The following is a 471997-nucleotide window of genomic DNA, read 5'->3' as shown; positions in this document are numbered from 1 at the left end:
GCATGGCAGCAGTGCTGCAGTAACACCACCAATCTATTTAAATACGTAAGCCAAATAAGCAAATGAATACGGACCTTAGACTGTGTTCAGGATAATGTTACCTAGTTTACCATAAATTGCTAGTTTTATAAAAGGGTAAATATGTTTTCCATATAACAATATGCAAAAATATATATTTAAATAACGATCTTTAAGGGAACATATGGTTTTCGGAAACTTTCATTTGGATGGTTACTCTACAGTAGGGGTTTTCAGAGCTGGGGACCCACCGTGGTTGCAGGTTTTTTTTCCAGCCATCGTCTGTTTTTAATTTGACTCCTGAGTTAGTTAAGTGAATTGTTATTTCTCAGATTCTTTGTTTTGGGAACAATATAGAAATTAGAAAACTAAGTTTGGTAAAAGAAAAAAATATTAAAATGTACTAAGCAATTATATGGGAATAATACATTTTTTTTCTTTTTAACAACATTTTCATATTGAATGTCTTTGTACATTTGCAGGTGTTCTGATTATTTAATTATTATTATTATTATTATTATTAATTAAAAATGCATTATTAAATAATCAGTGGGTCTGATTTTAATGTAGTTACAGCGTTTCCTGATTCAGTGTTGTTTGCCTGGGTGTCTGCTCTTTGTTTTTAATTGTCATTATTAAGACACAATGAAGAGAGCAAACTGCACAGAGAAAGGTAAAATTTTAATGAAATCAACAAAGAATAGTTAAGCATTTAAATCTATAGCAAAAACAAATATTTCTATATATCTTTATAAATGTAAAAACCATGCTGCTGTGCTTTTCTTAATGTAGAATAAGAGAAGAGAGAAAAAAACAGCTAATTAAATGAGATCAGTGTTATCAGTTGTTGTCATTGATTATGAATCTGGTTGGAACTAAAACCTGCAGCCACAGGGAACCAACAGGACCGACTTTGAGAACCCCTGCCCTACAGCATTCCTCTGAAGAACCACTTTGGTACTTGCAATTGGAGAATGTTTGGGGTCTATGATGGTACAGTATTTTAAAGCAATAAACAGTGTAGCTCAGGCTTGTGGATGTGGGTGTGTGCTACTAGAAAGCCATGCAGCCATGAGGTATTCAATGAAAAAGCTAGCTGATTGTAAACACTCAGGTGTGATCAGCTCAGCTGCTCCTTATTGACACTCCCGGGGTTGCATCTGTAAAGTGTAAAAGTCATGCACAGGACTGAGAGATGGAGTTCAGAAAGGAAGAAAGAAAAAAAGGAAGGGAAAGAAAAAGAAAGAAAGAATAGGAAGATCAAGTCAGTGTGGCGGAAGGAAGGTACAGTGTTTGGTGGCCCCGTGAAGGAATAAAAGGAATAATGCTCCAGGGGTGGATACACCTTGATAGGGAGTAGCAGGAGTGATTGAGTGAGTGCTCCATAGGTCCTGGGCAGGTGGCAGGATGATAGGGGTCCAGCTCCAAGTGTCCAAATGGTGATTGGCTGAGCTGGTTGGGGTGATAGCCAGAGAGGGTACTGGAGTTGCTGGTTTCTCAGCACTGCTGAGGAGATTTGAATGGTGAGCAGGGCAGATGGAAAGAAAGTCAAGCTGGGGTTGGAAAGAGAACCCGGTGTCTGACTGGTTTTATTCTTGGATTTTAAGTTATTTAAGGAACTATTTATTGATGGTTTTTATCATAATGGATGCACTGATTTTTATGGATTATTTATTGTTGAAGAATTGAGCTGCAGCTTATTTAGGCACAAATTTGTTTTAAATAAACACACAAAGCACTTTTGATGTACAGACCTGGCATCCTGGTCATTATTATCGATGCCTGGGTTCAAGCAGATGCCAAGGTCATGGGCAAGCTCGGCATTATAGAACCCTTATTTTTAAGAGTGTAAGGATGAGAAATAAACAAGGTCATGACATTATTATTTCTTATGTATAGAAAATATGTATACTTAGGCAAATTAAAACATCAGGAGATAATTAAACAACATGTGGATATTTGCTTGAAAAAAGTGTATCAAAACAAGCTAAAACTAACCCACAGGTTTTACTTTTTCAACAAGCATCTCACTTTCTATTCATTTTATGACTCCCTATTTTCTTTACACAAAGGGCAGAGGAAAGTAAAAACATCTATGTATAAAAACATCATGCAAGAAATGAAATGATGAATGAATGCATTTTTTATACTTGTTTTTTATTTGGGTGGCACGGTGGCGCAGTGGGTAGCACTGCTGCCTCACAGTTAGGAGACTCAGGTTCGCTTCCCGGGTCCTCCCTGCGTGGAGTTTGCATGTTCTCCTCGTGTCTGTGAGGGCTTCCTCTGGGTACTCTGGTCTCCTCCCACAGTCCAAAGACATGCAGGTTAGGTGAACTGGCAATTCTAAATTGTCCATGGTGTGCATGCCCTGCGGTGGGCTGCGCCCTACCTGGGGTTTGTTTCCTGCCTTGCGCCCTGTGTTGGCTGGTACTGGCTCCAGCAGACCCCCATGACCCTGTAGTTAGGATATAGTGGGTTGGATGATGGATGGTTTTTATTTTCTTTATAAAACAGATACCGTATGTCCCATGACATGTTTAGTATATTCTAAAGACAATGGACAGTAGATAAAACAAGAAACACCAAGACAAATGAAATGAGTTGTTATGGTTGAAAATATACCCAGGGTTGAATCCCCTGAAAAAGTTAGTGGGATGAATAAACTAATCAGAGGAAGGTATGCAAGCCTACCATAGATAAGCACCCATATTAAAATTTTCTTAGAACAAGGGACCTCAAGTCCAGCCCTGGAGGACCACAGGAGCTGTAGACTTGTGTTCCCACCACAAATTGCTTAATTAAAAGCCAATCTTTGTTAACAGACCTAATTTGATTTTATGGCTTGTTATTGCCTTCAGTCCTCCACATCTGGTCATTTATTACAGTTTTTGTCTTTTCCATATAATGTCTGATGGAGCAGATTAGTAATTCTCACTCTTATTTTTCTCTTATTTCTGCTTATTAAAACAGATGCTTCATGATGAACACACACAGGTGTAAATTGCACCAGGTTAGATGGTAACATTCTGCTTTGTTATTTGTGTCTTATTGTTAACTAGCTGAAATACCCAGCGTTGCCCGGGAGAAAGAGATTTTTTTTTTAATTCTTTGAGAAAAATATAATAAAAAAAATAAAAAAAACTTTAAAAATAATTTAACGAACAATGAAGACTCACTAACATGCTTGTCTTGCGATCTTGTATCTCTTTGCCAAAAATGTAAAAATTTGGCAAGGTATCTCTGGACAAGTGGAAGGTAGGAACGCTCCAATGTTAAACGTTGGCACTGTATCTGATCGTGTTAAGCTCTGATGGGAGAGCGTCCCCTGTGAGTGAGAAGAGTACATGGCCGTGGTATCTCTGCCAATGAGCACGTACCCTCTAAAACACGTCAAACATTACTCTTTAACAATCTCTAGATGATAATTTCTGCTGCACAAACAGGTATCGCTAGCTAAGTGGAGGCAGGTACGCTCCAACACGTGGTAAGAGTCAGAGCAACCCGAATGGAGGCTGGCACACAAGTGAGGATGGCCCCACCCAGCTCCCTACTCCTGAGGTCCCACCTCCCCTGTCTCTCTGATTCGCACAAATAAATCGCCACAACCAAAACTATGATATTTAGCGCGATGATAGAAGTCGCAAAGTCAACCAGAACTTCAAGCAAATTATAGAAAAAATATATATCAGTATCAGGGCTGGGCAAATTAATGCATTAACACCGACAATTTTATCGCTCATTAACACAGTTTTTGTTATTATTTTGAAAGCTTCAGTCTCACTAGCGATCAATAGAGATCAGTGAACTTGTTACACCACTTTTCAATATGCTTTAGCTAGAAGGAAAGTTAGTTTTGTTGATTTCACCTCGATTCCCTGCACGTGCATGAGTAGCGAAGAGGAGACAGCTTCTAAAATGGCAAGTGGAGAGATACCAAAGTGAATGCTCAAAGAAAAATAATCCATGGATGACTTTTTTCATATTATCATTGAATTGGACTCTGATTTATCGGACTCAGATTTTGATGCAATTGATCTGGAGACGTAGATCAAAAAAGAAAGTAAGGTACCGGCGTCAGCTGATTGTGGTGCTGAACACATTCATGTTGAACACATTCATGTAGCTGATGCACCTATGGCAACGTTCGCCTGGGAGGACAGACACGATGACAGGAGGTACAACCCATATTGCGTCTCACTGCAGCTGGCACTCCCGCACACCTGTGTCACAAAGACAGCCAGCCCACGAAGGTTTTTGGAAAAAATATTAGCACTCAAAGAGTTGCTACTGAACGTAATGTTTATGCTGCTCCCTGATAAAATGTTTCTGCTGGTATCCGTTCAGATAAAAAAGAAAACAGATTTAGAAATGTTAACTTGCTGTTGCTTGGAAGGTGCCCGTTATAATGTTATGAGCTTGGCTCTGGACTCGAAGGGTAGCTTGTTTTTCTACAGCAAACTAGATAAAACGTTAATGCCCTGGCAAATAGCTTTGGTTTTGTATTTGATTTGATTAAATTAATGTTTAAGTTGAGATTTACAAGAAATATTTTGATTGCTACTGTGTAAAGAGAATATTGCTGTTAAAAAGCACCTTATTTGTTTAAAGTGTTTGCAAACCAAAAACACGCAATACACGACTTTTGAGTTCATTATTTGATTGTTGCAATTGTCTGTGATATATATAGATACATACATACAAACTAGGAGGTTTCCCCTGTTGCTATGCACCATCCACTTCGCGTCTCTGCCGCTCGCGTTGTGAAGAGGGGGGGCTGAATGAACGCACCCCACGGAGACGTGGTTGCTCCTCTGAAACCCCCTTTTAAACGATAATACAATGGGAAACTTTTTTTTTTTTTCCACCATGCTTCTTTTAACTTCACCTGTTTGTTTTCTGGTACAAATCTTGTAATCGATATTTAACCCACTTCCTATTGTCCAAATGACTTGAAATTTAGCACACTTACTCACTTCTGATGACAATACGCAAATCAAATCAGTTTCACTAATTGATAAATCCATGTTAATTAAGAAATAAAATGTTCATATGAAGAATAAAGATTGCACCAATAGATGGCACGAGTAACGGATAGAAATATTAAAGGATGTGTAAAAATATTGATTACAAAATTACACTAAAACAAACCCAATATTAAAAAGTTAAAATATATATATATTTTTTTAAACTTTAAAAAAAAAAAATGTAGGCACGATACACATGCAGAGCAAGATACAGAGTATGAAAGTAGAAAAAAAAAAACGAGTGTCAAAACAAAGGAAACATAGCATTAGCGCAAAGAAAGAGAAATGATTACTTGGAAAAATAATGAAAAGGTGATTAGAGATCGAATATATTGACATAAGTGATATGTCAAACGTATGTGAATATTGTAAGGCTTTAAATAAATATTTTATATATATCACACACACACACACTTTAATGTTTATTTTAAAATTATACAATATAGAGGCGCCTTGTTTAGCCTGATGAATCCAGTATTTAAATCCCACAGCTGGCCACTGTTTGAATGCACTTTCAACATCTGTGTGGACATGTTTGTTAGCTTATCTGCCAATAGTAAACTGTCCCTGTGTCAGTAAAAAGTGTACGCATGGTGGTTCCTAGAATACCATCCAGGTTTGGTTCTGACCTTGTGAATCGGTTGTGCCAAGATAGGAGGAAACAGGGAGGGTGGAGTGTCTAATTCCGAATTGGATTAATCAATTTACATAAAAATAAAAAATTCACCTCACAAAACACTCATTTCAAAACACAAGATATTTTTATTAAGAAAAACATTGAGGCATTAAAATAAATTAAATACATCAGTATATACACTTAAGAGATAAAGCACACAATTTTAACAATTCTGTTCAAAATATGTCACTGCTCCCATAAGATATCATCCTTTTTGAGGCTTTGTTGCAGCTTTTGAACATTCTTTAATAATTTTAAACTCCCCTGGCTCTGGCAGAGTTTTACAGAACCTCCTCTTGATTTGGAACCTGCTGGTGAAGATTTCTCAGATTTTGGAGCTCTATCAGCTCGTCGTTTTGCACTTTGAGCTTTCAGCTTCAGTTTTTGAACCTTGCAAGACAAATTGAGAGATTGTTAGGCTGAATTAAAATCAAATGGTTAGTATCCACTAAAACAACAATAACATTTGACAAAGCTAAATAAACCGAGATTTCATAGGAAAAAAAAAAAAACAGTGTAACAAGATTCCTATGTTAAACTTAGAACAACCACAAAATATTACAAAATAACTTTTGATAAGGAAAAAATATATGTCTATATCTCTCGCTCTCTCACACACACACAGACAAACCACAGCATTTAGCTGTACAACTACAGACATATCAATGTGTGACAATCATTTACATAAACCCAAAAAACACTTTTACCTGGGTCTGTAAAATCATTTATGATGAACTAAACAAATCACTACAAGTCAAATACCTGTTAATAAATAAGTATTAAAGTTCCCCTAGGACTTAATATGATAAATAGTGCCAATATTGTTATATATACACATATTAAACGTTGAAGGGGGGGTAAAAATATAGCTGTCTCTGCTCATGCTCAACCACTACATGGCGGACGCACCTGTGTGAACCAATTGCCGCCATGCAACAATGACATTGTGCTAATGACACAGATGAAGAGACACAACATTGAAATGAAGCAAATGTGGCAGCACAACAACATGTAAGCGAAACACCTCAGTAATGGAAGGCAAGGCTTGAAGTTGTCACTAAAAATGATCTGTCTATCTGGAGGTGTTTTCTCTAGACAAAGATTAATAGGGCTCATATACCAGCAATATGGCTAAGATATAGTATCGCCAGGGTCTTCTTACAAAAGCCAGTGGGGCAGCAGGCACAGGTGGGTCCACATCCTCTTATCCTGGGTAATTAAGAGTTAGCAGTCATCTCTCCAAGTTCTTGAATATATAGTAAAACTACTATTGAGGTTTGGGTTGTTTTTTTTTTTTTTTCAAAGGGCCACATGCAGCTAGTATAAATAATTCCATGTACTGTACTGGTACCATCTTTTATTCTTCATGTATACGGTAATTGGATGATATAGTTTGACAATAAATTGTGGAGGAGTTTTAAATGTATCTTTATATATGATCCACTACCGTGGCTGTTCGTTTGTCCAGGATTTTAAATCACCTTTAGCCTGCAAACCGTTTGACTTATTGACCATATATTTGGTACACATATACTACATGATGTCTACTATCCACTTTTGGCGTGATGATTGACCTCCAAGTTTATTCCTCTTTTTATTTTATTTTTGAATCAACTCACAGCAGCGGCCAGCAGGGCACCATTCTCATCCCTACCACCTTCGTTGTCACTTCCCCTACCTCTTCATATCTTAAACCATTCTTGATGCAGATTGAAGACTTAAATGCCAGCTTAAGTGAAAAATTAAAGAAAACATACTAAGAAATTGCAACACAAAAACTGATTTGATCATTTTTAATGCGAAAAGGAGAGAAGAAGTAGGCTGTAGGGTGAAGAAAAGAAAAGCTGCTCAGGAAGCAGCAAGCGCATCAACCTCTGAGCAAACAAATACTAAATGTACAGAGAAAGAGGATGAAAACTATGAATGGTCAAGTCAAGTGTATTCACTGCACGTTGTTGTGCAGTGCGCCGTTACTGGTTTATCAATAAAACAGAATGCAGTTTCCCCAACTGTGTTTTGCTTCAGTTGAGATAAAACATTGGATAAGTAACACAAGATGAAGAAATTCTACTAGTGGTTCAAAATACTGCCCCCCCCAAAAAAAAAAAAACACTGAACCTTTTCCCCCTCAGTACAGGAATATTAATTTTACTGAATATGAACTCAGCGTGAAATGCACCTCATATTTAACACATATGTTACTTATACTACCAAGACCTGCTTTTGCAAGAGAACAAAATCGGGTCTCGTCTTACTCTTTGTTCTCCATTGTCCCCCAAAATACAAGGAGTCTTTTTTATTTGAGCTGACTGAATTATTAACCCACATAAGTTCCCTTTCACAGAGAGTAAATTCTTCTTGGCGATTTCAACATCAATATTTATATTAATACATGTAAACTGAGAAATTAATTCTCATCTTTACTGGACTGTTTTGATGTGGTACATCACTCTGGTGGTCATATACAGGGGGTGCAGAATTATTAGGCAAGTTGTATTTTTGAGGATTAATTTTAATATGGAACAAACACAGTGCTATCAGTCAATCCAAAATGTTAATAAACCTGAAACCTGAATGTTTCACAACGGAAATGTGAGTGTGAACATCATCAGGGGAATACATATGTGTGCACAATTATTAGGCAACTATTAGTGTGCAGATTTATTATGCAACTAAAGGAAAAATGAAAATTTTCCCATCTCACTTGTTTATTTTCATCTGTTATAGTGAGAATAATAAACAAACACCTCAAAATTTACAAATAAACATCTCTGACATTTCAAAAAAAATAAATCAATCAATCAATGACCAATATAGCCACCCTTCTTTCCAATAACAGTCATAAGCCTTTCCATTCATGGAGTCTGTCAGTTTCTTGATCTGTTGACGATCAGCTTTTTGTGGAGCAGTGACTACAGCCTCCCAGACACTCTTCAGAGAGGTGTATTGTTTTTCTCCCCCGTAAATCTAGCGTTTAAGAAGTGCCCACAAGTTCTCGATAGGGTTTAGGTCAGATTAGGAAGGGGGGCCATGTCATTATTCCTTCATCTTTAAGGCCTTTACTGGCTGGGCACGCAGTAGAGAACTTCGATGCAAGTGATGGAGCATTGGCCTGCATAAAAATCATGGTCTTCTTCCTGTATCACTGTTTGAAGAAAGTGTCTTGAAAAACTGGCAGTAGGTTTGGGAGTTGATTTTGAGTTCATCTTCAATGCAAAAGGTCCAACTAGCTCATCTTTAAAAATACCAGCTCATACCAGTACCCCACCTCCACGTTGGAGTGGAGCTCTGTGCCCATTACTGATCCACAGGTCCATCCATCTGGTCCATCAAGAGTCACTCTCATCTCATCGGTCCATAAAACCTTTGAAAAAAATCTGTCTTTAGATATTTCTTGGCCCAGTTTTGACGTTTCAACTTATGTTTCTTGTTCAGTGGTGGTTGGGTTTCAGCCCTCCTTACCTTGGCCATGTCTTTGAGCACTGAACACCTTGTACTTCTGGGCACTCCAGGTAGGTTGCAGCTCTGGAATATAAAAGTACTGGAGGATAATGGGTTCCTGGTAGCTTCACGTTTGATTCTTCTCAAATCTTTGGCAGCTAATTTGCGTCTTTTGTTCTCAACACGTTTCTTGCGACCCTGTTGACTATTTGCAACAAAATGTTTGATGGTTCTGTGATCACACACCAATATCTTAGCAATTCCAAAAGTGCTGCATCCCTCTGAAAGACTTTTTACAATTTTTGACTTTTCAGAGTCAGTTAAATCTCTTTTTTGGCCCATTTTGCCTGAGGAAAACTAGCTGCCTAATAATTCTGCACACCTTGATATAGGGTGTTGATCTCCTTAGGCCACACCCTCCCTCATTACACAAATACACATCACCTGACGTGCGTAAATTCAATAAGCATTCAAGTTAATACAGCTTGGAGTTGCATTAAAAATGATGATATGGTCAAAATACTCACTTGCCTAATAATTGTGCACACAGTGTATTGGACTTGATCTGTACATCTGGCTTATCTGTTGGCAACACAGCAGTGATTTGGGACTCTCTGACCATAAAGCAGAACCTTTCACTGTCTCGTTACTTCTCTCTCCTCTTACCTGTAAATATCAAATTTCTTTCAGAAACCTTAAAAATATATCTGTCCTTCTATCCTTGCTAGTTCTATTTCTGATCTTTTTCCGTCTTCATCTATCCAATCAACACTAAATAGTTTTGTTGTTCACTATAACTCAGCTCTTCTTTCAGGTAGATAGAACAGCTCCTATAAAGCATAAGGAGGCATCCTTTAAGCACTACGCTCCATGGTAAAATTCAGAGTTACAATCTATGAAAGCAGCTGGCTGACAATTTGAGAGAATGTCACGCGAGACTGGCCTCACCGTGCACATCCAGGCTTTCTCAAACCATTAAAGGGCTCACAAGGGATGCACTAACTGCAGCCAAGAACACACATTATGGCAGAATAATAGAAAGTGGCCATGATAACCCAAGGGTTTTGTTCTCTGTAGTTAATAAGTTACTTCAACCTACATCTGGCCCAATAACCTCCTCTACCGAAGTCTGTGAAACATTCCTCCATTTTTTCCCTCAATAAAATTTAAGATTTAAATAATTCAAACAAACATAAATCCATCATCTATTTATATCTTTTCCCATCCTCCCACTCCATCCAGTTTTTTGTCTAAATTTTCACCAGTCACAACTGCATTAGTTAACCACCTTATTTGTAAGATGAGGCAAACTATTTGTGGACTGGAACCATCGCCATTACACTTCTTAGATCCCACCTTCATGCCATTATCCTGACTGTTAGAACAATAAGAAACACGTCCCTTGACACTGGGTTTGTTCCAGCCACTTTTGAAATTGCTTCTGTAACCCTAATGTTAAAAAAGTCTTGTCTTGACAATCTTAATTTTCGGCCCACTTAACTTTTCTCTCAAAAGTACTTGAGCGATTTCTTAACTTTTCAGTCTGGTTTTAGACCTTTTCAGTCTGGTTTTAGGGCATAGCACAGCTGTGAAACTGCTCTGCTTTGGGTAACTAATGATTTGCTAATGGCAGCAGACTTCGGACAGACCTCAATGCCGCATTTGACACTGTCAGACATGACATTCTACTGTCCAGAATGGACAACATAACGGGCATCTCTGGCACTGACCTCCAGAGGTTTAAGTCTTATCTGACTGACAGGCAAGAGTTTGTTAGTCTTGGCAACAGCTGATCCAGCTCAGAGCCAGTCACACAAGGACTCTGTCTCTTGTCCTCTGCTCTTCTACATCTATATACTTGCCCTTGGCCATTTCATTCATAGCTATGGACTGGGTTATCATTTTTATGCAGATGGTGCTCAACTCTATTTCATTGTTAAAAGTGAAACTTCATCAGGGCTTTCTCAGCTCACAATATGCCTCAGTGAAATTAAAACATGGATGGAGCAGAACTCTTTAAAATTTAATTGCAACAAAAGTAAACTCCTACAAATTGGCACTAAAGCACAAAATAAGAAAATGAGCTCCTTCTCAGTCAACTCTTGATGGTGATCTCATCAGACCTTTTTCTGATGCAAGGAATCTCATTAAGAAACTTAAGAAACTTTCTTACTTTCACCTTCACAACATATCTCATGTTCGCTCACTCCATTCCTTTTCTAATGCGGAGAAACTTGTCCATGCATTTATCACATCCCACACTGATTATTGCAACTCCCTACTGGCAGGTTCCACTTCTAAATCCTATATCACAGTTCCAGTTGATCCAAAACTCTGCTGCAAGAGTCCATACACAGGTCAGCAACTAACAGCAAATAACGCCCATCCTGCTTCAACTCCACTGGCTCCCTGTGTCTTACAGGTCTGAATATAAATTTCTATTGCTAACCTACAAATCTTTAAATAGCCTTGCACCGGACTACATCAGTGACCTTCTCCATCTCTATGCTCCTGTTCACCCATTTAATGTCCTCTGATTCTGGCAATTTTTTTGTGCCCCACACTAACCGTCACTCTCTGGGTGACAGAGCCTTTAGCTGTATAGCGCCCAGACTATGGAATGACCTTCCAAATTTATTTAGATCAGCTGGCTCAATCGATTCTTTCAAAAAACAAGGTATTTAACTTAGCTTGACATTCAGATGTCTCTTTCAGTCCAGATGCCTAGTATAGGCTAGGCTTTTCTTTTAGTATTGAATTTAGGATTTTATTCTGGTTTGTCTTTTAATCTGTTTAATGCTTTGTGCATCCTGTATCTATCTGATTTAGTGTTCTGTTCAGGAAACATTTTTATCCAAGGTTACATATACCTGTCATGTCATTCTAAAACTGAAGCGCTTTGAGCATGGGAAAGGTGCTATATAAATAAAATTATCATAATAAGGAAATTTGGGAAAATGAAGATGTCACAATGCAGGGTGCAGAAAATGTATTCATTTTAGTAGTAATAGCACAGCTGTAGGAGTCAAGTACAGAGTACAGTGAAATTCTCACTTGCATGTCTAACCAACATGCAACATATCACCAACTCTTTGGTGCTATGATAAATAAGAATTCATTCAGGAAAGGTATTTCAAGAAACACTACTGGGGCTCCTTTATACCAACAGTAATATGCCTGCATAATGCTTCACTGCAACTGTGACAGCCAAGCCAGAAGCTTTCTTTTCAGTCATTCTGATGTGTGTCCAAACCATATTCATTTAAACAGCTTCTGTAAAAAAAAAGCCACATTTCATATGGGGACAAATAAAAATCTGCTGTTACGCTTTACTCAGAGGCTGTTTAAATGCTGGTAAGCCTCATGAACTGGGAATCCTTTATTCAGACCCTGTGCCCAGAGACTGTGTAAAATCCACAAACATTCTTGGAGATAAGGGAGAAAGAATCCTATTATGTTGTAGGTACATAAAAAATGTCTAATTTTAATAATGGATTATTCTAAAAGTAAAGATACTTAAAACATAATTAGAATAAGTTTTAGTGTATTTATAAAAAAAAATGTTTAACTTACAGCTGCTTGGTGCTTCTTTACACTGGAAATCTGATTGACCTTCACCTCCATCCGTTTCACCAGGCAATCCAGCTCCCTTTCAAAATCTTCACGGACTTCAGGTTTACTTGTTTCTTGTATTTGCTTAAGAAGCTCCTGATGTTCACTGAAAGACAACAGCAAATAGATTTGATGCTTTTTTTTTAAATAATTAAAGAAAGACTATCTGGCAAATATGGTACATTTATGAAAATGCATTTTTACATTCATGCTTTGAATATAACTGAAAATGATAGCTGTTTAATTATTAAACTGCAGCTCAGACAGCTTGTCAAAAGATTATACATTATCAAAATTATTTAGAGCAGTGATGATTAAAGTTTGATCAACCAATATATTACATTTAATAATTCAAAATAATAATAAACTGTACAACTGGCTACAAACTTGAAAACACTTTCTTTGAAAGTGATAATGAGATTCTTAAAGCATCTGGGAAAATGCTGACCCCAAAGGGTACATAAATTTAATTATAATTGTGGATTTTACCATCTTGAAAACATTGTTTTGCTGCTTTAGAAATGCAAGTAGACTAACAAGCTGGCTCCAATAAGATGTCCACAGGATACCAACCCATACACTGTGGTTTCCTGGCTCATTTCTGTCTCAGCCAATGTTTGGTGCGTTTTTTTAACGCTATGTTCGTACAATTGCACGTGTAGACCAGGGAAGCAATAAAGGTCAAGGAAAAAGATAAATTGCAGGTCCATAGGCTAATTTTATAGTACTTGAGTCACCTTACCCCGTTTCTGAAAAATACATGAAATGTCTCCCTGCAAGCTATAAGCTGCACAGCATTTTAAAATGGTGTATTAGAGCATGGAGCAAAAAGCACAAGAAACTGTGAATCCACACTGTTACCGCTTGCCGTCATTCTTTTGGCCAATTTCAGTTTGTTCTTTTTTTTTTTTTTTTCTCTCCACAAGGTTAATTCCAATACATTGTAATTTAAAGGCACTATATTGCGCCCGACCCGGCACAGACTGACCCAGAGGCACGTGTAAAAGCACAAAGACTTATTTTTCTTCACCTGTGGGGCACGTCTTCCCCATGAACCCCACAGGCCATACACAGTCCCACAAGCACTTAACTCCACAACTCAACTCAACTCAACTCAACTCAACTCAACTCAACAACTCCTCCCAGGCAACCTTGTCCTCTTCCTTCCAATTCTGGCCCTTGAGTAGTTTCTGCGGGCTGTTTTTGTAGCCCTCCCGGAAGTGCTCCAGGTGGTAATTGGCCTAGTTAGGCTGCACTTCTGGGTGTGGCTGTATTCCAGCCCACAGAGGCTCGTTAAGCCATGCAGCTCCTCCAGGTGGTGGTCACAGAGCCCAACAGGTCCGAGACCTGAAGTCCCACACCTGTGGCCCCGATATAACACAGGAGGGTTGCCACCACGCGTTCCGGAGGACGTAGAGTGCATCCCATGGCTTCTCCCCTGGATCCAGTGTTGAAGGGGTGCCCTGGCCGGGCATGGGACCTGGCCACCTGTCACAACACTTAGTAAGGACCTCTTATTTTTAGATAGCCATTTTGTCTTTTTTAGACAATACCTCCTATGTCGGATTACTTTCACTCTTAACAGAACTTCAATGTAAAGTATAGATATACTGACTGGTGAGAGCAGCTGAAAAATAAAACAATCCTTCATTTCATCTCTGTTTATAACAAGTTGCTCCATTTATCACATTAAATTAAGAGCAGAGTACCATCACAGTTGCAAGTATAAATAATTATAACTTTATTTAAATGCTACCTTTTCTCCTTAAATGGTTTGCAAATCACAACATTTAGGTGAAGTGCAAGTGTCACAGTATCATTTGTTAACAACTACCTCGATCACACATTACAATTACATGAAAAGACCTTCTCAAGGAACAGGCAGATGGAGTGTGGATAAGAAAAGACAACTTATTTAAAGAAAAGCATGAAGTACATAGAATAAAAATTTTAAATTACAAATTAACATATTAACCAAAATAACACATTTTTAATTTGAAGATAAACATTTAAAGAGTAAGTCAAACATTGCTTACAAACTCATTTGTCCCAGCTCATCTTGCAGGGCCACCAGCAGTTCAGACAGGCTTCCAGCTGAAGTAGTTGAACAAGACGACATAGGCAAATGGAAAGTTTTCTTCTCACTTGTAGTTTTTTCTGTCATTCTAACAGGAGGACCAGGACTCACATCACTCAGTTGTGGATGGCGGTACTTCATAAGGTGCAGTACATTTTGCACATTGGCACTTACAGAATGGCTGGGACTGGTAGACTAGGAACAAAAATCAAAAAGTCTAATTTCTGCTTAAGAATATTCCAAATTTGTGAAGAAAAAAAAAAATCAAACTCCTCAAATTAAATTTCCATTTCAGCATTGGGTCAAGAGTTGACAAAGGGTTAAAGACAATCAGATGTACTGTACACCTAGACAATGTATTCCTTTATACATTTAATATTCACCATGTATTGTTCATAATGCTACGGTACCCTCTAATGTTAGGAAAGCAGCCATAAAACAATGTTTAATGTTTTGCTGGACAGCTGCATTGTTTCTGGAGGAGGTTCAATTTACAGATATACAGAATACAAGACAAAGAATTTTAACCACCATAGAAAAATAATAAAACTTACAGTTCCTGCCACAAAAGGAAGATGCTTCAGTTTATTCTTAAAAGACGGAAGTATGGGATCCTTCTTCACATTAGTAGCTTTCTATATATATATAAAAAGAAATTGTGTGTATATATATATAAAAAGAAATTGTGTGTATATATATATATAATGGGGTGCAACGATACACAAAATTTACGGTTCGGTTCGGTACTTTGGTGTCACGGTTCGATAATTTTTCAATACAAAAAAATTCATGCCTTTTTTAATTTGTAATTTATTAAAATTATATATATTTCTTTTAACTCAAAAATACAGTTTTAAATTAAATGTTGCTGAAAAACAAAATAATAAAAATAAAAGAGTTTGGAAACGAGTTTATTACAGAGAAAGGTCCCTTTCCAAAATAAAAGCTATGCTATACCCTTCTTCTGGGGTATATTCTCAGGAGCATATTGAACATATGTCCCCATAAAATGAACCACTCTCTGATGGACCTCCCCTCACACTCATCTTCTGGAGTGCTAGCACTTAGCTGCATATACAACAAAAACAACTTAAATAAAAATATGTATTGCACAGAAATGCCTTCCTAAATATATTTTGAAACATTTGAAATGTTCTAAAATTAAGGTATCAACCACATACAGTTCTGCATTATTTGGGGATCCCTGACTGTATTTTCTATACTTAGTAGAATATAAAACAAACACACCCAATGCTACACGCTTCCTCAGTTTGTTTGCCCAGTTGATTTCATACAAGGGACGCTATTGGCGGATGGCTTAGAAGCTACCTAATCAGAGCACGTATTACATATTAACTAAAACTCCTCAATGCTATAAGATACGACTCCGGCGCGGTGCTCGATTGTTTGCTTGTCTCTGCCTCTATCTCACCCTCTCTGACATTCTCTGCGCCTGACGGAGAGGGTGTGTGCTGAGGTGTTGTTTGCACAGAAGCTTTTTGCCTAGTGGATACGGACGCTCCTCTAAGAAATGCCGCTTTATCGAGGTGCGTCCAAAAGCTCACTTATTGATTTTTTGATTGTTTACTTTAATCTCGCGCGCTCTCTCTCTCTCTCTCTCTGACGTTCTCTGCGCCTGACGGAGGAGATGTGAGCAGAGGGGCTTTTTGCACAGAGGCTGTTTGCTTAGAAGATAGGGACGCTCCTGTAAAAAAATGCTGAAAGGCTACCTTCGCATTGATCCATTCATTGCCGCTGCTTTATCGCGGTGCTTGCATACTTAAAAGCGCAACAGCCCTATTGATTTTTCATTGTTTACTTTACTCTCTCTCTGACATTCTCCGCTCCTTACGCGCACTTTGAAGAGGAAGATATGTTTGCATTCTTTTAATTGTGAGAAAGAACTGTCATCTCTGTCTTGTCATGGAGCACAGTTTAAACTTTTGACTAAAGGGTGTTATTTCATGTCTAGAGGGCTCTAATAATGTTAAAAAACGAATTTAGAAGGTCGTAAACAGGTTTTCTATGCTCTAACTGCGAAAATATTAGATTTATAAATAAAGAATCCTACTTCGTGGAAATTCATTTATCTGTCTGGAGCGGATTAACCGCGATAAACAAGGGTTTACTGTATAACTGTGCGGAGAATATTTATAAACAATGTGGGAGAGTTTCTAAGGGCTTAGAATATATAAAAATAATCATACAAACATATGGTTTCTACTTCGGATTTTCACCTATCGCGGGGGGTTCTGGAACGCAACCCCCGCGATCGAGGAGGGATTACTGTATATAATTTTGTATCGTTCAATACATATGCGTACCGAACCGAAAGCACTGTATCGAACGGTTCAATATCGATACATGTATTGTTGCACCCTTAATATATATATATATCTTTAAGTCCATAGAAAAGAAAGAAGTACTTTTAAGTATACAAGCTGAAAATGTAGATGTTACACACATTAGAAATATGTTTTTGCATATACTATCTATACTTTCATATTTCTGTAAAAATGATAAACGGAAACAATAAGTATTTTTTTTAAATAAACACAAATAACAGAAAGGTGCACATAAATGCTGTTCTTTCAATAGTTTAGACTTTGCAATTTCATCAAAAATAATTACTTTTACAGTTTATCAACACTTGATTTCAGCATCATTACTTTTTAACCCTATTGAGCACAAGGGGCTGCCACTGAGCCCCAAGCTCAGGCACAAATCTGACCAAACACTGTCTTGAAATTACTCGCACAGTACCTTCTCCAATATGCAAAGTCAAAATAATATAGTCAAAGATGATACACAGTCCTTCCCCTCTTCTTATGATCCTCCAGGCGAGCATTGTCCACTAACTCCCAACTCATCTTCCGAGTATTCACAGTGCCATGACATTGCCTGGCGGAAGTACTTCCAGGTCATGCAAAAGCTCTGCAAAGCAGGGAGAGCTTCTCCTGCTAGCATCCTCTAGCAACACTTAGGATACCCGACAGTGGTGCCCTTCCAAAGTACAGGACCCCTGTGACAGTCCAAACCAGAACCTTGCTAGAGGAACACTGCCTCTTCTTGTACTGGCGGAAAAAAAACTGTCCTTGATAGCTAGTCTCCCCCAAGTCATTCCATTATTGAATTGTCCTGATTGGGATAGGAAACGAGAGTCATTCTGGCCGGATTGTACTTCCACCTATGTGGTCTGTACATTATGGCCTCCCAGCCATATAAGGCATCACTCTCCATCCTAGCCAAGATACTAGTCCATCTGTTATCACATTTACTGTATTTCCTTTCAACTCTGAATCATTTTAGCCATTTTCTGCTGCTTTGATTTAACTAGCTATAAATTTTATCATCCTTCACTCAATATTCATGTTCTACCCCTCAAAATAAAGATCAGACATTTCCGTTTCATAATTTCTAGTGGAGAATTAATTATGCAGTACACATACAGCACAACAGAATAAGATGCAGACTTCAGTAGTATTTTTATCATAAAATGCACTTTGAATGCTGTCCTCATTAGGTGTTGGAGTAACTTCCAAACACTACATAAATGTTGGTGAAAGTATCATGAATAACCAAAAACTTGAAATATCGACAAATAACGTCTAGTTTTAATGTTTTGAAGAAGTAGGGAGGGGAAAAAATATTTTTTTCCCCCACTTACACATCCATTATTGAAGACTCACTGCCTATGTGTAATTTTGGAGAAAAGATCGTACTCTGTCAAATTATACAGTCAAGTATTTGGACAGTGACACAATTTTCAGAATTTTAGCTCTGTACACCACCACAATTGATTTGAAAAAAAAAAAAAAACAAATCGGGACTTTCAGCTTTAATTCAAAGGATTTCACAAAAACATTCCATTTTATGCCATGTATAAAATGTCCGTCTCTTCTAAACATCTGAATGTGCTAACTGTACAAATAAATACTTATGGACCTGACAGCACATAGTTGGTAAATAAATTATACTGTGTATCCAAATTACAAACAGCAATAGCTGTAAGATTCAAAAACATCTTTAAAAAAAAATTGAAATATAGAAAGTGGAATGTGGTATCATTTGAAAGTTGAAACACCCCTCTCATATATTAGGTAATAGTCTGTCTGTTAAATTGTATACAATTGAATCAGGACATTCAAGAAAGATATATGGGGTGGGGTCATGGGCAGGTGTTACTGTGATGAAGAAATTTAGCCATCCTTAAGGGAAGAAAGCAAAGCAGTACTTTAATGATTTCATGCAGTTTTTGCGCCTTATTCTTTGGTCCTACTAGTGGGTCCTTAACAATTTAAAGGGTAGTACTTCAAGTTTTGTGTCCATACCTCAGCCCTGTGACCCTGTATTGGTGTATGTGGTTCCTCACCTTAGCAGATGATTTCTTTTTCTTTTTCATTTTAGTGTCTGGAGGAAGTGAAGGCTGAAGTACCTTACTCATTTGAAGACTTGTTTGAATCTGTTACAATTTAAAAAAAAAAAAAAGAAGAAAAAGCTATAACAATATACAGACTCATTATATGAATTTTACACTCAAAATCTTGCATGCCATGTTATGGCTTCAAAATTGCCAAGAGGTTCTAGAAAGACTTTGGCCAGTTGGATTGATTAATGCACAGCATCTCATTAACACCATTTCAGGAATAACCATTAGAAGCAAAAACCCATAAAATATTCTTGTGATTCAGCTATGCAAAAATCACTGTATACTTAATAAAAAGAATGTGAGTAAATTAGAGATGATTCAGTTTTTGAGTGCTTTCTGATTTAATCTAATTACAAATATAACACTGGGAAACTGGGGTGTATACAGGTAGCCTTGGTAGTATCTTATAAAGGAGAGCTCTTGTCAAAAAGGCCAGAAGTTAGTCTGGTCATAAGAGTACTGTGGGACATGAGATTTTTTTTCCTGTCTTCCCTGGCCACCTGACCATAGAATTAGACTAAATTGTTAGATTCTTAAAAACAAACATATGTATAAGAACTTTACTTTTTTCATCACTTGTAGATCTGTGTTATGTAAGGACATTTTGATTTATTCTTATATACTATTTTTGGTATGTAATTTATTAATTCTTAACAATTTCTACTTTTTTTGCATATTCTTGCAACATTTTCATTGAGATCTTGTAAACACTTTAAACATTCTTTAGAAGAAAATGTACTACAGAAATATGTTGTTGTAGTAATGGACAAGGCAAAAAATAGAGATTTGATAGTCTTGGTGGATTGACACAATGCACTGTAATCAAAGAGCTACCCCAGACGACCAAAAAGGCTAAATAATGTAGTTCTGATTTTATCTTTTTCCATCATACCTTACAGGGTTGGTAAGCTTAAGCCATTCATTATATTTTACTTGGCCTTTTGCCAGGATCTTCATTTATTCCACCTCTTTTTCTGTTCTTTGAGATCTTTTCTTCCCACTTCATTTGAACACCTTTTTGGGAACATCTTTCATTCAGACAAATTACATGCATCACTGTAGAGATTTTTATGCGATTTTCACTTCTGGTTGTTTTTCCAGTTCTTCAAGGATTATTTTATTTCTTATTGTGTCTCTTGTTTTATCTACCACTTGCCTTAAATACTTAGTTTCAACGGCTATTATTTTAGATCTTTGGTTATCCAGAGAGGCGAGATTGCGTTGGCTTGGACATGTGCAGATGAGAGATGCTCTATATATTGGGAAAAGGATGTTATGGATAGAGCTGCCTGGCAAGAGGAAAAGAGGAAGGCCTAAGCCAAGGTTTATGGATGTGGTGAGAGAGGACATGCAGGAGATGGGTGTAACAGAACAACATGCAGAGGACAGAAAGATATGGAACAAGATGATCCGCTGTGGCGACCCCCAATGGGAACATCCGAATGAAGAAGTTTATCCAGTATTGCCAGGTTTCTGCAGTGTATGAGATTGTTGGTACATACATAGTTTTATATAGGTATATCTTCAATTTTTATGCTCCATTTTTTTCCCTATTAAATTAACACCACCCTAATATTATAATGGCTTTGCCTTGTTTATTTCCATCTATCTTTACACCTTCACTTACTTTTAACGCCAGGAATTTATATAGACAGGTTCTGTAGTTTTCACATCTATCTGTATCCACATTTGACAATTCTCTTCTCATGGTCCCCTTATTTTTTTGAGCGATTTACATCGCTTTTCCATTTCATCAGCTTACTTTGAAACTGTTGCTCACTTACTGCAATTAATGTTGTATTATCCACATATATTACTACACCCTGGGTCAATACTGGATTTAATTTAAAATATCCTACGACAGTCTAATTTCTTTCTTGCTCATGTTAATTATATAATCCATATATATCACAAATAGAGGATTAAGGCCTCTCTCTCTCTCTGTCCATTACCCCCTTTTCATAATTCATTGATCTGATCATTGTCCATTTAATCATACCATTCCTACACATTTTGGATTAATAATTTCAAATGATAATTTTTAACTTTTCTGGCATTGCCATTGCTTACAGTGCTATTTCATGTATATCTTCATACTAAATACTTTGTAAAATGCGGTTTTTAAATCAAGAAATGGCAAGTACACTTCTTTATTGTTATCCAATCTATTCTCAGTTATTGACCATAAGGTGAAAATGTGATCTTTTGTATTTCTTCCTGGTTCTTGTTCTTCTTGTAATTCTTTATTTCCATTCTCAATTTTATTTCCATTAACACCAAGTTTACTTTTAATACCACTAATGACAAACATATTCCTCTATACAGTCTGTTGCAGCTCGCTTTTTATATATTGGTACAATTATAGTTTTCCTTGTTTCTCTGGCGATTCCTTTATCCCATGCATGCCAAAAGATTTTCTTGAGCTTTTTAAATACTTTTGTTTAAGTATGGAGGAACATTTCAGCCGTTATGCTGTCTACCCCAGCTGCTTTGCCATTTTTTGTTACTTTCTTGTATACATAGTATAGAGGAAGTATAGGAATCATGAAAATATTCGACCTTGAGATTTTGATGAATCTTGATATTTTAGACCTTCCCGAGTCCAAAAAAAAAAAGTCAATGAGATTTTGTACACCTGCTTTACATCAAAAATAAGGAATTGTATCACCTTTTGGGCCACTTCCGATAAGTGCAAGTGGTAGTTTAACTGAATACTTTCATGAATTTAAGTAAGCTATGGTTACAATTACAGTTAGATCATTCAAATTTTGTATAGATATTTATAATGATAAAAAGCAAACAAATATGAAATTTGAGAAAAACTACTCAACCCAAAGTAGTACTTTATTTAAACAACCATCTGAATTTTTTGTATTATAGAAATATAAATGTGTACACGATATCAAACTGTATTCAATAACACATTATTTGAGTAACTATTATTTTAATTTACAGTATACATCAGTTTAACAATAACATGTAAACATTGAACGTGCCATGTAAATATAAAGATGTAATGGGAACAATAAGCTGCTGCGTCCCTGTTGTGTTCCTGGCAATACATTATGCGAATTTTTTTTTTTTTTTAATTTCCACCATCATTATCCTAATTAAATGTAGCTAAATGCAGTTTTACCTATAGCAATTTATTGCAACAAATCTATACTAATAGAAGGCAAAGCCCTCACTCACTCACTGACTGACTCACTGACTTATTACTAATTCTACAACTTCCCATTTATGTAGGTAGAAGGCTGAAATTTGGCAGGCTCATTACTTACAGCTTACTTACAAAAGTTAAGCAGGTTTCGTTTCGAAATTCTACGCATAGTGGTCATAACTGGAACCTACTTACGTACATATATACGGCCATAGCCTGCAGCTCGGTCGCCGTGAGAAGTGGAGTTGCGTCCCCCATCATCACGCCTCCCACGTAATTGAGTGCCTGTCCATATAAGGCCGTCCGTCAGCAGCAGTCCAATAGACACACTGCCGCTAAATATTCGCGGGTCAAGGGCTGTGCTTATGCAAATGAAGAGGAGATGGTCAGGGATAGAATAGTGTTTGACACAAACACAAGCCCTCACTGACTGACTAACTGATCACTAATTCTCCAATATATACGGCCATAGCCTGCAACTCGGTCACTTTGTGATACGGAGGTGCGTCCCTTATCGTCACGCCTCCCACGTAATTGAGTGTCTGCCCATATAAGGCTGGCCGTCAGCGGCAATCCAATAGAAACACTCTGCCACTAAATATTTGCGGGTGAAGGACTGTGCTTATGCAAACTAAGGTGATATGGTCAGGGAGGTGTTTGGCACAAATTCAGCGAAAGTGCGAGTGAAACTTTTAAGTGCCGGGTCTGAGCAAACATTAAATAAAGCCGTAGACATCGCAAGATCGTACGAGATAGCACAAGCACAGCTGAGAACCTTTGATGCATGTACTCCAAGCAGCTCACGTGAACTGACTTTGCAGGACTGGAAAAGGTAAACCCGTGCATGCAGTGTGTGATGTCTCAGATAAAGAGGAAGACAAGCTGCTTATTGATGCAGTAGGAAAGGAACAACCCTCTAACGCTAAACAAGTCTTTGTAGACATATCAATAGGAAAGCAAGGTGTAAAGCTCAAGTTTAAATTACGTTCATAGACACACTGCCGCTAAATATTCGCAGGCAAAGCCACAACTTAATACCGGGAATGCCCGTTAAACATCTTAGATTCACGAGTACCAATTTGGGTAGTGATCACTTCGATGAATTAAACCTGTTATCTTTACAACGGTTGACAACGAAGATGAGATGGCCAGGGATAGACTAGACAAACACAGAATGTAACTTGAACACAACACATCCTCCAAATATGAACCTGATTGAAAGAAATAATGATAATCAAATCCTTGATGACAGCAACACTCATAACAGTCACAAAACAATTACATTGACAATCATGTTACGTTATTTTTAAAATGCTTCCTTTTCTTTTTCATAACTTCTTTAACACACTACTTCTCCGCTGCGAAGTGTGGGTATTTTGCTAGTATTATATAATACTAACACGTTTTCTATGTTTTAGGTGACTATAACTTTATTTTGCACTTAATGTAGGTAATGCATATATAATCATGAAAAAAAATTCCACCACTGTTTGACCTCCCTAAGTGCAAAAATAATTTTAATATAAAGTTTGATTATAAATAGAGATACACAATTGTGTACTAATATTATCAGTTAGTTATGATGAGAAACAAAGATATGATATTTGAGAAATATTGTACAACTGGAAGTGGTTCTGATGACCTTTTCCTCTATCTTAGTATAAGAGAAAGTTAAGGGAGCACACTCCCAATTTTTTTTTTTTTTTATAAAATCAGATCTTCAGTTATTTTTTCTTCCATTATTTCTCCTTGCTTCTCCATTTCATCTTCACTCATCCCCTCCTACTCTAATAGATGTTCATATTGGTCTCCCCTCATCATTTTTTCTTTAAATTGTCATTGAATAGTGGGCTCTCAGTGCTTTAAGTATCCTTTTTACTTCTGACCGCAACACTCCTTTTGAGTTTTTGTTTTTTTTATTATATTTTAGATTTCCCTTTAACATTTTTGACTGCTTCGGGAATTTTCTGATCATTATTTTCCTCTGTTTTCTTCCCAGCACTATTTATTTGCCAATTTTACAATACATTCAGCATCTTCTTTTGCTTATATACTTCACAGTCTTCCTCAGTTTTTGTTTAAGCATTGTCTCCTTGCCTCTATTTTCTGTGCCACATTGCTCTTCACTCCCTCATTCCAATGTTTAATTCTTTTTTGCTCAGGGTCCTTCTTTCTATTTTACCTCTGCAGATGCCAATAGCAATTTGTAAAAATATTTCTTTAAATTTTGTCCATCCTTTAACGGTCCGATTTTCTTTTCAATTTTATTTTCTTCTGTTTCTTCTAATTTTCCTTTGAGTCCATTTATATGAACCTGTTTGCTGTCGATTTCTTCTAAAGATTCCTATTTAATTCTTGAATATTTTCTTAATCTTTAATTTCTTTCCAAATGTTCAAATCCATTATTAAAAATCTATGCTTGGTGCATAACTATACTCTGCCAATTGTTTTTACACCATACATGGTATGCCTCACGCTTCTTGTACAAGGATGTAGTACTTCCAGATTATTCACATTTAAACAGTGTATATAAGCAGGCCCGAGGATCTTGAGTACCCATACCTTTCACTATGACAACAGTTAATTATCTCATAACTGTATTTACATATAAACATTTTATTGTTCTTACCTTAGGAATACAAGAACTTAGTCAATATGCTGAGCCCAATATATTCTATTTAAGTAAATATTAGTGTTTAAGAAAGATAAAAAAATATTGGGAACAAAAAGCATTAGGGAGTGTGACAATTTCAGTTGTAGCTGTTCTTCTCAGCAAGACTACCTACCTGGGTAGTTCTTTCTTGTATAAGTTGACGCTGATTTTGTTCTTCCAACAGTTTTTTCTCCAGTTGAATAATCTTTTTCTAAAATAAAGATTTAAAAGAGATAAACGGAATAATAGTGATACCAAACTTCAAACATTAAAATTTACAGGTACAAGCTAATGAGAACTGTAAAGGTTACCATTGGAACAATAGATAAAAACCTTTTTCACTTTTTTTTATTTATTTATTTTCTTGACTGGTCATTGGATGAGATTTGTAAGACTTCAACCAAATTTGGGTTAAGATCTATCTGTAGGATTGCTTTTACCAGCTTCACAGCCAACGAAAGGGGACCCTTTAAAAAGGGGCAAACTTGCCAAAGTCGCAAAAGAATTCCAACTTTTTTTTGGGATAGTAAGTTACATAAAAGATCAATGTAAAGAGCAAGAAACTATAGGCACACAGAACCTGCAAGCACCATGGTACCATAAATATACCTGCACTCTTCCCTTTCAAACTCCCTCTTCCCAACCACTAGGCACTCCTGCTGCCTGATGAGATGTGTAGTCGCCTCATCTGTAATAGTTTATATTATATATTATTGTTATACATCATTCTTCCTGTCTCAGTGACATGAATTTAAGTGGTCACTTAATGGCATAGTTCTGTAATTTTTACAAAGGGAAACAAATCTTATTTCACTCAAATTCCAGGCTCATCACTAATATGTTAAAAATAGCCCAAGTGACATCCCTGTTGCCACAGTCTATGTTCTGGGCCCTATTACATACAGTTACAAACAAAATATAATGGCTAATCAAGAAAGAGAAAAGTCAGGTTGATGTCAACTTTAGTCTATGGGACAAACTAGCGATTTACAGTGACCTCTCAGACCAGGGGTCTTTAGGCACTTTCTTACAGCAGGATCTTTGTTTTCAGGAAGCAAGAAGGTCTTTTCGATGTAGGCCCTGGTCCACAGCACAATTAATTACCCAAGCCCCACCCAGAATAGTTCCTGGCTGAAAGAACACTACAAACCCTGGAGTAAGACCTTAAAAAAAAAAAAAAAAAAAAGAGTACCAGAACTACAAATGGCCCAAGGTCCAGCATTGTGAATGCTACAAAAGTTTCTCCATTTCGAAAAAGGCCATAGTTCCTGCGAAAGGTTTATCCGGTGAGAAAGCTACATTTGTAAAGGATAACTTGGCTAATTCACTGTTGTTGTATTTTTGTATTTACCTGCAGAGCCACAGCACCATACGTCACCACATGTCTAACCAGCTGTTTATAGACTAGCACTGTACATACTGTTCATCTAGAGCTAGAACACCCTGCTATTAGTGAGACCAGTTGCAATTTAAAGGGTTACTTTTAAACACTGCATCAAACGTGAGAATTCTAAAGCCCTTTAAAACCATCAATGCCAACAATCATTATGAGTTACAAAAGATTTTTTTTTCTAAGATTTAAAACCCTCGGGTCCTCCCTGCGTGGAGTTTGCACGTTCTCCCCGTGTCTGCGTGGGTTTCCTCTGGTTACTCCGGTTTCCTCCCACAGCCCAAAGACATGCAGGTTAGGTGCATTGGCGATTCTAAATTACCTCTAGTGTATGCGTGCCATGCAGTGGGTTGGCACCCTGCACCTTGTGTTGGCTGGGATTGGCTCCAGCAGACCCCCCGTGACCCTGTAGTTAGGGGGATATCATTCAACAATGTAAAATAAAATAAGCATGTCTATCAGAAATAAACTTTTCTTTCCTTTTCCCCGAATTGCAGTTAGTGATATGATGCACAATCCTTTTCATTTCCTTCTTTATGAAAAAAAAATAAAGTTTATTTAATATTTTTTGTGGTTGCTAAAATCAACAACTATTTGTGTCTGACCAGAAAGTCACCTGAACACAACAACATGGAATGTTGAGACATCTCTCTGAAACTTCCTATAGTACATGAACACACATATACACACACTCTTTATACCATATCGTACAATTTAGAGTATTTTTGGGACATGGAAAAAAAACTGAGTTCTTGGGGGAAGAAAAAAAATAAAACAGCACCACCACAAAAAAAATGCAAGGTTTGTTTAATCTTTATTCAGGCATTTACAGGGCCAGGAATCTGGAGATTTAAAGCAGTAGAACATTCAACAAATGCATCACTATAACATTAGTAGCATAGTAACATTTACGACTCAATAAATGGTTAAAATTCAGCAGGTTGGACAGTGGATGGATGGATGGATGGATAAATGGTTAAAAAAAACAATGTATATGAATGAATAGGTCTTTGCAAAAAATAAGGTAGCGTATGAATTAAGTAAAATCTTGCACATCTAAAACAAAATGCTTGACAAGAGCAACCTAAAGAAAGAAATAAATGCTGATGATATGAAGATTCCAGCACATACAATACCTATTAAAGGCCCACAAATGCTCTTTAAAATCCCCAGGAAGAAAACATTGTGAAGTCACCAGAACAGCGTGGTCATGGGGAACTGGCAGCATTCCAGCGGAATTCCTCGGAGCCAGAAGATTGCAACAGAAGTAACCGGCATGTACCACAAAGGACCCTTTTGTTTACTTTTAAATAGGGATGTCATGATACCAGAATGATTTTATTAAATATTAATACCTGTGGAATTTCTTGAGTTGATACCTATTCAACACCACAGCAAAACAAAAATATTCAAAACTATCAAATTATAATGCAAAACTTGAAGTTAATTGTTAGAAGACATAGGGATCCCTCTAGTGCAACCAAAAAAAAAAAATTAAGAAGCTGTTATAATCCTGAGGAAATTTTAGCATAGGATTTATAAAGAATATCAAAGTATCTTATTTATCTTACTATGTGTACAGTCTAAATTTTCTCTCCAAAACTGAAAAATACTACTTACAATAAATGAGGAAAAATAAAAAATGAATAATTCTAAATCTTTACAATAGCAATTTTTACACTATTAGCTGGTTTAAAAAAAACAAAATTTAAATGAAGGAGTTCATCTGATTCAAATTTGTCACAAACACCTGCAGCTTATAATTATCAAGATCTGTATTTTTTCATATCTGTCCTAACTTCAAGATTTTCTATATGAAATTAATGTAAAACTGACAAGTCTAATCCATTACATTAGCCTTTGTTATTGCTTAGGTTGTATACAAATCCAAAATTATAAATGAACCATGGCTTACATCACCTTAATTGTAATTAAGAGCATGCAGTAAATTCCCCAACATTCTATTCAACTATGTTCATCAGATTTTAGGTGTTATCTATACTAATAAAAGGCAAAGCCCTCACTGACTGACTGACTGACTAACTGATCACTAATTCTCCAATATATACGGCCATAGCCTGCAGCTCGGTCACTTTGTGATACGGAGGTGCGTCCCTTATCGTCACGCCTCCCACGTAATTGAGTGTCTGCCCATATAAGGCCGGCCGTCAGCGGCAATCCAATAGAAACACTCTGCCACTAAATATTTGCGGGTGAAGGACTGTGCTTATGCAAACTAAGGTGATATGGTCAGGAAGGTGTTTGGCACAAATTCAGCGAAAGTGCGAGTGAAACTTTTAAGTGCCGGGTCTTAGCTAACATTAAATAAAGCCGTGGACATCGCACGAGATAGCACAAGCACAGCTGAGAACCTTCGATGCATGTACTCCGAGCAGCTCACGTGAATTGACAGTGAACGCAGTACGCAGAGAACAAGCAAGAGCTCCAAAGAGCGCTGAACAAAAAAAGCTTTACACAATTGAGAAGGCAGCAAAAGAACATGAAACGAGTGACGAATACAAGCATATTCATAAGTGCAGCTACTGCGGAAACAAAGCACGGTGTAAACCATAACTTTAAATTAACTTTATAGACACGCTGCCGCTGGCGTTTGTCATGCCTACGACGAATACGATATTCGCGTGATAAAAGTTTAATGAGAAGACGCGGGGTCAGTCCACACTTTGAACCTGTCCCAGTCATTCAATGCATAAGACACAATGTCCCTCCAGATATCAAAAGTGAGCCTGATATGTCTGTGCAATATGTAACACAGAGAATGGAAAAGGCAGGCGCCATCTCTGGGCATGGAAATCACTTGGTAAGTGATAGTTCTTTGATTGATGGTGATCACCTCGAATAGACATGTTAATGGGGGTACGGTTGGAACAATGAAGGAAATGGGTACCTGAACAGTAAACATCCCAAAAAAAAAAAAAAAAGTCTAAAATATCTACACAATAACTATAACAATCGTAATAAATGAACAATAAAACAGCAGAGAACCTGTGGATTAAATAAAAACCCTGCTTCCTTGGTAAACCAAGGAAAGGAATGAAGACACCGCAGCGCCTTATACAGTATGGGCAGGCAGTCAGCCAAAGAAGGGAATCAAGAAATAACTATAATCGTAATAAACGAACAAAAAAAACAGCAGAGAAGCCACGGATTAAATAAAGGAAATGGGTACCTGAACAGAAAACTAAGTCTAAAATACCTACACAAAATTGCTGGTGAAGGACTGTGCTTATGCAAACGAATAGAAAGCAAATGTTACGTTATTTTCAAAATGTTTCCTTTTCTTTTTCATAACTTCTTTAACACACTTCTCCACTGCGAAGCGCGGGTATTTTGCTAGTATTCTATAAACAAGTGCACACAGTACAAGACTGGTAAGCATATTTTATCTAGCTGAGCTTCAAAACTGAAACAATTGTCTACAGGCATAGGTCTACATTTAAACAGATCATCAAAAAGTGTTGCTTGCCCACCACTCCGACCAGTGCTACGTGGTGGGCTAAGCAGGGATAGTCAAGAGGTGTGAGATTATGGAGAGATGCTGCGTCACCAGCACCAAGTCCCTGACATAAATAAATCAAAGTTATGAAATGTGTAATTAAAAAAAAAAAAAAGTAATTAAAACAAACGATTTATTGATCACATATCAAACATTCATTAATGCCATTTTCACGTAGCCTTTAGATGTTCTACCTTATTTCTTCTTATCCTTTCCTATTCTTTTGTAATTATATTTATTTATATTTTGACACTGCAGGGACAGCACCTAATTTCGCTGTATTTGTTACAATGACAAAGATATTCCGATTCTGATATTTACTAATCTGTGATGGTTGAAGCGGGATCATTAGAAGATACCTAGAGCAACACAGAAATTATATAATCCATCTCCCAGTTAAGACCTCAAGTTCAAAGTCAGTAGCTCAACATGAGAGTAAGGCCGGCGATTTAAACATTATGCAACACGTCCGCTGGAGGACGTTGCTGCTGTTCAAGCAGTGCACCGCCTATACTTGCGTATGTACAGTAGTTGAAGTAAATAATCTGGAGGATTACATTCTGATGCTGTTGCAAAAGTGGGAAAAAAAAAAAAAGATGGCAACAGTTACCCAGAAGATGTATTGCGTCAACACAATGCTTGTATTGCCTATGTGGAGCCCTGCACGGTTCAAGAAGGTCCAAAGCACAGAAAACGTTTCCACAAACAAAAATGAAAATAAAATAAAAGAATTTCCAAAGAGCAGCTGCAGACAAACATGCCAGCATTCACTCCACTGGAACATGAAAGTAGCATGGTTGCTTTTAAAATTAAATTCATAGAGGTGCCATCAGTTGGTTCAAATTGCAACAGATAAAAGTTCTAACCAGAATTAGAAAAACAGAGCATCTCTCATCTGTACTGGCCTCTCTCCACTGGCTACCAGTGATATTTCGGATTGATTTTAAAACTTTGTTTTTAAGGCCTTACCTGGTTTCTCTCCAAAATATATCTGTGATCTCCTTCATCCCCGTTTGGGAATGAAGTCTTTGAGGTCTTCTGCTCAACTACTCCTTGCAGTGCTAAGATCACAGTTGAAGTCTAGGGGTTACAGAGACTTTTCAGTTGTTGCTACTAGGCTTTGGAATGATCTGTTACTATACATCAAACCTTCTCCTTCTATTGAGGTTTTTAAGACTCTGTTAAAAGCCCACTTTTTCTCTTCCACTTTTCATTGTGGGTATAGTCATCGGGAGGGGGAGGATGGAAATGAAATAGTTGTTAAACTGTTTTATATAATTGCTTTCTTTACGGTAGTCTTGTATGCTCTTTTGTACAATTTCCGTTGTTTTTAAAATTTGATTTTATAAATAAAATTGACTTGATACTCATGAAAATTAACTTCCTTTCAAAAGCCAACCAACCAAATGACGGACATAAATTTAGTTTGTAGACTCGTATTCTGTTTTACACATATTTGCATCTCTATAGTGTGTTTTTTGTTAACACCAATTTGTTTTAAGACTTGCCTCAATTTGTACTTTCTACAAATGTTGTTAGCACTGGTGTGCAGTTTTCTCCCCCATCTCAGTCTTGTATGCATAATTGTGGATGTATGCAAGACTTCCCCTGCGGCCCTGAACTACATATGACCAATTGATGAATGCTGGGAAACATCTGTAGATGTTCAATCAAAGAATGAATGTATAGCCTCTGTTCCTTTAATCAGAGCTGTGTATGACATGTTACTAAAACCAATTCAATTTCACCATCTAGTTTCCAAGCTAACTGCTTAATAGGATAAAATTGGAAATACCTACATTAGCTTTTGTTATGTTTTGGCCACGATTCCAGTAATAGCGAACTCACAGTAAGCATTTCAAGACAGGACTTCCATTTTTTTCTTCTTGAGGGATGTTCCTGCAGTGCTGTAGCACTGTGAGACATTTTCATATATAGTCTATATTCATACTTTATCATGAATTATTGTGCAATCTGAAGTAATATGTCACTCAACAGTGTGTTACCAACTTTCATTCGGTGCTAGAAATACTGTACTAACTTTTTTTACAGTTACTTTTTCAGAATTTTGTTATCAACTTGGTACCAATGTACTGGTTCCTGTGAAATCCCTACTTTTAAATCTTATGCATCTCTTCAAATGTCTTAAATAGTATAAAAATACAAATGTAACCTTAAGCCATGGAAGGAAATAGTTTAAAAACCTCAATTACTTCTTCTAAATTGATTTTTCACAAAGCAAGTTTGCAAGCTTAGAAGTACAGAGTATGCACAATTCCTCACCAATACCTTTTGTAGGATATCTCTAAACAGAAAAAATGTGCTCATTGTGTTATGTAACAGCTGAAACAAAGCAACAGCAGTAATACCATAGAGCCACCCAGACATACTATATCTACATGCAAAATAAAATTGTTTTCAATAGCTCAACAGAATCTCATGATACAAATACATAATGTGTTCATACCTCAGCAAGAGCCTGAGTGCTTATAAGATTAAGGCACTCTTTTTCTAGGGCTTCAAGTTTTTCTAATTTAGACTGCATTTCAACTTGATCTCGACTCTTATCCTCCTGAAGCAAAGCCTAGAAATAAATGCACATTAACTTTGCATAAGTATAACAAATGATAAACAACAACTATTATTATTATTATTTTTATTATTATTATTAATAAATAATAATAATGTAGTGAAAAGTGCAAGAAGTTAAATGCAACTTTATTTATAACATATACTTAAAGATGCTACCTATCAGCAACCTTGCCAATGGTGTATGCTTGTACGTTAAACGGCATCAAAGGAAATGATTCAATACATGGAATGAGTACACCAAAACTAATATTAATATCACTGAATTTCACAAAAATAGAAAATATATATTGTGACCTGTAAGGGGGGGGTGTGGGGTATCTTAGACCCCTCCCAAGCACAACTGCACCAGATACAATTAGAGGATTATGGGGGGGGTTGTGGAAGAAAAAAAATAACACACTTATTAGGCAAACGACCTTTCCATTGAGCTCTTCAGGGAACTCTTCCCAGTCGAGCTTTGTCGAACCTCCACTCCTAACACTGACACTCTGAATGAGGCAGAGGGCCCCTATTTAATTCGGACCCAGGCTCATTTCCTACGAGTCAGTGGCGTAGCCAGCAAGCACTTCTCTGCCAGGTGGAGGTTTCACATTACCCAGAAGGCTCCTCCCAGCAGGGCTGCTTTCCAGAACTATAACTCACAAGCAGTCCAGCAGATGTCAAAAAAGGAACTATGCAAGAGGGAAACTGCCACCCAGTATACTAGGGGGAAACACATGACCCTTCGACAAAACCGGCCCGGTGAGAAAGGGAACAGTAGCCATTTCGGTCTGAATGTACATCCATTCATAGCCTTCACTCATAATGGGCTCCCAGCCAGGTAAGGGAGCACTCTCCATCAATCCCTGCCTTCCACTGCATTAGATTTATAAACCATCAAAACCATATTGGATACACAATAATTCTTTGCATTTATATAGCGTTTTTCTCACTACTCAAAGCGCTCAGCAATTGCAGGTTAAGGGCCTTGCTCAAGGGCCCAACATTGCAGAGTCTCTTTTGCCATTTATGGGATTCGAACCAGGAACCTTCCGATTGCCAGTGCAGATCCCTAGCCTCACATCCACCACTCCTCCACTATTTAATGCATGTAATTATAATGAATGACTTAATACACAGGAAAATTCTTCACTTTGAAGTGGAATTATTCCATACTTATAAGGTTTTTGTTTCACGTTTGGTCTACTGCCTTGTTGCTTGCAATTGTAAACCATTCTGAGAGATTTCATTCATTTTCAAAGTTTACACCCATTTAAGATGGGTAAACCAGATTTTCTAAATCCAAATCTAAAGTTTGTACTTACCATCTCATTGCTGAAAATATAGTAAACACAAAACTACAAGTGTATTTACATAATTTTGCACTCAATGCAGAACTTAAAAAAGTTATATAAAATGTTCTATATAGCCTACATTATGCATCTTCCGATCTTTAAAATGACAACTTCATAATAAAATTCTTTTCTATTTTGCTTATTGTAAACTTTGAGAAAACCTAAATCATTCTTATTAGACATTTAAGAAATATATGACAGCTACAGCCATTTATTATTACCCCTAAAGAACTGTCTAGAAGGTAAAAATAAATGAGCAAATAACACAGAATTTTAATTACAACAAAATTAATACTTCTGAAGCTCAGCTACAAAGTAACTGTATTTACATATTCAGAAAAACATTTCACATTGTAGGTTGTGGGCGTGGTCTCAAAATTGTCACAAAGGACAGAAGTAGTACTTAAGATTTAAAGCTATAGTACTGCAAAAAATAAATTTCATACCTGCTTTTCCATAATATCATTTTTGTCTCTTTCAGCTGTTTCAACCATCTTTCTCATGTAATCCAACTGTTTTTCAAGGAGTGAGCAACGCGCTTCAGCCCTGCATAGCTGAGATGTTAGCTCTGGAGGAATAGCACACCAAACTACATTTACCAATATATTCACAAGGACAACAAATCCATTTACAAAAACGAAGCTAAAAAACTGCTGAACTAATATCATATAACAATCAGTCATTATCCAACCCGCTATATCCTAACACAGGGTCACGGGGGTATTCTGGAGCCAATCACAGCCAACACAGGGCGCAAGGCAGGAACATACCCTGGGCGAGGTACCAGCCCACCACAGATATTGTATAACAGTTTTGACAAAATATTACATTCCCAATACAGAACATCACTTAACTAAATTGTTTAACATATGTAAGGATTTTGAAATGCAGTAACTTTTATAATTGGACACCAAATTTGTTTGCCTGTTTATAAGGTGAGCATAGCAATAATAGAAAGTGGTGTTATTTCGAAAAAGAAACTGTATCCATTCATCAATCCATCTGAAAAAGCTTATTTTATACAAGTCTTGAGAGTTTTCCTGCAATGGAAAAAAGCTGACAATAGGCCTAAACTGTTTATATGTCCATCACTGAAGCTCACAAACCCTGTGACAATTTGCAAACAATACAAAATATTTACATGAAAGTACCTTTATTCTGGTTTTCTTCACCTTCCATTGTTTCCATCGCTCTCTTTTCCGGTTCAAAACTCAGTGTTCGGCGCATAGCTTTTTCACTCAGATACTTAATGTTGTTTTCTGCTTGAATCCTCTCCAGTTCTAACCGACGAATCTTTTCCTGAAGTTTCCTTAAAGCTTTAATTACAGCTGTTTAATAGCATACATACAAATTAAAATGAAAGCTAATAAAGAATGAATTTATGTTTAGGCTGTTAACAAGAAAAAAACTACAGTTTTATCTCAAAGCTTTAGAGACTGGACTCCTAAAGCAACATGAACTATTTCAAGAAGCAAAGAAGGAGAAATATTCAATTCCTTTATAGCATTTGTACATGTATTACATCAGACAACATATTCTGAAATCCATTTAATCCTGACAGCAGCTAGAAATGAAACCATGGAACACCGTAGCACTTTAAAAGATTAACTGGAATTAACATCCCCCCTCTCAGGCACTTGGTATACCTAAACTAGATATGACAGCTGATATTTTAGATTCTTTCAAGTTAAAAGCACATCTTCATAAACAGTATAGGAAAAGTCTTAAAGGTGAAGTAAGTCATAAGCAAGAATTAGAAGGGTGAAAATTAAGAGGCTAATAAAGTCTAACATTTTATGTTACGAGGAGGATGGGAGCGTGCACTATTAAAAAAAAAAAACTTAAGGGCTTATATAAATGTTTGCAAAATAAGTATTATTCTATGCAGATCATATTTATGTAAACAATTAAAGTGTCAAATAAAAGAATGAACCTGGACATGTACATCATTTAAATTCTTCTTTGAAGAGTTTTAATGCACATTAATGTGAATTTCTGACATCGCAGTCAACAGAGACAGAACATTCAATTAAAAGTAAGCAGTTTGTTTCACACCAAGGAATGGCCTCAAGTTAACAAATTGACAAACAAAGACAGTACCCAAAGAATTCCTTAAAGAATGTTGTCTATGCTCAAGGTATAAACCTCTAATTTATGCAGTCTGTCTTATTAATCAACAAATTGTAAACAAAATCAGAGTCAAATATCCTTAGACTTTGTGAAGTAAAATTACTGGGTCAAGCATGTAAATATTTATAGCAGTTATATACAAAATGCTCAAATGTTGATGCAAATGAACCAAGATATATTTAAAAAAAACTAATGAAGTTGCCTTAAAATGTTTTTTTTTTTTTTTTAAAAAAATAAGGTTACCTATTTGACAGTGTCAGAATGTGGGTGAATTTCAAGGAAGCTGCTCAAGCCAAGAAAGAAATTGTTCAGCCCAGTTACATTGTCACCAGCCATATCCATGTGCTGCCCTCTGTCCAGTGTGCAGAGAAGCAGTAATAAAACTGCATTCATCTACTTAAAAACTAAGCAGTGTCATATTTTCAAGAAGAGAACAAATACAGTAGAAAAAACACCTTCCAGACTTTTCCCACATTGTATTTATGGCTTTGCCTACATCTTTGGACCTTATACAGATTGTTAAAAATAGATAGATTGCAGAATAGGACTAACCTGCACTGCTTACTAACCTATTTCTTTCTATTTGCCCCAAACCTTTTATTCAACCTATATCTAGAATGGGTCTTTATTGTGTGAATGAAAATGATCAGGCTAGCCTAATATTGATGAACATGAAAATCCCAGAAAATTCCTGAGATGATAAAATAATTTCTAGTTTCTTACATGTGTTAGGGCTATTGTCAACCTGCTTGCAAGCTGACGTTTTAAGACATAAGCAGCAAGATAAGGCAATCTTATTTTGTATTATAACAGACCATATATGCCCCAGAGGTTTACTTTCTCCAGGGATGCTGCTAGGGCTGGAGATTTTGTATTCCTCTCCTTCACCATCAACTAGCCGTAACCCAGCAAACATTTTATTAGACATATACAGTATATCAGACGTTACCTTCACTACCAGATTCCAAGTTTTTCTTGTCCTTTTCAAAACTTGCCACTCCAAGACGTTTGGTCTGTGATGCAGAATTATAAGGATATTTGCTTTCATAATAAGAAGGCGCTGAAAGTTTATCAGGTGGATTATAGTAACTTCCAAAGAAACTACATTTAGAAGGTGATTCTAAACACTGCAAAAGTAAAAGAAAAAAAAAGTTAGCCTATTTTATGAAAGGTAACATGAGGTAATATATCATGTACAAAAGAGTTGCTTTTAATCCTGCTTTCAGTTTAGTAAATGAAGTTGGCATGGTGTGTAACTTGGCCATGGTTTTATAAAGTGTTAGCAAATAAACTTGCCACACTGGAGTTTATAGTTCAGACACACTCACTAAACCCTGATTGCATGTACATGGCAATATTCCAAAATAAAAAATAAATTAAAAAAAAGGCCTGAGGGGTTCAAATTAAAATGATCACATTGGTCTAAATAGACAGTCCCCTTTGCTATTAAGAATTGGGTCCTAGGCCAAATAAAGCATAACCAAAGTTCTATACACCCTAGCACTGCAACCGCCGAGATATTCATTAACACTGTCTGGACAACTGTGGAATGCTGATCAACAAGTATGGAGTACTTTTTTTAATGCTAAGCTGCACAATATCAGTTTTAATTAAGAATCGATTAATTTCAATTAAATTCCTAATCAAAACAATGCATACAAGGCTGGAGGATCATCAGCCTAGGTAAAAAAAGTTAATCACAGTCTAGAACACTGCTATTGTGTGGACTGTACGAATTTTGAAAGCACAGGAGTACCATATACAACCCACAGATTTCTTTAATTTGTGAATCTGTAAGAGTCCCAAATACATCCAGACAACTTATGTATTGAACTCAAAACTGCTAAACGTGATCTTTTGCAGGAATTTTTATTTTGTTTGTTAAAAACTAAACAAAAGCAACTGACTAATAAAAACTAATTGCAAGCATTAGTTTATCATGCCTTTCCAACACCAAATGAATGGTGGTAATAGCAGAGGAGATGATCATCTATTTTAAGAAAAAAAAAAAGGAAATCACCCTGCTTATTTTTCAGTTGTGAAAGGATCAAGTTATATAAAAACAACATAATAAATAGCTTCTTTATGAGTGGTTAATTTATTCTCATTAGTGATTAATATAGTTGGTTATTTGCTTTCACATTCAGCCTATGTTTATATTCATATTTTGTTTTCATACTGCTCTGTTATGAAAACTGCACTTTTGGTTATTTTAATAACTATTCTCTAATATGCTTATATGAACAGGTTGTTCATAAGATTTGGAATGGTATGTTTTTTTTTAAATTAAATATTAAATTAAGAATCAAGTTTAAATTTCCGTGATGCTAATTTTTATACTTATGTTTGTCCAAGTCCATTATTTTGGACTATTTCTAACACTTTTCTCAGCAATGTCAAAGTATATACTATTACAGTATGCTAATATTTGTATGTCAATATGACATGTTTTTGTTATGCACATAAATTGTGGCCTTTCATTTGGCCCAAGAAGCCATAATGTTTGTCCAAATATAGGAAAATACTGGGTACTTTGTTGTTTGATTTTATACTGTAGCTTTTTTTTTGTACTGTAGAACACATTTTAATTTTGACACTTTAAAATCCGTGTGGTATACGCCTGAGGTCCTCATGGTGTCTGCCAGTGGTCACTTCACTGCATACGCTGTGATTTAGATTAGGAATACTTTATCCCAGAGGGAAATTTGTTTACATCAAAGATGTACAAAACATTGGACATTGTCACACCGATACAAGAAAATATGTTAACAGACCATATATGACAATTATTGTTATAATCAATACATATACTAACAAGGTGTCTACAAAAAATAATAATTGATTTTAACAGCATCCACTGACAACTCAGAATTCAACAGAATACCTCCAACTACTAGAGTTCAAAATGCTTAAAGCTCTGGGGCCAAAATAGCATTACGCAGCCAATGTTGTATGCCGATTAAAGCTGTTCTGCAGATTCCGTTTGCCTTCTATATCATCTTGCAAATGTTCGTTGTTACTGGTCCCTTTAAACATTACAGCGGACTAACGCAACAACTGTGCATTTACGCGAGCGGCACAGCATATGTTTATCTCCAAAATACTTAAGTGTATATATGGTAAAGATAGATCACTATACAATATGTAATCCACACAGACTCATAAAAGACATCCTAATCCACTCCACCCAGGTAACAAAGGTATCTCTGGGGATTACATTTCAGGCTTTTGACCTCCTCTTAATACATTCGATATGATTCAAAAACAGAAAAACAAGAATACTCGGGGCAAACAGCAGGCTCGAACAACACATTTATGTTTTTCACATTACTGCGATCTAAGTCATCTATATCAATCAATCTCAAGAAACCAGGTCTCCGACAATGACATTCGACTATGAAACGTTGATAAGATCCAGCCCTAAAGGACTGGCCTAAACCTAATACAGAAAAATACTGAAAATTGCACACGAACATTGTCGTCGTAAAGACATTGCTATCAATAAACTATCATTAAAAATCCTACCACGTTGTTGATTTTTTTATCACTGATTACCTGCAGCTCAGCACTCGCCATTAACCGCCTCTTATCACAACACACAGCTGTTTGCCTCGCCCTTTCTTTAGACTCTTACACCGTCTCCAAGGACTTGTTTTCAGAGTGGCAGTTTAAATTTCCCTCGCTGTGTCCCGCGCTTCCGGTGACTCCACCTTCTACGTCTGACGTTGATTTCATCACGTAATAACGCACACATGCACGCAGGAGCGGCTATGTTAGTGAACGCGCACGGGTTTACAGGCCACTGAGGGTATTTGTTGTCGACTAACTACTTCTCTTGCTTAAAAGCAATTTTGAAAATCTAAACGTAAGGTCGTAGTCAATGGATGGATGGATAATTAAGTAAAAGTATGCATACACTGGGGATCTTGAACTTCGGCTTACAATAAACGCAGACTTCATTCAACAACAACATTCGTATATATAGCTCAGAGGGTTTTGTTCCCTGTGGTTATTTAACTTCTTCAGTCTGTATCACACCCCCACCATACTGCCTTCATGTCATTAACCTGACTGTTAAAACAATAAATGCATCCCTTGACACTCTCTCTGTGCCAGTTACTTTGAAAATCACTACTATAGCTCCAACATTAAAAAGTATGGATTTGATGTTGACAATCAGAACAATTTTTGGCCTATCTCTCACAAAATCTGTCTTAAGGTTCTTGAGCATGTTGTGCCCTCCCAACTCACCAGTTACTTAACTTGTAATAAACTAATGAAACACTTTCAATCTGGTTTCAGAGCACAGCACACTGTGAACTTGCTTCGGCTAACTAATGATTTGCTTATGGCAGCAGACTCTGTGCAAATCACCCAAGTTAATTCTGGCTTAATGCAGCATTTGACTGACTACATCAACTTCTGTATGGACATTGTAGTTCCAGTGACAACCATACGCTGCTATGCTAACAACAAGCCATGGATTACAAGTGACATCAAGGGCCTTTTGAACCAGAAGAAAAGGGCTTTTAAAGGCGGTAATCAGGATGAGTTTAAGCGTGTGCAGAAGGAACTCCAAGTCCAGCTCAGGGCGGCGAAGGAGCAGTACCGGAGAAAGCTGGAGCAGAAGTTGCAGAATAACAGCATGAAGGAAGTGTGGGATGGGATGAAGATCATCACTGGCTGCAGCTCGAAGCAGGGTGCCACCATTGAGAGACGTGGAGAGAGCAAACCAGATAAACAACTTCTTCAACAGGTTTGACCACCCTTACCCACTCTCACCTTGGAGTACTGCACCCTTCACCCATTCTTCTGCTTATACCAGCATAGGAGAGAGTTTCTCCCAACCCACAATTACAGCAGCCCAGGTAAGCAGAGAGCTGAGGAGACTTTGTGCCAGTAAAGCAGCGGGTCCAGATGGAGTATTGCCACAACTGCTGAAGGCCTGTGCGTTGGAGCTGGGTGGTCCTCTACAGCGCATCTTTAACCTAAGCCTGGAACAGGGGAGAGTCCCGCGGCTTTGGAAAACATTTTGCATCACCCCAGTCCCAAAGGTATCATGTCCTAGTGAGCTGAACAACTTTCGGCCTGTCGCTCTGACGTCACATGTGATGAAGACCATGGAGAGGCTGCTGCTTCACCACCTGAGGCTACAGGTCTGCCACGCCCTCGACCCTCTGCAGTTCACATACCAGGAGAAGGTGGAAGCGGAGGATACCATCATCTATATGCTACACCAATCCCTCTCCCACTTGGACAGAGGCAGTGGTGCTGTAAGGATTATGTTTCTGGACTTCTCTAGCACCTTCAACACCATCCAACCTCTGCTCTCTAGGGACAAGCTGACAGGGATGGGAGTATATTCATACCTGGTAGCATGGATCATGGACTATCTTAAAGACAGACCTCAGTATGTGCATCTCGGGAACTGCAGGTCTGACATTGTGGTTAGCAACACAGGAGCGCCGCAGGGGACTGTACTTTCTCCGGTCCTGTTCAGCCTATATACATCAGACTTCCAATACAACTTGGAGTCCTGCCATGTGCAAAAGTTTGCAGACGACACTGCTATCGTGGGCTGAATCAGGAGTGGGCAGGAGGAGGAGTTTAGGAAACTAATCAAGGACTTTGTTAAACCACCTACAACTGAACACCAGCAAAACCATGGAGCTGGTGGTGGATTTTAGGAGGCCCAGGCCCCTCATGGACCCCACGATCATCAGAGGTGACTGTGTGCAGAGGGTGCAGACCTATAAATACCTGGGAGTGCAGCTGGATGATAAATTGGACTGGACTGCCAATACTGATGCTCTGTGTAAGAAAGGACAGAGCCGACTATACTTCCTTAGAAGGCTGGTGTATTTCAACATCTGCAATAAGATGCAGCAGATGTTTTATCAGACAGTTGTGGCAAGTACCCTCTTCTATGCGGTAGTGTGCTGGGGAGGCAGCATAAAGAAGACGGATGTCTCACGCCTGGACAAGCTGGTGAGGAAGGCAGGCTCTATTGTAGGCATGGAGCTGGACAGTTTGACATCCGTGGCAGAGCAACGGGCGCTGAGCAGGCTCCTGTCATTCATAGAGAATCCACTGCATCCACTGAACTGGATCATCTCCAGACAGAGGAGCAGCTTCAGCGACAGACTGCTGTCACTGTCCTCCACTGAAAGACTGAGGAGATCGTTCCTCCCCGACACTATGCGACTCTTCAGTTCCACCGAAGTTAATATTATACAAAATTATTGTCTGTCTGTTATACCTTCATTGTTATCATTCTTTAATTTAATATTGTTCTTTATCAGTATTCTGCTGCTGGAGTATGTGAATTTCCCCTTGGGAGTAATAAAGTATCTATCTATCTATCTATCTATCTATCTATCTATCTATCTATCTATCTATCTATCTATCTATCTATCTATCTATCTATCTATCTATCTATCTATCTACTGTCCAGAATGGAGAACATTCTGGGTATCTCTGGCACTGCCCTTCAATGGTTTTAGTCCTTTCTGACTAATAGGCAAGAGATTGTTAGTCTTGGCAACACCAAGTCCTGCTTAGCGCCCAGTTATACATGTGCTCTTCAAGGCCCTGTCTCCAGTCCTCTAATGCTCTGTATCTATATACTTTCCCTTGGCCATATTATCCATAGTTTTAGACTGGGCTATCACCTTTATGCAGATTATTATCAGGTCTATTTCAGTATTAAAAGTGAAACTTTATCAGAGTTTGCTCAGCTCACATAACTATTAAAATTAAACTGCAACAAAACTGAAGTCATGCTAATTGGCACTCAAGCTCAGCTCAAGGAGATTATCTCCTTTTCAGTTGCTCTTTGTAATTTTACAATCAGACTGTCTTCTACTGCAAGGAATCTTTGTGTCATTTCTGATTCACCCCTCTCTTATTATACTCACATAAACCACATTAAGAAACTTTCTTACTTACACCTTTGTAACATATCTCATGTTCACTAGGTTCTCTCCTTTTCTGATGCTGAAAAACATGTCCATTCATTTACTACATCCTGCATTGACTACTGTATATTTCTGCTGGCAGATGCTCTTTATAATATTTTATCACTGCTCCAGTTGGCTAAAAACTCTGCTGCATGAGTCCTTACACATAACAATGAACTCATCATATCCATCCTGCTCTGCCTTCACTGGCTCCATATGTCTCACATGATTTAATATAAACTTCTAACCTGTAAAGCTTTAAATGACCTTGCACCAAACTACATCAGTAACATCCTTCGTTACTATGCTCCTGTCCACCCACTAAAATCCAATGATTCTGGCAATCTTGTTGTGCCTAAAAATAATCTGTGCTCTATACTGCCCAGACTTTGAAATGACTTCTCTAAATTGACGAGATCATCTGACTCAGTTCAGTTTTTCAAAAAAGAACTAAAAACTCATTTCTTCAGAAAGGAATTTACTTTACCTTAACATTCTCACCATTCTTTCAGTTTATTCTCTCTGTCCAGGTGCTCAGGATGATTTGTGTTTGTACCACACATGATGTTATTTGTTCAGATTTTCTTGTAGTATTTTGTATATTTTATATATTTATTCAGGTTTATTGTCTTTTGTTCTAAATAAAACATTTGTATTTCTTGTATTTATCTTTAGTTTTTTATGTGGATTTTCTTTGTTTACAATGCTGTATATTATGGCACAAGAAATGTGCTATATACTGTATATATAAAATTTTATTATTATTTTCCTGCAAAAGTGTTTTACAATTAGCACTAGAAAGATTAAAGTTACAAAACAGATAGCAATTAAAAATCCCTAATACAGATTGAAATTGATAGTTTGTAAGCTTCTAAATTGAACATCCAATTTCATAACATACTGCATACTATGGTCAGATGGCCAGAGAGGAAAAGAAAACGATGTAAGGGTTAAAATTAATTTAAACCTTTACATTAGATGCACCATGAATAAATGCTAAAAATGGCAAATTTAAAAAGTGTATTTTTATCAGTCTTTTGAAATATTCAGATATACTTGCCTGATGTATCTCAGTCAGTACATTATTTCAGATTTTAGATTAGATTGTAAATTTTTGAAGAGTTGCATAGTGTGGGGGAGGAGCAATCTCCTCAGTCTGTCAGTGGAGCAGGACAGTAACAAAAGTCTGTCACTGAAGCTACTCCTCTGCCTGGAGATGGCACTGTTCAGTGGATGCAGTGAATTCTCCATGATTGACAGGAGTTTTCTTAGTGCCCGTCGCTCTGCTATAGATGTTAAACTGTCCAGCTTTATTCCTACAATACAGCCTGCCTTCCTAACAAGTTTGTCCAGGCGTGAGATGTCCTTCTTCTTTATGCTGCCTCCCCAGCACACCACTGCTTAGAAGAGAGCACTCGCCACAACTGTCTGGTAGAACGTCTGCAGCATCTTATTGCAGATGTTGAAGGACGCCAACCTTCTAAGGAAGTATAGTCGGCTCTGACCTTTCTTACACAGAGCATCAGTATTGGCAGAACAGTCCAATTTGTCATCCAGCTGCACTCCCAGATATTTATAGGTCTGTACCCTCTGCACACAGTCTCCTCTGATGATCACAGGGTCCATGAGGGGCCTGGGCCTCCTAAAATCCACCACCAGTTCCTTGGTCTTGCTGCTGTTCAGGTGTAAGTGGTTTGAGTCGCACCATTTAACAAAGTCTTTGATTAGCTTCCTAAACTCCTCCTCCTGCCCACTCCTGATGCAGCCCAGAATAGCAGTGTCGTCAGTGAACTTTTGCACGTGGCAAGACTCCGAGTTGTACTGGAAGTCTGATGTACTGTATATAGGCTGAACAGGACCGGAGAAAGTACAGTCCCCAGCGGCGCTCCTGTGTTGCTAACCACAAAGTCAGACCTGCAGTTCCCGAGACGCACATACTGAGGTCTGTCTATAAAATAGTCCACGATCCATGCTATCAGGTATGAATCTACTCCCATCTCTGTCAGCTTGTCCCTAAGGAGCAGAGGTTGGATGGTGTTGAAGGTGCTAGAGAAGTCCAAAAACATAATTTAGGTGTATAAAAACAAAGGGCCACCTTACATTTTCAAGGGACTAGTTAATTAGAACTGAATTCTTGTTTGTTGAACACTGATCAGTAAAATGACTGTTATCAGAACTTATTTTATCAAAATATACTTATCAATGCATATATTTGTTTTCTGAAATAATAACAGTTTTATGAATCATAGGTTTTGGTCTTAGCCCTCAGCTTTCATGCTTTCATTAAATCCTAAATGTGTTAGTACATCAGGTAGTGTTGCTCACTGGCACAGAGTTCTGGATTTCCATCTCAGAGTTTTGTGTGTAGATTTGGCACATTTTCTTTGTTTGCATGGGTTTTTCTTCAGGTACTCTGCTGATTCTAAATCTGCCTTTCAATGCCGTGGTGCAGTTAGTTCTTGCCTTTCACCAGAAGTTGCTCCATAAGACTATAGATTGAAATACGTGGGTTTGAAAACATCATGTTATTTCATCCTGTGTGTTTTAATTATTCCAGATACTGTTGTAGCCTCAACTTTTTAACAGATTAGGATTCAATCCAAGCCCAGTTTTTGCATGCAGATTGTACATTTTCCTTATGTCAGCATGGGGGTTTCTCCACATAGTTTGGATTATATTTGATGATCTAATGAATTGTACATTTGGTTACTTAGTATGGGCATGTTAAGTGTATGGTACAATAGACTGGCATCCTGTTAGGTTTGTTTCTGCCCTTTTCCCTGATGCTGCCAGGTAAGCCTCCAGTTTATGTTGAAATGTGTAGGTTATTTTTTGGATTTTTTTTATTTTATTATATTCACCCTGGCTGTTTAATAAAAAAGGCATTTAATAATTCTGACTCTCAATAAGCAACTAACTTAAATGAAAACAAATCTAACTTAGATTGTATCTCGACCCGTTAGTGCTAAATTCATGCAAAAGTAAAACATCCACCAGTGTATATTTCTGATATTGTGAAAAATAGCACAACAGGTAGCCTTAATTTATGGACCTGTTCCATTAACAGCAAGAATTAGCTTAAAATTAAAAAAATATTTAGGATGAAAACTTTTGGCCATAGCAGTCCTGCAGAAAATGAGTCTCAGGTCCATGGAAGATATAAAAGAGTTAATCACTTTAACTTTATCACTTGAGGTTAGTACACTGTTGCTTCTGATATCAGAAAACGGTAATGAGTTGGATTTCATTATGGCTACAATGGAAACTCTGTTTGAATCTTTAATGATAGTAAATCCAAGGTAGGATATGTGAGACATAAGAATATAAGATTTTCATATAAAATAAATGGCACTGAGAAAAATGCCATCTTTAATTGAAAACACATAAGAGTAAAGGTAGATTAGTTCATGTATGCTTCTAGACAACAGAAAACAGTCCTTTAAGACAACTACAGCAAAGGATTATAACTCCAATGTACATGAAAAAATAAACAGTAGATCAGAGAGAATGATGCAGAGATTCTACAATCGATATAAGACTGGACAGTGTGGAATTCTTGTTACCATTTAAACAGCAGGGATTTCAATGCAAGAAAAATACCAAAATACAGAAAACGAAGTTAGCTTATCTGTTGTATTCGTTTATGAGCACACAATAGTTTGTTTCTTAGCAAACTGGCAAGCTCATTAGTATAAATGAGAGTACAACTGTAGTACAAGATGGAACAAATACTCAGCATAGACAGACAGCAGTATTTTGGAGGTGAGTTTGCATTAATGAGAGAAAATGGTGTGCATTGGAAATTGAGAAATAATTTGTATAAAGATTCATCTGTAGTACAGTAAAGAGAGGCAGAGTCTATTCTGCCTTAAGCAGGACAAACAGAGAAGATGATGGTTTTCAGTCTAAAATTGATTGTTATAAGTGACATAACCATTACAAACAGAAATAGGCAAAAAGCTTCAGAGACCAGTAGGATGGTAGGTGGATGGATGCTTGCTCTACATATATTTATTAATTGGGTATTTGTGTACGGGAAGTTTAAAGTGTATTGTCAAAACCGATTAATTCATTATTTTCAGGGAGTGACCTGGTATTTTATTTTGTAGTGCAGAAAATCCTTTTATGTAAGTAAGAACCCATAAACAAAAAGAAAATAGATCCAGGTATGACTGAAGAAGAAGTCCAAGGAAGCAGCTGAAAGACACCTTTAAGGAGTTTTCTAGAAAAATCTAGATTAATATCACTGCCTGGGAAACACTAGTCAGTAAATATTCTGAATAGAACTGCATTATTCATTGTTAATTTTGAGACTAACTGGCTTTCTAATGAGGCTGACATAAATAATGACGAAAAGAGGGTGAGGAGAGAACAGATTGGCAGAAACTGTCCCAAAGAGAACCTTCTATCCCACTGTTCCAGAATCTCTGTTTAATGACTACAGCATAGAGCTATTAAAGGTCAGACAATAAACTTCATTATCATGCTAATATCAATAGGCTGCAAATGTTAAGAGAAAATATTGCTTTTTGGTTCCAAATAAGCAAAGTTTAATAAATCCTGCAAATATGTGCTTCTTATATGTTAATAAATATTACTTTGCTTGTTACTATATGGGAGATATATGGCAGTCCCAATGTTAGTCAGTCAGTCATTGTCCAACCTTCTATATCCTAACACAGGGTCACGGGGGTCTGCTGGAGCCAATCCCAGCCAGTACAGGGGGTGCAAGGCAGGAGCAAACTCCAGGCAGGGTGCCACTCTGCCACAGGGAACACAGAAACACACCCACACACGGGACAATTTTGGATCAACAATGCACCTATCCTGCATGTCTTTGGACTGTGGGCGTACCCGGAGGAAACCCATGCAGACACAGGGAGAATATGCAAACTCCACACAGAGAGGACCCAAGAAATTAACCCAGGTCTCCTTACTGCGAGGCAGCAGCACTGCCACTGTGCCACCGTTAGTAAAGTTAATCAAAGTTAATATTGTATGGAGTTTTTAACTGCTAGCAAAAAAACTCCCGCCTTTAAATTTAGTAAATGGCCAGGCCAGTTAAAATGTAAAACATTTTGAATGATTAACCTTTTTGTTTTTGTACAAATTTCAAGATCAAGGTCAAGGTCAGTGTCTTTTTTTATTGCCACATATACTATGTACAGTGAAATTCTTACTTACATAATGCTCCTTGCAGACACAATAATCAACATAAAACATCAGTAAGAGAAAAAGCTCAGACTCTAGCTCTAATATTAATAATAATCATAGTAAATAACATTAAGCATACCATTACATGCACAAGAATCACAGAAAATGTGGCACTTAATTTGCTCAGTTTATTAATGATAGTTTATCACATATGACACCTGAGCAGCCTTATTACCAGCAGGCAGAAACTATTCTTAAATCTCACAGTTCTGGTGTTAATAGTTTTATGGTGTCTGTCTGGTGGAGGAAGGGAGAAAAATGCTCATACAGAGTGACTAGGGTCCATAACAACATTGGAAAATTATGTACACTTAATTAAATCTGAGAACATATTTAGCACACATTTATGCATTTAAGTATAATATGTCATTGTCATTGTTTCCAAGTATAGCAGGCTGTAGAGATTTGTACTTCTCTTAGCAGGAAAATGTGGTTTTGGGCTTGTCTACCAATTTATTTAATTTGCACATGATTTTTCTTGTTAGCAATTAGTGGGCAAACCAATATTTAAAAAAACATGCATCACAGAGTCTAGTTGAACGTACGAGTACTAGGAAGCTGCAAACTGAATAGTGGTATTTAGAGTTACATATTCTGAAGCTGGTCTGTAATTTATATTTTAGAATCCCAAACAAAAATAAAATTAATGGTAAAGGGACAACTTTCATTGAAAATAACAGTCAGATTTACTGTACATTTACTACTATGACCTCTAAAACAATAATAATAATAATAATAAATCAAATTTGTGTGGTACTTCTATGATTAAAACTGCTATTAAACTTTTTATAAAGTGTTTAACAAGAATGTATGCATGCTGTCACAGCAGTTTGGAAGACTTAGACTAAGATGTCTAATAATGGCTTTATTCATGTTTTCTGCATCATTTGTTATGTTTGATTGTTTCAGAGAAGAAAACATAAAGATTTATATGAATACAAAGTGTAATTTTCTTATTCTAGTAAAAATCCGTCCTCGAGGCAAATTGTATTAGTGTTGTATCAAGTTATAAAATGTTTGCTTTGAATGAAAAGCAAAATGCAGATATTGTAGTTGGTATCAGTCACAAATCAGTCTTATTTTTACAAAAACCTAATTTCTGTGCTCACCAAAAGTAATAAACAATATTTTTAAAGTAATAAAATGTAATTAATGAAACAACAATTATATAATAAATCTTAAATGTTCTTCTTCAGATGTCATCCTTTGTTTAATACATTCACTGGCAAAATCTTAAGCTAGTTATTAAGTAATATATGAAAGAATAGAATTTAATATTTATTATTAAAGCAGTACATTGATTGATCTTATCTTCTGAATGGATTTTTTGAGAAGTACTTTGTAATTTATACTTTCAGAATCCTTGCTTGACTGTACCCACAAAATTATGATTGTAAGAGAGACTGATACACTTTATTGGGTACACACACTTATTAATACTCAATAGTACATTAATACTTCGTCCAACAGATATCTACAGTATGTGGCTGAAACTCAATATATAGTATGTAGGTGTGGTCAAAATGTTTTGTTGTTGCCTGACCAAACATTGCAACGGGCAAAACTTGTGATCTAAGTAACTTTGTCTGTAGTATGGCTATTGTCAGATGTGGTGGTTTCAGCATTTCAGAAACAAATACCACCCAGGGATTTTCATGTACTACAGTAAATAAGGCATTCAAAGATGAACAAACAAAAAAAAATCTGAAATAGGGTACAGGGTTTCATAGTACGCATTGTTAAGTCAACTCTGGGTGCCTCGACCATTGAATAATAAATCTGAACTGATTTAAGATTGAACTTATAACTCTGGAGTTGTATCACTGCAATTCTAACCACTGTGCCATGTTATATAGTTTATTAATAATTGATATTTTATGTTTAATTAATGGAATTCTTTTCTGTACATTTACCTTGCTGGAATAAATTAAGCACGATTTCAGTAAATCTGATATATCACACTTTTATTGTCTTCTTATAAGACCGTTCAGGGAAATGTAATATGCAGACTAAAAACTGAGTTCAAAGTGTTATAAAATGTAGTAATTAAGTGTAATAAGCACACAGCCTTAAACATTCACACACTGAGCTTATTATAGCCATAGGTTCAGACTGATATGGTCTAATATCTCTCTAATGGCCAGTATTTCAGAGAAACAAAACCTTTTGAAACTTACATAAATCCTAATATATGTGTAATTTGTACATATTTGATAGTAAGTAGAAAACAAATACAAAATATATATTTATTATATATTTTTTCCTGTCAAATTAAATAGTATTTATTAAAATAGTCATGAACTTACTTCTTTTATTACACATTTAAAAAATAGCTGCATTTGACAGGATATCCTTTAGGATGTTTTTATCTGGTATGCTTGCTTTCAGAGCCAGAAAAACTGGTGGAAACTAAGAACATTAAAACGTTGGAGGGTGCAACTGTCATTTTTAGTTATTGGAGGGGATCTGTCATTTTTAGTTATTGGATATTACCTTACACATAACACGATACTTCTAATTCTGTGTTTTATGTTATTTAAGGCCTCCCCTAAGCAGGCTCAGTTTTTAAACCTAGCGTTAAAAAACTCCAACTACCGAAATGCCTCCGGCAGACTCTGACTGAACGTCAAGCTCCGCCCTCTTCTAGCTACAATAGGTGAGCACAACTGAAAACCCGCCTACCGCCTGCTCCATGCTTTCAGATTGTACAAGGCAACTGTCAAGCAAAAAGACCCTTCGCATGGTGAGGTGACAGGCTTGTTTGGGGCTACTGGAAGAAGCTGTGTTGTTTGCGGCGAAAAAAGCGAACACATTTTTTGAAGAAAGGAAAAGTGTACGTTAAGTAACTGGTGTTATAGGGATGCATTTTTGTACACGCTGGAAAGTGTCCGGTATAAAAATGCAAACTTGCAAACAAAATGAGATTGGGGAGTAGCCATCGCTGCAGGCTCTTCGGTCCAAGTTGCAAACACACACTATTTGGGGTAATTTATGGAATAAAGGAAAGAATGGCGAGAACGCAAATCTAGTTTAAGGAACACCTTTTCGGTGACATAAAGTAATCGGTCTCTTAACCTTTGTCTCTTATAGGTGAAAGGGGGAGTTCAAAGAAGAGAAGACCGAGAAAAAAGAAAACACAGCTGGGGTGCACCCCGCCCTTACAAACACATTTGAAAAAAATGCACAAAAACATCTTGTAGGAGCAGAATGTGAATACGTTATGTACGAATTATTCCTCAGATCAGAAGGTACTTCAACTAAATCAAGCTAACTTGGACTGCCTGCGACGCCAGCAAAGAAGGAAAAAAATGTTACATTTTATGAAAAACGTGTATGCACTTTTCATATAAATCAGAATGCTGAAAGGGTGATTGCAACGCATTTGAAAAGTGGCTAAATTTTTGCGTTACGTGCTTTATTCTTAGTGGAGAAAAGTAAAAAAATGAGGCAAACTACATATTAACTTGTAAATGTAAAAAGGGCGGGGCGTATTTGACAAGTTGAAGTTCTGCGCTGGCAACGATCAAGAAAACTTGGCAATAGGTGAACAGTACACTTTCTGGCCAAAAGTGGATTGGAAACAAAGTCACAGCCCAGGAGCGTCGTTTGATTGAGCAGGACACTAAATTACGTCTATCCAAGAATTTAATGGATACGTTAACTGTTTATTAACTAGAATCTCATATGTGAACTACGAATCCAGGCATAAAGCAGAAAATTAAAACAATTTGAACTGTGATTGTTACTAAGGTAGCAAAAATCTTCAAAGTTCAGCAACATTTGTAACATTTGTTTTAGTGTTAATAGCCACACTTTAATAGAGCACGAAAGAGCCACCCAGTACAGCTGAAGTCCAGAAAATATGGATGTGAGAGACGGTGCAGGAAGATGGGTTGGAATTGGTAGCAGAGACGCCGGTACCAGAGAAGAAGCTATGGAAATTATTCGACAGGATGTCATGAGCAGAGCGGAGGGTATTGGCCCAATCAGAGAGACAATGGGACAATTTCCAGGAGGCGTCGATCTGAATGACACCTTGGCGCGGCTGCTGATGCTCTCCAAGAGGTGTCCTTTCCAGGATGTCAGGGAGAAATGCTTGCAGGTGCTTCAAGGTGTGCAGGTAGGCAATCTAACCTAAAGATAATTCTAAATTGGTAATGACAATGTTCAGAACGCAGGGCATTTTGCACTTGTAGACCGGATTGCTTTCAGTTTAAGCTCCTTTCTCTGACATGAAAGGGTCAGGGGCAGTCCCTGTGGACATTTGGTAAGCGCGCAGTTGGTAGCCAGGCGATTATGAAAATTCAAACGCAGTTATGTCTTCCGGCCGTGGACGTAGTTATAGAATTGCATTTAACTGTTACCTCTTGCTCACTCACCCCCGCCCCCCATAAACCTCTAGGATTCCGAAAAATCTATTTTTGGGATAATGTGTTTCGCAAAAAGAGAGCGATAAAGTTACATGGAGCAGTTCGTCTATGGTTGAGCTTTCACCTAAATGTCGTGCGCGGGCGCGTTCACGTGTGTGCTTTGAGCCAATACAGTTTATTCATTTTTACAGTTTCTGTCAAATATACGCTTCTACGTGGGCGGACACAACGAAGTTAACGAAATTCTTTTTTCATACGAACTAGTCGACGTTTAACGAAGATTGAGATTTTAGTTTGCATTACGGTACTTTTTTGGGGAGGTACAGTATTTTATACGGTGCATAGTGCTGGGATCGGCAACCAGCATCGGCGTTCTGAGACATGTACCCGATCCAATTAGACGAACACCGCATTGTAAGAAATTTGACCTGTTGCTGTCGGGAACGAGGGTGCGATAATTCCAAGTTGATGACTTGATGAACAGACACATTTGATGATATTTGGGCGTCCTTGGAATAGGCAAATTGCCTACAGGGGGCTATAAAGATGTATGTGCCGTAACCTGCATGATTAATCCTGGAGTCATTACAGTGAGGTGATATATACATTGTACAGTAGTAGTGTAAGCACACTAGTGTGAATCTGCGTAGTCACTAGCAATGGCATACTCCATTATCAGTCATGAGCGGAAAGTAATTGTTAGGATCGAGGAGTTACACCCAAACTGGAGCTCAAAATGCTTCTTCCTAACCCATCCACAGTATTCATGTCCAGTGTCAGGACTTGGGATGGAGGAAGAGATGTATTGGCAAGAAAGTACAAAGATCCAAACCTGACAATGAGAAACATTTGTGGGATAAGAAAGAGATCTAAACATCTTCGATAATCTTAATCATTTTAGTGTGAAAGTGTTGAAGCCAGCCCAGATGGTAAAACTGTCATAGACAGGCTCACTGGGCCACTAGTTCAATGTTGATTTTATGTCATTTTTATTTGAAAAATTGCCTTATTTTTGGTAATTGGAGCACTTTTTGATAATTTTATTGCAGTGTGGAAAATCCCCTAGTGACCACACCTTGTACTGCTTATATATATATATATATATATATATATATATATATATATATATATATATATATATATATACTCACCTAAAGGATTATTAGAAACACCTGTTCAATTTCTCATTAATGCAATTATCTAATCAACCAATCACATGGCAGTTGCTTCAATGCATTTAGGGTGTGGTCCTGGTCAAGACAATCTCCTGAACTCCAAACTGAATGTCAGAATGGGAAAGAAAGGTGATTTAAGCAATTTTGAGCGTGGCATGGTTGTTGGTGCCAACCGGGCCGGTCTGAGTATTTCACAATCTGCTCAGTTACTGGGATTTTCACGCACAACCATTTCTAGGGTTTACAAAGAATGGTGTGAAAAGGGAAAAACATCCAGTATGCGGCAGTCCTGTGGGCTTAAAATGCCTTGTTGATGCTAGAGGTCAGAGGAGAATGGGCTGACTGATTCAAGCTGATAGAAGAGCAACTTTGACTGAAATAACCACTCGTTACAACTGAGGTATGCAGCAAAGCATTTGTGAAGCCACAACACGCACAACCTTGAGGCGGATGGGCTACAACAGCAGAAGACCCCACCGGGTACCACTCATCTCCACTACAAATAGGAAAAAGAGGCTACAATTTGCATGAGCTCACCAAAATTGGACAGTTGAAGACTGGAAAAATGTTGCCTGGTCTGATGAGTCTCGATTTCTGTTGAGACATTCAAATGGTAGAGTCAGAATTTGGCGTTAACAGAATGAGAACATGGATCCCTCATGCCTTGTTACCACTGTGCAGGCTGGTGGTGGTGGTGTAATGGTGTGGGGGATGTTTTCTTGGCACACTTTAGGCCCCTTAGTGCCAATTGGGCATTGTTTAAATGCCACGGGCTACCTGAGCATTGTTTCTGACCATGTCCATCCCTTCATGACCACCATGTACCCATCCTCTGATGGCTACTTCCAGCAGGATAATGCACCATGTCACAAAGCTCGAATCATTTCAAATTGGTTTCTTGAACATGACAATGAGTTCACTGTACTAAAATGGCCCCCACAGTCACCAGATCTCAACCCAATAGAGCATCTTTGGGATGTGGTGGAACGGGAGCTTATTGCCCTGGATGTGCATCCCACAAATCTCCATCAACTGCAAGATGCTATCCTATCAATATGGGCCAACATTTCTAAAGAATGCTTTCAGCACCTTGTTGAATCAATGCCATGTAGAATTACGGCAGTTCTGAAGGCTAAAGGGGGTCAAACACCATATTAGTATGGTGTTCCTAATAATCCTTTAGGTGAGTGTATGGGTCTATCTATCTATCTATCTATCTATCTATCTATCTATCTATCTATCTATCTATCTATCTATCTATCTATCTATCTATCTAATCTTCATTTGGATCTTGATCTTTGTTTGTCCGCGAATGAATTAGAAGAAGAAGCACTAAATGGCAGTAGAGAGACAGCTAAAACATAGGCATTGCATTAAGAATCTCCTCCAGGCTTATACTACTGAAGACTGTAGTATGCCAGTCACACCTCAAAACACACATTCGAACTAAACAAATTGTTGTGCTTTAAATTAACTAAAGAGATCTTCATTTAGATCTTGATCTTTGTTTGTCTGCGAATTCCACGCATGCCTAGACCACCTTCCAGTTTAGTACGTTGTTGTTACTCACGGATGTCAACAATGTGCCAGAATAATGAAAGGGGTGGTGGACAGTGTTACGCTGGTTAGCTTCTGAGGCCTGGTTAGAGAATGAGATTGCCGAAGATAAAAGGCACGTGCCCACGTAACATATGAATGAAAGAAAGGCAGTTAATTAAATGAATGACAACGTAACAGCACGTTTCGGAAATTATTATTGTTACGTTGTAGCTGCCGAGTGCTGTGCGTCTCACAGTTGTACAGTGGCTTGCTCACATGTCAGTGAAGTGATCTCTATTTATGCTTTAAAGAGCCTGGATATCTTTGTTGTCCCCCTTTTAAAACCATTGCTCCGTGTATATTGCCTTACTCTTTGGATTGCCACAAAACAACCTGCGAGATTGGAGAAAGGTTGAGAAGACATCGTGAGAGGAAACGACAGCGTCGTGAAAACGAGACGGACTGTGAACGGACAGAACCAGAAATGCTCCTACACCGCCACATAATTACGATTCGGACAGTGATTCCGAGTAGGCTGTACCTATCGAATCAATGTCCAAGGGTTTTCTTTTGTAATTTTGTTTCCCTTATAAAAAATCATAATGCTGTGCGACGATGGGCCCAGTTCACGACTGGAAGCCGCGTTTAAACGGGGAGCTCTTCACAGACAACTTTAACACATGCAACGTAGTTGGGCACACATGGCTAGTATATATATAGTGCTACTGCAATGTTAGTAAACCACTGTTACATCTGTATATATATATATATAATCCGGCATCTTAAGAACTACTTAATGGATTTAAATTGTTTTTTTTTCTATAATTTACTTGAACATTCCGGTTGATTTTGCGACTTTTCCAATTGCGCTAAGTATCATAGTTCGGTTTGACACTGATTTATTCATGCGCATCTGAGAGACAGGCTGTGGGCCGAAGGGAGGGGAGGGGGAGGCGTTTACTCAGGAGTAGGGAGCCAGATGGGGCCATCCTCACTCACGCGCCAGCCTCCGTTCAAGTTGCTCTACCTTTCGCCACGTGCTGGAGCATACCTTTGCTCTAACGAGTAACGTTTGACATTTTTTTAGAGAGAGAGAGATCACAGCTACAGTATGTGTGTTTTACAGGGTAGCTGCTGATTGCCAGGTATCACGGCCATGTGCTTTTCTCACCGTCAGATACAGTGCCAAAGTTTGATGTTGGAGTGTACCTACCTTCTGCTTGGCCAGAATTGCATTTTTTTAAATTGATTTTTAAAATTTGTCCTGTTTCAGTACTACATGGCTGGAGCTGCCAGGGACAGCTAGTTTCTTTATAAATATTATTTTTAGCATGAATGTTTTGTTTTATTAGAGCTATCACTTAATTTTCTAAAAGTATTAATTTATTTACATATATATGTATATAGTGAACCCTATCTTGTAGTTTTAAAATATAAAATGTCATAAAACCATTGTTAATGAAAACTAGTTGTTACTTTTTAAAAGGAAAAGTTTATAAACTCAGATTCTATATGTTATTAAGGAGAATTAATGTACAGAATGGGAAAAAAGTAAATATATTAATAGGATAATTTGCAAAAGAAAATAATCACTAGTTTTAGTAGTTCAATCAGTGTATTATATATAAACACATGGTACAAAAGTTTTCCATAGAGCTAATTGCATCACTTAATTTCTTTGTGGCACTGCCAAAGTTGGAAATCAAGACAGATTAGTCTTTTCCTTACAAGGTTAGTGTAATATACCAAGATGTGATCTAAAGAAACCTCAGGCAACATCAGGAACAGATTGGAAAGTGCTCATTAGTCAAAGAGTGCTATAAAGTCTTAAAGTGCAGAATTCAAATAGTGTCGAAAAAAAATCTTACACCTTAATTTTGCTAATCATAGATCTGGAGAGTTTTCAAAATTATACCACAGAACAGTAAGAAACGTCAGATTGATGCTGTAAAAACTACAAGGTCCCATCCAAGGATATGTAGACTCTGTGTAGCAGCTAATGTCCACATTCATTTCAAAATACTAGAATGTAAGATGAACAGCAGTAGCAGTATTGGACTGTCAGCACATAGAGAACCTTTATTAACTAGAAAGAACATTGGCATTTTTATGGAGTCTATAAAAGAGATTCTGGATTATTCTTTACATATTTGCAAAAATATATCTGGGTGGATTTATCTAAAATGTATCTCACTGAGGAAAAACAAAGATGCTATGTTAAAGAAACCTAAAATTATCTACCATCAAAACAACAGTATCCCACTGTCTAGTTTTATGAGGGGAATGTTAAGGATGGTACTTTTCCACTGAAGGGTATGAACAATTCACTATCTTGAAGGGAGTCATACCAAAATACTGCAGAGTAGAACATTAGGTCCAATTTTCATCAGCTAAAGTTGAGCTAAAATCTGTCCCATTTATTCCACTAATTCTCCAAATGAACTGATTAAGAAAAAAAATGTGTTTTTGAAAGGCAGCTTTAAAGTGTTCATGTAAGACCCGTAAAATATTGTAATACCTGAAAATATATTTTCATGCACAACATCCAGCAAAAGGAGAAGATGAATGAATGTTAATTGACAAATTTTTGTATTGCTTTGTACAATGCAGACTCTATAATCTTGCCACAGCTGTCATATACACTGTGGTCTTATAAAAAAACTACTTGACTTTGAGATAGCAGTAACACTAAAATATTGTTTGGTAAACAGTTCTAGACCAGTTGTGCGCAATCTAATGGTAGAAATGAGGCACCGGTAGAAATTGGTCAACCTGTAGAAATATTTCTGCAAGATGCTTTCTTTACTTGTTACAAAAGTGGTGGGGAATGGGCATTCTGTCACCTTCACATACAATGGCACTTCTCACAGACACAACCACAACCCTCCTCCAACTCCAACCCGCCTAAGAAACTGTTTACGCTCTCCTCTATGATTTTTAGATTTAATCATATTTTTGGACTTTGTGAGGTGATTGCTGAAGAAGCCAACTTATGATTATTTGTTATACTTTGAATTTGTTGATTTTCGTAAAGCGTTTGACTCAGTTGAACGAGCTGCCCTGTGGGACATCCTGAGGGTTCGGGGGATCCCCTCGAGGTTGCTGGATATCATGGCTGTACACTGGTACTGTGAGTGCTGTGTAGAGTGGAGGCAGAACCTCTGCGTTTTTCCCAGTTGATTCTGGGGTTTGTCAGTGGTGTGTTCATGCTCCTACTCTGTTCAATGCTTGTATGGACTGGGTGTTGGGCAAGGCCGTGGGGTCCAGTGGCTGTAGGGCATCTGTTGGTGAAGAAAGATTCACGGATCTTGACTTTGCTGACGCAGCTTTGATCTTTGTGGAGTCGATGGAGGCTCTGATGGGGGCGCTCGTGGGACTGAGCGAGGAGTCTCAGTGTCTGGGCTTGTGAGCGTCATGGATAAAAACCAAGATCCAGGCCTTTAATGACCTCTTGGGCACAGCCATCAGCAGTGCGTCTGTTTGCGAAGAGAGTGTCGAACTTGTCGAGAGGTTTACTTACCTTGGCAGTGACATTCATGTCTCTGGTGACTCTTCCTATGAAGTTAGTAGAATGATTGGGAGAGCATGGGGGGTCATGAGGTCGCTGTAAAGGGGTGTGTGGTGCTCCCGTTATTTTTGCAACAGGACGAAGGCCCAAGTCTTTATAGAGTCCTGGTGCTTCCTGTCTTGCTATATGGTTGTGAGACATGGACTGTATTCAGTGACCTGAGACAAAGACTGGACTCCTTTGGTACTGTGTCTCTCCGGAAAATCCTTGGGTACTGTTGGTTTGACTTTGTGTCGAATGAGCGGTTGCTCATGGAGTCCCGAATGAGGCACATTACCTGCATTGTGAGGAAGCGTCAGTTACGGCACTACGGCCATGTGGTGCATTTCCCAGAGGGTTTTCCAGCTCGTAAGATTCTCATTGTTGAGGACCTGAGTGGCTGGACCAGGCCAAGGGGTTGCCCATGTAACACCTGGCTGCGGCAGATAGAGGATCATTTCCGGAGGGTGGGACTGGACTGTGTGTCTGCCTGGGTGGTTGCCAACTGGAATCCCGAGTTGTTTTGTTGTGGGTGCAGCAACGTACTGTACCAGTGTATGCTCCCCAACTTGACTTGACTTGACTTGACTTTGAACACTGATGGTAATGATAAAGATACCAAGGTAGTCTAGGCTCAATTATTGAACTTAAAAAGCACATGCTTTGAGCACTAAAGTGAATAGAGCAGCACGGGCAGTTTGATAAAAGTAGGAGAAAACTTTAAGTATATATTAAGTTACAAGTAGGGAACAATAAGCATTATTTTTACATATCTTGATCCATGTATGTTGAGAAAAGCCAAGCAAAATGACATCTTCTATTGGCTAACTAAAAAGATTACAATATGCAAGCTTTCGAGGCAACTCAGGCCCCTTTTTCAGGCAAGATGAAATACAGAAACTGGAGTACCCTATGTTTATATACAGTCCATACAAGCATATGAGAGAGAAGAACAATGTATGGTCAAGATCTTTGGATAACTGTCCAACAAAGTCCTTTGAAGTTTGTAATGAGTTTTTCAAAACAATATGGGTCTGTAGACAGGCCATCTGTGTCAGTCTGAGAGATGCAAGCAGTCCTCATACCTGGCCATAAAACTCTTGTCTCTATTCAAGCCATGTTGTAATGTATTAAATTTTAACATGAGTTTAATTTCCCATTCTTTTCTCTCTTGCTGTGTTTTGAAGTTGATCATAAGCACTATGACTTTAAAGTCCCTCTCACAGTGTTCATGGCTGTTGAAGTGGGCCGCTACAGGAACATCTGTGTTGCCATGTTTAATTTGGAACCTGTGTAAATTCATTCTCTGGTGGAGTGTTTGTCCAGTTTCTCCCACATAGAGTGCAGTGTCAGGACATTTCATGCAGAGAATTAGGTAGATCACATTAGATGATCTGCAGGAAAATGATCCCTTTATGTGATGTTCAAATCGGCATTGTGGTATAAGTATATGGTCTGTATTGTAAATGTGGGCACACGTTTTACATCTTTTCTGTAGGCAGGGAGATTTGCCATTTTCTGTCGGTTCATTTAGGGAGCTTCAGACAATTAGTTGCTGAAGGTTTGGTGGTTGTCTGTATGCCAGGAGGGGAGGTTCAGGAAATACATTTTTCAGTGTTTGGTCATTGTTTAGCATTGGCTGAAGTTCTTTTATAATTTTTCGAAGTGTTTCAAGATGTGGGTTGTAGGTGACAACAAGGGGGATGCGGTTCTTGTTGTCTTTGTTTTTATATTCCAGAAGGTTGTTTCTGGGTATGGCAGTAGCTCTTCTTATTTGAGTGTATGTATGTTGAAATGCTGCTTATATTCAAAGATAAAAAGCAATGAAGTGGGATACATTTTGTTTCCTACAAATGATGATGGTTCTTAATTAGAATATCTCTTTAAAAAAATTGTCAACCAACATTGATTTCTGTAGAAATAAATTATGAAAATCAGTTATGTGACAAATGTGAAAAGTTTCTTTAGTAAGCTGTACGTACTATATTGTAAGGTTTTGTTTGATATCATTTGCTGAGGCAGTATTCAGTCAATGGAGATATACTGTACTTTTTTTGGTTTGTTTTTATATAGTTTTTCTTAATGTTCATTGCTTGTTTTTGTTCAATGAGGAATCAAAGGAATTGGGTTGAATATCTGTGAATTTTTTTTGTCAGTTGTTTTTAATTTGTTTACTGTATAATCTGTGTATTACACATTTTCAGATACTCAGTGTCTTTTTATTGGTATGTACAGTATATTTTTATTTCTTGTTCAGCTATTCTTATTTTTTATTTTGCCCAATAAAGATATTTTGAATATAATTTAATTAGATCAGCTGACTCAATTCATTCTTTTGAAAAACAAACATAAAACTCATTATTTCATGAAAGCATTTAACTCACCCTACATTCTGACCCTTCCTTTCTATTTACTTTTTTATTCGGGTATTAATTATAATTATCATTTGTATCACAATTTGTTATTTGTTCTGGCTTTTCTTGTAGTATTTGTATTTTGTATTACATTGTTGTTTATTGTCTGATATTCAAATTCAAAGCTTTGTGCCCCATATAGTTATTTATTTAGTATTATTTTTATTATTCAGTATTATTTGTGTCCAATGTTAATTATTTGATCTTTTTCTGCTTCTCCCTGTTGTTCATTCTGAAGTTCTGTGAAGTGCTTTGAGCATGGCAAAGGTGCTATATAATGTATTATTATGATTACTTGTGTAAAATGGTCCTTATGAAAAGAAACCTTGCTGTAGATCTACCCACTGTTAATCTATAAAATTGGGTCAACAGAAGCACCCAAACTGGATTTAGTCTGAAAAGTATATGTCAGTCGGACATTTTCCAACCCGCTATATCCTAACACAGGGTCACGGGGGGTCTGCTGGAGCAAATCCCAGCCAGCACAGGGTGCAAGGCAGAAACAAATCCCGGGGAGGGTGCCAGCCCACCGCAGTGAAAAGTCTATGGAAAAATACAATACAATACAATTTTTGTATAGCCCAAAATTACACAAGAAGTGCCACAATGGGCTTTAACAGGCCCTGCCTCTTGACAGCCCCCCAGCCTTTAAGAAGACAAGGAAAAACTCCCACAAAAAACCCTTATAGGAAAAAATGGAAGAAACCTTGGGAAAGACCCCTTTCCAGGTAGGTTGGGTGTGCGGTGGGTGTCAAAAAGAAGGGGGTCAATACAATACAATACACAGATCAGAACAAATCCTCAATACAGTATAGAAATAAAAATTTTTACAAGTACGGAGCAGAATTTAACAGTAGATGATATCACATAATATGATTTGGATTTGTTTAGAGTTCTGGAGACCTCAGCCATCAAGCTGCCTCCCCATTTGGCCATTCCACAGTTGAAACATTGCTTGGCCAGCCAATCCGATGAAAGGACCCCTCTACCCTACAATTCTTGCGATCCTCCATTAGGGATGACTTTACCTTAGGCAAGCAAAACAACTTGGCAGGTGGGCTGTGGCACCGAATGCCAGATTTGAGTACCAAGAAGAGAAACAGAATAGGTGAGAGTTAATAACAAATTATAACTATCATGTTACTTATGTTTTAGTGCTAATGACTAACAACAGAGATGCAGTCTGTACAGTTAATCAGCAGCTCTAGTCAGGATATGCTGAATTGAAGTAGTGAGTTTTCAGCCGGGATTTAAAAGCTGAGACCGAAGGGGCATCTCTTATAGTAGCAGGCAGACCATTCCACAGTTTAGGGACCCTGTAACTAAAAGCTTGGCCTCCCAGTGTTATTTTATTAATCCTTGGAATCATAAGCAGACCAGCATCTTGAAATCTTAATGTGCGGTCTGGTTTGTAAGTCATGATAAATTCAGACAAGTAAGCTGGACTTTGGCCATTTAATGCTTTATATGTTAAAAGGAGGACTTTGAAATCTGCCCAAAACTTAACTGGGAGCCAGTATAAGGATTTAAGAACTGGAGTTATATGTTAATATTTTCTTGTTCTTGTAATAATTCTTGCAGAAGCATTTTAGATTAACTAGAGGCTGTATAAAGAACAGTTTGAACATCCAGTGAACACCACATTGCTTTAGTCAATCCTACTAGAAATAAATATATGAATTAATTTCTCAGAAATATAAAAATATTATACCATGATATATATCATAACAGTAACAATGTTTAATCATATCGTGATATAGTATTTTTGGCCAAATTGCCCACTCCCAGTCATCAGAATGTTTTGCCTATACCTTTTTATGACTCATGGTCATAACTCGTGGCCTTATTCTCTCCCGAGTTAGTGTCTCTCCTGTCCTGGTAACCCACTTGCAATATGAAGTGCTTGTATCGTCTGTGAAATCATTTTGGCCCTTGTGAAAACCACCATGAAAAGAACATTTGTTTTGATATGTTGCCTGCAGATGGCTGATTTCAGCTTTTGCCATACGGTATATTTGTGTCACACCTCACAGACTGCAACTGCACAGCTGTGATGTGTTGTATTGTACATTTATTTTCAGAGAGGGAGTGAATTACCCAGTTATGCTGCATAAAAATAAGTAGTCAATATTTCTTCTTTCTTTCTTTTTCTCAGTGATGTTTGCTGAGGAATACATTTCTTGTTATAAATATAAACTATATTTTAGATTATAATTGTATAATGAGAACATTTGACTTCATCTGACTTTTATACTGAAATTGTACAGTATGTGCTATTTATCTAGATACACAAAATCAGATTTAACACAGGTTTTTGTAAAACAGGTATTTCTGCAGTTTAGCACGTTTAGTAAAGGAAAATAAAAATGACCAATTAGTGGGAAGTACAATTACAGTGATACCTCTGGTCACAACCATAATTTGTTCCAAAACTCTGGATGCAATCCGAATGTAATTTCCCCATAAGATTGTATGTAAATACAATTAATCTGTTCCAGACTCTACAAACTGTATTTAAATATATATATATTTAGCACAAAAATAGTTAATTATACTATAGAATGCACAGTGTAATAGTAAACTAAATGTAAAAACATTGAATAACACTGAGAAAACCTTGAACAACAGAGAAAACTAACATTGTAAGAGTTTGCGCTAGACCCTTATGAACTGCTCGCTGTTTACACTTTTTTTCTTTTAAAGCACAGGGAAAAAAAAAATTAAATACCACTTCTCTTGCAAAACTTTTCAAACCATCCTCTGCTGGCTTTACATTCCTCACCTTCGCCACTTGAAGAAGGATTTTTTTTCAGCAAATCGCCATGAATCTCCCTGGCTTTCTCGCATATGATCGCCTCGCTTACACTATCCCCTGCAAGTTGCTTCTTGTTCAACCACTCTAACAACAGTTTTTCCACCTCTTCCAGCACTTTAGGCCTCTGCTTGGTTAACATTGTAACTCCTTTTGCAACATCAGCTGCTTTGTTAGGCCTTGTATACGCAAACAAAAGCAAATGGGAAACAGAGAATGGGAGATCATTGGCGCGTATGGAAGCTGACTGGCAGTGTTTTTGTTCACCACCAGAGCGTGTGGTCGTGAACAGATGGAAAATTTTGGCAAACTTTTTGATCGTAACCCGATTTGTACATGTTCGGTAACGATCGTGACCAGAGGTTCTACTGTGTGTGTGTGTATACATATATTATAGTGGAACCTCGGGTCACAACCATAATTCGTTCCAAAACTCTGGTAATTTCCCCCATAGGATTGTATGTAAATACAATTAATCCGTTCCAGACCGTACAAACTATATATAAATATATATTTTTTAAAAAATTTTAAGCACAAAAATAGTTAATTATACTATAGAATACACACTGTAATAGTAAATTAAATGTAAAAACATTGAATAACACTGAGAACACCTTGAACAGAGCAAACTAACATTGCAAGAGTTCACGCTATAGCCTTACGAACCGCTCGCTGTAAACATTTATTTTAATGAGTTTTAAGCATAGGGAAAAAAATGAACATTTGAAAAATCCTTAATTTATACAAAACTAACCATAAACAACCAAGAAAACTAACCTTGCATGAGTCGAGTTGTGGCATGAAGGAAGTGAGGAGGAACTGGGTGGAAAGGAGATTATAGTTTCGAGGTAGTCTGTGATGATGCGGGTTTGCTGCATGCTCCCAAATCGCTTCTGGGAGCCCTTATACCCGTTACCGTTGGTAATGTTACTGATGAGCACAACAGTGAGGCACTACAATGGAGCAAGGGGATGGTGCAAAAAGTGCCAAGTGCTTTTATTAAAATCAACAAAACAACAATCAAAAACAAAATCCAGATTAAATAAAGTGCAGTGCTTTCAGAATCCTTCAATAATAAATAATCCTATAAAAACAGAAGTGAACTGGAGGTTAAAATCCAATAGAAAAAAATCTTCTTTAAATACAATGAAGTTAAACCAATGCTGGAAGCAGTCTCTTTAAAAACAAGCCCAGTGCATTCTTTAACTGGTGACCCCTGCTGCCTTCTCAGCCTTATGCGGCCAACTGTCCTTTTTCTTGTCACTCCAGCTCCTTGATTGCGCAGCTGGAGCGACCGCTTCCTTCTGCCCCACCGAGTGTCGGCCAAACACCCCTTCTTGGGCTCACTGTCTAGCTGCCTGCCTATGAGCACGGGCTCGCTCACTCGCTCACACCGGTTCTTTCCACACTGCTTCCTGCTTACTTCCTCACTCCGCAACCTCCGTCTTTTTTTTCTTTTTCCTCCCTTTAGCCACCTTGCGCTTCTATTTATGAAGAGGACGTGGCAGCTGTAGCACAGTGATTATTTATTTAAAACTGGCCTCTTGACGTGAGCTGTGGATCCGCTATACCACAAAGTCCCTCTGCGTGATGCACGTCTGACCGAGAACAGTGTACTGCACAGGGAGAGACTGAACATGTGCATAAATCATTGGCATGTACGAACCGGAAGGGAAACTGGCTTGTTCGTCACCCAAGTGTGTGGTCATGAACAGATGCGAAAGTTTGGTGAACTATTTGGTCGTAACCTGATTTGTACGTGGTCTGAGATGTTCGTGACCTGAGGTTCCACTGTATACATATATATAATATTTATTAATGTCAGTGGGAAATTGTCTTTTTCCATGACTTTATTGTACAGCATCCCTGGAACAATTTTCAGGTTAAGGGCCTTGCTCATAATAGCGCAATTGTGTAGGTGTTTCACTTTTCAGGAATGGAATATGTGGTGGAATTTCAAAATGGGATTGTAACATTGTGGATAGTTGATAATAAATTATGATCTTCAGAACTGATTAAATAAGAGCTACAGTAATGATGTAGAAACACCGAAATTACTGTGTTGTTAATATGTTACTTGTTGTTTTGATGCTAAACCGATGATACATCTTAATTACTTTGAAGGTTATTATCATCATCAACATACTGAAAAACATACTTTTCAGTTATTGTTTAAAGAAAGAAAGAAAGAAAGAAAGTGCAGTTTCAGAACTTCCTTCATTTGATGTCAGCAACTATTTGTTGGAAGATTTTTCACCTTCACTTTTCATGTTGGTAGTTAGTGGTATTTCCTATAGGTAACATGAGTTAAAGTTGAGGTCAATAATGATAATTCCGTTTCTCCTAACAATGTCTTCTTAAAATCTGTAGTCCCAAAGGCTTTTCCATCAACTATTGAATAACTACTCATTTTTTGTGTAGCACAGAAGCATACTTCATAGGTAGTAATTTCTATTCAGAAAATTACAGGGAAAGCAAATACAGTATGTTGTTACTTTATGTGTGTTCTTTTAAAGCCTGCATTAGTATAAATACAAATTTAATACTGAGCCTTATTGTTATATTTTATAATGCTTTGTGGCAAGCGTATATAGCATAATTCATGCCTAAAAGATGCTATTGCAAGGTTAAAAAAAGCTCGGAATTATGGGAATATGTTTCCTGTTTATGATGCGTGCTGATTTTTCAGGAAGTGTCTATTTAACAATATTTTACAAAAAAAATACATATGTTTTACATATTGTCTTCTGGATTATATTTATAAATTTAAATAAATAAATTTATGGCATCTATTTATATATATATATTTTTTTTCCCATGGACTTTTTCACATTTCTGGAGTACCATACCGTTTTGCTGTAGTATAGCATTGGTAATCATTGGATTGTATTATATAATAAAACATTTTTTATCTTCATTCTCCATAAAGACATAACATTAAAACATTTTCATCAGTCGTCATAAGAAAATGCATAGGATAAGTAACATTAAAAAATCATTTTTGGGTTTAGTATTCCATTATTTTTAATGAAAAGAAACATCTTTCTTGGCAAACACAAATAAATTATTTAACATTTAAATCAATTCATGTCTCCATTATCTGGATTTGCCATGTCCGGTTCATGCCATGGGCACTAGTTCTGATAATGGCATCACTGAACACAATGCAAAAAACTGTATGATGCCAGTCGACACAGCACACTTACACTCATAGCCACACTCTTTCACCCTATGCCAATAATTTAAAGCTAACAATTATTCTAAGAAGATTGTCTTTGGAATTTAGGAGGAAAACTGGAGTATGCAAGCCACACAGACAGGAGAAGAATGTACATTGAATATTTGAGATCATATTACAGAAATTCAGGAGGCTTGCTGTTTGCTCAGATTTATAATAAAATCTATTCAGGGCTACAAAAACATTAAACTTCAAAGACCCGCATTTTGCAGGGTAGAACACAATGCAAACAGTGAAATTTGTGTGCTGGTAACCAGAAGCATACAGGGATTGCAAGAAACCATCCTTGATTAGGTTGCTTTTACTTGGTATTTGACAAGCGAGCTTATAAATGCTAATACCTTCTATTATCCCACTACAAATCAAAAGAAGTTAGTTTGTCCTCATAAATTGTCCTTAAATTTATCATCTCTTCATTTATTTATCGTAACACAAGTATTCTGATGTTAATTTTAAACTTACAAATATTAATTGGTACCACACCTATTGAAAATAAGTTTAAAAATCATGAAAATAAGATTGTTGCAAATGTTCAGCTCATGTTTTTAATGTGTTTTGTGTTAAAAAATATGAACAGTAATACTAGGTTTATTGAAGGTTTATCTATACTAATAAAAGGCAAAGCCCTCACTGACTCATCACTAATTCTCCAACTTCCCGTGTAGGTAGAAGGCTGAAATTTTGCAGCCTCATTCCTTACAGCTTACTTACAAAAGTTAGGCAGGTTTCATTTTGAAATTCTACGCGTAACGGTCATAACTGGAATCTACTTACGTACATATATACGGCCATAGTCTGTAGATGGGTCGCCGTGTGATGCGAAGTTGCGTCCCTCATTGTCATGCCTCCCACGTAATTGAGTGCCTGCCCATATAAGGCCATCCGTCAGCATTACACAACTGAGAAGGCAGCAAAAGAATATGAAGTGAGTGATGCATACAAGCATATTCATAAGTGCAGCTACTGCGGAAACAAAGCACGGTGTAAACTTTAAGTTTAAATTAAGTTCATAGACACGCTGCCGCTGGCATTTGTCATGCCTACGACAAATACGATATTCGCGAGATACAAGTTTAATGAGAAGACGCATGGTATAAACGAGACTTTTGATCACGGCTCACGCGAACTCACTGTGAACGCAGTACGCACACAAAAAGCAAGACCTCCAAAGAGCAAATAAAAAACGCATTACACAATTGAGAAGGCAGCAAAGGAATATGAAGCGTGTGACACATACAAGCATATTCATAAGTGCAGGTACTGCGGAAACAAAGCACATGGTGGAAAAAGTCAATGTCCAGCTTAAGGAAGACAGTGTAAAAAATGTGGTAAATTGAACCACTTTGCTAAAGTTTGCAGGACTGGGAAAGGTAAACCCGTGCATGCAATGTGTGATGTCTCAGATAAAGAGAAAGACGAGCTGTTTATTGATGCAGTAAGAAAGGAACAACCCTCTGAAGCTGAACAAGCCTTTGTAGACATATCAATAGGAAAGCAAGGTGTAAAGCTTAAGTATAAATTAAGTTCATAGACACGCTGCCACTAAATATTCACAGGCAAATCCACAACTTAATACCGGGAATGCCTGTTAAACATCTTAGATTCACGAGTACCGATTTGGGTAGTGAACACTTCGATGAATGTAAACTGTTATCTTTACAACGGTTGACAAACACGGAATATAACTTGAATACAACACATCCTCCAAATACGAACCTGATTGAAAGAAATAATGATAATAAAATCCTTGATGACAGCAACATTCATAACAGTCACAAAACAATTACATTGACAATCATGTTATGTTATGTTTAAAATGTTTCCTTTTCTTTTTCATAACTTCTTTAACACACTACTTCTCTGCTGCGAAGCGCGGATATTTTGCTAGTATATTTATATTACGTATTTATGATGTACACTGTATTTATTATACTGTATATATATATATATATTACTTATTATGTTGATATGTTTTCATTGTTCTGTATTCTACTTTGGTTTATGAATAATGTGAAAAAATTCACACGGATACTTTCCTTAGACATAAATCCAGTAGTCTGACTGATCAATAACTATTGCAGAATTTTTAAACTGTAAAACAAAAACAGTAGAAAACACTGTAAATGTCAAAAAATATTTGGAGAGCAATCTAAAAAGACTACACAAAATATTGCTTTGTCTGCTCTAAGAGATTATTTGAATTCCAAAGTGAAGTTGTTAGGTACACAGCTAATAAGATTAATATACTTTTGTACTTATTTTATGGATTTGAATGCCTGGCACATTACATTTTTGATTCCACAATTTTTCTTTCCTAAACTGTGAAATGATCAGACTCAACACACTTTAAAAGGTTTGGGGCAGCCACCCATATAATATCCATCCATCCATCCATTTTCTAACCCGCTGAATCCGAACACAGGGTCACGGGGGTCTGCTGGAGCCAATCCCAGCCAACACAGGGCACAAGGCAGGAACCAATCCTGGGCAGGGTGCCAACCCACCGCAGGACACACCAAGCACACACTAGGGCCAATTTAGAATCGCCAATCCACCTAACCTGCATGTCTTTTACTGTGGGAAGAAACCGGAACACCCGGAGGAAACCCACGCAGACACGGGGAGAACATGCAAACTCCACGCAGGGAGGACCCGGGAAACGAACCTGGGTCTCCTAATTGCGAGGCAGCAGCGCTACCACTGCACCACCATGCTGCCCCCATATAATATTCATGACTGCAATGGTTTTGAAAATAAACACTGATGTTCATTCGATGGCGTCCAAACAAGAACTGAATCACTGTTGTTAAGATGGAAGCTTTAAATGCCAAGACTGTAAGTGATGCAAGGAACCAGAAGTGATGTGCTTCTGGGCTCCAGAACCGGAAGTGACATGTTTCTGGGCACCAGAACTGGAAGTGCTTCTTAGTGCTGGAACCGGAAGTGATTTGTTTCTGGGCAGTGGAACCAGACGTGACATGCTTCTGGGCACCGGAACCGGAAAGCAACAAACTTCTGGGTTGCTGGAAACCGGAAGTGACATGCTTCTGGGTGCCGGAACTGTAAGTGAGATTTTCAAGGATGAATCAGACAAGTTTTCCCGTGTTTGGTCCGCACAGATAACAGAAGAAGGTTTAGCGCACCCTGGCACCCCCTAGCCTTTGTGTAGAATTACTCTCACTTCGTCCATACAGTTCCTCCTACTCGCACGTGTATGACATGGCCCCCTCCTCAGCCCAGACCCGTTGATGATAAATGACTGAAAACTTGTATTGCTGAAGGTCTAAAGACCACCTCGTGACATGCAGGTTCAAGTCCCTGTGTAAGGTCATCCACTGCAAAGGTGCATGGTCCGTCATTGGGGTGAACTCATGACCTCAGCTGAGTAATCGCCCATTTAATTGCTAATGCTTCCCACTCTACTGCCTCATACCTGGTTTCACAGTCCAACAGTTTCCGACTTAGGTACATAACAGGACGTTCTACTCCGTTGACACTTCGGCTCAGCACGGCTCCAAGACCTGTGTCCGAAGCGTCCATCTGGAGAATAAAAGGTAAAGAAAAGTCACATGATTTGGTTTCCCCTTCTTTCTAAGATTGGTTAAGGGCATAGCTGTCTCAGAAAAACTGGGTACAAACCAGTGATAGTAGCCTGCTAAGCCGAGAAAGGCCTGTACCTGCCTCTTAGTCATCGGTTGGGGCCAATTCAATATGGCATCTATTTTGGAGCACTGTGGTCTTACTATACCCTGGCCCACTAGGTATCCTAAATATTTAGCTTCGACCAATCCAAAATAACATTTCTTTGGATTAATATGAAGACCGGCTTACCCTAGTGACCGCAATACAGCTTGAACCTGCTGTAGGTGTTCCTTCCAGTTACCGGAATAGATGACAACATCATCCAAGTAGGCAGCACTGTACAAATACTGAGGACAGTGCACTTTGTCCACCAGATGTTGGAAGGTCACAGGTGCCATATGTAATCCGAATGGACATGATACTGCCAGTGTCCACTAGGGGTACTAAACGCTGTCTTTTCCTTTGCGGAGTCCATTAAGGGAGCCTGCCAATACCCTTTTGTAATATCAAGGGAAGTCAAAAATTTGGCTGTCGTAGCTACTCGAGGAGGTCGTCCACTCGTGGCATTGGATATGCATCAAATTGGGAGACTTGGTTAAGCCAACAGAAGTCATTGCAAAACCTCCAACTCCCGTCAGTGTGCCAGTAATTTGGAATGTGAGGTAGGAACTAAAACCATGACCCGATCCCCCGGGCGGAATTCCTGAAGAGACGTACCACGGTTATAGCAATGGACCAGGGCACCTTCTCCATGTGAGATTTTAGGATAGGTCAAATTTTTGTAAATCTATTGCATAACTGAGTGATATACTCAAGTATATTTATAGAGGGTCTCCTCCTCCCAACCCTCTTTTAAAATATCCAATATACCTCGCGGTTGTTGTCCATATATTAATTCAAAGAGTGAGAACCCCGTAGAAGCTTGTGGAACTTCCTGATATGCAAAAAGGACGAGGGGAAGGAGCTGATCCCAGTTCCTTCCATCCTCATTGACTACCTTTCACAGCATCTGTTTGAGAGTTTGATTAAACCTCTCAACTAGACCATTGGTTTGAGGATGATATACCAAGGTCTTTAAATGTTTTTTTTTCAGTAATTTGTCCATCTCCCTGAATGTCTCACTGGTAAAAGGCATCCCTTGATCCGTCAGGATTTCTTTAGGGATGTCATCTTGCACAAAGACCCCTACCATTTCCCGTGCGATAGCATTCGATGTCACTGAGTGCAAGGGAACAGCTTCAGGATATCGGGTAGCATGATCATTAAATATTTATGTCGCCTGGCCAAGGGTTCTAAGGGTCCCACCAGGTCGACCCTGATTCTCTTAAATGGGACGTCAATTAAGGGTAGGGGAACTAGAGGAGCACGGTCCCTTCTAGGAATCTGCCGCAATTGATATTCCGGACAGGATATGGAAAAGCGGCAGATCTCCCCATTAATCCTGAGCCAAAAAAATCGAAGCTTAATCTGCTCTAGTGTTTTCTCAGGGCCCAGATGGGTACCCAAGAGATGGGTATGAGCTAGTTGACAGGCTTGACGCCAGTAAGTCCGTGGTACTAACAACAGTGACCTTACCTCCCCCTCGTGTTCTGCTACCCGATACAAAAGGTCGTTATTTAATACAAAGTGGGGCCCCTGTGGCATGGGATGTAGTGTGCGTTGGCCATCTGTCAGATCTACTGCATTTTTTTCAAATTTAAGGGAGTCATCATTCCAGTGCTCCCTTTTAAATGAAGCCGGGGCCTGCCTAAATTGAAACTACAGACCGGTGAGAGGATCAGATTCAACCTCAATGGGCGTAGTTTCATCCTGAGCCAGAGCAACACTTGAAGATGGCATATTTTGCTGTGATGGCCCAGCCGTCTCGACATCATCATTAGAGGCAGAATTCTGTCTCTCTTATGGCTGTGAACATGGCGTGGAGGTAGATGAGGACAATGTTTCTGCATCCATGACAAGACCTAGTGCCCTGTTGGGATTAGCGAGTGTTATGCCATGGTTATTGTCTGACCAATCTCTACCCAGTATAATGGGGAATGGAGGATTTTTGAGTACTGCCACCGGCATTTTTCTCAAGATGCCATTGTGGCAGACGTCCCCATGAATACAGGTTAGAGTGGTCTTAACTAGATGGCGAGCAACAATGGAAATGTTATTGCCAGAATTAAACAAAGAAGCAACCTTGTGTCCATTGAGTAGCAGTACTCCCGAATGTGAAAAGGCCAGAGGATTAACCAAACCACACTGCCCTTCCCTCAGTATCACTCCGTAGGCTCCTTTTTCTATTTGCGGAGCTCTTCGCCGTGCATCAGGTTCAACCAGAGTGAGCTTCGGATCGTAGCAACAGGACTGAATGTTAGGGACACAAGTATGTCTGGGTTAACACGAGTTTCGTTCTGGATCTCCCAAGCAGGTTTCTGTTCTTAATTGATCTATTTTCTCAAATAGTGAGATCATATTGTTATGTCCCCGGGCCGGCTGGGTGATATTATTGGGCAGGGCACGGAGCAGTAAGGCACATGCTACCTGCTCCACTATCTGATAGGTATTATTCTCATGTGGCCTTAGTCACTTTACTGCCTTTGCCCATATAATTTACATGCCTGTCCATTCATCGCCCTAGTGGAGTTAAATGTCTAGGCCATTACGTTCCTTGCCTGCTAACCTGGGTCAGCCCCACCTTTTTCAAAAGATTTCTCTTTTGTGGGGTATATTGGAACAGTCCCCTTACTCAAGAGCCCATAGTAAGTCCCCGATGTGTTCCTATCCGAACCTGGCTGTAGCATTTGAAAGTTTGGTGGGTCGCAGCATACTCCAGCTTTCCCCGACACACACCGACTGACCCCCCGCTTGGCGACTCGGGAATGGTACTTACCTATCTGACCCTTCTTCGGTTGTATGTAGACTGGTGTAGTGTGTTGAATCTTTGTTTAGGTTCAATTTTGGGTCTAATAAGGAGGTCATCATGCCGACTATGCGACTGTGAAATGATCAGACTGAACATTGTCACACACGTGTGCATAGGAGGCAGCTGAAGGGCTTAGAGAGGACTGATTATACATCTGCCCGCGGTGGGAGCGGGGTACGCTGACGCTCTTTCTAAGTTCCCTACAGGTCTTTCCCGGGAAATCCCACCAGGAGCCACCACCTCGAATCGGGACACATCACTTCCGGCCCCGGCCCCGAGGACGACATCACTTCCGGTCCCGGCACAGAGGACGACGTCACTTAACCCAACGTCCTATAAAGCCTCCTGCCTTTTCTCTGAGAGGCAGTTCTGTTTTGGACTCTGACGTGTAAACTTGACTCTCATGAATCATTTGCTTTTGCAGCCAGGAAACCGCATTAAACAGGTGGCTGCCCCAAACCTTGCCATGCCTCGTGTCTCTTCTTGTTACAACATACTTAAAAAGGTTTGGGGCAGGTACCCGTATAATATGCCTGGCTGCAATGGGCTTGAAAATCAGCACTGATGTGCATCGATTGAGTCCAAACAAGAACTGAATCACTGTTGTAAAGATAGCGCCTTTAAATGCCAAGACCAGAAGTGATGTAAGGAACCGGAAATGACTTGCTTCTGGGTGCTGGAACCGGAAATGATGTGCTTCTGGGCGCTGAAACTGGAAGTGACATTTTCAGGGATGAATCAGACAGGTTTCCCATGTTTGGTCCGCAAAGATAACAGAAAAAGGTTTAACACACCCTGCCACCCCCTGGCCTGGCGTGGAATTACCCTCACTTGGTCCATACAGCTTCCTCCTGCTTGCACGTGTGACAACTTGAAAATTATAGTTATGTATGACTAACATTTTAAGTTGTCTGTGTATTTTTATAATATGACATAACTACCTGAATGCAAACTCTTAATATTAATTTCTGTGGATACATCTTGCGGTTTGAAAATGTTGTGTTAGTTCACCCCATTGTCAGTAGTATAAAGTGTTGTGCTTTTCTAATCAATGTTTCTCAAGATTGCAAGCCACCTTGAGCTATAAGATACCATACGGAATATGATAGGATAAAAAGATAATAGTTAATAAACTCTTTTAATCGTTGCCTAAAAAGGCTATGTGATGAATCTTTTCCCAAGGGCCCAAATGAATTCACATTTGAAATACTAGACTTCGATGTACTAATCAATGAAAAGTTGCCTTCCTGAAATGTTTAGCTTCAAGACCACATCTTGAAAATCTAATTTGGTGTGGTTTTACTCATTGACTACAGCCTCATCAATATAAAACTATAATTTTAAATGTCAATTAAAGTGTCTTAGCTTATCGCTTTTCCTAAGAAAAATAAGGATTTATTACAATGTGCATCATACAGACCAATCTCACTTCTGAAAAATGATGTTAAGATACTCTCCAAAGCCCTAGCTAGATGGATTGAGAAAGTGCTCCCTTCAGTAATATCAAAAGACCAAACCAGATTTTTTAAAGGTAGACATTTGGCTTTCAATCTTCAGCGCCTATTTAATGTACTACATTCACCCATAAAGTCTAATACTCAAGAGATCATATTATCTTTGGATGCAGAAAAAGCATTTGATATGGTTGAATGGAATTACCTTATCAACACATTGCATAAATTTGGGTCTGGTTCGAACATATGTGCATGGATCAAACTACTGTATACCAGTCCAGAAGCTTCAGTTTGTATTAACATTATCTCCGAATACTTCAAACTAGAATGCGGTACTAGACAAGGATACCTCCTCTCACCACTGCAATTTGCAATCGCCATTGAGCCTTTGGCTGTTTACTTTCAAAATGCATCAGAGATAAAGGGGATTTTCAGAGAAGGAATTGAACAGAAAATATCACTATATGTAGATGATATGGTACTGTATATATCAGACCCACAAAATTCTGTACCTAAAGCCCTAACAGCACTAGCAGAATTTCAAAAGATGTCTGGACTCAAAATTAATTTGATCAAAAGTGTGCTCTTTCCAGTGAATTCTCAATTTACAACGTATCATTGCAGATCAGTTTAAATATCTAGGGGTCCACATCGCAAGCTAATATAAAGCTATTTTTCAACAAAATTTTGCTGTTTGCATGGAAAAAAATTAAACAGGACGTGCATAGATGGTCTACCCTCCATTTTACTTTAACAGGGAGAATTAACATTGTTAAGATGAATATCCTCCCTAAGTATCTGTTGCTATATTCTGTTCCCCATATACATTAACAAATCTTTTTTTTTTTAAAAATTAGATTCAATCATAACGTCATTTATTTGGAATTCGAAAAATTCACGTGTTCAAAAGGCGACCATACAATGACCTAAATCAGAAGGTGGCATGGCTCTACCTAATGTTCAGTTTTATTACTGGGCAGCAAACATATAATCTGTAAAAACCTGGACATTGACAGAAATAGATGAACACACACTAGCTTGGTCTGCAATAGAAATGAAATCCTGCAGTACTTCTTTATATTCCTTGCTTTGTACACCAATAAATACAAGGTATTGTTAACATACTAACAACCCAATTGTCCTTCATTCACTCAGAATATGGAACCAATGTAGGAAACACTTCAAGTTAGAGAATATTAAATCTGTGGCACCTATACATGATAATCACATCTTTCTACCCTCTCGAACCTATACAGTTTTTAATGTTTGGAGAACGTATGGGATTAAATCATTTAGAGATTTGTATATAAATAATGTTATTGCATCCTATGAACAATTACATTCCAAATTTAATCTCCCATCAACACAATTTTCTACTCTCTCCAAATAAGGAGCTTTGCTAAACAAAATCTGCTTACCTATATCTATTCCAGAAAATATATCGATCAGTCTTGGTGACTCAGATTTCTATAATATATAAAACATTTTAAAGTCTCTTCCTTTTAAAGATCCCAGAGTACAGGGAAAAGGATCTCTTACCCAACATTTCAGAAACGAAGTGGAAGGTAGCCATGCACAGAATTCACTCTAGCTCCATATGTGCAAAACATTCAATTATTCAACTTAAAATCTTTTATCAAGCACATTTATCTGAAAATTCTCCAAAATGTTTCCAGGGCAAGACCCAACCTGCAATCATTGCAATCGAGCTCCAGCTTCAGTGGGCCACATGTTATGGGCGTGTACCAAATTAACATCATTCTGGACAAACATTTTTAAATGCCTATCAGACAGCCTTGGTGTCACAATCACTCCTAATTCATTAATAGCTCTGTTTGGTGTACTCCCAGATGGGCTTAAAGTTTAGAAGGACAAACAAACTGCAATTACCTTTACTTCACTATTAGCACGTAGACTTGTCTTACTCAACTGGAAGAATCCTAACCTACCTCTTTCAAGTCAGTGGGTAACCCATGTTATATACTATTTGAGATTGGAAAAAATCAAATTCTCACCTAGAGGATGTGTTGAAAACTTTTTTAAAACTTGGCAGGACCTAATCAATAACATTTTAGAATAAGCATTTATATTGGGTGAAAAGACTATTTTCTCTCTTTACTGCTTTCAACAGTTTTGCTCTGGGTGTTGGCCTTTCTCTCTTTTTCATGAGTGAGGGTGGATTTGAATTTAGTTTTGTTAAGAATGACTTGATTGTATGGAATGTTATATACTTTTAATAAAATCAATAAAAGATCCAAAAAAAAGTGTCTTAGCTTATCCATTCCCAAATCATTTCTCAAACCACCTCAGTATTTTTGGTTACCATCAAGTAGATCTTTTTTTTTTTGTTAAAGTTCACTACTAGCACAACTGGTACATTTTATCTCTACATTATTATTCTGAACCAGATGTACTGTTGTAGGATATAAGTGTTAATATAAAAAAAAAAAAATGCTTTAGGAATCTGCATTTCAAATCCTTTGCTGCTCAAATATGATGTTTAAATTTGGAGGATGGTATACTTATGACAGTTTTATGTAAGCATTCTGTTGTTATATTGGTGTTTTTAGTAAAATATACTGACTTTAAACTTCAGTAATAAATCTGTGTGTTATGTTTAACATTTTACATAAACATAATAAAATCTGCATAGGCATGTGTTTGAAGCAAACGGGGATAAAGTGACTTGTAATACAGTGATAGGATCTGCTTTACATTTGGAATGCATCATTATCAATACTAAAATATGCCTTCTGCCTAATGTCATAATATGAGTAAACCACAAAAAAAATCTGTACTTCCAAAAATTTTTTTTATGGCTGTACAATAAATTTCCCCATATGTATAATTAGGCTGGAGAAATTTACCATTGATTTGTTAACAGTAAAGTGTATCATATTTCCAGATTAAGTACAAACTTTACATAATATTTTTTAGGCATAACTAGGCAATAATGCAGTGTGAAGAGGGATACTTTTGGGCATTTTTGTAGTTTTTATGTGAAGAGGAAGACATGGTTCAGAGAGAAAGTTGTTAAAAAATGAATTTCAAAATTATTTTGTTCAGTTACTATTGCAATATGTAATTTCCAGAAAAATACTGGAAATATTACAGCATCATTGATTGATCAGTTTTATTTAATTTTCATTTAATTTTCTTCTTCAATTTGCATCTCTTGGTTTCTTAATTCCTACTGAAGGACTTACTGTTATAGAGTGTTGTATGTCCTTCTAAAAAGATTAGAAGGTATTTATAATATGTTTGACTATGCATAAAGTGACACTTTATCGTGTGATATTTTAATGGAACCATGGTTTTTATTTTGTGGTATTTATTATATTGGTCTGCTTAATAATAAAAGTAATTACATTTATATAGCATTTTTCTCAGTACTCAAAGCACTTTACATAGAAAGTGGGAAACCACTTCAACCACCAACAATCTACCTACATGATGCCACGGCAGCCATTTTTATACTAGTACACTCATCACACATTAGCTTTTAGGTGGTGATGTGGAAAGAGGTAGTTAGCCAGTAAAAGACAGGCAAGTTTATCCATGACATCAGGGAAAACCCTGCTCTTTTTGATAGATGCCCTGGGATCTTTTATGATCGCAGACAGTCAGGACCTTGGTTTTACCTCTCTTCTGAAAGACAATACCATTTTTCAGCGCTGTGTCTCTTTCACTGCACTGGGGCAATGGGTTCCACACACAGAGCACAGGATAAACACCCTTGCTGTCCTCACCAACACGTTTTCCAGCAGCAACTACCTAAATGGTCTCCCATCCAAGTACAGTACTGGTAGGGCACAAACGTATTTATCTTCAGGTAGATTACCTACACTATATTGCAGGTTGTATGGCTGCTGGCTAAGCAGATCAAATTATGTTTAAAGTTTTTGACATGTTATTCATTTTTCATAAGACCTATCCATGGCAATCACTATTTTTGCAAGGGCATACTATATGTTATTAATCTGAAATTTTATTGAAAAAATTATAACATCATAATGCTGTCTAGAGAGTTTACTAAAAGCTATCCGTTTTTATCTGGTTTGTTGTTTGAAGATAGAGTTAATAAAGAGCTTCAACACAGTAATACATTTTATAGTAGTTTTCCTGAGTGATTAAATTTTTTGTAGATTTTACATGGTATGCCGTGTCTTATTCCCAGTATCGAATGGTAGATGTGGTAGGTTTTGTTACAGTTATTAATGGCAAGAAAAGTGTAACAAAAATTGATACTCCATCTTCTATTAAACAGAAAAGGCCTGTTCCCTGTAGGATTGTTGACAGCCTGAGTTTAGAGAAATGTGCTTGATTTATAGTTATAAATTTAATGTGACAAAGATTAAGGAAAAATATATTCTGTCTAAGTGCATTTTGAGAATTGTTTAAAATATGCAAATACATTTTAAAATATGTAATATATTTTAATATATTTAGTCTGTGACAGGTTTAATGCTTTTTGGATGTTGTATGTTAAATATTTTATTGAGGAAGGAAATTGTTGATAATGGTGCATTTGATACTAACATTTCTGACTCAAAATATCATCTGTTTTGATAACACATTCTTAGTATGTTTTGAAGCACTTGATATTTCACAATTCACAGTTAAGCATATAAAGAAAAATGATTAGATGCTAGATTATTTACCTTTAAGTTTCAAAACAGACAAAAGCAATTCATAATCTATTATTAGTGGTGAGTTAAAGAAACATTATGCAAAATGTACATGGTAAATTTATATGTTAGATTCCCCAAAGTAACAAATAAAAATAAAGTATCTGCAATAAAGCTGAATTTATACAGTGTAAAAGAAATGGCATAAATTTATGAAGTTGAACAAGCATCCTTGGGAAGATAGCTGTCATATCAATTTCTAATTAAAGATTAACAAGAGTGTGAGTGCAGTGGTTTTGGGGCCTAGAGATTTTACTAATGAATGTGCAAGAGAAAGGAAAGTATATGTGTGATTTCCTGTGATGATTAATTTATCATCACAGCTCAGATATAAAATAGGTTTTCAACACTGAATGATAAACATTGATGACACTTATAGACTAGGCATTTTGCTTTCATTGAAGGCTGGTTATTTCAGATTATATGCAGTGCTTTTTACTTTGCTTATTTAGATATGTTTCTCCATTCTGTTCCCCCCCACTCCAAGTCCAAGAAAAAGTCCAGAAAACAAAATGTAGCAGTAGTACAGAATTATAGGTTTTAATTTAAGATTTGTCTGTTGTCATATTTCAACATTGTGTAAATTATATCTAGTAGAGAGAAGTTCATTTTGGGATCACATAGTCAATAATGTTTGTTATGCAAATTTAATTTAGATCTTTCTGTGTAGACTGCTGTGAAGGAATCAACTGTTTTAAATCAAACTGAGTAGTCTGGCTGATCTGTGTGTAAAATATGACAGTCTGAAAGTAAATATTCCGTTAATAAGTAGCTTGGAGGCAAATAGACGGAGGTGCTTTAGTTTTGAGTTCAACTTTGATTAACACTGGCTATTAGAATTTTGGAAGAAGTATCTCAACATGCATTTCCTCAGATATTTACATTATGAATTAATTCATTTATTCTTCCAACAACTCATCCAGTTTTTGTACATGCATACTCAATGGGAGACTGGTGCCTATCCTGGCAGCAGAGGACACAACCCTGGATGGGATGTCATTCCATCACAGGTCCCACTAACACACAAATCTACACTCACATTGCTTCTGCAAGGTTAGGTTCTGGTGGGTTAGGAGTATTTGATTATGAATGAATGGATTTACTCATCCATTACAGTCTACAACTTGAGGTAAATAACAGATAAAAAATATCAATTTTTGGTAGAGTATTCCTTTAAAATACATTTATCAACTTTCTGTTATGGGTCAGCATTCTTAAATTATGCTGAGAATCTGTTCAAACCACAATAAGTGGCGTTAATCTACAATCCAGTGGAATTGTGACCCCATTTTGTATGAAAAAGAAATTTCACAGGAGGCAACATTTGCCTTTGGAAAATAATTTGTGGTAATGAAACAGGAACTAGATATAGCCCAATTCCTGCTGCTTGTGGAAAAGTGGAATTAGTAATTAGCTAAAAAGTTCACATTTGTAAGGCAGTAGAGAAAGAAATTCCAGGTAGTGAAGAAGTGAGATTTATGTTTCAATATGTACCTCCTTTAATCACATCTTGATTTTAAAAGTATTTTAGTAAATTATGAATTACTGGCCATGCTACCTGTTGAAGATAGGTAATGGAATAATTTAAAATATGTGCTATCTCTTGCCCTATGTGTACTTCCAATGCCTTTATCTGTATTTATGTCTTTGAACCTCCTTTCATTGGCACTCCCTCTCTCGAGCGCATTCCTGTAAATCCTGCTTCTCAGACTCTGCCATTATTTTCAAGGTGGCTTTCTTGCATCCTGTCCACTTTTATACTTGTTGTCTTTGAAGGCAACTCTCCACATGCCTCTTATGCCATTTCTCCTTCTTGTGTGTATCACACTTGCATGTGTCACCAAAGACAAACTGACCAATCATATTTCTCAGAGGGGCTGGACACATAGACTTTAATGTTTTATTATGTACTAGATAGATTGTGTAGGTCAGGGATTTTCAAGTTCAGTCCTTGGGCTACTTCTGTGACTGATGGTTTTTCTCCTAGCCATTTCACAATGAGTCAACTTTTTACCTTTAATTGGTCTTATTGTTTAATTAGTTTACCTTTTTTCCTTCTCATATTTTGAATTCAGAAAAGTACAGCAGTGTGAGATTTATGTTTACATTGTATAAGAAATAAAGATTTCTTTGCCTCAGCTTTAAATCTTTAATTCAGTTTTTTTTAATTTACTTTCTTTAAATTTTATCTGAATTCTCACAATTAAATTAAGTGGACACAGGTGCAAATGACACTGGGGAAAAAAAGCGAAAAGAACAAAATTTTAAACAGAAAAATCAAGAGTTAATTAATCCTGTATAACACACATAAATTCTTGCCTCATACATTAATCATTTAGTCTGGAATTTCTGCATTGACACAAAATAACCCATAGAAACTGGAAAATACCAACCTGGTTAATTAATGGAAGAGTCTGATTAAAAGATTAAATAGGTTGGGATGAAAATCTGAAAACATTTGGTGGGGGAGCAGGAGTGAACATGAAAACTGTTGGTGTAGAGGAGACCTGCAAGAACATCTTTCTGCAGATGGTCTATCTGTACAGCGTTCTACAATTCAGTGCAATTTGCACAAAGAAATCTGTATGGCAGGGTGATGAGAAAGAAGCCTTTTCTGCACTCACGCCACAAACAGAATTGCTTGTTGTATGCAAATGCTCATTTAGCCAAATTTTTTTTGGAACAAAATGCTTTGGACTGATGAGTCAAAAATTGAGTTATTTGATCATAACAAAAAGTGCTTTGCATGGTGGAAGAAGAACACCGCATTCCAAGAAAATCACCTGCTACCTACTGTCAAATTTGGTGGAGGTTCCATCATACTGTGGGGCTGTGTGGCAAGTTAAAGTCAAGGGTCGGATGAATTCAACCAAATATCAACAAATTCTTCAGGATAATGTTCAAGCATCAGTCACAAAGTTGAAGTTACGCAGGGGTTGGATATTCCGACAAGACGATGACCCAAAACACAGTTCGAAATCTACAAAGGCATTCATGCAGGTGGAGAAGTACAATGTCCTGGAATGGCCATCACAGTCCCCTAACTTGAATATCATTGAAAATCTATGAGATGATTTGAAGCAGGCTGTCCGTGCTCAGCAGCCATCAAATTTAGATAGATAGATGGTATTAATAAAGAATCTATCTAAGGGGAAATTCACATACTCCAGCAGCAGCATACTGGTAAAGAACAATATTAAATTAAAGAGTGATAACAATGAAGGTATACCAGACAGACAATTTTGTTTAATATTAAAGTTTAAACCCCCCGGGTGGATTTGAAGAGTCGCATAGTGTGGAGGAGGAACGATCTCCTCAGTCAGTCAGTGGAGCAGGACAGTGACAGCAGTCTGTTGTTGAAGCTGCTCCTCTGTCTAGAGGTGATCCTGTTCAGTGGATTCAGTGTATTTTCCATTATTGTCAGGAGCCTGCTCAGTTCCCGTCAGATGTCAAACTGTCCAGCTCTGTGTCTACAATAGAGCCTGCCTTCCTCACCAGTTTGTCCAGGCGTGAGGCATCCCTCTTCTTAATGCTGTCTCCCCAGCACACCACCACATAGAAGAGGGCGCTCACCACAACCATCTGATAGAACATCTGCAGCATCTTATTGCAGATGTTGAAGGACGCCAGCCTTCTAAGGAAGTATAGTCGGCTCTGTCCTTTCTTACACAGCGCATCAGTATTTATTTAGTATTTATTTATCAGTACTGAACTGGAGAGATTTTGTATGGAACAATGGTCAAAAATACCTCCATCCAGAATCATCATCATCAAAGGCTATAGGAGGCGTCTAGAGGCTGTTATATTTGCTAAAGGAGGCTCAGCTAAGTATTGATGTAATATCTCTGTTAGGGTGCCCAAATTTATGCACCTTTCTAATTTTGTTATGATGCATATTGCATATTTTCTGTTAATCCAATAAACTAAATGTCATTGCTGAAATACTACTGTTTCCATAAGGCATGTCATATATTAAAAGGAAGTTGCTACTTTGAAAGATCAGCCAATGATAAACAAAAATCAGAAGAATTAAAAGGGTTCCCAAACTTTTTCATATGACTGTAATTAAAATGTCTGAGCTGTTTTGTAAGGCATCACTTTTTATTTTGCTACTGAAGATTTTACACATTTTGTTGAATTACATCTAATGCCAAAAATATGAAAATTTCTACAGTTGCTATTCCTGAATGTACTGCATAGTTGTATTTTTCCATTCTCAGAGTCTGAAATTAAGTTGCTCATAAATTAGACTCGCTGCTCAGCAATTAAGTGCAGAGTGTCCTAAAATTTTCCATGCCTTTCACAGGTGGTGATTTCAAGAGAAGGGTTGCTGGTGTCAAATATATCGCTGTACCTTTGGTATGCTGTGCCTTTTTTAGGAAACTGCATTTGTAGAATGAAATGGCTCTCATGTCAGGGGGCAAGTAAAACTAACAGAAAATGCCATCCTTCCCCTGTCTCTACTATACTTTTAGGTTGAAAATAAATAATAAAGACAAGTGGTATGTTTTCTGAATGACATTAAATTAAGATGTTAAATAAGAGAAAGATCTTGAGGGACAAAGATGAGCAAAATTAATCTTCATAATAATAATGTGTTAAAGTCATGAAGTGACAGCCTAATTTACTAATGACGTTATCTTCTAAGAATGGACAGCATGGTAGCAAGTGGTTATTTCTGCTGCTTCACAAATCTGTTGCTATGCCTGATTTTTGTTCTCTGTGTGGAGTTTACATGTTCCCCGTTGTCTGTATGGGTTTTTCTCTGGATAAATTAGTTTTCTTTTTCTCATCCCAAGATGTGTGCAAGTTAATTGGTGACTCTAGAGTGGTTCCACTATGAGTGTAAGGCCTTGTCCGTAACTTTTTCCTGTCTTGTAGTAGTTTTTTCTGGAAACGGTTCTGTCTTCCAAGAGCTCCAATTTGAATACATTATGTTATCCTCCTGGAATGTGCATGTACCCCTGCTAGTTTTCAAACTTGATTATTTCAGTTCAGCTTGACAAGGACTTAATCTGGCAACATTGAGTGCAGTGCAGGAATCAGCTCTGGTTAGGGTGGCGGTCTGTCCCAGACTATACTCACTGAAACTCTTAATTTAGAATTAGTGTTTATATGAGAATCTGTTTGTCTTTGGTAAAATGGAATAATATCAAAGTACTTGGGGGGCTGGGAAAATGGTAACAGACAGAGGGAGAATACCTTCACTCCACACAGTGACCAGTTTCCTGAAGCTGTGAGGTGGCAGCATTAAATATTTTGCGACTAGGAATATATACTTAATAAATTCAGTGCCTACATGTTATCTAGCTAGTATTTTTTAGATCTTTAAATTATGGATACAGTTTTGGTATCTAAGCAAAACAGCAAAGGTTCTGCTATGTTTGTCAAATAATGTGAATTTTTTACAAGTTAAATGTCATGTATTCAGTGCCAGCTGTCATGGAATATTATGAACCATTTTCAAATAAAACTTGGAATAATTATATTTAACATAACTACATTATCGACCCAAAATAAAATGATAAAATTGTTTTTTTATAATAATTTAATTGCATATTTATATTGTTGAACATTTTCATGTGATTATTTCATAATTGTATTTTATTTATTTCATTGTGATAACGGATTTTTCTATAAGCTCTGGCTTGTGCTTTGTTTTTGCTTGCTTTCTTTGACTGCAATACCTCAGTTATCCACTTGATGACACCAAAAATTCAGTTTTCCCCTTAAGTTGTGTTTTTTTCCCTTCTTTTTAACTGTTGTTAAATAACCAACTTAGTTTAAACACACATTTCTTAAACATTTTCCTCCATCCTCATTCAGACCCGTTCATTGATTAAGCTGGTCATTGGAATAGTACGTGGTTAAGTTTTATTTTAAAATGGTCCCCATAAGGATAAGATGAATAAACAGCAAGTAAAATAAAACACACACCTAACTGAACAATTGAAGGCTTAGCTGTATTGTTGAAGCTGCTAGTATGAAAAAGTATTTGGCCTATTCCTGATCTCTTCTATCATGTTTTCAGGTCTTCAACCAAAATCTAATATTTTGTAAAGGGCTATTAAGTGAACAGACATTACACATTATACAACAACAACTGGCACTTTCTGAAAAAGTAACTGTCCCCAGTTTAATTCTCCCTTTAACTGGGTTGATTCAGGTCAGCTGATTGAACACAGCCAGCATTGATTACAGCTAGCCGTGCTCAATATAATCCCCACTTACAGTATGTTGACTCATGCCATCAGAGTCAAGCTGCCAGTACAAAGATTCAACAATCACATGAATAAAGGAAATTTTTGAAGAGATCAGAAAGAGATTTAGGCTACAGAGTCATTTCTAGATAGATAGATAGATAGATAGATACTTTATTAATCCCAAGGGGAAATTCACATAATCCAACAGCAGTATACCTACAGTATACAAAAAAACAATATTAAATTAAAGAGTAATAAAAATGCATGTAAAAGCAGACAATAACTTTGAATAATGTTAGCATTTACTCCCCCGGGTGCAATTGAAGAGTCAAATAGTGTGGGGGAGGAACGATCTCCTTAGTCTGTCAGTGGAGCAAGACAGTGACAGCAGTCTGTTGCTGAAGCTGCTCCTCTGCCTGGAGATGACACTGTTTAGTGGATGCAGTGGATTCTTCATGATTGACAGGAGTTTGCTTAGTGTCTGTTGCTCTGCCACGGATGTTAAACTGTCCCAGCTTTATTCCTACAATAGAGCCTGCCTTCCTAACAAGTTTGTCCAGGCGTGAGACGTACTTCTCACGGGCACTCGCCACAACCGCCTGATAGAACATCTGCAGCATCTTACTGCAGATGTTGAAGGACGACAACCTTCTAAGGAAGTATAGTCGGCTCTGACCTTTCTTACACAGAGCATCAGTATTGGCAGACCAGTCCAATTTCTCATCCAGCTGCACTCCCAGGTATTTATAGGTCTTTACCCTCTGCACACAGTCTTCTCTGATGATCATGGGGTCCATGAGGGGCCTGGGCCTCCTAAAATCCACCACCAGTTCTTTGGTTTTGCTGGTGTTCAGGTGTAAGTGGTTTGAGTCGCACCATTTAACAAAGTCTTTGATTAGCTTCCTATACTCCTCCTCCTGCCCACTCCTGGTGCAGCTCACAATAGCAGTGTCGTCAGCGACCTTTTGCACGTGGCAGGACTCCGAATCGTATTGGAAGTCTGATGTATAAATGCTGAACAGGACCGGAGAAAGTACAGTCCCCTGCGGTGCTCCTGTGTTGCTGACCACAATTTCTAAGATCTGTGACTTGACTGAGCCGTAATACTCAAAATTTAAAACTCTTGGAACTGTGGTAAATCTTTCCAGAACTGGCTAGTCTGCCATAAATACTCTAAGGACACAGCATGAAATCATCCAGATAGTCACAAAGGATGTTATGAGTGCATCCAAAAAAAACTGCAGGCTTATTTTGCTTTAACAAATGTTCCTAACTTCTTAACCAGAAAGATTCTGGCAAAAATGGGCTTCATTGAGAGTAGCAAGGTGGAAAGCTGTGCTAACCAGAAGGCATTTCAGGAGGACATCCTATGGACAAAGAGGAACTTTTTGGTCAACATTGATCCTATGTGTCTAGTGCAAAACTTTCAGAGCGTTCCATGAATTCTGTTCTGTATTGGGAAATTCTTAAAGAGAGTATCTTGTTATCTGTCTAATGATGAAGCTGAAGCATAACTGGGTCATGTAGTGAGAAAATAATGGAAATCACAAAAAGAAGTCCACACGAGAGTTACTGAAAAGTACTGTTAAGTTCACTGAGAGACTGATATCTTGTATCCATTCCATCTGTAGGTCACATAATTAGAAAGTGGCAATATATTGTGCCAGGTGTGGCTACCATATATGTCTTTTCTTCACAAATTACTTCACAGAAGCCTAACATATTTTGTTGCTCTGTGAGGATATTTTCATAGTACTTTCTTGGTTTGAGTTTATTTGGTGATTCTAAAATAATCTAATGTCAATATAGTTCTTCTAAAAATTCAACTTGCTATGAACAAGGGTTCTCTGGTCAGATCTATGTTTTGTTGTAGAAGAAGGTGTCCCAGATGATTGATGGATTATTCTTTCATGAGAATAATTTATTTAGAAAACAAACTAATTGATGAATATAGAAAATTCTTTATGCAATAAACTCAAAATATGTTCTTTAAGTAATAAAAACCTTTAAGTAGATTTTCTCAGGAAAGCAAGCCAGTAGAAATGTGATTCTTTGCGCTTCTGTTGGTTCATTAATTCTGTCCCCTGACCAAATGCAGTCTTGCATCTGCCTTTTATTGTCTTCTGCTCTTAACAGAATACATTCTTCATTCTTAAATTGTATTATTTCAAACAAAGTTTTCAACATTAATGGAGTCTTAGCTATCATACTGTATAGTTTTTAAAGTAATGACAGTGTATAAGTGAGTGTTTGAATTAAATTTTGTGTTTAATTAGTCATTCTTCAGAGTTTCTGAATTATTCAAAGACAGGATTGACGAGGAGCCTGAGCATTTCTTGGCAGCACTTTGGGCAAAAGCAAGGAACAGTCTTAAAAGGGACAACACTACATTGTAGAACTCGTTGATTCAGAAACCCAGCCTCACTCATATCAATTCAGATTTGCTAATCAACTTACCTAGCATATGTTTGTGATGTAGGAGGGAACTGAAGTACCTAGAGAAGAATCCACTCAGACAGGGAAAATATAGACAGTGACAATCTTTTGCATATTTATTTCAATCACGTTGTGAATGGTATAATATTTTTAACGCCAGTGTCACATTATGCGACTAGTCATAGTATATGTCAGACTTGCCAACTGCCTTTTCTGATCTTTTATTTGAAAAGGTCTAAGTACCAGGAGCTTAGGAATATTGTGAAAAAGCTTTGTTTTAATGTTTTGAGAAATCTGCAAAACTCGGACAAGGAAGTGACTCCAGGGATCAAATTATATATTTTGTGTCCCAAGATGTTACCTTGTTTGTGACCTCCGACATTGCCGTTAGCAACCACTATACAAAAACAAAAAGGTGTTATGGGAGAACACAAAAGAAATAATAAACTCTTTAAAGCAATTGCAAAAAGAATAAAAAAAAACTTTATAGAGTTGATTAAGTAACCTTCAAAAACGTATAAGGAAATAAAAAAACATGGCAAACTCTCCATTAATCATGGCATAGAGAGGGGAGAAGTGAAAGGTTTATTCATATTCCTCATTTATTTTTGTAGTCCCTTGAATTATTAATTTTTTGATATTATAAATCCCTTTCTTTTCTTGTTATTGTTGGTCTCCTTTTTGTTCTTTGAATTTGGGGTTTGTGAAAGTCACCCTTCTGGCCACAATATATATAATATACCAAAAACATTCCAAAATGTTGGTGTCTCAGGTAGGAAAAGCCCTACTTTTGATCTTTTCCTATTGCACTATGCCTTTATTTCTATTTGGGTCATTACATAATTAAGCCAGTGATACTGGGTCCTTTTAATAGGTACACTGAGAGGCGGAGTCAGGTCAGGTTATAGTTCTTCTTCTGGGTCAGCAACCCAGAAACTGTAGGGGAAGCTGACAGCTTTGTCCTGAATCCTCCTGTTTTGGCAATAAGCCCTCTGTGCAATCCTCCTAAATCAGCCCCTGTAAACTCACCAGAATAATCACTCTTATATGTGGGGGTGTTTTTGTGTTATATACTTTATATCTCAGTACATGGTATCATGAACCAGAGTGCTTCTGAGCTTGGATGTCACTATAGTTGGTTCATCTTAATTTCCTGGTTAAATACAAGTTTATAAAAGTATGTAGAAAATCGTTGTTTTTTTGGATTGTGTTTCAAAAGTAAGTTTAATTTTTTATGTACATTTTATGTTTTTGAAACAAAAACATTATTAATAAAAATATGTTGACTTGCTGTTGTGTGAAAGTGAGGCTGGAGTAAATGCAGGGGCTCATGCCCTTCCACTGAGTTTTAAGAAGGCTGTCATTTTATCTTCTGCTAGATTGCCCCTCCCCCAGGCTATGCTTTTATGAAGTAAGTTGTGACGGGATGAAGGGATTTCTCCCTGATGAAAACAACACATGCCTAGCAGTAATAACAAAGGAAGCATTGTCTGTCTTTAGTTTTTGCCTGTATTCAGAACTATGCAAATACCAGATGCAAATTTCCTTTGCTTTGCACTCTAAAGTGGCAGCTATGATCAGGTGTTTTGGAGAGATCATATTTAGCAATTTGTTCCTCAAAGCTTTGACTGAAAGTAGTCCTAAATAAATTGTTAATGAATGGGCAAAGACAGACATATTTTATGGTGTTTCAATCTTTCTGTTTGATTTTTTATTTTAGGAAACTAGATGATGCTCAACATAAGAGTGCAACATGTAGTTTACTTTTTATCTATAATAGAGAGACTGTAAGAAGAGTTAATGTTTTCTCAGCTTTAGAAAGAAAGAAAGATAGATTGGGAAACCATGAATGTGGACATGAAGATACAGTAGATAGATAGATAGCTAGATTTGGGAACTAAGAATGTGGACACATTAGGTTCTTTTTAGGGAATGGCAGTACAGACACCAACTATAAAACTTGAATATGAGGACCTACTATAGAGATGGAGACATGCTTATAGGGATATCTGCGTGTTTTTATTTTCTGTTATATATATATATATTTTTTTTTTGTTCCTTATTTTGCCTTATACAATTTCTCATATTAGAATTTGTTAGTTTTCGCATACCCCTTGGGCTCAGAGTGCAGGGTCAGCCATTGTACAGCGCCTCTGGAGCAATTGAAGGTTAAGGGCCTTGCTCAAAGGCCCAGCAGAGTAGGATCTCTTTTTATCAGTGATGGGGATTTGAACCGGCAACCTTTGGGATAGAGTATAGACACTGCATCTAATTTTTATCTTTTGTTTTTGCTGCAGAGGCTAGGGTTTCATATTAGTTTCCACTTGTCCATAGTTTAACATTAAAGCAAATATATGAATGTGCACTGTATCTAGTTGTTTGGTTAGTTGTGTACTGCATGCTCTATTTGTATTTGTATTTATTCCACTTATCAAAGTTGGAGGTCATCTTTAATCTTGGCAGCACATTTTAGATCCCTTTCCTAAAATTCTCAAACTTTTCTCATTAGGGTTACAGGAATTTAAAAGATTTTAGTTTTAGGACTGCCTTCTTTGACTGATTTGTAGTTAAGGTCTTTGGCTTTGGTTAAATTCTGCTGATTTTTTTTCTGGTTTCTGACTTATTGCCTACTCCAATCAGTTTCCTGCTCTTTTTTGGCAATCTCCTTAACACAGAGTAAGCTAAAAGGCATGAACCAGAAGTCTGTACCTTTTAAGACTCCTTTAACTGTTTCTTTATCTACAGTACGTATTATTTTTGTATTTCTGATTTTCAGATTTGGTTTATTTGGTTCCATCTTTATCATGGTTTTTACTTGTTACCGAGTCCATGAGACTTCTTGTTAATTTTTATCTCCTGACTACCTTAACTTGCATGATCTTCCAGTTTTTCTAAAAAATTTTAAGTACAATGTCCATAAACATACAAGCACACATTATACACTGCTCAATAAATTAAGGGAACATTTAATCATCACAGTCTAACATTAGAAGGAATAAGCAATTGTGAATCAGCTTCCCCCTGCTTTGGTACAAATGAAAGTGACAACAGGTGAACTGAAGAGGCAGCAGTAATACAACCCCCAAAAAGGGAACGGTTTTACAGGTGGTGGCCACACACAATTGCTCTATCCTTATCCTTCCTGCCTGATTCTTCTCCAGTTTTGCATTTTACTAGTGTCCTCGTCACTACAGGTAGCATGAGGCGACAGCTACAGCCAGTTCAGGTTTCACATGTAGTCCAGCTCATCTAGGATGGAACATCATACATGCCTTCACAAGAAGGTCTCGAGAGCATGAAGGAGATACCAGGAGACGGGGTCATTATACAAGGAGAGCTGGGCCAGTCAATGGTCTATAAACCAAAACAATAGGTTTCTAATTAAGAAAACTGGTTCATAAAAAGTCACAGCAGCCATCTAGGATCAGAACTGCTCAGCTGTTGTCTACACCTAACAATAAAGTTCCATCAGCAAAACTGGATGAGAGCATTGTTTTAGTGGTTCAGCAAGATAATCAAATACTCTAAGCATGCTGAGCCAGGTTTCATTTTCTTTTCTTTACCTGATGATATGCATAATCTAAAGTGCAAATCAACTACTTATTACTATAATACAGGTCTTTATTTTCCTTAACCATAAAAATGTAAATCAGAAAAACATGTTTAATATAGAAAATCAAGTTAGTCTATTAAAAGTAATTTACTGTACTTTCACAGAGGTTTCTTGCTGTGGTATATACTGTATGTTATTTTCTACATGTTTCATAAATGAAGTAAGTATTGTTTTCTTAAAAAAAGACTTGCGGTTTTCAATGGAAAAACATGTTTTGATATTTGCAAAATATGTTTTGTGCATTTTTGGAAAGATGTGTGTCTTTGAGTTTTGTCGAAACTGTAACTTGAGAAAGAATAGAGCGATCCTCATAAAATTTTGTGAAAAATTTACACTTGGTAATCTTAAGAATAATTGGGTTTTGGGTCAGTTCCAACTATTTAGCTAAGAGCTTTTAAAATTCTGAGTTTTTAAAGCTGGTACTACCAAAAGCCATACCACTGCTCAGAAGTTCACAAAGTTTGGCATACACATTTATGCCTTTGAAAGAAACACTTTTGTGATTGCATCTTGTGTTTATTTTAGTAAATTCACACTGTAAACTGTGTTCATGTTATAATCCTGGAGAAAGTCATGTACTGGAAACTTCAGTTTTCTTAACCATTTGAAGTAACTAAGAAATATTGCAATCTCTACTTTAGTGCATAGGTTTGTGACAAACACAGCATGTTGTGAAAGCCACATCCATACCATTTTCCTATATTCTTGAGGTTATATTTCACTGAAGATTTTACACTTTCATTTTCATAGTTTGCTTACCATCTCCAAATCAACAGCTAATCAGTACAATTTTCAATAACATTGTGTGCAACATTATTTTCCATTCTATTTTCTTCAACTTTATAAGCACACATATGTGGCATGTTTGCTGCAGTTTTAAAAGCTTGATCCCTTTATTTATGGCTGTAGTACTATTTTTAAACAGTGCTGACAGGCGGTTTGTTTTGTTTTGGTCCTGCAAGAATGCAAAAACCAGGAAACCTCCATGTATTGAAGAAAACATGCACAGCTTTTATTTGAAGTTGTATACAAAAGAAAAACATGGCTAGCATTAATAACATGGCCTGAAATAATAATGTGCCAATTAAGTTCAAAGGGAACGGTTTAATAATCTGTAGTGAAGGAAATGGAGATGCTGAACAGGTTGGCATGTTACTTCATGCCTATGAAGATATCCTGTTAAAATAAATGCTGAAAAACCTGTATGACTCATGTTGTTAAATCTACTCATAAAAGCATAACAGCAGTAGTAAATCATAAAATGTCTATTATTTTTACTGTTTATTAAAGTTGAAACCAGTTCTTCAAATATAGGAAAAGCTTATTTATTATGCTTGTTTCAAGTTTAGGAATTCTTATTTGTGCACGGTCTCTCATTTAAACTCAGTTTCAATAAAAATGTTTAAGCAACAATACACTAAAAATGATAGCACTGAACATATTTTATGTTTGTACTAAGGTGCTAGCATTTAAAAGAAAGTAACAGGTTGTCACCCACCTCTGTTAAGTCAGTGGGTAACTGATGTTATATACTATTTGAAATTGGAAAAAAAAAACAAATTCTGTGTTAGGAGATCTGTTCAAAACTTTTTTAAAACCTGGCAGAATCTAATCAATAATATTTTATAATAAACATTTATATTGGGGAGACTTTCCCTCTATACTACTCACAAAAGTTTTATTCTGGCTGTTGGCCTTTCTCTCTTTCTCTTGGGTGGGGGTTGAATTGAATTTAATTTTGTTAAGTTTGAGTTGATTGTATGGAATGTTACATGCTTTATATAAATTCAATAAAAGTTAAAAAAAAGAAAGTAACAGGTTGTTAATATATCAATATCAGTTTATATAAAATTCACTATAATTTTTTCAGGTATATATCACTAGAAGTAGTGATGATATGATGATTAGACAAACACTTAAGGAACTACCTAGGGGAACATATACATGTACTTTATAAATATTGTGTATGTAACAGTGAGTACAGTTCTCTTTATTGTATTCTCCATCTTATCTTGTTAGCAATAGTGATTTTAACAATGAATTGCGAAATTTGAGAGTCGGGCATCAGTTATTTTCATTTAAGTTATTTGTTGAAATTTGAATAAACAAATCAGAACTTGTCCCTCCATCAATCCAATTCCTGGAGCAATCTATTTTACTACAGAGAAAGGGGAGTTTGAAGCACAATCTTGGCAAATAAAATTCAATGTAGTGGTTTTATGTATAGATGGGGTTTCAGTTCATTGAAGGCATGTTTAATATAGTAAGCCTATCATAAATAATTTGATTTGGTATGCTTGTACGGTCAAATCTGGGAGTCATCTGTATTTCTTATTTTTGATGGAAGGTCTCACTGTAGGAGGAAAAATGTGAAGATTTTATATAAATTATATAAAATAATGCCACAAAGTTGTCATATTGATGTCATCTGAATCAAAAGTTAATCGAACTGGGTGCAGACTATGGTCTTGGCCAATCTTCTTGAAAGTCAAGAGCTAGATAATGAAACCAATGTACCATCCTAGATGAACAATTGGAAAAACATTGTCCATCTGCAGGTTAAAATCATTAATTTATATAAATACTAGGGGGCTTCGCCCCCTGCTCGCTTCACTCGCCATCCTCTGGGCCTGCGCTACGTGCTAGCCTCTTTGCGATTCTGCCGCTCGCATATGGGGATGCGGATGTACAATTTAAACAGAGTTTTATTTTCATGGGAATTGTTACATATGCATCAATGCAATGTATAACTTCCCATGATTGAATTTCGTTTCTTTCTCTCTATTAAATTAAATGACTTTTTCAAATGTTTGGCTCAGAGATTTGTTAATTGTCTTTGCAAAAGCAATTCTAATGGGAAATTGTCAATGTTTTAATATGAATGGCATACCAAAATCTCCTTTGTTGTTTTATGTTATCTGTGGAAGATGTACTACATTATCTTTCTTGGATACATACTTTTTTCTACAGTAATTCGTGCATTGGAAGACTGGATGGGTTAACAGATATTCTTTGGAATATTGTAAGTTGTTTTCATCTTCCACATGCTCACACCAACTGTTTCAGCATAGTCTTATTGATATGCATTTAACCACTTTGCCGTGTAACTGATTAACATTTTTGGTATTAATTTGTTTGACTTCCTCATTTCTCTGTGCTAGGATTGCCCGAGTACTTATTTTTTCTGTTGATAACCCTTCGTGATGAAATTCTTCAATAAGATTTGGACATAATACGTCATCTTTAATTGGGAACTTAAAGTGAGGAAAGTGTTAAAATGTATAAGAGCTGAGAGTGCAGGAACTGTGTCTGACAAAAGCATTCACATGAATGAGAGGTGAGAGGATCATGGTCTTGTTTGAGAAGAGGGCGTAACTTGAAAAAATCTCAAGGCAAAAGTCTCGTCTCTCGGGACTTGGAAAAAAAAATCTCTCTTCCAAAAAGTCTTGTCTCCAAAAAGTCATGTCCTGTCGAAGGAGTTTTTTATATAGTAGAGAGAAATAAATAATCCAAACCAGGGTTAAAATCAAAAGGGTAAAATCAAGTTCTTCTTCACCTGAGCCACATTACCTCTCTTTTCTTCTCTTAGCCGTAGCTCACCCATCAGATCTTCTCAACTGGGAGCCGAAACTCTGGCTTGTGCGGTCAACCTTAAAACGGCTTGCTCCTCATCTGCCTTAGTTAGTCACTGCTAAGGGCTCCCAAGCCTGGCTCCATCATCCCACCACCATCCTTCAGCATCCATAGCTTGATTTCTGAAGCCATTTGACTGCCCCCACGTCCTAGACAATCAACAGGAGTAGGAGTATCTTGACCCATCCTCCTGCTCCCCACTAGGCCATTTCCCGACTGCCATGCTTCCTTTACACTGCATCTGCTCATACTGCTGATCTCTTTCTTTTGTCACACTCATCTATTCTTTGATTTTACTCCCTTCGTTTCCCTCCCTTTTTCTCACTTCTCACAAATCCCTTTTATCCCCAGTGAGTGGAGGTGTGCCAGTAGACCCTTAGAGCCCTGATGAGGGACAGCTTTGGTAACTAATTGTGAGCATGTTAAACATAATTAGCCAATTCCCTAATGAAGAATCTATGTGGCTACACAGCTTTTCTCTGAAGCAATTACTCTCACAGTCTCACTGTTTTTATTAAAGAAAAAAAACCAAAACAAAATAAAACCCGTGCACTGCCACAGACCCCTTACTCAACACTTGAAGGTACTTTGCCACACTGTGCCTTTAATGTAAAAATCTGTAGCATAACTAGCTGTTTTACATAAGTTGCGCATTTACAGTAGACATAAGTCATTGTGTCCATATCATCATAGATATTCAGGTTAAACACACAAATGTATTTTCTGTGTGTTTTGGCCCATCATTCCTTTATTTAATATATGTATTATATAATATTCTTGTCGCCCTAAACTGAATTAATTAGGTTTAGGAAAAGAAAGTGTGTTTTATATATAATATTTTAATGCATACAATATCTGTAGTATAGTGTATTTCAATTTATGTATGTGTTATAAGTCTGTAGTGGTGATGCCTCCCTTTCAGATATTCAAAATAACTTCTGTGCACAGTTTGGTGCACTGAATGACATACCTGTGAGGAAGTTTATCCCTCCTTAGATATAACAGGTACTGTGTTTGTCCACAGCTGACATTAGAAGAAATTTGTTGAATGTAAACCAATGCAAAGTTGTTGGACCAGACAACATTCCTGGCTGAGTGCTCAGGGAATGTGCAAAAACAACTAGCTGGTATCTTTGTGGACATCTTCAAGATTTCCCTGCTGCAGGCAGTGGTCTCCAAATACTTCAAAACCAGGAAGTCCATCGTCTCTTGCCTTGATGGCTTATCCCATAGCACTCACACGATTATCATGAAGTGCTTTAAGAGGCTAGTCGTAGGCCACCTGATAATTGGACTTCACATCACATGAATTTCTCCAGTTTGTCTGTTGCCCAAACCATTCCATTAATGATGCCAGATTAACTAGTCTTAATCCGTTCTTTTCCTATCTGGACAAAAGAGATAATGGTAGAAATGCTGTTTATAGAGTTCATTTCAGCATTGAGCGCCATCAACTGTCAGAGGATCATAGGGAAGTTGAGTCTGATAAGCAAAAACATCTACTATGCTACTATGTAACTGTATCCAGGACTCCTGGCCAGAGAACCCTAGAAAGTTTGTGCCTGAAACACCATCTCTAGCACCATCATGCTAAACACTGGCGTTCCTAAGGGCTGCATGCTCAGCCAAGTTATTTTTATTGTGCTGACTCACGACTGTTTAGCAGCAAACAGCTCTAACACCATCATTAAGGTTGCTGATGACACAATGCTGGGTCTTATCAGTAAGGGGGATCAGTCCACTTATAGAACCCTGGAGATGTGATTACTGGCTGAGTAGTGTAAACGTAATATTCTGTATCTGATCGTGATCATAATGAAAGAAATGATTGTTGACATGTGGCTTATTCTCTGCATGCCCCACTGCACATCAAGGTCTCTGTGGTGGAACTGTGAAGTGGACCAAATTCCTTGGTGTGCATTTGGCAGTTGACCTTAAAAAGAAGGCACAGTGGTGTCCCCACTTCCTTTGGCTGCTGAGGAAGGCAGCCCTACCTCCTCCCATTTTTACCACACTTTACAGAGGCATCATTGGCAATGTTCTAATGAGCTGCATCACCGTATGTTTTGGAAACTGTAGTTTTTTTTACTGCCTGGTCCTACTACAGTGCACACAGCAGGAGAGATCATTGGGACCTCACTGCCCTCTGTTAAAGACATGTTTATAAAGCATCCAATCAACAAATTCTATAGCATTGTGGCAGACCATTCTCACACTTCCAGTTTTCTCTTTGTTCTGCCTCCATCTTACAGAAGGTTCTGTAGCATTTGAACCAGTTATAACAGATTCCACAACAGTTTCTTTTGTACTCTTTGGCTGTCCAGGTTCTGTACTCTGTGCTGACCACCACCCTCAAATCTGCTCCTAGTAGTTTATTTATATGCAGTTCATTTCTTACTACTGCTGTTTTTCATTATTTATTTTTTGATTGATTGATTATGATCTATTTCATTTTATTACTATATATTAATTTATTATTTATGTATCTATTTATAATATAGTACAATAAATTATAGTTCTTTACTTCTTTTGTACTTGTCCTGTGCATATGTTGCAGCCTCTATGTTACAGTACTGCGTATGGATGGTATAGCAGTAAAACTACTTGATTATTCCAAATATACCAAACTGTACATACTACACAATAAATAAGACACCTGTGACAGTAGGAATGTATTTGTGATATTGGTGGATATTTCTTAAATTGTTTATGTAAATCCTCAAATAAGAGGAGTAACATTATTTAGAAAAATATTGTTCATTAACTAATGCAATACTGCTAAACATACTCAAGAAGAATTCATATTTTCCATTAATTTATTTTATAGCAAAACCACAGCTCACACACTTGCATTTGCAAAACACAGGCTTCAGTGAAAATTTGCACATATTCACTGCTGTTGACACATTATCTCCAAGATTTTATGACACATAGGAAGATGGACAAGCGTTTTACTTGTGCACATTGCATCCTGTCTGCACCCACTGCTCGTACTTTTCTAAATAATGGTGTGCATCTATTCATTTATTTAAAGCTCTTCTGTGGTAAACAGTTCTAGTCATATCTTCCAACATCCCCTATCCAGAAACACTGCCTCCAGGTTTTTGAACAGACTGATAAAATCCTTCTCTCTCTTGTAAAACAAAATAGTAAGGTAAGTTGTATCACTGGCTTTCCAGCATATACTGTAGATCCTCTTTTGAAATCAGTGCAAAATTGCCCTCTATGTGGATTTTGATATTTTGTCCCTGATTATTTAGATCCCTTCCATGTTCCAAAGCTAATTTTATTAGTCTGATTGACATCTCTAAATTATGATGGTGTTTTTTGTGAAAACTGGCATCTGTTTCAAAAAGTAAATACACCTCTTTTTCCTTGAAATAAAAAAGTCTGTGAATAGTGCTCATTTTCTAGAATATTATAGCTCTAAGACTTAGACAGTGTAAGTGATGGGGGAAAAGAATCTGATGTAAGTTGCTCTCACAAATGCATTTGAGCCACCATAAGTATCATACATGCGCGCACACACCCACCCACATACATGCATTTTCTCCATTTTAATTAAGAAGTGCCTATTAATGTACCTTTAAAATGTTGCTCAAAAAAAAATGTTCACCTTTGTATATCTGAGAATGTAAACATTTCAACATTTAAGCTGCAAACCAATTTTCATATTTCAGCTTTATGGCCCCATAAGATTAACTGTGGATGTGCGCATCATGCACACCAAATGACTGAATTGATAAAGCTGTGAATTCTTCTATTGATCCCCTCATAAGCTAACGCCTCCTTGCTCTTATTCAGGCTTTTTATGGACAAATGCACTTGTCGTTCATTCATCCATTCATTTTCTTTACTTGCCTATCAGTAGCAGTTAACAAATTGAATAAACTAGTGCTAAAAAAGAGAGGAGGCCATCATGGGGCCCACACATTCACAGCTGGGTGGAGTTATCTTCTATTTGAATTGTGGCAGAAAAAAACAAGCTTGTGTAAACTTCACATAAAAATCCATAACTGTGCTCAGGTGCCTATATAACTGTGGCAGCTCTGCTATAAAAATGCATTTCTTATGAAAAATAATTAGCAAAGCAAACATTTTGATCAGTCTTAGATAACATCTTGCTAAATTTAACATATTATATTGTGACTTGTTGCGGTGGGCTGGCGCCCTTCCCGGGGTTTGTTTCCTGCCTTGTGCCCTGTGTTTGCTGGGATTGGCTCCAGCAGACCCCCGTGACCCTGTAGTTAGGATATAGTGGGTAGGATAATGGGTGGATGAATATTGTGACTTGTTATAGTTGAACTGATTAGATTGTCTTGTTCACAGTGTCAAAGTCACAACATGTGCTGCAGGAAAAAATAATGCTTTTCATAATATGACTGCAAGAACTGAGTAGAAGATTATGCAAATGAATCTAAAACATATTTGTGTTACTTAAGAAACTTTATGGATATACAGTATTGCCTCTAACAAAACATGAAGTAGCAGGATTGGTTGTATTTACTGTATCTGAGAAACTGATCATTCCATTTTGCTATTCATATTCATCAGCCTGATAGTGGTCAAAATATTCAATGTGAATGAAACAATTAAGTTTTGTTTGTTGTCTTTAGTCTTTGGCATAATCTCTGGCAAGACCCCTAAGGTTGATCCTATTTTACATTTTCAGCACTGTTTGCCAGGTTAAACAATTGCCAAAGGAAAAAAAAATGCTGACAAAGCTATGTAGAAACCTTTTATTTGTTTTAATTCAATCCCAGCTGCTTTGCCACAAATGATTTACAGTATCCATCTAAAATGCCTTCTTATGCTTTTATTTCTTGTATTATGCAAACCTTTCATTCCACCCTGCTTTCTCTCTATCCTCTAGATCTTTGTTTATTTATACTTGACTGTGCCAAAAATATGAGCTTCAAATACTGAATTCCTAGATAATTAATGCTGTATTTTTTAATAGATGTAATGGCTATTTGTACCATCCATTTGGATTTTTTGTAGAATTAAAAAATCTCAAATTCTTTTAGTCTCCAGACATCTTATGGTTCATGTCCTTTGTGTTTCAATTTGTGATGTAATTTTCAATAGAAATTTTAGTAGTTTTGTAGCTTGATTCACACAAAAAGCAGTTAAAATCTGAATTTAATGAATGAATATGAAAAGTAAAGAAAATGTGTTACCTGGGTAACAAAACTGCCAAATGCCATTTCTGGTTAAGATTGTTAGTATTTATTTATTTATTTATTTATTTGGTAATGAAATGTGTCATAATACTGCAAATTCAAATGGTAAAAATCTCTAAATGCTCGTAATCATTACTAGCATTTGAAATGGATTTCATATGAAATTTCCCAATGTGAAGAGTGGATTTTTCATATCTTCTATTGCATGTGAATACAGCATATGTTTAAGATTTTTTGACTGCATCCTGAACATTGATAGACAAAGACTTTGGTCTGCTAAGGGAATAATTACCATATACACTTCAGAACAGGTCATCCACCTGAAGCTAAGCATGTTCAGGCTTGGCCAGGGCTTGGATGGGAAAACATCTAGGAAAAGTTTAAGTTACTGCTGGAATTGGTGTTGGTGAGGCCAGCAGGGGGCACTTAACCCTGTGGTCTGAATGTGGATCCTAATGCCCCAGTGCAGTGATGGGGACACTGTGCTATAAAAAAGGTGTCATCCTCCAGATGAAGTGTAAAACTGATGAGCTCACTGCCTGTGGTCATAAAAGATTCCTGGGCATCCTTTGTAAAGATTAGTGTATATCCCGATGTCCAGGCTAAATTGTCCACCATGACCTGTTCATTCTGGTCCCCCAATCATCCCCTGTCTCTAATTGGCTATATCTCTCACCACTTCACCACATAACAGCTAATGTGTAGTGAGCATATTGGTGCAAAAATGGCTGCCATTGCATCATCTAGGTGAATGCTACACATTAGTGGTGGTTGAAGTGGCTTCCCAATCACTGAAGTACTTTGAGTAGTGATACAACCGCTATATACTGTAAATGTAAAGAATTATTATTATTATACATTGATGTGCTTTAGTTTAATTTAGGCAGTTGACATATTATGTAATAATGTTTGTTTTGGAATATTTAACATTTATTACATAGTATCAAAGTTAGTGTGCCTTGAGTGTTTATGTTGTGTTCAAAGAGCATTGAGATAAAACTCCACCTGCACTCATCAGTCTTGTTTTGTAAGATTAGGGGGTTTGAATGTTGGTGGCAAAGGGCACTACTATTTGATTTTCAACACCTCTGTATGTGGTTTGATCAACTTGATCATAAATAAATTGACACTTTATTTTTAATATGGTCAGCTGCTCTCTGTTTATAGATATAGATTAGCCCTGAGCCTGAATCGAGTGATAAGCTTGCTCTGATTGACTGGCACTTGTGCCAGCTGTTTTTTCACAAGTTGTGTTACATTTGTATCTATTATGTGTATTTATTTTTATGCTGCGTCTAACTAATTACCAGAAGCAGCAGAATAGAATGACTACCATAATACGGCAATTTTAAGACTAATTTACAATATTTCCTGTAGTTAGAGCAGTCATGTGCTGGATCATGTTCAAATACAAAATTCAATATTCAGAAATTCACAATGTACATATCAGAAACAGAGAAACCAATGAAACTCTTGCATCTAACTTAATAAGCCAACTGTAATCCAATTCATACGTCCAAAAAAACAACAAAGCTAAATTTGAATGAACAAACAAGAAAGCAAAACAAACTGCTAAACTATAATTTAAGAGTTCAAATGAGGAGCAGAAGAAATTTAAAATTAACTTGTATGTCAAACATAGTGGGACAGGTGTTGAGGCCGCTAAAAAACCTAAAAGTTGGCCTGTCTTAAAAAGGGTTATTCCAAATACTGTCGTATGCCCCTGACAACTGCTTGTGGGCTTCAGCATGACTAGGTCAAATTGGTAATATTGACTTTAGGGTTCCAAATGGTTTTAACAGTCTTAAAAATATCAAAATGCCACACAAGAAGAAGATAACTAAAAGCTCTGGCTTGTAACAAAAAAGCAATGAGTATTCTTAATACTGTATATTTATTCATAAAAAAAGAAACATTACTAAGAGGGTACAAAGAGAACAAAAGAAAGCAGTTGCCTAAAAGATTAAGAACATAACCAAATGTCAATTTTCTATCTCTTTTGGCTGCTCCCGTTAGGGGTTGCAACAACGGATCATCTTTTTCCATATCTTTCTGTCCTCTGCATCTTGTTCTGTTACACCCATCAACTACATGTCCCCTCTCACCACATTCATAAACCTCCTCTTAAGACTTCCTCTTTTCCTCTTACCTGGCAGCTCTATCCTTAACATTCTTCTCCCAATACACTCAGCATCTCTTCTCTGCACATGCAGTCTCAACTCTCTGACTTTATCTCCCAACTGTCCAAGTTGAGCTGACCCTTTGATGTACTCATTTCTAATCCTCTCCAACCTTGTCACACCCAGTGCAAATCTTAGCATCTTTAACTCTGCTACGTCCAGCTCTGTCTCATGCTTTCTGGTCAGTGCCACTGTCTCCAACCCATATAACATAACTGGTCTCAATAACATCCTGTAGACTTTCCCTTTCACTCTTGCTGATACAGTCTGTCACAAATCACTCCTGACACTGTTCTCCACCCATTCTACCCTGCCTGCACTCTCTTTTTCACCTCTCATCCACAATCCCCATTACTCTGTACTGTTGATCCTAAGTATTTAAACTCATCCACCTTCGCCAACTCTACTCCTTGCATCACCATTTCACTGACCTCCCTCTCATTTACATATTGTTCCTACTGACCTTCATTCCTCTCTTTTCCAGAGCATATCTCTACCTCTCCAGGGTCTCCCTACTATCGCTACAGATCACAATGTCATCAACAAACATCATAGTCTATGGAGACTCCTTTCTAATCTCGTCTGTCAACCTGTCCATCACCATTGCAAATAAGAAAGGGTGTAGAGCTGATCCCTGATGTAATCCCCCCTACACCTTGAATGCATCCGTCACTCCTACTGCAGACCTCACCACTGTCATACTTCCTTCGTACATCTCTATATACATGTATAATCTTCATTTGGATCTTGATCTTTGTTTGTCCGCGAATGAATTAGAAGAAGAAGCACTAGATGGCAGTAAAGAGACAGCTAAAACATAGGCATTGCATTAAGAATCTCCTCCAGGCTTATACTATGGAAGACTGTAGTACTCCAGTCACACCTCAAAACACAGACATTCAAACTAAACAAATTGTTGTGCTTTAAATTAACTAAAGAGATTTTCATTTAGATCTTGATCATTGTTTGTTTGCGAATTCCACGCATGTGTAGACCACCTTCCAGTTTAGTACGTTGTTGTTACTCACGATTGTCAACAATGTGCCGGAATAACGAAAGGGGTGGTGGACAGTGTTACGCTGGTTAGCTCCTGAGGCCTGGTTAGAGAATGAGATTGCCGAAGATAAAAGGTACGTGCCTACGTAACATATGAATGAAAGAAAGACAGTGGGTAAAATGAATGACAACGTAACAGCACGTTCCGGAAATTATTATTGTTACGTTGTAGGCGGTGAGTGCAGCGCATCTAACAGTGGTACCGTGACTTGCTCACATGTCAGTAAAGTGATCCCTATTTATGCTTTAAAGAGCCTGGATACCTATGTGTCCCCCTTTTATAACCATCGCTCCGTGTATATTGCCTTACTCTTTGAATTGCCATAAAGCAACCTGCGAGATTGGAGAAAGGTTGAGAAGAGATCGTGAGTGGAAACGACAGTATCGTGAAAACGAGATGGACTGTGAATGGACAGAAGCAGAAATGCTCCTACACCACCACATAATTACGATTCGGACAGTGATTCCGAGTAGGCCGTTCCTATCGAATCAATATCCAAGGGTTTTCTTTTGCAATTTTGTTTCCCTTATAAAAAAATCATAATGCTGTGCAACGAAGGGCCCAGTTCACGACTGGCAGCCGCGTTTAAACAGGGAACCCTTCACAGACAACTTTAACACGCGCAACGTAGTTAGGCGCACATGGCTAGTATCCTATACAACTCTTACGTACTTCTCTGCTACTCCCGACTTCCTCATACAATACAAAGCTCCTCTTGAGACACCCTGTCATATGCTTTCTCCAGGTCCACAATGATGCAATGAAACTCTTTTTGGCCTTTTCTGTACTTCTCCATCAACATCCTCAAAGCAAACATCGCATCTGTGGTGCTCTTTCTTGGCATGAAACCATACTGCTGCTCACTAATCATCACCTCACTTCTTAACCTAGCTTCCACTACTGTTTCCCATAAGTTCATGCTGTGGCTCATCAGTTTTATCCCCCTGTAGTTACTACAGTCCTGCACATCCCCCTTATTCTTAAATATCGGCACCAGTACATTTCTTCTCCACTCCTCAGGCATCCTCTCACTTTCCAAGATTCCATTAAACAATCTGGTTAAAAACCCCACTACTATATCTCCTAAACACTTCCATGCTTCCACAGGTATGTCATCTGGACCAGCTGCCTTTCCATATTTCATCCCCTTCATGGCTATCCTCACTTCCTCCTTGCTAATCCGTTGCACTTCCTGATTCACTATCTCCACATCATCCAACCTTCTCTCTCTCTCGTTCTCTTCATTCATCAGCCTCTCAAAGTACTCTTTCCATCTATTCAACACACTCTCCTTGCTTTCCATCTTTATCCTTTATCATCCTAACCTGCTGCACATCTTTCCCAGCTCGGCCCCTCTGTCTAGCCAGTTGGTACAGGTCCTTTTCATCCCTCCTTAGTGTCCAGCCTCTCATACAACTCATCATACGCCTTTTCTTTAGCCTTCGCCACCTCTTTCTTCACCTTGCGCCTTATCTCCTTGTACTCTTGTCTGCTTTGTGCATCTCTCTGACTATCCCACTTCTTTTTTGCCATCATCTTCCTCTGTATACTCTCCTGTACTTCCTCATTCCACCACCAGGTTTCCTTTTCCTCCTTCCTCTGTCCAGATGTCATGCCAAGCACCGTTCTTGCTGTCACAGTTACTACATCAGCTGTAGTTGCCCAACTGTCTGTTAACTCTTCACTGCCACCCAGTGCCTGTCTCACCTCCTCCATAAACTCAACCTTGCAGTCTTCCTTTTTCAACTTCCACCATTTGATCCTTGACTCTGCCCTCACTCTCTTCCTCTTCTTGATCTCCAACGTCATCCTACAGACAACCATTCTATGCTGCTTAACTACACTTTCCCCTGCAAACACTTTGCAGTCTTCAATCTCCTTCAGATTGACTCTTCTGCATAGGATGTAATCTGCCTGTGTTCATCTTCCTCCACTCTTGTATGTCATCCTATTTTCCTCCCTCTTCTTAAAATACATATTCACCATCCTTTTGGCAAAATCCACTACCATCTGACCTTCTTCATTCCTCACCTTGACACCATACCTACCCATCACCTCCTCGTCTCCTCAGCTCCCTTCACTTTCTGTCCCTTGTGTACACTGTTCATCATTTCATCCAACTCACTCCAGAAATCATCTGGGGCATACTTGTGGGGCATATGCACTAACAGCATTCATTATCACACCTCCAATTTCCAGTTTCATAATCATTACTCTGTCTGACACTGTTTTGACATACTGTTCCTTCAGAATAAGTCCTACCCCATTTCTCCTCCCATTCACACCATTATAGAACAATTTGAATCCACCTCCAATCCACCTGGCCTTTACATTTAGTCTCTTGCACGCACAATATTTCAACCTTCCTTCTCTCCATCATATCTGCTAACTGTCTCCCCTTACCAATCACACTGCCAACATTCAAAGCTCCTACCCTCAGTTTTACTCTTCTTACCTTCCTCCTCTCCTCCTGCCTCCGGAAACGTCTCCCCCTTCTTCTTCTCCTTCTTTGGTCAACAGTAGCCCAATTTCCACCAGTACCCTGTTGGCTAACAGTACTAGTGGCAGTCATTGTTAACCCAGGGCTCAACCGATCTGGTATGGAAATTTGTATTGTTGTTTGCATATTGATTTGGCAAAATTTTGCACTGGATGCCCTTCTTGACGTAACCCTTCCTATTTATCCGGGCTTGGGACCGGCACGAAGAAACACACTGGTTTGTGCATCCCCTGTGGCTGGGTTAACATAACCAAATGTCAATATGCAATCCAAAAAAATAATCCAAAGCAGTGTCTTGGGACATCACTCACAGAACATAATGAATAGGTTCATTTTTAAAATTACAGTACACAATTACGAATAAACAAATAATAAACAAAACCAAAAGTAATCACATAAATATATGGAACATAATAAATTAAATTTAATAAAAACAACAAGAAAACAAAATATGCATAAACCTAAGTTGATATGTAACATAATTAATGTATTGCAAAGACTCAGTGGCTTACTGACATTTATTAAGACCCCACTGCAAAAGACAATAAAAAGATCAGAGGGCATGCTAACACACCATCAAATCCTATAATAGTACAATTAGCAAGGCACAAAGAACAATAAATTAAACTAACACAAGAGACTACGGTTATATAATTAACATCTTATAATCAATTAAAAGAGCTTACACCTAAAGAGAACAGCTTAAAACAGCGGTTCTCGACCTTTCTAGTACCGTGACCCTTTAATACAATTTCCCATGCTGTGGCGACCCCAACCGTAAAGTTATTTTCGTTGCTACTTCATAACTGTAATTTTGCTACTGTTATGAATCGTAATGTAAATATCTGATATGCAGGATGTATTTTCATTGTTACAAATTGAACATAATTAAAGTATAGTGATTAATAACAAAAACAATATGTAATTATATATTGTGAAATATTTATTTCTAATTACAAATAAATTAAATTTTGTCTTTATGACTTACGTTTATTTGTTTTCCTTCATTGTGTATTTAACTTTATTCACTGTATTCATGTTGTATACTTATGTGAAAAATATGGCGTTGCATGGGTAGCAGTCTTAATATAACAACAGTAAACTACATAGCTACAACATTGTTGCGACAGTATGTGTAAAAAGCCAATATCAGTGTGAAGGTTGAGGCTGCATCTTTCTCACCAGATCAGAAATTCTCGGGGCAGTCTTTGCAAGAGCACAACAAAGATCATTTTCTGCAACAAGTCTACTTCTGTATTTAGACTTGATAACCAGCAAGCTGGAAAACCCTGTTTCGCAAAGATATGTTGTTGGAAATGGAAGAAGAAGTATGTAAATCCCCGCAATGAGGTACAGTAATGTAAACAGTTAAAAATAATAAACTTATTACAATTATAACATTTGAAATTATTCTGATTCAATTGTCTGCAACATCTATCCTCAAATTACAATTATAGTAAAAAAACTAGTAACTACCAATGGAAAAAATTTGTACAATAACACGTTTTACACATTAGAATAGACACAACCCATATTTTAGGCGATCCCTGGCAAATCGTCATTTGACCCCAGAGTGTTGCGACCCACAGGTTGAGAACTGCTGACTTAGAAGCATGAAAAAGAGCACAGTACAGAAGGAAAAAAAGTAAAACCTAAGAACGAGACCTGCCTTACACATTGACAATATATCTTCCAGTCAGAGCAATATGTGTTAAAATTATTTAGATAGATAGATACTTTATTAATCCCAAGGGGAAATTCACATACTCCAGCAGCAGCATACTGATAAAGAACAATATTAAATTAAAGAGTGATAACAATGAAGGTATAACAGACAGACAATAATTTTGTATAATATTAACGTTTACCCCCTCGGGTGGAACTGAAGAGTCGCATATTGTGGGGGAAGAACGATCGCCTCAGTCTTTCAGTGGAGGAGGACAGTGACAGCAGTCTGTTGCTGAAGCTGCTTCTCTGTCTGGAGATGATCCTGTTCAGTGGATGCAGTGGATTTTCCAATATTGACAGGAGCCTGCTCAGTGCCTGTCGCTCTGCCACGGATGTCAAACTGTCCAGCTCCATGTCTACAATAGAGCCTGTCTTCCTCACCAGTTTTTCCAGGTGTGAGGCATCCCTCTTCTTTATGCTGCCTCCCCAGCACACCACCGCGTAGAAGAGGGCGCTCGCCACAACCGTCTGATAGAACATCTGCAGCATCTTATTGCAGATGTTGAAGGACATCAGCCTTCTAAGGAAGTATAGTCGGCTCTGTCCTTTCTTACGCAGAGCATCAGTATTGGCAGTCCAGTCCAATTTATCATCCAGCTGCATTCCCAGGTATTTATAGGTCTGTACCCTCTGCACACAGTCGCCTCTGATGATCACAGGGTTCATGACTGGCCTGGGCCTTCTAAAATTTAAACTCAAAATGAAAATTACTGCATATTTGAAATGACAAAAGTTTACTTGTTTAGTTGGGGTGGGGAGGGGCGTGTTGTTTATAGACTTAAAACAAACTTTTAAAGGAATTGTGGTCCTGCAATCGGTAGTAGCCAGTTCAGCGTCATTATGGTCAGGTATCCTGAACTGTGCAGTGAAGTAGTTGAGCAGGTGTCCAGCTGTTAGATCAGACACTGAGGCTGCTTCTCCTTTTTGGTATTAATTCAAGTCCCAAAGCTAGGAGAAGTACTTGGTTGAAGAATACAGTGACACTTATGAGACTGAGAAAAGAATGAGGTAAGAAAATAGATGATGTATTAAGAACATTGAGGCTTGAGCGATGTTTTAACCAGGCCAGGCCATTTATGCCAACATTGCTTGTCATCATAGGCATATAATGTTTCTGGATTATCTTCAGGTCAAGATCTGCAGGTCCCCATGGTCCTGCTCTCAATTTCAGTACTTGGCAGCTTGTTCCTCGTATCAACGGTTCTCTGTGTAAAGAAATATTTCCTAATATATGTTCTTAGCTGGCCCTTAGTCAGTTGTTTTTTATGCCTTTTTGTTATTCTTGAAAAGCAAGCTTTGAAAGTAGCCTGGGCGTTTACTGTACTTTCACCATAATTTTACAAGGTTTCAACATTATGTTCAATTAATCTCCATTTGCTAAAGATAAAATGATTAATATGTTTTTCATAGTTAATACACCCTGCGGTGGGCTGGCGCCCTGCCCGGGTTTGTTTCCTGCCTTGTGCCCTGTGCTGGCTGGGATTGGCTCCAGCAGACCCCCGTGACCCTGTAATTAGGATATCACGGATTAGATAATGGATGGGTGGATGAATAGTTAATACTCTGTAGTGCTATATTAGGTCTAGTAATTGTTGTCTCATCTTCCTCTAATGCCTTCATGTGATTTCTGTAATTTGGGGACCAAAGCTCTATGAATTATTTCAGATATACCCTAACACATGCATTAAAGAGTTTAATTATATCCCACTTTGAGTTGTATTGCATAAACAGTACTAAATAGCATAACATAATATGTGCTTTTTTAATCACTGTTGTACAATATCTTGTTGTGAACATGGGTAAGCACTATATAAAAATAAATTGACTTGACTTGATGGACTTACCAGGACTTCTAATTTTTACTCATAGACCACACTCTTTAGCTCAAGGCAGTCCATTGAGTAATTACTGTATATTTAATATTTTTGCTTCCTATGAGTAGCAAGGGTACACAGTTCTGTAGTAATGAATCTTCATTCTCATTGTAAATTTTGGTTACTTTTGGAGCACTTGTTACTTTTTGTGGTAGATATGTTTCTATAATATTGTCTTTGATCTCTGTAACCAAGTATAACATAATTTTTTTTGTGTTTATCCTCATGTTAATAGTAAATACATTATGTTGCATCTTTAATATGGCAATGTGTAAATGTAAGCCTATAAAACAACTTAGTTGTTTTAAAACTATTGTTGTTTTATAGTTGTTTTAAGTTATAAAATTTAAGTCAGGTGTGGATTGGAACTGCAGCTTTGTTCTTTGAGTAAAGCACTGTAGCCAGTTGTCCATTATGACGGCCTTGTGTGTATTATATCATAAACCACAGTATATATCAATGAAGAGACTATAATCGGAAGTATTATAGTTATACTTACAACAGGTATACTTATTTTGATCTTCATGGTTTAATATACATTTTAGAAAAGGTTAAATTTTATTAACTGGCAGAAAAAGACATATGCTGTCGAGCACTTTTGTGAATTCAAGTTATGTTTCATTCCAGTTCTGACTGTGAGTGATAGTGCCACCAAACATTGGCATGATTTGACAATGACACTATTTAACCAGTAGTGTAGGATGTTGGGGAGTCTCCTTAAATCTATTGCCATTTCAATCATTTTCAGAGTTTTCAGTTTGTTATAGTTCTGGGTGTACCAACTTCAGATCCGAGCCACCTCTACCTGTTTCAATACCTTGTACCAGTTTGTGATTATCCCCTTCAGGGTGGTGTCATAGGGACACGTCAGGTGATTTACAGATAGAGGAGACAAAATACATCCCAAGGGGACTGTATTCAGACGGAATCTGAGTGATATTTTCCAACTGTTACTTATTGATATCTGTTTCTCAGAAATCAAGATAAATGTGACATTGTCTATGTACGTACTAGGAAGTTTACCATGAAGAAGCTGTGGAATGATTGTGTTGAATGCTAAATTAAATTACACAAATAAGGTCCTGGAATAAGTACCTAGAGAGCCTAAATCCTGCAAGATGTGGTGAAGTATCATGCTTACTGCATCTGCTGGCACAGTAAGCAGCTCTAGTGGGTCAAAGAGAGAATTCCTGACAGACTATGACAGACTAGATACTGAAGAATTAGACATTAAAATGTCTTAATTATTAGAGAGGTCAGCACTACTACTCTGTAATCATTATGACAGGAAATAATTTGCTTCATGGGCATAGGGATGATTGTAGGTTCTTTGGGAACAAGCAAAAACTTGACATTAAGCCAAAGACTGATCTATAATGTCTGTATACGGTACATAGATTCTGTTTGATCAGATTAGTAATCAGATCAGTGTCTTCATGTTGTGGATGAAACACACATTTATGCATACCCCTGTACCCACAAGGTTGTTTAGAGCTGTCACTTGACCTGACTAAATATTTTTTGAAAGAGGTTTGTGTAATATGACCACAGAATACACCAAGAATCAATTCACTCAGCTTTGCTCAGTGTTAGACCTTAGTGCTGTGCCATTGTGCTGCCAATATTTATAGCTTTCGTATGTGAGTGATTGACATGATTGATAGCCAGCTCCCTGTCATTTAGTGCAGTTTTCTGATATCTGTTCATGAGATGAATTGTACTTTTTCTACTATTGCACTGCATCATTGTACTGCTGTTCTCAAATTGTTGTCCACTGACTAAGATATCATGTTAGATAGATAGATAGATAGATAGATAGATAGATAGATAGATAGATACTTTATTAATCCCAAGGGGAAATTCAATATTAAATTAAATAGTAATAAAAATGAAAAGAATTAAAATAAAATTAATGTTCGCATTTACTCCCCCGGGTGGAATTAAAGAGTCAATTCTAGTGTTCCTTAAGAAAAGGTGATGTAGATTATTATTAAAATTTCAAAAGTTAAGTTATTTGTGAAAAGGATAATGTAAATAATTTAATTAAATTAGTTAAGGAATAATTTAATAAAAAAATTGCAACCTTTTCTATATTTCAACCAAGAGTAACATGCAATGTCTGCAACTTATTCTGTAGTTAATTTAAAATGAACCACTTCAACTCATGTTAATAGTAAACAATTCATTTCTTAGCATACAGTACATAGTTTGCCTCAAAAATGACTTTGTACAGTAAGGTGCATTTTAAACAATGGGCCATTATAGGCTTTCTTGTGGTGCTGACAGACTTGTAACCAACATTCACAGGTTGTTAAAATGTACACAGAGATAGTACTCTTGATAAAAAAATGTTAGCTAATGAGCTTCATAAATTATGGGTTCTGTGAAAGATTGACCAATAGCAGCCATTCTGGTGTTTCTCCAAAGTACTGATAATTTCATCAGACATGACCAATGGGCTAAGAGCAGAAAGCTTGCCACTGTGTTCCCAGTATCCAACAGTTACATGAAAATTACAAAGCTAAGTATGAAAAACTTTCATCACTTTGAACTAAAAGATCATTCATCTCTCTCTTTGGTGGAATAAGAGGTTTAGAGTTAAGCAAAGTCATGTAGGAAAATTATGTAGCAAATATTTTTAGTTATCCAATTAGTATGTTCAAATAGTTCTTAATAAATTAATATCAGTAAAAAAATTGCATTACAAAACACTCTGGGCAATAGTTATATATGGTAATATTGTGGTTACGTTCGATGAGAAATATACTTAATGGCTTTACATGTAAATCTCTGAATTCAGTTTGTTTTGATGTTTATCTTAAAGTTAGAAAAACATTTTCTTTATGTGGGTAACAGGTCAGAGTTTTCCTGTGAATTTTTATGATGCTGATGAAATCACCACTATTTACATTTAAGTACTTATGCAACTGTAGTATTTATTTTAATGTTAACAAACATTTGGCATTCATTTGTAATATTCCATCCTCAGATGCCAGAAGTGACATCATGCAGTTTTCAACTTGATATGTAGTAGTGTTGATACTTATATTTATATTTTATCTAGAGAGGCATTGTTCACAAAGCATTCATCAGACTTAAGCTTTCATTTGTTATCACAGTAATTTTATATTTTTAGCAATTAAAGCAATTGTGGCTGTATCTTCTAACAAAACATCAATTAAATTACTGAGTAACAATTACAAAGGATTACTTCATACAATTATAGCAAGATCTTTTTAAATTAATTATTTTTTTCTGTCTGCTATGGTATCATTATTTTAAATAAATCTTAATGTTGAAAAACACCTCTTGGCTGTTTGTTGGCCAAATTGGCCACCAGAGACATAATGGGCTTTTACATGTACTGGTGAGGTTTGTTTAAGTCTGCAGAATGCTCAACCATAAATGTAATTTTTCATATTTTAAAAGATAATTTTTGAAAAATGAAAAAGTGTACATAGACTGGGGTTCAAGTTCCAGGTGCTACCTACATGAAATCTGCATGTTCTCCCCATGTCTTTATGCGTTTCTTCCCTTAGTCCAAAAACATGCAAATTCAGTTGGATTGGTGATTGTCAATGTTCCCCAGGTATGAGTGTGTGTGTGTGTGTGTGTGTGTGTGTGTGTTCACCTTTAGACAGACTGGTCCAGCAGTTATTCCTCTCTTGAACCCAAAACTTGCTGGGATAGGCTGTGGCTTTTACTGTTAGTGACTGTTCTTATTTGGTGAAGTTATTAATTATCTGAGTTTTCAGAAATTTAAATCAAACAAGAAATCTGTCAGTTTAATTGTTTGATTTAAAAATGCATTAGTTGATTATATTTAGTATTTATTTCTAAATAATGCATGTTTAGTGTGGGCTTTACTTTTCATGACTTTTCATCACCGCTTACTAAGAAGTAAAGAAAAGTGAATGATCAGAAGATCAAGTAATATTTAAAATATCAATACAAGTATTTAAAGAAATGTTTAATGTATTAAAAGGGTTTTCATTGTGATATTCACAGTCAAAGACAAGTAGTGTTATAAATCAGTAGAAGTTTAAGGATATTTTGAAGTACAGCCTTTTCAAATTGTCTCATTTTTGTTGGTGATATGCATGTGTCTTACAAAATCTCCTACAAGTATTTCTGTCTTTAAGTTGGCCATTACTGAAGTAAAAGCTTTACCTTTTCGTAGATCTCAGCAGTAGTTGATGATAATATTCCAGCTCCTACTTGCTGTGATTGCTGTGCGGTGGTTTGCTGTGGATGTAGCATAAAGAAGAAGGACTCCTCACACCTGGACAAACTTGTGAGGAAGACAGGCTCTATTGTAGGATTGAAGCTGGACAGTTTAACATCTGTGGCAGAGTGACAGGCGCTGAGCAAGCTCCTGTCAATCATGGCAAATCCACTGCATCCACTGAATGGTGTCATCTCCAGACAGAGGAGCAGCTTCAGTGACAGACTGCTGTTGGCGGTTTAACGCTAAAGTTATTGTCTGTTTTTACCTGCATTTTTATTACTCCTTAATTTAATACTGTTTTCTGTATCAGTATGCTGCTGCTGGATTATGTGAATTTCCCCTTGGGATTAATAAAGTGTCTGTCTGTCTGTCTGTCTGTCTGTCTGTCTGTCTGTCTATCTATCTATCTATCTATCTATCTATCTATCTATCTATCTATCTATCTAACTGAAATTTGAAGAAAATTAAAAACCCCATAGTACAGCTATCTACTACACTGCTTGGTAACTTACTCCATGTATTTATTGTTCCCTATGTGTTGAAATACTTTCTAATTTTCCAAATATATTCATATCAAATAGTGTAATGCAAGTACAATATTTTATTATCATCTTGATTACAAATGATTCCAATGATTGTCTCATTGTCCATTTTACGTGCAGTAACATTGTTCAGCACAAGAATTCAAAACACTTATTAGTGAATTTGCATACCTTTTATATCTCATGGCTTTTCAAACCTGATCAAAAGGGTCGGGGGAGGCTGGGGTGGGCACTGCCCCCGCAGAGACAAGCCATACCCACCCTGCGAAGTGCTCTGCCTGTCCAATGAAAACTCTGGAGAAGAATAACATTTGATTTTGAAAACTGAGTTGCTTTTTAATTGGCCCGTTTGAATTTGGGGCGTATCTGTCAGTGCCTCCTCCACTAGACAGGCACCGTGCTGCTCACAGTTCACTTCGCCACACATTTTGCAGCACTTTTTGAACCTGTTGACTGCATTCTTTAATTAAAGCAGCGTATATGTTCCATTCTTCTTTTATTTTCTGGTTGGTAACACCAAAGGCTATGCATAGGTGGCTTATTAAAAAGCAGACATCTTCAAACTCTGTCTCTCCGCAAGCTGCTGGCTCTACGGTTGAGCCCAGCATCGCTGCTACCAACACGGAGCACAGCACACCCATGTCGGGAACTGAAACTCCAAAAGATCTAGATAAGCCTACACAATCCTCCAGCTCAGCGCCGGTGTACTCCAAACCTCTGCCTTCAACAAAATATACAGTATGGTCTGCCTGACTTAAATATGGATAGCCCATCCCAGGCCATTTTAAATAATTATCCCAAGCGTGCATTCGGAAAGACACTCAGATGTTTTAGTGCAAGCTGGTATCAGTCTCGACCATGCTTTGCCTGCCACAAATTTAGTGTTTCCAATTCAGACCACGAGGACATATTCACTAAACACGGCTACACTAATTGGAAAAAAGCTCTAGAAAAAGACGGTGGTGGCTTCCACAAACACACGTCTAGTATCCCGCACGTCAGAGCCATGCCTGCATGGCAAGAGTATTGGCGCCGGGCAGAGACGGGTGAATGCATAGTTCAACTACTGGGTCCAACCCAGATAGAAAAGAATAGATATTATGTGAAAAGCATTGGGGAGGCCGTTCAGTTCCTTGCAGTCAATAAACTGGCTCTGCGTGATCACAGCCACGAAGGTGGGAAGGAGGGACTTTTCCTTAAGTTCTTTGATTACACAATCAAAAAAGATGCCAAACTTACAGAAATTGTAAAATACATCCCAGACAACGCAAAATACACATCCAATGTAATTCAAAATGAAATAATTGAGACTCTTGCCAAAATTGTGGTAAAAGATATCAGGACCAAATAGGAAAAAGCTGACTCTCCTAGACTTTGCATTAAAAGTGATGATACCAAAAATTGCTGTAACATTGAGAATTTGTCTGTAGTGATTAGATTTGTCCAGAACTACATCCCTGAAGAACACCTGATTGGCTTAATTGAACTGAATCAGCTTGATGCTGAATATATTTGTAACCAAATTCTGTCACATCTCTCTGAGCTAGGTTACAGCCCAGACAATTTAGTGTGTCAGTGTTTTGATGGTGCTTCTGTCATGTCTGGGGCAAGGGGTGGTGTCCAGGCTTTGTTACAAAACAAAGTTGGTAAGTACATTCCATATGTACACTGCTACAACCACCAGCTCCATTTAGCAGTGATACATGCAATGGAATCAGAACCTCTGGCTAAGAAGTTCTTTGACTGGTCAAATTCATTGAACACATTTTGTCACAGACATTATGTTTCACACACATACAATACACCCACACTGAAAAACTTCTAGAAATATGATGGACCAGTCATTATGATGTCACAAAGTCCATTGTCAACAATGAGGAAGCTATAAGGGGGCTTCTCTCAGAGGTAGCAGAGGCTGACACTGCCCCTTTTGACATTTGCATAGAGGCATGTGGTCTTTTGACCCAATTAAAAAAGCAGAATTTCTTCAATACAGGAAAATTCCTCCTTCATGTGCTTGGTGTGCTGAAACCAGCCAATGCAATTCTACAGGCACATGCAGTGGATTTGTGCACTGCTGGGGAGGTGGTGACAGCTTCACTGGCCACACTGAAGGAGATGAGATGCGACTCATTCTGGGAGGAGCATTTCTCTCAGTGTGAAAGTAGGCCTACCAATTCGCTCAAAAGGAAACAGAAAGTTAATTCACAGCTTGATGATAGTATTGTCGTGTCTACGCTTAGGCATGGTGACTCTGATGAACAAATTGCTCCTAATCAGACTTTTAAAAGGGCTATGTTCAGCATTCTTGATAGAGCTATTGTGGAAATGGAGACAAGATTCTGTCAGAGAAATGTTGAATTATTGAGGGCCACATCACTTCTCCTGCCAAAAATCAGAATTATTTCTTGATCATTCTCTCCTTAAACCTCTTCAGGCACTTGCAGGCACAGAGCAAAACAGCATGAGCTTGCAAAATGAAATTGCTGTGGCAAAAGCAATGTTGATCAATAAACTGCCAGCTGATGCTAATCTCTCTGAAGCATGCAAATGCATTCAGCAGTACAAAGAGGCCTTCCCTATGTTGCATTCGCTATATGTCACAGCACTCATCATTGGTGTGTCTTCAGCTGCATGTGAAAGCTCTTTCTCTACTTTAAACCGGATTCTCACTCCACTTCGCCGAACAATGCTGCATTCAAGGAAGAGAAATTTAGTCATTCTGGCACATGAGGAAAACATCACAGAAAATCTAGACATGAATGAATTTATTTCAGAATTTGCCAAGAGTAACCGCAGACTGGTCCTGTAGATAATATCCAGGTTAAACACTGGAAACTGATATCCTATAGCTTCCCTAATGTCTACAATGAGCCACGTTTCTGTTCTTGCTCTCATATGTTGTATACATTTGACTTTATTGATATTTACCTTGCAGATGTAGTTCTGTATTTGTTCACAAAAAATAATAATACATGTTCCATTGCCTCTGTTAATTTTATTGAACAATAGGTTATGATTTATGCCACAATTTTTGCTTTTACATGTTATGTAAAACTATATAACAAATAAAGCGTGTGTGAAGCGTCTGGGATGGGAATCAGCACCTCCAAATCCGAGACCATGATCCTCAGCCGGAAAAGGGTCGAGTGCCCTCTCAGGGTTGGGGGAGAGGTCCTGCCCCAAGTGGAGGAGTTCAAGTATCTCGGGGTCTTGTTCACGAGTGAGGAAAGAATGGAGCGTGAGATTGACAGGCGGATCGGTGCGTCGTCCGCAGTCAGATGCGGGCTCTGCATCGGTCTGTCATGGTGAAAAAGGAGCTGAGCTGTAAGGCAAGGCTCTCAGTTTACCAGTCGATCTATGTTCCTACCCTCACCTATGGTCATGAGCTATGGGTAGTGACGAAAGAACGAGATCACGAATACAAGAGGCTGAAATGAGTTTCCTCTCGGGTGTCTGAGCTTTCCCTTAAAGATAGGGTGAGAAGCTCAGTCATCCGGGAGAGGCTCAGAGTAGAGCTGCTGCTCCTCCACATCGAGAGGAGTCAGATGAGGTGGCTTGAGCATCTGATCAGGATGACTCATGGACGCCTCCCTGGTGAGGTGTTCTGGGCATGTCCAACCAGGAGGAGGCCCCGGGGAAGACCCAGGACATGCTGGAGGGACTATGTCTCCCAGCTGGCCTGGGAACGCCTTGGGATTCTCCCAGAAGAGCTAGAAGAAGTGGCCAGGGAGAGGGAAGTCTGGGCCTCTCTGCTCAAGCTGCTGCCCCCGCGACCTGACCTCTGATAAGCGGAAGAGGATGGATGGATGGATATAAAGCTATGTTGTTATTATTATTTGACCCTTCTACAAAAATGGGGATGGATGGATGGAAGGATATTTTTTGCCCTCCCCAGACAAGCCAAATGCCCACCCTCACATGATGTTCTGGTTACACCTCTGCTGATAGCTATATTACACCATATTTTGTGTGTTATGGTAATACTGATAGACGAAAGTTGATAAGAGTGCATTGCAAACTGTTACAACAGTTGACTAAGACCTGGCCATCCAAGCCAGCTATTTATGTTTTGGCATTTCCAATATGTTGCTGATAAGTAATGCACTCTGACAGATGCAGTCTGCAGCCATGAGTGGAATTTTCATGGGAAGGAATGGCGATGCCCGTTCTCAGCAGTAGCAACCTGGGATTTGTAGTGACAATAAACATTGCTTTGGTGATCAGTTGTTTATGAGAATATGTTAAAATGCTTCATGTTCTTTATATCTTGTACATGGATGCATTGAATATCAGCTTACCTTTGTTTTTCTGCTCATTTACTACCAGTATGATTCCAGTAGTGGCACTACCATATTCCGACCTGTTCTCTTTTCTTGTCTCTGAGATGCTCCTCTCCCCCTGTCTTTTCCTGGCTTTATTTAGCATTGAGCATTGAGTATCACCTCTGCTTGGGATGTGCATGAGACAGTTGTTTGGTTGTCTGGAACCTGATGTTTATTACTATTGAGAAGTTTATAGAAAAATATTAATCAGTTTGGGAGTAGAAAAGAAACAAAACAGTATTTTCTGCATTCTGAAACATGATCAAATAATCATAATATTCACAATACTCTGGTACAGTCCTCAGAAAAATTATCAGATTACCTGACTGGGTTAAATGTCCTTTTTATTAACTGAAGATAATTCTTCTGTGTGGGGAGCAACATCACTGCACCTCATGTAACAGTTTATGACTTTAACTTGTACAGTAGATATCCTAATTAATAATAACATGATCAACTATCACAGAAAAATAAGCACATTATGGAGAATATTACAAAACGCAAACATTACATTAAGAGATTTGAATGCTGTAATGCAGTAGAATGCAATTCCTTATTTTTTCTTATATAATGTCAGTGTGTCAGTCTGACAATGTCAGTGTAATGCGCGTTATGCCTCAAAATTAGTAATCTGATGTCTACTTCTAGCTTAGTAAGTGTTGAACCTGTATTCACACAGTTTTTTTCAAGGGACTATTTTACACAACTGTATTTTATGCTATTTTGGAAATTTTTTTTTTATTTAATCAAGTTTTCAGAAGACATTTCTTTAAATAATTCTATGATCAATTATCACTACGCCTTCAACAGATTGTTGTATTAAGAATTCTTTGTGTGAATAAAAAATAGTGGAAGCACTATTGAAAGGTGCACAAAATTTATATTTTCTATTTTTTTCAGTACATTTTCTGCATAATCTAATTTTCTGTTTTTTACTTTACATTAATGAATAGTTTATTTATTCTTAGCTGCATGGCCTGAGTTCAAAGAGAGTGCTTAATCTAAAATGTAAACTTTGATCAAAGATGAGAAAGTAGTTAGATAAATATCAAAGAAATAGAGCAAAATGAGTAATGAGAACTTGCTATTATGTGGAGTCTTCCACATGGTGAAAGGGATGTGAGGTCTCCAAAATGCTTCACTGGCCAGGTCAGGGTTCCTGCTTGTCTGGAAAAGGTTTCATCCCAGTGGTCTTAATCTCAGTTCCATTGCCCAGGTTGAGGCTTTCAGATTCAAAAAGGGGATTAAGGTTCAAAAATAAACTTCCAAGAAGTATAACAAAAGCCCCATAAGAGGAGGAATGACCATATACCTTTTGCTTGTATGAAAAGCGGAAACAAGGAATCTTTATAAATAAGGGATATTAATTAAAAAACAGATGATAAGGGCAAACACTAAACAGAGCAAGAAAAAAGCAAAAAGGAGTTGGCCAAAAGGCTATTTGCAGCAAATAAGTCCAATTCACAAACCAGAAGAAGAATCCAACAACAGCACAAAAGATAATCAAAAATCCAGTAGTCCAAATAGAACACAATATACAGTGAAACTTCACTGTAAACAAATGATATCTGGTTTCCATGTCTTCTCAGCAGAATTATATAGCCAGAGGGATCACTTAGAATTTGTGATGTGTGGATGGACCCGTCTCTTGGGGCTCCACCCACAAAAAACAGGGATGATAAACACATTTAAAGGGTCAGGATTATGCATATAAAAACAATACATGAAATATAATTCAAAAATAACAATGAAACACATGAACACATGTTAAAATGTTAACAGTACCAGTAATTTCTCTAGTATCTTCCATGTGGCTAAGTACATCAAAAATCATTGCTTACATATGATATTGTTGGTGTGAAATGCGTTCTTAAGCATATTTACTCTCAGCAAAAAATGCCTGGCATTTTTACAGATTTCTCCTTGAGTGAGTGAGTGGTCTACCCCAGGGACAGTTCCTGTCTTGTGCCTAACCACAGTACTGGTCCAAAGAATCACCTCCTTTTCTTTTTTACATAAACTGGAACGTTTTCAAGATTTAAATTATTTTTTGCCTATGCTGCCTTCTATCAGCTTTCACTCATTTAAAACACATAGTAGCAAAAGTCTCATCTTTAAAAACAAATGTGTAACTATATCTTGTAATTTCAAATGACTTGTTTTCTAAAATCTTGGCTGTTACACATAGACTTGTTCATAATAACAGAATGTTGTTGATCAAGAGTAATTTTAGAAGAGCACTGAAATATTTCCCATAATATACATGCCTTCTGGTTGTCACTCAGATTTCCAAGAATATTTTGCCCTCCATTTTCAGGATGGTGTTATTTTTAGATCTTATGTCTTCAATTAGATTTTGCAATAGCTCCAAATATGCTGTTCTTAATGGTAGCAGACTGTATCATTGCAAGTGATTTATTCTTCATTACGTCCTGTAATAAGTGGCATAGTGTTCAGCACTGCAACCTCAGAACATTAGTGTCTTGGTTTAGATTTAAGGCAGGATCATTGTCAGTATGGTAACACATATGCTGGAAGAAAATTACAGGATTTTTTTTGTGTACAATTAATTAGTATCAATGTTAATGCCACTTTCATGTTTTAAGTGATAAAAAAGGAAAAAATTAAAAGCTTATAGACTGAAAATTAAAAAGAAATAGCAATTAAAGTAAAGAAAAAACATAGTAATTGCAGTATATTTCATGCATTCATTTGTAGTCATGATATTGTTAAAAAACCAGAGTGGACTAAAAATGTTTCTGCTAAAGGAATAAATAAATTCACTGACAGTATATTACTTAGTACTGTAGTTTTAATACACTACTTTTTAGTATATTTAGATAACTATTGTGTAATATTTTCACATTATTTTAACTTTAGATATGTTTACACCTGTTATTAGAACATCAGAACATTTTATATCAGAATATTAGAATATTTAGGTGAGAACAGGCCATTCAGCCTATTTTTGAAAGTCACTTAAATCCTACTGTCTACCACATGGCATGGTAACCTATTCCATGTGTCTATGGTTCTGTGTGAAGAAAAACTTTCATATGTTTGGCAAAATGTACCCATAACAATTTTCTAAATGTGTCACTGTGTTATTGATTAACTCATTATAAAGTAACCGTCTTGATCCACTGTACCAGTCCCCTTCATAATTTTAAACATTTCAGTCATGTCTCCTCTTATTCTTCTTGTGATTAAACTGAAAAGGCTCAGCTCTTTTATTTTTTCCTCATAATTCATCCCCTGTAAGCCCTTAAATCAGCTTATTTGCTGTTCTATGTACTTGTTCTACCACTGCTATGTCCATTTTGTAGGCTGTAGGCCAAAACTGTACACAGTACTCCAGGTGATGTCTAATCAGTGCATTAGAAAGCTTCCTTGGTCATGTACTCTACACATCATGCTATATACTGTAACCTAAAATTCTGTTAGCATTCTTAATGGCTTCTGAACTCTGTCTGGCAATTGATAGTGCCAAGTCCAATATGACTCTTAAATCCTTTTCATAAGGTATACTTTGAATTTTTAGACCTCCCATTGTGTATTCAAATATAACTTCTTAACGCGTAATACTGTATACTGTATTTGATTACATTAAATTTCATCTGGCACATGTTTGCCCAAGAATGTGTGCTGTCCAAGTCCCTCTGTAACAATTCCACAAATTCTAGATTATCTGGCAATCCACATATCTTGGTATAATCTACAAATTTAACCAGCTTCTTATTTTTATTCTTATCCAAATCATTTATATATTTTAAAAACAGCAGCCTCCCTAGCACTGACCCCTGTAGGACACCAGTCTTAACATCAGCCAATTCTGATAGGGTTCCTCACACCATAACTCTCTGCTTCCTGTTTTTGAGCCAATTTTGCACCCATCTAGAAGAGTTAGATCAATTATTATTTTCTGGGTTTCCAAGGTTCCCTAGTTACCTGTCCAATCAGCCTTTCTTCAAATTGCACTGTCTTGAACGACACTATTGATGAGACCAGTTATTTTCACAAAATTTGCCACCACTTCCTCATACCTTCTTTCGAATCCACCTCTTCACAGTTTCTCTTTGCCTTTCTTCTCTACATGCTAAAGCCCATTTCTCAAAACAGGAATTATTACCCAAGTGATTGTTGTAATCCTTGAATGAGAGAGAGGTTACTGTATAGGACAGAATGCGTTCCATTTGCACATCAGTGACATGTGCTTTGTAAAATTTTAGACAAGTACTTTCCAAGTTTAGTCCTGGATGGGTTGCAGTGGCTGCAGGTTTTTGTTACAGCCCAATTTGTTAATTAGAAACCAATTATTGCTACTAAAGAAGTTATAGCTCGAGCCACATTTTTGTCCTTCATTTTCGTTAACTCACTTAAAATTCCCAACCCTTAATTGCTTCTTTTTGTCTTAAACAGCTGCATTCTCTGTTTTAAATTGCTTCTTCTTTACTTAATAATCTAACCCAGGGGTGCCCAATACGTTGATCGCGATCGACCGGTAGATCGCAAAGGTTGTGCAGGTAGATCTCGTTGCATTCAAAAAAAAATTTTTTTAAATGTTAGTCTATATACCCTTCCTATGGCATTTGCCACTTGATTGGCATACAGGGCGGCCAGTCTGAGATCTCTTTTCTTCTAACACACTGGTCATCCCACACGCACGATCAAACGCACAAGCTACTGCAAAACTCCGGCTGTGATCTAGTTAGCCTTCCAATTTATATCGACTAAAGAAGGGATTTAAAAACAAATTTGTTTGGGGGAAGGTATGGGCTGGATGTGGAATTGGAAGAGGATTTTTTTCCCATAATGTCACAATCGAAATGTGTTTGTCTGATCTGTCAATCTGTCATTGCTATTCCAAAGAAGGAAAATGTGGAAAGGCACTTTTGAACTGTTCATAAAAACTACGAAACTGACTTCCTTCCGAAAAGTGATCTGAGAAAGAGAAAGGAGAGGGAACTAAAATCGCAGTTAATCGGACAGCTGTCATTTTTCACTCGGCTGAATTCAAAAGCAAAGGCAGACACATCGAAGCATCGTTCCGGGTGAGTCACTCGATCATTAAGCGTAAGAAGTCCTTCCAAGATGGACAGATGATAAAAGATGCCTTTGTTGATACAGATGGCTAGGGAGAAATTCCTGCTGAGATTTCAAGACCCCTGGCCGGAGAAAAAGGAGTTTCTCCTTGTCATTAAAAATGCAGAATAAAAGCAACTTAATAACTATCAATGGCTGCTAGACTTGGCATTTTTTTTCTGATCTGACCAACATGTTGAATGAGCTTAATTTATAGCTGCAAGGAAAAGAGAACTCCATGGCCAATATGATTAGCTCAGTTAATGCTTTCAAACAAAAAATGCAACATCTGTCCTCAAAGCTGCAGTACGGGGAATATGGGGAACATCCAAAATCTCGCGTCAGAACTGGAGATGCAATGGAAGGCATATGCGCAGCTTGACAGCATTCACTACACAGAGCAGATTGAAAATTGCCTGTCAGACTTTAACAGGCGGTTTCAAGACTCAGCTTTGCTTGAGCCAATCGCTACATTTAAGTGCTATCCATTTAGGGAAGATGTTGAGGGTGATTCACCCGCATCAAAAATTGCAACACTCTTTCACCTAAAACTCCTCTACAGTGGAGGATGAGATTGTGACCTACAGGATGACATTTAGTTGAAGTCTGGGGCTCTTGGACAGTTTTGGAACTTACAGAGGAAAAGTACCCAAACATGAGTATACTGTATGTGCTACATCCTTGACTGCATTATTTGGCTCTACTTATTTATACAAGTCAGCCTTTTCCCACATGAAGTTTATTAAATCCAAATACTGTATTGACCATAAATGTATTGAAATGCTATTGTGCCATAAAGGTTATTCAGTTATGCAAGGTATGACAACATATATTTTATGTATACAGTATGCACATATATACTGTATACATACATTATATATACTGTATATACTGTACATATATATATATAGAATTTTTAATGTAGGTAGATCATTTTGACCTGATCATTTTAAAAGTAGCTCTCAAGCTGAAAAAGTGTAGGCACCCCTGATCTAACCAATCAAGAATTGCTATTATTTATATTTACTTACTCTTTGACTGATGTCTTTATCTAAGGCTTTTTGCACCATTTGAAATACAGCTGATTACATTTCTTTTTGTTTTTTGTCCAATTGGAGCATAAGCAAAGACTTTGTCATGGTCACATAGTATCAGTGGTGGGATTTGAACCTATAGCCTCAGGGTTTAAAGTCCAAAGCTTTAATCATTACTCCATATTTTCTGAAAATTAGATGCAAATGATAAATTAACCAGCAGCATATCATCAAGTATCTGTCTTTAAAAAAATTGAAAGGAATAGAAGAGAAAAAGAACTGTGAATTACTAATCTGCTCTGGTCCACAAATCATTTGGACAATAAAATCTTCAATATAAGAATGACCTGATGTGGTAGAATGAAAACTAACAAGGCATAAGCTTAGATAGCAAGTTAAAAATTCCAATTAAGCAATTTGGCCAGAATAAAAACCGGCAGGCCCTATAGGGCTGAACTTGGAAACCAGTGTTTTAGATATTAACAACTCACCTGTAGCACACATTGTCCCATTGTAATGAAATACAGAAAGATTATCTTAACCAGAAAATTATGTACTTTCTGAATTGCACTGACAATTCTTTCTTTCACAAATATGATTTGCCTTTTAAAGTGTGCTAGTTGTGGAAGACTTTAAAAAAGAATTGTTTACATTTCAAAATATACTGATTAGTAAAGCTTGACATTAAACCAGGAGGAAGCATGTTCCAAAACAACTGGCTGTTGATACATATGATTACTGCCCCCCATTCCTCCCCCTCACCATTCTGCGTTGCCACAGTAATTTTCCACCTCAAGTCTTGTATACCAGTGATATATTTTCTCCTTGATTGGCAACTAACCATCTTACTCGAGCTTACTTAAGAAGCAACAGCAATACAGCATATTATATTGCCAATGGGGTATCCTGTTACGAAGCAAACAGAATGGTCCAGAGTGATGCACTAATTCTGTTTAAAAAATACAATTTTGGCAATGGCAACATGTGAATGATGGCAGAGATGACAAGTGTCTGATTACAAAACATACCAGGCCCTGAACATTTTTTATGTTGTGCTTCTATAAATTGCTAAATTAATATGTGCTCACATCTGTTTTTGAGTTCAAGCCAAATGTGGCTATTGCATTGACTGTTCACTGCTGATTGGTGTTAGGCTGAATTCAATCTTGAAACCTGTTTTGCTTGTGAAATATTAACATTCATTTCAGGTACTTTTTTGTGATCAGAGTACATTTTTTTAATTAATTTATTAACTCTAAGGTTATGTTATTTGGTATATATTACAGATCAGCAATGTTATGATGAAGCAACACAAAATGGGAAAAAGGGTGAGCAGGCCTCTAGATACCACCAGCAAAACCAGGGGCCTCATGTATAAATGGTGCGTATGCACAAAAATGTTGCGTAAGAACGTTTCCATGTTCAAATCGTAATGTATAAAACCTAAACTTGGCGTAAAGCCACGCACATTTCCACGGTAGCTCATACCCTGTCGTATGCAAGATCTGCGCTCGGATTTGCAGACTGGCGGCACCCAGCATCAAAGGAGTGCTACTGTTCCTGTGTGGTTTTCCTATCTTTTTTATATCCATATCCCTGACATGGCTTTATAAATATACTGAAATTAAGCACATATTGTTTATTAGTTTAATGCATCTGATTTGTAATTAACCTTGAACAATATAATGGTCCACAGAATGGTCAAACTATTCCAAATACTATACAGTGAACCCTCGTTTATCGCGGTTAATCCGTTCCAGACTCTACCGTGATAAATGAATTTTCGCGAAGTAGGATTCTTTATTTATAAATCAAATATTTTCGCAGTTAGAGTATAGACAACCTGTTTACAACCTTCTAAATACGTTTTTTAACATTATTAGAGCCCTCTAGACATGAAACAACACCCTTTAGTCACCATTACACTTGTATTACTCAATATATTAGACAAAATAAGAGAAAATAAGACATATTAGATATTACAAATATCATATTACTAGGCGCACTCGCCTTTTAAGGCGACCGGCTTTTATCTTCAATTATTGTGCGCTCCATGTGTACATCAGGCATGTAAGTGTAGAGAATGAGAACATCAAAGTCTCCATTCATAACATCTTTTTTTTGTATCCCCTCAAGTGCCTGTCCAAAGTCGCATAAATGGCAGCCCAATCTGTACCGCTAAAGACGGAGTTTCATGCACTAAATAAGCTATAGATGAGAATAAGCAAGCACCATCTCCCCTGATATTTACTACGTGGTGAGGCATTTGTACTCCATCAACATTAATTATTTCCAGAGACATAATTTTTTCTATTTTTCCAGCGCATCACGCACAAAAGCAAGGGAACGATGAGAGCACCAGAACTCTGCTCACATCGCCGCCGCACCTCAAGCCGCAAGTAGTAAGTCTGTAATAAGCGGAATACCACTACGCTTTGCACTCATGGGACGGAAGGACAATCCCGAACGCTTTTCTATAGTAGATTATTGTACTGTACATTTAATTGCACACAACCACTAACCTATGAAGGCACGACCTCAGTAGGAGAGTCTTCAGAGGTGGTGCAGTATCTTCAGCAGGTGCGTTGTTGTCTTCTTCCGCTAAAGAAGTACTAGGAGTAGGCAGTGGGTGTCTGGGAGCGCGGCTGAAGAACATCTTGATAGGCAGTTGCTGGTGCTGTCTTTTCACATGCGTGAGGAGGCTTTTGTAGGGTATTGCCATCTTTAATCATATACAAGAGCTTCACCTTCTTCTGGATAGTAAGCATCTTCCTCCGGTGCTTAGTTTTATTCTCAGAAGGCTTAGAAAAAGCAGCACGTTTAGGAGCCATCGTAGGGCTTAGATAAAAATTCTCAGAAAGCGCATGCGTAGTGACGTAAGCGTGTATGAGAAAAAAAATCGCGATAGAGTGAAGCCGCGAAAGTCGAAGCGCGATATAGTAAGGGATTACTGTAGCTACTTTAGCATTGTTACTCTCACTGCACCTTTTTCTTCTTCTTTCAGCTGTTTCCGTAAGGGGTTGCCACATCGGATCATCTTTTTCCATATAACTCTCACTGCACCACTATTTATATCACCGTATCTGAGTGTGAATCACAGCTGTACAACAGCTGATTGGAAAGAGAATTATCGGTATACAGCATCAAGCACACGCTGCCTCAGCCATGCTGTCTATTGAACTGTTGTCATACGGCAAACACTTCAGAGCCTTTCCTCGCGGTTCAGAAACAGTTTCATCCTAGACTCTAAACGCACTCAGTACATCAAGTGCTCCTTGTAGAACTGTTGGTACTTAGAAGTACAATTACCTCACTGTAAACTTGCGATACAGTTATAATATTGCACAACCTGAGCCACTTTATAAAGCGTGTATTTACATATGATGACAACATCATTTTTAAAATGAAATGTATCAAAATATGATTATTATATTATATAGATAAAACTTTAACTTCATTTAAATAATATATTGTTAATAATTAAACATGTGAGGACACGGTGCTGCAGCATCCGTTCACGGATTGTTCCTGCCTCGCGCTGTATATTTGCTGGGGCTGGTGTAACACCGAATGGATAGATGGATAGAATGATTAAACACATACTACGAAGATATTTCAATGTTCCTTAAAAGTTTTGAGGAATCGGCGTTCTAAGCTTACAGATGGCTTAACGTCTATTACAGAGCTGATTCTCGTGTATTTGAAGAAAGGAAAGTAAGGACAGGAATTGGAGGTTAGTAAATTTGAAAGAGAGAGTACTGCTTCAATAAAGTATTTCATCAAAGGTCGTGCATGGCGCAGCAAGCATCTTGCGTGAGACATGAACAATCACTGCGCCACCGTGTTCCCATGTTTAATAACATGCTTTAACTCCTATCGTCATGAAAATTATATCACATAAACATCTCAGTATGTTAATTATTCAGAGAGCTGTAATATCACAAATGTAATGGATTCTGTGTCATCAGAGGAAGAGAAAGCCTGGAAGCACATAGTCATTCACACACATAGAGCACATAGAAGATCAAATACAAAACAAAGCATTTAACGTGCTACTTTAGTTACGATGGAATTTGAGAAACTAATAAATTAAACAATTTTTAGATGAAGTTTATGATGTTCTACTTTAATGACAAAATAAACTACGTGATTAAAGTGGAAATTTCGAGATTAAAGTTTTTTTTTCTCTGTACCCTAATAAACTGACACTGGGCTACGACTCACCTTTTCACGGCGACTTTGACATGTGACAACTTTTTTATTTCGGGCACTGTGCAACTTTGTGAACTTGAGCTTTCGAGTTTCTCCAACACGCTATGTCATTCAATCAACTTCCTTTTGTTGTTTATATCACTGTTTAAACCAACAAATAGTACGGTTTTCCTTGCCTCCATTTGGTATTTGCTGAAATTCTATCTTCTCTTGTGCTTTTGCCATTGTCTTTTCACAGAAGGCTGATCTTAAGGGCTATTTACATTGATTTGCATATTCAAAGAGGTGTAATTCTGGGAGGAGTTGGGGTGGGACAGCAGGCGCGTGCATGTGCGTTAACTTTCATGCTGACCGGGATTTATGTAGCAGAAGAATGTGGAAGTTGGCGAACGCACAGATTTATGCATCTGGATTTTTTTGTGCGTAAGCACATTTCGGCTTTTGTGGGTACGTCATGTTAAAGTGTCAATTCTATGCATGGCGTTATGCATGAGGCCCCAGGACTTTTACTGAGTCTGACCCCAAAATAGGCCTCAACTCAGGCAGCCAGATCCCAAAAACTCAACACACAGGCTTCAGATAACTCAACATGCAGGCTTTAGCCTTCACAGACCCAAAAAGAGCTCTGGCTTTAAAAGTTCAAAACTTGACTAAATATTCTGAAATATATATAAATGCCCTTTAAGGGGCAGGCTGATCATAAATCTCTGCCTTGATACATACAGGCAATCAAAGAATCTTTATAAATAAAAAAATGTATTCAATAATAATTAAAATGACAGAAAAGCAAAGAATATGCAAACACATGACAAACAAATGAAATTGCTTAAAAAGGCACTTCAACTCTAACAAACAAGTCCAGTCAGAATCCACAAAAAAACAGAATCCAAAGACAGAAACAAAATCACAAGAAGGAAGAAATCCAAGCAGTACTTAACAAGTGAAGATCTTTAAAACATGGCAATCAATGATCCTCTGCTAGGAACATCTCTTCTACCTGAATATAAAGGTGGAGGACAGTACCAACAGGTGTGACTTCAGAAAGCCCCCAGTTTGGTTAACACCTACAAAAAACAAGGAAAATAGGAATACACACAATACATAAATACTAAATAATACATTATAAAAATAACAATTAATGGAAAACATGCATAAACTAGGATACAAATGCAGGTTGATCCTTAATAAATAAGACCTCTAGAACTACATTTTATTATTTTCAGATATCCCCTGTCCTGCTCTTCCAGAGAGCAAAGGAAGAAGAAGATTCACATGAAGTAGTGAAATATTCAAAGCAATTGCAATGGTTCAGCATATTCACATAGTTGAGGACATTAACAAATGTTAACACATCTACCAGATTTTAAAAAAAAAGTTTTAATTGTTCCTTGTAAATTGATCTTATTTTATTCTAATTTAAAAAACAAAACAGGGCATTTGTTGTGACTGGCTGGCTAACAAAAGTCTCAAAAGGGTTGTAGGCCTCTTAATAAAAATCAGACCATTACTCCCACACTGGTTTAAACAAAGAGTGTAGGCTTAATTTTCCCAAATCAGCTTGACCCCAAAATCAAGAAGTAGGCTTTGAGACCAGCACAGGCATCAAGGAACCAAGGCTTAATTTTACCCAAAAAATAAAGAGAGAAACCATATAAAACACCGGCTCCAAATATTGAAACAATATTACTTAATATATTTAAGGTTTTTATTTAAAAAATCAAAAAGCAAAACAAAATGCAAAAGGAGTCAAAATGAATTGCCAAAGTCACAAAAGTTTAAAATAATCCAGTCCATAATCCAATAAATAGAATTCATAAACAATAGTTCATTAACCAGAAAAGTAATAAAAAATATGTACAAAATTCAAAAGGTTAAAATCTAAATCTTAATCTAAAAGAGAGCCTTGAAACTGAAGTTTTAACTAATGCCTCAGTGAGGAGCTGAAGAATCTACAACCATTATAAAGAGTGAATGGGAAGTCCCTCAGCTGCAACAATAAGGAGCCCCACCTCAGGTTCCACATACATTGTGCAAGAAACATGTAAAAAAGGGCAAATAAATATATAATCAACGTAATACAATAATAATAAGGAATTAGTAAAAAAAAAAAGTTAATAAGTAATAATAACATTTAAACGAAAAGAAAGCACAAGCATATGCAATAGTAGCATTTATAAATTAAGATTCAAAAGACAATGAAAAGATGATTGAGTTATTTTTGCTGAGAAAAAGAATGGCATATAGAGGTGACTAGAAGGAGAAATCTCAAAACTACCATAAAGGTCTGTTTTATTTTTCATCAAAACTAAACGTTAAATTTAAAAATACAAAGTTAAATCCTGAAAAAGGGTCTGTAACATTAAATATAAACACAAAAAACAACACATAGAGCTTTCTTTTGAATTATCTCCAAACTCAGATTGCTGGGAAGTACATGGTGCTGACCTTTTTTCCTGCTGCGGCGATATGTCAGCTCAGTGCGCCTCCAGCCATAACAATTGATGCTCAAAATTCTCAGATACCAAGAAAAACAAAGATGTTGGAAAAGAATTGAAAAATATATAACAGTTAGAAAATGGTCTCTAATCAAGAAACAGATGTCAAAAAAACTTAAAAAAGACAAACATAATCAAGTAACATTAGGCTAGGACTTGTTTGTTCAGCAAGTATAGCAGGACAGGTAACAAAATGTTGATTGCCACAAGTGGAAAGATGTAATAACTAATAAATTTACAATCGTAGATTAACAATCGATAAACCTATTAGACCTAATATAATAACAAATCAAACAACAATATAAATGATATTAAAAGATTTAAAAATATAACTGGTTCATTTTCGTTTTATGTTGTCTAAGCTAATTTAAGATTGGTCTTGAAATCTGTGTGGAATTGTTTTATAAGTATATGAACTTTGGTAAAATAGTGAGAATCAATTGAATTTAAGCTGACACACTGGTCGAATTAAAGGAAATAATATGCTCTTTTTCATATTAATCTTGATCCCTGAAATTTTGCAGCACTCTTCCAATATATATAGAACATATTGAAGTGTTGAGTTTGGTAAGTAATATAAACCATTACATAAGAGATACCTTATATTCAAGCTCATTCCTTCCAGTTCCCTGAATTACTGCTCTTTTATACAAGCTAGAGGATCAGTGGCAAATAAAGTTAGTGATACAGGCAATCTTGACTAGTTCCACAATTTAACTCAGAAATTTATATTTACCTGAATATCAGGCAAGGGAACAGAAATTTAATCTGTGCAGATACATTGGGTCCAAACCTAAATGTATGTTATGTGGTGGGTAACCCCAGTAAACTCTGTCAAAAACTTTTTCTTCATCTAAAGAGAGCAGTACCTCCAGGGACTCTGTTGATAGTAATTGCTCTCTTCATAAATCCAGTTTGACCTTGGGAAATAATAAGAGATTGAAGCAGTTTTTCTATTCTTTTTGTCAGAATTTTAATCTTGTTGTCAGTAGAGATATTCCTCTGTAGGATTTACATTCTCGTGAATTTTTATGTTGTTATTCATATTCAAGAAGAGCAAATTTTCATTTGTTTAAATTTAAAGTATCAATTAAGAAAATATCATTAATATGCTAATTTTTTTATGAGCCTTGTGCATGGAATTTCCTACAATATATTTAAGAAATATCCTGAATCTTATCTGTTCAAATGTGTTTCACCAGCAGAAAGGTTAATGACAGATTAATCAGCAGTTAGTCTTTCTTAAACTTCAGGGATTAATCCAAATAATGCACCCTTCACCAAATTATAGTGGTACGCAGTGTGGCAAGCTGAAGCCACTGATTCTTAGTGAACAGTAAAGTCAACTGTCAAAAAGTAAGCACTTGGTGAATATTAGAAAATACTATATTGGAATGTTAACCTTCAGTCTTGACGTTGGTTTCACACATTTTGTTTAAACCCATCACATTTTAGTGCAGAAGGTTTTTTTTTTTTCTCAAAAAGTTCTGGGGTGCCTGACGTCTCCAACGGATGCACTAGTCAGTGGTTTCCAGACATTGTTCCGTGAAAGGTCATCTACTGGTTCAGAAGAAATGGATGGATCTACTGTTCTGTTATGTTCTTTATGTTGTCAGCCTAAATATTTAAATTATTTGCAGCTCGCTTATATGTTAAATATTCCAGAAATTGTAATAAAGCTGCTTTAAAGACAAAATCATTAAGATTGGTTTATTTGCTAGAGAAGTGGGCCGCTGTTGTGCTCACTGGTGCCAGGTGCCAATGAATTAGTACATTTTTACTTTGCTGTTTTAGATTGTTCACTTACTATTGCCACACTAGTTTAAATTCTTATGCGACTTTGACAGCCTTGCTATTTATATTGGCTCTTCTGTAGCTGGCACTGAAGCGGATATTTGCCTGATGGAATGTCAGTTCATACTGTGGGTGGCTCATCCATTAGCAATTTTAAAAAGGTAAAACTATTTTTCCTTCTTTCAGCATACAAAGGCACAATTTGTTTGTTTGCACACTCCAAAATATTGGCTTGAGCAGGCTTTGGACTTCGAATTTAATAAATACTGACCATAAAATGTGCAGTTTTTCATAAAAGAGAAGAAAAAGTAATGCAAAAGTAATGCACTGTTTATAACACATTACATTTTATAATACTTAAGTTAGTATATAACTTATTTACTTCTTTTTGTAAGTAACTAGTAATGTAACTTACTTTTAAAAGTAATGTTCTGCAGCATTATTCATAAATGACAAGATCATTTGTAATTTTTTTGGGTTACAGAGAAACAGTGGCAAAATTTTAGACAAATTTTTGTCATGGACAAGCAAACCTGATGACAAAATACTAGCAAGCTAAACATAATGACAAAATAGCTAGTATGGTGAGAGGGCAAATCAATACTGGTCACAAGCTTTTATCTTAAAAAGTTTGTTTGATAAGATTTTCTACCAAATGTATTCTTTCCTTCTGATTATTACATTTCATTTCAAATAGGAAACAAATGCATCCTCACCCATTAAATAAGATTGTACTGTCTGATGTCACATACCAACATATGCATTCAAGCAACTAGCATACCTAGCAACTGCTACAACAAACCCTCATGTTACTAATACTATCAAGATGGTCAAAACACAAATATAAGAAAATAAACAAAATGGACTTCTCATTTTTTAATTGACAGAATACACAAACAGTAAAACCAATAATAAAAATGTCTAAAATTTGACATTTTGTGGGTTTGCCCCTAGTAGTAAACTGGATTTGCATCTTCTTTTGGTTTCTTCCATGCCCCTGCGGCTGCTGTGAGATGGGGGTCTGGCACAATTGTAATGACCTTATAATGAGAAAGAACACTGCTTCACATAATTGATGGTTGGTGACATTTAATGAGTTTGATAAGCATTATTATTTTTTTAACTTACAGCTGAAGTAAAAAATACAGTTGTGCATTTTCTTGACTTACATTGCTTTAAAAGTAATAAAGGATTGTACAAAATCACTTGTTTAACTGTAAAGATTGTGAAAAGTATTTGTAACCTCACTTTATGTACTGTATACTTATAATTTCCATAACTTTAAAAGTTTATAGTGAGATTTATTTCATGAAGGGATGAAGACTAGTGTCCTGTTGTAAGTCCAAGTTGTGATTCTGCTTCTCTTGAAAAAGGAAGCCATATGTTGTTTTCCTGTTAGTAAATAGCAGTGAAAAATAGTATGCTGTGGTGGATGGCAAGATCTCCTTGTTGTTTGACGCTGCTGCTAACCTTTCCTTAACAGGAAGTAAAGGGGATTGGTTAATGTTACTGGTGACTTTTCAGAATGCTGTCTTTGGCCTCAAGTGAAAAGTTAGAAAAAATGACATATATTACTTGACACAAGTCTAAGTTGTCTAGGCCACTCTAGCTTAACACCGAGCCATTAGATGGAATGACATAAATAGAGTCACAATTATGTGAACTGCTGTGCCATTGTTCAAGGCATTACTTAGTAATTAATAGATGTTTCCATATATCTTTAGAAAGCATTGATAGTCATTTTGTGATGGTATGATGCTCAATCAACATAGAAGATTTCCTGAAACCATTATCAACAGCATCATTCTTAGACACATTTAAATTTACAGGATATGACACATTTTGCAGCCTCACAAATCACTTAAGATCCCTACTTAGTTGTCAATACAGGTTATATGCATGTTGCCAGGGGATTCTTTGTGTGCACAAATTCCAAGATTACCCCTGTTCATTTTTGTCCAGTCCTGTTTTCATGCAACAAACTCAATGAATGCAAATCTAATCATTTTCAAAACTGACTATCCCAACCGATCATGCCATCTTCAGACATATTGTGCCTCTATTTTGTCACAGTGTACTTGTGTATAATACAGAGGAGATAGAGGAAACTCAATATTGCAAAATATTTTATTGCAATATGCGCTAAGTGCAAATTCTGGATTTCTTTTGTAACATTTTAAGGTTATGCATTTTTTATACATTTTGGTGTTGCATATATTTCATAAGCAAGGGTACCACTTATAAAATTCTTTAGAATTTGCTCTAATAACATTAGCATTACACAGTGGTTGTTTTTCAGAATTTTCTGGTCAAATTTATATCTTCTAAATCACTTTCATTTTCAATGTTACAGGTAAAATATCTTGATATTACACTACAAAACATTGCTGTCACCATCTGAATATCCTATATATTCAAATATGTTGAGTCAATGTATCTTCTTAATTGTTGTAATACAGAAGTTTTTTGCCTGTGTTGGTATGTACTGTACTGTACTGTAACTTCAGTCATATAGTAAATACAATCAGTTGCAGAACGAAGTTATAATGTTTAATATATTGCAAAATAAAAAAAATATTGTATGATATAAGTTTTGTAATCTTATTGTAGTTATTACCACATTTAGATTTATTGGTTGGTACTCAGATCTGTGTATCTTCCATATTCTGCTGATCAACAACACTTCTCTATAGTATGCTCTCCATGGTGAAATACTGACTTTTTACATTGAAAAATGCTGCTCAGACAAAATAATACATGCATAATATTACAGACTAACCAAATATTTTACAATTTTTCTTCTTCCATTATAAAAAGTATAATGTATTTACAACCTGAGTGATGTCTTTAGTTATGTGTGAGGAGGTGTTCTGCTAACAAAATGTTTTCAAAGGCTACAGAGCTGTAAATACCACAGGAGACCCCTAAGTGGGAGAATGAGACAAGAGGAGAGAGAAACACATGGGCGGTAAGAGATGTCCTTCTTATTCTGGTGTGAATGTATTGGAGCCCATTGATTCTGATAGGTCCATCATATACCTCGAATTCCCTTCAAGGGCAGTAGGCAGGGGCTTCACCACAAGTAAAAGAGAGATGCGAGCTGGGTGAAATTATGCCATGCTCCACAAGGACGGAAAATCCACAAAAGGACAGATGGAAACACATCACTACTAGTTGGAGAAGCCAGTAATAGATTGCCTATTATAAGGCAAGTTCAGGAACACCTGGATGGAAGGAAGGAGCAGCCTTGATATCCTTGGAAACTTTGCACTGTAGCATACAGTAAAGGCTTATAAGTCCAAAAACACTAGGGTTTGGTAAAAGAAATTCTAGGCTACTGTCCCTGTAGCAAGAATGGGGCATTGACTTCAGTATAATTCTAGCACTTAGGTGAAAGTAACCTAAGCAAGATTTTGAATTCTCCCTCAGCAAAAGTGGTTTTGAGTCTGCATTTAGGAGGAGAATTTGGATGAAGAGTAAGTTAATGGGAGGAAGAGGGTAGTGTTGAGACTAAGAAACAGAGAGAGTCACAAAAACGTGCAATTTGAGGAGGATAGTGCTTTGCTTCTGTGTAGGTGGGCAAGTCTATAAGCAACCTCACCAGACTGGCATGAACTTTGAAGGCACAGACAGACACTACACAGTTTATTATGTGTACACCTTTATTTATGCCACTTTGTGTGAAATATTTTCAATAAATACATCACTTTTGTTCACTTAGTGTCTTTCTATCTGCTGAGGATATCCACAAGGTTATACTCCAATTAAAACACAAACATTAAATATTTGGCAAAAGCTTCAAATATAATCCCTCAGGTCAAGGGTGAAACAGCTCTAGTATTTTTGTTTCCTTGACATATCTCTCAATGTGGTTTGTGCTGCTGACAAAGACATGTTGTAGGCAACCAACAGTCTTGCCCATGCCATAGAATAGCTGTGGGTTCAAGAATCTGGATTGTATTCCCAGTCTGGTCACAGTCGGTGTGGAATTTACATGTTTTCCTTGAGTCAATCTGTATGTTTTACAGATATTCCAGTATACTCCCATAACCCAAAGATGTGAATGATAGGTTTATTTTCATCCCTAAACTGGCTCTGTGTATGTGAGAGAAAATGTATGTGAGAAAGATAAAATGTGTGTGTGTGTCTGTGTCTATGCATGAGTGTGTCCTGCAACAAACTGGTGTACTATTTAAGATTGGTGCCTGCCATGAATGATCTGTGACTATGATAGGTTCTGACTCTCCACGGCTCTGTGCTGGAAAACATGGGATCAGAAAATGAAGGAATACAATTTATTTTCTTTTCTTTTCTTATTAATACATCACTTTTTGTATGTACTATTTTACTCTTATTATGTATTATATATGTTTGAAAAAGTGAACTAAAAGCATGAAAGTAAAGCATAAAATTTGAATAATAATGTCTAGATTAAAAGTCCTAGCCAGTGGGCTTATAATAATACAAATGTAAGAAAATATGAACTCATTAGGGCACATGGAACAGTAGTATTTGATGCATATATATTTATTAATTTTTTTATGTTTAAATTACATGCTTTTATTTATTCTAAATTTGCACAAGGGTACTTGTGACACTGATCAATGTAATTAATGTATGTAGTATCCTAGAAGTGAGAGTGCCTAACTTAAAACCATCACGGATCCTGGGATTTGAGAGTGCAGACTGATCCTAGACAAGAACATCCCCTTTTTAACTAGTTGTATATAATTGCTTATTATTAGTGTGAATTTAGTGGGCCATGCATCTGCACCTAATGAAAATGACCTTCCTTCACTTCCTTTATGGCTTCTAGCATTTCCATGTGTCATTTCCTAGTGTCTTATTGATGTTTGAGAACACTTTTGTAATCAAAACATCCCCTTCAGGCAGAACAAAAAAATAGCGCTATATTTTAACCATGCAGATTCCTCCATGGACTTTACATGTTAAAATGTAGTACAAAATCTAATGGCACTAAAAAAGCCTTGTTTTCTCCAAAAATGTACAACAGAAAGTTTGCCATTTCCTACTTGAATTAATTTAATGTCGTTTTCACTTTTATATTAGGAAAACATTGGCACAGTAGTGGCCTCACTTCATCTTTATAATCACACCGAAAATGTTGCAGCACTTGTGAAAATGCCTTTATGTGAAAAACATCAGGTGTAAATCTAGGCACACTGCTAACTTTACCTGTACACAATAGATTAGCCAAAAATGTTTTATTTTCTTTCATTATTTTCTCAAATCCTTTATGTAATAGAGTATGTTTAAATATTTTTGGTGTTTTTACAGTTTAGTTTGTCATTTCATCCATTTTCTGAACCCACTTTTTTTACACTTAAAGGCCAATGAAGTCAGAGATACAGATCTAAAGCAGGACTCATAGTTCACAGAGCAACCACTAGGGGGAGGTAGAAACTATGGTTTGCATTTTTAATGAATACTTGTTACTCTAGTACTGTACAGCCATCTAGTACCAAAACTTATGCTTATCATATTGGTAAGTGTGATGATTGTATAATTGTTAGGAAACTGGCAATATAGTATATACAGGATATAAAACGAAGAGTTACTTTTTAAATGCCAATTGTTTGTCTGCAAGTTATGAAAAAGTAACATATTTTATTTGTCGCGTACAAATCACACTTGCAGTACAATATGTAGTGAAATAGTTAGTGGGTCGGCTCCAATAAGTGTAACTTTAAGAATAATATTAAAGGAAAATAACAAAAAAATGTGTTGGCAAATGTGAGGCAAATGTGTTGGATTATAGATCACAAGACTGCAATTTAATTGTTTTCCTTAACTCTGAGCAAATCATTTTGTTTGGTGCTCCAACTGAGGAAAAATTTTAAAACTATGATTTTAAGTCAAATTTGATAAAAGGGTTGGATAATTAAATATTAGTAAACAAGCTGCTTTGCTGAAATTCTTAGAAAAGGCACATACAGTTGCATGGTAATAAGAGCAGAAAAAAAAAGAAAAGCCTTAAGTCTAACAAAGGAAGAAGAGGCACGCCACAGTTACAGACTGCACCTTTGTACCAGCTGGCATTTAATTTGCTTATTCACAAACAGAAATAGAAGTTGCCACTCTCATGCTGGTTGTATTTAAGTAACATACTGCTAAACTCAGAATTTGTTAAAACAATAATTGCATTGGGGAAGCATGGTGGTGCAGAGGTTAGCGCTGCTCTATCATGGATATAGTGTCCTTGGCTGCCATTCCGCAAATAGCTGATGTCTGTGCAGAGTTATACTTTCTCTCTGTGACAGTGTGGCTTTCCATGGCCAAAGATGTATTTGTTCAGTTAACTGGAGATTCCAAATTGCCTCTTTATGAATGTGAGAATGGGTGGACATGCAAGGATGCTCTGTTTTGAGTCTTATACCTTATGTTCCCATGATAGGTTCTGGCACTCCATGGCCCTAAATTTGATTAAGCAGGTCTGAGCGTTTTATATTATAATGTGTGGCATCTTAAATCATGTAATATGCCATAAGTCCGACAATGGGTGAAGGGAGGATCAAGAAGTAAAGAGGAGTGTTCAATTAAAGTTAACAGTTCATTTGTTAGTGCAATCCCAGTAATCTTTTGTAGTGGATTGAGTGTTAAATGAAAGCTAGAATTTTTTAAAAAATGCAAAAAAAATACTCTTGATTTAGGGAGGTAGCCTAACCAAAGGATACAGGTTATTACCACCATTTGTTCAAAGAGCTGGTGCAGAAAATACAGTTTTAGGTTTAAATACTTGATGCTTAATTTCAAAGTGTTTCTTTTAAATCATGGAGGCACTGCAAAGCTTTAAAAAGTATTATCTTTCTTACAAATAAAGAACACATGGTGTAACACAAAGTATAAATAAACAAAAAGGAAACAAGAAACCCAGATTCCCATCAAAGCCTTGTCAATGCCAGGCCAGTCCCATCCACACAGTAGAGTGACTGGACGACATTCCATTAGCATAAAATCTCACCTTTGCACCTTTCTATCTGCTGGCTGCCCTGTATTCCTTCCATCAGTTGAACCTTTGTTCTGCACTGTTATTATCCCTAAATTTATTAGAATTCTGACCTGTCCCAACCAGGAATCTCTTCTCAGCTTATCTCTGATACCACATTCAGGGTCAGGTTATCATTCTAGCATTTCCCATACCAGCCTCAGGTGACCCTGAAGTTCTGGCCTTCACTGTCAAGCATGTGTCATTGTTTTTTGTGTTACCTTTTTGATTTTACAATTTTTAATTCCTCTTTTTAATATTGTTATCTTTAATATAGTGACATCATTGCATCGTCATTTTGTGCATTTGTTTTCCAACTGGTGCTGTTATTTTGTGTGGTTGTTTGCATGGGTACCACCATATACAGTTGTACTTGAAAGTTTGTGAACCTTTTAGATTTTTCTATATTTCTGCATAAATATGACCTAAAACATCATCAGATTTTCACTCAAGTCCTAAAAGTAGATAAAGAGAAACCAGTTAAACAAATGAGACAAAAATATTATACTTGGTCATTTATTTATTGAGGAAAATGATCGAATCTATACTAATAAAAGGCAAAGCCCTCACTGACTGACTGACTGACTCATCACTAATTCTCCAACTTCCCATGTAGGTAGAAAGCTGAAATTTGGCAGGCTTATTTCTTACAGCTTACTTACAAAAGTTAAGCAGGTTTCATTTCAAAATTCTACACATAACGGTCGATAACGTTCAACAACGTCCGCCATGTTGAACTTTCTTATTTATGACCCCATCTTCTTGAAATTTGGTAGGCGGCTTCCCTGCACTAACCGAAACCAATGTACGCACTTATTTCGGTGGTATGATACCACTGTCGGCCGCCATATTGAACTTTTCAACAGTGTTTGTTACTTATGGGCCCATCTTCAAGAAATTTGGTATATGGGTTCCCAACACTAACTGAATCCTACTTACGTACATATATACGTCCATAGCCTGCAGCTCCCACGTTGTTGGCTGCCTGCCTATATAAGACCGTCCGTCACTCCGGTCTCTACATTCCCTTACTTGCTTTGCCACGAGATTCACGTCCCCCTACTGATAACTACAGGCTTTTTGCTTAATCCATGGCTTCTCCGCTGTTTTATTATTTGTTTATTACAATTATAGCTATTGTATAGGTATTTTAGACTTACTTTACATTTCTCAGGTACCCATTTCCTTTATCATTCCAACCTTCATTACCATGTCTATCGAGGTGATCACTATTGATCAAAGAACTGTCGCTTACCGAGTGGTTTCCATGCCCGGAGATGGCACCTACCTTTTCCATTCTCTTTGTTACATATTGCACGGCCATATCAGGCTGACTCTTGGTATCCGGAGGAACATTGTGTCTTATGTATTGAATGACTGAGACAGGTTCAAGGTGTGGACTAATGACGGTACAGGAGATAATTATACTACACAAGAGCACTATAAGAGTGAAATGCTTAAGCCCTTCACCTATGGTTCTGCATGTGAGTTGATGGCGGCCACTGAATTGTTCGGTTGTCGCTTTCAAGTGTACCGAAATGGCCAAATATTTTACATCTTTCGACAACCGCCAATGCCTCTTAAACATCTTAGATTCACAGGTGACGATTTCAGTAGTGGACACTTTGATGTTTATGAATGTTTAAACTCTCAAAAGCTGGATGTGATTTTATCGATGAAACCGGTTGTGTGCTTACAACGCTTGACAGATGCCGAATGTCACTTCAACACAACAAATCCTGCAAATACTGTCGTAATTGAAACAAACCATGAAACTCAAACCGATTATGACAGCAGCAATCCAAGCTGTCAGATTTGAGACAAGATTACTGTTCACATGGCCAATTGTAAGTTGCATGATCAAGAGTAAGCTCAGAGCACATCTTGGTCATGTTACAACCGGAGGGCCGAACTGACAACATGGTATACAAAGAGATCCTTAACAAATAATAAAAATATTTTTATCCTTAACAAAATAAATAAATTATTGGCATATTTTCCCTCAGTTTAAAAAGGTTTCATTTTCTTCTTAATAAAAATTGTAATGCAGTACTTCGCCGCTGCGAAGCGCGGGTATTTTGCTATATATATATATATTTTGTCACAAAACGAGACAAAGACAGATAAAGGGTTGGGGCAGCCACCCATATAATTCGGTATCCTGGCTGCAAAAAGTCGTTTTTTAAAGCAACTAGCACTGAAGTGCATACAATGGAGTCCAAAACCAGACTGCGGGAGAAGGGAAAAGGGTAGTCTTTTAAAGGGGAAGACAGGAAGTGAGGTCATAAGGGTCGGGCACGTGTTCATTATTCATTGGATCAGGCCCGGATGTGACATCAGTGGGGCCGGAGCTGGTAAGGTCTGTTTCCATTGGTTCGGTCCCAGAAGTGATGTCAAGAGAGCCAGGTGGAGCCTCCCGGGTTTGGTCTACAGGGAAGTGAGAAAGAGAGTTAGTGCACTCTGCCACATCCTGGCATGCCTCAGAACTGCCTTCACTCGAGCCCTTTAGCTGCCTCCCATGCGCACGTGCGCGACAAGGCCCCCCCCTCAGCCCAGACCCGTCGGGTCGGGCGACCCTAACCGAGAGGTCGTGAACCCGAGAAAGAGCATCAGCATTGGCATGGAGAGCACCCCGACGATGAACGAGCGAAAACTTGTGTGGCTGCAGGTCAAGAAACCACTGGGTGACCCACGGATTCGACTCCTTGTGCAGGGCCATCCACTGTAGAGATGCATGGTCCGTGACAAGGGTGAATTCCCGGCCCAACAGGTAGTACCTCAGCTGAGTAATCGCCCATTTAATCGCCAAAGCCTCCCTTTCCACTGCTGCATATCTGGTCTCCCAGTCCTACAGTTTCCAGCTCAGGAACATGACGGGGTGTTCCACACCATCGACACTTTGGCTCAGCACGGCGCCCAGGCCTGTGTCCGAAGCGTCCGTCTGGAGGATGAAAGGCAAAGAAAAGTTAGGTGCCATCAAAATAGGTGCGGACGTAAGGGCCTGCTTCAAGTCACCAAATGCAGTGCCTGTCTTTTCAGTCCATACCACAATGTTCGGGGCCCTCTTCTTTGTTAAATCAGTCAAGGGCGCCGCTCTCTCCTAGAACCGGGGTACAAACCGGCGGTAGTACCCGGCTAACCCGAGAAAGGATTGGACCTGCCGCTTGGTTCACGGACCTCACCAAGTGTCCGTAATACCGCTTGGACATGCTGTAGGTGTTCCCTCCATGTGCTGGAATAGATGACCACGTCATCCAGGTAGGCAGCACTATATGAGTTATGAGGCTTTAGCACTTTGTCCACCAGAAGCTGGAAAGTGGCTGGAGCCCCGTGTAACCCAAATGGAAGGACGCGCGTGGCATTGGATAGGCATCAAATTGGGAGACTTGATTAAGCCGACGGAAGTCATTGCAGAACCTCCAACTCCCATCAGGCTTACCGACGAGCACAATGGGGCTGGACCAGGGACTATAACTTTTCTCAATTACACCTAGTTCCAGCATGCGCTTGATCTCGAGCTCCACTTCAGCCTTTTTTGCCTCGGGAAGACGGTATGGGCGTTCTCGGACAACAACCCCGGGCTCTGTCACGATGTTGTGCTCAATCAGAGAGGTCCTTCCGGGCTGTTCACTGACTACCTCCCGAACGGTCCGGATAACTGTTTCCAGCTCCTGCCGTTGTCTGGGACTCAAGTCCATGCCGAAGTTAAGGTCGTGTGTGTGAGCGAAGAGTGAGTGGGGCTGGCCGGAGGAGGGAGCAGGGTCCCTGTCCTTCCACGGTTTCAGCAGGTTCACATGATAAACCCGCTCCTTTGGCTGACGATTGGGTTGACTCACCAAATAGTCGACCAGTCCCTTCCTCTCCTTAACTTCGTAGGGGCCCTGCCAGTGGGCAAGCAACTTAGAGTGGGAGGTAGGTACTAGGACCATGACTCGGTCTCCCAGGCGGAACTCCCGAAGAGACGTGCCGCGGTTGTAGTAACGAACGGGCCTGTGCTGCTTGAGCCTCTTCCATGTGACTTTTCAGGAGAGGCCGAATCTTTCCAAATCTATCGCAGACTGCGATATATTCTAGTATATTTGTAGAGGGAAGAGCCTCTTCTTCCCACCCTTCTTTCAAAATATCTAATATGTAGAGTTCAAAAGGGGAGAACCCCGTGGAGGCTTGTGGGACTTCCTGATAGGCAAAAAGGACGAGGGGGAGGAGCTGGTCCCAATTCCTTCCATCCTCGCTGACCACCTTACGCAGCATTTGCTTGAGAGTTTGATTAAACCTCTCTACTAACCCGTCGGTTTAAAGATGATGATACACTGAGGTCTTTAAATGCGCAGTCTCCCTGAACATCTCCGAGGTGAAAGGGGTCCCTTGGTCCGTCAAGACTTCCTTGGGGATCCCCACACGCGCAAATACCCCTAGTAATTCCCGTGCGATGGCTTTAGGGGTAGCTGAGCGCAATGGAACAGCTTCGGGGTATCGTGTAGCATAATCCATGAGGACTAAAATGTACTTGTGTCCTCGGGCTGAGGGCTCTAGGGGTCCAACCAGGTCAACCCCGATTCTGTGGAAGGGAACATCAATCAAGGGAATAGGAACGAGAGGAGCACGTCCTTCCTAGGAATTTGTCGCAGTTGACACTCCGGACAGGAAGTGCAAAAGCGATAAACCTCCTCGTTGATTCCTGGCCAGTAGAAACGGAGCTTGATCCGCTCCAGAGTTTTCTCGGTGCCCAGGTGGCCGCCTAGGAGGTGGGTGTGTGCTAGCTCGCAGACCTGCCGCCGGAAGGTACGCGGCACTAGCAGCAGCCTTGTCTCCTGCCCGTCATGCATTGCTACACGGTAAAGGAGGTCATTATCTAACACAAAGTAGGGGCCCTGTGGCATCGACTGATCAGTGCGCTGGCCATCGACAAGGACCACTGCATTTTTTGCAAACTTCAGGGAGTCGTCGTTCCATTGCTCCCTTCTAAAAGAAGCCGGCGTCCTTTTAAATTGAAACCGCAACACGGAGAGAGGGTCAGCATCGACCTCAATGGGCGTGGTTTTCTCCCGCTCCGCCGCGGCGTTGGTGGATGACGTGTCAGCCTGCGACGGCCCGGGAGTTGCCACGTCACTTAGGACGGCCGCTTCGTCTCTCTCTGCCGGCTGATTACACGACGTGGAGGCAGCTTGAGACGGTTCATCTCTGTCCATAACGAGGCCCAAATTAACCCCGGGAGTGGTATGTGTCTTAATTTCAGACCAGTCCCGCCCCAGTATCACCGGGTGTGGAGGATCAGGAAGGATTGTCACGGTTACTTTCTGGACCGATCCTCCGTAGCTTATGACACAAGCGGCGGTCCTGTACCAGCGGGTTTCCCCGTGGACACAGGTTATACTGGTCTTGAACTTTAGCCATTGTCGCAGTAGCACAAAACGGCGGGCAACAATGGAAATGTTGCTGCCGGAATCGAGCAGAGCGGAAGTTTTAAACCCGTTAACGATCACCACGTCTGTGTGCGGGACCGTCAACGGGTTTGTCAGAGCACACCAACCCCTCCTCCCCCTCCACCTGCATTCCTCGTTGTCTCGAAGCGGGTTGCTGTGTTATTTAAAGAACAGAGATCTACCAAAGCTGCTCTTCACAACACATGTTTGTGGAAGTTTATCATGGCATGAACAAAGGAGATTTCTGAGGACCTCAGAAAAAGAGTTGTTGATGCTCATCAGGCTGGAAAAGGTTACAAAACCATCTCTATTAAGAGTTTGGACTCCAGCAATCCACAGTCAGACAGATTATGTACAAATGGAGGAAATTCAAGACCATTGTTACCCTCCCCAGGAGTGGTTGACCAACAAAGTTCACTCCAAGAGCAAGGCGTGTAATAGTCAACGACGTCACACAGGACCCCAGGGTAACTTCTAAGCAACTGAAGGCCTCTCCCACATTAGCTAATGTTCATGTTCATCAGTCCACCATCAGGAGAACACTCAACAACTTTGGTGTGCATGGCAGGGTTGCAAGGAGAAAGTCACTGCTCTCCAAAAAAACATTGCTGCTCGTCTGCAGTTTGCTAAAGATCACGTGGACAAACCAGAAGGCTATTGGAAGAATGTTTTGTGGATGAGACCAAAATAGAACTTTTTGGTTTAAATGAAAAGCGTTATGTTTGGAGAAAGGAAAACACTGCATTCCAGCATAAGAACCTTATCCCATCTGTGAAACATGGTGGTGGTAGTATCATGGTTTGGGCTTGTTTTGCTGCATCTTGGCCAGGACGGCTTGCCTTCATTGATGGAGCAGTGAATTCTGAATTATATCAGAGAATTCTAATGGAAAATGTCAGAACATCTGTCCATGAACTGAATCTCAAGAGAAGGTGTGTCATGCAGCAAGACGACGACCCTAAGCACACAAGTCATTCTATCAAAGAAGAATAAAGTTAATGTTTTGGAATGGCCAAGTCAAAGTCCTGACCTTAATCCAATCAAAATGTTGTGGGAGGACCTGAAGCGAGCAGTTAATTTGAGGAAACCCACCAATATCCCAGAATTGAAGCTCTTCTGTATGGAGGAATGGGCTAAAATTCCTCCAAGTCGGTGTGCAGGAATGATCAAAAGTTACCAGAAACGTTTAGATGCAGTTATTGCTGCAAAGGGAGGGTCACATCAGATACTGAAAGCAAAGGTTCACATACTTTTGCCACTCACAAATATGAAATATTCAATCATTTTCCTTAATAAATAAATGACCAAGTATAATTTTTTGTCTCATTTGTTTAACTGGTTTCTCTTTATCTACATTTAGGACTTGAGTGGAAATCTGATGGTGTTTTAGGTCATATTTATCAAGAAATATAGAAAATTCTAACGGGTTCACAAACTTTCAAGCACAACTGTATTTGATCATTATGATGCTGTGCGGTTGCTATGCAGTTTATGCACATCCCATGACATTATGCTGGTCATGTTAAATAAAATGGCCACTTGCATTGAGTAAGTGCCCAAACTTTATCTTGAAGGGAAAACATTGTGTTAGACTACCACTCAAGTAATTAACATAAACAATGTTTAGGGAAGATTCTATTTTTGACTTTAGTGTGAGTTTAATTTTCAATTTGGGTTTGTCCTTAAAGATTTTGATGGAAAATGAAAATTGATTTTTATGTAAAGCCCCTTAACCAATGATATTGATTTTTGCTTTCTTTTGTCCCTACAGAAAGACCTTTTTGTTCTTTGCAAAACACAAAATTTGCCTATTCAAATTTAAATAATTATCACACATTTACTGAACCATCTTAATGAAGTTCTTAGATCAATGAGACAGAACCTGTGGTGGCAGCATAATTTGCCAGGCAGTAACAAACACTTAATAGGGTGCCAGTTCAGCATAGGATAATGTCAGTCTACTTTTGTAAACTTTAACCTGATAAGTCACAGGGAAATTTATAATTTAAAATCTGAACTAAAATGATTAAAGACATTTTACACAAAGCTTGGCAGTAGGTGTAAAAGCTCATCTGTCAGACTGTCAACTGCAAGAATGCACAAGCAATCAGTGAATCTTTATAATAGCGGAAACATATTAAATCAAGATCAGCAATGAGCAACCAAGTAAAATAAATGAAAAAATTCAGCCTTTAAATAATCACTGTTTTAAAGGAGCTGCAAAAATTACATCCAAGTTGGGGTTATTGAAGAGTCAGTCAGTCAGTTATTTTCCAATCCGCTATATCCTAATACAGGGTCACGGGGGACTGCTGGAACCAGCACATGGTACAAGGCAGAAGCAAATCCCGGGCAGGGCGCCAGCCCACCGCAGATTATTGAAGAGTCTGATTCTGATTTGAATGGAAAATGGATCACTCTCGATTCAGTTAATGACGAGAATGAAAGTAGTTTAAGAGGAGATACCGAGAAACACAGGGTGTTGTGTCACCTTAGCACTTAAAAATGTAATGCTTATATACAAGTCTTTCAAAGATTTTGCTAAATTAACATTTTTTACTCCTTCCTTTAAGACATCTATTCATTATCTGAGAAGGTTTACTCAGTTCAGGGATGTCATCACTGAGTTCAAGGCAGTTGCGATCCTAAACCCACTACAGGGCTTAACACCCACACTCCTTAATGCACACCCATACTGGGTTAATTTAGAGAGAGTCAGCAACCAGTTTTAATTGCAATTTCAGAAAGAAAACATAAAAAAACAAAAAGTATGCTTTCTAAATATTACACAGAATCACGTGAAAGTCTCCTGCACCACTGTTACAACTGGATAGTTAGATGCAATGAGAAATCAAGAAAAATGGCACCAATAAAAGGTACAACACCCTACTACTACAGTGCTAGATAGATAAATAAATGGAATGAAAGTATTTTATTTGTCCCGTGAGAAAATGTAGTTTTTTTATAGAAGCTCAAGAAATATATCAAACAACAACACCTCCCACCATCCCCATCAAACGCAGAAGATAATTACAATCTTGGCTAAAGGTAAGAGATTAGTCACAGTGAGGCATTATAAAGACATATTGCCTTAGGTATGAAGGAGCCCCAGTAGCGTTTCTTGAGACACTTATACTTATACTCAATAATTTGTTAGGTAAAACCACTCCATGATGGTATGTCAAAGAGAAGTTTTCTTTATTCTATACTTTCAGAGGGTGGACACTGCATCCTGTAACTGAACTTGCCTACTCAATTAGCTTTTTGATTCATTGGGGGTCACTCTTGAGGCTTCCAGTGTAACACATTACAATGTAGATGATCACACTGGCCATCACAGAGTTGTAGAATATGTAAAGGATGTCACTACTCACATTAAAAGAAAAAAACTCATCCTTTTCATGTATAGCTCCTCTTTGTTAATAGAACAACCAATCTAGCCTGTCACTGATGTTGACTATAAGTATTCGTAGCATTGCATAATCGCCTCATCCACTCTCTGAACAGTGACTGTTGAGATTCTTTGGTGCGGTGAAATTTAATAAGCAATTCTTAAAACAAAGAAATTAAATGTTTAGAGGATAATTTTTTCCATATTAAATTTCCCCCATTTATTCTTTTGGAGACCATAGTCATTCCTATCGGGCACAAGGCAGGGGTCCACCCTAAATCATATCAGTTCACTGCAGTTGTAGTAAAATGTGTCAACATAATGCATCAGTAAACTAATATAACATAATATATTAATTTTAAAATCTGCTTTGCACAGGTAACCATCAATTTAATAAAGGGTCGTATAGTTATTAAAGGTGGTACGTCACAAATGCACTCTCCTGGGTTCAAGTTCTACACCAGTTTCTCACTGAAGTGATTCTGAGGTTTCTTCTTCTGGGTGTGTGTATGGCTATGCACTATAATGGACTGGCTTCTGGTTCAAGTTAGTTCCTGCCTTAAACCTAATGTTGTTGGGAGAAGCTCTGGTTCTAGAGTTGAAAATGTTATTAGATCACCATATAATTATTAAGAAAAGTAATAAAACATCGGAACCAAAGTTTGTAACTTGGAAAGATTATTTTTTTATCATATGTGACGATCAAACAATTTATTCCTTAATCAAGAGAAAAAGAAAACAAACGAACAATAGCTCATTGTGAAGCAAAATGTTCATATTGCCTCTGGAATTATTAATGACCAGAAACATTTAACAACTAAAATCATCATTGCATTTCTAAGATGTTTCAAACACATTCCACTAATCCAAGACATAACAAGTTGATGTTTGAGGATCTGGCTGCTCACACAAAAGGCTCTGATTGTTTTTTTGCTCACTTAAAGACAATTGATCTTCACCGAAACTGCAGTTAATCAAAGACAATAATCTGTACAGAATCATTTCATGGAAAGAAAATGTGCAATAAAGACTCTAATGGCTTGTCATCCCAAAATGGATGAATAAATAGGGTGAGCCCAGTTACACAACGAAAACACTAAACATTTGCTAACCTCTTTAATGTAAATCTGTTGTTTTATTTTTTAAAACTAAACACAATTTATACCCACAACACAACAGTTGGTGTTTTTTTCTTTAAGTCAGTAATCCCATGACAACATTTTATTTGAATTTCAAGTTTATTGTGGAGTGTTTGTTTGAGTGTGTTGAAATTACTTTAAGTTCTGCTTATACACAGCATTTGTTTGCAATGACCTCTTTACAGAACTATCTAAGCTTTCTAGCTGCTATAAAAGAATAGTATGTATATTGCTGCATTATTAAGCCAGTCTAATTGTGTAGTGTAGTAGCATACTTTTGGAGGCAAGGTGTCAGGATATGTGAGGCATATTTTTCTTCTGAAAAACAAGAGTCTGAACTCTATCATATACAGGGCTTAGTTCAAATTCACTATAATTGGAAAAAAAAATGCATTCACTGGTCACTGGGTCCTTAAAATGAATTTAAAGGATCCTGGATGCATGGACTACTTGGAGCTACAGTACAATATTGAAAGCTGACACCAAGATTTTCTGGTACCATTTCTGACCCTGCAAATTAATTCCAAGTATTACCAATGAGAATTAAATACCACACTCTACCGGGATGCCAACGTGTCTAGAATCTGATGTTGAAGAAGTAGCTTGTCATGGTTGTGTGGCTTGAAGAATTATATATAGGAAGAGACATATAGACGGAGAATTTGATGTGATAGTAGAGGTGTATATTGCTCAGTTTCTGAACTGGATATCGGGTGTCATTCCTGCAGTTAATTTTTGGTTGAGGCTCTATCCCTAGCTGCTCATTTTATTTAACTATTACACTTGGCCCCACCTATCAGTCTCATTTACGTGGCATCATTAATTAGGCAATAGTCATGTGATGGGAGAGGTAAGTGGCATAAAAGAGGAGGGAGGAAGCAAAAGAAATTCACTCTAGCTTTGTGCAATCACGCTTTGTGAAAACCTCATCTCTGAGTGTTTGAAGTTTTGTGTTTTCCAGTGGTTTCAAGGTTCTTTTGCTTGTTTTGGGTTCTGCTTTTGCTTCATACTTGGGTGCCTTTGCATGTCTTTGTTTTACCACTTGTTGAGGACCATATTGGTGCTGTATTGTTGCTGTCTTGTTGTTGGGTGCTTCTCATTGACTGATTTTTATTATCTGAATTCTTAGATTTCGAGCCCTGCCTGTTTTAACATTGTTTTGCTATTTTTTGAAGGCGGCACATAACAATCTGTTGAATTGCTAGTCTCACTTTAAAGGTTGGCATTTAATATCAAAGGTCCTACAGCTGAGGTTTTTTTGCCCTAGAAACCTAAACAGAATATTGTGAAAACTAATGAGAATTTAACAGCTAAGAAAAATGTTTTGGAACCATACTAAAGTAGGAGCACAAAATAAACTTTGTCTTGGAACTACCAACAGAATCAATGAGAAAATCTGTTATCAAAACTAGAATCGTAAGCCAAATAGCAAATTGAAAAATGAAAGACAGAATTATCCCATATGAAGCAGAAATCCTCAGCCCTCACTAATTTGCAAAGTAGTTTTTAATGTCTGAAATCTAGAAGTTATACAACATAACTACTGAGTCACGTTCTAACAATGAGGGTAGCAAACTGTAAATTGCTTAGGTGTGATCATGTGACGTTTTCACAGCATGGCAACAACCAAACAAAACACAAAAAACAAAATGGCACCTCTAGAATAAGGTTAAAAATTATAAGCTTTATTTTAGTGAAGATAATAATGTCCAAGAGTACTTACAAAACACCAGTTGTTCACAGAGCTTTGTTTCCTGACAAAACCAAAGCCCAGTGGCTGTTCTGCATGCACTCTTACCTCTGTGACAGTGCTGGACAATCGCAGCTGGTCAGCAGGCTTTTTATTGTGTTTATATTACTGACTGTCGGATGCTTTCGCCCTTTGCTTGCCCCCACTTCATTTTTTTAAATTTATTTTGTAAGACAATTTTCTGTGGTATACTTTGGAGACTTTTGTATGCTTTCATGTTGAGTTGGGATGGCACATAGAGGTTGTCCTTGTCACAATGAGGCATTCACTTCTGAGCAATTCATGTCATTCAGCTCCTGGCTAATAACTGTGGTGTTTCATTTTGTGCTCTCATATTTTTGTGTTTGTTCCATTTGACAAAATAACCCCTTGTAACCACATGCTCCATCTCACTTTAGCCGATGACCTTTAAATGGAATGAGTCAAAATATCATGCACAGTTTATAGAACATTTTATATTGTTATATATAGAAATATTGTTTGCAAAGCCCATTTCATAAAACAGCTCCATCACAAGTGAATAAAATGACAGAAATATGTTTACAAGTTTGGAACGCTGCCTGTTTACACTGTATTTGCGGGAGAGTATCTTCCCCGTAGACATAAAATTTAGCTCTACCACTCTAGGATGAATGCTTTGTTTATTCATATTTTAAAAGCTTTAAAGGACATTGGTATTTGAAGACTTTCATACATTTATTTATGGACAGGAAGCATAAAGCAAATATTCACAATTCTTCTCATATTTAAAGCTGTCTTTATGTAGCTCAATTCATGGTTACTCATTTTAAGCCAATCGTCCATATTATTATTTATTTGAGATCACAGGGCAAAAAGCAGGCACCAACTCTGAATGGGTGCCAGTATATTGCAGGGCACACTCACTAACATAAAGGAATGTTAGAGCTTCCATTTGATGTACTGTGTAATGCTTGCCTTTTGTATGCGGGCGGAAAAGTAGAGAAAAACGCATCCAGACACAGCACACATTACAGGTAGATATCTAGAGTTGCGGGGCAGCAGTGCTAACTACTCCCTCGCTGTACTAACAATGTTATTCTTTCCAGAGTCAATCTTTTATTTATTGAATAAAGACAGCATATATTATGGGCTGTTTACCATTTTTTTCAGTATCGTCCAATGATATCTTGGGCCACATGCATTTTATATACCTGTCGTGCTACAAAATTTTGTTTGTCTTATGACAGAAGTTATTATTTTTATAGGATTTAAAAAAAGGAAAAAATCTGGGTTCATTTATAATTCTGCAACCCTGTGAACAGACATTTATTAAGATGAAGTTTCTTCAAACTCTCCAAGTTAAACAAAGGAATCTGGACAATATTTTTTCCTCACAGTCTACATTTTCCAACAGTTGAGTTTACACTAAAATTATAGAATATCATGTTCAAAAAGAATGTTTTTCATTGTAATGTATGGCAAATACTTTTTTGGTATTGTTTGACTTCAACAGTATGAAAAATTAAGAAACAAATTAATCTTTACTTTAGTTTTCTGGCTTCAGAAACCTAAAACATATCTTAGGTTAGAGGAAGATGTGTTAGGATGCCAGTAAGCATGCAGACATTTAAGGAGTCCATGAAATTTGTATGGATGACTTTTGTTGACATGGTCATATACGTCTTTCCAACATGTAGCACGTTAAATCCAGTGAAGCTAAATAGAGAAAATCCATCCATGAATTATTAAACTTGCTTAGTCAAATTGAAGTTTATGGGTGCCAGAGTGTAATCTGGCTACACTGGGTTTTTAATAGGAGATACAAATTTAAGTTTTTAAATTTATTATTAATTATTATTATTTTAGGATTATTTACATAAGATGTAGCTTTTAAGTGAATAAATTGTGTGACCAAGACTACAGTATATTGTAGAGCTCATAAGGGAAAACTAGCAGTACTTTTAATTATGCGTATAAACAGGAGTTTAGCAAAAAGAGACCTGACAGTCAGGCAATAACATCGTACTGTCACTGGGGAGGGGAGCACCTATAGAGGCTGACTCCTTAAATGAGACAGGAAAGATGAGCTTACAAAGATAAAGAAGCAAAAATTTCAGATGGCATTGTGGGCCAAGTTTAAGACCACTTTAGAAAAGGGTCCATTAAATTTGTTCTTCTTTTGAACCATCAGCTAGACAAACTGATAGGGATAATGACGTGATTGAACTGAATTTTAAATTCTGGGACACAGATTAGGCAAAAGTAATGCAAATGAAAAGCAAATATTATGATGTAATTATCTGTTGGAATGTTTATGTGTAAGCTCAGGTAAAATAACCAGTGTGTAGATCCTTTTAAGAACATGTGAAATATGGACTTTTGGGAACTTTGTTGTTAAATGTGTGTTTCATAATTAATTAGCTTAAAATAACTTCAGGTTGGCAGGAAGAAAGACCGAGGAAACTTATTATTTGTCCAGTTTTGACTGATATAACTTACTAAAAATATCCATAAGCCACTGTATAAAAGAAAACACTTCTATTGGCATGATAGACTTGTTATACAGGTTTTGAGAGAGGAAGATGACATAAGGCCTCTGATAGAGAAATACGCACGGAGGGTGTTTGCAGTTCTGAAGCTGTACTGAACCATTATTCTGTCAGAGGATGAAAGTGTCCATGAAGGCACATACTTGTAAAGAAACACTTTAGTTGAATTAAGAAGCATGGACTCCTTAAATTACGCTGATATCTTCTGTATTTATCTCTTTCTCAATTACACTGAAGTGAAGCTTGGTTTCATTGACATTGGTTAAAATCATTAAGGTTGTATGTTTTTTTTCTTTTTTTGAACTTTAGTGTATAATACCTGGTTTCTGTACAAATAAACATAAGTAATGATTAAAGTCTGAATATTATCCCACTGAAACTTGCCTTGTTTATTAGTAGCATCTGCTCCAGTGTGTGTTTTCAAGTGATTTGTTATTTGTTTAGCACTTTCAAAGGTGGCAACCAGAATAACCTAGCAGGAGAACCTCCTGGCCTTTGTTAAGAGTAATTGTTCAGCCTTTTTAGGGATAGCAATGAGGGACAGCTGAAAGATATTGGTGTTCCCTAGCCTCTGCTGAGACACTGAAGTTGAGATAACCAGTCTCTGCCATCTTGCTAATGTGCTTGTTCTGTTGGGTTTATTTGTCAAGCCCTTTCAAAGGTAATTTATCTATGAAGTTCCAGCAGTAGTGCAGCTGTTGAAGTGGCTGTTGGACCTCTTCTACGGGAGATTGAAGATCTAACCCTTTTAGGGCATCCTGACAGAAATGCAGTTTGTGAGCACCATCTGGCCCTTGCTAAGGTATTCATATTGAGGTAGCCAGTCTCTGTCCTTGCTGTCTGTGATGAGAATAAGTGAAGGTGAATGTCACATAGGTAAGTATTGCGTGGTGTACATGTAAAGCAAGGCTAATCTTCTTCTTCTTTCGGTTGCTCCAGTTAGGGGTCGCCACAGCACATCATCTTTTTCCATATCTTCCTGTCCTCTGCATCTTGCTCTGTTACACCCATCACCTGCATGTACTCTCTTACCACATTTATAAACCTTCTCCTAGGCCTTCTAAAGCAAGGCTAATACTAACCAGTAGCTTTTTTGAATGAGGCAGTTAAACATGATCAGATCATCACAGTTCAATGACCCTTTTCTATAAGCTAAAACTGTTTTGAATGTGTCCATTACTGTGTGACATACCTCTGCTGAGGACAAGAAACAGAGAGAATAGTGTGTCCACCTCTGAAATCACTGGATGATATCTCCCAACCATGGCCTCACTGTACTTTTGAAATATCTATATGTCCTCTTGCATTCTGCTCATCTGTTTGATACATGGTTATTAAAGACCCAGGACTACCAGATATCATAAAAGTACTAACCCACATGGTGTAACATGCATGAAAATACCTTACATTTTCTCTTGTGCACAAATCTAATGAGTATGTTCTGAGGTGTTTTTTCTTAATTGATTGCTGGTTTTTAGGGAGTGATGATTACTGTTGTCCTCAGTGTATATGTTTATATTGATGTTTTATTACATAGGCTCAACCAAGTCAAACTTAATCCAAATGATGTTGTTATGTCAATAAAGTAAGGTGAAATATTTGTTCAGAAACAAGTGTTTATAGATCTCCAGTGCCCATGATTGATCCTAGCACTAATTGGTGGTTTCTGTAATTTAAGGTATTGCAGTTGGTAAGTGAAAATGTTAAATTTTAATACACAGTGGGAGGTCTGACACTTGAAAATACCCCCTTTGAGAATGACCTAGTAGTCATAGTGGACTTATCACTATCATCCTCCACATAATGTTCAGAAACCATGAAGAATGCTTACAAAATGTTAGATTACATAGCATGATGTTTACAGTACAAGTTAAAGGAGGTTATGCTTAAACTTTATAATGCACTAGTGAGATCCCTCCTCACTACAAAAAAGATGTAGAAGCTCTAGAAAAAGTCCAGAGAAGAACAACTGGGCTGATTCTGGGAATAAGAAGTATGAGCTATGAGGAATAATTAAAGGAATTGAACCTTCACAGTTTAAGCAAATGGAAATTAGGAGGCAACATGATTGAAGTTTTTAAAATTATGAAAGTAATTAGTACAGTGGATCTAGGTTGTTATTTTAAAATTAGTTCAACAAAATTGCACAAATGTTAAAAAGTTTTTCTTCACATTGCAACAGTCAAAAAAGTTGAAAACTTTTACAGGAAATAAAAGCATTTTGATTAGTTGTTTTATTTTATATTAACAGGAAATATGTGCATTCACAAAAGCAGGAAAATGTTTTTCCATGGCGTTTTCTGCGATACCAGTATTGTTAATATGCCAGTAAGTAAACTGACACTACTGAGTCAAAGCATAGCAGATTTTATCTCCTTTATACTAAAACATCACCTTACACTATGAAGGTGAGCCTTGTTAAAGAATTTATATGATATATATAATTTAATTTCAACATTAAATGACACAAATGTACTTATTTAATTATCCATCCATTATCCAACTCGCTATAGCCTAACTACAGGGTCACTGGGGTCTGCTGGAGCCAATCCCAGCCAACACCGGGCGCAAGGCAGGAAACAAACCCCAGGCAGAGTCCACTGCAGGGCTTATTTAATTATACATACTTTGAAGAACCATAGTTTCTTTTGTTTTACAGTCCTCTATTCTTACTGAAGATTTTACTTTGTGTTATTGCTGGCCAGTCATAACCTGGAGCCTTTAGATTACTAACTAACCATTCGGCTGAGCTAAAGGGAAAAGCCCCACTCACTCAGTGGTATAAAACGCACATTTGTATGCAATTTACCATTTATGATTTACAATCATCTTGTTAATGTGCGTATGTAAATACATCTCAAAATCCACCTGGTTACCACCTTGAAACAACAATATATGGACTATGCTAATCAACCTTGTGAATATTCATCCATTCACCAACACCACATTCATTTGAGGAGTCCTGTGGTGCGCTTCTCACAGCATTGCAGTGACTTTTCCTGACTTTACAGCTACAAGGGTAAGGTACCAGTGTCTGTACAAGTAGCCACTACATTATTGGGATGTGACTGGTTATGTCAATGCTGCCCCTAACCAAATTGGGGCCCAAAGCGGAATCTTCTTTTTGGCCCTCCCAAACTCCCCAATCCCCCCTTCCTAAATCCACTACACTAGTATTTCTTAGAGCAGCTTTAATTTAAGCAATAAATATATAAATATATTTATAATGATATATAAATAAATAAACAAAGAAGCACACATCACAAACTTAAATATCATGTTTTAATGTCAAATAAAAGTGCATTTTTTAATAATTGAAACTTGAAAATGAATATTCTTCAGTGTCTTTGTTGTATATCACCACAGTCCATGTCTACATGTTCTAGAGGCAAAGTCATCTATTAGGCTATCATGCGATAGTTTCTGTGCAAGGTCTTTGCTGATGCTGATGATAGCCAAGCTGCCTATAAGTTGTGCTATAGATGACCTCAAGTAAATCTGGATGAACTTAAGTTCGAAAAAAACGGTAACTGGAAAGTTTGCAATTCATAGAGTTAGACCAATTGATTTGTTTCTTTTATAAATTAAGACCTAATTAGTTGTTATAATAATAATAATAATAATAATAATTAATAATGGCATTATAATAATGGCACAAGGTATCAAAGTGCTGTTACTGTTTGTTAACTTGACATAGCCAACAGCATAACTTGTGACATGTGATACAAGAACAAAAACAACAATTTTAATATCACTACTACTATTATTACTACTACTACTAATGATGATGATATATATATATATATATATATATATATATATATAGTGGAATATTTGGACCCGGACACAAACAGGCAGACACATAATGTCTCAAAGCACACGTTTTATTGTGTAACACAATGTAACACACAATAACATCCCCAAACAGTGTGCCAACCACCAAGAATACAGTCCTTTTAGACTCCTTTCTTTCTCTCTCTGTCGCCTCCGCTCCTCTTTCCCAGCTCCTGAGTGGAGTGAGGTGGCCTCTTTTATGCAGCAAGTGAAGTGCTCCAGGTGCTTGCCAATTAACAAGCGAGTTCAGCTCCTCTTCTGGTAGCATTTCTGGGTTTGGCTGAAGTGCTGCGGACCACAGTTCTGGAGCTGCCCAGGCGTCCCCTGTGGCCACGTTGCTCCACAGGGTTGAGCTCCCCAGGTCCGTGGCCCTGACACAATCCAGGGTGGCTGCCCTCTTTCATTCAAGGGAAAAACACTGCCTTATTCCCAGTCCTTTCCTTCTCGCTGTGTCCCGGTGGGGCAAGGTCCCTGGACGTCTGTCACTATATATATATATATATATATATATATACATACAGTTAGGTCCATAAATATTTGGACAGAGACAACTTTTTTTCTAATTTTGGTTCTGTACATTACCACAATAAATTTTAAATGAAACAACTCAGATGCAGTTGAAGTGCAGACTTTCAGATTTAATTCAGTGGGTTGAACAAAAGATTGCATAAAATGTGAGGCAACTAAAGCATTTTTAACACAATCCCTTCATTTCAGGGGCTCAAAAGTAATTGGACAATTGACTCAAAGGCTATTTCATGGGCAGGTGTGGGCAAGTCCATCGTTATGTCATTATCAATTAAGCAGATAAAAGGCCTGGAGTTGATTTGAGGTGTGGTGCTTGCATGTGGAAGATTTTGCTGTGAACAGACAACATGCGGTCAAAGGAGCTCTCCATGCAGGTGAAAGAAGCCATCCTTAAGCTGCGAAAACAGAAAAACCCATCCGAGAAATTGCTACAATATTACAGTGGCAAAATCTAACAGTTTGGTACATTCTGAGAAAGAAAGCAAGCACTGGTGAACTCAGCAACGCAAAAAGACCTGGACATCCACGGAAGACAACAGTGGTGGATGATCGCAGAATCATTTCCATGGTGAAGAGAAACCCCTTCACAACAGCCAACCAAGTGAACAACACTCTCCAGGGGGTAGGCGTATCGATATCCAAGTCTACCATAAAGAGAAGACTGCATGAAAGTAAATACAGAGGGTGCACTGCAAGGTGCAAGCCACTCATAAGCCTCAAGAATAGAAAGGCTAGATTGGACTTTGCTAAAGAACATCTAAAAAGCCAGCACAGTTCTGGAAAAACATTCTTTGGACAGATGAAACCAAGATCAACTTCTACCAGAATGATGGCAAGAAAAAAGTATGGAGAAGGCATGGAACAGCTCATTATCTAAAGCTTACCACGGTGGAGGCAGTGTGATGGCTTGGGTGTGCATGGCTGCCAGTGGCACTGGGACACTAGTGTTTATTGATGATGGGATGCAGGACAGAAGCAGCTGAATGAATTCTGAGGTGTTCAGAGACATACTGTCTGCTCAAATCCAGCTAAATGCAGTCAAATTGATTGGGTGGCGTTTCATGATACAGATGGACAATGACCCAAAACATACAGCCAAAGCAACCCAGGAGTTTATTAAAGCAAAGAAGTGGAAAATTCTTGAATGGCCAAGTCAGTCACCTGATCTTAACCCAATTGAGCATGCATTTCACTTGTTGAAGACTAAACTTCGGACAGAAAGGCCCACAAACGAACAGCAACTGAAAGCCACTGCATGTAAAGGCCTGGCAGAGCATCCCAGCATCTGGTGATGTCCTTGAGTTCAAGACTTCAGGCTGTCATTGCCAACAAAGGTTTTTTCAACCAAGTATTAGAAATGAACATTTTATTTCCAGTTATTTAATTTGTCCAATTACTTTTGAGCCCCTGAAATAAAGGGATTGTGTTAAAAAATGCTTTAGTTGCCTCACATTTTTATGCAATCTTTTTGTTCAACCCACTGAATTAAAGCTGAAAGTCTGCACTTCAACTGCATCTGAGTTGTTTCATTTACAATTCATTGTGGTAATATACAAAACCAAACTTAGAAAAAAGTTGTCTCTGTCCAAATATTTATGGACCTTACTGTGTATATATATATATATATATATATAAAATACTACTACTAAACATGCTTAATAACAGGGAGCAGGTGGAAGTGAGGTCAGTGGGAGGGTGTGGTCGGGAGACAGTAATGGAACCTGGTTATGGTTTAGGTAGACTTTCCTTCTGGTGATCTGCAGAGGGGGGAGAAAAGACATTAGTGCACTTTGTTAACCCCTGACCCGGTGTTTTACCTTTGGTTAAGCCCATTGACTGCCTCCCATGCACACGTGTTTGAAATGGCCTTCGCATGAAAAAGGTTGGGAACCCCTACCCTAGGTATAGCTGTAAATGGTTCTTCCAAAACTTATAAATGTATCTAGAAATTTTGAGGACATTGTTATACACATATTACATTGAGGAGAGTGGGATCCTTCTTGGTGTTTTGAGTGTGCTGAGAAATGTATGTTGAAGTGAGGCTTAGTGTTGTATCGAGTCAGAGTATTTCTACGTTAGGAGTAATGTTCAAAAAAAACAATGCCACTCTCCCCAAAACTTTTGCCATCTTAGTTAACCACCTAGTTCACCTACATGGTAGAGCTGGCCCTGCTGAGAAGTGACAACAGGTATCCTTCATAAACTGAGAAAAATCCAAATAGGTTTTTCTTGGCCCAATTACAAGGCAATTAAATTAGTCTATACATCATGTTTATTACTGTTGAGGTTTAATATAATTGTCACAGCAGTGCACATTATAATAATGGGATGGTTATATAATTAGTTTTATCTGGTTTTGGTGGCATTCAACCAGCTGCCATCATATTAAAAAATAGTGACAGATACCGCACCCTTACTGAAGTACCTAGCTTGAGTTTTTCGCATTGTTGTGTCTGAGTTAGGTGGGAGGAGAGGAATTTTTTAAAGAGGTTATAGGTAGGAAAGAGAATGATGGGACACTGATGGCATTTTGTGGGTGGTGGCAGGAGGGAGGATAGAGTTTTGCCTCAGGGAGCAGGGAAGTTTTGTCAGACGATAGTTTTTGTTTTGGCAGAGGTAGTTGGAAAGATGGAGTTTTGCCAAAGATAAAATGGAGGAAAAAGGATGTCCTAAAATGGACATCTTACTTGAAACAACTCTGTTCCCAGTTTACTCATTTCACTGAAATTTGGCATGCTTATTTTTCAAGAAACTTGTCAGAAAATGTAAAATTTTATGGAGATACTTCAAGTACAGTGTGTTGTACAAATTTTTGAAATTGTCTGTCTTATAACAGAGAAGCATTTCCAATTGATTAATATACTGTTTCAAAACTACCACAAAAGTAGTTATTTAAACTTGTATATTTACTTGTACCCTCACAACAGCCACGTCTAACATACAATCGCAATATAAATGGCTGAAAAGCCGTCAGAGTTGGCAGGCTTAGTCACATGGGTATATATGTAAGCATACTGTAGATTTTAACTCATCATTGAGTAGTTTATTTTTTTTTGTTTAAGAAATATAAATTACAGTTAGCCATAAACCCTCCATAACCCACAACTACCAATAGAACTTTAATAAGTGCAGTTTTTACATTTCCTTAATTGGAATCTGCTGTCTATGAAAGGTGTTTTGGCTACCTGTGTTTGGTTTTTAACATGACATTGTAAAATGCTAAAACATGCAATTATATTCTGTTATCACTGTTATTTTTGGATATGACTCATTGTTACAAACATATGTGTTTTAATAAAGAAAATAAACCAAAAATTACAATTTTCCAACTTTAAAAACAGTTAAACTAAGTCCCCGAACACATAATAATCTGAGTTGTCTCTCTATTATAAAAAAATCTTGGGAGCAATAACGAGACGTGATCTTCTGGGAAGACACGTTGACGTCACACGAGACTAGACGGTGAGACAAAAGGACTGCTGCTGTACAGGCTTTTGAATGATCGACGCCCAGCGCGACAAGCAGAACACGCAGCTTGCCAGCAGCAGCAGCAAGCCAGCAGATGATCCGAATGCATCTCCTTAGCGTGCGTTCAGTCCCCCCTTCACAACGCAAGCAGCAGAGACGTGAAGTGGCAAAAGGACAGCTGCTGTACATGCTTTTAAATGATTGACACGTAGCTCTTCAGCAGCAGCAGCAAGACAACAGCTGATCTGACCTCATCTCCTTAGTGTGCGTTCAAGCCCCCTCCTTAACAACGCGAGCAGCGTTATTCGACCTGCAAGAAAGAGATTTAACCATGCTCGGGGACAGAAATAAAGGACAAAGAGTAGATGACAGAGAAGAACGTCGTAAAGAATTCATAAATGTTGACGCGGTACACATGCACAGCAAGTTAGAGATAATGGAAGTACTAAAATTCAAAAGTCTCAAAAAAAGAATAGGAAGGATTGCATTAGTGCAAATAAACAGAAATTATTACTATGAAATAACGGAACAGCGAAAAGAGATCGAATATATTGTTCAGATTTAAACTTTTAAAGTCGGAGACTTGTAGATCATCCAATTTGTGTTGCCAGTGAGAATTAATAGATTCCAAGAATGCTGTTGCGGAGATGGAGAATTTTAACATGAGATTCTTTCAAGTCACGCCCTACTTGCAACTATTTTCAGACAAGACCATGGTCATCTAACCTCTCAGTCATGTGAATGATTTTGTCAGACACACTTCCTGTGCTCTCAGCTCTTGTAAATTTTAACAGGACAATAATTTAATACGTTCTAGATGACATCTTAATGGCAAAGTGAAGAAGAAAGAGCATGGACAAACATTCGAGAAAATCATTTTATTTATTAGAGAGAAAGAAATGATATTCACTCACAGGCAAATATATGTTGCGTTGTCCGATGTAAGTCCAAACACAGCATCAAAATTCAATGTGATCTTGAAGAAAAGTTAATTCCAAATATTGTTTTTACAAAAGTTTTAAAATAAAAGGGAAAATAATGCATATGTACCAATTACCATGAAAGTAATAATCTCTTTAAATTGTATATCCGGTAAACCAAACCTGAGGGTGGGTGAGCGAAGCAAGCAGGGGGCGGAGCCCCCTAGTTTATTAAATATTTATTTTTGAATATTAATGTGCGTATACATATGCTACATTTAATGTAGTCAAGGTGATCTGCTTGAACCATACTGGCTTACTTTAATATGCAGCACACATTTCTTTAAATATGCTGCATAGTGGAGATGAATGACAAGAGAAAAGAAACAAACTTAAGAATGCTAAAATAACATTTTCACAAACAGCGCCATCATGCAAGAAAAATTTTAGAGATCAGCAAAAGACTTTAATATCTGCTTACAATTATTGCTTTAAAAGTTTTGCTTTTATTTTTGAGCAGTAACAAGTGACCATTTCTAGCAGTCTGGATCTCATTGACTCATTTGTTTTTCTAAACAACATTTAGTGTTGTCTTTGTAGAGGCCTGTACCTTGGTTTAAAGTGACACAATGATTTAATAGAAAAGAAATTTTCTAAAAACACAACCATGTTTTATTGCTATTTTTTATTTTTCCTGTTTGTCTGTGGATACGAGTTGTTTTTCTCGTTTAAAATGAAATCTTCTTGAAAACAATCCTAAAATAACATGTACTGGTTTTTAGATGTATTTTGGAGTGAATGAATCCTATTCATGATTAACTGCCAAAAATAGTTTTATGTATAACTCCTTCATGTATTTTGTGATTAGAATATTAGTTTTACAATTCATACCTTTTTTATGAAACAAGTATTGTATTATCCGTTTTTCTGTTTGGCACACTGGTATAGAAAAGACAAAAACATACCAGCAGAGGTCTATTTCTATTTTAAGGTCTCTTATCCATCTTTCTAGTTTCAACTGGTTTTGGTATGTGAACCACCAGCATGACCATCGGCAGACACATGGTATGGGGGTTATATGAGTGGTTTTTCACTTCAGTGTGGGCTTTTTATGTATCTGTCATTCATTACTTTAAATAGTGTCCTTCAAAGAGCATCGTACTGGATCTACTGAAAGGGTATCAGTCCAGTAATTTTGGCGAAAAGATGCATTTATACCTATAAAAACTACATATTCAGGCAGGGATTTTCTGTGATAATGTTTACATTAGAAATGTGTCTGTACACCCAAAAACCTGCTGCTTGTACTCCCTGTGCTGCTGCAGTGCTCAAACGTTAGGCTTTTGTATTACAGAACAACAAATTCTGAACAAGTTGCACTCTGGGGGAAGGATTATGTCAGTTTAAGGGGTGAGTGTAGTGAGGCTGAGAGTAAGAATGAGAATCTTGATAGTTCTCTGTAACCAGAGGATATCTCTTTTAGCTTAGGTGGCTAAGATGGCACTTTGAATTCAGCTCACAGTTACAGCACATATCTGAGAGGGACCTCTCCTGAGTGATGTTCTTGGTGATGACAACATGAAAATACTGTAATTACATTTCTTGATTATCTGGGTGGTTAAGGTTTAGTTTGGCTTTTAATAAAGCAGTTTGAAGTAATCTTATCTACTTGCCATGTTGTTCACATTGCACATGTATTCTCAGCTGTATATCAGTATACTATGTACATGTAATAATCCCATAAACCTGTAAACTTATACTACAAAAATGTACTGATCATGGCATGATTCGGGGGTGGAAAGGCACAGTTCTGGTGGGACTGCCCTCCTCCTGTAAACTTTATTTTGGACACGATAGGATTTGGTTTGCTATGCAGGTAATGCAAGATGATTGCTGTTGGCAATTTCAAACAAAGACACTGAATTGCAGATGAAAGTGGGCATTGGGAAGCATTGGTGATTTGTACTTCAATGTCTGTGTATCATTTTATTCGGAATAACTAAAGAAGCTGCTTATTGGTGTTTGAGATTCTTGATTGTAGGAATGATTTTAATAGAGATGTAGCAGAATTTTAAAACAACTCCAATTTTTTACTTTTTATTTCCAACTCTGAGTGTTCTCTATTATTGACATGTTAAGAGTAAACAATCTTTTTTGATTATATATTATATTTAAAAATTTCTGTATCTGTTATTTTGATGCTTTCACATACAGCTTCACCACTTTACCAATAAAAAATCATAAAGGAAAAGTTAAAACCTCAATTCCACACTCAGACCACTAAACCTGTGGCTAGGGATTGTCCGAGCATTATTATTAGTCCAGGCCACTTTTTGAGGTTTTTTTGGGTTGAGCGAGATGATGGCTTCCATAATCTTTCTGGTGACAGTTTAATTTAATCATCCACTATTGTTGAGTCCATGAGTTTTTTTGTACAAACCACTGCTGGTTGACTAGTGGAGCACCATAGGGGTAGTTTGCATGTTTTTCTTTCTTGCAGGAGGAGAATGATCAGATGAAATTTGTGTTTTATTAGAGAATAACAAATACTGGCAGAGTTAGATGTTCGGTTTTTTGACACATGTTAAAGTATTGTTATTGAACTGTAAATGATCAGTGGTGGGGGGCGGAGTGGTGCAGTGATTAGAGCTGCCGCAGATGCAGCGTTCTGGGTTTGAATCCTATGCCAGGTTACTATATATGTATGTGTGCTGTCTGCATATACTTCCCAAGTCTACATTAGTTTTTTTTTTCTGGATACTTCCTTTCTCATTAAACATTAATAAGGTGTACATGTTAGCAATTCTAAATTGGCTGAGTATGAGTGTGAGTGCGCATGATTGGGCCCCACTTTAGAAATTACTACCGTGTTTCCCTGAAAATAAGACTGGGTCTTATATTCATTTTTGCTCCAAAAGATGCACAAGGGCTTATTTTCGGCAGATATCTTATATTTATTCATGTACAACAATATACATTTATCCAAATACAGTCATGTCATCTTCTTCTGGAATATCGTCGTAACTCCACATTCAAACCCTGAATCCCAGTCTGAATTTCTTGCTACTCTAGCTGCTTTTAAGATTCTCCAGGGTTGAGGTGCGCACTTTGATGTTTGATTAATGGTTCGATGTGGTGAAGCAAAATGGCGACATACAAATGCATTCGTGGTGCTTTGATATTCAAGCGTTTCATATTTCCCAAAGTAATGACATGATGCATTTTAAAACTCTCACATAACATCTTCTGTGCTGTCTTTTTTTTTTTGTTTATTTTTTTGGCACCTTTACAATACCATCAGAATGTACGGCGGCGTGTTTGAGTCACAGAATAAAAAAAAATAAGGACATAATAAAAATGTCTATTTTCTGATTAAAGTGAATTTTCGGCTTTAAACTCGTAGTTTACTTTATCATTAAAGCAGACTATCATAAACATCATCTTAAAACCGATCCAGTTGTTAAATTGCTACGCGCTTCTGGGGCTTCCTCCTGACCTGACAACAGCGGCAAGCAGCATCTGCACGCAGAACACATTAAATTTATAATATTCCAGCTCTCTGCACATATAGAATTCTTAGATTTATACTTGATATCACTTTCATGATGAAATGCATTAAAAATACGTATGTTACATTTTACAGATAAATCGTCAAGTTTGTTTAAATAATGAATACAGTGGAACCATAATTTGTTCCAAAACTCGTGACCCGAAGTAATTTCCCCCATAAGATTATATGTAAATACAATGAATCCGTTCTGGACCGTAAAGCTGTATGTAAATATATTTTTTTTAAAGGTTTTTAAGCACAAAAATAGTTAACTATACCATAGAATGCACAGTGTAATAGTAAACTCAATGTAAAAACATTGAATAAGACTGAGAAAACCTTGAACAGAGAAAGCTAACATTGCAAGAGTTCACACTATAGCCATTACGAACCGCTCCCTGTAAACACTTTTTTTAATGAGTTTTAAGCATGGAGAAAAAAAAATGAATATTTGAAAAATCTGTAATTTATACAAAAACTAATTATAAACAACCAAGAAAATTAACCTTAAATGAGTCGAGTTCTGGCATGAAGGAAATGAGGAGGAACTGGGTGGAGAGGAGATTACAGTTTTGAGGTAAAGTCTGTGACGATGCAGGTTCGCTGCATGCTCCAATTTCGCTTCCAGGAACCCTTACGCCCGTCACCGTCGGTAATGTTACCAATGAGCATGTGAGGCACTACAATGGCGCATTTGGATGGTGCAAAAAGTGCCACGTGCTTTTATTAAAATCAACAAAACAACAATCAAAAACAAAGTCCAAATTAAATAAAGTTCAGTGCTTTCAGAATCCTTCCATAAATAAATGATCCAATAAAAACAGAAGTGAAGTGGAGGTTAAAATCCAATAGAGAAAAGTCTTCATTAAATACAATGAGATTAAAACAATGCTTGACGCAGTCTCTTTAAAAACAAGCCTGGTGCATTCTCTAACTGCCTTCTCGGCCTTACTGCCTTCTTTAACTGCCTTTTCGCGCTCTCTCTCTCTCACTCGCTCGCTCGCTGCACAGGGAGAGACCGAACACGTGCGTAAATCATCGGCGCGTACGAACCAGAAGGGAAACTGGCTTGTTCGTCACCCAAGTGTGTGGTCGTGAACAGATGCAAAAGTTTGGCAAAGTTTTTGGTCGTAACCCGATTTGTATGTGGTCCTAGACTATTGTGACCCAAGGTTCCACAATATTGTTAATACATATGGGGTGGCAGAATGGTAGCGCTGCTATCTTGCAGGGAGTCACGTCCCTTGTGATCCCTGCCTGGAGTTTGCATATTTTCCTGGTGGGTTTACACAGTGTGCTCAGTTTTCTATCCAAAGACATTAAGGTTTGGGGATTTGGTGAAGCTACAATGACGCCAGTATATGTATGTGCTTGTGTTCACCTTGTGATGAACTGATGCCCAGTCCAGAGATTTTGTTTCTGTCTTGCGCCGATGCTGCTGGAATTGGCACATCCTCAAATTAATGGATGTAATCATTAAACATCCTTTTCAGAGATATTGTGGCAAGGTGTCCTCAGAATTTAATGGATGCTTCAGGTACATGCGGTGCATCGTGTGAAGTATAAACCCGGCCTTAGGTGCCTTACTTTTCAGCAGACGATCTTGACTAGGGCTTATTTTTGGAGTAGGGCTTATACTATAGAGCAGCCTGAAAATCATACTAGGGCTTATTTTCGGAGTAGGTCCTGTTTTTGGGGAAACATGGTAATTACATTATGATTTTCCATATAGACAGAGACTTATTTAAACAGACAAACAAACAAAGCAAAGTTGTTCAAAACTGATTAACATTAATTGAGCCCAGCAATACCTGTCCATTTTTAGTTGAATATATTATTTGTAAAATCCATTTTTACTAAGGTTATTTTTTTATATGTGCAACAATGCTATTTTGTTTGTGGGGAGTTCCATTTTGTTGAATCCTTGAAATGTTGCAGTGCCTTATTGCTAGCGGTGTGACATTGGAGACTGTGTCGTGATGTTATCAGAGCAGCTGTATAAATGTTGGTGTTATAGACAACAGTTTGGCCAAGACTATGGATTAACTAAAAAACAAATTGTGGTGAGTGGCAGACTCTGAAAGTCTCTTTGGTTATTAAATTCTGGTTAGAGTTTATTTTGACCAAAGTTTTGGTCTTGGTGAAAGATCCTTTACTTCTTTCAGTGTTCAACCTTTGCTTGTTATTTAGACATTGCTCATCTTTGGGTCCTTCACTTCTACCAGTGCGGCCTACTGTATTCCATCTTCTGGCAGTACACTTCTTACCCTGTTTGAAAATCAAAAGGTAGGCCTCAGTCCTGAAAAAAAAACAGACCTGCACTCATACACAGGCCTAAAAAGCACAAGGTGTTTTAATAAATCAAAATACTATCCAGATTTGTTTTGGCATAGTGTTTAGTGCTGCTGGCTCATGGATCCATCATCTTGGTACAAAAATCACACCTGTGCCCATATTTATAAGGCGTCTAGTAGTAGGAAAACGATCCTGACTGGCTCAGAAATAGGAGTAAAAGCATTTTATCCCTAATTCAGGAAACTACTCTAACCTAACCAGGATTTAGGAGAACTCACAAGCTGTCCTAACTTGCTAGGAGCTTCCAGAAAATGGCATTCATGCAGACATCAGCATGCACATTCCAGGAATGGTGGATTATTTTGCAGGTGTAAACGAAAGGTTCTAAAGGCTGTGGGAAATAGATAGTCCAGGCTGCGAAAGAGAGGACACTGGCTGCAAGAATCATCATTTTAGGTCCTCACCCATTAGTTAGAAGATGTACTGAAGCCTACAGTCAACTGTTGTCCTTGAACAACTAGTTGAGAGGCTTCTGCAAAAGAATAAACATCGGCTCTGTGGGCAACTGGGTTCTTTTCTGGGAAAGATGGTTTTTATTCAGAACAGATCCTCTGCACCCTAACAGATTTGGTGGCTGGGCCAGGTCCTCTCCTCTCAAAGGTAACCTGTCTTTTTTGACTATGTAGTTTTAGTCCTAATGGTTCCTATAATGCTGTTTTAGGATGTGATAACTCTGTAGTGAGCACACCGTTAGCTGTGCACTGTATTAGTGGTAGAATAACTAATCATAGTCTAACTAAAAAACCTGGACATAGCGGTGTAAATGCAAATTATTTAGTTACCATTTATCCTATAGATGTGCACTGTATTAAAACAATAACAACAGATCATAGATTAAAGAAAAAATCTGCACAAAGGGGCATTAACAAGAATAATTTATTATTATTTCAAACTGCCGCAAAACTCTGTTTCAGCTCTACTTTTCTGAGACCTTAAATATAGCTCTGCTAAATATTAGAGCATTAACTAGCAAGACTTTTAACATTAACAATCTTATCAGTGATAGGAAATTAGACTTTCTCTCCCTAATTGAATCATGGTTCAGCTGTGATGGTCCTGTAATAGTAATTGAAGCAGCACCTCCGAATTACAGCTTTGCTCATTCGGTTTGCCAAAGCCAGAAAGGAGGAGGTTTAGTGAGTATTTGCTTGAGCCAATTAAATAGTAAAATGGTAAAATTAAATGGTAAGTGTTATCCCCCTGTATTTGCGCAATCCTTCCCTTTCCAGATAGGGATGATAAGTCCCATTTTCCAGTCAGTTGGGATGGGAAAATTACTTGCAATGCCAGGAGGACATCTTTACCACCAGACTGGAGAAGTTGGCCCTGGATAGCACAGATTTCTGCAGCCTTTCCTACCCTCAACTGGTTCACCACCTGTGCAATCTCAGTGAGATTGAATGGTTCACAGCTAATTGGAGGATCAGCCTCAAGAACTGTGGACCCAGAGATATCCAACGTCCTAGCTGGAGGATTAGCTTTAAACAGCTGCTCATAGAGATCAGCTCGGCAGGCCATAACTGCAGTATCATCCGTAAGGACCATTTCTTGACTGTGACTCTGAGGAACAGATTTGGATGAGTGTAATACTTAGATTCCTCTGTTTACAGGATGTGGGTCACTAGTTCATAGATGGTGTGTCACTTGCTAATGAATTTCTCTAACTTCATCTGCCCTCAGAGCCCTCATAGCTATCCTTCTCAGTTCCCAGTACAGACCACAATTGCCATCAAGCCATGCGCTGCGACTCCTCTCAATGATACCCAGGGAGATGAAACACCTCCTTCTGGGAACATTGGTAACACCAACACAATCATCAGCAACTTTCAGGGTCTTGTCATGGAAGGTCTCCCACATCATATTAGGATTGGCAGTCGCACCCAAGTCTGTAAGTTCCTCACACAAAGTGCATGCAAAGTCATTAGAAACAGCTTGATCTTGCACTCTGGTCAGGTCCAGCTTCATTTTCGTAGTAGGTGGTAGCCTACTGGACCTAAGCTGGATCTTCAGAGTAGCAACAAGTCTGTGGTCAGAATTCACAAACAGGGCACTTCTGTAGGCCCATTGGCTCTCTGACTTTTTTGACTCATCTGGGAATGAGGCTTTTGAGGGTTTTCCCCCACCCCCTTCATAATGCGAGCAGGCAGCAAAGCTGTTGTCTCAGAGCTGTGTTTTTTTTTTACGTTGGCTGCATTGTCAATCTTGCGAGCAAACCCCATGATTTTCCTGCAAGTTGACCACTTGCAGAGCTTGATGCAGTTTAACGTCATACCCGGGACAAACAGACTTAGAATCTATGATAATAACTATGATAGATTCCTAATTGTAGGAGATGTGGATAACCAGTGCGACCCAAAAGCAAGACAATTCCTGAAATTATTGCAGTCTTTTGAACTGAGTCAGCATGTCAGCTAGCCCACACATGCTTTTGTTTTTAGTAGACTACATTACTGCAATGCACTCCTAACAGTATAACCTAAGAAAGACATCAATCGTTTGCAATTAGTGCAGAATGCAGCAGCCAGAATCTTAATTAGAAAAAGAAAATTTGAGCACATCTCACCAGTTTTAGCGTCATTGCATTGGTTACCTGTGTTTTTCAGAATTGACTTTAAAATACAACTAATGTTTATAAAGCCTCAAATAATCTTGCTATTTTGGAAAGATCTTCAAATGGAGGTCTGCTTATAATTTCAAGAGCCAAGCCTAAAAGAAGTGGTGAGGCGGCCTTTTGCTGTTACTGTATGCACCTAAAATCTTGAATAGTTTACCTATTGAAATTCACCAGACTAATAATACTGTGGAAACTTTTGAAAAACTGGCTTTTTCATAGCCACTTTTCAATTGTATTCTTAATAAACTATATGGGCATAGAATTACAGTCGGACCTCGCTAAGTCGAACTCAAAGGGACACGAAAAAAAATTCCACTTGCGGAGTTTACGAGTTAGGGAAAAACGGCGTAATAGGCGTGGGTTAATCAAGGACATTATTTTTCCGGCTTAATTATTATACAGTGTTACCGTGTATTATATTGTCGTTTTATACGTATACATGTAGGCTACATACCGGTACATCAGCGCTTCCCGATTGAGGGTGCTCGGGGTGCCACAATCCATTGAGAAAATGAAAAACATTATTTGTACAAAATCTTAATTTATCTATCCATTCCTAAATAATTAAATGGGAAGGCTATTTCATATCAGTGCAATATGCTGCTTGTTAAAATGGATGACTTCCGCTCTTACGTGCACTTAGTGCTGCGTGGGTATTATGAACTATCATATGAACTCATATTTTTTCATACTTCTTCTCAAACCAAGGGGTGCGAAATCGGCCCAACTCTTTGGCAAATCCTTCTGCTTTTGCTTGCAAAAGCTTCCCGTCAATAGGAACGTTCCTATCCCTCGCTTGCACAAACCACTTCAAAACGCATTGTTCAATGACAGGATACTCACATTCCCTCATCCTCTTCTGATGGCCACATTACTTTTCACTGTACAGTTTCAAAATCTTTTCTTTTTCTTTCAGAAATGTGGAGAGCGTACTTGTGGGAATGCCGAATTGCTTTACAATTTCCACTTTCTTCTTGTCGCCCTTTTCGACGGCTCTGATGACGGTAACTTTTTCCTCGATTGACAACGTTTTAAGCTTACGCTTACCAGTTGCCATTTTCGGGGCACGTACCGTACGGGAGACTATGGAGAAGCACACAGACACTAACACTATTCAAGGCTTCTCCCGACAAGAGACTGACAAAGGTGAAGGGAAAATGGGTTAAAAATGTCTTTCTTGAGACAATTTGGAAATTCCAGACGTCACCCGGTTGGTTATGACTCATGGATCACCGAAGGGACGCGGATTATTCCAGCCACTCCCTTTAGTTTTCGGGCATTTTTGGTCTCAAAATAGACGGCCTACCCTCAGAGAGTCGCTTAATCCCTTGTGGAATGCATTAAGATAAGACTTTGCGTCCCTTTTCTTGGTTTTCTGGACCACGTGTTCTGAAATGTAGCCTCAGAATAATAACGCGAAGGCCATAGAAAATTCGACTAATGGAGGTTGGGAGCCCAAAAGTTTTCGAGTTGAGGAGATCTAAATGCATTGGTTTTATAGGAATTTGGCCAGGGACTAACAAGCAATTCGAAATAGGGAGGTTTTTGACTTGGGGAAGGTCGATTTAGCGAGGTCCGACTGTATCATATTCTTCAGGAATCTGCTATTTGTACTAATCCCCACTCTGCTCTGCTGTTTCTTTCTGGTTCTTCTGTGGTGGTGATCTGCACCACCACCATCTGATCAAGGTGTCATGCAGCCTCCTTAGATGTTGTAATGAAGGGTGATGCCTCAGCTGTCCATGAGACTTCATCAAGTCCTATCAAGTGATGCATGAAAACTAAGAGGTTTGATTTAGGAACATTTATGTTAGGTAGAATGCTCAGTGGGGGCTGGGCAGACTTTTAGCTCTGGAACCCTTGCAGATTTTTTTTTTCTCTAGCTTAACTGAAGATTTTTTTTCTTTCCTCCCAGCAATTTGACCTTACCCTGTTTTGTTGTTATTTATTCTTTAATATGTATTGCCTAATCTTAAGTTTTTCTCTTCTTGTAATTTCCTTTTATCACCTATACAGCTTCTTGTATCATCTTGTTGTATGAAAATGTGCTATATAAATAAATGTTATTGTTGGACATTAATGAACTTGTAAAAAGGTAATAATTTGACAGAGGTGAAATAATATTCATAACAAACTACATGAGCTCTCCGTCTACATACATGAAGAAGCCATGCGCTCTCAGGACAAATGAAAGTATTGTCAACTTTATGTTTTTTGGCCACAGGGTAAATAAAACTTTGCAATAGCAATGATTTGTGCATGTGACAACAAAACCATTTCTTGTATTTTGCACCAAACTTTGAATGCCCCAACAATGTGCGGGGTAATACACAAATTTATACATCCTCACAAGCTAATGTTAAAGCAAGCAATTGCTGGTTTTCCTGGACATGTTGGTGTGATTAATGACATGCCCATAAAGATTGTTGGCCCAAGTGTGGTTGACCATGCATATGTGAATCACAAGCAATATTGCAGAATCAACACACTGGTGGCCATGGATGCAGACCGTATCGCAGTCAGCATAAGATTCAGGATGACTGTGTAGAAAGTTTGAAAGATCAGAACTGTATAAGTATTATCCAGGTAAAGTCTAGAAAATGTCTCTAATAGTAGAAAGGTTTCTTTCAGAAAATCCCACATTGTCTGCACTGTGTATGCAGTACACTGAGATATTCTGGTCTCTTTAAATATGGGGCTTTGAAAATTAGCTGTAAGGGAATGAAAATTATTTTGAGGCATATATAGTGCTTACACATCATATGCTAATATCATTTGGTCTGCATACTCCTTTGTAATGTACTAATCCAACATTTTATAAAGTGTTCTAAATTATTGTTTGCTAAAATAAAATATCCGCTCCTCCTTGACCAGCATAATATAAAAATAAATGTTTACAATGTAAGCTGTTATCAAAAAGAATTGCTGTGCAGTAATTAGGAACAAAGATCCATCAGTAACATGCTCTTTCAGGTTTTACCATCTTTCAAGGTCCATTACACAATATAGATAGAAGAACTGCTAGTTAAATTCACAAGTCTCAGCTCTGCTCTTTTAGGATTACTGTTCAAGGTCAGTGCATTTCACTGATTGTTGTCTGTCATTTACCAGATTACACAGAGCTGCTTCAGTTTTAATTTGCAGAAAGGCTGTGAGCCTGCCTCAGAAAAAAAAAATGTTGCAGAATGGTTTTGCTTTCATCAATCTTCAATGTCCTTCAGCCTGACAGACATTTTTGTCTTCCTTCAGTTATCTTAAGGTAAAGATATAGTTTCATTGCAGCTTATGAACTTGGGAGTGAAACTCATCTGATGGTTTATTTGCTTTTCTTTATCTGGTAGTAACTTGAAAATTATAGCCTGTCATTGCCATTGTCTTAGTGTATGTTTTAACTTAATTTGTTTTAATTAAACAAAGAACTCTTCCACCCTTATCTGAAGAGGCAGAACCACTGTTCTTTGGGAGAAACATTTTCCTTAGTTTAATCATTTTGGGTGGTATCATGAGTCACAAGGCCTTGGTGATGTGCTTGCCAACAAAAACTGATGCATATTTGCAACTGCAGCTGCTAAACCTCAACCACTTTAGATTGCGTACCTCAGCTTTCTGAAAAGTAACCTATATATAATAAATGGATGTGAGCTAACCCTTGTGTCATTAAGGCAGTATCCATCCATTTTGGTTTTACTTGTGGACACCAATTCAAGAGATCCTCCCTGATAGGCACATCATTTATTGATAGTTGCTGCCATAGACTGTCATGACATTCTTATTGCAGCTGTTATGGTGCCACCAGTATCACTCATCGGTTTTGTCTGCAGATTAAGTGACTAGTTTTGTTCCAAGTAGCACATTATCTCTATTATTTAATTTGTTTTTGGTTGAAAAGAACTAGAAAGTATAAAATACAATTTGCTAATTATTATTTTGTTACGAAGTTTGATTTGATAATGTCCTAATAACTTGCTTTAGATGTTTATTCTGATCCATTTCCGCATATACTGTATGACAGATTGAGGGTGCTATCGCTCCCTTGAACCCTTGTCCAAGACGCCAGACACCAAATAAAAGTCCAAAAGTAAACTTTATTTATACTGCACAGTGCACAAAGCACCCTCCTCTCCACAATACTCATTAAATACTCCAAAATACACAATAAACAATTCCTCCACTCCCAGACGCGTTGCCACCCTTCCTCCCAGCTCAGCTCGTTTGTCTGGGATTTCCTAGAGTCCTTTATAGTCCGTAACCCGGAAGTGCTTCTGAGCCCTCAGTCCATGTGACGTCTTAGCACCTCCGGGTCAGATCAAAAACTCTTCTTTTTCATCCCAGAAGCACGTCATTCCTTCTGTCCATGTGACTGGGTCGTACTTCCGGGGTGTAGGGAAAATAGATGTCCTTGTGCCTCCCTGCAGCGACTCCTGGTGGTCCCCATGGTAGCCAGCAGGGCTGTGCATAAAACTTTGTTGTTCATAATTCCCTGCTGGCATTCGGGGCACCTCTATGCTGCAAGGAGGGCTCCATCTAGTGGCCTGGGGGTATTGGCCGGGATGAATGACCAGCCATATCTCACAACTGGCATTACCTTACCCTTTCAAGTAAAGGTTGATGCTTCCAGTACTGTATTTGGGTAGTTGCTGCTGTTTCACAACATTTTCTCCTGCCTCATGGATAAACAGCAGAACAAAAGTAGGATGTTGGAAATTATTAATTATTAACTATCAAATTACCACTGGAAAGATGCTAACACAAGGGGGCTGTTGACCTTTTTATTATATTTATTGATCATGAAAGTAGTATATTATATGTTTTTAGATGTTTTAGCTTTACTATTTTTTTATCGTTCTGGTGATTATAACTTGAAGGCTGATGCATTACTTGGGCAATTTGAACACAAAATTATTTTTGAACCTAGCAATATCACATCCAGAGAGTTTTCTCAGTCACTACTAGTCTTGAACTAGAACCCTGAATTCACTTTGCTTCGAGTTCAGCAAAATCGTGGAAATAATCAGGGACTTAGACAAACTAAGCAATATTGATCTAGTTTTGAGTGGGTTATAATGATGCAGTGGTTTTTTTAAATGTTCTTGACAGTGTTGGTGAGTTCTCTAGTGATTTATTGCTTCTTTTTAATTATTGATTTATTGGAATTTGACCTCTGTGCTGTTTTTTGATCATGCCTCTTCTTTGCTTCTGAATTGCCTAATTTTTGAAGGCGACTCCTTCTGTGCCTTTTGTTCCACAGACCATTTTATAATAATAAAGCTATTATTTATACAGATCCTGTGTTTGCCCTTTCCTGACTAGCTGGGATTTGACTGCTCCCCGCATGGATATTTGTGAGGTATTTTGGGACTCTTCTTCCTTTCTTTAAAGGATTAAATTCGATAGCAGGTATTCACCTCATACAAACTGAAAAATGCTGTTTTTTTCCCCCTGATGCTTCTGCTCATTCACTACTGCTACCACTAAATAAATAACACAAAAGCACATGGATTCTTTACTTCTTCCTATTTGTATGAACTGTACAGCACACTGGGCAATACTTTGAAAGGGGTAGGCTCAGTTACTACACATAGGTCACATTCCACATAAAACAATTTTGCCTTTAAGATTGAATACACAGAAACATTTCAGTTTCCTTCTGCATGCGTGTTGTGTGTTTAAATATATTTTCAAGTTTTTTGCTAATTTTTTACTCCATTAGTAGGATCTGCATTATAAACTCGAGGGGACTGTCCCATCCAATATTGGCTGCTACAGCTTTGTCTAAGCCGACTGCATGGTGAATTACCAGGAAAACTAATTTTGCTGGTCAGTACTAGTTATTGTGATTAAAAACTCTGAGGGCTTATAAAGTGCTTTTCTATCAACTCTAGCCCCAAAACCCAATCCTAGTAATACCCCAAACATTTTGTCAACTGTAAAATGGTGGCTTACTGTAGAAATTGGTGAGAAGGTGTGGCTCATGATGTGGAACCCCATCATGACCCATTTTTGAAACGGGTCTATTCCAGAAAATTTGCTGTAAAAGAACTACCATCTGTTGTTGTTGTAGACAAACTAATATATGATGTGCAAAAAATTTGCTCTTCTGCAAAAGAGATTCAAGAGTTGTTTATTTGTTTTTTTGGTAGAGATATAATCCATAGGACAGATATTGGATACATGCACTTTGTCAGTTAAGAAAATGTTGTTTTCAAGCTCCTGGAAAATCATCCACATCTAGAGGAAAGGTTACATTATAATTATGACAATTTTGTGTGAAAAGTTCATATTTTTTATATTAATAATATTAAAACTGCTCATGATTATACAGCAACAGACAGGCTAAACTGATTAATTACAATATACTGGACTTGTACTAGCTGGTGTTTGTTTGTGTGATGAACTGTCAATTAGTGCCTCAAAAAGGAGTGGAACTTAGCCTTGCACAGAATATCCTTCTAGCCCTATATGTGCCAAACATTCCATAATAAAACTAAATGTCTTTTATTGATCACATTTATTTTATTTAAAATTACCCAATATGTTCTCAGCATATGACCCAACCTGTGTGCATTACCCCATAGCACCAACATTACTAGGCCATATTTTCTGGGAATGCAGTAAATTAACATAATTTTGGACAAAAATCTTTATATACCGTATGTCTCAAACAGCCTTGCTGTGACAATCACTCCTAATTCAAGCACGATGACATTTGGTGTACTCTTGGATGATATTAAAGTGCATAGGGATGATTTGATTGTAATACATACTACATTACTAGCACGCAGACTTAACTTGCTCAACCATAAGTACAGTAATCCCTCCTCGATCGCGGGGGTTGTGTTCCAGACCCCGCGATAGGTGAAAATCCGCGAAATAGAAACCATATGTTTGTATGGTTATTTTTATATATTTTAAGCCCTTATAAACTCTCCCACACTGTTCATAAATATTCCCCGCACAGTTATACAGCATAATCCCTTTGTATTCTCTTAGATATTAGGTACGATTAATTGAAATTATGTATATAAACACACTGTTTATATACAGTAAAACCTAAATATTATTTTAAAGATATCAAGTGTCTCCGATATCACATATGTTACAGCCATTACGATAGACAGGCCACCAGCAATAAATATGTACAATGCAAGAAAAATTGTATACAGTAAATGTGTGTACAGTGACACTAAACGTACGTACATGTACTAAATACTGTAAGTAGAAAATTAATTATGGTTACTCACCAACAATGACACAATGACTTGTCCGATAACAATGAGTTTAATTTTACTGCACAACAAAGGAGAGCGTTACAGCCCTTAAAGGAGCCACTTCAGGCGATTGTGTAGCACTGCCGTTGTTCTTCTTCTGGCAGTCTTCAATCCAAATCCCTAAAGCAGATTCCATCCGGACTACTGCCTTATTACATCCACTTACAACTCGTTTTGCACCCTGGTTAAAAGGACACTGCGGCTGTAGATCTTATATTCCTTTCCTACTTTTTAAATAAAAAGAATCATAGCCTCATTGATGCCATAATGGCATCCTACTGTGGTGTAGCTATTCCCTTCCTTCAGTATATCCAAAACGTTTACCTTTTCGGCAATCGTTAACATCTTCCGTTGGCGCTTGGGCACGGCCCCTGAAGCAGTAGCAGGAGCAGATCGTTTGGAGCCATAATGAAGGGCTTGACTATGCACAAAGATAAACACAAAAGAGCACAAAAGTTAACTCTTTACACAGCGAAACACGTTGATGCTGAATGAGCGAGACGAGACTTCCTGGTTAACACTGCATTCAGCACACAGGAACTTAGCTGCGTGCTCTGATTGGTTAGCTTCTCAGTCATCCGCCAATAGCGTCCCTTGTATGAAATCAACTGGGCAAACCAACTGAGGAAGCATGTACAGGAAGTAAAAGACACATTGTCCGCAGAACCCGCAAAGCAGCGAAAAATCTGCGTTATATATTTAGTTATGCTTACATATAAAATCTGCGATAGAGTGAAGCCGCGAAAGTCGAAGCGTGATATAGCGAGGGATTACTGTATTCCAACCTGCCTTCTATAACTCATTGAGTAAGTATATACTGTATCTGAAATTAGAAAAAAAAAAACTAATTCTCTGTTGGAGAATATGTACAAAACATTTTTTTAAATATTGCAAGAGTTCATTAATATTATTTTAGAATAAGTATGCTGGGCCTATGTTTGACTGTTTTAAGTTTTTAAGTGTGTTACCATATTTTAAAATTTAAAGTTTTTTTTTTGTGCCTCTCTTCTTTTTTGTTTCTCTTGGGTAGGGGTTAAATCTTGTTTTTTTTCCTTTGTACTTCTATTTTTCTTTAGTTTCCTTTGTATTCATTGAAATAAATGGTTATATTTATTATGTTATTATATTTTGGCTGAGCAGCATGCCATTGTGAGCAGTCAACTTCTGTAATGGCTGTCCATTGTTAATATTTTTTCTGAAACACATTAAGTAGATTTATTATGTCAGTAAGTTTTATGAATACCATAACTGCAGGTATAAATATGCTTTTATTTTGTTATTTGTACGTTCAAGCTTTTTAATATATACATTTTTGTTCTTTATGTTTTTTGCCACATTTTAATATGGCATAAGACTGCCAGTCCAAGGCAGGAATGCTAAACTGTCCACACTGATCATTTATTTTGAGAATTTCCATACTTTTTCCTCCTTTCCCCAAGAAATATATAATTTTTCACTTGCTATATAGTGTCACACATAGGTTATATAGTATGAAAGACAGAATGAAAAAGGTTGTTTCTGCACCTGAATTAAAAAGTAAGTTGTGCTTCACTCAAAAAATCTCAGAGATATATTGGAATTCAAAAATTTTAATGCTATCTGAAGAAAAACAATGCTGTTAGATAAGAAAGTAGAAAAACTGGCTGGTTTACTGTTCACTGGGATCAACAAGATAAAAGGGACAAAAGATTATTGATTTGTTAAGAGCGGCACCTCAGAAAAGTTACAAAACCAGTAAATACAGTGCTGTGGACCTAACCAACTCTGGTTAATAATTCAGTAAAGTACATGTCATTGTTGTAGTGAACTTGTATACTTGGGGAAGCATTACATCGAAAAACCTATCCCAGTCTATTCTCCCTTCTTCAGCCTGTCATCAACAGGGTTGGAGTTTCATTGCGTTAAACATTTCTCATAAGGTCAAAAGATTAAAGAACTCTGTATCCTTTTGCTGTGCACATGCCTTTCTTTAGTTTATTTACAAGTAGGAAGTACGTACATCTTGAAGAAAACGGCATCCAAGAATTTCTTTGTGAAGAAATAATAAATAAATAAATACCTTGACGTTCCTTGTTAAGTGTGGTTTTCTATCTATAATAACAGAAATATAATTTTATGATTAAGTTCTGTCTCTCAAGTCCCAAGCTGTCAGTCATCATAAAACCGAGGAGAATCTGGTTTGTACATAAGCTAGTGTAATTTTTAAAGTGTCCAGGCTTTAGCAACTGAAAACATTTTGCTGTCTCTCTGTCTTTCATGGACATGTTATTGATGCAGTTCCTCCTTAAAATCATTCTTAATGAACTATAGATCTTAATGAAGGACAAGACTATTACCATGAACCTGCTCACTGCCTTTTAGAGCTGTCTGCTAATAACTTTGTTATTATGTACCTGTTTTTCATTTAATCCATCCATCCGACTTCTGAAGAACTTAGGTGCAGTTCAGGGTCTTGCGTGCCACAGCCTATCCCAGCAACATAGAACAGGCTACAGTCATTCACAAACTCACCTACAGTCTCACATCATGTGTAATATCATATAAAATAACATGACACTATTTAATTTTAGGGCCTTAGGGCCTTACTTTCCAGACCCTCACAAGGCCCACTTATTCTCAGACTAATATTCACACTCACATAGGGCCAAGTTTATACTTGCCAATTGTGTAAATGCCCACATTTTTGTTATGTGAGAGGTAAGCCTAAATATCAGGGATAAATAAACAAACCAAAACAGTGACAAGGTACACATTCTAGGCAGTTCACTGAGCATAAAATTGGTGTGAATCAGGCTAAGCGATGCCTTCTTTAAATCTGACTCACTTGTATTCACTGGTGCCATAGTCTCCTCAAATAAATCAGTTAGGTTAGTCCAACAGAGTCATTTTTATTTCTATGAACAATATCTTCAGTTCCTCCATTACTATTCTCAGTATTTTACCAGTTGTAAAGTAAGCCTTTTTAGTTCTCTCATTGGTCAAAAAGGAATAGCATTTGCTGTTTTACAGTGACTTGTAATCTCATGTTCAAAATTATATAATTCATTGAAAGGACTTATGAACCCCAAATATAGTAATTTCTGACCCCAGTTTTATTTCATTACGGAATTGCTAGGAGCCACAGCCTGTGTTGGCAGCCTGGGACCTGGAATATAATGATGGGCGGTATACCAGTTCATACCAAAAACCGTTTTTTATTTTTGTTATGATATGGATTTTTCTTATACCGCAACACCGGTTTAAATAGCCTAAACAACATTCGGAACGTGGCGCAGCGGGAAACTGTTTAAGGGGGGGACCTTTTTCACTGCTGCACTGGAGTACATGCATTAGTGGAGGTATTGAATGGTAAAAATGGACAGAGAAAATTATGAAACTGAAGCTGTAACAGACAATAAAGTTGAACATGATGACACAGAAGAACTTTTGCCGAATAAAGGAGCCGTGTCTGTTGTCTGGAGATACTTTGATTTTAAAAGGTTGGATGTGGACCATTATGTTCAAATATATGAATACTGTTTCTATACTACTGGATAATACTGCAAGCCAAGTTGTACTTGTTTTATTTTTTTTCAGTACAGTATAATGTACCAGGGGACTGTGTTATAGTGTGACGGCATGTTGACTTTATTCTCGATATTTCTACTTTATTCTTACCATTTATATCGAGATTAAAGTCGACATGTTTACTTTATTCTCGTAATTTTTCATTAAAGTAGAACATCGTAAACTAAACTTCATCTTAAAATTAATATTTAATTTACTAGATTTTCTCAAACCCCATCATAAGTTGTGTAGCACATTGAATGCTTTGTGTTAAGTGTTCCCCAAGCCATGTAATCGCTACGTGCTTCTTAAACTGACTTCCTCTTGCACTAGGAGGAGGCTCAGGCAGCGATCACCACACAGAATACATTAATTTCATGATATTCCTAGTCCCTGAAAATTCAGAAAGCTAAGATAAATTACTTGATATCATTTTCATGATGAAATGCATTAAAGCATATATTAATCATGTGGGGGCACGGTGGCGTGGAGGGTGCACTGCTGCATCGCAGCAAGGGGTTCCCCGGTTGTTCCCTGCCTTGAATTTGCATGTTTTTCTGGTGGGTTTACTCGGCGTGCTTCAGTTTCCTTTCAAAATCATGTAGGGTGTGGGGTTTTGTTATTCTATATTGACTCTGCTAGTGTACGTATTGCTCGTATTCACCCTGCGATGTGCTGGCGCCCTGTTGAGGATTTGCTCCTGCCTCACACACAATGCTTACTAGGATGTGTGCAACCCTGAATCGATGGCACAATTAAACATGTATAATGAAGGTTTCTTTTAAAGTTCTGAACACTCCGTGGTCTACGTTTATAACGAGTTTTAATTTCACAAAGACTTTTATCATGTGGTGATTAGTTATGTGAAGAAAGAAAAAGGAAGGATAAGAACTGGGGGTTTGGTACGTTAGACAGAGACAGTATGCAGGCCTTAAAGAAAGCCCGCTCAGAAGAACATCCATTGAATTCTGTGTTCGTGTCTCCAACCACCAGATCACAAACCCAATATTTAAGTTAAACCTGTGCGATACCCATTCATACATCGTTTTTTGGAGCCTTGTCACACCTGCCATAAAGTTCTCTACACTGAATATACACCTGGGGTCCTCTTACTACGAGGGAGCAGCACTACCATGTGTGTTTAATACCTGCTTTAATGCATTTCATCATGAAAATTTATCTTTGCATTCTACATTTTCAGAGAGCAGGAATATCATGAAGTGAATGTATTCTGTGCGGCGATCGCTGCCTGTGCCTCCTCAGTGCAAGAGGAAGTCAGTTTAAGAAGCACGTAGCGATTAACAACTGGGTTGGGGAACACTTAACTCACTTAACACTTAACACCAAGCATTTAATGTGCTACATTAACTTATGACTGGGTTTGAGAAAATCTAGTAAATTAAACATTGATTTTAGGATGAAGTTTAGTTTACGACATTCTACTTTAATGACAAAATAACCTATGAGAAGAAGGTGGAAATGTTGACTTTAATCTCGACATAAACGGCGAGAATAAAGTAGAAATTTCAACTTTAATCTCAACATAAGCGTCAAGATTAAAGTGGAAATGTTGAGAATAAAGTCAACATGTCGACTTTATTCTCGACATCTACTTTTTTTTTCTTCACTGTGTCCGTATTTTTTTTTCTTCACTGTGGCCCTTATACGCTTCTGTAGGGCTATAAAACAAATAGCATTATAAATGCAAGTTTCAGCTTTATTATTTATGTATATAGCTTAGCTTGAAGCAAGGTCCATATTAATGCAATTTGCCTTAATGATGGCTCAGTTGGTAAAGATGTCATCACCAAGTTGCACTTGTTTTATTTTATTTTAATTTGGTGAATACTGTGTAATGCACCTGGGCTTGAAGTCTTGGAAGTAATAGTATTATTACTGGAAATTGCACTATTATTTATTTTATTGTTATTATTAATTAGTTTAAATATACAGTTTAATGATGGTAAAGTTGTTTAAAAAGTCACTTTAACGTGTCAGTGGACAGAGATTGTTAACATTAACAAATTGCAGTTGGTTTACAAAAAATATTTACTATTTATTCCTTTTCTAAGACATGTTCAGTGTAATACAACTTTTGACAAGCACCTCTGGATATTTTACTAAGCCTAAATGCCTCTTTGGATGGTTGAAAATATGTTGTCAAAAGTTGTTTGCAAAGTTTGTTCAATAAAAAGGCTCTATATTTTGACTGCATCTGTTATGCAATGTGATTCCTTCTCTTCTTTAGTGCCACCCCCTTGAAAACTATGACTTTATGGGGCCATGCAAACCTGTATTAATACTTGTGTGTACATTGAAATTTTTTTTGTATAATGTGCAATTGTCATAACAGTGGAATAGGTTATTCTTAGCCAGTCTATGGCAGTAATTACAGTGGAAAATGTGGTTAACTTTCACTTATGCATGGAAAAAAAATACCGTTCAATACTGTGAAACCGGTATAATTTTGAAAAATGCCATGATATAGAATTTTGGCCATACTGCCCAGCACTACTGGACTAGATGCCACGTTGTCACTGGACATACATATGTACCCTTGCTTATGCCAGACTAATTCAGAGTCACCATTTTAAATCATTATGTGCTTCTCTGGGAGCTTAGAACAAATTGATTCACTCAGAAAAACCTCAAAAGGATCAAAGGCAAAATGCAGTGACTGAGCCAGGGTTTGGACACAGGTTCACTTGTGTTGCTAACATTGTTCGTAAACCTACACAGTTCATTTTAGGGTTGTGAGGGGCCAGAGACTATTCCAGTAGCACTAGGCACAAGGTAGGAACCAATACTGGATGGTTTTCTAGTCCATCACACTGCCCACTCAAACGCACAGAGGATCAATTTAGAATCACCACTTAAATTTTCTAGATACTATAGAAGTGTTAGTTGGATAAAGCACTGTAAAGTACTTAGCCATTTTCACAGGCTACATTGTGAAGACGACCAGTTGAGCAAGACGTATGTTGTATTTTTACACTTTTTATGTTCATACCCAATCATAAAAGGTGAATTACACATTCAATTGCTGCAAGTTTTAGGATGTTTGTACATTTTGATTTTTTTCTGAAAAACAAGTCCTCCCTATTTATTTACAACAGTCCTTCAGAAAATTGTTTTTTGTACTTTGTGAGCAGAATTCACATGGGTTATGAAAGATCCCTTGCCGGGCTTGTTATTTAATAACTTGTGTAATTGAGCTTTGCAGCTGTAACGCATTGGGAAAGAATCCAAAGCTATTTAACTGCAGGGCTCGACCTCTCCTTCATAACAACCATCCATCATCTCACTGAACCACAGAAGAAAAGCTGGAAAACAACCAGCCCTCTGTCTGTCTCCTCCTCATCTTCCTTCCCATTGGCTCTCATGGCTTAAAGGTTCCTGGAAGCTGCTTGAGGATTGGTGGAAAGTGCACACACCCCTTGAATCTGTTTATGTGCTAAACTGGAGGAAAAGAACATTTCTTACAGGCCTGAAGAGAGATGAACTGTTTTCGGAAGAGGGACAAGGGGGAGGGTGTGTGAGGCACTGGGCTGGGAGGTGGATTTTTAAATGCCAAAGGGAGCTGCCAAAACCTTCCTCAGCAGGCTTTTAAAGACTTCTAGGAAATGCTGTATTTTGTTTTCTTTAACTTTTAGCAGCAAAACAAGCTGACCAGAATTATTTAAAAAAATTATTTATGTTACCATCTTCAGTTTAAAACAGAGCACATTCACTGGGCAAACTGTTTTAGGAATGGCCATTATATTTTAAGAACATGTCTCTAGATAGCCTGGCATGCAGCTAACCAGCAATTCCATTATTCTTTGGTTTTTTTGAAATCCTGTGGCTTTATTGTTCTGCTAAAAAAGGAATGACATTCTTTGTAGTTGCAAGAGTGATGTGCGCAATTGACACTGAATGAACATAAAAACATACAGCATGTATTCATCCCACCACTGTCCAACCTGTTTAATCCAGTTCAGGGCTGTAAGGGCTGGATTATTAAATAGTACATTGTATCCGAGAGATAATCTTCTCCGCAGTGTTGTAGAGTCTCAGGATGCAATGTTTCTGTTTAAGGGGTGGGAGGATACTGAGTTGCAGTTCAGAATGAAGTTCTTTATTAAAACTGCAAACTCCACTTGTGTTCTAAATTGTAAAATATATCAGTTTCATAATTCTATTTTTCTGTAAGGATGGATAAATTGCCCTTGTGAATCAACAATTTAAGTCCTTTTGTATACATGTTTATACTGTACAGCACACACCTGATGTGATACTTGCCATAACCCTGCTGTCACGGGCCATCATTGTAAAGTCATTGGCTTGGTGCAGTAACTGCTTGTAACTTGACAGGCCCATCCCTGAAACTTTAAACTTTGCTTAACTTTTGTCTTTTATGAGATATATCGTGTTGACTGTTTTGAGGAAGGCTTATTCCATTAGATTGATTTTTTTTAAGTGTTTTGCATTTTACCAGTAAAACTTTACCTGTATGTCTTTCGAAGAGTAGCAGCAATAGTATTGTCACATATACAGAGTACAGCTATATTATTACTTATATGGTCAACCAACATGCAACACTCTGGCACATGGAGAACTGGAAAAAAAACACGTAGGCAGGTGGAGAACAAGCTAGATCTACACAGTTTAAGGCCAGGGTTGAAACACTGACTTTTTGTCCAGGGATGGTTCTAGCTGGTTTCTCTGTGACCCTATAATTAGATTATGGAAGTTTAGAAAATTGTGTGTATAGTATATTATTCTTGTACGTATGGGCAAATTGCCCCACTGCAAGTGACAGTGTGTGTATGATATTGTGCCCTGTGAAAAACTGGTTTTCTATTCAAGGTTCGGTGGTGCCAGGATACGATGTTACTTCCAGTGGTGTAAAAGTTAGCTTGAGCATGTTCCAAAAATTGTATGTGAGTAATGCATTGTCCTTGCCTATACCATAATTGTGAGTGAACATTTGCCCATTGTAGGTTAGAGGGTGTGCTGATGTATTGGTGCCCCATCCAGTGATCATTTGTGCTTTGTACTGAGTGCTGCTAGAATGAAAACGTGTCAGGTAACCCTCAAATTGAATCAGAAAATGAATCGATGGATGGATAAATAGAGGGATATACAGCTGTATTTACCAGCAGTATTACCAATTTTCTTGTAGTTTTAATTTGCCTTTTTTATTCTTCTCCTTAACAAAGAAAATTATAATTATAAAAATTTATAAAAAAATGATGGATAACAAGACATGGACTCACCCTAAATTGAGTCACTATAGATAGATAGATAGATAGATACTTTATTAATCCCAAGGGGAAATTCACATTCTCCAGCAGCAGCATACTGATAAAGAACAATATTAAATTAAAGAGTGATAACAATGAAGGTATAACAGACAGACAATAACTTTGAATAATGTTAACATTTACTCCCCTGGGTGGAATTGAAGAGTCGCATAGTGTGGGGAAGGAATAATCTCATCAGTCTGTCAGTGGTGCAGGACAATGACAGCAGTCTGTCGCTGAAGCTGCTCCTCTGTCTGGAGATGATCCTGTTCAGTGGATGCAGTGGATTCTCCATTATGGACAGGAGCCTGCTCAGCACCTGTCGCTCTGCCACGGATGTCAAACTGTCCAGCTCCATGCCTACAATAGACCCTGCCTTCCTCACCAGTTTGTCCAGGCGTGAGGCGTCTCTCTTGTTTATGCTACCTCCCCAGCACACCACCATGTAGTAGAGGGCACTCGCCACAACTGTCTGATAGAATATCTGCAGCATCTTATTGCAGATGTTGAAGGACGCCAGCCTTCTAAGGAAGTATAGTCGGCTCTGTCCTTTCTTACACAGAGCATCAGTATTGGAAGTCCAGTCCAATTTATCATCCAGCTGCACTCCCAGGTATTTATAGGTCTTCACCCTCTGCACACAGTCACCTCTGATGATCACAGGGTCCATGAGGGGCCTGGGCCTCCTAAAATCCACCACCAGCTCCTTGGTTTTGCTGGTGTTCAGTTGTAGGTGGTTTGTGTTGCACCATTTAACAAAGTCCTTGATTAGCTTCCTATACTACTCCTCCTCCTGCCCACTCCTAATTCAGCCCACGGTAGCAGTGTCGTCAGCAAACTTTTGCATGTGGCAGGACTCCGAGTTGTATTGAAAGTCCAAGGTATATAGGCTGAACAGGACCAGAGAAAGTACAGTCCCCTGCGGCGCTCCTGTGTTGCTGACCACAGTGTCAGACCTGCAGTTCCCGAGATGCACATACTGAGGTCTGTCTTTAAGATAGTCCACGATCTATGCCACCAGGTATGAATCTACTCCCATCTCTGTCAGCTTGTCCCTAAGGAGCAGAGGTTGGATGGTGTTGAAGGCACTAGAGAAGTCCAGAAACATAATTCTTACAGCACCACTGCCTCTGTCCAAGTGGGAGAGGGATCGGTGTAGCATACAGATGATGGCATCCTCCACTCCCATCTTCTCCTGGTATGTGAACTGCAGAGGGTCGAGGGCGTGGCGGACCTGTGGCCTCAGGTGGTGAAGCAGCAGCCGCTCCATGTTCTTCATCACAACTTATTTAACTTAAATGAGTCACTTTGTAAACATCCTGTACATTTAGAGCATTTTACGATACATTTGTCGTGTCCAATTTTTTTGTACATAAATATATAATATTTATTTATTTGGTTGACACATTTATTCAAAGCAACTTACAGCATTTGAAATACAGTTGGTCACATTTCTTTAATTTGTCCAGTTGGAGCATTGGCAGGTGACTTGTTTAGGGTCACCCAGTGTCAGTAGCAGGATTTGAACCTTCAACCTTAGCGTCTGAAGTCCAAATTCCATGAAATGAATTATAACTCCACGTTCAGTATTTTTACATCCATAGTCCAGCATGCCACTCTCCATCCTCACCAGGATGCACGCATGAAATATCTATGACTTCACTAATAAACAAAGCTGAAGATGGTTGCCATCAAAACTGAACTTACCCCTCTCCCTTCATTTGCATCAACAGATTAAGTGAACTATTAACAAAAAAAAGTGTCCCACATCCCATTCCTCTGCTCATCCTCGCACTGTAAATTCCCTTGACATGAACAGAAGCCAGACTTCTACTATATTTAAATAAAAGGAATGAAAGAATGATAAAGAGATTAGAGGTGTATATAAAATTTGTACAGTCCTGCTTTCCCAAGTTTCAAAGGGCCGGGTGGGCTTGTCATTTGTACAACTGTGCTTGGGTCACTGGTGCTGCTAAAGGCTTCCTTAATGTTTGCAGGCTTACTGTATTGTAACATGAAAGCCAATAACAAGGGTTCACCTTCTGACTTAGGTGTGAGTAATGTCTTGGCAGAAAGAACAATTTAAAGAAAGCTTATAGATGTTCAAAAGTGTACGTGTATAGGGTATAATTAGTAAAGAATGGGGACTGGCGGGAAATTAGAAGGGGTAAAGTAAGTGAAGGCTCCAGGACATAAGAAGGAAAGCTGCAGTCATAATGATTAAGCAAAGGTGACAAAGATGACCTCTCACCTCATTTCATTATACAGTATGTCATAAAGAAAACAAAAGACTAGGTCAGCCAGAAATGGCATTTTATGGTTGTGTAAACGTTTCATGAACATGTTGCATTTGAAGAAAATTTACACACTTTTATTTTTACTTTTACAGAACAAAATGAGATGTTACCAGTTCAAATCACTCAACAGCCTATCTATGTGACCCTGAGCTAGTTGCTTAACCTACCTGTGTTGCCAAATCTGAAAACTTATGTGTCCTAAACTTGCTAAAATAATGACTGTACAGAAAAAACTGAAAGGTGAGATGTCACAAGTAATAAGACCAAAAAATCATTTTGCAATTGAACATAGCAAAAGTTAAGAAAAATACCATAAATTGTTGAAAAAAATATTAAAGATGGTAAATTGTTTTTGAGGTGCCGTAGTGGCACAGTAGCAGCTATGTTGCCTTGCAACATGGAAGCCGGCTTCACGTTTGTGAGTTTGCATGCTGTCCCACTGCCCTTCTCTAGTTTCTTCCAACAGTCCAATGGAATGAAGGTTAAGTGGACTAGGGACACTAAATTGTCACCAGTGTATGTGTGTGTGTGTGTTTATGTTTTTACCCTGTGATGGACTGGTACCCAATGCTTGCTAGGAAAAGCTCCAGCTGCACCACAGCCCTACTCATGATACAGCTAGTTGGATGGATGGATTGCATGTGTTGCTACAATTTATATTTTACCACATCTGGATTGTATTAGAAATTATCACCACAAATCTTAAATATTGGCTTTGACTTGAATATTAGAAATAGAACTTGTGGGGCATTGTTAGTTAGTCCTCAACTATATGGACTCAGAATGAGACAGGAAGATCTTTTTAAAAGAAAAAGAGGCCAAGAGATAATATATTATCAAAAACCATGCCAAGTTTAAACATTAAGAAGTCTTAACTGATTTGCCATCAAGTTCAATTCTCTTAACTAACAGTCACAGTTCCTCCAGTTCCTGGGTTTCAGTGACAATAGACACCTGAGCTGAGAATACAGGTTTATAGCTGCACACTGTTGTTTTAGAGGTAGCAAAGTCCAGTAACTTTTATAAGCCGAGGTTTATTTAAATTCTTGAGTGAATTGAAAACAGGTGAAAGGTGAATTGAAGTGTTGTCCTAAAATAAAAAAAAGGTTCATGTTAAGCCATACATCCTAAATGATCAATTAACCAGTGCCAGAATCTAAAATGAAATTGTGAATCTGAGAGGTGAAACTGAATGACAGTTTAAAAAATTAAGCTAGGGTCTTTGTACTGTAGGACTCACAGATGAAGTGTGGACAAAGAAACGTTTATGAAGGGAGAACATATATTTATAATAGTACCATAATGACAGGGAGTTTTTTGAAAGGTTGTTGTGGGGGATTTTGAAAAATTTCTTAAGTTCCATAAGATTTTTTTAAAGGGATCTTGTAGAAGGAATACTTTTTTTTAGGTCATAATCAAGATATATAAAAAAGTAGGTAAGGAGAGTAGTCATGAAGCTTTATTCAGCTGCTTGTCATGACTGGTTTTCTTGAAAACAGATCAAAGCTTTTAAAACTAATTACCCCTACCAGCATAATTTTACAGTTGTTTTTGCATTTGTACATTATTGAGTGCCATTCAGTTTACTTCCAGTTTATGCTTGTTTCCTGTGTACTACTAGAAGGCACATCATTCTGCATGTTTGCCAAATTGCAAAGTTAGTATCAAACAATTCTATGGACTTTTATTTCATGGGGCCAGTTGATTACTTCCAGGATTCTTTTGATTCTTATCTGTGTTGCTCTCTTGATTCATTCATTCCTGTATTGATTTATTTTCAGTACCCACATGCTCCATTTTACAATTCTGCAGGTCAGGTGGGCCCACTGTAGGTTGAGTGATCATGCAGACAGACAACCTCATGCAGGGCTGGTTCTTCCCCTACAACTAATGCTAATAGCACAGACACCCAGTGCCTGTGACCCTTTCTTATTTTCAAAAGTGATCAATAATAGATTTTGTAAAGTCTTAAACTTCCTAGCATAATGATTGATTCACATAAAAAATGTCCTAAAAATTGGCATACAGTAATCCCTCCTCAATCGCGGGTGTTGCGTTCCAAACCCCCCCAGCGATAGGTGAAAATCTGCGAAGTAGAAACCATATGTTTGTATGGTTATTTTTATATATTTTAAGCCCTTATAAACTCTCCCAAACTGTTTATAAATATTTCCCGCACAGTTATACAGCATAAACCCTTTGTATTTTCTTAGGTATTATGTAAGATTCATTGAAATTATGTATGTAAACACACTGTTTATATACAGTAAAACCTAAATATTATTTTAAAGATATTGAGTGTCTCCGATATCACATATGTTATAGACATTATGATAGACAGGCCACCAGCAATAAATACTTACAATGCAAGAAAAATTGTATACAGTAAATGTGTGTACAGTGACACTAAACGTACGTACATGTACTAAGTATTGTAAGTAGAAAGTTAATTATGGTTACTCACCAACAATGACACGATGACTTGTCCGATAACGATGAGTTGAATTTTACTGCACAACAAAGGAGAGCATTACAGCTCTTCTAAAGGAGCCACTTCAGGCAACTGTGTAGCACTGCCGTTGTTCTTCTTCAATCCAAATCCCTAAAGCAGATTCCATCCAGACTACTGCCTTATTACATCCACTTACAACTCGTTTTGCACCCTGGTTAAAAGGACACTGCGGCTGTAGATCTTATATTCCTTTCCTACTTTTTAAATAAAAAGAATCGTAGCCTCATTGATGCCGTAATGGCGTCCTATAGCAGTGTAGCTTTTCCCTTCCTTCAACATATCCAAAACGTTCACCTTTTCAGCAATCGTTAACATCTTCCGTTGGCGCTTGGGCACAGCCCCTGAAGCAGTAGCAGGAGCAGATCGTTTTGGAGCCACAATGAATGGCTTGACTACGCATGAAGATAAACACAAAAGAGCACAAAAGTTGAAGCGCGATATAGCGAGGGATCACTGTAAATTCACTTCATAGTTCACCATTTCAATTTTGAATTTTGAACTAGTTCATGTTCAGTTCATTTTGTATTTTTTAAGGAGTGAGAATAAATAACCTATGAGTTTACTTTATTCAGTTTTGCATGCCTTATGTTATATGTTCACACTTTTGCTTCCACTTACACGCCTCAGGCACTGACGCCTGAGGTTTGATTCTTACAAGGGGAAGCAAAAGTACGTACACCTGATGAGTCCCAATTAGGATGAAAAAAGTTTTGTGTACCCTTTGTATTATTTGGCAGGAACTGTATTACATATCTATGATCTGCTTCTCGCAACTGAGGGGACATGATGGATGTTTGCTCACTGGCAGACCAACCACGTGTTACCTGGTAGGTAACCATCGAAATAATCAGATTGCGATTCAGACCTTTGAAAAGAAAAATATATATATATATATATATATATATATATATATATATATACTACTCAAAAAAATTAAAGGAACACTTTGAAAACACAATGGGGGAAAACAATCATGCTGGATATCTATACTGATATGGACTGAGTAATGTGTTAGAAACAAAAGGATGCAACATTGTTTGATGGAATTGAAAATTGTCAACCTACAGGGGGGTGAATTAAAATACACAATGAAAATCAAAGTGAAAAAATGATGCAGCAGGCTAGTCCATTTGCCAAAATGATACTCAGTAGTTTGTATGCCAGACGTGCTTGTATGCATTCCTGACAACATCGGGGCATGCTCCTAATGAGAAGACGGATGGTGTCATGGGGGATCTCCTCCCAGAGCTCCTGGACAGTCTGAGGTGCAGCCTGGCAGCGTCATGGACCAAAACATAATGTCCCAGAGGTGTTCTGTTGAATTTAGGTCAGGTGAGCATGGGGGCCAGTTAATGGTATCAATTCCTTCATCCTCCAGGAACTGCCTGCAAACTCTCGCCACATGAGGCTGGGCATGGTCGTGCACCAGGAGAAACCCAGGACCCACTGCACCAACAAAGGGTCTGACAGTGGGACCAAGGATTTTGTCCTGATACCTAATGGCAGTCAAGGTTCCATTGTCTAGCCTGCAGAGGTCTGTGCTTCCTCCATGGATATGCCTCCCCAGACCATTACTGACCCACCACCAAACCGGTCATGCTGAACAATGTTACAGGCAACATAATGTTCTCCACGGCTTCTCCAGATCCTTTCACGTCTGCCACATGCTCTTAGGGTGAACCTGCTCTCATCTGTGAAAAGTACAGGGCACCAGTGGTGGACTTGCCAATTCTGGTATTCTGTGGCAAATGCCAATCAAGCTCCACGGTGCCGGGCAGTGAGTATAGGGCCCACTAGAGAACATCGGGCCCTCAGGCCACCCTCATGAAGTCTGTTTCTGATTGTTTGATCAGAAATATTCACACTAGTGGCCTGCTGGAGGTCATTTTGTAGGGCTCTGGCAGTGTTCATCCTGCTTCTCCTTGCCCAAAGGAGCAGATACTGGTCCTTCTGATGGGTTAAGGGCCTTCTATGGCCCTGTCCAGCTCTCCTAGAGTAACTTTCTGTCTCCTGGAATCTCCTCCATTCCCTCGAGACTGTGCTGGGAGACACAGCAAACCTTCTGGCAATGGCACATATTGATGTGCAATCCTGGAGAAGTTAGACTACCTATGCAAACTATGTAGGGTCCAGGTATTGCCTCATGCTACCAGTGGAGCCAAATGCAAAACAACAGTCGGAAACCCATTCCTGTTTTGGGGGTCGTCTCATTGTTGCCCCTCTAGTGCACCTGTTGTTAATTTCAGTAAACACCAAAGTATCTGAAACTGATTAAAAACCCCCTCTGCTACTTAACTGACCAGATCAATATCCCAGAAGTTTCATTGACTTGATGCTATACTCTGATGTAAAAGTGTTCCTTTAATATTTTTGAGCGGTATATTTATATATTTCATTTGATTCTAGATTTTGTGTGTTTCCTCTGCTGAGGTTGCATGCTCTCTGTCTCAGGTCTTTCTTACCTCTTCTTTCTTAGTTAAGGAATTTTCTTCCCTCTGTTCAAAAAAAGGTTACTAGATCAAGTTACATGACGTAAGTGTGTGTGTGTTTGTGAGTGAGATGGTGATTGTCTGACCTTTGCAGATTCTTTCTGTGTCTGAATGGAATTTTAACTGGGTAGTACATTCCACAGACATGTACTGTAAGTTAACAGGATAATCTAAATAGGGTGTGTGTATGTAATAGAGTAAAGGCACTATCATTACATAGAGGTCTTTTTCAATCTTTGAGTTTAAGAAGACTTGTGTTGTGTGATCTCATTGCCTGCTCTAGTAAAAGGGCAATTAAAAGGAAAACTATGTGGGTTAAACGATTTGGACTTTAGAAGATGATAAAGTACTTTTGGAAGCCATGTGATTTCACATTATTGCATGGTGTCAAAAGACGACAAAGACAAAGTGCCAAAACAATGATTTGGGGCAGCCACCCATATAATTTTCCCTGGCAGTAAAATGGTTAAATGGTGTACAGTTGTGTACAAGATTGAGACCAAAACAGAACTGACTTGATGAGCCAAAGATGGCGGTTTTAAGGGAGGGTAGAGGAAGTTAGACCATCAGGGCTGGATCTGGAAGTGAGGTCTTCAGAGCTGGAACTGGAAGTGACATCATCAGGGCCAGAAACAAAAAGTGACGTCATTGAGACCAGGCGGAATTTCCCATAATCGGTCTGCGGTGGAAAGAGAGAAGGGATCAGTACAGTTCACCACCCCCGGTTTGGTGTGGAATTACCCTTAGTCAGGCCCTTTAACTGCCTCCGACGCGCACGTGTATGACAATAGTTATTTGTGATTTTAAAAGTTTGTCACTAGATCACGCACCTAATAATTAATGTTCAAGCGAACAATGGCAATTGGCACAAATGAAAAGGCAAAGCTAAAGTACTAAAATTTTCTGACCGCCTCTTTCGGGATCATCAGTCTACCTCCTGAAAAGTTGCAACAGCAGATTTACATTCTAGTGGATCTCATAATTAAAAGTCAGCTCTTGCTGTTGGCAAAGCATCCATCTAATCATTCCATTTTCTACACCACTCACCCACTTACAAGCCATGGAGAGCTAGGGCCTTATGTATAAACAGTAAGTACCCAAAAAAAAAATGTTGCGTATGAATGTTTCCACGTTCAAATCGAGATGTATAAAACCTAAACTTGGTGTAAAGCCACGCACATTTTCATGGTAGCTTCAACCCTGGTGTACGCAAGTTCTCCGCTCGATTTTACAAACTGGCGGCACCCACCGTCAAAGCAGTGCTACTGTTCCAGTGTGGTTTCCCTTTCTTTTTTAGATCCACATCCCTGACGCGGCTTTATAGATACACTGAAATTAACCGCATACTGTTTATTAGTTTAATGCATCTGATTGTAATTAACCTGTAACAATATCATGGTCCACAGAATCGTCAAACTATTCTAAATACCATAGCTGCTTTAGCGTTGTTACTCTCACTGCATCTTTTTCTTCTTCTTCCTTCAGCTGCTCCCATTAGGGGTTGCCACATCGGAACATCTTTTTCCATATTACTCTCACTGCACCACTTGGAGTATTTACAGTATATCATTGTATCTGAATGGGGAATCACAGGTCTACAGCAGCTGACTGGAAAGAGAATTATTGGTATACAACATCTAGTACACGCTGTCTCAGCCATGCTGTCTATTGAACTGCTCACATACGGCAAACGCTTCAAAGCCTTTCCTTGCGGTTCGGAAACAGTTTCATCCCATGAACTATAGACGCACTCAATCAGTCCATCAATTAATAATAATAATACATTTTATTTATATAGCGCCTTTCCCATGCTCAAGGCACTTCACAGAGTTTAAGAAAGAACGGCAGGGTATACAGATTATAGCATTGTACTAAACCAGATAAATAAATAAAGAAGAGTAAGATAGTAAATTCAGAGAAAAAGCCTAACAGACAACATAATTGATGGTTTAGTACATACACATACATTGCTCCTTGTAGAACGCTTTGTACTTATAAGTACAATTACCTCACTGTAAACTTGTGATACAGTTATAATATTGCACAACCTGAGCCACTTTATAAAGTGAGTATTTACATATGATGACAATATAATTTTTAAGGTGAAATGCAGCAAAATAACTAAACTATTAATAACTAAACATGTGAGGATACGGTGCCAGCGCTAGCGAGGAGCTGATGCTCCATTCATGGATTGTTCCTGCCTCGCGCTGTATTCTTCTGGGGCTGGCACGACAAGGGAAGGATAGATGGATGGAATAATTAAACATGTACTACGAAGATATTTCAATGTTCCTTAAAAGTTTTGAAGAATCTCCATTCTAAGTTTACAGATGGCTTAACGTCTATTACAGAGCTGATTGTGTGGTGATTGGTTACTTGAAGAAAGAAAAGGAAGGACAGGAGTTGGAGGTTAGTACGTTTGAAAGAGACAATACTGCTGCAATAAATTATTTCATCACACACACGGTGCAGCATGCATCTTGCATGAGGCATGAACAATCACTGCTCCACTGTGTTCCCGTGTTTAATAACATGCTTTAACTCCTATCATCATGAAAATGATATCAAGTCCACATCTCAGTATTTTAATTATTCAGAAAGCTGTAATATCACAAATGTAATAGATTCTGTGTCCTAACAGAGGAAGAGAAAGTCTGTTTAAGAAGCAGGTACTGATTCACACACATAGAGCACATAGAAAATCAAATACAAAACAAAGCATTTAACGTGCTACTTTAGTTACGATGGGATTTGAGAAACTAGTAAATTAAACGATTTTAAGATGAAGTTTATAATGTTCCACTTTAATGACAAAATAATCTGCGTGATTTTGAGATTAATGTTGACATTTCATGGTTTTTTCTCCACTGTGTTCCTATTTTTTTCTCTGTACCCTAATAAGCATTCATATGACACTCAGACGGTGGGCTACAACTCTCCTTTTCACGGCGACTTTGATATCTGACAACTTTTTTATTTCGTGCACTGTGCGACTTTGTGAACTTGAGCTTTCGAGTTTCTCCAACACTCTATGTCACTTGATCGACTTCCTTTTGTTGTTTATAGCACTGTTTAAACCAACAAATAGTACATTTTTTCCTTGCCTCCACTTGCTGAAATTCTTCTATTTTCCCTCGTGCTTTTGCCATTGCCTTTTCACAGAACACTGAGCTTAAGGGCTTTTTATATTGATTTGCATAGTCAAAGAGGCCTAATTCTGGGAGGAGTTTGGGTGGGGCAGCAGGCATGTGCACGTGCGTTACTTTTCACGCTGACTGGGATTTATATAGCAGAAGAACGTGGAAGTTGGCGTTCACACAGATGTATGCACCTGGATTTTTTGTGCATACGCACATTTCCGCTTTTGCCCGTACACCATGTTATGGTGCGAATTCTTCATACAGCTTTATGCATGAGGCCCCCGGTGTCTATCACTTGTAGGACTGGGTGCAAGACAGGAACCAACTCTGGGCAAAACCCTTACAGTATGCACATTTTCACACTGGGCCAATTTATAGTAGTCATTTAACGTAACACATCTTTTTGGATGTGGGTGAACAAAACTAGGGTAACATAAAAAAAAAAACACACAGATATGGATGGAACATAAAAAATCTTTACAATCAGTATGCATGCAGCATATATATCTCTCGGCTGGCTGGCCTGAGATCGGCTGGAGGAGGTGGCCGGGGAGAGGGAGGTCTGGGCTTCCCTGCTTAGGCTGTTGCCCCCACAACCCAACCCAAGTTAAGCAGTGGATAATGGATGGATGGATGGACGCATGCAGCAGCTCAATGCCAGGGCTCTGGAGTTGTGTGACTGCACCACCTTCGAAATCAGCATTCTTTTTCCTTATGTGATTCTGATATGTTAGAAATACCTGCCAGAGTAAATTGTATTTTTGTGAGAAAATGAACAAAATAGATCTCATTATTTACTGGAAGAAATTTAAACAATAAAAGACTCAGAATTTTAAGAAGTGAATTAAAATTAGGGGCTATAAGGCTTCTAGAAAGTAAAAACTGTGAGTCACAAACCCTTGAGACATCATCCCACACTAGGCCATTATCTCCTGCAGTGCTTTGACTACTTGTTTTTTGCGGGGCTTTAGAGTTTAAATGAAGGCAGAGAATGTTTTTTAGATATGAATTTAGCATTTTTTGAATTTGAGTTCAGTGATGTAACACAAGTGGCCAAAGGACATAGGGACATGGTCAGATAACGAAAGACCGGGCCTAAAAAGGACAGTCAGGCCTTAAAAAAAAAAAAAAGCACTGGGAGCTGGCACAGGTTAAGTCAGAAAGTTATCCTTGGAGACCATGCAGAACAAGAAAATGTGCCAAAGGACCAAGCCATGAAAAGTACAAGGTAAATCTCCAAAAAGCCATAGACATACATTTGGTTAAACATAAACTAATTAATAAAGTAAGGAGGCTGCTATGGAAATTTTTTTAATAATTTTAAGTCAGTCCCAAGTTACTGTAATGTCATTGTAGTTGTCAGGCAACAGCAACAATGTTAGGCAGCAGAAGAAGTAGCTAAGTGTTGGGTCATGTTATAATATACTGTACATCTTTGAATTTTGAATTAACAGGAATTAGATCCTTTTGTTTATTAATAAATAAAAAATTATTGAGAAAGATATTTTTAGCTAATGTCTTGTTTTTGACCATGGTAGTTGGGGCCATTATGTTACCAGACATGACTTATAAATAGTAACACATGGTCATTTTTGTTTATCCACCGCTGAATAAAACAACTTCATAAATTTTCTTAGCAGTAGTTATTTTCCTCTTAAATTTGGCATGATGTTTGAGACAGGTTAGAGACTTGAGAACCAATGCTGTCAAGTCTGTAACCAGTTCTTTTGAGAATGGCCAGTGCTGTTTGTATTTTAAGTGCCAATGTAAATGATTCGTCAAAACTCTTTAAACCATTTTCTCTAAACATGTTTTTAACAATGTTTTTCCCTTGTCTTATTTTGTTTTCAAACTCAGATAATCTATTCAAATTTATAATTAAAAAGACTGTTGACTTGAAAATAAGTTATCAATAGTGATGCTTGACTATACCTCAGTTATGTATCACTCATTTCTCATGTTTCAGCAAAAAACTTTTATTTGCATGATTCGTATTGAAATAATTATATTCCATTTTGAACTAATTCAAAGGGTAGCTGATTATAGCCGTTTATAAGGTTGTCATTTTAAAGATAAAAGGGTCACTTAATGGTCTTACTCCCACTTAAATAGTACCTTCTCAAACATTGTGTGGTTTGTTACATTATTTGTGTGTGTATTGGTGGCACAGTGGATAGTGCTCCATTACACTGGGCTCAAATTTCACACCTCAGCATGTTTTGAGTGGATTTTACACATTATGTCAAGGCCTTCATTTTTTTTTCTCTGGGTACTTGGGTTTTATCCCCAACAGACATGTGTTAGGTTGCATAATGACTTTAAATTGGTCATGTGTAGGTGTATGTGAGAGTGGGCTCTACATGGACTGGTGCAACATCCAGAATTAGTTCCTGCCTGGGACAGACTGATGGAATAAATCACAATCCTGAATTGGAAGGATGAGTTTGGAGAATGTTATTATGTAGAATGTTTACAGTAATTGTAATTTAACATAATGTCTTACTTTTCTGTTGAATAGGTTGATCCCTTTGAAGTGAACACCACATCGGCAATTTGAGGAATTCTCAATTATCTTTGTAGTCCCATAAAGACAGTGCTTCTCTCCAACATCATGATAGACAAGAATTAATTAAAAATAAAGAACTTTATTTTAATGAATAGAACAGACAAATCAACTTACCTGATGCATTCCTTACTGACATAGTAGAAACATTGAAAAATATCCTTCCAGCTATAGACAAGCAAAAACATTTTTTGGTGCACTTAAGACTGAAATTTGTACTGTATAAGTACAGTATTTAGTATGAATGCACACTAAATTACATGTAGTGTAAATGTTCTTTTTTAAGTACTCGCTTAAAAATCGACAGGTTGTCCTTACTGCTTAATATTAGTTGTGCTGTCTTTGATAGGAATTATTCTTTTACTGACAATTGCACACATTTACCATGCTTTTGGACACCAGTTGTTAGGACATGCAATGGTTGTCATGAAAATGTCCTCGGAAGCTGTGAGCAGAGTTGAAACCACCTGAACTAATTCATATTTATATCATTTGAACATATGTGGTATGGTAGTGGACAGTGTGAAGATGCTGTGTCACAGGCAGGTGAATTTCCTGGCATACGAGAAATATCTACTGTGATGCAATGGCAGTTTTTCAATGGCAACCTTTCCCCGTCTGAGCTGCGGACAAGAAAACAGATTCTGTTGCTTGCCAAAAGTCTTCATGATTAGTTTGTCTGTGCATCAACCTTTTACTTACCTCCTTAACTTTGTTTCTTGCAATTTGTTTTGGCCTTGACACACGGTTTTCTTTGATCTGCCAGTTTTGAGCTGTTTCTGATTTCATATCCTTCTCCTGGTTATTCCACATCTGCCCTGCTGACATAACAGTCTTACCATCTACCTATTACCAAGGCCTGTGGCAACAAGTTATAGGTGTAACAATTTAGGATGTGGAGACACCTGAATGCAGTAGTTGCCTTAGAAAAAGTATCTGCTTTGAGTGGAGACAGAATTATCATATGAACTTAAAAATGGGTAAAACAATTAAAACAGTATGCCCACTGGCAAAGGAAAAGCACCATATAGTTTAAAAGAATGTAGAACACCTTGTTCCATTCTGTAGGAAAAGATTAAAGTACCAAAAGTCCAGCCATCCATTATCAAACCTAATAACTCAATTCACAAGCAACAATAGGCAAAACGTATACAGGTATGTCATAAACAGCAGGAGGATAGTAACACCCAATGGCACAAGAAGTAGACAAGAGGTACATCTTAGACTCCAAAAGGAGTAAACAAAGTGGACAACACTCTCCATAAAATGAATGGACAAATTAGGGAAAATAAAAGGACGGATTATATAAAGGGGAGAGAAAAAGGCAATAGGGCACATGAATTAGGAAATGAGAGAATATAAGAAATGTTTTCAGCACTACCAAAGCAGCAGAGAAAGCCTGTAGGTGGCAAGTAGCTTATTTGCTATTTAGACACAACTTGAGGACTGAAACACTTGAGGAATTCTGGGACATCACTGAAGATGTGGCCAGGAGCATCACAAGAACCATTTACTCACTTGTTCAGACCCTCACAAATGCCCCCTATAGACGATCCTGTGTCAGGAGAAGCTGTTCAAGTTGTTACCAACTACATTTTATTAATAATTTACCTTAGTTTTCTGTGCCTCAATTTAATCATAATAATTTTTGTAAAAATTGTGCTTTCTAAAGGAAAATCTCACCCTGTTTCTGTTTTTCAGCAAATTAAATACTGTAACTCCGTGAGGTCTTTTCTCCTCTTTCTGTTAATGAGCCATATAGCCTGATCAAGATGAGAACTAAGCTTTGTTTCTGAAACTGCCAGTTTTTAAAGAGGAGATGTTGGAAGATTGTATAATGCTGTCAAGATTTATTCTTCCATTTTATCTGATTTCTAACTTCTTTCTGTTTAGACGTGCCTCTGTTGCCAGGGTAACCAAGCCTAAACAGTAGTGGAGTATTGATTTTTTCCTCTAAAGGAAGAGTGATATTACAGGAGATTATTTCAAATAACATCCATCGATTGTCAGACTTGCTTAATACGGTTTGGCAGAGTACATCCCAGCAGTCTGCAATTTTCACATTAACATTTTATCATCAATTCCACTCTCTAAAATTGTTTTTCTTATTGTAGGGCCTTAGGGAGCTGGAGACTTTCTTTGCATTATTTGGTGCAAGTGAGAAACTAACCCATTATGGAACAGTGCCATTCTAGTACGGGGCACTCTCACCACACACCTACACTTGGTAATAGATGCAAGTCTTTGTTATAAAGAGAGAAATAGAAGAAATCCTCCACAAACACAGATAAAGTATGTAAACTAAATACAGACATGGTCAGACAAGGAGTTGCACTCAGGGTTCTGGAGCTGAGAGCAGGGTTTTATTGCCTATTTAGGACCCTAAGTAGCATGCCAATTTTTGGGACCTCCATTTCTCTTTCCCCCTCTTTGTGTGGGTTTGCTCTCAGTGGCCGCGGTACCCCAAACAGTTACTTAACACCTGTTTACCAGGAAATTTCCCTGGCTTTGAGACAGCATCTCCAAATTGCATGCTACCATATCACTCATCTTCAAATTATATACAGTACATATGAGTTAGTTCAGGAGGTCTCAGCCCTGCTCCCTGAAGTAGACCTGTGGATACTGGCCTTTCAGTCCTCCATCTCCAGTTTCCTAATCAAGGCCAATTCCTGCTTTTTCACAAGCTCCCTTTTTAAATAGGTGGCTTGTTTTTTGTTATATGTTTTAGCTCCTGTTTAGCAATCAAGAAATATCAAGTTGCCGGATGCCAGAGTGTTGTTTACAAAGGTGACAAATATTTCTTCTAAATATAAACATATGTGTCTCATAGTGTATGTGCACAAAAGTGCTAATGAGAAAATTCTCAAGTTTAAGATGCTGATATCTTTCATCCTCTTTTTTTTTTTTTACATTCATTTTCTAACATGCTTTTTCATATTAGGGTTTAGGGTATCAACTCTGTCCTACCGCACTTGGTGCAAGGTAGGAACCACTCTGGATTAAGTGCCAGTCCACTGCAGAGCCCAGTCCTACTCACACCCCTGCTCTCTGAGAATGGCACAGTTCAATGAACATGGAAGTCTTTGAAATGTGTGTCTAAAATTGTGATTTACGTATTTTACAGTAAACAAATTATATTGTAACATTTTGACGACTGATATAATTTATTTTCCCTATAGATCATGAAAAAACTAACTTCTAGGTGCTTTGACATGGAGGTCACTTAAAAGCTCAGTTTTACATAAAACTTCATTAGACTGTGGACTATTTGCAGGTATCAGCACTGACGAGAATGGCTGGCTAATAAGCATTCTTAAGGTTTACATTAAAGAAAACTGGCATTGCACTGCACTTTGTGTTGTGCTGGATGTGGCACAGTATATGTTACGCTGTAGTTGTAGTAGGAACAGTTGTACAGATTACGGTAAAATGCATCTCTGAGTAACATTGAAAAAGTCACAGTTCTCTCCATGGTAAACAAAAAAATATTAAAAAACCTAACTTCATTTTATTTAATAGAAAACACGAAACATATTACCCAATGTACTCCTTTCCTCTGTTTCAATGCTACATCCCCAATTCCTTGTGAGTTTGAGTACAGGCAGCTTAATCATCACACAATCAGTAATACAGAAGGGTGTGAACTGGCAATCTTTGTCCAATGGTTAAGCCGCTAGGCCATACTCCTTATCTCTAGTACTAATATTAAGACTAAAACTAAATCTTTAGATTTTAAATTGTGCTCTATTTTATCTATTTTTTATTGAATTGTGCTTGATTTTATCAAAGGTGAGTAAGAACTTAGATATACAGGCACTATTATGCATGCTACGAAATGTTATTAACACGACAATGTAAAAGTCGTCAAAATGAAATTCCAGGGGCCTCATGTATAAACGGTGCGTACGCACAGAAATGTTGTGTAAGAACTTTTCCACGTTCAAATCGCGATGTATAAAACCTACACTAGGCGTAAAGCCACGCACTTTTCCACGGTACCTCATGCCTTGTCGTACGTAAGTTCTCCGCTCGGTTTTGCAGACTGGCAGCACCCAGCGTCAAAGCAATGGTACTGTTCCTGTGAGGTTACTCATTATTTTCCTGACGCGGCTTTATAAATAAACTGAAACTAACCGCATATTGTTTATTAGTGTAATGCATCTGATTGTAATTAACTTGTAACAATATAATGGTCCAGGGAATAGCCATAGTATTCCAAATACCATAACTGCTTTAGTGTTGTTACTCTCACTTCTCCTTCTCCTTCTCCTCCTCCTCCTTCTTCTTCTTCTTCTTCTTCTTCCGGCTCCTCCCGTTAGGAGTTGCCACAGCGGATCATCTTTTTCCATATTACTCTCACTGCACCACTTGGAGTATTTATATCACTGTATCTGAGTGTGAATCACAGCAGCAGCTGATCGGAAAGAGAATTATCGATATACAGCTTCAAGGACACGCTGTCTCAGCCACTGCAAAATGTTTTAAAGCCTTTCCTGTACGGACCACGCGGTTCAGAAACAGTTACATCCCAAGAACTTTAAATGCACTCAATCAATTGCACCTTGTAGAAATCTTTGTACTTATAAGTACAATCACCCCACTGTAAACTTGCACTATAGTTATAATATCGTACAACCCGAGCCACTTTATAAAGCGCGTATTTACATATGATGACGATATCATTTTTAAGGTGAAATGCAGCAAATTATGTTTATTAAATTATACAGATAAAACTTTAACTTCATTTAAATAATCTATATTCTTCACTGGGAGTGTCGTTAAGGATAGAATATTTAAACATGTACTACGAAGATATTTCAATGTTCCTTAAACGTTTTGAAGAATCGGCGCTAAGCTTACAGATGGCTTAACTTCTATTACAGAGCTGATTGTGTGGCGATCGGTTACTTGGGGAAAGAAAAGCACTGACTGCAGTGATGGCTACGCCAATACATATTGAATATAAAACAGAAAGAGAAAATAATAACACAGCTAAAAACGCAGCGACAAATTTTGGCAAAAGTTAAATGCTTGTGTCATGAACACGAGGCGGCTATGCAGTGTCTGCAACGGACGTGGCCATCCACCGTGCATAAGCTACCTTACTGACATTGGCGGCGAAGGAGCCACCGATTCTTCCTCTGCCCAGTGCCACCACAAGCCTAGAGCCGCCCCTGAGTACTGCTGCAATAAATTATTTCATCGAAGTGAAACACATGTTTAATAACATGCTTTAACTCCTATCATAATAAAAATGATATCACATATACATCTCAGTAGTTATTTTAGTATTTTTAGTATTTTAGTATTTTAGTTATTCAGAGAGCTGTAATATCACAAATGTAATGGATTCTGTGTCCATTTGGAGGAAGAGAGCCGGTTTAAGAAGCAAGTAGTGATTCACACACACAGGCACATAGAAGATCAAATACAAAACAAAGCATTTAACGTGCTACTTTAATGACGATGTGATTTGAGAAACTGGTTAATTAAACGATTTTAAGATGAAGTTTATGATGTTTTACTTTAATGACAAAATAAACTAACTGATTAAAGTGGAAATGTCGAGATTGAAGTTGACATTTCGTGCTTTTTCCCCACTGTGTGCCTTTTTTTCTGTGTACCCTAATAAGCTTTTATATGGCACTCAGGCAGTGAGCTAGAACTCGGCTTTTCACGGTGACTTGTGACTTCTTTTTAATTTCCGGCACTGTGCGATTTTGTAAACGTGAGCTTTCAAGTTTCTCCAACACACTATGTCACTCGATCAACTTCCTTTTGTTGATTATACCACGGTTTAATTGAACAAATAGTATGTTTTTCCTTTGCCTTCACTTGGTATTCGCTGAAATTCTTATATTTTCCCATTATCTTTTCACAGAAGGCTGAGCTTAAGGGCGATTTATATTGATTTGCATATTCAAAGAGGCGTAATTCTGGGAGGGGTGGGGGCGTTACATAAAGTGCGTGCCAGCGTTACTTTTCGCTGATCGGGATTTATGTAGCGGAAGAACGTGGAAGTTGGAGTACGCAAAGATTCCTGTATCTGGATTTTTCTGTGCGTAAGCACATTTTGGCTTTTGTGCTTACACCATGTTATAGTGCGAGTTCTACGCACAGCGTTATACATGAGGCCCCTGGTCATCTGAAATTGGATTAAACCCTGAGAGTTAGTAAATGCATTTGGCTTTAGTGTACCTACCTTTGGCATTGTACATTTTCCGGTAGCGAACCTTGGCTAGGTTAAAGTTAACTCTCATCTTCTGGTCCCTTAAAATTATTTCCTCTTTCCACTGAGGCATAATAACAATGACATTTGCATATGCCAATCAAGACACAATATGACGCCACAATCCAATGTCATGATGAGTGAGTATAACAGTCTTATCTCAAAATTTCTAATATTATGATTGGTGTACTTTAAGGGTTCTGTCCTTGGACCATTACTTTTTCTGAGTTATATTGATGACATTAATTCTGATATAGTTATTAAACTTGTGAAATTTGTAGATGACACTTAAATTGTCGGGATAGCAGACACTGAGAGAGGCATCAAAAATTCAAAAAGAGAACGGAGCAAACACCTGGAAAATGCAGTCTAATGTAGAAAACTTATATTATACGTGGGAAAAAGCAACATCAGTTATAAATACAAGATAGGAGACACTGTCATATGAGAAGCAGCCTTTGAAAAGGATTTAGGGGGTTTATGGTGACACAACATGTTCATTGAATAAGCAATGTACAGAAGCAATTAAAAGGCGAATAAAATGTTATATCATAAAAACTGTTAAATTTAAGTAAAGGGACATTATACTAAAACTATATAATGCACTATTAAGACTGCATCTGGAGTATTGTGCAGTTCTGGTCACCACGTTACAAGAAAGACATAGCAGCACTTGAAGCTGTGGAGAGGAGAGCAACCAGGTGCATCAGCACCTCTGCATTATGGAGAGTAAAATGATGGATAGTGTACTGACTGCAGAAGGTGGCTGCAGCTTTGAGTGGAATTGGAATTAGATGTCAGAAATTTAAAGCCATGTGTCAGAACCAAAAAGTCTAATAGTTTAGCAAACAGTGTTCAGGATGTGTTTTAAGAATCATAGTCAGGAAGTAAAGTTCAATAACAAAACGAAACTCGTAACTAGAGCCAAATAGTAAATCATATTCAAAACACAGAGCAAAACTATTAGTAACCATTAATTTGAAAACAACAAATAACGAACACAAAGGTCTTTAGGGACAATCATCTTGGACAACCAGAAGTACCAAATGCTGATCTTTATACATTCAACCTGGTGTGTTGTGTGTCATGTGCTGCACTCTTCTAATTGACCCAACCTAGCAATTGCTTAGCAAAACAATGCTGCCCATAAAAAAGGGAGATTGCTTTTTATTGAGAACATCATTAAAAAAGTATCAAATACAAGAAACAAATGTGACCACAAGACACCTTGATCTTTAAAATGTCTTAAACAAATTTTCTTTTTTTTTTTAAATCAAGAAGAAATACAAATAATCATAAAAGGGGCCTGCTTCTTACAGAAAGGAGATGAGATGATTTTGTTGACTGCTGCAGGCAGAACTATTAGCAGCCTAACATTAGAAAAAACAAGAAGATGGTGCTGTACTAAAGGGGAGTACACTAGAGCCTGGAGTGTTGTAGAGCCAGACTGATGGCTAATGGCTGAGCCGTACAAAACTTGAATATTTAACAGACTGCTACAACAATTCCAGCAAAGTGATAATTAGGTAAGAACAAAAGTACTCAAAGCTCAAAATTATTCTTGAACTTTTGTGAGCGATAAAATGTATGAATGGAGAGATGGAATTAAGTTCGTTAATTGAATGAATATATCTCAGTAGTGGGGAAAAATAGGTTAAGGTTATTTCCAGGCTAAAAAAATATTTCCTTCTTTTTATTTTATCAGCACGGAAATAACCTTTCCTATTTTTTTCTTTTGTAGATGTACTCAGCAAAATGATGTGTAATGTGTAATTTCCATTTCCATTGAGGTTAAAAAAAATATATATAGTGGAGACTACTTAGCCACTAAAGCTGTGGACTGAGAATCGTGTCATCTTCTATAGAACATTAAGTAGTCAACCAATTCCTAAATAACCAAGGTCCGTTCTCCTTTTAATAACTTTACTTTCCTTTTATGGACTGCCGGTGGACAGGCATGCTGTGTGATACCCTTCACTCCATTGATATTTAGCTTATTGTAGTGTCACATTCACCTCAGTAGACAGTTCAGACTTGCTCAGGCTGGCTTACTTACACTGGGACCATGCGGAGTCACTCGTTCTTTGGATTGGAAGGGAAAGCAAACTGGAGGAAACATAGATATTGCTTACATTTTTACAAACATGGCACCCCAAATAGAGAGTGAACCATGTACCAATCAAAATGTAGCAGAAATCCAATCCATTCTAATACTCTGCCACCTAATAGAACAGTAGAAAGTCAAATATAAAATTATGTTAAACAAGTAAATCAGAAAAAATAAACAAGCTGCTTTATCCCAAATACTTGAGCTAATCAATATTTATTTAATAATATGCTTTCTATGTCAGGTATCCTAGTTATATACAGTGTACAGTGCATTCCTCCCTCTAGATCAGTGGTTTCCAAGTTCAGTTGTAGTAGACCCCTGTGTTTCATTGAAAGATGCTGAGAAATTAATTCACGCTTTTGTTTTCAGTCGACTAGATTACTGTAACGCACTCCTCTCAGGACTACCCAAAAAAGCCATAAATTGTTTGCAACTAGTGCAGAATGCAGCTGCTAGAATCCTAACTAGGAAAAGAAAATCCGAACACATTTCTCCAGTTTTGATGTCACTACACTGGTTGCCTGTGTCATTCAGGATTAACTTTAAAATACTGTTTATGGTTTATAAAGCCTTAAATAATCTCGCTCCATCTTATATATCGGAATGTCTGACACCTTACACTCCAAATCGTAACCTTAGATCCTCAAATGAGTATCTCCTTAGAATTCCAAAAGCTAAACTTAAAAGGAGTGGTGAGGCGGCCTTCTGCTGTTATGCACCTAAAATCTGGAATAGCCTGCCAATAGGAATTTGCCAGGCTAATACAGTAACGCACTTTAAAAAACTGCTGAAAACACATTAGTTTAACGTGTCTTTCTCATAACTTCATTTTAGTTTAATCCTGATACTCTGTATATTCAATTAATTACCATTACTATTCATGGTGGCTCCAAAATCGTACTCACCCCTACTCTCTCTTCTGTTCTTTTCACGGTTTCTGTGGTGGCGACCTGCGTCACCACCACCTGATCAAAGCACCATGATGCTCCTGCATTGATAGATTCAAGGCCAGAAGTCCACATGACCATCATCATCAAGTCCTTCCACGAAAACCTTGAATACCATGAGGACTGATTGATGTCATTTATGTTAGGTAGAATGCCTAGAGGGGGCTGGGTGGTCTCGTGGCCTGGAACCCCTGCAGATTTTATTTTTTCTCCAGCCGTCTGTAGTTTTTGTTTTTTTCTGTCCTCCCTGGGCATTGGACCGTACTTTTATTCTATGTAAATGAGTTTTGTCTTATTTTAATTCTTATTTATTTTGTCTTTTTTCTCTTTCTTCACCATGTAAAGCACTTTGAGCTACATTATTGGTATGAAAATGTACTATATAAATAAACATTATTGTTGTTGTGTTAATGTGTTTTTTAACCTGACCAATTTCACATTTGTTGCATTGTTCATACTTGAACCTATTTAATTATTTAGTGAGTTGCCCTTTTTTTTCTCGTATTTAAATAAATTATGAAATATTAAAGTTCCCTTTTTAGTTCATCCTTTCTTGAAGTTTGATCCCTTAATTGTATTCAATGCTGACAATACTAAGTACCAAAGACAGTCATTTACTTATCTGCGCTGCTAATTGCTAATCATCTGTATTTGGATGCAAAGCAAATTGTACAGAAATGGCTAAATTAAAAGAAAACAGTAAAAGAAGCATCAGCATTTAGATGAGGCAATGAATACAAATATTTACAAATTTCTTAAGACAGATAACTGAACAATGAGATTGGTAGGGGGGCTATGGGCAACAGACTGAAAAATTCCTGAAATTGGCCAATAGTGCTGGAATGGGGTGTAGTTATTCAATATGCTGATAGGTATCATAAACTTACATGTCTGGTTAATCAGTCCACTGAGTGGCATTGTGCTGAATTGATCAAGTGCATATTTCTAGAGTTTAAGTGACTTTGGTGATTTTTTTTTTCTCCAAGCCACCGTGACAGATTTTCAAGAGACAATGACGTTGCATTTTTCAGCATTGACGGACTTATTCATAAAGAATTTTTCCCCCTGAAGAGTCTGTTAATCAGTGACATCACACTGATGTGCTGAGGTGTCAATGGGAAAGCATACAGAAAAGTGACACCTTCAAAACTGCAGTTTGCACCATGACAACTCCCCAACACACACTGCGTTATCAAAAAATTTTTGACAAAAGCAGTATAGTTGTAGCTTCATATTTTCTATACCTCACTCTCAAAATTGAAAGTGAAGGGAAGATTTGCTACGGTTGAGGAAATCCAGGAAAAAAACACCAGAGGTGCTGGACACGGTACCAAAAAATGAGTACAGGAAATGTGCAAGTGTACTGCATATCAAGGAGAGAATTTTCAAGGTGACTAAAAGGGGAATTGCTGTTTTTACTCTGAAGATTTTTTTTAGCAATTACAGGAAATTTTGGGCTCTTCGTTGTAAATAATAGTAATCTGCTGATTGTGAAATTGGTTGAAATAAAAACCTGCAGCCATGGAGGTCGTTCAGGACTGATATATACAATGGTGTCAACCTCAGGACCTAAATTTTGAAATGGCAAAACGTTTTCTTTCCAGCCACTTTCTCTGTTAATAATCAATTACTGCTGTAAATGAAACAGACTTTTGCCTTCATTTTAATTGACTTGTTTTTTAATAATGTGCAATTCTTCCTTAACCAGTAACCAAAGAATAATAAACAGAACTGAACCACCAGATGACTCACTTTCTTGAGGGCCACCACTTTCACTCTAACTAATGTCTTAATGAGATGCTAGTTACTGCTGTTTATTAGACACTTTATTAAGTTGTATGGCTTGTTAGTGCTCTTGTTCAGCTAGTGTGATGATGTGGGTTCTGCTCCTTACTCCCATCTGGCTTCAGGGGAGCTCTCAAACCCAACACCGTCGGTAATGTAACCGGGTGAGCTGGACAGTGAAGAAACAACGAAGCAAGGGGATGGTGCAAAAAAGTGCCAAATGACTTTTATTAAAATCAGCAGAAGCAAAAGTTTTCAAATAAATAGTGCAGTGCAATCAAATGATTACCGTATTTACTTGTGTACCATGCGCACTCGTGTAAGACGTGCACCCTAATTTTTACAAAGAAAATTGTTTTGCCCCTTGTACGATGTCCATTGTGATTGTATAGGAAGCGTTTAGAGAGAGAGAGATCGCGATCGAGAGAGAGTGTGAGTGTGCGAGCGAGAGAGAGCGCAAGTGTGCGAGCAAGCAAGCGAGAGACAGCGCGAGTGCGAGAGCAAGCAAGCGAGAGAGAGAGAGAGAGTGCGAGCAAGCGAGCGAGAGAGAGAGCGAGCCCAAGCAGAAGAAGTAAACATTACAGAATTACATTTCCTTGTGTATGACACGCACCTGATTTTCTAATGTTAATTTTCGGAAAAAAATGTGCGTGTAACCACGTAAATATGGTATTAAATAAATGATCCATAAAAAGATAAAATCCCAAATCGTTAAAACAAGGCCAAAATGAGACTAAAACAGTAGCAATCATTGGGGCTACACCAGCCAGACACATCTCCTTCCCAGCCTCTTCAGCTCACACAAGGTTTGCTCAGCCAACAAGACTTCAGCTGCTGTGATCCTCTCTCTACCAACCCCCGTCTTAGCTGCCTCCGCCGGCGTCTGCTAGACCGTAAGTGATCGGTTGTCCTCCCGTCTTTCTTCTCGAACAAGTGTTCTTCCCTCAGATCCCTAGTGTGGAATCTTCCTTGATCGTACCCACTCTCCCATGCAGTGGGCATGATCCTTCCCTTTAGTGCTGATCACTCGCTCTATCCAGGACTCCTGACCGCGTTGACCATCCTTTTCCTCAGCTGACTGGCTTGTCCACTCTCTTGCACTACCCCCAATTCTGCTCTCTCGCTCTCCAAGTCTTTTACCATTCTCTTCTCATCTCTCCCTTTCCGCCTCGCACTTCTACTATTTATTACGGGAACGTGGTTCAGGTATGGCAATTAGCAACTCCTGGCTTCAATCATGGATGCGCCCGGGAGCTGCTCTGGCCACACTACCACACCCCCTCTTTAAGCTGCGAGTGCGGTGATTATTTATTTAAAAACGGGCCTTTCTGATCCGAGCTGTGGACCTGCTATACCACAGCCATACCACTTACTTCCAAATTTGACATTCTTTCTCTTCTAAAAACACCATCATTTGTCAAAATTTCTAAAACCTTCATTTTTTTCATTTCAGAAATTTTATTGTAACTGATATTATACTATGGACTTACAGGTGTAACTTGGATCAAGTTACCTGGTCATGTTGGATCTCTTTGCTTCTAATTATTATTTGGTTGCTAGTTAAGGAGAAAAAAGAAATAGTTAAGGAATATGAGTCTTAATAAGCAAGTTAAAAAAGTACGTTTTGTTAGCACCAGTATTTGCTTGCTGGTTAAGGAAGTGGCTGTCACTAAAACCTGTGGCCAGAATCCCAGTTGGATGCGTGCACTCTAGATCATAGTCCTACGTTTAGAAATTGTGCAGTGTAGACCAAATGCCTCGCTTAGGGCTACAACTCAAGTCATTGGTTAGATTTGGCCATGTGATCTTGTAGTTTCGACTCTCAATGTATTTCATCACAGGTTTGATTTTGGTCTTGGACAAATGACTTGCATGTTTTTGTATCCACCTAGTATTCATGTTGGTTTTCTATTAGCACTCGGAATTTCTCATTCAGCTCAAAATCGTGGTGTCATGTCGGGTAGTGTCTCTGCATTCTCTGGGTATAAGAGTATGCGCTGCTGTTTTTATGATTACTCTGTGGTTGCCTGGACAAATGTGAGCTTTGTGCCTTTATTGCTGAGCAAAGAAAAAACTGTAAAATATGTTAAAAAGTAATTGTTTTGACCCTAAGAAAACCTGTTGGCCACAAGAATGGATAAAGATAGACTGCTCTATGTCCCGTCCATTTGCCAAAAGAGGGGGAATCTTTGTGCTGATTGTGTCAGTGTAGAATAACAATAGAGACATATTGACTTATGGTTAGTATAATAGTCTGCACACCTACTCTGAACAGATTGTTATGTTCTGTAGGGTCATGCTAAGGGTCATCCAGGTAGGGTTGTGTGGTAACTGATACTACAGTGATATACTTTGGCACCCTGTGGATTAAGAAAATTTGAAAATTGATGGATTGACATATGGATGTTTAGGAGAGTATAACTTGCATTGACCCAATTACAGCATACATGATCTTCTTTACAGGCTTTCAGGTAAAATTGTTTTTGTTGAGTGTTTAAACTGTATGTGTTGTAATCATCTGCATGTCTGTATTTGTGCTAGTGAAGTACTACTATGTGTTATCTTGCAGATGGGCCACATGACATAATGTTTGTACCCTTGTCTTCCTTAGGCAAAGATTACTTTTTCCAATAATTTGAAGCTCTGCCCAGACTAACAAAGAAGATAAAGTATGCAATAGTTCTTCCCCTTTTTCTTACATAAATTTTATAAATAGGAGCAAGCCTACCACAAGCCTAAAAATGATTGTTAGATAATTGTGTTTAAAGACTGGACGTTTCTAAAAATTTGAATGCCACCGAGTGGCCTGTACCCATACCAGCTCTTTAGGCTCAATGCAGTCAGCCCTGTGTTTCAGATCCTTATCTTTAAGCTGTTTCAGTTTGCATGGGAAACAGAGAGACTGGGTCTGAAGGTTAGTTAACAGTTAAGAGGAAGTTCCTTGAAGCTCAGCTATACCAAACCTTCCCCCATACTTCAGTTTATTCTCTCACACACACACACACACACACACACACACACACACACACAGAGCTTGGGGACAGGCATGGCTTTGCTCTCTGCTGAGGGAAAGTCCCTTTTTTATCTCAGAGGCCCATTCAGAGAGAGTCAGAAAGAGCAGAGAGCTGTGTTGCAGCTCAGTTTGTTTTTCTAAGCAGCTGCTGTTTGCCTTTCTTGACAAATGCTGAAATCTGCTGAGCCAGCACAATTATGCAGGCCATGACAGTTGCACGCTGCTGTTTTCTACATACCCCTCTTTTTGTATGGCATACTAAAGCCATAAATTTTAAGGATATACAGCAGTCCATGGCACTTCTGCTTTGGAACTTAAAGAGGGTATTATAAAGATTTAGTTGTTACTTAGGAGGGTATGATAAAGATTCAGTGTATTCCTTTTTGTTAATTAGGAAGCATTTTGAAGTAAAGAAAAAATTTAATGCCATGCCTGTACAGAATAGCCATTTGGTTTTCTATGAGCTTGACTTTTATTACATTCAACTTTCACAATAATTTTTAACAATACATTCTGTGTATAAACTATAATATGTACAGTGGTGTGAAAAACTATTTGCCCCCTGCCTGATTTCTTAATCTTTTGCATGTTTGTCACACAAAATGTTTCTGACCATCAAACACATTTAACCATTAGTCAAATATAACACAAGTAAACATAAAATGCAGTTTTTAAATGATGGTTTTTATTATTTAGGGAGAAAAAACATCCAAACCTACATGGCCCTGTGTGAAAAAGTAATTGCCCCCTTGTTAAAAAATAACCTAACTGTGGTGAATCACACCTGAGTTCAATTTCCGTAGCCACCCCCAGGCCTGATTACTGCCACACCTGTTTCAATCAAGAAATCACTTAAATAGGAGCTGCCTGACACAGAGAAGTAGACCAAAAGCACCTCAAAAGCTAGACATCATGCCAAGATCCAAAGAAATTCAGGAACAAATGAGAACAGAAGTAATTGAGATCTATCAGTCTGGTAAAGGTTATAAAGCCATTTCTAAAGCTTTGGGACTCCAGCGAACCACAGTGAGAGCCATTATCCACAAATGGCAAAAACATGGAACAGTGGTGAACCTTCCCAGGAGTGGCCGGCCGACCAAAATGACCCCAAGAGCGCAGAGACGACTCATCCGAGATGTCACAAAAGACCCCAGGACAACGTCTAAAGAACTGCAGGTCTCACTTGCCTCAATTAAGGTCAGTGTTCACGACTCCACCATAAGAAAGAGACTGGGCAAAACGGCCTGCATGGCAGATTTCCAAGGCAAACCACTGTTAAGCAAAAGAACATTAGGGCTCGTCTCAATTTTGCTAAGAAACATCTCAATGATTGCCAAGACTTTTGGGAAAATACCTTGTGGACTGATGAGACAAAAGTTGAACTTTTGGAAGGCAAATGTCCGTTACATCTGGCTCAAAAGGAACACAGCATTTCAGAAAAAGAACATCATACCAACAGTAAAATATGGTGGTGGTAGTGTGATGGTCTGGGGTTGTTTTGCTGCTTCAGGACCTGGAAGGTTTTCTGTGATAGTTGGAACCATGAATTCTACTGTCTACCAAAAAATCCTGAAGGAGAATGTCTGGCCATCTGTTCGTCAACTCAAGCTGAAGAGATCTTGGGTGCTGCAACAGGACAATGACCCAAAACACACCAGCAAATCCACCTCTGAATGGCTGAAGAAAAACAAAATGAAGACTTTGGAGTGGCCTAGTCAAAGTCCTGACCTGAATCCAATTGAGATGCTATGGCATGATCTTAAAAAGGCGGTTCATGCTAGAAAACCCTCAAATAAAGCTGAATTACAACAATTCTGCAAAGATGAGTGGGCCAAAATTCCTCCAGAGCACTGTAAAAGACTCATTGCAAGTTATCGCAAACGCTTGATTGCAGTTATTGCTGCTAAGGGTGGCCCAACCAGTTATTAGGTTCAGGGGGCAATTACTTTTTCACACAGGGCCATGTAGGTTTGGATTTTTTTCTCCTAAATAATAAAAACCATCATTTAAAAACTGCATTTTGTGTTTACTTGTGTTATATTTGACTAATGGTTAAATGTGTTTGATGATCAGAAACATTTTGTGGGACAAACATGCAAAAGAATAAGAAATCAGGAAGGGGGCAAATAGTTTTTCACACCACTGTATGTGAGTGATGGGATATGTAGTAATACTTACGTCGGTATTTGCTCTGATAACTTGCATTGGTAAAATATGTTCTGAGATTTTTTCTGGTAGGGACAGCAGAATTATTGAAGTGAGGTAGTTCTGCTCACTTGAATAGTGCAGACGTGTTGCATATTGGTTAGCACATGCAATGTTGAATTTCACTATACTCTGTACACAAGACCATATCAACTTTATAAAATATAATATTTGGTGCATATTTGTCTCCTTTCACACCTACAGTATTTCCAAGAAATCAGTTTTTCTTTGGGTTAACCTCATGCCTGACTTGCATCATGATAATTAGGTCTCCTCTTTATTTCTACCATTTTTAGTACTTTTAGCACTGAGCCATATTCTGTCTATATGATTTTGAGCCTTCTTAATCCAAGTTAGGGTTCTGGGGGTCACAGCCTATCTCAGAGGCACTAAACAAAAGGCAGAACCAATCCTGGACTAGGTGCCAGACCAGCATGGGCCCCGCTCTCTCACAAATCTACTCTGACGTATAAGTGGTCAGTCTGGACTTACCTAATATTCTAACACACGGATCTTTAGCATGTGGGACAGAAACTGGGGTACCTGAAGAAAATGTCATGCAGGGACAAGTAAAACATGCAGAGTCCACTCTATAGCTGTGCCACCTTGCTGCCCTGCCCTGTGCTAAAAAATATGGTTACTTTAGAAACTTCCAAAGTGCTGTTTTAGTATAGGGGTACAGTAAACTTTGCTTTTTATTTCCATATTATACTAATTAGGGATAGAAAACTGATAAAGCATGTAGCCTTTTCTTTTTACAGTGCTGCCCCCTGTTTGATTCCTGACTACAGTATTTTCTATGTAGAGGTTGCATGCTTTACATTTGATTTTCTGGTAACTGCAGTTTCCTTTCTATGCTGTCAGGTCAATTGTCATCACTTACTCCACCAAGCATACAGGCCACATGTCTTTGGTGTAAGATATGATGGACTGTCCACAACTGGCTTCTGACATGCAAACTTACCAAAAATTGGTAAAAGTGATTTAAAACCATAGGTGTACTAACAGTGACGCATTTCTAACTACGTGGGACGTTAGAAACACCCAAAAATTCAAGGTAGCTGGCTGAGAAGAAGTGAGCCATTACCTGTTTATGTGCTTGTAGCCACTAAATGATCCTTTTGACCGTATGGAGTGCTTTCATCAATCAGACATGGGGATCCAGTGCCTACTGCTACAGCATTACAAGATCGGAACCAGGCCTGAACAGAAAGCCAGTCCATCACTGGACATACCCATTCATTTGGTCTTGCCACTTAACTTTCCTTGCACACTGCTACATATGGCCTCTACACTAAGTTATTGTCATATTGCTTTTATGTCCTTTGAACAATCTCATGAGGCTGAGTGTAGCATTTATTGAGTTCTTCTTTGTACAGCATGTAGGGAGACCCGTTAATATCAGAAGGTATACCCTGCTTCTTTTGTTGGTACTACTTGATTGCAGTCGTGTGCTATTCTTAAATGCCGTTTAGCTCAATGCTCCTTTGAATTGTGGCTGTCAGGCCCCACAAACCATCCCTTCAACAACACCTATAAGACAGCAGGGGTGGGTGCAAGCTAGTCAGTAATACTTTCAAATTTGTTCATTAATTGTTTTTCTTTGTGAGCTAAATCAGCCTACAGCAGGGGTCTCAAACTCAGTTCCTGAATAACCATAATTGATTCATGGTTTCACTGCAACCAATGTATTAATTAGACTCTAATTCTTGCAGTTAATGATACATGTTACTTTGCACTGCCAAGGCTTACAATTTATAAAGTATTTTCAATTAGTAGCTACTAATTAAGAAAATGGGTAGAATGAAAATCTGTAGCCATGTGGTCTGCCAAGAGTTTAGTTTGAGACCCATGGCCTAGTCCATCACAGTAGACAAACACGGGAACAAGGGAAATTGAACTAAATATGAATGTCTTTAGGACGTGGGCAGAGACCAGGGACCATGCCAACTCTACATGTGCAGTCGCTGACAGGGAATTGATTCTGGTCCCCTGGAGCTATAACACACCATTTCTTCAACCTCTTAATCAGCAATTTATCACTTTTTTCTTGATCTTATGGCCTATGTATGTAATTGTTGCACACAATGAAAACAAACTACATTTTTGTTAAATAATCAATTTAGAAAGCATTATTACTTTTGCATTAATATACTTGAATTTGAAAGAGGAAAAAAGAATCAGATGTAGTAAGTAAAGAGTTAACATTATTCTCAAAGTTTTGATGTGTTGCTGAAGTTATCTTGCTAAACTAACAGAAGCTTTAGCCCATAATTGAGAACAATGTCTTGCTTAGGGGTGTACTTGTATCACAATTTGGTAGGCTGATTTTTCTTTTCTTATTATCATCTAACACCAGTGCTTTATTTAACTTGTTTCTTCACCATTATACATTTATTTTACAGTTTTAACTGTTGAGCCAAAAACATCTATTTTAGGATTAAGTGGTAAAACAAATGTCATTTCCTGACCACCTCTAAGTCATAACTGAAATATCTTGATCTATTACAGCTAATTCACTTCTTTGTAAAAAAAACTTCATATTTTATACCACAACTGTTACCAATGTTGCAACTTTACATTAAATGAACAAGTTTATAAGTAACCATCATTAGTTGTACAAACCAGGAACATCATGTCTTTCTTCCAATTCTTGCATTTTTCTCTCATATTACTTTCATCATGTTGGATCAATATAAAAAATTGACATTTTCCTAAAACTGAACAGCTTCCTTTACTTTTAAATCATTGTGGTGTTGATTGGCTCACATTTAGTAATACAAGCATCTTGCTGAAGTGAGTGGAAGTTTGGAGTTTGATTAATATGATGAGCAGTCAGTGAACCTTATTTAGTAGAACATCAACATACCTATTGCACTTTGTACAATATTCTGGCTAGTTAATATTTAATATTTTGTAAATAAAGGCTGCAAGCAATTTTGAGGTATGTATGATTTAGAAGAACTGTGTTTCTTTGTTAAAATGATATGTTAGACATCTGTGGTAGTATCGCACGATAGAAGACAAGATGAGGGCCAGAGTTTTAATTAGTACAGACATATTGCCATTTTTAAGTTTATATGTTTTTCTGAGGTTTTATTTAAGTTCATTTTGAAGAATGAGTGAACAACCATTAATGGAAAAGTATACATTTTTATTAAGCACTTTGTATTTTAGATTATAATTACAAGCCCTGAGTCTTTATATGTTCAGCATAAACATGCCTTTCTAGTTGTATGGTTCAATTTAATTGATGGATTGGGGTTAGAGGATAATAATTCACACTCTTCTACTGGAAAATTTCAAATTAAAGGTGCTGTTTTAGTGGGATCTATATCTGTGATCAAGTACTGTAAAATATTACATACATAGAGGAAAAGGGGGCCAGTATGGTCTGTTTATTAAAAGGCAAGTAAAGATGTCAGTCTCTTTTCGCCTGCAGTATGGCAATGGTGCTCCTCCTCAGCTTGATGTAAATTGTTGTGCACTTCCTTTCACTCATCCTCATACTTTGTCTCTAGTAGGGTGTCTTTCCAAACTACTTCTTGAATTAGCAGCCTAGCATAATGGTTTTGGAAGTTAATTTATAATGGAAACACATATAAAGGTCAGGGTGCTTTGCAGGTGTGGTTTCTTTAACTCTGGAGAGGGTTGAGTAGAGGAGTAAAGTAGCAGAATTAGTATTGTCACATGTACAATGTATAGAAGAATTGTTATGCACATGTCTGACCAATATAAAAGGGACAAAAAGGCTGTTGAAGCAGTTATATTGCATAAATTGATCATATTATCTTTTTGTGTTTCTGTATAGTTTATGGCCTGTGGTTTTGGGGTTTCTGTGCATGCAGATCTCAATCCTACACATATTTTGCAATATTATTTTTATTTTTACGATTGCTGTCATTTTTTATCAGTATTCTTGTAATGTTTGTGCTCCACCATTTTGTATTTTGTTTATGATGAAGGGTACCACCATTTTGTGTATTTTAAAACATAATTAGCTGTTATTGTTGGCATGGTAGCTCATTGCTGACATGTGACATCATCGGTACGCTACCACTTGTGTCTAAGTTTCGGGGAACTGTTACAAACCTTTGCTTGTTAGCTTAGTTAGCAATTAAATCATTTTAGGAATTTAGGATATTTTGCCTTTTTGTTTTACTTTGATTATTGATTAGTGTTTTGCATTTGGTTATTTTGGATTCACTGCTTTTTTAGTTTTTGATCCCTACCTGTTTCAGACAATTTTTTAATTCTCTCGTTTATTTTCTTGTTTGCTACCTGACCAAACAGTACATACTAGAACTCATTATTACTATCATAATTATGGGAATTACTTTGATCTACTTTATTCTCACTTATCAGTTTTACTTTGACATGAATTAGGGCAATGCAAATCATAATAAGAATGTTGGGCAGTTAGATAACAATATTAACTCTTTGTACAGTCTAAGTTTTGTAACATAACTTACAATCAGATATGGAGCCTTCATTAGTGCAAGAGAAAACATGTATGCCTGAGGCTTCTGGTGAGACACTCTGCCCCTTCCTGTCTTCCTCTAATTTCTTATAACACAATAACAGGTAATTGTGCCTGTGACAGTATCTGAAGACATTTAACGTTTAATATCACCATAATGTAATGTGTATACAATAATCTGTTTGAACTGTGAGCACAACTCATTTATCTTTTCACCTGCTGTATCAATCGGCCTTCTCTTTCTGTTCAACATAACTGACCACTTAGTGGTTCTGTCTGTGGCGTGTAATATAATTATATCTGATATTTTTAATTTAATGTGGTTTCGTATTTATTATTTTCACTGCTTTATTTAATGATATGTATCTGTAGTGCTCTGATGTTGTCCAACTGTATTATTAGTGCTTTTTGATGTTTCTGCTTTAGTTTGATTGCTAATAAGTACTTTTCATTGCACACGGTATGACAATAAATTGAACTGAATATTTTATTTTGTGACATATGATCCTTTTAATTGAAGTCCAGTATAAATGAACCCTATGATTGTTCCACTAGAGTTGAAAGAGGCAGATATTGTACATATAGAAGATGGATCAGAAGAAGAAACTTTAAACAAAGTCAAAATGAGCTGGTTCAAAAGCAAAAAGGATAAAAAGAAACCAATGGGCAAAAGCCCAAAATGCTCATTCAAGGAAATGCATGTAAAGAGTTTTTTTTTTAGTCTACAGAAAATCTGCTACTTGTGATTTCGTTTTGAAATGACTCCAGAAACTTGGACAAAAACCATAGCATGATGCCGACTTATGTTGTGAATGTTATGAATTATACACTTTGAAATTTTTTTTTTCTTTTAAAATTTTGTTTTTAGAATTTTACGTGGGAATTTGGGCTACTTTTTATCTAGCACTTTCTGTGAGTGTTCTTCACAGTTACATGTTTCCTGAATGTAATGATTAATTATTCATGGTGCTGCAACATTATTTTGTTTTACAATTGAGTGCCACCAGTTTATTATTCCCTTTACCAGCACACAGCTCACAGTTGCCATGAAAGTCACATTGCACCTCACTGCACCTTGCGTAATCACAAATCAAATCAAATCAAATAGCCTTTTATTGTCAATTCACTATATGTGCAGAACATATAGGAGAATCAAAATACTGTTTCTCTCTCCATTTCGTAGTACAATAAAATATAAAAAAAGTATAACATATAGATAAATAACATTAGAATTTGTGAAGTAGACCTGTGTACAATGTGCAATAGTCATTAGTGCAAAAGCCAATTGCCGTAAAAAATGAGAAGGTGAATTATAGAGTAGCTTATGAGATGTACAAAAAGACAGACAGCAGCAGATGTAATATTGAGTCCTTATATAATACCAGCTGAGGTAGGGTACTTGGTAGATAATGACTCTTGTTACGATCCAGGGGGAAGGGGGGAAGATAGTGGACAGAGTTCAGCATCCTGACAGCTTGGTGGATGAAGCTGTTAGACAGTCTTGTGGAGCAGGCCCAGAGGCTCCAATACCTTTTCCCTGAAGGGAGGAGGCTAAAAAGGGAGTGAAAGAGGTCAGCAATGCTGATGGCTCTATGGGTGAGACAGGTGTGGAAAATGTCCTTGAGGGAGGGTAGTGGGGCACCAATGATCTTACTGGCCACATCCACTTTGCGTTGCAGGGATTTCCTACAAGAGGCAGCGCAGCTTCCATACCATAAAGAGATGCAGCTAGTGAGGATGCGCTCGATTGTACCCTGGTAGAAAGAACACATGATGGAGGGTGGAACTTGTGCTCCCCTCAGTTTGCGTAGAAAGTAGAAGCGGGAATGAGCTTTCTTGGCCAGTGATGTGGTGTTATCTAACCAGGAGAGTCCTCAGAGATGTACGTCCCCAAGAACTTGATGCTACTCACCCTTTCCACACCTGCACCATCGATGGTCAGTGGGTTGTGCTGTGAATGACCTCTTGTTTTTTTGTGCTGGTAACCTCTTTTGTGTCTCGAATCGGCCTAAGAAGTCATTTAGGCAGTTAAGCAGTGTGATGTCACCTTCACACGTCTGTGGTGGAGGTTTGTAATTAGTGAGGGTTTGGATGCCACGCCAGAGAGACTGTGCATCTCTGGTGTTGCTAAAGTGTCCAGATATTTTCTTGCTGTACTGCTTTTTTGCTTCCCTGATGCCACATGACAGGGTGACTTTGGCTGTTGCTGATCCTGCAGTGTCACTGGCCCGAATACTCAGAAGCCTGTGGACCTCTCCTGTCAGCCATGGCTTCTGGTTAGCATGAATAGTGATATTTTTGTAATGGGCGACATCATCAGTACATTTTGCAATGTATGCTGTAACCACCTCAGTGTACTCCTAAATTTCTGTGTGGTCATTGTAAGTGGCTGCTTGTTTGAAAATGTCCCAGTGTATAGTGCTAAAACAGTCCCTCAGAGCACTGGAGTCACCCTTTGGCCACACACGTACCTGCTTTTGCGTTGGTCTGATGGTTCTCACTCTGGATCTGTATGCAGGTCTCAGCATGATGGTGATGCGATCAGAGAGACCTAGGTGAGGGAGGGTGGAGGCCTTGTAGGCTTCCTTGCAGGTTGAGTACACCAAGTCCAGTGAGTTGTCTCCTCTTGTAGGAAAGTCCACATGTTGGTGTAACTTGGGCAATAAAACTTTTAAATCTGTGTGGTTGAAGTCTCCTACTGTGATGAGGAATCCATCTGGGTACACTGTTTGTTGTCCACTAATCGCCTGGTAGAGTTCATTGAGTGCCTCCCTCCTATCGCTGGTGTTAGTAGTTGAAGGGATGTATACAGCAATAAGCAGAATTGATGCATACCATCTTGTTAAGTAGAAAGGTCGGCACTTAATAATAATAAACTCCACCAGCGGAAAACTGTGTCTATGCACAACGAGAGTATTACTGCACCAAGCGTCGCTAATGCAAACACACACTCTCCACAAGTCTTACCTCCTTACATAAAGACTCGGTCTGCTCGATAGCATGTTAGCCCAGCTAGCTGGACAATAGAGTCCATGATGTTGTCTTTAAGCCAAGATTCCGTAAAAATAAAAACACAGCAATTCCTCACTTTATGCAATGCAGATCTCAGAAGCTGAGTGTGATCTGTTTTATTGTCTAGTGAATGTACATTGGCCAGGACGAGAGATGGTATCACAGGTCTGTACAGTCTAGCGGCTAGCCTAGCCCTGATGCCTCCATGCTTGCCCCACTTCCATTTTCTCTCACACCGCTTCCGGCACATCCTCTCTGGGTAAGATACAGCCGACGAGTTTGGTGATGTAATAGTCCATTGGAGAAATCCCAGGCCCGTCTCTGTAACTCTCTGGTCCAAGATGTGATGTTTGGTTTTGTGTCTTAAAAGGCAGTGGCGACAGTATCTTGTAATCAACGTTGTCAGTTGGCCACGCTCGAACTCACTCAAACACTCGCATGAACATAATGAACACAAACATTCACTAAAACACACATTCGGTACTACATACAGAGAAAGAGGGGTCGCTGCGTCCGATCGCGCTGTCATCATGTTCGTATATCACCCTTTAAATCCAGTGCAAAGATTAATTTGATATCTGTGATTGGGATAAATACTCTGTGAAATGACATGCATATTCCTTATCTACTTCCTGGTTTGCGATTCAACCTTTTCTCTCTCTCTGACTTTGATTCCTGGTTTATGATTAGCCTTTGGTGTATAAGGATTAGTCTTTATGGCTTTGACCCGTTTGTAGTTTGACTGACATTTCGTCTTCTGGTTCTCTTCTTACCTTTGGGCAGAATAGTGGATATCATCCAATGTGACTTTCAGTCATCATGGGATGGCAGCAGGACACGTTTTTTATTATAAGCCATCCACAAAGAACTGGCACCATATCCAAATATTGAAAACAAAATAGAGTCATGGAAAAAACAACAAAAATACTAAAATATAAAATATAATGCTAAACATGATGCTAAATGCATAAAACAATTCAATATAATAGTGACAAAATTCTAAAACAGGACAGGCGGTTTCACATCCAGCATTGACTGCTACCTTGTGACTAATGTTCCCAAGAACTTTAATTAGACTTAAGAGTTTGAAGATGAAGTATGGACATACATGCCCACATTCTACAATGAAATATTAAACAACATTAAATGAACAATATCAGTCCAACATTAAACTACTCTTATGGATTTAATATTGAAAACAACTTATAAATAAAAAATAAATTTAGAAACCAAAGTCCTCCTCTATAACATGGCTTATCTCAGGATATCTTCCATGTGTCATCCTGAGTCAACTTTCTGCAAAGGGTGCTATTTAAAAATGAATTGAATGGAACAATTTGTCCAAAGGAGCACAGTGTTCATTTCTATGACACTTGCAAACATTTTTCCCTGTCACATGTAGACCATCCAAGGAATGAAAGACTTCTGTGAACAAGACTGGACTAAAGTAAACCCTGTTTTAGGGTGCCATAACATCATACACTCCTGCCCTCACACTGACACAGAGCCAATAAAGAATTACAAAAGAACTTGCCATGTATCTTTGGCACGTAGGAATAACTTGGGAGTACATGAGGGGAAAAATCCAGAAAGGCACTGGGAGGACATCCACACTTCATACATTAAGCCATCTCAATTCAAACAAAGGACATGGGATCCATGAGACAGTAGTGCTCACCAGTGTATTACCTTGCTACCTCCTTGACGGTTTTGCAAATGTTTGTTTATTTCATATAGTTATGCATTTCAAAATCATATAAATTGGACCAATTTTAAATTAAGGGAGCTACTACTGTGTAGAGTATTTATTTTATCCCCAGTTTGTTTGGATTCTCTCTAAAGACTTCCTGGACGTGCTTTTAGGTTTGTTGCTGTCTATAAATAAAGTTGAATATGAAAGAGTGTGGGTGTTTGTGCGAGTTTACTGTGTTGTCTCATGCAGAGTAGGCTGCAATCTTGTACTGCTAGGATACACTGCATTGGAAAAGCAGGTTTAGAAAAAGGATAAATGTGTGTGTATGTGTGTTATTAAAGTTTTTTATTTGTTACTTTGTACAGCTGAATTAGGGGTCCACTGGGTTGGTTATCTAATGCGATATATTCCTTTACATATGGCAACAGATGTGTTTTGAAGGTATTATGCCACTGTACAGAGGTACTCCAGATGAGGCCTCACCAGTATGATATAAAGCTTGAGCATAACCTCCTTGGACTTGTACTCCACACATCGTGCTATATAACCTAACATTCTGTTAGCCTTCTTAATGGCTTCTAAACACTGTCTGGAAGTTGATAGCGTAGAGTCCACTTCAACTCCTAAATCTTTTTCATAAGTTGTACTTTCGATTTTCAGACCTTCATTGTATACTCAAACCTAACATTTTTACATCCTACATGTAATACTTTACATTTACTTTACATTTCTGCCACAAATTTGCCCAAGCCTATATGCTGCCCCTCTGTAATGATTCAAAATATTCCATATTATCTGTCAATTAACCTATCTTGATATCATTGGTTACCATGTTACTGGTATCTCCTTTATGTATTATTGACTTATGATATTGCTCTTGGTGAAAGGAGCAGTCAGAACCAAATTGATTACCTCAAGCCTCGATGGATGAATCAATGAAAGGTTCTAATGAAAAACTTTGATAGGCCCAGTACTGCTCATTCTCATTCCTGGTTTTTCGATTTTATTGTGCATGCATTTCGTGTTTTAAAGTGAAGGACTTCACACCAGAAATAAAGCCATATAATTGGAATGCTTGTACCCTACATAAAGGCTGTCTTGCAATATTGGAAAGGAAGCATAACGTTTAATACAACAGGCAGTATCTTCTTCTTTCGGCTGCTCCAATAAGGGATGAATAATTCTTATTACTTTAGTGGTGAAGTAAAATTTCTGACTATAAGTGACAAAACAATATAAATAACAAAAAAGATAAAGTGCCCCATTTGTGCCATACAATATGTGTGTGTTTGTCTCAAGAATTACCCTGCAATGCCTCATTCATCTAAGCTGTAAGGTTTTGTTTTTTTTTTTAAATGATGAGTAATCAGGCTTTCTGTGGTGTTGGTGATTGACGCAAGTTTTGAGTTGTGATGCATCGTCCAGGCAGATTTCCAAAGTGAGCGACTTTGCTGTTCAGCAGATGGCACCTGATTCCATAGGGAGTCTGTTCACATGAAGGTCTGTTTTAATGTGCGTTTAGATTTGTTTTTCATGTCTTGAAAAATTGTACAGCTTATTGTTAATAGCTAACCAAAATTTAAATATCTTGAATTAAATGTGCATTGCTAATTTTGGCAAGTATCCAGATTAGGATATTAGTAATGACTCATTATAATCAATCTGCTTATTACAATGCTTTATGCCGACAAAAAATGTAAACCTAGAGGCCCTTCTGAAAAAAAAGTGCCAACCTACGCCACCACAATACTCCATTGGCCTTTTAAAAATGTGTTACCTTTTCATTCTTGGGCTTTTTTGTTTGCAAATTTATTTTCCTCATTAACTCTTGAAAATAATTTTTAAGCTCTGGTCTAATTCCACTGTGATGGTAAATGTTGTTTAAAAATGGGTGGATGGATGGGTGTAAGTGTATTGGGAGTTAAGTGTATTGGGAAAAATGTTTTCTTCCATTTATGTGTTAATATTTTTCGTATTCATATACATTGAGTTCTGCACATGTGCACTTACTTTTGTAACCACCCCATTGGGGGCTTCATCCACCAAATACCCTCTTATCTTTGAGCACTCCATAGACCAGTGTTTTTCAATCACTGTGCTGCGGCAAAGTGGTGCACTTTGGGAATTGCACAGGCTGTGGAAATAATAGTGTAGCACACCTGGGTCTGGACCTGAAATGGACAGTCTCCTTAGGTGGACAAGATCACTCTGAATCAAAGTTAGGTAACAAAACAGAGTCAGAAGTACAAATTAATAGAATAGGTCTCCTACAAAGTTCTATGAAAGTATGTTTAAACTTTATTCCTTTATTCGACTGCAGCAATAATGTCATATGATGCACAGTTCTAGTCATTAGGCCTAGCAAATACACAACACAAAGGTGCAAAATGGCTATGCCTATACCCAAGCAATATTTAAAATGACAAGTTATTAAAAACACATCAAACAAAAAGAATGCAACAATTGAACTACTGGACTTTATAGAAAAACCTAAAAAGATAACAAAGTTTTTTTGAAGTCAAGAAAATACACCAAAAAATTAAAATAGAGTCATAATATTACTCTTGTTTCATGGAAGAGGCCATGTTGTTTATACCCGCTAAGCCCGTTGTCAGCCATATGATGTGTTATATTATTGTGCCACTTCTAAATAAGATGACAGGATGCGTTTTAATTGCTCTTGTGAACCCTTTTCTGAATTAAACTGTGGAATAAAAAAAAAAAAGCCTTGTTTCTTTTGATTTGTTAATACATAAACTTAAAATATCAGCAGTACTGTGCCTCCATCATGTATAAGTGAGTTAAAGTGAAGTCCCACAACTTAAGCAAACACGTAAAGATAGAAGGATTAACACATTAAAAATAGCTTGCCTTAATGCTAGAAGTATCAAAAATAAGGTAAGTGAGTTGGAGTTGTATGTAGCAGAGCACAATTATGATATTATAGCAATAACGGAAACCTGGCTAAATAACAAAGATGGGGATGAGTGTAACATAGAGGGATACACATTTTTAGGAAGGATAGACAGAACAGAAAAGGAGGTGGGGTTGCTGTTTATGCCAAACAGGAATTAAATGTAAGTCATCTTCAGTTGGATGATGAGCCCCATCTTAGTGAGGACATGTGGCTTCGCCTGGAAAATATTAGGGAAAAGGTCTCATTTTAGGAGTGTGTTATAGACCACCCAATTCAGACAGTAATTTCAACACACATCTTTTTAGTAATATCAAAAGGCAAGTTTACAGGGGATATTATAGTCATGGGGACTTTAATTATCCAAATATTAACTGGGATAACCTTACAGATGGAGGAGCACAAGAGCAGGAGTTTTTAGAAGTAATCGCGACTGTTTTTAACACAGCATGTTAAAGCACCAACAAGGGGTGAAGCCTATCTGGATTTAGTATTCTGTAATAATCAGGATAGAATTGAGGGTGTAGAGGTGATTGAACCACTAGGGTCAAGTGACCATAATGTAATACAATTCTCAGTATTTTGTAAGAGTACAGATGCAAAGACTAAAATTGTTAAGTTGAACTTTAGTAGGGCTAATTTTGAGCAGATGCGACAAAGTCTAAGTAGGATAGACTGGGATAAGCTTTTAAATGTGGAGACAGTCGAGGAGCAGTGGAACAGGTTTAAAAATGTTTTACATGTAATGCAGGACAGATACATACCTAAATTTGGAAGTAATAGGAAACTAAAAAATCTCCACGATGGATTAATAAAGATTTAAAAAGAAGTTGCAAAGGAAAAACTGCTGTATAAGGCATATAAGACTAATGACTGCAAAGAGAACCGTAGCGATGAGAACATGAGGGCAACCATTAAGAAGGATATCAGAGAGGCTAAAAGACAGTTGGAGAGGAATATAGCAGATAAGGCGAAAGAAGACCCCAAGAGATTCTTTCAGTATTTTAGTAGTAAAAGAACAGTTAAGGAGGAGGTCAAGTTCATCAGGAATAGTAAAGGGAATTAAAAGATACAGACAATGAAATAGCAGATGCCCTAAACTTACATTTTTCTGAGGTGTTTACAAGTGAGCAAGTGGATAACCTGCCAGAGGTAAACACAACTACTAAGGAGGTACTGAGGGATTTGGAAATTGTAGAGGGAGAAGTGCTGCTCAGATTAAATAAGATGAAATCAAACAAATCACCAGGCCCAGATAATATTTATCCTCGTGTTCTTAAGGAGGCTAGTGAGTACATATATAAACCCTTGACACATATTTTTAGGAAGTCACTGTGCACTGGAGAGATTCCAAAGGACTGGAAAATGGCAAATATCATCCCATTATATAAAAAGGGTGACAGGGCAGATCCAAGCAACTATAGGCCAGTAAGCAACAAGCATCACAGGAAAATTAATGGAAGGAATTATTAAGGATAAGATTGAGCAACACATGACAAGGACAGGAGTTATTCTGAACAGTCAGCATGGGTTCAGAAGGGGGAGGTCGTGTTTTACTAACATGTTGGAATTCTATGAGGAGGCAACAAAAGGATACGATCAAAGTGGAGCTTATGATATTATTTATCTGGACTTTCAGAAAGCATTTGATAAGGTGCCACATGAGAGGTTGGGCATCAAGTTAAAAGAAGTGGGAATTCAGGGTGATGTTTTTAGATGGGTGCAGAATTGGCTCAGACACAGGAAGCAGAGGGTGATGGTGCGAGGAACCTCATCAGAACTGGCTGATGTTAAGAGTGGTGTTCCACAGGGGTCAGTGCTAGGGCGCTGCTATTTTTAATATATATAAATGATTTAGATAGGAATATAAGTAACAAGCTGGTTAAGTTTGCAGATGATACCAAGATAGGTGGATTAGCAGATAATTTGGAATCCGTTATATCATTACAGAAGGACTTGGATAGCATACAGGCTTGGGCAGATTTGTGGCAGATGAAATTTAATGTCAGTAAATGTAAAGTATTACACATAGGAAGTAAAAATATTAGGTTTGAATACACAATGGGCGGTCGAAAAATCGAGAGTACACCTTATGAGAAGGATTTAGGAGTCATAGTGGACTCCAAGCTATCAACTTCAAACAGTGTTCAGAAGCCATTAAGAAGGCTAACAGAATGTTAGGTTATATAGCACGATCTGTGGAGTACAAGTCCAAGGAGGTTATGCTCAACCTTTATAATGCACTGGTGAGGCCTCATCTTGAGTACTGTGTGCAGTTTTGGTCTCCAGGCTACAAAAGGACATAGCAGCACTAGAAAAGGTCAGAGAAGAGCGACTAGGCTGATTCCAGGTCTACAGGGGTTGAATTATGAGGAAAGATTAAAGAGCAGGCCTTTACAGTTTAAGCAAAAGAAGATTAAGAGGTGACATGATTGAAGTGTTTAAAATTATGAAGGGAATTAGTACAGTGGATCGAGACTTGTATTTTAAAATGAGCTCATCAAGAACACGGGGACACAGTTGGAAACTTGTTAAGGGTAAATTTCGCACAAACATTAGGAAGTTTTTCTTTACACAAAGAGCGATAGACACTTGGAATAAGTTACCAAGTAGTGTGGTAGACAGTAAGACGTTAGGGACTTTCAAAACTCGACTTGATGTTTTCTTGGAGGAAGCAAGTGGATAGGACTGGCGAGCTTTGTTGGGCTGAATGGCCTGTTCTCGTCTAGATTGTTCTAATTGTTCTAATTGTTCTAATTGTTCTAAAACTTACATGCCATGTAACCAAAAACAGACATAGAAATGGTTAACACAATGGTTACTGCAATTTTAACAGTGGTGAAGCGGAAAAAATAAAAATCAAAAGGTGTAATGACTTCTAACATATTCTGATAAATGTAATAACTTTACAAAATGCACACAAAAATAATCTAGAATAATTCAGATCACAAATTATATTCTTAAAAAGGATCATGACAGTAAACTATTTATAGAATTCAGTAGTGTAGCCGTCTGTTACACAGAATTTTCTACTCTGCATTGATGACTTAACACTTAGAATTTCACAAAGTGTTGATGGTTGATTCATTGCAATCACAGATTGTGCCTGAAGTGCTGGAATGTCCAATCTGCTGAGGAAGCTGTTTATTTGAACCTATTAGGATTCTGATGCATACAACATTGCATAATATTTTTTAATCATCCTGTTTTTTTTATTTTGTTTAATACTTATTGAGCCATGTGTGGTGTTAAATTATATAATAAAATTAAATACTTCCCTCGTATATCTTGGGAGTGCAAATTTGTCTTCTCTTCCTATTCACAGTGTGCATGATGTGATTTAGTTAGTAGCTGTTCAGTTGTGAGTGAAAGAACAAGTTTGAGATATGTTGTGCGTGCTACTTTTTAAAGATCAAATGTCATCAAATATCTGGAGTTTTATAAAAGATAGCAAAATACCCGCGCTTCGCAGCGGAGAAGAAGTGTGTTAAAGAAGTTATGAAAAAGAAAAGGAAACATTTTAAAAATAACGTAACATTTGCTTTCTATTCGTTTGCATAAACACAGTCCTTCACCTGCAATTATTTAATGTTAGCTCAGACCTGGAACTTAAAAGTTTCTCTCACACTTTTGCTGAGTTTGTGCCAAACACTATTCTATCCCTGACCATCTCATCTTCGTTTGCATAAGCACAGTCCTTCACCAGCAATTTCAACTTAGTTACAAAGTAATCAAAAGTCTCGTTTATACCCTGCGTCCTCTCAGCAAACTTGTATCTTGCGAATATCGTATTCTTCGTAGGTTTTTCAAACTCCAGCGGCAGCATGTTTATAAACTTAATTTAAACTTATGATTTACACCGTGCTTTGTTTCCGCAGTAGCTGCACTTATGAATATGCTTGTATGCGTCACTCGCTTCATATTCTTTTACTGCCTTCTCAATTGTGTAATGCGTTTTTTGTTCAGCTCTCTTTGGAGCTCTTGCTTGTTCTCTGCGTACTGCGTTCACAGTCAGTTCACGTGAGCCGCTCAGAGTACATTCATTGAAGGTTCTCAGCTGTGCTTGTGCTATCTCGTGCTATCTTGCGATGTCCCACGGCTTTATTTAATGTTAGCTAAGACCCGGCACTTAAAAGTTTCTCTCGCACTTTCACTGAGTTTGTGCCAAACACTAGTCTATCCCTGACCATCTCTTCTTCGTTTGCATAAGCACAGTCTTTCACCCGCGAATATTTAGCGGCAGCGTGTCAATTGGATTGCTGGCGACGGATGGCCTTATATGGGCAGGCACTCAATTACGTTGGAGGCGTGACGATGAGGGACGCAACTCCGCCTCACACGACGACCGAACTGCAGGCTATGACCGTTACGAGTAGAATTTCAAAATGAAACCTGCCTAACTTTTGTAAGTAAGCTGTAAGGAATGAGCATGCCAAATTTCAGCTTTCTGCCTACACGGGAAGTTGAAGAATTAGTGATGAGTGAGTGAGGCAGTCAATCAGTCAGTGAGGGCTTTGCCTTTTATTAGTATAGATTCCAAGTGGTGGGTCACATATAATCCTCAACAATTATCAAAATGAAGTGTATTTGCTCCTTGAATGCAACTTATTGTCATACTGTATGTAGTAGTTGTGCTTTCATATAAATTAAATCTTTGGGGTTGGATCAGTTTCAGTGGAGTACAGTGACCCCTCCTCGATTGCGGGGGTTGCGTTCCAGAACCCCCCGCGAAAGGTGAAAATCCACAAAGTAAAAACCATATTATATATTTTAAGCCCTTATAAACTCTCCCACACTCTTATAAAATAAAATTAATGTTCGCATTTACTCCCTCGGGTGGAATTGAAGAGTCGCATAGTGTGGGGGAGGAACGATCTCTTTAGTCTGTCAGTGGAGCAGGACAGTGACAAAAGTCTGTCACTGAAGCTACTCCTCTGTCTGGAGATGACACTGATAAGTGGATGCAGTGGATTCTTCATGATTGACAGGAGTTTGCTTAGTGCCCGTCGCTCTGCCACAGATGTTAAACTGTCCAACTTTAATCCTACAATGGAGCCTGCCTTCTTAACAAGTTTGTCCAGGCGTGAGGCATCTTTCATGTGCTGCCACCCCAGCACACCACCGTGTAGAAGAGGGCACTCGCTACAACCGTCTGGTAGAACATCTGCAGCATCTTACTGCAGATGTTGAAGGATGCCAACCTTCTCAGAAAGTATATTCTGCTCTGAGCTTTCTTACATAGAGCATCAGTATTGGCGAATTTCCCCTTGGGATTAATAAAGTATCTATCTATCTATCTATCTATCTATCTATCTATCTATCTATCTATCTATCTATCTATCTATCTATCTATCTATCTATCTATCTATCTATCTATCTATCTATCTATCTATCTATCTATCTATCTATCTATCTATCTAAACATTTCCCGCACAGTTATACACCATAAACCCTTTGTATTCTCTTAGATATTAGGTAAGATTTGTTTACAGTTAAACCTAAATATTATTTTAAAGATATTGAGCATCTCCGATATCACATATGTTACAGCCATTATGATAGACAGGCCACCAGCAATAAATAGGTACAATGCAAGAAAAATTGTATACAGTAAAATGTGTGTACAGTGACACTAAACGTACGTATTGTAGCAGTAGGGGGCGCTATCGCTCCCTTGAACCCTCAGGTACCACGCTAAACACCAGGTAAAAGTGCAATAATAATTATTTTTATTATTATAATAAAGTGCACCAAGCACCCTCTCCTCCACTATATTCATAAATAAACCAATAACTACAATAATAAATCACAATTCTCCAGCTCCCAGACGCGTTGCCCTCCTACCACCCAGCTCAGCTCGCCCTCTGGGAGCCCCCACAGTCCTTTTATATTCCCTGACCCGGAAGTGTTCCCAATCCCAGTCCATGTGATCCTGTATCACATCGGGTCAGGTAAAAAGTACTTTTCTTCACCCCGGAAGCCCGTCGCTCTTCCTTTGACGAACTTCCGGGTCATAGGGCACAAATGAGTCCACTGGCCTCCCGACATCGACTCCCAGTGGTCCCCATGCCTTGCAGCAGGGCTGTGCATAAAAACTACATAGTCCATGAGGCGCTGCTGGAATTCGGGGTCCGTCCATATTGTCGGGAGAGCTCTTCCTGGCGGCCTGGGGGTGAGGGCCGGAATATGAAGCTGGCCATCCATCACAGTATATGTAGTAAGTACTGTACGTAGAAAATTAATTATGGTTACTCACCAACAATGACACGACAACTTGTCTGATAACGATGAGTTTAATTTTACTACACTACAAAGGAGAGCATTACAGCTCTTCTAAAGGAGCCTCTTCAGGCGATTGTGTAGCACCACCGTTCTCCTTCCGGGAATCTTCAATCCAAATCCCTAAAGCAGACTACCACCTTACTACATCCACTTACAACTCGTTTTGCGCCCTGGTTAAAGGACACTGTGGCCGTAGATCTTATATTCTTCTCCTCCTTTTTAAATAAAAAGAATCGTGGACTTATTGATGCCATAATGGCATCCTGCAGCGGTGTAGCTGTTCTCTTCCTGCAGCATATCCAAAACTTTTACCTTTTCGGCAATCATTAGCATTTTCCGTTGGTGCTTGGGCACAGCCCCTGAAGCAGTAGCAGGAGTAGACCGTTTTGGAGCCATAACGAAGGGCTTGACTACGCACAATGATAAACACAAAAGAGCACAAAAGTTAACTCTTTACACAGCAAAACACGTTGATGCTGAATGAGCGATACAAGACTTCATGGTTATCACAGCAGAATAGAATTTGGCGCTCCGTCGATGAGCCAATTAGCACACAGGTTAACTGCGTGCTGTGAATGGGTAGCTTCTCAGCCATCCGCCAATAGTGTCCCTTGTATGAAATCAACTGGGCAAACCAACTGAGGAAGCATGTAGCAGAAGTAAAAAGACCCATTGTCTGCAGAAACCCGTGACGCAGCAAAAAATCCGCATTATATATTTAGATATGCTTACATATAAAATCCGTGATATAGTGAAGCCGTGAAAGTCGAAGCACGATATAGCAAGGGATTACTGTAGTGTATATGTGAGCCACATGGTTAACACTACTTTTTAATCTCATGTTTTCATGGAAATGGAGATAATAAATTCCCTGATATGGTGAGCTTCAATGGGACCCAAATTGAACAACATCAAACAGTATTAAAATTTCTTTGAAAAAATCTGAAATAACTTGTTACACTTCATCCAAATGTAAGGTATCCAGTCATATGCTTGCAACATCCCAAACAGAAGTGTCTTTGCTGAAATATTATTAAATAAACCATGTCTACAAAATTCTGTCATGCAGGACAATGAAGCACACTAAAGATGATTAAGATTTTGAATTAAAGACCCGTCTCCCCACATTTTTTTATTAGTGAGGAGTTCTCAGTAATAGCTCGGTGATTGACCACCATTTCACTTCATGTGATATCGACATTACTGTTACTGTTTGAGGGCTCTGAAAGTGGTGAAAAATTGTGAGGGCTCTAGAAAGACCAATAAGCCATTAAGTGTGGTCCTTTAGCTGTGACATTTTTTGTGGCCCCAGCTCTTGGCTTTTCACCTAAAGAATACAAGGAACATAAGAAAATAAGTAATACCTTGATGGTTAATAATAATGAAATGGTTACAAAAATACATAAATATAATAAACAAATGAAAAATAGTACCTTAAATTAAACAAAGAAAACACATAAAAGGAATTTAAACATAAGTCATGGAACATACCCTGGCCGAAACATGGTACCGTTTTTACATAAGTAGTACAGAGAAAGTCGATACCAAGCTCATGTGTGATCGCATTACTGCCTTTGGACGAATTACTTTGAATGGCACAATAATATGAAATATAATCAGGAGTAAAACTTCATATGAAAATTGCTCACTGTAGTGATGATATAGAACCACATCTACACGTGTAGAAAAGGATAATGGCAGAAGTCATGTCTGGAAGTGGTTTGTGTTTGAGGCAGGAGAATTTCAGTGCACAATTTATTTAAAAAGCAATAAAACAAAAGTGAGAAAGATACATACACACATGGACTACACTTTTATCCCATTATGGTGTGGTGTTAGTTCAGAAACAGATAATGTGTGTAATTTGAGAGCAAAATAACATTACCAATCATGTGAGGTGTAATTGTTTAGCTTGTATTGTCATGAAAAGATGGAAAGATAAGATTAATCACTTTTTAATACAGTGTCCTATACAGCCCTGATAAATGAATGGTGGCTTTGCATTCATTCCCTGTATTGAGCACATCTGTCTATTTTCTAAGCCTTTGCCCCATTTTTTGACGCTGATTTGTCATTTGTTTAATATCAGGTTTTGGCACAATTGAAGTGTGGTTTTGAATCGAAATGCAATGCAAACAGAGCAGCCTCTAACCGAAATGCAATACACCTGCTTTGCTTTTAGCTATAAAATGCAATCAATGGATATGAATTAAAGTACAATACACTTTTTTATTGCATTTTAAACTTATATGCAATTGCATGCCATAGTGAAAAGCAATCTATCATTTGGTTGATATGTCTTCAACTGTAGCACAATAAAACCGTGGCACAATTACAGTAAATGTCTTACATGGATATTTACTGCATTTCATTGTAGTTAGCATGTGGACTGCATTTAATTGTGGCACAAATAATCTTCCATAATTTAATACTGTGTACTAGTTGAAAAATTATTGAGCGCAGGTAACAGCAGCCCAAGTAATTTTCAAAATCTGAATTTGTACACAGGCATAAGCAACAACAAAAAGTGACCACATAAAAAAACCTTGAAAACAGCAAAACAAAGTCTGTTTAACAAGAGTTCTGAAATAAAAAATTAATGTAAAGCTGACAAATTTGATTTCACACATAAAGCTTTAAAGTTGGGACAAATCTGAAAAAAGGAGGGACATACAGTATATGGAAAATTAAAGCTACAAAAGTCTGTGACGTTTATAATTTGAATTAATTCTTCTCATCTGTTAAGTAATCTATAGTATTCTTTATTTTTTATCTCAATATATATCATAAACTAGCAAATATTACAACAGAATGGTTCTCTGATTTGAATTTACAAGCATGTTGCTACAAAGCTGTTTTAAAGAATTTGTGTAAATGGAACTATCTTGGAAATTACTAATTCAAAGTTACTGATATAATAATGTTTTAATTTGTATTTTTTGAATTGATTTTAGATAGATAGATAGATACTTTTTTAAACAGTAGATTTCAGGTACAGTACAGAAAATTTCAGAGAATTAATGTAAAACATACACATGCTAAGATAAATCAGGTAGTTCTTTTCTGAAATCCCCTCAAGATTTTAAACTCCCCATTTGTTGTTGCACTGGAGGGTCCCACCTCTACCACACATTAAAACAAAAGCTCTGCATTGTATTTTGATATTTATGGGTGCCATTCCTTGTTTACTTAAATGATAGTTGGGTAACTACTTGATGGACACACCAGTAGTTTAAAGCGGGTGTTGTTGTTTGGATTTACTGTATATATTTTATATTACTAGGGGGCTCTGCCCCCTGCTCGCTTTGCTCACCCACCCCCAGGTTTGGTTTACCAGATATACAATTTAAAGAGATTGTTATTTTCATGGGAATTGTTACATATGCATTATTTTCACTTTTACATTAAAAACTTTTGTAAAAACAATACTTGTCCTTTATTTCCGGCCCCAGGGGGTGGTTACATCTCTTTCTCGCAGGACATATAACGCTGGTCGCGTTGTGAAGGGGGTGCGGCTGAATGCACGCTAAGGAGATGCCGTCGGATCATCTGCTGTGTTTCTGCTGCTGGCAAACTACCTGTTTTGTTTGTCGCATGTCGTTGTTTTAAGAGCTGGGAGCACATGATGCGTGTCTGCCAAAAGCAATCCAACAACTGCTAGGTTAGATGTCCGTGGACTTGTTTTAAATGATGGCTTGTCTCGCGTGACGTTATAAGAACAATACTTTATTTTCGGCCCCGGACGTGGTTAAATCTCTTTCTCGCAAGATGTATAATGCTGCTCGCGTTTAGAAGGGGTGCAGCTGCTATTGCGCTGCCCGTCAATCATTTTAAAGCCTTTTTGCCACTTCGTGTCTCTGCTGCTCATGTTGTGAAGAGGGGGGGTTAGGGTGGCTGGCAAGTTAAAGTGTCTCTTGCGGGACTTCACATTGTCTTCTGAGAAGATCACATCTCGTCTCCTTAGTTTGCCTCTCCAAGATTTTTTTAATAATAGAGAGATTATATTATATTACAGAAAAAGGCACAATTTTGCACATTTGAATAAAAATACAGTAAATGGGATTTTTGTGGTATTGGTATTGAATAGTTATTCTAGTATCATGACATTCCTATCTGAGAAGGGTATATATACTGTTAGAGAATTAAAAGGTAAAGAAGAGCTCATGAGAACATTATCAGACCCATCTTGGTCAACAGTGTATTAAGTGTCTAAGGATCAGTTTGGTCCTCTGTTTCTAGGGTCATCTTACCTTTTCCTCACACAAGAGTATCAGGTCTTGATAATAATAGATATAATTTCATTATGTGGAATACCAAACCTGCAAAGACCAGCCAGGCATTGTAACAATGGATACAAATGTTTTCCTGAATAGAACAATGAAACAGATAACAAAGCATTAAATAGAATAAAGGACAGTAAACCAGATTAAAATACTAAATTCAATACTAAAAGAAAAACATAACAAATAACCTAATTTGTGATATAAACAGACACACAAATTATCCTGATCACCTGGACAGAGAAGTAAACTGAAAGAAAGGGCAGAATGTTAAGTTACTTTAAAGCCTTCCTAAATAGATGAGTTTTAAGTTGTTTTTTAAAAGAATGAATGGAGTCAGCTGATCTAATTAATTTCGGGATGTCATTCCAAAGTCTGGGTGCTATGGAATTGAAGGCCCTGTCACCCATTGAGTGCAGGTAAGTGTGAGGCACAACAAGATTACCACAATCAGAGGACCTTAGTAGGCGAACAGGAGCATAATGATTTAGAAGGTCACTGATATAGTCTGGTGTAAGGCCGCTTAAAGCTTTGTAGGTTATTAATAGAATTTAATATTCAATCCTGTAAGACGCAGGGAGCCAGTGAAGGCGAAGCAGGATGGGTGTGATGTGCTCACTGTTGCTGGTTGTTGGTGTTGCAGCAGAGCTTTGAATCAACTGGAGCTATGATATAAGATTAGAAGAGGCACCTGCCAGCGGTGAGTTATGCATGTCATAGCTTAGCAATATCTACTTGAACAACACATTCTTTTGTGTCATCCTAGCAGAAGACAATTCTGGAATTTTTGCTTCTGCCAGTGAAAAGTTAATTAGGTAAGAAAAAAGGCAACATTCATATGCCAGACCAGAATAATAGGTTGAGTACCAAATTATCACCAAACCATTCTTGACAAGCTAAGACTTTCCTCGTTGGTCCATAAAGATTGGGAGGCAAGTGTTTTTGTTTCAAAAAGTCACAGTTTATTACCTCTGCATCCATCTTTGATCTGTTTAGTTCTTTTAAGGTTCATAGGGAATGGTGCATTTCCTGGCAGCACTGGATGCAAGATAGGAACCAACTCTAGATGGGGCATCACCATCTAAAGAGAGCTGTGATCAAATAAAAAAAAAAATCTGGTAATAGAATAAAACAACAAAAAAAAAATCGATTAAGATAGTCCCACAGTCGGCAATGATCACTCCCTTCCAGTTGTTCTTCTGACATCTTTTTGTTAAGGAATAAACATCAATGCTTGATGACTAATGCCATGATATGTGATTATTTCTTAAAAGCAGCAGTTTTTATTTTTGAAAATTTCTATATGCTTCATTTGGAATGCCTTCCATCTTTCATTAAGTGCTCTGACTCTTGCTTTATATGTCCTTGGCAGTTTAAACGTTAGCAGCCAGAAGTACAACTTTTCAATCCATAATTGAATTTTGTTAATCCAGTTGAAGATGGCAGCCCAGAACCCCACAAATTAACTCATTCATGTGGGGTCAACTTAGAGCCACCAAGCAACTAACATGCATGTCTTTGGGACTGGGAAGGTAAACCAATGCAGATAAACAGCCACATTAATTTGCAAAGCTAATTTACTCAATCATAAAATTTAAAATATGATGGGGGAGAAATGTATTATTTGTGACAGTTCATGTCCATAAATCAGAATACTGATGCTGGAAGAATGAACAAACACCACTCAGACTGTACCCAGAAAAGTAAATCTGAAAGCTACTGTATATCACTTATTGATTTCTTAAAGCCAGTGGCCAGAGCGTATTTTAAACAGAATCAGGTGAAAGGCAAGAAGAAACAGTGGACATGATGAAGGATATCAGAGGGTCCATTAAATTAACACACACATGGTTCAGCGATGTGGGAGAAAATCTGAGTAAACAGAAACATGAAGAACATGCAAACTTCACAAAGATAGCAGTAGGGTTAGGAATTCAATGTGGGCCTTTGTAGTTGAGAGACAGAAGTGGGAACCACTTTACAACTGTGCCTAGATTATTTGTTGATGTTGTAAAATGTGTAAGTGATTTGTTCAGAATAATTCATAATCTGTACATAGCAGCACTAGAGAAGCTCCACAGGAGAGCGACTAGGCGGATTCCAGGGTGGCAGGGTATGAGTTATGAGGAAATGTTGAAAAAGTAGTACCTTTTCAGTCAAAACAAATGGAGATTAAGAAATGACATAACTGAAATGTTTAAAATGATGAAACCATGGATCCAGGTTGTTACTTTGAAATAAATTCTTCCACAAGAACATGGGGGCACAGATGAAAACGTGTTAAGGGTAACAGTTGCACAAACAGTAGAATTGTTTTCTTCACATAAAGAACAATGAACACATGGAATAGATTATCAAGTAGTGTTGTAGACAGTAGGCCTGTTCTTGTCATACAGTAGTTGTTCTGATGTTCTAGTATGTGTCAGTGAAGCTCTGCTTTGGTCAAATTGCATACTGTCTGAGAGAATAAGAAATGGCAATAAATTAGTTAAACTGTTTACTCGGTATAACATATATTGTGACAGATGCATTTTTGGCTGAATCCCTGGATAACCCTGATATCGGGCAGGTAATGGTCTGCCCTGCCATATGGTAGTATTTTAATGGAATCAGGCTGAATTATACTTTGCATTGTTTTTGGTAGGGCTATTGCTGTTCCTGAAGACTGACACATCAGCAGAGACTGGGCTTGGATTTAAACTCAAGTCTCTAGAGCTGTAAAGCATCAGCACAGGCTATTGTACCACTCTGCCATCCTAATGACAATCCAAATGACTACTTTTCCCACTGGAGGTGAGCACAGGAAGAAATTAATTTGAAAGAGGAAAAGTTGTAGAGGATATTTTTATCCCATTTATGTTGTTCTTTTCAGTGTCACTTCCATGTACTGTATGCTTGTGTGGATTTCATTTAGAAGCTCCAAAATGAAAGAAAGCCTTTGCATAAATATGTCAAGAATTTCCTTCCATGCATGATTACAGCCAAATTAATTTACTCAATCATATAATTTAAAATATGATGGGGGAGAAATGTATTATTTGTGACAGTTCATGTCCATAAATCAGAATACTGATGCTGGAAGAATGAAGAAACACCACTCAGACTGTACCCAGAAAAGTAAATTTGAAAGCTACTGTATATCACTTATTGATTTCTTAAAGCCAGTGGCCAGAGCGTATTTTAAACAGAATCAGGTGAAAGGCAAGAAGAAACAGTGGACATGATGAAGGATATCAGAGGGTCCATTAAATGAACACACATGGTTCAGCGATGTGGAAGAAAATCTGAATAAACAGAAAAATAGTGTAAACAGAAACATGAAGAACATGCAGACTTCACAAAGATAGCAGTAGGGTTAGGAATTCAATGTGGGCCTTTGTAGTTGAGAGACAGAAGTGGGAACCACTTTACAACTTTGCCTAGATTATTTGTTGATGTTGTAAAATGTGTAAGTGATTTGTTCAGACTAATTCATAATCTGTACATAGCAGCACTAGAGAAGCTCCACAGGAGAGCGACTAGGCGGATTCCAGGGTGGCAGGGTATGAGTTATGAGGAAATGTTGAAAAAGTAGTACCTTTTCAGTCAAAACAAATGGAGATTAAGAAATGACATAACTGAAATATTTAAAATGATGAAACCATGGATCCAGGTTGTTACTTTGAAATAAATGTTCCACAAGAACATGGGGGCACAGACGAAAACGTGTTAAGGGTAACAGTTGCACAAACAGTAGAATTGTTTTCTTCACATAAAGAACAATGAACACATGGAATAGATTATCAAGTAGTGTGGTAGACAGTAGGCCTGTTCTTGTCATACAGTAGTTGTTCTGATGTTCTAGTATGTGTCGGTGAAGCTCTGTTTTGGTCAAATTGCATACTGTCTGAGAGAAATGGCAATAAATTAGTTAAACTGTTTACTTGGTATAACATATATTATGACAGATGCATTTTTGGCTGAATCCCTGGATAACCCTGATATCGGGCAGGTAATGGTCTGCCCTGCCATATGGTAGTATTTTAATGGAATCAGGCTGAATTATAATTTGCATTGTTTTTGGTAGGGCTATTGCTGTTACTGAAGACTGACACATCAGCAGAGACTGGGCTTGGATTTAAACTCAAGTCTCTAGAGCTGTAAAGCATCAGCACAGGCTATTGTACCACTCTGCCATCCTAATGACAATCCAAATGACTACTTTTCCCACTGGAGGTGAGCACAGGAAGAAATTAATTTGAAAGAGGAAAAGTTGTAGAGGATATTTTTATCCCATTTATGTTGTTCTTTTCAGTGTCACTTCCATGTACTGTATGCTTGTGTGGATTTCATTTAGAAGCTCCAAAATGAAAGAAAGCCTTTGCATAAATATGTCAAGAATTTCCTTCCATGCATGATTACAGCCAAATTAATTTACACATCATATAATTTAAGTTACAATTGGAAAAGATGCATCAACTACAGAGTTAGTTCTGTGCTCACAGAAAACTAAACCGAGAGACAGACTAACTTTCATGAATTGACTTTTCTTATACAACTTTTCATGTTATAAATACCAACAGAAATAAATACTTTTTTGCATCTAATAAAATAAATAGCAGTTTGTTTCATGTGACTGTAGCCTTCTATTTTAAAATAGATATTGTCATAGTCTTAATATAAGTTCCGACCTTGTAGCAAAGACTTTATGTCAGAAATCTGCCAATGAATTTCTAGGTCCAGTTCATGTGTGATTAAATTAGAATCAAGAATCCCAGAGAAGTCAAACCAGGATTTTCCTATTTTGAAACCTAGTCTTATTTTGCAAATTTCCTGGATTGCCATGTGTGTGAACAAACCCATGAATTTTTGGTGTTAATTTTTATGAGTATGGCAGAGCAGTTCCCCAACTCAAAAATGACAGGAATTCAGAAATACCAAAAGAAGGGTATTTGACCAACTAGATATAAATAGAGAAGGACACTTAGGTACAACACAAAGTAACAAACAAAAGAAGACAATAAATCAACTGCCCCAATGGGTCTACTTGTCCTGGTTATGCCTAAGGTGCTTATCCAAATCCCAAACTATACAAATTTTCTCCTTTCCCACCTTCCCAATCCTTATTTATCCACCTCTACTCTCTGCTGGACAAGCCAATGCCTCTACTAAACACCTGATTCCAAGTACTCCAAACTTCTGACCAGAGGGAATTTTAAGCTTCCTGTTGAAACTCCTTTGCGGTCCATACCTGCAAACACTCCATATCTCCTGGGACCAGCTTTGCAGGACTCCCTCTGGTGATTCCAGGTAGCCTTGAGGTATTGAACTTCAACCTAGATTACAGGGACCCCTGCAGAGGCCTGTGTATTTAAAATAGGGATCATGGTTCCAAGCACAAGTCTTAGCAAGGACTGCTAGATTGGTTTTAATAGTAACTGTTCCATTGTCTGCTCTATTATTATGTTCTCCCTATAAGACATTTCTAGAGATTCTTAAAATATTTCTACCTCTGGCATCATCAGGATGTGTACCAAAAGGCCTCCTGCTCAGTATACTGCATTACGATTCTGATGCTGACCATTCCTGATTTTACACTGGTTCAAACAGGCTAGATATTTTGGTGTCCTCACTTATGTACACTAATGTTCATGTGAGTAAATAAATAATAAGGGACATGTTTGGTCTTTTCTTTGAAACTTTTTAATACTGTAAACTGTTTAAAAAGTGACTGAGCCACAAAGAACTCAGCATATTAAGCTACAAAACAGATCGAGCTTGGGGAAAGGTTGCACAACCTGGTAAATTGAGAAGACCTGGAAACTGCATAGTTTGGAATTGTTAGCATGGTTCTCAGGGGGGTTAGAAGATGAACCAATATGCCAGAGGGTCAGGGGCACTTTGAGAGTGCCCAGTTATAACCAATGGCACTTTTATTTGGGCTGATTTGATATTTTGTTTTTATATTCCTTAACCACCCTTATCTTGATTTTTGCTTTAATAAAAACCATCACTTAGGATAAATTGTGGAGATATGGCTACTTTGTCAGTAACAGGAATGTTAACAAAAGTGGTTGAGACTTTTTAACAGGCAGTCATTGGGTGTGTATTGCTATGCATCCTTCATTGCAGTGGCTTAACAGAAATCTTTTGGGGATGGTTAGACCTCTGAAGACCACCATAAAACACACTCTCTCTCCTTCCGACCCCTGCCCCCAGACACACACTGCTCAGCTGTGGCACTGTGCCTGCCCCAGTTTCTGGTAAGATTTTTTCATTATCTGGAAGCATATGCAGATGGAAGAGGCCAGGAGGATTGATTGTGATAACAGAGGGGCCTTCATTTTGTTATTTTTGGCTTGATGCAATTCATTATGACAACACATTGTCAAATAGCGACTTGATCAGTGTCGTGATAAAATGGGAAAGGCGGGCAGCTACAATTTTTTCGATGGGCTTAAATTAATCTTTCTGAGCTAAAAAATAATTACTGGCTTTGCTTGGGCTCTCAGATGCTGCTTTGCTTAGCTAAAGATTGCAGGAAGATGACAAATTCTGTGCTTTAAGTGCTGCTTGTTTGGGGTGAAAAGTTCAGGCAAAGGAAAGTCTGCAAGGACTGAACACACTGTGCTGATTACTGTTTATCAAGCATATTCCAGCCATAAAGCTACAAAGAAATGATAGGCTGTCAGTTACTAGGGCTTCACTCAATTCTGTATTCAGTTTGGCTCAATGCACTTTTAATAGCGGCCTAGCCACACTTTACAGGCCTACTGTACATTTCACTTACTTATTGGCATGTTATCCATATATTTTTTTGTTTAATAATAAGAAATAATGGGAAAATGATTAATCCGTTCCCGTGAAAAAAAATCCTATTGCTATTGGCATATTATACATTGATGGGGTTGTATAAAAGAATTTAAACACTGCTTAATACTACAATACATACGGTAAATACAAAAGCAATTAGATGAAATAAATAAAAATTTTACCTCACTTTACTTTTTAATAACATCTTTGTTTTTCACAATCGTAGATACCGTCGTTCTCGGCAAACGGTATGCAACAGCCATATCCCGGATACGCATGCCACCTTCATACTTTTCAACAATCGATTCAAATTTACGTGAAAAAACACAAAATCACGTTGTGACGACGCTGGTTTGCTGTATGCTCCCATCTGCTGTCGGGGAGCTCTTGAACCCTACACCGTCAGTAATGTGCCTCACTGCTAAGCTCATTGGTAACAACAAGGCAAGGGGATGGTGAAAAAGTGTATAGTGCTTTTATTAAAACAATCAACAAAACAAGGCGTTAAAATTAAAGTGCAGTCTCCAAAGTTCCAATAAATAATCCATAAAATCAGAAGTGAAACGTGAAGGTTAAAAACAATAGAAAAAAGTCTTCTTAAAAACAACGAGGATAAAATACAGCAGGAAGCATTCTTTAAAAAAAAAACAAGAAGAAGCCCGGTGCCTTTTTACCTGGTGGCCCCACTGCTTCCCAACAGGGGAGTCGCCCTACTTGCAGCTGATCAAGATAAGCAGCCCCAGGAACAATCACGAATGCGGATGGTCTGTTACCTGTGCACTTTGGTGAGAAATGCCCACATCATGAATCGCCCTGAGAACCTTCAGCCACACAACCACCACGACCCCTCACCAAGCCGCGAGCGCGGTGATTATTTATTTTAAAGCTGGCCTTTGACAGGAGCTGTGGACCCGCTATACCACACACGTGAAAATTCACAGAGAGTTATAGCGCGAGTTGTTTACTGAATGCTAGCAACTGGCGCACTGATGCTCAAGGGCAGTCGTGGCTTTGTCTCGAGAGAGGTAAACATGGGTAGCACGCGAGTCGTATTCCAAACAAAAGTCGTATACCAAGCAAAATGTTTCGTGTCCAAACAGGACGTATACCAAGTTGAACTTATTCCAAAGCAGACGTATACCGAGGTACCACTGTATATACAGTATATACATACATATACACACACATATACATGTATACATATACACATACATACATGCACATACATATATATACATATATCTATACTAATAAAAGGCAAAGCCCTCACTGACACTCACTCACTGACTCACTCACTCACTGACTGACTCACTCATCACTAATTCTCCAACTTCCCGTGTAGGTGGCAGGCTTATTTCTTACAGCTTACTTACAAAAGTTAAGCAGGTTTCATTTCGAAATTCTACACGTAACGGTCATAACGGTTGACAACGTCCGCCATGTTGAACTTTCTTATTTATGGCCCCATCTTCACGAAATTTGGTAGGCGGCTTCCCTCCGCTAACCAAACCGATCATCGTACTTATTTTTCGGCCGCCATATTGAACTTTCCAACGTCACTAATTCTCCAACTTCCCGTGTAGGTAGAAGGCTGACCCCATCTTCACGAAATTTGGTAGGTGGCTCCCTGCGCTAACCAAAACCAATGTACGTACTTATTTCGGTGGTTTGACACCTACTGTCGCCCGCCATATTGAACTTTCCAACGTCACTAATTCTCCAACTTCCCATGTAGGTAAAAGGCTGAAATTTGGCAGGCTCATTCCTTACAGCTTACTTTCGAAATTCTATGCGTAACAGTCGACAACGTTCGCCATGTTGAACTTTCTTATTTATGGCCCCATCTTCACAAAATTTGGTAGGCGGCTTCCCTGCACTAACCGAAACCAATGTACATACTTATTTTGGTGGTATGATGCCACTGTTGGCCGCCATATTGAACTTTTCAACGGTCTTTGTTACTTATGGGCCCATCTTCAAGAAATTTGGTACGCGGGTTCCCAACGCTAACTGAATCCTACTTACGTACATATATCGTCCATAGCCTGCAGTTCGGTCACCGTGTGAGGCGCCGTTGGGTCCCCCATCCCAACGCCTCCCACGTTGTTGGCTGCCTGCCTATATAAGGCCGTCCGTCGCTCCAGTCTCTACATTCCCTTCCTTGCTACGCCACGGGATTCACGTCTCCCTGCTGATAACTACAGCCTTTTAATTTAATCCACGGCTTGTCCGCTGTTTTATTGTTCATTTATTACGATTATAGTTATTGTGTACTTACTTTACATTGTTCAGGTACCCATTTCCTTTATCATTCCAACCGTAACCCAATTAACATGTCTATAAAGGTGATCACCATCGATCAAAGAACTGTCACTTACCGAGTGGTTTCCATGCCCTGAGATGGCACCTACCTTTTCCATTCTCTTTGTTACATATTGCACGGCCATATCAGGCTCACTCTTGATATCCGGAGGAACATTGTGTCTTATGTATTGAATGACTGGGACAGGTTCAAGGTGTGGACTGATGACGGTACAGGAGATAATTATACTACACAGGAGCACTATAAGAGTGAAATGCTTAAGCCCTTCACCTATGGATCTGCATGTGAGTTGATGGCTGCTACTGAATTGTTCAGTTGTCGCTTTCAAGTGTACTGAAATGGCCAAATATTTTATAACTTTCGACACCTGCCAATGCCTCTTAAACATCTTAGATTGACAGGTGACGATTTCAGTAGTGGACACTTTGATGTTTATGAATGTTTAAACTCTCAAAAGCTGGATGTGAAGTTATCGATGAAACCGGTTGTATACTTACAATGCTTGACAGATGCCGAATGTCTCCTCAACACAAGTCCTACAAATACCGTCGTAATTGAAACAAACCATGAAACTCAAACCGATTATGACAGCAGCAATCCAAGCTGTGAGCTTTGAAACAAGATTACTGTTCACATGGCCAACTGTACGTTGCATGCTCAAGAGTAAGCTCAGTGCACAGCTTGGTCATATTACAACCAGAGTGCTGAACTCACAATGTGGTATACAAAGAGATCCATGACAAATAATTATTGGTATATTTTCCCTCAGTTTAAAAAGGTTTCATTTTCTTCTTAATAAAAATTTGAAGGCAAAATATTTTGCTAGTATATATATATAATGCAAACATGAGTGTGACATGTCTCTGTATGAGTGCTACCTAAAGTGGACTGCCATCCAAACCAGGGAGCAAAATGATATGAGGATAGGCACTCCCGTAATATAAGGGCATTTTGAGAAAATGGATCAAAAAATTTACAGAATAACATGCAGCAGTATACTGTATGTAAATGGTGATTTTTTTTTTAGTTTTAATGAAACTTTCATAAGAAATGTTTTTACATAAAAATGATGAAGTATGTCTTTTTGTATTGCATTTGCTTCATAAAGCATTTCAAACTAAAGCAAATATAGTATGTACATTGTGATGCACTAGTGCAATGAATGGAGTTCAAGGACTCTTTATCGCTTATATTATGCTCTACTTGTCTGTGCTCAAGGATCTGTTGTAATAGGAGTGGACACTGAATCCATCAGGCACCCATGTTTACTTATTTTTCATCATTAGGCTGGCATTTGTGAGCTGTTAGAGTATAATTGCATATGAAATAAAGTGTAGTATGTTCAAATAATTCTTAAAATACTTTCTTTCTCTTCGTAAACGGTACACCACATCATAATCAGGCCATTGTGATGTAATTAGCAACCCTCCTAATAACCGTCTGCCCTCCCACTGATAAAACAAAAGAGATAACTCTCATCTTTTTAATAAACACGTTTAATCTGTCACACAGATGGTTTGGAGTGCTGCCAAAGGCTGTAGACAGTTTCACACAGCAGGCACAAAAAGGGACTTAAAAAGACCTTGCTGCACAAAACCATTGGAGGTGCATTTCTTTTATAAGCAAAACCAGTAACAGACATGAAGAAAACAGGACATTTTAGAAATGACAGTAACATAGGGATTTTCCAGTCACAAATGGGTTTTCAAGTTCACAGACAGGCAATTTCCTTTTCATTTAACTTAGAGTACAAGAATAATTTAGTGAATGTCACCTTATGTTTCAAAGTTTTCATACTCAATTATGATTTAATATTTTTATTGCCATACTATTCATATAAAGCTTAATCTTTTTTCTCTTGTAACGACTAGAGTTTTTTACAAGTTACATCCATTTATTTAGATATAAATCTGTGCAGACAAACACACAAGGCAGTCAATCAATGAGAAGAAAGTCCAGATAGTGTTTGAGAGTCGCCAGCCAGCACAAGTATCCCAACAACAGTTAAGTAGCAATCTATATGGCCATGGCATTTAATCTCATGAATTTATGTAAAGCAGTATTTAAAAAAAAAAAAAACAACAAAGATTCCACAAAATTGCATTTCTTTAATGCCAGCATTTCACATGACACTTCACAATCACGCAGTAATTTACTGTTCTCAGACTTGTATCTGTGGTTTTTTCATTAGATACTCTGGTTTGCCTCCCTTATCCCAAACTCTATGTTAAGTTAATTGGTGACTCTGGTTTTCCCAATGTGAAAATGTGCTGACGCCTCAACAACAGATGGCTCCTTCTTTGCACCAAGGACTGCTTGGATAAACTCTGGCTCCTAATGAACATGAACTTGACTAAATCAATGTATACCTGTTAATCAGCTGCCAGCTTTATTATTTTAAAGCTTTTCAGTATAAGAGAAAAACATGTACATTTAGACCTCACTTTTTGTCTAATTTGTTTACTACAGTATACAGTGTATATATAAATAAACTGTATTGTTGTTGTTATTATTATTGGTTAATTATATACTGTCTCTTTAACTTTACTTATGTTCCTTACTCTTTGTGGGTGGAATTACAGAAAGCGGGCCACCCTGATGTCACCACTCCTGAGCCCTCTCTCTGGCTATTTAACTCAACCACATTGTTGCCCTTTTTGTTTATAAGCTGGGGTTGACAATTATCCTCCCTCTTTCAGAGCCTTTTTTTATAAATTTGTGGGCATTTCAAGTTGTTTTTCTAGCTCCTCATTTTTGGTGCCTGCTCTGACTAAAGCCAGCAGGTTGCATTTGGTGTCTGGCTTAGTTAAAGTGAGCTTCTTCTGGGCAGGTTAGTTAATTTCCAGGTCTGCTCCTTGGCCTGTTTTCAAAGGCCTCACACACATTCTGCCTTTGTTAAAACTCCATTTCATATTAGTTAGTTCCCTCATTGTTTGTTCCCCTCAGCTCATATTCTTTTCTGTTAGCTTTATCCTCAATACCTGCTGATTGACTGGAGTGAATTTTGTAGATGGACCAGTGGGCAAATACGGTTAAATGGTCAATCCTCCTCATCTTCTGAGCTAGGACATCATAACAGGCTTGGTGTTCTTTCAGTCTGAGTGTCCTCATCTCATGGTATCCCCTTAGAATCCTCTCCTGTAAATGTAGGTTGATGAACATATTCCTGATGGTTTCTACCATAATTTGCTTTATCTGGTTTATGAAAAACAAGTTAACATTAAAGAAACCTTAATATTGACACAGTGGTCCCAAAGGTCATTTCTAATTATTGTCTATGTGGATTTTGCACATGTTCTGCTCTTTCTCTAACATCCCAAAGATGTGTGTTTTAGATTAACTGAAACAAGTGGGCGACTGTGTGAGAGTGCCATGAGTCACATTTGTTGTTTTCTTCAGCCGTGTCTCTGATGCACAGGCATTTTGTAATGACATCATTGAAATATTGGGTTTAGCAACTGGACAATGGTCAAACTGAGCCGAATTCTTGACAAGTCATTTATTTTGTTTTTATTTCTTGCTGAAAACAGCTGAATTCTGACTTTACTTTTCTATTTACAGATCATGTTCTTGCTTTCTGTGACCATGCAATTGAAAAATCATGCTCAAAAAAACAGACAAATGGCCCTTAATCAATGATTATCAGTTGCTTATAATAGATTAGTGCACATCCAAGAGATCTAAGGGAGCAGCACTCTCCACTCACCAGCAAGACTGGCCTCTTCTGCTGATCTCCCTTTTGAGAAAAAGCTGCCTTGTATTCCATCATCTGCTCCTGTGGTTAAAGCAATACAGCCAAAGGTCAAGGGTTTTTGTGGTTTTTTTGTGGCAGGTCTTCTAACTCCGATTGCCACATTTTTAATTATCTGAATACAAATAAAAACAAAAATATCAACTGAGTGAAGTTGAGCTAATGATAGTAATTTCTTTAGTCACAGGATTACATTAAACAATCTAAAAATATTTATTAATATAGACTTTGCAATTATTTGTCTTAAGTCAACAACATTTGGTCTTGAAATTTGTGAATTATAGAAACTCACAGTAAAGCTTTGACAGATCTCTGTCTCTATTGTATAATCTCATATATGCTTTAGGGCCGGATATACTTAATACTACACGACACATACACTTGCGGACACTGCTGCTACGCAAGCAGTATGTTATCTGTACTTGTGTACTTACTTTTATGTAAATCTCGAGGATTCCACCAGGTGGCAGTGCGAGAAATCATGACTGTGAGAAAACAACGTCCTTTTTCACTGTGTTGTAAGTTGAGGTAAGAAAGCTGTTGAAGACAAAAATTTGCATCCTGATGCTATTGCGAAGGTGCAGAAAAAGACAGCAACAGCGACACCGAAGATGGCATGCGAGACCTTTAAATGTATTGCATCATTACGATGGGGAATATGCAACGATTGTATTGCTTCTGCAAGAAATGGATGAAGAGAAACACCATGTGTACTTTCTTATGTCAGCATTTAAGTTTGATGATTTGCTTCACTACATCGAACCATTCATGAAATATCAAAGCACACACACTGATCCTGTTGGAGCTGCAATGCGGCTTGCTATCACACTGCTTTATTTTACAATGGCCGAATCTCCACTTCTATTCTCATACATTTTCTGCTCTGCACGGACATATCTGTCTCGACTTGGCTTCCATTTTGTCTTGCACGTTTCCATATCAACTTTCAAAGAGCTGAAATTTGAAGCCAGCTGTTCTGTCACTGTAGAGGTGTTGATAGTAAACAATGATGCTGACATTACGTACTAAAACTTGAACACACACACACCAACCAAAGTTTTACTGGTACTGCACCTTCCACATGTGTCACGATAATTTCTGATGACGTGCTCAGAAGACACGTCAGAAGAGCACTGGGAACGTGTGGTAGCCGTTATGTGTGCATGTAAGCCTTCTGAGCATAAAGTATAAACGCGGCCTTAGAGTGGGTATAACATTAGGTGGCACTGCTAACTGACGGCTTCAAATTCCAGCCAAATAAGTCACTGTGTAAAGTTTGCATATTCTACTCCATGTCTGCATCATTTTTTTCTATAGGCTCTCCAATTTTCCTACCACATCCTGAAGATAGGTTTGTATAAGTAATATAAGACACTACTGAGATCTCATCTGGGGTACTATGTGCAGTTGCAATAGCAATGATAGTACATTTTATTACAATGTGCCTTTCTCAACACTCAAGGACACCATACAAACAATAAAATCAAAAAACAAATAATAAACAAACATGCATGTAAACATACATATATATACACATATATCTATCAAACTGAAAATAAAACAAAATAAAAATACAGCCTAAGGTCATATAGGGTTTTTTTAGGGATTGAAAATGAGTAGGTATTCTATGTCCCAAATGTTTTGTGGTATAGAGTTCCAGAGATGAAGAGCAGTATGATTAAATTCCCTGGAACCTATGGTTATTAGATGGGCAGGGGAAATGATTAGGAGACCTGATGTGGAGCACCTAAGTGTGTGGTTAGGGGTACAGACAAATAAAGGTCAGAGAGGTATAATGAAGAAAGGTAATGGAGTGCTGTGAAGGTAAGTAAATAAATTTTAAAGTCAATGCGGAATTTTACAGAAGCCAATGAATCTGTTTAAGTGCTGGAGTAATGTGTTTTATGGAGGGAGTCTGAGTTATAATATGGGCAGCTCAGTTCAGAACAAGCTATAGTTTATGGAGAAGCTTATGTGTGAGAAGAAAGAGACAAGAATGACAGTTCATGAGTAAGGGTAGCAGTACTATTTAGTGTAAGGGAGGGTCACAGACTTGCTATGCTGAGATGAATGAAAGATGTCGGCGTAACATTATTGACCTTGGGATTTGAAAGACAGAGTACTATCAAAGATAACCCCTACCCCACACTCAACCAGAAGTGAGGGAGAGACTGAGGTACCATCAATGTTAAATGAAAAACTATTAGATTTCAATAAAGTAGACCTGGAACCAATGAGGAGAACCTCAGTCTTATGGCTATTGAGTTAGTGGAAATTGGAGGAAAACCAAGATTTTATTTAAAGTAGACAGTCATTGAGGCAAGGAGGAAGGACAGAGTTGGGCTTTGTAGACATACAGAGCTGAGTATCATCTGCAAAGCAATGTAAATTGATTCGAAATGTCTTAAAAATGCTACATAAAGGGAGTAGATATACAGTATTTTAAACAGTAAGGGGCCACACATCAATCCCCGGGGAACACCACTAGTGACTGGGAGGGATCGTTATCAAGAGCTTTTTAGCTCAAGAAACTGAGTATGAGTAGACAGGTATGAGGTAAACCAAATGAGGGGGATATCAGTAATGCCGATGGTAGCAAACTGATTCAACAAAATACTTTATGATACAGTATCAAAGGCTGCATTCAGAGCACATAGGACAAGGATTGTTAAAAACCCAGCATCAACAGCTATTAATAGGTCATTACTGACCTATACCAAGGCTGTTTCTGTACTATGTTTTGGACAGAAATTAGACTGAAACCAGATGGTCATCTGTGAGATTAACCTGTGCTCTAATTTTCACAATGTTGTGTAATGATTGGTACTTTTGATTTAGAACAATAATTTTTGAAATTATTTAGGTTAGCACCAGGTTTCTTTAAACAAAACCAGATCTTAGAGGGGGCTGACTGATAATCAGTTATAAGTGAAGAAGATGAAGGCAAGCAGGCTTACCAACTTAGTAGGCATGGGATCAAGTTGACAAGTGACAGATCTAGATTTATAAATTTCAGTTTCAGTGGGCAATTCAAAAGTAGCTAGTCAAGTAAAAGGGTGCTTGGTTGAAATATGTAGATATACTGTATATGAATTGTATGGCATACATATTGAAGATGCTGGCTGTTGATGAATATTAGCAATTTTGGTTTTAAAAATGGTCAAGAATGCATTACATGTAGCAGTGCAGCACATATGATTGGTCGCACTTCACAGAAGTATTCCATATTCCAACATAGTGGACTTAGAGGAGATGCTTTCCACTTTTCCATAGTTGAGTTGCTTACCTGCATGTATCTAAATTGTGCTTTGTACACATTTTATGCTACATACCTGCACAAAAGGTAAATGATCTACTGATTGCTCCAAGTTTTGTGATAAATTCTATGGCTGGTGGTAAAACCATCCCTTCAAGGATAATTCCTCTTTCTGTTTCCTTCAATGCACGCATGGTCAGTGCACTACATCATTTTTGTTTTCATTATATATGTGAGTGTTCAATGGGCAGAGATGCTTTTGTACAACAATGTAAAAACACTAGTGCCGACAGAGATCATTTTATTTTAAAAACATTGTTTTGAAATTAATACATAGTAGTGTGGACGTAGCCTTGGTATTACAAAAAAATATGAGAACTCTAGAGAGTCTAGCAAAAAATGACTAGATCAGTTTAAGCTGTGATGAAAGACTGATAAAATTGAACCAGATATGAATGAAAATGAAGATGTGACATGACTGAAGTGTTTAAATTATGAAGGTAATTGGTACAGTGGAGTAAGCTGTTATTTTAAAATGAGTTCTTCATTAAGAACACGAATGTAAGATTGCAAACTTAAATGGAAACTTTTGCACCAATGCTAGGTAAATGCTAGATAATTAATTAATGCTAATAATTAAGTAAATAGTGTGGTACTTGATGTAATTTTGGGGAAATTATGTGAGTGGGATTGGCCATCTTTGTTGGCCAGTTCTTGTCAATATTGTTCTAATGATACATTCATTGCTGACTCTAAATTGTCTTGGTGTGAATTTGTCCTGCAATGTACTATCATCTCATTCAAGTTTGGCTCCTGTCACCAAGGTAGACTCTGACCTTCCATGGTCCTGAGTAAAATTAAGCTGTTTAAAAGAGTACATTATACAGTTTAATTAGATTGTTAAACCCATAGCCTTTACTTCATGTAATTTGACAGAATATTTTAAAACCAGGGAAAACATTAATGCTGTTGTGTTATGTGCAACAAGCAAACAAAGTATGCCATCAGCTTTAGTAAATGCTTTTTTGTTCCTGCAACTTACAGAAATGGTATTTTGCCTTTAAATAAGTGCCATTGATCATCTTTTAAAGCTTTTGAGTGCATGCCTTCCCTTTAATTGAGTGCTGTCCAAGTACCCCCCACATAGAGACAATGGTCATTTTCAGTTCGTTGTCCTGGTGTAGTATTCATGCTTTTATACGTGTGTATTTTTGTGTTAATTTCAGTTTGAATGTGTGCAGAATCTAGTTCTGATGTTTGTTTTGTATTGTTAGTATAAATATAAAAGTGTTTTGTTTGTTTTTTCAAACTTAATTGTTCTTGTCCAACTGACATGTTAATGCTAATCCTGAGGTAGTGACCATCATGTTTTTGACGTCTCCACACATGACATATAAATATGGCAGCAATCACACTTTGAAGTTATTACTTGATGGATGCAAAGTCTGAACTTCTTTAATGCTAGTTAGCTTCAATCCGAAGTAGGCTGTTGTGTCTCGTTTTGATTTTCTGCATCTGAACTATGATCCCTTTTGTTTTTGACTCTTATTTTGTCCTCTGGACTTGGTTGCTCATCATCATTCTGTCTCCTGATTTTTTGACCAGTGCTTTTCCCTTCTGGCCAAGTCTTCTCAGTGTTGTGATCATTTCCTGGTCAGGCTCGCTCACAATAATGGTTAGGCACATAGCATGTTTTTAACACCTAGTACGAGTGAGTGCTGGTAAGACACGTTGCATGGGCTTGTGTCCTATCCAGGATTATCTTCTGCCTTGCACTCAATGCTGCTACACTTCTGTGGTAAGCATCAAATCCCTTCCTTCGCCCTGTAATAGACAATAGGTGCATAACATGTGTCTTTAGTTTGTTACAATTATTTTAGAGTCTGTTTTTAATATTTAAACAGAAATGGTTTTGGTGCCCTGGGTTGTGTTCCTGTTATGCACAGCCATAGAAAATGCTCTTGTATGGTGCCTTCCCTGATGATGACTACTTCAGATAGTGACTTTTTTGGTGTCACCTACATTGTCTAGTTTCCATTTCATTTCTGCTCCTAATTCTGATGCTAAGTTGGGCTGAAGTGTAAGATATGAGATGAAACTACTAGTTAACATCACACATTTTATTGTATTGTCAGTCATTTCTTGGTAATTCCAATATGCTTAGTATTTTGGTATGATTCTCATAGTGAATTGGCGGAGTGGTAGCTCTGAGGCTAGGGATCTGCACTGGCAATCGGAAGGTTGCTGGTTCGAATCTCATAAATGCCAAAAGGGACTCTGCTCTGTTGGGCACTTGAGGAAGGCCGTTAATCTGCAATTGCTCCATCCTAGGTATGACATTAATCTGCATCCAGCCCTGCAAGTAGGCCCGCCAACCTGTAGGGAAAAACTTGGGGGTTGGTGGCAGACTTAGGGTTAGGGTTAGGGTTAGCCACCATTAAAAAACCTCACACTATTCCATTCCATATGAACTAGTGTGGTGCTAAGGTGTCACCTGTTGCATTGCTGCACTCGGGTTCTAATTTGGATCCTGAGTTGGTTTGTTGTGTGGCGGGTGCAGCAATGCTGGAGGGTGTGCCAGCTGGCAAGAGGATAACTAGGAGTTTTGTTCATTTAGGATGATTCAAGGCAAAGCGAAGTTCTAGCAAAGTGGAGGTCGGAGAATGGTAGAGGGTAATGGGCCCAATCATTGATAAAAGAGACAGAGAAGGGGATATCTTTGGAAGCTGAAGAAATTACGCTGGGATGCTAGTTTCAGGGCATCAGATCAAAAAAGAAAAGACTGAAAGTTTTGATATGTGCAGAAATGTGACCATGATGTCTATTTAAGTATTAAATTATGAGGACTGGTAGACGCTGTAATCTAAAAAGGTCTTTAAATGGGACGACTAGGACAGTGGTGTCTTTTAAGTTGCCATGCATCCAAAATGCTACTTTAAAGACCATACAGAGTTTCAGATTGTATAAACACCAGGGGATCCTAGAAGGTGGGTGGTTAGGTTTTTAAAAGCGGTTCCCAGTTATTGGCTCACTAAGCAAAGATTTCAATGTTGGACTGGATAAGGTTTGATTATGAGGGAATTTGTGAAACCATTTTGGAGAGTTTGGGAGATGATTGGTAGGGCTACCTTTGCTTAGAGATTAAGTTAGGCCAGATAGTGTTTTGTTTTTGTGGGTTTACTTGATAATGTATTTTCTCTTTGATCATACCTCTCTGTTGTCTTTTATGTAAATAAATAATAATTTTTAATATAGTTTTGCATTTCTGGTATTTTTTGTTATGGGTTAGGGTGACACAAAGAAATGCATCCCATTGTATTATCTTGGTTCATCTTGGTAAGAGCTTTGGCAAACATACAGCAGTACCTTTCTACCATTTCTTTGCTGGTGTCATCTTTCATATGTTTACCCATTACATTTGAATCAATACCATTAATATAAACTGAAAAGGATAGGCCTTAACACTGATCCCTGAATAACTCCACCAATGATATCATCCTGGGCAGAGCATTCATCTGTTAATGATACTGTCTTTTTCCAGCACATTAACCAGCCTGCATTAACCATATACTACGGCTGCAGCTTCTAGACTAAGCTTTTGTATCAGTGGCTTTTTGGTAATTAAAGTAAATTGGGTCATATGCTTTCCTTTCTGTCCACAGCCTCATTTGCCATTTTGGAAAGGTCAATCAGGTTTATCTGGTATAATCTGCATCTTTTAAAGCATTATTCCTGGAAAACAAAAAGGCCACTAATGAAGGTCTTCTGTAATTGGATTGTAATATGATTCTCTCACCTATACCTGTTTATGCCTGTCATGTTAGGTCCAGAGGCAGTGGGTTAAAATTAAATAAATAAGTATGCACAACTAGTAAGGAAGATTTTTTCTGTAATGCTGGAGGCACAGTCACATCCTAATTGATTTTCTTCTCTAAGATGCCTACTTTAGAAGTGACAAAGTCTTATTTCTAACAAATCAGACATTTGATGGGCATTCACAGTTGTTATCTCTGAACTTTTTGAACCCAATGCAGTGTATCCATTCTTGTAGCAGTAGTAGTGGTGGTAGTAGTAGTAAAATTAATACATGGAAATTCTTGCTTGCATGTCATATCTAGCTAGTATGCAACACATTTCCATTCTCCGGCATCATAATAACAAGTATACTGTCTGTGTTCTTCAGTAATTTCTGACTATAAACAAGGTAGTGGCACATATGCCACAATATGCTGCCTTACCTTTCTTTGGTCTTTGTTCAGTCCTACCATAAAGAGTATGTATTTACAAATTTAGTATCACATCTTAACCACTGTAAGGTAAATACTTTAGGTGCTATTTTTTAATTTGTTTTTTTGTACTGCATTCAACATTTTCAGAATATTGGCCAATCATTATGGGCAGCCATAAACCATTGTGAATTTGCCCTTCGGATTGAATATCTATCTATCTATCTATCTATCTATCTATCTATCTATCTATCTATCTATCTATCTATCTATCTATCTATCTATCTATCTATCTATCTATCTATCTATCTATCTATCTATCTATCTATCTATCTATCTATCTATCTATCTATCTATCTATCTATCTATCTATCTATCTATCCCTAAGCCAACAAATTAAATTGTGGGTACATCCATTTTTATTAAACTAAACTAGTAAAAATTTCTGTGAACATGAGTCAAGAAAAATGGGTGTGACTCTTCGAAAAATGCCGTAAAAAGCAGACCAAGAACTTTACTTACCAGCACAGAAGCAGCTTACCCCTCACATGCTTACTCACCAGCTTCAGTCTGACCAAGCTGAAAATGGAGGAACAGGGCTTTAAAGTTCAAAATGCGCTTAACTGTCTCAAGAATATAGAAATGAATCACTAGAGGGATGAACATGTGAAACCACCAGCTTTTAACCATAAGACAAACAAGTATTCTTTATAATAAAAATAATTACTTACCAAAAATCAAGAATAACAAATAGAATTCAAAAAAGGATAAAAAGAAGTTGCCTAAAAGGGCAGTCCCAGATAACAAAGTCCCAATATGCAAGATTAATCAAGTGGTCAGAGCAGAAGGAAATCAATAGGCCAGGAAATTCAAACACAAAACACAATATGTCCAGACTTCAACTTCAATGCACCACTGCCTGAGCTTCTTTTCTCTTGTCCTTAAAGAGGCCAAAGGGAAGGCGCAGGAGTGGTGACGTCAGAGGGTACATGGCGCACATATTAGAACATAATATTCCACACAGCTTTGTGTCTGGTTTAGTGCACGTTGTTGATCTGTTATCAGCAACAGCCCTAATTCTTGCATCAGGACATACATGAATCTCATGGAGATTCTGCCTTCAAGAACAAAATAGGTCTACCCAGCCATCTCTCCCTCTATCCTTTGTGAGAACATGTTTTTTGCAAAGTTTCATGGTGCCAAAGCCTACCATGACAGCATTGTTCAGAAGAAAGGAACTAACCAAGGACACAGTAGCAGTAGTAGTAGTAGTAAATAAAAGTAATAGAATTTGTATTGCCACATGTATAGAGTATATTAAAATTCATACTTATGTGCATCATCAACATGCAACATTTTTCCCATGATAAACAAGAATGTATAAATATTATATAACTTAATTATTCAATCTATTAATAATACATCTTTTCCTCTTGAGGGCAGCAGCAGAACACTAAGCAGGTCAGCCTAGACCCCAGCTACAAATTCCAGCTGTGCCCCTCGAGTTCCCAGGTGTTCCCAAGCCAGCCAAAAGATATAATTCTTCCAGCATGTCCTGGATCTTATGTAGGGTGTCTGCCCAGTGGACATCCCCAGAGCAGTTCTGGAAGTGAGTTGCCTTGCAGTAGCATTTTTGAGAAATGAGCAGATTTCCACAGCTGGCTCTTCTTGATCTATTGGAGCAGTGACTCTACTCTGAGGCTCTCCTCATCTTAGCTTCTCACCCTGTCATAGAGAGTCAGCCCAAAGATACAGTCCCTCACTTAGAAGTGGGAAGAGATGAAGAGGAAGAAGTCATTATTACTGATTGCTGTGTGGTGCCATCAGCTCAAATGTTTTAAATGCAGCAGTCTATACAGTCGAATATATGCTGTTGTATACTGGTGCCAGTCTGTCATGTGTTATATTCATATCTATGAGTCACCAATGAACCTAGAAGGCCTGTGTGTCTGGTGGTGAAACACCTGGAGACGGTGACAGCTCTTAGCACTCCACCACTATGCAAGCTGCTGGAAGTGTTCAATCACTCAGTAGTAGCTATTATATTTTCTATGCTGTGGTCTCCTGGAGAAGAAACCTGAGCTCAAATAAATATATCAGGAAAGCCTGCTCCATCAAAGTGCTGACCATGGGACACGCTGGAAGCTGTTGTGGAACAATGATGATGGCAAAATTGGATGACTTCTTGAAACAGTCAATCCATTCACTCCAGGAGGTGCTCACTAAAAATATCAAACTGCAGGGCGCACACACACACACACGCCCACACACCAAGCACACACTAGGGACTATTTAGGATCGCCAATGCACCTAACCTGCATGTCTTTGGAACTCACACAGACATGGGGAGAACATGAAAACTCCCACGCAGGGTGGACCTGGGAAGCGAACCCAGGTCTCCTAACTGTGAGGCAGCAGCGCTACCCACTGCGCCATCATGCCAAGTCAAAATGTAGTAGCCTTTAGAAAGAAGGCAACAATATAGACACAAAAAGCCTTCAGAATGCTAGTGTTTTTTGTTTTCTGGTCAGTAAAAAACAAACAAAAAAAAAACTATGGATTTATTACCTGCTATTGCAAAATCCACAACAGCATCATTGATCAGTCTTCTGGGACCACTTGGACCACTTCCAGAAATCATTTCCTTCTTGGTCTTTTCCGTTTTGGTTATCTCTTTAACATAAATTACTTTGGGCTCGGTTTTGGCACTTCACTGCCAATTGACAGTTGTAGCAGCAATCCAATGTTATGAAAGTCCCTTTGCTGTTGCTGACCCTTTGTTTTCCCGAAGTAAAAATATGGGATAAAGATATTACTGGGAGTTAAAATGTCAAAGAGATCAAAGCTTTTTTCCAAAGTCCATCTGCATTCTTGAACAAGGAAAATGTCTACATGACGCTCTATTAGTAATTCTCTTACTTTGTTATTTACTATATTTAGTTATTTATTATTTATCATAAATTTAAATCGAATTAACAATTTTTAATATTAATAAAGTCATGTTTTATTGTTATTGTCCTTTTATGTTTTTCTTAAAGGCACAGTCATTGGAGTTGAGAAAGAAACATTTTGCTACATATTGTACTGTATGTATAATTTGTATGTAACAAATACAATCTGATTTGAAATTAACATTATACTACAATCTTCACTGTTTAATAATTTCAGTGTTGTTGTCCACTGTCTATAGCACATGCACAGCATTTTTTTTTTTTGTTTTTTTTTAATAAGTTCTGTGATTGTCTAGGTTTAGTACTGGATGGATGGATAAAAAGACAATGCTTACAAAACACTTTTTTGTTCTTACCACCATTTGCAAAACCTTCATTTCTTAACGTAGTTTGCTATTTTGAGAAGGGTAAACTTGCTGTTGAGAGTTGTGATAAGTTGGAAGAAATCTTAACCCAAATTTGTTTTAACTAATTCCAGGTATAACTGAAAGAAGTAATCTTTGGGCTGCATTTTGAGTCATCTTATGGATTTTTCTCCATCTGTTTCTCACACACACTCTCTCTCCAATTCCTCGTAGTTTAGACTAACTGTCTACTTACATCTGTCAACTTACTCATTTAACTGATGTCTACCTTGTTGTTACTGAGAGTTTGGTTGGGGACCAGTCTAATGCTGTCAAGAGATGGTGGCCATTCTCCTATTTAGGAAAGATGAAGAAATCCACTTTTACTGTTGCCCTCTTTAAATTTTGTCCCCTTTTGTTGTGCCTCCAAGATCCCCACCCAGCAATATTTCTGGCAAATAATAATAATATCAGTATGGAATGTACAATAAAATAAATCATATGCTGGCATGCTCAGGACTATTGAATGACATGTTCTTTTTAGTCCATGCTCTCTGGTGTTGGTAATGCTTTAGAGCTGTTCACGTACGGCCAGTTTACAAGTTTAACTTGAAATAAAGTCATGGGAATGCGGTCATGATGTTGAAGAGGGGGGTATCGCTCTCATGTTTAGCAGATGGCCTGTGCCATGGTATGACTGCAGACCAAGATGAGCAGTTAGAATTTGAGAAGACATAGTGATGATGAAACAAGACAAAAAAAGTACAATACACAGTCCAAAAAGAGTAACTCTTGCCAGTACACAACAAGGAAGGCACAGGTAGCCAAGAAATATCAGATAAAAATGAAAATGGTCAACACACTAAATCACTAAACTACAAGAAACAATTAGACTAAAGGTTTTTGCAAAGCACAATGAACAAACATGAAATAGGTACGAGACCTAAAATGCACATTGTAGAAAATGTCACAGCAGCAGTCACTAAATGCACATTTATTGTGGTATGTGTATCTGATTCTTATCTACAGGTTATCTGACAGAAAATCATCAGCATCTGAATTTGCTCACCAATTTCAAAGTATGCCACTGTCTACAAGTGCCACAGGGACAATTCAAACCAATAAACCAATGCCATGGTTTCTGAGAAGTAAACCACAAGATCTCGTATGGTTTTGAAAATACAAAATGTTTGTGGCTAGTAAGCTTGCAGACATGTGACAGTGGCAGCGTTTTTCAAAGTTCATAGCACAAATAGAATATACAGGGTGATACAAAAGGAATTGAACACTTTTAAGAATGTATTCTTCAGTATCTAAGCATCGTATGAACATGCAGTGTGCACTGAACTGTACAGTTACCTTTAATCTTTTTCTAAATTTGCCTCTTAAAGAAATGTGAGAAAGCATCATGGCTGCCTTAACAACCATCAACTGTGATATACGACAAGTGGGTCTGGGATGAATTAGCCTGCAAGACTGACGTGTGCCGTGTGACACAAAGGACACATTACTTGTTTCTGAGATTTTAAAAAGAGTTTCTTCACAAATTGGTTTAGGCTACAAGTTCATTTGTTCATTAGTTGCTAAATCACGTTCAAGTGTACACAAAGATCAAAGTACTTGTAAAGTGTCATTGACAGTATATTCTGTAATCTGTTTTTGAATTAATTTGTTACAGTCAGTGAGTAAGTGATGGAAACCTAAATATTCCCACTTCAGTATTAGGGAGGAACTGACCATGAATGAGATGTAATTTATCATTGACAGTTTTATTGATTAGTAAAAACAAAGTGAAAGAAATAGAGGTAAATGGAAAGGAAATTATATATAATGGTTATTTTCATGCTAAAAAAATAGAAAAGTATGTTGGAGATGACATTTCAGCTGTACAGTGTTTGCAAACGTTAGTCATGCAAGGCAATAAACAAGTGATATTTCAGCAATTATATTTTGAGTATCAAGATCACTGTCATGCAGAGCTGCAACCATACCAGAGCAGCTCGATTCGCTTTGCCTGGAAATTTGCAAAGCTAATGAAAACAATTTGTTGAATAAAATTAACCACTAATCAGAAACAGACTGGTGTACGCAAGAAATTAGGGTTGACATGTATTTAAAATAAATTGAAAGGCGTAGGCTGCAACACTGTTTGCTTCTTAATTTGTGCAATATTATGATCATGAATGAGTGCTTTGGACCTTCAAAGAAACAGTTAATGAATGGAAAACTGGCATATCAAGTGGTTTAGAATTTTAGTCAGGAAATAATTTATTCTAATTAAATAACCGATCAGCCTAAAAACTTTCTAGTTTCCCAAGAGTTACCGTAATAAAACTTGAAACTTGACTCTAAAAAGCACCCAGAGAATATTCTCATGTTCTCAGTACATGACTCACTGGCTGCAACCTAATGTCAGCACACATCTATCTGGTCGATCTGTGCGCTGAGGTTCAAGGCCACTTATACCGAATTATGAAGATGCAATAGATGATGAGCTGTGTGATTATTAGTTGTCAATTCTATTAGGTGGGTTGCCACAAATGCAGTATGTCAAAATAAGCAATTCCAAATCTTTTTTTTAACTACCTCATAGTTAAACAATGATAACACTTGACAACAAAAACCTAGCTTCCTGCACACTTTAGGGTTTATCTTTTGGAATTTGATCTGCTACAAAAATCACCTTTTTTCTATCATATACTATTCTATTGCAATTGCCTACGTTTGTGATTTCCCCTCATATTTTGTTTATATACATACACACTACAAAAAATATAACTGGAACATCTGTAGTGATGTAAAAGTAGGAACGCAGCTCGGTTATGCCATGCACTGATGCTACATTTGCGAATGGGACAGGAGTGCTAGAGAGCCTCATTACATTAAAACAAACTGCCCACTACATAAGCATTTGGTTCAAGAGTGGCACATAAGCCACATGATCACCTAACAAAGAGATTTTTGTATTACAGTGCATCCGGAAAGTATTCACAGCGCATCATTTTTTCCACTTTGTTATGTTACAGCCTTATTCCAAAATGTATTAAATACATTTTTTTCCTCAGAATTCTACACACAACACCCCATAATGACAACGTGAGAAAAGTTTACTTGAGGTTTTTGTAAATTTATTAAAAATAAAAAAACTGAGAAATCAGATGTACATAAGTATTCACAGCCCTTGCTCAATACTTTGTCGATGCACCTTTGGCAGCAATTACAGCCTCAAGTCTTTTTGAATATGATGCCACAAGCTTGGCACACCTATCCTTGGCCTGTTTCGCCCATTCCTCTTTGCAGCACCTCTCACGCTCCATCAGGTTGGATGGGAAGCGTCGGTGCACAGCCATTTTAAGATCTCTTCAGAGATGTTCAATCGGATTCAAGTCTGGGCTCTGGCTGGGCCACTCAAGGACATTAACAGAGTTGTCCTGAAGCCACTCCTTTGATATCTTGGCTGTGTGCTTAGGGTCGTTGTCCTGCTGAAAGATGAACCGTCGCCCCAGTCTGAGGTCAAGAGCGCTCTGGAGCTGGTTTTCATCAAGGATGTCTCTGTACATTGCTGCAGTCATCTTTCCCTTTATCCTGACTAGTCTCCCAGTTCCTCTCGCTGAAAAACATCCCCACAGCATGATGCTGCCACCACCATGCTTCACTGCAGGGATGGTATTGGCCTGGTGATGAGCGGTGCCTGGTTTCCTCCAAACGTGACGCCTGGCATTCACACCAGAGACTTCAATCTTTGTCTCATCAGACCAGAGAATTTTGTTTCTGATGGTCTGAGAGTCCTTCAGGTGCCTTTTGGCAAACTCCAGGCGGCTGCCATGTGCCTTTTACTAAGGAGTGGTTTCTGTCTGGCCACTCTACCATACAGCCTGATTGGTGCATTGCTGCAGAGATGGTTGTCCTTATGGAAGGTTCTCCACTCTCCACAGAGGACCTCTGGAGCTCTGACAGAGTGACCATCGGGTTCTTGGTCACCTCCCTGATTAAGGCCCTTCTGCCCCGATTGTTCAGTTTAGGTGGCCGGCCAGCTCTAGGAAGAGTCCTGGTGGTTTTGAACTTCTTCCACTTACAGATGATGGAGGCCACTGTGCTCATTGGGACCTTCAAAGCAGCAGACATTTTTCTGTAACCTTCCCCAGATTTGTGCCTCGAGACAATCCTGTCTCAGAGGTCTACAGACAATTCCTTTGACTTCATGCTTGGTTTGTGCTCTGACATGAACTGTCAACTGTGGGACCTTATATAGACAGGTGTGTGCCTTTCCAAATCATGTCCAATCAACTGAATTTAGCACAGGTGGACTCCAATTAAGCTGCAGAAACATCTCAAGGATGATCAGGGGAAACAGGATGCACCTGAGCTCAATTGTGAGCTTCATGGCAAAGGCTGTGAATACTTATGTACACGTGCTTTCTTAATTTTTTTATTTTTAATACATTTGCAAAAACCTCAAGTAAACTTTTTTCACGTTGTCATTATGGGGCGTTGTGTGTAGAATTCTGAGGAAAGTTGAACTGATAAAAAATTTTGTGAAAGCGATGAACAAAGAAGATGAATATTTTGAATACTTGAGACAAATGTTTCCACAAATAACTGGTGCTGAGTTAAGGAAGGCATTTTTGTTGGTCTACAGATCAGACACATCATCAATGAATGACAAGAAGTTTGAAGATTTGTTAGTGGGGCTGAAAGAAATCACATTGAAGATATTCAAGGATGTTTGTTTTAGAATCTTCTTGGCAACTACATAGCGCCAAACTACATGTAACTGGTTGACAACATGCTTCAGGAATACAAAACTGGGAAGTGCAACATGTTGGGAATGGTTCATTTTCTGCATTCACCCTTGGTGTTCTTTTCTGCTATTCTTGGTACAGTCAGTGATGAACACTGTGAAAGGTTTCACTGGGACATGGCAATGATGGAAAGGAGTAATCAGGGAAAGTGGAATCCAACAGTGCTGGCCGGCTGTTGTTGGACACTGAAGTGAGAAGCATCAGATGGGGAATGCAAACAAAAATCAGAAGCAAAATATGTTGTGCTCAATTGAATTAATGCAGTGGGTCAGCATCATTAAGTGCCTAAACACCCTAAGTTCAGTTAATAATGTTAATTTCATGTTTTCCAAGGATAAATTGTGTTTGGCTCGGAACTATCATGATCATCAAAAGTAAAAAGTTCTTTTAAAAAAAGTGCTGTCCAGTATAATTTTACCATTTTATTTTACCTTTTTGCCAACTCTTATGTTTTTTTTTTTGTTATGTTCCTAATAGAATCCTAAACCTTCATGCTTTCATGCCAAGTTAAAGGCTGGCAAGTACAAGAGAGGCTGGTCTTCTATTATTCAGTTTTTCCAAGGTGTGCCCTTGAATGAGTGAGTGGGAGAAAAGTCTTTCACACTTACTTTAGTTTGTTGCTCTGCAGCTGAATAAATAAACAAATGAGGCAGGGAGGATGCAAAGTTACTTGTGATTTATGCTTGTAGAGAATTTTAGAAAGTGGCTGATAAAATAGGTAATGATTTACAGCTGTTAGTGATGGAATAAACTGCTGTCATCTTCTGCTTTGTTAAATTGTCAGATAAAAGTCAAGTTTCCTTTGTTCTTAATTGAAAACTTTTTTTTTAGGAACCTGCTTCATTCCATTTAAGTCTAGTTGAATGCTGGAATGATCAACTCTTTTTTCCTATTTTTTAAAAAAAGTTTTAAAAAAATAAAAAGCTATGCTATTTATAATAGGATTTATTTTATAGCTCATAAAAATCTGAATATAAAGGGACAGAATGATAGCATGGATCAAATATCATTTGAGTATTCTGTTGAACAAAGGGATATGTAGAAGTTATGTGGTTAGCACACAAAATTGTGCTGTTTCTTTTCTCATATGGAGTTGTTCTGGGTGATGGGATGAAGTATGGCATCTAGTCTAAATGAATATTCTTGCTTCATATTTTACTGTCAATCAGTCTGAATAATGAAATCAAAATCAGAGCAGGCAGTGGTTGCAACCAGAAAGGTTGTCGATCATCAGAAATCAAAATACTTTTAGTTAAAGTGACAAAAGAAAAGCCAAAACACAAAAGTTGTCACTAAGTAGTAGTTCTTTCTTAATTATAACTAAGTAAGGATCTTTTTCATGTATGTCTTCAATCCACTGTGTGATGGTTGAAGACGCTGGATGCCACCATTTTAATGACATCACTCATGGCATTATTTCACATGAGGGCAAATGGGTCCTGGTTGCCAAAACAATATGGCAGCCTCCAAGTACTTAAAATGGTCACCAAAACATGACATTAAAGAGTAGGAATGTAATGGTATTTTGTGCCATGAAATTTCACAATTCAGAAATATGATGAAATGTGTTGTGCAGATGTAGATGTTGATTGCAATGACATGGAATCTGTTTCTCTAAGTACTAACAAAAAGTTATGCGATCTCTCTTTTTCTTAATTGCTCTTGTTTAACAACAGTCAGTCAGTCAGTCAGTGTCATATGCGCATTAACAAGCACTGGCCTTAGTTTGAAAGTGTGTAGCTAACTGCAGAGTAACTTAAGTAATAATGGAGTCAGACAAAGTAGAAACTGAGGATGCCCCATCGTCTTTTAAGTCTGCTGTCTGGAAGCATTTTGGATTTCCTGTTAAAAGAGAAAACAGTGAGAAAATAGTTGATAAGACGATGACCATATTTGCAAGTACTATAAGAGAGTTTTGGCATACGTTAGAGCAGGTAACTTCATCTAAACATACATACATTCTAAGAGAATGTGCTTGCTTGTAACACATTTTATTCTGCTTTAGGCTTTTGTAATGCCTAAGGATGGGTGGTTTTATGTTTCATGAACACATAATTAGGGTGTTTTTTTGTTTCTACTGACAGAGAGTTGATAAAAAGATAAAACATGTTTGATGTGTTTCCTTGTTTCAGTAATAAACACATAAATGTATCTTCCTTTTGGCAAGCCTTCCCTTGCACATGTATGTGAAAACTGAATCTTTAACATTTTTTTTTAATCATTGCTGGAATTTGCACTTATTTTTCACTTTTGAAACTGTATTTCTACTTGTATTTTGTCTTTCATTTGTCATACAGTGTTATTACTGTTGCATATGTCCAACCATCCATGCATCGATTTTCCTAACTCACTTTTTCCAATACTTCATCATGCAAAGTGAGAACATCGGGCATCTAAACAACAATTTGCACCGTCTACTACCCAATTCTGCACACACACTCATGGGGTTCAAAATATATGTTCTTATTAACTTAATCTGACAGTTGGAAGAAGCCCGAGCATAAAGATAAAGCAGACTTGGGTACAGATGAGAACTCCAAAACAGCAGTGGCTGTGCTAGGACTTGGACTTCTGAGGTAGCAGCTTTGACCAGTGAGCCATTGTAAATGTGTGCCTACATATATACAGTGTGGGGCACAATGTTTTGCACACTTTATTCTGCTGGAGAAGCATACAAAATAAAAAAATAGTGTGAGGCCCTTAAAAGATCCACAATGCCAGGTCAGGGCCCTTTAGTTGCTTGCCTATTGGAGGCTTCATTTTAAACAGGACCTCCCAACACCACAGGCAGGGTTTGGGATTGTACAGGCCCCAGAAATGGGGAACATGCTTTTAAAATTCAAATTACTGTGAATGTCCCAAATTATACCAAATTCCACTCAAGAGAAAACAAAACCATAAAAAACCTATGGTTTGAGAAAGAATCTTTATAAAATAAGAATGTATTTATCTAAACTGTTCAAACAAAAGAAAAACAAGAACAAAAGATGCAAAATAAGGACTTGTTCTGGAAGGCAAATAAATAAAAATCCATAAAACAAGTGCAAAATCCAAGAAGCAAAAAAAAAAAAAAATCAGTTCTCACAAGGAATGAAGCCAACTCCAAACATCAATGAACCACTGAAGGATTCCCTTCTTGGCCCCGGAATATATTTGCAGAGGGCAGTCTATCAGTGATGACATCATAATGGCCCCGCCTCTTGGGGTTTCACCCACAAGGCATAAGGAACATAAGAGCACAGAAGCATAATACATAAACAACAATATTATGTAAAATACATAATTACAATAAACATGAAAAATAATAATTTACAATAAACAAGAGAAGCACAAAAAAGAAAAATAAACATAAGCCAGTGAATAAGCCCTGGCTGTGACATAACACACTTAATACAGATTACTAAACCACGTTATGCTTTTTATACACCTATTTAATGGGGGCAACTTTACTGGGAAGGTTCAGTATGTTGAAGTAACAAAGTAATGTATGTATTTTTAATGTCTTATTTATAAAATGTCTAATAACTATTACATAACTTAAAATCTGTCTTCTGACCTGCACAAGTTTTATCTTTGCAAATATATTTTTTAAAATGTGTGTGTCTTGTAGTTTATTTCACATACTGAGTTGTGCAGTGATCAAAGGGTTGTTAAGCAGGAAAGGTTAGTGGAGACAATCCCAGCTAGGCCACAACGAAACCTTGGAGCAAGCAGCCTGTGCTCGACACATCTGACCCTGCTCATCCACTCAGAGAAACCGACAAATATTGTCAGGAGGTCAGAACAACTAGTGGCCAGCAGGGGGTAGCACATAGCCCCAAACTCAGAAGTGGGATCAGGTTGGCCTTTAATCATGAAGGTCAAGAGCATCGGCAGTGGGGAAGGTCACTACTCTTCAGCTGGTAGGTTGTAGAACCTAGTTTCTAAGTACAAGAAGTTGCCATTTTAAGCAGAACAGCCTGTGGGCTGCCTTAGAGTTCTAGCCCTTTAAAGAATTTTGAAAGCCCACTGAGCTAACAGTGTTAGGCATTGGCAGGTCTCACCGCGACATGTTGACCAAGAAATTTAACAGAACCACTAGTGATTCCGAACATAACTGTGGACTTGGCTGGAAATGACTCCAGGAGAATTTATGGGAAAACTTTTGAGTTGATGTCACAACCCAGCTGAAATGAAAGTATAAAATAAAGAGGAATAAAATATGCTCCTGTGTTACTTGGCGTTGCAGCAACAGGGAGAATGAACAAAGAAAAAGCATGCGGTACTAAAAGTACATGCTTTTGTGGTCTAACTTGCAAGGTCTTTCTCCATAGAACTGATCTTATGGGTTAGCTAAAATGCTTGCCTAAAGTTATGTTTCTCCTAATGAGAAAATAACAAACAAAAAAAAGTAAGAGTTGAAAAAAGGTGAAGGTGAAAGATACTTCCACAAAAACAGACAAAAGCACAATACATGTTCAAAAAGAAAACTTCAAAGAGAAATATAGTGCAAAGTGTACATGAACAGATGTGAAAAATGCTTTAAATAATTCAACAATTTGAATGTCAGAAAGAACAGCAAAATAAAAATGATGTGGTAAGTTGACAGTCATTTTTCAGGCCTGCTTCTGTATGGCAAAAATGGGCATTATGACCTACTGGTGGATTGCTCATGCCAACTAAACTACGTAGCCCAACAAATAACAATACAAGGTTATACCCATTCTGGACCCTTAAATATCACAAGTTGGAATAGGAAAATAAAGAAAACGCTTTGAAAAATAAATAAAACAGGTAGAAAGCTGTATTTAAGCGGCAATTTATCTAAAGAGCTCCTTGGCTGAAACCTGCACCACCCTTTAGAAAATATGCAGATTTTATAGAGTTGAGTCCTTGTCCCTGAAGCTGTGAGTTTGTAGCAATAACTACAGCGCCACCATGCTGTCAATATTAAAAAACATAGTGAAAATACTAAATAACAAAGTCCTGTCCTTACATGTACTTCATAGAACATAGTTGTTTGGCAAGTCTGAAACAAATTCTACATTCCTCAGCTTGTTTTTTAAGTCCATTATTGTCACAACTGTGGCAAACATGGAGAGCGTATAGGACTTCTTGTTCTGCCTGTTTGTTTTGAGGTTATTTTATGCTTGTCATATTCACACAAAATAATCCTCTCTTTAACAACAAAAGTGTGCCAGTTTAGTTTATTTCTTTCATCTCATGATGTCTCAATTGTAATGACTGCAAGTTTCTAAGAACGTTTTTTTGTCATTGCAAACTTTCAAAAACGTGTTTTCTTACAAAGGAGGCCATATTATATTTATGGTACCTATAAAACATCTTGAATAGATGACTGTTGTAGGGGTTTTCTTGAAAAGTATGGTATTTAGTTTACTAGTTTGAGTGTGTTTTTATGAGTGTGCTCCCTTGTACTCTGACCAGAATATATAAGAAATACTGTAGATGTGTATGTTGTCTAAAATGGAACTAAATGATTACATTGTTGGTAAAAATGAATCACCACTTATTATTAATATAGTATAAAGGGGTTTTGGTCTGGCATTTGCCCTCCAAATATTTTTAATTCCTTGGCTCATGGAAACTGCTTCCTATGTTAACTCAAATGTGTTCCCTAGTTGTTTTAAGTGACTGCAAAGGCACAGTATTAAGAAGAATTGGTAGTCATGTTTTTGGAACCCTCCCTGCTATTGAATAAAATGTTAGTCAAAAGATATGTAGAGGTCAAGTCAAGTCAAGTTGGGGAGCATGCACTGGTACAGTGCGTTGCTGCACCCACTACACGACGAAACACCTCGGGAACCCAGTTGACAACCCCCCAGGGCAGACACGCGGTCCAGTCCCACCATCCAGAAATGACCCTCTATCTGCTGCAGCCAGGTGTTACATGGGCGACCTCTTAGCCTGGTCCAGCCATTCAGGTCCCCAGTAATGAGGATCTTATGAGCTGGATCACTCTCAGGGAAACGCGCCACATGGCCATAGTGCTGTAATCGATGCTCCCTCACAATGCTGGTAATGTGCCTCATTCAGGACTCCATCAGCAACCACTCATTCGACACAAAGTCAAACCAACGGTACCCAAGGAATTTCCGGACAGACACAGTACCAAAGGAGTCCAGTCTTCGTCTCAGGTCACTTGCACCTTCTTCCTTTTGCATAGATATCAGGAGCACCACATACCCCTTTCCAGCGACCTCATGACCCCTCCATGCTCTCCCAATCCATCTACTAACTTCACAGGAAGAGTCACCAGAGACATGAATGTCACTGCCAAGGTAAGTAAACCTCTCAACAAGGTTAACTCTCTCTCCGCAAACAGACTCACTGCTGATGGCTGTTCCCAAGAGGTCATTAAAGGCCAGTATCTTGGTTTTTATCCAGGACACTCACAAGTCCAGACACTCAGACTCCTCGTTCAGTCTCTTGAGAGCCCCAATCAAGGCCTCCATTGACTCCGCGAAGATCACAGCATCGTCAGCAAAGTCAAGATCCGTGAATCTTTTTTCACCATAGCCGCTGGGCCCCACGACCTTGCCCAACACCCAGTCCATACAAGCACTGAACAGAGTAGGAGCAAGAACAGAATCAACTGAGAAAAATGCAGAGGTCCTGCCTCCACTCTGCACAGCACTCATAGCACCAGTGTACAGGCGGCCATGATATCTAGCAACCTTAAGGTGATCCTGCGAATCCTCAGGATGTCCCACAGGCCTAAAACCAGACTGTTCCAGTCGCTGGTAGGTGAGCAAGTGATCACAGATCCTATTGAGGACAACCCTAGCAAGGACCTTACCCGGCACAGAGAGCAGTGTTATCCCCCTGTAGTTCCTGCAATCCAGGCGATCACCCTTTCCTTTCCAGATAGGGACAAGAAGTCCCGTTTTTCAGTCAGTTGGGATGATGCCAGTGCATGTGGAGGACCAACAGATAAATAAAAAATGAAGTCAAAACAAGCAGACATCTAAGTCAGAAAGTCAAGCAGAAACTGATTGTAAAACCCCAAAATATAACACTGCAAATCTGATTCTAATTGAATCAAAAATCATTGGCTCCCCAGATAGCACAATCCAATCTTAAATACAGCCAGGAAGAAGAAATTAATTGAGTTGACTTCTGTCTGTCAGTGGGTGGTAATAAAAGTGTCATTTAAAGTTACAGTTACAATTAACACAAAAATCTGGGAGATGGACACAATCATACAGTAACAGGATCCAAACCATTTTATAAAAATTTAAGTATGCTATAGACCTACAATGAATCAAACAGCAGAGTAATTATACTGTATCTTTATTTCAAATTTAAGTAAAGTTATCTAAATTTGTTTCACCTGATCACTGATAGCCTTAAAACTATATAAGCTTTTATTTTGTGAGAATGAAAATGCCATGAGGATCTTTTTAGTGAAGTTGTCCTGGTCATTTAAAGGAGGTAAATAGCAATGTATACACATCAGCTGTATCTGATGGACTGAGAGAGATATTAAAGTAGTAGTAATACATTTTGCTTAAAAGAGACTAATATGCATACTACACCTTTACGGCTGGAGCATTTATCAAGCTGTGTGGAATACTACAGTTTTACATGTTTTGAAGAAAGGGCCTTTTTACCACATCTTCTTTATAACAAAAAGTAGATCAATATAACCTAATCCTAGGCCTATCCTGTCAGCATCACGTGTAGGGAATCCATTCCCGGGAATTTGGGAACCCCGCATGTCATTCTTGCGAATCCCGGGCTTCCCGGGATGACACAGTGCACAGGCATCTCACATGTGAACGGTTTTAGAACGACCGACACTTATTTTCAATAAAACTACTGCAGTATGTTGACATCAATAAAAGACTAACCTTATCTACAAGCAGTTCATGCTGTCATATAAGTACATGTATCTAATACCCAATGCGTCGATCGCGATCGACCGGTAGATCACAAAGGTAGTGCAGGTAGATCGCGTTGCATTCAAAAAAACATTTTTTAAACATTAGTTTATCATATATCCTCCCTATGGCATTTGCCACTTGATTGACATACAGGGCGGCCATTCTGAGATCTCCTTTCTTCTAAGACACTGGTCATCCTGCACGCATGATCAAACACGCGAGCTACTGCAAAACTCCGGCTGTGATCTAGTTAGCCTTCCAATTCATATCGACTAAAGAAGGGATTTTAAAAAAAATGTTTGGGGATTGTATGGGCTTTATGTGGAATTGTAAGAGGATTTTTTTCTCTCACAATCGAAGTGCGTTTGTCTGATCTGTCAATCTATCATTGTTATTCCAAAGAAGGAAAATGTGGAAAGGCACTTTCGAATTGTTCATAAAAACTACGAAACTGACTTCCTTCCGAAAAGCAATCTGAGAAAGACAAAAGAGAAGGAACTAAAATCGCAGTTAATCGGACAGGCGTCATTTTTCACACTTCAGCTCCTTGACTGCGTTATTCGGCTCTACTTATTTATGCGAGTCAGTCTTTTCCCACATGACGATTATTGAACCCAAATACTGTAGTGACCATAAATGTATTGGATTGTTATTGTACCATAAAGGTTATTCAGTTATGCAAGGTACGACAACATATATTTTATGTATAAAGTATACTGTGTATATATACTGTATATATATTGTAGCGTCTTCCAGACGTAATGACGATCCGAGACGGTCACTTAATTATTAGTCACAAACAAAAAAAAATGGTTGCTGTTGGCCACAACCACGCCGAACAGACAGCAATCCAAAAACAAACTCTCTTAGCTAGGGGCGACAAGATCGTCGTCCACTCCTCCTTTTTCACAGCGCTACCCCCCGCCTCGGCTCCACCCCCCATCCCTTCGGAAACTCCTTTACCTTCCACTCTATTACAGTCCATCAGAAATAACAGGGACAACAGAATAAATAACTGAGAGGGATGTAAATCACAGAACACAAACTGCAGAACAGAACTCTACAATAAACAGAACGCTACAATATATATACTTTTTAATGTAGGTAGATCATTTCAACCTGGTCATTTTAAAAGTAGCTCGCAAGCCGAAAAACTGTGGGCACCCCTGATCTAGTTGTTGCATAACTTGTCCAGTGTACGGTCGTCCAGGTGAGAGAGTACTTCGTGCAGAGTACGCCAGCTGCTGAGAAAGCACGCTTTGCCTCCACTGAAGTAGGCAGCACAGTCATTAGATACAGATAACACTTGTTCTAAACAACGCCCTTGCTTGCCGTTGCTGTGAAACACCGCCATTTCAACTGTTACTGATGATTCCAGTTTCTTGTCATCATTCTGTGATGGCAATTTTTTGGCACAGAAAATGCAGATGCAACAGACTGATGCATTGCAATTTCAAGTTGCTGATCAAAGCTGTTGTCTGACAGATGTCAATGAAGTCTTCAGTTTTCAACTATAACTCTGGTATTTCTTCATCGATTTTTACACTTTTACACGCTATATATGCGAACTTGACTGTTCCCGGTTTCCCGGGAATTACAGCAGTTTCATTCCCGGGAATGAAAATGTCCAGGAATCCCCGGGAGCACGGGATTGGATTCCCTAATCACGTGCAAACAGCTTTGATTTGGGTGCCAGTCCTATGAAATGGCCACTCAGGCACACTAAGCAAATTTAGAATTGACAATTAACATAACACACCTTTCCTTATAGACATGATGGGAAAACATGTGTGTGCATGCATGTGTGTGTGTGTGTGTGTGTGTGTGTGTGCAAACTCATTGTAGGCAATCATTGGGTTTGATCCCAGAATGTTAGATCCATGAGGTATCATGCCATCCTACTTCTCTATAATGAAAATCTTTAATAAAATGGTTTTATTATACAGCATTAGATCACAAATGGCACAATTACATTTGCATAAGGCTCTCTTTCACATTAATATTTGCATAAGTTTGTATTATCTGAAACAGGACTGTGAATGTACAGCACATCCCTCTGCTCCCATATCAAGTGTAACTTCAACATTGTTTGCCACACACCTAAGCAGAACAGAATGGTCTCCATTAAACCTGAGGAGCTCATCAGAGTCAAGCAGTTTTAGTTTGTAATCATATATATTCACTTGAATGCAAAGTGAATTGTATCTAAAGAAATAACGTTATGGGCAGCTTAGTGTTGCTACCTCACAGCTCCCAGGCTGGTTATAGTCTATGCGTAACTTGCACACCCTCCTTATGTCCACATGAGCTTTTTTAACATCTCCAAATGTCTTCTCATATTCCAGAAACATATATGTTATGTTAATCTGCTATTCAAAATTGTGCCGGTGGCTTTCCTGCAGTGTACTTTCACCCCATTGTGATGTATATTGGTGTTATCAGGGTAGCATTTATTTCTGTGCCCCGTAAAAATAGGAAAGAAAGATTAGGGAATGAATGAATGAAAGGGTATTACTACAGTTTGAACCATTATTAAAATGGAGGGATTTGTGAATTTACTTTATAAAGAAAAGTCAGTGAGTATAACAATTAGGGATATTTGACCTTGCACAGAATGCCATATCAACCACCTGATAATTGACCTGTAACTTGAGTAAACACTAATGTACAATATCGTACTGGAAAATATGGCTTAAGAGTCCAAAAACTTTAGGAAGCAACTTGTGATTTTTTTCATGCGGTTCATGATGAGAAAATATTTCTTAGGCAGTGGTTAAATGTTTTTCAGGATTAATTTCAGAGAAATCTACAGTATAGAGGAAGGAACTAGGGCCCAACTGAAACCATTTTTTTTCATTTTTGGCCAAAACCATAAATGGCAAAAAAAATCCTAAGAATTGCTTCCTGCCAAAAATGAAAAGAGCCAAAACGTTTGGCAGATGGTCACATTTAGTCCTAAATTTGAACTTTAAGTAATACTAAAAATTAAACTGCTAGAGCAAAGCATTTCTTTACCTTAAAAACCTAAGCTGATAATGGAAAATAAAAGAATTGTTGGCTGTTCTACAGGAACCAAAAGAAAGTCTTGCACAGGTTTTGCTCAGGTGTGAAATATGAAGGGAAGTCCGAGCATGCAGGGCCACATGCTAAAGCTGCTTTTGCACCAAGTTTATTAGTTTATTTTGACATTTGCTTATCCACCCTGTATATCCAAATGCTCACCTCAAGTAACACCACTGGAGAACTTGCAAAATCCAAATAGGTAGTGCTCAGGCCAGGATTTGGAGCCAGGACTCTGGGGTTGTGAAGTGGCAGTGGTAACTACTGCACCACTTTGGGATACCAAATATGTTTTTTTTGTCAAGAAGTTACCTAATGGTCATCACGTAAAGTAGAAGATCTGCTCATTGTGAAAGGCCATCTGCATCATAGAGAAATACATAGGGCATTAATTGTTTTTGTTAAATAATGAAAGTTGTTATATTTTCTCTCCAAATGCCATAATACCAGAAAGACCATTCACTGCATTCATGCATATATATATACATATATATATATATATATATATATATATATATATATATATATATATATATATATATATATATATATGGGGAAGCTTATTCCTGTTAGCAAAAGAAATTAGTTATTTTTCAAAACGAATATATTATTTAGCAAAGATATTGCCTGCTATTGAGGGAGAGACTAAACACGCACTTGGTGTGCAATCAAGTGACAAGAACTGAACAAATTTTCTAGGCATGTATTTAGTTTTAATCAGGTTAAAGTTTACCTTTAGTGCAGATGTGTTAATATGGTAAGAGTGGTAGTGCAGAGCTAGCATTCCTTCCTTACTCTGCCAGGATCAATGTGAGGTTTGCATGTTCTCCTTGTGCATTTGTGGATTGGTTGGTATTTGTGAGTGTGCCTAATTGCAGATAATTACCTGTTTTCCTGCAAGTGTGTCAATAATACTTATCAATAACAAAAAAAGTTTAGTCTTTCGTGTTGTATGAAGTAAATAGAGGGAGATCCTAATGGGTGGGGCCCAGAGTTATGATGTGTTATTTACATAATAATGAAGCGATACAAACAAAAAAAAAAAGCAGTGCATATGTTGATAGATGTGGAAATGATCCACTCACATTTGGTTTTGGAAATGGTCCCTGTACTGAATTCAGAGGGGTATTGTGTACATAGGAGCTCGCTGTAGGCGCCAGTCCAGCAGACAGACGCAGATGTTCTACTGCCTACTGACAGTCTCGACAGAACAGCGCCATGCCTCACTTGTTCGTACATTTATCCAGGGATATTGTGATCTTTATTTCATTTAGATAGCTTTATTATTAAGAAAGTAAAACATTATAACTCGGGACCCTTCCCATTAGAATCACCCTATAATGTCCATCTCCCTTTTTTCATCAATGAAAATTTGACGGATGAACTGTCGCTGCTGCATCACAAGATGATCACATAACTGGATTCAGACTAAGCAGATACTTTATTTATGGGTTTCTATTAATGGTTTGCATGCAGTATGCTCTTTTCTGATTGGCTGTGTGGTTCTGCCCTGCAAGTTGAGTGGCATGCCGTCCACCACATTTGCTTCTTGCCTTTGGCCCAGTGTTGCTGCAATAATCACTGACTCCCGGCGACCATAAACTGGGTGGATTAAATTTCCCCCTCAGCACCTGCAGCATTAAATGTGCACCTATAACTTTTGCTCAGTTCGTGTCACTTGATTGTGTGCTATGCATGTTCTTAATTTCTCCCTCACTAGCTATCACAAGATGACCGAAGCATGTGCATCCACAAAATAACATAATAATTATTGGGAAAAAATGCAATTGTTTTGCAACATAATGATGTATTTCATGAAATATAATGCAAAGAAAAAGTTTTTCTGAGTGGCTGTAATACAATTCTGTACATATAAACAGATTTTATCTAGTGCCTGACTGATATAGATTTTTAAGCCAATAAAAATATTGATATGTAGGTAGAAAAATTCATGATCACTAATACATATTGTACTGATACTTCTAGTGTGTTTCCGTATTAGGTTTTCCTAGAAGAAAATCTACATAAAAAAAGATTACATGTATAAATGTTTTCACATAACCTTAATTTTAATTAACATTTAAACAGTTTAAATGACAGATTTAAAAAAAATTTGTAATGATCCCAAAGTGATTTTTTTACAGCTTGTACAAGGCCAGTAAGGGCTGTGTGCTACTCAAAACACTTTAAAAAGAAAAAAATATACATTTTTTTAATTGCAGCTCTGTGTTAAAGTAAATATACTGTATCTTCTTTGTAAGCATTTGTAACATATGAAGATTTCGCTGATGCACACAAATTAACTACTGTTTGTTTGACAAGTCAAAGTAAATGTATAGCCATTTTTGGGAAAGCATATTTGAATAAGTGTGATTCGGTTTGGAGCTGGTGTCACATACGATCTCTTCTCAGAGCACAGGATTTCAGTTACATTTTTAGGAGCAAGAACTGGAGTCTGAAATCAACACGGCAGATTGGATTACATTTATTGACAAATAAACAGTCAATCAAACAATCGTTAAAAGTTAGAGAAGAAGGCTGTAAGCCTTGGAGAGCAATGCTTCTGCACTTTCAAAAGTTGACATATTGGTCATTTTAGAAATCACATCTGTGTGTCACTTTAATAAGAGAATTGACGATGAAACAAAGGCAAATACTTGTCTGCAAACTCTCACTGGGTGAATGCTCTATTAAATAATTGCTGTGCCATACAGAGACAAATATATAACCATTCAAAAACAAAATGTCTGCAATTTTACTGGATAAATGCCTGCCATTTGAAACAAAGACAATTTTGGTTCTATGAGTGAAAAGCTTATGGACATTTGGAGTTGGCTATGTATGCAGTTGCGATTTTGGCAGGGGTGAAGACAATAGGGATATGTAAAATAAACATGGAATACTTTAATAGGAAAGTTGTGAACTTTAAGTATAACAGTAATTAAATGAATGACTTTATGCATCCTCTGTAAAAAAAAAAACAAAAAAACAAATCCTCACAAATGTGCCTTGCTTGAAAGAGTTTCAGCATTACAATATCGATGCAGGTTTAACCGATACCAGTACATATATAGAGACCAAGTATGGGTCTGATTCTATTGGTCTGGTCCTACTTTTAACTATGAATTTTTTTACTTGTTATTGTAAAAGCATTTGCAATCTGAACACTCATTTGCAGCCCAAAAATAGCAATGACACATTTATTTAGTCAAATAGAGAGCGGACATGTTACGTTATGTAGTTTTCAATTTTTTGGGCCCTAGATCAAAAAAATAATTTTCTTTAGCCTCTACAAAATTACTTGTTAATTATATATATTTTGTAGGCTGTCATTAAATTCTACTTTTTGTGAAGTAGAACTCATGTGTGCATCATTTATAGCCTGTGAAGAAATGATTTTTTGCCAGAATAGATTGACTGGTAACTTCAACTCTGCCTGTAGGTAGGGTGGGTTTATGTAAGACTGCCCAGTGATGGGCTGCTGCTCTATTATGTTTTTTTTCTGCCTGACTTGGATTGTTATGTGAAAGGCAAAATCTAAAAGAGAACAAAACCAAGAACATACATCTAATAACAGTACTTTGGGGTCAAAATCACAAAAACCTGAGTGTTAAACCCAAAACAATCATCAGGTGCTTCCCTTCTTTGGCCTCCACCTTAAGGAAGAAGGTCAGATTATTAAAAATGAAACATCCATAACTGACATTATACTGAATAGCAAAATAATAAATAAACACAATATTTATAAATAAGATGATGTAGTAATACAAAAAAGACAAAACCAATAATAAAACAGGTGAAAAAAATTATAATAAAAAAATCACTTGAGCCAGAGACAAAACATTCTACTGGTATAAATTCTGATCCTTGACATTCCCAGTTTACAGCTGATATTTTAAATGAATTAAACTTTGTATAATTATTGTCAGTAGTATCTAAATTTAAACAGATGAGAATAAAAAAATATTTAATATCAGTTACAGTATTTGCACCTAATGGTAAACTAGCATTAGTATTGACATTGTACAGAATAAAGTGGAATTTTTACTTGCATGTCTGGCCAACAGGTAACATATCAGGTGCCATGATCAACAAAAGTCAAACAGTATAATGGGAACACAGTGGTAAGGATAAGAGTCTAAATCAGAATTTAAATGAAAGAAAATGAAGTTAAGAGGAAATATTTAGAAACTATGGATGTTTGTGACATACTGCTAATCTACTGTATATAATGCCTTTCACAGTGAGTACTACCACAGATTACTTTACAGGGCCTAGCTAGCAACGTTGTGACCTATATCTCTTTACCCACTAGGCCATGATATTTGCCTGTAAGAAACACAGACTGACAAACACAGGATTACGGGTACTTTATGACTAACAGCCACAACTGTTGATGCCTCCTTCCAGCTGACCTCCTGCTCTGTGTTATGTATACTCCAGGAGTGTGTGTACATTGTATCCCTAGTGATGAATCAAGTCCAACTCTTTCCAAACACTGTCTAATTGTACTCCTTAAGGGTGAACTGTTACATAAAACTACAAAGAGAACATAGCAGCATGTGTGTTGTTTTGCTATTTAATTTTTAAAATGCCTAAAGGAATTTATTTCATATAATACTACGAAAGAATGTTAATGTATCATATTAAGGAAGGCAAGCCATGAAAAATGCATCTGATACCATTATTTTCACATTGAATAGAAGAAAACTATTTTCTTTTCTTTTTCCTGATGCTTGTATATGTTTATGAGCTCTGAAACCTTGATGGCCTGTGGCACAGAAAAAAGACAGTCATTGTTTTTCATATGAATGCTTAGCGCAAGTTGATAAGGCATGATAAGGCATTGTCCTCCCAGGAGCAATTGCAAATAATATTAAAGCAGCTATCCTGGTGCACTTTATCGTGTTTATCAAAGATTCATGGCTGCATCTGTCAGTCCTGCTCTTACTCAGTTCACCATTAGTTTTAATTAACTGTCCACTTTAGTTCTCAAAATTAAGAGCACTCCACAGCAAATGGTGCCTCTTCTGATTACATGCAATGCTGAAGATTCAATTAGGAAAGTTGTGTGCTGTTTAAACTTGCTTAAACCAGCTTTAGGGTTATGTGGCCCTAATAACCATATCCTGAGATCTTCATGTGTAAGGAAGAAATTAACCTCTGGATGGACACCAGTCCACCTGTATACAAAACCACACTCTGGGCCAGACTTGATTTGCCAGTTAATCTAATATTTTATTTAAATGCAGTATTCCATTCATCAGGAATTTAATCTGCAATCTCGTAGGAATCAGTGGAGTAATGAAGGCCTCCCAATTAAGTATTTAGGTTGCTGAAGTGGGGAATGATATTCACTTTATCTGCCAGGAACTACAAACAATGGGACATCTGCTTGGTTGTTTGCTACTTATATGGGGTTCATTTTTAAAGCTGTTTATTTTGATATGGGTAGCAAGAAGCTAGAATGCATTGGTTACCATCAAACACAAGATAAGAATCAACACTGGACTGGTTTTCATTCAATAACATGACGTACAAGAATAAACACATACTACATTATAATAGGTCAATAGCCACAGGGGATGCACAAACCAGGGTGTTTCTTTGTGCCAGTCCCAAACCTGGATAAATGGGGAGGGTTACGTCAGGAAGGGCATCCAGTGTAAAATTTTGCCAAATCAATATGTGGACAACAATACAAATTTCCATACCAGATCGGTCGAGCCCCAGGTTAACAACAACCGCCACCAGTACTGTTAATCAACAGGGTACTGGCGGAAATTGGGCTACTGTTGGCTAAAGGAGAAGAAGAGGGGGGAGACGTGTCTGGAGGCAGGAGGAGAGGAGGAAAGTAAGGAGAGTGGAACTGAGGGTAGGAACTTTGAATGTTGGCAGTATGACTGGTAAGGGGAGAGAGATAAACAATATAGAGAGAAGGAAGGCTGATATATTGTGTGTGCAAAGAGACTAAATGGAAGGGGAGTAAGGCCAGGTGGATCAGAGGTGGATTCAAATTGTTCTATTATGGTGTGGATGGGAGGAGAAATGGGATAGGAGTTATTCTGAAGGAGCAGTATGTCAAGAGTGTTTTGGAGATGAAATGAATGTCAGGCAGAGTAATGATTATGAAGCTGGAAATTGGAGGTGTGATGATGAATGTTGTTAGTGAATATGCACCGCAAGTTGGATGTGCAATGGGTGAGAAAGAAGATTTTTGGAGTGAGTTGGATGAAGTGATGAACAGTGTACCCAAGGGACAGAAAGTGGTGATTGGAGTGGATTTCAGTGGGCATGTTGGTGAAGGGAACAGAGGAGACAAGGAGGTGATGGGTAGGTATGGTGTCAAGGAGAGGAATGAAGTAGGTCAGAGGATAGTGGATTTTGCCAAAAGGATGGACATGGCTGTGGTGAATACGTATTTTAAGAAGAGGGAGAAACATAGGGTTACGTACAAGAGTGGAGGAAGATGCACACAGGTAGAGCTGATCTGAAGGAGATTGAAGAATGCAAAGTGGTAGCAGGGGAAAGTGTAGTTAAGCAGCATAAGATGTTGGTCTGTAGGATGACGTTGGAGATCAAGAAGAGGAAGAGAGTAAGGGCAGAGCCAAGGATCAAATGGTGAAAGTTGAAAAAGGAAGACTACAAGGTTGAGTTTAGGGAGAAGGTGAGACAGGCACTGGGTAGCAGTGAAGAGTTACCAGACAGCTGGGAAACTACAGTAGATGTAGTAAGGGTGACAGCAAGAAGGGTGCTTGGATTATCATCTGGAAAGAGGAAGGAGGAAAGGAAACCTGGTGGTGGAATGAGGAAAAACAGGAGATTATACAGAGGAAGAGAATAGCAAAGAAAAAGTGGGATAGTCAGAGAGATGCAGAAAGTAGACAAGAGTACAAGGAGATAAGGCACAAGATGAAGAGAGAGGTGGCGAAGGCTAAAGAAAAGGCGTATGATGAGTTGTATGAGAGGTTGGACACTAAGGAGGGTGAAAAGGACCTGTACCGACTGGCTAGACAGAGGGACGGAGCTGGGAAAGATGTGTAGCAGGTTAGGGTGATAAAGGATAAAGATGGAAATGTATTCACAAGCGAGGAGAGTGTGTTGAGCAGATGGAAATAGTATTTTGAGAGGCTGATGAATAAAGAGAATGAGAGAGAGAAGAGGTTGGATGATGTGTAGATAGTGAATCAGGAAGTGCAAGGAGGAAGCAAAGAGGAAGTAAGGACAGCTATGAAGAGGATGAAGAATGGAAAAGCCGTTGGTCCAGGTAACATACCTATGGAAGCATGGAGGTGTTTAGGAGAGATGGCAGTGGAGTTTTTAACCAGATTGTTTAATGGAATCTTGGAAAGTGAGAGGATGCCTGAGGAGTGGAGAAGAAATGTACTAGTGCCTATATAATTATGAATCAGGGGGATGTGCAGAGCTGTAGTAAGTTGGAAACATACTCAGAAGCGAGGAGTGTGTGTTGAGCAGATGGAAAGAGTACTTTGAGATGCTGATGAATGAAGAGAACGAGAAAGAGAACAGGTTGGATGATGTGGAGAGAGTGAATCAGTAAGTGCAACGGATTAGCAAGGAGGAAGAAAATTAAGAAGAAAGAAAAACTTAAACTTCTAACTTGCTGTCACAGTCCCAGAGAGGCATTATGCAGACATATTGCTGTTGGTATAAAGGTGCCCCAGTAACATTTCTTGACACACTTCCTCTGAATAATTTGTTGGCTGAAAGTCCTCAGTGTTAGTGTGTCAGAGAGGGGATGTGCATCATTGTTCATAATGGCATTCAGTTTTGTTTTCATTCTGTCCTTTGCTCCTACTTCCAGGGAGTCCACAGTGTGTAGCTGATCCTGCCATTTTACTTAGTTAGTTGATTTGGAGGGCTTCCGTATTGAAGGGATTTTACCAGCATAGCACACCACAGTGTAGAAAATCGCAGAGGCCATCACAGAGTTATAGAAGACCTTTATAAGAAAGTTCCTCTGTATTCCAAGAGTAGTTCAAACATTATTGATGTGGACCACCAAGTACTTGTAGGAGTGACTGGACATGGAGGCTTTTTCGTATGAGGAAAGTCAATAACCAGTTCTTTGGTTTTGCTGATGGTAAGTTGCAGACAATTCTTTAATTATTAATTCAAAAGTCAGATGAGAGCATAGTTCATTTCAGTGCAGGTTCAAAGACAAGGTACAAAAGGTAAGGTAAGGCATATTTTAAAATAATAAAATGGGTGAATGATCAAAATCTGCTGCTTCCATCAATAAATTTACATAAGAAATGTTTTCTTTTGCAAGGAAATAAAAGACTTTTTATGTGACTTGCAGCTTAGACTGAAATAACATGGCAACCATTAGGTCTCGTACTGCACTGCATGTATCAGATGCCTAAAAAGATCATATTGTCATAGCAACAGTGGCACAGAATGGAGGAGCCAGTTACATTATCGACAAAACAAAAATAAGCATAATAACATTAAAAGTTAATTTGTACATATCAAAGAAATAGAAAAATATGATAAATCAACATTTACTACACTCAGATACAGACCATGGTTTGAAGAATGTGCATACTTACATGTTCATACCAGCTAGGTAACCAAGAATGAATATGTTTGAGGCATGGATAGAAATCAATATACCCCGAGTGACCCATTTAGGGGAATTTAAATGAGTTATAATGTTAGAGTGATGGTAAATCAGAAATACTCACATAAGCCAAAGTACTTGGGACTTTTGCCATTTTACAACATGTGGCAATGCTCTGATTATGTACTAAAACGCTTGTATGGTTTTCTTCATCTGAGCTCTTTGCTCCTATAATCCACCAATACATCCATCTTCTGCACCTGTTAATTCCAATTTCAGGTTTGGGGTGTTTGAGTATTTCCTACCAACATCAGGGGCAACACAGGAAATAGTGTGCTCTAAAATAAAAGAACAGTATAAATAATTGCACTGCTTAAGTCTGATTACCTATATGGTATATCGTTCACTTTTATTCTTGCCTATCTCATGTACCATAAAGTTATGGTGACTTTACTTTGCTGCTGTACATTATATTAATTATTTATTAATTTTTATATAATGTATAATTCATCTTGTGCTACAATGCTTGCATATCCCACAGTTTTGGCTATGACAGCTACATCTGTTTGTACTCCATTTGTTAAAAAAATTGTATATACAGTATAAATGTATTTTATACTGATGTAGCGGTTATCTTGGCCAAAGAAAGTAGCCAAATATACTGTATTAATAATAATAAAATGATCTAGTGGGAGTGTGTGAGTGTCCAGCAATGTGCTGGTGTTCCCATTCAGGACTGGTTTTTGCCTTCTTTCCAGTGCAGCCCCAGCTCCTTACAATCCTGAATTGAATTAATTGGGCTTGATAATGGGTGGATGGATGGGTTTGAAGTATAAATTATTGGTAGTGGTATACATTAGTAAAATAATAGATTGAAGATTGTTGTTTGCAATATACGAATTCCAATAAAATATTATGTGAGGTAGAAACCTGTTTTCATTTTAGACTTAGTATGCTTTCAAAGTCCATCTTCGCAAGGATTCAGGGAGCAGATAGGTATAGGACTGACTGAAGCACACACCTTTATGTGGAGACAGACACAGGGCCAGCGCTTAATATAAAACCACATTATCACCCCCAGTTCCTCACTACTCTAGTGGCAATTCACTTAATCCACATACAATGCATATTGTCATAAGGGCTTCGTGATACAATGCTCTGACAATGCAGTGCATCCCCCAGAACAACATACAAAATAAAGCACAAGTAATAAATATAATTATTATTTGGAGGAAATTATTTGGAGGAAATGTGATCAAATGAAAAAGATTAGCTTGAAAACAATGAAAAACACAAAATAGACATTACAAACAATAAAAATATACACATTCTTCAACACTTCCATTTGATCCCCTACCCATAAAATTATTATTGAGTTTTCAGTATGTGAAATAAAACTTACCTATTTTGCTCATCCAACACAAAAGGTGCCTGTCCTTTCTAGGTAAATATAGTGCAGATGTAAAAGTTATTTCATTGTACTGTACATGTGACCAACACCTAATAACATCCCAGAGATTAACAATTGTATAAAATGACATAATCAGTATATACACAATATTATACTGTACGTGAAAATAACTAAACTGAACAATATTATCACATACTGATAAGTTGCTTGTACTCAATTGATCCTCTGAAGTTCACAATGTGAATTATGTTCTGCAAAATTTGAAACTTTCAAAGTGAAAATATTTGTTACATCTTTGAAAGTCAATATATACATTAGACATTGGATGTGTATGTTGTTCTTACAGTTCATATTTAACTCTTATTTGTGTCATGTTGTGCTTTTTCATAACAAAGACATCGGTCAGGAAGCCTTTATTAAACAACTAAAGTACATTGAAGCATTCAGTGGCAAATACAGGTGTACTCTGCTGCTGCTCAGATGCTACTTTACAGACCCTTTTTTTTTTCTAAGGGTATGGAGCACTTTTGACATACATGCACAGCTAGGCCTGCCAGTAATCAGCTAACTTGCTTTCCTATAACTAGGAAAATTGAGCTGTAGGTAAATGTTACCTTTTCACATGAGTATAGCTGAGCCCAAACCTACATCTTTTCTGGTTGTTACAGTATTATTAACTTGCAATTTAAAAAAAAATACAAAATACACACACATCTCTTATATGTATTTCTCTTCTGGTTCGTCCTGCTTCCTCTTCAAACTTGGCCCCGCCCATATGGCATTTCTTGATTCCTATTCGTCCTCTTCCAAACCCTTCCCCATGCTGCCTGTGGCCTCCCATACACCCCCACACCGCTTTCCTCGAGTCCTATTCCTCCTTCGGACTACTGAGTTCCCAGCTCATCTCTCATGACCCCATTGGTGTCACATCACCGCCCGATATCTAGCCTGACCATGTGAGTCTTTTTCGTAGCCTGCTACAAGAAGGTACTTTCTCGACCATTGCCATTGGTTTCTCTCCTTGCTATTTTTGTTATACTGCGACGGTTGTTTCCTAAGCCTTTGTTATAAAATGAACGACAGTATCTTCTCTGTCGACAGGTTTTTGTACAACGTCATCTGTATTTCGGGATCCGGTAACTGCCTGTTCCTATCAGTGGGTTATTTCTTCACACAAACGGTTGACGAAGGCAATGCACTCTCACTACGACATGGGACAGTAGATGTCGTTGCATCACATTGGGACAGATTTGGAGACGTACTTCCTGTTATTCTTTCCAACGCAAGTCGAGTTATCCCAACAAGTCAGGAGTACTATCAATACATGGCAACATTTACAGTTTATGGTGGTGAAGCTGAAATTCAAGCTTTTTCCGAGATTAGATCTTTCGACTCTTTATCTATTGTCTCCAGCAAAACACCTATTTACAACTACGTCTTTCAAGAACTATTTCTTTCTTCTTGATTTCTGAATTCCTTTCTCACCGTTTTCTGTTCCTATTCTTACACTGCCGTATGCTACGACGGGCGTCCACTTGTATATACATACTGTATTTACAAACAATATACTTTTGTATGAAAATGTCAACTATCAAAGTGCCACCTAAAGTGATTGTTTCACAGCCTCACCCCATGCACCTGCCCTGGTCAGATGTAGGGTCAAGGAAGGGCCCACTGGCCTTTTTCATGTATACATTTCTTGATTATGTAGGTACACAACTCTGTACTGGAGACTATGCAGGTTCAGGAAATTAATGGTTGGGTGGATTTAGACAAAATGGTAACACACAAGTTGTTATAATTTGCGAATGATCCACTAAATCTACTGGATTAGTGGGTACCCTAAATTCAGCAAAATCCCATCAAACAGACCGAGGCAGAATTAAACTTTGGACAGTGCCATATAATTAACAGAGTTACAGCTTAATGTAAAGTCTTAAAATAAGACAGCATACAAAACTTATCCTTTATAACTAAAAATCTTTAAGAAAGGATATACATTTTAACATAACAAATCACCATGTGTCCAAGTTATTAATTAATCAACCAAAATCCATCCATCTATTTCGTGGACCAAAACTCCAATCCAATTGTGAGAACTCCGACCCAGTATCAGCAGTAAGCAAACCTTGAGGATGATTTGGAGTCACCAGTCATCCTAACCTGCACAATCTTTAGGATTTTAAGAAGAAAACCAGAGCAACAAAATATGCAGACATGAGGACAACATGCAAACCCCACCCAGACAGGGATTGGTCAAAATGTAAAAGTAAAAAAAAATAATGTTAACAAATGTCTTTTCATACTTTATTTAAATATAAAAATTATTTTCTCAGTGAGCAGCCCTGCCAGGTAGTTACTTCTGTGAATAAAGTAAAAATATTACTAAGTACTGAAAAGAATGTAATACAGATAAGAAATGCAGTATATGTATATCCAAAAGAAAGATGGCAATTAAAGTCAGTTATTATGTATCCATTGATGCATTTCGAAACCCTCTTAATCCAATATCAGGGTGGGAAGGACTGGAGCCTAACTCAGCAGCAAAGATGCAAGGCAGGAGCCAATCCTGGATTAGTTTTCAGCTTATTGCCAGGAAAATAGGGCATTACTGAAATAGGCTATTTTAACTAAGCTTTAGAATGAAAAGACTGTCCATCTTTCTGTTTCTCTGTCCTGGCACATTCTTTCCGGCCTTCCACATTCCATTGGCTCTCAACTCTCCTCCACTTTTCTTCCACTTCTCCCTTTCAGATGTCAGTATGTTCCTGCAGTTTTCTGGTCTGTATGAGTAACATCTTTGTCTTGGAGTTTGCTATTAATAACATCAGAGTTCAGCATCTAAGGGAGTTCATTGCACATTGTTTGCTTACCATCTTAGCTAAGCAGATTTTTCCAGAAAGAGGAAGTAGTTTTTAACAAACAACTTTGAAAAGAGTATGTTAAGCAGATTTGCTTCATGTGCTCCTATTTGTTTATCTTGTTACATGTGTTTTGCAAATTTAGAAATAAACTAGGAACTCGTACACCATTAAGCAGATTTGAGATTCATTTTGAAAATATGGCAATAATGAAGAGCACAGTGGAGAATTTGGTTTAGTTTTTATTTGGGCTGTGTAATCCAATTTATGTTTAGTGATTATACTTCATTCAGTCTCAGTTCATTTCAGACCTCTAATGATTAGAGTCTAATCTATGAAAGAAAGATCAATTATTCAGGTAAAGTGGATTAGTTCAAATTAAAAATAAAAGGCGTTTTGCTAGTTCATTTGTATCCTTTTTGTTTGTAAGTAGTAAGCACAGACAAATCCACAGGATCTGTCCATCTCCACTAAGAAGTGCAGCTCTTAGTTTCAAAAGATAATACAATATCACAAATCCAAACAATGATCAGTTTTTTCTCTTAGGCAAAAAGATTAAGTCTTTGCCATCATAAGCTATATGAGGAAAATCATACAAGCATGCATTTGTCTAATTGAAAGGTGTGTGGAGCCAATGCCTGTCCTAGCAGGGTCGCTGAACCATTACAGGACAGCCATATAAATAAACAATCTTTACTTTATATAGTGTCATTGTATAGTGAACATCATCCCAGGGAATCTTACAAGTACAGATATATCGTTAAGCTGTTTAAGTCTGTTTTTACAATTAGAGCAAAGGCAGGCAACTTAATTTGCTAAGGGTCACATAATAATATACATTGCACAGACTACGGTGAACTTCCTGCTTCCATGTCTGAGTAACATGCAACATGTCTCCACTCTACAGTGCCATGAGAAACAAGAATATATTAAAATTCATGACTTCATTTTATTTAATAGACTGAGTTGAGGAAGTGTAAATTGAACTAGCATCCCTTGTAGTTTAGAGTTCAGCCCCTTGGCTGCTGCACCACACATCATCTATCCAATTGATTTAGTGTTAAAATGACTGTAATCAGTAAATGACTGTAAATGAAAGTGTTAGTCCAGGTTTTAGATAGTCTATACACTCGTTGGCCACTTTATTAGGTACAGCTGTTCTACTGCTTGTTACCACAAATATCTAATCAGCTAATCACATGGCAGCAATTCAATGCATTTAGGCATTAGGCATAGTCAACACGACCTGCTGAATTTCAAACCGAGCATCAGAATAGGGAAGAAAGGCAATTTAAGTAACTTTGAATGAGGCATGGTTGTTGGTACGTACTTGGTGAGAATTTCTGAAACTGCAGATCTACTGGGATTTTCAAACATAACAACCTCTAGAGTTTATAGAGAATGGTCCAAAAAAGGGAAAACATCCAGTGAGCAGCACTTCTCTGGCTGAAAATGACTTGTTGATGTGAGAGGTCAGAGGAGAATGGCCAGACTGGTTTGAGGTAACAGAAAGGCAACAGTAACTCAAACAACCACTCGTTACAAATGAGATGTGCAGAAGAGCATCTCTGAATGTACAACATGTTGAACCTTGAAGCAGATGGGCTACAGCAGCAGGAGACCACACAGGGTGCCACTCCTGTCAGGTAAGAACAGGCAACTGAGGGTACAATTCAAATGTACTCACCAACTTTGGACAATAGAAGAATGGAACAAACATTAGTCTGATGATTTCTGCTGCAACATTTGGGTGGTAGGGTCAGAATTTGTCATCAACAACATGAAAACATAGATCCATCCTCACCTGTATCAGTGGTTGAAGTTGTTGGTGGGGATGTAAAAGTGTGGAGGATATTTTTGGCACACTTTGGACTCCTTAGTACCAACTGAACATCATTTAAATGCCACAGCCTACTTGAGTATTGTTGCTGACCATGGCCATCCCTTTATGATTGAAGGGTACCCATCTTCTAATGGCTACTTCCAGAAGGATAATGCGCCATGTCAAAAAGCTCAAATCTCAAACTGATTTCTTGAACACGACAATGAGTTCACTGTACTCAAATGACCATCACAGTCATCAGATCACAATCCAATAGAGCACCATTGGGATGTGGTGGAACAGAAGATGCACATCATGGATGTGCAGCCGACAGATCTGCAGCAACTGCATGATGCTCTCATGTCAATATGGGCCACAATCCCTGAGGAATGTTTCCAGCACCTTGTTGAGCATATGCAACGAAGAATTATGGCAGTTCTGAAGGCAAAAGGCAGTCTAACCCAATACTAGCAAGGTATGCTTAATAAAGCTGGAGTTGAGTGTATAATGTACCCATCGAGCCTGCTCATTTGAATCCAGAATCCAGGGGCAAGACCTATATGGCAGCATTAGCAGCAAAGCTGGACTTAATCCATCTCAACTATTCAGCCTCACTTTTAATGGGCCAATTTAGAGTCTTTAGATAATAAATACTTTAGCATCCTTTTTTGTGTTTGTTTCCTCATATTTAGATGGACACATAGATTATAAATAATTTAAAGGCATTAATTAAAAACTTACATATGAAATGTATAGAAAAAGATATAAAATGGGGCAATCTATAATTTGAAATACTAAAATTATATTTGAGAAATGTATTGTATTCAGTTTAGTGCCTTTCTGTGGTAAGCACCTTCCCAATGTACTTAGCAGGTTAAGTGATCAACTCCACATTACCCGGTAAGTCTGAGGTAGTTTAAGGTCCAGTGCTTTCCTTGCTAGGTCACACAGCTTTAACGATCAGTCAAGGAGCTTCATCTGTTCCTGACATTTAATATGAGAGAAAAATATTTTTTTTAATTTATTGTTACTGTCTGTGCAGAATTTGTACATTTTTCCATATTTGTGTACGTTTTCCTATGGTGTTCTAGTTTTTTTCCCACATCCCAGAAAACATGCATAATAGATTAGCTGGAAACTCTAAAACAGCCCCTTATGAAAGATGGTGAGTGTGTGCTTAACTGTGATGGACTGGCTCTACGTCTGGTGTCTGGTGCCTGCCTTGCACCCGTTACTGTCTGGACAGGCCATGGCACCTCCTTCTCTGAATTAACTGGATTAGAAAATGTCTGTCGGCTGAATCGTTTGCTGTGGTTCTGTCTGTCCATCTCTTTCAAATCAGTGGAGGAATTCTCACAGATTCAGTGGTATGCTTCACTGTTTGTTTTAAACAGAAATGCGACTACTACTTCTAACGTCTCTGAGCAGGGAAAATTACTGCCTAGAGTCACTTCACAATATCAGTTCAGCAGCATTTTGAAGAGATAGAGTAACCGAAAAAAATACTCAAGCTTGTAGATAAGCCTGAAATTCTATAGTTGTTTTTGAACTTATTTCTTTGCCTGTAGGTGCTTCTTTCACAGGAATTCAGTGTTAATGTCAAGAACATCACTGGATTTGTGCAATAATCCAAGTAAACTGTGACTTAGCTGCTTGTTTTCCTGAGGGTGCTAACACCACTCTCACACCTTTTGAAGTTATGTGCAATACTTTGTCGAATAGTTGATTATCAAGTGGCAGCTGCAATAAACAGTGTTCATTTGTAGAATGTCTGTGACATTTTTTTATTTGAAATACTTTGTTAATCTTTTCACATGAGCTTTGGAGGTCAGAGCGCAGGTTCAGCCATTACACAGTGCCCCAGAGGAATTTTTAGGTTAACGAGCCTTGCTCAAGGGCCCAGCAGAGTAGGATTCCTTCTGGCAGTAATGGGGTTTGAACTGGCAACCTTTCCAGAATATATCCAGAGTAAACACTATTGCACAGAGTGTTATTAGTTATGTACACAGGCCGTGAAAAGCTATTCACCACCTTTTTAGATTTAATTTATTGTGTTGCAATAAATGTCAGTCAGTCAGTTATTTTCCAACCCACTATATCCTAACACAGGGTCACGGGGTCTGCTAGAGCCAATCCCAGCCAACACAGGGGGCAAGGCAGGAAACAAACCCCGGGCAGGGTGCCAGCCCACTGCAGGGCACACACACACACACACACCAAGCACACACTAGGGACAATTTAGAAACTTGGACTGTGGGAGGAGACATGAGCACCCGGAGGAAACCCACGCAGACATGGGGAGAACATGTAAATTCCACACAGGGAGGACCTGGGAAGCGGACCCGGGTCTCCTTACTGTGAGGAAGCAGCGCTACCCACTACGCCACCCGACAATAAATGTGTTTAAATAAAATTTCTTCCAGCAGATCCATCCATCCATCCATCCATCCATTATCCAACCCGCTACATCCTAACACAGGGTTACGGGGGTCTGCTGGAGCCAATCCTAGCCAACACAGGGCGCAAGGCGGGAAACAGACTCTTCCAGCAGATTGATGCATTTAATGTGCAAATGGGAAGAAAATTGTACAGATCATTTTAAAAAGAATTCTAATGGCAAATCTGTAAGTATTCACTTCCTTGGATCACTATTTAATAGAGATCACGGGGCAGGAATTACATCTTTACAAATCAGCACTGCAAATTTTGCTTTGACTAACAGCATAAATTAACTCAACTTGGATGAGAATAGTTGGTGAATTGTGTTTCTGCCACCTGTACTCAGGTGAACTGAGGTCTGATTCTGACTAGGCCAGTACAGTCATTGGATAATTTTTAAGCAACCCCAGTGTAGCATTACTGGGTCACTGTCTCTCTTATACCCCAAGTCCCTTACAAACTATAAGTTTCTTTCATTTGCTACAAAATTTTAGCCTTCTGTCTTTGCAATCGTTTAGCCCCTTGTAAGGTAGGAAGACTTTTGTCAAGATGGTGTGTGGTGTTACAGTAGTGTCTGTATCAGCACAGGGAGCTGACATTAGAACAATCCTTTTTGATCTCACCAGTTCCAATACGTATTTCAAGAAGTGCCATCTATTTGCTGCTTCAGCTTGGTTGATAAAAATATTTTGTAGGCATCTGTTTTAACAGCTAATGTTTTAACTTAAGATGGCACACTGGCCAAGTGGTTAGCAAAGTTGCCATACAGATCCAGTGACCTGAGTTTAGATTTCTCCAGCCCAGTCACTGTTTGTGCAGATTTTGCTTGTTCTCCCTGTATTTGTGTACGTTTTTTTGTGTGCACTCAGATTTTCCTCCCACATCCCAAAAAATGTGCAGAAAGTTAACTGGGTGCTCAGAATTGGTGGTGTTCGATTGAGTAGGCCCTACAATGTACTGGTGCTGCTAGGATGTGCTCTGTGACCCTCAATTTGATTAAGTGGGTTTGAATATATCAAGTTTCCATTTTTTTACATGAAATCTGATACTTTAAAATTGTAATGTAATAATTACTCCAGTTAGTCCTAATTTTTTCAGTTTTGGTTTAAACAGAAAATGCACTGAAACCCGAAAAAGCACATATTGCCAAAAGTGAAAGCCTGCCAAAAATTAAAACAACATTTTCAGCCAAATGTGAAATGAGATCCTTTTCCCAATTTAGTTCAGCATTTCAAGTTTAAGGAGCACTAAAAAAACATGAGGCCAGAATACTGCATTTTCAAGCTGTTTAAAAAAAGAAATTTTGTATTTTTGTTGTCACTAATAGGGATGACATTCAGTAGAGTGGAATAATTGTCACAGATTCAGATAGCAGAAAATTATTGGGGTGTTTTCTGTTTTGTCTCTTTTCTGTGAAAAGCCTTGTTAAAGTCGTGGTGAGGCAAGTGTGCGTCTGCTGTTACTGTCACAATGGTGCTCATAAACTAGAACCAACCAAACGTTTGTTCTGGGTTTATCTTAGCACCCTTAAAAATGGAAGTTTACATTTTTTTTGTGTCATTTCTGTCTTGGTAAAATAGTTCAGTATACAAGTTAATCTTCTGCCAGAATTTTCAGTTGCTGTATGCTGAAAGCCAAAAGTATTGTGCAGAAGATCTGATAGTGTTCACTGTATTTCAAGGTTAGCTTTCTTCTTCTGTGTCCCTCTTTGCTGTAGGAACTGCCATATCAGCTTACACAGCTCTTCCATTTCATTTTCAAAAGTGTTGAACGAATCAGCTGGCTGACCAGTGTCTTCTGGTGGTGCTGCTGAGGGTAGAAGTGAAGATGAAGAGCGATCACTGCTCCAGTTGTGATCATGATGATTTAGGGCTGATTCTGCATTTTAGATATAGCTTTCTCGTGAGTTGTGTTTTACTACTTGATATTTCTTGTCTACCTGAGCACAGATTACTAGTGCATATACTTCTATAAAGAAATATTTTATTGAGATTCAAAGAATTGCATTTAGAGAATATATGCAGAAAACCCTGGAGATTAGGCTATAATTGATAAAGGACAATAGTAAATCAGCATCAGTTTGATTTGACTCTGACTTTGACTTGAGTCAAAAGGTATGTTGCACTGACATGAAGTTTACACCAAATGTATAAGTGTTATGCCTTAGGCATCATAACTTTTAAAAAATAATCATACCATTATGTAACCTAAATACAATAACGCAGTTGATGACAGAAGGTACAAGGTGTTCTTACAGAGTAGAACTATTATTATTATTATTTAAGAGGCACACATCGCAGTACAGCAACCCAGTGGAACACTTGAGTCACACAAACTGAACATGTCAACATAACAATTAAATCTACCAAGGTTTTCAAAATAAGTTGTCTTATACTTATACTTGAAGTGGTAGCCTTCTGCTGTTAGGCTCCTAAAATCTGGAATAGCTTACCAATAGGAATTCGCAAGGGTAATATAGTGGAGCATTTTAAAAAAACTGCTAAAAACTCATTATTTTAACATGGCTTTCTCATAGTTTTATTTTAGTTTAATCCTGATATTCTGTATATGCATTTAATTATCATCTTTCATGGTGGCTCTGAAATCTGTAGTAACCACTACTTTCTCTGCCATTCTTTTTCTGGTTTTCTTTGGTGGCAGTCTGTGCCACCACCACCTGATCAAAGCACCGTGCTGTCCCTACATTGATGGTTTGAAAGCCAGAGGTACACATGACCATCATTATCAAGTTCTTTAATGTGAACACTGAAAACCAAGAAGACTGTTAATTAGTATTGCCTAATTTTATTTTTAAATTTTGTCATTTTTCTCTTTCTTCATCCTGTAAAGCACTTTGAGCTACATCATTTGTATGAAAATGTGCTATATAAATACATGTTGTTGTTGTTGTTATACTGTATATTAATTACATCACAATAAGCTCAAGCAGAGTACCATGAAACCAATGCAGCATTTTGTCATTGGAAATGTCCTAATCGTGTTATTTTCAAAACCTGTCTACTATAAAATGAAGTGACATCACCAGATGCCATTCATTAGCAGTTCTCCGTGGTTTGAAAAAGGAGCATAGGGTCTCACAGGTGTTTCCATCGTACAGCGTATAGGTGCTGCCCGTTGACTACTCTGTAGGCAAGCTAAAGGATTTAAAAATAATGTGCTCTGCTACAGTCAGCCAGTGGAGTGACCTAAAAGAGTAGTGACATGTGCCCACCTCGGCTGGTTGAATACAAAACCCGCTGCTATATGTTGAATCATCTGTGTAAGCTTGGTAGAGAGCTGCAGTAGTCCCGATGTGAGCAATGCCTGTACTGGAAGTTTTGCTGCATACTCGGTCAGAAATGGTGTGATCTTGTGGATGTCGTAAATATAGTGCTGAGTGCTGTTAAGTTACTTTTGCAGTTTGTACTTTCAATATGCATGACATTTCTTTGTACCACCACACTTTTATTTATTTATTAACACACTTGCCTTGACACTGAGTAGGCTGTAAATAACCAGTGTGTCTGAAAAAGACAGAATTCGATTGTTCATCAGATTTATACACAATGCTTATAAAAACAGTTAGAGCATATAGGATATAAATTGAAGCTATCCACTATCTATACTGAATCTTATAATACTGGGACTGTGCTGTCCTCCGAATGGCCTGTTAAAGTGTGTGACTGTATAAGTTGAACAGTCTTTGAATTGTGGGTAATCCTGAGTGTGTTAACAAACTGCACATTTGTCTTAATTTTTTCCCAAAGACAATTTTTCTTTGTGGTTTTACCTTTATATCTGTAGTAGAGGATGTCTGCTTGTTAATCCTGCTTCAGTCTGAATTGCAAGATTAAATTGTGCGAATATATATCTCGTTTTTAGCTGTTTTTTTAGAAAGAACCACAGTTTAAAATGTTGCCTTGTTTTTTTCTTTTACAGACATGTCAGGAAGTAAGTACTCCCTATGAAATGTCATTTTCTTTTTATTATATGTGGACATAACAAGATTTGATCTTTATTTAAACAGTATCTACAGTATAGGTATACTGTAGGTGATATAATATAACAAACGTCATGCAATGTTTTTATTTTGTAGTCCACTGTATAATATTTATAAACATAAATGCAGTTTTTGTAATGTGGAAAAAGTAGTAACACACATACATTTATTACTATCTCAGATACCTAAAACTGGAATCACGTGCACCAGATCAGGTTCGAATGATTAGACTATCATTAGAGGGGCTCTTGGAGAAACCTGTCTTATTTAAACCTCAAACATTTAGATTAGTTTGCTCTTTGTTGTTGAAGTGTGTATATTATTACCATGTCTAGATCAAAAGAGAGTCCTGAAACCTCCAGAAAGAAAGCTATAGATTCCTATGAGTTTGGGAAGGAATCGCCAAACAATTGAAAATCAACCATTCCACTGTCAAGAAGATAATGTACAAGTTGAACAGGCTTCAAACAACTGCTAACTTGTCCAGGCCAGACTGCCCAGCAAGTTGTTTGAGAGTGGAATGCAAGATGCTGAAAGAAGTCTCTAAGAATTTCAACGTGGGACCTACAGCTACTTTTGATGTCAAAGTGGATGAGTTTACAAATTAGATATACAAAGGGAGGTGCGTATGGAGGAAATCTTTACTGTCCAGAAAGAACACTGGGGCAAGAAGTCTACCCATTACCATCTAGGACTTCTTGAACATTGTGCTCTACACATAAAAGGAAGCAAAGATAGAATGATTTGGCCACAGTACCAGCTAATATGCTTGGCAAAAATCAAAGGCAGCATTTGACTCGAACAACCTGATAGCAACTGTAAAGCATGGTGGTAGAAATGGTATGGTTTGGGCCTCCTTTGGTGCATCAGGTCCTGGGAAGCTCACCATCACGGAATTTACTATGAGCTCTTGTTTGTACTAGAGGATGTGTGAGGATACAGAGAGACCATCTGTCAGAACAGTGAAGCGTATCTGAGTTTGCAGCATAACAGGGATGCTAAACATACCAGTCAATCCACCAAGGAATTGCTGAATAGGAAGAAATGGAGGATTGTGGAATGGCCAAAGTCCAGATCAATCCCATTGAGAAGCTGTGGAGGATGTGAAGTGAGTTGTGCACACAAGACACCCCTCAAACATCACACAGCAAAAAGAATCTTTCATGGGAGGGTGTAGAAAACATACTCACAGTTTATGGGAAACAAGACTTAAGGTTGTTAATGCCGAAGGTGGCAAAAACAGGCACTAGAGCCAAGGGTGTGCACACCTTTTCGTTACATGGAAATGGCATATCTGTTCATATTTCATTGACTAAATTATTGCAAAGTCAACGTTTTTTTATTTCAAGTACATCACCATTTATCTAAAGATACTGTTTAAATGAAGTATATCTATCTGAAAAATATCTCATAGTGTTTACTTTTTCATATGATAATATGACAAGCTTTTGGCTTGTTTTTGTCTTCAATTGAAAATAAAGATTAAAAAGCTATTTTACTAAAATTGACTAAAAATTGCACTCAGTGTCACCAGCTGAACCAGTGTCAATGTATGCATCAGTGTTTGGAGCTTATTGTCTTTGTGACTACGTACTTGACAAAATCAATTTTGTAATTACACGACAGTCTTTCATATTAAGCCAAGCTAATCAACCCAAAATTTCCCTTCATTGGTTATCTCTCTGCATAGTCTTGTTTGGATGTGTAAATTGTGACACGCGGGCAATATTTTGAGTTAAAAAAGCAATCTTTTCACAGATGGCAAGACGATTAGTTTCAAAGTACTGAATTTTTTATTGCCCAAAGCTCATTAACCAGTCGACTAATGGAGACCATATAGCTGGTTTTCCAGACAGGGTTATATGTCATATTAAAGCCTGTGTGCAGTCAGCAACAAGTTCATCACAGTAAAGACACAGCTACATCACAAACTAACAAGGCATAGAGTGAGATACAAAAAAGAATGGGAATAAAAATCACAAATGTTCACGGGTGTCCCAAACACCCATTAGTGTAACCTAATGTATTATTGGAATTATATTATCAAATTATATAGAAGGATTATATTATTGCTCTTACTTTGATCCAATTCAGAGTCACAGGAGCTGCAGCCTATTTTGGCAGCTTTAGACCCAGGGTTAGAACACTTTCACATACCTAAATGTATTCACTCATACAAGGACAATTTGGTGTCATTAATTAACAAAATAGGCACAGTTAGAATGTGGGAGTAGACCAAAGTACCTTGCAATTATTATTCATGATACTTACATGCTAAATCAAGTTGCATAAGTCATCTTAACCTTTTTTCAGAGAATACATCTCATGCAAAACTGAAAAAATTAAATCAGTTTGCTAAAGCTAACAAAAATCCAGGCCAACAGGTTACAAATTCCGGCTGAACCAAATATTAAGGGGTATGTTCCTAACCTCACGTGACAATGCGAAGTGAGTGTCAGGCAACACTGCTGGGGAGAAAGACCAAGCCTACTGGACTTCAGCAGTATACCTGCAAGCAATACTGACTACAGTTAGTTTATTAAAAATAAAATTGACATGAGAATTCAATAAACAGCTTACTGAAAAATGTGCCTGATTTGACAATGACTTAAACGTGTGCTATGTTATGCATCAGTTAGGTGCATTGCTGGAAATCACTTCAGTGTGTTCCCAAAGCCTTGCCAAGATATTCTGAATGATAACTAAACATAGCTATACAAAATATCACATAGCTGTGATGAAAGCACACACAATGCAGTAGAACATGAAAGGGGCCATCAGCTACGCATTTAGCAAGAAGAAAAACATACTGTCGAGATAGAGTACGGCAACAAACAAAAAAGATCAAATTCTGACACTGGATCTCATTTTATTTCTGACAAATAGACCCTATGGCAGATACCATACTGCTTTCACAAAAAGCTATCATTACTGGTGTTTTGCAGCACCATGTATGCTGTTTAAAGCACAGTTAGCTATTAATGACTAATGAAGACCTTAAATTGTAAAACACTGGGAGGAAAATGAAATGTTTTCAAGCTATTATTTAACCAAATGGTCCAACAGCTTGGACTGTTGAAGAGATCTACATATGGCAGCTACATTAGCCAACTTAACACTTAACCAGCAAGCCCCAAACCCCCAATTCTAGACTGCAAAATGCTGTATCCAAATAAATGTTTTTTGAGAACGAATGCTTTACTGTTCGTGCAACAGAGGCGTCCAGTTTCAGGACTGGGGACCACAACACAAAATATATAAATTATCACTAATACATGCTTTAAACACTGCCAGTCAGTGAATGCACGGAGCTATTGGAAAAAAAATATGGATGTTAACAAAAATTTTTCTGCGTGCATTTATGTCACATACATTGTAGTAGAGTATGTAATATTTCTGTGCTATGTATTTTATGATTTCTGCTTTACAAAACAAACTTTTGTTCTAAACATGTCTCTATATCAATGGAATCAGAGTCTAGTCCATCCTTTGCAGTCTCAACCTAACCAAATGTGTTGACCAGTCTATTGCAGGGTGAACACACACACACTCACACACACATGCACTAGGGCCAATTTAGCATCACCAATTCACCTAACCTTCATATCTTTCGACAGTGGGAAGAAAGTGACGCACCAGGCGGAAACCCACACAGACACAGGGAGAACATGCAAACTCCACGCACAGTGGACTCAGGACACAAACCCTGGTCCTCTTGGTGCAAGGCAGTACTGCTACCACTGTACCACCATGCCATCCTATATTATAAGTTTTATATTATAAGCACTGATATCATTAAGTTAAAAAGAGGAATTTAATGAGAAAAAGTTTAGCTTGCAGTGGTATGTAAGTTTATTTATGCATTCATTCATTTTACAAACCTGCCATTTGAGGGTCATGATGAAATGGAGTTCATCCAGGCAGCACTGCATACAGGGCAGGAACAAATCTTGTACCATATAACAGTCCATCTCTGGATACACCGATACTGGGCCAGTTTAGAGCTGATAAATAAACTGGGAAACCCCAAGAAGACATGGGGTGAACATGTAACTCTACACAGTAAACCCAGGACTGCACCACTGCATCCTCCACACTTAATTTGTGTTGTGCAAACTAACAAACTGTTTACATAAAAAAAAAACTTGCATTATTGTTCAGTTCAACAGCTTCAAAATCAAAGGGTTAGCATCTTAGCAACTCAGGGCGAGCCTGTGAAGGAGTGGGCTAAAGTCTGGGTATGAGCCTTAGGATGAGCTCAGGATGACCTCAATTTTAGTTTCAGTTTCTCAGTTTCAGCTGAATGAAAGCCGCAGTGAAGGAAAGGCATTACAGGGTGTGCCCTGGATGTCAATGTATCAGATGCTCAGTTTTGAATATCTGTGTTTAATTAAAAGTGATGGTTTTACAACTGTATGTTCTTTCAACTGAGGGTGATTATATAACTACCAATTTGTGCAGTATTAGGTAAAGAAGATGATGTGCAGTAACCTGGTGGAACACACATTTGGGATTGGGGTGACGTAGAGGCCAGGAGTGGAGACATAAATGTAATCTTTAGAGATCTTTAAAGTAAATGGCAAATCTTCCTACTGTCTATTCTATAGTAAGAATTACTGCAAATCTGTAGTCTGGCATAAATGCCACTAGCCAAGGACTGTGAATGAGAATTTCATGCTACCCTTGTTTCTTTTAAAGCTCTCTATAACTGGCAAACATGGGAGACATTCTCTAAACCACACCAACATAAAGAAGTGTGCCCTTTAATGACATTAAATGCTACAAAGCAATTGCACAAACGCTCTATGCATTAAAAAAGCTTTTTCTCTAGTTCTTGTTCATAGCCTGATACTCATCCTGTTGAGGGTATGCTCATTGGGTGGCTTAGGCTTTATTAAAGTTTATGTTGTATTTTTTTATTTTTAATTTTAGATAGTTCGCTGTCATTTTTACTCCACATTACAGTTCCTGAGGTTCTGATAATGCAGGCTGGACTGCCAACTGCCATGAAACTTTAAAAGAAGATCAAGTAGTTAATTTGCAAATCCCCATCCTCCCCAAGCCTACTATTTCCATCACAGTCATTAGGCAGAAACTGACCATCACTGGGCATAGTCACACATGCAGCAGTGGTCATTTGAATGATCAACCTGATCTTCATATCGTTGGATGTGGGGAACAAAAACAAGCCGGCTTAGGTGAGAAAGCTTGCAGGGACACAGAGAAAAGTGCAAATTCTGCACAGCTCCAAAGTGCTGCCCTTTCATAAATCGACAGCTGTTATTTTTTAACATACCTAATATGCAAACAAATTGTATTGAATGTTTTAGTAGCATACCAGCATATGTTTATTATGTTTGGTAATTCTTTTTGGAAAATTTTGGTTCTAAGTGTCTGATAATGAATTCTGATTAATGGAATTAGTTACTTGCTTGTAAAGAATTTCAGTCTGAGTAATTAACTAAGTATATGAAAACCGTGACATTACTTTAAATGAACAAGAATGGTTTTCGATACACATTTTTGGAGCAATCATTTATTGAGTTTGTTTTTGGCATATGGCAGGGGGAAATTATTCATGCCAGTTCTGCCACCTGCTACTTGTCAGTTAAATTTTGTGCAGTTTCTTATCACTAATTAATCTCAGCAAAAACACAAAACATCACGCAGAGCAGCCCAAATCTAAATCTGTTTTTAATGGCATGATGTATCTGTCTCTTAGTACATTTAATGTGAATACAGCAAGAGAAGTTTCAACATCAGTGGCCATACAAATCTCCTTATCAGCCACCATTTTGGAAATGAGTATGTTATTGAGATCCAACATTTTTCTTTCATTTTTTTTCTTATTGATTAAGGAAGAAGAACACAGCAAGCAATTTGATTTTCTGTGTTTTATTACATGGTTTAGAAATGTTCTTTCTTTATTACAATCTACAATTATTTGCACATGACACAGACATCCCGTATCACTATCACTAGTAAAATAGATGAAAATGAATACAAACAGAAATGAGATAATTTCTAATAATAATTAGTTTGAATATTCTATTAATATTTCTTTAATCAAGATAAAATATATGGCTTTGCCTTATTATACACAGGTTGAGCCAAAATGAAGTACCACATTTCTCAAGGTCATTGCATGAGATAGAGGCAGCCGAGTGGGTTGGTGTGGGGGTTCTTTGATAGGTGATCACTTGTATTTTTCAGTCGGCAACATGCCTTGGTCCGGTGTGCACCGTGATGTCGAAGTGTTCTTCAGAAACAACAAATCCATCATCACTGCACAATGTGCCTTCTGAACACACTTCAGCATTCCTCCTAACGGTGACATCCCAAACCGGAAAACAATTTTTCAGTGTATGCCTAAATTTAGACAGACGGATACAACATTGAACAGAAAATCTCCAGGCCATCCTTGGACTGTACGAACGCCTGAAAACATCCAAGATGTAAGGGCATCAATATTACAGTCTCCTAGGTGTTCAGCACGCAGACATGCTTCTGCCTTAGGCATTTCCAGAACGTCTCTGAGGAGGATTTTGCATGAGGACCTTAATTTCCATCCATACAAAATGATAGCAGTGCTGGAACTCACTGAGAGAGACTGGGAGAGCCAAAGAGAGTTGCGAGTGAACATTCTGCAAACCGTTCATTGAGATGCCATCATCATGTGCAGTGATGAGGTACATTTCCATTTGAATGGTTGCATAAATAAGCAAAACTTTGGCTGAAACCAACCCTCGTGAACTTCATCAGAGACCCCTGCACAGTGAGTGTGTTACAGTTTGGTGTGCCGTTGCAGAATTTGGCGTTGTAGGCCCTTACATTTTGGAGGAGGAGGAAGGAATGGTCACCATCACTTCAGAATGTTACATTGAAATGCTAGAGAACTTTTTGCAGCCCCAACTGGAAGAAATACCTGGTTTCAAAAGGATGGAGCAATAGTTTATATGGCGCACAGATCCATGAAAGTTTTGTGGGATATGTTTCCGGGGTTGCTGATCTGCCTGTGTGGCAATGTTGTGTGGCCTTCATGTTCGCCTGATCTTGCTCCATGTGATTTCTTCTTGTGGGGCTGTCTGAACCTGAAGGTACTCACACACCGACCTCAAAACCTTGAAGCCCTCAAGGACGCTATTTGCCATGAAATCGCCACTGTTCCCCTTGAAATGGCCGAATGATTCATGTAGGCGTTCAGAAATGGTCTTGAAGAGTTACTCGCTAATGATTATTCATTTTTATAACACTGAAAAAATTTTTGTATACCCTTTGTTGTGTCATAATGACATTTATTTTATCTTGTAGTGTTTTTGTAGAATAAACATTTGAAATGTGGTACTTTTTTGGCTTACCCTGTAGTATATATAAGCAGATAATTGAAGATTCTGTCTTATCTGTTATGAGCTAAAATGTAAATGGAGCATCCTGGCCAGCTTGCTGTAATTCTGACGTGAGACCAAAATAATTTCTAAAGGGCTGTTTGCATATGGCTAGGTACAAGGGCATACGGTTTTCTGACTGCCCATGTAACGTAAATAGTAACATCGCTTACACGTAAACAAATGAACAAAAATATAGAAGACTGAAACATCATACATAAGGAATCTTTTTCTTTTTTTGTGTGTGTGCTCAAGAATTTTTCATTCACCTGTGTGAAATTATGTCATTTTGAATGTCATTAAAAAGTTTAACTCACTGAGTAATTTTTGTGTACGTGTCTTACTCAGCACTTGAACCTTGCCATCTCATTAGCTGTAGAAAGTCGGAAACTTTGAAGATACCCAGCTACCAGTGAATATAATAAAAAACCAACAAAAAAATGGAAGTAGTAGCGTGATGAGGCATTTGTTAGCAATGCTGCCTCAAGGCTCTGCAATGTAACTGTTTGCGGGCAGTTTACACTTACCTTTTGTATATGTGAGTTTGTCTCCTGTTTTTCATCCAAATTCGAAAGACATGCTGTTAGGTTAACTGGTAATGCTAAATTCTTCCTGAATGAGTGAGTGTAGATCCAAGGTTTATTCCTGCCTTGCACCGGAAGCAGTTTCTCTAAACTGAAGTAAATGAGTTCAGTAAACGGATAAATAAATGAAAGAAATATACAACACAGAACACTTTATGTGCCTGCTAGCCTAGCACAAAACATGCCAGGCATGAATCTAAAATATGTCCATAATAGTTTTTCATTAAGTAAAAACACAATGGAGGGCACACAAACCAAACACACTGTATAAATGAACAGATTTGAAAATAAACCTGACTACTTCAGTGGCCTTGCTTTACAATTCTGTCTTTTTTCAGAGGCTGGGCTCTTCTTCACTGTGTAAAATTAGCTGACTTTCTAATGTTTGACATTTAACATATATATTTTTTATTCTTACTAAGCCAGTCTTAAATGTCTTTATGTCTTTTTATATATTTTTTTATTTCAAAAGAGCTATACAGTGTGCTACAAACAATGCATTGTGAGTTATTTAATTAGGTGCAATTTTACAGTAAGAAGTTCATTAGTCATATTCAAGTCTCACTTTTTCTACAGAAAAATCAAGAAAATAGAGGAAAGTTAAATAAGAGTATACTGTAAATATATGCAACATAGTAATTAATTTCAACGACTGTAAAAATGGCAGTAAAGTGTATAGTGATTAAGTACAGTCAATGATTACCTTTACACCGTATGGCAGGGTTTCATTCTTGGCCTTACCATCCCACTGTGTCTTCTTGATGTAGTTATCCTAGTCAATCATCCATCCATCCATCCATTATCCAACCCGCTATATCTAACTACAGGGTCACGGGGGTCTGCTGGAGCCAATCCCAGCCCACACAGGGTGCAAGGCAGGAAAGAAACCCCGGGCAGCCTAGTCAATCAATAATCTTTAAATTCAGTTTAAGCTGGAGTTGTACGCAATATCAAATTTCTTTTGCAACATGGACTGCGTAGTGTGCCGATGCTTTGACCAGTTTCGTATAGTTTTTCACTAGTGATAGCTTGCTTGATCTGTGTAGATTTAATACAAAATACAAACCCACATAATACTAAGTGGGCAAGTGGACTTTTTCAGGAATGTAATCAATATAGACTACATCCGTAATTTCATAAAAAAATTGCACATAATATGGTGCCAGCACTGTTCTTGACCCTTGAATTTCTTTGCTTTTGGATTATCACAATATTTCAATTGTTGTTTAGACACTGGATTGTTGTGGTTTGTGTCCACCTTCCATTCCCAGTTATGAAATACTTCTTAAATTTCTTTCATTACAGATTCATTAACTTGACAATTTCCTTGGAACATTGGGTTCAGTGATGCTTCATTTCAGCCTCCGTGTCACCGTCTTGGGCACCTAGTCTGCACTGACCTTACTTATGGTTAATTGTTCATGAAAATTTAATTCAGCTAACCATACTAATCCCTCTAGTAAGGGTGCTCCAATTGGGCTTATACCGAGGTTTACTCTCTTCGCAGGATTTTCAGTGTTTAACTCTGAGGATGTAGCGGAGCAGGGTCAGTGTCAGAAATTTTAAGAGGTATTAAACAGAGATTTGAACCATAATGTTATTTACTGGAAGAAGGGTGAGAAGAGCAGGATAGGAAAAAGATCCATCATCAAAGCAGTTAGCAAGATACCATGAATTAATTAAACAAGGATGACAAGTTTACTTCATAGTTAAACATTTCAAACCTGAACTTCTTTGCACTATTCCCCAGCATGCAATTACAGTATTTGAACAGTTAATGTGTGTTGGTTTTTTTGAAAAGGTTGAACCGTCTTGGCTTCAGGCCAGGAGAATGAGTTGTTTTTAAGAACTGCAAAAGAAATGAGTACATTGCTTTCTACTTTCTCGAAAGGGGATATCTGATCTACCCGACTGCTTTGATTTGTCAGCTTTGGAATGTGTGTTTGCATATGTGTGTTTATATCTGTGTTCTTAAGAAAAAATAGGTGAAAGTTAATTCCATGGCAAAAAAACAAAAATAAAGTTAGAAGCCTAACATGTTTGATTTTGAACCACATCATATTCTTTGTGCATATCCAAAGAGGTTTTTTTTTTCCTTTTTGAGACATCTGCCCACAGTCTTTTCTTAAGGATTGTACTGTGGGAACTTGTGAGGAATATAAGAGTAGAATTTCTGTTATTTATGGCATATGTTAGGTATTCTGTGGTGAAGATATATTCTTGGTCACAGGCTAGTGGCTGCCTAAACTCTTAGGTATAGTCTGGTGCAGGAATGTGATTTTCATTCAGACCGTAATGTGTCTTAAGCCTACCAGCTTATAAATCTCCCAGCTATGAAATATTGCATCAGTGGTCCATCCTGTAGATGTTTGTGTTACTGTCTATTAAAACCAGAGGTGTCACTTATATTGACAGTTGGGGGCAATTTTCATTTGAGTGTTGAGATTTATGATTGGGGTATTGCGCAAGCCAAATGGCACAGGCCTTTGAAGAATACCCATTTTTGATCATGCTGTTCAAGTAAGGATGCATCTTGATCACATTTTACCTTTTAGATGAGCTTTATTTACTGCCCTACTACCAGCCAATGTGCCAGCTTATTGGTTCAATAGCAACAATTTACAATGAAATCACAGCATGCTGTTGAACAGTTTTCAGGATTCCCAATCTTTATTTACAGTATTATATCCTCTGTGTTGACATTAATAGCATGCTGTGCTACTTGAATTGTCTTTGAAACCCCTTGGTTTATGGGGAGGTATTGCTATACAATAATGGATCTCCTCTGTTGGGGTCCATTGTACTTATTTGATAAACTCTGACTTTGACCCTGCCAGTCCACCCCTAGTTGCCTTTTGCTTGCTAATGCCTGACTTCTAGCAGGAGCAGGTGCAGTTAGTGATGTCTTTCACTATTTCCAAAACTCAACATCAAGCCTAGATGCATCCATAATACCTTGCAGGAGAAACTGTGATGTGAACTCACTGTTAGAAGCTATGGCCCATGCATGCATCATCATATTGAAGCTTAAGTTTAAGTTTATTGTTACACATATCTTTGCTGTCTGACTAACGGCTGTTTCAGACACAGCTCAGGTAACTGAGATGGCTGATCCTGTACAGAACCTGCCTGCATTGACAGATAAACTGAATGTAGCCAGTTTTGTTGGCCCTACAAGCCCACCTTAGCCTCAGATGAAGGTGTGTTAGAGAGAGCATGGTATCCATTGGTATACACTGACTGACTTACTTCTTAGCTGCCTTGTCTTAAACATACCCTGGCCAAATTTCCCTTCATTCTCTGTACTTTATATCAGCACTTTAGTCTTTAAACTTTTTTCTTTTTCCAAATTTCTAGTTAAAGACTGTAGTAATAGGGTGTTGAACCGTGTTAGCCATTATGAATGTAGTGAAAAGTCAAGCAAATTGACACCTTTTATTGGCTAACTAAAAAGATTAGAATATGCAAGCTTTCAAGGCAACTCAGGCCCCTTCTTCAGGCAAGATGTAGACTATAATTCATTGATTGCATCTTCACAAAATCATGGTTTCATTCAGAACCTACTGAATTCTGCTTCAAATAGCATTCAAAAGTAGAGATACATGAGAGTAAGGACGAGTAGAAATCAAAACTAAATGAAATACAGCAGAAAACACATTTACTTGTCAGATACTGAACCCTAGCATTCCTGCTGAATAAGAAGGCATTTGGTGTAAGTAACCTGTCTGTGGTGGATTTCTGCCTTTGTCTCAGTGCTGTCAGGATTGGATTGAGCCTCCTTCGACACTCCTCTGGAATATATCAACCAGACTTGCCAGATGAACTTTTTTGTTTTGTACCTTGGAGCATACTAATGATGTCATCTTCTCTAACTCTTACGTTATTGCCATATTGAAGCTGATTCAACACATCAATGGGTGTCCATTAGGGCTGCACTCATGGTTTGTTTGAAATAGAGCATTGCATAATTCACTGAAATTGCATATTGTTCCCTTGGTGCCGTCATAAAAGCAAGCTCCATGGGACAAGAACATTCTGTGCTGATTATCTGTGTTTACAAAGGAGCAATAAAGTACCTTATACGCTTATCATTTAACTCTTTAGTAACAGTGTCCCCTTTTTTTCTAGTCACCATATTAAAAATAAGATGAATACATATCTGAAAAAAGAAACAAAATCGAGACGAGCATTATGTTATAATGAAATTTGTTTATTATTGCAAATTAAAAGAATTGTTTTTCATTTCCTAAGGACTGAAATTTTAAAAAGTGAGCAGGTATATGCAAAGATATACTGGGTCTCAAAGGCTAGCAGATCACTATTGAAATTTCAGTTTTTATAAACTTTTAATTATTTCAGAAAATTTGTCCACTGTATTAAGATATGGCTAAATAAGTTATTTTTACAAAAAACAATTATCTAGATTTTTCTGTATTGCTCAACAAATATATAGTATATGATATACTGAAAAGAATCTCATAGGAAGGCAAAACACTTATTTTACCACAAATTTAATTGAGGTAAAATGGCTGAAACTGTCACAATACATTAAAACAGATAGATGTACAGATAGATTTGAAATCCCCACTACTAGACATCTGTATATTCATTTCCTGACCCTGCATATTGCACATGAGTTATGTGGCTCTAAATAGACCCAGTCTGAGTTTTTTGTGAGCACATCTTGTGAAGAATCGGTATTCCATTTAGAGTTAGTTTCAATTTAGAAAATAAATGGATAATTTATACATTATATTATTTTATATTATCCATCCATCTCTCCATATACCTTCTAACCCACCTATCCAGGTTGGAATGGTGGGGAGCCATTACTCTATTACAATATGTTGTGTTATGTACTAATAGATTAGATTAGATTATTGTATTTTGCTAAGTGACAAATGCTTCCTGAAATATTTTTTTAACTCACAGCTACAAAGCAATGAATACTATCCTCAAAAAGGCAAAGAAGAAAACACTATATTCATTTTAATAATAGAAAAAAATTCACTTTTCTTGGCTTTTAAAGCAGGTTTAACTTTGACCATAAAAGCAGCCATTCAAAAATAAGAAGGCAACAAATCATTATCAGAACAAGAGTCTCAGGTCCAACAGTAAAAACAGAAACATGGGAATGTTCCTTGTCAGTTGCTGAGTTCTTGTCTGTGTCCAGATAATATTGATTGGCACTGAAATGTTAAGCCATGGTCATTTTATCATCTTATTCTAATATCTGAAAAGATAGCCCAACTAACTATGAAGTTAATGTATATGTTGTCCCAGATGACTATTGACCCTACCCAGTCGGGACGCCTGGACAGTCCCCGAGATGGACGATACCTCCCCTGGGCCACGAGAGGGCAGCCACCTGGGTCTGCTTGGCGGCCACGGGAACGGAGCTGGGACGCTCACCCCACAGGAGGACGTGGTCACCGCCAGGAAGTGCTGCTGGAAGCAATCCTAGGGGCACCCAGAGTGCTTCCAGGTGCTCTCCTGACACTTTCGCCACACCAGGAAGTGGTGTCAGGTGGAGCTCCTGAGGCTCATCCGGGTCATGATAAAAGGGGCTGCCTACCTCCAGCAGACGAGCCGGAGTTGGGAGGAAGGAGACGGAGCTTGTGAGGAGGGGAGTGGAGAAGAGAAGAAGAAGAGAAATAGAAAGAGAGAGAAAGAAGGGAAGAGTTGTTGGAGGAAAGTATTGTGGTGCAAATAAAGAAGTGTGTTTTGGAAATTCTGCTGTCTGTCTGTCTGTGTCCGGGGGTATGCTTTCCACAATGCACACATTGTTCCTACTTCTTTCTTCTGAACCATTCTAACCGAAACAAATGTTGTGTCTGTGTGTTAGCTTTCCCAGAGCTTTCCCTATTGAATGCTTATACATGAAATTAGCCTTACAGCTTAAATGTCAGGCTTTATTGTTCTAATGTCAATCTAGAACTAAAAATGAATTTTCTTGTACAAGCTAAATATTTCCAAAATATGTGTGAATGCAACCTAAATATGAATGTAAATATAACATATCCAGGATATTACAAATCACAGTGGCATATTTATTATGATTGATTTATTATGCTGCTTGTTACAGTTATGAGTTTATAGGGTCATTATTGTCTAGTATACAGAGTATAGTTAGTTGCTAAGCAACATGCAGCCTGTCACCATTCATCCTTTCATTATTGATAACAGCTAATCCACTTCAGGAATGTGGAACTGTGAGTCTGTCCTGGCAACACTGGACACAAGAAAGGGACACATCTGCACTCCTATGAAAACCAACTTGGAATCATCAGTTAACTTAACACTCAGATGAAAGAGGATGACACAAGTCCATGAAAAAGGACCTATGTAGACATGGAAGAACAATCAGACTCCACACAAATGGTCCTCAAGCTGAGATTTGAAGCAAGGATTCTGGAGCTGTAAATCAAAACACCAGTAAATGTGCCGCCATGCTATCCTACCCATTGGCTAAGCTGTTCTATATTATATTATATTATATTATATTATATTATATTATATTATATTATATGTTTTAGAATAGAGCTACTTTCAGTTTACTATTCCCTGTCAAAGATATGGTTTTCATTTCAGTAATGGCAGCTTTTAAGCATAATTATTTACTTTTGGGAATGTTTTGTAATATTATATAATTCCATATGTCACTGGCATTGTTATGACTTTCATCAAGCTTTCCAACAAGCAATAAAAGATTATAAAGCCAGAACATGGTTATTACTGGGGACACAGTGGCAGTGGTAATTAACGTTACTGCTTCATGGTTCCCGCTATTTGTCTGTAGGCACTCTAAACTGATATCTTACAAGTAAGTGTGGGTGTGTACATGGTTGTGCTTTGTGCGTAACTAACTTGTCATCCAGTGTCAGATCCCATCTTGTTCTTTTTTGTTGCCACAGTAGTTTGTGACTCTATGGATGAAAAACTGAAAACAAAATTTACTCATTAGTTTATTTATTCTCTAAGCCCACTTTCTCCAGCTTTGCCTCAGTACTTCCCAGCAACAGAAGGTTAAAGCAGTGACTAGTTTAGCTCCAGGTGTACACCAGTCTACTCTTACATTAGTCTCAAGCTTAGAATTGACAGTCAGACTAACAGTATTTCTCTGGGCTGCAGACATAAACAGACTTCTCACAGAACCCATCCATGGTAAGAATTCAACTGGAGTCCAAGTCCCTTGGGCAGGAACACCACACACTACACCACTGAGCTAGCATATTCATCTGAAATAACTTTAGACCTTAAAATCACCTTAAAATGTATGCTAGAGCTCTCACATCGGGCAAATAGCTTCAGTAAAGGCATTGAATTTGCAGGTATAATACAAAAATATGTGCAATTACACTTAAAAAGTATGTAATTGTGTAAGAGTATAATACCCATCATCAGCTGTGAGACTCAAATCTGGTGAGAAAGAAAGCAAACTGTTGGAATGCTTGTTAGACTTGCTGTAACAATAGCTGAGCAAGGAGTGATTCAGTCTCTTGATGAGTGTGCTGATGTTGTGGTTGCCCAAGGCATCGTTTCTCAAACTATTAACTTAATTTTAGCGCACAATATATCTGCTAAGCCTTTATCACTCACTTGTGGGATAGATGCATCTTGTAAAGCTACATCATTTTCTATATTAATTGGTTTTCATTACAGATGTTATTAACTTGCCCTTTATGAGTAGACTTCAACCACAGTCTCCATTTTGCTATTACAAGCAAAAATACAATTACTAAAACAATTACTACTCCATTCCAAAAAATGAAAGACGTCTGATCTTATATATTAATATTTCAGAAAATGCTGGGGAGATGTGCAACTAATACTAGAGTCAGAGGACAAAATGCCATGTGCTAGCGATTTCAGCAGCACAATGTGCTAGTAGTAAAGTTAATAGAAATGTTCATAAAAGTTACCACTTCTATTCATGGTTTATCAGCTTAGAGATTCCACTTTCCTGAGGAAGGCTGGAAGAAATACGATATTCTGTAGAGAAGATATTTACAAACATTGTTCCTAACAGTGTGCTTTACAGTAAATATTGTGGTGACACACTGAGATGAGCTGACCAAGCCACCCTGTTCTCAGCAACTTTTTCCAACAACCTTTGGAAATTCCCAGATGCTCTTTGAATTTGTCCTCTATTTGTCCTCTATTAGCTTCTCACCTTATCACAAAATGTGAGTCCAGCAACCTTACACAGGAACCTAATTCCAACTGCTTGAAACCCGTAGTCTTCATTCTTTTCATCATTACCCAAACTGCGATCATAAGCAAGGATGGGGATGTAGACCAACTGGTACACTGAAAGCTCCCATTTCATCATCACTGTCCAAAGTAATACATCTGCAAAACTGCTAATGCTGCAAAAATTCATTAGCCAATCTCACAATCACCTCTTCTTGCACTTGTGAACAAGATGTCAAGGTGCCTGAGTGCCTCCAGTTAAATCAGCTTCATCCTTTACCTAATGAGAATAATATATTGTGAACGCTAGGGGTCATTGTTGCCCCTTAAACCCAACAGACAGACATACAGGGCACAGGTTAAAATCACCAAGAAGTTGTTTAATTCTTTTCTTCTTCTTGTACAGTGTTCCCCAAGCACCACAGCCACAATTTACAGTACAGTCAAGTAAACACAATAATATTCTCAATTCTCTCTCTTCTTTCTCCTCCACACCTCCCAGCAATCTTTGTCCACCTCCACCCGACTATGGCTCGGTTGCTGGGTCTTCAGCAGTCCTTTGTATAGTTCTTGACCCAGATGTGCTTCTGCTGTTTTGTCCACGTGACTTGTCAGCACTAGTGTCAGCACTATATATATATATATATTTTTTTTTTTTTGTGGAAGAATACAAAAACCTTAATTTTGGAGGAGTTGAATATATTACACTAAACTACGGAGTTGTTGAGTAAAGGCCAGAGATCACAGTTTAATGATGCCTAGAGGACAACATCATCTGCAAATAACAAAGATATATAGGTTCCAACTGGCAATGCTGTCTAATCTTGGTTGCACCTCAATATGAAATAAAAGTTAAACAGGAGAGGAGATAATGTTCACCTGGGTATTTTGAACACACTTAATACCAAGCTCAATTCTAGCTCTGCAAATACAGAGATTGAATGGAACACAGCTGCACTTTCACACATCATGCTCTGGAAGCATTGTCCAAAGAGATGTTGTGCCCTGGAATCAGGAACAGATCAGCCCAATTAGGTACCCCCAGCCTATGACATACAGTATCTATGAATGTAACCAATGCCCATTTAGTAAAATAACTAAAAAGTGGGGAAAAAATAACAACCCTCCCCCTACCTTGCCCCTATATTATTTCTTAATATTATCAAAGCAAGATTTCACAAATAGAAGTATTTGAGTAATATCACTTCTAGCAGCTGAATCATCTAACTGGAGTGCAGATATTCAGTGTGCAGCACACATTTAATCATCTAACCATTAATGTCTCCTGCCGGGTCATCAGCGTGTCAGGCAACCAGGTTATAGAAAGTGATTTTTTTTCCAAGATGGCAATCAAGCTTATCACTGTGCACAACGTTGCAGCTGCAGGTGGATGAACAAGGTTCTTGCCAAATGTGTAAGACTTTTTGCACTTTTTTTAGCTTTGATTTCCTACTAACCGTGTTACTTTGCTGTCCTTACAAAGAATTAATTGATTTTTTTTTTCTGAATATGTGGGATGCCTTATTTCAAAATGTCTATTAAATTTCACAGGTTTTAAGCTGCCATGGATGAGGAATTCTGAGTATAAAACACACAGGGGATAACAGCTCACCTTCAAGAAGCAAGCATGTAAATCCATACTGCAGAAAATCAGCTTGATATTTACCCTTTTTCCTGGCTTTTCTGATAAGTGCTTGTTATTTGCCTTACATTTATCAACATCTTGAGGAAACCATTCCAATCGATCTCTTAGATTTGGCCTTTTAACGTGACAGATAATCATCATATACTATTATTTTTTTTTTGTTTAACACAAGCCACTTTGCTACTTTTCCATCTTGATTAGAGAGTACATGTAAAAATTATTGAGAGAATGATTAAGGGGGTGTATTTAAAAAAAACTAATGTCAGTAGTGAATGTAAGAACACAATCTTCAATCCACAAGAATAAAAATGTTCAATGATGAGGTGCTACTGGATATCTCGCTTCTGCTGTATACTTGCTTTTCCAGAAGAGCCAGTTCCTAACTCCTAGAACTTCCCTTGAACCCCATCTTTGAGAATCACTTAATTAGAGTATGTTCCAGACATTTTTATTAGTTATTTTAGATCAAAGTGCATATACAGTGATCCCTCCTTTATTGTGGGGGTTGCGTTCCAGAAACGAAAGATGAAAATCCGCAAAATAAAAACCATACATTCATTTAGGTAGATAGATACTTTATTAATCCAAAGGGGAAATTCACATATGGTTATTTTTATATATTTTAAGCCCTTATAAACTCACCCGCACTCTTATAAACATTTCCCGCACAGTTATAGAGCATAAACCCTTTGTATTCTCTTAGATATTAGGTAAGATTCGTTGAAATTATGTATGTAAACACACTGTTTATATACAGTAAAACCTAAATATTATTTTAAAGTTATTGAGCGTCTCCGATATCACATATGTTACAGCCATTACGATAGACAGATCGTTTTGGAGCCATAACGAAGGCTTGACTACGTACAAAGATAAACACAAAAGAGCACAAAAGTTAACTCTCTACACAGCGAAACACGTTGATGTTGAATGAGCGAGACAAGACTTCCTGGTTAACATAGTGCAATCGAATTCGGCGCTCTGTCACTGAGCCAATCAGCACACAGGAACTTAACTGCGTGCTTTGATTGGGTAGCTTCTCAGCCATCCGCCAATAGCGTCCCTTGTATGAAATCAACTGGGCAAACCAACTGAGGAAGCATGTACCAGAAGTTAAAAAAACCCCATTGTCCACAGAAACCCGCAAAGCAGCGAAAAATCCGCGTTATATATTTAGATATGCTTACATATAAAATCCGCGATAGAGTGAAACCGCGAAAGTCAAAGCGCGATATTGCGAGGGATTACGGTATATATTTTTTTAATCTTAAGCACTTGTGAACACGTTACAAAATTTAAGAGAAGTCAGTTTTTTGATCTCATAGCCTTGTGCCACCCCCACCTCATACTGTTAGGCCTCTGGGTATAAACCCAGGTAAACCTGTGCATTAATTTGGCTCTGGCTAGAATAGAAAGCATATGCACTTCATATTTTGTTGATTTTACTATCTGATTTTTGCATTACCTTCCTTGTCATTGGGACAGCAACAGGCCGTCTTATAAAAATTTCAAGCACAAGCCCAGTTCCATTTTATTAACAGCCTGGGTCTAACTGTGAAATGCTTCATTATGTTTTTGTTAGCTATACACTACTTGCCTCACCTTAGTCAGATTTAGAAAGTTTTAAAAACCAGGAGATGATTTGTCATTTTTCTAATAAGCTGGTTAAAGATTAAGTGGAAGTCATCTTAATATACACTGTGCTATGCCTCAGCAGCAATGCTAACTCATCACAGATGAAGCCACACTGCTTATACATTATTTTTTCTTTTCCTTTCTGTGAGAGCCTTACTTAAACATAGAGACAAACACTATATACATTAATGAATGGAAACTATTAAAAAAAATTAAAAGCACACTTCTTTCTAGTCTAACTGCTGATGTGCTCTAAGCACTTGTTGAAGCCGTCCTTGTTTTCGTTTTTCTTTCTTTTTCACTTTCCCAATTGAGCGTTCTTCCTTGGCTCCCCAACTTTTACTGGGGTTTCATTTACTGGTTGTATGTCTGATGCCAATCATTTAAGACCAGTAATTTGCATTATTGATGTTGGGTATTCAAGTGTGTAATAGAACTGGTTTAAAGTTATGAGAAAGTATACAACCTGGATTATAATAAAACACTGTTTATAGGAACAGGATAGATACTGTTTTTTGTTCAAAAAAAAAAAAAGAAGCTAAATCTGACATTCCTGTAGTCCCAGGTTATCCAGTGCAAAGTTATATATGTGGATATACTTTAATACAGTAATAGAAAAATGGTTATTGTCATTATTTTAACATTTATGTAGCTTTTAAACAATTAAAATCAAACATTGTTATAAAATTTCACTCAAACTAAATACATTGCACCTTGTTATTTTATGCTATAGTTAAGGTCCTGGGGTCTTTTCATGGAATGGACTGTTGTCTACATAATACCAGTGTAAATCTGTTCCTTGTTCTAACCTGTTTTTACAGGGGGCATACAGTAGGCTTTTATTTTATCTGACATAATCACTTCCACTGCAGAATGTGGAATTTTGTTCAGCTGAATGGTGAAATCCCTTAATTCAATGAGATAATACCCTCAGAGTCAACAAACTAAGCTACTCGTCTAATGTGAGCATAGAGTCACAAGCAGTGAAAATGGATGTTAAGAACTGAGCAGTGTTACATGCTTTAAAATAGTATATTTTTAAACTTGCTTAATACATTTTGGGGGTACTGGCTTTTAAAATTCATTTTATTTTAATAAACTTGATAACAAGAGTTACTCTGTGTTTAACAAAGTACTGGAGCTGTAATTTAGAAATGAATAATCCTGAGAGACATTCTGATTCTTATCTCTGTACAGTCTAAACAATAATGTAATAATGTATGCCAAATTAACATTTGTATCTCAAAATGTATTGCAGATATTTTAATATATAATCAACATGTCAGATATTTGAACTCCATTTCCAAATATCTCAAAATGAGTTGTGTATATTTAAATATATCTACAATACATTTTGAGATAGCCTTAGTGCATTTCAAGATATCTCAGATATCTCAGGTACCTCAAACTGACCTCTTATACATTGTGGCATATGGCCGGCCAATACCCCCACACCGCCAGATTAAACCCTCCCTACGATGTGGAGAGGCCCCAAATTCCAGAAGGGCATCTTGGACCTTGGAGTTTTCCTTCACAGCCCTGCTGGATACCATGGGGGCCACCAGAGGACGCTGCAGGGAGGATCAAGGACTCGTATGTTTGATATAGCCCGGAAATACTCCGTAGTCACGAGGACGGAAGAAATAAAGTACTTCCGGGTTGAAAAATAGATGAGTTTTAATCTGACTCGGAAGTGATAAGGATCACATGGACTCGGGGGATCGGACGCACTTCCAGGAATTTAAAAGGACTATGGGAGATCCCAGCAGAGAGCTGAGTTGGGAGGAAGGGTGATTGAGCTGCTGGGAGGTGTGGAGGATTATTATTATTGTGGTTATTTGTGATTATTGATTGTTTATTAAGTATAGTGGAGTGGATGATGCTTTGTGCACTTACAGTATCTATACTAATAAAAGGCAAAGCACTGACTCACTCACTCACTCACTCACTCACTCACTCACTCACTCACTCACTCACTCACTCACTCATCACTAATTCTCCAACTTCCCGTGTGGGTGGAAGGCTGAAATTTGGCAGGCTCATTCCTTACAGCTTACTTACAAAAGTTGGGCAGGTTTCATTTCGAAATTCTACGTGTAATGGTCATAACTGGAACCTATTTTCGTCCATATACTGTAATAGACTGCAGCTCATGGCTGTGGGAGGCGGAGTTGCGTCTCGCATCATCACGCCTCCCACGTAATTGAGTGCCTGCTCATATAAGGTAAATATTCGCGGGTGAAGGACTGTGCTTAGCATATTCATAAGTAAAAATATCTGAATCGCAAACTGATGTTAATTATATTTTGTCCATGAATACTTATTAAATAATTCCAAATAGTCTGTCCACTTCCTTTCATAGCTTTTCCGATGGTTGTGCTGCTTCCAGGCATGTATTTTCATATTAAAGCATTTAACCAATCACATTTCAGCCATCATTTGTTGCCAGGCAGAGAGGCCTTCACAATCTGTTGTGCAGGCACTCTAACACAGAATAAATGTTGATTAACCTGTTGCTTCAACCAATCAGATTTTGAGTTGGTGTCAGTACGGCCCTCTAGCAGGCGTATGGCAACGTCACCGGATTCAGACCCATTGATTGGATAGAAGCCGATATGAGGAACTCTACGAGGCCACTGAACGCACCACAAGCACTCGGAGCGCAAGATCCTCGCACACACTACGGCCAACTCCATGGCAGGATTCTGGACAATATTATTTGCCAGACACAGACCAGATTTCAAGACCACAAAAACCTGATGTTTGTCACGCTCCTCGAGCACCAGAAGTTTCGGGAATACAAGAAAAATTTCCCGCATGCAACCTTCTCCAGTTTAACACAAGAGCCACGAAGCGGTTTTTGATCTGTCTTGGCTACAAACAGAACTGACTGTAATGTATGCCATGGATGATTTTGCAGGAAAATATCCCACTGATCTCCTTGACTTCCTTCATCAGAAAAATCTGAATGAGAGCATGGGGCGGCTGTTCACATTGGTATATTTGGCGGACATTTTCAGCCCTAAAGCGAATTAAAACTTATGCCAGAAATACGTCAGGGCAGGTTTGACTTTAATCATTAGCTTCGATGGCGAAGGGACTTTTTGATGGAACTGAAGCGCACGGATAATCCATACGACAGAGTAATTGAAGTGTTTTTGAAGAAAGAGAGGAGGATGGATTTTGTTTATAAATAATCCGAATTTTTGGTGAGTAAAATGTTGCGATTTTCCTAAAGTTTATGACTTTTCAGCTCCTTCGATGTCTTCTCCCTTTTCATTCAAAATACGTGCCTCCTTGCCTTTTTTCAGTCAGCTCCCCTTACGTCACACCATGGTACGTTTAGCACAAGTTAATACCGGGAATGCCTGTTAAACATCTTACATTCACGAGTTGCGATTTGTGTGGTGAACACTTCGATGAATGAAACCTGTTATCTTTACATCGGTTGACAAACACGGAATGTAACTTCATAACAACACATCCTCCAAATACGAACCTGATTGAAAGAAATAATGATAATCAAATCCTTGTTGACAGCAATACTCATAACAGTCATAAAACAATTACATTGACAATCGTGTTACCTTAATTTTGAAATGTTCCCTTTTCTTTTTCACAACTTCTTTAACACACTACTTCTCCACTGCGAAGCGCGGGTATTTTGCTAGTTTATAATAATAAAGTCAACATTTGGACTTTTATCTGGTGTCTGGCGTCTGATCTGAGGGTTCAAGGGGACGACAATGCTCTCTATCTGTCACAGTGGCGTAGCCGGCAGGATTCTCTAAAGTCTCAAATACACTACAACTCACTTCCACTTGTAGGCAAAAAACTTGCCATCCTTGTCTCTGGCACTGCTCCAGAAGGTCCTTGTACTTAGCCTACTTCCTCTCATATGACTCCTCTATGCGATTCTCCCGAGTTCTATAATTACTAGTTGTTTTGTGGCTTCTGACAATACAACTATGTCTGGATGTTACTGTGACGTGTGCTGGGAACTCAACTCGCTTCCCTTGGTATACCATTATCTGCACGTTGTGTAGAATGAAGTAAGCCTGCCTGTGATTTGGGCTGTATATGAGGCTGTTCACTTGCCTTCACAAGAATGATGTTCCTGCTAGATGGGCAGTGATGCTTACTGGTGAGGATGTCCAAGGAAACAGTATTTGACACTGCTCTTAACACCTGGTCCCAATGATAGCAACTATCTCCCAGAAGTTTTGGGCTGCTGCAGAGGATGTGTTCTAACGAAACCTTTCCTGAGTATAAGGAACAAGTCTGTCTTCATGTTGTCCCAGGTGTGAAGGTTTGCTGGACTTGGTAAGACATCATACACTGCCTGGATCCAGAATTTTATGCGCTGAGGCTCTGCCCACCAGATGTCAGACCAGCTCTAGCACACTCTCCCACCTAGTCCAGGCCCCCTGCTACCTCATCCCTGCCATTCTATTTATGCATGCCTACTCCACACCTGCTCTTACTTCCTCCTGCATGAGTTGCTGCCTTTCTTTACCCTGGGTCTTCTCATACTGAGGCCTTGGGGAACTCTCCTATGCCTCAGCCAAAACTCTGCCAATTACAGCTTTTCGTGGGCCTTACATTTCCTTCCCATTTTACATTATGAAGAATTTAATTTTCAAATACTGAAAAATGTAATTTAGATATTTCAAACATGAGTCAATGTGAAGATATATGAAACTGCATTTCAGATATCCTCACTTTGACTCATGTATGCAGTGTCTAAAACAGATTTTTAGGTATCTTGATTATACTGTATTTTGAGCTTCCTGTAATAGTCTTTTCAAAGTATTTCCAATGCACTTTGAGATATCTGGAATGCATTTTCATCTTCTTCTTCTTTTGGCTGCTCCTGTTAGGGGTCGCCACAGCAGATCATCTTCTTCCATATCTTTCTGTATCTTGTACTGATACGGACATCACCTGCATGTCCTCTCTCACCACATCCATAAACCTTCTCTTATGCCTTCCTTTTTTTCTTTTGCCTGACAGCTCTATCCTTAGCATCCTTCTCCCAATATACTCAGCATCTCTCCTCTGTACATGTCCAAACCAGCGCAATCTCACCTCTTTGACTTTGTCTCCCAAACGTCCAACATGAGCTGACCCTCTAATGTGCTCATTTCTAATTCTATCCATCCCTGTCACACCCAATGCAAATCTTAGCATCTTTAACTCCATCTTTAACTCTGCTACCTCCAGCTCTGTCTCCTGCTTTCTGCTCAGTGCCACTGTCTCCAACCCATATAACATAGCTGGTCTCACTACCGTCCTGTAGACCTTCCCATTCACTCATCCTGATATCCATCTGTCACAAATCACTCCTGACACTCTTCTCCACCCATTCCACTCTGCCTGCACTCTCTTTTTCACCTCTCTTCCAATCCCCATTACTCTGTACTGTTGATCCCAAGTACTTAAACCAGGGGTGCCCACACTTTTTCAGCTTGCAAGCTACTTTTAAAATGACCAGGTTGAAATGATCTACCTACATTAAAAATGCTATATATATAAATATATACTGAGAATACTTTATACATAAAATATATGTTGTCGTACCTTGCATAATTGAATAACCTTTATGGCACAATAACAATTTAATACATTTATGGTGACAGTATTTGGATTTAATAATCTTCATGTGGGTAAAGGCTGACTCACATAAATAAGTAGAGCCGAATAATGCAGTCAAGGAGGTAGCACATTTCCTCATGTTTGGGTACTTATCCTCTGTGAGTAAGTTCCAAAACTGTCCAAGAGCCCCAGACCTCAGCTGAATGTCATCATGTAGTGTCAAACTCTCATCCTCTACTGTACAGGAGTTTTAGGTGAAACAGTGTTGCAATTTTTGATGTGGGCGAATCACCCTCAACATCTTCCCTAAATGGATAGCACTTAAATGTAGCGAATGGCTCAAGTAAAGCTCAGTCTTGAAACCGTCTGTCAAAGTCTGACGGGCAATTTTCAATCTGCTCTGTGTAGCGTATGTTGTCAAATTGTGCACATGCATTCCATTGCGTGTCTAGCTCTGACGCAAGGTTTTGGGTGTTCCCCATATCAAGGTGCTGCAGCTTTGAGGACAGATGTTGCATTTTTAATTTGAAAGCATTAATTGAGCTAATCATATTGACCATGGAGTTCTCCTTTCCTTGCAGCTGTAAATTAAGCTCATTCAACATGTTTGTCAGATCGGAAAAAAAAATGCCAAGTCTAGTGGCCATTGATCGTTATTAAGTTGTTTGTATTCTGCATGTTTAATGACAAGGAGAAACTCATTTTTCTCCAGCCAGGGGTCTTGAAATCTTAGTAGGAATTTCTCCTTAGCCATCTGTCTCAATGAAGGCCTCTGTTATTATCTCTCCATCTTGAAAGGACTTCTTATGCTTAATGATCGAGTGATTCACCCGGAACGAAGCTTCGGTGTGTCTGCCTTTGCTTTTGAATTCAGCCGAGTGAAAAATGACTGCTGTCCAATTAACTGCGATTTTAGTTCCCTTTCCTTTCTTTTTCTCAGATCGCTTTACGGAAGGAAGTCAGTTTCATAGTTTTTATGAACAGTTCGAAAGTGCCTTTCCACATTTTCCTTCTTTGGAATAGCAATGATAGATTGACATATCAGGCAAACGCACTTCGATTGTGACATTGTGAGAAAAAAAATCCTCTTCCAATTCCACATCCAGCCCATACCCTCCCCAAACAATTTTTTTTTAATCCCTTCTTTAGTCGATATAAATTGGAAGGCTAACTAGATCACAGCCGGAGTTTTGCAGTAGCTCGCGCGTTTGATCATGCATGCGGGATGACCAGTGTTTTAGAAGAAAAGCTATCTCAGACTGGCCGCCCTGTATGTCAATCAAGTGGCAAATGCCATAGGGAGGATATATGATAAACTAACGTTTAAAAAAAATTTTTTTTGCATGCAACACGATCAACCAGCACTATCTTTCTGATCTACCGGTCGATCGCGATCGGCGCCTTGGGCACCCCTGATTTAAACTCATTCACCTTCGCCAACTCTACTCCTTGCATCCTCACCATTCCACTGACCTCCCTGTCATTTACACACATGTATTCTGTCTTGTTCCTGCTGACCTTCATTCCTCTCCTCTCTAGAGCATATCTCCACCTCTCCAGGGTCTCCTCAACCTGCTCCCTACTATCGCTACAGATCACAATGTCATTAGCAAACATAGTCCACAGGGACTCCTGTCTAATCTCGTCTGTCAACCTGTCCATCACCATTGCAAATAAGAAAGGGCTTAGAGCTGATCCCTGATATAATCGCATCTCCACTTTGAATGCATCCATCACTCCTACCGCAGACCTCACCACTGTCACACTTCCCTCGTACATATCCTGTACAACTCTTATGTACTACTTCTGCCACTCCCGACTTCCTCATACAATACCAAAGCTCCTCTCGAGGCACCCTGTCATATGCTTTCTCCAGGTCCACAAAGATGCAATGTAACTCCTTCTGGCCTTCTCTAAACTTCTCCATCAACATCCTCAGAGCAAACATTGCATCTGTGGTGCTCTTTGTTGGCATGAAACCATAGTGTTGCTCACTAATCATCACCTCACTTCTTAACCTAGCTTCCACTACCATAACTTCATGCTGTGGCTCATCAATTGTATCCTCCTGTAGTTACTACAGCTCTGCACATCCCCCTTATTCTTAAATATCGGCACCAGTACACTTCTTCTCCACTCCTCAGGCATCCTCTCACTTTCCAAGATTCCATTAAACAATCTGGTTAAAAACTCCACTGCCATCTCTCCTAAACACCTCCATGCTTCCATAGGTATGTTACCTGGACCAACGGTTTTTCCATTCTTCATCCTCTTCATAGCTGTCCTTACTTCCTCCTTTGCTAATCCTTGCACTTCCTGATTCACTATCTACACATCATTCAACCTCTTCTCTCTCTCATTCTCTTTATTCATCAGCCTCTCAAAATACTATTTCCATCTGCTCAACACACTCTCCTCGCTTGTGAATACATTTCCATCTTTATCCTTTATCACCCTAACCTGCTGCACATTTTTCCCAGCTCTGTCCCTCTGTCTAGCTAATCGGTACAGGTCCTTTTCTCCCTCCTTAGTGTCCAACCTCTCATACAACTCACCATACGCCTTTTCTTTTGCCTTTGCCACCTTTCTCTTCACCTTGTGCTTTATCTCATTGTACTCTTGTCTACGTTTTGCATCTCTCTGCCTATCCCACTTTTTCTTTGCCATCATCTTCCTCTGTATACTTTCTTGTACTTCCACATTCCACCACCAGGTCTCCTTTTCCTCCTTCCTCTGTCCAGATGTCCTTGCTGTCACCCTTACTACATCTGCTGTAGTTTCCCAACTGTCTGGTAATTCTTCACTACCACCTAGTGCCTGTCTCACCTTCTCCCTAAACTCAACCTTGCAGTCTTCCTTTTTCAACTTCCACCATTTGATCCTTGGTTCTGCCCTCACTCTCTTCCTCTTCTTGATCTCCAATGTCATCCTACAGACCACCATCCTATGCTGCTTAACTACACTTTCCCCTGCCACTACTTTTCAGTCTTCAGTCTCCTTCAGATGGACTCTTCTGCATTGGATGTAATCTACCTGTGTAGATCCTCCTCCACTCTTGTACGTAACCCTATGTTCCTTCCTCTTCTTAAAATACGTATTCACCACAGCCATCTCCATCCTGTTGGCAAAATCCACTATCCTCTGACCTTCTTCATTCCTCTCCTTGACACCATACCTACCCATCACCTCCTCATCTCCTCTGTTCCCTTCACCAACATGTCCATTGAAATCCGCTCCAATCACCACTTTCAGTCCCTCAGGTACACTGTTCATCACTTCATCCAACTCACTCCAAAAATCTTCTTTCTCATCCATTGCACATCCAACTTGCGGGGCATATGCACTAACAATATTCATCATCACATCTCCAATTTCCAGCTTCATAATCATCACTCTGCCTGACCACCTCCAAAACACTCTTGACATACTGTTCCTTCAGAATAACACCTACTCCGTTTCTCCTCCCATCCACACCGTGATAGAAAAATTTGAATCCACCTCTAATCCACCTGGCCTTACTCCCCTTCCATTTAGCCTCTTGCACGCACAATACTGTATATCAACCTTCCTTCTCTCCATCATATCTGCTAACTCTCTCCCCTTACCAGTCATACTGCCAACATTCAAAGTTCCTACCCTCAGTTCCTCTCTCTTGACCTTCCTCCTCTCCTCCTACCTCCAGACATGTCTCCCCCCTCTTCTTCTCCTTCTTCTTCGGCCAATGCATCTGGAATGCATTTTCATATAGTTTAAAAATAACTTCTTATGCATTTTCAGATATCTTAAAATAATGTCTTGTGTAATTCAAGATATCGCACCTCAAGTGTATTTTAAGATGTTTCAAAATGCACAGGATGTTAGTCCAAGACAGGTGGTTAAGTCAGCACACACATCTAACACACACTGCCTTAGAAAAGCACAAAGTACATTTTAGTAAAGACCTGCACAGCTACTTTTCTTTGTCCTCTGCATCTTTCAAACATTGTAGGGTCATTAGCCTTCCTCTGTAGATTCAGTGACAGTTTTAGTTCACAAGTCATAACACTACTTAACAGCTACTTATACTGATTAAGGCATTTTTTTCTTGTCTGTTTGGTCTGATGTTAAATGTATTTTACAATATTCTGTTCATTGCCTATGTTGTATTTAGTGTCTCTTCCCACCTCTACTATGTATTGAGTGACATGCAGCTAGGAATTTCATTATAGTATTTACACATGACAAAGCATATTCTAATCTTTTTAGTTAGCCAATAAAAGGTGTCATTTTGCTTGACTTGTCACAACCTAACCTTAAAGAAAGATATCTTAAAGTGATCTGAATGTCATTTTAAGGTCTCTTGACATGCATTTGAGATATCTGAAAATGCAAAGATTATTTTGCAACAGGGGTATTATCCAGACATCTGTAATTCAGTTTGAAATAATATATATGAAAATGCCATTTGAGATATCTTTAAATGTTGATTCAAGTAATGGCCAATTGCACACACTGCCATTCCACCCAGACCCATATTACTGCAAAGGCCTCTCGTCAAGGAATGCAAGGTGAAGACATGGATTTCTCTTCATGAAAACATTTTGTATTTTCAGGGTGAACCTAAAGGTAGTGTAGAGCTCAGCACAGAAAATCACATTCATTAATTTCCTGCCCTCCATTTTTCAGAGGTGCTGGAGCCAGAGCCTTTCCTGACAGCATTAATTACAAGACAGAAACAATCCTGGATGAGGTGTTAGTCTAATGCAGGACAACTTCCCTTACTCAAGTCTATAATATAGAGTCATCACATGTGTTTAAGATATAGCAAGAGAAGGTGCAAACACCATGTAGAAATGATGTGGTCCTGGAGTCAGCGCTACAGGAGTGCTACTAATCATTATACCACTATGCCACATAATCTGTAAATATAAAGTGTTCACAGATTATAAATAATACAAGTAGGCTTTCAATATATATGGGAATATAAACTTGAAAATTACTGTACCTGTTGATATACAGTCAAAATATAACAAAAACTTGCAAGCAGCAATTAAAAAAAAGTATTATGATAAACTACACACCTTTTCTATGAAGACTACTCAAAACATGGAACTATCAATGTATTACAGAAACATTCAAATTAAGTATACCATGATAAATAAAATTTGTGTCAAATAATACCTTTGAATTAGTAATGCTTCTTATTATCTTAAACCAATTATCTTTATCCTGATGGACGATGATACCTCTGTGGCTATTCCAATGATTATCTCTGTTTATTTCCAAAACTTTGCTAGTAAGTGATGTCTCTTTATGGTCACATGTACACTTTGTATTGTTTTATGAAAAAATACATGTGCATTAATTGAACTTTACTAGAGAAGTTGTGGTACAAATGTTACATAGATGACTTAGAATTCTAGCTCTATGCTTGTTTATTAAATGTGCGATATTGTTTAAGTGTTGAGTGTGCTCTCAGCTGAACGGTCAAAGTTTATTTCTTGTGTCACTTCTTTTATTATCTAGTAACTAGAAAAGAATATCCAAAGACTGAGCTAAACATTTATGTAAGTAGGTAGACTTTTACTGTCCTGGGTGAAATTTGTTTAAAGCTGGAAAGTACAAAACAAGGGACATAATAACAAAGATACAAGAGTGAGACAACATATGCTCACCCCTCATATAATTCAAGAACTGTGAAACTGCTGGGGCGAGCTTAGTAATGATACACATTTCTAAAGGAGTCTGATTTTAATTACATTATTTTTAGATATATTTTCTTATACAGTATGTAAACTTTTGTATCTGGCTAGATTGTTTGTTAACATGTCAGTATGACTTTTACATCCATATAATAATCTGCTTTTCCAAAAACATGGATTTAAAGCATTACATTAAAAGAAAGATAGATTTAAAATATTATATGTTATGCTAGATATAAAGGTTTAAGTTAGTCAGGTTGTTAATTCACAAACCCTATATGTACCTACTGAACTACCTCTTTTTGAATTCTTCTGTAGTGTTTAATGGAGTCCTTTTATGGTTATTATTTTAATGAGAGTGCTTAATTAGAACAACATGCCACTGACTGGAGTTTTATTAAATACAGTATTGTATTAATCACTGCAATAACAGTTTATGTACAAGCTCAGTTTTGTGCAAGCTGGTTAAATGAATCCAGCATGAGTGAGTGTGGTTGTGTGCTTTGGTTCCCCATCCACAACTTCCTCCTGCCTTGTGCATAGCGCTGCTAGGGTAGGCAGCAGCTCCCAGTGAACTAGAACTACAAAAGTGTTTTGGAAACGAGGTGGTTAGATGTTCAGATATGATAATTAATATGTGTAAAATTATGGTAGAGGGCAAAAAAAAGTCTTTGAGAAATGTACATACAATGGGTTATTATTTTATGAAGACATTCATTTAAGTGTTGAATATGATTGTGGCCTAGTTTTAATACTAAAAACTCTGTTATAAAGATTTATTCAGCAAGGGTAGGAAATCAGGCAAATTTAAAAAGGCCGAAGAAAGGTATACTGATGAATCAGGAAAGAGTAAAGACCTTTACAAATATTGCATGTTGTTATTTTCTGCTGAATAGGATATTTGAAGTCTGCTCATGCTTGTGATTTGCTATAGTCTGCTGAAATTACAAAGTGCTTTACTCATCTTTGAAACCTGAAGACAGCTTTTATATCATCCAGAGGAAGTGAAGCATGTGTCTTTTCCCAAAATACTGGTGTCAGTGTCATTTTTCTATATATAGTTGTCATATTACAATAACATGACCATACTGAAGTGGAAAATTGGCTGTCAACAATCAGAAGCCTGGGCTATTTGAATGCCAATGTACAAAGCAGAAAATAAAGAAAGGTACTAAAAGGCAGGTTCAGATTTGCCCCACGCACCACTGTTTATTAAAGGGTACAATGAGACTATGAAACACTACACTATTTTGCAAGTAATGTTTTGTTCTCATTCATTAATAGAAATGTTATGTTTTCATTTGTAAAGCAGCAAACTGCTGACATCTTCCTATATTATATTCATACATCTATTGAAGCAGAGTTAAGAGTACATTGAATTATCAACAGCCTCTGAATTAAAGTGAAAGCTAAAGAAGTGCCATTTCATACAGGGAAAATATGCCTGGGCTCAAATAAAACTCTAAATATTGTTTCCACAGTTAAGCTTGTCAATACATATAAAACCAAAGAGGTTTGCACTGCACTACAATATGAGCTAATTATATAAATTCACAGATGGGTCTAAAGCTATTACCATTCTGGTGTGAAAGAGAAATAAAGAGTTTATTTAATTGGGCTAAAAGAGCATTCCTTTGGCCTGAGTGGCTAGGAATGCTTATAACTTTTCTCAGAAATGGACAAGAGAACATTCTTAGATGAACAGTGCGTAATGAAAAACAGTGTTGCCTGTTGAAATGATTTTGACATTTTTCTGGGTAATCACTTATTTCTGTAGAACTGCTGTTTTTTCAACAATGTTTTCCCCGGGTTTTAACTATTCCATTACACGGTGAGCAAGCCAGCCCAGGACTTGACACAGTTCAGTTCAATTCAATGCATTCTTGTAGATCACTGAGTACAGGTAAATATATGCAACCGTAATATGATAATGCAGTAACAGTCAAGCACAAAACCTTTCAACACTTGCATACATAAACACCATTATCAAAGTAAACATGCAGTAACATAGAAATGGCAGTCAATCCCAGGATGCATGTAGACAGTTACTTAACACTGGATCATACTGGGCCAGTTCAGAGTCAGTATACTTTGCATGTTCATGGGATATGGGAAGAAATTGACGCAACTGGTGAAAACTGTGAAAACACAGGCAGAATGTTAAAACTGCATACAGAGAGCAACCAGGTCAAGAATCAAACACAGTCAAAAACAGAAATGTTGTAGAAGGGTCTGGGTTTCTGAGTTCTGTTTTGTAGCATCACCCTGTGATTGAAGCTTTTGTTAAAGTAACCAGTATCCTGGCTAATTCAAGTACAAGGTAAACATCACATTCTTTACTATATTAAATACATACAGCTGAAGTCAGAAGTTTACATACAGTTAGGGTAAATTCTTTAAGACTCACTTTATAACCCCTCAAAATATTTTATATTTAACACTAAAAAATGAAATACTCTGTCTATGAACTGTTGGAAAAAATTACTCTTGCCTTGCACAAAATAGATGTCTTAAACGATATGGCAAATGCATAGCTTTGTTAGTATAAAATCTGTGCAGGGTTATAAAGTGAGTTTTAAAGAATTCACCCTAAGTGTATGTAAACTTCTGATGTCAAATTTATTTTAATGTACTAGACATGCAGGTTAGGTGGATTAGCGATTCTAAATTGGCCCTAGTGTGTGCTTGGTGTTCGGTGTGTTTGTGTGTGTCCTGCGGTGGGTTGGCACCCTGCCCAGGACTGGTTCCTGCCTTGTGCCCTGTGTTGGCTGGGATTAGCTCCAGCAGACCCCCGTGACCCTGTGTTCGGATTCAGCAGGTTGGAAAATGGATGGATATATTAAATATATCTTTAATTTCAGTATATTAGGTAATAATTGTTGCAGTGTATCCATCTGTCCATCTATCCATTTCCAATTGCTGCTATATCCTGGTCAATATGTTGCAGTTCTGAAACTGGACATTCAGTTCAGTTCAATTCAGTTTATTTTTGCATAGTGCACTTCACTGAGTGCAGGTACAGAGCACAGTCACAAGCTCTTAGGTAAATTACCAGTACAAATTTGCAGTAATTTTAAATACACAATTAGTGCACATAAAGACACAGATTTGTGTCTTCTCTTCTTTAGGTTGTCATGTGTGCATTTTTCTCTAGTTTCAAGTTCAGTCCAATAAATACAAGGGCTATCCGTTCTGTTAGCATTATAGGATGATGCTGCACACACTGTCATGTCAGCAATGCTAGCACAAGATGCACATCTAATAATGATAAGGAAACATCTACTTCCTGCTTTTGGGTTAGCCTAGGTGCACAGATGCAGGCAGAGCTTCAGACTCATGGAACTGGAGAAAAATGTGACAGATTGAGTTGCCACTGACCACAAATGACATGTGAGAAGGAGGGCCAGTGGTAAAAATGCGCAGGCAAAGGACAAGGTAGATTGTAGAGCCATTGGGAAGGGCATCGGAGGGACAGTCTGAAAGTTGAAATCCAGACCTGGAGCATGGTTTGCAGCTCCAGTTCAGTAAAGGAAAATAGCAAAGAGACTGGAACATCTGCTTCTCCACACAACAAGGTTTTCCTGCTTGCTTACAAATGACTACTGTTAAACAGCTCTGCTGCACTGCATGACAGTGCAGCACTCAGTATTCCAGCTATGCCATTTGAGTACACTGCTCCCGATCCCTCCTGATGTGCCCTCATCACCAGCTGCACGACTGCAGCAAGAGAGAAGAACATGCTGTTCTACGATTTCAACAGGTCTGTGTTTCATTGTAAGGAGTTGAAAGTGGTTGCTGGGGACAGTGACTTCAGTATGAGGGCTAAGTAATGGCACTGACAAGTTATATCAGCCAGGGATGAGTCCCCCAAGTATGAGCTGACATTACACCACCAGTGGCTGGGGTGCCTATATGAATAATAAGCCTGCAAAGTCGCATGCTTTTTCCATTTAGTGTGGCAAAAGATGTGCAGTCCTTTTAAGGATAGTGAGCCACCTCAAAGAACTATGTAAAGAACAGAGAATCCATCCATTGCTGCACTTGGTGCAGTCACTACAATATTCACCCATTTTCTGAACCTGTTATTTATATTATACGGCTGTATTTAAGAATAGAAATGTTTTTAAATAAAAAATATATGTTTTGACTTGTTTTCAGCAAAATGTATAATACTCTGTTTATATTTATGGATCTGCAAAAAGTTAATTATTACCATTTTATTCTTTTTAATTTTATATTTGTTATTGCTTTCATACACTTATAAAGAGCAAATACATTCCAGAAGATTGCTTGTCTCCTTATTGTATTTGTGGCCTGTATCACAGTATTTGCTAAGAAAACTATAGTGTTGTTAACACTATTTGTATCACTGTCTACTATAAATATATTACATTTTAAATGATAGTTATACTTAACAGTATGAAGGGAAGACTACATCTTATAGATGTAAAATACATAACTGTTATACATATCATGCCAAAGCAAAAAAGCTTTCTTCTTTGAAGATATTACTTTTATACTGTATATCCTTGGTGGGTGGGCCTGATCTCTTTGTCCTTTGTTAACCTAATCAGGTGACGCCATGTGACTGCACTGGGCACTATGTCAGGCATCTTTACCTTGATCCTGATCCGTGGGACTGCCAAATCCTCAGCTCATTCCCAATAATCTTGGTTAAGTAAATTGGCAGAAATTCCATTCTGATAAAAAAAATTGCAGAGATAAGTGCTTGTTGAATGGCTTAATTATGAAGAAATTAGACTGCTTTTCAAGTTGAGGCTATAGTCTAAGTCTTTATTTAATTATGTAGCAGGCATTCTGTAATTGTGATAGTTAGACCCAGTTATATGTTGTTAAATGTTCTACGACATGCCTGTTATGCTCTGCACTTGCAAGGAGGTGAAAGCAAATTTTCCTGCTATTGTTCTGGCATTCTATGATTACATAAAGCATGAGAGTCATGGAAGATATAGATTATAAGAGATTTTTCAGTAGAACATTGCAATGATGACAAATAACACAGAGCAATGCAGGTGCAAAGTGCAATAGTGCTTTCATTTTTCTTCAAACAAGAGTTCAAAACCTCAAGTTCAAAAAAGTGAAGTGCTTCAATGAATAAAGAATCCGATAGATAATCATCAATAGAAATAAGAGCCTTAGTGGAGAATAAAACCAGCAGTAAATAAGGTACGTAAAAGCCAACAATATAACCCTTGTAGACACCGGGTTACTTTGCTTTCAATTCACTTCAACCAGTGCATCTTTCACATTCCATCTCTCTTATCGGGTCTTGCAATCAGTGGAAACTTCTAGAGTTGCAGTTCCTCACCTCAGCTCTCGTCCCAGTCACCTCTGGTAGTACCCACTGATTTGCTAGGAGCCAGACCTCCTCATTCCTGCGGCCTCCATAGGCATCTGCAGGACATCTTGGAGCACTAGACTGCTTGCTGCTCCTCCATAGTGCTCAGTGGGAGTACTTGAGGTGCTATTCCTCTCACTTCCTCACTGGGCCACTGACAGCGCAGCCACCTCTCCATCATGCTGGCTTACCCATCCAAATCTGATTTTGGTCCTCCCCTACTATCCTGCTCAGGTTCCTGTTAGCTGATAGAGGTGCAGGTTTGCTGATTACAGACCCCAGAGTACTAATGGGGCAATCAACTAAGCCGTACATGGAGTGGATGCACAGCCAGCCCATCTCTGCATCAACATCTGGAGCTGCTCAACCACGCTATCATACACACTTCCACACCTACTTTCTTCTAGTTGGCAATTATAATAGAGAAAAGACCTGTAGGTTGCCAGGGCTTTTTGCATGCATTTTAAAATACGATTTCTGACCTCTGAGTTTTGAACAAATGCCATTTTTTTACTCCTTCTACTTAAGACCTTTCACCTGTTTATTGACAAGGCTTTTGTTTGCCTCTCTTAGTCCAATCAATTTCCCCATCAATTACCATACCTCTACATTTTGGGCTTAGGAACTTTTAAGGAAGCATATTACATTTTTGTGTTTTGTGCACATTAAAAATAAAAACTGCTGAATTTTGATGTTTGTAAAGAAATGTAAAATTCTACAATCCAAGCAGTGTCTGTATAAACCTATATGGTATACTGTACATGGCTCATGAATAGAAGATCTTTGATAATATGACAGCCGGGCATTAGGCCAACATGTATTATACACCATAAAACATTTTATCATAACATAATGCTTACAATTTAATTTTTATTTCCTGTTCAACCACTATTGTTGTTTGACTTAGCATATATTAAAATGTGTGATATTCTTGTCCTTTATGCTTTACAGCGGCTCCATTTAAATAATTTTCAGTACTGGTGGGGTGTTACTCCCATCAATGTGATACAAACGTGTGCATTTTTAATTATGCATGTATAAGACACAGATAAATAAAGTTAGAAATCCAATTACCAAAGTATCTTTTAAAGAACAGAACAATAAAATGTGCAGCCTCTCTCAGCCTAACTGCAAAGGCTGTGGACTCCAGTCTGTCAGGTACGGTCCACAGTCTCTCTTTCGGTCCAAGATGGCTTTAAACCCCCCGTTCTTCCAAGATACAGAATAACTTGGTTTTACAGCAAGGACACTGTGCTAAAGCATACAGTTGATCCTTCGCTTACTTTAAGAAACCTACTTCTCCAGAGCAGCCTTCTCTCTGCCTGACCTGAATCCCTTCTCTCCCAGGAACATATGCTGCCATCTGTCAGACTGGGGGCCTCCAAAACTCTCCTCAGTCCTCCATGGGCACAGTGTTTCTCTCTCTCTTCCTCTCTTTTTATAAAGAGGGTCAGGCAGCCCTAGAATTTTCTTGATTGCACACCTGTTCAAATCCAAGGCGAGCATTGACTGTTATTGCCCAGATTGCCCATTTTCTTGTTCCTCCTGTTTGTCTCTGTCACAAGCCATTCTTGCACCTGTGACCCACATATAATGAAAATCCACTCTCTGATTTTGTCCTTTCTTCTCCACTGTCAAAATGCCATTTGTCAAAGTCACTGCATGTTTTTATACTCCTTGAGGGTCTTGCTTTTGTCTAGTTACTGCCATGTGCCACCTTTTCCAGCCTGTAATCCCTTTGCCCACTAGACTACCCATTACAAATGGGTGCAGTATTTCTGTTATGCATGTATACATTATGGTGAGTGACTAAATAACCTACAATTACATGTTTATGTACATTAAAATAGCTTAGCAAAACATGAAAATCTCAGCAGAGTTAAAGCGCCCAGGTCCTATGTGCTGTTCATTCACCTTTTCACTGACAGCCTTGCAGACCAAAGCTAACAAGGTACGCAAGTTAAAGGTAGCCTGATGTCATAGTGTATGCTAAGTAAACGCATGACCGGATTTGAAAAGCTGCCAGTATGCTTTCTGAAAGTGGAGGTAATGTTTACTGAAGGAAAGGGGATTAAATAAATAAGGAAATTAAATATTACATAACTCTGTCGATGGAGAGAAAAATGTATGTTAGGTAACTGATAAATTGGCATGAAATGATAGTCAGCTGCGTCTGTTTCATTCCCTGAAGGTCGGTGTTGTTTCATTGACTTCTTGTACAAAATTGGCCTCTTCATAGTGTCATTCTTCCTAATTTTTTCTTATTTTTATTTAATTTGGGGTTCACAGAGGAGGATGTGGCGACTGACGCAATGTAATAAGATCATAAGACACTGCAATTTTATAGAAGTACAGTGTAAAGGACAGACTAAATATCTGCTTAATGGGGCATATTCTGTTTTCTTTCACCTTTAAATTCTGTGCAGTGTCTCACCAATCATTGGCAGTGGAATGAACTTTTATACCCCTTCCCTGGAGGTAACGTGACTGTCATGGGTGACTCCAAATACACTGGTAATACCGTGCACCATTGTCCCCTGGCAGCCCTAGCTATGATTACACTCTTGACATACCACCTAATGAAAAGCACACAGCCTCAGATATAATCAGCTCATCAACCTCCACTCTGTAGAAGATAAGAGGAATTCAGTTTATTCTTACATAACATTCTTCACTGAAGAAAGGCTGATTAACAGATAAACTACAGCAACAGAAAATACACGTTCATACCACTATTACGTGCATAGGCAGCCATCTGGTATAATAAACTGTACTCAAAAGATCCAGAGACATTGACTAGAATGTAATAGAAATCGTGCTAACGTAAGATTCAGTTAACAAAAGGTAAGGTCAGGAAAAAAAAAAACAAAAACTCCAGTTAAAGCATTGCTAGGAAAAAAAATAAAAACTTTTGAACAAGGAAAGCAGAGTTCACCTGGCTACCCCAAACCTTGCAGACATTCTATGGTATCTTTCCGTCTATGCTGAAGTCCACTAAGTCCATAGCTTTTATATAATATGATGGCATGGTATTGTGTGGGTTGCACACCCTATTGAAAAGAAACAGAATGCTAATGGTTACCACAATATTTAAGAAAAATTACAATGTAACGTTAGCTGAGCTTGAAGAGCGTAATCACGAGATTCTAATAGGAGTGTTGAAAGCTTAAGCAATCAACCTCCATTGTGAATTTTAGACCCAAGACCGAACAGGAGGATCATTTAGGGGCCCTAAAATATTCTTAGAATTTTAAGAAATCCTATACCTTTTTTGTAAAGGACACTCTGGATTATATATATTAAATAAGTGCTGTGGCCAAATGTATTTAAATCTTTATATACTGGGATGGTTTTGTAATCACTCTTGCTTCTAATTTAGAGCATGTGTTACATGATCATACTTTCTAGTTCAACAGGTTGTCAATAAAATAATGAAATACTTAGTTCTGCTTGAAATAAATACATGATACACATAATCCTACCTAATGGGAAAGCGCCACATATTCCCAAATCATTTAGGATAGAGCAGTAATGTGAGAACTAAAGAACAGATAAGTCTCAGGAGTAACTTCAAAAGTTTGTGTTTATGTTCTGGCCTTTGGAGTTAAAAGTTAACAGCATTTTCTTTCTTTCTGCAGTATTTATTTCACCACATTCAAAAACAATTAGTAATCACTCAACATAGCAATTATTTAAAGACAAAACTGGAGAATTAGGTCAGTCAGTCATCATCCAACCCCTCTATATCCTAACATGGGGTCACGGGGGTCTGCTGGAGCCAATCCCAGCCAGCACAGGGCACAAGGCAGGAACAAACCCTGTAAAGGGTGCCAGCCCACCACAGGGCACACACACCCACACACCGAGCACACACTAGCACACTAACCTGCATGTCTTTGGACTGTGGGAGGAAACCCATGGAGAGAATTAGATAATAATTAAGATAATAATTAGTAATCATATATAAATGAATGGTTGGTTTGTGATAATAATTACTCAAAATTAAGCAATAAATAGGATAACAATAATTAATAATAATTAAAGCATTAATAACTATTACTAATTGATAATTACTTATAATTAAGTAATAGCTCACTAAAGCAACTGATGAACTGAGAAACATCAGTAGGTCAGTAAAACTGATTATTATGTTTTCCTACTGTATCTCTTAAAGGGATCATATACTGCTAACACAATGCCCTTCTTAGCACTGAGTGTTCAGAAATGTCCTATTTACATAATTTCAGAAGTTACTTCATCAGATTTCTGTACATAGATAAAATAAACTGCTCAAATAAAGTGAGCCACTGAAGAACACTCTCAGACAGCACAGTGCAGTTTGCCAGTCTGTGTAATAGAAAGCAGTGGTCAGTAGTGAGAAAACAGCATGGTGATTAGAGCAAATCCTCTGTAAGAAGATATTACTAACACAAATTCAGACTGTTTTCACACTGCGACTAGAAAAAAAGGAAGAGTGACACATGTTTTAAATAGTAGTGTTTAAGGTGAAGCTGAAGTTGTAAGGTTACTGTTTTTTGCCATTTAGAAATTGACAAAGGATTATTAAATAAGTCATGGTCTAAGTCTGAATTTTTCAATAAAGTTCTGGCAATAGCTACAGTATTTCTAGTGCATCTGTTAGTAATGTTAAAAATCGATGCTGTAACTGAGATTTTTCATTCATTTAAATCAAGAATTCAGCTCTGTTTTTAGGTTAAAGGTACTAAGACAATGCATGCATGTCCCAGTTTTCAGCACTTTTTTTTCACACTCCCGAATCTGCCATGCTGCTGTCGGCCATTGCCTATGTGGACGTATTGTTCACAAGCCTATGTTTGTCTTCTCTTGTGCACTCTGGTTTTGCTCTCACATCCCAGAGACACATGCATGTTAGATTAATTGGCACTTCAAAATTGACCTTATGTGAGTGTTCCAGACAATACACATTACTTGAAGCTTATTATTTTTAATACGATTCTAGTAAGGAGGGTGCACTTGGCTCACATTTTTAACATAAAATTGGTAAACTGGTCAGTAGACCAGCTGACCAAACCTTACATCTCTGTGTTTAATGCTCTTAGACATAGTGCCTTCATTACAGGCTTTAATAGAATCATCCATCCATCATTGTTTTTCACCCTGTTTAGTTTTACTATACAGTACATTAAAACTTGGTTGTAAGCAATGAGGCAAAATTTTTTTTTTATGAAAATCATCAAATACAGATTTCTGAGCGTTTGTGTTTTGTTACATTCTGGATAAGAGATAAGAACCCTACACAAGTCAGTTTGTGATTCTGTACTTTGAAATTTGAAGGAGCTGGTTCTGCGAAGTACTAGAAGTGTGACACCAAACAATATTCAATTTGACCTTGTAGTTTTCCTTTAACTACTGCTTTGAATATAAATGGCATCATTAGTTTCTGGTCATGTATTCTTCTGTAGCAATGTGAGGATACAGTACTTTTTTTATTTAAATGCATCTCTGTCCAGTGTATGAATCTCTCTTAAACAGGGTTTTAGTAGCCTATTAGTCTGGTATCTAGGGAGAAAACTGGACGTGTAAAGACCATAATGACCTCATTTACCAAGTTTTTTTTTTGCCTTGGTGTAAGTCACTAAGAAATGTTTAACCTCTTATCAGGCAGCTGCCTGTTTTTTCTTACAATTATACTGATAAGAAGCTTTAGGGCTTTGCGTTATCTGTCCTGACCTCATACTTTCTTTTTAATATTTTCTCCTTGCTTATAATAAGCAGGTGTTCACTCTCTTGCAAACTCAGCAATAAGTCACACTCCGATCAGCCAGTGTCTAATAGCTGTTTGTAGAGAGCAGTGGACCTTGCTCTTTTCAGTTGCAGAAGAAGGGTGCCTTAAGTGCTGCCATTCAAGGCCCCAAAGTTGCTTTTATCAGCGTTTCCCTATTCAGTCTCACAGTTATGGACCACACTTGCATGACTTTTACTAATTCCTTATTTGACTCTTCATTCCTTACAATATTTGTAAATATAGAAATGGAAATAGTGTACTGTTCTGTATACCACAATTCAATTTCAAAGAGATGCAGTATGTGCTGTACATGTCTGTGAAATACAAAAACATTTTTAAGAACATCTAAACAACCCACACAGCAGCCTTACTGATTTCAGATTGTAATTATTTTTGTACACTTAAAGAATAATTGGGCCAATCATTAATTGCAAAGCACATTTTACTCCCCTCCATTGGTACTGCATTTAAAGTATAGAGCAGAGTACATAATTTTATTGCAAGCAGTACACAGTAATCATTAAAATATTAATTCAAGGAGGCTGCTATGTTGCTCTTTAGATTTTGTTTTCAAAAAAATTTTGTTCATGTAAAAATTTAAAATTTAAAACAGTTTAAAACTTTAATTTTTCTGTTAAAGTTTAACAACAGATTCATTTGATGTCAAAAATAATAGTCATAAAATAAATATGACAGAATGATCCAGTGTCATCTCTTTGTCTGCAGCTTTCTTATTTTTAAATCACAATCTAAATAAACAGCACAGCAGCCTCACTGGTTTAAACCGTAATTAGGTATCTGTACTTCTAGCAAACTGGGCCCTTCATCAATTACAGAATGCCTCATATTCTTCCTCCCCAGAATTTAAATTTAAATTTATAACAGGTCAGTATATTTTTATTATTAAATATCCATCGATGGATCCATTCATTATCCAACCCACTATATCCTAACTACAGGGTCACAGGGGTCTGCTGGAGCTAATCCCAGCCAACACATAGTGGAAGGCAGGACACAAACCCTGGGCAGGGCGCCAGTCCACCGCAGGGCACACACACACACCAAGCACACACTAGGGTCAATTTAGAATCGCCAATCCACCTAACCTGCATGTCTTTGGACTGTGGGAGGAAACCCACGCAGACACAGGTAGAACATGCAAACTTCACGCAGGGAGGACCCGGGAAGTGAACCCAGGTGTCCTAACTGCGAGGCGGCAGCGCTAACACTGCGCCACCGTGCTGCACTATTATTAAATATGCACTATAATAATTACAATTTGAGATTAATAGACCCTCGTGACCCTGTGTTAGGATATGGCGGGTTGGATAATGGATGGATGGATGAATAAGGCAGCACTATTAATTGAGATTGTTAAAATAATTTTGACTACACTCATGTCAGTCTGTTACACAAGTAGAGCACATGATTGAAGAAACCTGTGTTTTTCAAATACTAAAACATACAAAAAAATGACGTCTCTAGTATCAGTTAATGATGCAATTTGTAGTTCTCATTACAGATTACAATTTAAGTCAGCAAAGATGTCAGGGAGGCGAACAGATATTAGTATCAAGTGTTTTACGCGAAAACAGCAAGCTACTAAAAGTAATAGCAGTGTCTAATGCTGGCAACAATCACCATTGCAGTGTGTTAAGTGTACATAGGCCTTTTGTGCATGACAATGCAAATGGACCCTATGTGCAAAAGGCATACAGCTATGCTTTCACTTTGATAACATACTTTCGTGTGTGCAGAGCAGATATGCTGTCTATATTCTACTAACACTTTTCATTTCATGGATATTTGCTAATTTAGGTGATTTTTTTTTTAAGTAACCAAATTGTTCTTGTACTTGAATGATTTTCTGAGCCTACTTTTTTACTTTTAGTTGAGCAGTTTACATGTCAGATACTTTTACTTGCATCAATTTTTGTCCATGGAATAATAACTTTTACTTAAGTAGATTTTTTTTAGTAGTTTTTCTACTTCTATCCCCAGTAAAAGTGTTACTGTACCTCTCTGCTTTTTTCTTCATGATGTTTAAAAACAAGAAACAGGCTCTGTATGACCACAGTACGGTGTTGGCATTGTGTAGTGAAATGCATCCATGAAGGCAAGATAAATAGAAGGCAATCATGACAGGTCTGGACATGTAATTTCAAACAGATACTTTTTATTTGCCCTCACAACTCCCTTTGTCAGCACTTCTAACCATGCCCTGAAGGGAATAAGAGACGTACTTAGTTTGTACAGCTTGTTTGTCACATGCCCCCTCCTAATCCACCCACTTTATTTTTGACTAAATAATTTTTAAAAAGAGGCAGGTTATGATGACACAGCGATGAGGCTGAGAGTATATAGAATCTATACTTAAATTCTTGCACAATACACAAATCTGCTTGTGTTATATGTTAGTGTTAGCGTTAAATAAAAATATTATTTTTCTTTATGTCATATTACCTCAGATTATTTTGTCATTAGCTGTATTCTGATATTAGTGAATTTCCCCTTGTGGATCAGTAAAGTCTTTTCCTATGTCATTCTTTTCTTACATATATTACATAAAGCCACATTAACATTTTATTTAGTTTCCACAGTGTCAATAGATGGTGGTGGAGTGGGTAATATTTTTACCACTTGGACCTCTAGTGCTGTGTTTCGTATTATATGGAGCTTACATAATCCACACAGTGTCCGTTTATGAATCTAAGAGGTGATCTTCTGTCAGATTGTATTTCAGCATACCCATTAATAAATTGGTGTATCATGTGGAGTTGGTCACTGGGATAAATTCCACCTCTTGTTGACCAAAAATTAAATATGAAAATGAATGGAAGGATTGAATATCATGTTTTTTAATGTGTGCTTTCTTATTGGTGGTGTTTTATGCTCAACATGTGTGAGAAAGGTCCTAGGCGGACATGTTCACTTATAGATAAAGTGTAATATATATAAATTATTTTGTAATAAGCTTCTTAATTGATTTGATTATGATTAGTAAGCAATGCAATCTGTTTATTGTCTTGTGTACTGAATGCATAAACATCCTACTGATGCTATCCATTGTATTGTATTGTTATTCCTATTACACATCAGTCACCTAGGATAGGAAGGGAAATAAATGAAGTGCACAACCCTCCGTATACAGTATGCTGTAGCATTGTGTCTGTTATGACCAAAGAGAATAAAAAGTAGCAAAGAGTCCAAGAGACAAAGAGCCAAAGCTCACTCAGCAAGAGAGTATTCAAATGGATAATCAAAGGACAGAGCCAAAAAGTCTTAATGAGCCAGGAAACAAAATCAAAAATGGAAAAGCAGAGGTCCTGAATCCAACAATAATTTCCTCAACTAGAATAAACGCACACACAATCACAGATAGTCTCTCTATTATAAAAAAAAAATCTTGGAAGGAGATGAAACGTGATTTTCTCGGAGACACACTTATAAGTCTCGCGAGAAAAGAGATTTAACCATGCCCGGGGCTGGAAATAAAGGACAAATAGTAGATGACAATGTAGAACGTAGTAAAGAATTCAAAAATGTTGGCGCAGTACAAATGCAGAGCAAATTAGAGATAATGGAAGTACAAAAATTGGAAAGTCTCAAAAAAAGGATTGGAAAGATCACATTAGCGCAAACAAATGGAAATTATTACTTGGTGAAATAACGGAACAACAAAAAGAGATTGAATATATTGTTTGGATTTATACTTTAAGTCGGAGACTTGTAGATCGCCTAATTCGTGTTGCCAGTGAGAATTAAAAGATTCCAAAAACACTGCCACGTTATGAAGTCCCATGAGACGGAGAGTTTTAACATGAGATTCTTTCAAGCCATGCCCTACTTACAACTATTTTCAAACAAGACCACGGTCATCTAACCTCAGTCGTGTGAATGCTTTTGGCAGACACACTTTCTGTGCTCTCAGCTCTTGTAAATTTTATCAGGACAATAATTTTATACATTCTAGATCAGTGTTCTTCAACCTTTTTGCACCTGCGGACCGGTGAAAGCCAAGACACAAATTAAAACCAATATAGATAGTATTTTATTATTATATAGTGTCAGGGATGCCAGGGGCCATGACCCGGCCGGGACGCCAGGAGGGACGGAAGAGGGTCAGAGCCCTGCCTGGACCACGTGGGGTTTGCCTTCCGGGTTGCTTTGGGGGCCACGGGTCAAGGGCATGGAAGCCTTTCCCTGTAGGGGCCCGTGGTCACCGCCAGGAGGCACCCCAGTGCCTTGGGACTTGTTGCCCCAGCGCTTCCGCCACACCAGGAAGTGCTGGGGAAGATTTATGACGGCGCCGGAGAGCAGCCGGAGGACAGCGGCACTTCCGCCACGCTGGGGCGTGGCAAGAGAGGAATGCCGGGAACACCTGGTGCTCATCCGGGACTTGTATAAAGGGGCCGTCTCCCTTCATTCGAGGCTAGAGTCGGGTGGAAGAAGGACGAGGCAAGAGAGGAGAGTGGAGGCGCCCGAGAAGAAGGCATTTTGTGGCCAGGACTGTGTGTTGGGGTTTGTGCACTATTCGGACTGAGTCTGAGTGACTTTTATTATTGTAAATATTGTAAATAAAATACGTGTGGTGGTGATAAACAACATGTCCGCCTGTCTGTGTCCGGGCCGGTCCACAATAGGTATATGTTATACAGTTATACAATTACAATTTTTTAATGCGACATCTGCTGCTTCTTTGTTAGAAAATTTGATATACGTGGCTGCATAGTTGTTTCTGAGAGACAAAGTGCTGCATTAACATCCATTCGATTTCTCTGTTTGGTTTTTATTATTGACATGGCTGAAAAGGTCTTTTCGCATAAAGAGGAAGTAAAAAAAATGACCAATAATTTAATAGCTTTATAACTCAAAGATGGATATTCTTTTTCTAGCGATTTCCAAAATTGAGACACCAGAGACATCAGAAGACAACTCGATCAGCTTTTCTTTTTCATGAGGATCAAGTGCACATGGCTTTATATCTTCCAAGAATGGATTATTAATCCAGAGGTTACCTGTACGAGGATCCTCATTTTCGGAGAAATAATTATTAAAATTTTCAGCTAATGCTTTTAAATGTTGACTTATTATGTTGAATATGACTTTCTGGTTGATATCAGCAGCAATCAAAAATTCTTCCAAAAGTGAAAACATTTCTATATCTTCCTTTTGTAAGCAACTATTCCAAAGAGCTAGCTTCAGAGAAATATTAACTTCATTGAGCAGACTAAATATGTCCGCCATGTAAGCAAGCTTTGCCAGCCATTCTTCATTCAACAAAGGCTCCAGTTCAGATTTTTGCTTTCGCAAAAACTGCTTTACTTCTTCCCTCAGTTCAAAAAGGTGTGAAAGAACCCTTCCTCTCGAAAACCATCTCACTTCTGCATGGAGAAGGAGATGTTGGTGGTGTAAGTCCATGCTCTCACACAGTATCGTGAAGAACCTTGAGTTCATAGCTCGACTATGAATTTCATTAATAATCTTCACCGTGTCATTCACAGTGTTCAGTAGAAAGCTTTTTTGCAGCTAGGTGCTCTTGTTGGATCATACAGGGAGTGGACAAAACTTCAGGGTGCGCGACTTCTTTTATTTTCGCAACTACTCCTGAGCGGCGTCCAGTCATGCTTGCAGCACCGTCAGTACACACTCTTGACGCATTTGCTCCAGTCTAAGTCCTGCACTTGAAAATACTCATCAAGAGCATTAAATATTTCTGAACCAGTGGTTCGTACGGGTAAGTCGAGACAAGAAAGAAGTTCTTCCCTTATGTCTTCATCTTCACTATACCTCATGAAGCAAAGTAGGATAGCATAATTACTCACGTCAGTTGATTCAAGTTGAACCGCAAAACATCTCGATTTCTTTATCCCCTTTACAACTTGATTTTCAATATTGGTGGCCATATCAACAATTCTTCTTATAATGGTGGTGTCCGAAATCGGTATGGCCTCTAGTTTTACAGCAGCATGAGGACCTAAAATTTCTCATACGACCTCTAAGATGCAAGGCGTTACTAACACCTCACCAATAGTAAACGTTTTTTTCGATTTAGCTATTCAAAGCGCAACTAAATAAGACGCTTAAAGCAGCGACTTGTTACTAGTCATCATCATTTTCATTTGACTTTTCTGCATTTTTATCTGGTCACGTAATCTTTCAAAAAAGTCCAGTGGCTTATCAGTAAAATCTCTATGTTTCGAATGCAAATGACAAGCAAGCTTGGAAGGTTTCATAGCTTCATGGCACACACAAAGGCTGTGGCAATAGTTCATTGCCAGGGGCTACAATGAAACCAAGCTTTAAATACTCTTTATCGTAATGCCTAACATAGTTTCCTTTTCTCTTTTTGGTTTGTATTTCACATTCTGAAGTATCAACGTATTTATTTTTCTGTGTTTCTCCTAACCTTGAAGCACTAGTACTTGGCATTCTTTCAGCACCAGTACTTGGCATTCTTTCAGCACCATCACTAATTTTCTCTTGAATATTGTCTTTCCTCTACTAAAGAATGTTAAAAGATTTTGCTGTTTGACATTTTTGTCTTCATTTTGTAGGCCCTACAAATTAAAAAATAAAAAAAATAAAAATTTTACGAAAGAAATAACCTGTTTTCCGAAATACTACAACAAAATATTATAAAACAACACATACGAGCAATAAAAAAAGAATTGTGTGACATGTTATCAGCAGATGAGCGGACGCTATACTGACATTTGGCAGCCGCGCACTTCATCCACTGAACAAGCATCTGACGCAGTGCCGTCAATGGCATTTATTAGAGACCAGCGCCTTAGAGAAGTATAAAATGCACAACGAAATCTGGAAACACAATCTAAAGTAGTATGAAAAATAGCCGCGAGAGGCGCTGTATTGGGGCTAGTAAATCTACATTAATAAAAGGCAAAGCCCTCACTCACTCACTCATTCATCACTAATTCTCCAACTTCCCGTGTAAATAGAAGGCTGAAATTTGGCAGGCTTATTCCTTATAGCTTACTTACAAAAGTTAAGCAGGTTTCATTTCGAAATTCTACACGTAACAGTCATAACGGTCGATAACGGTCAACAACATCTGCCATGTTGAACTTTCTTATTTACGGCCCCATCTTCACGAAATTTGGTAGGCGGCTTCCCTGCACTAACCGAAACCGATGTACGTAGTTGTTTCGGTGGTATGATGCCACTGTTGGCCGCCATATTGAACTTTCCAACGTCACTAATTCTCCAACTTCCCGTGTAGGTAGAAGGCTGAAATTTGGCATGCTCATTCCTTACAGCTTACTTACAAAAGTTAAGCAGGTTTCATTTCGAAATTCTACGTGTAATGGTCATAACGGTCGACAGCGTCCGCCATGTTGAACTTTCTTATTTATGGCCCCATCTTCACGAAATTTGGTAGGCGGCTTCCCTGTGCTAACCGAAACCAATGTACGTACTTATTTCAGTGGTATGATGCCACTGTCGGCCGCCATATTGAACTTTTCAATGGTCTTTGTTACTTATGGGCCCATCTTCAAGAAATTTGGTATGCGGGTTCCCAACGCTAACTGAATCCTACTTACGTACATATATATGTCCATAGCCTGCAGCTCGGTCACCGTGTGAGGCAGCGTTGGTGTCCCCCATCCCAACGCCTCCGACGTTGTTGGCTGCCTGCCTAGATAAGGCTGTCCGTCGCTCCGGTCTCTACATTCCCTTCCTTGCTTCGCCACGGGATTCACGTCTCCCTGCTGATAACTACAGCCTTTTTATTTAATCCACGGCTTCTCCGCTGTTTTATTGTTCGTTTATTACGATTATAGTTATTGTGTAGGTATTTTAGACTTACTTTACATTGTTCAGGTACCCATTTCCTCTAACATTCCTACCATACCCCCATTAACATGTCTATCGAGGTGATCACCATTGATCAAAGAACTGTCACTTACCGAGTGGTTTCCATGCCCGGAGATGGCACCTACCTTTTCCATTCTCTGTGTTACATATTGCACGGCCATATCAGGCTCACTCTTGATATCCGGAGGAACATTGTGTCTTATGTATTGAATGACTGGGACAGGTTCAAGGTGTGGACTGATGATGGTACAGGAGATAATTATACTACACAGGTGCACTAGAAGAGTGAAATGCTTAAGCCTTTCACCTATGGTTTTGCATGTGAGTTGATGGCTGCCGCTGAATTGTTCGGTTGTCGCTTTCAAGTGTACCGAAATGGGCAAATATTTTACACCTTTCAACAACTGCCAATGCCTCTTAAACATCTTAGATTGACAGGTGACGATTTCAGTAGTGGACACTTTGATGTTTATGAATGTTTAAACTCTCAAAAGCTGGATGTGAAGTTATCGATGAAACCGGTTGTATGCTTACAACGCTTGACAGATGCTGAATGTCACTTCAACACAAGTTCTGTCGTAATTGAAACAAACCATGAAACTCAAACCGATTATGACAGCAGCAATCCAAGCTGTGAGATTTGAGACAAGATTACTGTTCATATGGCCAACTGTACGTTGCATGCTCAAGAGTAAGCTCAGCGCACAGCTTGGTCATATTACAACCGGAGGGCCGAACTCAAAATGTGGTATACAAAGAGATCCTTAACAAATAATTATTGGTATATTTTCCCTGAGTTTAAAAAGGTTTAATTTTCTTCTTAATAAAAATTTTCAGGCAGTACTTCGCCGCTGCGAAGCGTAGGTATTTTGCTATTATTTAAATAAACTAGCAAAATACCCGCGCTTCGCAGCGGAGAAATAGTGTGTTAAAGAAGTAATGAAAAAGAAAAGGAAACATTTTGAAAATAACGTAACATGATTGTCAATGTAATTGTTTTGTCACTGTTGTGAGTGATGAGTGTTGTTGTCATATATATATATATATATATATATATATATATATATATATATATATATACACATACACACATATAAACATATATATATACATATCCATACATATATACTTATACACATATACACACATATATATATACACACACACATATATACATACATATATATATATATACATATCTACATATATACATATACATACACACACATATATATACTCTTTGGGGTGCAAGCAACTGTTGCTGGGGGTGCCAGAATCCATCAAGGAAGAAAAATGAAAAACATTATTTGTACAGAATCTTAATTTATTTATCCATTCCTAAATAATTAAATGGGCAGGCTATTTCGTATCAGTGCAATACGCTGTTTGTTAAAATGGATGACTCCCGCTCTTACGTGCAAGTCTGTGTGGATATTATGAACTATCATATCTGTTCAAGTTCTATTTAAATTTTAAATAGAAGGAATTTTTATTTAGTCGACAGAAATATCTTTGGTAGGAATCTAAGTTAAATGTAGGCATCATTGCATAAATTTTTCTTCACTATACAAATGTAAAGAGTAAATTCACCTTACATTCCAACCAAAGATATTTGTGTCGACTAAATAGAGCTTGAAAAGATATATTTTTTCGAATGTGATCGCGCAATTCAGATCAAGTTGACGCGCATCGAGCCCGCGTGCTATTGTGGTTTCGCCTGCGTGCATCAATAAGTCACCCTCCACCTCGCTCTTACGTTTTTACCATTCATCTAATGAATACACTGAGAATGGCTTTACCAAAACAATCATTGATGGCGAATAAAGTATTTATTATTCATAAAGCTTCAATTGGTGATCTGTCTTTCTGCGTTAACCGCATATTTTTTCATACGTCTCAAACCAAGGGAATGCGAGGGTAAAATAAATCGGGAAGCGCGCGTACATACTCAGTGCACCCACTCTCGGGAATCGAACTTTGGACGTCGGCGCTAGAGGCGAAGCCTCTACCATTGAGCCACGCGTGTGGTTTGTCTATTTGAGAGTATGTAGATTAGGGTATATATATACATATATATATACCCGCGCTTCGCAGCAGAGAAGTAGTGTGTTAAAGAAGTTATGAAAAAGAAAAGGGAACATTTTAAAAATAATGTAACATGATTGTCAATATACAGTAATTGTTTTGTGAGTGTTATGAGTGTTGCTGTCATCAAGGATTTGATTATCATTATTTCTTTCAATCAGGTTCGTATTTGTAGGATGTGTTGTGTTCAAGTTACATTCCGTGTTTGTCAATCGTTGTAAAGATAACAGGTTTCATTCATTGATTTGTTTCTTACTGCATCAATAAACAGCTTGTCTTCCTCTTTATCTGAGACGTGACACACTGCATGCACAGGTTTTTTTTTTACACTGTCTTCCTTTAGCGGGACATTGACTTTTCCCACCCCACGGCTGTATTTAATGTTAGCTAAGACCCGGCACTTAAAAGTTTCTCTCGCAGTTTCGCTGAGTTTGTGCCAAACACCACCCTGACCATCTCATCTTCCTCTGCATAAGCACAGTCCTTCACCCGTGAATATTTAGCGGCAGTGTTTCTATTGGATTGCCGCTGACGGACGGCCTTATATGGGCAGGCACTAAATTACGTGGGAGGCATCGAGTAGAAGTCTATTATAGTATATGGACGAAAAAATAGGTTCCAGTTATGACCATTACGCATAGAATTTCGAAATGAAACCTGCCTAACTTTTGTAAGTAAGCTGTAAGGAATGAGCCTGCCAAATTTCAGCCTTCTACCTACACGGGAAGTTGGAGAATTAGTGATCAGTCAGTCAGTCAGTCAGTGAGGGCTTTGCCTTTTATTAGTATAGATCATGGTTCGGACAAAAGTTAGCTTCTGCGTAGACTAAAAACACGTGCTATATACTCGTGAACAGAACTGTGTGCATCTACATGATTCGGTCGAAATTTTTTGCGGACCAGCAGGAATTTTCTGCGGACCACGGGTTGAAGAACACTGTTCTAGGTGACACGTCAATGACAAAGCAAAGAAGAAAGATCATGGACAAACATTCGAAAAAGTCATTTTATTTATTAGAGAGAAAGAAACGATATTCCCTCACAGGCAGTTATATGTTGCATTGTTACGGTGTTAGTCCAAACACAGAATCAAAATTCAATGCAATCTTGAAGAAAAGTTAATTCCAAATATTGTTTTTACTAAATTTTTAAAGTAAAAGTGAAAATAATGCATATGTAACAAGTAAAACAAACCCGGGGGTGGGTGAGCAAAGCGAGTAGGGGGTGGAGCCCCCTAGTTTTAAATTATCCTAAATCTTGGGTGTCAAGTACTCCATATCATCAAATGATGACATCACACATCATGTCATCATGCAGCCATGTGCAAGTCAACCAAGCATTGTCATATTCACAAGTAAATAGCTCATAGTAGCAGCGATCAGAAAGGTTACAAAAAACAAAATTTCACATCATGAATACTGAATAATGATAAATATAAAAAAAACTGAAAAATCCATAATGAAATACATAAATACTAGTTAGAAATATATTCTAACAGAGAACATTTGTGACAGGGTCATTCTGTCCTTGTAATGGCCATATGATATGTCCCAATATCCAGTCGTGTTGTAAGCTTGAATTTTTGTTTCAGTTTCTACATATTCTCCTGTGTTATCTTTATCTTTGCCTGTTTTATTATCTGTCTGTTCCAACTAAAGTCTTTGCCGTATATACAGTCGAATATTGCTGGATCACAATCTCTACTTCTTGTTTTTGCTCTCTTCTCTCCTCTTCTCTCATTGAAGTTGCCCACCTGATTGCATTCATAACATGCTTACCCTGTGCTCAGCACTCCTTAATTTGCTGTCAGCTTTCCAAAGAGCTGGTCTGAATGTTGAGATGGCAGCTGGGGCACACAAAAGGTACAGTCAATCAGTGTGGGCCCAACACAACACAGCAGTATAACACCTGTAGCTTTGTCCACATTTTAAGCTCAGAATTTCTAATGAAAGTTTGAATGTAGAGTACCATGCAGTTTCTATAGTTGTGTTGTGTCTACCCTAAATGGGAGAAATCACAATAAATAGTGTCATGTTTGTGCTTTGTGCTTTTCAGCTGTGACGTGAGATCTAAAAGAATTTATTCATAGAGTTTATGCATAGACTGAACACAGTGGTAGCCTGCCTGGGAATATATAAAGTACTTCTTCTTCTTTCGGCTGCTCCCATTAGGGGTTGCCACAGTGGATCATCTACTTGTCCGCATATTTCCTTGGCAAAATTTTACACCGGATGCCCTTCCTGATGTAACCCTTCCCATTTTTTCCGGGCTTGAGACTGGCACAAAGAAACACACTGATTTGTGTATCTTTTGTGGCTGGGTTGGGAATAATATTAAGTACAAAAAGCCAAAACACCTAGTGAAGCTGCAGGGGATATGTTATGAGGAAATATTAAAAGAGCAGAGCCTTTTTAGTTTAAGTGAGAGGAAATTAAGAGGAGACATGATTGAAGTGTTTAAAATTATGAAGGGAATTAGTACAGTGGATTGAGACTATTATTTTAAAATTAATTCCTCAAGAACATGAAGACACAGTTGAAAACTTGTTAAGGGTAAATTTTGCGCACACGTTAGAAGTTTTTCTTTACACGGAAAACCACAGATACATGGAATAAGCTACCAAGTAGTGTGGTAGACAGTAGGACTTTAGGGACTTTCAGAAATTAACTTGATGTTATTTTGGAGGAATTAAGTAGATAGGACTGGCGTGCTTTGTTATTCTGATGTTCTAATACAACTGAGACCAAGTAGCAATTTCATAACCTCAGCTATCACTAACTTAACTAGATTAAAATCACAGCTTGTGATATACTAAATTTAAACAAATATGTACAGAATACTCACATTTTCTTTACACTGTCCAAAACATCTATAAAATATAACTACCTTATATTATCAGAATTATTCTGTTGTAGATTTAACCTTGTATGTGTGACTAGGAACATTTATATCACTTTTCTTCAATTAGTCTATTTTTATTTATCAGTAAGTATCAGTATTCTTATTCCAGAGATCAGCTTAATTTATCGGCGGATCTTGTCAAGTTTGATTTTTCACAGCTAGTGAGGGGGGGCACAAAAGGGAACAAAAACTCTTATTGCCACAATATTTTTGTCAATGAATAACTTGGAAAATCACAAGCTTCTGAAAAATGATGCATCATATATGTTGTGATTTTAAGCTTTGTATTTTCAATTCTTTTATTTCCATAATTTTTTTTACAATTATGCTACATTTTTTTTATGTCTTTTTGGTGAGGTCATTTCATGACATTGCTTGTGTAAGTTAATTTAAAGGATAAGTACAGTGTTTTTTAAATTGATATTATTTCTTCACAATCAAGGTATGCATTAATTTCCCTCATAAACTTTTGTTCTAAAATGAAGCATATTTTTTATAAATTTAAAAAAAAAAAAAACATGTGGCCTGCTGTTTTTTATAATGGAAGTAATAAACGAAATTAAAACTAAAGCATTAAAAAACAATAAATCCATTTTTCAAGTTAAAGTGCTATCAAGTTTTAATCCACATCTTGAAATTGCACACATATTGCAAAACCATGTATATTTGTATTTATTTTTTTTGAAGGAAAAAATGCAAAAAGCAAACCATTGTTTTGAGATTCAGCCATTTTCAAAGGAGTCTGGCTATGAGCTTCACCTTGTGGCAAAGTTTCAGCCCCACAGGTGCAGTTTCCTCAAGCACGTACTTTTCAACTCAAAACGTCATCTCCAAGCATTGCTATTGCCATTATTTAATGTTGAGACTCAGATGTGAAGTATAATTAAACAAGGATTTAGTTAAAGCTTCTGTAGACAACTAGACAATATTAATTGAAAAAAAGTCACACTTGTGATCACTCAAGTCTTTCACTACATGGCAGCTTACTTCACAATATCGCAAAGATTTTTCCTGCTGCCGCCTGGTATCTTTGTGTATGCTTGTGGTTCAGTGGTCTAGCAAAACAAAGATTGAGGTCACCTGTATGGTGCAAACCAAGATGTTATTGATATACACTCAGTATGGTGACAAAGATCTATTTTAATCTTCAAAGTTCAGTAATAATATTGAAATGTAGGGATAACATGCAACTCGATCGCTGAGAGACAAAAGAGGGTGGAGAGGCGCACATCTCAAGGGGATCATTTGCTCACTTATTATTTACCCTACACAAAAATTACTATGGCCTTTTTGTTTGTCATAAAACAAACATTCAGAGAAAAGAGCAGATGGATCAACCATTAAAGAGTTATTGAGTGGGAAATGTAAAAATTTTGTTCTTTTTCCATGCACTTAAATATTTAAAAATTCTTAGTAATTATTGTGGTAAATGTAAATACATGAACCTGACATTGTTTTGTTCTGCAGTCAATTCTAATTCTTTTGAAGTAAAAATCACACAGATGGTATGTTGTGTTCTGGAGATATTGAGATTAAAAGGTGCAAAGGTCCAGCTGATAATGGCAACTTTTACAGAGGTTTTAGATTTTTATTCATAGAAAATCTCACATTTTAATAGCCTATATTGTAAGTTAAATGATATCAGAAATAACTAGATAGTTTTGTAGAAACAGGTGTGGTGGTTTTTGTGTGACGCTCAGACATAAATTAAATTTTATAAATATAGATTCAAATCACCTGTATTACATTTTGCTGCAACTTTAAAGGGTTCAAAGAGTAACACAATAGAGTTTTGTCCTACATGTTATTCCTTGAGAACTTAACACCCACTTACAGCATACCACTAGTGTCCAACGCTGCACAGTATAAAATGGGGTCTCGCACATCCCATCTACCATCTATGCTTCTTGCCTTTTGCTTTGAATTTTGCTCTGTATTGTTTGTTAATAAGAGTATTTCTCATTTTTACAGAATGTGTGTAAGCTCCTGCAAATAAAACCATATAAACCAACCTGTATAAAAAGTATAATATTGTTCTGCTAGAGATGGAGTGCTAGCAGTTTAGAAAGCACTGGACCAGGAGATTAACCATAGTCAAATAAAAAGGAGAAAAGTCATAACCAAGAAGATAAAGGAAATGTCTCCTGATCTCTGTCTGGGTCGGCCCCTGCTTTCTCTGCGCAGCATCACCATTACAACAGCCATCCTTTTTATCTGAGTTTCAGCGATCCTAAGCAGCATCAGACCCACAGGTTCTGCTGTATAAATATACGAAAGCATGTCAAGTACAAAAATGTATGCAGTATCTAGAATGTTTAACTTGTGTTCAAATATATTAAAATATGCATATTCAATGCTTAATTTTCAGGAAAGTTGAAAGTTCTAATCTATATAATGGAGTTATGTATCAGGTGGCAAAGTAAAAGTAGCCAGCAGCTCATGAAGTGCATGCTGACATGATCCTCATAAAATACCCCTCTGTTGTGATTAGAATTGCTTTAACTTATGAGGACATCCACAATGTCTGTGATCCACAATGTTTCGGCAGATTGCTTACAGAACCAGTAGTATGTCAAAATTTTACCAACTGCTGAATTGGGAATTTTGCAGGAACACTTGCAGCAGGATACAGCCCCACTAATCCCTCACATGTCCACTTAAAGGTTCTTGTGTGAAATACGTGCAAACAGATAAGAGAGCTAACAAAACAAAAGAAGATGTGCAGGAGGACTCCTGCTAGTTTGCCTAACTATGTTTGCTGTTAAGAATCCTTAACACGCAAGTGGCTACTTTTATTTGCGCCACCCAGTTTTATTTTATGTTCATTTTCCACTTTTACACAATATTTTATATACATGAATGGCTCTGCATATCTACATTTGAAACATGCTGGATTTTTCAGCTTATGAGAGTGTAGGTAGTCACTTGTTACTTCTTTTTGTCTTTGTTTTGCACTCAAATGAGTAAAAGCTGATTTGGAGCACATGCCTCACTGTCATTACCATTTGTATTCCCCACTCATTTATCTGGTAATATGCAACAGATAATTAAAAACAAGCTAAGGCTACTTTCACATTTCTTCTGATTTAGTTTAAATGGGTAGCCTTAGTACAGGGGTGCCCACACTTTTTCAGCTTGTGAGCTACTTTTAAACTGACCAGGTCGAAATGATCTACCTACTTTAAAAATGATTTTATATATATATATTTATATATATATATGAGTATACTTTATACAAAAAATATAAAATATATGTTGTCGTACCTTGCATAACTGAATAACCTTTATGGCACAATAACAATTCAATACATTTATGGTCACTACAGTATTTGGATATAATAATCTTCATGTGGGTAAAGGCTGACTCACATAAATAAGTAGAGCCGAATAATGCAGTAAAGTAGGTAGCACATATACTCATGTTTGGGTACTTTTCCTCTGTAAGTTGCAAAACTGTCCAAGAGCCCCAGACTTCAGCTGAATGTCATCCTGTAGTGTCAAAATCTCATCCTCCACTGTAGAGGAGTTTTAGGTGAAACAGTGTTGCAATTTTTGATGCGTGTGAATCACCCTCAACATCTTCCCTAAATGGATAGTACTTAAATGTAGCGACTGGCTCAAGTAAAGCTGAGTCTTGAAACCGTCTGTCAAAGTCTGACGGGCATACGCTACAGAGCCGATTGAAAATTGCGTCTCCAGCTGTGACGCGAGGTTTTGGATGTCCGATTAACAGAGATTTTAGTTCCCTCTCCTTTCTCTTTCTCAGATTGCTTTTCAGAAGGAAGTCAGTTTCGTAGTTTTTATGAACAGTTCGAAAGTGCCTTTCCACATTTTCCTTCTTTGGAATAGCAATGATAGATTGACAGATCAGACAAACACACTTCAATTTTGACATTATGAGAAAAAAGTCCTCTTCCAATTCCACATCCAGCCCATACCCTCCCCAAACATTTTTTTTTAATCCCTTCTTTAGTTGACATGAATTGGAAGGCTAACTAGATCACAGCCGGAGTTTTGCAGTAGCTCGCGCGTTTGATCATGCATGCGGGATGACCAGTGTCTTAGAGGAAAAGTGATCTCAGACTGGCCGCCCTGTATGTCAATCAAGTGGCAAATGCAATAGGGAGGATATACGATAGACTAACATTTAAAAAAAAAATTTTTTTGAATGTAACGCAATCTACCTGCACTACCTTTGCAATCTTCCGGTCGATTGCGATCGACGCATTGGGCACCCCTGCCTTAGTAGTTTGCAGTGCAAGCATTTAAGTGTTTATTCCACGTTTCTTCAGCTGGACCAATGGAGGACCACAGCAGCTGTAGACTTCAGCTTCCTAATCAAAGACCAACTCTTCATTGTAAGGGAGGGTGTTGCTTACAGCAGTTTTTTTTTTTTATTCCTGCTCATTGTCTAAATTAGATACATAGATAAATAGATAGATACTTTATTAATCCCCAAAGGGAAATTCACATACACCAGAAACAGCATACTGATAAAAACAATATTAATAAAAGAGCAATAAAAGCGCAGTGCAAGTTAAAAAATGCAAGGCAGAGAGTGCCAGGCAGGTATAACAGTCTATAATCTTGTATATTGTTAACGTTTAACCCCCCGGTGGAATTGAACAGTCACATAGTGTGGAGGAGGAACGATCTCCTCAGTCTGTCAGTGGAGCAGGACAGTGACAGCAATGTTGTCACGCTTGTCAAAGTTGTGTATTAATGCTATGACACTTTCTTACAAAGAACATATTGATTGTAATTAGCTTATTTGTATTTTTATGGTTTTCTTGACAGAGAGGGAGCGGCTGCTATGCAGTACATGTCTTCTATTTGCATTCACATCTCTTAATAAGAACTGAATGGCAGAAATAAAAACTATGTGGAAAGCAGAAAGATGGAATATGTTTATGTTGAACATAATTTAATTAAACATCCACTGCAGAGTTTGTGAATATAATTTACACTGTTAAACTACAAGTATAATTAAACAATAATTTAAAGCCTAATGATATGGCATAATTTAACATTCTCAAACTTGTTGTAATCCAGTTTGATGGTTGCAGGGGCCAAAGCCTATTCCAGCAAAACAGGGCACAAGGTGAGAAACACCCTGGACAGGACACCAGTCCCTCGCAGCACACATTCACTTATACAGCGGCAAATTTTGTGTAGCAGACTACCTTAACACACACACACACACACACACACACTTGCTTGCTTTATGTCATGCCTAGTGAGACCTGTGCCATTCAACCAGGTTCACTTTTTTCTCATCTGTCTGTAGAACTTTCTCCCAAGAGTTGTTATGAAGCTACTTCTTGGCAAATAAGAGACGATTCTTTTTCTTCTGCTTGGCTGATGGTGGTTTTCACCTTGCTACTCTGTAATGAGGCTAATTTTTGCCAGTTGTCTTTCTGATTGTGGAGTCATGAACACTGTCCTTTGCTAAGGCAAGAGAACCTACAGTTCCTTGGTTGTTTTATGGACCTTCCATAACTTCCTGCAATATTGTGCCCTTGAAGTAATTTTGGAATCCCAAAGCCTTGGAAATGGCTTTGTTGCTCTTTCTAGTCTAATGGATAGCACCATTTTTTCCCTGATATCTTAAGGAATTCAAAAGCAATCAAAGCTTTGTGTTTGCAACTTGGCTGTGATAGTAAAGGTTAAAATAAGTGAACAGAGTGGATTGTAATAAAAACAGGGGACAATAATTTTCTCACACAGTTTCTGTCAATGTTAGACTGTTCATTAGATAAAATAAATTAGCTTTAAAAATGTGTTATTGTTTGACTTGGGTTTCCTATATCTAATATTAGATTTTGGTTATACACATGAAAACATGCAGTGTCAAAATTTTGCAAAAATATCAGAAATCAAAAGTGGGCCAATACTTCTAATATAGGGCACTGGCTTCTTAGAGAACTTGGATTGGAGTAAGTGGGCTTTAAAATGTAATTTATAATAGAATTTATTTTTATTTTCATTCCTTTGTTGTCATTCATGCATAGTTCATTAAAATATATAGATAACATAACACTTAAAATTCAAAGCAATACAAACATCATATTTTCTTTTTTATATCTATATATATATAATCCTCAGCCTAAAAGTGCAATGATTTTTTGCAACGATTTTATGTGACGTTTTTATGTCACTTTTTAAATCAGGCTTATTTTAAAACATACATATATATGTTTGGTATCACTCTTTTCAGAATGTATCAAACTTTAATGTGATGTTGTTAGATTTTCAGATTCTTACTCCATTTATAAATTATAAACTAAAATATCAAGAACTCACATCTCACGAGATGAGATTTTGTGTCTAGACATTTAACCATGCCCGGGGCTGGAAATAAAAGACAAAGAGTAGGACAACTGCTGTACAGACTTTTAAATGTTTGAAGCGCAGCACGAGATGCAGATCACATGGCACGGCAACAGCAGCAATCTAGCAGCTGATCGAGCAAAGAGGAGGTAAAAAAAAACTATTTATTTCCCGTTGTATCACCGTTTAAGAGGGGGTTTTGGAGCAGCAACTGCGTCTTCTTGGGGTGTGTTCAGCCCCTCTCTTCACAACACAAGCAGCAGAGACGTGAAGTGGCTGGTGTGTAGCACAGGCTGTGTGTGTGTATATATATATATATATAATTTGTGTTATATATATATATATATAATTTGTGTGTGCATTTTCAAACTAGTTTATCCAGCTCACGGTTGCAGCAGTGTGGAGTCTATCCCAGCAGAGCAATGCCAGTAAGGTGTAAATGAAATCTGAACAGGGTGTCAGTCCATTACATACCCACTATCATTCATGCTGGGCCAGCTTAGAATCAACTGTTAACCTGACATGTATGTCTCTTTGATGTAAGAGGTTAACTGAAATATCTGAAGAAACATGGACATGGAAAGAACTGCGTACTCCTGTCTTTACAGGGATATGCAGGAACTATGGAATTCCACAAAAAATGAAAATTATCTTGCTCACTGCAAAGAGGCAGGACATTTCATTTGGCAATCACAGTGATGTTTTTGTGACTTTAACATGGCAACACTAAAAAAAGGTCACGATTTTTTTTCATTGGACAATCAGATAAAATAGAGCTGAAAGTTAAATAAAGTAGATTGATTATGGGAGTGATTTACTGAGCCATAATAAAAAAAATTCCACAATGTTAGTACTTGCACTGGGATATGAACCCATGATTCTTAAATTGTGAGGCAGGAATAGTTTTTTAATACAGAATCTTATAGCTTCACAAAATAATGTACAGTAGAAAACAACAGAAAATATATGAAATACTTGTCCAAATTAAGCTCAAGCAGGCTAGACGATATGTCTCCGGTAACTGCTTTGAACCAGCACTCATTTTGCCAACTGAGACTGTTCAAGTTGCCAGACTGCAAGTGATATTGATTTACTTGTAAAATGACTGCACTGAAGTCCATTGTATAATCTTTTTAAGAATGAGGAAGCCGGGTGTAACAGGAAGTAGCTTTGGGACTACTGAGGAAATCCAGACATCACTGCTCTCAACAGCTGAACTAATACTTGAGTTCTGACCCACCCAACTTCAGTATACCCCACTTTCTGAACTGGAGATTGGAAAATGAGACAAAAAAGAAAACTTAAAATAAAAATAATAAAGCCTGTTTTTGTGTGCAAATACAAATACTTTTCAAGGGATATAAAAATCCCAATAGTGATCAAAAATACAAAATGTCCCAGCTGCACAGGGATTTTTTATTTTACAAAACAGCATGTTTTCTTCAGTAATCACAGTGATGTTGTTTGTAATTTTCACATAGCAGGCACTAAGTAACTGCACAGGATTTATTTCTTCAGAAACGTTGTGACCAGGGGTTTCACAGATGAAGTGGACTGATTAAGAGACTTTAATGAGATAAATTAGTATCTCCATCAATTCATCTTCTAAATTGTTTCTCCAGTACAGAGTCATGGGGAGCCGGTGCTATTGCATACTTATTATCACTTTGTTTATCTCATTACATTTTTGAAATTGATGGTTTATGTGCTATGACATATATTTTGAATATATAAAAAGCTACTTTTCTGGACTGACAGCTAGCACCAAACTGAGATGGTGAAGAAAGCATTAGGAAATTAGTGTAATTTATTTTTTGGGGGGCAAAGGAAGGTCAGATTCGAAAAATGAGACCAAGTCAAAACCAAAAAGTCTAACCCTAGTAAAAAAAAGGTTTAAAAAATGTAAGTTGTTGGTAAAAAATCAAAGTACAACTCAAAAACCAAACTAATTATTAGAGGGCCATATGTCCACAGACACTTAGTAGTATAGTATTCAAAAGCTAGGATGACATAAACATCGAGTCACTTGTCATGACTTCCACATTCTTTTGGTAGAAACTACCCAAGCACAGAATGAGTGCAGTCATAAGAAAACACTACAAGACAACAGGAATAAAATGGCAGCAAAATGATATCACTAAAATAACTACAAAATTAAATAACTGCACAAAAAACAAATATATTTATATACAAAATGATGTGAGCATCCTAAACAGGAGAATAATAATATCCATGACAAATACACAGTGTTATACTTTGCTTGAAGTGGTCTACAGAGTTGTGAAGAATAACTATGAAAGATAGTGGTGATTATCTATTGTAAACTCTTTCAGCAAGTCCCGGTACTCACTTTTCTCACTTTTTTTGAGCCTTATTACAGTAACTGCAGTGTAGAGATGATGGAAGAATCCTTTACGTTTTCGATGAGAAATGCTCTGTGAGCTTCTGTATTGAAGTACAGAAAAATACAGTCCTGGCTGGGTTGAAAAGTAGAAGCAGCTTTCTCCATAGCTGAGAATATAAGAAAAGACCTTAAATTAATAAAAAAATTCCTTTATAATGATATATTCGTTTTGTGATTAAAGAAGTGAACAGTTACAATGAATTTCAAAACCGATAAAAAGGTGATAATGGAAGGAAGATCCAGAACAGCTGTGATCAAGGGCAGCAACCCAATCATTGGGTCAGAAACTAAAAGATTAAGACGATAGGCTGTAAGGCATAAATAGAAATAAAATATATGACATCACTAATCACTGGCCACCCAGCTCTGGACCAATTGAGCAGCAGGCAGCCACTTCTTGCAGCAGAGTTAGGGCTAGGAATGGATGATCAATCAATCTGTGAAACATGGATTTTAAATGGGTTAAGACTGTTGGAAGAAGACTCCCAAGAAAGAGAAACTGTGAGAGGCTAGTTCCATCTTAGCTTCTCCTTGGTAGCAATGCCAAAGGAGAAAAGTCCAGAGACAGCTTTTTAAAGGAAGGGACCAGAACATGAGCCATAGTCATTCGCCTAGCCAGTGTTCTGTTCCCAAGAGAATCAATCCTATCTTTCACCAAAACCAACTTAGTCCTAGTCAAAAATTTGTAAATGAAAGACATGAACATATTTTAACTTGTCTACCAGCATTTTTTATCTGAATTAGAACATCAAAATTGGAATCTGTATAAACAAGTTCAGCAGGGGTCAGTAGCCAGGCACATGCTTTTTTGGTGTAAAATATAGGCAATACATTAATTTGAATTTGTATAGTGGTGATCAGGTATTTGAGAGACAACAAGATTGTTTTCAAAATAGTATTCTGGAAAAGAGTGGGGAAAAGAATTCAGGTCATATTTCTAAGCCTATCATATCTATGGAAAAGCCTGTAGGTTTCTTTATGCAGAGCAGCATACAGAGCAGAGACCATCCAAAAACAGTTTGATGATGAACAATGCCTTTTCCAGCATGATAGAGCACTGTGCCATAAGGCAAAAGTGATAACTAAGTGCCTCGGGGAACAAAACATCGAAACTTTGGGCCCATGGCCAGGAAACTCCCCAGACCTTAATCCCATTGAGAACTTGTAGTCAAACCTCAAGAGGCAGATGGACAAACAAAATCCCACAAATTCTGACAAACTCCAAGCATTGATTATGCAAGAATGGGCCTGCCATCAGTCAGGATTTGGCCCAGAAGTTGATTGACAGCATGCCAGGGCGAATTGCAGAGGTCTTGAAAAAGAAGAGCCAACACTGCAAATATTTACTCTTTGCATAAACTTAATGTTATTGTCATTAAAAGTCTTTGAAACTTATGAAATGCTTGTAATTATAATTCAGTATACCATAGAAACATCTGACAAAATATCTAAAAACACTGATGCAGCAAACTTTGTGAAAACTAATACTTGTGTCATTCTAAAAACTTTTGGCCTCGACTGTAGAGAATCTGAATCTCAGTGACTGCAACATTCCAAGACCTAAGCCATCAAAAATATCTACAGGTGGATGCCCTGATAAGTTCAGAACAGTAAGTAGTTGGGGCAGCCTCCAGCTCTCAGAGCTTTGCTGTTTAAGACTGGAGTATAGGAGTGCCAACCTGGAGAGAAGCCCAAGTACTCCCCGCCCAATATCCAATAACCTTAAATAGTAACAGATGTGACGTCATTGAGGTTTTACAGAGAGAGTGGGAGAGAACAGGGGCCGATTAAAACCATTCAATCGGGATCCAGAATGACGGGTTAGTTTGAAAGTCAGCTCAACTGCAGAGATTGCTGCCTGCAATCAATAGTATTAATTTAAATCAGGTAAAGACAACCGTCTGACATGTCACAGGTTAATGTACCGTGCTTAAAGGGTATTCTGCGAATTCCAAAGGAGAACAAGGCTCTGATCTCAAAGCAGCATTGGACCGGTAGGGAGAAAGGAAGCATGGCACTATCAAAATTGACATTAACTTTAAAAACAGATAAGGAATAAAGAGGATCCGAATTCTAGAGATTTTTAATGCCCTGCAGAAAATCAGTGGAAGACCAGAGGGTTGCTGACAAAGGTGGTTTAAGGGAAGTTGTGCAGTTTTGTACTGGCTTATTCTGTAGACAGACACAGTTTTGTGGGGGAAAAAAGGTTAAGGTTTGTATGGGGATTGAAAAAGGTGTTAACAGTAAAAGGTAGGATGGCCTGCATTTTTTTTGTAAATATTGATTTGTCAATCTTTTTCCCCCAAAAATTCTTTAAAGCAGAGTTATGATGCAGCATATATTTAACTACACATACATACACACATACACAGTGGATTCACAGAGTATTTAGACCTCTTTACTTTCCGCACACTTTATTTTAAATGAAAAAAATTTGCAATCAATATGCGCTCAATAACCTGTTTTCAAAAAGGTTTGCAAATTGATTAAAAATGAAAAAGTAAAATCTCTCATTGATTTAAGTATTTTGGCCCTTTGCTGTTAGGTGCATCCTGTTTACTTTAGTTCTCCTTGAGATGTGTCTAGAACATGATTGGAGATCACCTGTGGCAGAGTGAATTGATTGGACAGTGTTTAGAAAGCCCCCCATCTCACTCCCACTTCCATAATAAAATCATGATGAGGCACATATCAGGGCAAGGGTATAAAACCATTTCTAAAGCTTTGAGTGTTCTGAGAAGCATAGTGACCTCAATAATTGTGAAATGGAACTCTTCCACCAGGACTCTTCTGAGCGTTGGCCGAATGTTGACCATCTGTTAATAACTGAGTAAGCGGGCAAGAAAGGTCTTCGTCACCAAGAACCCAATGCTCACTCTAACAGATCCTCAGAAGTCCTCTGCTGAAACGGGAAAAGTTATTGGAAGGACGTCCATCTCAGCAGCACTCTATATAATAGAGTGGCTAACACCCGTTGACAAACAGTATTTAAATGTTTCTGAATGAAGGAAGAAAAAGATTCTCTGGTCTGATGAGACAAAAATTGAACTTGTTGGGCATAACTCCAAGTACTATGTTTGGTGAAGACAAGGTGCTGCTCATCCGATACTTAATACCATCCCTGTAGTGAAACATTGTAGTGACAGCATCATGCTATGTGGGTGCATCTCAGTGGCAGGGAGAGGGTGACTGGCCAGAACAAAGGTCAGGAGAGATGCAGCTAAATACAGAGAGAAAACCTGCTGTCACAAAAGGCAGACACAAGAGTCATAAAAAGGTTTGGGGCAGCCCCCTGGCTGCAAATGGGTACATTGCTAGCACTGACGTGCTCAGAACAGTGTTCAAAACAGAACTGATTAGGTTAGTCAAATACGACAGCTTTAAAGGCCAGAAAAGGAAGTGAAGTCATTGAGGGAGGAAGTGGAAGGGACCTCTTCCATAGGCTCACACCCGGACGTGACGTCATCAAAAAGGCCGGAACAGGAAGTCTCTCCGGTCATGGGTTCTTCACAAGAAGTGACGTCATCCAAGGATCTGGAACCAGAAGTGACGTCACTAGGGTCAGGTGAAACTTCCCGTGAACGGTCTGCAGGAAAGTGAGAAAAAAGGTCAGTGCACTCTGCCACCCCCTGGTCTGGCATGGAATTACTCTCATTTAGACCCTTTAGCTGCCTCTCATGCGCACGTGTGTGACAGTGAACACAACCACAGACTGGTGTGGCAGTTTACCTTGCCGCATGGCAATGCCTGTAACCATTCAGCCAAGGCAATGCTGGCGGATGAGGGGGGACAAGCTGAGTGGCACAGCCACTGAACTCTATAGAACATCTGTGGAGAGACCTGAAGATGGCAGTTTACAGACTAGTGCTACCCTTTTAGTCTAATGGAGCTTGAGAGGACCCCCCAGGAAGAATGGCGTAAACTGCCTAAATCCAAGTGTGCAAAGCTTGTAGAGACTTACACAAAAAGACTTGAAGCTGTAATTGCTGCCAAAAGAGATTCTACAACATAATACATTCAGGATCTAAATATTTAATTTTTTGATTTTTAATAAATTTGCCAACTTTTATGAAAACATGCTTTCACATTCTCATAATGGATTATTGATAGGCATAATGGATTATTGATAGGCAAAAATGGCAAATTTATGTATTTAAAATTTTATCTCCAACTGTGCAGAAAGTGAGGGGTCTGAATAATTTGTGAATTCATTATAAATGCCAAATAACCACCATTTTTTTTATACTGTTTTTCTATTAAAATGAGTTGGCTCTCAGTCGGACATGTAAGGGAGGAATAACAAAGGGAGTTTACAGATTCATAAATATACACCAAGAAACGCCTAACAGCTTCTCTAATGTCTGACTAAAACGCTGCTGGCACCCTAACTGTCTCAAGGGTGGATGTGCTCTTGCTCCATTTTTTCAGTAAACACATACTCCCTCCACACTCTGACCACTCTTCCTCCCTGCCAGTGGCTCTTTTGTCTTGACCCCCACCCAAACTTTAACCTCACTGACCTGTTGTCAACAAACCCTTTAAAAACATCTCCAGTGTGAGCTAATAAGACATTTAGCTTGTAATTCTAGAGTTACACTGCTATGACTAGACTTTGCTGTTAGGGGCAAAAATAAATAGCAAATTAAATTATCTTCTGGTTTTAAATGTGGCTGAAAACACAAGGAAACAAAAACAGTGCTTCTTGAGACATTTTATTACTTTCCTTTAGTAAATTAGTACTTCACTGTTGGGCAGCAGCTTTCACTTTTCTACATTTAAAACAAGCTTTCTTTCATTCACTATCAAACCTGCCTAATCCAATTCAGGATTGCAGATACTGGATTCTGGCAAAGTAGGACTGGACACCATGTAGGAAACAGCTACAGTCTGGAGGACAGCCTTTTGCAGGTAACACTCAAGCACATGCAGTACTCACATTTACTTATAAAAGGACTGAGAGGTGCCAGACCAGCTGCCATGCATTTGTTTAAGCTGTGGCAGCAAGTCAAATTACCCAGAAAAAACATGACATTCCACACAGACAAATGATTTATGAACCAAGTGCTCAGAGCCACCATGCTACACTACAGTACATATAACGCATCATACTGACATCAACAAGTGATGCTTAATTAACAGTATGATGTCAGCTGCTCCCTGTCACTAGCAACCTGAAGGAAAAAAATCCAAAAAGTTAGTTAAGACCATTAAGACAGCACAATACAAGTAACAGCGCAAACTTAATTAGATGTTGCAAATAAAATGCAAATTTAGAATGCATGTGGACCATAGGTATAAATTGTGACTGTTGAGACTGGCAGACCATCATAGACAGACACTCCAAAATGGATGAAAAGTTTTGTATAATAGACTCAAGTCAGACAGTAACACAAGATAAGACTCGCCCTCCCCAAAGAAAACAAAAAGGAAAAAACATTAAACATAATACATCAAGTTGCTGTCACTTTTAGAACACAAGAATATTTGAACATTTTTAATGAGATATGCCATTTATTCCAATAAAGTCATCAATCCTGTTCACGTAATCTGTCCGTAATAACATCAAGTCGAGTTTTGAAGGTCTCCAGTGTCCTACTGTCTCCGACACTACTTGGTCACTTATTTCATTAGTCTGTGGCTCTCTAAGTAAGTTTTCACGTGTGTTCTTGTTGAAAGAATATTTTAAATTATTAGCTGGATTTAGCTAGAATCCACTATACTAATTTGTTGCATAATTAAAGCAATTCAATCATGTCATCTCTTAACCTCTGTTGGCTTAAACTGAACCTTTCATCATAACTCAAACCTTGCAGTCCTAGAATTAGCATAGTCACTCTTCACTGACCTGACCCTCGCACGGGTGGTTTTTGTTTTCCCTTTCCTTTAATATGGAGACAAAAACTGTACTCAGTCCTCACTGTGTGTTGTAAAGCTCCATCATAACCTCTCTTGACTTGTACTCCACACATAACGTAACATCCCATTCTGTATGCTGCCTGGTTGTTGATGGTGATGATTCTGCTACGACTCCTACGTTCTCCTCAAAAAGTGCTCTTTCTAGTTTCAGACCTCCCGTTGTGTATTCAGACCTCACATTTTTACTTCCTATGTGTAATAGTTTACATTTACTAACATTACATTTAATCTGAAACAAATCTGACCAAGCCGGCGTGCTGTCCAGCTCCCACTCATGATTCAGCTAATTCTTCTTTAACTACCATTCCGCTTGGTTTAATATTTCTCTGCAAACATAAGCAACTTGTTATTTACATTCTTATCAAGATCAGTTATGTATACCGAAAAAAACAAATGTAATGAAAATAACTCTTACAATGTACTGTAATAGCAATACCACAACAATTGTGTGTCTGTATGTGGAATACTTGCCAAGGAACAGAAACGCACATAAACACACATGGGGGGGAAAAATGAATGGTAGATAAATTAAAGTAACAACTTTTAACACAAAGACAAAACAAACTCCGCTGGCCCTTTCTGTTGTTTAAGTGGATTTTCTCCACTGGCCTACCCCTCAAGTTTCAGTTAGCATTCCTAACTCTCTGCCCTTCGTCCCCCCTTACCAATGATTCTAGAATCCCTGGACAGGGGTGACCTGTAAACTCCAATGAATTATCTCTTCCATCCAAGCCTTGGAATCACATTTGGGTTCAGGGGCAGCCACTTAAAGCTAAAGTCTAAAATTCTCCATATCAGTCCAGTTGTACTGGGACCCAAAACCCTGAGTAGCCCTTAAAAGTTCTGCTTTCCAAGGTGGTTTCCTGCCTGTCTTTATCCATTCTTGGGTCTACATTTCCCGTCTAACTCTAGTGAGTTAACTCCCCTCCATTTGTTACACTGGGTGAGTTTGTCTGTTGTGCTGGTAGTCCTTAGACCTCTGTCTTTAGTGCCTATGATGATTTCAATTCAAAGCATCAACAACAACATTTATTTGTATAACACATTTTAATATAAACTGTAGCTCAAAGTGCTTTACAAGATGTCAAAGAGAAAGTAACAAGAAAAACAATTAATACTGAGCAAGAATATTAAAGAATAAGTAACAAAAAAAGTAAGGTCAGATGGCAAGGAGACAGAAAAAAAACAAAAAAGGCTCAAGAAAAGAACAAAATCTGCAGGGGTTCCAAGGCAAATGCCTAGCCTCCACTGGGCATTCTACCTAACATGAATCTTCTGAAATCAATCATCTTTGTTTTCAGGCTTCATATGAGAGGATTTGATGAAACAGGTCTCTTGGACAGCCACAACAAACCAAGGCCCCCATTTATTCCATATTCACATGTGGCCAGTGGTGCCTTGATCAGGTGGTGGTGCCATCATTAGAAGAAAAGGAAAAAACAGCAGAGAAAAGGAGATGTTAGTAAAGATTGCAAATCTCTGAAGAATGTGTTAACTCTATGCCTTTTCCAGGCCATGTTAACATATGGACACACTGGGCTCTGGCTAGGTGTCCATGATGTTTCTGATGCCTATGAATGTTTCTGTTTTGCTGTCAAATCAGGGGCCCAATACTTTGCCCAGGGGCCTATGATGCTGTTAAGATGGCCCTGTAAAATATAGTCTATTAAGAATACAAGTAAAATGAGGCCCCAAAAAGCCAAATTAAAATAATATCATTTTAGCAGTCTTTTAAAATGTTCCACAGTATTAGCCTGGCAAATTTCTATCAGTAAAGTATTCCAGATTTTGGGTGCATAACAGCAAAAGGCCGCCTCACCACTTCTTTTAAGCTTGGCTTCTGGAATAATAAGCAGACCATCATTAGAAGATCTAAGGTTACAGCATGGAGTGTAGGTGGACAGGCATTCCAGAATATAGGATGGAATAAGATTATTTGAAGCTTTATACACCATTAGTAGTATTTTAAAGTCAATTCTAAATGACATGGGTAACCAATGTAATGACGCTAAAACTGGTGAGATGAGCTCAGATTTTTTTTTCCTAGTTAAGATTCTGGGTGCTGTATTTTGCAATAATTGCAACTGATTGTTGTCTTTCTTAGATAGTCCTGTTAATAGTGCATTACAGTAATCTAGTCGACTAAAAACAAAAGCATGAACTAATTTTTCAGCATCTTGTAATGTTATAAGAGGTCTAACTATTGCTGTATTCCTTAAGTGAAAAAATGCAGTCCAAGTTATGTGGTTAATATGTGATTTAAAGTTTAGGTCAGAGTCAATGATTATCCCTAAATTCTTAACTTCCGCCTTGACTTTTAAACCTAAGGAATCAAGTTTATTTCTAATACCCTCGCTAATTCCATATTTCCCAATCACTTGTTTTTTCCTTACTTAGCTTGAGAAATGTTCTACTCATCTATTTGGAAATACTGCTAAGACATTAGATCAGAGAGCCAAGACAGTCGGGGTCATCAGGCGCTATTGATAAATACAGTTGTGTGTTGTCAGCATAGCTGTGGTAGCTCACGTTATGCCTTGAGATAATCTGACCTAATGGAAGCATGTAAATTGAAAAGAGCAGCGGACCCAGGATAGATGCTTGTGGTACACCATATGTGATATCATAGGTTTCTGAAGTACAATCACCAAAACTAACAAACAATTTTCTACCTGTTAAGTAAGACTAAAAGTCCTACAGCCCCTGCAGGACTTGCTGCTCTCAGGCCATATCTATCTTCTTATGCTAGCCTGTGTAGGTGTGAGCCTGCTCTCCACATAGGCTCGGTTGCTCTGGTTTTACCTCACAGCAAATCACGTAGTTTGAAGCTAGCTTTGTTCTCAAAACTAAAGATCGTTTTCCATTCCTGCTCTGCCTCTAATATGCCATATGTGATGTTCATGGCCTTCACTCTGTTTTTCTCAATCACATTAGAAATATTAAAGGTGTTTTCACACTGTTAGTTTGGCCAACTTTAAACCTAATAAAAAAACAATAAATGCCATGTAGGTATGTCATGGACTTCAATCATTGGGCAGAAACATGACAGTTCGACAAGTTTGTGATGACATTTGTGATGATTGTGTGGTTTGTTTACCAAGTAGAGCTCTGTGAGCAGAATGTCTGATAACTAGAATAGAAAATAAAAAGAGTGCACTATTTTGCATGCTGCACAAAGGTCCCATTTCATCGAGGAGTCTCTATGGCAAGCTGCACTGAAGGTCTACAGTGTTGTGAGTCAGTTTCATTTAGACAGTAAATGTATTGGGTGAATTCAGTTTCACTGTGTGGTGTTGCATATTTACTCTCAAGCAGCCTGAACGTCGCCTCTTTAAGAACACTTCTTTTGCTCCGCCTCTCTAATCACGTGACTGCTGTTTTTAGGACTGTAAATATTTATTAATAATGTTCACTCTGCAGTTTACCACAATATATCAAAATTAATGTGCCTCCAGGGTCCACAGTGTGCCAAATGTGTGATCACCTGTGCCTACCACTCTTAAGGTTTAAGTCATGGGGGTTTGATTATTAGTCACAAATGGTATTCCTTCCTCCCCAACTCTGTATGTGGTTGGATTGATCTTCCCAATCACAAGTGAATCTACACCTTTTGTTTAAATGGTCAACTGCTATCCGAACTGATTGTGAGAGAGAAAAAGTGGCTTTGAGGCTGAATCAGTTGGTAGGATTGATCTGATTGGCTGGTACTCATGTGAGCTATTTTATGTGAATTTGAATGCATGTTGGATTTATTTTCATACTAAAATTACCCAGTTACCGGTAGAAATGTTTCTCGTAGTGCAGAGTATTTCCTACAGTAAGATCACATTCATACATCCTACAAAGCACTCCAGGGTTTTTTGGTACCACATCAAAACCAGCATTTCTCCAGGGTCTTGGTACAGATGTTTTGGTTCATAGTAGAGTGCAAGTGGTGTGTTCACATCTACCTAAACAAACCAGACTATTGGGCAATCGCTTCAGAGTTTGAAAAAACGGCTCCAGATGAACTAAATGTGAATGTCATATTTTCCATAAACTTAATTCTTCGCCAATTAGTATAATCTGCTCTTGGAGTCTGCCTCTTTTTGTTTCACTCATCCCCTGGCTTTATTGTCACACAATCTCAGACTACTTGTCACCATAACACTTATCAGTCCCAAATCAAATTGGCAGAATGCTTTGTAAAACTGGACCAAAGTTGCATGCCTACTGGCAAGGTTAACATGGAATGTGCTAGGGTTGTCCAAAAACCAGCATTAAACAACAATGCCAAAGTCTGTACACAAAGTAGAGTTAGGTATGCTAGGAAGTGCAAAGAAGCTGCAAGCCATGTGGCAGTTAATACTCCAAAGCCTGGCAGACATTACCACAGCTTATACCAGGTGTTCTTGAGAGGCTCAGTAACAAAGTGAAAAAAAAACCAAAACATTTTTTTGAAAACTGCCGTAGAGGTTGCCTGCGCTCCCCACCTGCGTTGGTTTTCATTGGGTATTAGCGTTTCCTTATGCTGTTTAATGACCTACTCTTGGGTTGATCTCCTACACCAAGTTGGTCAAGTGTGAGTGAGTGTGCCCTGCAACAGACCTCATAACACCTAATTCTGAGGTCTCCTGTGACACTGTACTGGAGAAGAGGACAGAGGATTAAGTGGATGAAATATATTAGGGAGCTTTGACAATTACTTGCTGCAGGTGTTGTAATAAACCTGCAGGAACTGATTGTCCGAAGCTCCCTAAGTGAACCAACAAAAAATGGTACATCTCCCTGCCTACAGAATAGATGTAAAACATGTGCTCACATGTATAATACAGACCATGTGATCATACCACACTGCCGACTAGAACATCGCATAAAGGGATCATTCTCCTACAGATCATCTAATGTGGTCTACCTAATTCTCTGTATGACATGTCCTGACACTGCACTCTATATGGGAGAAACTGGGCAAACACTCCACCACAGAATGAATTTACACAAGTTCCACATTAAACGTGGCAACAGAGATGTTCCTCTAGCAGCCCACTTTAACAGACATGGACACTCTGAGAGGGACTTTGAAGTCACAGTGCTTATGGGCCACTTCAGAACACAGCAAGGGAGAAAAGAATGGGAAGTTAAACGCATGCTAAAATGTAACACATTACAACATGGTTTAAATAGAGACAAGAGTTTTATGGCCAGACATGAGGATTGTTTGCATCTCTCGACTGTCCCAGACAGCCTGTCTACAGACCTACATTGTATTGAAAAACTCATCAGAAACTTCAAAAGACTTTGGCTGGACAGTTATCTTATCAAAGGATCTTGACTATACATTGTTCTCCTCTCTTGCTAGATGAGTCTTAGCCTGGAAAGGTCTATTCATTTTTTATATCTTAGATGTCTCACTTAAAGGTTTTCCAATGTTGTATCTGTCCTGGTGTCTATATAAGCACAGGGAACTCCAGTCCTGAAGGAGGGGTCTGAGTTGCCTCGAAAGCTTACATATTGTAATCTTTCTAGTTAGCCAGTAAAAGGTGTCATTTTGCTTGACTTCTCATTACATCCATAATGGCTAACACGGTACAACACCCTAGTAGAAAAGAAAAACTTACTTTCTTCATCTGTACTCACTTGGTAATGTAATTATTTAATTTAGGCAGATTTCAATGACAGTTTGAATGTTTCAGATGTTTACAGTGGACTTTGTAATAATGTGATGGTTTAGATTGCCTCAGAGTATAGTAGTTTGTAATTTAATGAGCAGGGGGACAGTGTTTTTGGACAGCATGGAAGGTCACTGGTTAGGTATGCTGGGTTGGAGTCCTTCCTCTTTCTAAAGACATGCCTATTAGTTTAACTGGCAATTCTAAATTGGTAATATGTGAAAGTGACTGTGTGTGGGCCTTGTGATAGACTCGTGCCCGTCTACGAGTGGCTCTTGCCTATAACCAGATACTGACTCTGGTCCCTTGCCGCCCTCAAACAGATTAAAGGAAGGTGGACTGAGAATGTTATATTCTGACGTACCTAAAACCACAGGATCAATAGGTGGCTGCCTGAGTATCTTTAAGCTGAAACACCACTGAGACTGCTTTGTGACAGGGTCTGGCCCCCTGCATCCCTGAACAGGATTAAAGGGGTTTGACAATGTTATGTTATGTAGGAGGGTGTTTCAGAGAAGTGCTTTGGCTGCCGATTTTATCACAATAGATTATTCTCTCAGTATTCATTTCTCTGTATGTAACGTGCATACGCCCAGAGACAATCCCCACACAAAGGCAAAGGATGTTTTCTCAATGGGAGGCCAGCTTGTTCCTTTTAGACAAAAGAATAGGAAAGGATTTCTAGCAAACTTTCTTTAACACTCTGGTTTTTAAATCAGGCGAGTTGTGTTCTTCAAGTGCAAGACCTGAATGCTGCAGACCCTCACTGACCCTTTAGTAAAATGAGCTGTCTCATGCCCTCCTAGACACACATCTGTGTACAGTTCTGCTTTTTGGACAGAAAAGACCAAGCTGGTCACAAAGGAAGAGACAGTTTTCTGCCACGTCACTGATGTTTACTTATCCATTTATATATTGCTAGCTTTAGAATATACTTAGCTGGCTATTCCTGCTGTTCAAAAGTGCATTTATTTATTTCTTCAAATTTGTTTTTGTGTGGATTTGTCTAACCACTAAATGCTTCAACTCAAAAAAAAGCTTCCCTAGTAAGGGAATTTTCATAGTTGTGAAATTGACCTAAATTGGGTTGGCCTAAAGAAGAAGAGCAAACAAAGATATTTTTGTACCAAAAGCCCTCTGGCAAATACCCACATAATAAATATATTTGTTTTTAAAAAATGATTTGCTGAATGTACTCTGCTTTTCCTATCATATCCCAAACATTGACAGTCTCTGACTCTAAACTGACCCCATTATGTGTGTGAGTGAATGTGGCCTGTGATGGACTGAAACCTTGTCCAGTGTTGACCTTTGCCCTGAGACGAATGCTGCAGAAATTGGCTTCAGATCCCTCACCTATGAACCAGATAAGCAAGCTGGGAAAAGTTATTGATTGAAAAAATAAAAAGATACCAAAAATTGTTTGTCTTTAGTCATGTAATAAAAAGTATATTAATTTGTAACGCAAACCAACAGAACTTTTTATCTGAGCAGTAAGTTATGTAAGAGAGAACCGAAAAGAAAGGCTACAAAACCAATGTGACATAAATGCAGCACACTTATTTATTTTCTAAGATCATTTAGTGGTGAGGTAGGATTCAATCCTGGGAAGGGTGTCAGCTCTCAGTCGAATACACTTCTGCTCACAATACGCTTACACTGCTTTATATGAGGTCAGTAGCACACATCTTCAGGATACAGTTGAGTTAATAAACCGGCCCCACAACTCTCACCCACTGTAGTTAGCTCTGGTGCCTCGTGTTCCCAGGGTCTTGGGTTCAAACTCTGACCCAGACACTGTCCACATTCTCCTTGTCTCTTCTTGGGTTTTCCTGCCACATCATAAAGCCTTGCATACTAGTGGACAGGACACATCTAAGTGGGGTTGCATGTGGTATATCTACTGGTACCCAGTTCAGAATTGGTCCTTACTGTGCACCCATCGATGATGTGAAAGATTCCACCCACCTACCCCCAGCCCTGAACCAAGTAAACTGAATTCGCACATCTCAATTAGCTCTGAATTAGCGCGTTCTCTAATGGACTGGAACTCCTTCCAGGGTTGCTTCCTGCCTTGCCTTGTGCTACTGCATTAGACTTTGAAACCCTAGGGCGAGATTAAGCTGTGTTGAAAATGAACGGGAAGAGGAAATCATTATAGTATTTTTACATGAGAATTCTACATGATGTCTTGGTAAATTAAAATTCTGCATCCTTTCCTGCCAATAAGAAGGCAACAGAGAAGTTGCTCATTCATTTAAACCACCATCAAATGAAAAGATACGTGCCAGTAATGCACTGTACAGATAATGTTGACATTGTCAGTCCTTGTTTTGAAGCTTGAATTTGTACTTAAGGTCATTTGACATATTGAGGCTAAGATATGGAACCTTTATTGCATCACTAAGCAGTGATTAGGAAGTAGTTGTGATTCTTGTGCTCTTTAGGTTAAAAAGGAAGTGGGTGAAAATATTGATACATCTTTTAAGGTTGCAGCAGACATCAATAAAAAACAGTAAACTTCCTGTGTAGGTTTACATTTTCTTGTGCAAGTATTTCATCAATAAATGTGGTCCTGCCTCTTTATTTCACAAATGGAAAAACTGTTTTGTGACACCATGGCTAGGTTATTGTGAGCCTGTTTTCATGAATTTGTCCATGGCTATGTATCCTATCAGATGGTTCAACAATACTGGCTTCCTTTCAGATATTAGCATATTCCCAGAGTTAACTAGTGACTTCCACTACAAAGCTGGACATGCCAACATTCCCAGAATCCCCAGCATCTCTGCCCACCACATATAAACCAATGGGCACCTGGGATCTTCCAATGCATCGCGCCTCGTTCTTCCCTCTCCTGTACTGCTCCTAGCGTGCCAGTCTCTCACGTTTTTGTTTCTAACTGTATTAACGTGAACTCTTATGCTCACTTTACAGTGCTGTATGTCCGCCCTCACTGTCAGTCCATATGGTTGCTGTATTAAGTTTGTTACTTATACTGTACATTATCAGTCTTAATATTTGTGTTGCATTCACTTTTTTTTAATATAAAGAACTTTAGTGTGAAGACTGCTGTATATAAAACACTGTTCTTTGTAATCTGAAATATCTGTACCCTTACATATTCATTTCTGGTAGTTTAGCCAAGTAAGAGTGATAGACTTGTTTGTACAATTTAAGTGCAGCTCTGCTCCTGCTTCATAGCACTCTTTGGATAAAGTCAAACTACTTCCCCTTGATGAACATCCACCTTTGTCCGTGTGTTTAAGTTTCATGTTTTTTTTCTTTTTGCCATTTGAGATTTTAAACATTGTTTGATATGCCTTAATGCCTGCCAGTTTCACACATGCCTCCTTCCCTTAATATTTCTATTTAAAAAAAGGGGAACATGTTTTCCAGAGCTAGCCACTCTTCTGTTGTGTGGCCACGCAGCTGCTGTTTTTCATGAGTCAGATGCAAATCTTTCCAAATGAAAAGCGGTAGATATTATCATAACATAAACATGCAGATTTATGTTCATGAGGCTCTTTATCAGTCTAAAGCACGGGTAACGCTTTTGAAAACAGTACTGTATTCCAAAAAATAGAACTAAAGTAAATACGCACCTAAAAATACAAAGTTTAAACCACATGCAAGCAATTTGCAGGACCATTTAGATTGCATTATTCACTTGGTTATGATTTGGTCAGTGCAAGCATTTGTTTGTTGGCAATGGGTGATCAGAGTCTGAATGGTGACATAGTTCACTGAAGTATGCTAGTGGACTCTTTAACACAGTTATTTTTATAGGTAAAATAGAAGCTTTAATTAACTCTGCCACAGATTGCTGAAAAATGATAAACATAAACTTTGGATATTTTTCAGATACACAGTAATCTGCTTAAAATACAAGTTTATTACTTTTAAAGTCAAAGTGATTATTTCACAATCATGGCATACATTCATTTGTGTTGTTAAGTGAAGCAGCTATAGTTGCTGTCAAAGGGGCAGTAGACAAAACATGAAAATTTACCAAGTATATCCACCTTGCAGCAAAAGCCTCACAAGTTTCACTGGAAATTTTCTGGAGGCATTCCATTGATTGACCTGGGTTTAGCAGACGATCAGTTTGTAGAGAATAAGACTCTGGGATTACCAGTATTGTTATTTATAATTCTAGAGAAATAACACCGCCTCTCAAGATGGACTATGTTGTTGAATTCAGTTATTTTTGCCTTCAATATTTCATAGTGGATAATCAGTTTAGTTTTCCTCCATTTACACTCAGCTGTCTGGCATGTTCTCTTTAAATCAGGCACTCCTTGAGTCTTCCATTGTGTAACAGTGCTGGATATAGAATAGCAACTAGCTTTGAAGAGACACCCCTTATCAGAAACTCTTAATCCACTGCACAGCAGCAGCATTAGGTGCAAAGCAGAAACAAATTCTGGATGTGGCACCTGTACATCACAATGGCACACTCAGTCATTCACTCACTTACAACCAAAGGGAGCTGCCAGTTAACCGGCTAGGCTTGTTTTATAAATGTTGGAGAAGATGTTGGAGGAAAAGCAAAGTATACAGGGAAAAAACCCTACAGACAAAGGAAGAACATGTACACTCCACACAGACAGCAATAGAATGAAAGATTCAAACCCAGGACACCAGATAGGGAGGAGAAGAATCTGTGCTGAACATTGTGTTTTGATATCCACTTTGAAGAGCTACTAAAAATACGGTGGGCTGCTCTCTAAAATGTACACTAATGGCATTTCACAAATCCATTTACACATATACCTGTATTCAATGTTATCAAAAATAAGTCTGATTTTTAAATTAAAATTATTATGTATAACCGACAACATATGGTGAGTAGTAACAAGTAAGTTTTGGTGATGTTGTTTATGCTACATATATTAGTAGTGGTATTAATATTGTCACATGTATAGAGTACAGTGAAATTCATATCTACGTGTCCAGCCAATATACAACAGGCTGCTACTTTATAGTGCCATGATAAATAAGAATGTATTAGAATTCTTTGTAATTAATTTTTCAAAAATGTGCTTATCTGATATACTCCTTACTCCTGTTTCAATGCTCCCATTACCTGAAACCTTGTGGAAAATGTCTTGTGTAATGTTAGCTATATTGCTCTTTGCATTTGCAGCGTGATCATGAGTATTATATGTTTCAACTAGCAGAATACCCACACTTTGCAGCGGAGAAGTAGTGTGTTAAAGAAGTTATGAAAAAGAAAAGGAAAAATTTTAAAATAATGTAACATGATTGTTAATGTAATTGTTTTGTCTTTGATATGAGTGTTGTTGTCATATATCTATATATATATATATATATATATATATCTATATACTATATATATATATATATATACAGATATATATATATATATATATATATGCCAGCAACACTCATGACAATGACAAAACAATTACATTAACAATCATGTTATGTTATTTTTAAAATTTTCCTTTCTTTTTCTCGCTGTCAAGTTTAGGTATTTTGCTGTATATATATATATATATATATATATATATATATATATATATATATACACATATATATATATACAAGTGTACATATATATACACACACACATATACTATGGGGTGCGAAACAGGCAAATAAATTGATTTTGTCAATATATAAAGTCGGCGTCAGAATAGTCAAAACTTTTTTCTGAATATATAAAGTCAAAACCTGAATATACAAAGTCAGCGTTAGAATTTATAAAGTCATTCCTGATTATATAAAGTCAACATCGGAGTATATAAACTCACTCCTGAAAATATAAAGTGAAAGTCAAAATCTATTGATTGAAACGACTCTGAACTGAACTCTCTGAAGTTAACAAAACGTATTCAGAAAAATAAATAAAAAAAAACACTGTTTGGTTAATGTTTTGAAAATGATGCATGTGCCCTGCCCAGGATTGGTTCCTGCCTTGCACCCAGTGTTGGCTGGGATTGTCTCCAGCAGACCCCCGTGCCCCTGTAGTCGGATTCAACGTGTTGGGAAATGGATGGACATTCCAGCGCTGATTTTGTATATTCCGACGCTGACTTTATAAACTCAGGTTTTGACTTTATATATTTGGGAATGACTTTAGGCTATATATTCAAGTTTTGACTTTATATATTCCAGCGCTGACTTTATATATTCAAGTTTTGACTTTATATATTCAGAAACAAGTATTGACTTTATCTATACTAATAAAAGGCAAAGCCCTCACTCACTCACTGACTCATCACTAATTCTCCAACTTCCCGTGTGGGTGGAAGGCTGAAATTTGGCAGGTTCATTCCTTACAGCTTCCTTACAAAAGTTGGGCAGGTTTTATATCGAAATTCTACGCGTAATGGTCATAACTGGAAGCAGTTTTTCTCCATTTACTGTAATGGAGATGAGCTTCAACGCCGTGGGGCGGAGTTTCGTGTGACATCATCACGCCTCCCACGTAATCACGCAGTACATAGAAAACCAGGAAGACCTCAAAAAAGCGCTGAAGAAAACATGCATTATATAATTGAGAAGGCAGCGAAACAATAAGAAGCGAGCGAGTGACATATACAACCATATTCATGAGTTCTGCTACTTCGGAAACAAAGCACGATGTAAACCTACACTTTAAATTAAGTTCATAGACAGGCTGCGCTGGCGCTTGTAATTTAGTGCCTGCCCATATAAGGCCGTCCGTCAGCGGCAATCCAATAGCAAACTGCCACGGGTAAATATTCACGGGTGAAGGACTGTGCTTATGGAGAGGAAGATGAGATGGTCAGGGTGGTGTTTGACACAAACTCAGCGAAACTGCGAGAGAAAGTTTTAAGTGCCAGGACTAAGGTAACATTAAATACAGCCATGGACATAGCACGAGATGGCACCAGCACAGCTGGGAACCTTCGATGCATGTACACCGAGTGGCTCACGTGAACTGACGCAGTGCACAGATAAAAGCAACAGTTCCAAAGAGCTGAACAAAACCGAATTACACAATTGAAAAGGCAGCAAAAATATGAAGCGCCTGATACATACAAGCATATTCATAAATCCAGCTACTGCGGAAACAAAGCACACGTTGGAAAAAGTCAATGTCCCGCTAAAGGAAGACAGTGTAAAAAAAACCCGTGCATGCAGTGTGTCAGGTCTCAGATAAAGAAGAAGACGAGCTGTTTATTGATGCAGTAAGAAACGAATCGATGAATGAAACCTGTCATCTTTACAACGATTGACAAACACGGAATGTAACTTGAACACAACACATCCTACAAATACGAACCTGATTGAAAGAAATAATGATAATCAAATCCTTGATGACAGCAACACTCAGTAACACTCACAAAACAAATACTGTATATTGACAGTCATGTTACGTTATTTTTAAAATGTTCCCTTTTCTTTTCTAGCTTTTTAACACACTACTTCTCGCTGCAATACGCTGGTATATATATGTATATATATATATCCCGATCTACATACTCGAATAATGGATACTTTATTCGCCATCAATGATTGTTTTGGTAAAGCCATACTCAGTGTATTCATTAGATGAACGGTAAAAAAGTAAGAGCGAGGGGAGGATGACTTATTGAGGCATGCAGGCTGTAGTGTGCGTCAACTCTATCTGAATTGCGCGATCACATTTGAAAAAATATATCTTTTCAAGTTCTATTTAGTCCATATGTGTCAAACTCAAGGGTCGGGCCACATCCGCCCGGCGTAATTATATCCGCCCGCAGATCATTTTATATACTGTATTATTGTTATTAAAGCCCGGTATATGAAGCGCTGGTAACACAATAAACTACAGATCCCATAATGCAGCGCTTCAGCTGCCTTGCCAACACTTACGCGTTAATCAAGTCTAGCTTATGATGCTGCAAGTTATTGCGAAGCTAGCTCACACGATGCTGAAGAGAAAAGTTGATTCTGAAAATAGAGCCTTTAAAAACCGATGGGAGGCTGAGTATATGTTTACTGAACCCGTGTGTCTCATTTGTGGAGCTAATGTGGCTGTAATTACAGAATTTAATCTAAGACGGCACTATGAGACAAAACATCAGGGTAACCTGAATGCAATGCAGAAGATACAGAAAGCAGAAGAATTAAATAAGAATCTGACACTTCAGCGGACGCTTTAACCCGTGCACAATCACAAAGTGATTTCAAGTGAAGCTGCTTTTATGGGAGACACAAATGCACCAGTGCACCTTGCCCCACTTTCCCTGTTGCCAAGTAAATGTTAAACCAAGTCGTCACTACGGTGTTCCCAAATACGCACTTTGCTGATAAACTGAGCACACTGCGCACTGAGTTTGCACGGCGCTTTGGTGACTTTGAAGAACAAAAAAAGTCCGTCTACATGCGGCTCGAACCTTGTGCATGTTTGGTAGCACATATCTGTGTGAGAAGCTCTTCTCAGTGATAAAGACTAACAAAACAGCACACAGGAGTCGCCTCACTGATGAGCACCTGCAATCCATCCTGAGAATCTCCACAACACAGAACCTCACACCAAACAGAAACGAACCTGTGGCCAAAAAAAGATGCCAGGCGTCCAGCTCTAAAATGACATATGAGCAAAGACAACTGAATGATTTGATTTGTTATTGCTGAAAGGAACACATTTTATTTATATTTCCAGGTTTTGTTATGCAGCATGTTCATATTTGAATTTGTATAATTTTGACAGGATATATTTTTATGGAGAGCAAAATATTATAAGTTGTTTAAGGTTTGAGTTGATTTATTCACGAATAATATTCCTGTCTGTTTTTACCATTCCTACCAAAGATATTTCTGTCGACTAAATAAAAATTCCTTCTATTTAAAATTTAAATAGAACTTGAACAAATACGATAGTTCATAATATCCACGCAGACTTGCACGTAAGAGCGGGAGTCATCCGTTTTAACAAGCAGCGTATTGCACTGATACGAAATAGCTGTGTGTGTATATAAGTATATATGCATGTATGTGTATATGTATAGATATGTATATATATATATGTTTATGTGTGTGTGTAAATATATATATATATGTATATATATATATGACAACAACACTCATCACTCACAACAGTGACAAAACAATTACATTGACAATCATGTTACGTTATTTTCAAAATGTTTCCTTTTCTTTTTCATTGCTTCTTTAACACACTACTTCTCAAGGCGGGTATTTTGCTAGTATATATATATATATATTGTATATTGTGCTCTCTGTTACTATTTTTATATCCATGTATCTGTCTATTTTCCGAACTCTCATAATTCAATTTGAAGTCCCATCATTCTTGTCCGTCCCAACAGAATATTGCTGAGTGGGGGCAGAACACTATTTTTTCATTCATTCGTTCATTCATATCACAGACTGCAGTATGGGTGAACACGAGGTACACAATGTCTAATTAAGCATGCAGTTTTACCAAATACAAAAAGTAGTCTCTGTTTTAAAAAGTGGTGGAAATGTAATTTGGGGCTCACTGGTATCTCCTGGGTCTGCATCTGAAAACTGTGACTTTGTGGATTAGCTCTTCATACACACCTCGCCTGGCTCACACATCCTCAATAAGTGAAACAACAATTCTTCCTGTTTTTACTTTCAAACTCAATTTGTCCCATGCCTAAAAGTTCTTCTGTAATTGATTGATTGGCTTTGTTCCTCATTCACTAAAAGACACAATGTTCTAGTTTGTGTTTCCTTCTACTTAAATTAAACTAAAGCATTTTATGACGTGCAGCCTTGAAGTGTTCAAGTACACAACACATCAATATAAACTGCACAAAGTGTCCTCTTACCCACTCTGACAGTTACATTTCTGGGATATATTGAGTTCTAAGTCTATTAGAAGTAACCGCACTCTGATCTCTGCAGACTTTGAACTTTTTTTTTTTTTTTATCTTATTCAGACATCATCCCTTATTCTTACCTTTTAAAATCTACAAACAGAGTGCAGGACATTACTTACTGAATCTTCCATGAGTATGTGTGTTGTCTCTCTCTGCAGTTGACCCTGTGATTTATGTGTTGTTAGACAGTGACATTCAGGGTTCATTTATGTGTTGTGTCCAAAGCTGCCATGAACCTGAAAGAAAACATATGGGATCAGAATACAAATGGATATACACTCACCTAAAGGATTATTAGGAACACCTATTCAATTTCTCATTAATGCAATTATCTAATCAACCAATCACGTGGCAGTTGATTCAATGCATTTAGGGGTGTGGTCCTGGTCAAGACAATCTCCTGAACTCCAAACTGAATGTCAGAATGGGAAAGAAAAGTGATTTAAGCAATTTTGAGCATGGCATGGTTGTTGGTGCCAGATGGGCCGGTCTGAGTATTTCACAATCTGCTCAGTTACTGGGATTTTCACACACAACCATTTCTAGGGTTTACAAAGAATGGTGTGAAAAGGGAAAAACATCCAGTATGCGGCAGTCCTGTGGGAGAAAATGCCTTGTTGATGCTAGAGGTCAGAGAAGAATGGGCCAACTGATTGAAGCTGATAGAAGAGCAACTTTGACTGAAATAACCACTCGTTACAACCGAGGTATGCAGCAAAGCATTTGTGAAGCCACAACACGCACAACATTGAGGCGGATGGGCTACAACAGCAGAAGACTCCACCGGGTACCACTCATCTCCACTACAAATAGGAAAAAGAGACTACAATTTGCAGAAACTCACCAAAATTGGACAGTTGAAGACTGGAAAAATGTTGCCTGGTCTGATGAGTCTCGATTTCTGTTGAGACATTCAAATGGTAGAGTCAGAATTTGGCGTAAACAGAATGAGAACATGGATCCATCATGCCTTGTTACCACTGTGCAGGCTGGTGGTGGTGGTGTAATGGTGTGGGGGATGTTTTCTTGGCACACTTTAGGCCCCTTAGTGCCAATTGGGCATCGTTTAAATGCCACAGGCTACCTGAGCATTGTTTCTGACCATGTCCATCCCTTCATGACCACCATGTACCCATCCTCTGATGGCTACTTCCAGCAGGATAATGCACCATGTCACAAAGCTCGAATCACTTCAAATTGGTTTCTTGAACATGACAATGAGTTCACTGTACTAAAATGGCCCCCACGGTCACCAGATCTCAACCCAATAGAGCATCTTTGGGATGTGGTGGAACGGGAGCTTCGTGCCCTGGATGTGCATCCCACAAATCTCCATCAACTGCAAGATGCTATCCTATCAATATGGGCCAACATTTCTAAAGAATGCTTTCAGCACCTTGTTGAATCAATGCCACGTAGAATTAAGGCAGTTCTGAAGGCGAAAGGGGGTCAAACACTGTATTAGTATGGTGTTCCTAATAATCCTTTAGGTGAGTGTATTTTGTATGTTGAATGATTATGGTATGAAATATATACATCCAGAGCTGTGGAGATTAAGACAGTTTGAGAATACTAACTTATGTGGTATTTTTCTCCATAGAGAATTGTTTTTCAGGCTGATAATGTCAGCTTTGAAGTACATTTATTTAAAAAATGTCCTCTTTGACTTTTTGTATGTAGTCTTCTGAATAACAACAACTGAAATACTCTATATATACTTTTTTAATACATATCAAATTCACATACAAAAATTGTAGTACAAAGTACTTTACAGGAAGTAAAATAAATGTTACAATAACAAAAAATTATAAAATATAACTTAATAAAATTAATAAATCAAATAAATACATACAAATTCAAGCAACACAAATAAGTAATACAGATGGAGTCCCTAAACATGGTTTAAATTGCAATTCATGGGGAATAACAGAGGCCACTGCTATGGTCAGATGGCCAGGAAAGAAAGGAAAACAGAAACTCTAGCAGGCAGGATTCTGGAGAAAATAAACCTCCAGGGCTAAAAGACCCCCCACCTGGGCATTCTATATAACATACTATAAGTGTGATAAAGCAAGTCATTATTGTTTTAATGCACTGTTATAGTTGCTATAGTGGGTCTCGGCAAAATTTGGAGCATCCACATTCTTTCCAGAGTAATTTTCTCAGATGGCAGTGGCTCAAGACACCATCTCAGAAAACCTCCAAAGAAAACAGGACAGCAGAGGTTAGTAAAGACTGCAAATCTTTTATGTATAAAATATTGCAGTCTGCATTGTATAGTCTTTTATAATCCACACATACAAAGAAATTATGAAAAAGACTAATCAAAAAACACATTTGAGGTGTTTTAATATGTTCCATAGTGTTAGCCCAACATCCCCATATCAGTAGAGCATTCCAGATTTTTGCCATAAAAGCAAAAGGCTGCCACACCACTTGTTTTATGGCTTGGCTCTCAGAATATCGAGCTAAGATTACAAACTAGGAACTCCAAAATAAAAGAGATAAACAAGATAGTTTAGAGCATTACATGTCACTTGGGATATTTTAAAATCATTTCTAACCGATACAGGTGACCAATGTATTGATTTTCTTTAACTGGTGATGATTCTTGCTAATGCATTTTGAATTAACTGAAACTGATATATGTGCTTCTTGGGTAGTCCACTTGGGAGTGCATTACAATAATCAAATTGGCTAAAAACAAAAAAGTGAATTACAGAACGTTGACGCACCTACCACACGGCAAACCATCTGGATTGGAAGCCAAGTGCAGGCGTGCAATGGGTGACATCTCATCTTGAGAAGTTTCATAAATGAAAAAACACAGTCTGAATAGTATTGTTAATATGTGTTTTGAAGATTAGATCTGATTCCATAATAACATCTAAAATTCTTTACTTCTAACTTGATTTTAATGATCAGGCGATATTTATAAAATCCTACCTTTTTAAATTTCTGACAACACCTAAAATGATTCTTTGTCTATCTTGAGCAAATTACTCTTCACTCATTCTTCAATGGTAATAAAACATTAGAGCAGAGGGTGTACAGCTTTGGTGCTAATAAATAAAATTGTATGTCATTTGAATAGCTGTTGTAGTTTACCTTGTGTTTGGAAATGGCCTAAATGGCGTAATGGGAGCTTGTAGGATTAAGAAAAACAGTGGACCTAGAATACATCCCTGGAATACACTGCATACAAGATCACATATTACTGATTTGCAGTCACTGCAGCTTACAGAGAGTTTGCTACCTGTTATATGAGATTGAAGCCAATTTAAGTCACTACCAGAGAGACCCACCCATTCACTAAGATGGTAATGAAAATGTTGTAGTCTGTTGTGTCGATTGTATCTGTAAGAACAAGAACAGATGTGTTGTTTGTGTCAACATTAAGTCACAGGTCACTAATTATTTTAACCTACACTATCTTTGTACATTAAGTTGGTCTAAAACCTGGCTGATACTTATTCAGAAAAGAGTTGTATTCATTGTAGGCAATCATTTAACTGATGAGAAAGTGCTTTTTCTAGAACTTTATTTTAAAAAGGCAGGCTAGAGTTAGGTCTAAACTAGTCTAAGAAATAATAATCAAGATTATTTTTCTTCAACAGTCTTTAAAAAAATCTAGAAAGATGCCAATATGCAATGAACAATTACCTATTTCTAGTACTCTGTCAATTAGCATATTAAAAATCTTTTGGGACTAGGACAAGGACTCAAGTGGATATGCTTAGCAGAGTAATTATTCTACAAAGTCCATGTAAATATTTATCTAAACTTCCTTTTACACTGTAAAGGAGATTAATTCACTATAATGAACATGCTGGGTTCAAAATGTTTGCTTCAGAGGACTGTATTATATTACCCCCGATTTAGTTTTTTCTTCTTCTTTTATAAAGTCTCACTTTTATCTACTGTAGCTTTCAGAATAGATACCATCAAACAATCTGGGTTTAATAGAAGATTAATAGTTGAACACAATAATTTAGGATTTTTCACCATTCACATTTGAGTATGTAATTTTGGCACAATAATGCCCAAAACACCTTAGTGTATAAGGGATTAAAGGACATCACCTTAAGGGGCAGATAGCTATCCAGTGAAATACTTGCTCAGCCTCTGACACCAAAGTAGACCCTTCAACACATGGTCTTGTAGGGCATGTGGCAGCTATAGAAAAATTCTTATAGAAAGGCAACCAGCAGAAGAGGTTGCAGTACATGAAAAACTAACAAGCATAGAGTAACAACCAGTGGTCTAAAGTCTTATGGAGCAATAAATCGAAATTTGAACATTTTGGTTCACTAAGGCACTAGTATGTCAAGTATAGTGGCTGCTTCATCATGGTATATGGATGCATTTCAGACAGTGTTATAGAGGATCTGGTTAAAATTGATGGAATGATGACTGGTGAAAACTATAATGGGAAATTTGATTTATCATATTGTGCTTTCAGAAAAATCCCAAAAACTTCATCTTTCAGCACAACAATGACCACAAACACACTGTAAGTAAAATTAAGATCTATATTGTCTGCAGATGGAAAACTAACAGTATTAGACTGGCCAAGTCAGAGCTCCAACCTCAACATAATTGAAGCTGTGTGGGCTCACTTGGACAGAGAAATGAACAAAAAGCAGCCAAACTCAAAAGAAGAGTCTTGGCAACTCCTGCAAGAAGATCCCTAGGTTCACAGCAAGTCATTCTTGTTGCTTGCTATTATATCACTGTTGCTTCATCTTTATTCTCTTGCCCAGAAAACTTGATAACAAATTATTTTCTTGACTGGCATAACAATACAGTATATACAATATATCCATTTACATAAACATACACACCCGTAATATTCTCAAACCAGCTTAACTAAATTCAGGGATGGTAAGAAGAAAACTGCATAACTTCACACAGCGGTGGCAGAAGTGGGTCAGAGGTCTTCTGGGAAGTGAGCCTCAGAACTGCAGATCAAAAAGGAAAGGTGATTAGTGACAGCGCCCCCGGTTTGGCTGGTTTTTCGCCACTTCTAACAGCCCTTAAGGTGTCCCCTATGTGCATGACTATATATATATATATATATATATATATATATATATATATATTCAATGCATTCGTAGTCTGAATCACAATCTGATTGTAATGGTGGTTACCTACCAGGTAACGCTTGTGGTTTGTCTGCAAGCCGGCAATTACTGTATCTGCCATGGTGCCCTCTTTTAGTTGCTAGAAGCAGATCATAGAATGGTTAAAATAATTTTACTATCAAATAATGCAAGGAGTACGTGACACATGTTTCGCCCTGGGCTCATCAGGCGTACACACCCAAACCATGTAACTACCCCAATCTACATACTGTCGTATGTAAACAAACAAACCATACGCCGTGGTGCAACGCAAGAGGCTTCGCCTCTAGCGCTGACATCCGAGGTTCGATTCCCCGAAAGGGGGTGCAATGAGTGTGTACGCCTGATGACAAACACACACATACACACACACACACACACACTATATGGACAAAAGTATTGGGACACACCCCTTAATTATTGAATTCAGGTGTTTCAATCAGACCCATTGCCACAAGTGAATAAAATCAAGCACCTAGACATCCAGTTTTCATTTATAAATTTTGTGAAACAAAATGGGTCATTCTGAAGAGCTCAGTGACTTCAACCATAGTACTGTGATAGGATGGCACCTTTCCAATAAGATGGTTCGTGAAATTTCATCCCTGCTGGAAATTGTAAGTGGTGTTATTAGAAAGTGGACACATTTAGGAACAACAACAACTCTGCCACGAAGTGGATGACCACATAAAGTCACGGAGTAGGGGTCAGCAACTGCTAAGGTGATTCCATAGCTAAAGAATTCAAAATTTCCACTAGCATTAAAACTGTGCGTCAGGAGCTTCAAAAAATATCCTCTCCCTGAGACGCAATACAATTGTCCCACCATTTTTTCAACAACAACAACAACATTTATTTATATAGCACATTTTCATACAAACAGTAGCTCAAAGTGCTTTACATAATAAAGAATAGAAAAATAAAAGACACAATAAGAAAAACAAAATAAGTCAACATTAATTAACATAGAATAAGAGTAAGGTCCAATGGCCAGGGGGGACAGAAAAAACAAAAAAAAACTCCAGACGGCTGGAGAAAACAATAAAATCTGTAGGGATTCCAGACCATGAGACCGCCCAGTCCCCTCTGGGCATTCTACCTAACATAAATGAAACAGTCCTCTTTGGATTTAGGGTTCTCACGATTCGATTGTTCAAAACTGTTCTGAAACTCTTCAAGTGACAACCTTCAGTGTCTGTGTCATTTTCTTCTAGACCTACTCCACATCCTGAAAACGCTTTCCTTTAAAGGTCCCTCTTCATTCTTGGAAATAAGAAAAAAATCACAGGGTGCAAGTTCTGGGGAGTGAGGAGGGGTGGCAAACCTTTGTCATCCTGTTTTCATGAGAAATTGCCGTACCAAAAATGCTGTTTGGGTGGAAGTGCTGTCGTGATGCAGAAGCCACTCACCTGATCACCACAATTCGGGTCGCTTCCTCCACATATGCTTGAGCACTTGAAGGACACCGGTAGGCCAAATGATGCAGAAGGTAGTCTAGTATACAAACCTAGCAGCAAACGTTGGAAATAACGCTCCTCCAGCCTCCAGCAAAAAAATTCTTGTTATTTTTGGGTCCCCTCTTGTATATATAAAGAGAGAGAAAGGGGGATGCTTTTTATCAAAAAAAGTAACTAAATATCAAGCATTCATACATGTCTGACTAACACTAGCAAAGAAATAGAAAAGGACTTATAAAAGAGGGCACGCTTCACACCACAGTTCTTAGTTACTGATCAATTATGAAGATTATAGGAGTGTTTTCCGTATGCATCCTTGCTTCTGAAAAATAGACTCTCAACATATGTAGACCACATTTCTCAGGGCCTTCTGATATTAACCGGTTTTGAAGACTTCTAAACTGCTAATAACAGTGAATTTAAGAATATCTTGTCTTAATGATATGAGGATTTTCAGTGTACTTTAATAAGACTTTCCACGTTGTCTTATTCCTATAGTTCATTCTGAAGTACTCTGTTGTGCCTAAACAATATAAAGACCACATCTGTAGCTTGTCTTTTATTTGTCATTAAAAATATTTCACTCTCTAGTTGCAAAAAGATCATTATTTGTTGCAAAAACAAATTATCTTCTGTTATGAGGTACACAGTGCAACTTGGTGAGCAATCTAGAATTTTTTAAATCCCTAGTTGGATATTTTGCCAACATGACCAATTGCTTTTATCTGGGAAAACAAACATAATGATGACTGAGTGAATCTCCCACCTTTTACTGCTCCATAGTTACCTTTGTGGCTGGCAAGTCTTTTTAGAGACTTTGGCCAGGGAGGGAGAAATACAGTCTGCAATAGCTAGTTACAGAATGTGTAGATTATATTCATTATTAAAGTGTTTTGTAAAATATCGCTTAACTTTAGCTAGCACAGGTCATACATCATCTCCCTACAGATTGCGCGTTGTATGTGTGTGTGTATTTAGATTACCTAATAAGAAAACAAGAGCACTCCTGCGTAGCATAAAAGTGAAGATGATGGATTTATCATCTGAACTAACTTATTTCAATTCAGGTTTGCAAAAGGCCACAGCCAGTCCTGGCAGCACTATGTGCAAGAATGGAAATCATCCTGAAGAGGGTGCCAGACCATTGCAGGGTCTACTTATGCACCAACCCACACTCAGAGTGGGCCAATTTGGAAACTCCTGTCAACCTAACCTGCGCCCATTTAGGTAATGTGGGAGGAAAACTGAAGTATCCAGTGAGAAATCTATGCAGACATAGGGAGAATGTGCAAATTCAGACATATAACAGCTAAGTGCGGGATTCAAACCCAAGATGATGGAACTGTGAAGTAGAAGTGCAAACCACTGTGTGTGCTGCCTGTTGGGTTTTTAGGTCTTTATAACTAGAATATTATAAGCTTCATTTGTTAGCACTAAATGCAGAGTACAGTAAAGCATACTTACTGTATAAAATTGATCATGATGCCATGACTGGGTAACCAAGCAACAGTGTTAAGCAAGAAGCTTACCTGACCCTCATTCACGTGATCACTTTACAAGTCAGTAAGAAGTAACAGCATTAGGAAATAAATTAAGACAAGTTACTTTGCAAGTCCAGGTAATGTCATCTTCTACAGCTACCAGAAGGATAAAACATGCACTAATTGCATTTCCTCCAAAAATGTCTAAGAGTTCAACAACGGGTTAGACATGATGCATACACTAAATCACTTACTGAGTTTGATTCTTTTTAGCATGTCATTTTTTTTGTTGTTGATCTGAACTGTAGGTCTACTAATGATTTGAACCGAAAAGGACCAGAGCACCCTATTTTGTCTCTTTTTCTCTCCTATCTCTGTCTGTTAACACTTCCGCAGTCCACAGTGGTTCCATTCTGAGAGTAGAGCTGCTTTTCAAATACAGTAATACAGTGTGGCAAACTCTGAAAAATACATTTAATTACAAAGCTACAAAAACCAGAATAGTGTAGGCCACCTCTTGATAAATGTGGTTGCTTTTTCATTGTCTTTTTGGCCTCTGCAAATGATTGCAAAAGTTGTGTGTACTTGTGTAGGTGGGATTGTGGTTTTAAATTTCTCTACTCAGAGAATGGAGACATTTGAATTGTTATTGAGGCCTGTTTCTATTTCTTCCTGCTATTTTTCTTGGGCTTACTTTTAAAATTTGCATCACTGTTTGTCCTTCTAGCGTCTTAAATTACCAGAGCAAATTGTGTAAATTTAAATCCCACCTATCCATTTATCTGCTTTTACACTATAAGGCTGCACAGACCAGGTGCCTATCGAGGCAGGACTAGAGACAAAAGAAGTAAGGAAGTAGACCTGGAAGTTAAGCCATCTAGCACAATGAAAATCCATGCAACCTCCTCCTGGATTTAAATGATGGGAAAACATAGCTTGCAGCTGAGTGAGCAAAAAGGGCTGCAATAAATCTGCATTGAACTCCTTTTACACTATTAGCCTGCAGGGTGTTACTTATTTCTGGCAGTGCCATACTTTTATGACAATACTTAAGTTTAAAAACATACATGGTACACAAGTGATTTCTGTGCCACATAAAAAAAGGAAGGGATCTACAGTATTGGAATCCATCAATGAATGAAGGTTTGAGGTCCACACAACTCTGTACTAAAGCAGCATTTCTCCCTTGACCTAGTTTATGTATGGTGAGGTCTGGCTTGTTTGTCCAGAAACCACTTTGTCTTAGCATAATTGAGCAGAGTGATGAGCAGTTGCCACATTGATCACTGCTTTAGGTAACAACAATGTGAATAAATTTCAAATGATGATTTTAGTTCGTTGGCACTTGGGAAGGACAAAGCCTTCTGAATCATGTGTAATCTATATATGTTTGGATTTATAAAGTTCTTCAACCCTTCTAGGCAAAGAATACAAAAATGGACATAGTGCTGGGCGGTATGACCAATATTCTATATCACGGTATTTTTCAAAATTATACCGGTTTCATGGTATTCAGTGTTATTTGTTTCCCCATGCATGAGTGGATGTTAACCACATTTTCCACTGCAATTACAGCAGTAGACTGGCTAAGAATAACCTATTCCACTGTCATTGTACAAAAAGACATTTTAATGTGCACATAAGTATTAATACAGGTTTGCATGGCTCCATAAAGTGATAGTTTTCAAGGGGCTGGCACTAATGAAGAGAAGGAATCGCATTGCATGACAGATGCAGTCAAAATATAGAACCTTTTTATTAAACAAATTTTGCAAACAACTTAAACAAAAATTTTGACAACATATATTCAACAATCCAAAGAGGCATTTAGACTTAGTAAAATATCCAGAAGTGCTTGTCAAAAGATGTATTGCACTGAACATTACTTAGAAAAGGAATAAATAGTCAATATTTTTTGTAAACCAACTACACTTTCTGTTAATGTTAACAATCTCTGTCCACTGACACGATAAAGTGACTTTTTAAACAACTTTACCATCATTAAACTGCATAATATTTAAACTAATAAATAATAACAATAAAATCAATAATAATGCAACTTCCAGTAATAATACTATTACTTCAAGACTTCGAGCCCAGGAGCTTTACACAGTATTCACCCAATAAAAATAAAAATAAAATAAAACAAGTGCAACTTGGTGATGACATCTTTACCAACTGAACCATCATTAAGGCAAATTGCATTAATATGGACCGTTCTTCAAGCTAAGCTATATACATAAATAATAAAACTGTAACTTGCATTTATAATGCTATTTGTGGTATAGCCCTACGGAATCGTATTAGGGCCACAGTGAAGAAAAAAAAATATGGACACGGAAGAAAAAAAACTATATGTCAAGAATAAAGTCGACATGTTGACTGCATTCTCGACATTTCCACTTTATTCTCGCCATTTATGTAGAGATTAAAGTTGACATTTATTTATTCTCATAGTTTATATTGTAATTAAAGTAGAATGTCATAAACTAAACTTCATCCTAAAATCAATGTTTAATTTACTAGATTGTCTCAAACCCCGTCATAAGTTATGTAGCACATTAAATGCTTTGTGTTAAGTGTTCCACGACCCAGTTGTTAATCACTGCGCCCTTCTTAAACTGACTTCCTCTGCACTAAGAGGAGGCGCTGGCAGTGATCACCGCACAGAATACATTCACTTCATGATATTCCAGCTCTCTGAAAATTTAGAATGTTAAGATATATACTTGATATCATTTTCAGGATGAAATGCATTAAAACAGGTATTACACATGCACGGTAGTGTGGCGGTAGTGCTGCTCCCTCACAGTAAGGGGTCCCCAGGTGTACGTTCAGTGTAGAGAACTTTATCGCAGGTGTGACGAGGCTCCAAATAACTGGATGTTTGAATGGGTATTGTACAGGTTTAACTTAAATATTGTGTAAATGTAGGGTTCGTGATCTGGTGGTCACAGACACAAACACAGAATTCAGTGGATGTTCTTCTGACTGGCTTTCTTTATTGCATGAGTATTGTCTCTATCTGATATACTAAGCCCCCAGTTCCTATCCTTCCTTTTTCTTTCTCCACATAACCAATCACCACACGATAAATGTCTTTGTGAAATGAAAACTAGTTATAAACTTAGACCAAGGAGTGTTCAGAACTTTAAAAAAATTTTCATTATACATGTTTAATTATGCCATCCATTCAGGGTTGCACCCATCCCAGCAAGTATTGTGTGCGAGGCAGGAGCAAATCCTGAACGGGGCGCCAGCACATTGCAGGGTGAATACGAGCAAAACATACACAAGCTGGGTCAATATAGCATAACAAAGCCCTACATCCTACATGACTTTGAAAGGAAACTGAAGCACGCCGAGTAAACCCACCAGAAAAACATGCAAATTCAAGGCAGGTTACACCCTAGACCCCTTTGCTGCGAGGCAGCAGTGCAACCTTGACGCTTTAAAGTCAACATGTCGTCACACTTACACAGTACCCAGGTACATTACACAGTATTGAAAAAAATAAAACAAGTATTACAGTACAGTGGCTTACAGTATTATCCAGTAGTATAGAAACAGTATTCACACATTTGAAAATAATGCCGACGTTTTAAATCCAAAGTATCTCCAGACAATAGACATGACTCCTTTTTCCAGCAAAAGTTCTTCTGTGTCATCATGCTCAACTTTATCGTCTGCTACAGCTTCAGTTTCTGAATGTTCTCTGTGCATTTTTACCACGCAATACTTCCGCTACCGCATGTACTCCGTTGCATGCCTGGTTAGCGGTGTAGCAGTGAAAAAGGTCCCCCTTAAACAGTTTCCTGCTGCGCCACGTTCCAAACCATGTTTAGGCAATTTAAACCGGTGTTGCGGTATAAGAAAAATCCATATCATAACAAAAATAAAAAACGGTTTTCGGTATGAACCGGTATACTGCCCAGCACTAAGTGGCCTATCATAATGATTACAGACCAGGAACTAGAGTTGGGATACATTAAACAGAATATTCCAGATAGTCTTGATCACCTTCAGTTTGCATATTGTCACAACCACTCCAAAGAGGATGCCATACCCCTTGCACTTTATACATCATCTTTTGATGGCACTTCTGAATAATAAAAGTCCTGTTTATACAGTACAGTTCAGCATTTAACACTATTCTTCTATCAAAGCTGACCACTAAACTCCTTAGTTTACAGTTTAGTGACACCCACTGCAACTGTATCTTGGACTTCCTAACCAAATGTCCTCAGCCTGTGTAGTTTGGCAACATATCCTTCATGCTGAACCTCAACACAAGCACTCCACAGGGTAATGTGCTGAGCTTCCTTTTGTACGTTTTGTTCAAATTTGACTCTGTGGCCAGGCACAGTTCCAACTCCATCATTACATTTTCTGAAAATACCATCATCATAGGCCTGATCACCAACAACGATGTGGTGACAGGACAATGTCATCTTTATTGTCAGCAAAACCAAGGAGCTGGTCATTGACTTAAGAAGGCCGATCACACTTCCTTCTACATCACAGGAGCTGCTGCTGAAAAACTGAAGAGTTTTACATTTCTTTGCTTGAGTATCACTGATTAACTGAAGTGGGCATTACACATTTCATATCAAAAAAGCTCACTATTGCGTGTTTTCTTAGACATCTCATATGGAGTCACGGTTCTCCATCTGTTCTTGTGAACTTCTACACATACACAGTGGAGTCCATCCTCATTGGTAGCATACCATCCTGATACAGTGCCTGCTTGGCTCAAGATCATAAAGCACTGCAGAGTATGGTAAATGCAGAACTGAATATTACCAATACCCAACTGATTTCTATTAAATGACATATGCAATAAGGCATAAAGTATTATTAATGGCCTTGGCCATCCTGCACAGCCACTTTCATAATCCTCATTTCTGGCAAATGGTACAGGCTCACTGGAACCAGTATATCCAGGGACAGAATATACTACTAGAAACTACTAATATATAAATACTATAATATATATATATATATACTATAATATTTCTTTTGGATTGTGGGAGGAAACCGGAGCGCCCTAGTGTGTGCTTGGTGTGTGGGTGTGTTTGTGTGTGTCCTGTGGTGGGTTGGCACCCTGCCCAGGATTGGTTCCTGCCTTGTGCCCTGTGTTGGCTGGGATTGGCTCCAGCAGACTCCCGTGACCCTGTATTCGAATTCAGCGGGTTAGAAAATGGGTGGATGGACTATAATATTTGAAACTGTCCCTGTCATAAGGTTGCTGAAGTCGATCATAAGATCAAATATTGTACCATAACAAACAGTTAAATATCTGGGAGTGCAGCTGGATGACAAATTGGACTGGACTGCCAATACTGATGCTCTATGTAAGAAAGGTCAGAGCAGACTATACTTTCTGAGAAGGTTGGCATCCTTCAACATCTGCAGTAAGATGCTGCAGATGTTCTACCAGACGGTTGTGGTGAGTGCCCTCTTCTACGCGGTGGTGTGCTGGGGTGGCAGCATAAAGATGAAAGACGCCTCACGCCTGGAGAAACTTGTTAAGAAGGCAGGCTCTATTGTTGGATTAAAGTTGGACAGTTTAACATCTGTGGCAGAGCGACATGCATTAAGCAAACTCCTGTCAATCATGAAGAATCCACTGCATCCACTGAACAGTGTCATTTCCAGGCAGAGGAGTAGCTTCAGTGACAGACTTTTGTCACTGTCCTGCTCCACTGACAGACTGAGGAGATCGTTCCTACCCTACACTATGCGACTCTTCAATTCCACCCGAGGGAGTAAATGCTAACATTAATTTTATTTAAATTTTTTTCATTTTTATTACTATTTAATTTAATATTGTTTCTTTGTATCAGTATACTGCTGCTGGATTATGTGAATTTCCCCTTGGGATTAATAAAGTATCTATCTATCTATCTATCTATCTATCTATCTATCTATCTATCTATCTATCTATCTATCTATCTATCTATCTATCAGTGTATATATAATACTTGCATATACATTTAATATGTATACTGTATATGTACAGGTTGAGTCAAAATTATGTTAACATTTGAATAGCAGAAACAATTTATTCATAAAATATACTTTATATGTGCAAGATGATTTACAGGAGTGTCTCAACCTGTTCGCCATTATGTTCAACACACAAAAACCAACAAGCAACAGTACCATTTAAAGCCCGGACACACATTTCACAGGGAAAAGATGATACCACAGTCCATATTCTATCATAGGTCATTGATATCACGAACTTTCCTGCTATACAAGCGCTCCTTCACCATACCCCATAACTAGAAATTACAGGGTGTCAAGCCAGGGGAGTATAGATGCCATGACAATGGTCCACCACGACCTATACATCAACCTGGGAACGTGTGGTTGAGCTAAAAATAATCCATTAGTGTTAAAATAATTTTGACTCATCCTGTGTGTGTGTGTATGTATTTGCAATCATGGTCAAAATTATCAGAACCCCATGAATTTTCCATAAAATGCACCATTTCTCCCAGAACATTGTAAATTCAAATGTTTTGGTATATACACATGTTTATTTCCTTTATGTGCATTGGAACAACACAAAAAAAAAACAGAGAAAAAAGCCAAATCTGACATCATTTGACATCAAACTCAAAAAACGGGCTGGACAAAATGATTGGCACCTTTTCAAAATTGTGGGTAAATTGTTTTATTTCAAGCATATGATGCTCGTTTAAACTCACCTATGGCAAGAAACAGGAGCTGGTAATATAGCAATCACACCTGAAGCCAGTTAAAATGGAGAAAAGTTGACTCAACCTTTCTGTTGTTTGTCTGAGTGTGCCACACTAAGCATGGAGAACAAAAAGAAGAGCAGAGAATTGTCTGAGGACTTGAGAACAAAAATTGTGGAAAAATATCAAGAATCTCAAGGCTACAAGTCCATCTCCAGAGATCTTCATGTTCCTTTGTCCGCTGTGCTAGAAGTTCACAATACATGGCACTGTAGCTAATCTCCCTGGATGTGGACGGAAGAGAAAAATTGATAAAAGACTTTAACGAAGGATAGTCCGAATGGTGGATAAACAGCCCCAATCAACTTCAAAGCATATTCAAGCTGTTCTGCAGATTCAGGGTGCAACAGTGTCAGCTCTAACTATCCGTCGACATCTGAACGAAATGAAACGCTATGGCAGGAGAGCCAGGAGGACCCCACTGCTGACACAGAAACATAAAAAAGCCAGACTGGAGTTTGCCAAAATGTACTTGAGCAAGCCAAAATCCTTTTGGGCGAACGTCTTCTGGACAGATGAGACAAAGGTAGAGCTTTTTGGTAAAGCTCATCATTCTACTGTTTACAGAAAATGGAATGAGGCCTACAAAAAAAGAACAGTACCTACCGTCAAACATGGTGGAGGTTCTAAGATGTTTTGGGGATGTTTTGCTGCTTCTGGCACTGAATACCTTGACTGTGTGCAAGGCATCATGAAATCTGAAGACAACCAAAGGATATTGGGGCGCAATGTAGGGCCAAGTGTCAGCCACGCACTTTTCCACGGTACCTCATACCTTGTCGTATGCAAATTCTCTGCTCGGTTTTGCAGACTGGTGGCACCCAGCGTCAAAGCAATGCTACTTTTACTGTGTGATTACACCTTATTTTGCTGACACGGCTTTATAAATACACTGAAACTAACCGCATATTGTTTATTAGTGTAATGCATCTGATTGTAATTAACTTGTAACAATATAATGGTCCAGGGAATAGCCATAGTATTCCAAATACCACAACTGCTTTAGCGTTGTTACTCTCACTGCACCTTCTTCTTCTTCTTCTTTCAGCTCCTCCCGTTAGGAGTTGCCACAGCGGATCATCTTTTTCCATATTACTCTCACTGCACCACTCGGAGTATTTATATCACTGTATCTGAGTGTGAATCACAGCAGCAGCTGATCGGAAAGAGAATTATCGGTATACAGCTTTAAGGACACGCTGTCTCAGCCACTGCAAAACGTTTTAAAGCCTTTCCTGTACAGACCTCGCGGTTCAGAAACAGTTTAATCCCAAGAGCTTTAAATTCAGTCAATCAAGTGCTCCTTGTAGAACTGTTAGTACTTATAAGTATAATCACCTCACTGTAAACTTGACCTACAGTTATAATATTACACAACCTGAGCCACTTTATAAAGCGCGTATTTACATATGATGACGATATAATTTTTAAGGTGAAATGCAGCAAAATATGTTTATTATATCCATCCATCCATTTTCTAACCCGCTGAATCCGAATAGGGTCACGGGGGTCCGCTGGAGCCAATCCCAGCCAACACAGGGCACAAGGCAGGAACCAATCCTGGGCAGGGTGTCAACCCACATCAGGACACACACAAACACACCCACACACCAAGCACACACTAGGGCCAATGTAGAATTGCCAATCCACCTAACCTGCATGTCTTTGGATTGTGGGAGGAAACCAGAGCGCCCGGAGGTAACCCACGCAGACACAGGGAGAACATGCAAACTCCACGCAGGGAGAACCCGGGAAGTGAACCCGGGTCTCCTAACTGCGAGGCAGCGGCGCTACCACTGCACCACTGTGCCGCCCTGTTTATTATATTATACAGATAAAACTTTAACTTCATTTAAATAATCTATATTCTTCACTGGGAGTGTCGTGAAGGACAGAATAATTAAACATGTACTACGAAGATATTTCAATGTTCCTTAAATGTTTTGAAGAATCGGCACTAAGCTTACAGATGGCTTAACTTCTATTACAGAGCTGATTGTGTGGTGATTGGGTATTTGGGGAAAGAAAAGCAAGGACTGCAGTGGCGGCTACGCCAATATATATTGAATATAAAACAGAAAGAGAAAATAACAACACAGCTAAAAACGCAGCGACAAATTTCAACAAAAGTTAAATGCTTGTGTCATTAGCACGAGGCGGCTATGCAGTGTCTGCAACGGACATGGCCATCCACCGTGCATAAGATACCATATTGACATTGGTAGGCGAAGGAGCTACCTATTCTTCCTCTGCCCAGTGCCACCACCAGCCTAGAGCCGCCCCTGAGTACTGCTGCAATAAATTATTTCATCGAAGGTCGCACACAATCACTGCGCCGTGAAACTCATGTTTAATAACGTACTTTAACTCCTATCATCATAAAAATGATATCACATATACATCTCAGTATTTTAGTTATTCAAAGAGCTGTAATATCACGAATGTAATGGACTCTGTGTCCAGTTGGAGGAAGAGAGCCGGTTTAAGAAGCAAGTAGTGATTCACACACATAGAGCACATAGAAGATCAAATACAAAACAAAGCATTTAACGTGCTACTTTAATTACGATGTGATTCGAGAAACTGGTTAATTAAACGATTTTAAGATGAAGTTTATGATGTTCTACTTTAATGACAAAATAAACTACGTGATTAAAGTGGAAATGTCGAGATTGAAGTTGACATTTCATGCTTTTTCCCACTATGTGCCTTTTTCTCTGTACCCTAATAAACTTTCATATGACACTCAGACAGTGGGCTACAACTCGCCTTTTCACGGCGACTTTGATATGTGACTTCTTTTTTATTTCCGGCACTGTGCAATTTTGTGAACGTGAGCTTTCAAGATTCTTCAACACGCTATGTCACTCGATCAACTTCCTTTTGTTGATTAAACCACGGTTTATTTGAACAAATAGTATGTTTTTCCTTTGCCTCCACTTGGTATTTGCTGAAATTCTTATATTTTCCCCTGTGCTTTTCCCATTGTCTTTTCACAGAAGGCTGAGCTTAAGGGCAATTTATATTCATTTGCATATTCAAAGAGGTGTAATTCTGGGAGGAGTTGGGGCGTTACATAAAACGCGTGCACGAGCGGTAGTTTTCACGCTGATCGGGATTTATGTAACGGAAGAACGCGGAAGTTGGAGTACGCACAGATTCCTGCATCTGGGTTTTTCTGTGCGTAAGCACATTTTGGCTTTTGTGCTTACGCCATGTTATAGTGCGAGTTCTACACACGGTGTTATACATGAGGCCTCTGAAGTGGCCAACAATGAGTCCGGATCTAAATCTACTTATGGAGAGATCTCAAAATTGCTGTTGGGAGAAGGCGCCCTTTAAATCTGAGAGACCTTGAGCAGTTTGCAAAAGAAGATTCCAGTTCAGAGGTGTAACAAGCTTGTTGATGGTTATAGGACGCGCTTGATTTCAGTTATTTTTTTCCAAAGGGCGTGCAGCCAAATATTAAGTTGAGGGTGCTAATAATTTTGTCCAGCCCGGTTTTTGAGTTTTATGTGAAATGATGTCAGATTTGGCTTTTTTTCTCTGTTTTTTTGTGTTGTTCCAATGCACATAAAGGAAATTAAATATTTGTATACCAAAACATTTGTAATTGCAACAATTTTCTGGGAGAAATGGTGCATTTTCTGGGAAAATTACAGAGGTGCCGACTGTATATATATATAGTATACAAGTTTATGCAATGTACTGTATATATTCTGAATACTAACTACAGTATACTTTTTTTGTCAACTGATCTAAGGAGAAACACATTTTACTGTCCTATATACATATAACAATAAACTTCATTTGAGATTTTCTTGAGAGACTTATGATTGTTTTTTCCTGGTATGCTACAGTCAAGAATGTGAAATCATTCTCTGATGCCCTTTTGTAGTGTTATACTAAAAATGTGTACAGTGGCCATGGGTGATCTGTGTCTTTAAAATAAATAAGTAATTAAAGTGGCAGAGAGCATTTCTGTGCTGGTGGCCTATAATCACCCTCTTTTGTTGTGAACTAGGTCTGTGATCAGAACTGTTAAGCAAGTTTGAGAATATTATGTTGAACTACAGAACTGCTTATTTCAATTCTGGTTCATGGGTTACGAAACCTATCCAAGTAATTTCAGGCACAAGGGAGGAACCAAACCTGCACAGAATACCAGTCCATCACAGGGACTATTCACACATGCACACCCACCCCCTTTAAAATTGCACAAGTTTTTGGGTTATGGAGGAAAACTGAAGTAATTGACTTAAATAGGGACATTCTGAGGATTTGAAATGCAGGTTGACTGAACATCTTCATCCACATCTGGAACTTCAAAGACTTAGTTATTATTAACATGTTGGGTTAATCCTCTGACAGCCCAGTTTGGTGCCTTTGCACTAAATGTAATTACTGCCATGTCTAAATAAAAGACGCAGTGTGGGTAAGAATGCTAGCATGAGCAGGACTCACATAAACATCGGTTAACTCAAAATTCTCAATACCAGTTTCAGTGTAAGTGCAATCAGACACTTAAAACACTTCATTCGCCCATTTCCTAATCTGCTTATCTAATTTAGATTTACTGGGATCCTCTCCTAGAAAAAAGACAACAACCAACCCTAAACAAGCAGTCGATTCTTTGGAGGGGAACATGCACAACATCACACTCCAAAGTAGAGTCATCAATTACCCTAACACAAATGTGTTTAAGATGGGGATATTGATAATAAAGTACTGTATGCTGCTGAAGATATTACATAAAAAAGTAATGTTAAAGAAATAGTCTATCCATTCATTCATATCAATATTGTATTTTTTCATTGAAAGGCAAGAGAAGCCAACCATTTTTGGAATAAACCATTGGCAGGAATAAACCCTGTATGAGAAGCTTGCGTATATGGCCACAGCAACTAATACAAGTCAGAGTAGAGTTATCAGTTAATAAACAGTAATCTGCATGTCTCTCTGATTTTCAACATTGTCATTTTTGTAGCCTATTCATGTCAGTGTTTTGCTCAATCAGCTGGCTGTGCCTGTGATCTTGCCCTCTTAGTGTACGTTTTCCTGTAATGCTAGTGCAAAAAAAAAAGAAGCCCTGATGCAGGTAGGGATTCTTTTCCATGTTATCATAAAAACACAGTTTTCACATTTTAAACCTCAACCCGCCTCCCTTTTCTTCAAAAATGAGCAGACAGTTTGCATTTTCTAGGTGTTTAGCAGGTGGTAATGCATCTTAAGTCACTTTCTGCATTACCCGAGGTACAGGTACAATGCTGTGGTTTTTTGAAACGCCTTTATGTGTGGTCTTTGCACACTACTATACTGTTTGTTGCTCTTTCATTATAACTGGGGAAGATTATTCCTGGGTGCTTGCAGGCGGATTAGCTCTTGATCCCATTATTTTTATTTTGTTTTACCTAATAGCAGGTTGTCCACAATTGTCAGAGATCTCCAGATGTTGCGCTTTTCCTCTCAGGTTGCTGCTTCTATAACAATAGCAGCACATTGTCTGTCCTCTGTTTCATTTAATGATTCAGTTGGCTCATCCACCTAGTCTTTCACACTTGAACGAGTCAGATAACCAGACAAACCGCTTTCTTACTCTTTTGGCAAGTTGGCAACACTGCTTTGTGGGCTGCGCACTTTAGGGGCTCGTTCCTTTGCAATAAGCCAAGAAAGATCCCTCCCAGCCAACAGAGTAAGAGAGGGGGTTGTGTTGGAATATGTGAATCTGCCAAGCCAGCTGGTGCCAGATATTCAGCAAGAACATTTTTTCCTTCCTCTCTGAAAACCCGGCCTCAAACACAACTGTCTAAAATTACAAAACAACAGATCTGTACCAAATGCCTGTCTATTCAATGGTTTGCACCAAACTAAGAAATAATAAATCAGCCATTTCTTAGGCAGTAAACAAAAACTTGGAGACTGCCTTCTGTGCCTGATTTTTTTACTGTTAGTCACAGATTCTATCAAGCATGTATGCTTTGTATACCACTATGCTCAAATTATTCATCCATGCCATTGAGAAATGTCATATAAATGTCTTTCTGTTGGCTTATTACTTTGTTGTCAAGTGCTTTACTTTTTTGGTATCTGCCCTATATCAATGGAAGAGCAGAATGTGATGTGAAGCTGTGTAATCAGAGTAAATATAGATTAGTATATAAGTGTCTTAATTTAGCTGTTCAAACTGAGGAAGTTTGAATTTCACTTCCTTTTCTACTCTCACTTCAATATTTTTTTTTTTTGCAATTATTTCAGTTATTACTGGTCACGTTTCTGACACTGATGATTGCTCCTTAAGATGTGAATTTGAAATGTGGGCCAGGATTTAGCAGGGCAGCTGTATTGAATATCACTTTGGCCTAAGAGGAGTATGATTAAAATGTTGTAATTATACCATTGATATATTAAACTGGACAAATGCAGAAAGACGTCCTAGTAGAATGAGTGTGACAGGGGAAAAAAACATGTGGGGGGAACCAGGCACTGGAGTGAGAGAATGACTGTCAGATGGAGCACATAGCAACACATCAAATCAAAAAGAATTAGTACTAAATGTGGTTGCGCTTACTTATGAGAAGCTTTTTAAGGGGTCTGTGATCTAGTGAGAATTTAATGGCACTTATTAAACTCCGCTTTGGAGAATGCTCTGTTAAAAGCCAAACATTGTGATGAATGTTCACTGTGAGATGGTACTATGCTAGGATTTATAAAATGGCTTTTTGAAATAGCCCGCCAGACTAAACATTTACTGTTAAAATAGTTTGTGTGATCTTGCTCCATCTTTGTTATGCACAATATGTAATAATATGATTACAAAATCCGTCTTCAATTTTTCATGCTAGCTTAATCCAATATAGGGTATTGCTGTAGCTGCAACATCTCTGTGTCTGATGCCAGTCCATCACATGGCACATTAATGCTTGGATAATGTTTTGGTGCCAATTTACACTACCAGTCAAAAGTTTTAGAACACCTCAGTTTTTTCAAGTTTTTGTGTAACTGCACACAGTTTAATGTCTTTAATGTTTTATGAAATCAAGGTATGGAACAAATAAACAATGGTAAATAAAAAAATAAGTCAAGAAATCATTAAATGTACAAGATTTTATCTACATTTTTGATTCATCAAAGTAGTACTTCAGAGGGTGTGCTAACACAGTCTGTTCCAACTCTGCTTTAAGACAGACAGAGGGTAATCAACAGAAGTTGGGACACCTTTGTAAATTGTTTGCTTCAACTTGCAAGGCTTAATTTACTTTAATTGCTGCAGAACATCTGCAGGTTGTAGCCTATTAGTTGTTTACTGAAGAAGACCCATTTGTAATATTCTGAAATTTACTTTTTCGGTTTTTGCTAACCTACAATTTAAATTTAAAACTCTGGCAGTTTACTGCTTACTTTTTCACCATTTTAGGTCATTCATTGCATTTCACCTAATTAAATTTGAAGAAAAACTGGAAAAACTAAGGTGTTCTAAAACTGTTGACTGGTTGTGTACCTAACCTGCAGATCGTTTGAATGGGAAAAGCAATCCAAGTACCTAAAAAATATATATATAAAGACATGGGTAGAATATGTAGACTCAACATAGAGAACAACTGGGGCTAAACTTCATAAAGACATTGACTAGGCTAGGAAGGTAACTTCCTAGGAAGGTCCCTGAAAAATGTGACAAAACCATGTCTCATACATTATGTCACACCAAGTCTGGTTAGAGTCATTAGTCCATCGTGTCCTTGTGAAAATGGACAGAAGCGAACAAGGAACATCCCCACAAATACTTTCCTGCTTTTTTACTTGAAATACTGACAATGCAAATACAGAAGTCCATGACTCCGGAGTTATAAAATAGAAGAATTTAACATTGTACAGTATAAACAATATAAAATATTCTTATGATAGATTCCTTCTATTCAGCTCAGTGTCTACAGTCAGCCAACAAAATTAACAAGCTCAAATGGACAGAAGGCAGAACACAGCATGGGACACCATAACTCCAAAGTTATCTCATACACATTGGTAAAAGGATAAGTGTCTCTGTGACCATCCAGTTGCTATGTCTGTCATTACAAGAGATGGCACAGCACAAATACCTGTAGTATTAAAATGCATTGTGCTTACCATTCCAACAGATGGCCCATCAAAACATTTGTAGTAATGAATTTTATTACAGCAAATGTTTGTGATGTGCCATCTGTTGGAATAAGTGCAATGTATTTTATTACTACATGCATTACAAAATACATTCCAATAGATGGTGCACTGCAAACATTAACGCTGAGGTCTACATTGATTACTTAGATTTCAACCTGTCTTTGATAGGTAGCACAGCTAGTCTACTGTATAGGTTTATAGAGACAATATTACCACTTTATTATAATGTAATTTATCTTTATGCTAGTAGGTAGAATCATTAGGTAGCACATTAAATAAATGTCTCAGAACTCATGGGTTTAAGTCCAGGCCTGGTTATTCCCTGTGTTTTTGGAGCCTGTGTGTTCTCATCACATGTGTTCCTCTCACAATCCAAAGATACAGTATGTAGGTTAGGCTGATCAATGACTTTGATTGGCCCAATGTGAGTTAAAAAGTCACCCATCTTGTACCAGTTCCTGTCTGGATTGGTTTCAATGGATAGCATATTCAGATAGTGGACATACTGTAGAAATGATGTCCATACATAACAGTGCATTGGTACATAACCTGTAAAATATTAGATTTGTAACTTCTTTTAGGCTAGTCTAAACAAGCTATATACTCTTGCCCTTTTTATTATTTGACCTAATTGCTTTTTTTTTCTTGAAGGCTGCTCTACATATGCACCTTAATGCACCATGATGGAGTAGGCAGTATTTTGATTAGCTTATTGTACCAAATAAATTGCTAACATTTTTCTTCCTGAAAATATTCCTTATCTAAAATTATTTTTTAAAAACGTTTCACTGAACATATCAGGTCAGTTCTCTCCTAGACCCAACCTATATAACCTTATAGTCTCCAATTCAGCAACACAGTGGAAGAATAAGCAGCCTGGGATGCTGCTCTCTAACCAGTCAATGTCCGTGCCCCACTCAGCACTGTATATTGTGTTCAAGTCCCTTTATGTGGCAAACTTGAAATTTCAAAATGCAAAGCACCCCAACTTATGTTTAAACCTGGGCGAAACACAAGTCACATGCAAATGTTTAGTCACTTAACATAATGCCTTCACTACTTTGTTTGCAATCTTCTGTGCTTTTTATTGCATTAAATACTATAAATAAGCATAAATAAATGTTAGAATGTGACACATAATAAAGATAAGTGTTTATGGGAATTGTTTGGCCATTTCAGAGGCCTTATGTTCTTTGAAATATGACTTCATCTCCTGAACATATATACATACATTCTCAGACCGGCTTAATCTAGTCCTGGGTCATGGTGGGCTGAGAGTTATCTGGTCAGCACTGGATAAGGCGAGAAATAGCCAGTCCATCACACAATCCACCCATGCACAAACCCACACTGGGATTAATTTAGACTCACCAATTAACCTAATCATACACACTGGGGGGTACAGGAAGAATATTGGTAGTACAAATACATTTCACACAAATATTTAATAAAAAATGCAATTTTTCTGCATTGTTTATACAATGCAAATGTAATCGTCTACCAACAGGTGACCAATAAGCTATTCAAGACAAAAAATGAGACCCTCTAAGTTGAAAGTCTTTAACTGAAAGTCTTTAACTGAGAATAGCAAATAAACAAAGTCAACAGAAAGTGCTTCATTGTTTAGCCAGGCTAGGCTCTGCATGTTTATAGTTCCCCATACAAACTTTGCGACTTTCACCAAATGCCAGTCCTGAATACCCTGTGCCTTTTTATCATCTGACCTTTGACCAGATATAAAGTCAGCTCATCACTTCTCCCAGAAAGCACTTTTCACACTGGGGGCTCCGCACTTTATTGTTATAGTTCAACAGTTGTCACAAAGTACATTACATAGGAACAATTTCCAATAAGTTGAGGAAAATGTCTAAATGTGTTTTATGGTAAATGGGCTTGTGGGCAGTTGGGGAATGATAGTTTTTGTCCTCCTTCTTTTGTGTGCCTGTTTGCGTCACCAAATCAAACAGCACACAGCTAATATTGCTGTCAGACCCTGATCAGACTAGCATTTACCTTAAGTGAGAGGACAGCTCTGCTGTCTGCCAGCAAACCCATTCGACCCGAGGTAGACGGGCAAACTCTAGATTTGGGGGTGACCAACAGGGCCCAGCAGCAAGGGCAGACAGAAGTTCAAAGCATGCATGATGCCCACCATCAGTACTCCAGTGAAACAATGCATCCACTGTTTTTTAAGAGAGTTCTCTTTTGTTTTAAAACCTGCCTGCTGATCTACATATGCAGAACTCCTTGCCATCTTTATGCCATGCAGATCGAAAGAAGTTTTGAAATGTTGTAGCCATCTTTTATTTGGAGCAATTTTTTTATCTCTTCCAAATCTTAAAATTTTGATTTGCGTACTTTCTGGCTTTTTGACCTTCAACTATACTCATATCTATCTTATGTCTTAGACGAAATGTTTATTGGTGCAAAATACTTAACCAATTACAAATTCTCAAACTGTAAGAGAAAGTTATCTGGAGGCAAAGGTGTCATTTTTTTCGATGACAGAGAGAGAGAGAGTAAATTATGAAGGAAAGAAGAACGAGTTAAACTATATAACCTACAAACTTACATAAATACAACATTCTGGCCCAGAGTAAGTGAATACCTTAAAAGCATGTGACTTCAGTATACCCAACCACCCCACAGAATGGCAAAAATGTGTGCCTTGCTAAGTGAGCTGTGGCTACTAATAGATAGCTGTTCAGAAACATATTTCATTTCAGATAAAATTTCAGCTTTTTTGTCAAAAAACTAATAATTCTTTGAGTAACCTAACATAGTGTCAAAAATCCAAACGTCACCCTGGTTTAGGAAATTTGTGTTACTTGACAATTTTTTTTATTATTCCCAAATATTCCAGGAAAGTATAGCATGGCTAGAGATCACTCACTGTGGAGAACTGTACCTATATCACTAGAAAAAAACACCTGAACTTGATTGAAATCAGCTATTTACATGTATCCATAGCATTTGTACCCCTGAGATCAATAAACTATATATATATACACTCACTTAAAGGATTATTAGGAACACCATGCTAATACGGCGTTTGACCCCCTTTTGCCTTCAGAACTGCCTTAATTCTACGTGGCATTGATTCAACAAGGTGCTGAAAGCATTCTTTAGAAATGTTGGCCCATATTGATAGGATAGCATCTTGCAGTTGATGGAGATTTGTGGGATGCACATCCAGGGCACGAAGCTCCCGTTCCACCACATCCCAAAGATGCTCTATTGGGTTGAGATCTGGTGACTGTGGGGGCCATTTTAGTACAGTGAACTCATTGTCATGTTCAAGAAACCAATTTGAAATGATTCGAGCTTTGTGGCATGGTGCATTATCCTGCTGGAAGTAGCCATCAGAGGATGGGTACATGGTGGTCATGAAGGGATGGACATGGTCAGAAACAATCCTCAGGTAGCCCGTGGCATTTAAACGATGCCTAATTGGCACTAAGGGGCCTAAAGTGTGCCAAGAAAACATCCCCCACACCATTACACCACCACCACCACCAGCCTGCATAGTGGTAACAAGGCATGATGGATCCATGTTCTCATTCTGTTTCCGCCCAAATTCTGACTCTACCATTTGAATGTCTCAACAGAAATCGAGACTCATCAGACCAGGCAGACAGTCTTCAACTGTCCAATTTTGGTGACCTTGTGCAAATTGTAGCTTCTTTTTCCTATTTGTAGTGGAGATGAGTGGTACCCGGTGGGGTCTTCTGCTGTTGTAGCTCATCTGCCTCAAGGTTGTGCGTGTTGTGGCTTCACAAATGCTTTGCTGCATACCTCGGTTGTAACTAGTGGTTATTTCAGTCAAAGTTGCTCTTCTATCAGCTTGAATCAGTCGGCCCATTCTCCTCTGACCTCTAGCATCAACAAGGCATTTTCGCCTACAGGACTGACGCATACTGGATGTTTTTCTCTTTTCACACCATTCTTTGTAAACCCTAGAAATGGTTGTGCGTGAAAATCCCAGTAACTGAGCAGATTGTGAAATACTCAGACCAGCCCGGTTGGCACCAACAACCATGCCACACTCAAAATTGCTTAAATCACCTTTCTTTCCCATTCTGACAGTCAGTTTGGAGTTCAGGAAATTGTCTTGACCAGGACCACACCCCTAAATGCATTGAAGCAACTGCCATGTGATTGGTTGATTAGATAATTGCATTAATGAGAAATTGAACAGGTGTTCCTAATAATCCTTTAGGTGAGTGTATTTATATATATATATATATATATATATATATATATATATATATATATATACTATATATATATATATATACTGTATATATATATATATATATATATAGAGAGAGAGAGAGAGAGAGAGAGAGAGAGAGAGAGAGAGAGAGAGAGAGAGAGAGAGACTTGTCAGAAGCAACCAGAGCTACATTGCAGGACTCATTGCAGACATTTGTACCTGTGTCATGTTTGAAATCAGCTAGACACAATAAAGTACCTGTATATCTGGACTTATAAGTAATCACCAGAGCTAGCTAGCTTGACCGATCTATCAGTCTAATAATCTATCTGATTGATTGATTGATGAAATTACATTTCAATTTCTAAGCTCTGTTTTTCATGTCAGTTTGTGATGATCCAGAATGAATCTGGTTTTTTTTTTTTTGTTTGTTTTTTTGCAAATGCCTTTCTTCTTTCCCCTTTGACTAAGCTCAGCAGACGTTGATGTGGCAGGGTGTTTGTTACACTGTAAAACAAGTACATGGTGCTTGGACAGAACTGTTGCTATGAAGGAGGACAGTACTATAAAGCAGACAGCGGCAAGAAGTTATTACCTACTGCTACCATTGGTTAACTGGAATAGCAGCTGCCTTCTTGGTATAAGCAGCATGTTTTGTCTCTCTCATCTCCACAAAATGTAAGCCCCTGCAAACCCCATGTTTCTGCTTTACTTTCTGTGTGGGTAGGTGGTGCCACATTGCCAAGATGACAGCATTGCTCACAGGTCCATCTTCATAAGACTTCCATCACAGACACTTAATAAATTAAGATAAAAATTAAGCTGAAATTAGGCAGTCCCTCTGTCTTTTAATCAGTGTGGTTTCTGACCGTTTATTTGCAATCAACACAGTGGTTTAGTAACCTCATAGCTGTCAAGTCTTGAAATCAGATACCAGTTCAGTCCCTTCCTGTGTTCGGTATGCGTGTTCTCTCCTTGTGTGAGTGAGTTTATCACATCCTAAAGAAGTGCAGGTTACAGTCATTACAAAGTCTGTCTTGGCTGGAGTATTTGTGTGAGTATGTCCTGTCACGGACTAATGTCCCATCCACTAAACAATGCTTGGATGGAGTGCCGTCTCTCATGACACTGAAGTGGAATGAGCAGATTTGGAAAATGGATCAATAATACACCATGTACCAGACCAGATTTAAACCCTGCTATGAAACATAACAAAGCTGCGTAGTACCTCACAGAAGTATTGTCCTCCCAGAGGACCATTTTTTTTAATAAATGCCTTTTCTGTTGCCTCAGTTTGAAATTTAATTTAACTGAAAAAGGGGATATGTTTGAGTTAAGAATCCTGTTGCACTTGTCAAAAATACTTGCTTAAAAGCATGGGTTTTATAAAGAATGGGCTCATATATGAGTGGTAATGCATATCATAATATATTGCTCTGCACAAGACAGGGATAACTAGTTGAGACAAACAGAGAGCTCTTTTAATGTGAGCTATCGACCACTTCATCCATCACCATTGGTTGTAATGCAAAAACAAACCAAGACGGGGCGCCAGTCCTTTTGAAGTCACACACACTTGCACTTAGTCATTCAGGCCTAGTTAGTGTAGCCAGTTAGCCTAACTGCACGTTTCTTTTCAATAATGTTAAAGAAGGCAAATTGAGTTCTGTGAACAAAAAGCTTCTGGATGCAAGACAAGTGTGCTAAAGGTCTTCAAACAGCAAAGTACACACAGAATCCTCAGGTTAAAGGAAAACAGGAAATCTGAGTAAGCAGAAGTTTAAATGAAAATGAAAATCATGCATTTGTCTTTGATTAAGAGCTTGGTTGCACTTTTTAATGACTGTAACAGAGTATTATCATTTAAACTTGTTTTTCCAGGTTAAGTTTCCACCCAGTCTTTCAAAAAGTATATCACGATAAACAAATCTCTTTTATTTTATATAGTGCTGTTATGAAGTGAGCATTATGCATAAACCAAGGCATTACACAGCCACATTCAGTCACCCCAGATCAGCCTCTCGAGTGTGAAAGGTCAAATGTGGTCACAAATAAAACATATCAATCCCACCCAAACTGCACATAAGCCAAGAACTGTACTGAAATCTCAGTGTGGTGAATATGTCATGCTATCTGCTGAGCCACTCTGTCACCTAAAGTAGTTCTAGAATAAGGCACTGTTTAAAATATTTTTTTTCATGGCTCTCAGGAAACAGTGGTGATAGGAAAAAAGCAGTTGAAGGACAGTAAAAAATTACTTTAGTAACCTGAGGCAGAATAATTTAGTCATTACCTTTTTTGTGTGCAGGTGACTCATCTTCATTCTTCAATTGGCCAACAACGTGATAATGTGTCTGGCTTGGCCAGCCTGGCATCTTCCTCATTAGGCAACATTAGTTTAACTCTTGATGCAGTATGTACAACATGTATTTTGAAAATGTAATTTTTTAAATGTGCTCACTTCAAATGAACAAGAAAAATGTTACTTGCAGTTGTGCCAAATGTACTTGGCATAAAACCGCTGACTTAATTATTAATTAACTTTTAAATGGAGGATGTGTTGTTATTATATTGACAATTTTAGAATCATTCAAGAGATTTCAAGACCCTGAGTGTTACTCACTTGATAATTTATTATCCTCTTCCTGTCACAACATTCGTTAGGGACTGGCTAAAAGCTTGCATCATTTAGCTAAGGACCCCTGCACTTTCAGAGAATCACATATGGAAACTACTTTAATAATAATAATAAAAATAATAAGAATTCTTTACATATATATAGTGCTTTTCTCACTACTCAGAGTTCACTCCATGCAGGGAGGAACCAGGAAGCAAACTGCGCTACCACTGTGCCACCTGCAAGGATACCTTGAGTTACAGGGAAGCCAATTTTTATAGTAAGTTTAATTTGTTGGAAGAGGTGATGTGGTAGTGAAATAGTTATTACTGCCAAGTCACAACTCTTAGGACTTCAGTTCAATTTCCAGCCTGTTCTTTGTATATGAAGAATTTCCAAATTCTCCCCATGTTCACACCCATCCATGTTCCGGCATTGTGCTTAACGCTTCTACTCCATACAACTCTGTAATAGAATAAGTAGGGTCAGAAAATGGATGGGGATATCTTTTATAAAGAGGCATGGGATAGCTCTGAATATGAAAGAAGTTTTTTTGCCATATACTAATTTTAAGTAGATTGAAGATATATTTGTTAATAAATGTTCAGAAATGAGAATAGTTTGTCTTTATTTTGCTGCTGTCAACATGTATGGGTTGCTGTTACACTCTATCTATCTATCTATCTATCTATCTATCTATCTATCTATCTATCTATCTATCTGTCTGTCTGTCTGTCTGTCTGTCTGTCTGTCTAGTTTTAGGCCATCTCCCATTTCAGCAGGATCAGGTGCAAGGCAGAAACCAGCCCAGAAAAGGGCACATGCCTATTGCAGGGCATACGTACATTTGCACATACATTCACTCACATCATTCCATTTACTGATCCCTTAATCTAATTTTAGAGCCACAGGAAGACAGAACATTGGACACAAGGAAGGAACTAACCCCGGATGGGATGCCAGTCTCTCACAATGCACTTATACTGTACACAGCACTGCAATTATGTTCTTGGAAGCTCCAAAATATCTTGCAATGATTCCATTCGTCTGAAGGTTTTAGAAGATTGATCTGACATGTTGGCTCACATGCTCAGTTGTTATTCTAAATTATGATATGCCATAGCAGCTTTTGAAGCTTTCTTTTTAGAATGAGCAGTTTATTAATTGTTTCTTGTAGAAAGTTGTTTCTGTATCTGGAATGTGTGGAGCCTCCATTGTCACTGTCAGTGTGGTTTTATGCCAGTGATGATTGCTTTAAATATTCAAAACAGAAAAAGTAAAATGACCAAATGTATTTATTTTTCCCTTTTCATCTCTAATGGCATGCCTTATACATGTTTTTGCCACTTATTGCACCTGTGTAGCCTTTCTATCACTAGTTCCTCTGTTCTGTTCTGATGTTAGGATTGGTTAACTTTCTTGCTTTATAGATATGAATCAGAGAACACGTTCAGCTTCTTTTTTTGCTATTCTAAGTACAGTATTAGAAAAACAAAAAAGTGGTTGGCTGCTCTGGCTGTTTTTGTGCTCTCTCATTGGCTAAGGCCTGTTGCTAGGCTGATGTCATTGTTTTTTTGATGAAGTTGAAAATTCAAGTTTCAGCTGGCCGTGGGTGTTCAGATAGTGACAGAGGCGGATTGACCTGACTTTAAGTCGTGTGGTTTCTGATGTGCGAGCAGAACCTCAGCCAGTGTGAAATGATTACAAAAAAAAGAAGAAACTTAGTTAACACTTTCAGAGCAGAGGGTTATGTAGATGGCAACTAAAATTAATGTTTTTTCCAAGTCAAGTTGTATGTGTCGAGCTCACAGGAAACTTGGCTATGTGAGACTTATAACAAAAGTTCAGGTCCGCCTTTAAAGAGTCTGCCAAAACTAAAAAGACAGCAAGTCTTTTAAAAAAAAGATGGCCATCTGTTTATTCAAAGGTACAGGCCAAAAGTTTTCTTCTGCCACATGTAACTATGTGCTTAAAAATAATTCTTTCTGAGATGTTTACTAATGAAGCTCAATATGGAAAGTGTTTTTCAGGTAATAAATGACAGTGACATTCATGATAGTCTGAAATTATTATTTTTTATTTTACAATAATAAGAGGGAAGCCATCCATCTGTTTTCTGACCCCATGTGGTAAATTGGCACATGTCCCTCTATTGCCAGGATCAACCTCTATCTCCCAGCATCCCTAAACAGGGAAGAGTAACTGAAAAATCTCTGAAAAGGGAATCAATTTTCTCTTGCTCAGTAACTTGTTCCTAACCTCCAATTTAACCTCCAGACAATAGCATGGAATCTGAGAGATAAGAAAGAACTGAGGAAGAGTAGCTAGATAAAATATACTCCGAATAGCTGTGCTGGCAATACAGTAATAGACTCCTGCTTAAACATTATGGCACTGGTCGAAGGCTGGTTTACTGTAGCTAAGTAGTAAGTAACTCCAGGAGAAGTTCCAACAGTCATCGTTTTATTTAACTTCTTCACCTGTGTTTCCTAGTCAGATAAATGGGGCACTATTATAAGGTCCATCCATCCATTTTCGAACCCGCTGAATCCGAATACAGGGTCACGGGGGTCTGCTGGAGCCAATCCCAGCCAACACAGGGCACAAGGCAGGAACCAATCCTGGGCAGGGTGCCAACCCACCGCAGTATTATAAGGTATTGAAGGAAATTAATTGTACCACAGGAAATTAAGGAAAACTGAATAGGCAAATTTACACTTAGTAGAATAAACAGCTCAAGACTGCTCCTTTTTCAGTTGAATGAGAGTGTGTACAAATGGGGTAGTTCCAGTGATTTGCCCAGTGCTGCCAGGGCAGACTCCTGCCACTGTGGACACGGTGTCGATTGACTGACTCCAGTAATGTTTCGATGGATGTCAAGTGCTTAGCTACTGATCTTCATAGTTGCCCTTACAAGGGTAACGCCTTCATACAAATGGAATAGATCTGAAGTGGCAGGGAGGGACAGGGACAGATTGGCTGCAGGAGAGAAACACGCAGCATCTGCACGAAATGTGGCAGTGCATGAATCAGGGCAGTACTGACACGCATGTTTTGATTGGAATAATGTATTTTCTTTTAAAGGTTGTGCTATTTTTCTACTTTTTGCTCTACTTTGTTTATAGGAACAAAGCTTCGATCCCAGCTTCAAGGTTGGTGGTGTAGTGTTGTGGTTAAGGAGATGGATTAGCAACCACAAAGCTGTGAGCCAAGTCTGACTCACTTTTCAACCCTGAGCTAGTCACTTAACCTGCCTAGGCGCTTTACGTGTAAAAGTTGTGCTATGAATGTAAGGCACTGGCAGGTGGCAATCACCCGGAAAGGTGCTTATTATAGATAACAAAGACTGTTTCTATCTTCATATTCAACCATTCCCTAAAGGTATTATTTTTTACATTACTCTGCAATGCTGAAAGTGTTTCAGTAGCTCAGTGGTTAGCACTGTTGTCTCACAGCATGAGAATCCAAGGTGTAAATTCTGACCCAGGTCTTCTCTGTGTAGAATTTGCTCATTCTCCCCATTTCTTTGTAGGATTTCTTTCTGGTACTCTGATTCTTCTCCCACATTCCAAGCATGTTCAGTTTTGGTTAAAAGGGCGACTCCACTTTGGTCCAGGATTAGTGAGTATCCCCTGTGTCTGATGTCAAATACAAATAAACACTAGCTGATTTCTGCCTATCAATGTTGTACGTGGTGATACTCATTTTTCATATGATTTTTAAATTAGTTCCCTGTGCTGCCAGGATATGCTCAAATTCCCTCTGAGGTTATGGACCATATTCATGTAACTGAGATGATCAGAGGACGGCAAACTTGTTGTTCAGATATGACATGACAACCTCATAATTGTAGAAAAATGCTCAGTTAAATCCTAAAACTGTTCTTTAAAGAATTCAGATGCTTTTGAAAGTAATATCCTGACCTCAAGCTTAATATACTAAGTAAAGTGGCATCAAATCAACTGGCACACAAAAGTGGCTATGTCTGTGACATTACTGCTAATAATTGTGATAAATAGACATAAATAAATATACCCTAAGTAATAAATAATGAAATCATGACATGTGACTTTATACAGAATAAACATTTTTAAAAATGGGTGGACTAAAGGACATAGATGGCAGCATGGTGGTACAGAGGTTAGGGAAGTTGATTCTCAACTGTGTGAGCCTGGGTTTAATTCTGAGCTCTTTCTGTATGCACTGGAACTTTGTCGTCATTGGTTTTGTCCGGGTAGTACTAGTTTCTTCTAAAGCCCAAAGTGCATGGCTGGTTCCTACATTGCACTCAATGCTTATAAGCTAGGTTACGGGTTCAAGTCTGATGATTAAAAAAGTGAATGATGAAAGGAGATGGTTATTGTGTTCCTGGTATTATCACCTTTAAAATGTAGACACTGATGCAAAACTTAGGACAGTAATTATGCACTGGTTAAATCAGGCACAAATATATTGTCTATCTAACTCATACATACAGTATGTGAAGAGCAGAGAGCAGAAGGAACAATATAAAACAACTAAAATAAAATCCTGTGTTTCAGTATTCTCAGAGGAGTCTGTCCCGCACCTTAAGTTCCCTATGGCCTAACAATCTAACAAGTGAGCAGGTACCCATATCTGTCACTTTCTTTAAAAGACAGGATTAAAATGAAATACAGATATATGCAACATCAGTGGCAAAAACCAAGAACATCTACAAAATCCAGAAACCAAGGCTGTAAAAATAGAGTTTAAAAAAGGAATGAGTAAAAAACTGAAGAAAACATTCCACAATGTCATTATTAAAGGAAGCTGAAGTTAGTGCATCACTGTTGTTTTAGTCCTCAAGTCTTAAAAGGGCATTATGTGAACAGCATGACAGGACATTGGTATCAGGGAAAAAATGCTAAACATAAGGGAAACACACTTGAGCATGGGCACTATAATGAATGCCTAATTATTCCAGAGATACCTTATTAGATAACGTAACACAAAATAATATTCTTAAATTAATGTAAGATGATTTATTGTTTACAAACATCCCAGATTTGACACTGTGACATCCGTTGAGCTGCTCCATGAGTTTGAAAGTACATCAGCACTATCTGTATCCCCAAATGGTCATATATAAGTACGGTATGGCTGCACACATACAGCAATTGACACTAGAACTATGTGAAGGCTGCATCACTTCGTAAGTTGTTGGGAGTCTAAGGCTATTAAATGAGATATGTGATTGCAAGGGTTAAGAGACCACCCTAACTTTACAGTAGATAGGGGCAGAACAATCTGTTTTGTTAATACGGCCAGCCAGAATGTTTGTATAGCACCATAACTTTGTTAACCCTTCTCTGAAGAGGATAGATAAATTGATTTTTTTTACCCAAGGGAAAATTAAATATGAGCCATACCTGTATGTGTCTGGACATAAACAGGGATAGCACGCTGGCACACTACTATTTCTTTTCCTCAGGTTGCCAAATTCTGTACACAGTAAACAAGATTCTTGTGCAGTAAATCGTGTTAACATATAGCACAGCAGTCTTAAACCTGTCTAATCCAATTCAGTATAAACTGTTCATTTTATCTCTTATGAATTTGTTTATGAGTGTTTTGGTGGGGCAGTAGTTTGTGCTGTTGCCTCACACTTCCAGATTACTGGGTTTAAATCTCACCCCAGTTGTACTTTTCCCATTCTCCTCATGCCTATATGGACTTTGCCCCACATCACAAAGTTTAGAATATTTGATTTATTTTACAGTCTAAATTGGCCAAGTATGAGTGATGCTAACCTCTCGTGTACCCAATGAGCTGTTACATGTTATTGATATGCAGATACTTAGCAGCAGGGCCAGATGATGGCACAGTGATAATATGCACCTACTCTGGAGTCTATATGTTCTTTGTGTGTACTTGCAGTCAAAAGAAAAGCAGTTAAGTTGACTAATATCTCCAAACTGTCCAGTATGAGTGTTACTGGTGGCTTGAGGTGTTCTGTGATGAACAGGTGTTCCCTCCACTGCTGGTTTCATAAATCTACATATCCATAATTACGGTACCAAGAATGTAAAAAAAATGGAAGGGTGGTTGCTTACCATTTAAATTGCAGGCTCAGAATAATCATGAGTCCATATTATGAGCATGTTACAGACTTACCGAAAAAAGTAGCTTTTCCATTTGTCCAGTGAAAATTAACTGCTGGTTATTATAAATGGACCTAAACAGGAGGCCAGTAGTATTAAGCCATTTTTGACTTACATTGTGAGTGGTATTGACCTCTACAGAAAACCAGTTAACTCTTATTATGTCAGCCTAAAATCCATTGATAACAAACCCAATATAGCAACATTCTTAAGTGTCCATTTTTTAATATTTAAATTACAACCACTAAGAGGCATTAATTTTTCTTAAAATATATGATGACAAGCAGTGATTTAACAAAACACATTGCCATCAATCAAAGCAACATTTTTAAATTGTTTGGTACAATATGCTATTAAATACTTGATCAGTCATTCTCAGAACTATTTCTGCTCAATGTGTCATAATTAAATGCAGAATGCTAAGGAAGTTTTCATTTTTTAAATCAACAGCTAGTAATACTAGGAATTTACAGTATATAGCTTATTATTTCATATTTTGGAGCCAAGGGTGCTAATCTTTATAGATGGAAAATCAATGAAATAGAGAGTTGTGATGAAAAATAGCATGGATGGAAGACAGAAAGAAATAGTAATTAGTATTAATCCTTAGCAGTGGAAATGAAAGCTGCTCCTTTTGTGCAGTGTAAGAACAGATATTCATCAGTCTTATTGATAAACAGAGCTTGGGGTCGTCAGCAATTGAATGAAACTTAATTTGTCTCCCAATGGTAGATAGTGTTGTGAACTGTGTTTTGACAGAAGTTTCAGGTATGATTGTTATACATACTAAATACGGCACTGAGAGTGGTGACGTGTTGTAAGTTGATTTGAATTTCACTGTACTTGGTACATTTGACTATATATATATATATATATATATATATATATATATATATATATATATATATATATATATATATATATATATACACTACAATGGGAAACAAATATAGTTTTTTTTTTACCTCCTCTTTGCACAATCAGCTGCTGGCTTGCTGCTGCTGCCGTGCTGCATGATCTACACCTCGTGCTGCGCTTCAAACATTTAAAAGTCTGTACTGCAGCTGTCCTACTTTTTGTCTTTTATTTCCGGCCCCAGGTGTGGTTAAATCTTTTGGTATATATGTGTATAAATAAAAACATACATGCTCCACAGAGAAGGAATTCCCTGCTTTGAAAGGCACCAGTGCTTTAGTGCTATGATCTAGGAGCAAAATATAGAGGGTCTCAGACCCATTAATTAACCCTTTACACCCTTTGAAAATACATTTTTAAAGAAGTGCTATTGTGTTATAAATCATCGACTTTCAAGTCTTTAAGAAAGTATTGTAGAAGATGACAGACTGTGAGTTCTTCACAGGCTGAACCTGCTAGATGATTGTTTGGCAGCAGAGCATCAAACAGGGAAGACAGCATTTGAGAAAGAGGGCAGAGAGCCTCAAAGAAACTGGATAAATAGTAACCCCATGTAGTCATTTGTGCTTGTCTTGGTCTCATAGATGCTAAAAAGTGTGTTTGTGGATAGCAAAAAGTAAGAGTGATTGCTGGTACTGTGATACTACCAATCTTCTGAAACAGGAACACTGCCTATTCCCTCGAAGTGAAGTGCTTTAGCCTTCTGTACACTTCATTAATGAGAGCTACAAGGGTGGTTGCTTGCAAGTCAATGCCATGAAGACACAGGCTAGAGATATTAAAGTTGAGTTCACACTGTTAAAACATTTAACTCACCCCACCACACACACACCTGACCCACCCTAAAAGGTTTTTATGCATCTATTATTACCTACACAGGCTGCATGTGCCAGAGTCATTTTTGACTTTCATCAGAATGGCTATTATTGAGCAATCCAGAGTGGGTGGTTGATGAGTGAGGAGGCTTCTTCAATGTCCGTGCAACAACCGCCTGCCCACAAAGGGAGCAGATTGCTGATATAATTCAAAATGACAAACCTCTGCTGAATGCCAGTAAACCGCAGATCAAGAGATTCTGCCAACATTGGCAAATGCTGAGTAATATTATAACCATTCTTTGTGATCAGAGTCTCTCTCTCTCACACACACACACAGGCTCACACAAACTGAGGGGAAAAAAGATTTTTTTAGGCCATTGTTTTTGCTTTAGCACTCTCAGAATATATCAGATAATACATTACACTAATAAAATAAATTGTGTAGGTCTTAGTGTTGCTCCTTCATAACTCCAGGGACACAAGTTCATTTTACAGTCAAGTGAGAACATATTCTGTTTGTCCATGTGTATTTTGTTCAGATATCTCAGTTTCTCGGTGGCACGGTAGTGTACTGGACAGCACTTCTACCACAGGGATCAAATATCCTATGTTTGAATACTGAAGCCAGACATTGTCCATGAGTAGTTCACAGGTTTCCCTGTGTCTGTGTAGGTTTTTTTTCCAGGTTCTCTGTTTTTCTCCCATATTGTCAAAGTTGTGCAGATTAGGTTAATTGGAGATTGAGTGGTAGTGTGGGTGGGTAGATGAATGGACCATGTTACAGCCTGGTTCCCTGTCCATGGCTGTTTTCTGGTTTGTACCTAAGCTCTTCTGGGATGGTCTTCAGCCCCCTGTGATTCTGATTTAGGTTATTCAGGTTTCAGAGCGTTATGTGAAGTTATTCCCACTTTTCTTAACAACCATGTGAAGTTATTCCCACTTTTCTTAACAACCCAAAAATGCTGGTAAGTTGTGAAAGTGTGCTCTACAGTGGACTGTCACCTTGTATGATATCCTTTGTTGCCAATTCTCCCTTGCTAGTCTGTAATGGAACAGGCGACATAAAAAATAGACAGGCCCGTCAAAACAGAACCCCAGCATTTTAGGAGAAGATGACAGAAATAAACCTTAGCACACCTTAAACTTTCACCTGCCACAGCCCAAGCACTTGTTTAAAAGTGTAGGTAACGGTGCTTCTGATGTTGAGCAGTTTAATAATGCTGAGATTGCCCATTGACATTCCACCTCATGCAATAAAACTTTCAACACTGGATGATTTTTACATATTTTTTACATTTTTAGGCTGGGGACTATTGAATCAAAATGACAAGTTTCTTTTCTCTCATGGGTATTAACTAGGTTGTTGGCCAACTGAATGTTTTTCTAAGTTGATCAGGCACTCTCAGACCCGCACATTGTTCTTTCACAGGCTGTTCTTTCATCTCAGATGATGTAGCAAGTATTATGGAGTGCTGGCTAAAGGAGATTCTGCATGAATGAATACAGTATTGTTTCACAAATGAAAGGCAAGGTCAGTGAACCCAACCCTCCCCCTTCTCTTGCCAACTTGTCCACATTTAAACCACAAGCTGAACTAGTCACTGGTAGTGTTTGTCTGCACATGTATTAATAGCAGATGCCCTTCTGCCATTTAAAAATATCTTTTAAACTGTCTTGATGAAAACTGGGTGGCTTATAAACTCACCTGAAAAACCAACAGGTTATACTTTGTGTCGATCACAGCAAGAGGCGGCAGCAAGCCAAATAGATGCCAGTAATAAGTGATTATTTGAACCTTCCCAGTTCTTCCAGACTGAATAAAGAAGCGCTCCTACTGTATATTCTTTTAAGATATATGCTGCATTGCCTATAGTCATTTAAAACTTAAAAAATGTAAAACTTCTTTCTTGCATGCTCCTTTTTTGTTTTGTTCCTGAGGAATGTACCTTTCATTAAGGAGTCTATACCATCTGAATTCATCACTCCATTTAATGAATTTTCAGGAAGTAGCCCAATAAAAAAACAATCCAATATGGGATGCCAGCCCTTCTAAGCCAATATAATGTCAACAATTAACCAAACACATGTGTAGCAGGTCTTAGATGGAACAAGCCCACTGTGAAGACACTTTCGTGGCCTGAATAGTCATTTCAGCCAACAGAGCTCTCCTTTGGCTCAACTGTCTGAAATGATTTCTTTCTTCTGTCTGTTCGATATGCAGACCCAAGTTTGTGTCATGGAAGACCAAGGAAGAAGGGAGTGCCACCCGAGCAAAGAGAACCCGTTACATACTTACTTGACTGCCAAGTGTAACTGGAGTAAACCTTGGAGGCACTGTACACAGGAAAAGTTTAGACTGCAAATCGAACCCAACTCCTTAGAGATATGAGACATCCATGCTATATACTGCTTTACTATTGAATTCAGATATTTTAATTCCTATTATGCTACTCTTATAATTTTTATGATGCATAATGATACAAACATACAGACAAACAATTTGGTGAGTATAACAATGAGAGATAAACAAATCAATTTAAATGTACTACAGAATAATTTGTCAGACAGTGATGTTTTCACTTAGCATTAAAGGTTAGAAAGCAGATGGATCAACAGAATGCTTTATTCTTTTAAAAGAGTAAGAAGAACACAGAGCCTTATACCTCATAATACTAGGACAGGCTTTGGCTCACCATGAACCTGAATCGGATTAGACACGTTTGAATATGCTTAAGTGGATGATCATAGGGTTGAGTGTGACATGTTTGAATGAAAATTAGGCTTGTAACATTGCTTTGAACCTTCTGTAAATCCAACTATAAACTGAGAGATTCTATTTTTAATATCTGATACATTAAACTTGGATAAGATATTGGTTACCAAAGAAAAATAAACCAGGCATATCTCAGTAAATGGAAACCTTGAAAGTGCTAAAATTATGCAACTTCTGTGTTTTAAGAAATCTCACTCCTAAATACACTATGTGTGAGTGCACCAGGTTTAAGTCTTCTAATCTACAAAATTCTTCAATATATTTTTTCATTATATGTCCAACTTTCCCTTTGAAAGCACAATTACTACTTTTTCTATGCATACTAGTGTATGTATGACATGCATATGAATTGAACCTCACAGCTTCAGGGACTCTTGACACGATTGCTATCTGTGTGAAGTATGTATTTTATTCCTGGTTCTCTCTTGTGCAAGAGAATGTGTCATGTGATAGACATTTGCTTCCTTTCTTGTCCTCACTGCTGTTGGGATAGACTCATGTTCTCTGCAACCCTGTAATGAATGGATGGACTTTTTGGTTTCGTAAGTATATGTTCATGAAACAAGCTTGTCACTTTATCATGAGTTGGTTTTCCTCTCACCCAAGTTAAAAAAAAAATGAAAGAAAGCAGTTCTTTTCAAATTCCAATTGTGTCATGCTCACTAGCATCACCTCTGTTTTTATCATTTCCCATTGCTTGGCAACAGCTCTGCCAACCTGCTTTCTTTTAGCACACCTGTTTCTTACCGGTAATTAGACATACAATTTAAGCTTACATTTTGTACTCATTGAGTCAGTTTTCCAGCTCTGCATAGCTCTAAATGTTATGAATTTTGTCTTATTTTTTCAACATTGATGTCTGCTTTTACCCTGTGTAATTTCTGTCTGATTTATTCTCAGACCGTTTAGTCATCATCTGACCACATTCTCAATGGTACCTATGTTCTTGGTGGATCTGCACACTAGCCTTTCTACCAGTCAACGTTACTGCTATCCATTCATTTCATTTCAGGTCAGGTTAGGTTGGGGAACATGCACTGGTACATCGCATTGCCATATCCACCACATAACAAAACAGCTTGGGATCCCGATTGGCAAACCCCCAGGCAGACACCCGGCCCAGTCTCACCCCCTGGAAATGACCATCTATCTGCAGCCAGGTGCTACGTGGGCATCCCCTTGGCCTGGTCTAGCCACTTAGGACCTCAACAATGAACATCTTCTGAGCTGGATCACCCTTGGGGAATCGCACCTCATGATTGCAGTGCTGTTACTGATGATCCCGCACAATGCAGGTAATGTGCCTCATTTGACACAAAGTCAAACCAGTGGTACCCAAGGCTACTCCAAAGAGACACAGTACTGAAGGAGTTCAGTCTTCGTCTCGGGTCACTGGATAGCGTCCACGTCTCTCAACCAGACTTGGACCTTCGTACTTTTGTATAGATATTGGAAGCGCCACACACTACCTTCCAACGACCTCATGAGCCCCCAGGCTCTCCCAACCTGTCTACTGATTTCATAGGAAACGTCACCAAATACATGAATGTTGCTGCCAAGGTAAGTAAACCTCTTTACAAGGTCAATACTCTCTCCGCAGATGGCTGTGCTCAAGAGGTCATTAAAGGCCTGGATCTTGGTTTTTCTCCAGGACATTCGCAAGTCCAGGCACTCAGACTCCTCACTCAGTCTCTCGAAAGCCCTGATCAGAGCCTCCATCGACTCTGCAAAGATCACAGCATCGTCGGCAAAGTCAAGATCAGTGAATCTTTCTTCAATAACGGATGCTGCACAGCTGCTGGACCCCATGACCCTGCCTAACACTAAGTCCATGCAAACACTGAACAAAGTAGGAGCAATAGTACACCTCTGACGAGTCCCAGAATCAACTGGGAAAAACACAGAGGTTCTGCCTCCTCTTTGCACAGCACTCACAGTGCCAGTGTACAGGCCGGTTATGATATTCAGCAACTTTAGGGGGATGCCATGAAGTCTCAGGATGTGCTCCATGAGAACCCTTAGTGCTAGGAATTGGTCGATGGTAGACTTCTTAGGCATAAAACCAGACTGTTCTGTTTGTTGGTAGGTGAGCAAGTGATCACAGGTCCTATTGAATATGGCCCTAGCAAGGACCTTACCCGACACCAAGAGCAGTGTTATCCCCCTGTAGTTGCCACAATCTAGGCAATCACCCTCCCCTTTCCAGATGGAGACGACAAGCCCTGTTTTCCAGTCAGTTGGGATGACACCTGTCTGTCAAATGGAAGCAAAGATCACTTGCAATGCCAGGAGGTCAGCCTTACCGCCAGTCTGGAGAAGTTCAGCCCGGATACCACAGATCCCTGTAGCCTTCCCTCTCCTTAGCTGGTTCACCACCTATGCAATCTCAGTGAGATTGGGTGGTTCACAGCTAATTGGAGGATGATTGATTTATCATTATAAAATTAGAATTTAAATAACATCCTTATTTTTCAATGCTGGCACAAGATCTTTGGCTGACTTAAATCTATAGGCCTAGTAGAAAGGAAAAATGTAGGTGAAGTCTGTTGTCAGTGACATAGGAACCTAAAAATGAACCTTGATGCTCAAACACAGCACATCTAGCATCTTTTTAAGTGTACACTGGATATTAAATCCTTCCTAAAATGGTTTATCATGTGATTGGATGATGTAACCCTGAATATTTAAGGGAGAGTGAGAGAGAAAGTGAGAGATTTTCAAGAAGTGAGCATCAGCTAGTTTGCTTAAATCTTACTTTTGGCAGGATGGATTTATGCATGATAACTAAAGATACACCACTCTGTGTGGTAATAAATATAATACCGTGAAAATTGTGTCTATATTTCAGTAGTGCCACTTTCAAAGTTTTAGTGCCTTAGACTGGACAATGTGGGGACTCCTGATCTTGTTATATTCAAATAATGAAACAAATGTACTTCACCAGAAGGATAGCTTACCAGAAAATTCAAAATACAAGTATATAATATCCATCCATCCATTTTTAAACTTCCATACTGTAAGTTCAGGGTTACAGGCGCAGAGCCGTTCTTAGCATCACTGGTCAGAAGGCATGAACCAATCCTAGATGGCATGCTGGTTAAACACAAAGTACATCCACACATGCACACTTTCACTCACTTAGGGCCAATTTAGAGTCATGAATTAACATAAAACACATGACTTTAGGATGTTGGGTAAAACACTCGGACAGAAAGGCAAATGTGCAAACTCCAGACAGAATGTGACTGGCCTGAAATTCAGCCCATGAAGCTATGAGGCAACAGTTCTTGCAAGTACACAACTCTATATCAGGGTTACTATCAGGTTTGCACACCAAAATTTCTCACTGGGCGGACTTTTTCTTATAGGCATTAGAGAAATGATATGCAGCATATGGAGGCTTAACATTCTTTGTTATGGAAAAACTTTATTACTATTTCTAGTTATTCATTACTATTGCAGGAATTAAGATTGCCATATTCTACCCACCATTTGGAAGTAATGCAAAAATGAGGGATTCCCTTGACATTCAAGCAAAATTAGGAGTGTCATTTTTGGTATGAAAATTCTGGTCCTATCTCAGAATGTTCCTATATGTGTGCAGACTTCTGTAATGTAAACATTAAGTTATCTAATGTTATGAATGTGTGTCCTCTGTTTCTAACGAGCAGTGAATCATGCAAGTTCATGTATCTTTCACATCACTAAAAACTAATAAAGTCAAGGGATGCTGGTGCCTAGTGTGTCTCAATTGGCACTGGATCATTATGGTGCCCTCTGACATCATCATCATTTGACAAAATACAGCAATATAGATTTAAATGCTAACAGCCTCAGCAGCTCAGGAATATTTATAGGCTATGAACCACCTAAATTGAAGTTTAGTATCAAACGGCAATGAGATGAGGAAAAACTAACTACATTAACATGGAAAAAATATGCAGACTACAAGCAATGCCTGGCTTGAACTGCATGGCAGCAACACTAGCAGCTATGTGTTTGCTGGCCAGAAATAAAAAAAAATGATTCTCTACATATATAACTATTCATTCTGCACCAAGATTATGAGCTTCTTTGAAATGGGAGCATGATAATGCTGGCTTCTTTTCTATGAAGTGGTTTGAGCAAGGAGAGGAGGAGGAGAAATGGAGTTGGGGTTATTCTGAAGGAACAGTATGTCAAGAGTGTTTTGGAGGCGAAAAGAGTGTCAGGCAGAGTAATGATTATGAAGCTGGAAATTGGAGGTGTGATGATGAATGTTGTTAGTGCATATGCACTGCAAGTTGGGTGTGCAGTGGGTGAGAAAAAAGATTTTTGGAGTGAGTTGGATGAAGTGATGAACAGTGTACCCAAGGGACAGAAAGTGGTGATTGGAGCAGATTTCAATGGGCATGTTGGTGAAGGGAACAGTGGAGACGAGGAGGTTATGGGTACGTATGGTGTCAAGGAGAGGAATGAAGAAAGTAAGAAGATAATGAATTTTGCCAAAAGGATTGACATGGCTGTGGTGAATATGTATTTTAAGAAGAGGGAGGAACATAGGGTTATGTATAAAAGTGGAGGAAGATGCACACAGGTAGATTACATCCTATGCAGAAGTGTCGATCTGAAAGAGATTGAAGACTGCAAAGTGGTGGCAGGGGAAAGTGTAGTTAAGCAGCATAGGATGGTGGTCTGTAGGATGACGTTGGAGATCAAGAAGAGGAAGAGAGTGAGGGCAGAGACAAGGATCAAATGGTGGAAGCTGAAAAAGGAAGACTGCAAGATTGAGTTTAGGGAGGAGGTGAGACAGGCACTGGGTGGCATTGAAGAGTTACCAGACAGCTGGGAAACTACAGCAGATGTAGTAAGGGTGGCAGCAAGAAGGGTGCTTGGTGTGACATCTAGAAAGAGGAAAGAGGAAAAGGAAACCTGGTGGTGGAATGAGGAAATACAGGCAAGTATACAGAGGAAGAGGATGGCAAAGAAGAAGTGGGATAGTCAGAGATGCAGAAAGTAGACAAGAGTACAAGGAGATAAGGCGCAAGGTGAAGAGAGAGGTGGTGAAAGCTAAAGAAAAGGCGTATGATGAGTTGTATGAAAGGTTGGACACTAAGGAGGGCGAAAAGGACCTGTGCCGATTGGCTAGACAGAGAGACCGAGATGGGAAAGATGGTTAGGGCAGGTTAGGGTGATAAAGGATAAAGATGGAAACGTACTCACAAGCGAGGAGAGTGTGTTGAGCAGATGGAAAGAGTACTCTGAGAGGCTGATGAATGAAGAGAACAAGAGTGAGAAGAGGTTGGATGGTGTGGAGATAATGAATCAGGAAGTGCAACGGATTAGCAAGGAGGAAGTAAAAACAGCTATGAAGAGGATGAAAAATGGAAAGGCTGTTGGTCCAGATGACATACTTATGGAAGCATGGAGGTGTTTAGGAGAGATGGCAGTGGAGTTTTTAACCAGATTGTTTAATGGAATCTTGGAAAGTGAGAGGATGCCTGAGGAGTTGAGAAGAAGTGTACTGGTGGCGATATTTAAGAATAAGGGGGATGTGCAGGACTGCAGTAACTACAGGGGAATAAAATTGATGAGCCGCAGCATGAAGTTATGGGAAAGAGTAGTGGAAGCTAGGTTAAGAAGTGAGGTGGGGATTAGTGAGCAGCAATATGGTTTCATGCCAAGAAAAACCACCACAGATGCAATGTTTGCTCTGAGGATGCTGATGGAGAAGTTTAGAGAATGCCAGAAGGAGTTGCATTGTGTCTTTGTGGACCTGGAGAAAGCATATGACGGGGTGCCTTGAGGATATGTACGAGGGAAGTGTGACAGTGGTGAGGTCTGCATTAGGACCGACGGATGCATTCAACGTGGAGGTGGGATTACATCAGGGATCAGCTCTGAGCCCTTTCTTATTTGCAATGGTTGACAGACAAGATTAGACAGGAGTCCCCATGGACTATGATGTTTGCTAATGACATGTGATCTGTAGCAATAGTAGGGAGCAGGTTGAGGAGACCCTGGAGAGGTGGAGATATGCTCTAGAGAGGAGAGGAATTAAGGTCAGTAGGAACAAGGCGGAATACATGTGTGTAAATGAGAGTGAGGTCAATGGAATGGTGAGGATGCAAGGAGTAGAGTTGGCAAAGGTGGATGAGTTTAAATACTTGGGATCAACAGTACAGAGTAATGAAGATTGTGGAAGAGGTGAAAAAGACAGTGCAGGCAGGATGGAATGGGCATGGAAAAGTGTCAGGAGTAATTTGTGACAGACGGGTTTCAGCAAGAGTGAAAGGGAAGGTCTACAGGATGGTAGTGAGACCAGCTGTGTTATATGGGTTGGAGACGGCGGCACTGACCAGAAAGCAGGAGACGAAGCTGGAGGTAGCAGAGTTAAAGATGCTAAGATTTGCATTGGGTGTGACAAGGATGGATAGGATTATAAATGAGCACATTAGAGGGTCAGCACAAATTGGACAGTTGTGAGACAAAGTCAGAGAGGCGAGATTGCATTGGTTTGGACATGTGCGGAGGAGAGATGCTGAGTATTTTGGGAAGAAGGATACTAAGGATAGAGCTGCCAGGGAAGAGGAAGAGAGGAAAGCCTAAGCGAAGGTTTATGGATGTGGTGAGAGAGGACATGCAGGTGATGGGTGTAACAGAACAAGATGTAGAGGACAGAAAGATATGGAAGAAGATGATCTGCTGTGGCAACCCCTAATGGGAGCAGCCGAAAGAAGAAGAAGAAGAAGACGACTACAACAACTTTTAAGGGAGCAAAGGGTGCTGGATATTTTGTACCTCCTTGCTGAAATGTGCTACATGGCTACAATTGGTAAAAGCTCAAACTGGAAATGCAAACATGTGATTAAAAAAACACAACAACTGCTGATTCCTGGGTGATGATCTTGAGTGCAAATTCACTGTGAAGTGATATTAGAAATTTAACAATATTGGTGATGTACAAAGACTTTTGAGAATCTGTGTAACTTAGTTGTTTGCTGACCTAGGTTACTCACAGGATACAGTGTAGATGGTGTCGGAGGGAGAGATTTAATTTAACACTGAAACGTGATCCATTACCCGTTATATTTGTTACAGAGCTTAATCACTATTTTTTTTTCTTCTGAAGATGGAGTTTTTAGAATAGGGTAAAACTGTCATGGTTTGCAATATAAATGGCTACAGCAGTTACACAGATACCAAACGATCTGGTTGAATGTGCAACAGCTAATGTAGTGAAGGGTGTGGAGTGGACAGTATGTCTGTTCCAGAATTGCAAACACATGCGACCGGAAAGAGTGCTCACATAACACAGATACAGTATTCCTGCAATGTGGTAGAGCTGTACTTTCCTATTGAAAAATGGTACTGGACAGGCCTGATACAGAAAGTCATGTCAAGGATGGGATGTTTACATACCATAATTTATTCCAGCTGATGGTAACAACTGTCATCAGCAACTGTAGTCTACATTGTAAACAATGCAGTTTTGGTGTTCTGTTGTTTGAGAGTATTGCCCTCCTTGAATTTTCTTTTCTTGTATAAATCTGATTGTCATCAGCCAAAACAAAGGAATCAGATTCTAGGGTAAAAATCATCCATTGCCTGTACATGACAGTGCAGTCTGCTTGAGTATGACACCAGTCAAGATGCTGTCAGAGACGTGCTGTGGCCCACTGACACTTGTTGTGATGGATGCCATGAGTGGAGGCTCATCTCTGTGTGACTTTACTCCATGATGTTAGGCACCACCATATCCTTATAAATGTTTGGAAGAACAGATGTCTTTCCGTCATGTCGCCCTTCTAGGTCACTTCAATCTGTTCTCCTGGTTGTGAAAGCCTGCCTGCAGCTGCTGGCACCATTATTGTGTTGCTGTCTCTGGTGTATGGCAACATGGATCCTAACAAAAATCAATGATTCAAACACTTTCTGGTTCCCCTAATTTTATAAATGCTGTCAAAGCATTCTTGTTGTGCTGTAGTGCGAGTACAAGTGCCCCAGGTTTAACTTGATTCTGTTCTTTTGTAAGGCTAGTTGCTAGTTTGTACTTGTGAGTTTAATGGACATGCTAACCTAAATATTTGTATACCTATGTAAGCTGATTGTCTTTCATAAAGATTAATAGATCTTTACAAACAGTGAATTTTTACTAATCAAAGGCAGAATAATAAACCAAAATAACAAACAAGCAAAGCATAAGAACAAATTAAATGTCACTGAATAAGGTAAAAAATATGAATTTAGCCATCCATTTCCTACCCTCTTACCTGGTTCAAGGTCATAGTGATACAGTGCATTGGGCAACATTGGGTGCAAGGTGAAAACTCACTCAGGACAAGTCCATCACAAGGCACACAGCTACCCTCACTTAGACTAAGCTAATTCAAACTCACATTTTAGCCTACTCATTTTACAAACTTTCAGTCTTAAAAGTAGGTGGGTTTCCGTTTTACATTTAAATGTGAAGAAAGAGGTTTTATTTAAAAAAATGGGTAAAGAGTTCTAAAGACTACATACATACTTGCTTAATAGTCTGTAGTACTAAAAATGTGTGTTCTCGAGGAAATTGTAAATAAGTCAAAATGAAACACTTTATAACCTACAGAAATAGATACAAGAAAGAAGGCGGCAGAAAAAGAGAAATGTTTGCATATTGCGTATGGATCACCTTTCCCTTCAGGTATTAAGTGTTCTTAGTGTTCAAATAAATAAAGAGTCGAGGGCAGTAAATGCATTAGTGTAATGATCACTGTGGCATATCTCAGAAACATGGGCTAAGAATAAAATAGTCTTATCACTCTTTGCACTCGTCAGCTGCTTTCTTATATCTGTTCAAATACTGTGAAAGGAAAAGATGTTAATTTCCTGGCTGTGGCAGGCTCCTATCTGAGTGCCATCTGTGGTTATGTAATATGTAAGTCTTGCAAGCAAAAAGTGATGGATTTGGATGTAAATATATCCCTGAAATCCCAGTGATGTAAGAAGACTGTTAACTGCAAGCAATGGATCTGTGAATTTACTCACTCGCCTCTTTCACAGGCTGTGATGATCAATATACTTTATTTAAAAATGGAAAAAAAAGTGTGACTTCACAGCTTGGTGAAATGTTGGCACCTTTGATGATAAAAAGGATTTTAAGGCCTGAATTGCGTATCCCCACAGCAATGTTTTAACAGACAGTACCCTCTTGCAGATGAACACTGACTGCACTAGAAGGTGGCACTCAATAACGGAGAGGTGGTTGAATGCTTTCTCCTTTTTGTTTGAGAATGTAGGACATGGTGTACTTTTAATTTGCATTTCTGCTTTATTAACAGGATGTACACTTTTTTCCACCTCACTAACTTCAATTTAAAAATTTTAGAGATATTCATAATACATAATATGCTGCTGAATTCTTTATATGATAAACAATATATGCTTACCTAGAAAATACAATTAGTTTTAATGCAGTAAAATGAAAATGGCTCAAGTGGAAGCCAAATTTCAGAAAACACTGAACAGAATATTGAATATGGAATACCTTTTTTTTAATTGTTTTTTAACTGTTTCTTTTTGTGCCATAGCATAAAGCCAAAATTAATTCAATTTCACTTTTGATTTATATTTGTCGATGAAAATGCATTATGAAACTGTAAGTTGATGAAAAATACTTCCATTAATAAGGCAATCATTTCAAACAGGCCATATCTGAAAAATTGAGCTGAAAAAAAGATAAGAGAATAAATAACAAAATGCACTTTTATAAATAACTAGCTGCCCCCCAGGCCCCCCCCCCTCCCAGCTCCACCTGCGTAGTAGCGAAACAGGGCAAACTTTGAAGATCAATAAAAAAAAATAATTTGTATTGGGAGCAATTTACATCGATAGGTTTCCTATCTGAGGGCCTCTTCATGTACAGTATTTTTGTGTTTTATCAGGGGCAAGGACATACAGGTTCCTTGGGGAACTAGCCTGGGAGAAAGCAACGTAAAGCTGACTATGCAGGAAGTATGGTGAGCTAAGATCAAGCCCTGCCAACTTGAGTGTCTGTCCCTGGGCCTTGTAAATTGACATTGCAAAGCAAAGCTTCACCAGTAACTGTAATCTCTTGCATTGAAAGGGCATGTCCAACGTGATTAGAGCAATGCAGGGGATTAAAACCCTCTCGCCAATGCCACATGCTGTGATGATTATTGCCTCTAAGATGCTGTTCTGTAGCTGACAGACCTGGAGATGGGTACAATTGCAAAGTTTGGATGGGCTCAGGTTTCTTAAAAGAATTATAATCGGTGCTCCTACTTTCAATGCTAAGTTGTGGGACGGCATGCCAGGAGCATTAATGTAATTTAAAAATTCTATAGGATAATGAACTGAATCGTTGTGTTCTAAAACAGTATTTATTGAAGTGTTTGTCCAAGACAGCAGGTCAAATAATTTGAGCACCAATTGATTAATTTTATCCATCCATCCATCCATTATCCAGCCCACTATATCCTTACTGCAGGGTCACAGGGGTCTGCCGGAGCCAATCCCAGCCAACACAGGGCGCAAGGCAGGAAACAAACCCCGGGCAGGGCGCCAACCCACTGCAGTGATTAATTTTATGCACATTGTAAAGATCCACATTGCTTATTTATCTCGTTATTTAAATAGCATTAATTTGCATCTTCATTCTGTTTGTCCTGTAATGATCCCTTTCCCTTCTCCTTGTCTTTGTCTGTTTGTTTTCTTTTTTGCAAAAACATTTCACTCTCTCTTATCATGTCACTACTACTGGACTTCCTTTTCATACATAAACCAGTACAATCCTCAAAAGATGGTGTCCGTGCCCCTTAATGTAGTGGTGTGGCGTATTGATCATCCCATGTTGAACAGGAGGTATTATTTGAAAGTGCCTCCATAATCAAAACAGGAGAGCAGCAGACAAAGAAAGTTTGAATTGGCAGGTATGGACAGTGGTATAGCCAAAAGGGCTGGAAAATACTTTATAAAGTACTTGAAATGGAAGATGGTGTGAGGAGGATTATGTATGAGGGAGAGGATGTATAGACAAGGCTTAACACAGACAAGGACGTGTCCAAGACCAGACTGTGCCCAGATGTAGTCAATTAGATGCATGTTTTGGGAGTCCAGTTGGGCACAAGAAGTGTGGGGGCAAATATGGAAGGATTAGCTATCTGGGAATAGCAGATGTTCAAGGGAAGGGATGCCAGGTATACCTGAGAAAAAGGTCTGTGACTAGAACTGTGCAGTGGGTGAAAAGATTTTTGTAAAAGGAGCTAGAAAGGAAAATTAAGAGGGATATTGATTTTAAATCCAAAAGATAAGTATGTAGTATGGACGTTTGGTGCAATGACTTTGACAGGTGATGGTCTTCAGTTAAGAGATGAAAAAGGGAAATTGACTGTTCCTTAGCAAAACTGTTTTTGCTGTATGGTGTAATGGAACTGTTGTGGATTGTAATGTATATTGTACTGTGTAAATAAAACTTACTTTACATAAAATATATTTGCCATTTTCCATTGTTGTTTTGTTTTTGTGCTTTACTCTCTTATTACTGAATTAACTTTTGGACATCTGTCTACTTGTTTTTCAGTTTTGTTCCTTTTTGCCTAATAAATGTTGTGAAAGGACCGAGGAGACAGCAATAAGGGTTGGGGTTTCCGGCCCCGTATATTGTACAGAAATTTGCACAGAAATAAAGAGGTCAAAAAGTATAAACTAAAGAGTTCATAACGCGACGCCGACTCCTGGCGTCGCGGCCATTTTATTGGGGTGGAGCCGGAAGTGGAGGAACGCTGGGAAGGACCGCAAGGGAGGATGGGAAGGATGACGTCAGGGCAAGATGGCGGAGGAAGGGCGGAAGTACCGCACTGCGGTCAATCCAGGCCTATGGTGCAGGAAGGTCTTTCTTTCTACGAGGAAGCAGAGGGAGAAAGTTAATACCCCGCCATTCCCTGGCGGCGAATGGTTTCCCAGGTGCTATCGAATCAATCCGCGGCCTCCTACTGCGCGCGTGACACGATCCCCCTTAGCCCAGGACCGCCAGGTCGGGCGGACCTAACCGAGAGGGTCGGAATACGAGAGAGGGCATCGGCATTGCCCTGAAGGGTGCCCGCCGATAAGTGACAGTGAACTTATACGGCTGTAAGTCCAGGAACCACCTGGTGACCCGCGGATTCGACTCTTTGTGTAGGGACATCCACTGAAGTGCAGCGTGATCAGTCACCAGAGCGAATTCGCGACCCAGCAGGTAGTAACGGAGGTGGGTCACTGCCCACTTAATGGCCAAGGCCTCCCTCTCCACTGCCGCGTACCGGGTCTCCCGGTCCATCAGTTTCCGGCTAAGGTACATCACAGGGTGCTCGACACCATCGACGCTTTGGCTCAGCACGGCGCCCAGGCCTGTGTCCCGCGTCGGTCTGGAGAATAAACGGAGCCCAAAATCGGGCGTCCGTAACACAGGTGCCGGCGTTAGGGCCTTCTTTAGGTCACTGAACGCTGTTCTGCTTTGTCGGTCCACACCACGTATAGGGGCGCCTTTTGTCAGGTCAGTCAAGGGTGCTGCTCTTCGAGAAACGGGAACAAACCGGCGGTAGTAACTCGCAAGCCCCAAGAAAGCCTGCACCTGTTTCTTGGTATTCGGACGGGCCATTCTAAGATGTCTTTAACTTTGGAGCTCTGTGGCGCACCTGTCCTTGTCCCACGAGGTAGCCTAAATATTTGGCCTCCTTTAATCCAAAAACACTTCCGGGGTTTATGCGGAGGCCGGCTTTAGCCAGTGTTCGGAGGACAGCTGCGACCTGCAGTAGATGCTCCTCCCAGGGCCGGAATAGATGACAACGCCATCCAGGTAAGCGGCACTATAGGACTGGTGGGGCTTCAGCACTCTATCTACCAGACGTTGGAAGGTCGCGGGCCCGTGCAGCCCAAATGGGAGGACCTTGTACTGCCAGTGCCCGCTAGGGGTGCTAAAGGCCGTTTTTCCTTTGCGGATGCCGTTAAAGGAATTTGCCAATACCCTTTGTCATGTCAAGGGTAGTCAGATACGAGCCGCACTCCAGCCGCTCAAGGAGGTCGTCAATGCGGGGCATGGGGTAGGCATCGAACTTGGAGATCTGATTCAGGCGCCTAAAGTCATTACAGAACCTCCAGGAGCCGTCTGGCTTGGAGACGAGGACAATAGGGCTGGACCAGGGACTATGGCTCTCTTCAATTATGTCCATGTCCAACATACGTTTCACCTCCAGTTCGACCTCTGCGCGTTTTGCCTCCGGGAGTCGGTAGGGCCTCTCCCGGACGATTACCCCGGGCTCCGTGACTATATCGGCAATCAGCGGTCCGGCCGGGTGACTCGCTCACTACCTCGGGATGGCTCGGAGTGTTTGGGCTAACTCCTGCCGCTGCTTGGGGGTCAGCTCTTCGCCGAGGTTAAGGGCAGTTGTGCTTGCGAAAGGGAGAGTGACCTATGGGAGCTGGGAGCTCCTCTCTATCTCTCAGGGCTTTAACAGGTTGACATGATAGATCCTCTCACTTTCGGTCGACGATTGGGCTGTTTCACCAAATAGTCGACGAGTCCTTTTCTCTCCTTAACCTCGTAAGGCCCTTGCCAGTGAGCGAGCAGCTTCGAGTGGGAGGGCGGGACGAGCACCATAACTCGGTCCCCCGGGCGGAACTCCCTGAGGACGGAGTTGCGGTTGTAACACCGGGCCTGCGCTGCTTGCGCACGAGTCACGTGCTCTTTTAGGAGGGGCCTGATCTTTGTGAGTCGGTCGCGCAGTTGCGCCACGCTCAAAATGTTAGAGGAGGGAAGAGCCTCGGCCTCCCAGCCTTCTTTTAGGATGTCGAGGATTCCCCGGGGTTGTCGCCCGTATAGCAATTCAAATGGGGAGAAGCCTGTAGAGGCCTGGGGTACCTCCCGGTAAGCAAAAAGCACGAGCGGGAGGAGCTGGTCCCAGTTCCTGCCGTCTGCGCTGACTACCTTGCGGAGCATCTGCTTAAGCGTCTGATTAAACGTTCACCAACCCGCCAGTTTGCGGGTGATAGACTGACGCTTTCAGGTGCTTTATCTGCAGTAATTTGGCTACCTCCTTGAACGTATCCGAAGTGAAGGGCGTACCTGGTCCGTGAGGACCTCCTTGGGTATGCCCACGCGTGAAAACAAATTAACCAGTTCCCGCGATGCTTTTAGTATTAGCGGGCGCAGGGGAACCGCCTCTGGGTACCGGGTGGCATAGTCCACCATGACTAGGATATACTTGTGGCCACGGGTTGAGGGCTCCAGGGGTCCCACCAAATCGACCCCTATCCTTTCAAAGGGGATGTCCACGAGGGGAATAGGGACTAGAGGAGCACGGTCCCTCCTAGGAATCTGGCGGGTCTGGCACTCGGACAGGATTGACAGAACCGCCGGACCTCCTCATTGATCCCAGGCCAGTAAAAGCGGGCTTAATCCTCTCCAGTGTTTTTCGCCCGAGGTGGCCTAGGAGGTGAGCATGTGCCAACTCGCATATCTCCGCCGGAAGGTGCGCTGAATTAGCAACAACTTCCGCACCTCGCCCTCATGGGTAGCCACTTTCGGTACAACAGATCATTCTCAAGGACAAAGAAGGGTTCCGCGGTGTGGATCCGTCCGCTGTTGAGCTGTTAGGCAGAACGACGCATTCGGGCAAAGCGCAGGGAGTCATCATTCCACTGCTCCCTCTTAAAGGAGGCGGCGTGGACCGAAATTGATGGTCCAGGCGCCGAGAGGGTCTTGGGGCCTGGGCCGGGAAGAGTTCCTGGCTAGTCCCTTCTCCGCGGAATCTTCGGGTCAAGGTCCGTAGCCACGGAAGGTCCCCGAGACACCAGCGCCCATAGGGCCTGCCCTTGTGCACGGCGTGGAGGCCGCGGAGGGGTGCCTTTTCCCCTCATAACAAGATCCAACGAGGCCCCGGGAGCGGCGAATGGCTTACCGCTGATTCTTTTAGACCAGTCTTGTCCCAAAATCACTGGGAAGGGGGGGTCAGGTAACACAGCGACCGTCATTTGGATTGGTTCCCCCTTCCAGGTGACATAGCAGTGGCGGAACGATATGACCTAGTCCCCCATGCACACAAGTGACCAACAAATGCTGTTTTAACCACTGTTGCGGTAAGACAAAGCGGCGAGCAACAATGGTAATGTTGCTGCGGAATCAAACAAAGCCACCACGGCGTGCCCATTTAGCAACACCACTCCCGTGTTGGACTCGCCAAGGGATGCGGCGGGTACAATACCTCTCCGACGCGTCCAGCTGCAGTCCATAGGCTCCGGGCGATGTGATGGGGGCAGTTTGGTAGCAGGTGACGGTCTCGCCACACTTGAAACAGCGCGGTCCCGCCTCTCTCTGGCTCTGGCTGGCGCTTCTGCAGCGTCGAGGGGCTCGGGGTGGCCGCCCGTCCCTGCCGGTTCCCCGAGCAGGCTTTTCTGACCCCCAAGTCGGAGGACCGCCAACTGGCGCTCCAGGGCGTCGAGGAGGCCCGACATATTTTGTAGGCGTGTCCCCGGACCTGCTGGGCGAGGGAACTGGGCATGCATTGACCAGGCCTTCACAGGCCACCCGCCGACCACTTTCCGCCCGTGCGGGTCCCTCTGGCGTAGCCAGCGCCCATCTTGCCCCAGAACTTCGAGCGCCTGGGCGAAGCGGCTTTTCAGGGTCAAAGACCCAGTTCCGCCATTCGCCGCCTGCTGGCCGGGCTAATGCCGTAGCGGGCCAGTATTTCGGGCTTGAGGAGGTCGTGTTAGCGGCCTCCTCCTCAGGGAGGTCATAATAGGCCGCAGCGCTGGTCCCTTCAGGTATGGCGCCAGGATGGCGCCCACTCGGCCCGCTGCCACTCGTTCCGGGTGGCCGTCCTCTCAAACATGCCCAGGTAGCGTCGGCGTCCTCGGCGGGCCCATCGGGACTAAAGGATGAGGCGGCTGCCTGGCGGGTCTGGTCTCGCCCGTTGGGCTTCCACTAACCTGGCCTCGTGGCCTCCAGCTCCCGGTGGTGGCGGCTTGCGCAGCTGCAGCGCCTGGAGCTGGTCATTCATCCTGCAGCACCGTGTTGAGGTCCTGTCCCTCCGTCATTCCGGGATCTCTGTATCCTGCCGACTACGCCACTTGTGAAAGGACCGAGGAGACAGCAATAAGGGTTGGGGTTTCCGGCCCCGTATATTGTACAGAAATTTGCACAAAAAAAGAGGTCAAAAGTATAAACTAAACAGTTCATAGCGCGCGCGACTCCTGGCCGCGGCCATTTTATTGGGGTGGAGCCGGAAGTGGAGGAACGCTGGGAAGGACCGCAAGGGAGGATGGGAAGGATGACGTCAGGGCAAGATGGCGGAGGAAGGGCGGAAGTACGCACTGCGGTCAATCCAGGCCTATGGTGCAGGAAGGTCTTTCTTTCTACGAGGAAGCAGAGGGAGAAAGTTAATACCCCGCCATTCCCTGGCGGCGAATGGTTTCCCAGGTGCTATCGAATCAATCCGCGGCCTCCTACTCGCGCGTGCGTGACAATGTGTATGTGCTTGCAGAGTCTTTTTTGTTATACACTAGGTGTAGTCACCTCACTTTTTAAATAATTTCTCTGCACACTTTAAAGGGATGCTTTCACCCACTCACAGTCAACATAATCCTCAAATGAAATCCCACTGCATACGTGCTTAACCACAGATGCCCAAGAAAAGAGCAAACCTAATGTTGGACTGATCTTCCCTTAAAAATTAAAGTAACATCACATCTCTAACTTTAAAATTAACATCACATTAATAGTTACATTTACTGTCAGTAAGCAAAAGCTAGAAACAAAAAGTAAGGCAGGCAGTGTCTCTATACCTGCATTTATTAGTTTGGAGCTGTACGTCACAATTAGTCCACCTTATATCACAGAAACTATATCATGTCAACCCAGTTCATTTTCTTTTTTCAGATGATGCATTTGATACAGTGAAAAATGGTGCATAACATATTAGTTTTTGAACCATGTCACCATACTAGGAAAGCAAGCCTCTTACTGTTCCATTACTGAGCCCTTTATTCTTCTGAAGTCCTATCGCATGGTTTGCTGTTTATGATATATTGCACAATAAGCAGGAATGAAAGTACCTCACTCCCACACTGCTCTGGCCAATGGCAGCTTTTTAGTGAGCTCACCTTATTGAAAATGGGGGTGGTCTCTGCAGCAAGCATTGTCTGCTTTGACTGTGCCTACTACATGCAACTTCTGAGTTGTTTACCGAGCTTGTGGGCTGAGTGTGGTGTTCCTTTTCTGAGCTGTTCAAAACTGTGAGCTAAAAGCTAGCTGTGTGATCGTGATGAATTGTTTTAGCAAGCCTTATCTAAAGAGGAAACCAAAGCCCAAGGCTGTTCTAATCTAGGGTTGCCCAAACTGGTTGTCAACTTTTAACACTTTATACTGCAGTTGTTAAATATTTGATCAGCCAAGTGCTATTCTTTGCAGTTTGCTACATTTTAAATATTATTGTCTGTCAATGCAATGGATGACACATTTTAAATCAGCTGTGTCTCATTCAGCACAGTGCTGCAATAGTGATTTCAAATCTATCTATCTATCTATCTATCTATCTATCTATCTATCTATCTATCTATCTATCTATCTATCTATCTATCTATCTATCTGTCTGTCTGCCTGCCTGCCTGCCTGCCTGCCACAACAAACTTTCTAATATAGCAAACTATCTATCTATCTATCTATCTATCTTTCTTTCTTTCTTTCTTTCTTTTTGGCAGGCATTTGCAATCAGAAAAACACCAAGGAGGTCAACCACATTCAACAATGCTCCCATATTAATGGAAAACCACAATGTTAAAAAACAGGCCAAATAACAAACTACTGTTTCTCCGGGTTTGACTACACCGGTGGGTAGTGATAACCCTGTTGATCTGGCGGGCTGGATCAACTATTGCTCACATGAAAATACCTGACAAATCAGTCATTTTTTCACTTCCCATCTCCCTTATTCTCTCTTGAGTGTGTTCTTTTTGCTAGTTTGGCCTTTGTATCAGCTTACCTCCTGACTTTACTGGCTCTTGGCTAGGAGGCAGCTTTAAACCCAGTTCCTTGATCACCTCTGGTTAGCCTGTAGAATCATTTCTGGAGCGTCAGGTGTGACACTACTTGTGCTAAAGTGACACTTTACCAGAACTTCCTTTTGTTGCCCCTTGCATCTGTTAAATCTTTGGCCTTTGGTTGCTCTTAAGGGGCAGATTCTCTTTGAACTGCCTATTCTCTACACTATGTTGCTCGCCACTGGTAAGGCAGGAGAGAACTGGCCTCTATTCAGTAACACCAAACTCCCCATTGACTGGGCTACCAGGTCCCAGCTTTCTCAAACAGTATCCCAAGACTACCACAAGTTGGCCAAGATGTCTCGTGGCTTCTTGCCTGCCCTTTCTAAACTAACAAGAGTTGCTTTTTCCAGCTTCGTCTATTAGGTAAGATCAAGCCTTTTTTATCTTCTAGGGATCTTGAGAAAGCTCCTCATGCTTTTATCTTTTCTCGCCTTGATTACTGCAACTCGCTATATTCTGGGATTAGCAAATCCCTGATACACAGGTTACAGTTGGTCCAGAATGCTGCTGCGCGCTTTCTGGTTGGGGCAAGAAAGTATGACTCTGTTTCTCCAATATTAGCTTCTTTACACTGGCTGCCTGTCAGTTTTCAAATTGATTTTAAAATCTTGTTGCTAATTTTTAAATCTTTACATGGGCTTGCTCCTCTCTATTTATCTGAATTGTGTGTTTTACACCAGCCATCCAGAGTGCTTAGATCTTCTGGTCAGTTGTCTCTTGTTGTCTCTCGTACCAAGTGTAAAACCAGGGGGTACAGGGCTTTTACAGCTGCTGCGCCTCGCCTGTGGAACTCTTTACCTCATCACATAAAGGAGTCGTCTACAATTGAACTGTTCAAAACAAGATTAAAAACTCATTTCTATTCACTTGCATTCCGTGACCTTCAGTAATACTGATGGTTTCCACATTGTGATTATGTAACATTACTTCAATTTATTATTTATTTTATTTATGTTCATTTATTTTATTTCTATTTATGTTTTTCATATTAGTTGTATGTTTTCTTTTATTCTATTAATGTAAAGCACTTTGGCCACAGCATTCCTATGTGGTTTTAAATGTTCTATGTAAATAAAGTTGACATTGACATTGACATAACTCTTTTTTTTAGAAGGTCGGATATTCTTTTCACTTGCTGGGCTACTTGCCCTTAGCACAGGGAATATGACAATTACTACCTCATGCCCATGTGTGGCACAACTTGTTCTGCCTTCTTTTGGAATTTACTTCATTAATGTTTGTCAAAACTATGACAATTTGATTGTGCCATTGCTTCTGGCAACACTTGCCAGATGGGCACTCCCTCACACTATTTTTATAGCTCTTCCTTTTCTATGTATGTGTATGTATGTTTGTAATCTTTAACCAAATCAGCCTTTACCAAAAATCTATTCAAACAAAGTGGCACCATGTGTATGTGTTTCCTGGTTATTGGGTAAAATCCATAAAGGTATAAATTATTTCGTAAAGTGCATTAGGACGGTGTTCACTATAAAACATATGGTCTAAGATTAAGACTGATACTGTGGAGCAGAACAGCATAGACTCGTCACTTGAGAGGCTTTGATATGTGATTGATTTGAGGGGGTAGTGAAGCAATGAGCCAGGCAGGCTGTCATGATATATAAGAGTTGGCTAATGGAGCATACAAGCGGCACACTTAGTAATGAGAGAACAGTAGAGAGTGGGACAGCACAGAGATGCACCATCAGGGCTGCTAGAAAGATATATAAACTAAACCAAGGCTGTAAGGTAGCCGATAGTTAAACATTTTAAATCTAATCTCATGTCATCTACGGTATCTATCTACAACTACAGTATGTCAGTAGCAGATGTGTACTGATCTATAGATGTTTTTTTTTTATTTAGTTTAAGGCTGGACTGTTTGACTGTTTGCCAAACGTCACCTGTAAAAATAGCTTTCTCAAAAGTGAAAATGTGATTTGTCTGACTGCATTGATATATTAACTTGTCCCTCTCTATATAGATTTATTCACTTTCTCAATACTTTTAATACAATATAGCATTGGGGGAGGGCTGGTTGGAAGTGGCCAAGGCCAAACCTGGCAGCATGGGATACTAGACAGAAAACTGTCTCTGGTCTAGTTCATCACAGGGCATGCTCACACACAGACCCCTGACCACTCCTTTACAGAAAGTTTACTGTTACCAGCTGCTATATGAAAGACAAACTCACACCAGGAGGACACACAATTCTGGCAAAGACACCAGCCAGACTGTTACTTGAATCTGGGTCCAGGGGTTGAAATATATCAGGTATAAAAGAAGTGATACATTTTTGTTTAATTATTAAAACTTCATAAACCAGCAGTATTAACTAGTTTCTGGATTGACATAGTGAATGTTAATCCCTGCTCGTCTTATTGTTATCATTCCTCTTGCTAAATAACTAAAAAATCTACCAGTGATACACCCTTTTTTAATATTTTTGAGTTGCTGTTTTTACTTTCCATTGTTTTGTCCTTAAGTAACAAGAGCTGCACGGCTGTTGAAGCTGGCATTGTACATATAACACTGCAGGATACATTACACGTAGTATAAATATTAAGTACATATAATGTGTTTGAAATCAGTGGATTAGGCCCCATCTGTCCTATCTGAATTTACTGAAGCCAGGCTAATCTTTAGGTAACTAAAAGTTTACTAAGATTTCTGTCCCCTGTAATCCTGAACTAGAAAAAGTAAATACAAGAAGCAGATGGAAAGTGGGAAGGTTGTATCAAACTAGGGGTGGCAAGAGGTAGAGATCTGCAAAAGTCAGGCCTTTCTCACCGTGTTGAAGTGGGTTTGGCACATACACCCAAAATGGGAATTGTTAAGTGAATTGGCAAGCACAGCTATGGCACCTTCATTGTTTAATATCGTCTAACACCAGATCTGTAAAACATTTAACACAAGATTTGCCAAACATGATACTTTTTGCACTATCAGTCAGGTCAGGCCAGGTCAGGTTGGGGAGCATACACTGGTACAATGCATTGCTGCACCCACCACACAACGAAACAGCTCGGGATCCTGGTTGGCCCCCCCCCCCCCTCAGGCAGATACATCCAGTCCCACCCTCCGGAAATGACCCTCTATCTGCCGCAGCCAGGTGTTACGTGGCCGACCCCTTGGCCTGGTCCAGCCACTCAAGTCCTCAACAGTGAGGATCCTGTGAGCCAGTTCACCCTTGTGGAATCATGCCACATGGCCACAGTACCGTAACTGACGCTCCCTAACAATGCGTGTAATGTGCCTCCTTTGGGACTCCATGAGCAACCGCTCATTCGACGCAAAGTTAAACCAACGGTACCCATGGATTCTCCGAAAAGACACAGTACCAAAGGAGTCAAGTCTTCGTCTCAGGACACTGGATAGCGTCCATGTCTCGCAACCATATAGCAAGACAAGAAGCACCAGGACTCTAAAGACTTGGACCTTCGTCCTTTTGCATAGATATCAGGAGCGCCACACACCCCTTTCCAGTGACCTCATGACCCTCCATGCTCTCCTAATCCGTCTACTGACTTCATAGGAAGAGTCACCAGAGACATGAATGTCACTGCCAATGTAAGTAAACCTCTCAACATGGTCAACACTCTCTCCGCAGACAGACACACTGCTGATGGCTGTGCCCAAGAGGTCATTAAAGGCCTGGATCTTGGTTTTCATCCAGGACACCCGCAAGCCCAGACACTCAGACTCCTCACTCAGTATTTCGAGCGCCCCCATCAGAGCCTCCATCGACTCCACAAAGATCAAAGCTGCGTCAGCAAAGTCAAGATCCGTGAATCTTTCTTCACCAACAGATGCCCTACAGCCACTGGACCCCACGGCCTTGCCCAACACCCAGTCCATACAAGCATTGAACAGAATTGGATCAAGAACACACCCCTGATGAACCCCAGAATCAACTGGGAAAAACGCAGAGGTCCTGCCTCCACTCTGCCCAGCACTCACAGTACTGTTTCTAGTAGGGGTTTTCTTTTCTCCAGGCCAAATGGTATAATATATGAGTGCAATCTATCTTTTTTTCATTCATTTTGCAATATTTATTGTTACTTGCAAAAGGGAGACAAATACAAATTTCAATATATTGGTTACTTGCTTCTGGAAATGTTGTTTGTACTTCCTCAGTGAAGTGTTGTAATTAGATTTCTTCCCACGTAAAGCTCTTCCTGTGTTGTTTAAAGTTCATCTTATTCTGAACTTCCCTACTTTGGTGACTGAGGCGCTACTTGCCTGGTAGAGTGCTATCTATGTATTCTGCCGGATGTTTTCCCTGAAATTAATTCATTTTTGGACAGCTTTGACTTTGCTATAAGGTTAACTTTGCACATTAAGCGCCATGCGAAAGAATAAGATGTGTTTTTGTTTTGTAAAAATTAATCAAGTAATAACTTTAGTTGTGGTGGGCTGGCGCCCTACCCAGGGTTTGTTTCCTGCCTTGCGCCCTGTGTTGGCTGGGATTGGCTCCAGCAGACCCCTGTGACCCTGTAGTTAGTTATTTTAGTGAAAAAACATTCTGTTGGCATTAATTGACTACACATTAAACAGTATACCTCGTGATTAGCTTCTGAATACTAAAGTGATCCAGTGGTTTACTTTGATAAAGTTACTGTAAACAGATCCTTTCAACTTCAGGGTTTACTCTTTTTATGTATCTATTTTGTCTGTCCCTCCCAAATTTTACATTTTCCCTTTTGCCACAGCTTTTTTGTTTTCATCTTCACAAAGGTCTACAAGTAAGGAATCTGACATTTGGCCACATTTCAGAAAATCTGGATTTTGTTTTACATGAGCACATTATTCTTAACTTGAAAAATGACTCTTATTAATTTTCTTCTTCTGCCTGCATTCTTGTACAAAGCAAAGGTTGCATAAATGAAAAGCCAAAGAAAGCAAGAGTGTTTTTTTTGTTCTATGAAAACACAAGTTAAAACGTTTGGATATAAATGTAGTCACTTGGCCAAAAATATTAGCCGTGCCTCAGTGAAATAAAAAAGATCTGTTTGTGAAGGAATGTCAGAACTGTTTGGCAAAGATTATGCATTTAAGTAGGTATGTGGAGTGTTTGGTTTTAACCCACAGAAGAGCGCTGTGTAGCATTTTTCAGAATGCAGCTGAAATGTAATGTCCTCTTGTACCTGTAAACTATTACAACTGGCACATTATAGTCCATGTATAATTATGATTTCACCTCATTATTAATAGTAAGACAGAAATTCAACAAAAATATGTAAAATGGAATCATTTCATGTTTATTAAACAATATGTGCAGTTTCTCATAACCCTTAGTTCACAATCATCACATGGATTTTTAATGTTACCAACATAACTGTAGCTGAAAAAATGAAGCTTAGATACAGGTCAATAAGATAGGACTTGCCTAATTTCCTGTTCAAGAATTTCCAGTACAGAGCAACAATCCTGGATGGGAAGAAAGTTTAGCACAAAGTAGCAAATACGGCTACCCTCTGCTCATTTAGTCACAAAGCATGTGGGAGTAAAAACTGAAGCAAACAGACTGAGAACATAGAAACTCCATGCAGAAAACAATCCAATTTGAAACTGATACAAGATCCAGGTACTCTACCCCAGTCACTCATGTCAAACAGACTTTAGTTAATGGCGATGTCAGGGAGACTGGGCAGAAAGTGGCAAGCACAAACACAATATTTTAAAGACACAGATTGTGCAGATGTTCCTTTCATTCTTTATAACTTTCCATCAATGCAAGCTGCTCTGTCTTCTCCAACCACATGCATGGTGTCAGAGGTGTAATGCTGTCACTGCTCACTTTAGGCCTTTGATATTGACAAAGTATTTCAGTTGTTTTGTTTTTTTTACATTTAAACTAATGTAACTTAAATATGTTTGCCTTTCTTCCATAAATTTATTCTAATTGATACTCTTTGATTCTGATCAAATTCAGCTTTATTAATATTAGTATCTGCGGTGGGCTGGCACCCTGCCCGGGGATTTGTTCCTGCCTTGTGCCCTGTGTTGGCTGGGATAGGCTCCAGCAGACCCCCGTGACCCTGTGTTAGGATATAGCGGGTTGGAAGATAGATGACTGACTGACTAATATTAGTATGGTGAAATTCTCACTTACATGTCTGACCCACATACAACATGTCTCCATTCTTTGACGCAACAAAAAATTCATTTTATGGAATAGAGCACTCAAATCAGATTAACTGATGCTGTTGTGTTGTCAGTTCATTAAACTCTATGGAAAGATCGCCTCAATATACTGTATTTGGGTGAAAATACAAGAAAAAAGTATAAATTGTTAATGCTTTAAGGGACATTTTGCTTATAAATTAGCATGCAGTATAAGAGTTGGTGGATACTTGGCAGCGTTGCTTTAACATTACTTTATACTGTAATGTTTTAATACATTCATAATGGCACCAGGGACTGGCAAAAGTAGCCAAAGCACTTGTGACACTCCTTTATACAAAAAAAGTAAGAATTGTTCAGGACAAAAACAATCGAAACGGCCTAAGTACGACTTTGAAATGCTTTGACTACAGGTTTGTCACCTCTCAATGGGGCAGAAATTAGTCAGTTGCGACAATACCATAAGGTTTAACTCACATACAGAGCAAGAGCAAATTAAAAAATGGGTCCAGATACCTCAACATGAAAATATTGGGCATAAAATGGCAGTGGGCTGTTATCGCTCTGTGGCAAAAGAGACACTAGGACTAAGTGGTCATTGGACATTGCAGAGTTTGGGGTATTAGAGCAGAGACGTGGTGCAAAAGGAGGACTCTGAACAACTCCAACTCTAAACAAGTTACCTCACAGTGACTTACAACTTTGTAGAGCAGACTTGCATTCTTCAGTTTTAGTTTTCATATGTCATATTTGTGCTGCAATTCTTATTCAGGGACTAAACTGAGATATGTTTAAACTGGCCTCCATTTCACAAATGAGGCTAAAGACTTCATTTTACAGACATTTTACTTTACCCCAGTGTGGGATTATCGATACATTTTCGTGACTCTTCAGTTTCAATATTGTAAGGTGTAAGTTTCTTCCATGGTTTTGTATGTCCTAATTTGCAATTCTTTGGAATGCTGCTTGTTTCCCCATCTCAATACTTATACACCTACTACTTGGCTATCTAGTTTGGGGGCATTGTGATAATATGGCCACATGTACGTCTGCATCCCTGTGGCAGATAGTGGCATCACTTTGCCCTGCTTTCCAATATCTATCAAACACCACAAGTTTAGCACTGGCATTACTAAAGTTCATTAACATCTGAGATTTCTAGGCCGTACTATGTCAATTATCTAATAATACTGCACTATATACAGTAACCAGAGGACTAACACAAATGCAGAAGGAGTAAAAGCTGCTGACATTTTAAATAGTTTCTTCTGGCTGCTTAAAATGCATGAGCAGTGTATTCCAAAGAAATCTCAGAAAAGCAGTGGCTTAAGATGAATTGGACAGAAGAGGAGGAAACTAGGATATAAAGGGCACAAGGAACGAGAAGATAGGTTTATATGGTCATTATTTTCATGTGTACAGAGTACAGTGAAATCCTTACTCGCATGTGCTCACCAACATGCGACACGCATTAGTGATTATAAAAACATGGCATCAAAACTACTTTCTTTCTTACCTGAAAAATCTCAGAAGACAACCCCACAATTAGTAGACATATTAGGTTTCATTCAGATGCTATTGACATTGAGCTGGATTTATTAAAACATTTTGTTTTTTCTTTTGTGGAGGTTTTTTCCTTGACTTCTTAGAGAGGAGAGGGGCTGTCAAAAAATCAGGGCCTGTTAAACTCTCCTGCAAGGATGAGTGTAATACTTTCTTTCTCTCTATCTCCCACTCATGCACTCTTTCATTGTAACCCGCCACTTTATAGTTTTGACATCTGTAGAGATGAACACCCATATCTCAGAGAACAGTAGATGTGTCTGCTAACTGAGTTATAAAGCCAGATAATACAAATGTTTGCCATGTTCTATACTTCTGTCAAAATTAACAGAAAATATCTACAACTTGGTGTCCATGGTGTCCTGCTTAACAGTTGTTGCCAAGTTTAGTCTCGAAGGTCCCCTGTGGCTGCAGATTTTCAGCCCACCAACCTATTCTAATTGGACCCCTGTCTTCAGTGGGCAAGTTTGTGTGTTTTGGTGTCAATACAGAAATGATAAAACTGTGCTTTCAAAATTGTTTGGACTATAACAAGCGTTTTTGAGATATCTTCTATTTTAAGATTTTCATCATCATCCTCATCATTATCGTTACATTTTTCCAGATATTCTGGTTATATTTAAGCTGTGATTTACAAATTAGCACATTACTGTATCTGTCTTGCAGCATTCAGTGTAGTTTGCCCAGATATATGCTCTGTTTGTTAATTGTCATTATTAAATTAGAGTTAAGGGAACAGAAAAAGTGAGCTCATGGGAAAATCACAAATGAGATTTAAGTGCTATGGTAAAAGTGTACATTTTATAATTATTTATGCTTGTAAATCTCACACTTCTGTGCATTACTGAATGCAGAAAAAGAGAAGAAGAAAAAAGCCCAGCTAGTTATTAAAGACATGCGGGTGTTTGTGTGTTCACGCTCCGCTAAGCTGGCACACTGGCCAGGGATTGTTCTGCCATTTGCCTGATCCATGCAGGAATAGTCTCCAGCTTCCCTATGACTCTGCTCTGGATAAGGGAGTTCGGAAAAAGGATGGATCAGTCAGAAGTAAAATGACTGACTAGTGAATGTGGACGGATATCATGTAGAAAAATGAGAGTAGCCAATCTAGTAATCCTATGAGTTTGTTCAAATTGTTTTGTAATAAATTATTGTGTTGCAGAACTTTCTGGGCTACTCTTCCATATTACGAAACAGCTGTGCGAAACTGTTTTTGGGAAGCAAGAAGACAATTACAAAAAACATGGTTTTATTAAAATGATAACATTCGTATTTACAGCTATTTACATGTCAGCTAGAAAAAATTAACAGAGCACTTCAATATTCTGAATATTATGGCAGCCATTTCATTCCAGTGTCTGTGGGGGAATTCCAACACAAGCACAGCTCATTTTACTATATGAGGTACTGATTAGGTGATCACCTGAACCAAATCTGATTTAACAGATTTGACAATTAGAAAAACCAGTGCTGTGGTCATCACTATCCTCTTGCCATTGGACCAGTTTGGAGGGCTAAAGCGGTGCTAGTAGTACTTTAAATGTAACCGTAATATAGAAATATCTATTCCTTATGCCAAAAAAGGTTCTGAGTGAGAAGAACAAAGGTGCAATTCTGGCTTTAATAGCAGAGGGATACAGCGAGCGTCAGGTTGCTTCCATCCTCAAAATTTCAAAGACAATAGTTCATAAGAATAAGGTCAAGCAGCAGATATTGGGGACAACAACATTACAGACTGGCAAGTCTCCACTTAACTGGGATGATCATCACCTCCTTCAAACGTCACTCAAAAGCCGTAGTATGACATAAACTGACCTAAAAAAAGAATAGCAAATGGCAGCTAGAATTAAGTGCATGGCAAGGATGGCTCGAAACAGGCTCTTCAGGGTGGGGTAGAAGTCATGCAAAGCTAGAAATGAGCCCTTCATCAATGACAAGCAAAGAAGAGCCAGGCTGTGGTGTGCTAAAGACCACAAGGATTGGACCGTAGAGGACTGGAGGAAGATCGTCTTTCCTGATGAATCCAGTTTTCAGCTTGTTTCATCACCAGGTCATCTAATGGTTAGGTGGAGACCTGGAGAGGCCTACAAGCCACAGTGTCTCATACCTACTGTGAAATTAGGTGGAGGATCTGTGATGATCTGGGGTGGTTCAGCAAGGCTGCAATGGGGCAGATTTTTGTTAGTGAAGGATGCATGATTCAAGCCATGTACACAATTGTCATGGAAGAAAACTTGCTTTCTTCTGCTCTGACAAATGTTCCCTAACTCAGAGGATTGGGTTTTCCAGCAAGACAATGCTCCATGCCACACAGGCAGGTCACTCAAAGTGTGGATAGAGGACCTCAAGATCAAGACCCTGTCACGGCAAGGCCAATCTCCAGATCTGAACCCCACTGAAAACCTCTGAAATGTGATCAAGAGGGAGATGAAAGGTCACAAGGCATCAAACAAAGCCAAGGTGACTGAACGTTTGCACTAGGACTGGAATAAAGTCACCCAAGAGTAAGGTGGAAGACAAGTGAAAGCTGTGATTAAATGTCAGGGTTATTCCACCCAATCCTGATTTCTCAATTCATCCTAAGTTCACCATTAGTATTGTGTTGTTTAAAACTGATCTTGATTTCTAAGCATTATTCAAGGTCTGAAAACACTGCACATTTTTTTTTATTTTGGCCAGTTTTCAGTTTCTGCAATGAAATGCTCTAAGTGCATTATTTTTATGTGCAATTCTGGGGAAATGTTGTCAGTAGTCTATGAAATAAAACAAACATGTTTACATTTCTCACACACATACCCACTTGTATAAATAGTAAAACCAGAGAAACTGATCATTTTGCAGTGGTCTCTTAAAATTTTTTCCAGAGCTTGTATATGCATAATAATATAATTAAAAAGGGAATTAAGGCCTATCACATAACACTAAGAAACCGTGAATATTTACTTTCATAGACATTCTTCAATAAAATGTGTGATTTATCATGTTATTTGGATATGTTGTGAGGCTGACAGAACTATTTTAATTCTTAATGCAAAGTGTCGTAGGAAAGGGAAGCCATGTCTTTACACTACGCAAATGATTGGTTTGCTGTGTGTCATTGCTTGCTCAATCACATCTTTTCTCTTTCATTTTAATAAAATTTTAATTTTTATATAAAAAATTACAGTTGATGCGCTCCTTATAATGTGTGTTGAAAAATGGAGCAATTGTAAAATACATTTATGGTTGAGGTGGTCATAAATCTCAAGGTTCACACAGAAGTGTACTTGCAGGTATCTAGTGTTCACTTATTTTCCCCTAAGGAAGATGATGATATACTAGTAACAGTTATGTACTTGGGTTATATTTTTAACTTCTGTCAATCCATTTCCAATTCTGTTTAAACCAAATGACAAAAGATAATTGCATTTTTAAGAAGAAAACTAAAATGGTTCTTATCACTAACCACTCTACTGGAGAATCCCCTTCACACTCTCAGCCATATGCTTGAGTATAAAAAATGTACCAAATAATTGTATGAATTAAGTAAAGTACGGCATAATGTTTACACTGACCTTAAAATGATAGATTCTTTGCAGGCGGCTCCCCTACTGTCTTTCTTCCATTGTCAGGTTATTTCCCAGGTTTGAACTGATTTCAACAATTCACCTTGCATGCAAGCAAGAAACATGGAGTGAATAAATCAATGGCCTGAGCAGATAAAAAAATGTAAAATTATTTTTTAACAACGCATTAATCTTGGCACAGGAGAATTCTGATGTGGTTCATGTTGGCTAGCCCATGCAAATAATTTCACAGTGCTCAGTTCGTGTAACAGTAATGACCTTAACCGCCTATCTGATACACTTTAGAGTGAATAATATAATCGGTCAGTTAGGTGCTGACTTACTGGGATTGGGGGGCTTCATAAGTAAAAGAGCGCCCTGGTGGTGTATGACAAAGCTCGAGTTAGATAGGTGGCAACTCTAGGAGACAATGCATTGAATGGCCATCATTTTGCGGGCCGATGTGCTCACACCTTTGTGTCCAGTAAGTTTAGGACAATGCATGTTAACCAGGACGACAGTGCACGATTTCAAGCCGGTTACTAAGCTCCCGCAGCAATTAAAATAAAAAGGAGCCATAGAGGACAATAATAAAAACATTATTATTTAGAAAAATGTTCATGGAATTTTATTATAACACACAATTATTAATAAAACCGAACGAGAGAACTTGTCATGTTTCGTCTTCACAGATAGGGAGCAGGGCACACGTGATGTTCAGTTTGTTTTTGCAATAGACAGAAGGGTGCAAATTATTCACCATTTTGTTAACTGCCCTGCAGCATATACAAGACAATCATAAAATAAAATGCATTACTTTTCATAACAGTAATGTAATAAACCATATCCCGGGCGCTGAAGTTCCTACTGGCACTCCTCCAGATAGATGAATAGTGTTATTGATTACCTTGCTTGTTTGGCGTCTGGCTGCAACATAGAGCCCGCCTTCCCGCGCTCGCTACTGTTGTTTGTCGTAAGGCTTCGAACATTCTTCCATGATTGGTCACTTTTGCTGTCAATCTGTAAAGTGTGGCTAATATATTCAGAAGTTGTTTTTCTCAGAGAGTGCGCCTCATCTCATTGGCTGTCCCGGCGCTGCGTCACTCTTGAAGCTGACATTTATGTCCAGGCACAAAGTCGAGATTTCGAGAGCTTACGGTGGAGACGGGCTGCGCTTTTTTTGGTTGGAGCGGGGAACAATATCGCTGCGTGAACGACGGAATGAGGCATTCGACAAGCTCCCGCAAAGCCGTGGACAACAGCTCTGTGACCGTCAGCGGGCTCTTTAAGATGTGTGCTCACTGCGAACGGCTCTGCAAAAAGGTACGACTGCGCATCTTTTGCTGGCACAAAGAAAAAAAGAGGCACATTCGTGGAGGTGCTGGAGAACGGAATGAAAGACGAGCTGAGCTGGGTGCCCACTTGAATTATCTTTGCTGTGCCCCAGACTATGGAGGGACGCGTTTCAATACCTGCCCATTGTGCCTATCACACAGTCTTTTGGATTCTGCTAATGTATTACTGGCCATTTAACTTGCAGTGCCTGCACTTTAAATGTGTACGCGTCTAAACAAATGCCCTATTTATCGGGGCATCGCCTGCGTTTGCTGCAGTTAAAAAAAGCCCCCAAAATGCAGAGCAAGTAAATGGTTTATAGTCAAAGTTTTCTTCTTTTTACGGTGTTTTAAAAGGTACAACTGTCACCCGAGATGAAATTGTTAGGGCAGATTGGTAACTGAAAGCCTAAGTAAAGGCTTAGTCCATTGGTTGCCTCGGGTGCAGAATCTCCAAAACATCACACAGAAAACAGTCGATTGTCTGGACCCGAGAGTGGCGTGATTCCCGGCCGTGCTTGCAGTGCTATATTTTCTTAATGTTGCAATAAAACTAAACCTTTAGCTGTTGCCGGAGATTGTTTCAGCCTGCGTTTTTTGCCATGTTTGTTACCCCCCTTTTTGCAGAAACAAGGGTGGGCCTCCTGAGAGCTGGGGATGTTTGTTAACTTGTTGGCAAATCTCCCCGCTTATGTAGTCAAGACTTGGTGTGTGAATCTAAATACGACGAAGTATGACTTCAAGCCATTATGTAGCAGTGTTACAAACCTATTTTAATAATTAGAATAGAACAACTCTATTAGAACGTGTTTTTTTATCATAGGGCTTAAGAATCTTTAACGGTGTTGCTTTTCCTCCTTTGTCTCCCATTCTTATTTTTTTCACCCCCAGTGTATAATTATTAGTTATGCAAATTCAGACTCTCAAAACAAATAACCAATGCAAGTCTAAGAGGTTGAGCTTTACTGTGCGTGCGCATACACGCGCGCACAAACCGAGTACTGTATTGAATACATTTGTACATTTGCTAAACCCGCTTTATTGCAGTGCATGTTTGCAGGAAGTCCGTTCTTCTCCTGCCCAGCAACAGGCATAATAATGGTAAAGGAAAGAAAGACGGCACTTGTGCCAGGGCGTTTTGAGGTGCATACACCTCTGCAGTTGCTCACACGGTTTAGGGGGTTTTCCTCTACCTAACAGTATATTTGAGAAGACGTGCCAGTGGTTATAGTCTCAAGGCTTTTTTGTTTTATAGACGTTAAATAAATGCAAGGCAGCAAATTGTATTTCCTCTCCGTAAACCAAACAATTAGGTTTGTTTTTCACATGATGCAGGCACAGTTTGTACCTTTTAGCCTGGTGGGATATGATACATTTATTTTGGCAAACGTTATAATAGGAATAGAATATAGGAGTAGTTTATCCAGCTTAAAAATCCCTTCGTTAAGTGACTGGTGATTGCTGCTTTTGCAGTTGGATCCAATGTATTCAATGGAAGCTGTATGTACGAGACCCCTGAAGCATTCTTGTGCTTGTTGAGTTGGGCTCAAAGTGGTTCCCATTTCCCGACTGTTCTGTCATTTGCCCTTGGCTCCATCAGTTTCTAATAATTGCATTATATATTAATGATGATACAACGTGGGCCAGATCGCTCTTTACCTGCCCAGGTCTGTGTGCAGTCTGTGGAGTTTTGTTTTTGTTGCTTGTATGTACCTTTTCACTTTGTATGATGTATTGCATCCTTAATGTTCTATGTCTTCTTTCCAGGAAATTGGTGTACGGATCCCAAGGCCCCTGGGACAGGGCCCAAGCAGATTTATCCCTGAAACAAAGGTAGGCCTTTATTTAAGTGGGTTGTATAGTTTTCGTGCAAACCTCTTTTCCACCATTTGGGCCGAGTCCTGGAAAGTCCCTTTAAGCTCTCAGATAGTTCAATTGATTTTTTTTTTTTCTTATAAATTATATTTTCCTGTCTTTGTAATGTTTGATTTAATTTTGTATTACATTTTTGTTTGCAAATTTTTCTGTGTTACAGTACTGGAAGTTTTAATTACCAAAATAAGAATGTTTGAAAATAAAAATATGTACAGTAACTAGATGTCCTCTGATGCTTCTTCAGCTAGCAGCACTGTATAACACACACGTTTCTAACATTTATGTTGTCCAGTAAAGCAAATTGTCAGAAGTAAAGGAACTGCTCTGTGCTTTCCATAGAAGTGATGTTAACAGGAGCGTTCACACGCGTCATGTCTTGGCTTACAGCAGAGATTGTAATATTGTATGAGAGAATTGAGAATGCCTTTGGTTTTTGTTTGGTTTCATAAAATATTAGTCATTACCACAGTAACTTTTTTTTTCAGGTTTACAGTATGTGAAGTGAAATTCAGGGTGTTATGTTTCTTGACATTACTAAAATGCAGAATGTTTCCACACCGCAGAGGGTAGTAAATGAGAATATTAACCTGTCCAACCTTTTTAAAGTTGTTAAATTTGAATTTGAAGACCTTACCGGATTCACACCTGCCTATAGAAGTAGTACACAGAACAATGTGAAATTTTATAAGTGTTACAGGTGACTGTTGAATGAAATAATGAAATTGTCTTTCAAATGCATCCAGTTTGTGACAGTAAATTTTGGAAACCATTAAATTTAGAAAAATACAACAAACAGAAGATAATGGATATAAGGCACTACGGAAATGGAACTGTAGTTCAGTTCCAGGTAGCCCATATGTATATACCAGGTGTAAGAAAGTGCACATGTAACCAGTACAGGTTATCATTTTCATTTCGTCACTCACTAGGCATGCCCATCCAAACACCGGACTATTTAATCAAAGCAGATTTGATTTGCTGGTTAGCCTGAAGTGTGGTTCTTGGTTTTGATAGAACTGTTACTTGGTGGTTGATACCACTTGCTGATCTCTGTGGTTGGTATAGCTGCTGCTGTAGAGTTTGTTTTTAAACTTACCTTTTCTGTTTTGTCAGATTCTTCAGGTAAGCAAAGTGGATTCTAAAACCCAAGTAATCTTTGAAGACACATTTTCCACTTTGGGTCGTCTGGACAACATTTCATTGGTAATGGGGTTCCATCCTCAGTATTTGGAAAGTTTTCTCAAGACTCAGCATTATCTTCTGCAGATGGATGGACCTCTTCCTCTTGATCACCGCCATTACATTGGAATCATGGTAAATGCTACTATATATATATATATATATATATATAGCAGTGTAGGGTGGTCCAGATCTAATTATGCAATTTTCATTACATAGAAAATCACCCAAAAAATCCTGGACCATCGAAGTATGTGAACTGACACCATGAAGAATCGTCTTTGTGCCAAACTGGAATCGTCCCCGCATATATCAAAATCATCCAGACAATCTTGATCTGCATAATTAGATCTGGACCACCCTGTATATATGTAGCTAAAAGTATTAAGTTACTTTTCCATAGTTGCTGTAGTACAGTAGAGAGCCACTCTTGAAAGTAGACGTGTTTATAACTAAAATATTCAATGTTCACGTATAGAAAAGAAAATAAAATCTGACTTAGTGTTTTTTGTTTTTTTAGGCTGCAGCACGGCATCAGTGTTCATATTTAGTCAATCTGCATGTAGATGACTTCCTTCAAGTTGGGGGCAACCCAAAGTGGTTGAATGGTTTGGAAGGTGCCCCCCAGAAACTACAGTCCTTGGGGGAATTGAACAAGATACTGGCTCACCGTCCTTGGCTCATCACAAAAGAGCACATTGAGGTACAGATTAAAAGTCCATTATATTCATTCCTTTTTTAGTAAATGGATAAATTTTTGGATCATGAAGGCTTTTAGTTGCGTACAGCGTTGTACTAGCAAGATGTTATGCTTTGTCGAATAATATTTACAATTTAGGTTTGCACATTTTTAACAATTCTGTAAACTGTTTGTGTTCCCTGTAATGGGAGGTGCCCCATCAATAATCCAGATAACAGTAGCACTCGTGGTCTTCACAAAGGAATTGATGAGGCTGTGTTGCGGTGATTGCAGGGAAAAGTCTGTGCTAGTTAAGGCTTAGTAGTTCCTCTTGAGCCAGCCAAATCTCTTCATGTGACAGGAATACAGATGTTCCTTTTTTTTTTTTTTTTTTTTAAGGGGGTATTCTGCATTAAGTGTCAAAATCTATTCAGTGTATTACATGTCTGGCATGAGAAGACCTGACTAGCCTTCCCATTTGTTTGCAGCAATTGTTGAAAGCTGAAGATCACAGCTGGTCCCTTGCAGAGCTTATTCATGCAGTTGTTTTGCTGACACACTACCATTCTCTTGCTTCCTTCACATTTGGCTGTGGAATCAATCCTGAGATACACTGTGAGGGCGGACACACCTTTCGACCTCCTTCCGTTAGTAATTACTGTGTCTGTGACCTTGCAAATGGGAACAGTTCTTTGGATGAAATGCAGATCAACCAGTTGGTGAGTATTCTTATTATTTTTTGTGTGTGTATGTGCCTATATGTTATATCCACCTCTCACCCTTGGGAAATTTTAAATCTCTCAAACCACACAAACTGTGTTGTTTAAATTTAAATATTGATAGCATTATTCAAATGCTTGGTTGTATGGGAAAATTCTATGAACCTTTGACTAGAAAAGAATGTGTGGGGAGAGAATTGAATTTTAAAGTACACTTTTGAATTTTTTTTATGACACTTTGCTGGACTTTGTGGTAGCTTTTTTTTTTTTTCTTTTTTTTCTTTAACTGTTTATATGAGGAGGTGGGTGTGGCTGAGGAGATGGGTGTGGCCGTGCTTCTTAGTAGACTGCCTAAAGTTACAGGATTATAATCCAATATCCTGTACTTGCATTCTGATTCTTTAAATGTTGTAGTGTTGATTACATAGTAACAATAGTAGTTTGCCATTTATGCAAGTCAAGGCATTATTAAAACTGGCTTTTAACTCTGATTTACAATTTTTATTACTGTATATAGCCTATATGTACTTGAACACTACATGCATCTGTTCCATATTAAAAATGTAAAGAACCACTTTTAAGCAAAATAATACCATAACAAAGTAAGATGGTCTTAATTTTTAAAAAAAGTCTTTGAGGATAATCCTCACCAAATGCTGAAACTGTTTTTCACTTCTCCTTGGTGTGTAAGCATCTCCAAGTGTTTATACCCAAGCTGGATAGAGTACAATTTTGCATTGGTAGGTAAATATGAAGATAATTTTTGGCAATCTACATAATGTTTGTGAATGGAAAAATTGAATATAGCTGGGGGTTTCAGTTATGTCATACATATGCAGTTATTTGTGAGTGCCACATGAACAGTTTTTCAGATTTAAAGCCAGGTTCTTGTGGCTTATTTTTGCTGAATATACAGCAATGCCTTTCCCTTTCTTTATGAAAGAGTTAATATCAATTTGTTTCAAAAAGTAGAGTCAATGTTTTCCTATTTTATCCATAATGTATTGCATAGGTTACTGATGCGTCGTGTGAAGTTGAAGCACTAATGGAGAAAATGAAGCAATTGCAAGAATGCCGAGATGAAGAAGAAGCTAGTCAGGAAGAGATGACAACTCGATTTGAGCGAGAGAAAACTGAAAGCATGTTGGTAGCTTCCACAGGCAAGTTAAAAGAATATATTTTTGGATTTGGTATATTATTTAAGTCTGTGTTTCCCAACCTTTGTGGTGTCATGACACAGGTTTTTCAAATGCCAGGGTGTGTGTCCTCGACCAACCGGTTCCTCCTCCATGAATTTAGTCCCATCTCACTGAGAGGTGAGTGGGGTGGGTTAATCGCAGTCGTCAAAGCTGGGTGGGGTCCTACGTAATCACCAGAGCATTTGATGAATCAAGTGTGATCGTCAATGCGTTTTCTCCTTAGTGAATCAAGCACAAATGTCGGAGCAGGGGTTGGGGAGGTCATCCAAGATTGGCCACAATCCACTGGTGATGCTGCCACTGTCGGTCAAGCACAGTCATTGAACCACTGGAAGGAGTTTAGTCTGGGGTTGGCTGCGATCCACCTGCTGTGCTACTGCTGTGATTACACTGTTGTCCATTACCACCCACTTGTGCAGCCCAAAGGTTGGGAAACCTGATTCAGTAAAGTGTGGGGAAAAATGCCTGGTTGAATACATTAATTGACAAGTGTGTTCTTTCTGTAAGCTTATGAAGGAGGAATTGTGTGTTTAATGTAGTTAGAAGGGTACCATTTTGAGCCTCAGGCTAAACCCAGCCTGGGATGCCTTTTTATGTAGGTCCCTTTGGGGGCTCACTGTGGAATCTCCATATTGTGAGATGAGCCTTGGACACAGACAGACGGACAACGTTTTCTCACCCAACACACACATTTATTTACAATATTTACAGTTTCTTCACAGTGCACAGCCCAGTGCTTCCAGCACCAATCCCCCAAAGTCCAGGCCTCTCTTTCCAGTGCCTTTCTTCCGGCCGCCTCCACTCCTCTCTCACAAGACTCCTGTCCTCTTCCACCCGACTCCAGTCATTCTCTGAAGGGAGACGGCCCCTTTTATACAAGCCCGGATGGGCTCCAGGTGCTTCCCGACACTCCCCTGTGTGGCGGAAGTGCCAGCTACACACCTGGAGGCCCTCTTGGTGTCCCCAGTCTTCTCCCCCCCCCAGCACTTCCTGGTGTGGCAGAAGTGCTGAAGTCCAGGGCTCTCCAGGCACCGGGGTACCCCCTGGCAGTGACCATGGGCCCCTACAGGGTTGAGTTTCACAGCTCTGTACCCGTGGTCCCCATAGCAACCAGGGTGGCTGCCCCCATGTGATCGGAGATGGGCGCACGCCCTCTTCTGGTCCTCCAAGGCTTCCCGGCCGGGTCATCGCCCCTGGCATCTGCTGCAATATATTTTTATAGAGTAGCTGCTAGAGTTAGCAGTGTTGGTTTTGCCCAAGTTGGATTTTGGCTATCCCCCACCTTTTTACTTGCTACTTGTAAAATCTACCACTTTCCTTAATTTATGTTGGGGTTTGTATTTTAAATGTCCTTTTATCTTACAGAAGAAGAAGAGAGTGCACCTACCAGAGATGTTTCACGTCACTTTGAGGATCCCAGCTACGGTTACAAAGATTTCTCCAGGCGTGGGGAACATGTTCCTACTTTCCGCGCTCAGGTATGATCATCTATGTTTTGAAGTCATTTTAAATTGTACAATGAATGGTATTTAGTTCCATGTCATAAATATGGTTCAATATATTTAGGACTATACCTGGGAAGATCATGGCTATTCTTTGGTGAATCGCTTATACCCAGATTTTGGGCAACTGCTGGATGAGAAGTTTCAGATTGCTTATAATTTAACCTACAACACCATGGCAATGCACAGAGATGTGGATACATCAATGCTGAGACGTGCAATCTGGAATTACATCCACTGCATGTTTGGAATAAGGTTAGTGAGCATCTCTGATTTGTGTGGTATCCTCTTGTGCATAAAAGGCCTCTCCTTTAATTATTACAGTACATTTATACTAAACTTTTTTTAATCTCCTCCCACAGATATGATGATTATGATTATGGTGAGATAAATCAGTTGTTAGATCGGAGCTTTAAAGTTTACATTAAGACGATGGTGTGTAGCCCAGAAAAAACGACAAAAAGAATGTATGACAGCTTCTGGAGACAATTTGAACACTCCGAGAAGGTGAGCATCTTTCTTGAGTATTGTTTTAAAAAAGCATTTAAAACATGTGGCTCTATAAGGAAATCAGAAATGCCTTAGGAGTCCAATACCAACAATGTCAAAAAAGAAGCAAGATGTTTAGGTCAATTTCAATCACAACTGACAGGGCCAGCTAGGATTAGTGAATGTAAAATAAACCCTTCTACGCTGTCAAAGGTGGCATCTGTATACTATTTTCTGTATTAAAAGGCTAGCTTTAAGGAAAAAAAGAATCATTTTACGGGGAGAAAATGGCCTCAGGAAATGTGTGGGTGGATAGATAGAATGGGTTTTCATACTTAATACAGTTAAATCTGCTGGCTCTAGGCAAACTTGCAAATTATGGATATTGGGAGCATGGGGTTAGTTATTTTGAAGTAATTGGTAGAGCTTTTGACCTTGAAGATCACTGTAAGTGCTGTCATAATCTGGTTTTAATTGGTTGATATGGAAGGCCAGATCATTACGCTGTTGTATTTTACCGGCAGCATTAATTCCAATAGAGATCACTAAACAGCTCTGTGTAATTGGTCCTAAACTGTAACTGGGTACCTCATGAAGTCTTTGCTTCATGCTGTGAACATTTCTTATCTACAAGCTTACAGGCATGTTGCTGCCTCTGATGAAGTGCCTGGGAGAGTCCTAAATATCTATTCAGTTTGAATATGTGAGTTAAACAGACTTTTTAAAATGGCTTTTTTCCTTCCTGAAAGTAGGAATGCACTGACATCACTCAGAATTTCCAGGTTCATGAGACCAAATTATAAATACTATTGGAAGAGGGGCTGAAGAGCATTCTCCTCCGTTAACTATAACATGAGAAAAGCTGTAGGGATATACAGTGTGTGCAACATTTCATTGAACTGGAGATGATTCAGACATTTAGATTAGACAATTCGACAACTGCAGTTACACACAGCCAGATTAGACTCTACATTTAAAATAATCTTTACAATTTTAGGATTCAAGGAAGAAACCTCTAGAAAGGCTTGGAGTAACTGAACTGCTGAGAGACAGTAGAGCTAGACACTGCACTACTGTATTGTCACACAGTGCATTTTTTTAGTATGAATTCAAGGGTAGGTTTGACACTTTTTTTTTTTTTTTTTTCTCCAATTTAATTTTATTTTTTAAAATAGTGTCTGGCCTGTACAGAGTATAGTGGTGTGTTTTTATTTTATTTTTTTTTTTTTTAAATTATAAACAATGCCTTCCCAGTGGCATTAATTGCAAGCCAGTAAGGCACTAGTGTACTTGTGAACTGCGTTTGTTTTGAGCCATCATTCCCTGTAATTCTAGAGATCTGTCTATGAGATTGCAGATCATCAGATTGACAACTTTCACTGGAATTGCTCTGGCTTAAAATACATAATGGAATATATTGTGAACCACTATATACATATGTATATGATATCCAGTGCCGCCGTGAGTGGCAGCCATTCCAGCAGCTCCATGTTTGACTTTACCTTTTTTTCTCTATTTCACTGATCACTTCTACCACTTGTTTTTTAATGTGGAATCGCTCCCTGGACACTTTCTTTTTATATATTTTTGTGAATTTCCCCTTGGGATTAATAAACTATCTATCTACAGTAGTGCATATATCATTGTGACACTTGTGTAATGCAATTTAGGGTTGTTGGGTGCAATCCTAGCAGTACTGGGCACAAGGCAGGAGACCGTGCTGGACAGGGTAGTCAATTGCTAGTGTCACTTTTGCACACTCCAATCAGTTAACCTAACCTGTGTGTTTTGGGGGGATGAATGTGCAAAGTCCACATATAGACTACATCCACACTACTGTGTTGTTTACAAGCGCAGACTTTAGTCTCTTGTTTTCACCTTTCAACCACCAAAAACAAATACTACTTCATTCTGTGATCAGTTACCCTTCATGGAAGAAAAACATATTGCAATATTGCAAACATGGAGTTGCTTATCTGTGTGCACCTAAATTGCCATACGTACAGTTTGACTGCTTTTTGTGCATGTATACTGCAGTCATTTACAGGTTTACAGCCCTGAAATACTGAAGAAAGGGCACTATATTGACATAGTAGTTGTCAGTGGTATCCTTGTCTTGAGGAATAAAAATCATGCCAACATTGCCAATGGTTCTTTCCATCTTTCTTTACTTCACTTAGTATGTTTAGTTAACATAACACTGAAAAGCAGAAGACATTTGAAGAGTTCAGGAGTGCTCAAATGTTGCAAAAACCGACATCGTCACCTAGTACAATAATTGATATGAAATGCACCCTGAATTGTGTTGATCACTTCTAATCCATTGAGAATGCTTCTCTACAAGTTGAATACGCCTCCTCCAAATGCGCAGCCACAGTTTTCCTGTATGCCTTTTAATGGTATTGACACTTTTAAATTTACATTTTCTACCTGCAGTAAGAGATGGTGTTTATGTTGGTTGTGGTTAAGGGGTAACTAGCGTTTTCAGTAGTATTCTGAAGATGACGATTATGACTGGATGTTTAGTTTATTTTTGCCATGCACATGAAAATAGGTTGCAGTTTTGAGTTTTTTGTGAAGCTTTAAACTTGGCCTGTATTCAGAACAATTTACCTAGCATTTCTGGTCACTTAATTTACAAAATATTCATGAAAGTTCTCATCTGACAGACACGGTTCCTTGTGAGCTGGGATGAATCTAACCTTGATAGGCTTTCATTAAGGCTTGTTTTTATTAGTGAAGATAATGACCGAATTGGAAAGGATTTCTGTAAAAAAAAAAAAAAAGAAAAGGAAAATTCCTCCTATGCCCTTGAATTGTGATTATTTCTGCCTGTGATTTGCTGCTTCTTTATGTGTTAAGACAGCAGTGTAATTCAGTTTTTTTTTTTTCTCTCTTGACAGGTTCATGTTAATTTGCTTCTTATGGAAGCTCGTATGCAAGCTGAGCTGCTCTATGCTTTAAGAGCCATTACTCGTTACATGACATGAAGTGAATGTTTTGGAGGCCATGGTGACGGATCCAGAGAGTTTCATACATCTAAAATGTGATGCTGTGAGTTATCTGACTTGGAGGAGTGACATGGTAGCTGTGCTACAGAGTGACGTGGATGCCTCCCAACTCCTACTGGCTCCTTTGCATCTACTGAAGATAAGGATAGACTATGAAAGAAGCAGCAAACTTCAGTATTCAGCCACATTTGTGTGTTACGATTTCACAAAACACATCTCGTGGACTCTTGAGCCTTTTGTAGCAGTGCACCAATTTGCATTCAAGTATTTTAGCATTCTTGTATTGTATTCAAGTTGCTGTTGAAACGGCTGAAGCATTGAGTAAAACCTGTTGAGGCTGTACAGTACGTGCCAAACCAAAAAAAAAAAAAGTAATGTGATGGCAGCAGAGCTGCCCTTTTCCTAGCCAGTGGAATCTAAACTACTGGCTGTCCATGTAAGCTAAAACGAAAATGAAAACTTCTCAAACACTGCAGTTAACTGAGCCTTTCTGTGGTTCATTAAGAATCCACTCTTTTGTGAATTGTTGTACAGTATTACTGACTTTAAGCATTTAAAAACTTCTCCATTTTTGCTTTTAAAAGAACAGGATTGTTTTTTGTTCTTTCTGCATAGCAGGTTTTTTTGTGGAAAATGTAATATTTGACATTGGCCAACAGTACCTGAGCAAACGTAACGGTCTTCCCAAGAGAAGAGCATTAGTTACGATTTTAGGTATACCGGTATTTCTATTCATCTGCTCTTTCTGTGTCTTCCTTAGGCAGTCATTAACATAGTTGCGCATTTGGATTTAAATACCTCTTCTCTATGCTCTGTATGAGCAAGCAGGACTATTGTGTAAATGCCAAGGCACTTGTGTTTGTAGTAGTGGAGGTCTGGACAAGGCTTTTAAATGGGCTGCACGGCTCTGCGGTCCTTTCAACTTGCCAGCTTTCACCCTTGTGTGAATTTAACCATGCACAGCCTTGAGGAGGAGGAGGCTGCAAATCATGTTTTGTTTACTAAATCTCATTATATAAAGAGCAATTATTAAAAGTGAAAAAAAGCAAGAAAAAAGTTTTGCTAGGGTTTTTTTCAAAAAAATCTGAAAGCTTGAACCAAGTCTATTTATAAAAAAAAAAAATAGACTTTGTAATGTAAACTTTCACATGTAAAATGTCAGCATTAGTGACATTTTTAAATAAAGTTAATATGGGAGATGCATGTTTTTTGATATTTTGTTTTAACATGTTTGTCGTGTGTGCATTTTTCAGCAGTTGTCAGTATTACACTGTGTGCCACATTAAGGTCTATTCCCATAATAAGGTGACATGAAAAGTGGTGTGAGGAAGAGTCCAGTCACTTGGAGGACCTGTTGGTTTATTTAGCAGCCATTACCACTGCTCCCTGTAGTTCCTGTTATGCCAGGGGTGTCCAACTCCAATCCTAGAGGGCCGCAGTGTTTTCATTCTAATTCTTCTCAATTAGTAGTGTTTGGCTGCTACTGAACTTCTTTTTTTGCACCTTAGTTTTAATCGACTTGACTCGGACACCTTAGTTTTGTTTTTTTTCCTTAATTAGCAGCCAAACAATAGTGAGACATAAAATAAGCTGCCACATGACCAGCTCACCTATGCCCACCACACATTATCAGTCTTGGTACTGTTGATCTATTCCGGTCACCAACACATGTTGGCAGTGTTCTTAGGAAAAAAACAGAAAATCAACAGTCCTGGAAATGCCTACTGTGACAGAATGAGAGCAGCAACAAGCCATTGAATTAAATAACAAATTTAATTAGCAAGAATTGGCTTCTAATTAAGAAACTGGAGTTTAAAGCCCTAATTTAGCTGGTCACCTGTAGACTTGGTTCACATTTCATATCTGTTTGGCTGCCGTTTAATTAAGAAAATCAATTCGGAGCACCGAATCCTTAAAAGCAGGGCTTTTACAATGAAGGGCAAATGTGTTAATTAGCAGTGAAAACTGGTCATGGATTAGGAAAAGGGTTAGAATGAAAACCTGTAGCCACTGCGGCCCTCTAGGATTGGAGTTGGACACCCAAGTTTTAGTAAAAACTTGTGCAGTAGACTAGACTTAAATTCATAGATTTCAGTTAACCACTTTATTCCCATGGGAAATGCATACAAAACTGTCTTTTTGAAATGCTTTGTGCTAGGCAGATGACAAGAGGATATTAGTCTCTGGGATACCCTAGGCACTTCACTAAGGCTAATATTTTATATCTTCTGGATTAGAGTATTAATAGAAAGAGGCGTATGTTAAAGAGTTCTAAAAGTTCATTTTGCAAAAGCAGAACAATAAGCCCTTAAAGAATCTCATATGCTGCATTCAAATGCTACCAGTTTGTAAAAGTGAAGCTACCCAAATTGTTGTAATACTGAACTTTCTGTTGTATTCAAGTGTGTAGAATAAAGCTTAGGAGAACGGATCCTACTCTGTTGGGCCCTTGAGCAAGACCCTTAATCGCTCCGGGGTGGTATACAGTGGCTAACCCTATACTCTCCAAAGGTCATGTGAAAAGACAATTTCCCCTTAGGGATTAGTACAGTGTACCAAATATCCCTGGTCAGCCAGAAATTACATTTTTTGGTTGAACTCCATTTGTTTATTTTGCACTTTACCTCCACAAACAAACAATGCAGTCGTATCTTTGATTGCTTTTTTTTTTTTGTGTCGGACCAAATGACAAAATTACACTCGTGTGTTTCTCTGAATAGTTTTGACTGGAAACCCATATGAATGCATTGAAGTGGGAAGGTGAAATGTCATAACTTGCAGCGTCAAATAGTCCAAGTAATATAAGTATATAAACAGAGCCATAATAACACCAGTTACAAAATGTGAAATATTGATCTGTAATTTTTATAACAGGCAAGTCATAATGTGTACATTGAAACAAAGCATGAACAGAAACAGCTGTGTAGAGGGCAAAAAGGGGCAATAGGATAACCACATGATAAAGGTGAGGTAATTGTGGTTTAACCTGAAAATCTTCCACCACAGCAAAACTAAGCATAGTGACAAGACACAAGGTGGTTATCCTTCATCATCAGGGTTTCTCTCGAGCAAAAAGTTTCAGATGCACTGTCCAAGATGTTCTACAACAGTACAAACAGGCCGAAAAAAGAAACAAGAAATGTAGCATTACCTGGAATTACTTAGGAGAGACAGAAGCAAGTAAGACCATGCGAAAGTGTACAGTGGGGCTGTGACTAGTTCTCAGACAGGCCTGGGAGAACTGACCACACAAGGCCTTCAAAAACTGCATGCAAGTGGATCTTTGAGCATTGCTATTTTTAAGGCAAAGAGGACTCACAGGAAGTATTGGTTTCATTGATGTTCATTTCTGTTCACAGCACTTTCTTAGAAGTTAATTGATTAAGAAAAACTCCTCATGGCACTGTTGTTGAAAACCTTCCTGAAGACTTTTGCACAGTACTGTTCTGGTTAGTCTTCCGTTTTATATTGCAGTAAATAAATTGGGGCGGTATGTCATCTTGTTTTCCTTTTATCGCCATATGAACTGCACCAAAGAAAGTAGGTCAAAATAAGCAAGATGATAAATGTCTTATCTTGATTCACTTAGTTACTCCTTTTATCAAAGTGATAATGACCTGAAACTGCGGAAACTAGCAGTCATCCCCATTGGAACGGCTGAAACCCTGGATAACCTTAACAAAACTGGGTTTATGAGGGCTCACCAGTGGGTAGTGGACATGTACATTCCACAAGTCCATGAGTGCAGTAAGGGGAAGCACAAAGCATACGTATCCTCTCTTTGGGAAAGGCCTGCCTTTAGTGACAAGACTGTAGATACGATGTAAACTTCTGTGATGGCCTGCAGGAAACATTCACTTCATTCCTCTAATTTATAGTCTGAATCCTTATATGAAATTTATATGTGCCACTTGTACTCCCTTTATTTGATCTACCAATGGGGGATCCAGAAATCTGTGGTTTTATTTGGAGATGAGGGAAAAAAAAAATGGATGTCCGTGTTAGTCACCAGAAGAGCACGGACCCCTAGGGTGGCCAGAGAACTGTATTACTGTCTGATGTAGGTTTCCTTCTATAAAGTGCATGAAGTGCACACTAGGTGACAATCTTCTCACAGCTACCCAGTAATTTTATTCTGCACACCAACTGCTGCATTGGACTGCCACTTACAGTATTATTGTACATTTATTTGACTGCTGCATATGGAAATTATGGGACCCTGAGTAAAGTATATTTATACTAAAACAGAAATTTGGAGACTACTACATTTTACTATAATCAGAACAATTTGAAATTTGATCTGCCTGCACAGTTCACATATCACATGCAGCA

At 38.3% G+C, this 471997-nt stretch overlaps 2 protein-coding genes and 1 long non-coding RNA gene across 6 annotated transcripts; 1 reads left to right on the top strand and 2 right to left on the bottom strand.

The window, feature by feature from the left end:
- Positions 1-5784: 5784 nt before the first annotated feature.
- Positions 5785-39751, bottom strand: cep57l1 (centrosomal protein 57, like 1). Of its 2 annotated transcripts, none has more exons than XM_039747904.1 (11): positions 39609-39751; positions 37003-37180; positions 35075-35239; positions 34370-34491; positions 32465-32581; positions 25224-25301; positions 19221-19310; positions 15403-15483; positions 14808-15043; positions 12733-12877; positions 5785-6108 (listed from the first exon to the last, which is right to left on the bottom strand). In XM_039747904.1, the coding sequence occupies exons 1-11, from the start codon at positions 39627-39629 to the stop codon at positions 5905-5907; spliced, it is 1437 nt and encodes a 478-aa protein (XP_039603838.1). In that variant the 5' UTR covers positions 39630-39751; the 3' UTR covers positions 5785-5904. The 2 variants fall into 2 exon arrangements, with proteins under 2 accessions (XP_039603838.1, XP_039603837.1); XM_039747903.1 differs by having other exon boundaries at positions 35075-35251; positions 39609-39750.
- An 11214-nt stretch (positions 39752-50965) lies between these two features.
- Positions 50966-468036, top strand: sesn1 (sestrin 1). Of its 3 annotated transcripts, none has more exons than XM_039747901.1 (11): positions 50966-51059; positions 51317-52346; positions 458780-458845; positions 460001-460009; positions 460587-460769; positions 461234-461464; positions 462477-462624; positions 464029-464141; positions 464230-464420; positions 464528-464672; positions 467558-468036. In XM_039747901.1, exons 2-11 carry the CDS (start codon positions 52089-52091, stop codon positions 467642-467644), a joined length of 1431 nt encoding a protein of 476 aa, XP_039603835.1. In that variant the 5' UTR covers positions 50966-51059; positions 51317-52088; the 3' UTR covers positions 467645-468036. The 3 variants fall into 3 exon arrangements, with proteins under 3 accessions (XP_039603835.1, XP_039603833.1, XP_039603834.1); XM_039747899.1 differs by having other exon boundaries at positions 50969-51059; positions 460001-460201; XM_039747900.1 differs by lacking the exons at positions 50966-51059; positions 51317-52346 and adding an exon at positions 456809-457001 and having other exon boundaries at positions 460001-460201.
- LOC120525531 lies at positions 364384-386818 on the bottom strand. Its single transcript, XR_005632969.1, has 3 exons — positions 386783-386818; positions 386058-386174; positions 364384-364630 (listed from the first exon to the last, which is right to left on the bottom strand). It is a non-coding gene; the product is annotated as an uncharacterized LOC120525531 (long non-coding RNA).
- Positions 468037-471997: the final 3961 nt, after the last annotated feature.

This window comes from Polypterus senegalus, chromosome 3 (genome assembly GCF_016835505.1).
Source record: "Polypterus senegalus isolate Bchr_013 chromosome 3, ASM1683550v1, whole genome shotgun sequence".
In the NCBI taxonomy this organism is placed as follows: domain Eukaryota; kingdom Metazoa; phylum Chordata; class Cladistia; order Polypteriformes; family Polypteridae; genus Polypterus; species Polypterus senegalus.
This window is presented reverse-complemented; position numbering and strand designations above follow the sequence as displayed.

What these genes read in the sequence shown, in the direction of transcription:
- cep57l1 (XM_039747903.1), bottom strand. Translation starts at nt 39,629, where the DNA reads ATGGCGAGTGCTGAGCTGCAG. An exon ending in TGAAGAAAACCAGAATAAAG is followed by an intron (nt 34,492 to 35,074) that starts GTACTTTCATGT and finishes CTATTCCTCCAG; the next exon opens with AGCTAACATCTCAGCTATGC. An exon ending in GCACTCAGGCTCTTGCTGAG is followed by an intron (nt 25,302 to 32,464) that starts GTATGAACACAT and finishes TCTTTATTTTAG; the next exon opens with AAAAAGATTATTCAACTGGA.
- sesn1 (XM_039747899.1), top strand. Translation starts at nt 52,089, where the DNA reads ATGGATGTGAGAGACGGTGCAGGAAGATGGGTTGGAATTGGTAGCAGA. An exon ending in GCCATTACATTGGAATCATG is followed by an intron (nt 460,202 to 460,586) that starts GTAAATGCTACT and finishes TTGTTTTTTTAG; the next exon opens with GCTGCAGCACGGCATCAGTG. An exon ending in AATTTGAACACTCCGAGAAG is followed by an intron (nt 464,673 to 467,557) that starts GTGAGCATCTTT and finishes CTCTCTTGACAG; the next exon opens with GTTCATGTTAATTTGCTTCT.